The sequence below is a fragment of the Lynx canadensis genome, chromosome D2 (assembly GCF_007474595.2).
Source record: "Lynx canadensis isolate LIC74 chromosome D2, mLynCan4.pri.v2, whole genome shotgun sequence".
Taxonomy (NCBI): Eukaryota; Metazoa; Chordata; class Mammalia; order Carnivora; family Felidae; genus Lynx; species Lynx canadensis.
The window spans coordinates 42230036-42754070 of NC_044313.2; the positions used below are offsets into that span (position 1 = coordinate 42230036).

The 524035-nt window shown below is 44.5% G+C and overlaps 10 protein-coding genes, 1 long non-coding RNA gene and 3 pseudogenes across 27 annotated transcripts; 5 read left to right on the forward strand and 9 right to left on the reverse strand.

Annotated features, from left to right (window-relative positions):
• Positions 1-13018: 13018 nt before the first annotated feature.
• LOC115527406 (synaptotagmin-15-like) lies at positions 13019-32505 on the forward strand. Of its 9 annotated transcripts, XR_003972922.1 has the most exons (10): positions 13033-13072; positions 13991-14186; positions 14684-14826; positions 16027-16313; positions 17838-18008; positions 18634-18754; positions 19569-19871; positions 20277-20615; positions 22445-22618; positions 32477-32500. XR_003972922.1 is itself a non-coding variant. In XM_032595217.1 (8 exons), the coding sequence occupies exons 2-8, from the start codon at positions 14089-14091 to the stop codon at positions 20417-20419; spliced, it is 1266 nt and encodes a 421-aa protein (XP_032451108.1). In that variant the 5' UTR covers positions 13019-13072; positions 13288-14088; the 3' UTR covers positions 20420-21737. The 9 variants fall into 9 exon arrangements, 6 of the variants coding, with proteins under 6 accessions (XP_032451108.1, XP_030190860.1, XP_030190862.1 ...); XR_003972924.1 differs by lacking the exon at positions 22445-22618 and having other exon boundaries at positions 32477-32505; XR_003972921.1 differs by lacking the exon at positions 32477-32500 and having other exon boundaries at positions 22445-23311.
• A 3230-nt stretch (positions 32506-35735) lies between these two features.
• Positions 35736-119838, reverse strand: SHLD2 (shieldin complex subunit 2). Its single transcript, XM_030333986.1, is given in 12 exon segments — positions 35736-36996; positions 38790-38905; positions 46142-46370; positions 52064-52147; positions 52150-52170; positions 52173-52268; positions 58502-58636; positions 58799-58993; positions 65265-65372; positions 69743-71278; positions 105776-105911; positions 119772-119838. Coding segments are annotated over 11 exon segments (2757 nt in total). The 5' UTR covers positions 105813-105911; positions 119772-119838; the 3' UTR covers positions 35736-36796.
• A 124-nt stretch (positions 119839-119962) lies between these two features.
• On the forward strand, positions 119963-158669 carry GLUD1 (glutamate dehydrogenase 1). Its single transcript, XM_030333987.1, has 13 exons — positions 119963-120641; positions 136875-136955; positions 137470-137525; positions 138333-138396; positions 143082-143176; positions 147729-147908; positions 148640-148777; positions 149230-149367; positions 149808-149888; positions 151232-151355; positions 152132-152223; positions 156296-156358; positions 157246-158669. Exons 1-13 carry the CDS (start codon positions 120182-120184, stop codon positions 157351-157353), a joined length of 1680 nt encoding a protein of 559 aa, XP_030189847.1. The 5' UTR covers positions 119963-120181; the 3' UTR covers positions 157354-158669.
• A 9572-nt stretch (positions 158670-168241) lies between these two features.
• On the reverse strand, positions 168242-173197 carry FAM25A (family with sequence similarity 25 member A). The gene is made up of 3 exons (XM_030335385.1): positions 171073-173197; positions 169362-169424; positions 168242-168425 (listed from the first exon to the last, which is right to left on the reverse strand). Exons 1-3 carry the CDS (start codon positions 171143-171145, stop codon positions 168292-168294), a joined length of 270 nt encoding a protein of 89 aa, XP_030191245.1. The 5' UTR covers positions 171146-173197; the 3' UTR covers positions 168242-168291.
• Positions 173198-180164: 6967 nt separating this feature from the next.
• On the reverse strand, positions 180165-182460 carry ADIRF (adipogenesis regulatory factor). Its single transcript, XM_030334699.1, has 3 exons — positions 182323-182460; positions 180561-180623; positions 180165-180358 (listed from the first exon to the last, which is right to left on the reverse strand). Exons 1-3 carry the CDS (start codon positions 182381-182383, stop codon positions 180255-180257), a joined length of 228 nt encoding a protein of 75 aa, XP_030190559.1. The 5' UTR covers positions 182384-182460; the 3' UTR covers positions 180165-180254.
• A 3692-nt stretch (positions 182461-186152) lies between these two features.
• On the reverse strand, positions 186153-190666 carry SNCG (synuclein gamma). The gene is made up of 5 exons (XM_030334994.1): positions 190458-190666; positions 189614-189655; positions 189172-189299; positions 186675-186746; positions 186153-186432 (listed from the first exon to the last, which is right to left on the reverse strand). Exons 1-5 carry the CDS (start codon positions 190576-190578, stop codon positions 186412-186414), a joined length of 384 nt encoding a protein of 127 aa, XP_030190854.1. The 5' UTR covers positions 190579-190666; the 3' UTR covers positions 186153-186411.
• Positions 190667-191606: 940 nt separating this feature from the next.
• On the forward strand, positions 191607-208485 carry MMRN2 (multimerin 2). The gene is made up of 7 exons (XM_030335286.1): positions 191607-191919; positions 201035-201163; positions 201256-201362; positions 201459-201539; positions 202284-202436; positions 202603-204339; positions 207262-208485. The coding sequence occupies exons 1-7, from the start codon at positions 191747-191749 to the stop codon at positions 207645-207647; spliced, it is 2766 nt and encodes a 921-aa protein (XP_030191146.1). The 5' UTR covers positions 191607-191746; the 3' UTR covers positions 207648-208485.
• Positions 208486-216527: 8042 nt separating this feature from the next.
• On the reverse strand, positions 216528-353999 carry BMPR1A (bone morphogenetic protein receptor type 1A). The gene is made up of 13 exons (XM_030334758.1): positions 353948-353999; positions 275166-275280; positions 248909-249127; positions 240706-240868; positions 239784-239886; positions 235332-235428; positions 235070-235169; positions 229482-229626; positions 225411-225603; positions 223609-223906; positions 221482-221657; positions 220345-220475; positions 216528-220260 (listed from the first exon to the last, which is right to left on the reverse strand). The coding sequence occupies exons 3-13, from the start codon at positions 248973-248975 to the stop codon at positions 220135-220137; spliced, it is 1599 nt and encodes a 532-aa protein (XP_030190618.1). The 5' UTR covers positions 248976-249127; positions 275166-275280; positions 353948-353999; the 3' UTR covers positions 216528-220134.
• Positions 354000-372638: 18639 nt separating this feature from the next.
• Positions 372639-436145, reverse strand: LDB3 (LIM domain binding 3). Of its 8 annotated transcripts, XM_030334787.1 has the most exons (16): positions 436044-436144; positions 435836-435951; positions 425017-425168; positions 424406-424481; positions 418555-418577; positions 417279-417482; positions 415010-415024; positions 412113-412282; positions 411581-411617; positions 399182-399364; positions 395759-395901; positions 388978-389398; positions 387117-387297; positions 386375-386495; positions 380830-380945; positions 372639-375510 (listed from the first exon to the last, which is right to left on the reverse strand). In XM_030334787.1, the coding sequence occupies exons 2-16, from the start codon at positions 435926-435928 to the stop codon at positions 375421-375423; spliced, it is 2025 nt and encodes a 674-aa protein (XP_030190647.1). In that variant the 5' UTR covers positions 435929-435951; positions 436044-436144; the 3' UTR covers positions 372639-375420. The 8 variants fall into 8 exon arrangements, with proteins under 8 accessions (XP_030190647.1, XP_030190648.1, XP_030190650.1 ...); XM_030334788.1 differs by lacking the exon at positions 415010-415024 and having other exon boundaries at positions 436044-436143; XM_030334790.1 differs by lacking the exon at positions 399182-399364 and having other exon boundaries at positions 436044-436143.
• A 2086-nt stretch (positions 436146-438231) lies between these two features.
• Positions 438232-449261, reverse strand: OPN4 (opsin 4). Of its 2 annotated transcripts, none has more exons than XM_030335529.1 (10): positions 448901-449261; positions 447436-447581; positions 446013-446146; positions 445485-445688; positions 444672-444843; positions 444051-444215; positions 443011-443118; positions 441916-442096; positions 440934-441077; positions 438232-438626 (listed from the first exon to the last, which is right to left on the reverse strand). In XM_030335529.1, exons 1-10 carry the CDS (start codon positions 449027-449029, stop codon positions 438546-438548), a joined length of 1464 nt encoding a protein of 487 aa, XP_030191389.1. In that variant the 5' UTR covers positions 449030-449261; the 3' UTR covers positions 438232-438545. The 2 variants fall into 2 exon arrangements, with proteins under 2 accessions (XP_030191389.1, XP_030191390.1); XM_030335530.1 differs by lacking the exon at positions 438232-438626 and adding an exon at positions 438910-438948 and having other exon boundaries at positions 448901-449029.
• Positions 449262-473763: 24502 nt separating this feature from the next.
• LOC115526749 lies at positions 473764-474121 on the forward strand (annotated as a pseudogene).
• Positions 474122-483978: 9857 nt separating this feature from the next.
• Positions 483979-484747, reverse strand: LOC115526909 (annotated as a pseudogene).
• An 11020-nt stretch (positions 484748-495767) lies between these two features.
• Positions 495768-496513, forward strand: LOC115526910 (annotated as a pseudogene).
• Positions 496514-502136: 5623 nt separating this feature from the next.
• On the reverse strand, positions 502137-512143 carry LOC115526751. Its single transcript, XR_003972744.2, has 3 exons — positions 511982-512143; positions 506844-506953; positions 502137-502280 (listed from the first exon to the last, which is right to left on the reverse strand). It is a non-coding gene; the product is annotated as an uncharacterized LOC115526751 (long non-coding RNA).
• Between the last annotated feature and the right edge of the window lie 11892 nt (positions 512144-524035).

Below are 524035 nucleotides of genomic sequence, written 5' to 3' on the forward strand. Positions count from 1 at the left end.
GGGGGAAAAGCTATATTTGGCCAAGTAACTGACCAGTAGACCTGAAGTGGGGAGAGGTGATGTCTTTAACCAGAAGTGGGGGGAGGGAGTGCCCTCCTCTTTTCTCTTTTCTGTTTCCACTGGCTGGGTGGTAGAGATCGTGTAATATCTCAAACCACACAAATACACCATACTTGTGAGTACTGAATAAACAAGATAGGAAGAAATCTGGGCTCCCAGGCTGCTTACCTGCAGACAGGTGAGAGAGAAAGAAACTTCTGTCTTGCTTAAGCCAACCTTATGTGCAGTGTCTCTTCCAGCAGTTCAACCTATATTCTAAAAATTACTCACCCTCTCCTTTACGCCCATGTGCTTTGGGTGCGTCTCAGAAGAGGAGCATATGACTAGGCCCAAGCCAATCACTGTATCACATTACTCTGGCTCCAGAGATTGTTCAGGATAAGCATGTGTCCCACTTAGAGCCAATGATGTGCCATAAAGAATTTCTCTGGGAGTCCAAAGAAACTCACTCTTTTCCCTAAGGAGATGTGGGGACTGAAGCCACCACCTGACAAGGTAAAGATGTGAAGAAAAGCAATGTCCCAGGTGTATCATCTGAGCTTTGAATGCAGTTTAGGCTAAGACTAGTCTCATTCCCTGCCTTCTCACCTAAGGAAGCCAATAATTATCCTTTTTATTTAAACTAGTTTGGGTTAAATTTCCATCCTTTTCTACCAAAAGTAGCCTCAGTGATAGTCTTCAGCCAAGCCTTGGAGTATTATGGAGGCAACATGGAAGGCAACTGCCTGAGTTCAGTCTTATAAGGGAAGTCAGAGACCACTTGAAGTTTGCTTGGGAAAACACGGATCTGTTATAAGAATACGTCTGAACTTTAATTGGGAAGTCTTTAGGAACTAGCAAGACAGATCCAGAAATATCCATTGTTGCATTGCTTTCTTCCTGGAGCCTGGGAGCACCATCTTCCTCCTGACTTTCCTCTGCTCCGTGCTCTCTGCCAACTAGTGCCCTCTACTGATGCAGAATTTCTGTTGCTTGAATACCTTGAATCACCAAGGCCCCAGCTCCTCCTGGTGGCATCTCTTAATGCATCCTTCTCACTCATCCTGCTAGCTGCTTCACTCCTGCCATTTCCCCCAACTCCCAGTTCAAACAAGAGAAAGCTGATAGACATAGGTCATCTTTCATGCCAAAGGAACACACAAGTCCTGGCCAGCTGATGGATTCAGCACCTAGGTCAGGGGCCTCCTCCCACCCAAAGGTCACATGGTCTAAAACACGTCCACCTATTGGTTGTCCTCCCTGCTAGGGCTATGGGCATGGCAGGTACCACTACTGATGTGTCTTGCATGTCTACACAGAAATATTGTATTAGTCAGTACTCTTTTGACTTTGAGAAGCAGGAACCCAACTCAAATTGGCTGAACCACCCAAAGAACATTGCTTGGGCTCTTGTAAGTCAAGAGTCCAAGGCAGTGAGTTTGGCTGGATCTAGGTGTAAGGGATGTCATCAGAACCTGGCACCTCACCATCTCTTTTAGCCAGACTTCCCATACATATTCGGCTCTCAGCAGCTCCTGGATTATATCCTCACACCGATAATTCTGTGGAAAAGAATTTAAAGAGTTGAGAATGATGCCAAGTTATTGTATTGCTATTATTGTTGTTATCCCTCCCTACAGTTCCCCCAAAATTCTAGGTTTGAGTTACAGTAAACTAATGTGAGTCACCACCCAGCTCTTAACCCATCACTGTAGCCTAAGAAATGTGAGGCTCTCTGACTGACCAGTTCCAGATCAAGTTGAACTCTGGAGTTAAGAAGTCAGCCCACCCTATCACATAGTCTGAGATTAGGTTGAATCGAGCACGAACTCTTAAAGCTTCCATTAGAGAGTGATATGTGTCACTTCTGCTCATATTTCATTGGCCAAAGTTAATCACACATCCATGTCTAAGCCCAAGGGGGACTTCGTACCACCTGCATGAAAAGAAGAAAGTCAGATACACACTGCACTAATGATAACCACTACCCAGTTTCTCTCTCTTCCTCCTTCCTAAAAGAGTCACAGTTTTGTCCAGGGTGACAGTGTGCCCAGCTAACTGTACCTTTCCAGACTCCCTTGTAACTAGAGATAGCCATGTGACCTTGTTCTGACCAATGAGATGTAAAAGGGAACCACTGGGAAAGAAAGATGCCATGATGCCTCTGAGATGTGGCGGCCATGCTGTGAACATAAGGACGGAAGCCACATGATAAGGAAGGTGAAGGAAGGGGATGGGGGAGCCTGGAATCTTGATGAAATCTCTGAGCAGCTGCCTTGTCCCGGGCTGCTAGTCTGTGGGCTGCTTGTTACATAAGAACAATAAACCCATATCTCTTTGATCCACTGATAGCAGGGTTGTATGGGATCTGCATTCCTTACTCTTTACCCTTTCTGTGTTTGAAATTTCTCAACATTTCAGTTTTGTTCAGTTAAAGACTGTGTGTTCAGTCTTTAACATTCAGATGGTTCACGGTGCAGTGGAAAGAACATGGGCTTTGGATCAGTCAGTGAAGGCTTCAATTCTAGGGCCAGCCAATTTCCAGTTATGTGTCCTTGAATGGATAACTAAGGACATATAACTAGGCTCTTTGAGCCTTACTTTCCTCATCTGTAAAATGGGAATAAAAATCCTGTGACATAGGCATTTCCCTTACTTACCTCCCACTGTAAGACTGAAAAGGTCAGATGCCCACTTTCTTGACCCCCTTGAAACCAGCTTGGCTATGTGTGGGTCTAGCCAATGATGTATAAGAGTCAACGTGCCGGGAGCTTTTTTTTTTTTTTTTTTTTTAATTTTTTTTTTTCAACGTTTATTTATTTTTGGGACAGAGAGAGACAGAGCATGAACGGGGGAGAGGCAGAGAGAGAGGGAGACGCAGAATCAGAAACAGGCTCCAGGCTCTGAGCCATCAGCCCAGAGCCTGACGCGGGGCTCGAACTCCCGGACCGCGAGATCGTGACCTGGCTGAAGTTGGACGCTTAACCGACTGCGCCACCCAGGCGCCCCAGCCGGGAGCTTTCTTATGAAAGGAGAGAAGTGAGTGAGGAAAGCAGCACTATTCCCACCCAATGTTCCTTTCCTTCTTTTCTGCCTTTGAACTTGGTGCTAGAGGACACCAAGTTTGGTACTGTGGTAACTATCTTGCAACTTTAAGGTGTACATGTTGAGATGGCAGAGCGGAAAGACACAAGGAGCCTGGGTCTTGGATGATAACCTTCAGCTGCCCAACCAAATCTGAAGCCATCTAACTACAAATTTCTTGTTAATACTACATTTCACCAGTCCTAAGACCCACATTCTCTTTTACATTTAACACTTCTGAAATCAAGTCACATCTTACAGCTGATTTGATAGTAAGGTATTGCTTCATAGTTTCTTTTTTTAATGTTTATTTTTGAGAGAGAGAGATAGAGTGAGAGCAGGGGAGGGGCAGAGAGAGAGGGAGACACAGAATCCGCAGCAGGCTCCAGGCTCCGAGCTGTCAGCACAGAGCCCGATGCGGGACTCAAATCCACGAACCGTGAGATCATGATTTGAGCCGACGTCAGAAGCTTAACTAACTGAGCCACGCATGTGCCCCAAGAATTGCTTCATAGTTTTACATCATTTTTTTCTAATGCAAGGAAAGTGATACAATAGTGGTACATTTTACAATCAAAAGCATCTTAGAGTTAAGTATGATAATAAATCTCCTTATTGTTTAAGTCACATTAGGTCAGGTTTTACGTAAGCTGTAGCCAAAAGAATTCTTAACTGAGAAAAAAATGTCTACTATAAAGGGTGGTTGTGAAGAATGAATGAATAAAATAATCTAAGTAAAGTACTTGATGTAGATTATTTTAAAGGGATGGTATTTTTGTCAGGGGCTCAATATCTAGTTATATAAATTATTTTTTCTACCATGTCCAACTGTAAACACACACATACACACCTCTAAGAGAGGTATATATCCAAAAAATAAGTCCAAGGTAAGCACTGAGTTACAAATCTGGGCAACAGAGAACTCAAAGCAAGTGACACTCTTGTATCATTTGAGACTTTTGATTATGAATGATAGATATCTACTCAAACCTGCTTAAGTACAAATGTGAATTTGTTGACTCACCTAGGGGAAAAGTCTGGTCATGCTCTGGCTTCAGACACAGCCTGATTCATCTGTTACTAAGACCCAATAATTCCCTGCTTCCCTGGGCACCAACTGCCCTTAGCTGATGCTGATTCTGTTCTTAGTTAGGCTTTTTTTTTTTTTTTTTTGGTTAATAAAATTTTATTGACACAAACCACACCTATTCATTTACATATCGACTATGGTTGTCTTGCACTAGAATAATAGAGTAGCAACTAAGACAACTTGTGGCTCTCAACGCTTAAAATATACATTATCTGACTCCTTACATGTAAAAGCTTGCCAACCACTGTAATAAGTCATGGCATTCTGTTCGATTGTGCTCAGATCTATGAAAGACTTGCCTGCCATATTGGTACAGAAATTTAAGACAGCATCCCTTAGTACCACAACCAATTTTCTGAGGCTATTATAATTTGCAGTGGTAACTGCTTTTATATTTATTTGTTAGTCCTATCTGCCTTGGCTCACAGAAAGTACATAATAAATATTACATTGATCTCAAGAAAATCTTATTAGGCTTACTTCTATCTACAGAATTAAGTTCAAAATTATTTTCTGTGTCATACAAAGCTTTCCATGATTTGGGCCCAGACTTGAGTATCACCTACGGCTACTTTCATTCATATGGAGTCAGGCTCTTTTCTCATGCAAGGTTCCCTGGTGCAAGGCCCATGCAAGGCCCTCTGGGAGGCCTCTGGCCCAGCATTGTCAGGAAAACTGCCCCTGGTCAGTCCCTGTGTCTGTGTCTCCCTGGACCCGTTACTACAGCAGGAGAAGGAGCTTCAGAGGAATCAAGGCAGAGGGATGAGTCAACCACACCTGAGCCATTGGCACTGACAGGAGAAAGGTGCTCTCCCAGAACACACTGGGGTACCATTCTACCAGAAGGGCAAAGGATGCTGTGCTACAACAACCCCAGATGGCCTCCCCAAGCCCTCTTCTCTCTCTCCCCTAAGCCCACTACCACCACCCAAGCCTCAGCACTTTATCACTCCCTCGACAACGAAAGCTGATCCAGAGAAGACCAAAGTCAGCCAGTAAGGAGAAGTGGCAAGCCCATCCACCCCAGGGCCCCAACTTCAAGAACTGTGGAAGAGGAGATAGAGTATAGCCCTCCAGAAGTGAGCCCTGCTCAGCTCATCACTCTGGTTTCACTCTAGTAAACAAAAAGAGTGTGTTTCAGTCAACTTTTGCCGCTTACAGAATCTCTATGGCAATCATCCATGAACGTTTGTATCTCCCGCCCATGTCTGTGGGGTTGGCTGGGGTCAGCTGGTGTAGGGTGGGCCCACTGATTCCAGGCTCCCACTTGGGTTTGGATCCGCCCCACAGATCTTTCACTGGCCTGCAGCCAGCGGCTACCTGGGGCTCTCCTTACCACAGTGCCAGAAGCTCAAGAGGACAAGGCATTTCCAGCCTTGCATCATCTCTGCTAACATTCTATCGGTCCAAGCTTATCCCATGGCTAAGCTCAAAGTCAAGTGGTAGGGAAGTATGCTTCCCCACCATGTTGCAGGGATGGGGAAGTGCAACACTAGTAACCAGGAAGAGAGGGCCTGCGACCAACAATTTACTTTTTTTTAAGTTTATTTATTTTGAGAAAGAGAGATCGGGGGAGGGGCAGAGAGAGAGAGAGGGAGAGACAGAATCCCAAGCAGGCTCCAAGCTGTCAGCGCGGAGCCCCACATAGGGCTCAATCTCATGAACCGTGAGATCAGGACCTGAGCCGAAATCAGGAGTCAGACGCTTAACTGACTGAGCTACCCAGGCACCCTGGGACCAAAAATTTAATCTGCCACACAAGGTCGCCAAGGAACAGCCTTCCCCACAGGCTCAGCACTTTTAATTGATTTCCTTGTCATGACGAAAGCTCAATTGTAAGCACTGAAGCCAAATAAAATGGCCTTGACCATGATCACATGATCTGTCTGCGAGAAGGGAGGAGGGGAGGGGGAGGATATAGGAGAGCCTTAAACTCCACACGGAGGTCACACCTGGAACGGAGCAACGTCCAACAGAGGTTACCCCTCCCCCCCTCATTCTGTCCCTCAACAGTCTGGACCCAGTCCTCAGAAGGCCCAGCCCGGATAGTCATCATACGTAACAACTTGAGTTAGAGTTAAGTCTTCCTCCCTCCCACAGCAAAGGCCAGCTTCAGACAAGCCCCTGGTCTCTGACACAGGTCAGCACCTTCTCTCCTCCCGCACCTTGCCTACATGGACTCCTGAGGTCAGAGCACGTGGAGAGAGGAAAGGGAAGAAATATGGAAAGTTCTTTCTCGATGGTCCCATAAGATGGCTTTATGCTTTCTGGATCTCAAAGAGGCTTACTGCCATCATGGGCACTTTCAGAAGTCTCTTACAGACCGTCCCCTGCCACTGCCACTCCCCACCCCGCCGTCCCCACCCCCAGCTCCAGCTGTAGTCCCTGATCCCAGCATATGAATCCGAAGCCACCTGCTCCCTCTTCAGCCCCTAGAAAGCTCACCTCCTCCTCCCCTCTGCTGTGGTCCCATCAGCTCTGGGCAGGCCTTGGGGCAGGGTCTGAGACAATGGCACGGTGGCTCTTTCGATCACATGGCTCACCTCTAGTCATGGGGAACATGCCACACATTCCCCATCCTGACAAGTACCTGGATCAGGCTGATGGCAATTCCCCAGGCCCACACTCCCACCATGAGTGGCTGATCTGACCCCTAAGGTCAACAAGTCTTTGACCCGCCCCCCCCCCCCAAATCAGAGGGAGGGCACCTGCCTCCCAATACAGCAGCAACACACCTGTCACTCTGCCTGCACCACCTCAAGCCAAAAGCCACAAATGCCTGTGTGCATCAGCCGCCGGTCAGGCTCTTTTCTTTCAGACAGACTCCCTGGCAAGACTCAAGGCCCTCGGGAAGAGCCTCTGGCCCAACACTGTAGGAACACTGATGTTGCCACTCATTGGCCCTGGTCAGTCCCTGTGCCTGTGTCTCCCCGAACCCATCACTGCAGTGGGAGAGGAAGCTTCAGAGGAATCCCAAATTTCTGGGGACGCAAACCAAGCTCTCAGAGTGGTCCTGTTCAGGTACACGTTCTCTGGGCTTGCGGGGGATATGTCTACCCACCCCGTCCCCCGTGCTGGGGGTCCCCTTCTCAGCTCCAACCTTTGCCAAAGTCCTGTCTCTCCCCTCCACTCGCTCAGCTTGTCTTTCCCCCAGTGGGACAGCTGGGTGGCTGGTTCTCAGCCACCTTCGAAAACCTGCATCTCTATCACCCCTCTTTGGAGTTGATAGCAAACTTCTTCGTATCTTCGCCAAAACATCAACTTAATACCTTGACACATCAAAATAAAAAAATTGTTTAAAGTATTTCCCAACAGCCCCCTGAAAGATGTCCTCACGTGTCTCATTGGCTAGAACACTGCCACGGGGCCACCCGTAGCTGCAAAGATGGCTAATCGAGTCAGAACCCAGCAAAGGGGGCCGAGAGCACTGTGAATATGGCCCAGACCATTCAGATTCATCCCCGGGCCCCACTGTGTTGCTGCCCTGACATAGTGTGGGTTCTGGTGTTAGCAACAACGCTGGAGGAGGTGGGGGTGGGCACCGGGGGCTGAGGAATAAATTCACTGCTGTTGGCCACAACAGCCCTGACTGATTAGACCCCGCCCCCGAGAGGCCAACAATCCTTGGGACAGCGGCAGGGCCAGAGGTGACAATTCAGAAATGACAAGCCTTGCCTCCATCCCTGCCTTCTGCATCGTCTGAGGGGCAATGCTGGTGGTCAGGAGACAGAGCAGCTGGTGTCAAGGCTGGCCAGTCACTTCCTAGCTCAGTGGCCTCATGCAACTCATCACCCCCTAGTCTCACTTTCCACCTGACTGAGATGGGAATGAGCCTCACAGACCTTGCCCACCCATTCGTGGCCTGCCTCCGTTAACGATTAATTACGACTCTTAATTGCAAGTGGCAGAAATCACCTCATACGGGCTTAAGAAAAAAAAATTTTTTTAATTTAATTTATTGAACCATCTGGGGAGAGATGGCCGCCAGGGTTCCAGGACCAGGGGTCAGACAGCATCATGAAACCTCCCACCCTACTCTGTGCTCCTGTGCTGACTCTGGTCTCACACACCCTCCTCCACACAAGTGTTCCCAACCACCCCGGACTTAGCTCCTCCAGCTCCACGGGGCCTGCGAAGAAGGAAGTGTCCACAAATGCTGATTCCACAAAAATTCCAGAGTGAAACATCTCATTGCACCAGGGAATGAAGCACACTGGGTGGCCTGGCCTGGGTCATGTGCAAGGCCCCGGAACAAGGGTGAACCGGTGATGTGGGCAAAGGGAAGAGACCGTCTTCCCTCAGCTACCATGTGAGCAAAGAGGGGAGAGGGTAGTTCCTGAGAAGAAAAGGCAGGCTATTGTTGCCAGTAGAGAGAAAAGCTGCCAAGCAGGGGCAGCAAGGAGGGAGAACCTTGCAGGGCAGCAGAGAAAACTCCCAGGAGGCAGGAGTGACCCAAGGGTTCTGGGCCCCATTCTAGGACTCCGAGTGGTTGTCCACAGGACAGGACATATTTGAAACAAGCATGGTGGGGTGGGGGACAAGGCGGGAGCTTATGACCCGATATGGAAAGTTATTTCCTCCAATCTCCTCAAAAATAGGAAAGTAAGGCCAATGTAGTGGAACCAGAGAAAATCTATGATGCTGGTGTGGGGAGAACACTTCCACACCTCACAGAGAGAGATCTGGGCTGACCAGAGTGGAATTTACATAACTGTGAGAAACACAGTCTTCCACATGCTTCTTGGAGTGGCCTTTATCCTGCTCTGGTCTCTCTCTGTTCCTAGGTGACAAGAGATGACACTTCCTCAGACGGGCCGATTCTTAAGGTTAATTGAAAGTGGCCTTTCTCTTGAATCATCCATTGCACTGAATTATTAATCACCTGCAGGCATTTGCAGGCCTTTAAACACTTGGACTTCCTGCAACCCTCCTTGGGAATGCTTTCACCAATTGAAATATGGCTTCCTTTTGGCCACGGCAAAGAGAAACCTTGTCTGCCACTGTTTCCAGATTTCCCAGCTCCCAGAGACCTAGGGAGGAGAAAGATCTGAAAACAGGAAGCAGGGCCACGGCTGCAGCTAGATCTGGAGGCCATTGTTATGTGAGCAGGCTCCAGGCCAGCAGGGCTCAGAGCCCCTGTGGGCCAGCGGAGAGAGGGGATACTGGCCATGGTGCCTGTGGCTTTTGGCCTAAGTTCACAGTCATCTCCACAGGAAGTAGTTTCCCGGGGCCTTGCTTGGGCCCCTCAGCTGGCCAGTGGGGGGAAAGGAATGAGGGGGTCCAGGAGCTGAGTCTAGCCTACCACTTACTGGGTAGTCCATGGAACCTCTTTGATGTGGTTTCGTCATCTGAAGCAGTGGCCCCAGCTCTGTAGGGCTGACACAATGGAGGCCTCAACGGGTCATGTACGCTGAGCCTGCATTGTGATGCCCAAAACATAAGAAGCAGGAAAAAGGTGAGCTTCTCCCCTGACACTTGCTCTCATCTTCCTGTGGAGGAACAAAGACTCAAAATTCGGAGGGCTGGGTGCACACATAAGGTGCTTGCAGGCCGAGCTAGCAACGTGAGTGCAGGACCCAGCAGCTGGTCTCCAGGGCAAGGGAAAGAGATCCTGGTGGGCCCTGAAGTGTGGGCCCAGGGTGTGTGCGATGCACGGATAACACTGGCAGAAACCAGAAGGCAGCTCATCCTGAGGGTGCAAGCCTTTCATCCACCATTCAGCACAGCCTGGCCCTGGAGGCAGATATTGGGACGCTGAGCTGAATAAGGCATGGCTCCCTGCCTTCATGAGGTCCTGGTCTGCTGGGGAGAGTGGGGTAGGGTAATCATCACAGGCTCTGAGCACTGCAGAGGGATGGCAGTGAGGAGGCATCCAGGTGGGTGAGACCAGGGAGGGGAGCCTGGAAGACATAAGCTGAGGAGAGGGTTTAGGGATGAGTCTGAAGAGCAGAGAGGAAGCTGGTGCAGTGCTCCAGGTTAGAGATGGCAGAGACCTGGGAGAAGGTTTTGGTGTTGATGGAGACGGACTGAGGAAGAAGAGCTGGCAGGAGCGAGCCAAGGCTTGGTGGTAGGTGGTGAGGAAAGGAAACAGATAGGAAGCCAGGAGGCCTTGGAAAAGCACAGCATGGGGCTGGGGGGAGGATGGGCAGCTCCGGACCTGGCCAGAGTGGCCACAATGCATTCGCTTTTCCAGAAGTACCCACTCACACAGGTTGGGGCCAATCATGGAGGTGGTTGGGTGTGGATGGGTGCCATGCCCTGTCAGGGGTAACCAGGCCAGGCGAAGCAGCTAAGAAGAGGCTCGTGGCAACTGGAAAGTTACCACGAAAAGGGGTATGTGGGCTTTGCTAGCTGCCTGGTCCTAGCCTTCGGGCCCACTGAGAGCTTTAAGCAGCAGGGGGAGAGAGAATGTAAACCATCCCTTCCCAGAGGGCTCCGTGGACACTCTGGCTCCAATGATGTCCATGTCCTCATTCTTGAAAGCTGGGAATGGGTTATCTTCCATAGCAAAGGGGGCTTTGCAGAGGCAATTAAGGTAAAGATCTTGAGATGGGATAATTATCCTGGATTATCAGGGTGGACCCCACAAAATCACAAAGGTCCTTATAAGATGGAGGCAGGGGGGTGCCTGGGTGGCTCAGTCGGTTAAGCGTCCGACTTCAGCTCAGGTCATGGTCTCGCGGTCCGTGGGTTCGAGCCCCACTTTGGGCTCTGGGCTGATGGCTCAGAGCCTGGAGACTGCTTCCGATTCTGTGTCTCCCTCTCTCTCTGACCCTCCCCCATTCATGCTCTGTCTCTCTCTGTCTCAAAAATAAATAAACGTTAAAAAAAAAAAAAAGATGGAGGCAGGAAAGTTGATGTGAACATGACTTGGATTCAGAGAGGTTAGAAAATGCTGCTGCTGGCTTTGAAGATAAAGGAAGCAGCCACATATAGGCAGCCTCTAGAAGCTGGGAAAGGATGCGAAGTGGATTTGCCTCCAGCCTCCAGAAGGAATACAGCCCTGCAGACCCATTTCAGCCTTCTGACTTCAGACTGTAAGAGACTACATTTGTGTTTTTAGCCACTACACTTGCGGTCATCTGTTACAGCAGCAACAGGAAACTAACAGACATTCAACTCAGAGGTGAGGGCAAAAATGAGGAGGTTTTGAGGCAAACCCAGACTCCATTTCCTGAGATATCATCAGCCCAGCAGAAGCAAAGGTCAGAGTCCCAGACACTCCAGCCAAAATGGTATGCAGGAGGGGGCAGGCTGGTGGAGGAAAATGCCCTGCCTCCACCAGGTTCCAGCAGACTCCCAGCAGGCTTCCGGGGTGGAGTGGAGAGGCATGCCCTACTGGACACAGTTGCAGGGACCCACCTTCTCACCAGACCCCGGAAAGAAAAGAGCCACTCTTCCCCCTGCCCCTGCGAGATGAGGGGGACCCAGGCTCACCTCACCATCCCGCCTCGCCTCGGGTCAAGCAGTGCTTGGGCAGGGTGGAACTGCACACTGACAGCCTGGTGGGCTGTCCCTCTTGTCTAGTCAGCCTCCTCCCTACCGGGATGGGCACAGATGCCAGGCTGGAGCAGGGCCCAGAGGGGGTCTTTGGTCAAAACCTTCAAGGCTGTAAAACAAGACCGACCCTCCCCCCACCCTCACCTCACCAACACACACATATTCATCTCGGTCCCCATCTCCAGACGCCCCCTCAAGGTCTCAGATGCTCCCACCAGAGCACCCCACAGGGACACTCCATGGGACGCCAAGAGGGTGCGCGTCCTCCAATGGGACGCACGCCGGGTGGAAGCTGGCAGAGGACCGGAGCCTCCGGTCAAGGCTCTGGCTGCCTTCACTAGTCCCGACTGGCACTGCCCCCGCGGTCTGATAATAAGCATTTCAGTAAGAGGGGCTGCGGGTGTCCAGGGGATCCAGGCGACGCCACCCTGAGTCAGATAATCACCATAGCGGTGGCTGGCACGCGCTGTGCACCACCCACTCCCCCCCCCCCGCCCCGCGCACCGTGGGGCCAAGTCACCTCCGTTCTAAGCCGTGTCCATTACATACTTTAACCCCAGAGGGATTACTATCACTAACCCAATTGAGGACAGGGAGCCCAGAGCGCTGAAGGAAATTGTCCCCAGTGTCACAACTGGCTAGTGGGGAGCCGGGGTAGGAACCCAGGTGGTCCCGCTGCAGAACCCGGGCTGTCCAACGCCTCATTACTTTGTGTGCTGCCAGGGCGGACCCGTGAATTTCAGCCCCGCACCCCTCGCCCCCCGCGGTCAGGCAGGCGGCGCGGGGGCCCGGGACCGCGCGCGGAGAGTCCAACCTGGAAGCCCGGCAGGCCTCGGGAACAGGAATGGGCGCAGGCCCGGGGTCGGGGGGGGGGGGGGGGGGGGGGGATAGGGGGGGAGCCGGGGAGGGGGCGGGGGGCGCAGCCACAGCCTGCAGAGGATCGCGGAAGATGGAGTGGCACTCCTAGACCCGCGTGTCGCGTGTCCAGGGGGCCGGGCGTGAAGGGCCAGGTGCCGAGCCCTCCCTCAGACGCTGCGGCCAAGGCGTTGGCGCTGCCCTCCCGGAGCGGGGCGCCCTCGCACCCCACCCCGCCCCAGCCGCGCAGCCCAGAGTCCTGCACTTTCCTGGCGCTCACCGGCGGCTCCCCCTTCGCCGGCGACCCGGGCCTGGCCCGGGCGGAGCTGCGGCCTCCGGGGGCGGGCTCCCTTCCCCCGCCGACTGCCGTCAGGACCCGACGAGGGACCGCCCCCGCGCCCGCCGACGGCACCGCCGCGCTTTAAAAGCCTGCCCCGCGGCGAGTGGAGGCGCGGAGACCAGTGCGCCCCAGCCCCGGCAGCCCGCCGAGCAGTGTCATGGCGGGTAAGTGCCCCTTCCCCACCCGCGCCCCCAGGGCGGCGTCGGGGGCCCTCGGCCCCCAATTCCCCCCGCCCCCCCTGCCCCGCTGGGGCGCCGCCCGCACCTGCCTGTGGCTCCTAGCGCGGGAAGAGGTGGAGAGGGAGGCCCGCTCCTCGAGGACCTTTGGGGGTCAGGAAGGTGGGGGGGAGTGTCTCCTTCTCACCACTCCCCTCGTCCAGACCCCAGAGCCCCGGAAGCCCCGTGTCCTCACGTGACCCGAAGGAGGCCCCTTCTTTGTCAAGAGGAAGGCAGCAGGCGCCTGGGAGCGAGCGTCCCAGAGAGGGCGCTGAAACGGGAGTGGATCCTGCCAGGTCCCCGCAATTGTACGGGTGCAGGCAGCAAAGGGTACTTGTGTCTCCGTTTCTCACGCCCACTGCCCTTTTCTTCATCCACACTCCCGTCGTCTCCAGCGGACTCCCCTAAGAGGGTTCATCTTGATAGAGGGTTGAACAAGGGATTGGGTTGTAGAGACAGTTACAGAATTCAAACGTGAGTTCGGCCTCTCAGCAGGTTCCAGGACCCCAAAGGATAGGGCTGGGAATGCAAACCAGGACATCACCCCTTCCTGGGCTTTCCTTACGTACATGATGCCCACACTTGGGTTTGCTCTCAAGCCTGAATAGGAGTCCAGGGAAGATAAAGGTTCTGGTAAGAGCAGATTTAATTTCTACTCAGAAGCACAAGAAAATGGTTCATTTCAGCCAGAATCTCAAGTCCAGGGCCAACTGCTTTCCAAAGGAACAGGAAGCCTGCTTCTGTGTCGCTCCTGGGGTCCAACTCAGGGCATGTGGTTGCTGCCCAGATCCTGCCCCCAGCAGGTCCGTGGTGTGAAGGGGAGTGGCTTTCTCCAGGCATCACAGTCCTAGTGGTCTTTGCCCCCAGAGCAGGTGGCCCTGGTTATCGGGGGCCTCGCTGGGGGGCTGCTGCTGCTACTGCTATTGATCTGGGTGAGCTGCTGTCTCTGGAAGAGGCTTTGTGCCATGTTCACCTATGAGGAGCTGCCAGGGACCACAGCTGCGTCCAGCACACAAGGGGACAAGCTCTGCCCACCATATGCCGCCAGGACCCAGACAAGCAGGTAAGGCAGGGTGTGGGGCCAAGCAAGCCCCTGGCCTTGCTTAGGGCCCTCCCTGTGGCATTGCCCTTGGAGTAGGGTGGGAAAGGAAAGGTCTGTTTATGGGGTGCCTCCTGTATGCGGTCATCATGCTGGGAGCGATCATGAAGAAACCCCAGAATTGTCACCACAAGCTATGAGGCAGGCATTATGAAGCTCGTTTTCCAGAATGAGCTTATTTCCTATAGGCTCAGAGGACATAAGTAACGGGTCCAGGGAACACAACCAGTAAGTGGCTGAGGCAGTGCTGGCCCCACTGGCTGCAGACAGGCAGAGGTATTGGCTGCGGGTGGGGGTGGGGGGCAGGCGGGGGCAGGTGTGGGCCCAGAAAATGGTGCTCTTGCCTCCTCCTGGCTCCTGCTGGCTTTTCCTCCCCCAGCCTCTGACACTCAACCCCTATGGGCTGTGGGAGCCACACCTTCCACCTGCCACCAACATGTCATCTTCCCGCCTCGGGACAGGCCACCAGGTGTGCCATTCGTGGTGCCCCCTTCCTTCCAAGACCGAGACTGGGTACCCCTGAACAGTGGAGAGTGGGCTCAGGTCCCACGGGACCCCTGCCCAGCCCCGGAGCTCCTGCCCCACACCTCCAGCAGCAACCTTGGTGAGTGCTCCTGCCAGAGCCTGCCTGGGGTCGGGGTCTGCTCCGGCCGGGGTGGAACCATTTGGTTTCATGGGCCTGACCCTGGAAAACAGCCTGGACCAGCAGCCTTCCAGTGATGCCCCCAATTACCAGGTCCACTTGTTCTGGGGGCAGAGACCACCAGGATTGTGGTGCCTGGGGAAAGCCCACACCACTGGCCTCCTGGGGGCAGAATTTAGGCAGCAGCCCCACCCCCTGGGTTGGACCCCAGGAGTGAAACAGAAGCACGGGTGCTGCTGGCTGGGCTCTGCTGAGTCTCAGCAGTAAAGCCATTTCCCTTGGGGTCCTAGTGCTCTGGGCAGAATCTTCTGGTTTCCCTTGGGAAGAGTGGCCCAGTGACCATTCTTTCCAGGTACTTGGGTTTACGAAATGCCTGCTGCACCCTAGCCTCTACCAGATATGGCCTCATGTGCCATTGTGGAGTAAGACATCACCCTGCCTGTTTGGGGGGAGAGATCCTCACCCCATTTTGCACATTCATAAACAGAGGTTCGGAAGGCTAACAGTGCCTTGCCCAAGGTCACAGAGGCTGTAGGCAGCAGAGGGATTGGAACCCTGGTATGAGGGTGCAGAACATTTGATGGGTTCTTTCCTAGACTGATTGGTTGGCTGATCCAGAGTTCAGAAAGGTGGGAGCTGGGTGCTCAGCTTTCTGCCCATACCTTTGCTCTGAACACCTTCCAAGATACCTTCCCAGGAACCACTCAGTTATCAGCGAGGCCCTTCTAATTTCAACAGGAATAGAAGAGGCAAAGTTTTATCACTGAGACATCCTCTGAACACCATGGACAGGGGCCAGGTCAGGTCCTGGGCACTATGAACCCCCTGCCCAACAAGCAGGCCCTGACCTAAGGGGCAGGGATTAAATGAACACTGTTCACCCTGCTGGGAGCCGCAGAGGGAAGCAGGCCTGGATATGCCCTGCCTTAGTGCTGGCAGGCTGCCTGAGGAGCTGTACTAGAGAGAGAGGTTGTGTTCAGTCTAGAGAAGGGCAAGGGGTGGATGTGGTCTGGAGAGGCCAGTGAACTGCCTACTGGAGGCTCAGCCAAGAAGAGACGAGCAGGGGGCAGGGGTAGTGAAGCCCAGAGCTTGCTGTCCCCCATGGCCCTGCCTTCCTCTGGCCTGGCAGACCACCCCGCCCCTGTGTCATTGGAAATACAGGCATGGTGGGGACCATCAACCCAGAGCTATACAAGTTCCTAGAGGACACGAGTGAGACGGACTTCCCTGAGGGTTGCCTGGGGCGGCTGTGGTTCTCCTTGGAATACCAGCAGGAAGCCGAGCGGCTGTTGGTGGGCTTGATCAAGGCGCGGAGGCTGCAAGGCCCCTCAGAGACCTGCAGCCCCCTGGTGAAGCTTCATCTGCTGCCCGACGAGCGGCACTTCCTCCAGTCCAAGACCAAACACAAGACCTCCAACCCGCAGTTTGATGAGCACTTCATCTTCCAGGTAAGGCCTCTGGTGCAGACAGGGTCTGGCCTCCTGGGAAGGAGCAGACGTCGTGCAGGTGAGCTCCAGCCTTCTGTGCTAGCCAGGGCCCTGCAGCCCCCCAAGACCCCTGATGCCACCAGCTGTGCTTTCCCCTGCCTGCCCTGTCCTGACCGCTGATGATGGGGGTAGGGCAGAGACTAGGGAGGTGAGGGGGTAGAGGGCTGGGCTCCTTCTGGCCAGGCTGCCTGGATGAGAGAACGAGAAAACACATTCTTGGAGCACCTACTGAATGCCTCGCTCTGGCCCATGGGGCTCTGGAGAAGTGCTCCAAGGCTTTGGAGCACTGTGAGGTTTCTGGCAAGGTTATCTAAAGAAGGCAGAGGGCGAGCCCCCCATGCCCCTTGGGGTGGGGGCAGGAACTTGCCTATCCCATCAGAGACCGGTGCAGGACCCTAGAGCCATCCTGCAGCAGGTGGTGCGTTTGCTGGCCTGTGGGCGGGCTGGCTCAGGGTCTGGAGGTGCGGAGGCTGTCTGGGCACTGAGCCAAGCTCACAGGTACCTGGGAGCCTGAGCAGGTGACTGGGGGCCCCTTATGGGAAACCAGCCATCAAGAGCTGCCTTGAAGCCTTGGGCAAACATTTTCAAGAGCGGACAGCAGGCTGGCTGGCAAGGTAAGGACAGTACAGGCAGCATCCAGAAGAGGGTGATTGCTGAGCCAGAGCCCTGATTCTTGCCTTCTTCTGGGCCGAGAGCTGTAGCTGAGAGGAGGGGTGGCATGGGGCCCATCTCCTGGCCTCCTGCTGGGGGCCAAGGCTGTGGGAACTCACAGGTGACCTCGCCCTTCTCGGGGCATGAAGCCTTGTGACATGAAGGCATGTAGCCTTGCTGACTGGCCTGGCCACATGTCACGCTCACAAACTGATTTTTGTTTAACCATCACTCTCCTGCCCCGTCCCAACTTGATTCTGCCTCTTTGTGCTTTAATGGGGGAGGGGAAGGAGAAGAGGAAGAGAAGCAAATCAGTATTAATTGACCATCTGCCAAACATCAGACCCCATGATTGCGTGGGGAACGCAAAGAGTAAGAACCACTATCCCCATTACAGATGAGGACACAGCCTCAGGGAGAGGGGTGCCCAACTCAGATGGCAGAGACGGGCAGGTTCCCTGGGCTCCGGTGTGAGACCTCCTATACATTTATGTGCAGGCAAATCACTTGGAGGTCCTGTTAAATGGTAGATTCCCTTCATGGGCCTGAGGTGGGGCCCAGGTCCTATATTTCTAGCAAAGTCCAGGCGAGTGGTGAACGCTGCTGGTCCTCAAAACACACCCTGCAAGGCAAGGCTGTGGCACACACTCCCGCTTCCCAGGGGTACTGGGCTCGCTGCTGGAAAGGGCCCCCTGAGGATGCCTGGGTTTGGGGTGTGCAGGTCCCTGGTTGAGTCACCTGTCACCAAAAGCTCCTGGGTCCAGAACAGCACGCCATCCTATCCCATCCCCTGTCTCCACACCTGACCCCAGCGCAGACCCTCATCTCCCCCAGGTGTCCAGCAAGAGCATCACTCAAAGGGTACTCAGGTTCTCCGTGTACCACGTGGACAGACAGAGGAAGCACCAGCTCCTGGGCCAGGTGTTCTTCCCCCTGAAAAACGAGACCCTGGCAGGTGACTGCCAGCGCCTCATCTGGAGAGACCTGGAGGCTGAGAGCCTGGAGGTAAAGGTCAAGGTCACCAGGCATATACCACTGTGTGTCAGACTACCGTGGGCAGGTGTGACCCAGCACCTGTCGGCCAGCGACAGCCCTCAGCCTACTGCCCACTGCCCCTACCGGTGTGACTCAGGGTTCTGGGCCTGGGCCGCAAGTGCATGGGACAAGGGGGCAGAGTGGAGCCGCTCCTGGGCAGGGAAGGGCCGCCTGAGGTTCTCTCGCCCTGGAGATCAGAGACTTGTAAAAAGTCCACACTTAAATTCCCACCCAGATCAGACAGCTGTGAAAGGTGACACCCCAAATGGTCCAACCGAGGAAAATATTTACCCTCTATCTTCCTGACCCCCGAGAGGATGGTGGCAGCTTGGAATAGGCTTTGGAATCCCCTAGACCTGGGTCTGTGTCCGAAGCTCTGCCCCTCACTACCGTGTGATCTTCAGCAAGTCCCTTCAGCTGGCCAGACCTCAGTTTCCCCATCCAAGCCCAAATGAGGGTGGGCTTAAAGGAGAAAAGTGCCACACAGTACCACTGCCTGACTGCCGGGACCAAGGAGGAAGGCACTGCCGGGAAGGCACCGTGGCTCCTCCGGCACCTGCTAACTGACCCGGGTGCCTTCCTCTCGGCTTCCCAGCCTCCCTCTGAGTTTGGAGACCTGCAGTTCTGCCTCGGCTACAACGACTGCCTGCGCCGCCTGACCGTGGTCGTGCTGCGAGCCAAGGGCCTCCAGCTCCAAGAGGACACGAGTTTTGTCAGTAAGTTCTCCTCCCCCGGGCAGGTTCTGTCCTGTGAACTTGGGGCCAGGAGCTGGAGTCTGTCCCTTGCCCCTGGCCATGCAATTCCTGCCTGTGTCTGAGCCGCCACGGGAGTGCTCACCACCCTCTGTGGACAACTGTGATGTGGGAAACCACTTCCTTAGATTGAACCCACCTTAGATTGATCCCCCCTCTACCTCTGCCCTTCTGTGAAGGACTCCAGTTCCTCCAGGGCCAGACCCCGCACCCCCTTGCCCCCAGGGAGGGTTCCCCTGCACACAAGGCATGGCGCCCGGCTGGAAGAAGAGGCATCCCGGGCCGACAGGCAGCATGGGGTGCTGCTTCCTCTAGCCCCCCAGAACCCAGCAGCTGGAGGAGCGAAGGCCCTGCTCTGGCTCAGCATAATGTCCTGCCCTTATGTGTCCCCCCCGCCACCCCCCCTAGCAAGGTGGTGGCTGTCTGCCATTTGTGTGTCTCCGCATCTGGGTCACTGTAAGCAAGTTGTCATTCAACCTTCCACTGTGGATCCAAAACCCATATGAGCCCCACTCCAAAAATTCAGCCCTCTGAAGCAGAAGGTGTTTAAGGGGCCCCAGGGAGCCTGAGCAGTCAGCAGGCAGAGAGGGCCCCCCTCCACCAAAGGGAGGGATGGGGGTGTGGTGCCAGGCCCTGGTAAACAAGGGCCAGCCGAGCCGTGGGCGCATTCAGGAGGCACAGAGGAAGGAAGAGGAAGGGAGCCCAGCGTTTCCTTGGGCGGGCGTGAGGCCATACGCTAATCAACCCTGTTTCCTCTCCTAACGCCCTCTGGCTATAGTGGCTGTGAGCAACGGGGGTCCTGGCGCCCAGGGTGGGCCGCGCCCTCCCAGCCAGACCTCCCACAGACCAGAGGCTAGACCCCGCCCGCTCCTCCCGGCAGACAGTCTGCACTGCCCCGCAGGTGTGTGTGTCAAAGTGTCTCTGATGAACCACAACAAGTTTGTCAAGTGCAAGAAGACTTCGGCTGTCCTGGGCTCCGCCAACCCCGTGTACAGCGAGACTTTCAGCTTCAAGGCCGACCCCGCTGAGCTGGACACTGCCAGCCTCAGCCTGACCGTGCTGCAGGGCGCCGAAGGAGAGAGTAAGGCTGCCCCCGCACCCCGGCTGGGCTGTTGGGGACACGGGCAAAGGAGGAGCGTTCAGGCAGCGTGAAGGTGATGGAAGAGGGCTTCTTTCTGGAGCGACCCCTTTCTCCCTCAGCTCTTTGGCGTGAGGCTGGCTTAAGATGTCTCATGAGGAGGGTGAGAGGCAGAGTAGGTGACCCCATAGGGCTGGCTCTCCACCTGGGCTCCCTTTTCCATCTCCGACTCCAGAGCAAAGGCAGGGTCCTTTGGGGGCTGTCAGCTCATGCTTAGAGAGGGAGGGGGCTTGCTCCACCCTTCCAAAGGAGGAGTAAGTGAGAGAGAGAGAGAAGGCACGGGGGATGTTGCTGAAGTGATGTGGTTTCTGTGGTCCAGAGAGTGACGACGTTTTCCCTCCCCCGCAGAGAGCCATGCGCTGGGCCGGGTGGTGGTGGGCTCCTACATGTATGCCCGGGGCAAGCAGCTGGAGCACTGGAACGAGATGTTCAGCAAGCCCAAGGAGCTGGTGAAGCGCTGGCATGCCCTCTGTCGCACCACTGAGCCCTGACCGCGCCCTCGGGTCTGCGGGGGAGCCTGCTCTCCTCTCCCCTGTGGCAGCCGCAGGCCTGGATGCTCCAGCCAGCATCTTGCTGGGCCGGGCCGGCCGGAGCCAGGGCACTGTGAGTGCCACCACGCAGGAGAGAAGGGACGAGGGAGCCCCAGCCAGCTTGGCGGCGTGGCTGGCTGCCACCCGCTAGCCTCAGGTACCCTCCCGACTCACTCCATCCTCCTCTCCCCGTGGGGCTGCCTGGGCTCCGAATCCCAGGCACCACAGTCCCGATTTGGACCGGAATCTCAGGCATTCAGAAGAAATACTCTATTCAGCGATAGCAGAGCTGTGTGTGCTCACTGGAAACTTAGGCTCCACCATCCCAGAAAGCTGATGGCATGTTGATGCTAAACCTATATGGGCTCTGGTTTCCCTGCCTCCCGTTTAGCAGAGAACACAGACTGCGCCGGGGGAATAATGGGGTGCAGGGGGCGCCCAAAGCACTGATTTCAGTTGGTCCACAATAAATAGCACAGTCTGAAAGTTGGATTGGGCAGTTCAGTGTGGAACAGCCCCAGGATTCCTGGGCAGCACGGCGTGCCCACAGCTCAGGAGAAAAAGCTCTCAGGGATCAAGACTCGCTGGCTTTAGGACCTGGGAAATAACATTGGGAACAGCCCACCCAGGTAACAAGTGGCGGACGTGTTCTCGGTATCCTGTCCCTGTGCCAGGGAGAAGGCCTTCACCTGTGTTAGGGCCCTCCCAGAGCTGGGTCAGACCCTGGCCCACATCATGCCACATCTTGCCCATAATCCAAGCCTCACGCCCCTGGTCTTACAGGTGTTCTAGTGGCTTCTGTGGTCTCCCTGGTTGACAGCATTCAGCTCCTTGGGGCTCTCAGTTTAGGCAGGAAATGGTGAAAGCATGCGGTCAAAAGTGTAGCCCGCAGGGCTGAGAGCTTTTCCCATAAACCTAAGTGATTTCATTATGGGGACTGTGTTGTGGCAGGTGTCTGTGTGAAGTTCATTAAAATGGAAGTCCCCACAAACCACAGTCATCCGATCCCCGTGAAGTTGTACTCAAGGTAATGAGCAGCCATCGCGTCTGTCTCTGTTAACAGGCAACCTGCATTTTCACCCAAATGCTGTTGAACTTGCGGGGTCAACACACCGTATTGTGAAAATGGAACAAACTTTAAACCCGTGTTGTCTCTTTTCTTATGCAGTGAAGCAACTTCAGCAAAAGAAAGTAGCCATCATTATTCTCTGTTTGTGCCTCTTTAACTTCGCTTCCCATCTGATCTCTGTCAATGCATAAAGACTCACTTTACCTGGCAGTGGTCCAAACAGAATATCTTGTTTACTTTTTCTCATTTATTGTACACACACATTCCAACAAAGCCCACACTCCTGTAATTTCTTTGTTTTTAGTTTTTTTTTTATGTTTTATTTTATTTTTGAGACAGTACAAGTGGGGGAGGCTCAGAGAGAGGGGGACAAAGGATCTGAAGTGGGCTCTACACTGACTGCAGGACTGCAGCAAGCCGGATGTGGGGCTGGAACTCAGGAACTGCGAGATCATGGCCTGAGCTGAAGTTAGATGCTCAACTGACTGAGCCACCCAGGCGCCCCTCCAGTAATTTCTAATAACATCATAGCACACACGTGATAGGGGTTCTCTATATGTTTGGATAGCAGGCTACTAAACTGGGACTATTTCCATTTCACCTGGGGTCCTGAGACAAGAGGTGCCAGCCACCCTACCTTTCAAGGTGATGTTCACGCCTATCAGTGGCCTTTCCAGGGCCACTTGGAAAAGTTGTTAAGTATCCCCTTTGCAGGACAGAGTGAACTGGTGCAACTGACTCACAACTGAACATTCTCAATGGCAAGAGATTGGCAGGCTCTCTGGTCTGATGGGGAAGAAGAAGGGATTGCTGTATTGGGCTGGAATGTCTACAGACATGGTCAGGGCAAAAAACACACAAGTGCTTCCACTGGACGAGCGAGAGGTGACCTGAGTTGTCTCAATCCTGTCCTCCAGGTGATCCCTGCAGAATGAAGAAGGCCTTTGCATTTCCACAAAGCATTGTAGAATCAGCTTGTCAGTTTCCACACCAAAGAAATGCTAGAGTTTGACTGATCTCCATAGAGTATACAGACCAGTTTGGGACCATTTTTTATCCCTACAATACTGAATCTTCAATCCATTAACATGGTATATCCCTCCGTTTCTTTTGGTCTTTTGCAAGTTTTCTTAAAACCATTTTGTGGTTTTCGGGAAAGTATTTTTGTGCATCTTTCACTAGATTCTTAGATGTTTTATATTTATGTTTGCTGGTATGTAGAGATTCTATTAACTTTAGTATGTGGACTGTTTCTATTGAGTGGTCTTACTAAAATAACTTAAATTGTAATACTTGGTAGATTCTTTGTATTTTCTTTGCATATAGCTATGACCTCTGCAAACGACAGTTGTGTTTCTTCCTTCACAATCGTTATGGCTTCTTTATCTCGTCAAACTGCAGTGATTGGGCAACTGGGCAAGAAAAAGAAACAAAACCAACCAGATTGTAAAGGAAGAAGTAAAACTATATTTGCAGATGACATGGTTTTGTCTATAGGGAATGCTAAGGAATTGTCAAAAACTGTTAGAGCTAATAAACGAGCTCAGCAAGGTTACAGGGTACAAGATGGAAACCCAAATTGCACTGGCTGGGACCTCCAGAGAGTGCTGGCTGCCAGTAGGGAGAGCATGCAGGTAGCCTTCTTAGTCTTAGGGGGGGAAGCTTTCAATATTCACTACTACGTGGAATATTTGCTATTGGGCCTTTAACCTACTCATGATTATGTGTTCTCAATTTGTTAAGTTTTTTTTATGGGGCACCTGAGTGGCTCAGTCGGTTAAGCATCTGACTCTTGATCTTGGCTCAGGTCATGATCTCATGGTTCATGGGATTGAGCCCTTGTCAGGCTCTGTGCACTGAGCTTGGAGCCTGCTTAGGATTCTCTCTCTCCCTCTGCTCCTCCCCCGTGATCTGTCTCTCAAAATAAATAAATAAATAAAAATGTTTTTAAGTTTTTTTTTATCATAGCATTGTTTTATCAAATACTTTCTCTGCGTCTTTTCAGTTAATCATATTTTTCTCCTTTTTTTTAATGTGATGAATTGTACTGATTTCTGAATGTCAAACCAGGGGCACCTCGGTGGCTCAGCTGGTTAAGCAACCAACTTCAGCTCAGGTCACAATCTCGTGGTCCATGAGTTTGAGCCCCAAGTCAGGCTCTGTAATGATAGCTCAGAGCCTGGAGCCTGCTTCAGGTTCTGTGTCTCCCTCTCTTTCTCTCTCTCTGCCCCTCCCCTCCTTGCACTGTGTCTTTCTCTCTCTCTCTCTCAAAAATAAACATTAAAAAAAATTGAATTTCAAACCAAACTTACATTCTTGTAATAGAAGCCAGTGGTGTTTGTGTTCCTCTGTCTGTCTGTATGTCTGTGTGGACACACACACACACACACACACACACACACACACGGTAGTACTTGGACTTATTTCTTTAAAATCTAGATTTATTTGCTATTATGTTTTTAATTACTTTTTAATATCCTTACATACCAACATCATTTTTTAAATTATTTTTGTTAGGACTTTACATTTTTAGAGCAGTTTTAGGTTCACAGCAAAATTGAGGGGAAAATACAGAGTTTTTTTTCATACACATCCATAGCATCCTCCCATTATAACCATCCCTCACTAGAGTGGTACCTTTGTTACAACTGATGAACTTATATTGATACATCATAATCACCTAAGAAACACAGTTCACATCACGGTTTACTCTTGATGATGCACATTCTATGGGTACGGACAATGTCTGGTGACATGTTATTACATTTTTAAGTGTTCTTGCAGTTATGTTCATAAGAGATTTTTCTATAATTTTTTTTATTGCAATGTCCTCGCGCTTGAAACAAATCTGTATTCTGTGTGAGCAGGTGTCCTGTGTTATTCTTAGGTCAAGTTTATGAATCAGATTGGTCAAATCATCTATTTTTACTGATTTGGGGGGAGGAAGGTGTATTTTCTATTCATTATTGAGAGAGGTTAAAGTCTCCCACTGTGATTGTGGATTTGTTTGTTTCTTCTTTTAGTTTTATCAATTTTTGTTTTGTATATTTTGAGGCTGTGTTATTAGGCTCATATTCATTTTCAGTTGTTTTTTTCTGGTGGATTAGGCCATGTATTATTGTGAAACAGCTCTAACACTAAAATGGCATAACTTTTCCATTTTTCCCCATATTTTTCAACTTTCTTATGTTCTCATAATTATCTCTTGAATATAATCAAGTCTATCAACCTCTGTCTTTTGTGTTTTTAGCTCATTTACATGTAATTACTGCTATTTATTCCCACTTGTCCTGTTTTGTTTTCTCTCCTTTGTTGCCTTCTTTTGTATTAATTCATATTGTAACTGCATTTTTTTTAATCTTAAAGTTTATTTACATATTTTGATGGGGGAGGGCCAGAGTGAGAGAGAGAGAGAGAGAGAGAGAGAGAGAGAGAATCCCAAACAGGCTCCTCACTGTCAGCACAGAGCCCAATGCGGGGCTCAATCTCATGAACCATGAGATCATGACCTGAGCCAAAATCAAGAGTTGGACACTTAACCCACTGAGCCACCCAGGTGCTCCTGCATTAGTTCATTTTTTTAATCCTGCCACTTCCCATCTGTATGTCGCTACTTACACAGTTCATTATTCCTTTAGTGGTTCCCCTAGAGATTACAACTTATATCTATTGTATATTATAGTCTAAGACAAATCTTACTTTTTAATCACTTCCCAGACAATGTTCTGATCTTAGAAAACTCAATCTCTATTTCCCCGTTTTTTAATGGTATTGATATGATTCATTTTAATTCCACATATATTTTACACCTAGCAAGACATTACTATTATTGCTATGTTCAGTCAATATTCATTTATATTGACCCACATAGTTGTTCTTCCTTTTGCTTTTTATTCTTTCCTATATTTCTGGGATTCTACCCGAGATCATTTTCCTCCTACTTAAAGATTTCTTTTTAGTATTTCTTTTTGTGCAGATCTGCTCACAGCAAATTTTCTTAGTTTTGAATAGAAATGTCTATTTCAAATTCATTTTTAAAGGATTTTTTGTGGAAGTAGAATTCTAGGCTGACATTGTCTTTCTGTCAGCAGTTTAAAAATGGTATGCATTGTCTTCTTGCTTCCATCGTTTCTATTGACAAGTGAGTTACCAGTGCTATTGTTTCTCCTCTGAAACTAATGTATCTCCCTCTCCTCCCCACCCTTGGCTGTTTTTAATATTTTCTGTTGCTGGTTTTCAGCAGCTTGAGTCTGGTGTGCCTACAAGCAATTTTCTTTTTATTTACCCACCTTGGGAGTAATAAAGCTTCATCGGTTTTGGAAAATTCTCATCCCATATTTCTTCAAATATGATTTTTTTATTAAATTTTTTTTCAACATTTATTTATTTATTTATTTTGGGACAGAGAGAGACAGAGCATGAACGGGGGAGGGGCAGAGAGAGAGGGAGACACAGAATCGGAAACAGGCTCCAGGCTCTGAGCCATCAGCCCAGAGCCTGACGCGGGGCTCGAACTCACGGACCGCGAGATCGTGACCTGGCTGAAGTCGGACGCTTAACCGACTGCGCCACCCAGGCACCCCATCTTCAAATATGATTTCTGCCCCATTCTTCCCCTCCTCTTCTTCTGAGACTCCAATTACACACATATTAGATCTTTCTGTCAGTTCCCACAGGACTCCTATGCACTCTGCTGTATTTTCCATTCTCTTTATGTCTCTGCTTCAGCTTAGAGTTTTTATACTGCCCTCCTACATTTCAATAAATTTTGTTCCACTAAGTCTAATTGTAGTTAACCTATATGCTGAGTACTTAATTTCTATTACTGCACTTTTTTAGTTCTAAATTTCCATTTGATACTTTGTAATAATTCCAGTTCTTTGATGAAAGTCTCTATTTTGTCAGTCACACCAATATCTGTGTCATTAGTGGGCCAGTTTTATTGTGTATGTTTTCTCCCTTTATTCCTGTTACTTGGTATGCCTGACAATATACTGTCAAATACTGACCATTATGAGAAATTATAGTAGCCCCAGGAGACATTATTCCTCCAGAGAGGGTTTACTATATCCTCTGGCCGCCAGAATGGGGAGAGGTCACCTTAATCCAGTCCTGTAATGAACTCACTGGAGTCTGGGTTACAGTTTTTGTAAGGCTCTATCACCACCTTTGGTTTTCCCACATTTCTAGAGGGTAGTCTTCCAAGGGTACTATTTGGATCGCTAAAGGAGACTCTGTTGTGTTCAGTGGGCCCCTCTTCCTTGGTGGGTCCTGAACTCTAGTTTTTATCTCCTTAGTATCATGCTATTTTCAGGGAAGGAAGGAAGGAAGGAAGGAAGGAAGGAAGGAAGGAAGGAAGGAAGAAGGGAGGAAGGGAGGGAGGGAGGGAGGGAGGGAGGAAGGCAGGGGAAAGAAAAGAAAGAAAGAGAACAAAAAGAAAGAGAAGAAAAGAGAAAAGAAAAGAAAAGAGAAAAAAGAAAAGAAAGGAAAAGAGAAAAAAGAAAAGAAAAGAAAAAAGAACAACAGGAAAGGAAAGGGGAAGGGGAAGGGGAAGGGGAAGGGGAAAGGGAAGGGAAAGGAAAGAAAAGGAAAGGACCTGACATCTTTCATAGGCTTTCTGCATAAATTAATTCACAGCTTCATAATTCAGCAAATGCCTCAAAGTGGAAAACCGTTAAGTGTCAGAATTACTTTTCTACCTCCTTTCTATTCAACATCTTGGCCCCTTCTGTCCTAGCTGCATTGGCGACCCCAATCTCCAATTTCTTGTCTCTCCAGCTCCAGACACTCAGCTGCCTTTTCTGTCTCATAGCCACAGCTCTCTGGCCAAATGCTCAGCCTCTTAACAGGAATCAGCACGTTTCCTGAAGGAAAAAGTGGATCACAGAATGTCAGCTCACCTCCTTGTGTTTTCCTTCTTATGAGATCATGGCCTGTCAAATGCTTGTCAACTTAGCAGCTCCCCGGTAACTAACAAGAGGTTTTCTGTATTTTATTCAGCTTTTCTAGGGGTTCTTGCCATGAACATCATTCTGTCTCAAGCAGAAAAGTAATTTTTTCCCTCAGAATTCCCAGAAAATGAATGTTCTTCAAAGACTGATTTTATACAGGGAATTTCATTACACAATTCATGGGAAGGCTGGTGTAGCTAAAAGGAGAGAAGCTGCTTGTATCAGTTAGCTGTTTTTGCAGTAATGGTGCATAACAAACAATCACAACATCTCAATGGTTTGTACAGGGAACTTGATTACACAGTTCCTGGGATGGCTGGCAAAGCCAAAAGGAGAAACACCACTTATGTCCTCTGTTTCTGCAGTAATGGCACATAACAAACAATCATGACATCTCAGTGTTGTACTAGAATGAGCATTTACTTCTCATCCATCTATGGCCAGCTGAGTGTGAGCCAATCTAGCTTAGGCAACTCACTTTCAAACAATAGGTCTGCCTGGCTCCAGGTCCTCACCCAGGCCTGCTCTGTGTTTGTTCATTCTGAGCACAAGTCCAAGGGGCAGCAGCTACCCAGGAGAGGGTTCTTTTCCTGGAGAAGGCAGAAGGGCAAACGCATCTCTACCTTCTGCTTGTGTTGTTACTTAATATCTTGTTGGCTGAGGCATGTTCAAAAGTTCAAAATCAAAGGGCAGGGAGGCAAACTATGCCTTTTTATGAGAGGAACTGTAAGCAACATAGCCTTGGACATAGCTGCCAAGAGGGGTCAAGAATTGGGGTGATAATTCAATGCACTTTGCTGATATGTTCTAGCAGTGGGGAACTCCAGGGGCCTGTGCTTGGCTGCACAGGTGCTCTCGGTGAAGGCGAGAACCTCAGATCCTCTATTTCGGCCGCTGTTGCCCACTCACTATCCTGTAGTGATGAGTGACGAGAATTTGCACAGCCATCTGCCAGTTACATTTTTTCTGATTTTTCACTGTAGCATTTTTTGCCCAAATTATTGCAGGAGCTTGGAGCATCTTGCTGGCCTAAGTTTCAGAGTCAAAGGAAGAAAAGGATGATTTTTACCCTCTTTCTGCTTTGTCTCTCTTTTTTTTTAACGTTTATTTTTGAGACAGAGAGAGACAGAGCATGAACGGGGGAGGGTCAGAGACAGAGAGGGAGACACAGAATCTGAAGCAGGCTCCAGGCTCTGAGCTGTCAGCACAGAGCCTGACGCAGGGCTTGAACTCACGAACCACAAGATCATGACCTGAGCCGAAGTCAGACGCTTAACCGACTGAGCCACCCAGGTGCCCGTTTCTTGTCTCACCCAATTATCTCACGTTTGGCAAACTCAACCTGGAACACTGTTCATAAGAGTGTCTGGGAAGTATAATTTCCAGACAATGTAATGAAGACCTTTAAAGGGGTTGGGGGTGGTGCTGTGTGCCATCCCACACTCTGGGGCAAACCTGGGTCAAGGGGACCTTAGGTGAGGGATCCACAGGGCAAGGAGGCTCTTGAAGTCCCCACGTGAGTACTGCAGCTCATAACCGTACCAGTCACGGAGAACCTCTCCTGCCCCTTCAGTGGCCTCCTGGCCGTGCCCCTTCCCTGCCCCTGCTAGGACAGCCAGGAGCCTCTGTTAGTAGGTTGGGGAAGGTGTGAAAGCACAAGATGGAGAAACAGGAAAACAGTGCTACCTGCCCATTTCCTGTGGCAGCCTCCTGCAGGCAGGAGCCAGGGTGAGGGGAGGAGGGAAGGGGAAGCTCAAACTTTAAATGAAGTTGGGAATTCAGACGACATGAGATTGGGCATTTTAAGCGCTGAACACAGCCTGTTTGGTTTTTTTTAAGTAGAAGTTACAGGAAAAATTTATTGTTATCTAAGAGTGATCAAAAAAGTCATGGGCCTCACCCCAGATTTTTATCCAAAGGGCAGGGAGAAGCTACCTGCCGAGCAGGTTCGAATGGGTCACTGGGGAAAAAACAAAAAAAGGATGAAGTGGTTTGCAGATTACATCCCATAGTTTCAACATAATGGATATAAATAAATAAATAAATACCTAAATAAACTTTAAAAACAAGGATAAATGCAAGCATCAGGGAGGGGTTGCCATTTCTCAGGGCCCTATAGCCAGGAAGTGGTGAAGCTGGTATTTCTGTTAGATTCCAGTTGTCTGAAATGGTGTCACTGTTACACACTGCCAGAGAGACCCCAAAAAAGACCCAGGCAACACAAAGTGCCATCAAGTCCCACCGCCTGGGACGTGTTAAAGGACCTTTGTGTGCCTACTAGATAAGCCGTTTCTGTTTGTGCACCTTTAGCTGCTAGTGAAGCTGTGCATTTCTCCACCTTTCCTTTTTCTCCCTTTCCTCTTCCTCCCCTCCCCCCCTTTCTCTCCTCTCTTCCTCTCTTCTCTCTCCTTCCTTCCTCCTTTCTTCCCTCTCCCCCCTCCTTCCCTTCCATTTGTGTAAATTATGTGCTCATCTCCACTAATGTAAACTATAATCCTGCAAGTGACCAGATTTGATTCTTGTCTTCCCTCTGTTTCGATAACATGCTCTTACCAGTTTGCTGGTTAACTAACCTGATGAGACAAATTTCCAGAAGGTGGAGAGAGGGCTGAAGCTCTGGTTTCGAGGTCAGGAGGGTCATGGGAACATGATTGACAGGCCAGACATGGGTTCAATGTGGCCTAAGGACCGCGAGCTCGGGCCGTGTGGCAGGCGCAGAGCGCCATCCAGTGTCCTCACACCCTTATCGTGACTGATGTACAGCTACTAGAACTAGCAAGAAAAGCGCTTGCCTCCCGCAGTGTGCCTCTCGCGCCCTCTACTGTTCAGCAGCGTACTCATTGCAGAGCATGTATTAAGTAAGGATGGATGTGGAGTGATTAGGAAATTGGTAACTGGTAAACCAGCCTCCCCAGAATCTTCCCTTGTGCCCCCGCCCAAACACACTTCTCCCGCCCCACCAAAATAACCACTAACTTAGTTTTTGTGGAAATCACTTCTTTGCTTTTACTACCTGACTACGCAGCCTTAAATGCTCCAGGTTTTTTTGTTTTGTTTTGTTTTGTTACAGAATTTATATAAGGAATTGGAAAGGACGCATTCTTTTGTATTTGGCTTCTTTCGCTCCACATTATGTTTTGAATTCATTATGTATTTGGTGGGGGGGGCATAAAATCAGAAGTAGAGTTGCCGGATCATAGGGTTTGCGTATCTTCCAATTTGGTAGATAAAGCCAGACTGTTCTCCAAAGTCAATTCACATTCTCACCAACAGTGTGAGTTTCCATCGCTCCCACATCCTTGCCAACACTTGGTATCCTTGGTATTGTCAGTCTTTTTATTTTAGTCATTCCTTTTAGTATGTAGAGGTACCTCATTGTGGATTTAATTTGTACTCTGCTGATGGCGAAGGAGGCTGGACATGTTTTATATGTTACTTTGTCATTTCGAGTCTCCTCCTTTATGAAGTGCTGACTCATGGATCTTACCTGCTTTTCTACTGGGTTGTTTGTGGTTTTCTTATTGATTTGTAGGAATTCATTTTGATTAGATGTATTGCAAATTTTTTCTCCCATTCTGGCTTTTTTTTTAATTACTAATATATTTGTGGTTGATTTCCTCCCATTTTATGGCTTTCTTTTGATAAATAGAAGTTTTTAATTTTAATGTAGTGAAATTAAACAATTTTTAAAAAATTTTTTTTTAATGTTTATTTATTTTTGAGACAGAGAGAGGCAGAGCATGAACGGGGGAGGGTCAGAGAGAGAGGGAGACACAGAATCGGAAGCAGGCTCCAGGCTCTGAGCCATCAGCCCAGAGCCTGACGCGGGGCTCGAACTCACGGACCGCGAGATCGTGACCTGAGCTGAAGTCGGACGCTTAACCGACTGAGCCACCCAGGCGCCCCTAAACAATTTTTTTTGAGAGAGAGAGAGAGAGAGAAGGGGAGGGGCAGACGGGGAGAGAGAGAGACAGAGAATCTCAAGCAGGCCCCAAGTCCAGTGCAGAGCCTGATGCAGAGCTCGATTTCACAGTCATGACATCATGACCTGAGCCAAAACTGAGAGGCAGTTGCTTAACTGACTGAGCGACCCAGGCCCCCCTTGAAGCCATCTTTTATATTGATGGTTTTTGGTCCTCTTTTTAAGAAGTCTTTCTGTAGGAGTGCTGACAATTCTGACTCCACCTCGGCCCTCCATCCTGTCCACACAATGACCTCTCTCGGGCTACGTATTCAGCCCTTTGGAGGTTAAAGTATGCCCCGACCAGAATGTGGGAAGACTTGTTCTGGTCTTCCCTGAAGTTGTTTAGAAAACTAACAGAGATAACAGTTTCTAACCACCTCCCCCCATCCCCACCCCGGCCCCTGCCTCATTCTGGCACAGATGGTGGTACGAGGTCTGTTAAGTGTTAGACCCTTTGTCCTCACCACAGTGCTCTCTGCACATCCTCTCACTCTAGAAAATTCGTGGACTAAGGTCTGGACCTTGGGGAGAATCGCTGTGCGGCTCTGATCATCACCCACCCAATTCCCGCATCAGTAAGTTACCCTGAATAAAACTGTGTAAACTGTATGGAGCTGCCTGTTTCATTTTCTGGTCTCAAAGCGCCTTCTCAGTTTAGATGATACTTTACTGTCCCTCCTCCACCTTCTAACCCTTTTCCTACCTTGAGAACATGAAGATATTCTTCTATACTATTTTCAAGAAGCTGTTATTATTTTTCCTTTCACATTTCGATATAGAATGTACGTGAAATAGATGTTTGTATAAGTTATAATTTGGGGTTCAATTTCTTTTTTTTTTCCCCCAAGGATACCAAATTATCCCGGCACCATGTATCGCAAAGACTATCCTTTTCCCCACTAGTCTGCAGTAGCACCTAGGGAATAAATCAAGCATCCATGTTATGTTTGGGTGTGTTTCTGGGCTCCTTCTGCTACATTAATGAATCTTTACCTTTATATTAATACCATCATGTCTTAATTACTCATTTTCAGTGCAGAGCCTGACGCGGGGCTCTATCCCACAAAATGTGAGGTCATGACCTGAGCCAAAACCAAGAGTCAGATGCTTAACCGACTGAGCCACCCAGACGCACCTATGGTACCATTTCCTAAGGTGATTTTTCACTTAATACACTGTACACACCAAAACCCTGGGTCTTTTTCATTGTTTTGCTTACTTTATTTTTGTTTGTTTTAGCTTTAAATTTTTTTTCCTGCCTATTCTTTTCTTAACAGCTTTATAAAGATATAATTCACAAACCATACAATTCACCCATGTAAAGTGTACAATTCAATGGTTTTTAGAATGTTTACATTCCTTTTTATTCTTCTCAACTAATTTGTAAATCAATTTATCAACTTCTATATGCCATCCCTCAGGGACTTTGGTTAATACTGAATCAACTCTGCATATCAGATCTTTTCAAACAGCAGGAATATGGTATAATGTCTCATGGATTCTTATCTCCCTTTTATTTCCTTCATGGTTTTTAAATCATTTCCTTTGAATAAATAAACGTTTCTGGCTTTATCTGTAAGCATGATTATTTTTACTATATTTAGAACTATATATTATTGTTATGTAGAGAACTATATATTATTGTTATGTAGTAGTTAAATTTTTTAAGTTCATGTTACATTTAGTTTATGTTATATGTAATTAATATATTACCAATATATTTTTGGTTGGTTTCCTAAGGTTATTTTTCTGTGTATTCATTCCAGCCATTTAAAATAGTGACATTTTAATTTGTTCAAGACTTTTTGTTTTCCAAATACGCCATGCGATTTTATGCACAGCACCATTTTCATGGTGAACACATCTCATATTTACAGATGCAGGTTAAATATTTTCCCTCTGAAGCCTTCTTGGATCTTCCATTGCAGCAACACGTCTGTATCTGCCTAGAACTCTCCTTCCATTAAGGAAAGGCTTCTTTCATCCTATGAGGTTCTAGCTCTTTCAAACCCAGTGTCCCACCCACCCCTGGTTACTGGGGGAGATTCAGAGTCCTTCCATGAAATTTGCTATGTGGATACTCACAAAAAGAAAGTCTCTCATTCTGTATTTTTTTTTTTTAACATTTATTTATTTTTGAGAGACGGAGCGAGACATAGCATGAGTGGGGGAGGGGCAGAGGGGAGGTGGGAACACAGAATCCAAAGCAGGCTCCAGGCTCTGAGCTGTCAGCACAGAGCCTGATATGGGACTCCAACTCGCAGATCAGGAGATCATGACGTGAGCAGAAGTCAGAAGCTTAACCGACTGAGCCATCCAGGCACTCCTCTCATTCTGTAAAGAAGAAAGTTTGGGGCTTCCTACAGCCATCTTTTCTCCATGTGGATAGGTAGGAAAGACAGAAGGGGCGCCTGGGTGGCTCAGTCAGTTAAGTGGCCAACTCTTGATTTCGGCTCAGGTCATGATCTCAGTTTGTGAGTTTGAGCCCCACATCAGGCTCTGAGCTGACAGTGTGGAGCCTGTTTGGGATTCTCTCTCTGCCCTCCTCGTCTCCCTCTCTCTCTCAAAATACATAAATAAACTTAAAAGTAAAAAAAGATAGGAAGGAAGAGACAAAGAAGGGGAAGATGACAGGAGGGAAAGGACAGGAAAGGGAAAAGGAAATATGGGATGGGAGAGCAGGAGAGAACAGGGCAAGGAAAGAAACAATGGGAAAAACTGAAGGGAAGGAAAAGAAAGAATTAGTGGGTTGGGGTAACCAGATCACAAAATTTAAGCCAACGGATGCAACTGTGCTTTAAGCCAGTTATGTGAGCCAGTAAATCTTCCCCTTGTTTTTGCGCAAGCTAGTGTGAGTTGGGTTTTTATCATTTGCAACCAAGACTCCAAATAAACCCATCCTTCTATGACTTCTTTTGCCTTTTCCACACTGATAAACTTTTGTTTAAATATTTCTTTTTTTTTTATTTTTTAATTTTTATTTTTGAGAGAGAGACAGAGCATGAGCAGGGGAGGGGCAGAGAGAGAGGGAGACACAGAATCCAAACCAGGCTCCAGGCTCCGAGCTGTCAACACAGAGCCCAACACAGGGCTCAAACTCATGGACCACACGATCATGACCTGAGCTGAAGTTGATCGCTTAACCGACAGAGCCACCCAGGCGCCCCTTGTTTAAATATTTCTTCACCAGCTTGCCTATGAACTCACTAAAAGCAGGCCTTCTTATTTGTCTTTAAATTCCCAGTGCCGTGACCACAGTGAATTCTCAGTAAAAGTCTGCAGGGTGAATCATGTGTCCAATTTTGTTACACCTCTTGAAGATCAGAAACCCCACCCCTTAAAATACACCCCAAGATATAAAAGGAGATTTAGCACAGATGTCACTAGTGTGGAGAAAGGTGAGTGCTTCTAACAGCTGTTGGAGAAGTTGTCGGTTAATACCAAGTACGAATGGTTCTCGAAGACGGGAGAACTGTCCCTCTCAGCTGGACTGTCCAAAGATGAAAAATTAGATTTGCCTAAAATGTCTACAATGGGGTTGCCAGATACAGATGCTAGACTGGCTGACATTCTTAGGCTACCCAAGTGAATGTTATAAACATTTATGGAGTAGGTTAAATACAACTACTTGTACATCTCAGGTAAGGAATATATCTGGGAGCTGTGGCTCCCCTGATCCCAATTAAATAGATGATAATTTCCTCAGGACATAAGGAAGTCATTTTCAGCTTAAATAAGGGTTCATGGAAATATGTGTTAACCCATGAACTATGTACCCAACTCTGTGAAGGCAGATTAGTGTGACCTGCTGTTCTTGGTGTCACTTGAAATGGCTTAAAGACTTCTTCCCAACAAGGTGTGAAGATCCATCTACTCCAGGGAGCTATGCTTTGGTTGATAAAGGATTAGGCCGATTCTTGAGGACAAAGTGGGGAAGGGCAAGTTTAAGAGAATAGTGCTCTCGGTGGGCTTACACTGACTGGGCGCATTTTATATCGGAACTCCGGACTGGCTTCTACTGTGGTTATCACTGAAAGAGCATGGCTTAGAAGACATCAGCTCTGGGCTTGAGACTCATCCCCCATCACATGAATTATCCGGGAGAGCCAATTGTTTTGTTGTTTGAATTCCACTATCTCCAGTTACACATGGGGACAACTCTTTTTGTACCCACCTTACTGGGTGCTGGATAAAACCTTAGCAATCATTTCATTTAATCCCTTTACTTCCCCAGGAATTAACTCACCAAGTAAAGTACCTGTTCCTCCCCTACCCCCCTCCCCCTTTTTTTTTTTTTTTTTTTTTGGTCAAGGCTCCCTCCAAGGATTTGTTGAAAACTACTGACCTCCTCCACGGAAAGATGTGCTTCTGTATGTGTGCACTCTCTCACACACATTTTTGCATCTTATTTCTGGGAGGATCACAAAAGCCCTGAGGTTCATTTTTAGAAAAGCCAAATTTAAAAAAAAATCTAACAAACCCTGAATTAGAGAAAACAATTTCAATGAACCAAAAGAACTTTTAAAAGTACATGCACGGAAAAACAAACTGGTTCATTTAATTATGAATTTAGTTATTTTCCAGCAGTATTATCGCTCTACTAACCCTCAGCGTACTGCAAACGTCCGGGTCGAGCACCATCTCCTCATCAGTGACGACCACTTGACATGAGCTCCTTCTACAACCGTGAGAGCACAAACGGGTGTTTGTTACTATGTCAGTTCAGTAAGGTGATCGGATCCTAGAGATGAACTAGCAACGTGGCTCTCTTCCGCCGTTTATAAAAGGAGTTGAAGCAGGATCTTGTTGCCTTCATTTTCAAATGCTTCTTCTTAGACATGCTTGTCTTGAACTTGTCTAAACACAGGCTTAGGCAAACTAACCCATTATCATGTGTGGTTATAACCAAGGAAATCATTTCACATAGACAGTTTATTCAAGCAGGACTAAGGGAAAGCACGGAGAGTCTGTAAGCATGGCAGAAAAGCAACTCCCGAGGAAATGGCTTTCATCTGTGTCCTGTGGCCTTAGTATAGCTCTCGAATGGCGCAGGGACCCGTAGAGCAGACCTTTAATTCCCAGGACACTGCTGCATGTTGCCCTTATTACTAGAGCCTTCCTCTAGAAGCAGGAAAGGAAAAGGCCAAAAAACAAACAGAAAACCTCGCAGAATTCTCTTTGAAAAAAACTCTCAATTTATATATTGAACACAATTCTCTTTATTAAAAAAAAAAATTTTTTTTTTTTTTTTTTTTTTTTCAAAACCCAAGGAAAAGCCCTGCCAGACATTCATTTCAAGACACAAATCATTCCAGCGGTCCTCCTTGAAGTACCTGCGATTTCCTCACGTGGCCTCAGAGAAGGGCACTGGGCTCGGGCTTTGTGCCGTCCGGATAGACATCCAGGAGGGAGAACTCTTGCTGCAAGGGGAAGCTGTTTTCATCCAGCACAAAGAGGCTCTGCAGCTTCACCGCACAAGGCGCCCCTCCGCCTGCCAGCAGCGCGTGGAACAGGTCTGCGGCGACCATGCCGTACGTGACCTCTGACGAAGGGGCTGCGGAACGAGGAAACGCGCACAGCCTCAGCGTCCCTCCCGGGCGACGGAAACGCACAGGGCTAAGGGTTCACTGTTCCCCTTGGTTTCTCAAGCCCCGAACCCACTTTACAGTTAGTTCTCTTTCTACCCCTTCTCCTTCTAGACACGGGCGCTGAGGATACTCTAGAATTGATGACCCACAGTTCATGGACAGGCTGTTCAGACTGACGGCAGTTCCTACTCGGCACAGCTAAGGGCTTCTTAAAACAACAGAGGAAAAAGCGGACATTAACATCTTCTTAAGTCAAGTCTGAGACAAAAAGAGTGTGTCCGGGTCAGAAAAGAACTCTTATTTATCCAGTCTACAGCCCTTATCATATGTATAAATTTATATAACAAAACCCTGAAGCAGCTATGCAATGAGCATCAAATCTTCATAACAGAAAAATACTGAAATTATAGATATAGCTATGTCACTCTATGTTTGCACTTGTCCTATAGGCTTCCTTTTATTTTTTTAGGACACCAAATCCAGTTATTGAGCGGGGTGCCTCCATACTAGACTGACCAGGCACATGTCAAGCTACACTCGCTCCCTGACCAACACCACCAGCCTTTCTTGGATCGGGTCTACAGACTCCTGGGCAGCCAATCACAAATTTTTGGAAGTGAGAGAATTCTCTTAATGATACTTTTCTTTCTTTCTTTCTTTCTTTCTTTCTTTCTTTCTTTCTTTCTTTTTTTTGTTTTGTATTTTCACTTGGATAAGCTTAAAAGAAGTCAAGATTAGTGATCATTTGAATGGTCTGATGACCACTTTAGAATTGGTACCCACATGTTCCCTTAGGGTTACAATTTAATTAATGCCAGGAAGGACAACTTTGACTCTGTGGGCAAAACAGACATATATTTGATCTGAGGATGATGGTGCTTCTGTGAGAAACGAAGACTAACTGGTATTGTGCCTAAAATGAAGGGACGAGACTGAAAATACAACAAACAACCTTGAGAGAAGGCCTGAAAGAGCCAAAAGAATGCAAGTTAATAAAGACAGTGAATAAAAAAAGAACAGAGAGCCTTCCAGTTAGGATGTGAAAAGCTGGAAAGAACATGGCTCCAACCTTAACAGTTATTAGGAAAACTGAAGAAACTACAAAATCACAATTTACTGAGCCGCTAAGAAGGCAGAGGCAGTGAGACAGCCACACCCATCGAAGTGAGCGGGGACAGAACAGGAGTACAGGAGAGCTACAATTTTAATGACTTGCTAAAAGCCAAGTGTAGGCCAGTGCACAGGCGAGGGGAGTCCGTACCCTCAACTGTGCTTCTCGTCCCTACCAGGTGCTCACAAGCCTGGACTGAGGGCAGGACAGAGAGAAAGCTTCCAACCTGGTGAGGCCAGGAGAAGGGGAGAAGCGGCCACAAGGAAAACACAAACCACCCCCCACCCAGGACCCCTCCGCCCTCCTTTAAGGAACAAGAACCTTAAAGTGCTCCAGCAGGGACTGGCAAATCCTACTGCTCCAGTGCTGAAGATGGGAGAGGGGCGGGGAAGGTGAAAGAAAAATCCCCCCATTCCTGGGGGAGGAGCAGGAAACCGCCCAGGATCAAGACCATCAGGGGTGCCCTACTGCGGGGAGAGGGGCAGGTCTTATCTTCCAACTGACATCCCCTTTGTTTCCTTTTTACGTGGATAGAAAAAAGACCTTAATTTACAGCATAGTGTTCTTTCTGCTCCAGTATACTGTGGACACCCCTGAAATGAATGGTCTCACCAACAGCAGCCCCTGGACGGCGTGTTGATACCTTACCGACAACTCTGCTGAGCCAGTCAGGAGAAATGTTGAGTAGCATCTTCTCAATCAGCTCTGATCCTACATGGACGCACACCTTATGTACTCCATCAGTGATGGTCATTAAAGCTGGCCTACAAAAGAGCAAATAACACACGACCCTCAACAAGGTTTTCAAATTAAAGAAATGCTTAAATACAAGGTCATTTCAAAGAGCACTGGGTTTTTATTCAGAGTCCATTTTAATTCCTAAAATGACTCTAGGATGCTCTGAGACATCCTAGGAATAAGAGAAGGGCTTTTTTTTTTTTTTTTAAGTTTCAAACAATAAATGGATAAATTTGATTTATTCCAGATTCATTTTAAGATTTCAGATACTAATATAAGAAAACATATTTTTACACCGTTGTGTAAATTATTTTTAGAAATAAAAATAAAGATAATCACACATTTCAAAAATCACAATTTCAAGTCATTTTTCCCAACTGGGCTCTTTCCTGTCAGAACCAAACTATTAACCAAACTGTTCTGCACGTCACTAAACAGGGAACAAGATAAATCATTTCCAGTATGTCCTACAGCAGAATACTATGTGGGTGTTAAAAAGAATGAGGAAGGGTTATAAGTGCTATTAGGGAAGGAATGCCAGTCCTTAGATGGACTCTAAGGAACCAACGACATGAATAAAACTAAGTGAATATTATTCTATCTATGCATTTTTTATTTATTTGAGAGAGAGAACATGCAGGTAGGAGCAGGGGAGGAGTCGTGGTGGGGGGAGGGAGGGAGGGAGGGAGGGAGAGAGAGAGAGAGAGAGAGAGAGAGAGAGAGAGAGAATCCCAAGCAGGATCCACGCTCAGCCTGGAGCCCAATGGAGGACTTGATCTCATGACCCTGAGATCATGACCTGAGCTGAAATCAAGAGTTGGATGCTCAGCCAACTGAGCCACCCAGATGCCCCATCTATGTATTTTTATTTTTATTTTTTTTAATTTTTTTCAAATGTTTATTTATTTTTGAGACAGAGAGAGACAGAGCATGAACAGGGGAGGGGCAGAGAGAGAGGGAGACACAGAATCTGAAATGGGCTCCAGGCTCTGAGCTGTCAGCACAGAGCCCGACGCGGGGCTCGAACTGACAGACCGTGAGATCATGACCTGAGCCGAAGTTGGACGCTTAACCGACTGAGCCACCCAGGCGCCCCTGTATTTTTAAAGAAAGGACCAAAACCCATAAAATACCTAGGAATAAACCTAACCAAAGAGGTGAAAAATCTATGCGCTGAAAACTATAGAAATCTTGTAAAATTGAAAAAGACAAAAAAAATGGAAATACATTCCATGTTCATGGATTGGAAGAACAAATATTGTTAAAATGTCAATACTACCCAAAACAATCTACATATTCAATACAATCCCTATCAAAATAATATCAGCATTCTTCACAGAGCTAGAACAAACAATCCTAAAATGTGTATGGAACCAGAAAAGACCCTGAATAGCCAAAGCAATCCTGAAAAAGAAAACCAAAGCTGGAGGCATCACAATCCTGAACTTCAAGATGTATTACAAAGCTGTAATCACCAAGACAGCATGGTACTGGCATAAAAGCAGACACTTAGATCAATGGAACAGAATAGAGAACCCAGAAATGGACCCACAAACATATGGCCAACTAATCTTTGACAAAGCAGGGAAGAATATCCAATGGAATACAGTCTCTTCAGCAAAAGGTGTTGGGAAAACTGGACGGCGACATGCAAAAAATGAACCTGGACCACTTTCTTACACCATACACAAAAATAAACTCAAAATGGTTGAAAGATCTAAACCTAACACAGGAAGCCATCAAAATCCTAGAGTTTTGAGAAAGCAGGCAAAAACCTCTTTGACCTCAGCTGTAGTAACTTCTTACTAAACACGTCTCCGGAAGCGAGGGAAACAAAAGCAAAACTGAATTCTGGAACCTTGTCAAGATAAAAAGCTTCTGCACAGCGAAGGAAACAATCAGCAAAACTAAAAGGCAACCGACGGAATGGGAGAAGATATTTGCAAATGACATATCAGATAAAGGGCTAGTATCCAAAATCTATACAGAACTTATCAAACTCAACACCCAAAAAACAAATAATCCAGTGAAGAAATGGACAAAAGGCATGAATAGACACTTTTCCAAAGCAGACATCCAGATGGCTCACAGACCCATGAAAAACTGCTCAATATCACTCATCATCACAGAAATGAAAATTAAAACCACCATGAGATACCACCTCACACCAGTCAGAATGGCTAAAATTAACAACTCGGGCAACAACAGACGTTGGCAAGGATGCAGAGAAAGAGGATATCTTTTGCACTGCTGGTGGGAATGCAAGCTTGTGCAGTCACTCTGGAAAACAGTATGGAGGTTCCTCAAAAAGTTACAAATAGAACTACCCTATGACTCAGCAATTGAACTACTAGGTATTTATCTAAGGGATACAGGGATGCTGTTTTGAAGGGGCACATGCACCCCAATGTTTATAGCAGCACTATCGACAATAGCCAAAGTATGCAAAGAGCCCAAATTTCCATCGATGGACGAATGGATAAAGAAGATGTGGTATCTGTATACAATGGAATATTATTCAGTGATCAAAAAGAATGAAATCTTGCCATTTGCAACAGCGTGGATGGAACTAGAGGGTATTGTGCTAAGCGAAATTAGTCAGAGAAAGGCAAATATTATATGACTTCACTTATATGTGGAATGTAAGTTACAAAACAGATGAACATAAGGGAAGGGAAGCAAAAATAATATAAAAACAAGGAGGCGGGGAAACATAAGAGACTCTTAAATACAGAGAACAAACTGAGGGTTGCTGGAGTGGTTGTGGGGAGGGGATGGGCTAAATGGGTAAGGGACATTAAAGGGGAACACCTGTTGGGATGAGCACTGGGTGTTATACATAGGGGATGAATCACTGGAATCTACTCCTGAAATCATTATTGCACTATCTGCTAACTAACCTAGATAGAAATTAAAAAAAAAAAAAAAAGTGCTCATGTCCTTTAATAGAACGTTTCCTACAAGTACCCATAGGAAAATGGCAAAGGCCATGAGGACACAGAAAAAAAAAAGCTTTGCAGGAAAGCAAAAGCAATAGCTCTTAAACCACCACCAATAAAAGTTCAACCTTACTTCTCACTTGTAATGAGAGAAATACAGTTAAAGGGCCACTGAGGTTCCATTTGCAACTACTAGATGGTCGAGGAGCATGATTCTTGTTGGCAAGGTTGTGGGGCGATGGGTACTCTCATACATTGGTGCAGGAAGTATGGAATTGATCCGGTGTTGATGGAAGGCACTCTACCAGTATCTGCCAGCCCAGAAATTATCCTGCAGCCATACAATCACTCATAGGAGGGGCATTTGTCTCAGGACGTGCACTGCAATACTGTTAGCAGTTGCGTTACATTTGGACACATCACTGTCTACCCACAAGGCACCAATTAAATATATGCTGATCTATTCAGGTATGGAATATGAGGCAGCCAACTAAAAGTGTGAGGAAGCTCCCTAACTGCTGACATGCACTGATTTCCAAAGTGAAAATGATGAGATGGGGAGAGAGTGCTGTGTGTCGCAGGGGAGTGAAATCTGGGCAGGGACGCGCACAGCCTGTGTCTGGACGGAGGCCCAGGACACAGTGGGTGGGGGGAGGGAGGGAGGGGATATTGTCACAGTAAGGCTTTTGTATCTTTTAAACATTTCTATGTTGGTATTAGGAATGTCTTACACATTAAATTTTACATATTAAAAACAATTTTTAAAAATTAAAAAAAAAGAAAGGGATATACATGTGCTGGTGTTAGCATAATAAATTACTAGACGAATATACAAAAAACTTTGACAAGCATGGAATCAGCACTGGTGGTGGACGGGGTGGGTGGGGAGGAACTTTCTGCTTTGTATCTTCCTCTACTGTTCGCATTTTTACCATGGCTATATTACCTCTTTTAAAAATAAATTGTAGGGGCGCCTGGGTGGCTCAGTCGGTTAAGCGTCCGACTTCAGCTCAGGTCACGATCTCGCGATCCGTGAGTTCGAGCCCCGCGTCGGGCTCTGGGCTGATGGCTCAGAGCCTGGAGCCTGCTTCCGATTCTGTGTCTCCCTCTCTCTCTGCCCCTCCCCCGTTCATACTCTGTCTCTCTCTGTCTCAAAAATAAATAAACGTTAAAAATAAATTATAAAAAATAAATTGAGAACAGGTTTTAGAAACAGACTCATTAATATAGAGGAATTTAACATAACAGCTAAACCACACTCCTGATTTTCCCCCTTTACCCACGTGATGATTCTAGGTCTTCCCTCTTTTTCACTCTACTCTTTCCCCCATGCTGTCTTTCCTCCTTCATTCTTTATTTCAGCAAATACACACTCAATATCTACTATGTGCCAAGCACCATGCTAAGCACTGGGTGCTTGCTAGGAAACAAGACAAATCTGGTTCCCTCACATGAGGAGCGTAAGAGTTTAGAGGGGCGAAAAGACAGCAAGCATTTTGACAGTGATGCCAAGATGATTCAACAGGGAGAGAATAGTCTCTGCAACAAATCATGCCGGGACAACCGGATATCCACATGTGAAAAAATGAAGTTGGACCCCTTCCTTATAATCCTTACAACTCAAAATACACTATGGACCTATATGTAAGAGTCAAAACCATAAAATTCTTACAAGTATAGGAGTAAATCTCCATGATCTCAGCTTAAGAATGATAGCTTTCTTAGCTACGATACCATTTAAAAGCACAAGCAACAAAAAGAAAAACACATAATAAAAAAATGTTGGCAAGGATGTGCAGAACTTCATATACTCTTGGTGAGAATGTAAAACTGGGCAACACCTTTGGAAAACAGTTTGGAAGTTCCTCAAACAGTTAAACATAGAGTTACCATACAACCCAACAATTCTAAAACGTACATTCACATGAAAATGTGTACACAAATGTTCACAGCAGTACTATTTATAGCAGCCAAAAGGTGGGGAGCAGTCCAAACGTTGAGTTGGGGGGGGTGCCTGCTAATGGAAATGGGGCTACTGGGGCCAGGGGTGATGAAAATGTCATAAAATTGACCATGGTGACAGCTGCATAACTCCGTGAATATACTAAAACCATGGATTGTATATCTTGGATGGGTTCATTTGATGCTACGTGAGTTCTACCCAATAAAGACGATTTTTAGAAAAGACAGAACACAACTAGACAAGTACAAATTGCAATGTGCACACGCCTGGTGCTGTAGCAGAAAATCGAGGGATTAGGAAGGCCTCCTGATGAAGTACCATTTGAACAGAGACGTGAGGGAGCCAGGCTGGTGGAATCAGGCAGAGGGAAGAACACGCAAGAAAGCCCACGGAGAAGAAGAACGAGTGTCCAAGAACTGCCCGAAGGCTGGGGTGGCTGGAACACAGCGAGCAGGGGGATGCGTGGCAGCAGACAAGGTTGCGGGTGCAACACGGGCACGACAGTGTAAGGGGAAACTCCTGGAAGGTGTTTAAGTGAGGCAGCGATCACCCAGTCAGCTGCGTAGAGAATGGGCTGGAGCGGGCAAAGGCAGAAGGAGACCAACCGAGAGACGATGCTGCTCTGACAGTTTGAGCAAGACATAGCAGCGGCTTGGACCAGGCCCACGTGCTGCTGGACCATGGTATCTAATGTTTCCACTAGAAAATCAGCTCCAAGTTGCAAGTAACCAACATAAAATGTGATTGATCCACTCACAGTATGGGACTGTCCTGCCATAGGAATGTTCATTAAGTATTTCATAAAAGACTTTTAAGTACAAGAAGTATGCTTGTATCAATCAATATAACCTCCACAGCACTAAGTATCAGGTGAACATACATAGACACCTGATAACTGCCTAATTGATGGAGTCTTTGAAAAATAACCAGAGCTTTTTCTTCTTCAGTTTGCTGAGTTATGTAGAGTCCTAAGTGATGATTTATGCGATGTTTTCTGAATTACATATGTGATAATTTGAAAGAACCTGTCATTTAATATCTCAAAGTTTTCTTTTAATCTGGATCCTAAACCTAAGAACAATTTAAAGACTTTTAAATAAATTTTTTAAAAAACCCAACTCTTACTTTGTCTATCAACATTCGAGTAACACAAAGAATTAGCACTACCTCTTCAATGCAGTATCGTTTAGGATTAGACCTTATGTACCTCATACTAGATTATACCATAATCGGGTGATATTGATATGTGAGGTCCTTCTCTTGAACAGTTATTCTTTAGACTGAATATTCAAAGTCTCTCTTCTCTTTAAGGGATATTTATTGGGTAATGTTTTTGTCCAATAAACAATATATTGATTAGGAACATTAAGAATGGCATAAAATAACATATATACTCTGTAAGGAGCCTTAACTGTTGATAAGAAATAAATTTTAATTAATTATGTTTCTTATATACCATGCATCTTAATTTAATTTTCTTTCTCATACAAGCAACCTTCAGAGTAAGAGCAAAATGTACTTACTTATTTATAAGGTTTATAGATTAAGCTTCTGAAAATGTTCTTAATGTATACCATGATAACATGCTGAATACATGTGCATTTAGTTTTTAGATACTGCAGTAGTTAGAAATAGAAAAGAGCATAAGACACTGATGGCTATTCTGTAAAGCCATATAATTTACAAGGTAAAAAGAAAAATATTATCCATGACTCTGAACATTTATTATTTGAAAAATGTGTTTTCCACTGAGCTGGTTTGCAATTTTACCAAAGAACATTTGCAATCCTTAATTTCTAATATAAAGTTGGAAAAACTAAGGCACAGAAAAGTTAAACATCTTATTAGCTTTCATAACTCAGAGGTTAGATCATAGAATACTTTTAACTTTTAAATTCCAATTATATGTTAAGGTAGGGAAATCAGTTTCTCATGAGCCATTTAGATCTTGGTTAAAAATATAAACCAAGTAAAAATTTTCTTCAGTATAGCTGCTTGGAGACAATAAAAACCTCCCAATTACTGCTTTTAAAAATTCCTGTTATGATTACTGGATAATTTTTGCTTTCATAAATAACCATTTGTCATTCAAGGGAAAAAAATGTATTCTCTTGGATTTAGCTCTAGTTAGTTCTCATAGGGTGATGGGCATTGAGGAGGGCACCTGTTGGGATGAGCACTGGGTGTTGTATGGAAACCAATTTGACAATAAATTTCATATATAAAAAAAAGAAACTTACAAAAAAAACAAAAAAAAAACAAAAAAAGAAAGTAAGAATTGATATATACGATTTGTTGGTCATTTCCGGTCCTCTAATAATAAATATCTTCCGTCCCACTGGCTTGCCTGGCTGCCTCACCTGTAGTACAGCTTCTTCATCGTAAAGGGCAAGCAGCTGTAGCACTGTTTATAGATCTTATTCCCATCAGTTTCCAGTTCCGATCCGCACTTTGCACAGCCAGTATATACGATGTCAGGAAGGGAAGAGAGGATGCTCCTCAGGGAGCTGTGGTCATTCAGAGTTATCTTCTGAGCTGCTGTAACAGGTATCACTAGCTCTAAAATCTGGGCTTTGATTAGAATCACTCCTACAAGAGACCAACAAAAAGACGTATTTATAAATGATAGGACCAAAATTATAACTGCAGTTTACAAACATGGTTAACGATATGGTTGATTCAGTTGCTTTTACAGTGAAGGATATCCCTGAGGACTCGCTTTTGGTCTTCTCTTTTGTTCACTCTTTCCCTGGACAATCTCACCCGCTTGCAACTTCAGTGTTTACTCTGGGAAGTGATGGGTGAGCTGCCGATAACTAAAAGTGAAGATTTATTTGGAGAGTTTGGTTACAGAGGTGGGTGTTTTCTTCCTCTCTGTTCTCTAGCATCATGCAAAATAAGGTCTATCCTTCTTTCAGGAGAAATTCCTTCAAACACTTGAAACCAGCTAATATACCCTCTTTCCCTGTCCTGTCTTTCTTCTGATCATTGCTAAAAGCCAAGTGGCAGGTCAGCTATTCTTTCAGTCTCTGCTTTATCCAAAATAATACACCACTAGCTTATCCTCTGTTTAAACTTTGTTTTTGTTTTTCAATTTCCTGCCCATCACCATCCATTCTCTGGGCATAGGTTACACAGCACATGAGCACCGAGAGTCTGCATTTACGAAATGTGTGACTCGCCAGGACATTGAGCATGTTCCTTGACTGCTCACTGGCTCATGCATTCACCTGTTAGACAAATACTGAGTATCTGGTATCTATCAGGCATTCCCTTTTCCTAATTCACCTTTGCCTTATTATATACTAGTGAGGTCTGTGAGTTCATCTGAGTTCATCTTCTCCCCTCCTCTCCAGATTTAGTTTAAAACCTTTATTTAAGCCTTTGGATTTGTTCTTCTTCATCCTTTTAGCAGGTAGTATACTCCAGGTCAGGAACTCATCCTTCTGGCTACCTATGCTCTTTTTGGGTTGTCTTCTTTAAGACGCCCACTAATGGTGACTTTCCTATTCCTAAGTCCTTCTGTTTGCTTTAGTCTTTTGGCACCCAAAGACTTTTCCAATCATGTCCTGTATCCCTACATGAATTGCAAGAATACGTAGTGGTCAGCATACTTAATAAACTACAGCAGACTCTACATCACACCTTTCCACAGACATGTTGAATCACTAAAACATTGATGAAAGAATTCAATAATTTTAGAAGAACACTAACATCACTCCTAACATTTTATAAATTTACACACCTCTATAAAAGAATTAAAAGTTCATTATTAATGTAGTTTCTGTTTCGAGGGGGCTTATAGCCTGCTGGGTACTGACATTCTGCTGATGGAAGGACCAGATACTGAGTAAGCATCTTCATTTCTTTATAAGGAGCCAGGCACAGCCTCACCCCGTCCAGCTTCTGTGAAGTTTTGTTAAGAGAACAGACTTTCTTAGGAAATTGTCCCATGTTAAGCTCCCTTTCTCCCTCCTTTTATTTAACTGAAACATGTCAGGAAAAAACTGCTTGTACTTCTATATACTCTATCCATTTCTGTCTTAAAAACACATAAACAATGAGAGAAACAATGAATTTAGCCCTCATAAGTGAACACAAAGAGAAGGAAAAATGGCTAAAAGGACCACTCTGAACACAGCCTAACCAGGGACTGACTGTACAGCACAAAGTCTCTGCATGGTTTAACAACGGGGAGTCCATCTCCAGAGTTTGCAAGGACATGCCCAATCCTCAGCCTCAGCCCCCAAACCAAATCTTCAGAGCTGTGAGCACCTATTTTGTTAGTGTTTATGATAGCCATTTTTATTTTAAAATCTACTTCTATGTCTTCAATTCCAGAAGGGAGCTGCTCTGTGTAAGCAGTAGATAATAGAGCTGACTTCTCCATGACACCAAGTTAAATGTAGCCCCTATTCTACCTGTGGCATACTTTCTTGCAGCAACCAGCTCCATAAGCCTATAGTGCTCTTGGAGGGCAGAGGAGGGGTGCATAAATATGAAGCAGTATAAAAATTTGTATATTCTATCATCTGTGTTCATCTTCCAGAAATGTTAATTTTTTAAGGTTTTATTTTTAAGTAATCTCTACACCCAACATGGTGCTCGAAGTCATGACCCCAAGATCAAGGGTTGCATGCTCTACTGACTGAGGCAGCCAGGCGCCCCCAGGAATATTAATTTAAATTAACTCTTAGTATTGGGATGCCTGGGTGGCTCAGTCAGTTACGCATCCGACTTTAGCTCAGGTCATAATCTCTCGGTTCATGAGTTTGAGCCCTGCATTGGGCTCTGTGCTGACAGCTCAGAGCCTGGGAGCCTGCTTTGAATTCTGTGTCTCCCTCTCTCTCTGCCCCTCGCCTGCTCACACTGTGTCTCTCTCAAAAGTAAACATTAAAAATTAAAAAAAATTAATTAACTGTTAGTATTAATAAATGTTGCAATGTAGAACTAGGTATATGGAGTTCTTCTCTAAGAATAAATCTCTGTATTCCATTAAAAGTTGGGTTTTTTGAGAGGTGTTACTGTTTTTGTTTTCCACTTGCATTCTCCTTAGACTTAATAATGGTCATATCTTGGAGAACATATATGCATACATATGTGAATTAACACTACACAAGTCAGAAAATTTTAATCTGGCATTTGGCCAACGTAGAAAAAGGGACTGGATTTATGCTCCCATCTTATGATATAATAAAAAATAAATATTTGATCTTTGTCCCTAGTTCCTGGCACAGAGCTCTAAAAAATGCTTGGATCTCCAAGTGATAAGAGTGACTTCTGTATACTAATAAGATGATGACGGGCGGCTGGGGGCCCATGGGCAGCTTCAGGTCTTGGTGGGGAAGGGGGCTGATGACCAGAAAGACCAAGGCATGGTTAGAGAGTTGGAACTTTCAGCTCCACCCCCCCAAACTCTGGGGAGTGGAAAGAGGTTGGAGATTGAATTAATCACAAACAGCCAGTGGTTTAATCAATCATGCCTACACAAGGAAACCTTGATAAAAGCCCTTAAACAAAAGGGTTCAAGGAGCTTCTGGGTTAATGAACATGTTGAGGTACTGGGAGAACCTGAAAAGGGTGGAGGCTCTGTGCCCCTTCATCCATACCTCGCCCTGTGCATCTCTTCCATTTGGCTGTTCCTGAGTTGTATCCTTTATACCAAACCACTAAACGCAAATAAAGAGTATTCCGGGGGCACCCGGGTGGTTCAGTTGATTAAGCGGCTGACTCTTGAGTTAGGCTCAGGTCATGATCTCACAGTTCAGTTTGTGAGATGGAGCCCTTGTGTCAGGCTCTGCATTGACAGCACCAGCACAGAGCCTGCTTGGTCTTCTCTCTCTCCCTCTCTCTCTCTGCCCCTCCTCTGCTCACACATGTCCTGTCTCTCTCTCAAAATAATAATTTTTTTTTTTTAATGGATACATTGGAGTTCATCAAGATTCAAAACTTAGGGCCTTCAAAAGACCTGGTTAAAAGAACAAGTGAGAAGACAAGTGATAGACTAGGAGAACATCTTTGCAAAGCATATATCTAATAAATAATTTTTATTCAGAATATAAAGAACTCTCAAAATTCAATAATAAGAAAATAATCAACCCTTGTTTTTTAAATGGGCACAAGATTTCAGTTGACACTTCATCAAAGAAGACATATGGATGGCAATGAAGTACATGAAAAGATGCTCAATATCATTAGCCAATAGGGAAATGCAAATTAAAACCACAACCACCTATCATTACCTAAATTAAAAAGAATGCTCATACCAAGCGTTGACGTGGATATGGGAAAAACAGAACTCCCACACACTGCTTGGTGGAAATGTAAAATGCTACAACTACTTTGGAAAACAGTTTGACGGTTTCTTAAAAAATTAAACACACATCTACCATACAATACAGCTATTTATTCAACTCCTAGGTACCTACCCAGCAAAAAAAGAAAGGACTATGTCCATCTAACACTTTATACATGAATGTTTATAGAAGCTTTACTTATAATAGCCAAGAACTGGAAACAACCCAGATGTCCATCAGCAGACGAACAGACAAATCGCAGTGCATTCATACAACAGAATAAAAAGGAATGAATTAGTCATATGCACAAAAGCAGAGATACATCTCAAAAGAATTTGCTTAAAGATGCCAAACAAAACAGTGTACATAATATATGATTCCATGTATAAAAAATCATAGAAAAGGCAAACTAATCTCTGGTGATAGAAAGCAGATTAATTGCCTAGAAGGATCAGGGGGCAGGCATGCGTGGAAGGGAGAGTTTACAAAGGGGCAGACTGGTGATGGTTTAACGACTGTGGTGATGGTTTCATGGGTTTCGTGTCAAAACTCACCAGTGTGAATGTGTATACTTCAAATAAGGGCAGTTTACTGTATGAAAATTATGCCCTAAAAACTCAGTTAAAAACCTTTTTAAATCTGACACTCTGAGCCGTATTTGAAAAGCACTCTGATAGATCCTCTGCTCTGCCTATGATACAACTTACACGTTTCTGTGGATGTACCAAAAGGGGGTATAGCATGCCAGCAAAAAGTCCCAGAAATAAACTTGAAAATCTTAGCATGTGATCTCTTAGGAGCTTCAAACCCATTTCATTTTGGAACAGATTCTTTTTTATTAGAATTGTAAAAATAATCTTATTTCACTTAAACCACACCTAGCATTTAATAAAATCTAAAACCATCTATAAGAATTCAGAAAATCACTCATGCAAACGGGAGAATAAAATTAAAACTTACTATCAAGATCCAAAGTTCCTGAGATATTCTTAAAAACTTAACCTACAAAAGCACCAAAAATGGTAATCTTATATAAATTCTGAGAAAAAAATTTGACCAATATTTTCTTCTTCATTAGAAATTTAAATTATGTAACAATAACCTACAGATACATTCCATTTTTTTCAACCCTCATTTCCCCTCTAAAAACAATTGCTACAATAACCACTAGAAAACATTCTATTAGTTTCCAAGATTGATGATCACTGACATTTACTGATTGATTATTGGCATTTAGCAACCTTAAATATAGCCTTGAATGCCATCTAATTTGTTATACCTTTAACTAGGAGTTAGCATACTTTTAGCATCATCTCTGTACTTAGGAAGCCAATGCAATTTATGAGAAGTATTTTCCACTTAACTTGTATCACTTTATCTAGTTATTTTCACTATTTGACTCTCTTTATTCTGAAGTGTATAACATATTGAACCTAAAGCACATTCCTTTTACTACTGCACTCTAATTACTTTAATGGTATTAAGTTCATGGAAAGCGTGTATGTGAATAAAATCCATTTCCAAAGCCATTCTTTCATGTAGTGTTTCTGAGGATTAATTTTATACCCATATATGCACACACACATACAAACACGTGAGTTCAGAAAGTACATTATATTTTATTAAGCAGTAAGCAAATTGCGTGGATTCTATATCAATGCTAAATTTTAACAACCATGTATAGGTAGCAGCTTAGTAACTTGATAAAATGCTTATCTCAACAGTCACTCTGGTTAGGGTAATTTTTCTATTTCCGGTTTATTAAATGATGAATGGCTTGTATAAATATCCAAAAAATATTTTTAAGTAACTCTCTAATAATTACAACTTAACCTCAAAGGATTGTTAGGCAGAAAGCTCAGAAGATGCAAATATCTGGTTCGGTTATTTATGATGATCTGTATTTCACTTTTATGTTCAATTGTACATTTTTCCCCACAAATGGCAGCTTAAACTAGCAGTGTCTTACATATATAGAGATCTTACCTGAACGCTTATCCTCTAAGTGTGTTGCCAAATCTGACATCTTCACAAAGGAGGGCATGCTTTTTTGGAATTTTGCTTTAATTTAACCGCCCTTATATCATCATCAACAGGCACTCACAGGATGACCAAGATGTTGTATGCAATTCTAAGCTTTCTAGGATGTAATTGCGCTGAACAAAAAGATATTTAAATTCCCAAATATAATCTTAAACAAACAAACAAAAACAAAAAGTCACCAAAAAAGAAATAATCTAGGCTCAGAATCAAATTAAATAGATCAATCTGATTAAATCAGTTAAATGCAACATTTATCGCACTAAGGAATTTGGGTGTAAAGAGACAAAATGTGAACGATGTTTTAAGGCAATAGGATAAAGATGCTGGAGGATAATTTTAATAAAATGTTTTCTAAAGATTTCCTGGTCTCTTAAACAGTCATAATTTATCATAACCAACTGCTTTTCAGAGTAGCTATTTCCTGTTTTGGTATTTACAGGCAAAGATTTTTAAAAATAGTAAGGCATAGAAATGGACACATGTCTGCCATAAGTAATACCTCTCGTTGATTTTCCAACACCTTTGTTTTCTTATTTAGCTAATTTTTCCAGGACCAAAAAAAAAAAAAAAGCATTGAGAGACAATTGCATGTATTTTTAGCTCCGTCAGTAATAATCTGAATCCTTAAAACCAAGTAGCACAGAGCTCCTTTTCAAATAATCACATTCTATATTAATAAATTCAACTTTATAATAAAACAAAAAGATTTCTTAGCACTAAGTTTTCTAACAATAACAGCTATTTTTATAAAACAGTATTTTTAGTTTCCTTCAGGCAATAAATCTAATTCACACCCCTCCCCAACACTGCCTCCTTAGTTTTTTCCTTAGTTTCGTTTGGAAAATGGACAGTCTTAAAAACGGTAAATCTGTACAGACAGAGCATCGTTAGGAAGAGCTAAAGCATATATATTCCAAGTTGTTGCTTAAAAACAATAGCTATTTTTAAAATGGTTTGCTTGTCTTATTATAAAATACATGCTTAGAAATGAGAGAAGCTAAATAAGCAAATAAATAACACCTGTACCTCAACATCCCCAATCAACACAGTTAACACTTTTGTGGACATCCAGTTGTTTTCAATGTGATTTTTACTTAATATGTTAAATATATTTTGTATGTCCTTAAGTATTATTCTATATTAATTTTTTAATGTTTATTTACTTTTGAGAGAGAGAGAGAGACAGAGAGACAAGAGAGAGAGCAAGCAGGGGAGGGACAGAGACAGAAGGAGACACAGAATCCAAAGCAGGCTCCAGGATCGAGTTGTCAGCACAGAGCCCAATGCAGGGCTCGAACCCATGAACCACGAGATCATGACCTAAGCCAAAGTCGGATGCCCAACTGACTGAGCCACCCAGGCGTCCCATATTTTATATTATTTAAAATACTACATAATATGTCAATACTTTGGCACAGATATTCCAAAATCTTAAAAATTATTATAGCAATTCCCCATTAAAGCATGTTGGTTGTTTTTCAATTCTTTACTATTGTAACAATACTGTGATAAATATATTTTTAGCTACATCTCTATAGCCATGAGAAATTCCTAGAAGTATAATCATTAGGCGAAAGGTATTCCAAATTCTGAGATTTTCAAACACATTATCAGTTGTCCTCAAGAAAGGTTTTGCCAATTTACATTTCCAATAGTTTATGAGAGTAGCTGTTCCTCCACATATCTCTATCAATTTCTCAGGAGAAAAATCACGGGCTGTCATTATTTTATTTGTGTGCCTTCAATTACTAGTAAGTAAATTTTTTTCATACATTCATTGGCCATTTTTATTTCTTCTTTGGGGACTTTCTGTTCATATCTCTTGCCCATTATCCTTACAGATATTTGTCTTTTGCTTATTGCATTATTTCTGACAAAATGCAATATTTTTTCTGGTTTTCACTTCCTTTTTAACTTGGTATATGGTGATTTTTATGTACGGTTCTTGTTGCTGCATTTTTTAACCTTCTAATCTTTTTTTTTTTTTTTAACGTTTATTTATTTCTGAGACAGAGAGAGACAGAGCATGAATGGGGGAGGGGTCAATGAGAGGGAGACACAGAATCCAAAGCAGGCTCCAGGCTCTGAGCTGTCAGCACAGAGCCCGACGCGGGGGCTCGAAACTCACGGACCATGAGATCATGACCTGAGCCGAAGTCGGACGCTTAACCGCCTGAGCCATCCAGGCGCCCCATAGTGTTATTTATTTTGAGAGAGAGAGACAGAGCATGAGTATGGAGGGGCAAAGAGAGGGAGACACAGAATCCGAAGCAGACTCCAGGCTCTGAGCTGTCGCACAGAGCCCGACGCGGGGCTCGAACTCAACGGACCGCAAGATCATGACCTGAGCCGAAGTCAGCCGCTTAACCAACTGAGCCACCCAGGCGCCCCTAACCTTCTACTCTTTAGATACCAAATAAGTTTGCTTATATTTTCTTCTACTACTCACGGTTTCTTTTTTTAAAGATATTTGAAACTTTAATGCATCTGGAATTTATTTTGGCACAAATATGAAGTATAAACTTATTCTCCTTTTTCTCAATTGTTAGCTCGATATTTCAACATTACTGCTCTTTTCCAAAAGGAAAAAGTTTCCTTTATTCTTAATTATAATAAAATATATTACTATAAAATATTGATATAATAAACGAAAAGAGCAGTAATAGATAAGATTGGCCAATGTTTTCATATAGTAGATAATGGGTACTGTAGCTCATTATTATTTTGTATATATTAAGTTTGAAGTTTTTACTAAAGGTTTAAAAATAAATGTGGATTCAACACATCATATAATTCAAACTAGAGGCATAAAGAAAAAAAAACACCTATAGCATTTTAGTATCTCCAATTCTTAGTATTTAGTATCTCCAATTCTTTTAATGTATACACATACTTACATACCCGCTTTATTAAAATGGGATCTACTGTACTAGAAATATATAATGTACTTATTTTTTTCCTGTTTCCATGTTTTTAATTGCCATTATTGCACCAATACGGCATATGCTTTATACACATATATATTTCATTTTCAATTTTATCATGTACTGTTTAAACTAATATAACATCATTTCCATCTCTCCAGGCTAATGAACATACATATCTTTGGTAGTGAATACCTTTCTGTGTCCACCCAGACCACAAATGACCTTCTCAACTGCTCCTTCACCCTCTGAAATAAGCTCAGGCATTCCTATTGTACTTTCCCACCCTGTCCCTGAGGCCACAGTTGATTGAATAGAATTTAATCCGGGCAATCAGATTTTCCGTGCTAGGAATTTGGAAATGGCACCTGGTCTAGGTTAAAAGGAAAAGTAAGAGCAGGAGCTACAGAGTAACCTCTTCTGCTGCCTTCCCTATGGTTGAAAAGCAGAGGAAGTCTGCAAGGAGTGAATAAAGCAGACAGACAGAGAAGCTGCCTGGTACCCACAAGCTTTTCAGCTCCCAGTCCCAAGAACCCCGACCCATCAGCGCTCTTGCTCTCTGCACACCCTGAGACATTCATTCCTGTTACTTCAGATACATCCCCTGAATTGCTGAAATTATCCCAGAGAAAGGTCCAGTTTCTAACTACAAGCCTCTGTGCCCAAGTTTAAATGTAATTTCTTAATACATTCATGGATTGCAAAACCTCTGTGCACAGACATTTTCAAATGTGTGGGTTTTTTTTTCTTATCATTTGAATGAAGTTAATTCCTCCTCAACATGAGTCTCGTACTTCTTAAAGACTGGGAATTTTGACTGGTTGCTTAATCTGTATTTTATTCTTAATTCATTTATCATAAGAAAACAGGGGGCACGAGGGTGGCTCAGTCGGTTAAACGTCTGACTTCAGCTCAGGTCATGATCTGGCGGTTTGTAGGTTCGGCCCCACGTCTGGGCTCTGTGCTGACAGCTCAGAGCCTGGAGCCTGCTTTGGATTCTGTGTCTCCCTCCTCTCTCTGTCCCTCCCCGCTCACACTTTGTCTCTCTCTCTCTCTCTCTCTCTCTCTCTCTCTCTCTCTCTCTCTCTCAAAAATAAATAAACATTAAAAAAAGAAGAAAATATCTATGAGGCAGGCACAGTGCTGTGTAATGAGCATACAGTGGTGAACAAGCATGGCAGGATGCTTGTATTCATAGAAATTTTAATCTATGGAGAAAATCAGTTTTCAAGCAAGCAAATAAGCTGGATAATCCTGATTGTGTTCAGTGGCACAAATGGCCTTCAAAGAGTTGATCTGATAGAGAGTGGTTATGCATATGTGTGTGAGGCCCCTCTGAGAATATGAAATTGGGGCTGAGAAATGAAGGAGCATCCACGCAGGGAGCTTCAGGGGAAAGCACTCTGGACAAAGGAAACATGTAAATTCAGGATCCAAGCCAGGAAAAAGATCAGCAAGTTCAAGTAACAGAGAGGAGTCCTGTGCAGGTTGGACTAGTTAGTCTGAGGGAGACTGGTATTTGAGACAATTTGTAATACATTTTTATATTGAATCAGAATTAAGGATGTGAATAGATTTCAAACTTCCATGCAGACCCTAACTATGATTTTGCACTGAAGTATAATCACAAATGTTGGGATCATTTGCATTACTCTGCCTATTTAGTAATATCACAAGAGTGATTTACTATAATTTGTTAACATTTTTAAGTATTAGATTCTATTAAATACTTTCAGGTGAATATTGCATAGAGTAAGGCATTCACTTCTGAATAAGCTTATTTTATGTACCCCACTTATCCCTAAGAAGTCCACACTCATTAGGACCTAGACTGTGATCAACACTTGCTACATATGAGGCATCCTAAATTCCCATGCATATTTCAAAAGAATGTGAATTTGGGATTTCTTCTTATTCTTCCCCCAAAACATCACCTCTGTGATCTCCAGTATCAGTAACAACTACCTGACGGTCATTTCTGATTATATCACCTACATGTGAGTTTGTTACCTCAGGAACAAGGTAAAACCAGTGCCAGTGTGGAGGTTAATATAGAGAATGCCTCAAGAAGTCCTAAATGAATACATAAAATGCTAACAATTTCTGAAGGGAGAATCACTTACTTAGATGATCCTTCAAAATTGGTATTATCCTATTTTAAAAAGAATAATCTTGAGGTATTGAGGTGGATATCATAACTTAAAAGTGATGGTAATGAATAAAGTATGCTAAATGAATGAATGAACAAAGAACAACGGTATCTTAATTCCTGGACTCACAAATTTTCAATATTAACCTAAATACCATAGAATTATCTAGAGACAACTGGAATGTCTCTTCTATTAACCAAAGAACTACTACTTTTCAAAGAATATCCACATTAAGCACAGAGCAGTGTGCTTGGCTACAGCTCCATTATCAATGGAATAACACCTCTGACCTACATTTTGTCCCGCATGCACTAGACTCATGTTCCCAGCTCTGACATAATGGTCAATAATGATGGCTGGTCTACCACTGACACGTGTTTGTCGGATTTCTCAACTGAACAAATATTTGTTGCTGTTTGATCCTAACATGAAAGTCAAAAGTCAGACTTATCTCAAATCTTGGTTATGGGCTATTAATGATTAAAAGAGAGAATGTGACAGATCATATCCTTAGATAATTATTTTGTAGGTAGAAGTTTGGGAAGAGGCATTAACTCTTTGGGGTAAAAAAAAAAAAAAGTCACACACCTAATCAATCTGTAGATTAATTTAGCAGGATAAAATGACTGGTAAGCCACTAATTAAACTATCTCTGACTGTTACAACTAAAGAATCTCACAATATCAAAATGAAGATACATCATTTTCTTGAAACATCAATTCCATTTAATTAAATACATCATAAATTATTATTAAGTCCTGCTTTAAAGAAAACGGAATCGTGGGTCATATTTTAAACACGAACATTCTATGGATGGCTAATAGTCCGCGCTTTTAGAACAACTGGTATAAAAGCCTGGAATGCACTCATTTATTAAACAGTAACATTGAGACTTGAAAGGGTTAATGCAGCTCCCCTAACATCTGCCTTATAACCAGGGAGAAGTTTATTTATCAGGGTACTTTGGCTGAATAAAAACTGTAGAAGCTTCTCCAGAATTCAATTTTAAAGAACATTTCCTGAAGGAGATAAGACCCTCGCTAAAAAGGTAAAGTAGTATACCTGGGAATAAGTAGAAGCTTTTATTCTACCACCATTAATTATAGAGGACTTTTCAGATCACTAAACTGCTTACAGGAGGTATAAAATTATAACAGAAGAAATCTCAAGAAGAATAGTCAATTATGACCACCTACTATTTCAAACACAGACCTTCTTAATCTCTTAAGAAGTTCCTCATCTGAAGCTCATAAGCATTAATCATTTACCTAACTATAAATAAATTAAATGTTTTTTGGTGTATTTACCTTTTTTCCTTTGAAGTTGAGGGTACCAGGCTGCTCCAGGACCCCATAATACAAGCACATAATGTTGACCTTGGACCTGTTCCACTGTTAACATAACTTTCCTTTGCTTCTGTCCTCTATAGCTGTATAATGCCTCTGGAAAAGAAATATTTTAGTTGGCATTACTCTCTCACAGGTGACACCATACTCTAATGTCCCGTGATAAATACAACCGTGATACCCAAATGATATCCTAAGAAAGTCTTGTATCTTAATTATTTTATAACCTAAAATTGAGAAGGAGCCCCCAGTGTTTACCTGTCAGTATAGTGATATCAACAACCCTCAGCACCGCATGGACTAACATGTCCGGCTGCAGCTCCTCCAATTCTACAAATTCTATACTGCTCACTCTCTGAGGCTGCCTCTGAGGAAGATCTCGGAGATAGGAATGTTTTGAAGACACGTATGCCAGTAAGTCTTGAAGTACAGCATCACTGACTATCTTGGAATCTAAGAAAGAAAAACACACACATGCAGAAAAGATGGCAAAATTACATTTTCTTGAAAACACAGTATTTTCTTAGAAATGCATTTTATCTTGTAAAGTGTGATTAAGTGTAAAAACCACACTTTCATTTCTACAAATATGTAACTTATTCTTAAATGTTTAGATGCAAAACATAAGCCTGATTATTTTTAACCAACGGAATTAGAATTATTTACTATCTCCAGAAATAACTTGCCCTGTTCCCTTCTCGGTTCCATTTTTCTACCAATTAACTAAGACCAGTATTTCTTTTTTTTTTTTTTTTTTTACTCCTCCATTACCCTCTTATACCCAATCGGTCCCCTAATCCCTGCAGTCTGATTGGCTCACACCTTCCACGACCATCCCAACCACTGCTATTCTTCCTCAAGGCTCTTACATTTCTCACGTGAAATGCTCTTAAGGGTCACCTACCTGACCCTCCCTGAACATGTCTTCCTTTTCCCCACTTCTATGCCTCTGTCCTTACGACTGTCCCTGGCTACAATGCTGCCATCCTCTCAACCTATCCAAATACTACACAGAATACACTATGGAGAGGCTCTCAGTGACTTCTTCCCCTGAACTTAGAGGGTTTTTATCTCCAGCTCCCGTGTGGCATGTGAGCATGTGCTACACTGGCATATTCCCTTGATTATTAGAACAGTAATTTAGTTCTTTGGTCATTATGCCATTTACATGTTTTTCTCCTATGTTTAAATTATTTGTCTCAATTTTTCTCATTTTTTGAGATACATTTACATATAATAAAATGCACACATTGATAAGTTTGCTGATTAAAATTTAATTTCCTTGAAGGAAAGGGAGGTGTATTTGATATATGGTGGATTGTTGATCAAAATACAATCTTAGGGGGCGCCTGGGTGGCGCAGTCGGTTAAGCGTCCGACTTCAGCCAGGTCACGATCTCGCGGTCCGTGAGTTCGAGCCCCGCATCAGGCTCTGGGCTGATGGCTCAGAGCCTGGAGCCCGTTTCCGATTCCTGTCTCCCCTCTCTCTCTGCCCCCTCCCCCGTTCATACTCTGTCTCTCTCTGTCCCAAAAAAAATAAATAAACGTTGAAAAAAAAATACAATTCTTAGCAAAAGGCACTTACGTAACTTTTTTAGAAGGTTGGGTCTATTTGCCGATTTCAGTAGAAAAAAAAAAAACAAGTAATTCTTCTTTCCTTCTCCCTTTAACACCCTCCTCCTAATGTATTTCTTATGCCACACGAAAGCCTCATTATTCATTCACTCATCAGAAGACCATCCACTGTGTGCCAGGCATCATGCCAGGTTCTAGGGATACAAGATATACCTTGTCTGTATACCTGCCATTATACCTGCACAGAAGAATTATCAACCTAGAGACAGTCAGTAACAAACACAGGGCTTAGGAATATAAGAGATACATGGAAGCATTCTAACAACACACAAAATCAACTGCCCAGGCAAGTGGGAAAGAGGCTTTATTGAAGAAATATTTGAGCTGGGTTTTGGAAAAATGTCTGGAGTTTTCTAGGTAATAATTGGAGAAGGGGGTATATCTCCAGGTAAAGAGAAAGAGGTCTGTATTCCTTATGTATTATAGATGCCTCTGGCAGTCTGATGAAGTATAAATCCATTATCAGAATAATATTTTATAATAGCCTTATTGAGATATAACTCACATGCATAAAATTATCTTTATCAGAATAGTATTTTATAACAGCCTTGTTGAGATATAATTCACGTGCATAAAATTCACCTTTTAAAGTGTATAAGTTCAGGGCACCTGGCTGACTCAGTCAGTAGAACATTCAACTCTAAACCTCAGGTCGTGAGTTCAAACCCCATGTTGGGTGTGTGAAGTCTACTCAAAAATAAAATTTTAAAAATGAAATGAAATGAAATTGAAATGAAATGAAAAGAAGAAAAGAAAGAAAGAAAAAAGAAAAAGAGAAAAGAAAAGAAAAGAAAAGAAAAGAAAAAATAATGGGGCACCTGGGTGGCTCAGTCAGTTAAGCATCCTACTTCAGCTCAGCTCATGATTTCACGGTTCATGGGTTCAAGCCCCAAATAGGGCTCTGTGCTGACAGCTCAGAGAATGATTCTGTCTCCCTCTCTGCCCCTCCCCACTCATGCTCTGTCTCTATCTCAAAACTGAATAAAAGTTAAAAAGAATTTTTTTTTAAGGGGCACCTGGATGGCTCAGTCAGTTAAATACCTGACTTCGGTTCAGGTCACGATCTCACAGTTCATGGGTCCAAGCCCCTTGTCGGGCTCTGTGCTGACAGCTCAGAGCCTGGAGGCTGCTTCAGATTCTGTGTCTCCCTCTCTCTCTGCCCTTCCCCCGTTCATGCTCACTCTCTCTCTCTCTCTCTCTCAAAATAAATAAATATATTTTTTAAAATTTTAATTTTTAAATAAAATATAATAATAAAAATAATTTAGTTATGCATAGTATTCCACTGTGGAAATGTAACACAATTTAATCAACCATTCTGCTATGTACAGGCATTCCAATTTTTCCCTCTTGCAATTACAAATACTGCCTCGTGTTGTTATAATCGTATCTTTAGGACAGATTCCTACAAGTAGGCTTGCTGGGTTGAAAGCTGAGTACATACGTACTTTGTAATTTTGTATCACCAAATATCTCTCCAGAAACTGCAGCAATTCTCATTGCCTCCAGCAATGTGTCAGAGGGCCTGTTTTCCCACAGCTTCATCAACAGCATGTGTTATCATATTTTTAAATTTTTGCCAATCTGATAGTAAGAAATAAAATTTCTGTGTAGTTTTAATTTGAATGACTCAGGTCTTTTTCCCATTTTCCTATCAGGTCCTTTGTCACTCAATTTGTAAGAGTTCTCCCTATACTAGGAATATTAGCCTTTCTTCTACGTGTATGTTGCAAATATTCTCTCCAAGTCTGCCGATTGTCCTTTGGCTTTGTTAATGGTGCTTCTGGGCATGCAAAATTTTATTTTTCTACAGTCAAATTTATCTGTCTTTTTTTTCTTTAACTGCTTCCGAATTCTGAGAAATAATAAGAAAGTGTTCCCTACATCAAGATGATAGAGAAATTCATCCATGTTTCCTTCTAGTAACTGAATGGTTATATTTTTTATATTTAGATTTTTAATCCATTTGGAGTTTATTCTTCTATTTTGTGTGAGATACTGTTCTAATTTTGTCTTTTTTCGAAATGGCTACCCAGTTGCCTCACCACCATTTATTAAAAAGTTTACCTTTACCTCAGTGATCTCAGATAACATCTTTGTCATATACTAAATTATATGTATACAGGTCTAATTCTGATCTTCCTGTTCTATTCCACGGGTCGATTTGTCTATTTATGTACCAGTATCACACTGTTTTAATTATAGAGCTTTACAGTTTAATGCCTGTCTCGTAAGCATGGTCCCTTGTGCTTTTTCTTTTTGAATGTTTTCCTGGATATTCCTGCATGTTTGTTTTTCCATATGAAGGTTAGTATCAAGTTGTATATGCCATAGCATGGCTTCCCAATATTGTTATTGAGACGGCCCTGAATTTATAAATTCACTTATGGAGACCGGATACCATTATAATGTTGAGTCACCTTATTCAGGAACAGGGAATGTTGTGCTTCCATTTCTTCTTGTCTTTCTTTCTTTCCAGAGTGTTTAAATTTTTTTCCTTATATAGGCTTTGAAAATTTCTTGTTAAATGTATTCCGAAGTATCTTCTTTATTGCTTTCACCAATGACTTTTGCCCTACCATCATGTCCTCTGTTCAGTGTTTGTGTATGGAAGGCTAGTGACGGTTTCAACATTAATTTTAGTATCCTGTTGCACCACTGAATTCCTTTATCGTTTGAATTGATTCTTTGGTTCCCTGGAGTGTTTCTGATATGTTATCAAAAGCATTTGCACGTATAGTTTTTACTCTTCTTCACCCATCCAGATACCTCTGCTTGTCTACTTGTATTGGTTGATAACTCCAGTATCATGATAACGAGCAGCAGAAATAGTGTACATCCTTACCTTGTTCCGGATTTTAGTGGAAATGCCTCTAGTGTTTCTCCATTAAATAAGATACTGGCATTAGAACTAAATACATCCGTTTTAGTGACACAGTATCAACTGTATTGTAACTGTTACCACTGTATTGATATTATATTTATTGATCCTGAAGGAGAAAGTATCCCTCAACTACATTTCCTGGAGAGCTTCTTATGATAAAGGGGTGCTCAATTTTGTCAATATTTATGGTAATCATACAATTTTTCTTTCCATTTATTAATATGGTATATGATAGTCATAGATCTTCTAATATTGAAACACATCTTTCCATTTCTGGAAAAAATCTCACTTGGTCATTATTTCTTTAAGGTAGTGTTAGATTTGGTTTACTAATATTTTGTTTAGACTTTGTATGCGTGTACAATACTAGTCTGTATTCTTATTTGTAATGTCTTTCTTTGGTTTAGGTGTCAGTGTCTTACTTTATAAAAGGAATTAGGAAGTTTCCTTCTTCAATATTCTAGAAGAATTTTCAGAGCACTGGAACTATCTGGTCTCTTGGTAGAATTCTCCTGTGAAATGATGTGAGCTTGGCAACATTTTTGTATAATTTTTAAACTAATTTTGAATAATTTTCTCTATTTCTTCTATAGAACTGGTCTGTCTAAGCTATATCTCAAATCCATCCATTTCTCATTATCTCTGCTAGCCACCCATTATCTCTCAACCTCGACTACTGCAGTAACTTCCTAACTCCCTAATTCAGCTCCATGAGCAGCCCTTCGCAGCCAGATCTACGGTATTCCCATCTCTGCCCTTTGTTAGTTTCCGTCATAGCATTCATGATCACCCTCATGTCTGTAGGTTCTTCCTTATCGGCCCGCCACAAGGGACATCGGCGCCACGAAGGCTGGCACCAGGGGGACACTGTTCACCACTGTACCCCCAGTGCACAGTGCCTCAAACAACGTCAACACTTCATACATATAAACCGGGTAGGTGAAGAACTCAACTTTAGTTATTTTATGAGATCATGTCAGTGCTGATTTTCTGCTGACTAGTTTCCCTCGGAAACAGGGAAATCTTAACCCTTTCCAAACACCTTTGTTATTGTTCTAACTGTTGTTACTCTCTTCTACTTACCCTGCCTTCCTTTGAGAATACTTATTATTCATGGGTTGGAATATGCTGTACCTTCCATACATGCCACACAACTTTCTTGTTATTCTAATTAATCTCTTGTAAAATCAGTGTATTCTTATGTACTCATGGCTATCTTTCTATGACACTGTTTCAGTATTCCATCAAATACATTTTGCTTACTATTTCTCCCATTAATATTTCTGTATTGTTGGTTCAATATATTACATGCAGGTTCAATACCTCATGGTTCAATATATTACATGCAGGTTCAATACCTCACATTTAATCTTCACAGCAACCCTATAAGCTACGTATGTATTTTAATTTCCATTTCACAGATGAGGAAACAAGGGTACAACGAGGTTAAGTAACTTGCCGGAAGACACAGACTGCAAGTGGTAGGGCCAGGATTCAAATCTTGCTCTGACTCCAGAGACTATAACTACCAGTTTATACTGTCTCCCTTACTTTGTTTTCTTTTTTTTTTTTTTTTTTTTTTTTTTTTTATTTATTTCTTGGAGAAAAAGACAGCTTCTGGGCTCTTCAGTGCTGATTTTAAAGAAGAGAAAATGGATGTCAGAGAAGGAAGGTAGTCTTTCCTTGCAGTGCTGGACTGAAGAACAAGGATTCAAACCACAACTGTCTGACTGGGAGGCCCAGGCTTTTCTCACGACCTCAAGGGTTCCTAACCAGAGGCTGGGGAACCCCACAGAGAACTTTAGCCTGGCAACAGAGAACTTTAGAGGTCCAGGGAACCATTTGGAGTTATGTGCAAAATTCTGTGTCTATCTACCTAAGTCTATTTTTCTGGAGAAAGGGCACATAGCTTCTCTAAGAGAGCTAGGACTCCCTAAAAGGTTAAGAACTACCACTATGTGGACATTCTAAGAAAAGTAAGAAAATGGAAACTGAACCCCAATATTTCTTAAAACAAATATGATTTACAACGTACAAGTTTATTTTTATAAATTCTATTTTCAGTCTTACTAAAGAAAATAAACCAATACTGTCCAGCTAACCCGTTTAGAAAACATTTTGTAAAATTACTATTTTAACTTTTTTTTCTAATATGTATATATACTTTTGAATACTAAGAAATGATTACATTTAAAACGTGTCTTACATTCTTCAGACTGGACAGACGGATAACTCCCAAGATTTAATAACTGACTGGTAAAAGTTGATTGTAGTACTGTCTCACCAACCCAATGATCTTCATGAACAGTAACATCTAGACAGGGGGAAACAAAAGTTCTGATCATGTCATAAATTCCTTCACACTGCGGTTAACTTGCCAATCATAGCAAAATATTATTAACATCTCTCACAGGCCAGGCAACTAAAGTTCAAGTGGGTTAAATCATCTGCCTAAAGCCACAAAATGATAAAATAGCAACAACAGAATTACTTCTGTATATTCGAACACTATCAATATGGAAGCTCACTGCTCCACAAAGAATGGTTTAATGGCTTTTGTTCATGTAAAAAAAAAAATGTTATAGTGTCTATTTTGAGAAATTAAAAGGAAATCATTTAGGGGCAGGAAGCAAAGTAATGGTTCCAAAACAGTAGTGTCTAACAGAGTAAATAATATTAGTATGCATTTACCCCTTCTGCCACAAACACATATGAATATATGACATCCTTAAAGGACTTGGATTATTTTCCCCTCAATAGCATGGTAATCTTCATCTACAGATGTTAAAAGTGAAAGATTTTGGAGGTAAGGAACACTTTCCAATAGGAAAAAGAGAGCTCTATGATCTAAGATGGATACAGAAGAATCATAAAGTGGAACTAAATATACAAACAGGTAGAAACAATTTCAAGTAGAGCAAAACTGTAATTTAGAAACAGAGACATATCAATCTCTGGAAGAATATAAACAATGCATAAAAGAATATAAACAGTGCATAAAATGCTAGAGGTATAAAGATATCCTAATAGTAGCCAATTTTTGAGATAATAAGGAAGAAAAACAAGGATGCACACATTCCAAGTAGTCACTTCCAAATTTACACCCAGACCCTTTCCCCAGCTTCAAACCCACTTACCCATTTATCCACAACTGCCTCACAGACATTCCTGACTGGATATTCTATTGGCTCTCCAAATTCAAAAATTGCTCAAACCTGCTTTTCTTCTCACATTACCCATCTCATTTGTTGGCACTGTGGAGCTAGCCAGGTTAATTAAAATGTGAAGTCATCCTGACCGTCTACCTCTCCCTCCCCACCTTCTGTCTCCAAACCCCCACCTGTTGAACACTGCCCCGTGAGTCTCCCCTCCAGCCCTTGACAGCACTGTTTTATATCATGCATTCCTTTCTCTCCTGGTAGGTCCCCTTCCCACCTCCAATCCATGTCCCCCAGGGCCAATGAGTAATTTTTCACGAACATTAATGTGATCCATTAACTAGTTTAAAAAACACTCAGCTCCCCTCTGCCTGGTCAGAAATAGCTAGGACAGCATTTTAGACTCTTCATAATCTGACCATCAGGATGCCTGCTCTTCAGGAAGGAACAAATAAGAAATTTCAAGGACAGACTTCAGAAAACTAGGTTGTAAAACCTATGTTGGGTTAGTGACTTGCTAATCACTGGTGACAGGGTGGAGTGGAATCAATGGCCCAGCCCTTGCCTCCTGGCTGTCCTGATTCCCTCTCACTTATATGCCCTAGAGCCTCTCCTATTTGTTCTTAAAAATCTGTGGTTTCCCACACATGGGGCCCAAGGTCCTCTTTGAATTCTGGTCAGCAGTCTCCCGTAGACCATCCTTACTTACAGCATCTCTTCATTCTATTGCTGAAAGTCTAAGGGCAAAAGGTCAACTGTGTTACTGAATGGAACGTGATCTAGAATACATCTGCTGTGGGAAAATTTTCAGTTTTGGGGTGTATATCAGTAGATAGTATGAGATATCCAACATAGAGATAATAATGTACAATTGGATGCTGTTAATTAAAATAGGATTTTACCTACAAATTTCTATGTAAATATAATTTTACTACCTAATTAGGAAAGTATAGGTTTCTCCGTTTTCCATGAAGTTTCCATCTGTCCGCACAAACAAAAGAAACTTATTCAGAAATTGATGAACTAGATTACTTTACTAAGGAAATAAGGTAAAAGAGGGGAAAAAAAAACCCTGATATTATTTTTAAAGGTGCTGATAGAAATCATCTAAATATCCTATAATGAGAAAATGGCTAAGTAAAGCGGTAAAGTCACTTAACAGGAGGTTACCTAGTTGCTAACAACCGTATGGACACTAGGGGAAAACACAGAGATGGCAGGTCTGAGTTTCCATCTGCCAGGAAAAGTCCTCCTATGGGGCCCACACAGTGACAGTAATTGCCTTGGTAAAATAACCAGTCCAGGGCTCAGCTCTCTCTTTATAGTCTGGGGAATCTGATTTTGTCAGCATCCCCAAAATAGATTTCAGCTCTGCAACATAAGCTCACATTAAACAGGTTCATGAGACAAACAAAAAAAAAAAACAGAACACAATATTTTTTTTTTTAATTTTCACTGAGGCATTAATTGCCACAGAAACAACATTGGCAGCCAATTCTCACCTTGTTTTTTTTTAATTTTCACTGGGCATTAATTGCCACAGAAACAACATTGGCAGCCAATTCTCACCTTGTAGGCAGTTTCACACCTGGGAAGCCAGATCATAAGCAAAGGGCAGCTCAGTGAGCACTGAATCAGAACAGAGGGAGCTGGATGAACCACCTTGCCAACAAATAAGATGACATTGCCAGTGGGACGGGACCGTGCTGGGCCTACGGGTTATAGCCTACGTTTATCTCCTTATTAGAGGCTGCACCTGATGTACAGCCTGATGCACCTAATGTACAATAGCCAAGGCTCTCATTCCCCCAGCAAGCCATTAGGTGGGAACCACTAATGATTGCCTTCATGTTTTCTTTTTCCAAGCTTCTAAGGCTCACCTACTCTTCTTCTCTACCACATTCTTTCTTTAGACACGTTATTGAGCTAAATCAGTTTCCTCCCAGTCTGGGACTCATCCTTAAAATTACTGGTATCTCCGGTCTAATACAATGTGTATTTATTTTCAATTAATGAAGAACCTGTAACACAATGTTAGATTTCTTATGTCAGAAAAAGAAGCAAGGATGGGGCGCCTGGGTGGCGCAGTCGGTTAAGCGTCCGACTTCAGCCAGGTCACGATCTCGCGGTCCGTGAGTTCGAGCCCCGCGTCGGGCTCTGGGCTGATGGTTCAGAGCCTGGAGCCTGTTTCCGATTCTGTGTCTCCCTCTCTCTCTGCCCCTCCCCCGTTCATGCTCTGTCTCTCTCTGTCCCAAAAATAAAATAAACGTTGAAAGAAAAAAAAAAAAGAAAAAGAAGCAAGGTAAAAACCGTTCCTTGGAAGGTATTATGCTAAGTGAAATAAGTCAGTCAGAGAAAGACAGATATCATATATTTTCACTCATATGTGGAACTTGAGGAACTTAACAGAAGACCGGAGGGGAAGGGAAGAGGGGGAAAAAAATAGCTACAAACAGAGAGGGAGGGAGGCAAACCCTAAGAGACTCTTAAATACAGAGGACAAACTGAGGGTTGATGGCGGGGGAGGGGGGGAGGGCACCTGTTGGGATGAGCACTGGATGTTGTATGTAAGCGATGAATCACGAGAATCTACCCCCAAAACCAAGAGCACACTGTATACACTGTATGTTAGCCAATTTGACAATAAGTTATATTAAAAAAAAAAAAAAAGAATGTTCTTAATGATTACAAGTATATAGTAAGAGTATGGGTTCCAGAGTCTAGGTGAAATCCCAGCTTTGCCACTTCCTAGATGTGTGAAACTGGGTAAGTGGCTTTACTTTTCTGGGTCTCAGTTTCCTCAAAGTAAAAAATGGGGATAATAATCCATACCTTTTTCACACAGTTGTTGTAATGAGTTGACATACATGCAAAGTTTAAAACACAAAATAAGTTCCCAATAAACATCAACCATCCTCTATGTACGTATACACATTCTAAGGAGCACAGGGAGAACAACGGGACGGTAACTCTCCGAAACATTACCGGTGGTGACATGAGGCTGGTTTACTATCAAGAGTTCTTCCTTTCCACATTTCCAAATGTGATTAATACAATTTTAGTAATTAAAAACACAATAGAAAATCTGTCTCTGATCCCTCACTAAGAATGCGATGTGCACAGCATTATCAGGGAGTAAGGAGTAGAAACACTGTCCTTTCATAAGACTGCTAATATAAAGAAAAAGCTTAAAAATAAGACACACGTAGACAAAGCCATAAGAAAACAAAGAGCAAGCCTGATGATATGACCTGATTGCTAACAGAGCAAATGAAGGAAGGGTGCAACCAGGGAAGGCTTCGTAAAAGAGGAGTGGAAGGGAGGTTCAGAACAAAGCAGACTAGAGCACAGGCCCAGAAACAGCAAAGCACAGGATACAGGGCAATGGTTAGGAGACCAAAGCAGATGCTGGAAGGGGCTGGAGCACGCTGGCTCCCACAGAGGCAAACGGTAAAAAGGCGGGGTAAAAGTGGGAGTGCAGAAAAGCCTACAGCTTTAAGCTACCACTATCCCATGATGACCTTACCTGTGAGCAAAATTATATCTCCAAGAAACACTGTAAGTGCCCAAAATGCTGCAGTCCTCCACAGAACGACCTTCTTCTTAATTTCTGATTGGTCAGTTACCACAATCGTTGCTAAAGGCACTTGAGAGCCAGAATTTGGCCCAGATTTTATATTTATTTCTTTCACATGACATGGAGATAATACCATGACTAAACAATTATACTTCCGACCTTTAGAATCACAATTTTTTATTAATGATGTCTTTTTAATCCCCTTAAAACTAGACACATGCCTCTGGCCCACTGCTGCAGTAGGATCTCTTGCATCAGAAACCAACTTAATTTTCTTGGATGGTTGGAAGGCTTTAGACAGAGCTTTGGAATGGCCCAATTTATCTTCAGAGGTCCAACTTCTTTTAGTAGAACTTTTGTGGAAGGTATTTAGTTGGGAACACAGTATTCCTGAGCAGTAGGACTCAATACATACATCACTGGGGGGCACTTTGTCTTCAAAATTGAAAAGTTCCTGAGATCCTATATTTTCTTCAAGACCTTTATCAGGCTTCACGTGAGTGTCACCACTTTTTGTTTCAGGACAAACAGGACTGAAGAGTTCAAGGGAATGTGCTTGGTTTTGTCCACTTTCATCTCCTGCAAAATCATTATTAGGCTGAATCGAATTATCTTCAGTTATCCTTATTTCCCCATGACTTGCCTTTGGTTCAATCTCCACACTTACGGGCCCTTTATTTCTAGAATTTTGTCCTTTATACCTCCTCTGAGATAAAAGAACAACCTGGCTGGCAGTCATTATACTAAGAAATTCAGTATCAGTAGATATTTTAAGGTCTGAGACCCTTCTAACAGGTTCAGACCTTGGCTTATCTTCCGTCTTCAAGGAAAAGAATCCTAGACACTGGTTTTGTCCCTCATAATGTCCGGTTGGCACACATTCTGTTTCAACAGCTCCCGGCCCTGTATGAATGTGTTCTGTACCACAGACCAAATCCAGTGCAGCGGCATGCTTATGATCTAACTGAAAGACATTTTTGTGAAAGTTTTGACCACATGTATTTGACTGATCTTTGTGCTGTTCATCTGTGATTTTCTTATTGTCACTGAAAAGCTTTGGATACTTTTCTCCTTCAGTTAAATGCTGAACTCTGCCCTTAAGTTCACGTATTTGCACATCAGAACTAGTTTTATCACTCACCCCTAAGAGGTGACTCTTCTGGGATTTTCCAGTCTCCGTTTCAGAAATACAATGTGTAAAGTCTTCTTTCACATGAACAGGTTCATTCATTGCCTTTGTTAAAAAATGACCACGAGGGAGATCTGGAGGGCCAACAGCTTCTAGGACTTGATAGTCTTCAAGAGTTTCATGCATGCCTTTTTCATCCCTCGGATGTAAAGAACGGTGATTATATAAAAGTTGAATTTTTTTCCAGGGGTCATCATCGGATATTAAAGAAGTTCGCTCCTGTGACATTGTCATGTTCAGTGGACCACCTGGGGCACCCCAAAAAATGTGGACTTGAGATCCTCCATTCATAGTTTCTGAAAAAAATTTAAATGAGTATTTTGTCAGATTTTTTATATATTAACTTATTATATGCCATCAAAAACATAATTAATAAAGGTTGTTTATTTTGGTATTCCATTAAATTATGAAAGGCACAAATATACAAGAAATCATAAAGGGAAATCAAAATAGCCAGAAAATATCCTCACATGAAGACTCTTTAATACATTAAAAGGGATACTTAAAAAAAGACTACAAAAAAAATAAAGCTAAGTACACTGACATCAAATGGTGTTTAATTACACTTAAATAACAAGTTAGTAAAGAAGGAAAAACAAAGCATTGGTTTAATTGTACTACAGTCACCTTTAAATTTCCTGTTTTCTTTACTCCATAGATTATCTCAGTAACTTTGGGGCCTCCTTCCTTCAACTGTGAACTCAGTTCCCAAGACCAAAATAGAAGGTTCAAACGGGAAGCGAGAGAAAATTAAAAAACTGAGGCTTGAGGCTCTCTTCAAGATGTAGAAGTGACTGTCATCTATGCTCACTCCAATCTGTTAGCATAATAATTACTTCTGTATTTTTAAATCTTCTCTGAAATACAAAGAATTAAGAGTAGTCATTTTGTAATACATGGATAAAAGAAACTCGTTATATTTTAAACTTTTTTCATTAACTGTGGCACCTGATATAAGTACATCTAAGAAAGCATCTTATTCATTAAGGTAAAAATGAAGAATTGTACCATGATTTACTTGATCATAACTGACTTTCAAAAGGAACTTATTAAAGAGATCCAGTCCTGGAGTTTGTTGAGAACTCTTTCACAGTGCTCCAGGGACAAAAAAGACAGATAAGGCTCTTGGCCTAAGGGAACTGTCAGCCTGGTTTTAAAAAAAAAAAATGGAGGGGTGTCTGGGTGGCCTAGTAGGTTGAGTGACTGAGGGTTCAACTCTTGATTTCAGCTCAGGTAATGATCCCAGGGTCGTGGGACTGGCCCGTGTCAGGCTCCATACTCAGTGTAGAGATTCTTGAGATTCTCTCTCTCCCTCTGCCCCTCTCCCCCACTCACACACTCTCCTTCTCTAAAATAAAAAAGTTAAAATAAAATTAAAAAATGAAAACAAAAAGGAGGGAAAAATAGTGAGTGTAAACTAACATTCTCAAAATAATGTAATGGATACTATAGACTATAAACAGGAAACGACCATCAGCCAGGGAAGAACGCAGCTACGGAAAGCAAGCATTGTGGCTAAGAGCACTTAAACAAAGGAAACAGCATCAGTAACAGGCAGAGTTATGAAAAACCATGGTATGACTAAGGACTTTTGATTAGAGTATAGGGTCCTTTGTAAAAAGATAAGTTTTCAAATCGTGAAAAGTCCATATAGAAGTATGGAAGTATATAGGAAGGAGGAACCATCAGGAAATGACAACTATAATCTCCCGTCACTCTTATCCTTGAAGATTCACTCATTGTCACCTTTTCCAAATCTAATAATTTATCCAATTATAATTCTTATGATTTCAATATCAGTGTGGATGATCCCTGGCCTCTCGGCTCCTTGACCTCTTCTCCTCCATTGACTGTATTCTCCACCTTACCCCAGTTATCCATTCGTATAGTCATGTACCCTCCCATTATCAATAACTGCACACCCTTCCCTAAACTCAATTTTAAACATTCAACTCTCTGACTAGCTTCTCCCATCTTCCTACTCACTCCCTCTAAATGCACAACTGCAACAACTTTCTGAACGTGCGGGATCTACAACTGATCATACATACCACATTTTTACAGCTTCATTCTTCACTTCCCTCCTTAACCAGCTCAGCCACTATGGTCCATTATTATAATCACTCCCTAGCACACATCGCTAATTCTACTGCTCTCCTCACTAAGATATTTGCCCAGCTGAACTCAAACACTGGTTGAATCACCACCTACTCTGCACCTATAGCCCATGGCTAGAAGTAACTAGGAAAAAAAAATTACACCTTCATCTGAAACTAGTCTCATTTTAAGTTCATTAGCACTAACTTCCAGGTGGTACCTAGGAGTCTATCTTTTCCCTATCTGCCTCACTCACTAAGGAGCTCTTTCATACCTCTTCATTCTCTAAGTCTCCAGAATCTCTTCCCAGTCCTCGAGTACAGCTGGTGACCATGCTACCACCATCTCCATTTACAAGCTCTCAACAACATTCCTACCAACCCATCCCCTGTCATATTATATACTGTGCCCACCTTCCTGTTACTATGGATGGACCGTCCATGCTTCGATGCTAAGGCCATCTCTTCCTCACTTAGACATTAGATCTTATTCCCTTGTGCTTCCTCAGGTTCCAATAATTCTCCCCTTCGCTCCTACGTTATTTTTTTGCTCCGTACTGGAGCATCTCCATCCACATAGAAACATGCTACCATTCCTTCTCATGTTGTTATTCCTCACCTTCTTTGCCGCTCCAACTGTTGCACCATTCTGCTCCCTTCTTCAGCAACGTTCCTTGAGAGAATTGTCTATACTCCCTCTTCTCTTGTTCTCTCTTAAACCCACTCCTCTCAAGCTTTGGTCCAAACCACTCCACTAAAACAGCACATTTCGAGGCCCCCAATAACCTCCACATTGCCATGATGAGTCAACTCTCTATCTTCAGCTCACTCAGCCCATCAGCAGCATTTGACACTGCTGACCATGCCTTCCTTCTTGAACACTCTATTAATTTGGCTTTAGGGATACTACATTCTCTTGGTTCCCACTCCACTTCATTCTATTTCAGCAGTTGCTCCTTCTTGGTCTCCTCTGCTAGCTCCTCCTCATTGCCAAACTTCTTGCTCAGGGGCCCGTCCTTGGTATCTCTCTCTGTGCTCACTCTTGAAGTGACTTCACTCAGCCTCAGGCTCTGAATACCTTCTATACACGAATGACTATCACAAGTTTACCTCCATCACAACCTTTCCTCTGAACTCCTGACTCTTCAACCCACTTTCTACGTACTCCCCACCACCACAAAATGTCTAATAGTCAGCTGTGCAGAAAAGAGGTAACACAGTAAGGCCTGAGACTCCCATCATTAAAGACGGCTTGCTTGCAAGGTGGGCCCAGGTTGGCATCTAGGAATTTAAATTCCAGGAGGATTCCCACCATTCCTTGATAAGAATAGCTCAGCCTGCCTAAACTATCTATGTAAACAATGTTACAATGAGCTGGAAACATCAATGTGTGCGCTATGCAGATGGTAGCTACGTAACCAGGACTCCTTAGAGAAATGGCTGATTCCAGGTCTGGAGCAGGAAGAGTACAAAAGAAACCTGAAATATCTCATCACACCAGGCAGCAGTAAAACTAGCAAAGACTACTAGGATGGTGTCAAAATAACTCAGGAGTCAACTTAAAGAGGTTCCTACTGGCCAAAGTTGAGCAACCAATAAGAATAATTACCATAATAGGTTGAAACACACCAAATCACCAAATATGTTTAAGCCCATGAGTTCACAAAGATAACTAAAACAAACTCACTCAGTGATCACCTTGGAGGATATTGGTGACTAAGCAATTGTTTTAAAAGCTGGTGAGTGAAAAGAAACTTTATCCTTTCTTTACTAACAGTATTGTAAGATGACCAACTATTTAAAGAGAAGAAATCTCTCTTTACAGAGGTATCCTGCTAATAAACCAACAAATAAAAAAGAAATGACAGAAACACACCACTTTGCCACTCCTGATGAAGTAGCAGATTTTCTAGGCAATAAGCATAAGTGACTGCTAACATCGCAAGGTAGATGTCATAAGGGAGAATGGAGGGAATCTGTAGACTGAGATCAATTATAATGTACAGACCTTATTCAGATTCTGACTTGAAGACACAAATGTAAAAATACCTGTATTACAAGACAGCTGGAGGAACTGAAACTCTAATGTTTATAAAATTAAGGGATTATTGTTAGTTTTTAGTGAGATAACGATACCGAGGCTATGTAGGAAAGAGTTACGTGCTAGAGACACAGGAGTGTCTGCAGGCAAGACAGCGTGACATCTCAGATTCCTTTAGAACACTGGGAGGGAGAGGGAGGGTGGGTGTAGATGAAGCAAGATGGGCCATGTGTGATCAGGATGACGAACACACAGAGGCTCACTGCACTAATCACTCTCCTTTGTATGTTTCAAATATCCTGTAATACAAGTCTTCACTTCTGTGTTGGCTTTTTTTACTATTTTATTTAGAGAGAGGGAGAGAGCACACACATGGCGTGTGCACAAGCAAACACAGGCAGGGAAAGGGGCAGAGGTAGAGAGAGAGAGGATCCCAAGCAGGCTCCATGCTCAGCACAGAGCCCAATGCACAGGGCTCGATCCAACGACCCTGGGATCATGACTTGAGCCAAAATCAAGAGTAGGCCACTCAACCCAGGTGGCCCTCTTTGTTGCTGCTCTTAAGAAATACTGTTTCATACCCACAGGACTGCAAAAAGGTTTATGCAGAGATACCTAAGATTGGGAATTCTCACACTGCTGGTAGAACAGGAAATTAGCATTCTACCAAATAATTTCACTTCCAAGTTTCTGCCCTGGAGAACTCCGGTCATATATACGTATACAAGAAAACATGTATGAGAATGATCATGGGATACTTTATAAGCAAAAAAAATTTGGAACCTAAAAGCCCTTGGAGAGGAGAATGGATACATTGTGGAATATCCAGAGAAAGATTACTGTACTATATGGCAGTAAAAAGCAGTTACAGGTCAGCATGGATACATCTTACAAATATAATTTTAAATGAAGGAAACAATTTGAAAAATATGTAACTCTTGGTATCAATATATTGAATACTTTTTGTATTTTTTAAAATTTGAGTATAGTTGACACACAATGTTACATTAGTTTCAGATGTGCAACTTAGTGATTTGACAAGTTTATACATTATGCTATGTTCACCACAAGTATAGCTACTCTCTGTATTGAATTACAATATATTCATTTTTAAATATGCCTGAGTATAAAACACCAAATTCAGGATTGTGGTTAACTTTGGGAGAGAGGAATGGGGATATAATAGGTAAAGAGTAAAGGGCTTGAACTGTTCTGAACATGTTTTGTTTTTTGTTTTTTGTTTTTTTAGTGTGGTGTGGTTAAAGAGGTGTTCCTTATATTGTTCAAAAATATTTTAATATTAAAAAATCCTAGAAAGAAAAACATTGAGAAGCAATATTAAGGATGATTTTTAAATTTTTTCTATATTTTAAAAGTTTTATTGTGATAAATAATGAATATGCATTATTTTCATAATAATTAAATCCTTTTTGCTTGGTAATTCAGGTTTTTCTTTTACAATCTTCAAACTGAATATGATGTTCCAATAGTTGTAGAACAAAGGACCCAAATCTAACATTGAAGAGTAAGAATTGAGCACAATGATGGCAGTTATTAATGCGTTAGCAGCTAAACAAGGATACACTGCAATTTTCAAGGTTCACAATAATGAATTATTACCATAGAAACAAAATTATAGTGTTTAGGTGTCAAGTTTTGACAAATAAAAGAGAAGTAAGCATCACTAATTACCATAACTACATATCCTACCCTTGTCTAATCCACAGAAAGAATAACCTGTGTAAGGAATAATTTATATGTTGGACCAATCAACAATTTACTACTTATATATCATTATCCAGATTGACCACTAGGGGGCCCCCAAATAGCAGAGCAAAAACCTTCAAGTTGTGAAGATGAAGATGTGTTCAAACCAAGCAGAAGGAGAAATAAAACAGACTGACAAGCAGGTGAGAATACTTATTTTCAAATAAAATGTATAAAATTACTATGATAATACCTCCCTTCTCTTAAATCTTTGGGTTTCTCTCCAATGGTTTCTTCCGTTTAATTTCAATCTTTTAAAAAACAAAACAAAAAAAGCAAACTTCTATTTTGTTTCTATGTTCTATTTCCCATTTATTCTTCAACTCACTTAAATACAGCTCTTACTCCACGCATCTTGCTAGAACACTTTTTACTATGAAAACCAATGCCCTCTAAAAGCTAAATCCAAAGGTCAGTATTTGATCCTTATCTTACTACTACTTGAAACTGTTTTGTAAGTCCCTCTTTCCTGAAACATTTTTTTTTTATTATTCTGTGAGAGCATCAAATTGGAATTACTTTGTGCTTAAGAAACAGATAATTGTTGGTTCTTCATTCAGTCATTCACATAACAAATACCTACTCAATACTATGTGCCAGACATTATACTAACTAGTGGGAACTCAGCGATAACAACAGGGAGTTTTAATAGTCTGATGAGAGAGATAAAATGACAATTCACAATAGTGACATTGAACTGCCATGGGATTAAATGCAGGGTGTGCCTAGAAAGCAGAAGGTGGGGGCTACCAACCAAAATAGGACTGCCTATTATCTGCATTGGACTACAGTTAACGACAAAATTTTGAAACTAAATTTAAATAAATACAGAAAAAAAAAAGGAGTACAATACAGCCCCCAAGTCCCCTTGCCCCCACTCCAGCACAGGACCCAGGAAAGCAGCTTTAGTTGCCTTACCCAAGAGACACCAGCTACAGAACGTTTTTAATCTCCAGAATGTTTTTTTTTTTTATTTTTTTTAACGTTTCTTTATTTTTGAGACAGAGAGAGACAGAGCATGAACGGGGGAGGGTCAGAGAGAGGGAGACACAGAATCTGAAACAGGCTCCAGGCTCCGAGCTGTCAGCACAGAGCCCGACGCGGGGCTCGAACTCACGGACCGCGAGATCGTGACCTGAGCCGAAGTCGGCCGCTCAACCAACTGAGCCACCCAGGCGCCCCTCTCCAGAATGTTTTTACAGATAGTTTAAGACACTCACTGCTTCTGTGTCCTTACTTAACCTTTTCTCCTAAATGTCCTGCAAACGGACTTCTATTTCTTATCTCTGTTAAGACAACAGTGAAGTCCAAATCGTCAAATAAGCACTCACAGTACAGGACTACTCCAATCATAAAACTTTCTTTCCTTCGTTTCTAGAATGCTATGCTTTCCTGTTTCTTCTACCTCTCTGGTTCTTCTTTCTTTTTCCTTGGACCATCTTCTTTTCACTCCACACAACTCTGCAGAATTTCATCCAATCTCCTTCATTTAACTACTAAATATCCAATTATGCTTTACCAATCTATATTTAACCAACCACTATCCCTATTATCAGACACATTTCTAGTTTCACTATATTTGACACAATCACAGTAGATTAAAAAAAAGCAACGTTCTATTTAGCTTTCTTGAAGGGAAAAATCTGACTAAATGACCTTATATCTAGCCTGGATTACACAGTCCTTCGACTCAACTCTAGTATGGTTTATGGTTACAGGGCCATGAGGCCATAAGTCCCCAAGATTTAGAGCTCTATGTGCCCTCTAGACAGGGGAGGATGGGGAAGTGCACAGAGGTGACACAGGGCATCTTGAGAGTTCAGAAAAGATCTCCTGGGAAAAGAGATGTCTGAAATGAATCAGTTCTATAAAACACAAGTGTGGAACTTCCCACACACACACCAAAAAAATGGACTAGAAAGTATGGTCCTGTTAATTTAAAAAACAGTAATTTTTTACAAAGTCTTTATACCTAAGGCTGCTGCTATGAAATCCAGTAATTTATAGGAGTTGTGAGTATGTGAACAGGGGAATGGGATGTGGGCATCCTAGGTGAGGGCAGGGGAAACAAAATATTTATCAAAGCAAAAATACACAGACTGGAGAGTTGTTATAGACAACCGATAAATTTCAATGATTCTAGGATATGTTTTGGGTGTACTCAGAGGGTTAAAGCTCATTAAGATACCAGATGAAACTTGCAAGTACATATCCATTACCGTAGTTAATAATTACACAATTTCTCAATCTGCAGAAGGCCACTTCAGTCAGAAAGACCAATACAACCATAATCCTTTATCATTAGAGTGGTCAGAGTCTGATGAATGGGTCAAAGATTTATAAAGCAGGATGAACTGTATCAGCAAGTTTTGTCTTTGCAGAACACTGCAACTAAAAATGCTTATTACAAAATATATGTGGTTTAAAGAGAGTGCTTTCTCCTCTTATTACCAACCTATAAATTTCAGTTATAATGCCTTTCTACGTCTATTTTACCAAAACCAGTAAGCATCATAGATATTCAATAGCATCAAATGACAAAATGAAGAGTCAAGACAGGGCTGTAATGAGAAACATGGGTTTTAGAGTAGGATATATGGGTTACAACCCTATTCTATGACTTTACTAAAAATGTAAACTTGAAATTGTAGAAGCTAGGTGATCGTTACACAGGGTTCATTTTGCTACTTTTATATATATTTGAAAACATCCATAACAAAAAGTTAAATTTCTTTATAGGTCACATGGGAATCAAGTTTCTTTACCTGTCAAATGAGAATAATATCAATCCCTGTCTTATAGTGTTATTGTGGGATGGACACAGTACTCACTCAGTAAATGTTAGTCTTAAAACCTGGACACTCTATACACACACACTTGGTAACACAAACAAAAACCAAGCCATTGTATTTCCTCCAAGGTTTTGTTTTTTTATGTATATTTTTATATAGTTATAACTATAAAATTGAAATAAGTTCGTATTCTGTTTCCACGGTTTTATATGGCCACCGTTGTATGTCAATCTATAATGTTCCTAATCATTTTTAATGCTAGCTTAATAATTCAGTGATGAATCTAATTTAGTTAACCATTAATCTCCAATTCATTAATTTGTTTCTAACTTGTCACTATTATAGTCATTGCTGCAATAAATGATTTGGGGCATTGACCATCACGTTTCAATTATTATCTTGTGGTAATCTCCCAGGTGCGGGATTATTGGGTCAAAGACATGTCCATTGTTACCGCTCTTAAAATGTATTATTGTGTCATTTGCAAAAGAACTGAACAGTTTATAAAGCCACACAGGACAGCTGAGGGTTCCAGCTTTATACAACTTTGTTAGCGTCTGAAAAAATAATTGTACTAGTAAGGGTATTGTGAGGTAGTTTACTGCTGTTTCATTTGCATTTCCCTAGATATATCTAAATAGAAAAAAATAATAAATTTTAAATTATATTTGGATGACTATCCTTAATTTATGAGGAGCTATGCAAGCATGTGTGCACCCAGGCACACAAAGTAATAAGAAAATTAGATCAGAAGATGAGCAGATACATAGTACAGAAAAAATACATGGTTAAAAACAAAGAAAACTTTTGTCCTCCTAATAACATGAACGAAAAATGTATAGATTAATGAGAAAACATTACTACCTATCAAACTAGCAGGGATTCATTTAAAGGATACAAAGGTACAGGGAAATGACTTCTACTGACGGGTTTAAACTAGTAAAGCCTTTCTGGAGGACAATACGGCAATATATGTTAAAAGTCTTAAAATTCTGCATCCCTTTGGCCCCACAATTGCACTCCTAGGAGTTTAACCCAAAGGGAAAAACATCAGATACACTCTCACATATTTAGCTACAAGGATATTCATAGCAACATTGTGTAAAATGTTAAAAAGGAGAAAGTGAGAGGGTGTCTGGGTGGCTCAGTAGGTTAAGCATCTGACTTCAGCTCAGGTCATGATATCATGGTTCATGGGTTCAAGCCCCACGTTGAGCTCTGTGCTGACAGCTCAGAGCCTGGAGCCTGCTTTGGATTCTGTGTTTCCCTCTCTCTCTGTCCCCCGCCCCCGTTTGCTCACTCGCTCTCTCTCTTTCCCTCTCTCTCTCTCTGTCTCTCAAAAACAAACATTAAAAAAATTAAAAAAAAATAAAAAGTGATGAAAATGTGCATCCATTGAGGTCTGTTAAATAAATTATGGCACAGCCATACAAAGGCAAACTCCACAGCCATACACAGCCATTAAAAATCACAAAGGGGGGTGCGCCTGGGTGGCTCAGCTGGTTAAGCATCTGACTTCAGCTCAGGTCATGATCTCATGGTTTGTGGATTCAAGACCTACATTGGGCTCTGTGCTGACAGCTCAGAGCCTAGAGCCTGCTTCAGATTCTGTGTCTTCCTCTCTCTCTGCCCCTCCCCTGCTCATGCTCTGTCTCTCTCTCTCTCAAAAATAAATAAACATTAAAAAAATATCATGAAGAGGGGGTGCCCAGCTCTTCAGTGGAAAAGCATGCAACTCTTGATCTCAGGGTTGTGAGTTCAAGCCCCACATTGGGTATATATTACTTCACGGGCCCAGTACGCTTCTGCTGTGCCACTCTGCTCAGCACAGGTATAGATTACTTTAAATAAATTGAGGAACCTGGGTGGCTCAGTCGGTTAAGTGGCCGACTTCGGCCCAGGTCATGATCTCATGGTTCATGATGAGTTCAAGCCCCGCATCAGGCTCTGTGCTGACAGCTCAGAGCCTGGAGCTTGCTTCAGATTCTGTGTCTCCCTCTCTCTCTGACCCTCTCCCTCTCTCTCTCCCTCTCAAAAATAAACATTAAAAAATTTTTTAATAAATAAAATTTTTAAAAATCATGAACACATGTAATATCATATTTTTCCTTAGTATACTGATATATAAAACAAGGAGACTATAGAAAATTGTATATGGAAGAATTTTATATTGAAAAAAAATTTTTTTGTTAATGTTTATTTGTTTTTGAAAGAGACAACATGAGCAGGGGAGGGACAGAGAGGGAGACACAGAATTAGAAGCAGGCTTCAGGCTCTGAGCTGTCAGCACAGAGCCCAACACAGGGCTTGAACTCACGAACTATGAGATTATGACCTTAGTCAAAGTCGGACACTTAACCAACTGACCCACCAGACACCCCTATATTTTAAAATACAGTATTCAATGTACCACCATTTACCTTGAAGTTAAAAACCATTTCCCCTCCTATGTCAGAAAAATATGTGTTCTCCATAGTAACTGATACAAGTGGTAGTAAAAAAAAAAAAAATAGCTTTTCTACACTTTAACCTCATTTAATTAATCCAATTTGTTACCTTATGTCATTGTGCTAAGAAGTGACATGGAGTACTAATAACCCATGTATTACGTACATTCATGTTGAACTCTACTCCAAACAATCATCAATAGCTACTAAATGCTAGTACCAGAATTTCCCACTTAAGATGACAGAACAGTACCACACTTTAGGTGACTTATGAAAGGTTAAAAGATACAGTATTTGTCCTAAAAACAAAAGCAGTTGAAGTTTAAAGCTATTACTCATCCTTTCTTTTTTTTTTTTTTTAAAGCTATTACTCATTCTTGTAGCTAAACTAACAGCTACTAAAACAAACCTGTGAGCAGACAACTGATTCCCTAAATCTCCTTGCATAACCTTGACTTAATTTGCAACACTCTGGTCTTCAAGTGAGGCGTCTGTCATGGGCCCATAGCCACGAAAGGTCCACACAGTGCAGGGAGCGTCCTTAGTCCTACGGCAACACTGCAGGACTTTCTCCTTCCCGCTCCCTATTTCAGGCATTCACCCTTCTCCGGGTCAAGTCCAAGAATTTAAACAGGAAGCAAACCTTAATCTAGCTGCTTTTTTACCATAAGAATGTGGTGGCCAGACATTTGGCTTTGCCCAGAAGAGTCCTAGGTTAAGCATGCTATCCTGGTGTCCTGTTCAGTTTCCCTTTTCACTGGTTTAGAGATAAATTATACAGTCACCAAGTTAAGAACCACACAACTACATGAATAAATGCTCTAGCAGTGAAGAGTGTGCTTCCTGATACATTTTATCAGAAACATTTTAATAATAGGAACAATTTAAGGGAGAAAGGAAACATTCTGTTCAGTTTTCCTTTATGACTTCTCAAGTAATGAAATACTAATGGAAATTAGGTTGAATAGTATCTAAAACTTATAATATGCATTTGAGAATCTCACAACAAAGAATTAAATGAGGTAGAGAAAAGAATTAATATGTTTGGTAACTAAGGGGAAAAAGGGGCCTATGGCTGTCAAGTTCTGGGTAATGAAGCAGCAGACAATGGTACTAAAACTTCTGGATCCAGTCTTCCCACAAAACATCCCAGACAGCAAGACGTTAACTTGTCCAAGGCTCATGCTTTCTCAGGAATTCCAGTTGAATGAGAAATCCTAAATATACCCTAAAATATCACACTTCACATCCCCCTCCCCCACAGCAAAAGGACTAAACTCTGAGAAAGGAAATCACAATCTCATACACATAAGGTGGGTCCCAGGGGTCTGCCTGCCAACCCCTGTGCTTGCTATCATCTCCACCCACTCCCTAAAAATATGAAAAACAAAACAAAATCAAGGGAAAAAACAAAACAAAACAAAAAACAACTTTGCAACTTAAGCCATGACCTTGCTTTATAAAACGTCACACTCAGCAAATGGCAACTTCATCCTTCCAGTTCCTCAAGCCAAAGAGCCTGGCATCCTCACTGATTGCTTTCTTTTTCTCATAACTTCCAATTGGTCATCAAATGCTTTTAGCCCTCCCTTTAAAATTCATTCAGAATTTGGCCACTTTGCTCCACCTTCACCTGCCACTGCGCTGGTTCAAACCACCATGGTCTGGATAATTGGCAATAATAGTCTAATTGGTTTCCCTTTTTCCCCTCCGGCTCACTCTGAACACATGCCCCGGGTCACACAATCTGAAGGTAGTGGAGCAGAGACTGGAATGCAGGAAGTAGGAGCCTATGTTCCTAACCACTGTTCTCGATGTCCCTTTTCTGTCTTCACACATCTGTGCACCTAGAATCCAAGCTGGGACCCTGCCATTGAATCATGAAATATCCTCACAAAGCACTGACTTATCTAAAGAGGTGTGAAAAAAACAAAACTTCAGTATAAAGACGCTTCACTATCAAAGGATTCCACTGGGAAAGTTCACTGTAACTTAATAATGAAGTAAATAATAAATGGCTTTTAAGAAAACATCTTTTTTTTTTATCCCTTCCTTCCTTCCTATCTGCCCCAATCCTCTCTCCCTGCCTCCCATCCCTTCCTCCCCCTACCCCCCACCTCTTCTATCTTCTCTCTCACTTTTTACTTTAACCACCTGGCAAGGAGATGATAAGCTTCCAAGAAATTAAATATTCAAAATTTTAAAACCTGTTGCTTAGCTGGTTGAAAAAAAGAGTTTCGGATGACAGAGCTACCTACCTGACCTAACCTTACACCTTCTCCCTTTTACCTTTAATATCCTTAAAGTATACCCCAGCACCCAAGCACACTTGCATTAATATTCTTCCCCCAGACTCTTGTTTATTATTTTTTAAAAGGTGAAGTATAGTTAAACATTCAATAATAGGCACAGAACTTACAGGTTCTGTTCAGTGACTATTGACAAGTGTCCACACCCATGTAACCATCACCTGAAACAAGAAATGGCACATTTGCATGGACCTCAGGAAGTTCTCTCCTGTCTTTTTTTTTTTTTTTTTTCCCAAGTAATCTCTGTACCCAACATGGGGCTCAAACTCATGACCTGAAGATCAATAGTCAGATGCTCTACTGACTAAGCCAGTCAGATGCCCCTTCCCTGTCCTTTTCTAAACAATTTCCCTCCCTCTCCAGTCTGTAATTATTTCCTGATCTCTATCAGTGTAGAATAGTTTTGTTTTTTCTTGGATTTCATATAAACCATATACTCTATGTTCATTAATGTCTAATTCCTTTCACTTCACACAATGGTTTTGAGATTCATCTGTGTTGCTGGGCCAATCTGTTGTTGGCTACTGTGAACATATCGCAATTTTTTTTCTCCATTTTGCTATAGACAGACATTTCAGTTGCTTTCAATTTTTTTAGCTATGGTGAATAAGGCTGCTATGAACAGTTTTGAATTCATAATTTCAAGGACATATTTTTCATTTCCCTTCATTAAATATCTAGGAGAACTGACAAATCATCAGATAGATATGTATTTAATTTCATCAGAAACTGCCAAACAGTTCTCCAAAGTAACTGTACCCTTTTGCACAACCACCAGCAATGTATGGTTCCAGTTGTATCACATCATCCCCAGTGCTTAGTATACTTAGTCTTTCTTTTGTTAGTCATTCTAGACGGTGTGAAATGGTATCTCAGTGTGAGTTTACATTGCATTATTTCCCTGTTGACTAAGTGATGTTGACAGCCTTTGCAAATGTTTATTGGCCATTAGTATATCCTCCTTTGGGAAGTCTGTTCATGTCTTTTCCTCATTTTGTTACTGGACTATTCCTCTTTTGCTCATTTTGCTGTTGGGCTTTTGCAGTTCTTTATATGCCCCAAATACAAGTCCTTTGACACATAAAAGTGGTAGAAATTATTCTTCCATCACTGGACATTCTAATTGTTGGGTGTTGGCTTTTATGTGTTGGCTGTATTCCTTTAAAGAGTGATGGATTTAGTTTGGGTACACAGTTGAGTTACTTGCAATTCATTTGACACTTTCCTAACTTGCTTCTGAGCTTTGTTAGGTTGAGTTTAGATAGGGCTGCAGTCTATGGCTAATTTAACCCTACTCCAAGATTTCCAGACAGTGTCCATGTATGAAACAGTCCCTCCCTTCATGCCTACTAGAAACACACACTATTCCAATCTCTGTGTGAGCTCCTGGAAGTGTTTGGTGTACTGAGTTCCAGTGTGGCTTTCTCCAGCATTATGTGGTTTCATACTTTGCATATGCAGATGAGTATTCAACAAAAGATTCTAAAGGACCCTTCTATAGATCTCCAGAGATCTCCTAGTTCTATGAATTTCTGTGTAGTACTCTCTGCTCCAGTTTTTTTACCCCACAAATTCTAGTTGTCTTAACTTCTCTAATCTCTCCTGGGTTCCACTGGGGTTTCCTTACTCTGTGCTGCAATCTAGAAAGTGCCTACAGGCAGTATGCTGGCGCACCTATAGTGCTCATGTCATTTATTTCAAGGCTTGCCATCCTGCACTGACTGTTTTCCAATGTCTAAAAATACTTGTTTCGTATATTTTAATCCTGTTTTCTAGTTTACAATAGGAGGGCAATTTTCAAAGCAGTTGATCCTGCACAGGAAGATGTACCATTTTTATAATAACTCTCTCTGTGTTATTTTTTAGTGGTTGCTCTCCAGATTAAAATATGCACCTGCTGTAAGTTATTATGGTCTACCTACAAATAAAAGTGTACTAATTCAGTGTATGAAATTTATGACAGCATAATTCCATTTCCCTCTTGTGGCATCCTCATGGTATTATACTCTATTTCTATATAAGTTGTGAACCCCACATATGTTAATATTTTTGCTTTAAATAGCCAATAGTCTGTGTGCATATATTATACATAGCCAATAGCCTATGTGTATACATTATCCAAAAAGGTACCAAAAAGTTTTTCTATGTATTTGTGCCACTATTTACCATTTCTGCTGTTCTTTGTTCTTTTCTGTATACCCAAGGTTCCATCTGGTCTCTTTCATCTTTACCTCGTAGAACATTTTTTACCACTTTTTGGCAGTTCAGATCTACTAGAGACAAATTCTTTCGTCTTTGTTTTAAGTTTATTTATTTTGAGAGAGAGAGAGAGAGAGAGTACGCCATGGAGGCGCCATGCACACCAGGGAGGTACAGAGAGAGAGAAAGAGAGGGGTTCCCAAGCAGGCTCCGCACTGTCAGTGCAAAACCCAACACGGGGCTCAATTCCACAAACTATGAGATCATGACCTCAGCTGAAATCAAGAGTCAGATGCTTAACCGACTGAGTCACCCAGATGACCCAAATTCTGTCACTTTTTAATCTGTGTGAAAACATCTTTGTGTTACCTTGATTTCTATAGACTATTTCTGCTCAACATAGAATTCTAGGTTGACAGAGGTTTTTTTTTCCCCCTTCAGCACATTTATGGCTATCATCCCATTGTCTTTAAGCCTCCAGTTTTTTCTTTTTTTTTTTTTTAATTTTTTTTATGTTTTTACTTATTTTTGAGAGAGAGAGAGAGAGGGAGAGAGAGAGCGAGCATGAGCAGGGGAGGGGCAGTGAAACAGGGAGACACAGAATCCAAAGCAGGTTCCAGGCTCTGAGCTGTCAGCACAGAGTCTCACACAGGGCATGAACCTACAGACTGCGAGATCATGACCTGAGCCAAAGTCAGATGCTCAACCAACTGAGCCACCCAGGTGCCCCGCCTCCAGTTTTTTTTGATGAGTAGTTAGCCATAACCCATACTGTTATTCCCATGTATATACTGTATCTTCTATTCGGCTGCTTGTGCAATCTGCTCTTTAGTTTTCAGTACTTTGATTATGATGTGCGTAGGTCTGGAATTTTGTTGTTGTTGGGTTTGCTTTTGTTTTGTTTTGCATTTAGACTACTTAGGGCTTGCTGAACTTCTTGATTCTGTCAACTAAAGTATTTCATCAATTTTAGAAGTTCTTGACCATGGTCTCTTCAAATATGTCTTCTGCCACTTCTCTCTTCTTTCTTTTTTTTTTTTTTTTAAATTTTTTTTCAACGTTTTTTAATTTATTTTTGGGACAGAGAGAGACAGAGCATGAACGGGGGAGGGGCAGAGAGAGAGGGAGACACAGAATCGGAAACAGGCTCCAGGCTCCGAGCCATCAGCCCAGAGCCTGACGCGGGGCTCGAACTCACGGACCGCGAGATCGTGACCTGGCTGAAGTCGGACGCTTAACCGACTGCGCCACCCAGGCGCCCCGCTTCTCTCTTCTTTCTAAGATTCCAGTTATACACACATTAGACTGACATTATCCCATAGGTGGAAGAGTTCTTTCCTCCCTCTCCCCAACTCTCTGTTCTCTTGTTTATCAATTTGGATATATTCCATCAACAAGTCTTCACATTCACTGATCCTTTCTTCTGATATGTTAAGAAGATATTAAGCCCATGTGACACATTCTTCACTTCTAATATTGTATTTTTCATATCTGGAATTTTGTTAAGTTTATTTATTTTTTTTATTTATTTTGAGAGAGAGATGGAGAGCAAGCAGAGGAGGAGCAGAGAGAGAGAGAAGGAGACACAGAATCCCAAGCAGACTCCTCACTGTCAACACAGAGCCTTATGTGGGGATTGAACCCATGAACCGTGAGATCATGAGCTGGACCAAAACCAAGAGTCGGATGCTTAACCAACTGAGCCACTCAGGTGCCCCTTCGTTTCTAGAATTTCTGTTTGGTTCCTTGGTAGAGTTTCCAAGACTCTGCTAAAAATCCCCATCTTTTCATGCATAATGTCCACCTTTACCATTAGATCCTCTAGCATTCTTTTTTTCATAGTTATCTTTAAATCCCTATCTGATAATTCCACCAGCTGGATTATCTTTGGGTCTCTTTCTACTGGCTATTTCCTCTCCTGATATTTGGCCACATTTTCTTGCCTTTTCTTGTGTCTTGTAATTTTTTATGATAAGACAGACATTCTGTATAAAAATACATTAATGATTGAGGTAAGTAATATTCTACTTCTAGAAAGAGACATTACCTTTCTGTCAGGCCACTAGAATGTCCTCATATGTAAGTAATCTGGGCCTGGGCTTGGATGCAGCATTAGATTGATACAGTCTACCACTGGCTTCAAATATTCAGAGGGTGGGAATCAGTACTTTCACTAGAGCAGGGCCTGGGATCCAAGCCCAGGTAGGATTTCAGAGATCTGCCTGTGCTTCATGGCTAAGCCATGGGCTTTCAAAACTGTGGGAGTGCTTTTATGTGTACACTGTGATTGAACAATTTAAGTAAACAGATGGCAGATGGTGTGAACCAGGTTTCTCACTACTGGAGTAAGAATTTACAGATAAACAAGGGGAGGAATTTAGAATGATCTATGTGGCAATGGATTTGAGTTGGATATGTCAATATGAACTCATTTGTATATATACAGATTAGTATACTTCCTGGCTCTGTCAGCTGAGAGGGCCTACAGGCACAACATCTCAGTAGCAACAAGCACATCTAACACCTAGATCTTGGTTTCTCCATTCTCCAATTAAAGCAACCAGGGCTCCTTGGAGAAAAGGCTGACTCTAGGACCGTGGCACGAAATATAGAAGATAAACCTGGAGCATCAGCAGTGCCAAAAAGTAAAAAAAAGTGGCCACACACACACACACACACACACACACACTGATGGGGGTATGTCAAAGAGGCATAGGAGCCAATTGAACCAGCTCCCAATGGCCAGAAGTGGAACAATTTCACCAACAAAATACAGTAGTATTGGATTATAACCTCAAGTATAAAATAAATATCCATGAGTCCATACTGTTAAAAGAATGATTGAACAAATAAATAAATGAGGGGAAAAGAGACAAATTTCCCGCACAGGAGAACTCCAAATAATTTACACAGATACTCCACCCTTAAGGACAGGAAGCCTAACTACCCACTTCTTAAGTGTGGGCTTTGCACAAGTGAATTCCTTCCACAGAGTACAGCATGGAAAGAGAGGGAAAAGGAGAAACTTGAAAAACACTACCTCCATCACATGCTCAAGCTCAACATCAACGCCACTAAGTCATGTACTCTTACTACGATGTGTAGTAAATGACAATTAATCTCTGTGGTCTTCCTCCCCAAAACCTAAAACCCCATCCTAATTATGAGAAAAATATGAGCCAAATACTAATAGAGGGACATTCTACAAAATGCCTCAACAATACTCCTCATAACTGTCAAGGTCATCAAAATCAAGGTAAGTTGAGAAATTGCCACAGCCCAGAGGAATCTAAAGAAACATGAAAACTAAATGTAATGTGGAACCCTGGATGGGATCTTAGAACAGAAAGAGGACATTAGGTAAAGTCAAAGAACATATGAATAAAGTATAGATATTAGTTAAAAATAACATATCAATATTAGTTCATTACTTGTAGTACATATACCATACTACTATAGGTGTTAATAATAGGGGAAATTTGGTGTGGGGCATAAGGGAACTTTCTGTACTACCTTTGTGATTTTTCCATAAAACTAAAACTATTCCAAAAAATAAAGTTTATTTTAATTTTTTTTAAGTTTATTTATTTATTTTGAGAGAGAGAGAGAGAGTCAGAGAGCACAAGTGGGGAAGGTGCAGAGAGAAGGAGAGGCAGAATCCCAAGCAGGTTCCACACCATCAGCACAGAGCCTGATGCAGGGCTCGAACCCACAAACCACGAGATCAGGACCTGAGCCGAGATCAAGAGTCAGATGCTTAACCGACTGAGCCACCCAGGCACCTCTGAAGTTCATTTTAAAAAAAGAAAAAGACTGGGAACTCACTCTCTGCTTTAAGCATGACTGCCAGATTTTCCCATCTGTTAGGGAATTTTCTTTACTTTCCAGTCCCACACCTTGCTTTCCGCAGCACACGTGATCTCTCTCAACCCTGTTCTTCCTCCCCAGCCTTCCTTTTGGAGGGCAGCTTCCAACGTTGTGTGAAAGCCTGGAATGAATTAGAGGAGTTTCTCTCACCTCTCCTGCCCCGTCCCCATTCCTTGGGGACTGGAAGCATCGAGTTTTCCATTAGAGTAGTTCCAGACTCTTGGGGGGAGGTCATCTCCAGCTGTTTCCCTGCTTTCAGCCCTCCTCCATAACTGAAAACCTGGGGTGCTTCTGGGGAGTTTCTCTCATCTCTCCAGGTCAACCCCCTGCTTGCTGAGGGTGGTTGCTGTGCACTAGGGGGGAGTTCTGTAGGCCTCGGGTAGGGTCTCTGTCAGCTTCACTTACTTGGTCCAGGGGTGTGGTTCATTACCCCTGAGCATTCAGGGAAGACCTGTAGGTGAGAGCTGGGGCCAGGTGCAGACTTGCCCTTTGGTATAAGAGCAGCCGGGGCTCCTCAGGATCCTAGCCCGTCCACACTAGCCCATCCACACCAGCCCGCACCAGCCCACCCTGCCAAAGTGTGGCTGGTTTCTCCTCTCCCCTCATCTGCTGCTGGAAGGTTCCTCCTCTGTGGGCTGTTCTATCCCAGAGCAGCGATGGGTTTCTTCTCTAGTGTGAAGCTTTCATTACTTTCTGGAGTTTGGTTCATTTAGGTTTCCTTGTATCTTCAATCTCTTCCAACTGAGCCAGCCAGGCACCTCCAAAATACAATGCTTTTTAAAAGAGACCTTGGGAGGGGCTCCTGGGTGGCTCGGTCGGTTAAGCGTCCGACTTCGGCTCAGGTCATGATCTCACAGTCCGTGAGTTCGAGCCCCGCGTTGGGCTCTGTGCTGACAGCTCAGAACCTGGAGCCTGTTTCAGATTCTGTGTCTCCCTCTCTCTCTGCCCCTCCCCTGTTCATGCTCTGTCTCTCTCTGTCTCAAAAATAAATAAGCATTAAAAAAAAATTTTTTTTTAATAAAATAAAAGAGACCTTGGGAATTAAACTTAGGGAAACTTATCAGAAAGAATAGAGAATAAAATAGATGATAATAAAAATAAATAAATAAATAAATAAATAAATAAATAAATAAATAAATAAGGAAATTGGAAGTCCAGTCAAGATAATTTAATATCTGTATAGTAGAGGCTCTAGAGGAAAAAAAAGTCAATTAAATAATTCAAGAAAATGTCCCCAAGTTAACTAATGTAAGTTTGCTAACTGAAAATACAGAATGCCGTCTATGACCATACCACCCTGAATGCACCCGATCCCGTCTGAAAACACAGAATGCACAGCATAATGGATTACAAAAGTACACTTATACTAAAGCATATCTTTTTGAAATGTCAAAGCAGTAGAAACAAAGAGAAAATCCTACAAGCTTCCCAAGATGGAAAAATAGGTTACAATGGGTGAGGAGTTAATGATTTCAAACTTTCAACAGCCACAGTATAAGCTAGAAGACAGTGGAATAAAATCATCAAAATTCTGAAAGAAAATGATTCCAGTCTGACAATAATACACAGCCAAACTATTAATCAAGGTTGAGAGAAAATTTAAGGCCCTTTCAGACATGCAACGTATCGAGTAATATGTTCCTATTCCCTTTCTTCAGTGAAATGTGGGAGTGAACCGGGAAAGAAGACAACTCAGGAGAGAAGAAATAGAAGATCCAATACAAAAGAAAAGAGAACCCCTGGAATGATAGCTGGGCTCTCAGAAAACAGAAGCTACCCCACACCAGAGCACCTTGCCCTGGGAGGCATTTCTTCAAGATGACGACGCTAACAGAATAAATGATGTGAGAGAAAACAGAACTTTGGGCAACTGGTAGAAATTTTTGAGTTGAGTTAGTGGTGATAATGACCCAGAAATTCCTATACACAAGTTATCCCCTCAACTGAAAAGTCAGGTAATGTCAGTATGTCAACGATATTACTTAAAAACCCACAGGTAAATCCCAAACAGCTAAGAGTTGAGGATAGCTACCTCAGAGAAAGGGGAATGAAGGCAGGGACTGAGAATTCCTGTTTGAACAATCCCTGACAAACTATTTAACTTGCTGAACTGTATAAACTTGAAAAAATATATACATAGAAAAATATGGAAGATGGGGCAAGAGTATAGAAAATCCACCTTGACAACTAAATCTGACCTCTGGAAACAAAGAAGTCTGACAAAATTGTCCCATAAAGTAAAAAATGACAAGAATGAATGAGTTTGGGTGGGGTGGGGGAAGAGTAAGAAAGAAGTAACATTACTTCCATGCTACCAAAACTCTGGTCCAATGCTCAGCATCAACAACAGAAATCCGTAAGTTTCTGGGCTCCATGTCCCTAGCCAGTAAAGTGGGCGTAACAGTATCTCTCACAGGACCACTGGTAGGCTTAAATCAAGATAATGCACATGAAGTGCTTATAGTGATGTTAGATATAAATATTATTAACACAGTTAATAATTCACTCTTCTTTAAATAACCGAAATTCTTTTTTGGGGCGCCTGGGTGGCTCAGTCGGTTGAGCGTCCGACTTCAGCTCAGGTCACGATCTCGCGGTCCGTGAGTTCGAGCCCCGCGTCGGACTCTGTGCTGACAGCTCAGAGCCTGGAGCCTGTTTCTGATTCTGTGTCTCCCTCTCTCTCTGCCCCTCCCCCGTTCATGCTCTGTCTCTCTCTGTCTCAAAAATAAATAAACGTAAAAAAAAAAAAATTTTTTTTAATAAAAAAATAAATAAAATTAAAAAAAATTTTTTTGATATCAAATCAGTCAATTCAACTATCACAATACTGAAGAGTTTACTTGAAGAGTTACCTTGTCTACTCAAACATCAAGGCTTCCAACCCTTTCACAGATGTCTCCTAAAAAAGAGGGAGGGAGATAAACTGACTATCCAAGAGAAAGAGAAATTGTTTTAAAAAATACTTATCACACTAAAGTATTGACTGTACCAGAAAAACTACCCAGGTCACCATGCTTTATCTTACAGGTTTTCGTTGATTATGATCAATCATTCACTCACTAAGCAAGTCAGCAATTAGAATTGAAAAGTTTGTACCAACTGTACATTAACTCAGTAATCCTGAGGCAAGAATTTTTCTATTTCAAAATAAGCAAAGTCTCCAACTTATGCACAGATTGTCTTCTCCAAGTTCAATTATACGCTGTTAAAAAGCTTGAGAAGCATTTTTCCAAAGAAACAAAATTATGAAATAAAGTTGAGACCCTGAGCAATCACCATAGTAAGTCCATAAGTACCTAAAAACCATAGAAAAAGAAATAAAACCACTTCTTTTGTGCTCCCACAGCTAGTAAAAAAAAAAAAAAAAAAAAGCTCTTATTTGAGATTAGACATTATATGCCACATCTGGTTTCATTCATCTTTGTATCCTTTTAAACATAAACCATATAAAGCAAAGTAGCCGCCTTCTCTCAGGAGCTTAAAATATTTACTTAATGAATGAATACCTAGAATTAAGAGTCCAGCTTGAACCATACTCTTTCCTATGGAGAAATGCATTACAATTTCCATCTGAAGGAACATCTTCCTTTATCCTGGCAACAAGCCCAGTTTGAACACCAAGAATAATACAGTGTCAGCAGATACTCCATCAACATAATAGTCATTCCTCCTTAGAAATCATATTTTGGTCAGAGATCACTCATATTATTGCTAAGTATATAAAAATCACTAAATTGGGTTTTCCGAATATAAAACTTGACCTTCAAAACTTCCCTGATTTCTTTCCCTTTTAATAGCAGCCATCAACATTTTATCTGGAAAGGTTTTTTTCCCTAGTTTTATTGGGATTTAATTGACATATAATATTGTATTAGTTTAAGGTATACAGCATAACAATTTATGTACATATAGTGCAAAATGATCATGATAATTCTAGTTAACACCCATCACCATACAGTTACAATTTTGTTTCATCACAAATGTGATGAGAACATTTAAGATCTATTCTTCTCTTAGCAACTTCCAAACATGCAATATAGTATTTTTTTTTAAGAGAGAGAGCACATGTGAGCTGGGAAGGAACAGAGGGAGAGAGAATCTTAAGCAGGCTCCATGATGAGCACAGAGCCAGACACAGGCTCGCTAGATCTCACAACCCAGAGATCATGACCTGAGCTGAAATCAAGAGTTGGATGCCTAAGAGGCTAAGCCACCCAAGGTGCCCCTCAATACGGTATTTTTAACTATAGTCACCATGTTGTACATTACATCCCCAGAACTAAGTTATGTTATAACTGGAAATTTGTACCTTTTGACCACCTTTACACATTTCCCCCATCCCCCACCTCTGGCAATCACAGATTGGTTCTGTGTCTGGGCCGTTGGTTTTTTAAATTTTTTTTTTCAACGTTTTTATTTATTTTGGGGACAGACAGAGACAGAGCATGAACGGGGGAGGGGCAGAGAGAGAGGGAGACACAGAATCGGAAACAGGCTCCAGGCTCCGAGCCATCAGCCCAGAGCCTGACACGAGGCTCGAACTCAGGGACCGCGAGATCGTGACCTGGCTGAAGTCGGACGCTTAACTGACTGCGCCACCCAGGCGCCCCTGGTTTTTTAGATTCCACATGTAAATGAGATCATACAGTATTTGTCTTTCACTTAGCATAATGCCTTCACGTTCCATTTTTTTTTTTTTGCAAACAGCAACATTTCCTTCTTTTTTATGACTGAATATTCCAATGTGTGTGTGTTTGTGTGTGTGTGTGTGTGTGTGTGCGTGTGTGTGTGTGACACATTTTCTTTATCCACTCAGCCACTGATGGACACTTAGGTTGTTTCCATGTCCTCAGTATTATAGATAATGCTGCAGTGAATAAGGGGGTACAGATGACTCTTTTAAGATAGTGATTTCATTTCTTTCAGATATATCCCCAGAAGCGGAATCACTGGATCAAATGGTCATCCTATTTTTAATTTTTTGAGGTAGATTTTTGATTTGCAGTTTCTGTACTACTTCAAGTTAGTACAGAAGCTTATCAACTGCAAACTTAATACCATGTTCCCCAAAAATACCAAAAAAAAAAAAAAACCCACCCCGTATTAAAAGAAACAATATTCAAACAAAAAGATCTGATTAAAACCCAGTATTTCTGTAGCTCAAATGGAACTACCTACTCTTTGATATTTCAGAAGCAAAATAGATAAAGTTACCCAACACAATAACAAATTATTTTAGGCACCAAAATAATTGCAAAAATAACTGAAAATTATGTTAAAATTATAGAATTTAGTAAACATATCCAATATGCACAATGATACTGATTTTCATAGTTTAAAACCTGAGAGAAATTTACCTTAAAAAGAACTCCTTTAATTTTTCATTACTCTAAAAAAAACAATTCAATCTCTATAATATACCCAAACAGGAATAAAGATTAATTTATGCTAGAGAGAGAGAGAGAGCTCACTTCAAGCTTTTTTGAATGACTGATCATCACGTTTCTTCTTCCAAACACAAAATTCATATAGATTGTCACCTTAAATGAGATAAAGCATGGAAACTGCTTAAGCTCCAATCTAGTATCATAAATTACTCCATCAATGTTATTTCTCTTGAGCACTCTTTCTGCTCTAAAATTCTAAACCCCCAATAAAACCAACTTACTTTATTTCTTTATAATGCTTTCATCATATGTAAATGTATGAAGGCTATCTAAATATTTGTTAGAACAAATGTAGGAGGCTGAAGACTACTTGATGATGACTACTGACAACAGAAGCAGAGACACAGGTCATGTCATCAGCTGAGGAGACAAAAGCATCCCTAGACCACCGACTACATGAACACAACTAAAGATTTTTAAGTGAGGTCTATATGTGATATTTTTGAAAAATATTTGTACATCCAAGAAAATTTAATCATAATTAATTAAATCTATGTTGACTTTCATTTCAAGAATGTTTTCTGTAAAAAGAGCAATGTGCAATGTCTCTGCATTGGTAACCTATGTAATAAAACATGAAACTCACTAAGGAAAAGCAGAGCAGGAACCATTAATGTATCACTTTTAGAGATCTATCCTTATGTGAAAAAAGTAAACATCATTAATTGCAAGCATATTCCAAACTTTTAGGAGAATTAAGTGGATTAAGAAATAAAGATTAAGAGGGCATAAAGAATTTGACACTCTTGGGGTGCCTGGGTGGCGCAGTCAGTTAAGCGTCTGACTTCAGCCAGGTCACGATCTCGCGGTCCATGAGTTCGAGCCCCACGTCAGGCTCTGGGCTGATGGCTCAGAGCCTGGAGCCTGTTTCCGATTCTGTGTCTCCCTCTCTCTCTGCCCCTCCCCCGTTCATGCTCTGTCTCTCTCTGTCCCAAAAATAAATAAACGTTGAAAAAAAAAATTAAAAAAAAGAATTTGACACTCTTTCTATGATTTCAATATATTTTATAGGCAAATTCACACATCCATCTGGCTTGTCAGAAGGGCTGTCATAATATTCTCAGGTTAACATTTTAGTAAACGTTTTTCTCATTTTTCCAAGTATCTTAGACAGCATTAAAAACTTCATAACATGATGTCACTGCTTTGGAAAAAGTCTGGTCGTTCCTCAAAGAGTTAAACATAGAGTTGCCATATGACCCAGTAATTCCATTCTAGCTATATACCAAGAAAAACTGAAAACTTACGTCCACACAAAAACTTTCACAAATGTTCATAGTAGCATCATGCACAATAGCCAAAAAGTGGAAGCAACTCAAACATCCAACTGGATGGATAAATAAAATGTGGTATATCCATCCATACAATGGAGTATTATTCCACCCTAAAAAGGAATGAAGAATTTGATATGTACCACAACAAAGACAAAACCTGAAAACCTGCAAAGTGAAAGAAACCAGACACACCAGGCAGTATATGGTACAACTCCATTTACATGAAATATTCAGAATAGGCAAATCCATAGATATGTAAGCGGATTATTGGCTGCCACGGGCTGGGAGAAAGGGGAAATGGGGAGCGACTGCTTCATGGGTACAGAGTTTCCTTTGGGGGTGATGAACAAGGTCTGGAACTAGATGTGGGGTGGCTGTACAAGACTGTGAACATCTTAACACCACTGAAACTTTTCGTTATGTGAATTACATCTCAATTAATACAAGAAACTCTATGTCACAAAAAATAGACATTGACATCCTATCAGAGAAACATGGATTATTTTGGCCGCCCTTTAAAAACCTTATGGCTGCAGGGGTGCCTGAGCGGCTCAGTCAGTTAAGCATCCGACTTTGCCTCAGGTCATGGTCTCACCCTTTGCTCCAAATGGAGCCATTTGCTTTATATACATTATTACTTATTTCAACCTCATGATACTTTACAAGACAGGTTAACTAACTTATCTAAGTTCACAACAGTAAGTTGTAAAGCCAGAATTGAAACCAAGGTCTGTTGGGCATACAACTGTTTTTGCCAAAACATTCTGAGTGTTGACTACAAAAGAATATATTTTCAGTTTAATTGGCAAACATTCATATTCTCTCCTGAACACGGTTTCCAAGTGGTTAGGAAATGAGATTGAAAAGAACATTATTAAAGAGTAAAGTGAGGTGTCTGAAAAAACATGCAATGCATTCTGTGCCCACTATATGCCACATGTGTGCTGGCATGACCATTGAACTGTTACAACAATCCTGGGACATAAATACCGGTATTTCATTTTTTACATAAGAGGAAGCTGAAGCTTAGAAAGTTCAAGAAGGTCCAAGTTTAAAGACATCACAAGGCACAGAACTAGGATTAGAAATCAAATTCAGTTCATCAATACATATTTACTCGGTGCTTACTAGATTTCAGGGCTAGAAGAGGCACTTAGAATAGAATATTAGAGATCCCCCCACATACAGCTCAAACCAAACCCATTTTCTTTTCACTTAAGGAGTGAGTCATTGTGAAATTGAAAAATCCCTGTATATTTTTTCCTTTAATAGCTTTGTTTTAAATAATTATTCATGCTGGGGCACCTGGGTGGCTCAGTCAGTTGAGCGTCCAACTTCGGCTCAAGTCATGATCTCACAGTTTGTGGGTTCGAGCCCCACATCAGGCTCTGTGCTGACAGCTTTCTTGGAGCCTGGAGGAGCCTGCTTCAGATTCTGTGTCTCCTCTCTCTTCCCCTCCCCCATTCACGCTTTGTTTCACTCTGTTTCTCAAAAATAAATGAATGTAAAAAAAAATTTTCAAATAATTATTCATGCTTTGGTTAGATGTGTTAAGTACTACCCCCTCAACTCCAAAGCTGACTGCCAGGAAAACTGAACAAACCTCTAGTAGCAAATGTAAAAATAGAAGCAATTCTGTCCTACATGCATGATTCTGAACGTACTGCTGGATGGAGAAGACCACTTTGGAAAATACACTTCACGTGTTCTGAAAGATGAATTAAACCCTTTAGCATTCTATGAAGCTTCTAAAGGTCTATCAGATGTTCAGTGACAACAGTGAAATTTCAAAAAGAACAGGATAAGTCAGCACCAGAGCTGGTTTAACATTAATAATAAGTGATCTAATAAATAGGCCTATGTTTGCCCAGTCAGGCTTTGCTTATTATGTCAGTTGGAAAGCCGGAAGGAAACTGGTTTTAACTCCCATACAACCTGTATCAGGACAACATCACTTTATCAGAAATGGAGCTGATGTCAGCATAACATCGAGACAGTTCAAATTTAAAACTGACCTTTCTTTTCTAATTGTTTTTGCAATTCAATCATAGTATAGAATTGAGGGCAAGCAACATTTACTGAGAGCTTTCTATGTACCAGACATGACATGAATCTTATTTAATTCTCACAGCCACCGTGCAAGATATTAACTTTGTCTTTTAGAGGAAGAAACAGAAGTTGGAGAAGTGAAATAAGTTTTCTAAGGTCACACAGCTTTCAGAGAGGCAGAGCCAAAGCTCAAATTCAGATGTTAGTTATCATCATGTTCCAGAGCACTAAAAAGCTATCAGTTTCTTACCTTGTAAAGAAAATTTTATAAAAAAAAATAATAATAATAGCAGAGAAAGCAGAGTAACATAGTGATTTGGATTATAAACTGATTTAGTACCTCAAAAGTAGTATAGGGTGATGTTGACCTATTAAAAATTCCTGGGAAGGTCACTGTGAAAGAGAATATAAAGTGCCTTAAAGTTAAAATAATAGTCTTTTAATAACATTTAAAATTAACAAATAAATATAATACTGAATACTATCAACAGAGAATTAAGTTAAAAAAGAAAAAAAGGAAAAGGAAAAGTTCTATTCTAAAACAATGGTGTTTAAGAGACTGGACCAGTGTAGGCTGGCTTAAGGTAGCACTTCCCGGTTAACTCCATGAAAAACCAATCCCTATAAAAATATGGAAAGATAATGAGATAATATAAAGATACGGAAAGAAATGCCAGACTTAACACTAAGCCAGTCTTCTTTCCAGTTACAAATAGTACAACATAGTGCTTAAAAGTCTTCTGGAGTCAGTCTATCTGGGTTTGAGTCCTGGCTCTTCTACATACTAAGCCATGACAGTGACTTTGGGCATGTTATTTCACCAATCTGGACCTCAGTTTTCTCCTCTGTAAACAAAAGGAGGTAATTGCAGAAGACAGACTTGTTGAAAAGATTAATATAAATGGGATTGTTAGAACAGAGCCTCAAAATACTAAGTACTCAATAAATGTTAAATTGTCAGTGGTAATATATCATTTCCCTGAGTCTTTACTAAGCTGCTGAAAATTGATGCTCATTATTAATCACCAAACGGGGAAGGGATATAGTATGCAGTTTCCTCTCAAAATTACATGATGGAACCCACTTTTTCACAGCCCATCAAAAAGACTGGTTAATGTGGTTTTTTTTTTATTTTTTTTAATGGTTATTTATTTTTGAGAGAGAGAGAGAAAGTGAGCATGAGTGGGGGAGGGGCAAGACACAGAATCTGAAGCAGGTTCCAGGCTCCAAACTGTCAGCACAGAGCCTGATGCGGGGTCACATCCACAAACCAGGAGATCATGACCTGAGCCAAAGTGGGACGCTTAACTGACTGAGCCACCCAGACACCCTGGTTAATGTCTTTAAAACAAAAAACAAAAAACCATACTCTGAGAAATAATAGAGAATTCCATCACTTAAATAAAATGCTAAAAAAAAAAAAAAAAAAAAAAAACAAGAACAAAAACAAGATTGGTGCTTCCCAGTTGGTGAACACATCAAGGTGCTGGAAGGGTGACGTGTCCAGAATGGGCGTGGAAGTGCCGTTTCCCCCATGCCCTGCCCTACCTGTCTCTTCCATTTGGCTGTCCTTAAAAATAAACTAGTAATACCTCCTTACAGATTCCAGCACATGGATTCAGTGCCCAGAACCTATACATGTAGTGGAATGAAATACCATTTTATTTTCCATTCCATAGCCTGCATTGGCTTCAATCCGTTAAATACTGCCCCCTAAACTCCAAAGTTAACTGCCAGGAAAACTGAATAAACCTTCAGTAGCAAATGTAAAAATATAAGCAATTCTGTTCTACATGTATGATTGTAAACATACTGCTGGATGGACTGGTCATCAGATCATTCATTCAATTATCCAAAATACTGTGTGTTATCTATTCAGTCATCATCCAGCCTGCAATCATCTGAATAAGAACAAAAAATGTTTCCCATCATCAAGATATGGCCATCTATGTAAGTCTCATATCCCCTGTATAGATTTAAAGTCAATATTCAGATGGTGTTCTTGCATTTGATGTTTACTGTGCCCATTTGTGAAATTTACAGTCATTGCTGGAAGTGCCAACCATGCCACCCTATCACTAAGAATTTTTCTAAGCAATATGTGTCAGGATCTTCAGAAATGCGTACAGCCTTTGATCAAACAAATCCATTTCCAAGAATCTATACTATGCAAATAAATAAAGAATACACAATAAAATTGTATGCAAATACACATATTGTAACATGGTTTAATATTCTAAAAAATTAGAAATACAGTTGACTCTTGGGGTGCCTGGGGTGGCTCAGCTGGTTGAGTGTCCGACTCTTGATTTTGGCTCAGGTCACGATCCCAGGGTCATGGGATCGAGCCCCATGTCAGGCTCCGTGCTGAGTGTGGAGCTTAAGATTCTCTCTCCCTCTGCCCCTCTCCCCCACTTGCATGCTCGTTCTCTCTCTAAAAAAAAAAAGAGGGGCGCCTGGGTGGCGCAGTCGGTTAAGCGTCCGACTTCAGCCAGGTCACGATCTCGCGGTCCGGGAGTTCGAGCCCCGCGTCAGGCTCTGGGCTGATGGCTCAGAGCCTGGAGCCTGTTTCCCTCTGTGTCTCCCTCTCTCTCTGCCCCTCCCCCGTTCATGCTCTGTCTCTCTCTGTCCCAAAAATAAATAAACGTAGAAAAAAAAAAAATTAAAAAAAAAAATAAAGAAAGAAAGAAAGAAAGAAAGAAAGAAAGAAAGAAAGAAAGAAAGAAAGAAAAGAAAAGAAAAGAAATACAGCTGACCTTCAAACAAAGAAGAGGTTAGGGGCATCAACTCCCACACAGTCAAAATTCTGACCATAACTTTTAACGCCCCAAAGACTTAACTGATAGCTATTGTTGAGCTGAAGCCTTACCAATAACATAAACAGGTGATTAAAACCTACTGGTAGGTATAAAAACAGGTGATAAAATACCTACTGGTATGTAGTATGTACTATATACTGTATCCTTAGAATCAGTAGGTTAGAGAAAAGAAAATGTTATTAAGAAAATCCTAAAAAAGATAAAATACATTTACAGTACTACATTGCATTTGTTGAAAAAAATCTGCATGGGCATGCCTGGGTGGCTCAGTTGGGTAAGTGTCGACTCTTGGTTTCGGCCCAGGTCAGGATGAATCCCACATTGGGCTCTGTGCTGACAGCATGGAGTCTGCTTGGGATTCTCTCTCTCCCTCTCTCTCTACCCACCACCCCGTCCCACCCCCCACCCTACCCCTGCTAACATGTGTATGAGTTTTCTCTCACTCTCAAAATAAATAGACAATTTTTTAATCTGCATATAAGTGGACCTGCGTAGCTAAAACTTGTTTTGTTCAAGGTCAACTATACTCAGAAAGTCTAATTTTAGGGGAAGGGTTAAATACAGAGTGGTATATTCGTCATATTGTGCAATCATTACAAATGATGTTATGAAGGTTATGAATAATGCTATGTGAAAAAGCAGATTACTAGTTTAAGTTTACAGTATAAGCATAATTATTTACCTAAAACAAACAAACCAACAAAACACCAAATAATCAAAATTTAGAGAAAAACTCAATCTAAAAAGAAAGACACCAAAATACCAAGTGTGGTTGATTTGAGCCATGGGTAACCCTTCCTTCCTAACTTCCTACATTGTCCAAGTTTTCTTTACTGAGTATATCTTACTGTTAATATATTTCTTGAAAACTCAAAAAAATAAAAGGTTCAATTGTTTTTTAAGGTTGAATTTTTCTCTCCAAAATTGTCATTAACTCCTACTTGCCACCACTTGCCTTTGAGCTAAAGTTCTAATATGACAAAAGAAACAATATGAGGCAAATCAGCCTAGTGGTTAAAAAGATTTTAAAAAATTGTGGCATGTGATTTCTTTTGAATATTATCTATTATTTTGTGAGAGGCAGAGATAGTTATACATCTAAAGAAATCATGTTTTCTGCTGGGAGAACTGTTCTTGGTTTGTATAGTGAAATCATACATACCAATTATTTCTTTTTTTAATTTATTTTCTTTCTTTTTTTAATTGAAGTATAATTAACATACAGTATTATACTAGCTTCAGATGTACAATACAATGATTCAACAATTCTATCTGTACATTACTCAGTGCTTATCAAGGTCAGTGCTCAAGAGCACACCAATATTCTTAGGGCTGCGCAAAAACACCATGCATCATGCTTCTAAGTATTCCTTGCCCCGAGGAAGTCTGAAAGCATATTTTAAATATGCCAAAAATTGGGCGCCTGGGTAGCTCAGTCGGTTAAGCACCCGACTTCGGCTCGGGTCATGATCTCGTGGTTTGTGAGTTCCAGCCCCACGTCGAGCTCTGTGCTGGCAGCTCAGAGCCTGGAGCCTGCTTCAGATTCTGTGTCTCCCTCTCTGACCCATCCCCTGCTTGTACTCTGTGTGTGTGTCTCTCTCTCTCTCAAATAGGAATAAACATTAAAAAAAAATTTTTTTTAATATGCCAAAGATCAACGTAAAACCTTTGGCTTCAAGAAAGGCATTTTGGGAGAGGTAAAATTTTGAGAGTATTATTTTGCAACTTTATAATTTGACACATTTTCTAATTTTAAAAATAGACATTTAATGTGTAGCATTTCAGGTTATACTTTTTAACTTAAATAAGACTTAAATACTGCTGCAATAGTATTAAATTTTTAAGTCATGAAGAAGATCATTAATCATCCTTACTGCTAGTCCCTCCTTTTGGGACTCAGAATTGTTTACATACCCCTTCAAGCTGGCATCAGGTTTTTCAAAGGACTGATGACCTATGATTTCTCACCCCAATTTGGACTCAGGATTATCTCTACCTACCTACCCACCCCTTAGAGAGAAGTTTGTCCTGGTGAAAAGATCACGTGACCACCAATCGCTTTTGCCCTGCCATGCTCCTTACCAGGGCTAGGCCTTGCCAAAGAAGAAAACACCTCCATGCTAGGGTTCTTCATGACATGCTGAGCAAAGGCCACAGATTGCTAAACATTACTAAGCAGACCCGAAAATAATGAAGTCATCCAGTTTTGTGCATAACCAGTATCTCAGTCTGTCAGCATAAATACATTTTCCCACAAAATCAATAAAAATTTTGAGACCAGCTAAGACTACCATGTTTTTCATCATTACCACAATCATCCAAACCTAAGCCCCTCCAATTTAATTCCTCTTTGTCGCTGCACTCTGATCTCATTTCTGGTATGTACTCCCCCTCCTCGACTAGCGCACATGTGCAATAGCTATATTTCCTGATAACCCTTTAAATGTTCCACTGTAAACAAATACCCTAAACCTTGAACCAATTTGAATAACATTCCAGCAGTCTTTCTGTCTAAACTAAAATATGAATGCAAGCTATTCTTTCTCCTGCTCAGCCAAGGTGAGGCATGGAGGTCATTCTTTATTCACCAATGCAGTTCTTTACCCTCATATAAAAGTACCTCTGTAGAGGTTTATGTCCTGTTCCTGCCTTTCTCTCCTTGTTTCTGTCATCAACTGACCTCTTGGTCACTCTCCCACGTTCACTAAAGACTTTGGAACAAAGTTCATAATCTTCCCAACCCTTATCCTAGAACCATTCTGAGCAACTTACTTCCTCTGTAGCTGACTCCTGTTAACACCCTAGCTTTACAGTTCCCTTATCTGTTCAACCCCCATAACCTTCACTTTCTCTCTACTTCAGAAATCTGCTCCATAACCAGCTCTTGCAGTCAGTCATAACCAGCAACTGCTCCTCCTATTTAATCTGAAATTTAACTTAATCTTAAATTCCAATATCCAGTCTCGACACTTCATATCCCAGCTGCTTTCCGGTTTCAAAAGTTACCCCCTATTCAGCTTAGCCTCAATGGCCCATTGCTTTAAACCCTATCACTGCTGAAATCTCTTGCCTCCCTTTCTGCCACACTGGCCCATTAGACGGGGACTTGTTCAACTTGTCTGCTCACTCAGGTTGCTGAGCCCTGACATGGGGGGAGAAGATCACTCATACAACTATATACACCAGAGCCATGAAATATGTGTCATTACAATTCGTCTAAGTAATCCATTCCATTAGCCCTCTCATTTCCACCAATGGCCTTCTGAAAATGCTCCCTTCTCCTCAAACTCTCCCCTACAATCACTATTTTCTTACTCGATAAACTCAGCTAATGACTTTAACCTCCCCACACTTTACTGAGAAAATTAATCAAGTGTAAGGAGGCCCCAAATCCCTCACCTACCACCCAAACACTTTTCTTCCTCAACACCATCTCTCCTTCCGCTACTCCTATGTCAGTAGAAATTATACTCCTACTCCTACTCCAGCCCTATATCTTCCCTCCATTCCCGCTAATCCTGAGGATAACATTCAGTCTCACATACTTCCTTTTTCCTGTATCAACTTCTCCCTTTCTGCCAACTTCTGTGTAGTGCATAACCATGTTGAAGTCACTCTCATCTTGATACAGCATGCCCTCTACCTACTATCCTTCAAGTTTTTTTTAAAAGAATGTCTGCACTTACTGTCTCCACCTTCTCGCAACCTTTCACCCTTCATCATCAGCAATCTGGCATTTATCTCCACCACAGACGCTCCATCGATGCTCTTCTAAAGACCATCAATCAGCTCCTTGTTTGCTCAGTCCTTATGTCCGTTGACCTATTTGAGACATTTGACACTGCTGACCACTGTTCCTTAAGACTTCTCAGTTTTCATTTGACAACCGGAAACCTACTTTATGACCAGAACTGGGGATAAAATGAGGAACATGACAGAGTTAAGCCCTCAAGGAGCTTAGAGTCAAGTGGGGAAACTTCTATGATAACTCGTACTCTTCTTTCAACCTTGCAGATCACTCCTTCCTTTCTCTACTCGGTGCTCAGAGACTGACGTTCCCTCAGGACTCCTTCCTTTGCTCTTCTCACTTCCATTCTGGGATTACCATGGTCACACTGCCTACTCACTGATGACGACCAAATATATATCTCTAGTTTAGAATTCTATCCTGAATTGTGGACTCACTCATTCTATGAAAAGATATTGGTACTTCAATATCTATCTTGAGAGTACATAAGTTTTTAATTTTGATAAAGACAAATTTATCTACTTTTTGTGCTTCTGGTGTCATATTTAAGTGTTTTTTTAAGTTTCTTTATTTTGAGAAAGAGTGCACGTGCCTAAGCCAGGGAGGGGTGGAGAGAGAGGGAGAGAGAGATTCTCAAGCAGGCTCCACACTATCAGCACAGAGCCCGATGCCGGGCTCAGTTCCATGAACCATGAGATCATGACCTGAGCCGAAATCAGGAGTTGGATGCTTAACCCACTGAGCCACCCAGGCATCCCTGGTGTCATATTTAAGAAACTGTTGCCTAATATAAGATGAAGAATATTTACACTTACATTTTTTCTAAGAGTTTTATAGTTTTGCCTCTTACATTTAGGTCCTTAGTCCAATGAAACCACAATTCTTGAAAGTTAAGAATTTCACGTGCAAGATCTAAGGGTTTTTTTAAATTCTAAATTAAAAAAAATTTTTTTTATGTTTTATTTTATATTTGAGAGAGACAGAGACAGAGCGCATGCAAGGGAGGGGCAGAGAGATGGAGACAGATTCTGAAGCAGGCTCCAGGCTCCAAGCTGTCAGCACCGAGCCCAACGTGGGGCTCAAACTCACAAGCAGTGAGATCATGACCTGAGCTGAAGTTGGATGCTTAACTAACTGAGCCACCCAGATGCCCCAGGGTTTTTTTAAGTTCTAAAACCCTGACTTTCAGCACCACAGACCAAAGCAAGAAAAACTTTCCTGGTAGAGTTTATACTGTAAACTACAGCATAGAGGAAGTAGGAGGTGCTGGCGTAAATGCAATTCTCCCACAACAATTGAGAGGACATAAAAACCTGAAGGAGGAGTATGGAGAGAAAGGGGAGCTAGAAAATAGTTAAAAGTTTGGAATTTTTCCTATCCCATCTGCGACTATGTCTTGGGGCGAGAAAGGGTGAGAAAATGTTTGTGGGTAAGGACTCAGAAGATAACTGTCTTTCCCTTTTGCAAGTTATGGTCCAGGGAACTGTATGTCTTTTAGCAAAAACCTTGCACCTGCCACTATATTAATGTGGTAGGTCAGTAACAGCCAAGGACATGCTCATACTATATTCCTGAAAAGCTGCCTCAAAGACCCAAGCACACCAGCATGCTGTAGAAACCATTAAGAAGTTTGTTTGGGGCCACTGGGCCCAAAAGAGCCCGGAATTAGGGTGGGTCCAGCACACACAGACCTGCTGACCAGCGGTCAGTAGTAGCAGGGACATCAGCTTCAGACACAGCACAGCAGGCAGTGCCAATCAAGACTAAGCCAGCCAAGGTACAGCTCAGCAATGGCCAAAGTCAGAAAATGGCACAAAGATGAGATGCCCCCTCCTCAATGCCAGGAAAAATTATAAAGCTTCTCTACCAATAGCCCCAACCCAGAAGAAAAAAAGGAGAGCTATGTGGAAAACTGAATCCTTGTAGAATGAAGCACAAAAAAATAAAAAGCTGAAAACACAAAAAGAGTAGGTAAGAAACACAGAAGATAAAGTGAAGGAGGACAGAATGGGGTAGAGACAGTATTTGAAGAAGTAACAGTTGAAAATGTTCTAGAACCTAAAGGGGCCCCTGGGTGGCTCGGTCAGTTAAGTGTCTGACTTCGGCTCAGGTCATGATCTCACGGTTCGGTTTTTGAGTTTGAGCCCTGCGTTGGGCTCTGTGCTGACAACTCAGAGCCTGGAGCCTGCTTCTGATTGTGTCTCCCTCTCTCTCTGCCCTTCCCCCACTTGTGCTCTGGCTCTCTCTCTCAAAAATAAACATTAAAAAAGAAAAAGAAAAAAGAAAAGAAAATGTTCTAGAACCTGAAAAGATTTGCATCTCCAGATTCAAAAATCGCAAAGACAAATATACAACAGAAGATATCAGTAAAGCCAATAAACTAGTCAAATGAAGAGACACACTGTCTGGTGAGCTGCCTCCCTAATCTCTTGCCATTTCTTCTTCTGCCTCTCCCTCCCTCCCCAACAGACCTACACATACACACACTCTAGCCACAATGAACCAAGGTGCAGTTACCTAACGCATATCATTTTGATCAGGCTTTTTTGGTTTAAAAAGACATTTCGACCAGCTCTGTAAGTGGGGAGGATATTATTAAGAGACACATGGATTAGAAATAAAACTAAAATTGGAAAGCCATCCTTCTGACCAAGTCACACCACAGGTTTCTGGCCAGCATTTAAACTGGACATGGTTGGGTATCTGCCCAAAAGGCGGTCAGTCATCTGTAAGCTGAGGAACAGGATGAAGGTCACAGGGTACCAAACGTGACCATCAGAAAGAGCTTTGCTAAGAACACAGATCACGAATAAGATCAATAGTACAGCTCCAGGTAATTCAGCAAAAAGCATGTTGGTCAATATGACAATTTGGCTAACATGACAATTAAAAAAAAAATCAATCTGTACCAATGCTAATTTCTTAATTTTGATAAATGTATTCTGGCTATATAAGATGTTATCATTAGGGGAAAATGGGTGAAGGGAACTCTGCAGTATCTTTGCACCTCTTCTATATATCTAAAATTATTTCTAAAGAAAACTTATTTCAGAACAAATTATTATTAGCATAATCACTTCAAAATAAAAATAAAATTTAAGAAGTGGAAAAAATGAATATATCTAGTCATTGTTTTTTCAACTGTTAGTATCTTAAAATATATCCTGGAGTGCTTGTGCCTAGATACTGATTTTTAAGCATTCTTCTTTCCTATTTCAGAATTTTCAGGTCTTAATCTACTCTGTAAAATTCAAATTCAGCGGTGCCTGGATGGCTCAGTTGGTTAAGCGTCTGACTTCAGCTCAGGTCACGATCTCTCACGATTTGTGAGTATGAGCCCCGCATCAGGCTCTGTGCTGACAGCTCCGAGCCTGGAGCCTGTTTCAGATTCTGTGTTTCCCTCTCTCTCAGCCCTTCCCCCCATTCACCTTGTCTCTTTCTCAAAAATAAACATTAAAAATTTTTTAAGTATATATATCTAAAAATAATAATAATAAATAAAATAAAATAAAATTCAAATTCAGAGTCAGGCTGGGGGATTGGTGGGGGCCAGGGGTAAAAACAGAAGAAAAAATAAATAAAAAATCAAATTCAGTTTTTGCCAGTTATTACTATTTTAACTAATAACTATAGAGAAAAATTAGGAAGATTTAAGTGTTTCATCATGAGAACCAATATGAGAAAAAGTGACTTGGATTAGAAATGACGTGAGTCTGCAGAAATAGGTTAGGAATAAATGTAACTATCCCTTATTGTCCCATCTGTTATGTTTCTGAGTTCAGACAGCAGATCTTGGATCAGCGAGGAATGCCTGTAGTTGAAAACGCACAGTCATTGCAGACTGATGGGGCAGTCTTCCTATTATTTTCATAGGCACACTTTTAAATTTTTCTCTAAGAAAGTGTTAAAATAAATGACAACCATAAGAGGTAAGGAACTGGACTTTCTCAAGGTTCAGGTCTTTTAGTTTTCTGCTTTTTTTTTTTTCAATTTAATTTTTTTCTAGTTACTTTCAAGCCAAGTGTGATTATTTCTCTCATGTTTCCTTCACTTTTTTTGGTGTTTGTATTGCATAAGAAAAGAGGCATGGCAATATGAAATTACACAAGATAGTCAAAGTCTGTCATTCTTTAGAATACTTATTAAAATACACCAAACAATTGTTATTCAAAAATAATTCCATTTTATATCTGACCTAGAAAAAAACACATGAAGGTATGGATAAATACCTGCTTTCAAAAGAGCCTTTCAACACAACTTCCCTTGCTCTTGAAGTCCTGACACCTCTCCTGTCTCTGTATCACCACTTTCGCACTGATACACTGCTACACGCTGATACTTCATTTTTTTTAATTTTATTTATTTGCTTTGAGAGAGAGAGAGAGGGAGGAGCAGAGAGAGAAGGAGACAGAATCCCAAGCAGGCTTCATGCTGTCAGCGCAGAGCCCGATGACAGGCTTTGAATTCACAAACCGTGAGATCAGGACCCGAGCTGAAGTCAGACGCTTTACCAACTGAGCCACTCAGGAGCACCAATACTTAATTTGTTTTTAAGTCTATTTATTTTTTTTGAAAGAGAAAGAGAGCACGGGAGGGATAGAGAGAGACGGAGAGACAGAATCCCAAGCAGGCTTCGCACTGTCAGCGTAGAGCCCAACCTGGGTCTTGATCCCACAAATGGTGAAATCATGACTTGAGCCAAAATTGAGTCGAACGCTTAACAGACTGAGCTACCCAGTCACCCCAACACTTAATTTCTTTTTAAACAGCTGGCCAGAACTTCCACTGTGGGTGGCTGGTGATATCAATTTCTAGAATCTAGAAACCTTTGTGTTTCATTGGTTTTATGTGGCCCTCCAGGAATACAATGATAAAGATTCTGTCTCTGACAAGAAAATTGTGGAGGACAAATATATGTAAAGGGCATCTTTACATATCTGCCCCAAGTATCTTCAAAATAGTCTTATCCCAAACTGTGTTTCTGATAGTATGTCCTATAACATAGAGGCTCCAATGAAATGGTCACTTCCGCCCTTAGCACAACAAAAGAACTTCCAGTTTCAACATAAAGGCCAGATTAGCCCTCCTGTTGACTTAAGCCACTTGCCTGTGTGTTACACCATTGACAAAAATTGCTGGTGGCAGCTTAATTTGAAGAGCTCATGAAATCATCTGAGCATTTTATATTTCATTATATTTCCCATATTATCCCCCAGAAGCTGAGGATGGGTTTCTGTTCTGTTCTCTTATCTGGCAACACAGTAAATATTGCCTTATAAGTGTCAATGGCAAAAAAAAAAAAAAAAAATTGAGGCATAATCTTAAAACTATAATCATTATATAAAATCTCAAAGGGAACTAGACTCAGCAAATGTCTCAATGTAGAGAACATGAAACATAATGATAGTTTTCAAAGGGAACTAGAATCTGTAGATTTCTCAATGTAGAGACATGAAACCACAAGCATAATTCCCAGTATTATATTTAAGAATGTTTAACCCCTCTGAAACTGTGTTTAAATTCTAAGGAAATATATTATCACAGTAAGAACACAGAGCGGGCGAGCTATTTTCTGAAGCAAATACAGCAAACACTGCTGGTTGCCAACCTCACAATTATTCCTCCTGACACCTCTTTCTTCCTTGCTGGCAGTGCCTATCTGTACCTTAGAAGTTCAAAGTGTCAGAAAGCCCTACTTCTGGCTTCCTTCACAGCAAGGGCATGGCATATAACCCATTCCTAGCTACTGAGGCCCGCCTGAAAGAGCTGAAGCTGGCTGGCAGGCTTTTGGAAAATATTTTCTTTTTCATGTTTATTTATTTTTGAGAGAGAGTACATGAGCAGGAGAGGGGCAGAAAGAGAGAGAAGGACAGAGGATCCAAAGAGGGTTCTGTGCTGGCAGCACAGAGCCAGATGCAGGACTTGAACTCATGAATCATGAGATTATGACCTGAGCCAGACGCTCAACTGACAGAGCCACCCAGGCACCCCTGGAAAAGATGTTTTTTTTTTTTAATGTTTGTTTTGAGAGAGAGAGAGAGAGAGAGAGAGAGAGAGAGAGAGAGAGGAGGAAGGAGCAGAGAGAGAGGGAGACACAGAATTGTAAGCAGGCTCCAGTATCTGAGATGTCAGCACAGAGCCTGATGCGGGACTCAAACCCACCAACTGTGGGATCATGACCTGAGCTGAAGTCAGATGCTCAACTGACTGAGCCACCCAGGTGCCCCAAGATTTTCTGTTACCAACAAAGAAATATGTATGGGAGGAAACTGCTGTTCCTACATAGCATAGTGCTATGCTCTACATAGCACTTAGTTGTTAATTTGATGTGACCCCTGGAACTGATGTAGCAAACTTACAACCATGAAGAAAGAGACCACCAACTTGCTGAATGTAACACAGAAAAGCTCTTGGTTCCCTGATAGAATCACTGAGCCCTATACCAATAACCTACGGGAATAGCCTTGCCCCCAGGCTTCTTGTTAGATTATAGTTATCTCATTTAGTTTGCAGCTTCAGTCTAAGGCACTTTTATTTGGATAATGTCCCAACTAATACAGCTAGCAAATATCTTGTTCACTTCAAGGCCAGGAAGTTAGGCCACTGCTACTTAGCTGACCCCAACCATTACCAGTGTCTCTTCCTGGATCCATACTGCCTCATTCATGTTTTTCTTTTCTACCTTTCAATAAGAGCAGACTCAGTGCCATTACACTCATAGCTATGCTTCACAATAAAGTCTGTTTCTTCCGTAACTCTTCCATGATAGTCAATGAGAAGGTACTTTTTGCTTCTCTGACCTGCTTTTCAGTTATGTCTGCTTTTAACAGCATCACAGACATGTCTCAATTTTTAGTAAAAATTTTTACACTTTTTCTTTTTTCCTTACTATTCTAACTCCAATCCCATACTAAGATCACAAGTGATCTAAAATTTCCAAAATGGAAATGCAAAACCTAGAATAAAGATTTGCTTTTATAATGGGTCATCTACATAGATCAATAAATAGAGCTGAGGGGTGAGGCACCCTTTTAACATACAAGGGAAACAAAAGATCTCAATTTAAAAACAAAGAAAAGACAGAGACATAATGAATTACGTACAGGTGAGTTCAGAATCCCTTCTTAGTACAGTTAATTTTTAAGAGACCTATTTGTTTCTTGCATACTATGCTTAAAGAGATAAAATTCCTACAATGAGTTTTTATGTTTACCCACAACATGGAAAGAGCTCTTAAGCAAGAGTTGATAAAAACCTTTGTTGAATATTATTCACCTTAACCAAACTAGACAAGTAGATATAAGTGACATTTAATTTATTAGGAAAAAAGTTTTTTTAAGAGGAAAAAAGACTACAAACTCAGATCCTTTTCTTGGATTTTGTTTACTGTTTTTTGCTTACTAAAAAAACATGCTCACTAAAGGGGAAAAATGAAAATGACAAACTTTTCTGAAAATCAATTAGAAACACAAAAGCAAGTATCAGAAAAAATTTTCCTGAAAATTATAGCACAATGGCTTGAAAAACAATCCATGATGCACCCAAATTACCAATATTGGAAAAAAAAAAAAAAAACAGAATTAGAGAATACTAATTTTCAACCAAATTGATGCTTAAGCCAAACTGTTATTATGATCAAACTGCTTTCACCCAGAGTGTATGCTACCCTATATTCTCAAATCATTGTCTCATTTACCTTCAGGCCTTTGCATTTGGTGTTCCCATAACACAAGGTTCTCTTCTCTCCTCACACTCAACTGGCTGATTAATGAAGTACTAATAAGCACTTGTGTAAAACCTCTTGAAATATAGGGCGCCTGGCTGGATCAGTCACTAGAGTATGCAACCCTTGATTTCACGGTCATGAGTTCAAGCTCCATGCTGGGCATAGAGCTTACTTTAAAATAAAGTAAAAATAAAAATAAAATAAAATAAAATAAGGTACAGTAAAGTAAAATAAAATAAAATAGGAGTGCCTGAGTGGCTCAGTTGGTTAAGTGTCTGACTCCAGATTTCAGCTCAGGTCATGATCTCAGTTCATGAGCCCACATTGGGCTCTGCACTGACAGTGTGGAAACTGCTTGGGATTCTCTCTCTCCCTCTCTCTTTGCCCCTCCTACACATGCAGTGCACTCCCTACCCCTCAAAATAAATAAACATTTAAAAAATAAAATAAAATGTTGTCACAAAATAATCTTAAAAAAAACTATTAAAATTAGGAAGATAGTGACCTAATAAAAGAAACATCAAATTCTTTAGTTCCTTGTTTAGAAGCTCTCATTTAAACTTTTTTTTTAAGTTGTATTTATTTATTTTGAGAGAGAGAGAGAGAGAGAGAGAGAGCAAGTAGGGGAGAGGCAGAGAGAGAGGGAGAGAGAGAGAGAATCCCAAGCAGGCTACTCACCACCAGCACAGAGCCCAATGCACGGCTTGAACTCACGAACTGTGAGATCATGACCTGAGCCGAATCAAGAGTCAGACGTTTAACTGACTCTAGGCACCCCTAGAAACTCTTGTTTAAAAAATCAAATATTTGACTTGTCTACTTATGTCAAATGAGAAGTGGACAACTTCATAGGAAAACAAAATTCTGATGGCTATTAAATTCTTCCTAAGTTCAAAATCACTGCTCATACTTAGGAAGATAAAGTCATCCTGAGAGAAAAAAGTCTGAAAACAGATGTTCTATGTAATAGGTTATTCATGGTTGCACTGCTGTGACTTCAAGGTACATGCCCATCAATGAGAGACTAGCAAAAATAACTATGGCATATACATACAACGAAATACTGGGCAGTAAAAGAAAAATGCCCATCAAAGAGAGACTAGCAAAAACAACTATGGCATGTACATACAATGAAATACTGGGTAGTAAAAGAAAAATAAGCAGCAATTAGGCAGTGAAATAAAATACATCTATTGGAAAAGAAGTAAAACTATCACCCTTCACAGATGAGCTTGTAAGTAGAAAATCCTAAGAAATCCACTAAAGTAACTAATCATAAGTAATAAATGAACTCAGTAAGGTGAAAGCATAAAAGATCAATATACAATAATCGGGGCACCTGGGTGGTTCAGTCAGTTATGTGTCCAACTCTTGGTTTCAGCTTAGGTCACAATCTCACAGTTGTTGAGATTGATCCCAGTGTTGGGCTCTGCACTGACAGTGCTGGAGATTCTCTCTCTCTCTCTCTCTCTCTCTCTCTCTCTCTCTCTCTCCCTCTCTCTCTCAAAGTAAATAAATAAGCTTTAAAAATAAAAATATATAATAATCAATTATATTTCTATAACGTGAAGTGAACAACCTGAAAATGAAGAAAACAATTTGAGTTACAATAGCATCTAAAAGAATAAAAGGCTTAGTGATACACTTAACAAAGGAAGTACAGAACTTCTACTCTGAAAAGACAAAACACTGCTGAGAGTAATTTTCAAAGACCTAAGCAAATGAAAAAACATCTCATGTTCATGAAGCCCAGATGGGATATTGTTAAAATGGTACAACTCCCAGGGCGCCTGGGTGGCTCAGTCAGTTAAGCGTCCGACTTCAGCTCAGGTCATGATCTCACGGTCCGTGAGTTTGAGCCCCACGTCAGGCTCTGTGCTGACAGCTCAGAGCCTGGAGCCTGCTTCAGATTCTGTGTCTCCCTCTCTCTCTGACCCTCCCCCATTCATGCTCTGTCTCTCTCTGTCTCAAAAATAAATAAACATTAAAAACAATTTTTTTTTTAAAAAATGGTACAACTCCCCAAACAGATCTACAGATTCAACACAATCTCAATCAAAATTCCAGCTGGAGTCTGTGCAGAAACTGATCACTTGATCCTAAAATTCATATGAAAATTCAAGGCACCCAGAAGAATCAATCTTGAAAAAGAACAAAGTGAGAGGACTCATGCTTCCCAATTTCAAAATTTACTACAAAGCTACAGTAATCAAGATAGTGTGGTACTAGTGTAAAAAAAGACATATGGGCAAGTAAAAATGAACTGAAGAGTCCAGAAATAAATCCTCACATTTAGGTCAATTAATTTTTGATAGAGTGTGCAGACAATTAAATGGGGGAAAGAAACAACCTTTTGAACAAATGGATATCCACCAACAGAAGAATGAAATTGGATTCCTTCCTCATTCCATGTACAAAAATCAACTCAAAGTCCATTTTGAGACCAAAATGTAAAAGAACTAAATGTAAAAAGACCTAATGTAAAAGCTAACACTATAAAACTCTTACAAGAAAACATAGGTGTAAATCTTCATGACCTCCAATTAGACAATGACTTCTTAGACATGACACCAAAAGCACAAGCAATAAAAGATAACATTTATAAATTGAACATCATCAAAGTTAAAAATGTTTGTGCTTCAAAGGACACCACCAAAGATGTGGCAAGGCAACAACAGAACAGTAGCAAACGCCTCCGAATCAGGCATCTTATAAAGGATTTGTATCTAGAATATATAAAGAACTGTTACAACTCAACAATAAAAAAGACAAATAATCCAGTTAAAAAATATGAAAAGGAGGAAGGCCTGGTGGCTGTCGGTTAAGTAACCAGGTCTACTCAGGTCATGACATGAGTTCAAGCCCCACCTCGGGCTCTGCACTGACAGCTGTGAGCCTGTTGGGGATTCTCTCTCCCTCTCTGCCTCTCCCTGGCTCTCTCAGGCATGAGTGCTCGGCCTCACTCTCCCTCTCTGTCTCTCTCAAAACAAATAAACTTAAAAAAAAAAATAGGAAAAGGAAATGAACAGACATTTCTCCAAGAAAAGATATGCAAATGACCAATGAGCAGGTGAAAAGATGTTCAACATCATTACCCATCAAGGAATTGCAAATCAAAACCAAAATGAGCTACCACTTAACACCAGATAGTAACAAGTGTTGCGGAGGATGCAGAGAAATTGAAACCCTAATATACAGCTAGTAAGAAAGAAAATGGTGCAGCTGCTGTGGAAAACAGCTTGGCAGTTTCTCAAGGTTAAGAAAGCTTTTTTTCCCCCAAAGGTTAACAGCAATTCCACTTCTAGGTATATACCCAAGAGTTCAGAAAACCTATGTCCAAACAAAAACTTGTACAAGAATGTTCATAAGAGCATGATTCACAATAGCTAAAATGTCCATGATGAATGGATTTAAAAATGTGATACAGTAACACAATACATACTATTTAGCCATAAATATGAAATGCTGATACATGCTACAACATAGATGAATCTTTAAAACACTGTTCTAAGTGAAAGAAGCCAATCACAGAGGGCCACATATTGTATCATTCTGTTTAAATGAAATGTCAAGAAGAGACAAAGAGAGACACGGTAGAAAGTATGCATTTTTTCAAATCATTTTTTTAAAGATTATGTTGTTCATTTATTTATATGCTATATCTTTCTAAATCCTAAAACTCTTCTTCTGAAATATTTTTAAAAGCACTTTCAAACACAAAAGCATGCAATGATCAAAGAGAAATAACCTGCAATTTTAAAACAGCTAAGGAAAACTCATAAATGTCAAAGGCAGAACATGGATTTGTCTTTGTTGAAGGTTATCAAGTGACCAAAATTCCCTTCAAGTTAAATTCTGGCCTCCTTTTGAAATGGAAATTACTAATAATAAAACTTTAATTTACAAAATAACGGCATATTTTATAAAGGCAATCATCAATGTAATATATGGAATTGTTCAATCACTATATCGTACACCTAAAACAAATAAAATACTGTGTGTTAACTATACTGGAATTTTAAATAAAATAAAATAAGAAAAAATCATCAATGTAAAGCTGAAACTTACTAGGCTTTATATCACAGTAGTTTAAATGCAACAAATACTTAAACTATTTGTTGGACAGTAGCAATAGAATAACTTTGGAGTCGAATACACAGGTTTGATTCCCAGGCTGCTATTTACCTGCAAGGTGACCATCAACAATGTATTTGGCCTCTCTGAGCCTCAGTTCCCCCTTCTGTTAAATCAGGAATTACAATACCTACTTTAGTTTAAATTTTTTTTTCAACGTTTATTTATTTTTTTGGGACAGAGAGAGACAGAGCATGAACGGGGGAGGGGCAGAGAGAGAGGGAGACACAGAATCAGAAACAGGCTCCAGGCTCTGAGCCATCAGCCCAGAGCCTGACGCGGGGCTCGAACTCACGGACCGCGAGATCATGACCTGGCTGAAGTCAGCCGCTTAACCGACTACGCCACCCAGGCACCCCAACAATACCTACTTTAGTTTAAAGAGAAATACTCCCAACTACTTACTAAATGGGGGAAAGGAAAGTAGTGTTTGGAAAATATCACTCTTTTACCTATACCATTTGAATTTTCTGTATGATTTGAATTTTTTTTACAACTTATAATTTTAAAACACAATGGAAAATTTAAAAATGAAAGCATCCACTTTATAGGGTACTTATGGAACCATTTTGTAAGATATTTATACATAGGAGGCTCTCAAACATAATTTCCTCACTACTTCCATAGCCTTTCCAACTTTTGAATTCAGGTGAATACAACTTGGAAGAAGTTAAACATTTATTTTTCAGAAGGCTATGGCTATCAAGAAAGAGATAAACAGGGTAATAAAACTAAGCTTTCAAACCACTTTCCTCAAAACATACCAAAGAATTTAATCTGAAGAGAAAAAAATGTCCACATATTTACTGATGTTAATCACTTTATTCTAAAATTTTAGGATTTGGGGTTTGGTTTTCATGGCGGTTTTTTGCAATGTAAAATGATAATACCATCAAGTGAAAAGGAAATCTGGTACCTTGATTTTTTTTTTTTTTTTTTTTTTTTTTTTTACCAACAAGACAAATTCAGGATTCAGTTCAGAGAGTATTTTTCACTGAAAAACAACATACAAATATAAATAATGATACATTTATCTAGCAAACAAGATAAAGTATCAGCTGCATCTTCTTTGAGAGCACACTGAGATAGATGAATATAATCTAACGATCTAGGTTGTTGCTTTATACTTTGTGGTATATTGTAAGAATTAAGGACATTCTTTTCCATATTCTAATAGATGCATAAAGTGAATGTCAGGAAGTTGTTTTGCAGATCAAAAAGGTGCCATTTCAAACCACCAAAGTACACTGGAGCCACTAAAGTTGGTACTGTGGCCTTTGTTTGGTAGCTTTTCAGAAGACTGAGTCATAGGACTTACATGCGTCTTACCTACCCATAGGAGCCTATAACTTTAGCATGGCTCATCACATATGTGTAAGTACAAAATTAACCCTCATGTAGCTTAAAGTTTACAAATCCTATTCTGAACCCCTTAACACATATATTACTGAGAACTTCCTGGAGTATTATCATTCCATTTCTATAGTGCCTTTTTGTTTTTAAACTATTTCAAGAACATACTTTTGAAAAGGGGAAACACGGTCAGTAAATGTTACAAAGATACAATGATTCACATAACTTGACATTAATGAATGGCTGCCATGGAGCAAAATTAAAAACTTAGTTTTTTGACTAAGGCCAGTGGGTAAGGGATTCCCCAGCTCCCAGGCTTTTTCCTTTCCTGAAAGCCACCTCAAAAATCCTACTCCGGATGACATTAAGTCCTTCGCAGCCCCCGCAGTCAGAGCCAAGCCCACAGCCCGGCTTTCAACCGCCGCTCCCGGGTCGCGGAGCCCAGCCCCGCAGGAACACCAGAGGGCAGGCCAGAGAGTGCAGGGCGGCCACCCGGCCTGAGGGAGTGCGGGCGGAAAGGAGGGACACCCGTGACTCACCAGGCCCAGCCCGCCGCCAGACCGCACGCCTCCACACACCCCACCCCTCCCCCCGGCGCGGCCCAGCCTGTCAGCGCCCCCCAGAGGCAGACAGGCCCCTTCCTGGGGCAGGCCCCCTCCCGGAACGTGCCCACTCCCCACGAAGACCCGCTCCCCTGGACGCGGTGGGGGCGCGCACTGACCTGAGACACCGCCTCCCTGCAGATCCGGCAGCCGGTGGGTCCCTCGCCCCGCCCCCAGGCCGGCGCGAGCATGCGCACTGGGCCCGCCCGCGCGCCTGCGCGCCCCCGAGCGCCCCTGCAAGGCACGCGCCGCCGCCTGGGAGGCCGGGCGAGGCCGCAGCAGAGGCGGAGGCCCGGCTCCCTGGGCGGCGCGCACCTCCCGCCCCCCGCCCTGCCGTTCACTGGCGACTTGGGCCCGCGGCCCCCAAAGTCCGTCCTCCCCGTTAGGCGGCGGGCGCCGGAGGGGAGGGGACAGCCCAGGGGGCAGGAAGCTGCAGCTTAAAAGGGCAGCTCGCGCCGGGCCCTTCCTCCCTCCCTTCGTCCCCGGGCCTCCGAGAGCGCCTCTGCTCCGCGGCCTCCGCCCCGCCGCCATGTACCGCTGCCTGGGCGAAGCGCTGCTGCTGTCCCGCGCCGGGCCCGCCGCCCTGGGCTCCGCGGCGGCCGACTCGGTCGCGCTGCTAGGCCGGGCCCGCGGGCAGCCCGCCGCCGCCGCCGCCGCCGCAGCCCCGCAGCCGGGGCTCGCGCCGACCGCCCGGCGACACTACAGCGAGGCGGCGGCCGACCGCGAGGACGACCCCAACTTCTTCAAGATGGTGGAGGGCTTCTTCGACCGCGGCGCCAGCATCGTGGAGGACAAGCTGGTGGAGGACCTCAAGACCCGGGAGAGCGAGGAGCAGAAGCGGAACCGGGTGCGCGGCATCCTGCGGATCATCAAGCCCTGCAACCATGTGCTGAGCTTGTCCTTCCCCATCCGACGCGACGACGGCTCCTGGGAGGTCATCGAAGGCTACCGAGCCCAGCACAGCCAGCACCGCACGCCCTGCAAGGGAGGTGAGCGCCGGCCGATCCCCTCGCGCCCTTCCCCGCCGCCCTGCCTGGCCGGGGATCTGGCCCCCTCCCACGCTCCCCCCCCCCCGCCGCCCCCTGCAGCAGGCGTGTCAGTCTCGCGCGGGTGGTGGGTTTTCCTCCCGAAATCCGCCACGTAGTGGTCCTGTCTTCCTCCCCCGTGAGCCATCATCCCGGGTTCCTGAAAGTGTGAACACTGCTGAATAGATGCTGCACCGCTCTCCTTTTGATCTTAGTGTAGGTGACACCCAGGGTGGATCCTGACGAAATGCACTTCTAGAAATGGGAATGACCGGCCCATCTGATTGTGCTCTGCAAGTTTTTGTGAGCATCTATGACTCACCGAACGAAAACTATGAGATAGTTATTTCCAGCTCTTTTTTCCCCCACTCATTTTTACATCAGTGGCAAATGATACAGGAACTTACAAAGTGAATTGTCTTGTGGATTTGAAATCCAGACAGTTTTACTAACCAAACGATTTTACTAATTACACCATTGGCTTTTTAAGTTGTTTTTCTACCCTGACAGCCTCAGTTTTGCGCGCGCGCGTGCACACACACACACACACACACACACACAAAGTAATACAGGAGCAACGTAACATCTCCGACAAATAAACACCGGGCGCCCTGACAGTAAATCTTAAAGGGTGTAGAATGCAGGACAGCCCGCCAGCCAATGGAATGAAATAGCCCTGGGGGTGTGGACTGGTCCTGGCTAGCACCAGATTTGAGCTTGGGTAAAAGATAAAGTACTGAAGGAAAGGAGTTGAATCGGTTACAATTTGATAGTCACCAAGTTATCCCGTAGTTTAAATTTTCGAATATGTGTAGATTTGGCCTCTGCAGTCAGATTGCTTCCTTTGGGCCAATAAAAACTTTCAAACATTTCTCCTCAATACATCTTTAAAGATGTATAAATGTAACCTTAAAAAAAAAAAAAAAAGGTAAAACCACTTCTTTTCTATTAAAAAAAAATGATGTTTAATAAAGGCCCCAAGGAGGTGAAGTCTTGCTTGAGGTTGCTTGGCTAATAACCACAGAGAGGATGTTGGGCTGGACCCTTTGTCTCCATAAGCCTGTCACAGTGTTTTATTACACTAGCTGACTTGTAATGATAATTTTTAGAAATCTCTCTACTAGAAGAATTTGAACTCTGCTGGCATTCCCAGCCTGGGAACAAAGGTTGCCTGAAACTGTTTAATGATTTACTTGTTAAATTTGCATTGGCCCCACCCTCTTCTAGGACATACCTTTAGAGCTTAATTATCCTCTAGCTCTGTTTCCTCTTCTCAAACTAATGTTTGAACCACTTTGACCTCTAATTTCCCTTTGCAGCTCCAAAATTACATAAAAGGTACACAGTCAGTCTCCTACATCACCTTCCTTCTTCCTACCACTCCCTTATTCTCTAAACCAAGAATACAAGTTTAGACTCCCAAGAAAAGCAAACAAGGATGACGGAGGAAGAGAGGTTAGCAAATACTAAACTGCAATGTGTCTTTCAAATGGACGTCTAGTTAATATTACTATCCTGCTGGCAGTATTTTCCAGTCCCTTAAAAGATACACAAATAAACCATTATGTAAATTTCCGGCAGGATCTAATTTAGTTTCCCTGAAGTTCTTTACATTCCTGTTCTTTATATGCCAAGCCCTCTCCTATCTTTATAAATCACAACTCCACAAACCCACTGAAGCAGCTAAAATTACCATAGTTTGTCAGTCCTTATCCTCTTGTTTCCACGGCAGTTTCGTACCAAATTATTGAACCTAGCAACAAATCACATCAGCCCTCTTGAGACACTGTTATTGTAGCACTTGCTTGCACTGGAAGTGTAAGATACAGTTCTCTCTTCAGTTTATCCCATTTACCAGAAGGCATATACTAAAAGCACTATTAACTCCCAGCATATAAACATGGAGAAACCTATTTGCAACTAATGATTAATAACAGGCATTGAAAGATAACAGGACGTGTAAGAAAATTGGCCACTATAAAGTGATAAATATTATCTTAAGGAATTTGAAAGACATCATGGAGATGAGATTGGGAGGATTATATAGCCCTGAAAGCCCTTAAAAATATTTTAGTGTGCTTAACATAATGAACAGTGTGCTAAATAGGTGATCATCAAAATTTGAACATGCTTTCCTTTCGTAACACTCCAGGATCTTTCTCCCCATTGCCACCTTCATCTCATTGCAGAGAATACATATTCTAAGAGCACTTTATTTTTGGTAGTTTTTGTCTCCAATTAAACGTGAAAGCTTTATTTTGTTTTGCTTTGCTTGTAAGAAAGTTGTTGACCTCCTTGGTTGTATTGTGGTCTTAGAAATACAGAATACGTTAGGTGATTGAAATTTTTAAGGATGCTTCGAATAATCCCTGTGACTTCAGTAAATCTTTCCCTTTTAAGCATACTTTAACACACTCGCTCTCACCTCAACTGCCTTCTCTACCATAGTTCTTCTCAAAAACAAACAAAAACCCAAAAAAGCCTTGTCTGCTCCTCTTCATGCTTTTCATAACCCTCAGTTTTCTGCATCTAATCTTTCCTGGACCTTCTACCTGAGTTTTCAGAAATAAAATTTTCAAGGTTGAAAGTAACAATCTAATTATAATCTGTGTAAGGGAAACAGGTGGTTTTCAGACCTGGGGTGGCTGATGTGTACTTTCTTCCAAGTAAATATTTAATAATACATTTTAGTTTTTTTGCTTCTTTTCCCACAAAGCATATTTAACTGAAACCATCAGATTGGTACCTATTAAGGATTTGCAAAAGAGTATGCTATAGGCTTTGAAGAGAAGTTTTAAGAGCAGTCTTAATATTTTCAGCAAAGATGAATAGTGTGGGAATTTCTGCTTTGAGAAGACTTTTTCAAAGTTTCTTACATGTTTGAAAACATTATCAGTGATTGTTCCTGTTATCTTTCTCAGAATAAATTCTGTATATTTTTGGCCATGCTTCTGCCCATGTACCTTTTTAGAAAGGAAGTTTATCATTTAAAAGTCAGTTTTGAGGGAGAAGTACAGATTGGTAACAGCAATTCATTGATATAGGAGCAATTTAGCTTTCTCTCCCAACTTGTCCTCCCCCACCTCTTTTCGTCATATTAAAACTATTAAGCCAAAATTCTGTTACTGGTTTTTCCTTCTATCGTAGAACTTTCTAAAGTTATCATTATTGAAATGAAGTTGATTGACTGTAAATGGAATGCCCTGATATACTGACCCTGAATCTTTTGTTTAACTGTAAATATCAGTATCAAAAAAAAAAAAGTATAAACTGTGTTAACCCATTGACTTGTTTTTTAAGAGCCAAAATGCAAAAAAAAAAAAAAAAAGAAAGAAAAGAAAACAGTGGGAGGTAGACATGCTTTGTTCTTGTCTCTGGGGGACTGGATGCAGGGGTGGAGGGCAGGGGAGGCAACAGGATTGGAGTCTGTGTAGTATTAGTCCACTCGTCCTCTGGAATATAATTGTCTGATGATGATGGTACTTTGGGGCAACACTACAGAAAGTACTTTTACTGTTTTAAAAGGACACATCCTCTGTCTTCACTGAAAAAAAAAAAAACGTTTCTGACTTATTTCTGCTGGGTTGAATTGACAACCATCAAAACTTGGGTAACTTTGTTTTTTTGTTTTTATTTTTTTACAATTTTTCTAATGTACATTTATTTTTGAGAGCAAGAGACAGAGTGCGAACAGGGGAGGGGCAGAGAGAGAGAGAGAGAGACACAGAATCCGAAGCAGGCTCCAGGCTCCGAGCTGTCAGCACAGAGCCCAGTGTGGGGCTCAGACCTTCAAACCGTGAGATCATGGCCTGAGCCGAGGTTGGATGCTTAACCTACTGAGCCACCCAGGCACCCCAAAGCTTGGTTAACTTTGAATAGATTCTCACAGTTTCTAACATTCTCAGAGTGTGACTGTGTGTCTGCATCTACTTCCACAAGATAAAATGTAGCCTTTGTAGATAGATTAAATTTAGGATTTAATGCATTCTGAAAATTCATTTAAAAGACAAGTAATTGTATGGGGTGCCTAGGTGGCTCAGTTGGCAAGGTGTCCGACTTCGGCTCAAGTGACTTTGGCTCAGGTCGTGCTTTCATGGCTCATGGGTTCAAGCCTCGTGTCAGGCTGTGTGCTGACAGTTCAGAGCCTGGAGCCTGCTTCAGATTCTGTGTCTCCCTCTCTCTCTCTGCCCCTACCCCTCTCGCATGCACGCATTCTCTCTCCCACTCTCAAAAATGAATAAACGTTTTAAAAAAAAATTTTTTTTAAGGTAATTGTAATGTGTTCTTCTCCCTAGCCCTCATCCCTAAGGTTTTTGTTGGTGGTGCCACTGCTGTTGTTTTTAATACTTTTTAATTAAATCCAGAACTGTTTTGCCATGATAAAGGCCTTTTAATGTCATGGAAGCCAAATAGCTCAAAGCCTCTAAACCGCTCCCCTCTCACAAATATACTAGAGAACGAAGAGATCGCCATTCAGTCTTGCTGTCATTTGGTGTGAATCCACGTAGCTGGTTTGCTTTGGCATTCAGAACCCCATACGCAGGAACACAGACGCTGCCCACTGCCCACTCATTATGCAGAGTACACATTGCAGGAATTGGGGCATCAAAAATTGGAGGACAAGCACCAGTATGTTAAACCCCAATAAAACTTGCAGTGTTTAAATTTTAAGCATAAGAAATAAGAATTAAACATGAACTTTCTGGCTTATAGGGGAAAGAAATTGGCCTTACAACTATTGATGATAATTTAGATTGCTTAGGAAAATTGTTTTCGTCCAGTGATGTTAAAGGTGCTGAGGATTCTGCCAGGAACCAATAAAGACTAAACTATCAGCTTGTGGATGCTAAAAAATTCTGTTGTGGGGTTCTTTTCTGTTTATTTTGCATAATAATTAGATTTTTCATAATACAAAAAAAACTTTTTAACCTCTAATATCACTTAGTGAAGAGCATCAATTCATAAATGGCCCATGATGACTCCACCCAACAAACTCCTGTTAAAATACATGTATGTCTTTCAAATATTCATATAGTGATAACAGTTGTAAAATGACAAGTAAAACAGCTCTACCCCCAGTTCTTCCCCAGGAAATAACCGTCAACAACTTTAAATCCAAAGCCATTATCTAAAACTGACCTAGCTATTCTGAGGAACCAGTGTTTTTTCCCCTTTGCAGAAATTGATACAGATTGCAGTACTCACTATCAAGACTGAAGCATCAATGTAGGAAATACTACTGATAAAGGCAGGAAAGGTTTTGCAAAGGGCAAAAAGACAGCCTGGAAAAGGGCTGCTTCGAGACCTTCTAAGTTTCCTTTCACAAGGTAACAACACTTGGGAGATCCTGCCTCCACAAAGGTCAACTGGAAAGCAAGGGATAACCTAACATCTAACATTTATTGCGTTCTCCGTGTATACCAGGCATTTTGCTAAGAGCTTTTCATGCATCATCGCTTTTATCCCTCATAACAACCTCATGAGATACACTGTTGGCCCTGATTTTCAAATGCAAATACCAAGGCTGAAAAGTGGAGGACTCCTGGTAAGGTTACACACCTAGTTACCTAGTGGAGTTGGGCCCTGTTAAGAGTCCCGTCCTCTGACTCCAGCACCCACTTTCTTAATAATTATTTTCTGGGGGCTTTCATGTAAAAAATTATACATTGTATCATAAGCAGTGATTGAGAACCATGCCATGTCATCCACACAATAATTCCCAACACTGGGGCTCATTTGAAATGTGTTAAAGGTTATTAGAAGGCCTGCCTTCTTCCTAGAAAAAACAAGTATATGCCAACAAGTGTGCATATAGAACTCACTCGTATATGATATCTTTATGGGCCCACTTATTCCAGTTACTTAGGCAATGGAAGAACATTTTAGAGTTTTCCACTGAAAGAGGTTTGAAGAGCTCTGGTGTTGAACAGTGGCTCATTTCTCTGCCAAAGTGTATGACATGTATCTTTAAGGGTTTTCAGTGGACTCATTTTAACATGGCTTGCTTCTGAGTGTCTCTTCCTTAAAAACGAAGAAGTTATAGTTTGTAATGAATTGCTATTTCTTCCGGTTATTTATTCTTGGAGAAAGTCTGTCAGACCTTTTAACTTTTCTGAATTGCTTCTTGGCTAGAGGAAAATGTGAAAGATGACACAAATGGAAATTATAAAGATTGTCAGTAATATGACTCCTTTTGCCCACGTATCGTTATCATAAATATGTGAACACAGGCCTTCAAAACATTTTGTACATTTGAGCCTTAGTAGGATTTAGGACTCTTTTTTTTTTTTTTTTTTTTTAATCCCTTTTAGCAAGAGAGAAACAGCAAGGGAATAGTCAAGGGTGATAGTACCCCCATTGGAGGTTTACTGAATAAGCTATATGAGCTATAGACTATATTCCAAATAAATCAGTTTTTCCATTATGTGTTCATTTTCTCTGCAGGCAAGAGCTTTAAACTTTATGCTTGATTAAGGAACATTCCTTAGCTCATGGGGATTTCTGATAGTTAACCTGTTCATTACAGGTCTTTTAATTGCCTACTCTGTGTCAGGTACCCTGCTCTTTGCTAAGGGAACTATTCACAAGAAAGCTTTAAAAAAGAAGAAAACAAAGCTGATTTTTTTTTCTTAAAATGTTTTTAATTGATTTCCTCAAAATAGAGCAGAATCCCAAATCCCTTCTGATATCTATATCATTCTTCTTTTGCTTTTAGTTCAGTATTCTATTTCTACATTTTCCTTTCCCAGGAACAGTCAATAAATGACACAGTTGAAAACACTAAACAATGCATTGCTACAATAGGAGTTCAAAGGAGATACCAGGGAGAGACAGTCTTGATCTGCAGGTAGGGAAGGCTGGATAGGAGTTGGATGGGGGAAAAGGTCATTTAAATTTTTTTTTTTTTTTTACATTTATTTACTTTTGAGAGACAGCAAGTGAGACAGAACACAAGTGGGGGAGGGGCGGAGAGAGAAGGAGACACAGAATCTGAAGCAGGCTCCAAGCTCCGACCAAGTGTTCAGCCCAGAGCCCAACTCGGGGCTCAAACTCGCAAACCTTGAGATCATGACCTGAGCCGAAGTCAGTCACTTAACTGACTGAGCCACCCAGGCGCCCTGAAAGGTCATTTTAGATAAAGAGAAATAAAGGCGGTGACTGATTCAGCCCAGACAAGATGCAGGACTGTGTGTGATGGAGTCATAGGGACAGACTGTGTGTTTATAAATAGTGGAAAATGAGGTTTTATGACATAATATTTATTTGGTCTCTGCTCCCAATTCCTGACATAGAGCTCTTAAAATCTTTGTAATTTCCTGAGTGATGGGGGTGCTTGGAGCCTCCTTTGTCCTAATATTTGGTCTTGGACTCCAGTTCCTGATACAGAGCTCCTAAATCCCTTGGAATTTCCTGGGTGATAGGAGCATCTTTTGTTCTAATGAGGCACTTCTTGCTGGCTTCCTGGATAGCTTCAGGATGGCAGCTGGTGACTAGAAAGACTAAACCATGATTAGTAGCCTAGAACCTTCAGCCCCATCCCCCGCCCTCCATGGAAAGGAAAAGAGTTGGACATTGAGTTAACACCCATCATGCCTCTGTGAGGAAGCCTTCATAAAAATCCGTAAACCACTAGGTTCTGAGAGCTTTCCTGATACCTCCATGTGTCAGGAGGACGGTGCATCTGTTACCTAGAGACAGGCTCCTGTGCTCAGGACCCTGATAATAAACCATTAAACATATGTAAAGTGTTTACTTGAGTTCTGTGAGCCATGATAGCAAATTATTAAACCTGAGGAGAGGGTGTGAGAGCGTCCAGCCAAGTTGGACAAAAGTATGGGTACTGTGGGCACCCAATGCTTGAGATTAAAATGAAGGCCAGTCTTGTGGAACTAAGCCCTTAATCTGTGGGGTCTGTGCTAACTCCAGGTAGTCAGTGTCAAAACTGAATTAAATTGTGTATGACAACCAGTTAGTGTCCACAGAGAATTAGAGAGCTGGTTGTTGGTATGGAAAACCCGCACATACAGTGTCAGACGTATGCGAGCAGAAACAGCTTTTTCCCTTTATGCTTGTTGGGTGCATAATGGTAAATCCAGGAGAGCTAGGCTGCAGAGGAGCTGAGGATGAGGTGATAAGTAATAGCAGAAGAAATGAAAAGCAAAGGGCAGCTAAAAACATTTTGAAGGAAGGACAGTATTCCCCAACAGGTAGGATGTATCAATGAAGGAGAGAAAAGTCAAAGATAACTCAAGTTTCTAGCCTGAGGCACTGTTAGGAAGAAAAGGTGATATTATTATTAGGAAAGAAGACTGGATTTTGAAAATAAAGGAGATTTGGTGTAAAATGATCCTTAGCAAAACTTGGAAATACAGGCATATATATTTTCCCGATCTTACTCTTGCAAAATATAGTCGCTCTACCTGTAGTGCCCATCTATCCCTTATCTCCTTTCTCCCTTTAATTCTCTTCTTCCTCTTCAGAACCATCTCAAATATCACCTAGACTTGTAAATAATTTATATGAAACTGGATATCTGTAATTTCAATACTTTACCCTTTGAACCTTTTTATAACAGGTTATCGTTATGTTTTACTAAATGTCCGGTTTTATATTCACCACTTTTACTAGCATCATTTCCAAGACCGGTTTGGTAGGAAGGTGTGGCTAAGTTTACTGCTATTCTCCCAATAAGTCGATGAAAAAAATGAACAAGATCCCCCTCTTAATGTGTAATCCTTCCTCCATCCATTGGGCAGTAAGTTCAATACTTAGGCACACAACAGAACTCTGTGTCCTATAAATAATATGTACTTAAATGCAGGCAAATTATTTGGAAGGATCTATATATACCCACTTCAATCACCAAGAATAGTCCCCCATAAGAGAAGACTGGGATTACATAGTGGTATGTAATGGGAGGTCAGGGGAGACTTCCAATTTTTTGTTTTTAAGTTTTGATGAACGCATACACATATGTGTTGTATAATTTTTTAATGTTAATGAAAAGAAGAAGTGAAATGTCCTTTTCATTTCTCCAACATCAGCTATACATATGCTTCCCAGAACTTATTATGAAGTTTGTCTCTTTAAGTGTTTGGTTCCTTGCCTTCCTACATAGACATGGACACTGTCAAAAGCAGTTAAAGGCTATGATATTCCTTTGTTCCTATGTGGCCTGCTTCTTGCACTGCCAACTGAATTTTTATCTGAGACTTCCCATGTTTTCCGAGGTCATTACATGCTGGAGGGTCCCAGTTCCCCACTGCCCCTTGCCCTCCTCTCCTCATTTGTAATTATGTTACTCTGTTACACGTTAGGAAATTATATTAGTATTAAGTGAGAAAAGATGTTCTCGTGAGTAAATGGCAAGAGTGCTAGGGCATGCATTTCAAGAGTTCTGAGGTCTTTATGCTTTTCTGTGAGTTCTGTGCTTGTGGTAGAACTCTTGGTTTTCTGAAAAGTGAGAGAATGCAGTTGGAAATTGAATTTGTGATAAATAAATCAAAGACCTCTTAAAAGATCCAGGCTCAAGTAATTTTTAAAACCATTTAAATTGTCATGAATGTGTTTCGTTAATGATTCATCACAGAAAAAAACAATGGTGACTTAGTTGCTAGGAGCTTTTTTGTATGTTTTTGGTTTTGAGTCAGCTCGCAAAAGGAAAAAAATTCAAGCTGCTCAGTTGTGGTTTTCACTGAAATTTTTCAAAGTAAGGAACTGGTGTGGTTTCTTCATCACTATAGCAGCTTTAGCTAATTTTTGCTTTTGATTTTGATTTCTCCTAGAAAAACCTGGTGTAGTAAGGAATATCTTTGGTCATTAAGTCAAAAGGCAGAGAAATGCTTTGTGCTGTGTAGTGTGCAGATGTCTGCATTTTATTAGTGTTCTTTTGAAACATCTGGATACCAGTTAGCTCAAAATAACTATGTGGCAGAGTTAATTACTCTTCAGAATAAGAGGTCTGATTTCAGACTTCTACCACCAACCCTTCCTCCAGCTCTACCAGGTTTGATAAATAATAAACGCTGTCATGGGTGGTGGTCAGTTTCCGCTGGCGAACTGGAAGTACAGGTTACTCTGTGGGCCAGTGAGAATGGGGTCTTGATTTGGGGGTCCTTGTTTCTAAGGACGCCTGCCGTGTGGTCCATACCTGCGTAATCACCCCATTTCCTTTCTAGTTCTGCCAGCTGTGGACTCTGCTTTTCATTGAAGGCATCCACCTCTGTCATGATACCTACTAGTGCTGTCGCTCACAAACCCCATCCGTCTCTTCCCAAACACTAGCAATGCTAGCGGCAACATAGGCTAATGGGTAGTGCTACAGGACTTTAGAATAGAAAAAAACCTAATTGACTCCTTTCCATTTCTGGAATAAAATTCTTGACCCTTTTAGTTTCTGCCCTTGTGCCCCCATCCTATCCCTATCGGCCCTGCTCACTGTTAGCCTTCCCTGCCACCCCACAGAAAAGAAGTAAAGGCTTGCTGTTAAGAAAAGTGAAAACATTCAGACTGCAAATAAGATCCTTCTTGCCTCACTTTGTTTTAAAATATTTTAAGGTTTCTTGGTTTTCTTCTGTGCATGTGTGTTCTTACCTGTCATTTGGCTTTATTGAACGATTTTGTTTTCAAATTCTGTGTTCTTCAAATATGGTAGGTATTCAGAAATGCTACGTTTCCCCCCTCCTTTACAACTTTGCAGTAGTCTGAGGTCTGCCCTAACTCCAGGTAGTCAGTGTCACGTCAAGTATGTCACATCATTTGTCCCTCACATACCCCAGTTGTGCTAATATCTCATAATCCATTGGATTTACAAATATAGTAGAGAGTGGCTTCTTTTTTGTGGTCATACTCTTAGTGTCCATCAGAATGTGGTTAGGAATTTTTAGGTGACCGCATATTTTTAGTAATTATCTTTGGTTTCCAGTCCCATGAGAAGCAAAGCAACTAGCTTTCCCTTAGGTGTAAGCTCCTGTACTGGAGGGAGTTTGTTTCATCTCAAGCATTGTTACAACACAGAGTATTTTACTTACGGCTATCCTTGAAGGGTTTTGGGGGGTTTTTTTGTTTTGTTTTGTTTTGTTTTGTTTTCCAGACTAACAGTTAAGTAACCCTATGCTGGTATGTCTGCCAACTTCCAGAAGTAACAACATTTATGTATCACTGATTAATCAGAAAGTTGAAATGAAACCTATTTTTTCTTTAGCCCAGGCAGTAACCGACCACCTGCATTCCTTTCTGGGTACCTCCCTGCCCCCTCCTTCCTCTGCTCCAGAGCTTCCCCGCCCTGCTAATGCTTCTGCTCCTTTCCTTATTACCCCTCCGTTGCCTCAGTTCACTAGAAGCCTTTCTTGGCTCATAGCCTGCAGAAAATGCTGATGTGAAAGGTAATTTATGTAACTACTTCTCTTCTGTATCTTGCAGTTGAGTTTTCTGACTGGGTGTGGCTCAGAAAGAAAATTTCACTTTACACACAAGAATGCCTGGGTTCCATCCAGTGGAAACATGTTTTTTTGTTATACATACACAGTTTCTGACTCATGGTTCTAGAACTGTTGCAGTAACATAGGCATTTTGTTTACACTGTCTTGTACTAGGAGGGGTCCAGTTTCTAATTAGCATCAGTGTCTAGAATAACAGGATTATAATCAGATTTGTAAATGTTACTGTTTCAGGCTGTGTTTAGTTTCCCACTGAATGTATTAGTTTGAAACACTGGATAAGGGAAAGTAACTTTTCCCTTCCCTTAAGAAAGCAAGAAAAATGGTAGCTACACTTGTGAGCATGCTGTAGTATATAGAATTGTCCAGTCACTATGTGGAACACCTGAAACTAATGGAATATTTTTAAAGAAAGCAAGGGAAATTGGGGGCGCCTGGTGGCTCAGTCAGTTAAGTGTCCGACTTCAGCTCAGGTCATGATCTCTTGGTGGTGGGTTCCAGCCCGCATCAGGCTCTTCGCTGACAGCTCAGAGCCTGGAGCCTGCTTCAGATTCCGTGTCTCCCTCTTTCTCTGCCCCTCCCTTGCTCACGTGTTCTCTCTCTCTCTCTCTCTCTCTCTCTCTCCCCTCCTCCCCCCTTTCTCTCTCTCTCTCTCAAAAATAAACATTTAAAATTTTTTTAAAAAGAAAGGGAAATTAAAATAACTTAATGACTACTTCCACAGACTCTAAAAGAGCAATGAAGAAAGTGCTTTGTGTATGATAGAAATACTAATTCTCAATAGCAGACTGTTATTCTGCCCTCATGAATTTATCTTAAAGTAATGAAATCAAGGTTTATTAAGCTGTTTGTTTAAACTCCTATAAGTTTAGCCTTTTTAAGACATAGATTTCTTTGTTATCTGCCACTGCTTCGTAATACTTACAATAGCAGTGATAATATAGCTGAGATTGAACTATTGACCATGTCAGCTGCTTCACGTGCATTGTCCTGTGCGGTCTTGATGGAACCTGAGAACAGAGGCTGTGCCTCCCCAGGTAAGCAAGTGCAGTCACCACAGTAGTTGCCACTGAGCTGGGCCCACTTGGTCAGGAAGTACCCGGCCCAGATCACTGGCCTAGCACGGCCTTCACTGAGGCATTTGCCACATTGCATAGTAGCATTTTCACTGATTTTAAAAACATATTTTAGTGTTTAATTTTTTTTTTTAACGTTTACTTATTTTTGAGACAGAGAAAGACAGAGCATGAACGGGGGAGGGTCAGAGAGAGAGGGAGACACAGAATCCGAAACAGTCAGCACAGCACCCGACGCGGGGCTCTAACTCACAGACCGCGAAATCATGACCTGAGCCGAAGTCGGATGCTTAACCGACTGAGCCACCCAGATGCCCCAAAACATATTTTAGTGTTTAAGCCAAATTTTTTTCTTATTTTTGAGAGAGAGAGAGGATCTTTAGCAGGCTTCACACTCAGCATGGAGCCCAACTCAGGACTCAGCCTCACAACCGTGAGATCATGACCTGCACTGAAATCAAGAATCGGACCCTTAACTGACTGAGCCACCCCCCAATTTTGCCTTAAAGAAACAAATGTTGGGGCGCCTGCGTGGCTCAGTCGGTTAAGCGGCCGACTTCGGCTCAGGTCATGATCTTGCAGTCCGTGGGTTCGGGCCCCGCATCGGGCTCTGTGCTGACAGCTAACAGCCTGGAGCCTGTTTCAGATTCTGTGTCTCCCTCTCTCTGACCCTCCCCTGCTCATGCTCTGTCTCTCCCTGTCTCAAAAATAAAATAAAAACGTTAAAAAAAAAATTTAAAGAAACAAATGTTTAGTTGTAATATTACTTACAATTTTTTTTTTTTCTGGAGTACTTTTTAGGACCTGGTGCTTTTGCCTCTTACTGCTTTATAGTCCTTTTGTAATACATGCAGTGTATTGTGAATTGTTTAGAACTTATAGGCCTGTCAGAATTTTTAGAGACTACGGTTTTTCTGTCTTAATACCTTAAGTTTTAAGAGTCAAGAAATATTCATATATTTATTCATCCTGTATTTGCATGCCTAATACACGCATGCCATTTTCTATGTTAGGGACCAGGAATTGAAGCATTGAACAAAATACAGTCTCCTCATGGTGATAACTTCCCACATGGGGAAGCCAAGACAGTCAACAAATCTATAATATAAAGTCAGTGGTAAAACATTAACGTAGAGGGGGCTAGAGAGTGGGAATGAGAAAGGTCCTGTTTTAAAGCAGGTGGTCAGGGAAGGCCTCTTGGAATGAAGAAAGTTTTAATAGAGGCCTGAACAAAATAGGGAAGCAAGCTCTAAAGCAACAGGTAGCTGCTCTATCTTTAAAAAGACTCTCCCTTCTTGGGGCACCTGGGTGCCTCCTTTGGTTGAGCATCTTCAGCTCGGGTCACAATTTCACGGTTCATGAGTTCAAGCCCCATGTTGGGCTTTGCGCTGACAGTGCACAGCCTGCTTCAGATTCTCTGCCTCCCTCTCTGCTCCTCCCCTGCTCTCTCTCTCTCTCAAAACTAAATAAGCATTAAAAAAATTGTCCTTCCTTATTCTAAAATTTCATTAACAAGTAAATTTGTTCCAAGAGCTCCCTTTTCTAAATATAATCATTTTATTTTTCTAATAGGCTAAAGAAATATGTTCAGCTTTAGAATTTGCTCTTTATGATCTATGTACCACAGATAAAATTCTCTTAAGTCATATCATTGGCGTTTAGCTTTGTGCAGTGGCAGTATCATAGCCAGTGAGATTTATCCAAGGTGCAGTTATTGCTAATTGGAAAAGATATCATTTGTGTTTAGATAGATGTTTGCAGAAATATACAAGAAGCCATCTTTTAAAAATGACGGGGACTGGGGTGCCTGGGTGGCTCAGTCGGTTGAGCGTCCGACTTCGGCTCAGGTCATGATCTCGCGGTCCGTGAGTTCGAGCCCCGCGTCAGGCTCTGTGCTGACTGCCCAGAGCCTGGAGCCTGTTTCAGATTCTGTGTCTCCCTCTCTCTCTGACCCTCCCCCGTTCATGCTCTGTCTCTCTCTGTCTCAAAAATAAATAAACATTAAAAAAAAAAATTAGGGGCGCCTGGGTGGCGCAGTCGGTTAGACGTCCGACTTCAGCCAGGTCACGATCTCGCGGTCCGTGAGTTCGAGCCCCGCGTCGGGCTCTGGGCTGATGGCTCAGAGCCTGGAGCCTGCTTCCGATTCTGTGTCTCCCTCTCTCTCTGCCCCTCCCCCGTTCATGCTCTGTATCTCTCTGTCCCAAAAATAAATAAACGTTGAAAAAAAAAAATTTTTTTTAAAAATAAAAATAAAAAAAATAAAAAAAATTAAAAAAAATTTAAAAAAAAAAATGACGGGGACAGGGGGCTTGCTTGGGTGGCTCAGTCAGTTAAGCATCTGACTTCGGCTCAGGTCATGATCTCGTGGTTTATGAGTTCCAGCCCCACATTGGGTTCTCTGCTGTCAGCACAGAGCCTATTTGAGATCGTCTGTCCTCTTCTCTCTCTCTCTCTCTCTCTCTCTGTCCCTCCCCCGCTCACGCATGCTGCTATCTCCCTCTCAAAAATAAGCGTTAAAAAAAATAAAAATGACTAGGGAAGTTTTCTCCAACCACCAGTTTATGAGATATTGTATATTGCTATCTGAAAAACTTTTGTTCCCAAAATTCTTTAAGAGATGTCCCTGAGGACCCCCATTACTGTAACTCAGTGGAAGTTGTACCCAGCGTCATTCAAGAATCCTTCATCGCTCACAAACACACATTGTGCCAGGGAGCGCCAGGTAGCATGCAGACATTAACCTCACCCTGGCCTTCTTCCTTTGGGTTAAGAAACAATGAACTGCAGAGGACAAGGGGTGGCCTAACCCTGAAAAACTTGGGAGGGTGAGTGACCAGGACCCACAAAACCAAAGTAGTGGACATACTTTCCACGTCCACTCTACCAAACACCTAACACTACCAAGTACAGGCGCATTGAGACACAGTTGTCTGTCGCTTGGCCTCCTGCCATCCTTGCAGAAAGGATAGAGGGAATTGCTCATCTCCAAGAAAAAGAAATGACTTGTCAGCTTCTCGTCTCTTGGTTGACAGGCTGACAGTGAATGAAGGGAGGAAGAGACTGGGACATCTGGGTGTACTCGTTTGAAGCCAGAACTTCTATTTAGACATCTAATATTAGGTTGAAACAATCTGTTGACTATCCATTTGCTCATATTTGTATGCTATCAGAAAGCAAAATTTTTGAGTTCCTTGCTACCAAATCACCTAAGTCAAAACATGAAAGAAAAATTTTAAAGCCTTCCCGGAGTTAATTGCCTTCCTAAAAGTGTAACGTTCATTTGAAGGTGGTTTTTGTCTTGTGGAATCATAGTTACTGGTGTTTCCCACTGGGCTGTCAGTCCCCAGAGGACAGGACTGTGCCCCATTCACCTCTTAATCCCCAGGAACCCTGCTCCATGGTCTCATCCTGAGCTTGTACCAGAACACAGAAACTGCACTCCAACACCAGTCTTTCGCTCATAACTGTCCAAATACTTAAATTCAGTGCTCATTCTGTAGCTCTTGCTAGGTGACTCCTTATATTTCCCTGGACTTTGTATCATAAGCTTCTTTAAGTGTTCTTGGAAATAACCAAGGTATTGGAATGCAAAAAGTGTGGACAGTTCAATTTCTAGCACTTTTTTTTTTTTAACCTGCCAGAAGGGTGTTCTAAATGCATCCCCTTCTTTCTCACCCCCTCAGGTATCCGTTACAGCACTGATGTGAGTGTAGATGAAGTGAAAGCCCTGGCTTCTCTGATGACCTACAAGTGTGCTGTGGTTGGTAAGTGATCTCCTTTGTTGCCACCTAATGGCGCTTGGGGAAATATGTTTACATACAGGGTTACTGTTAGGATGTTATTCAAGGTGCACAGTTTAATGCCCACACCATTTTTCAATTAGCCTTAATTAAGAGTTAGTCTTTTCTTTTTTTTTAATGGAGGAGTTGTTATAGGAATCAATTGGATTTTCTTGAAGTGTAGATCTTTTTTTTAAATCCCTTTCTGTACACTGTAAATAAGACCAAATCATAGTAGAAGGGAAATAAATGTTTTTTTTCTTTTAGAATTAGGAAAGCACACTGATTATGCATCATAACTTGCCTAGCCTTATCATTTCTGTTCCTCTAGAGTTTTAGTTAAAGTACAACATTTTAGAAGAGATTGATGTGGGTTTATTTCTTGAATTTTTTGAAACTAAAGCTTAAAGTGTCATATTTATACATTGCATAGTGCTTTCTGCATCTTTAAGTTTTTTATCCTTTGTATGGAATAACAACTTGCAGCCTTCTCTTCCAGATGTGCCATTTGGGGGTGCCAAGGCTGGTGTTAAGATCAATCCCAAGAACTATACTGTAAGTAACAAAATGACATTTGTGCACATGATACACTGATGGGGGACTTGTAATTACTGGGCTTCTGTGTGTCCCCCATATCAGTGAGATTAATGGCCCCTATTGCTTTTTAAAGGAATGGAAAAACAAGTAAAGAATTAACACATTGAGTGTTGTGCCATATAAGGGTCACCTGGCTTAACATCAATGATCAATGTCCTTTTTTCATTTTCTCACTTGGGTAGAAGGTAGTTAATACCTTCATATTCTTAGGCATTTATATCCATGTTGTGTATTCTATAACATAAATATAATATGCTCTATATAAATATAGTATATATTACTATGAGATTTTTGTGTTGGGTTATCAAGGTCCAGTGACAAATGTCTTAATTCAGTAAAAATCTTATTGTTTATCCTATCAGTTCCAAGTTAATTTAAGCCATTACTATACTTTACAGCACCAAAGTAACATCTGTTACAAACATAACATGTATGATTTCATTCTTTTTAAGATTAACCATTTAAATGAAAATATACCATAGGGATTGCTCATTGGGTCCTATATTAATACAAAGAGAACAGGAACTGGGATCTGAGCCCTAATTCTACTGTCTGTTGTTTATATGACCTAATTTGTGATCTGTCATTTTCTCATCTTTAAAATGGAAATGCCTGTTTTATGAGCTTTGAGGATTACACAAGAAGATAGGTGAAAATGTCCTATAAATAGAAAATATAATCCAACTATTACCTATCTCCACCAGTAGTTTTCTGTCAAAAACATTTGTTTCATTGTTGTTTTGTTTTCATGTTTTTCCTTTATAGGATAATGAATTAGAAAAGATCACAAGGAGGTTTACGATGGAGCTGGCAAAGAAGGGCTTTATTGGTACGTATTACCATGCAGGTTTCCGCAGAGTAGGAACATCTAAAAAGTAATGTTCTTAAGGTAAACTCCTGCTTTTACCTGTGTGTACATGGGTAGAACTGCCCTTTTACTCTGAAAAGCTGGGTTTTGTGACAAATATGGTGGATGTACATGGGCCTGTTTTTGATACATCTCTAATAGCAAAGTTCAGGTTCTCACTATGTAGTGTGGACACCAGACGGATCGCTTCCACCTCGTCTCCTTGTACAATCTCTGTTGTGATGTCCAGAAAGATTCTAGGAACTGAATAATACCTGTATTATAAACATTTTTTTAATATGTAGAAATCACTTTCACAGTAGTGATCCTGTTCTGAAAGCGGTGGAAAATCTGATGCCTTTGGAATTGGAGGTTCAGCACAGTGGGCACAGGCTGGGAGGTGAGGGGCCTTACACTAATAGCTCACGCTGCCATCACCGGCTGGTTTGGAGGGTTCCTGGGGCTCCTAATGTTTGTTACTAGGCCCTTTCATCAAACACTAGATCTCTGAGGTGCTGATCTTCACTGGCTTGATGTTTCCGTATCATACTGTCATCTATCTCATGTGCTCTTTCGTACAAGATGTGAATTCTTTGCTGTGATGTGTAAATATTCATTTAATCTTTGATTTTCAAGCAAATTAAGTCTTTATATTTCTTTTGTTGATCTAGAGGGATTCTAATTTGTTTAAATAAAAAAAAAATATTTAATAGAATGTTTGCCCTTGTAACATAAAGAAGACTGACTAAAATAAGAAAGAAAATCTACTCTTTCTCTGTTTTCCAGCCCCTGTGTTTTTATTCCCCAATATTCTCCCAACTGTTGGTTGACAGGTTCCTATGAACTTAAGATATCTTTATTTTGAAATGCCCTCTTTTTAGGGAAAAAAAAAGGACATGAAATAAATAAACTAGCATAGAAATAAATAAAAGTTAACACTAGAACTTTACCAGATTCAATGTCTTTCATCATTTAAAAGGCATGCAGGGGTGGGGGGGGCGCCTGGGTGGCTCAGTTAGTTGGACATCCAACCTAGGCTCAAGTCTTGTCTCTCAGTTGGTGGGTTCGAGCCCCTGTGCTGAGAGCTCAGAGCCTCAAACCTACTTTGGATTCTGTGTCTCCTTCTCTCTCTGCCCCTCCCCTGCTCTCTCTCTCTCTGTCTCTCAGAAATGAATAAACATTAAAAAAAAAAAATTTGTAAGTAAACAAACAAAAGGCATGTGGATTCCTGGCATGCCTCCCCCTCAGCACTGCTGTGAGCTCATACTACCACCATACCGGCAAAGCAAGGCACTGGGTAGCTGGAGTTGACTGCCTCCTTTACGGAAATGCCCACTACTTCTGAGATTTGGGGAACTGCTGTCATGTTCAGCCTGTTGACAGCCTTCATGATTTTTATATCGTATTTCCTCTTAGCTTAAGTCGCAAACGTATTTAATGGTCTTGAGTGGTTTCAGACTTTATTCAGTTGTATTTATTGCCCTTATCTAGAGTATAACCAGCTAATTTTCTCTACATTTATATTGTCAAGTACCTTATAATTCCAAAGGTTAGAAGCAGTTTGACTCCTTGGTTTAAGTACTGAGGCCTCATTGCCTCACACTGCAGCTAACCCGATTGTGGCACGTAGAGGGAGGTGAAGGAGTTCTTTCTCTTCCCCCAGGACAGAACTGGTCCTGAGCAGACTTCTGGAACTGATGTCATTTCTCCATTCTTCTCCAACTTCTCTTTCCACACAGTTTGAGAGTATGAGTTAAAGCTGGCTCGGAGTCCTGGCCCTGTCACATTGTGTGCATTTAGGATTAGCTTTTGAGTTTCTGCAAAAACAGTCAGCTGGGGTTTTCATAGGGATGTTGCCGTCCTCACCATGGTGAGTGCTCCAGTCCAGGAATACTGACTGTCCACGGACTCGGGCGTCCTTTAAGGTCTTTCAGTAGTAGTTTGTAGTCTTCGATGCACAGATTTATACCACTTCTGACAAGTTCATTCATAAATTGTGTGTGTGTGTATGTGTGTGTGTGTACGTGTATGCATGTGTGTGTTCTAAGGGATATCGGTCTGTAGGATTCTTTTCTTGCAATGTCTATGATATCAGGATAGTACTGGCCTCATAGAATGAGTTAAGAAGTGTTCTCTCCTATGTCTTTTCTTTTTTTAAAGCTTGTGAAGGTTGGTGCTAAGTCTGCTGTGTGAGTTTAGGTACCACGTTTGCAAACCGTGAAGTTCCCTTGCAATAACCTGATGTCTCCCTCCTTTTATTCTCCTAGTGTATCAGGCACCAGAATTGCCCTTTCAGCTCTTGCTCATGCTCTGTTAAAGCAACTGCACTCTCCAGCCAGTTTTTCACCTTCTTTATACTATTATGGGATTGAGTGATGGCATTTTAGCTTTCCTGAGGGTAGTTACATGTTCTACAAGGTATGGACTTTCAGACCTGTTCTCTGTAAGATATTTGAGAATTTTTCTGCAACTCAGGAACTATTTGTGATCTGAATGTCAATTTTTGTGTGGAATAGAAAACTCACAAGCCTAATAATATTTTGTGACTTTGGCGTTGGGTAGAGAGAACTGTCTCACCTTAGGCTGTCTAGATGAATTGAGGTTTTTGAGAAGCAATGTATCATGGTACGTTTCTGATTTACAAACTATATTCCTCATACTTGCTCCTTGCCAATAGCCCTTCTCCAACTGGAATTGTTATTTGAGCCAACAAGGTTACTTGACCCTTGATATTGCTAAAATACTTTTGTAGATACCACCAGAAGGATTCAGGAGCAATTTGGCATTGATACCTTGGGAGAAAAGCAGTATGATTAAACAGATCTTTACTGACATCCTCGAAGTATGTCATTCTAAAGGAATGGACATCATGAGCAAATGGGGATGTCAGAGGATGAGGCTAGAATGTGGAATGAATCCTTCCAAGTAGGAGAGTTATATGGAAGGAGAGTAACTTTGGGGAAGTCAGACTTCATGAGGTTTAGAAGCTGCCTAAAGGAAAGGGTACTCAACCCAGGAGGGTGACAGATTGCCAGGAGGAGGGGCAGGACTGTAAAGAGCAAGGCTTGACCACTTCACAGTTGTCTTATGCCATCTTGTGTCCATCGCATCACAACTTGTGCAGAGAAACACATCACCTAGGATCTGGGCGTCTGAGATGTAGGAAAATACTAAAACGTACCTTGTTCTATTGGTTAAAAAGTAAAAAATATAGAACTCAGGGACAGCCCTTAGAAAGAACTTTATTTGAGAGACTTAATAGTTTAATCATTTGGGGCGCCTGGGTGGCTCAGTCAGTTAGGCGGCCATCTTCGGCTCAGGTCACGATCTCGCGGTCCGTGAGTTCTAGCCCCGCGTCGGGCTCTGTGCTGACAGCTCAGGGCCTGGAGCCTGCTTCGTATTCTGTGTCTCCCTCTCTCTGACCCTCCCCTGTTCATGCTCTGTCTCTCCCTGTCTCAAAAATAAAGGTTAAAAAAAATTTTTTAAATAGCTTAATCATTTTTAAAGTTGTGTTTTCCTTTTTATGAAGGTAATGAGTTTGTATGATACAATTGACACAATATAGAAAGTTAAAAACAAGGCCGAAATGGAAACCTAGTGAACAAGTGTGAGCGTGTCCTTCCAAACTTCTGCACACAGTGTATACACGTGGAAGGATAGATGCTTAGATATTACACAGATCTAACTAGAGAGGGAAAAAGAATTTTATTGAAATAGGAACATACTATATACGTGCTGTATGAAACCTGCTTTTTTTCCACGTGTGTTTCGGTGAATATTTTTTACATAGATACACTGTATTTTATTTAGTTGACTCACTAGATACTTAGGTTATTTTGATTCTTACTATTTCGGGAGATGTATTTCTGTGTATCCCTACTTTGGCCGATTTGAGTAGGCATCATTTAACGCATTTTTATCTGAGATCTCAGTGTGGCCATCAGTATTAGTGCTGTCACTAGACTTTTTGTTGTTGTTGTTGCTGCTGCCTGTGGACTAACTTCTTATTATCCTCAAACTTTTTAATTTTCTGCGATCTGAGGAATTGAAAACTAAGGTTTAAAATTGCATACACTGAGTAAGCTTTGAACAACAGGCCAAAGCACAGGTGTGAAGGTATTAATGGGACTTAATTCAGTTGCTTCAACAATGTGTCTGTTTCTTCTTTTCCTACTTGGTGGGGAGGGCTTACCCATCCCTACCCCCGCCCCCAGAAGTGATGTGTTTCTGTGCTGTCTCAGACTCATACACTCCCTAACCATAAGAGTCATCCTTCTGTAGGGCAAGATGGTACTGTTTACTCTAACTGCAGTTCAAGGAACTGACGTCAAGAGGGGTACACTGATTTGCTTATGCTCACATGTTCAGAAGTTCAGTTGAGTGGCTCACATCTGTCACAGCAGAGCTAACCTCCAAACATAGAGGCAGGAAACGCCACCTTAAGAAATTACTATGTAACAGTGTGTGTGTATAATTGTGTAGTGAAACATTTAGCAAATATTTCAATTAGTGGCTAATTTCAACTAATGGCTTCAATTAGTTACACAGATGAAATCTAAAGTTTTCTAACAGTGGTAGCTTTGTTATTATAGAAAATCCCAAGGATCTATGTGTTTGAGAAGAGTTTATCTTAAAAGCTGGCACACTGCCCTTTCCTTGTGCCCCAGGTCCTGGCATCGATGTGCCTGCCCCAGACATGAGCACGGGCGAGCGGGAGATGTCCTGGATTGCTGATACCTATGCCAGCACCATCGGGCACTATGTAAGTACCCACCGAAGGTCCTGAGGGCCTCATTCGCCATCTACGAGAAATAGCAATTAAGCTCATTGTATGTGGAAGGTGAGAATTCTCTGGGTTTTTCTCCTCTCCTTTAATCATGTCTTGATTGACATATTATTTTACTTCCCTCTCTCTAGTCACAAACCATAAATGTAGTGAATATGGCCTGAGCTTTCATTTACATGCCTCCCCATCCTGAAAGCTGGGATGGAACCTCGAAAACGGATCACCTGCTAGGCAGAGCAGGACATGCTGCAAGACACTAGAAGGGAAGTAAAGAAGCAGATGAGGTATGGAGATAGTGTAATACAGAGATGGAGTTACATCTCTGAAAGAAGGCTTCCTGGACGAGGTGTCTGGGCTAGACCTTGAAAATGGGCAGAATTTGAACACGGAGGTTGCGGGGATAGGAGGAGAAACAGTAGAGCTCAGACCGTTAGGAGATGAGGCATATTAGAAGGGTGATAGAAGAGCGAAGAAATACATGAACTAGGACAAAAATACTCAAGGCCAGTGAGAGGGGAGCCTCTGGTGCTGACCCTGTCTTGGGGGCTGAGGGGGCTGGTGGTGTTGGGCTGCCCTGGAGCCCGGGGGCCCTGGGGGCTAGGGAGAAGCAGTGGTGCATGGCAGAGATAGGCTCCGCAGGACTGCAGTGGATGTGTGTCATCAAGGAAAAGGAGACCCGGGAAGACTTGAATCTAGGGGACTGAGCAGAAGTAGTGCCACTAATGCAGAACACAAAAAGAAAAGCCAACTTTCCGTTCTTGGAAAAGGGTTGGAACCTTGAAAAACATTTAAGGGGTAGGAATCGAAAGGGAGTTGAAAAGACGTACATTAAAAATGCATACATGGGAAAAAAAAAAATGCATACATGGAGTACCTCTGCCACACAAGCAGGGTTTCCAGTACAGTTGGGATAAATGAGAGCAGGGGAAGTTCTCATGCAGCGAAAAGGTGTAAGGGGGCCTGGCCAAGCCTTTGCAGGTGACATCAGAAAAGGCCTCCGTGAAGGAGTAAGCTTCTATTCTGCACTCTGAACATTGAATAGGATCAGCTGGGGAATGGGTGGGGGTGCGAGTGTGGCAGGCAGAAGGAACCACTGAGCAAAGTTCTGGAATGCAGAAGAGGGGAACCTGAGACTGAGAGGAGACCGTGGTAGCCAGAGGGGAAAGTGAGAGTAGGGTGCAGGAGAGGCCAGTTAGAGGAAGGTCGGACTAGATCATCACCCCACGAGTGACAGCAGAGACTCTGGTTCTTTGTCCTGAAACCAGAAGGAAGCTGGGGACTGCTAACTATAAGCAGGTGTGAGGCATTTTGAGCGCCACTCTGTGTGCAGCAGAGAATTGGGACTGTTGGGGGCAGGACACCATACAGGAGCCCAGAAGAGAGGGGGTACTGGCCTGCCCTGGAGCTGGGGAGAAATGGACAGACTAAAGAGGGATTTAGAGGGAAAGCAGTCAGTCATAGAAGAATGAGAAATGCTGAGAGTTCCATGTGGTGATGTTAAGGGAGGGGTTTCTGGGAAGAGACCAGTTCAGCAACTAGATCATTCATGGGACGGAGATTGGAGCCAGGCTGCAAGGGGGTGTTGAGAGAGGGAAGTAGGGCATGAAGAGTAGCCTTCCCTGAGAAGAATGGCACTGGACAGCAGAGAGAAGACTTGAAAGGTGGCTGTTGCCCAAAGAGAAAGGTTTTTGTTGTTTTGTTGGCAAGTTGACTGGCTATGGCCCCAGATTCCTCCATGTGAGAGACGATGGGAGAAAGGTGTGAACAGTAGAGGTAGCAGAATCTTCCAAGGGAACAAAGTCCTCATGAATTTTCCTTTTAAGGGCCTTAGTGGAAAGATGAGCCTTGGAGAAGAGAAATATTCCCTCCTGAGAAGAAGGAAGGGGGCTGCAGCATGCAGGGGAGGAATTCAGACCCCGGGCTGATATCTGAATTTCTGAGGGAGTGCAGTCTGTGGGTGGGAGCACGGGTGGGCAGCCTGGATTCTCAGGCTCCCTCACACACCAGCTCTGTGACCCACGACAGGTGCCTAGAGCTCTCTGTGCTTCCGTCTCCTCGTGTGTAAGACGACAATGTAATAGCACCCAGTGGGGATTAAGTGGCTAGTAATATAATGCACTTAGAACAGCACCCACTCCTTAGTAAAACACACAGTATTACATCAGGTGAATTGCATAAATCCCTGAAATGAAACAGGAGCAGTATGAGACTCTTGAAAGAATTTTTATTTCAACTGCCACTCCCTAAAATGATGCTTTTCCATGTCACCTTTTGATGTTAAATGAGTTCTGGATATGGTCTCTCATTCTTTTTAAGCGAGACGCTAGACTGAAGAGTGCAGAGTAGTGGGCCATGTATCAATCATTATTTGTGGCTCATTGCCAGTGGTTAACAACAAAAGGAAATTTTGTGAGGCTCTGCCAGCAAACCCCGGCGAAAGACTTCCTTCTTAAAGTGACACCAAAATCAGGGCCTAAAAGTAAGGAAGCTACAGTTTTTCTGATTTCCAGATGTAGACCTGAACATGCTGCAACTTGTGTCTAATCCTGCCCAGAGGCACAGGCCTGGGAGGGAGGGGTGTTGTCGGTGGGCTTCCGGGACAGTCAGGTGTGCTGGGGGGCTGGGGGGCTGGGGAGCTGGGCAGCTGGCGCCGGGTGGGCCTGACCTCGACAGGACTGTGGCTCCAGCATTTGCATTTGCACTGTTTAAAAGCATTTGGCACTAGGTTTGCAATTCTGCGTTCACAAGTGTTAATTATTCATGAAGGCAAACTGTGGGAAAACTACTAATTTCTGTAAATCACTTTACTAACTACTTTCTCTTTTTTTAGCTTTTATTCTTTTTGCTGGCAGTTATGCAGCTAATATAATTCTAAGTTGTCTTGGTAAAAATAGTTAATACAGATAAAATCCAGGTCACTTTTTAACTCACCCAGCTAGAACATCTATTGTAGGGTAGGACTATGGTGTGAAGTAAGGCACTTCATCTTACTTTACATGGGTAACAGAGTGCCCCACGAGTTTATTAAGTAGCCATACCATCCATACTTTATCCACGAATTTGAAACACCTCCTTCATTTTGTGTTGGTTTCCTGTATGTGGTAGGACTGTCTAGTTTCTCCTGCCCCACTGATCAGTCTGTCTCTCCTGCACTGTTCTGGCTGATACAGTTGACGGTATATTTGATATACCTCAGAAAGGACACTCTCCCAAGCCCTTTCATTTTCCTAATTATGGTTGTTTCTGAACAAAAATACATGGTCAGTTCACAGACTACAGAAAGACGGGTGGTGAAGACAGATCCTCTCCCACCCTGCTTTCCAGAGCACACTGCTGCCACCAGAGGCCCTCCCCTCACGGTGTAGGCAGGAGCGGCTCCGTCTCACCCACATATACCTTTCTGCTTCCCTAACCCCAACGATACCATACTAAGTGCACAAAAAAATGTGACTTCCTAGAAGTAGAATCTTTGGATTAATGGGTATTTTTATTTGGTAGGTATTCCTGCAAACCCCTTAGTTATTTTGCCTTTTTTTTTTTTAATTTCTTGAATACTTTTGTTAATCCACTCTTATTTGAACTTGAATATTATCTTTTAAAGTTCTTTTTTTTTAGGGGCGCCTGGGTGGCTCAGTCGGTTAAGCATCCAACTTCGACTCAGGTCATGATCTCACGGTTGGTGAGTTCAAGCCCCGCATCGGGCTCTGCACTGACAGCTCAGAGCCTGGAGCCTGCTTCAGATTCTGTGTCTCCCTCTGTCTCTCTGCCCCTCCCCTGCTTGTGCTCTTTCTCTTTCTCTCTCTCTCTCTCTCTCTCAGAAATAAACATTTTTTTTTTTTTCAACGTTTATTTATTTTTGGGACAGAGAGAGACAGAGCATGAACGGGGGAGGGGCAGAGAGAGAGGGAGACACAGAATCGGAAACAGGCTCCAGGCTCTGAGCCATCAGCCCAGAGCCCGACGCGGGGCTCGAACTCACGGACCGCGAGATCGTGACCTGGCTGAAGTCGGACGCTTAACCGACTGCGCCACCCAGGCGCCCCTGAAATAAACATTTTTAAAAAATAAAGTTCTTTTTTTTTAAGTGGCATTTTATTGAATTTCTAAATTAGTTGAGCAGAAGAGTATCTTAACCATATCGAGTGTTCCCATCTAACCAAGAACACCATAATATCTCTTCCTACTTAGGCTCCATTTTGGTGACGAGCTCAAGTTTTATAGTAGATTTTAAGACACATGTGAGATGTGTACTCCAACTTAATAGGGCTTAAATATTTTTGAGGGAATAATATTTTAAGCAGAACTATCTCTAGTTTCGTGATATTATTATTTGTACTTGATGATGTTAAATTCCTAAAAACCTTGTTTATCCCATTGGACAATATAGTCTATTTTATTATATATTTTCTAAGAATAGAAATCTGAAAAAGTAAGTTTTCTCCCTATTGGTGAATGTGTACCATGAGCACACACATAGTCTTAATGAGCATATTAGTTAGAAATGTGACATCTTGACTTTTTCTTGCAGGATATTAATGCCCATGCCTGTGTTACTGGTAAGCCCATCAGTCAGGGTGGAATCCATGGACGGATCTCTGCTACTGGCCGGGGAGTTTTCCATGGAATTGAAAACTTCATCAATGAAGCTTCTTACATGAGTATTTTAGGAATGACACCAGGGTTTGGAGACAAAACGTTTGTTGTTCAGGTAAGAATGTTTGCTTTTTTAAAGAATAACTGATCTACATAAAGGAAGTTTTTCAGTGTTTTTAGATTTACAGTTTTTAAAATGTCATTCTTTTGAATCTTTTAAATTCTAGAGTGAATGTTTTCAGAGTAATACATGCCTTATTTTTTGAACCTTGGTATAATTCGTGTGACTAGTACCAATTTAAGTGTCTTGCAGATACATATGAAACTATCACCAACTTCTTTGGGTCAAAATTGAAACTGAAATTTAAACTTTGAATTAAAAGTTGAATATTTCAACTTTGAGGAAGAATGGGCTTGCTATTTAGGTATTTTACTGAGTGGAATCTAAATTAAGTTGAATGCTACTTTTTTATTTTTGTTTTTGAATCCTATTTTGAAATAGAATAGAATTCATATGCCTCCCAGTGAGTGACTTTATGTTGTTGCAACCATAGGACACCTGGTCATCAGGGCCTAAGGATTTGGGTGGCGTGACTGACCACTGCCAGTTCTTTATAAGCCACAAGGCTGCACCAAACTAAAGTTCTTTGGGACCCATTATCACAAATTAATGGGTTCCATGTTCTGAAACAAATTGCTAAAGAGAAGCCATTTAGTACATTGTTTCTTATGGCAAAGGATTCTGAGAATTCTTCCTAAACTTACAGAAGGGGTACTGGTCAGAATCGACTTTACCATGTGCACTAAGACTTTAGTTTCTATATCACGTGTAATTGTTCTTTACAGGGATTTGGGAATGTGGGCCTGCACTCTATGAGATATTTACATCGCTTCGGTGCTAAATGTATTGGTGTTGGTGAATCTGATGGGAGCATATGGAATCCAGATGGTATTGACCCAAAGGAACTGGAAGACTTCAAATTGGTATGTCAATCTAATATCGCAGTAGTCTGACTACCCTGAATATTGTAAAGTTGAAATATGTCTTCTCGGGCGCCTGGGTGGCGCAGTCGGTTAAGCGTCCGACTTCAGCCAGGTCACGATCTCGCGGTCCGTGAGTTCGAGCCCCGCGTCGGGCTCTGGGCTGATGGCTCAGAGCCTGGAGCTTGCTTCCGATTCTGTGTCTCCCTCTCTCTCTGCCCCTCCCCGTTCATGCTCTGTCTCTCTCTGTCCCAAAAATAAATAAATGTTGAAAAAAAAAATTAAAAAAAAAAAAAAAAAAAGAAATAAGTCTTATTAAAATCTATTTCCATTGTTTACTTTTTAAAATGTAACCCAAAGAGCTCTTAATAGATGAGTCTTCATGTCATAGGCTCTAAACATAAACATTTAAACAGTGATGTAGCCATTAATTCTGATTTTTCAATCAATTTCAGCAACATGGATCAATCCTGGGCTTCCCCAAGGCAAAACCCTATGAAGGGAGCATCTTGGAGGCTGACTGTGACATACTGATCCCTGCTGCCAGCGAGAAGCAGCTGACCAAGTCCAATGCACCCAGAGTCAAAGCCAAGGTGAGAGCATGATAGAACCTGAGCTCAGCCTTACCAATGTAGAATGCCCTGAGGGTCATAGAAAAGCTCTTAGTTGGCTTTCCTTTTTTTTACACCTTTATTGGGATACAATTCACATACCACACAGTTCACCCAAGTGTAAAATTTCATAGCTTTTCGTATATTCACAGTTATGCAGGCATCCATCACCATGAGTTTCCTCTTAAACCAAGCTTCCAAAAAGCAGTTAGGAAAATAGAAAGGTAAAAAATAGAACGCTTTATAGAACACTTTATAGAACAAAATAACTCTTAATAATTGCATTCAAACTGGAGTTCTGCCTCTTCCCGCCCCCATTCCCCTGCCCATCCCCCTGCCCATACACACACACACACCTCTTGCACCTGCTGGAGGGGTTTGTGGTGATGTTGGTATTTCTGTATGTCCTGACTCTCTTGCAGATCATTGCTGAGGGTGCCAATGGGCCGACAACTCCAGAGGCTGATAAGATCTTCCTGGAGAGGAACATTATGGTGATTCCAGTAAGTCATCTATCTGTGTTTGCCAGGTTTTAAATGTACTTGAAACCCTAACTGTCTTCTGTGAGGAATTGTGGGGAGAAGAAGATCGTCATTCATTTCCCAAGCTATAGTGAATTCTTCATCTGTATTTTGCTTTTAAGTAAATAAAGTAGAAGCATGCTTAGTGTAAAAAGCCTATCAATTTTCACTTTGACCTGAACTTTTTCTTCCAACTTCAGGCTCTTTCTTGAGTATGTATTTAGCCTTCTTAAGAATCTAATCATAGGGCGCCTTGGTGGCTCAGTTAGTTAAGCATCCGCCTCTTGATTTCAGCTCGGGTCATGAGCCCATAGTAGTGGGATCAAGCCTTGTGTCAGGCTTGTGCTGACAGTACTGAGCCTGCTTGGGATTCCCTCTCTCTCTCTCTCTCTCTCTCTCTCTCTCTCTCTGCCCCTCCCCCCCTCGCTCATGTGCGCACTCTCACTCTCAAAATAAATACATAAACTTTAAAAAAAGAATCCAATTAGATAAATGTACATTGTGCTAGAAATACAAATTCTAACGTGAACAATGAGCTTTGGTGTAATTTCTAACCTTATGCATTTCAAATGTCCCTTGCTGCTTTACTCAGAAAGCGAATATGAGGAATATGGGTTTCGGTTTTCACTGGATAAGCATGGGGTTATTTGCAAGTGGAAGTTAGTGTGGACTTATGATGCATTTAGGACTTTTGCTGAAAACACTTAAGAAATTCAGTTTAGCTGAAACAGACTGCCCTTAGGTAGTAGGAGAAGGAACGCTGATCTGGTGAGGCACCCTGTGGACAATCCAGTGCATCGTTGAGTGGGCAAACAGTTTTGTCTAAAGCCTTCTTTGGGAAAGAAGCTCTAACCATAGTTGATCAAATGCTTGTTAATAAACAAAAAAGTTAATTTTTTTCAAAATGGAAAAAAAAAAACAAGTGGATTGGGAAGGACATTAGTTAAATTTAAATGTGAAATTCCTTTTTTTTTTTATATTTATTTATTTTGGGGAGAGTGCAAGCGGGGGAGAGGCAGAGAGTGGGGGACAGAGGATCCGAAGTGGACTCTGCACTGACAGGCTGACAGTATCGAGCCGATGCAGGGCTTGAACTCACAAACCGTGAGATCATGACCTGAGCCGAAGTCGTACACTCAGTCGATTGAGTCACCCAGGTGCCCCTGAGTGTGAAATTCCTGATACAATCTAAGATATATTTGGGAAGTTTGAAGCTTAATCTGCTTTGATGTTAAAATGGATCTCTGATGTTCATTGAAAGCTTTCAGTAAAGCCATGATCTTCTCATTTCTTTGGTGTCTTCCCTGTCACATTTTTGTGTGTAGGATCTCTACTTGAACGCCGGAGGAGTGACAGTATCCTACTTTGAGTGGCTGAAGAATCTAAATCACGTCAGCTATGGCCGTTTGACCTTCAAATATGAAAGGGATTCTAACTACCACTTGCTCAGTGAGTTCTGATGACCTTGTTCAAAAACAATCTTTGGGGCCAGCTAAAAGGCTAGAACTAGCTTACACTTGAAAAGGACTGTTCGCTTTTTGCAATCCTAGAGAATTTAATCTCAGAACAGAAAATCATATTCTTCTCTCTCATGAGTCTTAGGACCAAAAATTATATTCAGGTGTTTACCCCGTGATATAATGTTTCTATAACATCATCTATAAGTTAATAAATATAAAGAGTATCCTTTTAAGCCAGGAACTCCTAGTGAGACTCATCCATTCCAGTCTCTGGTTGCTCCTAGTAAAGGCCTTTCTAGCGTCAAGAATTTTTGGAGTCTTCTGATGCAAGTGTGGTTTTTCCTTGACGAGAGTAGCTCCAGAGTTAATGGTCCAGTCTCATCAAGCTGGAATAAGACCAGACCTCCAACCGAGCTTTACTCAGCCCTCTCTGAGAATCTGGGTGAAGTGTTCCATCGATTTCCGTTTCTTTTTCCCTCAGCATTTTCTTTTTAACAGAGCCAAGGAAAAACCGTGGTAATGGGTGTTATGGAAACAGAGCAGTGACCTAAATTCACATTTATGTAGGAATTTGGCAAAGTGCTTTATTCCCTTTTAACAGAGTTTTAAATGATTAACCCTTTTATGTCATTAGTGTTGAAGGTTTCTAAACTCTGTATTCGTTTTTGGGTTGTGGATATAGTTTGAGACTACTTTTGGTTGTACTTCAGTTTTGTTTTTTTTCCTACTAGCAATGTCTTAACTTCATCTCTTGGTTTTTTATAGTGTCTGTTCAAGAAAGTTTGGAAAGAAAATTTGGAAAGCATGGGGGAACTATTCCTGTTGTGCCCACGGCAGAGTTCCAAGACAGGATATCGGTGAGTGTGCTGTGACAGGATTACACTTTCCACACCCAGCCAGCTCTTACTTTAGACCCAGGCCAGTTGATTGGGGTTATGGGTGGTCAGCAATATGACAGTGATGATAGGCTCTGTGTGTGCTTTGTACACTCCTCTCTCGCTACATTCCAAATGTGGAGTAAGAAATTTAGTTTAAAATAAATATATTTAATGGTTCTTCCAATCTTGATCCTTGTGCAATACAGATGACTCAACAGGTGGTTCTAACCTAATTGTGCAGAATTACTATGTATCTCTTCAGCTCCAGAGAAATAGAATAGAGAAGTAAACATTAGGGGCGCCTGTCTGGCTCAGTCAGAAGAACATGGGACTCTTGATCTCTGAGCCCCACGTTAGGTGTAGAGATTACTTAAAAATAAATAATTAAATGAACTTCTAAAAAAAAAAAAAAGAAAATCTTTAAAATAAAAACAAAGTAAACATTAATTGAACTATATGAAGAATTGAAATTGCTATGTGGGCGTGAATAAGAGTGAAAGAAAGCAGGTGTGTGTGAATTAGCTGTTGACGGGACTGAGTGGTAGTGCTCACACGCCGTGAAGGGAACTTCCCCAGTAAATGCCAGAGACTTGAAAAGCAGAGTCAGGGGCGCCTGGGTGGCTCAGTCGGTGAAGCATCTGACTTTGGATCAGGTCATGATCTCACGGTTTGTGAGTTGGAGGCCCATGTCAGGCTCTGTGCTGACAGCCTGGAATCTGCTTCGGATTCTGTGTCTCCCTCCTCCTCCTCCTCCTCCTCCTCCTCCTCCTCCTCCTCCTCCTCCTTCTTCTTCTCTCTCTCTCTCTCTCTCTCTCTCTCAAAAATAAAAGTAAAACATTAAAAAAAAGAGAAAAGTCATAGGAAATAGGCCTAGAAAGGAAAGTGTTCAATCTCATTGTTAAAGAAATACAAATTAAAATAAGGTTTCTTTAATGTATTAAACTAGCAAAAACAATGGATCTTATACTCACCATGTCTGTAGCGAAACAGTTGTACCTTTATTTTGATGACAAGGCAGATTGGTGCAGCTCTTTAGAAATTTGAAGAGCTATTACAGTTTTCCTGCCCGTTGACACTATCCTAACATCCCCCCTGCAAATTTATCCTAAGGAAATAATTCTAAAGGAGAGAAATGGCTCCATGCAAGATGATGTCGTTGGAACGGTGTTTGCAGTCAGGTTTTTTAATTAGGTTTAATAGTCTACATATACATGGCAGGAATGGCTAAGTGTAATATATCTTCTGAAATATTCAGGTCATGGAAAGTAATGTAAGATTATATTACAACATGGGGAGCGGGGGAAGTTAAGGTTTTGTTTTGCAGAAGAAAAGATGCTTTTGCCACTCAGGGTATTAACCATTCCCCTAAATGAACCTTCATCTTTCCCGGACCATGTCTCTATTAGCTGCGGTCCCTCTGTCTGCGGTGCCCTGACCCGCTCCCTGCTCAGGTAGCCCGCCCCTGAGGATCCCTCTGTGGGCCGGAATCGCACACATCCTTCCACCACACGTATCCAGGCAGCCCTTGCTATGGCCACCACCCCTAGATGGGCTTCTTGCTCCTCCCTGTGGTCGCCTGTGTCCCAGCCCAGACCTGGCATGCAGCTGTCACTCAGGCCGAAACCTGAGGAGGAGTGCAGAGGAGGACAGCCAGTTAGTTAGGGAGGCAGCCCGATGGCTTGCTGTTTGTGCTCTCTGAAAATAACCTTTGCCAGGACACTGGCCTTCAGTGCTTCAAATTCCGGACCTTAATCCTGTGTCCTCACCTCTTACTGAAAGACTTGTCGCAGGAGTTTTGTAGTAAGTTTAAAAAACAGGGGTTTTTTTTCCCAGCTCCTTCCCTCTAGTTCCCCCTCCACGGCCATGCTCTGGCCCTTCCAGGCCCCACATTATTGACCGTCTTTTCACTGTCCCCCGTCACCCCGGGATGTCCTCTGTTCTCTGAATTCCACACTCCGTCATTAGTCACTCCGGCTTGTTTTGCTCAGCATACCCCTTGCTGACACCCGGGACCCTCATGAAACCCAACCGTGCTCCCTCCCACAACTGCAGCCCTGTCACCGTAATCCTGACCACGAAACTTAAGTGCGCAGCCGTGCTGTCCGGCAGTCATCCTACTTTTTCCTGGTCTTTCACTTCTCATTCCTTCTGATTTGGCTGTATCACACGTTCTCCTCTTCTCTGTCCCCTGCACTCCAGCACCTGACCTGGGATCTGCCCACAGAGAAAACAGCAGTCAGAGAACTTCCCAGCACCCAACTCCGGGCGCCTGCACCCTGTCTTCTGTCACAGAGCGACTCCGTGTGCCTGCATCTAAGCCCATTCTCAGCTCCCCGGGTGCACTGCTCGAGTGCGCATCCTCCCCCTCCTCCATCATCAGTCACTCCTATCAGCGTGCCGAATGCAGTCTTAAAACAAAATGCATCTCAATCCCAGCTCTCTTCCAAACTTTGTTCTTGCCGTGTGCATTTCCCTTTCCCTCACAGCAGACACCCTGAAGAGTTGCGTCCATTGCGTCTCCAGTTCTCCTAGGCTCAAACCTGCCCTGGTGCCCGCCACTCCGCCACAACTTGTCTTGTGCAAGCACCGGCATCACTAGATCCAGTGACCGCTTTTCTGCCCTCATCTTACTTCTCCTGTCAGCACCTGCTGTCACGAGTGATCGTCCCCCCTGAAGCTAGTCTCCTGGCTTCCAGAACCCCACATCCGCACTGATTTTCTTCCTGCCTTTCCCTCACATTGCCTTCTGTGATCCTCACCACCTCTCCACACTCTTAACATGGGAAGGCCCCTGGCCCTGAATCACTGCTCTGTCTGAATTCAGAATCTCTGTGATCTCACCCAGACTTCTGGTTTTCAGTCCATGTGTAGGCTGCCTCCCCCAACTAGAATATAAACTCCACGAGAGCAGAGAATTTTCATTATTTGTTTTCTGCTTTGTGCCCTGTGCCTAGAAGAGTGCCTGGCACGTAGTAACCACTCCATAAATGTTTGATGAGTAAATGAATGAGGGAGAGAAAGGCAGTACTGTACCTGTAGAACAAGTTTTTTCTTCCTAACTTTGTAGGACAGATCAAGGTTTGACCCAGCTGTTTGTTAACAGATACAAATGTATATAGAAATACACCTCCTGACATACAGAGTGCCAACTACGTGAAGATCAGAGTAGACACATTTGGGTGGTGATCCACTTTTAAGTTTTCATCTCGCATAGCAGGATATATGTTTGATAGCTAGGTAGGACATACTGGAATGGGGCAGTAGTTAATTGTCCTAAAATTGTATTGTAATTTATTGTTTGTTTATTATTTAGAGAGAAAGAGTGAGTGCACATGTGCACCTGTGCACAAGCAGAGGAGGAACAGAGAGAGAGAATCCCAAGCAGGCCCCACTCTGTCAGCACAGAGCCAATGCGGGGCTCAATCTCAGGAACTATGAGATGTGTGACCTGAGCCAAAATCAAAAGTCAGACGCTTGACCAACTGAGCTACCCAGGCTCCCCGTCCTAAAATTTTAGAAAGCGTTCCAAAAAACAAATTAGATACTTAGAGGAATCCATTGATTCAAATTGACTTACAGAAATAATTGGCATTGGAACGAGATGAGCACTCCTGAGTACACAGCCGGGTTTCTGCCACAGAGCACCTGTTGGAGGGGGCCACACTCCTTTCTGTGCCTTGTGCGGTGTCCCTGTTAGCTGGGAAGCAGAGATGAACACTTGTTGCCGTGGGCATCTGCGAATCGGGTGCGTGACCAGTGCTGGCCTCACTACTTGCCCTCCTGTTTCTTGTGCATACTTTTCTGTGTACGTTCATGTTACCATGATCTTATTTCAGGAGTATCTGTTCACCGTCAAATGCAATGAAAACTAAACTGGGGTTAAAGCACAACTATTTAGCTATCGAGATACTGTATGGAAATTAAATGTATCTTTGCCAAAAGACAAAAGAATTCTGTCTGGCGGTATATTGACTTGAGAATCCCTTCTGCTCTTACAATTGAAGCGTGTCTTTGTGTGGTTTTGTTAAACTTCTGGTCTTTTCCCTAACAGGGGGCATCCGAGAAAGACATCGTGCACTCTGGCTTAGCTTACACTATGGAGCGTTCTGCCAGGGTACGTGTGCAATGCTGTTTGCCTTTCTGCTGGTGACCTGCAGCACAGCTCAACCATGTCACCTCAGCTGCCAGATTGTGTGTGCTGTGGTCGAAGACAGCAGTCTGTTTACACGTTCTTCATTCATGTGTAGCAAAATGCATGCTTGTTCTGTCTTAAATGATGGGCAGTGTTTTCAGGGTGTTCAGTATGTCTGCCGGGCTTTGGGAAATAAATGGTAATACCAGGTTAGGCGGGAATGGTGTTCGGCAGTTAGCTTTAGCTAGACATCACACAGTCAGCCAAACTGGATTGTAGTTGAGTACACCACTCTATTATCGCTACAGGAAACTACCTCACTGGAGAATTTGGTATAAACAAAAGGTTTTTTGACCCCTTGCTCCTTATTTCAAGACCTTAAACGCACTTTGATGCGTTTCCCTCATTTCTTCTTGAGTTCAAACTCTGTCCACCCACCCTTAAGTTGAAATAGCACAAGCAGCCATTGATGATGGTGCTCGTTGTTAATTTGTTGTAACAATTTGTTGTCAATACAACTGATATACCGTAAATTCACCCTTTTAAAGTATACGGTCCACAACCTTAAGCATATTCACAAAGCTCCAGCACATTTTCAGCACCCCATTCTGAGTTTTATAAAATTATCACCAAGTCTAACAAGGAGCTTACTCCAGATAACAGGGCGTCTAAAGGCCGGAGACAGCTCACATCTAAAGAGCAGCTCCTTACTGCTGCCTAGTCAGTGGCGTACTTTGGTTGCAGAGAACAGGTCCTTCCTGACGGGTTCTGTGCCTGAGTCCTGCGCTGCCGTGGTGGCCGAGGCTCCTCGCACCGGGCCCGCGTGTGCCCCGCATGCACACTTCACCGTGTTTTCTCCTGCCTTTCAGCAAATCATGCGCACGGCTATGAAGTATAACCTGGGGTTAGACCTGAGAACGGCTGCCTATGTCAACGCCATTGAGAAAGTCTTCAAAGTATACAATGAAGGTGTGTGACCTTCACCTAGATGGAGTGTGGCTGACCTCTTCACTGCCCTCTTCCCTCTTCATCTGCAGGCCCTTCACAAGTTTACATGTAACCACAGGAATCTGCTCTCTCTCTCTCTCTCTCTCTCCTCTCTCTCTCTCGACTTAATAGATATGGACATCATTCTCAACAAGTCAGTCCAAATCAGGCCCTTTGAGAAAAAAGAAATTAAGGTTAGGGGATCATGTACAAGCTGATGAATATGAAAATAGAAATTACCTAAGCCAGAGAGCGATTTGGGTATTTTGCCTTTAAATGAAAGTCCCTTCCATCCGGCTATACCGCCTTGCTCCGCGGCTGCTTCCCAGTACAGCCAGAGCTGTGGCCAGGAAAACACCTGTTATCCAAGAGCAGTCAGTTGCTTATTACTTCAGCTCTGGACAAGTCTGAGACGTGCTGTAACTTTGACACATCTAAGTAGTAGGTGTGTGGCATTTTCAGAAGGTGGCATGGTCCTCAAGTGAGTTACTGGTATTTTTACATCAGCAAAATAACTCAATTTTACAGATTGCAACAAAAATAAAAGCTATTTCTCTTTATGCATTTTATTCTTTAGAATAAAATAAGTATGTGCTTGCTGTAATAAATTGCCTTTAATCACTTAATAAGCCTAACCTTGACTCAAGCAGTGAATGCCTATAAACATAATAAATGAAAAAGCTAGTATTTTTATAACATAAAACAGTATCATTTATAGCTTATCAATCATGTATTGTCCAGCAAAAATAAAAGGCCCGATGGAGAATTAAGTTATCTTCGTAACTGCAAATGATGGAGGCTATTTTTGTTAAGACTGTCAGAATTCACTAACCACAATTACGACATATAGTCCAAAGAGTGCAGTAACCTCCTTATCATGTTAATTAATTGTTCTCTGTTGAAGATCTACTGTGTTGTCTAATTGAACAATAATTCAAGTTGAGCGTCCCAGAAAAAATACCACTTGGGCTCCCACTTTGGAGTCTTGCTGGCGACTCTGAGCCGTGCCAATGGCCCCGACTCGCCCTGACTTTGTGTCCTCTGTTAGAGGCCTGTATTCTGCACACAGCTTCATTACCAGTGGGCTGAAAACAACCTTGGGTTGAGTGTTTTGTTTGGGGGTTATTTCGCCAAGGCCTTTTGAACAGTAGTGTCCCAATGAAGTTCTAGATATTATTTATGTAAGAATGAGCTTTTTTTTTTTTAAACGACAATATCCTTTCAGAAATTTCTAACTACTTTGTAACTGCATGACTTAACCTGGTGATAAAAGCAGTTATTAAAAGTCTACCTTTTCCAAAGCTTATGTTTCTCTTCTGTGTTTTATATTTGATAGTATCTCTTTAGTAAATAATAAAACTACAGTTGGGTTTCTAAGGACTTTGCAACAACCACCTATATAACACTTCTTCCACTACATTATGAGCTGCCCAGATTTTATTAGTGAATTCTTTTGTGTTTCATTCTGTTAAATAGTATCAATGGCTATTCTTGGAAGAGGTTTTAGTGCTCAAAGCTGATATACTGAAGTAATTCTTAGTGTCTCTTTTTAATGAAGGACATTTTCATCGATTGGGGTTTTTGTTTTTAATAATTTAGCCACAGAATGTAACAACTTAAGACAGAATACTAACCGTGGTCAGCAGAACTGGATCCTAGACCCGACTCTGCCAGTAACTTAGCTGCCAAATCTGAAACTTACAGCTGGACTCTGTTTTGTCCTGATTCTGTCCAGAACATCTCTGCGGTTCTGAGTCGGGCAGTGGATGAACAAGCCCCCTGGGCACCGTGGACACAGTGAGCCCTTCCCCAGCTGGTCTGTCTACTTGCACTCTGGGTGGAGCTCTAACATGTGGGGTTGCAGAGCGATAGGCAAACAAGTCCCAGCATATTTGGAACCGGGAGGGGCAGTCAAATCAGGTCATGTGCAAGAGGGATGACAAGTAAGTCTTCGCTGTGGCCTGTGGCTAACATTAGGACTGATTTATAAGTGATTTTTTAAAGATTAGATACACATCGATGTGTTACCGAGATTCGTGTGGGAAAACCGGTATTGTGCTTGCTGGCTATGTAAAGACAACACGGTGCTGGTGTCAGCCTTGGTTTCTGGGGATTTGAGTTTGAAAATTCTGGTCAATTAGTCTTTCAGCTTCACTGAAATTTTCTAGTTTATTTACGTTTATAATTCTTTCAAAAACTTGACATATAATACTCTAAAGTTAAGTTGCTTCTGAAAGAGCCATCGACAGCCTGTGTTTACACTGAAGAATGCTGCCTCACGAACCTCTGCCCCCAGAATGTGTTTAATTACCCTGATAGGGAAATGAGGCACAAAAGCTTGGCTTTTGGGTGTTGTTATTGTTGTTGTTGTTGTTGTTGTTGTTGTTGTTGTTGTTGTTTTAAGCAGTGCTTCTGGCAGCTCAATTACTAGAATTGGTGATTTACTTTAAAAAAAAAAACAAAAAACCTTAGCATCTTAACTCGCAGGCTTTAGGTAAATTCATCAATCCCTAAACATCTCTGGTAGACCTTCTTAGCCGTGCCACACATTAAAACAGTCAAAACATGGCACGTGAAGAAAACTACATCTGTGAAGCTAGCACAGAGAACCCTGCAAAAGAATTTTCTTTAATTTTTTTTGTTTGTAATATGGGCGTTCTGATTTGTTTTTTTGTTTTTTTCACCAATAACTTTTATTGGCTTCTTTGTTTTTTAATCAAAGCTTCCACAGTGGTTTAGACAGTTTCTTAACCTCAACACTATTGACATTCGGGGCCAGGTAGTTCTTTGTTTTGGGGGCTGCCCTGTGCTTTGTAGGGTGCTTGGCAGCACCCCTGGCCTCTGCCTATTAGATGCCAATAGCATCTCTCAGATGGGACAATCAAAAATGTATTCACATTGCCAAATGTCCCCTGAGGGGCGCCTGGTGAGAATTACCGGTATAGAGAGCCAAGTAGTTCTACAAGTCTTACCGTGAACAACAGCTTATCCCTCCCATCTGTACACCCCACCTCACCATTCTCTACGCCCCACAGGCAACCACTTTCAGCAACTTTAAATGTTTCATTTTCATTGTATTTAAATCCTTTGCTCATTTTTTAATTGGGTTATTTTTTTTTAATGTTTATCTTAGAGAGAGACAGAGTGTGATTGGGGGAGGAGCAGGGAGAGAGAGGGAGACAGAATCTGAAGCAGGCTCCAGGCTCTGAAATGTCAGCACAGAGCCCAATGCGGGGCTCAAACCCACGAACTGTGACATCATGACCTGAGCCAAGTCAGACACTTAAACAACTGAGCCACCCAAGCTCCCCTAATTATATTTTTATAATATAATTTATTATATAATATATATTATATCATTTTTATATAATTATACTTTTGTTGTTGGTTTGTAAGAGTTCTTCATATTTTCTGGATATGTGACCCTTATCAGATATATGATTTGTAAGTATTTTATTCTGTTGGTGTGTCTTTTCCATTTTTTGATGGTACCTTTTAACACAAAAGTTTTTGTGTTTTTTTGGCAGTGGGGGGGAATTCAGAGAGCAGAGAGCAAACTGGGGAGAGGAGCAGAGAGAGAGAAACTCAAGCAGGCTCCACACTCATCATGGAGCCTGATGTGGGGCTTGATCCCAAGATCCTAGGATCACAACCTGAGCTGAAGTCCAGAGTCAGATGCTCAACTAACCAAGCAACCCAGGTGTCGCTGTTTTGTGTTTTTTTGACAGAGTCCCATTTTATTTTTTCTTTGGTTGCTATGCTTTAGATGTTACAGCTAAGACACCATTGCCCAATCCAAGGTTACACAGGTCTGATGAATAACAAATGTTTGAAGAATTAACACAAATCCTTTTCAAACTCTTCCAAAGAAATAGAAGATGAAGAAACACCTCCTAGGAGGCCAGCATTATTCTGATACCAAAGCCGGACAAAGACATCACAGGAAAAAGAAAACCACACCAGTATCCCTTATGAATGCGGACACAAAAATACTCAGCAAAATACTAACAAACTGAATCCAACAGTTCATTACAGGTGTGTTACACATCATGACCAGGTAGGACTTCTCAGGAATGCAAGGGTGGTGCAACATAAGAAGATCCATCACCGTCACATTACGCTCCATTAAAAGAATAAAGGGAAAGAAAGAACACCTAGTCATCTCAATAGATGTGGGAAAAGCATTTGACAGGATTCAAGACCTTGTAAGAAAACAACCAGCTAGGAACAGAAGGAACTTCTAAACATGACACAGGCATTTGCAAAAACCCACAGCTCCCATCATACTGGTGAAACCAAAGTGGTATCTACATGCAGTGGAATATGAATGAAGCCAAATGCAGAGGGTCACATGCTATATAAGTCCAGTTATGTGCCATATCCAGAATAGAGAAATCCGTAGATATGGAAAGCAGATTTGTGATTGCCAGGGCCTGGGGGGATGGACGGGGATGGTCAGGAGTGATTACTTAATTGGTAGAGGGTGTTTTTCTGAGGTGATAACAAAGTTTTAAAACTAGGAGTGACAGGGCACCTGGGTGGCAGAGTCGGTTAACCTTCAACTCTTGATTTCAGCTCAGGTCACCATCTTGTGGTTGTGGGATTGAGCCCCACGTCAGGCTCAGCACAGCACAGAGCCTGCTTGGGGTTCTCTCTCTCCCTCTCTGCCCCTCCTCCACTTGTCCCTTCTCTCTCTTGCACTCTCTGTCTCTCTCAAATAAACTTAAGGGGCGCCTGGGTGGCTCAGTTAAGCATCCAACTTCGACTCAGGTCATGATCTCACAGTCTGTGATCTCAAGCCCCACGTCAGGCTCTGTGCTGATAGCTCAGAGCCTGGATCCTACTTCAGATTCTATATCTCCCTCTCTCTCTGCCCCTCCTCTGCTCTCTCTCTGTCTCTCAAAAAAAAAAGCATTTAAAAAAAAATTTTTTTAAGTAAATAAACTTAAAAAAAAGACCTTAAGAGTGATAGTTGTATAACATTGTGAATGTGCTAAATGCCACTGGACTATACTCTAAAACATTTAATTGTGCATTATATAAAATTCACTTAAATTAAAAATTAGTGAAGGACTACCAAAAAAAAAAAAAAAAACCCCACTCAGCATTGAACCTCAGGAAGCATCCAGGGAGTCTAGTTGCAAGTTGGCCAAAGTTTCTGAGGACACATGTTCACAGCAAGTATCCTGTGGGGGGGGGGGGGGGGGGCGGCAGTGGGTTCTGCTCTAAGCACACCCTCCCCTGGGAAGCCTGGAGTACCAAGTATGAGCACAGACCACTGTGCTCAGGGAGTTGCAGGAACCCGGGGCTGTGTGGACCTTTTGAAGCTAGGGGACAGGTCAAGGCCTGGGTCTGCCAGATCTCCCCTGATGACAGCAGGGTGAGCAGCATGGAGTGGTGGTCCTATGGGTTAAGGGGACTGTGCCAATGTGAGGTGAAAAGGCTGTGGTTGCTGGATATTAGAACTCCTGGTTGACGTCTCTCAGCGCTTCGAATAGGTTACCCTATTGCCTCTGACCCCTGGTTTTTGATGAGAAGTCACCTGTTAATCTCATTGAACCTCCCTTTTCTGTGATGACTTCTTTTTCTGTTTCAAGAGTCTCTCTTTGTCTCTGGATTTGAACAGTTTGATTAGGATATGCCTAGGTGATATCTATTTGAGTCTTCCTCCTTGGAAGTCTAGGTTAGTTAAATTTTCATCAAATTTGTTTTCAACCATTATCTCTTCAAATACTCTTCCTGCCTTTCCTCTCCCTCTGGTACTCCCATTGTGCATAAGGGAGCATTCTTGACAGTGACCCGCGTCTCTGAGTCTCTTCATCTTTTTTGGTTCATTTGTTTTGCTTTCTGTTCTTCAGGTTGGATAATCTCAAGGTATCTTCAAGTTCGCGGAATCTATCATATATCTGCTCACATCTGATATTGGGCCCTCGAATGAATGTTTTCTTTCAGTTGTGCTTTCAACTCTAGAATCTCTATTCCGTTATTTTTGATAATTTCTATCCCTTTGTTTGTATTCTCTATCTGGTGTTGATCTTACACTTTAATTCTGTAAATGTGGTTTCCTTTAGCTCTTTGAACATGTTTAGAATAATTGATTTAAAGTCTTTGGTAATGGGGCGCCTGGGTGGCTCGGTTGGTTAAGCATCTGACTCTTGATTTCGGCTCAGGTCATGATAGCATGATTTGTGGGTTCAAACCCCACACTGGGCTCTGCGATGACTGCACAGAGCCTACATGGAATTCTCTCTCTCTCCCTGTCTCTCTGCCCCTCCTCAGGTCTCACTCTCTCAAAAGAAGTAAATCAACTTGTTTTAAAAATTATATAAATAAATAAACTTTAAAAAATAAAGTCTTTGGTAGGTCCAATATTGGGGCTTACTCAGGCACAGTTTCCATTTTTCCCCCCTTAAGTGGGTCATAATGTCTTTCCTTGCAAATCTTTTTTTTTTTTTTCCAGAAAACTAGACGTATTAAATAATACACTGTGGCCACTCTGAAGTTGGATTCCAGGCCCTTCCCCCGAGATTGCTTGTTGCTTTTTGTTGTTGACCATTTGTGTAGTAAACTTTTCTGAATTAATTCTATAGTCTGTTTTTGTTTTTGTTTTTTGCCATTGAAGTTTCCACTCAGCTTAAGTGGTCAGCTAATGATCAGACAGATTTCTTTAAGTACCTAGAACCAACAGGTCTGCCTTCTTTGCCAGGGAACTCGTGCAGGTTGGGCCTCACCTCCAACACTCAGTTCGGCGGTTTATAAATCTCTGCCTTGGTTTCACTACCTGCTTGCACAGAGCCTCAAGATTGTTTAGAGGTGAGAGCTTTGAGCCTTCTCTGGTCTTTACTGAGCATGCGCACAGCCCTACACATGTGCATGGACTTCTAGATTCCCAGGAACATGTTGGAATTTTCAAAGTCCCTATGGATATCTCTTTCCTCAGGTTTTCCTTTTAAGCTTTTTGCTTAGCCTATTTTCCCAAACTGTTATGTACCACCTTTAGCACCCACCAACTTAAAAAATTGACTCTGTTCTATGACAAACAGCCGGAAGGAAAAGGCTGCTTACATTAAGTGAGCTCCTAGTCTGGACAAATAGAGGCAGCCTTGCAATTGGGTCTTCCTAGGAACCACCAGTCAAGTGAAATAATCACAGTTCTCTGGGAATGAGGCTTTGAAGGAACTCCAACTCTGTTCAGTGCTTTCCAGTAACTGCCAGGCTGTTGGTTTTCAAGGCTACCATGGAGCTGGAAAAGGTGGGGGCGGGGCATGGGTGGCACAGAATAGGGTAAGCTAAAAACATCACAAAGCTTGCCATTCTTAACAAGATTTTGTTTATTGAATTTGTTCTACATAAATGATCCCTGGATGGCTGTAAGCCTTTGGTTAAGAATTCTGAAAAAGTTGATGGGAATGCAAGCTGGTGCAGCCACTCTGGAAAACAGTATGGAGGTTCCTCAAAAAATTAAAAATAGTGGGGCGCCTGGGTGGCGCAGTCGGTTAAGCGTCCGACTTCAGCCAGGTCACGATCTCGCGGTCCGTGAGTTCGAGCCCCGCGTCGGGCTCTGGGCTGATGGCTCAGAGCCTGGAGCCTGTTTCCGATTCTGTGTCTCCCTCTCTCTCTGCCCCTCCCCCGTTCATGCTCTGTCTCTCTCTGTCCCAAAAATAAATAAACGTTGAAAAAAAAAAATTTTTTTAAAAATTAAGAATAGAACTACCCTATGACCCAGCAATTGCACTACTAGGTATTTATCCACAGGATACAGGTGTGCTGTTTCGAAGGGGCACATGCACCCCCATGTTTATAGCAGCACTATCCACAATAGCCAAAGTATGGAAAGAGCCCAAATGTCCATCAATGGATGAATTCATAAAGAACATGTGGTGTATATGTACAAGGGAGTATTACTCGGCAATCAAAAAGAATGAAATCTTGCCATTTGCAACTACGTGGATGGAACTGGAGGGTATTATGCTAAGTGAAATTAGAGAAAGACAAAAATCATATGACTTCACTTATATGAGGACTTTAATAGACAAAACAGATGAACATAAGGGAAGGGAAACAAAAATAAAAACAGGGAGGGGGACAAAACAGAAGAGACTCATAAATATGGTGAACAAACAGAGGTTACTGGAGGGGGGGATGGGCTAAATGGGTAAGAGGCACTAAGGAATCTACTTCTGAAATCATTGTTACCCTATATGCAAACTAATATGGGTGTAAATTTTTAAAAAATAAAAGTATTCTGAAAAATATTCTGACTATATTTTTGCCAGTTTTCTCATTATTTTTATGGAGGAGGGAATTTTTGGAGGTCCCTGCTCCACCAGTTTCTCAGACGTCACTGTTGCTTTTTTTTTTTAATTTTTTTTTTTAGCGTTTATTTTTGAGACAGAGAGAGACAGAGCATGAACGGGGGAGGGGCAGAGAGAGAGGGAGACACAGAATCAGAAGGAGGCTCCAGGCTCCGAGCCATCAGCCCGGAGCCCGACGTGGAGTTCGAACTCACGGACCGTGAGATCGTGACCTGAGCTGAAGTCGGACGCCCAACTGACTGAGCCACCCAGGCGCCCCCACTGTTGCTTTTTATGGCACATTTAGAGTTTGTCTGAGGCTGATGTCATACCCTCATTGCACAACACACACAGTAAAGAGAAAGTGAAGTATGGAAGGACTTATTCTAGAACAGCACACTGCAAGGTGATGTTAAGGGAACATAGGGAGCGCTTCTCCAACTCTGTAGTGAAGGACAAATTTGTTTGTTTATTAATCTAATTCATCATTGTATGTTGTCCTCCTTCATGTGACTAGTTCACATACAACTTGCCTTGCAAGTTCAACAACCGGAGCCGGTCTCTACCCTGTTCAACAAGAATTGTCTGCTGATCACACTCCTGGAGGTCCGGGCAATGTCAAATTGTTAGGAAAGTTTCTGAATGCTCTGTTTTTTCACTTATCTTGTCACCACGTGGGAATAACAAGGTTTGCAAACCAGTAAACTTTGAGTAGCACTTAACCTGCAAACGATCTTGAATAAGCTAGTACGAGGCCTCCTCGACAACATTTAAAAGTCTATCTGTGTTGGTTTTTCTCTTAAATTCAAGCATCACGGAACTATGTAATGCAGAAAATGCAGATTCCTCATATTCCCAAGGACACAGAGATGAGCACTGTTAATATGTTTGCTATATATAAGCTACCAGTTTTTTTTCCCCCATTCTTACACAAGTATGTGTTTGCTTTACAAAAACGAACTCTTTCTACATATGTATTTTACAACTTATAACTTATTTGGACATGTTCCTATATGGTACATGCACATTTTCCTCATTCTTGACAGTTATAGGGTATTCCATTTCATATATACATGCAATAATTGTTAACCAGGCCCTATTGGTGGCCATCCAGGCCCAGGTACCATTTTCAAGCTAAGGCATTACAGTCCACTAGAAGTAAGAGGTGTCAACTCTATATTATGCATTGCACCTAATAAGCAGAGCAAAACTTGCCATCCAAGTGGTTTTTAATTTTTTTTTAATGTTTATTTTTGAGAGAGAGAGAGAGAGAGACAGAGGACAGCGTATGAGTGGGGGAGGGGCAGAGAGAGAGGCAGACACAGAATCTGAAGCAGGCTCCAGGCTCTGAGCTGTCAGCACAGAGGCTGACGCAGGTCTCGAACTCACAGACCAAGAGATCATGGCCTGAGCCGAAGTCAGATGTTTAACCAGCGGAGCCACCCAGATGTCCCAGCCATTTAAGTGATTTCCGACTGGCATGTTAGGGTGTTTCCAGCTCTTACTATTACATACAGGCTGCAAAGAAGCTGTGTGTTCACCGTCTAGGCATCGGTATGCACCTGTGCACACCTGAAGACTAAGGTCTGATAAGAGGAACTGCTGTCCAAAGACTGTCCCAGCTGACACTGCCACCCACAGTGCTTCCATTGATTTGAGCTTGGGTTTAGACTGGGGGAATTAAAAAGTCTTCAGGAACCAAACCAAGATATAGAATTCAGATCTAACTGAACAGTGGCAGGACATTGGATATTCCTGGGCTGTTCAGAGACTTGTAAAGCCAATTCTCAAAAGAAAGCCAGAAATGTGGCGAGCCGGTGATATCCTCCTTAAAACACCTTTTCTCCTCATTTCTGCTAAGAACGAGTAACTTCTGGCAAGAGAAATCAGCAATGCCTTTTCTTTACAAATCATTTCCTTTCTTAAATCCCAACTGTGAAGTTAAATGCTGCTTACACACACGTTTAACCTTTAGGGTGATGACCACTCATGGCGGGAAGAAGGCCAGGTCAGCATTCTTGGTCGCTGCCACCATTCAGGCCTGACCAGTCTCCGGGGAAAGATCCAAACAGCGGCTTCAGCAGCCAATAAGCGGAGGACTCAGTTACTACTTGACCTGATTCTGTGACTGTCCGGCAGAAACACATCTCCATAGTCTCTTTCAGAACGTGAAGCATCTCAAAATGTCTGAGCCTGCCCGGCTAAACTCGCAATCAGGTTAGTCTATTGTCTTCCCTGAATCCTCTAAGGATTTCTTTGGGAAAACCCAAAGCACGTGTGAGCTGAATTCTGTTCCTCCCTTGGGATGACCTGAAGGTGAGGACACACGCTGAGGTGTCTGAAAGCTATATATAGTGTCTGGGGAAATGATCCCTGAAGAAGTATAGCACAGACCCTAACAATTCTTCAGGAGCTCCTTGCTGATGTGAGAAATCTCAGTGTGAGAGCAGCACAGCTGATCAATCATGGGGACCTACTGCCCCCCAGAAGGTGCACATGCCGACCCCCTGCCCCTGCAGACACTCGGGACATAGGCAGCGTTGCCATCCAAACAGGAATAAACCCAGGGCTCAGTGCACACATTTCACAGCTTTTTATTGAGATTCAGGAAGAGTCCGCTGGAGGCGGGTGCGCTCACTGTCCCAGCTTGCCCAGGCCTTCCGCTGCATGGGTGACAGCGCTTGTGACTGTGTTGGTCACCGTCTCAGTGACTTCCTTCACCGCTTTGTCCCCTGCCTCATGGGCCTTCTTTAAGGCTTCGCCAATGGCTGTCAGGAAGAAAGAGGAATAACGTCCGGTGAGCAAAGTAAACATTTCCAGCTAGCAGGGCCCGTGTCAGCTGGAGTGGCCTGCGGGGATGCGGCGGTCTTACTGGACGGAGGCCTGGCCTTGCTGGATTCTGCCCCGATGGGACAGAGGGCAGCGGGGCTCCCGGAGGAACGCATTCAAACGTGGTTTCGGTTCCCTCCACAACTCGCGTTTCCCCAATTCTGAGTGAGGCGGCGCCTGCTCCTCCCAAGGGCGCGCTGCCTACTCAGACCTCTTTTCTCTGTCAACTGCCTGCTTGTGTCTTCTGTCGTTTTTATATTGGTCCATCGTTTCTATTTACAAATGTTTTTCCTCCCTTTGTGGTTTTTCTCCTGGCTTGGCTTATCGCATTTGTTTTTATTATGGAAAATTTGCAAGTTTTATATTGCCAGGTCTATCTAATATTTCCTATGTGGCTGTCGGGTTTTCCGTCACAGTTAAAAAGATCCTCTCCTCTCCCATATTATCCCCAATCCACCACCTTCTCTTCTAACAGTTTAACGATTTCATGTATCTAATACATGAGCCCTGGATCCATCTGGAACCTATCATGTTGTAAGGAATGAGGCACTTTTAGTTACACTACAGCACACACACATAAACATTTATGCAAATATACATGTAAACACACAATCTCCTGTCTGAAATGTTTTGTCAGAGCGTGCTGCCACATAGTCTTTTGTGACCCCGTCTCCTTAACATCCCACGGAAAGGACTGTCTGGATGGATCTTGTTTTATTAGCAAAGTACAGTCTGTGGCCGCAGATGAGCGTAGATAATTGCATACCAACTGAAAGGATGCAACATCAAGGTCAGGGTTTGACCGGGTTAGGCAAAGAACGGGTTGCTCCCAGCATCTAGCTTCCCTCCTCCCCTGGCCCCAGCCTCAATGATACCTTTCTCTCCGGCCTCCTTGGCGTGTTCCACCACCTCCTTCACCACCTCCTCAACGGCATGAACTAAAAAGATGAGAAGCCCAGAGTGAGCGCAGTGCAAGCCAGCTTCTCCTCAAGGCGGAGCCCAGGACATCTGGATGTCCTGGAGGCCGCCCCCCGCCCCCACCTCCCGGTGAGACCAGGCAGCTCACGAGCAGGACCCCCAGCTGCCTTAATTCAGAGATTCCAGCGGGCCTGGCTGCCAGAAGACAAACCTAGGCAGTCAGACGAGAGCACAGGGCCCTCCGTGCCCCTTGGCCTGGCAAGGCCTGGAATGCAGATGAGCAGGCCCCCGTGCCAACGGGGCCCCTGAGGCCAAGGCGGGGCTCGTCTCCCAGGTCACCGCACCTCTCAGGTGAGCTGCTGTCCCACCACAGCTCCACTGGGGATGCCAGATCCCGAAGTCTCCTCCAGCCAAACCCGAGCCCCCAGAGCAATTCCTCCAACAGGAGGAACTCTCCCACCGCCTCGGAGTTGTCTAAAGTTCGTACGGCAGTTGCTAGAACTGGAAGATTTTGGAGTCGGAAGAATGGCTTCTGATTTTACCTCCACTCTGCACACTTGGTTCCCTTATCTGTGGAGTGGGGATGATGCCGAACTCGGGGCCAGCGAGATATGCAAGAGAGAGGTCAACCCCAGCTGCAGAGCTAACATACGAAATACAGACATGTTTGCGGCCATGCAGAACCCGAACAGCCAACGCGGACACCAGTTGTTTTTCACAAAACGGCAGGACTAGCCTCCCGCACAGAGTTGCTGGGGCATACACACCAAAAGGGTTTTGGGGCACCTGGCTGGCTCAGTCAGAAGAGCATGTGACTCTTGATCTTGGAGTCATGAGTTCGAGCCCCATGCTGGGTGTAGAGATTACTTAAAAATAAAGTCTTCAGGGGTGACTGGGCAGGCTCAGTCGTTTAAGCATCTGACTCTTGATTTTGTCACAGGTTCACGAGTTCGGGCTCCATGTTGGGTTCTGTGCCGACAGTGCAGAGCCTGCTTGGGATTCTCTGTCTCCCTCTCTCTCTGCCCCTCCCCTGCACTCTCTCTTTCTCTCAAAATAAATAAACATTTAAAATATATAAAATAAAATCTTTATTTAAGAAAAGGGTTTCTGGGGACTTTGAAGAAATTGAAACCGTCCTTTGTATAAACCCAGGGGGCTGACTTTGAACGGAATCAGACTTGGTGGTTTCTTAGTAAAGAAATCTTTGAGGCATTAAAGTGATGCTAAAAATAAAAACCCATTTTCTTGTTTCTGTATAGGACATTCAAAACAGGCTGCTTTGATATGGAAGGACTCCCGGGTTTCCAGAGGGGAGGATTCTAGCCACTGGAGGCTCACCCAGCACCTGGGCTCCCTTTTTGCTCCCAGGGACCTCCTCTGAGCTGTGTCCCTCCTGCCTCACAGACCCCAGAAATGGGTCCAACCGAGGGAGGCCTGTTTGGGGGCAATGGACCCCTCATGACTCCACCCAAGCTGCCCTCTTCAGCTTCCACACCCCTCACTTCCTTTCTGTCCTTGTGGGATTGATGGGTTCCTCAAGGGGCCAAGACCTGCCCCCAATCTGCTGAGATCAGCTTCCAACAGGCCCCATCGAGTCTGTCCCCACCTCCCCCCCCAACCCCAGCCTAGGGAGAAGGGCCAGGTGGAAAGGAGCCTCTGGGTCCTTACCAGCTTCCTCGGTGGCCTTCTCGGTGCGGTGGGCCAGGCCCTCAGCAGCAAGTTTCCCCAGACCTCCCAGCATTGTGCGGTGACAGGTGGCAAACCAAGCAGGATGCTGCAGTCTGGATCAGCGTGCTTTTATAGATGCCTCTGATGCCTGCCTGGGCTCTGGGGCAGGAGCCCCCGCCCCAGCCAGGTAGGAGATCAGGTGGTGAGTCAGCGCAGGCGGCGGCAGGAAGATGAGGCTGGGTGGGGCTGCCCCAGTGCCGTGACTGCAGCCCTGCCCCTCTGGCAGTATGAGACCCTGGCACCCGGTACTTGGGGACCCTCTGAGGGGCAGGGACAGGAGCAGGGCTGAGCCTGGAAAGGAGGCCTGACTGCCCCGGGAGATGACAGGCACTTGGGGACAGCAGCCCTTCCAGTCCCCTGGGCTTCAAGCTCCCCATAGCCTGGGCACTGCTGTGTATCCAGACAGGGCCTAGGACTTCCAGCCTGCTATCCAGGATCCTCAGGGTGCCCTAGTCAGGGGCTTGGGGGTCTGTGGGCCTGGGGACCCGGACGGTCCCTCAGGCCAGGGGCACAAGTGGAATGGGCACCACTGACCTCCCCATTCCCAAGGACTTCAGCTCTGCAGTGTCTCTGCAGCTTTCATTGGAAATTTGAGGGGCGGGGGAAGGGGGCTTCATGGTGGTACCTTGCCTACGGCTGAGGAGGACATAGCGTTAACCGGAAACCCAGTCATCCTGGCTTGCAGTCAGCTGCTTCTCACTCAGAGGAGCACCTGAACCCCTGCGCAGCCCCATTCAGGGGCAGGCAGCACAGGAGAGAGCCCAGCACCCCTGCACCTCAGGGCCTGGCTTCTCGGAGAGGTCCTGTGAGGCCAGCAGTGTCCCCCAGGAGGTCCTACAGGAATAGATGGAGGACCCCAGCACCAGTAAGGGAGGTACATCTGGCCCTGGCCAGGATTCCCAGAAAGCCACTCTACAGGCCCCTGATGCATCACATGCTTAAGGGGCCAGGCTGCCTCCCTAGTTACTCAGGTTGAAGAGTGATGCCTCAAGCCACGTGTCACATGCCGCTTCCCTTACTCACCAGCCCAAACTTGAGCCTCAGTTTCCTCATCTATAAAATGGGGACAGCCACACCTTCCTGGCGATGTCACTGATAGAGGGATCATGTGTGCAAGTTCTTGGTAAACTTCTGTTCCCTCCCTCTTGTCACTGATTGTGCTAGAGAGGGGCTGTTCGGGAGTGAGCCCTGACCGACCAGTAGCGGGGGCAGAGGGCCGGGGACTATGACCCCAGTGGCCAGGAGTCATGGAAGAAGTCCTCCCAAGTCCTTGTTCATGCCATCCAGGCCAGGGGCAGGAGTCTGAGGCTGCCTGCCCCCATGCCTGTTCTCTCAGCCTGTACAGATGCCCAGGAGGGTGTGGTGAACCCTAATTAGTGTTTACCCGACTCCAGGCCCTCACTGCCTGGGTCCTACGGGGCTGAGGCCCTCCCACATTCCTGATTGGTATTAGGAAGCCCCAAGCTGTGGCCGGCCCCCATGGCGGGGGGGGGGGGGGGCGGGGGGGCAGGCAGTGGGTGCTGTGGCAGCAGAAACTCTGGGTCACAGGGCCACACACACCACTCTCCACTGGCAGGAGTGGTCGGGTATTAAACCGTCTTTGAGAGAAAGAACACAATAATACTACTCTTGCAACTATTACAGATGGCTATGTGTGACCCTGTGGACTCAGAAGAGGCTGTGAAGTGAGGGGCTCTGGAGCTTAAGCAGGTCCAGAAGACTCTGTTCTCCCCTCAGCACAGGCGAATTCCAGAGTCTTCTGCTCAGGGCAGTGCTGCCAAGGGTGGGGGACTTTGGGGACACAGTTGGGGGGAGTTGGGCTGAGAGACCCACAGGGATATCCCTGGACCCAGCAAAGCTCTTTCCCTGTTTCCTCTGAGGTGGTGTGTGTCCCCCAGCCCCACAGGGTCCATCGCCGTGCTTGTTCCCCTGACAGGATGGTGGTGTCATCCAGTGTTTCCGGGACAGATTCCAGACCCCACAGACCCCTCCACACCAGTTCCCATCCTGGGATACTGTTCTCCCTCTCCTCTGGAGCTCACTAGCCCTCAATAGGTCCTTGCTAGGACTCAGTCCTTCCGCAGGACTCCGGTCCCAGGGCTAGTCCAGAGCCCCACCCAGTACAGCCTCTGGATATGCTTTTCTTCCACTGTTGGCTACTGTTGCCCTTACCACATCACCTTCCCTGCCCGTGAGCCCCTGGCCCTCCTCCCCTGCTGCACTGCCCTGGAAGGAGCACCCTGGCTCCAGTGACAACATATTGTGGCCCCAGATCTCTGGGCAAGACTGGGTCCAGACAAAGATCCCAAATGCCCAGCAAGGGGAAAGCGAGGGGCCTCGCCAAGCTGCCTAGGACCAGATGAGGGGACCCCTGACCTTGGTGCTCTGGCCCAGGGCGATCCCCTTTGGCCTTCCAGCTCCTGCTATGACCAGCTTCCTGTTCTCTCAGCCCCGCCTGTGGATCACTGAGGGTGGTCTTCTTTCCAGGCAAAGAAACCCAAGACAGCCCAAGACCCTCCTAACCAGGGATGGATCCAGATGTGAGGGGCTGGGCTGCAGTGACTCCCGCAGGGAACATTACTGCCTGGATGAGTTGAAGATGACTCAGCTGGGAACCATCCCATCTTAGAAGAGGCCTGGCTCACCCTGCACCCCAGCAGAGCAGCCCTTGAACACAGGCACCTGTCCTGAGACAGAAGATCAAGTCCAGCCCCTGGGGCAGGACCATCAGGCCTTCAGAGGAGCCAACTAATCCTCCAAGTGGAATTTGTGCAACAACCCAGTTTGGCAAAGGATCAACTGGCTGCATCATCAAGTCACGGTGAGCCAATTTCTCATATGACAATTTGCCAACTTGGCAATTACCAGTTCTGAAAAATAAAAATAAAAAATGTTTATTTTAAGTGTTCAAATACTCAGGGCTGTCTTACCTCTAAAGTGATAACTTCTTGTGTGATCTGAACTATGGTTGCCTATCCTCCTTCCGCTTTCTCCTCCTTCTGCTTCAGGGATTTGAGCTCACAGTATATACTGAGCCCACATACCCTGCACACACCGACCCCTCCCAGCCACAGGGAACCAAATCCTGACTCCTGGAGATGTTTTGTGGCCCCTCGGCATGTCAACATCACACACCCATGGATGTCAGTCAGGATTCTGTTGGAAACCAGACGACACATCAAAGGGGAACCTAAGGAAGGGACTGTTCACAAAGCTGTGGGGAGACTTAAGAGAACCAATAAAGGATGGCAAGGTGCCCGGGGACCAGTCATGGTGACAGTTGTCACCACCCTGGGCCTGGAGGGGTAAGGGTAAGGAGCAAGGCCATACAGATGCCAAGGAGAGCTGTGGCTTTACAAGAAGGTCATTCGACAGGAGCAGCAGCAGAGGAACCCAGCCACTGCCAAACCACGTCAAGCAAGGCGGGTACATGGGGAACAAATACCTCTCCTCTCCCTCTGTGACCTAGCCATGTGTCGCCCGTTGGCTGAACCCCACTGGGACTGAGGGCAAGGGAGCCCTGGTGATGCAGTTCAGGAGGACAGGTTCCTGGGGCGAGGGCAGGGAGGAGCAGGCAGACAGTGGATGTGGATTCTCTGTAAACAGAATACCAGCTCAGCCTGCCAGACTGCCATGTCTGGAGGCAACAGGGCAGCAGCTTAATTCTAAATAGTCCCATTTCTCCTTCTTGAAACCATATGAAGGAGGAGGGGGGGAAGGAGGAGAAGGAGGAGGAGGAGGAGGAGGAGGAGGAGGAGGAAGAGGAAGGCAGCCCATCATCAACACACACACACGTCAAATTTCTCTTCAGAGAAGCTGGGAAACCATGCAAATCCAGGAGCAGGTGAGACCAGCAGAACCAATGTGGGAAGGCAGGCAAGTGCAGAAGAGTGGGAGAGACCCGGGGAGGGGGGGGTGGTCTCAGGTGTTGAATGAGAACTCTTCGGGACAGAACTAAGAACCTGAGCAGGTGAAGGAGGAAGCAGAAGATGCCCAAGGATCTCCAGAGGTGTCAGACATAAGACCACCACCTTCCAAGAGTGAAGAGAGCCTTTGAGGAAACAAGGGCTAAACAAACCCTTGTTTGTAAAATGCTGGAGGCTGCAACTGGGAAAAGAGAAGGCTGCCCGTAGAATCTTCTAAAAGTCAGTTTGGTTCTAAGAGGCAGAGGGGTGGAGGGGTCGCGGCTATACAGGTGAGTCCAGCACTTACACGAAAAAGGGGCAGGCTCCTGAGCAGAGGAGTCTGGGTGAATCCCCTGCCCCTACCCCCAACCCAGACTCCCACTGCCATCTGGGAATGCCACTTCAGATCTGAACTTCAGATTCCTGACAGCCTCCAGCGTCAGGAATACAAGGGTTTTACGATTAATAGGGTAGTTTCTCTCTTCCAACTCAGTGTTAATTGAGTTACGAAAGTAATATAGTTTTCCTGTCTTCCTCATCCAGACTCCCCTGACGGGGGTGTTCACATCTCACACAACCACAATACAATGATCAGAAGCCGGGAATTAACATTAGCATATTTAGCTAAATTAAAATCTAAATTTAGTCAATTTTAACTAAATAAATTAAAATTATTTCAATAATAATAAAAAAAAGTTTTTATTTTAACTTTTTAACATTTTTAAAATAGAAAATGCCAGGGCACCTGAGTGGCTCAGTCGGTTGAGCGTCCGACTTCAGCTCAGGTCGTGATCTCGTGGTTCATGTGTTCGAGTCCCGCATCAGGCTCTGTGCTGACAGCTCGGACCCTGGAGCCTGCTTCAGATTCTGTGTCTCCCTTTCTCTCTGTCCCTCCCCCCTCACGCTCTCTCTATCTCTCTCTCTTTCTCAAAAATAAAATAAACAGTAAAAAAATTTAAAAAAAAATTTTTTTTAACGTTTATTTATTTTTGAGACAGAAAGAGACAAAGCATGAACGGGGGAGGGTCAGAGAGAGGGAGACACAGAATCTGAAACGGGCTCCAGGCTCTGAGCTGTCAGCACAGAGCCTGACGCGGGGCTCGAACTCACGGACCTCGAGATCATGACCTGAGCCGAAGTCGGCCGCTTAACTGACTGAGCCACCCAGGCGCCCCCAAAAATTTTAAATATTAAATGCCACACACAAAAATAGAACACAATGAATCTTCATGGATACATTGCAATAACCCAAGAGGCCTAGCTATAACAGTTATGAGCTCAGACCCCAAGTCTTCCTAGTCCATCTGTAAATATTTTATTCTTGAGGAACCTTCTATTTTTTTTAATGTTTATTTATTTTTGAGAGAGAGAGAGAGAATGAGTGGGGGAGAAGCAGAGAGAGAGGGAGACACAGAATCTGAAGCAGGCTCCAGGATCTGAGCTGTCAGCACAGAGCCCGACACAGGACTCAAACTCATGAGCCGTATGAGCCGTGAGATCATGACCTGAATCGAAGTCAGGCGCTTAACCAACTGAGCCACCCAGGCGCCATGGGGAAACTTCTAGCAGACTAATTCCAACCATGTAACAGATAGCAAAACATGTTTTAGCAACAGGAATAGCAGAGAGCTTATAATATTTTCAGTTGCAGATCTAAGAGAAAACAAAGGTGTGGCTCAGGGTAGAGGAATGGAATGTAAATGCTTTCAAAAAGTAGAAACTAGAGGGGCACCTGGGTGGCTCAGTTGGTTGAGCGTCCGACTTCGGCTCAGGTCATGATCTTGCTGTCCGTGAGTTCGAGCCCCACATCAGGCTCTGTGCTGACAAGCTCAGAGCCTGGAGCCTGCTTCAGATTCTGTGTCTCCCTCTCTCTCTGCGTCTCTTCCACTCATGCTCTGTCTCTCTCTCTGCCAATAATAAATAAACACTAAAAAAAAAAAAATTACAAAAAGTAGAAACTAGAATGAGACAAATAACAACCAAAAAAGAGAGAGAAAGAGAAAAAGAGAGAAGGGGGTTGAAAGCAGAAAATAGAAAACTCTGCTCCTTGTCTCTCATAAAATTTGCAATTCGACAGGAATCAGAGCTGAGAAGTCAAGTGGAACCAAAATGGAACCTGTCCTTGTCTCTCTTTTTAGTGACCTTGCGTTTAGCTAGTTGAGGAAGTAGAACCTGGAGAATCAGGAATTGTTTGGAGGAACTGCTAATGGAAGAATTGCTCTTCGGATCCTTGACCAGGACCCAAAGGTAGAGTGGCCACGGTCTGGGCTCCACTAGCTTCATGACCCTCATGGAGCCAGGGCTGGGCTCCTATAGGCTCCCATGGGCTCCCCTGGTGTTGCATCCACTGTGTCCCAGACATGTAGCAAAACCAAGTTCAAACTGGCCTTCCCCCCATTCCCACAGTTTGCAATGTTGGGAAGAACAGGGCACATAGAAACAGGCATTTGCATGGTGCATGGGGCATCAGGAGTGTGGAAGGGGCTGCACCAAAGAGACGGCACCCAGGGTTCATCTGACAATATGCAAACTCATTGTTATCTGGTAGGAGAACCAAAGGAGGTCAGGCGTGTGTTCATTTAGCAGATGTTGCCAGAGCACCATTCTAGGCACTGGCGTGCACTCATCAGTAGAAGGGACTTGGTTGCAGCCCCATGGACAACCATCAGAGAAGCATACTGGAAGGGTCTCATTAGAATAACTGTGGAAAAGGAGGACAAGGTGTGAGACTGTATCAGCGGTTGCTGGACCCATCCTGAGTGTGTGTGCGTGTTGGAGGATGGACAAGGGAACTGAGATCTGAAGAATGAAAAAGTAGGACCTCTAGACAAGAATCGTTAATGGAGGAGGACAGAGAGTGGTCTAGACAGTAAAAACAGCACATGCAAAGACCCTGTGGTGAGCAGCAACATGATGTCAAGGGAAATGGAAAAGGGCCAATGTGGCTGAGGCAGAGAGGGCCAGGGTGTTGAGAGAGGAGGCTGGGGAGGCGGGTGAGGCCGGCCAGTGCAGGATCCTGGCTGGCATCCAGGTAACATGGGGATGACAAGCTTTTGTTTGTAAGAGAAAACCTGATTCACAGTGGCTCAAACAATGAGGGAAACTGCATCCTCTTGCTAGCATGGCAGGCTGAAAGACTGGTTAGTTTAGGGAATGAATAAAGTTGTGTTTTCCTTAGGCTTGTTTCTCCTATGGTTACATGTGGCTGGCACAGTTCTAAGCATCATTTCCAGCCACAAAAATGTCCGGTGGAAGAGGGGGGACTGTTTCTTCCCTTGTCTGTCTTTTTTTGAGGATGGAGACTATTTCCTAGAAGCTCCCAGGCCCTCAGATGTGACCTCCCTTCTCCTTGGCCGGAGCTGGGTCCCACACCCATCCCTAAGGCAATCTCCTGGGGAGTGCAGGATGAAAAGGGATTGCTGGAGCCACGGGGATTTCTCTCTGAGTCACCAGGGGAAGGACTCACACCAGAAAATATGTGTGGGCTCTGCCACCCCAGCCCATCGGGTCTCCCCCAAGCTGTGCACCCCCCTCCCCAGGTGGTCTCTCCTGACCCTGGCATTCACTCCTTGGAGGCAGAGGCCTCTGGAGATGCTGGAAGTGCCCTCACACTACCCAGGTGTCTCTTTGAGGACCTTCTCTTTGGACCAGAGGGAGCAGCCTTGGCCCATTTTGCAGATCAAGCGAGGCCTTCTTTCCGGTACAGTCAGTAATAAGGAAACAAGAATGGAAGCTGGTTTGGCCCCCGGGTGAGGATGGGAGACGCTGACGGGGAGCGGGAGAAGATCTGTGGCCGGCCTGGGAGGGTTCTCAGGTTGGAGAAGAGAAAGGTCGCTGGAGCAGAGCTGCACCCACAGGGACACCTGGGCCTGGGCGGAGCGCCACACGACACTGCTCCCTGCTGGCGGCCGTGCGAGGCCTCCCATGAAGCCGGCCTCGAGTCCGCGCGTGAGGGGAGACTACTCTTTTCTCTCTTATCTGCCCAGAATTGGGACGTGTAATTAGTATCTTTGAATGGAAACGGCTTGGCTACGTACGTGCTCGTCCAGAGAGAATAAGATCCTCACGGGTGGAGGGAATAACGTGAGCAAAGGCTCGGAGGTGGGAAAGGGGAACGCGGTGTGGCAGGGGGTCCGGATGGAGGGGGCCGCCAGCGCCAGGCGCCAGGGCTGGGCCTTATCCTGTGGCAACTGTGAGTCACCCTGCAGCGGGGCGTACCGGGGCTGGTGTCGCGTGCGTGGACACGTGCTGGGGGGGGGGGAGGGACTAAGTTTGCGGGAAGTCTAGTCCCTCTAGGGGCCCTGTGGCACGAAAGGGCCGGCCTCCATCCTGGAACAGAAAGTCCTGGTACGTCCGAGCGGGAAGGGGTGCTCGCCGGAGGGGGCGCGCGCGCACGTACACCGCCCTGTAGCCCACTGCAAGCCCACGTGCACCGCCCCCCGCGCGCTGTTCCTCCCCCAGGGGGCGTGTCGTGGGCGGGGCTACTCTCGGCTGCAGCTCCGAACCAGCTCCAGTCCAGCCACGGGGTGCGGCGGCTCCCGGCGTGTCCTAGCCTTCTCGGTCCTGCCCGGTGACTCACCGCCGGGTGGGGCCGGCACACAAACACCCCGCGGGCGGGGACCGGGGTGCGGCGAGGGCTTTAAGTGCTGCTCCTGCGACTCTGCGTCGTGCCCAGAGGTCCCGCCACCTGAGGTCCTCACAGGATCCCAGCGAGGGAGCCCCGGTGCTCGCAGCCTCCAGGCACAGCTAGCGGGGAGAAGTTCCCGAAGCCCAGCCCTTGGAGCCCCTATTCTCCTGCCCTGAGCTGAGCCCCTCACGCATCTAGGGACCGAGTATCCCCTCCTAGGAGGCGCGGGGTTCCTGGAGCTGAGGGAGCGATTTGGGAACGGGGACCAGGTGGCTCCTGAACAGAGCGGGAGGCACACATACCTCATTGAACTTCGTATAAGGGAGCGTCTGGATTTGCGGTTGAGACCATGGGAAAAGAATTCTTGGACAGTTCGTATGGGTTTCCGAATTTGGAATGCCAGAACTCTGGATGTCGGGGCTGGGTTTCTGCACACTGTGCAGGGCGGGGGCGAGAGAGGGCTGGGCCCGGCTTGTGGGGAGGAATGAAGTGGACAGGAGGTAGGAACATGTGCTTTAATAAGGCAGCAGGCCAAGGGCCCGCCAAAGCCCAGGGGCTGGAGGGCAGTCACCCATGTCTCCCTTCTGTCGTTATATGAGGCCTAATTTTTTCCCAAAACCTGAGAAAGTCTCAGAGGCCTGGTTAGCAGTCTTGTCGATGGTTTCCTGGGTGGCCTTGGCCACCTGGTCCATGGCTGGGGAAGGAAAGGAGAAAGCAGGTGAGGGCCAGGCCCTGGGAACCAGAGTCCTCTAGGGTTAGCCTGGCCTGGGTCTCCATCCCCAGGAAGCAATGTGGACAGAGGGGCTTCAGAGTGGAGGGTATGTCTGGCTGAGGGCTGAATAGGGTGGGGAATGTTCTGGGGCTGCCCGCCCTCCTGCCCACCAGCCCCACCAGACCTTTCTGCCCTGCTTCTGTGGCTTGGTCCACCACTTGCTGGGCCGATGATCCTGCCGCAGTCACTGGAACAGAGAGATGTGGCCCTTAGTCCCTATTGAGACACTGCCAACCACAGGGGCCCCACCATTGCCACCTCTATCTGTTCTCTAGAGTAGTGTGTCCTACAGGCCCAAGGGATGAATGCCATCAAAGTCAAGTCCTCTGACTAAAAAGTCCTGTGCCAGTGAGGCATAGGGGCCCTTTCCATGCCTCTGGGGTATTCTTGTTTATTTATAACTCTAGGCTCCTCCCCTCTGGCCTGCTTCTCTCTTCATCTCCAGGATTGCAGAGAAAACATCCCAACAGAGGCTGGAGCTGGCATCTGGGTTGTGGCTGCTCCTGGGCACGGCCCGGGAAGAACCCTGTCCCTCTTTCACAATTTCTCCCCCCAGAAGCCTGGCCCAGATGCCTGAATTCCCACCTCCAGTGCACAGGGGCCCCACCCTTGCAAGGCCCTTTCACCACTGCTTCTCTCCCATGCCTCTCCCCAGAAGGCACACAAACAATGATGCTGGTGCCTCTGTGGGCATGCATCTTAAGGCATTAGGAAATGAAGTCCAGAACGGAGGTGACACTTCCAAAGTCAGGCCATCTCCCCTGGACCAGAGTTTGTGCCTGTGGTGAACAGGGCTTCCAGGGGCTCAAGTGGGTCCCACCTGCTAGGGGAGCAGACAAGTGGCTCCAGCCTCCAGAGACCTGACTCATCCTTGCAACTGAACCGGAAAGAAGCTGCTTTTACTCAGACCCTGGGTCAGGCAGGCCCCGGGTCTGCTGCTCACAGAGGCTCCCATAGGTCCTTATATGACAGAACCAGTCGGGGCCACAGAGAAGGAGCTTTTGCACCCAATTTACAGATGGGGAAAGTGTGGCCCAGAAGGAAGGGTCTTGTAGACAGGCTTCCTGGTAGCATTTTAGTTTCAGGGGAGCAACTGTGGGCATTCCCTGGGGCACTGATGAAGGAGGGGGTTAGTTTGGGTGTTGTCTGTTCGTTTGGATATGTGCAGCACAAATTGGGAGCTGGAGTCCCGGGGGAGGCCGAGCTGGGCTGGAAAAGCCACAGCTGGTGGGCCTTAGGGCAGGGGTCTCCACACATTTCCTAACCCCAGTCCACCCTATGCCACCCCAGCTGTGTAATCTCAGGTCCCAGGAGGAAAGAGCTGGGGGTGGAGAAACAAGGCTGGGGACCTACCTTCTGAGGTGAGGGGTGAGAAGGCCCTCTGGGTGAGGACTTAGAAGGAAATGATTTTTTTTCGGTAGGACGGGGGAGGTAGGGGAACTCAAAGCCGGGTGGTGGCAGGAGGAGCCCCTTCTGCCATCCCATCCGGTCCAGTGCGCCTCTGAGACCCCAGCGAGCAGAGATGGATCTCTAGGTGCACGGGGTGCCAAGTGCGCTCTCTCCGTGGACCTTCACCCTCCCCTAAGGACTGAGGTGGGGCTTCTCACGATCGATCGGGGTGTGGCCACTCCCCTCCCGCGCAGTCTCTTTATATTGGCTCCTGGCAATGCCCACATCGCCCCGAACTCAGGGGGCACCAATGTTTCCCCACCTCCCTCAAGGCATCATCCCTTGGACTGGGCGGGGTGGGCGTCCTGCCGGATCCCTGCATCTCAAGGGAGGGCCCTCAGGACCCGGAGCGGCCAACCGACTTTCGGGATGCGTAACCCAGGACTTCTGCCTCCGTGAGTCCCTGCAAGTGCCCCGGGTCGCAGCACTGTCCTCACCTGCTTCCTGGGCCGCCCCCTGCACTTGCTGCTTCAGGTCCTGCAAGCTCTTGCTGGCCATGACTGCCGGGGGTCTGCGAGGTCGTCAAGGATAGCTGCAGCGAAGTTGGATCCTTTTCACCTTGGCTGCGACCGAAGCTCCAGCTCTGGTTTTTAAGGCGCCCCAGGGCTGTCCCGCCCCGCGCGGGGCGGGGAAGAGGGGGCGCGGGGCGTTTCCCAGCAGACCGCCCTGGGGACTGACTGGGCCCTGCTCCAGCCTCCACGGACGGAGAACACATCCTGGCCTCAGGCCGGCCGTGGTGGGAAGGCGGTGCGGGGTCTGAAGAGGGGCAATGGGGCTGCAGGGGGTGGGGGTTGGATCAGGGGTCCACAGAGGGGCAGGAGTGGAAGGGGGCGCACACACCAACGGCCTCCACATCGGCCCGGCCCCTTGTCCCTAACCCTGAGGATCCGGTGGGCGCTGGGTGAGCGCCAGGTCAGAATCTCAAGGCTGGAATTGACATTAATAATAGCAGCTGCCTTTTATTGAGCATTTACCTTGTGCCAGGCTCTGCCCTCAGGCTTTTCAGCCTCTTGTATAATCTTTGTAACAACTTGGTGAAATGAGTTCATGAACTCACCTGGCAGGGACTCGAATCCACGTGGGTGGGCTGTAAACCCTAGGGCCCTGACTGTCCCCAGGCAACCCAGCTGTCCCCACACACTCAGCCTGGACACTGTAGAGGCCGTCTGTCCTGCCGCCACTGGGACCAGGCAGGCTCAGAACGGAGAGGGTCGAGTAACTCCCTCTCACAGAGAGCCAGTCACTGGCAAGCACTCCTGGGGGAGGAAATAGCCCAAAGTGGAGGGGGAACAACGGAAGGAGCTGCAGGGTGCGCCCAGCCCAGGGCGCAATCTAAGGTCACCAAAGCCCAACGAGTTAGGCAGGAGGCGAGGCTCAGAGAGGGCAGGGACGTACCCCGGTCCACACAGCGAAGAAGCGGATGGCCAAGCCTCAGACCGCTCAGTTAGCCTTTCCCTGGATGGAGCGCACACAGGACGGACGTGGTGGCCACTTGGGGGCGCTGGGAGAGGGGTTAGAGACCTGGGCGTCAGCAGGGGAGCCAGAGATCCCGAGGACAGCAAAATGACCCAAGAGCCGTGACCCCCTGGAGCTCAAGTGTGCACGTAGGGCCTCCACTCCACCCTGCATTCTCCCACTCTGGAGCCCGCCTGCGCAGCCAGGAAGCCTCCACCGCACACCCTTTCTGCCATGGGTGCTGCATCTTAACCCTCCCTTTAATGCCTGCCCTCTGATTCTTCCTCTCCGGGCCTGTCTCTGCGTCTCTGTGGAAGCTTCTCCTATTCTGGAGCTCTGGGGAGTGGACCTCCCCTATCCAGGTCCACTCCGCTAGGGCATGCCCTGCCTCTAACAGTTGGTGGCAGGGAGAGGGTGGGGGGAGGCGGCAAGGAGAGGCCCGGGATAAACCTGGGAGCGGCAGCTGCGGTGTGGGATGTCTGGAGGCACGCATGCACACACAATGAGAATGGATTAATGGAGATAAGGGCAACCCTGGTCAAGTAGAAGGGGCAGGCACTGAGATCAGAAGGGGGGAGGGGACACCACGCCCTGAGGAATCCAGCCCTGCCACTCCCCTGCTCTTCCTGGCCTCTGGCAGGGCCAAGCCCAGAGCCCAAAGGCACTGCAGGAGCCAGACTGCTGCCTGGGGGACTCCCCGGAGACCAGCCTAGCCCCTGCCCTCCTGAATTCCCACCAGTAGCACCAGTCTCTTGGGCCAGAAGGGTCTTTTCACTGCAGCAGTGGACATAGCAGTGGCTATTAAAGTTATTCAATGCCGGTGCTGGTCCCAGTGGGCAAAAACAAGACAGGGAGGCACAGTCTGGCCCAAGCAGGTGACAATAGAGACAGCTGGTGGTTCTAAAGCAGCAGGCACTGCAGTCATACCTCTTGGGTTCAAATACCCCTTAGGGCAAGCCCATCTCTCTGAGCCTCAGTGTCCCCATCCTTGATGGGGAGGGGGAAGACTATAACAGAATCTCCTCAAATGCTATTGTGATCATTTAAATGGACTGAAGGATGTCCAACACTCAGCCCAGCACCCCACAGTTCACCTGGGGCTTCTCAGGTGAGGAGAGGGGCAGGGAGAGATCAGTTGTTCCTCTAGCGAAGTCACGTGCAGCTGCAAGAGCAGAAAGTGCGTAACATGGGTTTAAAGGCTAAGAGCACTGCAGGTGCCGTGGGGCAGGGAACAGGCTTCCTGGACAGGGTGAACCTAGATGTTTGGCATATGACCCCAGGAACAGGCCCTGAATATGTGTCTAGGGTGGGGGTCAAGCAGCAGGGACCCTCCCAGGTTCCTTCAGCTGAGGCAGAGGACACTGGGAGCCTGGTGATGCACTGTCCCCAGGGGCTGGGTCTAGGTGTCCCCTTCCCCCTGATACCTTATCGGGCCGGCTCCTCTCTTTCCCTTACAGTCCAAAGAGCTCTCAGGCACACCCAGGCCCCAGACGGACTCCTCCTGGGCATGCACAGGCCTGCTTGTGTGCCTGCATCTGGGTCTGGAAGCAGGGAAACCCCTGACTGCCCTGAACCTCCTCCAGACCCTTCACTCCTCCCATGGTAGGTTTGGGGGTCTGGGGGACCCGCAGCCTCCTGCTCCTCTCAGCCTCCACAGCAGTGGGTGCCCATGGCCAGCAGAGTGGGATACACTCCTGCTCGGCTGGGCTCAGCTGGGTTCCCAGCCCCCGGGGCTGCCTGGCACCCCTGCTCCCCACCCCTGAGGTAGTATGGGAAAGTGCTGTGGTCTCGGGAGTGTCTGCATCAGGGTGTGGACTGAAGCTCTGGCTCTGGCATCCAGGGCTGGAGGCATGGGGCAAGTCACTTAGATGCTCTGAGCCCAAACCGTCTGGGCGTCAAAGGGGATGCGATCCTCCCACTGCCTATGAGCGAGCCCCCAGGGCATGATGCCAATAGCCCTTCGTGTAAGACACCTACCAGCCGGATCCCCAGGTGGTTTTGAAACATCTGCCATAAGCACCTGAGTCCACCCGGTCAGGGTGGCCGGAGCAGAGCATGGGACTTAACTGGGTGGCTCTGGAGCCAGGCCACCTTGCCTTCTGCCTGGTCTCCGCACCTCCTAGGCTCTGTGCCCTTGAGCAAGGTATTTAACCTCTCTGTTCCTCAGTTCATTCTCAGGGACACTGGGGTCACCTGAGACACCACCGGTTTGTTCTGAGGATTAAATTAGGTAAAGTGCTCGAGGCTGGGAGGAGCTCACTTTTACTACTTTCGAGGCGGAGGCTCACTCTCCTGCATCTCAGCTGTCCTTTTTTCTAATGATACTTGACAGGACTTCGTGCCAAAGGACAGGAAAGCCCAGCTCCAAGCGGTGGGAGCTTGAGGCTGGGTGGGGCCAGGCAGGAGGAGCCGTGGGGTCACAACCTTCTGTGCTGAGGAGGACTCAGACAGGTCTTGCTATGGGTTTGCACTTTAGATCTTTGAAAGTTACCATCTGTTCCAGGAGGGGTGTTAGGTTGTCTGGGGGAGCCAAAAGCAGGGCAGCTTTCTCCATTATAAAAGGCAACTGGTGCAGGGGCCCTGAAGGCAGTGCCTGTGTCAGAAGGTTCCCGAAATGCCCAGGGCATGCCTGGAGGGTACCTGGCTCCAGACCTGCTTCCCAGACCCACCAGCAGGCTGGCCTGGCTCCTGTTCCTTGGGGCAGGGTGGGGGGGTAGGGTGTTGGGGGGGTGGTTGGGGGGGGGTGGGGGGTAGGAGATTTCTTCATGAATGAGGCAGCACAGAAAGGAAGCATGGGCATGTTATGGTCAGGAGTGAGGACTTGAGTTTTATTTGGAATCATTAAAAACAAAAATTCACAGCAGCATCTGTGGGGTCAGAAGGACCAGGGGGCAAAGCGACTGATTGAGGGAGGTGAGGGAGGTGAAGGCAGTGTAGGAGGACAGGCCCTGTGGGTGGTCAGGTGTGGGAACATGGGCAACCCAGGTCACGCTCCAGAGCTGGGCAGTCCTCATGCCCGGTGGGGTCCAAGGCAGAGGGCTCTTCCTCCTCCATGGCTGACTTGCATCCCTCTAGTCTCCTCCACTCTTGGCCTGGGAGAGAGAGTGACCTTCACACACAGCTCCAGGCTCCCACCCTCAGTGGCCACCCTGAGTGGGGTGGGGCTGGGAGCCATCTCTGCCCCTCTGCCCTGAGGAGCCTTTCATGAAGGGACCTCACATTCAGGCTGAGGGGGCTGCAGAGGGTCACAAGGCTTCCCTGAGGGCTCAGGGGACCCTGGGAGGGAAGCAGGATTGCCCGGGTACCCTCTGTTCTCTGGGAGCCCAGCACCTACCTCCTCAGCCACTTCCTCTTCCGCTTTGGCTGCCTTGTCCTCCTGCGAGGGAGCTGGTTGCTCCAGGTCCTCCTGTGAGGGAGAAAAGGGGATGTGGGACAGTGTGGAGGGCGCAGAGGCCCCAGCTTCTCTGCACCCACGGCTCATCCACCTGGCCTCAAAGAGGAGCAGAGGCCCTTATCACCTTGCTGTGTGCAGTGTGTCATCACCAGACTAACCAGAGGAGTGACAGAGCCTCACGTGAGGACCCACAGCGGGGGCTCTGATGATGCCGAGGCTTTATGGGGGCACCATGTATCTTGGAGCCCAGCTTCACACACCCCTGAACTAATGTGGAGTCTCTGGGCAGTCTGTGGTTGGGCCTTCTTATGGAGGAGGACTGGTGGGGTGGGGTGGAGTGAGGTGGGGGTGGGCCATGGCCCTGAAGCCCTAGGCCTGACCCCACCCTCAGTGTCCCTGCATCATATGATCACACACTCTTGTCCTACTGAGCCCCCAAATAGCCCTAGGAAGAGGGGTGTTTTTACTGTTCATACTGAGGCCAGGGAGGCCACGTATCCAGCTAAAAGCCTCACAGCTCAAAGCAATGGGGCTGGTAGAGATCAGGTTCGGCTTGCTCCAGGCCCATCCCTATCCCTAGTAGCAGCTTTCTCTCTCCCTGCCTCCTGGATGGGCTCCGGGCTCAAGCTGGTCCGGTTGGGGCCAGCAGGCATTATACAATCCTCCCCACTTCCTGTCTCCTACCACCTTACCCCTGCTCAGACACTTGCCTAAGGTGACCTGCCCGGGAGGTAGTCGAGTGACAGCTGTGGGCAGGGCCAGACTGGGTGATCAGCCTGGATCCCGGTCTTAGCACCAACCTCTGGAGGATTCTGCCGTCTCCATGCTACTTCTGGGACATCCTTGGTGGATTGGGGCTTAAATAGGCACTGAACTCTGTCAGTCACAGTAGGGGCAGCTTTCCAGACAAAGGGTAGGTGGCCACAGGCCAAGCCCTGCCACCTAAGGCAGATGCATGAGGCCAGTGGAATGAAAGGGCTGTCAGACAGGCAGTGCTGCATCCTTCTATGGTTCACTGGAGGAAGAGTTGTGACTGGTTTCTGGGTGTCACCAGGAAATGTCTCCCTTGGGGCAGCTATCCCCACTCCAGGCCCTGGGGTGGCTCCATGGGCTTACCAGCCCTCCTTCAAGGCCAGAGAGGAGTGCCCAGGCTCCCTCTCAGAGGCCCAGTGGCAGCCTGACCCCACCCCAGTGCCTCCTTTGCTCTCCCGAGCACCTGTGGGTCCTGCCCGGAGGCACAGATGATGATGATATAGTCTCCTGCCTCTGTTGGGTGCTCACCATGACCCAGGTGTAACAGTTTCGTGGGGGCCATTTCCCTGCACGATCACACAATGTCATAATGAAACGGGGACGGTCACCCCCTCCCTTGTTACAGGTGAGGTAACGGAGGTGCCAAGGGGTTAAGTAGCTTCCCAAGGTCATATAGCTGGCAAGGGGCAGAGCTGGGAATGAGCAGACCGGTTGCCAGCTCTAAAGAGGTGGAGAACCTGTGCTGGCCCCAAAAGTGGACGCCTAGGCGCTGCCTCCTGGCAGGGGGGGGCTTCCTCCCCTTCCTCCCATCTGCTCCCTGAAGCAGCGGTCCTCATTGCTGGGTGCCTCAGAGAGGCCCATGCCTGGCCCCCATATAAACCGGGCCCCCACCACGGCCTCACACTCATGCAGAATCTCTCCCAGCACAAGCCTGCAGCCAGGCTGCCCTGGGAACCCCAGGCTTGCGGGACTAGCCCCTGGGACCTTGGTCACATAACATAACCTCTCTGGGCCTCATTTCCACACCCGGTCTCTGCAGATTCTGTGCCGATTGAATGAGTTAATACGTGTAAAATGCTTCAAGCAGAGCCTGCTCTGTGGTGGGTGCGGGAATAGCTCACCTAGCGGGCCTCCACCTCCTGGGGGCGCCCAACTGCGCCTGCGCCCTCTGCACCTGGCAGCCCACGGGGGCACACGCCCTCGCCCGTGCACAAAAGTGCAAGGCGGGGTCAGGACCCTCGCTGCTTTGTCACGAGGGGGCGCTGCTTCCCTGCTCCTCCCACCAGGCCCTGGAGGGAGGCTGGACAGCAGGCCGGTGGGCGGTGACTTAGGTAGCTCCAGCCTGGTGTCTTCTGCCCCGGAGGCCGCCTGTCACTGCGTGAGGCCCACAGCACCCTGCTTTCACTAGTGAAATGTGGTACCTCCCAAATGCGGAGCCTCAAGAGGACGTGGTTTTGAGCCTCACTTTCCAGGTGGGCCTCAAACTGCCCCCCTCACAAGAGGAATTATGAGGGTTCTAGGTGTTAATGGGTGTGAGAAACACCAAGCACAGACCATGGGCCCCCTCAATCTCTGCTTCCCTATATGTCATGAGGTAATACTGCTTTCTCCTCAGCTAGCCTCTCTGGGGCCCAGGAGAAAGGATGAGACTGGCCCGAGAGCCAGGGCCACCACTGGATCTCACCTTTCGAATCACTCCGGAGGTGATGGCGATGTTCTCCGCCTCCTCCACCGTCTTGATGGCCACTGTGTTGACGCTGGTGACCACGGCCTCACTCACAGCATTGGCCTGCTCCTTGGTCTTCTCAGCCACTGCAAGAGGACTCTGGCTGGCCGTGGTCCTGACCCCTCCTTGTCCAGGCCTGGCCTGCCCAAGTCAGGCTGAGCAACCCCTTTCTCAGGGCGCTCAAAACTCTGCCTCTACTGGAGGCCCTGGACTGCGCCTTTCTCTGACTCCGGGGGAGCCCTGATGCAGGGGGGGCACCCTGGGTCTATCTAACCTCATGTGCATGTACAGCTTAGGCTTCTAGTTGGAGGGTAGGAGGACCCTGGGCTTGAGCCTTCAGTACCAGGTTGCAGTCCCTGGAGGTCCCAACCCCCATATCCCCTGGTCCTGGGCCCCTTACCTGAGGTCACACTCTGCACAACATTCTCCTTGGTCTTGGCTCCTGGGGAGGAAATGGAGGCGTCAGCCTACTCCTCCTGGTGTTGGGAGCGAGGTGGTCAGGGCAAACACATAGAACAGCTGAACAAGCTGTGGGGTTAGTAGGGGGGTGAGGTGGTGTCTAGGGGCCGGCAGTCCCTTCAAAGGCTGCTTCCTGCTGTGTCTGGAGGAAGGGGATGGATGGGAAGTGGATAGAACAGGACAGGGGGATGAGAGAGACCAGGCCTGAGGTAGGGTCCAGGCCCACCTGGGTGTGGTCTGGGCCTCGGAAGCAGCAGCAGGACGGAGCTGAGTCACCAGCTTCCGAGGGGCTGAAGGGGGTGGGGTTGCACAGGACACTGGGGCTCAGGCTCCTCTCCCCTGCTTACCCTTCCCTCTGAACAGGGTGGGGACCTGGGGCTCCGCTGCTGATCACCTTCCTGCTCTAGGCTCAAGCTGGCTTCTTATCTGAGCACAAGGGCCTGGAGGGGATGCTGGCGTGGGGGACACTGGTCTGCATCTGTGCACTCGTGTGTGTGTGCGCAAACAAGTGTGTCTGAAGGCCGAGTGCCCCTCTTGCTGTTCTGCTTCAGAGACCCTGGAGCCCTGAGGAGGTCAGAGCAGACACTGTGGGGTGTGGGGGATGGTATGCAGGGGGATGGGGTGCTCCAGGGCGTGGAGACCCTGACCCAATGGCCAGGACCTCATCCCCACCCAAAATGCCCCCCTGGGGCTGGGGGAGAAGGTTGGCCCAGGGTAACCGGGCACCCCCGCCTCTCACCTCCCAGCCGCTGCACCCTGCCACGCCCTGCTTCGCCCAGACTCACCCACATACATGACCCCCTCCTTGGTCTTCTCAGCTGCTTCCGTCACCCCTTGCTTGGTCTTCTCCACAGCGCCCACCACACCCTCCTTGGCGATGGAGAAGCCCTTCTTGAAGACGTCCATGGTGGTGGGCAGTGCCAGGAGCCTGACTCTTCCAGTGAGCTATGGCTAGAGCTGGCAAGAATGCTGCTGCAGCCGCTGTCCCCGCTGCTGCCGCTGCCTCTTATTGACGCCCATGAAATATTGATGATGCGGCGGCGGCTGGCTGGTGGGAGCTCAGCCAGCAGGCCAGGGAGGGCGGGGGAGGAGGCCCGCCCTCACCTTCTCCGGGGGTTGGGCAGTGGGGTCCGGCTCCCCTGGGCCCCTGCTGCCCAGCCCTTCCCTCCTGCCCCCTGCCCTCCAGGGAGTGGCACAGGGGGCTGGACACATCCTAATCCATCACTGTCACTCATTCATTCGCTGCCCTGCCCACCCACAGCCTGGCTGAGTGCTCTCAGGCCTGGGGCTGTTGCGTCTGTATACATCTGGGACAGAGGTGGTCAGGCAGGGGAGGCACCTTTGCTACCAGCTTCTCAGGTAGGGCAGGGGGGCAGGGCCATGTAGGCCAGGGGTTAAACAACAGTGGCCAACTTCCCAGACCGGCCCGGCCTGCCTGGCTACTCACTAGCACCGTGGATGCCCCCACGTCCCAGGGCCCCATCAAGGGCATCAAAGGCAGTGGGGGAGATGGGGCAGAGGAGCACACAAAGGGCCTCCCAGTGTCCCGGCCTCTGGCTAACACTGTGTGACCCTAGGACAGCTTTCTCTCTCTGAATCTCCGCCCACCTGCTGGCTCCCACCCACAGCCCAGTGGTGAAAGGCGCTGAGTAGGCACGAAGTGCCCCTCGCTTCCTGGCCACCAGCATGGATGGGCAGCAGGTTCCCTGAGACTGAGCCGACCGCTTCCTGCAGACCCACCTCGAGGCTTGTGTTCTTCTCCTGACTCCCATGGGGACGTGTTGGTGGGGCCACCCCCCTGTGTGTTCCACACCTCCAGTGTCCCTGACCTGAGTCCTCTTAGAGAGGCACAGGAACCGGTCTGAGTTGTTGGCTGCCTCTGCAGGGGATGGTGGAGGTAGCGGGGGGGGGGGGGTGAGGGGGGTGCCGGACGAGGCTCACCGGGTGGGCCGGCCCAGGCCACTTCCTCTCTTTGTTGTCCCTGTGCTTTCTTTTCCTTCTGAGGCTTAACTTGAAGACGACGTCAACATCACCAGCAGTGTGTGGAGTCACTTGCTGCGGCTGAGCCTGTCCCATGGCCAAGATGATCCTGACGCTGCTGCTCGGTCTCGGGGGGCCCCTAGGCTGGGGGCTGCTGGGGGCCTGCGCCAAGGCTTCAGGTAGCAGGCTCTCTGATCCACACAGCCCAAGGCCGCCTGCGGTCTGGAGGGCAGAGGCTGAGGATATCGGCGGGGACCCCGTCAGACGGTAAGGAGGACCTCGACCTTGGGGGGGAGGTCATGGTACAGGATCTGAGTCCCAGCTCAGCCAGAACAGAGTCTCTTGGAACCTCAGTTACCCATCTGTGAAATGACCTAATATTATGTACCTGCTGGGGCCGGCTGTGAGGCTGAATGAGATGCCTGGTGTCAGACTCCCTTCAGGAGGCCACCACCCCTCCAAGCCCAGACTGGGCACCCCAGGGCCCAGCCTAAGGACCACAGGAAGTTCCTCACCTGGCCCATGACAGGGAGCAACCTGGAGGTCGGGCAAGAGCATTTCTTGCCATCAACCACTTAGCAAGGGGTGATGAGGGGCAGTAGTTCCAGAAGTTTCCAGCTGGCCTGGCAGTGTCTCCCCTTCTTTGAAGTAAGTCAACTGACATTTGAGCCTCCATGAGGCTGGCCTGGCATAAGTCATGGAAGAGAGACACTCCTGGGGACTGGATTTTTATCTGAGTGCCCAGGAGGACTGGTGTGGGTCTTCAGCTTAGCCCTGAGAGACAAGCAGTGAGCAGACAGGGTACTCTGCCCTATTTCCAGACAAAGAGGAAGCCACGGCATCCAGTGAGTTCTGCTTCAGTGCCCCCCTGGAAATGAGTGGAATGGTCTTGTGACTGAACCAGGACACCATTTCCCAGTCTTTTATTTGTCCAGACTCAGGTGCCCCTGCTGATAAGGTGCTGGACCTGTGGGTTCCTCCTCGGGGTGCTCCACAGTCAGAACAGCAGGTGCCCTCATGGGGTCCCCCTTGGGGCTAGGCACTTTGCCGGGTGTTAGCTTGGTTAATCCTGCCAACAGCCGGGGTTACAGGGGAGGAACCCACGGCTCAGAGAGACTAAACACCTGACCCACAATCATACAGCTAAGGGGATCTAGAACCAGGATCTAGGTCTGACTTCAGAGCTCATGATCTGGTTCCCGAGCACTCAGAGGCAGCCCCACCCCCTAGACGCACTTTATATGCCTACCACACTCCCGACCACAGACACACACACACCAGACTTGGTGAGGGTGTTTATATGGGTTTGGAAGGTGAAAGGGGTCAGTTTACACCCACCCAGAGCCTTCCACCTGGCTCCCTGAGATTCACTATCACATTAGCTTATGGAATGAATCTGCCTGGGACAGTTGTCCTATAAGCTCTGACACTTCAAGGTGAATGTGTTTGTTGGACACTTTCCTGAAAGTGGATTTGGCCATGGAGAGGAAAGAGTAATAAGCAAGTGCACACCGACTCTCAGGGAGGGAGGGGCTGGCCAAGTGGGGAGGAGGGGGCCCATCTCTGCCCCACCACCAGGTCAGCTCAGGGCTGGGTGGAGCAGGTGATTCTTGGTGGGGGGCTCCAGCCACCGAACTCTGATTTCAGGTGTAAGAACCAAGCCTCCCTACCCCAAAGCTCCTTTCTTCGGTGACCTGCCTTCCTTTTGATAAAAGGGAGGCTCAAGGTCCCAGGTGGATCAAAAAGAAGTAGGAGACACCCCTCTTTCTCCCTACCCCGTTGGCTGTGGGGAGAGGCTTGTGGGCTGCGCTCATCCACTCCCTGGGTGGTCCCAGTGTGTGCACAGCATGTGCAGATGTACGTAGAAGGGATCCCCAGCCCAGGAACACCGGGTCCCAGGGGAACCCGGGGGGTCCCAGCAGGCCTGCTAGGTCTCCTTCCCACAACCCAGAAGCGGCGGTCCCCACAGGCCCAGCCCAGGTTGTCAAGGCCTCCAGAGGGGCTGGTGTGAAAGGAAGGAAATCCTGCTCAGCTTCCTCGGGCTGATTGCTTCCCGTGCTCTGTAAAGGGCCAGGCGGAAATGCTGCTCCAGTCTCCCTCCTGCAGCAGGGGAAGGGGAGGCGGGGCCCCTGCACCATCATCGACAAGACTGCTGGGCCTTGGCCCCCCACACCTCTTTCTGGAGCTCCAGGGCTATGGCAGGCCTTGGATATGAGCCCAGATTAGACCCTTTGCAAAGAGAAGTTTGAACAGAACAGTTGGGTGCTGGATGCCTGGTCCCAGGGTGGAGGCAGGACGTGGTTGAATGCTCCCCCTGTCCCTGGGTGCCCCAGTCACCCGTGTATTTGGACTCCATGGGGAGAAGGCTCTTTGGATGCCCCCTGGCTTTGGTAGGAGTGGGACGGAGAGGCAGTTAGGAGGTAGGCTTCTCAGAGCCTGCACTTGCTCCCCCTGCAGGACTGAGCCTGCGTTGAGGACCAGGCTGAGCCCTGGGCAAGGTGCCCCATCTCTACATGTCATGAGAGCTCTGCTCTCTCCACTTTCCGTGCTGTGAGGCTCAGAGGGATGGGGATGCCACCCTGGACCACACAGCTAAGTGACCGATCAGAACAGGGGCCTGCAACCACCGGGCTGCAAACTCCAGGTGTCTTCTGCCCTGTCTCCCCCGGGATGGTGGTAATGTAGGGAGGCTGCTCCCAGCAGCCCAGCTGGCCCTGGCCACCAGCATCAGCTTCTCTTGACCCATGTACAAGTAGGTAGCCTTTGTGATTTTTTTTGCAACTGAGAGCTCGTAGCCCAGAGGAGTCAAGCATACGGCTGGAGGTCACACAGGAGCAGGGTGGAGCCCAGGCCACCAGCCACTGCCATGGCTGTATCTCCTGCACCTGTTCCTGTTGTCAGAAGCACAGGGCCCTGGGCACACTCAGGGAACTCCCACTCTGGACATTGAGTGGGCTTCAGGCTCCTCTGCCAAAGCCCCTTTCAGAGACAAAGCCCTGCAAAATTCTCCCCTGGAGTGGTCATATTCACGGCTGCCTTCAGGGTCTCAGAAAGCAAGGATACCGAGAACACACCCTCCTTCCCCAGAAAGCCTTAAGGACTTAAGGGGCAGTCAGAGGTGAGGTTTACTGGTATTTAAGTGTCCCAGTGGACAATAGCAGCAGCACATCCATAATTCAGAAGGCCCCAGCTAACAGCCCTTTCCCAGCTAGAGGCTCCTCAGCCTCCCACGTAGCCCCTCCCTTTGCCCCCAGGGAGGGGCCGGAAGTGGGAATCGGCTCCACATTTCCAGGACTGGGGGAAGGGCCTTGCTCAAAGGACCCAACCTGAGTCCCGGAAGGGGGAGGGGAGGAGGGCCCAGCCTTCTCATCTCCCATTAAAAGCTCCAAAGGGGTCAGCAGACGCCCTCCTGACTGGGGCAAGGGGTCAGGTGGGGGCCATGTCAGAGGCTCAGGGTAGCCCAAACCCAGCTGGCCCCAGGAGACGAGGGTGCAAAGAGCGCCCAGGCCTGAGACCAGGAGGCAGCGAGAACAATGGGTGCCTCAGCGAGCCGGGCTGGGGGCTCGGGCGCAGAGGGCCAGCGTGAAGCTGCCAGGAGCTGGAGGAAACCAAAGCAAAGGTCAGGAATGTTCCCAGGGCTTCTGGGCCAGGGCCTGCACTGTGCCAAGGGGGTTGGGCTGCCAAGGGAGGGGGAGTGTGGGCAGGGAGAATAGATGGAGCCTGAGGTTTGGGCAGGTCAGGAGAGAAAGTTCCTGGGCAGGAAGGGTGGGCGGCACCGCTTCCGGTTCCAGGAGCTCCAGATGGAAAGTCCCAGTCACTCCCTGGCAGGCTGGACCAAACCCAGTGCGCCTGGGCACAGGCCTTCTGGGCCCTCAGCAGCAGTTTGGAGCAACGAATGGAACTGTGTTTTGAGTGGGTGTTTCTCAACCTTGGCACGCCTGGCATTTGGGACTGGCTAATTCTTGGTTGTGGGGGTGCCGGGCTGTGCTGCCCACATTGCGGGGTGTTTAGCAGCATCCTTGGTCTCCACACACTGGATGCCAGGCACTCCTCCCCCCTCCCGGTGGTGACGACTGTAAAGGTCTCCAGAGGTTAACAAATACACCTAGCGGCAAAAGTCACTTCACCCCCTGCTGAGAACCACTGGTTTAGAGAAACAATTTTCCCCAGGCCTGAGCCCAAGTTGCAGAATTTCCAGGGAGCCCAGGGTGGGGGTGGGGTGGGGACTGGAATTTCTGGTCCTGGAACAGTCCGTGAAGGTGGCCATCTCACCCGTGGTCCCTGAACTCTGGACCCAGCAACTTCGCGGTCTCTCTCTCTCTCTCTCTCTCTCTCCGTGTTGAGTGAACATTCTTTGCTTAAAATCAGGGCCAGGTCCACGGGCACATGACTTGAGCAGTCACATAGGGTGCACCCACAGAAGGGCCTCACACTTGGTTTAATCTTTATTGTTGTCCCGTATTTTTATTTTGCACTGGACACTACAGATTATGCAGTTAGCTTTGTGTGAAATATCTACTATCTGTTCCTTTGCAGAAAAACTGCATGACCCTCTGGGTTAGAGTCAAACCTTCTACAAAGTTTGTTGACATGACCAGAAGCCCCTGCCCTCACTGGTCCCCACAGGCAATAATTTTCAACTATTTAGGTGATTCCTTTGGCATCCGTCTCTGTGTCTCTAACTAACATGTTTATATTGCTGCTTCTTTGGGAAACTCTCATTCCCACTCCATACCCTAACCCCAACATGCACGCATAGCAAGCATGCAAGAGCACACCCATGTGCATATGCACGTGCACACACACACACACACACACACACACACACACACCCTATCCATCATCCTCCCACATTGTCATTTTGAGTGATTACATTCATGTGACTATGTATGCTATTCAGAGTGGAGACACTTCATACTTTTGGTCTTCCCTGGAGCAAACAACGGTTTCCATTGTTTGGCTTCTTTTGCTTAGTTTCCTGCATTTCTGTCACTGCTCGATCCCAAACTCTTGGCCAGTTTGTCCACACCTGCTCTCCCCTTTCATCCATGTCAGGTGTTTGACTACCTGTGTGTTCTTGGTGATTCCTGGTCTCAGAGCTCTAGCTCTGGACGCTGGCCCTGCACCCACTGCCCATCGTTGACATGGGCTCGCCTGCACCATCTTCCTGGGGACTCCCTTCCCCTCAATTCTCTGATGGAATTCCTGTCTCCCGATGCCCTGCTTTCCTCTTTCTTGGTACCCTGGCTTGTGTCGGTGGGGCACTTCTGGCACAGTGGTACCCTGTCCTGGGCTGTGACTTAGAATGCCACAGAGAGCTTTAAAATGTTGATGCCCAGGCCACAATCCCAGAGAATCTTGCTTCATTGACTTGGAGTGGAGCCCAGAGGCTCTTCTTTTGAAAGTGCCACACAACGGTTTTGATGTGAAGATTTGATGGCAAGATTGCAAACCACTGTTCTGGTAGCTCCCTGATGTGGGGTCCTGGGGTAGGCAATGTTTTGAAAACTGGTGTGTTGAAAATGTTTTTATTCTTGCTCTCTTTGCTTTGACTGATAGTTAGGTTGGGTATAGGATTCTAAATTGGAAATATTTTTCCTTCCGTATTTTGAAGGCAGTTCTCCACTGTGTTCTAGTTTCCAGTATTGCTGTTGAGAGGCTCAAGGCCATTCTAATTGCTGGTGTGTGTGTGTGTGTGTGTGTGTGTGTGTGTGTGTGTGTTGATTTTTCTCTCTAGAAAGTATAAAATTACCTTCATTCCCAGAGTTCTAAAATTTCATGATGATGTGAGTTTATTTTCATCACATTGTGGGTAATTAGTGGGCCCTTTGCATCTGAAAATTCAAGTCCTTCACTTCTGTAATATTTGATTTTTTATTTTACTTTATTTAAAAAAAAATTTTTTTTTCAACGTTTATTTATTTTTGGGACAGAGAGAGACAGAGCATGAACGGGCGAGGGGCAGAGAGAGAGGGAGACACAGAATCGGAAACAGGCTCCAGGCTCTGAGCCATCAGCCCAGAGCCTGACGCGGGGCTCGAACTCCCGGACCGCGAGATCGTGACCTGGCTGAAGTCGGACGCTTAACCGACTGCGCCACCCAGGCGCCCCTTGATTTTTTAAATAAGCGATTTCCTCCTTCTGTTCTCTTTCTGGAACTCCTGTTATTCAGATATTGGATTTCTGGTGTAGACCCTGGGTCTGGAGTTCTCTCTTGTCCAGCAAGAGAGCGGACACAGTTTTAAAATGCAAGAGAGGCTAATGTCTGGGAGGAGACAAAAGCCCCGAGTAAGGGTCCTTGCTCTGTTTTTATTAGGATCAGAAGGCTTACAAGCGTGATGGATGTGCACAAAGAGACAATGAAACCGTGAACATTAATTCACAGGCATGAGGGAAAGGGGGTTTTGAAGATATGTGTTGTTAGGGGTTTGGGTCAATACGAAACAAAGTCCTGGTGCCGGGCAGATGGTTGTTTACAGCAGGCATGATGCACCATGTCTGTTTATCTTAGCTAGCTTAGGGGACAAGACAGACAGAGCTTGCTACCTCAGGGTCAACAAAGCACCTTTCTTTTGCTAATTAGCTCCACTCTGGGCAACTTTGCCCTGCTGCCCCGCCTGCTGCAGTCTATAGTCCTGTTTACTGTTTACCTATTTTGGTCCTTCCTTCCTGTGAAAGCAGCTTTCTGCTATTGTACTAAGTTGGGGAGCGTTTCCTCCCTGAATACCTAATCTTGTTTACTATTCTTGGATGCTTTCATCCTGAGGTTTCCTATTTCTATACCTTTGTTCTATACTGGGGGCGCTTTGCCATGTTTACCTAATCTTGTTTACCTCACCTTGGATGCTTTCATCCCGTGGCTTTCTATTTCTTTATGCCTTGTTGACCCGTTGGTGCAAGCTCTGGGAATTCCTAATCTTATTCCCCACAGATTTCCAACACTGGTCTTCAGTTTTCCTGAGCTTTCCTCTCCTGTTTTCTTTTGCCCTTTGCTCTTCTTTTGGGGAAATTTTTTGAACTTTACCCTCTAACATTTTTATTAATTTTCTTTTGCATTTCTACTGTTATATTTTAAATTTTCCACTGTTGTATTTTTCATTCTCTGTATGTGCTTCCATTAAAAATTTTTAATGTTTGTTTTTGAGAGAGACAGAGTGTGAGTGGGGAGGGGCAGAGAGAGAGGGAGCCACAGAAGCTGAAGCAGGCTCCAGGCTCTGAGCTGTCAGCACAGAGCCTGATGTGGGGCTTAAACCCAGGAACCACAAGCTCACGACCTGAGCTGAAGTCAGACACTGAGCCAACTGAGCCACCCTGTATAGCACCCCATATGTTCATCCTATTTTTTAATAGCTTCCTGTTCTTGTTTCTTGGATGCAGTAACTTCTCTTATAGATCTAGAGCTGTGAATACAAATTTGGGGGACTTCTCTGCACAGTGTTGGTTTTCTCCAAGTTGATTTTTTTTCCAATTGTTTGTTTTTGATCTCCCTCTTTTGTACTAGAGGTTTTTCTCAGGAGTCATCTTGGACATCTGCCCACTTGAGAGCAGACAGACTAAGAAGCCCACTGGAAGCTGGATGTGTGGATGGGTCTTTCTAACCTCTTTTGTCATAATGTGCTCTGCTGGGCTATTTCACTGGGGGAGCCCCTGATGCCATTGTTTTTAGGTCGTTCCTCTTGAGTGGGGTCATTTTCCCGATGGGCTTTTTCAGTTTGCTACCAAGAGGGTAAAGGCTGGCTGCCAGGCTTTTGGGAGCCAAGCAGGAAGTCAGGCTGGGGGTCTCAGCCCTCAAGAGAGATATGGTCACTCAATTCCCCTCAATCCTACCCCCTGCCCTCCTCAGCAGAATCCCGGTGTGGTGGTGCCTGGTGGTCCCAGGACAGAGACCAGGTCCAGAGAATAAAATCCTAACCTGACGGCCACTCCGTCTCCAAGGCCCTCGAACACTGCCTCCTAATATCTGATGAGTGTGGCCATTTCTCTCCACATCCACCACCATCACCCATGGAACCTGCCAGAATCTCCCACCTAGATCCCTGACACAGCCGCCTATACCTCGCCTCTCCCTGGCCTTTCTGTACCCGGGAACCAAGGTGGCCCTTTCATGTGTGACGTCTCTGCTCGAACCCCTCCACAACTTTCTGTCCCTTCAGGACACAGTCCAGCTCCTCCGTAGGAGCTCAAGGCCTCCACGTTCTGGCTTCTCCTTACCTCAGCAGCCCCTTCCCTGCCCCAACCCTCTGCATCTCAGTGGGCCACACATCTCTGGCACAGTTCCTGGTGCCAAGTTATCATCTCCTTCTGAAAGTCTCCCCGGGTCCTGGCACCTTCCACACCGTCTGAGATGGCCTGCTCTCCCTGGGGACCCTGGAAGGAAGGTCTGTTACTCCATATTGGCACTGAATCCTGTTCAGCTTGAGCCCGGTACCCAATACCCAAGGGGTGCTGAGCTGAACTGAGCCCTGGAGGTCATTGCCGCTTGCAGCACAGGAGAGCTCCATTCTGGGAGCTGATTGCTGGGGGAAGGACCCTCTGATCTATTCTACTGACCCCATCAAGCCTGCCACCGGGTCAGTGAGCTGGGGCTGTGTCAGCCATGAGCACCCCCTGCTCCTGGGACTTGCAACAACACGCACTCGTAAAGAATGTAGATGGAGAGGCTACCTCTCAGGCATTCAGGGTGCTGAATGTGACCCCCAAACTACCCTGTAGGCTCTTTCCCAGAGAAGGGGCTGCTCCACTCAGCTGCTGCCTTCTCCCACAGTTGTTTGAAAGTCCATTTCCATAATGGCCATAATGGGGAATCGCCAGGGAGCAGGTGTCCTCCCTGAAGCCTGGTCTGTGGTGAAGACAGATGTGAGCGTAACAGGGCAGGGTGGCAGTGATCGCCGAGCACTTGTCAGGATCCCGGCACTTGGTACCCATCCGCCCACTTGGAGGAGGGTATTATGATCTCTATCTGATAAATGGGAGAGTGGAAACTCCCTAAGTGCCTCACTCAAAGTCAGAGTGCGAAGGACTTGAACCCAGGACTCTCCAGCCCCAGCGGCATGATGCTGCTTCCCTGGCACCAATAGAGACAGCGAGAGGCCTTCCTGGCTCTGTGTGATTTTGGGGGTGCTTGTCAGCCTCTCTGTGCTGGCCCCTGGAAGCCAGTGGAGCAGGTGCCCTTGCAGGCAGGGTTTGTGGAGCCTTTGTCCGGGGGCCGAGGGATAAATAATGCAGAGTGCTCCCTTCTCAGGATAATGGATTCTAGAATCCCAGGCATTGGGTGGGGCAGGGAGGCAGGAGTGGGGCACTGGCACCGCTGTTGGCATCTAGGAAGGGTCATGTGGGACCCGGGTGTGGCTCAGCAGCCCTCTCCTCTGGCTTGTTTTTCCAGTAACTGGTGCCCTTACCAGAAGTCTAGGCTGGTCACCTTTGTAGCTGCTTGCAAAACAGAGAAATTCCTTGTCCACTCGCAGCAGCCATGTCCACAGGAGACTCCGGACTGCCAGAAAGTCAAAGTCATGTGAGTGGGGGCAGGATGGGGCAAGGGGGGCCACCCACCCAAGTCCTACACTGGCTCACTCTGGAGTCACTGAGCTGGCCATCTTTCCCCAGGTACCGCATGATACACAAGCCGGTGTACAAGGTCAAGCAGAAGGTTCTGGCTTCCGTGGCCTGGAAGTGCTGCCCAGGCTTTTCAGGCCCTGACTGCCGACACTACGGTAGGGCTCCCTGTGGCTCCCTCCCCTTCAACCTCTGACCCAGAGGTCAGGCAGCTCCCTTGACCTGTGTCAAGATCTGTTGCCTCCTCTCTGCAGATCCCACGGCAATCCTTGAGCCCGAAGATCCAGGGGATGGCCTCCAGGAGTCTTGGGATGGGCCAGTCGGCTTTGAACCAGGTATGCTGCTTTCCTAGAAGGTACAGGAGGGGCAGGCAGGCAGGCAGGCAGAAAGAACCCACATGCCCAGGCCATTTCAGGAAAACTCTGTGCCCAGAATCAGCAGGGGTCCCTCTGTGGCCCTGTATCACCCTACCCCCCACACCAAGGAGGGCAGAGCCACAGGGCCCTCGGTCACTGCCTGTTGGCTAAGCATACACACCCTTTCCCTTGACTGCATTTTCTGGGAAGGATAGCTTCATCCGGCACCTACCTTGCCCCTTGAATGGGACAAGATCCTATGGCCTGGAAGAAACTTTCCCCCATGTCTCCTAACCAGGGCCAGAAAGTCGTGCTAGCCTTGGTGTATAGTCAGCACAGAACCACCAAGAGGCACCAATTGTGAGGCCTTTCAAGGCTAGACCACGGCCGACGTGGCAAATAAATTTCATCGTGCGGTGAACTCCTACCTTTAGACAAGGGCTGCCTAGGATGATTGTTGAGAGGCCATGTCCACACAGCTGAGGACAAAAGTGTGCCATGATTGATCAGGCGTGTCTGCTGTGGGTGCCCAGTGAGGGTGAGGGCTCAAGCGCCAAGCATTCCCCCTCTGGAGCTAAAGGCTTCTGAGCTCCCGCTCACAGGACGTCAGCACACAGCTCCCTGGTATTTCTATCCGAACCTGGAAATTTCTTTCTCCGTACCTCACGATCTCCCCAGGTCTGGGAAGTGAGACCTCGACACTTATCCCTTGTGTGTCTTCAGGCCACCTGGCTGCAGAGATCAGCGACACCATGGTGTCACAGGAGGATCTCCAGAACGACATTCACCAGGTGGCAGACAGCCTCCCAGGCCTGTGGAAGGCGCTGGAAAGCAATGTCACAGCTGCGACCATGGAGGCAAATCAGACAGAGCCTGGTGAGTGGCAGGCTCCAGGGGTGGAGGAACAGCCTGTTCACATCTGAGGGGAGAGAGGAAGGCGGGGCAGGAAGGCCCAGATCTCAGAGGAGCCCCCTCTGGTCCCTGCCTGGGGAGGGGTGTCTGGGCCTTGCAGGGCTTGTGTACAAACGGGTCTCTGTTGCAGTGTTTCCTGGCAGATCCCTGGAGCAGGTGCTACTGCCCCACATGGACGCCTTCCTGCGCGTGCATTTCAGCCCCATTTGGAGCAGCTTCAACCAAAGCCTGCACAGCCTCTCCCAGGCCGTAAGAAACCTCTCTCTTGACGTGGAGGCCAACCAGCAGGCCATCCGGGGGGTCCAGGAGAGCACGGTAGCCAGAGCTGACTTCCAGGAGCTTGGTGCCAAATTTGAGACCAAGGTGCAGGACAACGCCCAGAGAGTGGGACAGCTGCGGCAGGACGTGGAGGAGCGCATGCACGCCCAGCACCTCTCCCTGCAGCAGTCCCTCTCCGAGGTCCACGCGGATGTGGACGCCAAGTTGAAGAGGTTCCTTAAGGCCCAGGGGTCCGTGGGGGCCAACGGCAGCCTGGTCCCCGCGGCGGCGGGGGCAGCGGCAAGGCCGGAGCCCGAGAGCCTGCAGGCCAGGCTGGGCCAGCTGCAGAGGAACCTCTCAGCGCTGCACGCGGCCGCCGGCCGCAGGGAAGAGGAGTTGCGGGGCATCCTGGCGGACATGCAGGCCACCCTGGCGCAGCACGTGGAGGAGATCAAGGAGCTGTACTCGGAATCCGATGAGACCTTCGATCAGATCAGCCAGGTGGAGCACAAGCTGTTGGAGCTGCAGGTGAACCACACGGCGCTGCGCGAGCTGCGGGTGATCCTGATGGAGAAGTCGCTGATCATGGAGGAGAACAAGGAGGAGATGGAGCGGCAGCTCCTGGAGCTCAACCTCACCATCCAGCACCTGCACGGCACCAACGCCGACCTCATCAAGTACGTCAAGGACTGCGACTGCCAGAAGCTCTACTTGGACCTGAATGCCACGCGGGCCCTGGAGGAGGCGCAGGTGGGCCCGGACGAGCGGCGCCGGCTCGAGGGCTCGTCCCTGCAGGCCCTGAGCGACGCCGTGGCCGCCCTGTCGCGGGCGGTGGACGAGCGGCGGGCGGAGGGCGAGCGGGCGCGGGTCGACGGGGCGCGGCTGCGGAGCCAGCTGCGGGCGCTGGACGGCGAGGCGAGCGCGCTGCGGGAGGCGCACGGGGAGATGCGGCGCGAACTCGGCCAGCTGCACGGCTACTTCAAGGCCCTGCTGGACGACGCGCTGCGGCACGAGGCCGTGCTGGCCGCCCTTTTCGGAGAGGAGGTGATGGAGGAGATGTCCGAGCAGGCGCCCGGCCCGCTGCCGCTGCGCTACGAGCAGATCCGCGTCGGCCTGCAGGACGCCGCCAGCGGGCTGCAGGAGCAGGCCCTCGCCTGGGACGCGCTGGCCGCCCGCGTGACGGCCCTGGAGGCGGCGGCGGAGGCGGCGGGGGGCCGCGATGCGTCGCCGGGGGAGGCCGGCGGGCGGGTCCCCGCCGGGCTGGCGCAAGAGCTGGAGCGCCTGGACGCCGACCTCCAGAGGGTGGGCCGTTGCTGCGAGGCCTCCGGGGTCTCCTCCCTCAACAGCTCCCTGGAGGGCCTGCAGGAGGCGCTGTCCGCCACCGAGCGCGACTTGGAGCAGCACCAGCGCCTCTTCCACAGCCTCTTCGGAAACTTCCAAGGGCTTTTGGCAGTCAACGTCAGCCTGGACCTGGGGAAGCTGCAGGGCATGCTGAGCAAGAAAGGGAAGAAGCGGCAGAAAGGTCTGGAAGCTTCCCGAAGGAGGGACAGGAAGGAAGCAGAGCCCAGGGCGGATGCACATATCAAAGGGCCCGTGCTTTGGGAAGCAGGTGAGTTCCTGAGCGGGAGGGGGGGGGGGGTGCGGCTGGGTAAGTTGGGGAGGACAGGGCTGGCTGCTGGCAGCTCTTTTGCCTCGGAGAAGACCGGATGAAAGAGAACAGGGTGAGCATCCTTCAGGGGTACTCAGGGCCCGCTTTGCCCAGATCCCCCTTTCATTGACGGCCAGGGGCCTCTTAAGCTACCGGAAGTGTAAGCAGGTAGAAGTCACCAGAACCAACCATCAATGAGCAGGCAGAGGCCCTCCATGTAAACGTTTGAGGCCCGTATATACACCACGGAGCTGTCTGCCGCTCAGCCACTAGAGCGAGGAGGGGGATGCCTCCCTTCCCCGCAGGCCACAGCCTCAAATCTGTCCGTCCCAGCTCTTCCCCTCCACCCTGCTTCACCCCCTGTGTCTTTAATCAGCTCCCTTGTATACAAATATGTGACTAGGGACTGGTGTCACCGGCCATGGGCAGCACTCGGCAAGAGGAGAATACAGGGGAAGGCCTTGGGCCCTGAAAGGAGCTTGTCCTGCTAACATAGTAGACCCATGTTGCTGCTCTGCGCCAGGCCTTCCGTGGGCTTTGCCACGCGGAGTCATCATAACAGCTCAACAGCCCGTCATCACTGCCATCTTACCTGAAACTGAGGCTCGGTCAGGGCAAGTGTCCTGCTAGTTCGTACAGCTAGTAAGTGGCACAGGGAGCCCTGAACCCTGTCCAGCTGTCTCTAGGATGCTGGTTCTTCTCCTGTGAAAGGCCCTTGACGACGGGTCCCTGCAGGGCCCCGGGACCCTGGGCCTGGGAAGCTGGCTCTGAGGCTGATGTGATGTGCAGCCAGCCATCCTGGCCCCTCCCTGAATGTGGCCTGGGGAAGGAGACCACTAGACTCCGTGCCTCAAGTGACTCCCCCCTGCCAGAGAGGCTGGCCCTGGGGCTATGGCCACATCCTCATCCAGACACAGGACTGAGTACAGGGCTGCCATCTGGGCTGTCTGTATGCTGGTGTAGCCTGGCATGTGGGAGGTCTGAGGATCCCATCCCAAGCTCTTCCTGCTCCTGTCATTCTCCATCACGGCCCTGGAGGCCTTCGTGTGCCTGGGGGCAGTGAACCGCCTCTAACACCACTTCCTTGTCTCAGTTTCTCCCTCTGTAAAATGGGAGAATCACTTTGTGCCCTGCAGGGAAGCCCACTGTCAGTTTTCCAGCTAGCAAATCAGTGAAGCACAGCCCTTCAGCCTCCTGCGGGGCAGGCTGGGCCCCGGGGGTCGGTAAGGCTGAACTCTGGGCGGCAGGCCGGCTGCAACATGTGGAGAGAGTGCCGAGTACCGGCAGAGGGCGCGCCGGGCGGGCATTCCTTCGGCTGGCCGAGCGCCCCACCTCCTGGACGCTGGGGGAACTGCAGAGCCAGCAGCGAGCCTGTGATCTTCCACAAATGGGAAAGCTATTCCAAACTTCCTAATTCTCAGAAAATCTTCCAGAACTAAAGAAGAGCAGAAATTTGACATTCACAAAACTATTGCTGGACCGGGAGCCAAAGAGCTGGGGCTGTAGGTGGGATCAAGTCACTAACCACTATGCCGCTTGCCCCTCCTTTAGGCTTTGGTTTTATCCCCTAAGAAATGGGGAGGTTTGGTCTCCTCTGAGAGACAGAGAGAGAGAGATACAGAGAGATAGAGAGTTGAGGGAGCACGTGAGGAACATCACCTCATCGATGCCAAGGCCAGTGTCATGGCCAGAACCCCAGTGGGACTCACCCTTCCCGTCTCCTGGCCCTGTCCTCCCCTGCCTGAGAGTCTTAGCCAGGCAGCCAGGTTGGCTCCTTCCTCACTGTATGCTCACCCCCCTACGCAGAGTGGCTCCTTCTGGCTCCAGGCCTGCACGTGGCCCTGGCAGGCCTCACGCCTATGTTCTCTTCGTCTTGCTTGTCCTCCTATGGCTGGCTAAAATGCTTCTTTCTTTTTTTTTTTTTTCTTAAAAAAATTTTTTTACACTTATTTATTTTCGATAGAGAGAGACAGAGCACAGGTGGGGGAGGGACAGAGAGAGAAGGAGACACAGCATCCGAAGCAGGCTCCAGGCTGTGAGCTGTCAGCACAGAGCCCAACGCGGGGCTCGCGCTCGCAAACCGCGAGATCATGCCCTGAGCTGAAGTCGGACGCTCAACCGACTGAGCCACCCAGGCGCCCCCAAAATGCTTCTTGCAATGGGAAGAGCACCAGAGATCAGGAGATCCAAAGACAGCTGCCAGTGTGGTAATTTATGATCTGTGTCACCTGGAGCAAGTGCTCCCTCTCTGGGCCCGTGTCCCCATCTGTAATCCCGGAGCTCTGTGCAACGGTTGGAAAACGTTAAGATGACCAGCTCGAAGAGTTTTCTTGCCCAGCCCTACCTGCTGTCCTGTCTCCTCTCCATCCAGGAGGAAGGACCCTTCAGGGTTCTTTCATCCTCTTACCAGCGTTAGCATGATTACCTTGAGGATAGGGGTTATTTTCTTTTGGAGAGATCTCAAGATCCCCAGTAGGTGGCAGTAGTCTGGGAGTCGGAGACCCGGGTCCTGTCCCAGCTTGCCATTGGCAAGCCACATAGCTTTGGACAACCGGGTAAGCACTCAAGACTCAAAGTTTCCTCAAAGAAGGGTACTTACCTCTCAGGATGCTGGAAGGAAAAGGGAGCAAAGGAGGAAGTGCTTTTTAAAAACGTACACCAGGAGAGACAGCAGACTTGTATTTTCCTTTCTCTCAGTGACATGGTGAGTGCTGGCCCGTTGGCTCCCACTCTCTGAGGTTGCTATTGGGAACCCGTAGGGTATCTAGAAATAGTGGCTTATTCCTACTGTTAACAAGGTGAGAAAGGCAGGTCTCAGGGTTTAATTTGCCGTCTAAGGGAGTGAGGGATTGAGTCACTGAGCGCTTTCGTCCTGCATTCCAGGCTCCCCTGTGGCCTTCTATGCCAGCTTTTCAGAAGGGACGACTGCCCTGCAGACAGTGAAGTTCAACACTACCTACGTCAACATTGGCAGCAGCTACTTCCCCGAACACGGCTACTTCCGAGCCCCCGAGCGCGGGGTCTACCTGTTTGCAGTGAGCATTGAATTTGGCCCCGGGCCAGGTACGGGGCAGCTGGTGTTTGGAGGTCACCATCAGACCCCTGTCGGTTCCACTGAGGAGCGGAAGGGCGGAAGCACGGCAACAACCTTTGCCATGGCCGAGCTGCAAAAAGGCGAGAGAGTGTGGTTTGAGTTAACCCAGGGATCCGTAGTAAAGAGACACCCGCCAGGCACGACATTCGGGGGATTCCTTATGTTCAAGACCTGAACACTGGACACGGCCCCGACCAGACGTTGCGGACTCGCCCAGCTCTCCTTGGCCTGGAGCCCTGGCCAGGGGTGGTCTGGAGACCATCCAGCCGGTCCAGTTCTTCCTGGAAAACTTCTGCAAAGACAATGTGGTGTATGTGGCCTCCCTCTAGATGCGCTGGGTTTTGCTATTTCTTACTGACAAGAAGCACCGGAATACTCCTCTCTGGGCAGAACCCGGCCCGGGACGTGCGAACGTTAGCTTGGCGCGCCTTCTGAGGCGGCATGGCTTGGACTCCGGCTCTCTGCCACACCCTGTGTTTTACGGCATCTTTGGTGTGCTGCTCCTCCTGGGGTTGGAAACTTGAAACCTTTCTCCCGCTTCTTCTCCCTGACCTTATGCCAGAAAAGCGTTCTTTCCCGGAAGGAACGTTCCACACGGAGGTGACATTTTGGACAATGTTGGAAACCGGTCTCTACCCACTACAGGGCAGTAGGAGAAAACTAGCCTGTTTGGCCTTTACTAGCAACGGGGACAGAGGCCTCATTGAGTGACCAAAGGAACAAAATTATTATCTTCTCTTCAGTTTTAGTCCTTCTTTGAACTTATCTGTAGCCTTAATTTCACTTCTTTTTCTCCTTGCCGCCAGAAGATAAAGCCAAGCATGCCAAACATGAACTAAAATGTGTACAGCCTTTACCTTTTTTTTTTTCCCCACTTCCTCCACTAGCTAATGAGCGCCCTCATTCTTATTAGCATCTCTCACCAGGAAGGAGGCTGAGGGAGGAAGTGAAGGAAGATGGTCAAAATCTTCCTCAATAATGATCAGCTCTGGAATAAAGCAATGCCCTTCAAATCTCTGCCTGGTTTACTTGTGGAGAGCAGAAAGATTTGGTAAAGTAAGTAGAAATGGAGGAAATGAAACTCTTTGGGATAAACGTGACTCTCATCATTCCAGGCCGTGTTTGACTTCACGACTTCAGTTAAGTTCCACATAAAACACGCAAGAGTCCTCCACGGTAGGCGGTGATGTGAATCTTGGGAGGAGACAGCACAGCCCAGAGTTGCCCCCATTCCCGCAATATCGATATATGGTTTTCAAAACATTACAGAGCCTGGAGCAAACTGGCTTGAGAAAGCCGTCATCGAATTGTCAGGAAATGTTTGTAGGTGTTCAACATTTGGGGTTTTTTAATTAAAAAAAAAATTTTTTTTAATTTTAGAGAGAGAGTGCACGCAAGCAGGGGAGAGGGCCAGAGGGAGGGGGGAGAGAGAGAAAGAGAATCCTAAGCAGGCTCCGTGCTTAGCGCAGAGCCTGACGCCGGGGTTTGATGCCACAACCCTGGGATCACGACCTGAGCCAAAATCAGGAGTCAGACACTTAACCGACTGAGCCACCCAGGAGCCCCTCAAAACTTGTTGAACACACTCTTCTCCATAAGCAAATTGGATTGGACTGGGTAGTGAACAAGGACGGGAGTTGGTTGTCAGGGTTAACGGGGTTCTCAGCCCTTCTCCTTGTTTCCTAAGGGTCATTAATTCAAACAGTTGTCCCTCAGAATTTATTTACCACTAAGCTCTGTGTGCTCAGTGTGTTCAAACATTAACGTTCAAAGAAGTGTGTGCCAGGCCGTTCTGCCACTGACAGCTTGACCCTGGAGTAAACCACCACCTCTCTTGAACTTTTTCCATTGGTAGTATGAGGTGGCTAGGCTAATAGCTTTCATTAAGTATCTTGGTGTTTTATTATCTCGACCACAGGGCTGACTCTGGCCTTCCTGCCCTTCGTTCTGGCCAGGGCCTCTTGCCCAATGTGGCCCTCAGTTGCCAAGACTAATCCCAACCCAAGGCATGATGCATTTGGGCCATTCCCGACCAAAGATTGGGAAGCCAGTACCAGGCCCCCCTTGCTGCTAGAAAGACCTCACTGTGTCTTCTTTCTGCTCAATCTGGCTACTATTGGTCAAGCCGTACTAAGTGGAAATGTTAGGGTAGCATGGTCTTACCATTTAAGATGTTCATTTGGAATGTATTACAGATAAACAGAGTGAACTGATCTCCATAACGGACATAACGCCCTCTAACCCTCACGTGGCATGGTGCTCTTCAACAGGAAGGTTGTAAATGCAAGTGCTAATTGGTAAATTCTGCCAGCAGCATGGATGAATCGCTCCAGAAGTTTCTGGGATGAGAACTGGAGAAAACAATGGTTCTTTTATTTATCTATTTTTAAATTTTATTTTGATTTTTGAGAGAGAGGAGAAAGTGGGGGAAGGGAAGAGGGAGAGAATCTTAAACAGGCTCCACGCTCAGTGCAGAGCCCAACGCTAAACCGACTGAGCCACCCAGGCACCCCAACAGTGGTTCTTTTAAATAGGATGCTTTCCAGTCAACAAAACCAATTTCACAAAACCTTAATATTATGTTTAAGTACTTCTATAATGAAGACACCAGATTAGCAAGAATTCTAGAGTTCATTTGACAAATTTCCGATCTCCACTATGACATCTAATATCTCTGGGTACAGACTCTTTTTCCATTGCCCACCAGCCATAGTGTTCCCCAGGGGTTAAAACATACTTCACTGTGGCATCCAGAACGAGGCAATGGTGGTATCCTACCTCCCCAAATTTGATGGGGAGAAAAAAACCATAAATATATTCAAAAACAATATTGAAAAACAAGAAAGGGTACCATAAGCAGATCAGAAAATTTTGCTAGTTCCTGAAAAATGGGAAGTAGAAGGAATCAAGCATAAAATGAAATAGGAGTAGGAAATCATAACCCAAAACCTTTGAGACTGCTGGAGATGGGAGTGATTTCGAGGGAACCCCAAACTGAAACTCAGCCCCTAAGACAGTTGGGGGGATGAGCGGAGGCGACGCAGCCGAGGGGCAGCAGGCCCTGGGTCCCAGCCGTCCCCTGCCTGTGCGAAGCGGCTGGTGGCAGTGGCCTCTGCCCCGACCTAGGCAGTGCGGGGCAATCCTGGGCCTCCAACTGCAGGCTGGCTACTGCCCGTGGAGGCAGGAAGCTCCCAGAAGACATGGATAACCTTTTTTTTTTTTTTTAATTTTTTTTAACGTTTATTTATTTTTGAGACAGAGAGAGACAGAGCATGAACGGGGGAGGGGCAGAGAGAGAGGGAGACACAGAATCGGAAGCAGGCTCCAGGCTCCGAGCCATCAGCCCAGAGCCTGACGCGGGGCTGGAACTCGCGGACCGCGAGATCGTGACCTGAGCTGAAGTTGGACGCTTAACCGACTGGTCCACCCAGGCGCCCCAAGACATGGATAACCTTACCCGCAGCAGTCCAGACGCATGTTCCCAGACCACAACATACTGTCAAAGTAACGCCTGACCTTTACTTTTATTTCAGAAACTTTTTTATTTTAGAAACACTGTGGAGAGGATATATGGTCTGTAAAAGATGTTCCTTTAAAAAAATTTTTTAATGTTTATTTTTGAGAGAGAGAGAGAGGGAGAGAGTGGGGGAGGGGCAGAGAGACAGGGAGACAGAATCTGAAGCAGGCTCCAGGCTCCAAGCTGTCAGCACAGAGCCTGACATGGGGCTCAAAGCCACCAACTGTGAGATCATGACCTGAGCCAAAGTCGGGGGCTGATCTGACTGTTCTTTTTTTTTTTTTCTTAACGTTTGTTTCTGAGAGAGAGTGCGATCACAAGTGGGGGAGAGACAGACCGGGACAGAAGATTCAAAGCGGGTGCTTTGCCAACAGCAGAGAGCCTGATGTGGGGCTCGAATTCACAAACCATGAGATCACGACCTGAGCTGAAGTTGGCGTTTAATCGACTGAGCCACCCAGGAGCCCCTGTAAAAGATGCTTCTTAAAACTCTCCTTTCCTCTGCCGCTCTGCAGCAACGCTGGCATCCTAGGTGTCTCTTGAAAATACCAAACATCATCAGCTCCGGTCTGAGCGTTTCTCCATCCTCCATCAAGAAAGCTCCCCGAAACCTGGCCTAACAGTGACAAAACTTGCTGAGGGGCAGTGGGGGTGGGGAGCGAGCTAAATGTGGAGTGGGAAAAGCCTGAATCCTCTTGAGTAGGCGAAAAGAAAGTATCGCTTCTTTTTTTACATTTTATTTTGAGGGGAGGAGGGACAGAGAGAGAGAAAGAGAGAGCATGAGTGGGGGAAGGGCAGAGAGAGAGAGAGAGGGAGAGAGAGAATCCCAAGCAGGCTCCTCGCTGTCAGTGTAGAGCCCGATGCGGGGCTGAAACCCACAAACCGTGAGATCATGACCTGAGCTGAAATCCAGAGTCAGACACTCAACCGACTGAGCCACCCAGGTGCCCCAGAAAGGATTTCTCAATTTTTGCTCTAACAAACAGCTATTACCCCATCACTTCCTGATAAAAACAGGAGGCTGAGGAACACTGAACTGACATGAGCAGGGGTTCAGTAACGCAAAGATTAGCAACTACACCAAAGTGCTAAATATTTGTGGAAAACTAACATCATGAACAAGAGAATACAAAACTGAAAAAACGTGAAGATTTTGGAATATTCAAGTCTCTAAAACAATACAGGAAACTGGAAATCTTATTTGCCACTCAGATTCTGGTTTCTAAATACCATCCTCTCTAAAAGGAATCAGAGTGCCTGGGAGCATGGCTGACCCCATGGCTGGGGCAGGTACAGTACCAGATGACCCTGGAACATCTTTTCAGCCCCCCCCCCAAAGGTAAGAAGTGCTCAAAAAAAGATGGGCATGTGGAAAAAGCCTCAAGAGCCAACTTGAATTTCCAGGGGTCAAGTCTGAATCAACTTGAGCATCAAAACAAATAATGACCTCAATAGACTATAACTCATTGTATAAAATAAGAATCCATGAGTTCCTACTGATAATAAAAAATAAAGAAGGGAAGCTAGACCTCTTCCTTACAGAATGCCAATTAATAAATGTAAATGTACTAATGCAAGCAAAAGTCACTATTTTGTAACCACTGATTCACACTGGAATTACCAATGGCTGGGACAGTCTCAAATTATCTCCATAGCATAGTAATTACAAAGGGAAAACAACCAACTGTGCAGTGAAGACAGTAGGCATCGCCTCGAGTAAGGGATCGACAATGACATTATCGATAATGGCCTCCCAATGGGACACAAATATGTCCACAAACCCTCTGGCCTTTTTACTCTAGAAAATGTATCACAGAAGACAGAAACTGGAGAACTGTTTCAGATTGAAGAGTAAGGAGACAGGACAACTAAATGCAATGCGACAGATTCTGGGCCCAGAAAGTGTGCTCTCGAGGACTTTATTAGAATAAACTGGCAAAGGTCTGCAGGTTATAGTATTGCTGATAATTATAGTGTCAATGTCAACTTTCTTGATTTTGAAAACTGTACCTAATGGTTATGTAATAGAATATCCCTGAAATATTGAAAGAAACATGAGCTCTGTAATTTAATCCAAATAGTTCAGAAAAGGTGTATGTATGTATGTATGCACACACGTGTGCACAAACATTCCAAGACAAGCCTTTATGCCTGTATACACACACACACACACAGACTGATAAGGCAATTGTGGCAAAACGTAGTAGTTTATGAATCTGGGTGAAGGGTAAATGGCATTCTTTATACTATTTTTACAACTTTTCTGGAATTTTGAAGTTATTTTAAAAAAAAAAAGCTAAAATCAAATTTGGTGGAGGGGCACCTGAGTGGCTCAGTGGGTAAAACATCTGACTCCTGATTTCTGCTCGGGTCACGATCTCACAGTTCATTAGATCAAGCCTCGTGTTGGGCTCTGCACCGACAGAGTGGAGCCTGCTTGGGATCTCTCTCCTTCTCTCTCTCAAAATAAATAGACATTAAAAAAAAAAAACTTTGGTTTAATAAAACAACTTAGTAGATGGGCTGAAAAGAAGAAGGTAGGAGGGAACAAAGGAGAGACAGACTAAGAAATATGGAAGAAACATCCAGGACACCTAATATTTGCCTAATAGGAGTTCTAGAAAGAAAAGTAAAAGAAGGAAAGGGAGGAAATAGTGGAAGTTCTCAGGTTTAAGGAAAGGTTAAAATCATGCAGTTAGTACTAACACAAAGAAATGTATCCAGACATGGCAAGTTTAAACTTCAAAACATCAAAAAAAAAAAAAAATCCTGTTTCTTGAATGAAATAAATTAAATTACAGTGGACTGAATTAGACACATCAGACTTCTTACTGGCAATAGGGATGCTGGAAGTATCTTCAGTTAGATTCTATCTCCAGCCAAAGTCCTAGCCAAGAAGGAAGACAGAACCAAACAATAAGCTTTGATTTTTAAGTGTTTGATTGAAATGTCTTCCATAACAGTGTTGGTCTTTTATTTTGCCACGGCCTTTCGATCGTCTTTTTAATAGTTTTCACCGCTTACTCGGATTTTAGTCATGCAGCAAGTAGCAGCGAGCAGAGCAGCAGGTGCCCATCACCAACCTCAGTCATCAGCCAATTTTCACTTTGCTTTAAAAACGGCTCCCCTCTCAACGACGAAGGCCTTAGTTCTTTCTTCCTCTAGCTTGAAAATATTTTGAGTATTTCATACTGACCTTTGACTTTCAAATAACGGTAACATTTCAGGTTCCCTGTAGAAGGGATATTTAGAGCACTGAGGTGGAGGTAGGAAGCACTGGGGAAGCTGGAATCACCTTGAACTTCGTTCTGAGCAGACATGTGGACACTCAGTAAAACTAACTGGACAAAGGCCAGGACTATCCGGTTTAGAGGAGTTAACAGGCAGGCCACACATATTCCATCTAAACAGGAGAGTAACAATCTCTACCTCAAAGGGCAATTAGGGATTAACCTTTCAGCCCCAGCCTTGGCTTCGATCTGGAATATTTTTTGGGTGTACCTTCGCACTTGAACTAAGCCTCCTCTTGCTTTCCAGCTTTAGGGGGACTTGCCTCTTTCTGCTTTTAACCTGAGCTCACAGGACTGAACTCCAAGACCAGTGCAGTGCCCAGTGCCACTGGGTGGCCTCTGCCTTACACTGCTGGCTGGCTACCTTCGGTGCACCGTGTCTGCTTAGTCACGGCTGGACTGCTCCAAGGGCTGAAGCAAGGCTTTGCAGGAACACGCGTCTAACTTCATACAGTCTAAAGTGCCAGAAATTGTCCTTGTGCTAGCAACAGGCAGATAAATATTTCTCCAAGTGAGCGAAGATTTAATGACTGAATTAGTGTCTGTTTGAAACTACCTACAAGGATTAGATTATTCTGAAAGAATAGTGTCCTCATCCCTTAATGTTTACTCTAATAGTCCTACTACTACTATTAAAGAAACCTTGGAAATAGGCACTATTCCAACTAATCAGTGAGAGTAACAGATTATGCTGGGAAGGAAAAATGAATATACTGACCCAGGTTTTGAGTCAGCCTTTAACACATGGAAGGAAAGCTAGCAAGTATTTGATAGGCCCAAGAAATGCCTGATTCTTCTTTCCCAGGCTGCAGGGGAGTGTGTGCTATTGTTTCAAGAAAGCATCTTACAGTGAAACTAAATGGGGGTTCCTGTAAGGAATCTAGAATAGGCTATCTCCAACCATGCATCTTTTTTGGTAAGGAGACCATTGACTAGTCCCAAACCTTTTACGATGATTTAACATGTTCAACTGCCTAAGGCATCATAAGGTACATTGAATTTACACACAACTGCCCACAGCTCTGATTGGTGTTGGGAATATATGCAGGAGGGTAAATGAAACTGCTGCAGAACAGGAGAGCTATTGTCCCTCCTTGCATTTCCAGCTTTTAACAAAGCGTTTGCTGCAAGCAAGAACACTGTAAAGCCAGATAAATGGATTCCATTACTCTCAATAAAGAAACGAGTTACTGGGGCCACCTAGGTGGCTCAGTCGGTTAAGTGTCTGACTTAGGCTCAGGTCATGATCTCATGGTTTGTGAGTTCAAGCCCCACATTGGGCTCTGTGCTGATAGCTCAGAGCCTGGAGCTTGCTTTGGATTCTGTGTCTCCCTCTCTCTCTGCCCCTGCCCTGCTCGCACTCTGTTTCGGTCTCTCAAAAAGTGAATAAACGCTAAAAAAAAAAAAAAAAAGAAAAAGAAATGAGTTAAATGGGAACAAACCAGGCACTATGGTAGCAGAGAGAGATGGAAATTGGAAGGAACGTAGCGAGATGAACCCTCTCTTGACATGACTAGTGTGAGTGTCCACGAGAAACCCTCCGGGCAGAAATATGGCAACATTTAACCAAGAACCTTTGATTTTTTTCATCTTAAATATTCCTTTAAAAGTTCATATTCACTAGGCTCACTTTTAGGAATGTAATCTAAGAGAATAAATTCATGATTTAAAAGATTTAGGTATACGGATGTGCAATACATTCGTTATATTTTTGAAAACAATGGAAATAACCCAAATATTCAACAGGGAATTACAAAAATAAATTATTCCATCTACTTGTTGGAATATTATGCATTCAACTTTTTTTTTAAGTTGTTTCGATGGATATTAATGACATACTATGGTCTTAATTTTGTAGAAAGTATGCAGTAGAAAAGAGTGAAAGGCAACATCCAAAAGTGAATAGGGGTAACATGGCAGAATTGTGAGTGATTTTATTTGCTTCTTTATGCTTTTCTATGTTTTCCAAAGTTTCTGCAATGAGTGCATAGTTTTAGAATTAGAAAAAAAGTTTTTTTAGAGGGAAACAACCCTTCATTGTAATAGGTTTGTAACTTCTCTATCTACATGAAGGAAAGAGTGTGTGGTCACTTACCTGCTGTGTGTCCCACACTGGATTTCCAGTAGCTGAAATGCACATCTCAGAGACACGTGTACATACACTAACTTGCTATAAAATCTCACCAGACATGTGACTTTTGACACACAATACCGTCGGAGCAGAGTATCACAAAACACATCACTAAAGTATACTAAAATAAGGTTATTTACTTAAAAATGATACATTGGATGTAATCTATATATAGAACAAAGCAATTAATGGTAAACTTAATAAGGCACCTTTTAAACCAGATGCTGTACAAAATACATTTAGTGTGTTACATATCAAAGATGAATCTATATTTTTGGTGTTTTACAATTGCATAATAAAACTGCTTGTTTTTAACCCTTCTTTTGATGTCTATGTACAACTTCCCTAATTAAGCTATAATGATATTTTCATTTATACAATATATATACTACATTTTAGTTTTTAAATGGGCAAGGACAATGGTCACTAAAAGAGCTTAAATAATTCCACTGAAAGCATAGTACAGAGCACAAGCTAAAATTACAGTAATAGATTTACTCCTTTGCAAAAGCAGTATTCACATACTTTCCTTACGGGATGATCATCACACGTGGCTTCACGTGCTGCCGGCCGGAGATTTAATTTGGTGTTTATGCACAAGTCAGCTCTGTGCGGTTTTCCACTGTAACTCTCATAACAGCACTGAGGCAATACGATGAACTGCTACCCTATTTTAACACCTGACCCAAGCAAGTAATAAATACCACCCCTTTCGACAGTACAAGAGCTACAACAATCTTTTTTAGAAAATCAATTAGTATTTCTCCTGTTGAGGTTAATTTAGGTATTTGGAACATTTCCAAACAACGTGTATGAAAAGAAACATAAGTGATTTAATTTATAACATCTTGCCTGGAATAAATAATTCAATATCAAATTTGATCTTGGGCCAGTTTAAGAGATACATGATTTTTTAAAAGTTGTATTACATTTTTGTCCTAAATAGAAGTAAAACGTATGAAAGAAAAAGGTACTGAGTATTTTTAGACTGCATAAATAAAAAATCTGGCACGTTTTGTAAAACATAATTTTCAAAAGCTATAGGCCACTCTCTAAGTTTCGGGACACTTCTAATGTTGACCGAAATATCTTTTGTGAAGACATTTCCAGAGAAACTAGATTCAAGCTAAATTGTAAGTGGGGCCAAATAATGGCTCCTGGGGTTTTACAAATTATTAACTCTATAGTACTATGTAATACTTCCTCTTAGTCTTTAAATATTTCACTTGCTGGATGAACTTAGAAATTCAACAGTGAGAGTAGGAAGGAGAGAAGAAAATAAGTTTCATGCATATTTTTTGGACTTTAGTATTTCAAATATGGCATCATTTGCTTTCTAAAGAACATGCTATCTTAGAAAATATTTTAACTGAACAAGCCGCTGAAGTTAATTCTTGATACCACTTTTCATAGATCTATTTATTAAAAAAAAATCATTATAGTGGTCTTCTACTTATATACTATCTGTAATCGTCTGCTCTCACACTATTTTAACATTACTAAGAATAGAGTTTGCCTTTCTTTACATACTTTGTTATTAAGATGACAAATAATTTCCAAGATCTATAGTTTATCCAATAAAAAATAAAGCAACCTTAGATTACGATCAGAGCTCAGAATTGTTCTTAAATCACATGGCAACATGGATTAGAATCGGTCAGTACAGACACAGGGAGAACATTCTGAAAGAGCACGTTATTGCATACTATCAATATATACATTTACTGATTTTGATGAACACTTCAAACTTTAATTATGTTAGATGAAAACTACTAAGCTTAGTCAAAACTATTCAAGAAAATCTCAAATTTGTGAAGTTTCATGTATAAATAAGTAAGAGTTTCATCCTTAAACGCCAGTCAGATTTTTGGTAATGGATGGATATGTGCTCTGATTCCTCCCCTTTAAAGGTTTTTAACTATGTTGTGATATAATCACATTTATTTTATGTTACATTCAAAAAAAAACTATTCACTTTATGCACCCGTGAGCTGTTTGTTCAGGATAAGACATTAACAGGAAAAAGGCATTACAGAAGTGTAAGTTTAAGTAAATCAGAATTATTCCTTGGGATAACAAGGCATGCATAAAATATGTCGCATTGTACTGAATAATAGCTCTATGGAATAGACACAGGTAATGGCTACAGACATTTCATAGTCTATAGTCATATCACTAGATACTGAGCTTTTTTTGCCTGACTCTTCATTGTCATCACAAGTTATGGAACAGAAATCATACAACCAAAAGTCTCAAATGATTTAAATGCCCAAAATAGTTGTTGGTAAGTTTCTATCAGCCCTGAAATAGAAACTTCTAATTGGAGGATCCCTTCACAAAGAAAACATGAGATGACAGCATCTTATTGAAAGTCTATGCCTGAAATAACAAAGTCCTAGATTTGATATATGCTTTTGAATGCATTAATTCTGAAAATTTATATGTAGTTCTACTTTATAACTTCTTTTTTTTCTGATGATCTCTTAATTTTTTTCCCTTAAGAATGGGATATGAGGTACACAGGAGCTGGTTTCTACAGTATACATGTATGTACATATATAAAATATGGTTGTAAAGGAGGTGTTTTGCAAATAAAGCATATTACACACAAAATATAAATAACTTCCCTTTTAAAAGTTACTGAGAATAAAGAATATAGAACATGGTTATAGGCACTTACATTGCTATCAAATGCAGTAATTAGTAGTTCACTTCAATAAGAAGTGTTTTTCTTTAGAAGGTTCATGGCATTGGAAGTTCCAACTTTGGATAAGATGATTCTCAGGACAAAAGTAAGAATTACCAAAAAGAAAAAAAGAAAAGAAAGAGATGGAAAGAAGGGAGGGAGAGGAGGGGAGGGGAGAGGAAGCAGGTGGGGAGGGAGGGAGGGAGGGAGGAAGAAAAAGATGGTAATGAAAGGAAAACAGACCAAATTTACAGACACTTTAAACTTCTTTTGGCCTTTGTATCAACTTTCATGTTAAAAAATAAAGTTGGCAGAGAAGCTTGCTCACTTGCAAGGTAAATAAATGGCTTTTATGTGATTGGAGAATCTTGGTCAGATAATGCATTTTTAAAGCACAAAACCAACAGCCATCAATATCTTCCTGTGCATCCATAAATTCTTTTCTTCTAATTCGAATGGCAGCAGAAGAATCCTGGTGTGTGTGTGTGTGTGTGTGTGTGTGTGCGCGCGCGTGCACGTGTGTACACACCACCATCAAAGCATGACAAACTATCATAAACTAAGGAGTATCCCCAACAGATCATAATCCATAGGCTGTTTACAAAGGTGGGATACAAACAGATTAAACTTCCTTAGGTAGAAGGCAAAGTGTGTATTTCTCCATCTCCGCTGAATTCATTTGTCTTCTTAAGGCTTTCACAGAAAGCACCATTTTATGAACAGGGAATTCAGTACCCAGAGTCTGGAGACTTATTAATCAGGATTGAAGTCTTGATGTAGTTCATAAAAACCCAATTAAAAAAAAGGCATCAAAAACCACATTTAAAATAAAGCCGTCCATATATAAAGAACAAAGTGTTTAGAAGTTCCCAGCTTGTATTCTACAGAGTACTGAAAGGTTTAATATTAGCAGCCAGTGAAGGTGTAGTGAGGAAAGAGTCTGAGAACCAAGTTAGCATCCTTATTCTACTCTAATTCCACCCATTCCTTGGGTGAAAACAGTTCCTCCAGTCTAGAATTTCTCCTCAGGACTGTTTATCAAATCTTTACATCCTGGGATTCAACCATCTTGGCAAGTGTCTTCTTGATTCTCAGAGCTGTAAGTCTGGAGGCTGGATTATGGGCCCAGCATTCTGACATGAGCTTCAAAACTGCTCGTAGACACTGAAAAGTAAAGAGAGTGTGGTGAGCACATGAAGATCTTTGACGACACTTACCAACCACTTCAGGGGACGGAGCTCTGCTTACTTCATCACTGTTCCATCGATTGGACACAATTGGCCGCAAACGTTTGACACACACAACCTCACGCATATCTTCGTATGATGGATCATTGGGTACCATATTGTAATAAGGCAACTGGTACTCTTCTACTATCCCTGTAGGGAGTGAGAAGACACAGTGGGCACAAAAAATGTCAACCTACTCAGCACCTCTTACTCAACTATGGGAGTTAAAACAGATTCCTACACAAAGAAGAAAAGAATTAGAGTAACTGATTCACTTTTAACAGTAAATGTATGTTCTTCTCTTTTTCATGCCTAATTATTTTCTCTACCTCCATCCGGGTAGGGTCCTATGAAACTTATGGACTTAGCTATGTATATCCCTTAAAAAAAGTAAGGTGAAATGCTCATTTACCTTTTTAGTCTAATTATTTACATACATATTTGTTCTTACTAATGAATGCAGTTTTTATTTTTTATTCTACAGCAGAAAGACAACATGATTTGTGGGGAATAGTGAACATGGCAGGCCTGAGACTGCTGTCCTGAAGAGGCCTGCATAGAGGGCTGGCGCTGGGCCAGTGTCTGGGAAATTGCCAGGCAAACAGTCCCCTACACGCATATAAAACTTCTCCTAAGTGATAAGGTCGCTCACTGTGCCTAGATGGTTTGTGCAAACAATATGGTTTATGCTGAACACCTGTTCTCGTTCTAGGAGTTTGGAATTCTGGTACTTGCTAGGCGGAGGGTGCCCATGTAACCTGGCTCTAAAAATATCTTTGGGTACTAACTAGGTCTCTCATGAAGTTTCCTAGATGACAATATTTCACAAGTGTCCTAACTCACTGCTGGAGAGATTAAGCACATCCTGTGTGACTCCACTAGGAGAGGGCTTCTGGAGGCTTGTGCCCGATTTCCTCTGAACTTTGCTCCGTGCACTTTTCCCTTGGCTGACTTTATCTGTATTCTTTCACTGTAATAAATCTTAGCTGTGAGGACAACTATATGCTGAGTCCTGTGAGTCCTTGTAGTGAAATCACAAAATGTGGCAGTGGCCTTGATCCCCAACATATATGACTTCTAAGTTATATAAATGGAGCTGTTGCTTTTTCAATAATGAGGATATAAACATAACTGGAACCACATTAACTAGTCTTACCTCCTGTGATACAACGGCGAGCCATTTCCCAAATGATCAGGCCAAAGCTATAGATGTCGGCCATTATGTAGGGTTGGAAATGGTTTTTATTCAAGCTTTCATCCAGCACTTCTGGAGCCATGTAGCGTTTGGTGCCCACCCTGGTATTCAAGGGCACGTCAACTTCATTTGTGTCGCTGAAACAGAGACAATGTTCAGGTTGAGCGTCAGGAACAAAACAGTTTATCTACATGTGTATACACACACACACACACACACACACACACACACCCCATACATAAATATATGAAAAATAAAATTAAAACAAAACCTATCTACCTATCTACCTACCTACTTAATATCTCCACATTCCCTTAACAGAATTCCTTGGGGCCAGATAGACTTTAAAAGTTAGCATTTTCCAGATTTTAGAACAGTAACATACCCCTTAAATATGTTACATATCAAGTCAAGTTTTGTTACCAAACAAGTTTAGTGCCTCTTTAAGAAAAACGACAGTACTGAATATAAGAAAAAGTGGTAGATAATTATATCCCAGAACAAGTGAATATGAAAGTAAACTGAGAGGAATCATTTGTTTTTACCATTCCCACATGATAAACTCAGTCTCTGTGACACAGGATTACATTTTCTTCTTCTTTATGGATCCAATCCACTTAGTTCTGTTGTGAGTAATGTTTACATAATCATATTGACAATCAGTAATAAATGATGTTTATTGGTTTTTCAAATCTTGGACTACATTTTAGAGCTGGAAGACATGAATGCTTTGTTGCTCAGGCCCCCAATTCTGGCAGGTTCTGGAAACTACTCTGAATCTGAGATTAATATTATGTATTTTAGGTTTTCTTTTTTTCTTTTTTATTTTTTTTACATTTATTTATTTTTGAGAGAATCCGAAGCAAGCTCCAGGCTCCGAGCTGTCGGCACAGAGCCCGATGCGGGGCTCAAACTCACAAACCATGAGATCATGACCTGAGCCAAAGTTGGACGCTTAACCGGACTGAGCCACCCATGAGCCCCTATTTTAGGTTTTCTTAAACAGCACCTGACGAATAGTTGAGCCAAAGAACACCACAATGGCAAAGAACAACAACAGGATCAGAAGACTGTAACACAGGATCAGAAGACTGTAACCACTAGGGAAGAAGATTTCAATTTTAATATTAATTTATTACAGATGGACAGATGGAGTACTTCTATTTTATAACCTGAAAGGAATTCTGAAATGTAAATTGCCTGCTGTTTCCTAGAGTTATAACAATATGAAAATAGTTTCAATGGTTTCCTAAAAATTTGGTAATTCTATTTAAAAAATACTGACAATTTCAAATGGTGATGGAGAACGGTATACTGTTGTGGGAGTGTAAAGCAACGCATGGCCCCTGAAGGGGCAGCCTGCAATCACACTATCCTTTCATAGGCACCTACTCTTTGTTTAGCCTCCTCTCCAGGAATCCACCACAAACAAATACTTGTACAAGTGTTCGAGGATATTATAAATGGGTAAAATACAATGTTTATTAAAGTATTTTTTTAAAAAATAATAAAATACAGACAACTTTGATGCCCATCAGTTAGGTCATAGATGAAATAAACTATACTACATCTATATAATGGAAAACTTTGTATCAGTACTGTGAAAAAGAATGAAGCAGGGGTGCCTGCCTGGACGGTTCAGTTGGTTAAGCATCCAACTCTTGGTTTCAGCTCAGGTCATGATCTCACAGTTCATGAGTTAGAGTCCCACACTGGTTCCACGCTGACCGTGTGGAGCCTGCTTTGAATTCTCTCTCCAGCCCCCTGCCCTTCCTCCACAAGTGTGTGCATGCCCTCTCTCAAAATAAATAAATAAACTTTAAAAAAATGAAGCAGAGCTACATAAACTGAAATAGAATGATGTCTAAAACAATAAAAAGCAGGAAATCAAGAATTATGTACGGTAGGATGCAATTTTTGTAAAAAAAACAACAGAAAAAGAAAACACCAAGACCAAAAAATCCCCACTATTTCTTTAGAGAAGTAAGTACAAATACGTGTTTGGAACTCCACTATCCTGAATCCAAACAGGCAAATATCTTTTGGAGATTAAAATGACTTCAAAGCAGCAGGCAAAGAACCACTTACCTATTGAATTTAACAGCAAGGCCCAGGTCAGCAATACAGCAACTTCCATTTTTCTTAATGAGGATGTTTTTGCTTTTTAGGTCTCGATGAGCAATTGCAGGCTTTCCTTGGGTGCCATAAATTTCTGTGTGGAGGTGGCACAGACCACAGGCAGCTGAATAAGCCAACTTGAGTAGGGCTCTGGTGTCTAGTGTGGCACATTTCAGGAAATCATAGAGAGATCCGTTTTCATGGTAATCAGTAATCAAATAGAGCTGAGTCCAGGAGCCTGTACCTTTAATGTCTGCTGCTATAAAACCTGTTCAATTGATGAGTTTAAAAGGTTAGTTATCGGAGGTGTGTAGGAAGAATAATGAATGTTCATTCAGGATACAGAGAATAACCTAGGCATCATGTACAGATAAAAATTTAATTTGCCTAACAAAATCTCTTGAATGTGTTACCAATTTTTTCCTGCCATTTATACACACACCTCTACAATTCTGTAATACTTTTAAAATAATCTTAATGATAATCATGAAAACGACAATTGTACCACTAAGAAAAAGATCACATATCAGAAAATAACCTGGGGGGATGTTATCCGTATACATGATTCTCTAAGCATGAAAAACTACAAGAAGAAGGAATGTGGAAAAGCTCTGAAATTGAAAAGTGGACACATTACAATAATAAAGTTAAAATGTTCAACTAAGAGTCTGCTCCTAATTAAACCAACTCCCAATTGTCCATCAAGCCTCATCGCATCTGCCTTTCCGTCTGGCTCACTGACAAGCAGGTCCATGATACTAGGCTCCTTTCCTTCTTTTTTCTTGTCCTCTTTCCCTTCAGAAAAAGGCCAGTGAGTGCTGGGTTGAACAGCATTGCCCTCCCCCCCCATTTCAACTCATGTCCACTTGGTACCTGTAAATGTGACCTTATTTGGAATACGATCTTTGTAGGTGTAATCAAATTCAGATGCGGTCATATGACATCAGGATGCACCCTAACTTAACGACCAGCATCCTTACAAGAGGAGGGAAATTTGGACAGAGACACACAGGGGAGAAGGCCGTATGACAACAAACAGCAAGAGTGTGGTCTCCAAGCCAAGAAATGCCAAAAATTGCTGGCAATCACCAGAAGCTGGGAAGACAAGGAAGAGGCCTCTCCCGGAGCCTTCAAAGAACATGGCTCTGCTGACACCCTCGCTTTAAACTTCTGGCTTCTAACTCTGGGAAATAAATTTCTGTTGTTTTAAGCCACCCAGTTTGTGGTAATTTGTTATGACAGCACTAGGAAACTAATAGTTAAGTGTCTGGAATACTTGTGGCAATGCGCTATGCACTCTCGAAATTAAAGGGTAGGGAAATAGTAGCTGAAAAGTCAGGAAAGCTAAAGGAGTCTATGTACCCTACTGATCAGATCATACCTAAATTATTTTTCTACTTTGTAAATGAAGGTGGGGGGTAGTTTAATTTACAAAAGGCAAAAAGGTACATATAGTTAAAGTTATACTAGAAAACTGCTTAAATTACCTTTCAAAAACTTGGGTTTTGTTACTGTATGAGTAAGTCCAATAAACTAACACTACTTCCAATTTGAAACTCACTCTTGTTTTCTTAGTTGGATAGTAAATAAAGTGGTTGGTGGGCATTCAGGATTGTTTTGTACTTAAACTGTTGTATTCTCCTGGGTCTCCTTCAGCCAAACACACATAAGCGAATTCATGTATATTTTCAAAGCCCATGTAGCAGGGTTCTATCTGCACCCCACTAACCGTGTCAGAGTATAGAATCGACTGAAACCGAACGTGTACCCACCAAGTATGTTTTCATGGCGCATCAGCACTGTCTGATAGATTTCCGTTTCTCGAAACCAGCTAGCTTCTTCAGTGGTGAAAAATACTTTGACTGCCACTTTTTCACCACGCCATTTACCCATCCATACTTCTCCATATCGGCCTTTACCGACTTGCCGGACCATCTGAATCTGTTTGGCAATAGTTCGCTGCACCTTCATAGAAAAAGGTAAAATGTTTGTGGAGTTCCTGATGAAAGGAACCTACTAAGACTGAGAAAGTGGTCTGATGGCCCATCCCAACAAAAAGGATGGGATGTACGACCAGTCAATAGCCCTGTTAGAATTTATAACATATTTAAAAGTAGATGAAACAATGCACAACATATTTTGTGAAATCACACACTAACGGATTGGTCAATGTGGCAGACCGTTTGCAAAAATGGTCAAAATAATTCCACTCCTAGTCCACACCCCCTTGGGTAGTCTCCTCCACAGACTCTGGGCATGGCCATGTGACTTGCTCTTGGCAACAGAACAACGTGATACAAGTGGAGACCTGAAAAGTGTCTGTGCTCTGGGGCTCGCCCTTTCTTGCTGAGCTGGGGAACTCTGTGACTGATGAACGATACCACGGGAAGCCCTGGCCATGTCTGGGAGCATCCAGCTCCAGCCGGGCAACTCTAGAGAAGGAACTGTCCAGCAGACCCACAGAATCATGAGGGATAATAAATATTTATTGCTCAAGCCACTAAGCTCGGGGTGCTTTATCATGCAGCAAAATCCAAATGACAGTTACCAATCTTCCACTCAAGTCTGGAAGACCCTACGTGATCTGGCTCCCACCTGACTCTCCAGCCTCATCATCTGCTATAATCACCCACCCACCACCCCTCTTATTTCTCTTCTTTCAGCTTTCAGAATTCACTTAAGGGTGTTATTTCTCTGTGGAACACCTTCATAGCACACGTATACCTCGCAGCTGCTACACTTCTCACAATTATAATTTTATTATTATGTATACATGTATTTGTTTGAACTCTATTCCCTTCTACTCACAGAATATAGGGATTTGTTTAGGGCAATACCTAAAGTACAAGTATTTTCATTGAATCAAAGATGCACACGGATTGCTACCTTTCATTTTCAGAAGCACTAGTGGTCATTCTAAATTAATAAGAACCCTAAGGTCCACGTTGGAAATGCAGTTAAAATGGACTAGATTTTGTGCATACCTAAACTGACTTAACTTTATGTATCATTTATTACAGAATCCTTTTATAGTTTTTAAAGAAAGTCAGGATTATTGAGGCATAATTTACATACAACAAAATCTACTCTTTTTGAGGACTGTGTTTTGACAAATGTATACAGTAATGCAACCACCAACACCCCAATTAAGATATAGAACGTTCCCAGGACCCAAGAAAGTTCCCTCCTGCCTCTTTAAAGTCAACCCCCCCCCCCCCCCCCGCAAGGCGCTGGTATCACTGATCTGTTTTCTTTCCCTACAGTTTTGCCTTTTCTAGAATATCACATAAATGAAAACACACAGTATGTAGTCTTTTGTCTGGCTTTTTCCACTTAGCATAAAACATTTTGAAATTCATCTGTATTGTTGCTGCCTGTATCACTAGTTTCTTTTTATGGAAGAGTGGTATTCCACTGTATGAATATACTATGATTTGTTTATCCATTTACCAGCTGATGGATTTGGGGGCTGTTTACAACCCTATGTCTTACAAACAAAGCTGCTGTGAACATTCACATTCAGGTCTTTGTGTGGGCACGTCTGCATATCTCTTTGGTAAATACTTAGTGGAAGAACTTTCACTGTATAGAAAGTATAAACTTAACTTTTCAGTCAACTGTCAACCTGTTTCCCAAAGTGGCTGAAATATTTTCATTCCCATCAGCAATGTATGAGGTATCTAGCTGATCTATATTCTTTTCAGCACTTAATGTTCTCAGCCTTAGCCACACTAGTGGATGTGCAGTGTCTTGCTTTAATGTTTAATTTGCATTTGCCTGATGCTGCTGAGCACCTTTTCATGTGCTTCTTTGCCATTCTTTTATCTTCTTTTGGGAAGTATCTGTTCAAAATTTTGTCCATTTTTAAAAACTGGGTAGCCTTATTACTGAATTATAAATGTTCTTTATACATGCTGCAATAGAAATTCTCTCAGATCTGCATTGTCAGTTTGTGACTTATTTTTTCCTTTGTTTAAGTGTCTTCTGAATAGGAAGTTTTAAATTTTGAGAAATCCCAATTCACCGGGGCGCCTGGGTGGCTCAGTAGGTTAAGCATCCAACTCTTGGTTTTGGCTCAGGTCAGGATCTCACGGTTTCGTGAGTTCAAGCCCCACGTTGGGCTCTGCACTGGCAGCACAGAGCCTGCTTGGGATTCCCTCTCCTCCCCTCTCTCTCTGCCTCTCCCCCACTTGCACTGTCTCGGTCTCTCTCAAAATAAATAAACTTAAAAAAAAAACAAAGTCCAATGTATCATTTAAAAAAATGATTCATGCCTTTTGTGCGCTAAGAAACCCTTGCTTAACCCAAGGTCACAATGATTTTCTAAAACATTTTCTTTGAAGGGTTTTATACTTCAACTTTTACATTTAGGTCTATGAACCATTTCAAAGTAATTTTGTATTTGGAGATAAGGGTTGAGATATACTTTTTGGCAAACGTATGCCCAATCTTCCCTACACCGTTTGTTGAACAGACTGTCTTCTCCCCACTGAATTACTCTGGCACCCAATTCAAGTGATATTTGTATCCATTTCTATACTCTCCATTCTCTTCCACTGATATACATACTTATATGTAAGGATCACACTGTGCTGATTATTGTAGCTTTATAGTAAGTACAGAAATCAGGTAGTGAATCTTTATTCTTTTTCCAAATTGCTTTGACTCTTCTACGAGGTCCTTTGCATTTCCGTATAAATGTTAGAATCAGCTTATCAATTTCTAAAAAGTTTGCTCTGATTTCATATTGAATGCAAACTCTAAATCAATTTAGGATCATTGAAATTTTAATACTGCATCTACTGATTCACAGACAGGATAGACATCTCCCTTTATTTAGGGTTTTGTTAATTTTTTGGCAATGTTTTCTAATTTTCAGTGCACAGGTCTTATATACATTTTGTTAAGCTTATTCTAAAATATATGATGTCTTTTAAAGCTATTTTAAATGATACTGCTTTAAAATTTTTAATTCCTGGGGTGCCAGGGCAGCTCAGTTGGTTGAGTGCCTGACTTCAGCTCAGGTCATGATCTCACAATTCGTGAATTTGAGCCCAGTGTCAGGCTCTGGGCTGACGCTCGGAGCCTGGAGCTGGCTTTGGATTCTGTGTCTTCCTCTCTCTCTGCCCCTCCCCTGATTGCACGCTCTCTCTCTCAAAAATAAACATTAAAATACATTTTTTAAAATAAAACATTAATTCCTAACCACTCGTTGCCAGTGTACCTAAATTCAATGATTTCTGTACAGTGACCATATATTCTGCAACCCTGATAAACTCACTTTACGGTACCATCCTTGAGATTTTCTATGTAGATATCATGTGGTCTGCATATGAAGACAGTTTTACTTTTACCTTTCCAATTCAATTACAGAATTCAATAAATTTAAAAATCAGAGATCAATGTATTTAAACAAATGCAATTAAATTAAAAATATATCTGGATCTCTAGTACTTATTAATTTGAAATAGTTATACTTCTCCCAGCCAATGAGTTTAACCTTAGATGCAAAGAATTTATATCTGATTCCTCTACAAGTTGGCTGTTAAAAGCAAAACTTGAGAGTTAACTCTAGCATTTATATAGCGCCTCATGATCACGTTTTTCCCCCTAATTTTGTTTGAGACTCTATCTTAATTGCCTGTTCTATTTTTCTTGTTTCATACTTCTTGTTTTTAACTGATTTCTCCTTGCATTACGGTAGCTATCTTTCTAAGTAAGAAGGGAAAAAAATGTGTGTTTAGTAACGTTCCCTACTCTGTAGCAAATATGCTGTGTATGATCATATGAGGACAAATTCTGTATCGATAAACCATTTGTGTTTGTATGACATTTTATCTTACCAATAAGGGTAGTCCAGATCCACTACCAGAACTCTGTGACTGGTCAATAAGGTCTTTTAATGATTCTCCAACCGGAATAAATGCTTCATCTTGTTCCAAATCACGATTGTAACGACGTCTGCTTGAGATGCTCTTGCAATAATGTCTTTTGAAAAAGCAGAAAATAAGCTACATTAAAATTCTAAAACTATAAAATTCTAGGGTTAAGAAAAATGTTGAGGTTGTCGACACCATCTTTCCTTTAGATAGGATCACATCCAAATTAGTCTTACAGGATAATATATTCTCTGTTAAAATAATATCCAGAAATGGAGCTTGTGAAGTAGAGTTCTATATATATGTTAAAATGCAATTTTTTTTCTACTTAAAGAACATCCTTTAACATATTTTGTGGTCCAAATCTGCTGGATATGAATTCTTTCAAGCTTTTGTATGTGTGTCTTTAGTTCACCTTCATTTTTTTGTTTATTTATTTAGAGACAGAGACAGAATCCCAAGCAGGCTCTGCACTGTCAGCACAGAGTCCCACACAGGGCTCGATCTCATGAACCTTGACATCATGACCGGAACTGAAACCAAGAGTTAGATGCTTAACTGACTGAGCCACCCAGGTACCCCAGTTTACCTTCATTTTTGAAAGTATTTTCTCTGCATATAGAATTCTAGGTTTATGACTTTTTACCCCTTGAGTACTTTAAAGATTCTGCTCTATGCACACTGTTTCCCCTGAAAAGTTGGCTACCATCCTTACCCATCTTCCTCTGCACCTAATCTGCCTTTTCTCTGGCTGCAATTAAGATTTTTTTCCTTTATCACTGGTTTTGAGCTATTTGATAATGATGTGCCTTGGTGTAGATTTCTTTTTGTTGCTTGTACTTTGGCTCTATGGGTTTACAGTTCTAATTAAATTTGAAAAAAATTTGGTCATTATTTTTAAAAATAATTTGCTCTCTCCCCTCTTTTGGGAAGTCCAATTATATATACAGTTGACCACTGAAAAAAACATGGGTTTGAACTGCATGGATCCATTTAAGTGTAGATTTTTTTTTCAATACAGCACAGTACTACATATACATGTATTTTCTTTTCCTCATGATTTTCTTGACACATTTTCTTTTCTTTAGCTTACTCTAAGAATACAACATATAATACACACAACCTAAAAAATACGTGTTAATCAAGTGTTTATGTTATTGAAAAGGCTTCCAGTCAACAGTAGGCTATTAGTAGTTAAGTTTTGGGGGAGTCAGTTATACACAGATTTTGACTGCACAGGGGTTGGTTCCCCAAACCTCTGCACTATTCAACTGTCAACTGTATATACATTAGGTTGCATGAAGTCCCACAGTTCACTGGTGCTCATTTTTTTTTTTTCATTTTAGTGTTTTTTTTTTTTTTTTTTTTTTTTTATTTGAGAGAGAGAGAGAGGACATGTGAGGAAGATGGACAGAGGGAGAGAGAGAGAAAAAACCTTAAGCAGGCCAAGCTCAGCCTGATGCGGGGCTTAATCCCATGACCCTGGGATCATGACCCAAGCAAAACCAAGAGTCAGACACCCAACCGACTGAGCTGCCCAGGCGTCCTATCAATTTATTTTTAAAATATGTATTGATGGTTTAGTTTGTTTAGTTTCTCTTGCAGTGTCTTCATGTCTACTCATATTTTCTTCTACAGTATCTAATCTGTCATTAATCTCATCCAGTGTATATTTCATCTCAGGTATTATAGATTTCATTTTCTAAAGTCTGATATGGGTCTCTTTTAGATCTTCCAAGTCTCTATTTCACTTTTTGAACATATAAAATACAGTTATAATAACTATTTTAATGCCCCTATCCACTAAATTCTAAAACTTCGATCAGTTTTCGGTTGGTGTTTTGATTCCTCATTACTGGTTGTATTAGTTGTATACCTGGTAATTGTTGACTAGATGGCAGATACTGTGAATTTTACCTTGTTGGTGCTGGGTGTTTTTATATTCTTCTAAATATTCTTATTTATTATTTATTATTTTAAAGAAAGAGAGAGACAGCATGAACGGGGAAGAGAGACAGAGGAAGACTGAGACAGAATCTCAAGCAGGCTCCACACTCAACAAGGACCCCAACGCTGGCCTTGATCCAATGACCCTGGGATCATGACCTGAACCAAAATCAAGAGTCAGAAGAGTCAGTCAGTCAACTGACTGAACTACCCAGGCACCCCTCTAAATATCCTTGAACTTTGCTCTAGGATGCAGCTATTTGAAAACAGTATACTCCTTCTGAGGTGGGACCAATGTCATGTTTAGTTTAGAGCTAATTATTCCCCAATACTGAAGCAAGACCCTTCTGAGTACTCTAACCAAAGCCCTGGGGATTATGAGGTTTTCAAGTCTCCCAGGTGATGGAAACAGACACTATTCCCAGACTTGTGTGAGCACTGAACACTGTTTCCTTCGATCTTTTCAGGCATTCTTACCCAGTCTTGGGCAGTTTCCTCACTTGTACATGCTGATAAAGATTCAGCTGAATATTTGATAAGAACCTTCTGCAGATGTCCAGAGTTCTTTCCCTGTGAAGTTCTCTCCTCTTTAGTACTCTGTTATTCATACCCCAGACTCAGCTACATCTCCTTGAGCCAGAGCCTGATGGGCTACACCTGGGTTCCTCCTATGTCCTACAGCTAGAAACTCTCTCCAGGCAATATGGTGGGCAATCATAAGGCTTACTTCATTTGTCTCCTGTTTTTCAGGGATTAGTGCCCTCACTGCCTCATTGGCAACTACTGATACATGAGTGGAGCTTACTGATTACAGACTTCACTGTGAGATAACTGCCTGGGCCATTTCACTGGGCCCATGGAGGTGAGTATATTTAGGTTTTTTTCTCTTGGGCTGGATGGATTTCCCCAAGAAGATTCTTCCTATTTCTTGTTTGAATAAGTCTGCCTAACAGAGTTCTGGGAGGGTTGAGGGGCCCACCAATAAGTATATAAATGTTCACTTTACCTCCATGTTTTCACTATAATATCTCACCCTCAATAATGTGATGCCACAACTAAGAATCTTATCTTTGTTCTTTTTCTTTTTTTTTTAAAGATTTTTATTTATTTTTGAGAGACAAAGATAGACAGAGCATGAGTGGGGGACGGACAGAGAGAGAGGGAGACACAGGATCCGAAGCAGGCTCCAGGCTCTGAGCTGTCAGCACAGGGCCCGATGCAGGGCTCGAACTCAGGAACCTCGAGATCATGACCTGAGCTGAAGTCAGACACTTAACCGACTGAGCCACCCAGGCGCCCCTCTTTGTTCTTTACAGAGAAACTTCTAGCTTTCTGTCAGGGAGATAGTAGGGGTGACTGTTCTGAACAAGAGTAGGGGTCTCAACATCTGTGGGACTTGTCATCCAAGATGGACCACAACATTCTCACCTCCCGGTATGTAAGTCCCTGTTTCCCTTCCATAATGTTTTAGGGCTGACCTGTGTGACCAACACAATGTGGCAGAAGTGATGGTGTAACTTTGGAGTCTAGATCGTAAACAGCATTGCAGCTTCCACCTTGATCTCTTGAATCACTCACCCTAGGAGGAAGAAGCCAGTCTTCATGCTGCAAGGATACTCATACAGCTCTGTTAAGAGGCTCACATCAGAGAAACTAAGCTCCCCTGTCAACCTGTGAGCATCAGAAGTGAGCTACCTTGGAAAGTAATCTACCAGCTCTAGTCAAGCCTTTAGGTGAGCACAGCTCCTGCTGACATCTGACTGGACCTTATCAAAGATTCTGACGTGCAGTCAGTCACTCCTGAATTTCTGACCCACAGTGAGAGATAATAATTGCTGTTTTAAGCGACTATGTTTGGGAGTGATTTCCTAATGCAGTATTGCGTAACACAGCATCTGACTTTCTAAAAATAGACTTTCAAGCAATCCTCTTGGTTTTACTGCCACTCTCAGCTTTACTCCCAGAGGTAACTGGTGCTGCCAATTTTCGAGCTTCTTGGGGAATTCTATAGTATAAACTGGTTGCACCTTTACTTTCTCAAATTCTAGCCTAGGAGTCTGATTTTGTAGGTCCGCAAAGTCACTTACTACTCATCCAAAAGTTTCCCAAGTTCCAAAGGTTTTGTTGTTGTTGTTTTTTGCTATTATCTGGTATCCCGTTCTCCTTGTCCTAGCTGGACAAAGAAGGTAAAAACTATTGCTTTTTCACTGGAGGCAGCAAAAGGGAGATGCTCAATCTGTCTCTTTATCTAAGAATTTCTGCCAGTATTACAGGTGGAAAACAGTATCTCAGTATGATTTTAATTTCTATTTTTCATATTGTGAATATTCTTGAGTCATCTTTTTATTTTTCTTTTCAGAGCTGTAAGTATTTCCTTTTAGATAAATGTGAGTTCAGTTTGGGGGGAATGTTTTCCCATTGAACTGCTAAGTTTTTTGTTTTTGATTTATAAAAGCTCTCTATATTTGAGAAATCAGCTCTTTGTAATATGAGATACCAATATTTTTCACTCTTTGTCTTCTGTTTATGGTGGTTTCTGCCACATAGTAAAGTTTTATTTTTATGTACTTGACGCAAGTTTTTCTTTTTTAAGGTTTTATTTTCTGTGTATGGGGTGTTTTTCTTTGCTTCTTGGTTTTATGTCAGTCACAGGTCTTCCACACTGAGATTATTTTTTTAAATTCTTCTATGGTCTGTTCCAGTTCTTTAATCAGTTAATGTTACGTATTTAGATCCAAGATGGGTAAAACTTATTACGATGTAGGTTACTGACTGAACTTCATCTTTTTCTTTTTTTTTAAAGAGGGGGTGGAGGGAGAGAGGGGGGGAGAGAGAGAGACAGAGACAGAGACAGAGACAGAGAAAGAAAATTAAGCAGGCTACACACCCAGCATGGAGCCTGATGTGGGGCTCGATCCCACAACTGTGAGATCATGACCTGAGCCAAAATCAAGAGTCAACCAACTCTCAACTAAACAAGCTAACTATACACCCCTCATGTTTTTCTATATAGCCACCTACTACTAAATCCATTTGTCAAATAATCCATGTTTTCCCCAGTGATCTGGAATGTTACCTTTACCATATACTAAATTTACTTATATACTGGGGTCTATTTATGGGTCTAGGAACCTGTTCCACTGATCTCTCAGTCTATTCATATGCCAATAAGATAATGCTTTATTATTGAAGTTTATCCCCTCCTCTTATTCCTCTTCTCTTTTGGCATCTGTCTTCTGAAATCATGACTAACCACAAACAATTCTGAAGCCCCAAGTAACTAAAGAACGATAACGCAGTTGTCTTCTTGGGACAGATTTTAAACATTCAGATACAAAAAGTTCAATATTCCATAAATAAGAAAAATCCTAAGTACTCATGAACAAGAAGTATAAAGTTGGGTTCAATTAACTGATTAATAGTAAGGTCCTCTTTTTCCTTAAGAAAAATATAATCTGGTTAGTTAAAGAAGACAGACCCAGAGAATACAAGTTAATGGTGTTTGAACTGCATTCAGTGGTCAATAACTTATGCCCATTGCCTTTTAAAGAACTACTTACATCTAATATTCAACAACATATTTTATGTAAAAATAATGATCTTACTTGTAACAAAAGCAGCTGGAGAAGATGATCATAGCAACTATGCAGACAGCCATTGAAATGAGCACAACCAGCCAGCGAATGCTGCCATCAAAAAATGGACCTGACAAGGGAAGTGAACAACAAAGCACACATTTGATCTCTTCATCACATACGAAAGGAGAAAAATAACTTGGGAGTGTTAAATTCTAGAAAGCTTGCTTACTGTCAAAATCAGAAAATATTTTACTGAAAATCACAATCACCCTCTTCTAGACGAACCTACCTATGACAACAGGGGGCAGTGTAGGTTGTAAATACTGGTTACATAAATTGGTCCGACAACATTCTATCGTCCGCCGTAGCTGTGCTTTTGGTGAATCCTAGAGGAAGAGTAAGGACAAAATTAAAAATGGCTTGATATTTTCAGGTGAGAATGAGGGTTTTTTTTTTTTTTTTAATATTCATGAACACAATTTCTAGCTCTGTTGAGTGAAAAGGACCTGCAAGTTTTATGTGTTAAGAAAAGATTATCAAAAAATTATTTGTGTTGAAATAGTGTTATAAGGATTGTAAAATGGTATTTCTTAAGAACATATGTATGTGGATGATGTGTTGGAACACTGGACTATAACTAAATTATAAACAAAAGTTCACAAGTATTTTTCACCAAAACTTTGGCATATCTTAATGTATTACTATTCACCTGTTTGTAGTAGTAAAAATCTAAGTCATGAGATCTTTTCCTAAAAAACATGGGTAATACACTTTATTGCAGTGATGAACTAGTAGGGTGCACAGGATCTCACAGCAGCACCGAGACGACTTAAGTGGAGGGCGTTGTAGTCTAAAGAAAGGAGACATGAGGAAAAGTAGTCGAGGAGGTAGAAGATACTGCGGAGTCTGCACAGAACAACTATGTTGAGACTAAGGAACCCAATGCAGAAGCAAGTTAAAGCAGATGTGGTGAGGACAAAGGCAAAATGCAGAAACCATACTCCTGAGAGTTTCTTAGAGACCACCGGCCAGAGAGGAGATGTGTCCCTGACAGATCAGAAAATGAGCACAGGAAAGGACTTCAGTCAAGAGAGCAGACATCAACAATTATGTGTGAAGTTTTACGTGATTGGTACAGTACTTGACAAGTTATTAACTTGAATGCTGACATTTCAGCACTGCCTGGGAAAACTGCCATTCTGGACCAAAATAGCAACAGAAAGGAATTGCTTGTCATTATAAAAGTAGCAGGAACATAAGCAGAAACTGACCATGTTATTCTTAAGTATCAGATGGCCAAAACAGAAAAACCTCAGTATAATCAAGTATTACTTTAAAAAGGTGAATGAATAGGAGTCCACGACTTGATCCTACCAAGAAAGATGGGTTGAGAGTATTGGGAAATTTCCAAAAGCACAAGTTTTCCATTTTAACTAAATTTTTAATGTTAAAAAAGTTTTACTTAAAAAAAAAAGTTATTTTTTTAATGTTTTATTTTTTGAGAGACAGAGACAGAGGGTGACCAGGGGAGGGAGGGGCAGACAGAGGAGACACAGAATCTGAAGCAGACTCCAGGCTCTGAGCTGTCTGCACAGAGCCCGACGCAGGGCTTGAACCCACAAACACGAGATCATGACCTGAGCTGAAGTCAGACACTCAACTGACTGGGCCACCCACATGCCCCCAAACAGTTTTACTTTTAAATGACCATAAAGAGAAAGAAAAGAGAGAGATGTTAGGAGTTACACAAATGACTCTGAAATAACCCCAGATCGAGAACATTTACATGAAGGAGGGAATGGAGAGTATATTAACTGAAGGTGAATAAAAGGACTACGAAGCATCTACAAACAGTTGCAGGAAGGCTAATGTTCAAAATGAGCTTAGCCCTGCAGAAGACAAAATGTAAAGAACAACCAAGAAGGGGTTTCTCTAGCAATGCTAGAAGACCGCCAAGCAATGGATGTGTTGCTGAAAACCAGGAGGTGATGGAGGACAAGGAAAAAGCACTGTTACATGGCAGCTGCTTTCCCAGACGCCGGAAGAGACCCTCCAGGGCTTCTGTATTCTTGGTGAATGGCTGCCCTCATGATCACACCCTGGCAAGAGAACACTTTGAGAGGGCTGGAAGGCAGGTGTGACAGGAAGAATTTAGAAAGGACAAGTGTTGGAAACTGAAGAGCTAAATGTTAGACTCTTTCTTATGTTAAAAGAACACAGACTGTGAAGTTTAACAACTAATTTATATTAGTGAAGTCAATTTGTGATACGCCTCGTTTAGGGGCATGCAAGATACGGGTTATTACTGCTGAGCTCACTGCTCTAACCATAGTTCTTCCTTCAATATTTTTAGTGATTAAAAAAATGTATAGAATATGTGGTTGATAAACATGCAAATGGCATAAAACTGCAAGAAATAATTAAATTATCATCCCCCCCCCCCCCCAAATCCTGCCAAATTACAGCAAGGGCTAATTCGTTTTTTGGTTTGTTTTTTTTTTTTTTTTTTTTACATTTATTTACTTATTTATTTTTGAGAGACAGAGAAAGACAGAGCACAAGCAGGGGATGGGCAGAGAGAGAAGGAGACCTAGAATCCGAAGCAGGCTCCAGGCTCCGAGCTGTCAGCACAGAGCCCAACGTGGGGCTCAAACCCACAAACTGAAATCATGACCTGAGCTGAAGTCAGATGCTCAACCGACTGAGCCACCCAGGCACCCCCAAAGGGCTAATTCTAATATGATAAAATTTAACATAGACAGGTATATAACAACTATTCTCAAAAACTCATTCCATTTCCATCCTCTTATTTGTGGCAAGAAACCAAAGAATCAATATAGAATCTAAGAGATATGGTTCAGCAGTAGCATAAGTGGTAGACGGGGATTTTAGCTGACAGGTAGCTCAGTATGTTTCAAAGTGTGGTGTAACAATCCAACATCCAACATCCAACATGAGATCTGGCTGTATTTAGGAAAAGGAAAGGAGTTACTTATTCTCTGCGTTCCCCCCTCCCACCCCAGGTCGGACCACACTCAATTCTGCATATTATGCTGAGAAATCAGTGTAACTCTGAAGCTGATCAGACATGGAGCAGTGGAGGGGACTGTGAGCTATCATTTTCACCTATAGGCAAAGACTATAGGAATGGGGAGGAACACAGGACCACACAAACAGACCAAAAAACTTCCTTCACACAGTAAAAGGCTGTCATATGAAAGAGGCTTTAGATTTGATCCAAAGGGGCAGGGAGAGATTTGTAGTCATTAGGAGGAAAAGCTTTGTAAAGATCACGTCAGGTCATTAGTACAGATGAAATAGATGGTCTTGGGAGGTAATGAGCCCTTGTCACTAGAGGTGTCACACCTAGAAAATAGATGGGATGAGGGGTGCCTGGGTGGCTCAGTTGGTTAAGCATCCAACTCGTGATTTCAGCTCAAGTCATGATCTCACGGTTGGTTATGAAATAGAGCCCTGGGGTTGGGGTGGTCTTAAGATCAAGTCCCACATCGGGCTGGCCATGGAGCCTGCTTAAGATAGTCACTCTATCTCTTTCTCTCTCGGAGGAGGAGGGGGAGGGGAAGAAGAAAATAAATTGGCGGGGGGGGGGGGGGCGAGGGGGGCCTGATTGGCTCAGTCGGTTAAGCATCTGACTGCAGCTCAGGTCATGATCTCACGGTTCGTGAGTTCGAGTCCCGCATCGGGCTCTCTGCTGTCAGTGCAGAGTCTGCTTGGGATCCTCTGTCTCCCTCTTTCTGCCCCTCCTCTGTGTGCTCTCTCTCTCTCAAAAATAAACATTAAAATAAAAGAAGTAGATGGGATGCAATACATGTGTGTGGGGGGGAAGGGAGATGTGCAGAGGGGGCACATGGATCCCAAACTTTTAGCAGAGATTGGAACATATATCAATCCTGAGAGTTTCTTAATAATGTGAATCATTTCCTAAAATAGTTGAAGCTTAAATTTGTGTACAAACGGTTCTATCTAAAGCTGGAAGAATCCCTGGGGCAAAATTACTATACAGGATTTTGAAGAGATTAGGTTTATAACCAAGAGCCATGAGGATATTCATAAACTCTTTATTACCAGCCCTTGGATGCCTTTGCTGCTGCTGTTAAAACAACTCCACTGAGATTTCCTTACAAGGATTTAATGTTTCTGCATTGTCTCAGAGTGATACAAAGGTTATTCTTGCCCATCACCTTGAAGTCTTTCCAGTCAATTTGATAATCCACAGGTGATACTGTAACATTTTTTTTTGCAGTCATGACAATTTAGAAATAGGATATGATTTAAAACGTTTTTTTAAAGTAAAATAGGGGCGCCTGGGTGGCTTAGTCGGTTGAGCGTTCGACTTCGGCTCAGGTCATGATCTCTCAGTCTGTGAGTTCAAGCCCCGCATCAGGCTCTGTGCTGACAGCTCAGAGCCTGGAGCCTGCTTCGGATTCTGTGTCTCCTTCTCTCTCTGCCCCTCCCCCCCTCATGCTCGCTCGCTCTCTCTCTCTCTCTCTCTCAAAAATAAATAAACATAAAAAAAATTAAAAAAAAAAATAAAGTAAAATAATCTGGAACTTCAATTACCACAATCATATTACCTGAAGTAAGAACTAAGCTTCCTCCAATATACTTGGTTTATAAGAACAGAGTGACGTGCAGATCAGGCACACTTCTCCTGGGGAAATGAATACTTTTCACGTGGCCCCTCCCTTCTTTATTTCACAGGCCCTAAATCAGATCTTACCTTGCACTGAAAGTCAGATCCTTCATATTTCATACACCCTGAAGCTAATGTGGTTTCTCCTTGGTCATCTTCTTCTATGATGGCAAAGCAGTGCCCATTCGTTCTGAAAGAAAAAAAACCCAAAACCAAAAAATATAACTTCACATTGAAGACATGATGAACTATCATATAATTTCAGTATTTTACATATATACGTTTTTGCTTTCTATTTGGTGATATTCAAAGAGCATACAGTTATTAGTAAAGTACAAAAACAGGACATTTATCACTTTCATAACAGGGCGACAATTAACTGATGACACTCAGTTGTTCAGGGAATTTTTTTGGCTAGTAAGCCAATTCTTCAATGTCCCCAAACAATATGGAATAGAATTACATGATCATATATAAATGTGTTGAATAGTTAACATAAAATAAAGTAGGAAAATTAAAATGGTTATATAAATCAGAATTGGACTGGGAGCTCACTTGTATCAAAATAATACAAAATTAATTAAATATCACAATATCACGCCTATCTTTCTGTAAAATATTTCGACCAATTTAGAATTACAAGATTTTGAGTGAGTTTGTTTTGTTTTTTTTTTTTGGTAATCTCTAAATTTTCTACAGTAAGTATCAGTAAACTTTATGATAAAAAGATCATTAAATAAACTCAAAACATTAGACAAATACCAGATTCAAATCCTTCTATCTCCTTTAAAAAGCTGTATTACAACGTTAACTCTGAGAAAAGAAACATCAATCATTTAATAGTACTAAATGTTCCCATACAAAGAACACGAAGTTTTTTGGCTCTTTGTAAAAGATATCATATAAAATTAAAGAAAAAAAAAACAACGAAGACAATGTAAACAATTCTTAAAATAGCACTAAATGCAATCCTATTCCCATAACTTTAAGGACTACATAAAGTACTTACATGCATGTGTTATTAATAGCATCATCCGGGCAGTGTCCTGAGCAATAGCACTTTAAAAAAGGCAAAGTATCCTCTGGTGCTAAGGTTACTCCATTTTCTGATTTTTTCTGGTCAGAGTCTGATTTCATCCCAGTACCATGGAGCATACTGTCCAGATTCTGCCCTGTATTCAAGTATGAAATTTGTGAAAACATCATTTCCGAAAAGCTAATTCTTCCATTTCAATTTTCAATGAGAAATTTCTAAGCTTTCTTAGTGTGTAATTATTATGTAATGGCAGCTTTCTTATGTAATGGCAGCTAATGTGTTTAATTAAAAATACATTTCATTCAGGGATGCCTGGGTAGCTCAGTCGGTTGAGCGTCTAGCTTTGGCTCAGGTCATGAACCCGCCATCTGTGGGTTTGAGCCCTGCATCGGGCTCTGTGCTGACAACTTGGAGCCTGGAGCCTGTTTCAGACTCTGTCTCCCTCGCTCTCTGCCCTCCCCCGCTCCCACTGTCTCTGTCTTTCAAAAATAAATAAACGTTAAAAAATCATTTCATTCATACATTTAACATTTGTTAATAACCTATGATGCACAGAGTACTGCCCCAGGTATTGTTGGACATATGGAGAAGATTATGTCACAAGTTTTGCACCAGTGGAAGACAAGAGTGGCAGACATACAATATGGTCATAACCACAAGAAAGGTACAAAATGGGAAATGGCTTCAGGGAAGGCTGAGATTATTTACAATTATTAAAAAATACACAAATTATGGGGCACCTGGGTGGCTCAATTGGTTAACCATTTGACTCTTAATTTCAGCTCAGGTCATGATCTCAGGGTTTGTGAGATTGAGCCCTGTGTTGGGCTCTGCACTAGCAGAGAGGAGTCTGCTTGGGATTCTCCCTGTGCCTTTCTGTGCCTCCCCTACTCACATGCTTTCTCTCTCAGAATAACTAAATAAACTTAAAAATATATATATATATATACAAATTATGGTTCTTAAGCACCTTTGTCTCAAAACTTGGGACTAGCTTAAAAACAGTAAGTGCTCTATTTGTGCCTCTATGCGGAAGTGGAGTTACTAAGCATCTCGCTTTGGACTTTAATTGCTTAAGTAAGGGTATTGTGAGAGCATGGGGACTAATCATATTATCTGGTGCCCTTTATCTGAAGGTCACTGGTTCGAATCCAGACTATGCTGCCAGAAACTGAAGGTTACTGTAGGGCAGTAGTTAGCTTATGAAAACAGAACTGTGTTTTTGCATTAGAGTCAAGTAGCCTCAAATGACAGATACTGTCATATTTGGTACTGAATCTTTCAGGCTGAAAGCAGAACAGAACTTTTTAAAATGTGTGAGTAATTCTTCCCTCCCTCTGAATCAGCTGAAATTGGCTAGCTTATTCCTTGGAGGATTGACCTCCAAGGAATAAAATGTAGAGCCAAACAGGTATAAAATATTAAGAGAACTGCGTATAAGCAACATTTCATTATAACGTTCAAGCATAATGTAGACTTGACTTAAAATGTAGCCATACTGGTGAGATGAAGAGAGAAAAAGTAACACATATGCACACATTTGATAACAGGAAGAGAATGTGCTGCTAATTAAGTTTTAGCGATTCCATGCCCGGAATTTTTTTTTTAATGTTTACTTATTTATCTTGAGAGACAGCGAGAGTGGACAGGGAAAGGGGCAGAGAGAGGAGGGGAAAGAGAACCTCAAGCAGGATTGCGGGGCTCGATCCAACGAAGTCTTGAGATTATGACCTGAGACGAAATCAAGAATCACTTACCGAATGAGCCACCCAGGCGCCCCTCCATGCCTTGAATTTTAATAATCTTCATTTAATCCTTTAAACTGATAACAAAACTTAAAGACCTCATTTATGCTAGCAATGTCAACTGCAAAAATAAAAAAAGGGAGGGTAGTGGCCAGGAAAGGAAGAAATCCACTAGGCTAAAAACAAGGAGACCTGGATTGTGGTCTACTATTCTCCTACTGTGGTCGTACCACAGTTTAGTTCACTGGGTGATCACGGAGAAGCCACCACTTCTCCAGGCCTCATTTAGCGAATAAGACTCCAGGACTAGAGGACACCTGAAGTCTCTTAACCAGCTTTCAAACCCATTACAATAACAGAAGGAAGCATCCGTTTAACTATGGAGAAAAATCGTCAAATAATATACCACATGCAATTAATTTTCCAAAAATCTAATGATACACAGAGAAAGTGGTAGTGTTGTAGAAATGACACTGAAATAACAGTGAGAAGTTAAGGGTTCAACTCCCAAATATGTCCACAGGTGGTACTCTCTGAATCTCATTCTCTAGCTCTAAAAAACAGTAATAATAATTCCTTCCCAATTCACACCAAGAGGTTATATACAGAAGAAATGAATAGACAGTAAAGGGCTTAATTAAATATAAAATAAGGTACAAATGGAAATATTATTTATTTACAAAGATTGTACTGTACTTAAAGATCACGGATACCTAGACTATGCAAAGTTCTATGATGGTTAATACACACAATTTCCCAAACACTATCTGAATTTAGGAAATAAAAAATCCTAATTATAATAATTTGCATTTGGAACTTATATTACCTCAGATATTTATTTAACAAAACACTAACTAGAGGCCAGCTATGTGCAGGCAAGTTACTGAATGCTGGAAACTGATGGAGTCCTTGAGAAACTTGGAGGGCAGTGAAGGGGAGGGGCGGTAAGCACGCAGATAAACACAGTGTGAACAGGGATACAATACAAAGGTAAACAAAGGAAGGAGCCTGTAACACAAACTCAGCCTGGGTGTCAAAGGCAAGAAAAACTAAGCTGTATCTTAAAGTTATAAACTTTCCCAAAATAGAGGCCCAGATGCAAAGAAAAATAGGTAGCAACAGCTTCTCTGCACCACCTCCCTAGGTGACAGCGCCCATTCCCACAGTTTAAGCAAATCTGTTTATGGTTCCTAGATTTACCCCTCTAGCTTTGACCTGCTTGTAAGTAATCTCAAAATTAGCTTGTCCAAAATGGAACTCTTGACTTTTCTCTTCAAACCTGTCTCCCCAAGTCTTTTGGCTCACTCTCCAAAATAGATCTCAAGTTTTTCCCATTTTTCTCCAGCTCACCTGCTATTACCTGGGCCCATCATGGCATGCTACTTCTGAGATAGGAATCTCCACACTGACCTCCCTATTTCTGTTCTTGGCCCCTCTGATCTATTTCCCATACAGGAGCCAGAGTTATCTTATAAACATAAATCTGATCCTGTTCACTCCCCTGCTTAAAACCAATTAATGGCTCTATATGCACTCGGAATAAACTCCAACCTCCTTCACCATGCCTACTGCCAGCAGGATTTGGAACCTCTGTACCTCTCCAACATCAACTTATAGCACCTGTCCTCCACCATGCTCAGGCACGCGGGTCTTCCGTCAACTCCTAGAATTTGCCAATCTCTTTCAAGTCTTGCATTTACAATGGCATAAAATTATGGGGGCTGGGCTGAAGCTCTAGGATGTATCTCAAAACAAACACACGCAAAAAATATTTAAAGTTTGCACGCTCTAGTGTAACAGCTCAGAAAAAAAAAAACACAAATATATACGAATATGGAGACCAATAGCTAAAAGATACAAGTAACTACCTATAGGCACATTTACACCATGTTCCTTTGTCATTAATGGTAATTTTTGGCATCAATGATTTTACTACATTTTTTAAAATGTTTATTCATTCTGTGAGAGAAAGAGACAGAGCATGAGTAGGGGAGGGGCAGAGAGAGAGAGGCAGACACAGAATCTGAAGCAGGCTTCAGGCTTTGAGCTGTTAGCACAGAGCCCGACGCAGGGCTTGAACCCATGAAAGGCAAGATTATGACCTGAGTCGAATTCAGACAGTTAACCAAATGAGCCACCCAGGCGCCCCTGACTTTACTGCATTTTTATTCCCGGCTAAATAATTCTTCTCACTTTCCTAGTAATCTATGGGTTTCCTTTGTACAAAGCACAGAAACTCCTCCCCTGTCCTTAAAGCAGAATGTCTAGAATAGGAATAATTAGAAAGCAAAAGGCAGGAGGGCTGCAGAGACCAATGGGACATCAATGCATTGCATGTATGAAGTAATCAGTAACAGTTCTCCTTAATCTATGTGCTACGGCACATGAGTACTGAAGGCTGCTTTCAAGTCGCCCTTCTGAATGGGAGTTTATACAGCACTCATCCTATTTCTTCTTCATCACTAAATACTGGGTGTGTCGGGCACCGACAATTTCTCCCTTAGCCACACACTGCTGGACCGTGAAGAGGCATATATGAATCTGATGGACAAGGCTATATACTACATACATACTATATGAGTGGCTGAGAGCAACATGTGCATAAACCTCTGGGTTATATGTATATACCCCTCTGAGCATGAATTGAGTATTTCTACCAACACCAGCACTTTTAGTATATGCATGTAAGAAGGGTATGTATGATGTTAGGTAGACAAATGTGGTACCCTGCAACAGATGCCATTAGTTGTTTTCTCCCCTCTACCTTGCTGGCAACACACACACACACACACACACACACACACACACACACCCCACACCCCTTTTTAAGTATTTGCTCCTCCTCCTGTGATTCAGAGAAGCACAGACCTACCCTCAGTAGAGACAATTATTTTGTCTAATCCAACAATTTCAGTTCCCTTCCCCTTGCCACTGTTTATACAAAAGCATAAATTAATTCTGGACAATAAGGTTAGAAGGAAGTCTGCTGGGGAGGGGAAGGGAAGGGAAGGGGAGAGGTGTCTGAGGAAAGATTTCTTTACCAATTAAAAAGAGCCACGAGGAGGGTGCCTGGGTGGCTCAGTTGGTTAAGTGTCCAACTCTTGATTTCGGCTCAGGTCATGATCTCACGGTTCATGTGATCAAGCCCCGCATTGTACTGTGCGCTGACAGTGTGGAGCCTGCTTGGGATTCTCTCTTTCTCTCTTTTTGCTCCTTCCCTGCTCACGCTCGCTTGCTCTCTCTCAAAATAAATAAATAAACTTCAACAACAACAACAAAAGAGCCATGAGAGACATCCACTCTTCTTCTACTTAATGTTGTCAACCCAAATTTGCCACATCTGCATGTGACATCTGGCTCCACAGTAGCCACCTGTGGCCATGAAGTAAGTTAACCCAGGACTAAATTAATAGGTGGAGTACAACACTGTTGAAATAGAGAAAGAATGTGATGAGCCACAGAATTAACTTACCGAAGTTGCCCTACCTTCAGACTTCTCGTTTTGTGATACAACATTTTCCTTACTGTTTAAGCTATTTTGAATTGTTTTGTTTGTAACCTAAGACTGAAAACATCTTAAATGACAGAAGAGATAAAATCTGTCCCAGACTCTTTTAGTTGTCCAAAGGATATCTATTTTCCCTGTCTTCTCAGCTGACCAAACTCTGGTCTTGGGAAGCAATGGACTGAGATGAATCTGAGCTGACTATGACAGTCAGTCCTGTCTCTCAGTTTTCTAGTAGCCTTAGCAACTGTCTCAGTTTATCCAACAAAACAAGATAAAATCTGCCAGCAGAAGGTTAGTTTCTGGGGACAGTTTGCTTTCCTGAAGTAATGTCCAGTTGAGGTCAGCGCTGAACCTTTCCCCATTTTTCCTTCCTCCAGTGTAGGTACAGAAGCCATTTTGTAACCATTAAGGAGAGGCCAAGAAAATTACAGATGTCAAACTTGACACCACTGAACTACTGAATGAATACCAGGAAATACCTACCATCTACATCAAAAATTATTTGTTCAAGTCACTGTGGAGTAATCAGTTACTTAAAGCTAAAATCCACTTCTAAAATGTGTGACCAAGCCAAAAACAAGGACTAAATAGCTATTAGATGTTAATATCAAGTGACTCATTCTTCTGTTCCAACTTGAGTAACTTAATCGCAACATAAAGCACTTTAATCTTAATCATAACATTTAATGTTCAAAAAATTCCTATTTACATCTAGGATATGTGTTATTGGTTCTATTTTATAACAAGAAAACCAACATATGGAGAAATTTACTTTCCTAAAACACAAATGATGCCCAAGTCAAAAGTAATTTCCACTAATAACCACTCTGCAATCCTTCTTAGAAATAGCATTAGAAATAATCCTCTAAGAAATAACATTTTCTTCTATGTTGGTTTAGTTCTTTTAAGACTGAAGTTTTTTTATGTTTATTTTTGAGAGAGAGAGAAAAAATGTGAGTCGGGGGAGGAGCAGAGATGCTGTCATGCTGTCGATGCGGGGCTTGGACTTATGAACCACAAGATCACTACCTGAGCTGAAGTCCGACTCTTAACCAACTGCACCACCAGGCGCCCCAAGACTAAATATTTTTATCTTATCATTTTTTTATACTGAAATTTATTGAACATTTTTTTTAATGTTTATTTATTCATTTTGAGACAGAGAAAGAAGGATAGTGAGAGGGAGACAGAGAATCCCAAGCAGGCTCCGCACTGTCAGCACAGAGCCCAACACAGGGCTTGATTTCACAAACCGTGAGATGAAGACCTGAGCTGAAATCAAGAGTCCCATGCTTAAATGACCGAGCCACCCAGGCATCCCTTTATCTTATCATTGGAACCAACTATCAAACTAATCTTTTTGAAAGGAAATGTAACAAATTTTGCTCTTCATCACAGAAATATAATTCTTATTGAGATTTTTTTATTTATGCCTGATAACTAAATATCAATTTATTTCATCTAATGAAAGTTTATTATAGAGCAACTTGAATCAGGGTAGGGAAAGAATTTTGTATCATATTGCCTGTGTGATCTATATAGATTTTTAGAAAATTTAACATCAAATACTGATTACCTGGGGGTAAGGTAGGAAATGTTATTATTAATTTAACTCATCTTCAAAACTATGACACTTTGGTTAATGCTGATCAACAAGACATACAACAAGAGCTGTTAAAATAAAGGTGTTTTATTAAATAATTTGGTATTTCACACACAAAAAAGTGGCTTTTGGAAGTGGGCTGTGTTCTGAGCAAGAAAATAATAAAGATATTAATTACACCTATGACAAAATATGGAGAAGCTCTAGATTTTATTTTTATGTTCACTCTTTAAAACAAAAATGTTAAAAAAAAAATTGTGCTCTTAATAGTATCTCTTGTTGGTAGATATTAACCTTTGTCGCTGTGAATGAAGAAACATTATGAAAAAACGATCTGTCAAGACATAAACTTAAATGAAGATGCCTAATAACTTTACTCTAAAATCCTTTTGCAAAGTAGTACTATCTCTTCAGTATGGAATAATGTCCTAATTAAACCATACAGGAAAAAGCCCACGTGCAAATATAGCCCATATGACCCGCAGAGTCATGACAATAATTTCCTGTTTGGGAGTTACAAGCAGTGAACACAAAATTACAATGTTGTTAGTAAGTAAAACTTTGAGTATTCTATGAAAAAATTTTAGTATTAACACACGCAAGTGCAACTTACCATTCTGAAGATTTTTAATGACAAAATGATTTTTTTAATTATTTACATTTATCCCTTATTGTATTTTAAAGAGGACAGGAATTTGAAAAATTAAGTCTTCAGTTTCTACTACCTGTGTCTTAGTCTTACTAGGTCAGATACTTTATTTTATACTTTATCTCATTTAATCCTCACAAGACTTAATATTGCACATCATAATACCTATGTTACGGATAAGAGAATAGGTTCTGAGAAGCTAAGATTTTACAAATACTTGAAAATGTTTCTATCACAGTCAAGTTCAAAATTACCCGGCATGTATTTGTTCTGTGCCTCACTCTTTGCCTCTTTATTTAAAATTTTTTTTTTTTTTTCAAATTTTATTTATTTTTGGGACAGAGAGAGACAGAGCATGAACGGGGGAGGGGCAGAGAGAGAGGGAGACACAGAATCGGAAACAGGCTCCAGGCTCTGAGCCATCAGCCCAGAGCCCGACGCGGGGCTCGAACTCACGGACCGCGAGATCGTGACCTGGCTGAAGTCGGACGCTTAACCGACTGCGCCACCCAGGCGCCCCTTTGCCTCTTTATTTAAAAGCTATGCTGGCATATTAGCCTAACTGTTCAAAAAGGGACATCAGTTGAAAGATCAATTGCAAGAATGAGTGTTTCAAATATAGAAATAAATTACTAAAAAATATAAGATTACTTAAAAAAACACTGATTTACCTTGAACATAAGAAGTGATGAACAGATAGGCTCCCAATAATCTGATGTAAATATACAGCTGAGTCATTGTTCAGTTTTAATGTTTCCTGTATACTGTGACCTCTAATAACTGGTCTTGTTAGGTCACTAATTTTAATTACTCTTATTCAAAGAGATTTTCTTGTAAAAGGTCTCAATCACTTGACAATGACTCCAACTTCCACTGCTTTCTCTTGACTCCTGAAAGATAAAAATTAAAAAAAAGGTAATGAATATAACTGAATTCTGGAAAGTTTCAAAACTAAGAGAGAAAAACAAATGCTCAAACATACCTTTAAATGATGAAATACATTTTTAAAGATTAAAGCTATCTTTATTTACAACAACAACAGTAAAAAGGCACTGTAGTTCAGAAACTTAAATAATTCAGTAATAGGTTGCCACCATTCCTGATCTTAGATTAACCACAGATAAAATAAATACACTAAATAATCCCAATAGTCTTTTCTGGCTGCTCTAAAGTAATTGTTTTACTACTAACAAGAACATTTCTAAATATACTAAGAATAAAGCAGGAAAATTTAACTTTAAAATACGAAGCTATTGGGGCACCTGGGTGGCTTAGTCGGTTAAGCATCTGCCTTTGGCTTAAGTCATGATCTCACAGTTCAGTTTGTGAGTTTGAGCCCCACACATCGGGCTCTCTGCTGTGCATGCAGAGCCCGCTTCAGATCCTGTCCCCCCTCTCTCTGCCCCTACCCGGCTTGTGGGCTTGTGCACAAGTGCTTGTGCACACATGCTCCTTCCCTCTCCCTCTCCCTTTCCCTCTCCCTCCTCCTCCCTCTCTCTCTCTCTCTCTCTCTCTCAAATAAAAATAAATAAAAACTTTAAAACATGAAGATATTCATCATAATCTTTCAAATCCTAGTAGATGTGACAAAAACACCTCAAGTCTTTATAATAACTCATTCTATAGAAAAAAAGCCTACCAAGATAATCATACATATTAAAATATGCAGTGTGTGTCATCATTAAAACAAATATATCTTAAAATTATTTTCCTAAAATATTGCAAATCTGACTTCACTAGTATAAAACTAAGTTTTTAGGATGGATGATGTGAAACATAACCTCCCCAGTTAAGGTTTGGTTATTATAAAATAGTTAAATAGGTAACAAAAAAAGCCACACTAGTTTGTTTATAGACGAATATAATTCTGTTTTTCCTCCCATCCTATTGGTTCCAGCAATTTGATTTTACTGATTTCAGCCTAAACTATTCCTGAATGAAAAATATTTTATTTATGATGCAATTACTCCTGGCGTGATTTCTACCATAAATAACCTGAACTTTCTATTTTATCAACCTAAGAATTTTCCACTTTAATTGGCTCTCCAAAGACACTGACAGGATTGAGGAAGTAAGGTTTACAGAGTGTCAATTATATTGTGTATTTTACATATGGCTCACTTCCAAAATCTCTGCCATTTCTCACTTCTCTACTATGAAATTAAACTGCTTCCCATCTTCAGAAGTGCTGAGAGTGTAGGGTGTAAAGTGTAAAATAATTACAGAACAACATCTACACTGTGACTTAATTGCATTTCTTGGGAAAACTCCCTTCTTGAAATTATACAATTGTGATTCTAGGGATGCTTGTTTCAGGTTTCAAAGTCAAAAGACGTTTGCAGTGTAACTCCAGCCGTGATCTCTCTCCATACTTCCATTTGCCTATTAAATGTCTCTGCTAGGATTACACACCACGCGTCTAAATCAAATGTATTAACTTTGCTTCCAACCCTCTAGGCCTGCCTCCTCCTCCTCCACTTGTTATCACAGAGGGTGGCGCCATCTCTTCAGTCACCCAGGCCAAAAGTCCTGACATCACTTCTGCCTCTCGCACTAGCTCTCCTGCCTCCATATTTTATATTTTCACTCACTTATTCACTCACTCCCTCACCTACCCACCCACCAACAGCACTTTCTGAGTGCATATGACAAGTGCAAGGTACTAGAATACAAATACGAATATGACCATCTCTGCTTCAAGGAGCTCACAGTCTTGGACAGGACACTGACTGCTATGACTGGTTCCATATTTTAGTGCTACTGTTTTTCCTCATCAATTTATTTAAAGATAGTATGTGGTCTAGCCTCACTACAGGGACAACCAAGGCACCTTGCAAAGCAGCCGGTGAGGCTCTAAGCACCTGCCACTTTCAGTCCCTTTCATAGGCAGGGAATTATGTGTGATTTCAAATATAGAAAATAAATATGAGACCTGTGACTGTTATCTGTGGACACAAGTTCGAATCCTGATCTGCCGAAAATAAGTAACCTAACCTCTCTGGGTGAGTTTCTTTATCTGTAAAACTAAAATTACATTATTAACTCATAATTATTTTAAGAACTAAATGAGGTAATAGCTAACACACAGTCACCTCTAATTACGTACCAGTACCATTATAAATGCTTTGAATATATTAGTATTAATTTATCAAATCATCACAACCACCTTATCAGGTAGGTGCAAGTATTATTTTAATTTCACAGCTGAGGAAACTGAGGCAAGCAGAGTTTAAGAAATTTATCAAAGATCATACAATTGGTAAGTGGCAGGGCTCCAATTCTAATCAAGGAGATCTGATTCCAGAGTCCATGTGTTACCTACTACCCTAGACTGCCCTGCTGGATATTTTATGTGCATTATACAACGTAAATTATACATCATGAAGCCTGGTATGGAAGAGGTGCTCAATAAGTTTCCTCCCCTCATATAGGTTTATACATGGCACAGGAAGTAACAGGTATGATCTATGCCACTCCCAACTTCAAGAAATTCTGATAGCCTAAAACCCTGCAATAACTTGTATGGAGAACAGCCAACAGCCAAGGGAAGGCTAAAGGTAAAATGGCTTCAATTGCCTCAGCTGTAATCCAACAATCGGAAGCCTTAATCTTTAAAAGTAAAATAATGGGTTTTAGCTGACTACCAGCTCAATATGCATCAGCACTTATGACAACTGCTAAGACATAAAGGCAATATTATCAAGCAGGGCTAGAAGCACACTGCTGTAATCAAAGAGGGTCACCACCTTACTTTATTCCACCTGATCAGGCCCCTTCAACACTTTAGAGAAGAATGACAGGAATGCAAAGGATAGGGAAATAACTACACTTCAGATACAACTCAAAGAAGGCAGGGGGGTGGGGGGGGTGGTCTTTGCTCACAGAATATCAAAGGAACAAAGTGTGAATGCACCTCTGTCAAGGACAGACAAGCTGGAAAGGAGACTACACCAAGTAAGTGATTCATCGGGTTCCTTCTAACTCTGAAGTCTCACAGGAATGGTGTTCTTGTCACTGACTATTAACTTATTTCCTAAATATTTATTAAGTACCTATTACATACATGATTCTGTATTAGACACTGAGAATATACTGATGAGGGCAAAATGGACCCAGCCTTCATGGAGTTCATAGTCATTAAACAAGACAATAAAGACAGGCACTGAACAAGACAGTACAAAGCATATGTAATCATAACTTGTGGTAAGTGTGAGGAAAGAAAAGTGCCAGGTCCTAGAGAGGAATGGGGTAGGGACTTATTCTCATCTGGAGAGACTAAGGGAAGCCATGCTCAAAAGTGACATTCAAGGTGAGATCTAGAGAATAAAAGAGTTAGCCAGATAAAGAAATGGGGGTGAATTCTAGGCATAAGGAACAGCCTATGCAAAGATCTTGAGGCAGAAAGGAGCAATGGAACAATGATATTTCTGAAAATAAGGGATAGTTGGTAGCACGGGGGTCTGAAGAAACAAGAGAGACAAGGACCAGATCAGGCAAGGGCAGATGAAGGATTTGGGCTTTAAATCCAAGTGGGATGGGAAGGCAATTACCTGGTTTCTATGTAATGGACTGGAGGGGACAAAAGCAGAAGCTAACAGAACAGTAAGGACAGTGTAGTAGTCAGGAGAAAGACAATGGTGGTTAAGATTTGGGTGGTGGTGGTACAGTGGGTGGATACTTCACCAACAGACTTGGTAGGGCTTAGTAATGAATTAGATGTGGGGGTAAGGGAGAGTGAGGGGTCAAAGAAGATCTCTACGTTTCCGGCATGAGCAATTACTGAGATGAGGACAAGTGGATTTTGAAAGGAATGAGGGGAAGAGATCAAGGGTTCAATTTTAGACATTGGAGATTACCCAAAGGGAAATGGCTAATGGGCACCTGGTCCTGAAGCTTAAAGGACACACTTGGTATTGAAGATATAAATCTATTACGTCAATAGCACAGAGGTATTTGAAGCTATGGCTCTGAGTGAGATGGCCTTCTCAGAATGAAAAGAGAAGAGGGTCCCAGAACACCAATGTTTGTTTAAAAACTGGATTAATAAATGCATTAAAACCACAGGGGCGCCTGGTTGGCTCAGTCGGTTCAGTGTCCGACTTTGGCTCTGGTCATGATCTCAAGATTCATGGGTTTGAGCCCTGCGTCCGGCTCTGTACTGACAGCTCAGAGTCTAGGGCCTGCTTTGGATTCTGTGTCTCCCTCTCTCTCTGCCCCGCCCCTGCTCATACTCTGTCTCTCTCTCTGTCTCAAAAATAAATATACATTAAAATAAATAAATAAATAAATAAATAAATAAATAAAAGCATTGAAACCATATACATTTATTTGTCATTCAGTGATAAAATAAGTTCATGGTCCAGGATCTATCCTGTGCAATATTAACATAGTGTAGATTAGCACAGCTGGAATATAAACTATTCACAAGTGGTATGTTTTAACAGGTCAAAAAAAAAAAGAAATCTACCAAAAAACCATTGTGGTGATCTAAAATAAGTCTACAAATGCTCTGACAGTACCTTCAATAGGTGGAGCCTAATTCCATGCCTAGAATTCCCACTGGTCTTAATGAGTCACTGTTAACAAATAAAATGAAATGGAAACAACAGGGTATGACTTCTGAGGCTGGATCATAAAAGGCATTTCAGATTCCTCCTTGTTCTTTCTTGAAATACCCACTTTGAGGGAAGCTAGCTGCCATGTTATAAGGACACTCAACTCAAGCAACCTTACAGAGAAGGCCCTGCAGCAAGGAGCCAAGGCCTCCTGCTGACAGCATGTGAGTGAGCTACCTTGCACATGGACCTGGCAGCTTCACAGGTACAATTCATGAGACCCTACACTAGACCCAGCCGGCTAAGCCCCTGGTGGATTCCAGACCCTCAGAAAATGTAGGAGATGATAAATGGTTGTTTGATGCTGCTAGGTTTTGGCGTAATTTGTTGAGCAGCAACAGAAAACACCCACTGCTATATAACACAATCATTATGAGAAATTTGCTGAAATAATAAAAAGCCTAATCACTGTAAGTTATTGTGCAGCCAAACAAAAAACAGAAAAGTCTGGAAAGCATAGTCAAATCAGAGCATAACAACGAAAGTATAAGATAGTTACAACGCCCAAAGAACTGGTTAATGTAAGTAACATCCATCTTTCTTTCAAAGGAGTAATCAAAAGTATGTTCTTTGTTTTAAAATTATCTCAACAAGTAAGGTTCATTTTCGTGGGGAGAAAACAGTCCCTGGTTCTACTCTATATACTGTTAAACACGTGCTCTTTTCCTTAGCCACAAAATGGGAATGATATTACTAACCCAAACAAGTTAGCAACGTGTCTCAGTATTAACCATTTGATAAATAACAAATGTCTGTTTTATTGTTGTAATTACTATTATTCATAATATAAATACTGATGACCTTCCCTTTATTTGTCCCACCATATTGTTTCTGTAATCACGATATAACAAAACAGTAACCATAGTTTGCAACCATTCTTGAAACAGGGTATTTTATAATTCGAACATCTGAAAATAATATATTTTTTAAATTCCTAGAACGATTTGCTGGAATTTTTATATTAAAATTTAAAATATCTAATCTTGCCAAGCTAAGGATATAAGGAAATGCAGATATTTGAAATGTGACATGATCAAAATTTCTAAATGATGCTGGTGTTTAACAGTTATTTTAAAATATTTAGTCCAAATAGGCATCTAGATACATTTACTCTCCTTTGCTATACACACAGACTGGTGCCGTTTCTTCTTCAGGAAAATAAAACTAAGGCAAATTATTCACTAAAATATATATAATTTCTTTTTAAATAAAAAGTTATAAAGCTTTGCAAACAGGAAGAACCAACAGTTCAATCAGAATTAAAAAAAAAAAAACAAAACAAAACAGGAAAAGGCTGAAGTCAGCTGAAAAAACAGACTAAAGTCATTCTTTCCTCTTCCCGTTAAGCCCCCCACCCTTAATTTTTACTTTCTAGTAGTGAGGTTTGGGAATTTTCAACAAGCTGGCCACCTGCCAATTCCATAAAGTAGTGAGGAGAAAACTCCCCCTTCCAGGGGTCCCTCCCCCTAAGGCAGCTCCAGGCGCCTGGTCTGACAAGCTTTCTGAGAAGGACTAGACTCACTGCAGACTTTCTGGCTCCACAGCCATTGTTTGCATGGCTGCTGTGCTCCTTATCCAGAGCTTGGATTAGCATAAGAATATTGTCTTTTCTCTTAACGAGCCACCCATCCATTCCTTGCCCATTTCTAACCTCTACCCCCATCAATTCCTAAGCTAATATATACACATGCAACCGTAGTATCACCATTCACGGTTATTTTTATATCAGTGTAAAAAACAATCTCACCCAAATCTAAACATAAACCCTTAAGAAAATAACATGCTTAAATAAATAGTTATGTAAGTGTATCTGTGGTAATACACAGGAATCTCACCAAAAGCCTGCCTTGGAGGCTATGCTGTGAGAATTTGTGATGAGTGAGACATTCATAATAAGGTCTTTTGGAAAGTCTTACTAAATTCCAAGCTACAGTCGGGATAGAGAAGTTCCACTTTACAAAGACATTTCTAACTGCCATGTCTTCCAACACCTTGAGGTCACTAATTTCATCATCGCCACTGAAATTACTTCCTAACTAGACTTAACTTTTCCCCAAAGCTCAATTATTTATTCAAAGCAAATTTAACACTTTTAACCTTTGTATTCCTGCTTAATCATCTCCTCTTTATTCAAAACCTTTCACTTTCCTTCTGTGCCAAGAGACCATTCTCCCCAACACAAGTATGAATTCTTCCAGGAACAGAAAGGCAATTCAAACTAGGATGGTATTATACATTGGTGATGCATTTATATGCCTTACACCCTCACCAGGGGCCTCTATAGTAGATGCACAATAAATGCTTCTTGGTTTATGAAGTATTTTCCAAAACAGGAGATACTCTGTTTTCAACCATTCAACTTTATACTACAAATCCCCTAACTTAATGACTCTAGTTTTTCAGTTGGTTTCATTTTATTAAATGAAAAAGCTCACAAATAATTAGAACTAGATCATGCTATACACCAATCTTTGGCACATCCGCACTCAGAAGAGATTCTTACTGCCAGCTGTTAATTGAAATGGTCTGGGTGTTGTTCTGTCTCTCCTCTGGAATAAACACAAATGACCAAAAAAAACAAAAAAAAAAAGTGAAGTGAATTAGTGGTTACAGAGATGCCCAGGAGGGACAGCGTTTGGTCACCCCGCAGGTGCATTAGAGGTAATGGTGAGCAATACTGTCTGCGTTTTCCGCACAGTATTTTTACACGGACAAAATCAGTATAATGTGGCAGTGAAGAGTTCAGGGTCTCGCATGAGACAGATCTAGGTCTTCTGTGCAGATTAAATGAGAGAAACTCAAATACTATTTAATGGTAACTTTATGTTACCATATCATCATCTTTATAATTTGCAAATTAGTTTTACGTGCATTATACCATCTGTATGACCCTAACAGTGAGTAAAATTATTTCTACTTTGACAGAGAAAAGACAGGCTCAGAGAGCTAAAGCAACTTGCTGAATTTCAAATAGCTGGCAACTTGAAGGAACAACTAAAACCTGGGTCTTCGAACCCCAAAGGCTGTGTTCCATCCAGTTAGTACATGAGTAAGTACGAACAGGAAGTTATTTTTTATTGAGCCACGTGAGATTTTATTTCATCTTCACAACTCTACAAGGAAAAGGTGAAGCTCAGCAAAGTTAAGAAACTTGCCCAAGTGCACACAACCAGTAAGAGGCAAGTCTGCTGCTGACAAAGCCCAAATTCTACTTGTTACTGCAAAGTCAGGAGCTGGTAGGTAATGAGAAAAAAAAGAGAAACCAGTATGCCTCTTATTACACACCACTGCTTTTCAGAAAGAAAAAAAAATCTCAGTACTCAGCTCTGTGATACTGAGCTGGGTCTTTCACCAGCTGGCTCCCTGACAGGCTCAGCCGACAAGGGAACCAGGGGAACAGAGAAAGCTGGAAGAGGGACTTCCTTCTTCCCAACTTCGCTGTTCCCACCATCTACTTGATTCACACCCTCCACACAGGCGGCAGAAGTAGGTTCCAGGTTTCAGCTTCCTTCCACACTCCCAGAACCAGCCCCAGGGCCCCCATTCAGACTCACTGGTGCCTGCACTCCAAGATCTGAGTGCCAGCTCCTCAAGACCTATGCTCTGAGCTCCTGAGGTGCCAGCAGCAGCCGGGCTCTTAGCTGCCTCCACAGGGACACACTTTCTCCTCTAGGTTCTGAAAACTCAGTCTCCTAGGGGTGGTATCTGCTTCCCACAATGACCATTGCTGCTTAATCCCAGTGTTCCTTTAGCTTTTTTCAATTCTCTAATACCTGGGTAGTCAATTCCCTATACCAAATTCTTCCTGTGAAAACAGCCAGTATGGTTTCAGGGCTCCTGGCTGGGCCCTGATTGATACAAATACTTCCAGAAGACATATCTCAGAGAGTAACTGACTATACACGCACTACACACATATTTTCTATGTATTCACTTCATCAAAGAGGAACCAACAACATAGCTAATATTTCCTAAGTGCTATAAAGTGTGTTTTAATATATATTCAAAGAGATCGAAGACATTTTGACCCTAGGAATGAATTCTTCTAGACTCATTACACTTCAATTTTTCTCCCACAAATAATTATAACCCATCGAAGTTAGATATTTGTTCAGGACTGGCTAGGCTTTCTATTCTAACCTATGTGACCCCAAATCAAAATGCTTGAAGAATACCAAAATTTTGGTATCAAAGCAGATTTTTCTTTTCCTTAAGCAACACTACATGTAATCAAAGACTTTCCTGAGTTAACTCAATCAATCCCTCTGGCCAAAAAATTAATTCAAATGCTAAATCAATCTTTTTTAAAAAAATATTTATTTTGAGAGAGAGAGAGAAAGAGAGAGTGAGCGCAAAAGCTGGGGGAGCAGCAGAGAGATAAGGAGGAAGAGAATCCCAAGCAGGCTCCGTACTGTCAGTGCAGAGCCTATTGTGGGGCTCCAACCCATGAACCGTGAGTTCTTGACCTTAGCTGAAATCAAGACTCATATGCTTAACCGACTGAACCACCAGGTGCCCCTAAATCAATCTTTAAGTGGAATATAACCAACTTCCAGAACAAGGAAAGAAAAAATCAAGCAGAACTTCAAAAATAACAACCAAAAGCCCCCGTCTATATTTCACTCAGGAAACCAAATCATGCCCTCAGTATGAAACAACACCTTTTCAAAAACAGTCACGAGTTTCTGCAAATGTGTCCCTTCCTAAGAAGATCTGGAAATATGCGAGTGAATTTTTGGTTGGTGACAAGGGACCAAAATAGAAAATGCAATTCAATGTGCAGGGACGATCCCTTAAAGAATCGGTTCAACCCAATGTCCATAGTCCTCCCCTTGTTGAGAAATATGGATTCTTGACTAAATGACCTATCATTTTTCATTATTATCTGAAGGCTCCTCTGCGGTTCTAGATGTTCAAGAAGCAACAGCATTAGACCTCTAAGAAGAAAAATTATCTTTTTTTTTATTTTAAAAAAAATTTTTTTTTCCAACGTTTTTATTTATTTTTGGGACAGAGAGAGACAGAGCATGAACGGGGGAGGGGCAGAGACAGAGGGAGACACAGAATCGGAAACAGCCTCCAGGCTCCGAGCCATCAGCCCAGAGCCTGAAGCGGGGCTCGAACTCATGGACCGCAAGATCGTGACCTGGCTGAAGTCGGACGCTTAACCGACTGCGCCACCCAGGCGCCCCAGAAGAAAAATTATCTTGATCAAACTAACCTCTGAATGCAATTTTACTTTACTGTTTTTTCTTCTCACTTGACCACTTAAAAAAAAATTATCGTCTTGCTGTATTAACCACGGTGCTTACACAATGTAAAAACAATTGAAAAATCAACCGACATTTCTTCTCCACTTTATTCTCTACTTACAAATTTTTTTTAAAAAAATTCAGAGCACACAGGTTCCCCTGAAGCTCAGGAGTACAGGCGTCCCAGGCTCGGCCACTTGGCATATTCTATCCCCCCACGCTACAAGGAGAGCTCGTCTAATACTAGGACTCAGGACTGTGGCTGTGCCTGCAGAGACACAGTCACTCTTTCAGACTGAACATGCATAAGAAAACAGCAGCCCAAGAGGCTTTTGGCAGCTATGCTGGGACTCGGAGGGGAACCAGAAGGCAGAGCCAAGACACGAAAAGAAGCCAGGTCCTTAGAGTGGTCAGTGAGCAGCAACCTTGCCTGAAGCCTGAATTACTCAGGCACTTGTCAGTTTACAGTCAATAAATTCCCTTTATTTTTTTAGGTCAGAGAGAGTCAGTTTTTCCGTTACAACCAAAAACATTCTAGTTGATAGGAAGGCTTAAGGGAAAGGCACACTTGAATATTCTGGGTTAGCATAAAATCAGTAATTCTGAATAAACTCAACAACAACAGAGACTGGTGTGAGAAAGAGTTACTTTAAAGATAGCTCAAGCAGTATACAAATTTACTTAAAAACGTGACCAGCAGCTACATAAAGAGAAACTCTTACTCCCCAAATCTGCTAGCCCCTCAGTCTTTCCCATGTCGGCTAACAGCCTCTCTACTTTCCAAGTTTCCCAGGCCTAAAATCTTGGGACTCATTCTTCACCACTCCTTCCTTCTTTCTCATATTCCATATCCTATCTGTCAGCAAATCCTGCTCGTTCTACCTTCAAAATATACCCAAAACATATGCGCTTCTCACTACCTCTCTCTAGTCCAGGCCACCAACACTGTTTACCTGGATTACTGAGACAGCCTCCTAACTGGTCTCCCTGCTTGAACCCTTGCCCACCTACAGTATATTGTCAACACAGCAGAGTGGTGACAGGAAGCATGTTAGGTCACATCACTCCCCTGTTCATGCACAGTATGGGCTGACGTCTCCAATGGCCCACAGGACCCCAGCTCCTCCACTCCAACTGCACTGCGCGCCCCCCGTCCCAGGACACGCCAGGCCTGGCCCTGCTGCAGGACACCTTGATGTCCATGGGTCCCGCCACCCAGAGCGTTCCCCCCCCCCAGACATCTGTATGAGTTGATACCTTACCTCTTCCAAGGATTTACTCAAATATCTCGTTCTTATTGACAGTGTTGGTGTTCACCCCTAGCACTCATATCCTCCTTCCCAGATTTATATCTGTTTTTTCTCTTCAGCACTTGTCACCCTATAATTTGATATACATTTTACGAATTATCTCGCTTACTGCTTGCTACCTGCTCCAGAATGTACGCCCCACATGGGCAAGGGTGTTAGTCTATTTTTTCACTCTGTATTGCCAGCACCAAGAAGAGTGTCTGGCCAGCACCAAGAAGAGCTGGTACTCAGTATTTGCTGAGGGAATGACTCAAATATAGCAGAAAGAATGAAAACATTATGCCAATTTCTTTTATATACAAATGAAACCTTCTCAAAAGGGCTGTACTCTGGATAAACTATTCCATTTCCTTATCTCAACACAACTGAAATGATACAAAAACCACACCACTTCCTTCTGCTCACTTTGAGCCCTGACGTGTGTCAAGATCCTGTGGGGAAAATTTTCCACTGTTTTCACTGCATATACTCAAGTCTAAGATATAAATTAAAAGGTCTTAAGAAAGTCTTGTATAAGTAAACGTAACTTCTCAGGATCTAAAATACTGCTTAAGGCAAACAATGGCTTGGGTTATACTTCTGACAGTACCACATAGTTATAACAAGTTAAACAACTGTGGAAATAATCACAGAGAAAGAGAAAACACAGCCCTTTCTTTCGTACAATGTGGTCTGACAAAGGGAACTGCAAACGGTCCAAGCTCGAGTGCAATACTTCAGTAAGCAGACACAGTAAGTTTCAAAGGCAATACTTACAAGTAAACTGCAGGTCACCAAAGGCCCTGAGTAAACCAGAAGGCGTTGCAATCAGATCATCCGTAATTCTTCCCTGTATTAAACCACAAACTACAGAAAACTAAACCTTGTAAACCAGTGGGTCTAAGAAAGAGCACCCTCGAGACTATAAATCCCGGTTTATTAACATGAAGCACCTGGAAATCCAGGAAGCGCTTCACCCTGCGGACGAACATTTAGGTTTTATTTTTGTTACTCTGTGTCAGAACATTGTTTCAGGTTAAAACATGCTGGTTCAGAGTAGTTTGCTGAAGAAGTTCTGTGGCGTGGGATGGACTTTTTTTCCCCCCTTTTAGTATCTTTCAGCTGAGATACCTAGTTTAAATACTTATCAACTTATATTTTTATTTTAAAGAAAGTACTATAGGTAAGCACTGTCTTCAGGTCAGGCGGCCTCTGAGTTAATTCGAATTCTGCCTTAGGTGCCTAGCTGATCTTGACGAATTCACTTCCCTCTGTGGGCCTTGGTTTCCTTATCTGTAAAATAATGCCATGAAGTCTTCCACATCTCAATCCTGTGAGTCTATGAACTGTGCTCACTCAATACAGTACTTCAAAGATTTAACCTAAGAATTACCTAGATGTTACTGTATATACCTGCAACTAATAGAACACTGTATGTGAACTGCACTGGATTTACTACCACGGCTTTAAAAAAAGATTACCTAGGTGCTGAGTAAAGCAGGGCAAAAACCATGAATTCACATCCCCTCCCTCTGAGGTAACCACTATTCTGAATGTGGTATTTAACACCCATGTCTTCGGAGGCTTTTGCTGTATATAATACATACCCCAAACAATACACAGCATTGCTTTGCCTATTTTTGAATCTTCTATAGCTGTATAAAAAACTGTATCATTCTATATGTATATTTTTATATTTGCTTATTTTTCACTCAACATTGTGAGTGATTTCCACAATATTTTTGAATTTTTCATTCACTGTCATTGTTACATAGAGTGTTCATTCTATGAATACCTTACAGCTGTACTGATCCATTCTCCTGTTGATGATGTAAGTGGTATAAGCAGTGCTTATAATAAGCATAAGCATAGTAAGCAAAGCACTTGAATAGCTGCTTCTGCTGTTGCTGTTTGAGCAAATAAATCTGTAAGGCAGAATCCCAGAAGTAGGACCCTGGGTCCAATGGTAGTGCTGGTAGATATTTTGGTAACTTCCCTGGGACTGTGACATTTTGCACTTCCAAATACAAAACACTGATGTAAGGACAATGTTCAAATACTCCTAAAGGACACAGAATAAACGTTAACACATGGAAAGACATTATATTATGTATAGAAAGCCTCAATATCATGACTGTTCATTTTCCCTACGTTAATTATAAATTTACTGATACTCTTTATCACATTAAAGTTCCATTCTCTTCTTAGTTTGCTAAGAGTTTTCATCATAAATGGGGTCAAATTTTATTGTGTTTTTTCTCCATCTACTGATATGATCACAGTGTTTTCCTCTTTCCATGTGTTAATGGATAAATTAATTAGTAACGATCCATATTAAAAGCTTTCTTAAAGAGTAAATAATCTGTGCTAGTATAAAAAAATTTTTGTTTTTACATTTATTTATTTTTGAGAAACAGAGTGAGACAAGGCATGAGCAGGGGAGGGGCAGAGAGAGAAGGAGACACAGAATCTGAAGCAGGCTCCAGGCTGTCAGCACAGAGCCTGATGCGGGGCTCGAACCCACGAACTGTGAGATCATGACCAGAGTCGAAGTCAGACGCTCAACTGACTGAGCCTCCCAGGTGCCCCAATGTGCTAGTTTTTAAAGATGTCCACAAAGTCTTTCATATTCCTTTTTTCAAGAGGTGGGACCTAATTACTTTGAGTGTGTGCTGGACTGACAAACAGATGAAAGTGACCAAGTATGTGCTGACAGTAGGTCTTTAGAGGCAATGCAGCTTTCTCCTTGCTCTCTTTCTTGGGTCATTCACTCTGGGGTGAAGAACTGAGAGGCCTTCTGCCAACAGCTGTAAGAGTGCACCATCTTGAAGCAGATTCTCCCCCAGGAGAGCTTTCAGGTGAAGGTAGCCCCTGCTGGCATCCTAACTACAACCTCTTGAAACACTCTGAGCCCAAACCATCCAGTACACTACTTTTAAATTCATTTAAGTTTTTGTTGTTTCAAGTTCCTAAGTTTTGGGATAAATTGTTATGCAGCAATAACTTACACACCATCCTTGGATTCCTGGGATAAATTCAATTTTGTCATTATTGAATAGTAAATTGGTCTTTGTCCCTGGTTCCTAGAAGGGAACCTCTAAAGTAAATTTTTGGAATTTCCTGGGTAACAGGAGTGTCTTTGTTATGTATGAGCCTCACAGATCATACCTGAGTTTATGACTCAGGATGGGGGTTGGTCACCAAAAAGACCAACCATGTGATTATAGAGGATTGGGGCACTGAATCGGCCCCACCTCTGGGGAGGGGACAGGGCTGAAGATTGAGTTCAATCATGTGGCCAACTGTTCAATCACGCCTACACAATGAAACGCCAATAAAAACACTGTACACCCTAGCTGAGATAAGTTTCCTGTAAACACACCAATGTGCCAGGAAGATGACATACCCTGATTCCAGGGGGACAGGAGGCCTCACCTTTGGAATTCTCACAGGCCTCATCCTATGTGTCTCTTCATTTGGCTGGTCCCAATATGTATCCTTTATAATAAAATGATCATTGTACATGTACCACTTTCTTGAATCCTGTGAGACATTTTAGTGAATCATTAAATAAAGTCTGAGGGGATCAGGGAATCCTCTGGGATTTGCAGTTCGTGAGAAGTCCAAACTTGTTACTGGCATCTCAAGAGAGGGCAGTTTTTTTTTTTTTTTTTTTTTTTTTTTTTTTTTTTTTTTAATTTTTTTTTTCAACGTTTATTTATTTTTGGGAAAGAGAGAGACAGAGCATGAACGGGGAGGGGCAGAGAGAGAGGGAGACACAGAATCGGAAACAGGCTCCAGGCTCTGAGCCATCAGCCCAGAGCCCGACGCGGGGCTCGAACTCCCGGACCGCGAGATCGTGACCTGGCTGAAGTCGGACGCTTAACCGACTGCGCCACCCAGGCGCCCCATTTTTTGTTTGTTTTTTAAATGTTTCTTTATTTTTGAGAGAGTGAGCACGAGTGGGGGAGGGGCAGAAAGAGAAGGAGACAAAGAATCTGAAACAGGCTCCAGGCTCTTAGCTGTTAGCACACCACCCGATGTAAGGCTTGAACTCAAACTACGAGATAACGACCTGAGCCAAAGTCAGATGCTTAACCGACTGAGCCACCCAGGCATCCCACAAGTGAGGGCAGTCTTGTTGGGGGACTGTGCCCTTATACCTGATGCTGACGTTGGGTAAGTATTATCAGAATGGTACTGCAGTATTGTAGATATAATTATGTTTATTATTTTTTTTAATTTTATTTTTGAGACAGAGAGAGACAGAGCATGAGCAGGGGAGGGGCAGAGAGAGAGGGAGACACAGAATCCGAAGCAGGCTCCAGGCTCTGAGCTGCACAGAGCCTGACGCAGGGCTTGAACTCACAGACTGTGAGATCATGACCTGAGCTGAAGTCGGACGCTCAACCGACTGAGCCACCCAGGCGCCCCAATATGATTATGTTTAAATATACTCTCGGATTTGTTTTGCTAGAATTTTGTTATGTTTTACATCTGTATTCATAAGCAAGACTGGCCTATCACATTATCCATGTCTGGTTTTGGTATAAAAGTTATACTAGCCACACAGAATAAGTTGAGGAACTTGCTTTATTTTGCTGTTCTCTGGATCAATACGTATAAATTTGGACATATTTACCACTAGAATAGTTTGGTACAATAGTTTGAGTTTGATAGAACTCAGTTTTAAAATGATCTGGGCCAATGTGGCGCCTGGGTGGCTCTGTCAGTTGAGACTCCCAACTCTTGATTTCGGCTCAGGCCATGATCTCACGGGTCCATGGATTTGAGCCCCGCATCTGGCTCTGTGCAGACAGTATGGAGCCTGCTTGGGATTCTCTCTTTCCCTCTCTCTGGCCCTCTTCTGCTCACTGCCTTCTCTCTTCCTCTCTCAAAAGAAATAAAAACAAAGAAATAAAAATAAAATAAAATCATCTGGGCCAAGAGGTGCCTGGCTGGCTCAGATAGTATAGCATGTGGCTCTTTCGATTTGGGGGTTGAGTTTGAGACCCACATTGGGTGTAGGGATTGCTTCCAAATAAAATCTTTTAAATTTCTTTTAAGTTTATTTATTTATTTTGAGAGAGAGAAAGAGAGAATGAGAATGAGCATCGGAGCTGGGGACAGGTGGAGAGGGAGAGAGGGAGAGAGGGAAAGAGGGAGAGAGGGAGAGGGAGAGAGAGAGAGAGAGAGAGAGAGAGAGAGAGAGAGAGAGAGAGAGAGAGAGGGAGAGAGGGAGAGAGAGAGAGAGGGAGAGAGAGAATCCCAAGCAGGCCCTATGCCATCAGTGCAAAGCCCGACATGGGGCTCAGTCTCATGAACTTTGAGATCATGACCTGAACTGAAATCAAGAGTCAGACGTTTAACCCACTGAGCCACGCAGGTACCGCTATTAAGTTACTTTTTTCTTTTAATGTTTATTTATCTTGGGAGAGAGAGAGAGAGAGCGAGCGAGCAGGGGAGGGGCAGAGAGAGGGAGAGAGAAAATCCTAAGCAGGCTCTGCTCTATCAGCACAGAGCCCAATGTGGGGCTCAATCTCATGAATCATGAGATCATGACCTGAGCAGAAATTAAGACTCGGACACTTAACCAACTAAGCCACCCAGGCGCCCCTATTAAGTTACCTTTTAAAAAGAAAACTGTCATTTTATTTAAATTATAAAATTTATTGACATAAAGTATTCTCTTATTTTTAAAAAAATCTCTTCTGTATTTGAAGTCATGTGCCCCCCTGTTTACATACCCAATACTATTTGTGTTTTCTGGGTTTTTCTTGACCATTTAAATGATTTATTTTATCAGCCTTCTCAAGAATCAATTTTTGGCTTTTGTAATCCTTTCCTATATATCTTAAAATATAATTTAAAACCCCAATTTTATCACTTATTACGTAGAAGCTTGCATAAGTCTCTCTGTGACTCAGTCTTCTCATCTATAAAGTGAGAATAATAACCGTACTTACCCCACAAGGTTATAAAGATTAAATGAAATAATCCCTGTAAAGCACATGGAACAATACAAGGGCTAAATAGCAAGTGCTGGCTTTTATTTTCATCATCTGTTTACTTCTCTTGAATTTATTCTGTTGTTCTTTTCCTAATTTAGGTTAGATGCTTAGCTTATTAATACTTTTAATTTTTTTAATTTGAGTATTTAAGGCTTCAATGTGTCAGACAAGTATTAACATCCAAGTTTGCTTTATTGTTCAGTTCTAGATGTTTTCTGATTTGTATTGTCATTTTATTTTTGAGCTGTGGGATTTACAGAAGTCTGTTTTAAAATTTCCAAACATGGGTGTGTATATACTGTTTACTATTCATTTTTAGTTACGTGCACTTGTTGGCAAAAACTACGGCTGATACGATTATTTGAAATGTTTTAAAACTATCTATTTATTTATATTTTAAAATGTATTACAATTTGCTGTACAGCCTAGTAAATGGTCACATTTAATAAAATGCTAACTTCTAGAACCAAATGACCTTGTCAAGCTCTCTGCTTTAAAAATCTATGAATATTCTCATTTTAATAGGGTAGAATTAGCAAGACACCAGAAGAAGTGTCATAACCTGGCCTCTGCCAGCCTTTCGAATATCCTCCTCCTCCTCCTCCACACCCTTCCAACGCTCTAACTGTACTAATGACAGTAGCGCTCTCTCTATAGGCATTCCCTCCAGACTTCCATTCCTTTGCACAGCCTCTGTGCTTCACCAGGTTGAGTCTAATTTATTCTTCAAGAATTGGTCCACAAGAAATCCTGGCAGGCAATCCCTGATCCTTCCTCAGCAGGCTGAGTGAGGTCCCATCTCTACTTCCAGCGCACCCAGAACATTGACCATAGTTGCTTCACAGCTCTTGGCTAACATTCATTTAAAAACTATTTATTAATCCCTTGGTATGTGCTCTATGCTGATTACACAACAGTAAATGAAACAGACATGATTCCTCCCATTAAAAGACTTATATAGTCGGGTGAGTTTTTGACTTATCTTGAAGCATCTGTAATCTCCATTTTCTGGCACATAACTAAACAAAGCAATAAATGCTCAATAAATGAATAAAAGGAATAAAAAATTATATTAATCTCTTAAGAGAAACATAATTGAGGAGTTAAATTCACTATAAAAACCACATAACATACTCTAAAATTCTTTATAAGTATGCTGGCATCTAAAAATGCATCTCCAAACCTTACAGTTATAGCCAGTAACTACCAATCCAGTAATCTCTATCTTACCTCTATCCAAGTACTAGCTAAGGAACTTCACTCCCATAATCACCTCTGGTGATTTCTAGATAATCAGAGAAAAGAAATTTAGATCCAAGTCATGAAATAGTGGAATCTCCATATATTCAAAAGCCCTCTTCCTAAAATATTTCGGGCTTATTTCATGTTTTGAATTATCTTAGCTCTAAGTTTATTAGCTTTTACTTATCACACTTGCCTTTAAGTTTATTTTGAGAGAGACAGACACAGTGCAAGTCCGGGAGGGGCAGAAAGGGTGGGGGGGATGAGAGAGAGAGAGAGAGAGAGACAGAGAGAGAGAGAGAGAGAGAGAGAGAGAGAGAGAGAGAGAGAATTCCAAGCAGGCTCTGTACTGGGTCCTGATGCAGAACTCAAACCCATGAAGCTGCAAGATCATGACCTGAGCTGAAACCTAGAGTCAGATGCTCAACCGACTGAGCCACCCAGGTGACCCTCTTATCATACTTAAAAAAAAAAAAGTTTATCTTTATTTATTTTGAGAGAGACAGAGTGTGTGTGTGTGAGTGAAGGAGGGGCAGAGAGAGAGGGAGAGTGAGAATCCCAAGCAGGCTCTGTGTTCATGCAGGGCTTGATCCCACAAACTGTGAGATCATGATCTGAGCCGAAATCAAGAGTCAGACACTTAATAGAATGAGCCACCCAGGTGCCCCATCATACATTTTTTTAGTACTATGAAATAAGAAATTTAATATAGTCTACATACTTTACATATATTAATTCATTTAATCTTCTTACTAACTTTACGAGGCAAGTATTCTCAGGGTGTCTGGATGGCTTAGTCGGTTAAACGTCCAACTTTGGCTCAGGTCATGATCTCACAGTTTGGGAGTTCGAGCCCCACATTGGGCTCTGTGCTGACAGCTCAGAGCCTGGAACCTGCTTTGGATTCTGTGTCTCCCCCTCTCTCTGCCCTTCCCCCACTTGCACTGTCTCTCTCTCTCTCTCTCTCTCTGTCTGTCTCTCTCAAAAACAAAATAAACATTAAAAAAATAAAAAAATAAAAGTCGTACTAATGAGGCAAGTATTCTCATTATGCATAATTTTATAAGAATAAACCTGAAAATGAAGCATGATTTTTTTAAAGAAAGGTATTAAATACTAGAATTAACTCAAGAGGAAGTAGAATACCTAAATACACCATAACCTGACTATAAAGTGGTGGTCAACAGGCTGGAAATGGGATGGAGGGGAGGGTGGTAAAGAAGGCAGTGGGGTGGGAGGCAGTGAGGAGGAGCCCAGGCTCTGGTGTACATTGTTCAAGATTTTATATAGTATGAGCTTATCAGACCTCCTTATTAGTCCCTTACAAACAAAGACTGGGTGGGAAGGAGCAAGGAAGGGGTGGAAGAAAGGGAGAAAAGGGAGGAAACTGATGAGCTCGAGTTAAACTGGAATTTCTGAGATACTTAACATTGGAAATACCTCACAAACAGGTGAAAATATAAGACAGGAGAGCAGGAAGCAAGTATTTCAGATGGAGGGTAAGGATAGGAATTGTCACTACAGAATATGAAAAGATGCTGCTGGAAATCTTGTGGCATGCTCTCCCCACAGTATCATATATAGCTGCAATAACATAGACAGCAACCCAAACCCAAAAGTATCCAAAATGGAGAATGACCAAATAAGTTAAGTCAGGAGTGTATCCACCAACTTAAATTAAGAATAATGGTATCTTGGGATACCTGGGTGGCTCAGTCGATTAAGCGTCCGACCTCAGCTCAGGTCACGATCTCACAGTTGTGAGTTTGAGCCCCGTGTCAAGCTCCGTGCTGACAGCCTGGAGCCCTGCTTAGGATTCTGTGTCTCCCTCTCTCACTGCCCCTTCCCTGTTCACTCTCTTTCTCTCTCAAAAATAAACATTAAAAAAAAAAAATAAGAAGAATGGTATCTTAGTTATGAGAGGGCAGTCCTAATTTAAGACAATGGGAATAAACGTTCTGCCTCCCTTTGAAGGGGGTGGGTAGCATAATACGCAAAGAGCCTGAGGGCAAGGTCCACAGATTATCTACAGGATGAGTTCTAGATTTCTCTACAGCAGAGAGTAGGAATAAGACTAAATTTTCAGTGGTGTCCAGGGAGATACCAACAGTAAGGGCAGAGCACATCTTTTTTCCAAGCCTGGAGCTGTAACTGCTTTTCTGCAATGCAGGGTTTCAAAAAGCTGCTAGATCTAACAGATCTGCTACCTTGCTAAAGAATCTCCCAGCTGCCGGTGCCTGGAAGCACTGAGGACTCCTCCCAGAGTGCCAAGAAATCACTAACAATTTGTTGACTCCTCTGTTATCAGTCAACAGGACAGAAACAATTCTGCCTTCCCATGCTGACTGGTTTGCCAATGAACAGATACCTACAGCCAGAACTAAATGAGTGCTTAGGGAACCCAAGACCCCCATAAGTGGGCGCAAAATAAAATGCAGTTTGTTTTAAAAGGAACTCTGCAACCAGAGGAAAGGCTAAGCTCAAAATGATAACAGGTGGCTTCTACTTAGGCAGAGCTAACAGAAGACAGTGGGTGACAGTGCACACGCGAGACCCCAGGATGGTGTCTGTCCTCTCAGTAAAGAAGAACACTCACGGATGTCCAAGTACCGGAGCTGCCAAAAAGGACACCGATGCAGGACTGCAGCCCCAAAGACACTGTCACAGCAGCTCAAAGAGGATACCACCATTACGACAATGTGTCAGTGTGAAGAAAGGGGAGCATCCCTGGGTTTCTATAGTGCGGGCAGTTGATGTGCTTATCAGTTACTGCTTTTCTCCTAAGTAACTCAAACATGAACAGCTCCACAACCACTGAAGAGCCACTGAGCAGGACCCATTGAGAAGGGTACTTTGCATTCCTTATCATGACCTTTGTCCTGCACCTTCCCTTGAGGAACTCCATCTTTGGTGAATCCTTTTATATCCTAATTGAGAATTAATGCTCAGTGGAAGATGACTGTACATTAACAAACTTTTTTTAAATTTTGGGGTGACATAGAAGGCTGCCAGTTTTGATTAGGATGCAGAGGAGAAGAGGCTCTCAGCAGATCAAGCTCCAATACAAGCTGCCCTGATGCTCAGACTCAAAGGTACAAGAAATAATCTGTGGTAGATTCTCTGACAAGTTCCAATAGGAGAGTTGGAGCACAGACCCCTAGATTTTCTGAGGCAAGGATATGACTTCATAACACTGTATGAAAACTGTAGCTCCTGGCATGACATTGGGCCCCAGTAGAGAACCCAACTATGGAACATCACGGATTTAGTGACCAGAGCTACCCATCCATGATTCACAAGGTCAGGTGAAGCAGCAAGCTATTATATGATAGAAATGGTATTTTTGTAATAGTACCTAGGCAGTGGTAGAGGGCACTAGTAAATACAAGTCCAGAACCTCATGTCACCTACTCTTATCACAACAGACGTCTTTACTTATGCTCACGCCAACAACTTTATGGTGGGTTCCTGGTAACCAATGACAAAAAAAGAAAACCCTGGGTCCTGGCTGACAAAGACAGATAAAAAATGACTACTGCTCTACAGCCCTACTTGGATGACTCTGAAAGACAATGAGGAGGCAGAAATTCTCTCAGTGGGCATGGCAAAGAGAGAAGTGACCAAACAAGAAAAAACATGGACTCCTTAGGAGTGGTGAATGGTATGGCTGATTGGGTAGGGTGATGGAAGGAGCAAAAGTGGAAAATAAAAGAGAAGGAACCTGGAGAAGAAGCATGTTGATGGTTCTAGAAGAGCCCAAAGTGCCAACCTTTATATCTTACGTTAATGCCCACCACAAAACACCAACAATGCTTTGGTGCATTTAACAATGAGGTGCATTTAACTACATTCCCAACTATAGATGGAATAACTTGTCACTTGACTGCAGTGAGCTTTTGCTCTGGGCCACCTCAATGCTTGGCCAACAGGGTCACGAATGGAGGAGCCACAGTGACAGACAGGAAGGCTTTACACAGGCCCAACAGCATGGGTTCTTCCTTACTGAAGGTGGCCTACTCACTGCCACTGACACATGTGGGTATAGAACTGACACTCCAGATATGCGTTTGTCTTCCTTGCCCACAGTATATCATCCCGCCAGCACCACTATCCCAAGGTTTATAGATCACCTCATGAAGAGTATCAATTATGGCCTCAGGATCAGCTACAGGATTGGGGATTACAGCTTGGTCCACTAACCCTCTTGTTTTGGAGATTTCTTTTAGTGATTACAACCAGCCTCCAATTTGAAGCAGACAAAGTGGGCTTAATGGAACATGAGGCAATCTGAGAAATAAAAACAGGCTATAGCAAACACTTGTGGTGCTGGCAACACATTCCCTTACCCTACCAGCCTCATTATAGCTATGGTGGACAGCTCTATGCACTGCCTGACAGTATCTGATACCAAGTATAAGCCAAGGCACTGCTGTTTTGCTCCTTAGGGTTTTCTCCAAACTTAAAGAAGACTGCTCAGCAGTATGTAGGCACAGCCATACAAACGCTAGAGTTAAAGCTCCAGGAGAAATCTTCAACTAACAGAAGATGAAAAGTCATTGGGGCACCGGGCTTGCTAGGTCAGAAGAGCATCTGATTCTTGATCTCAGGGTCATAAGTTAGAGCCCCTTGTTGGGTGTAGAGATTCCTCAAATAACAAAAACCAAAAAAAAAAAAAAAAAAAAAACAAAAGATGATGAAAGTCAGTGGATAAATGTCCCAAGCTCCCTGTCCTTTGATGGGACAATACGGCACATTCAGAGGGTCCCCACGATTGCCCATAGTGATAACCGGCTCCTTACCACACTTTATGTAACTTCTCTCACCTTTCCCTTTCTCCCATTTCTGCTTCTTTGGATCACCTCGCAAATAAACTACCTAATCGTAAGTCCTTTTCTCAGGCTCTACTTTCAAAGGAGCCCAAACTAAGAAGTGGTGCAGTCAGGACTCAAACTAAAACAATGTGGCTCCACAGCCTGCACTTTAACAAGAGCGTATTGCCTCTTTAAAGCAGCAGAATAGGGTGCAATACACTATGGGATCCTAAATGTAAATACCAGTGAGCAAGCATATACACAGCAACAAAGAGATTTTAACTTTCTAGTGGTGAAGAAAACTGGAAAAAAAGGGGCGGACTATATATAGCCAAACCTAAGTCAATTAAATACATACATACACACACACCAAAGACATATTCAAAGACATATAGCAAACAAATGAGACTGCTTTCCTATGGCAGGAGGAGACAAAAGGAGAGTGGAGATCAAGAAGAAAGTAAATAAAATAAATCAATTGAGGGACCTTATAAAGACAAAGTAATTTTACTCCTGTAAATGTAAGATATGATTAACTTGAGTTTCTGAGTCACAGTCCGAACATACTGTCACAATATTAAATGGAAAAGTCAACAGTACTTGTTATGAATCGGAAGTTATCAAAATAAATATAAAACTCTGAAAATATTTTTATTTACTTATTTATTTTTGATGTTTATTTTTGAGAGAGAAAGAAAGTGTGTGTGCAGGCATGTATGTGAGCATGGGAGGGTCAGAGAAAGAGACATTACAATCCAAAGCAGGCTCCAGGCTCTGAGCTGTCAGCATAGATCATGACCTGAGCCAAAGTCGGACGTTTAACTGACTGAGCTACCCAGAAACCCCTGAAAATATTTTTAAAAATTCACCTGTGTTAAGACCTAAAATCATTCTGAACAGTACTGGCAGCACACATTCCATACTTTGAGAAACACTGTTGTCACTATTCTGAGATAAGAATGATAGAGGGATCTTCAAAATATATATATTTTTTGGGGCGCCTGGGTGGCTCAGTCAGTTGAGAATTGGACTTCAGCTCAGGTCATGATCTCACAGTTCATGGGTTCAAGCCCTACACTGGGCTCCCTGTCAGCGCAGAGCAGGCTCAGGATCCTCTGTACTCCTCTTTCTCTGCCCCTCTCCCTCTCGCTCAAAAATAAATAAACATTAAAAACACCTTTAATATACATTTTAATAGTAAAAATATTATTTTGAGAGCTTAACTAGATTTATGTTAAAGAGAAAACTTGAGGGGTGCCTGGATGGCTCAGTCAGTTAAACAACCAACTTCGGGTCAGGTATTTCTCTCTCTCAAAAAAAAACACTAAAAATTTTTTTAAAAAGAGAAAACTTGGTAAGAGCTGAATCACAAAGCCTTTTCTTAATGTGAATGCTTTCCTTCCTCAATAATGTAATGTTTTCCAGTTACACAATGTATAATCACAAAACAGTGACTACTTAAATTTTCAATATAAAATGTTGGAATATTTCTAAATATTGCAAAGTCCTAAATCAATCATCAACTAAGAGCTGAAAAGAACTTTAATAAAAGCACCAAAACTAGCTAGTTTTATATTATGAGGTAACTTATTACCTCACTGAAAGGTATTTCTCTAAGGACATTACCATACTGATGGTTATTTGTTAACATGAAACCATCAAATTCTGCTTCATAAATTTCTTCATTGATCCCAATTCACTGAGCAGTAACTCCATTAAAATAAGATACCATCCTTCAGTAACAGTGTCAGAATTATACCTGAAGGAATATTTTAAACATTTTTTACTAAATCTTGCTTAGCATTTAAAACTATAGCAAAAGACGTAATACGAACAGAACAGTATTTTTTTCTTTAAAAACTGCTCTTTTAAAAAACGCAATACCTTAAAAAAATTTATTTTTAAAAATAAGAATAGGGATGCCTGGGTCACTCAGTCGGTTGAGCATCCGACTCTTGATTTCAGCTCAGTCATGATCTTGAGGTTCATGGGATCAAGCCCCTCCCTCGTCAGGCTCCACACTGAGCATAGAGCCTGCATGGGATTCTCTCTCATTCTCTGCCCCTATCCCATGCACATGTGCTCTCTCTCTCTAAAGAAACAAACAAAAAGAATAAAAAAGGCAATACTTTGCTTTTTTTATGGTATCTCCCTAACAATATGCTAAGACTTGAAACATGATGTACAAAAATATGTGTTGTATGTAAACAAATGACAAAATGAAGAGACCAATAAGACAATAAAACACTAATTTTAATGTTTCCTTAAGCTTAGAAAACTTAGGGTGCCTGGGTGGCTCAGTCAGTTAAATGTCTGACTCTTGATTTCAGCTCAGGTCATAAGCTCACAGTTTGTGAGTTTGAGCCCCACTTGGGGTTCTGTGCTGAGGGCATGGAGCCTGCTTGGGATTCTGTCTCCCTCTCTCTCTGACCCTCCCCCACTTACTCTCTATCTCTAGCTCAAAATAAATAAAAATAAACTTTAAAAATAAATAAACTCAGGAAACTTAGATTTGAAAAATTACTTATATTTGCTATGGATGCTGCCCAACATTATCTGTACTATCCAGACAGAATGTATGGGCATCATCATCTCTTTCCAACATCCAGTCAGAAATTACTGTTGATACAGAAGGACTATTTTCAACTGTGAAGAAAATGAGAATTTTCATATAATTCTAATTATTTTCTTAAAAGTCTTTTTCTTACCTCAGAGATGTGGCTAGATAAAACTGTACTTCCAATTTTCTCCAAACAGCTTTGACCTATGCTTCCATCTCATGAATTCCAAGACAGTATTAAACTGATGCATATTTTCATAAATCTGTTAAAAAAAAAAAAGAACTTATTTAGACTAAAAGAAACATGCAGAAGCAATACTAAAACAATGTCCTGTGTAAAACTATACATTTTCAATGTAAAGTCAATGAAAATTCTAAAGTACTTTAACCTATTGCTTTACCATTTTCCCAACCTCTGCCCAAAGAAGTTTCCCATTTTGCATATTTTCAACTTTGCAAAGATAATAGTAGTTCTGTGGAAAAAGTTACTCACGTGTAAAATTTCTGTATCAGCTTAGACTTTTGAAAAAAAAAATCACATCTTAAACTGGAAGAGCAGGAGCAGCTAGAAGCAACACTAAAATCTATAATTCTACAACATTCAAACCCCTACTTCAGCAAAACTATATTTGACCACCCAGCTAATATCCCTATTTTCACTTTTATCACAAAATCTCTGTAAGCAGTTTTCATTTCAGTCAAGCTTTCCCCTAGAATATCAGGAACTGGAGGGGTCAGGAATGAATCGCATCGCTTGGTCTAAGCCCAGGGGATGGGTTACAACTATGTGACCCCTGACATTCAGTTCCCCTGCTGCCTTAAGAGACAAAATTCACAAATCTGGAAGAGGGAAACAATGAAAAATTTAAATCTATTTAAAGAAGTGTGTTGTTTACTTAGAGATCTTGAAAATAATTTTGTTGAATGTATCTTTTAACTGAAACTTCAAATAGCAAGGTATTCTGTTTCATATTGTAAAAGGAAAAATTTTAAGCTGCATGAACACTACCTATGTCCCACTGCAAGGTCAAAATGCCTTTGTCTTCAAGTGCATTTTAGAAGTATCATTTGTGTCACACTGAGGTTTAATAGTCTTGGCAATAATGACTGAATTCATGTAAACTGGGCAACCTGAAACTGTCTAGCATATCAGATAGCAGGCTTTCTTAAAGACAAGAGTCTCCACTCAGCAGACAGGCTGCCATAGGACCATGCTAAATCTTTCATGGTCCAACTAAAGACAGACTGACCCTGAAAGCAATTAGCAATGCTTTGTCTGCATTTAAGAGCTTTTACTGTCTTCGCAATGCACTGGTTACCTACAACTTAACTGGTCCCTAACATTTTTCAGGGTACTGACAGGACTATACAACTCTTAGAATATCACTTAGAGAAAAGAGGGCAGGAATGGAGATACACTGTTTAGGATTTTGTTTTTCTGAGATGTCCACAGTCTTAAAAAATTTCCCTTATATAATCAAAAAATAAATGCATTGTATTTCCATTTTAGAAATGACAAATATTTTCCTTGAAAGCCCCTCTTTGCCAACAACTCCATTCTTCCCAAATGGTGTGTGTGGAAGGAAAAGAGGGAAGGCAATCACTTATATTAAGCAAAGCTCAGATTAACCTATTCTCCTAAAGGTTAAAACAATCCATCAAAATGACTATGTTTAAAAATACATGGCTTGATTCTAATTCTACCAGGTTATTTCCAATGGATCCAATAAAATTAACATGTGAACCACTTACCAACCATTGTTTATTACAGCACTATTTATTACACCCCCATTTCTTTGGTGTGAAAAAAAAGAACTGAAGCTTTAGGCTAAGTCTAAAGTTAATAAAAAGAAAAATACATAATTAAAGAATCTGGAAATATGCCACCTTCAAAGTCCAAGATCCTGCCTGAATTTTCTATCCTCCCTCCATCCTCTCAATGCAGAAATAAATGACAAAAAAATATAACTGTCTAAAGATTGAATCTAAGACCAACTAATGAAAACCAAGTAAATGTGACCTTACTACTAAGAGGAAAATAAAAGATTAATCAAAGGACAGGATATGCTTCACAGTACAGGTCTGCAAATCACTTTTTACAAACTAAAACTGTGAATAAACTAAAGCTTTCCCTAACCTTTGCAATATAGTGCTACAGTCCTATAAGCAGAAATCAGTAAACATGTGCAGCTTTAATCACTTAACTTACAAGGTAATATACCACAGGCTTTTAGCACTATGAACTTGGGTTTAACAACCACAAAGGATCCAGTCAAAACTGAATACTAAACAAGTATGATAATACTTTCATCAAAAATTCTGTGTCTGAAATTTTCAAGCCTGTTAGTGCTGGAAAACACATTGAAGAAAAAATAATTCTTTTAAAAACACATCAGAGCTTCTTAATGATAGAATAAGTGAAAAACAAACCTTTCTAGATATATTCTAATGTTTTATGATTGAGCTAATGTTAGAATTTCAAAGTTGGTAAATATGGGCAAACAAATGTGAAAAGTGCATTTTAATCCCACATTACCTTTACAAAATACCTTTATTTGCCACCAAAATGTACACATCCCTCATGGTTCTCAAAATTATTAAAGTTGTTAAACTTTTTTAAAAATTATTTTGAGAGAGACAGAGACAGCATGATTAGGGGAGGAGCAGAAAGAGAAGGAGAAAGAGATTCCCAAGCAGGCTCTACACTGTCAGGGCTGAAACTGACGTGGGACTTGAACTCATGAAACCAGGAGATCATGACCTGAGCTGAAATCTAGTCAGACGCTTAACCGACTGAGCCACCTAGGCACCCCAAAAGTTGTTAAACTTTAAACCACTGGGGTACTGGGCACCTGGGTGGCTGAATCGGTTGAGTGGCTGACTCGATTTCAGCTCAGGTCATGATCCCACGGTGGGAAGATCGAGCTCCAAGTCGGACTCTGCACTGACAGCACAGAGCCTGTTTGGGATTCTCTCTTTCTCCCTTATCTTCTGTCTCTCTCCTGCTCACGAGCTCACTGTCTCTCGCATGCTCTCTCTCTAAAGAGAATTAGATAAATGTTTTAAAATTAAATAAACCACTGGGGTACTTAAAAGATCACTAATCATACATAACCCATCAGTGACAAACACGAACTAAGGATATTATAGTCATCTTTGACTCCGACGTTTTAGGACATCGACCATTCACTCCTATATAAGATTTGCTTTACAGAAATAATAGTGTACACATGCTTTTGATAAATATACTCATAAGACAAAATTTAAGATTACTTTTGAGTTTGTACAAAATGTCAAAAAGTGGTCATTTCCTAGTCTTCACAAAATCAGCAATACTAACAGCATATTTTTTCTTTCTACCACTCCAAATCCTCTCCTTCTCATCTTCATTTCTCCTCTCCAAGCACCATAAAAAGTACCCCAAATGTTGGACAAATATTGCTGTTAACACTATCACTGCATTCTTATAACCGTTTTAAAAAATCAGAACCAAACTACAAAGTAATATTTGACAAAACATTCCAGCTGGGCTCTTAAACTAAATGCATTAATATTACAACCTTTGGTACATTAACTGGAAAATTCCAACATCATGCTTCAGAAAAATACAATACAGTTTTAGCTATAAGTAACTCAAATGAGCAGTGTAATTTAGGTTTATCATGCATTATTATTATTATTATTTTTTTTTTTGAGAGAGAGAAGAGAGAGATCGTGAGAGCAGGGGAGAGGAAGAGGAAGAGGGAGAGGGAGAAAATCCCAAGCAGTCTCCACTCCCAGCATGGAGCCTGACCATGGCGCTTGATTTCACAACCACGAGATCATGACATGAGCCAAAATCAAGAGTTGAATGCTTAACTAAGCCACCCAGGCGCCCCTATCAAGCACTTCTATAATAAAGCAAGTTAGTACCACATAACACAGAAAGGAAGGGTCAACTTATGGACGGGTTGTGTTCTAAAACATCACTTACAAATTGAATATAAGCATGATTTTACAACTTAACATGCCTTTCCCATAAAAGCAAAGATTTAAACAGCAGTATTAAACCCACAATACAAATGAACTACAGTGCACGATTCTATGTAGCACTCTTCTGCTTAAGCATATTTCCATACCAAACTCTAAGCTTTTATTCACTGTTGTATTCTAGAATCTAGCACAGTTGATGACACAGAGTAGGATTTCAACAAATACTAGCTGATCTGAAGTACTGAATAGCAACAACTCAATGATATGAAACCAGCCTGTCTAGAAAACCTTACCTATCTTAATTATATCAGATAACCAAAAGGCAAGGGGAGAAAAGCTCCTTCCAAAAGATATGTGAAAAAGATTCTCAACACCAGGCTTGGAAAGCTCTGGGCTAAGCCAATTGTGGCAATTTCCATTCTCCTTGCCAGTAAGACAAGAGACTAAATTGCTGGGGAGCTTCTGGATGATGAAAAAAAGACACTTGGGTGAAAACCCCTTCCATCCCCCAACCTTTTTTTCCAGGCAACTCTGGGTTTGAGTTTGTCAAGCAGAATGAGGCAGCTATCTTAGGACCATAAGGAAAGAGATGGCCTAAGAAGACAACCCAACAAATAATGAAGCTTCTGCACAGCTAAGGAAACAATCAGCAAAACTAAAAGGCAACGAATGGAATGGGAGAAGATATTTGCAAACAACATTTCAAGTAAAGGGTTAGTATCCAAAATCTAGAAAGAACTTATCAAACTCAACACCCAAAAAACAAATAATCCAGTAAAGAAATGGGCAAAAGACATAAATAGACACTTCTCCAAAGAAAACATCCAGATGCCCAACCAACACATGAAAAAATGTTCAACATCACTAATCATCAGGGAAATACAAATCAAAACCATAATGAGATACCACCTCACATCTGTCAGAATGGCTAACATTAACAACTCAGGCAACAACAGATGTTGGCAAAGATGCAGAGAAAGAGGATCTCTTTTGCATCGTTGGTGGGAATGCAAACTGGTGCAGTCACTCTGGAAAACACTATGGAGGTTCCTCAAAAAATTAAAAATAGAACTACCCTACACCCAGCAATTACACTACTAAGTATTTATCCAAGGGATACAAGTATGCTGTTTTGAAGGGGCACATGCACCCCAATGTTTACAGCAGCACTATCAACAATAGCCAAAGTATGGAAAGAGCCCAAATGTCCATCAATGGATGAATGGATAAAGAAGATGCGATATATGTATACAATGGAATATTACTCAGCAATCAAAAAGAATGAAATCTTGCCATTTCCAACTGCGTGGATGGAACTAGAGGGTATCATGCTAAGTGAAATCAGACAGCCAGAGAGAGACAAATATCATATGACTTCACTCGTAGGAGGACTTTAAGAGACAAAACAGATGAACATAAGAAAAGGGAAGCAAAAATAATATAAAAATGGGGGGAAGGGCAAAACATAAGAGACTCTTAAATATAGAGAAAAAACAGAGGGTTGTTGAAGGGGTTGTGGGAGAGCGGATGGGTTAAATAGGTAAGGGAGCATTAAGGAATCTACTCCTGAAATTATTGGTGCACTATATGCTAACTAACTTGGATGTAAATTAAAAGATAAATTATTAAAAAAAAAAAAGAATGGCTGCATCAAAAGACAGAAAGAATCTGGGTCCTTGGTGATGCTATAATGCTTGAATGTTTTAACTAGGTTGGATCTTTTTATTATATTAAATCTTTTTATTGTTTAACCAGTTTTCAATTACCAAAAGTAACCCAGCAAATACAGTGATTTAGAAGCCAATACGCCATTTACTTTCATGAATTCAACTTTTATTTATACAATGATAACTCATCTAAATTATATCTCAATCCTGGGGTGCCTGGGTGGCTCAGTCGGTTAAGCGGCCGACTTCGGCTCAGGTCGTGATCTCGCGGTCCTTGAGTTCGAGCCCCGCGTCGAGCTCTGTGCTGACAGCTCAGAGCCTGGAGCCTGTTTCAGATTCTGTGTCTCCCTCTCTCTGACCCTCCCCTGTTCATGCTCTGTCTCTCTCTGTCTCAAAAATAAATAGACGTTAAAAAAAAAATAAAAAAAAAAATAAATTATATCTCAATCCAGATCCTTCTCTTGAACTAATACAAATTTCCAAAGTACTAAATATTAAATAGTTATTCCAGTGGCACATTAAGAGAACAGAAGTGATATAAAAGCCATCATCTACCAGCACAAAAATTGTTTATGCACTCATATTCACTTGCATGGCTAACAGCAGCACCACCACCTACCCAGCTGTCAAAGTTGGAAATCTAGGAAGCACTAATCTCATCTCCCTCTGCTTCATCTATTATATTGAGGTAATTAAGAAATGCTGCCCATTCTGATATATCTTTAAAATCTGTCTCCTTTATATCTATACACACCTAGTACAGGCTCTCATCTTTCACTGCAGCCTGCCTTCATTCTTACCTCCTTCACTGTACCTCTGTTTCTAAAATACAACTGTGCTTCTTGAAAAGATTATAAACACCATAAGTTATCAGGAAAATAAAAATTAAAACTATAATTAGAAACCACTACATACCCACCAGAATGGTCATAATAAAAAAGACAGACAATACCAAGTGTTGGTAAGGACATGGAGAAACTGGAACTCTCACACACTGCTATAAAATGATGCAACCGCTTGGAAGAACCGTTCAGCAATTTCTTGAAAAGTTAAACATAAACTCACTATATGATCCAAAATTCCCTCTATGGAAATACCCAAGAGATATGAAAATGTGTGTCTATACAAAGACTTATACACAAATGTCCTCAGCAGTATTATTCATAATAGCCAAAAGTGAAAACAACCCAAAGGTCCATCAACTGGTGAATGGATAAAGTGTGGCATAATCATACAATGGAATACTATCAGGTAATAAAGTACTGGCACATGTTACAACTCGAATGTACCTCAAACACATGCTAAGTAAATGAAGCCAGTTGCAAAATACCATATATCGTATGATTCCATGCATACGAAATATTTAGAAAAGGCACATTTAGACAATCAGACCAAAGCAGTGGTTACCTAAAGCAAGGGGTAGAAGTGGGAAATTTGGAGCAGTGATGAAATGTTCTAAAATATTTACAGCACAACTCTAAAATTTTACTATAAATAAAAAAATACAAGTGTGCTTTAAAATTTTTCAACAATTTCTACTTGTGTATAAAATGAAGGCCAAAATCTTTAGAAGGCTATCTATAGACTGCTATAATCTGCTTTCCGTCTATTTAACCTGCTTTATCTTCTACTATAATCTCTGCCAAAAAGCCTCCTGCTGGTCATTATTAAACTATTTGCTATTTCCTAAATATGCCCAGTTATTTAATGCTTCTCCCTTTCTTTGAACTTGCTATTCTAATTCAAAAATCAAAATGTTATCTTTATATTTTGCCAAGTGAACTTCCATTTGTCCTCACAAAGATCCATCTCAAATACCTCCTTTCATTGAATCCTCTCCACTCCCTACGTGTTGCTAACTTGCTGAGTCTGGTAATAACACACTTAGTACTTAGCACACTGAATTCTGATGATCTATTTAAAGGTATGTCTTACTTATTAACATAACCCCTGTGTACAGCAATTGCATTTTACTAATACTTGTGTTCCCTGTGTTTTAAGCACAGTCCAGTGACCAGCACAAAGGAGATAATCCATGTATTTTTGAATAAATGATTGATGAAGAATGACAGGAAAAAGAAAAATCCCAAAGTAGGCAAAATGAGCTCTGCACCACAAAGACCCTTGTGTAAGGATGGTTAAAGCTGGTTACATAAGAAAGAAAAACAGAAAACCATCCAATCTCACCTAAGTGTTTATCAGGGTGGGATCAGTTAAATAGCCACAATGAACATTACACAGTCCTTTAAAAGAATGAGAATCACTTATTTGTGCTGATATAGAAGGATATCCCAAATATCCTGCAGTTATAAAAATTATAAAAAGAGTCACTCCACTATTAAAAAGAAAACTATACACACAAACAGCAGTGTGTGTGTGTGCGTGTACGTGTATGCACACACATGCAACATGTATGAGGAAGGTAGAGATGAAAAGGTACACACCAACTCATCGGAATATAGGCAAAAAAGTGGAAACAACCTAAATGCCTATCAACTCATGAACAGATACACAAAAGGTGGTATATCCATCCAACTAAATATTATTTATCCATAAAAATAAATTAAGCCATAAAAAGAATCAATTCCAATACAACATATGAACACTGAAAATATTATGCTAAGTGAAAGAAGCCAGACAAAAGGCCACGTGTTATATGGTTCCATTTATACAAAATACCCAAAATATGCAACTCCACAGAGACAGAAAACAGATTAATGGTTGTGTGGGATTGGGAGTGGAGGGTGGGAATGGAGAAAGACACCAAAGGGATGATCTATATAAGAAAAAAAAGGATAAATTTGAATTCATCAAAATTAAACTGTTTGCTCTGCAAAAGACCCTGTTAAAAAGATGAAAAGACAAGACACAGAATAGGAAAATATACTTGCAAACCATAGATGTGACAAAAGATCCATATCTAGAATATATCCAGAAATATCAAACTCAACATTAAAAAAAATTCACCTAGAAACTGGGCAAAGAACATGAAGAGCGATTTCACTGAAGATATTTGGATAGCAAATAAGCACATGAAAAGATATGGTCAACAACAACAGCCATAAGGGAAACGCAAATTAAGACTACACTGAGATCACTAAGCACCCACTGGAATAACTAAAATAAAAAACAGGACAATACCAAGTTCTGGCAAGAATATGAAGAAAATGAATCCTTCCTACGTTGCTGATGAGAATGTAAAATGCAACAGCCACTCTGGAAAATGGTTTAGAAGTTTCTTAAAAATGAAATACACACTCACATGTAACCAAATGCACTCCTGGTTACAAAGAAACGAACATGAATGTTAGTAGCAGCTTTATTTTTAATAGCCCAATACTGGAGAAAATAAAATGTCCTTCAAAAGGTAAATGGTTAAACTATGGTACATCCATACAACAGAATCTTATACTCAGCAATAAAAAGGAATAAACTACTGTTACACAAAACAACTTGGGTGAATCTCAAAGGATTAGGCTGAGTGCAAAAAGGTCACATAATGTAGGATTCCATTTATAAAACACTCTCAAAATGATAAAATTATACAGATGGAAAAAAGACTAATGGGGGCAGCTGTGTGGGTGGCATAAGGGAGGTCTTTGCGGTGACAGAATCTGTACCTTGTTGCTGACATGGTTACCTAAATCTACATGCATACTTAAATGGCACAGCACAATACATATAAAATGAACCAATGTCAATTGCTGGTTTGGTATTGTACATCATGTAGTATCAAGTAACCACTGGAGGAAGGTGAAGGGTACAAGGGACCTCTCATTATTTTTGCAATGTCCTATGAATCTAGAATTACTTCTAAGCAATTAAACATTTTTAAACTCTATTTCCTAAAAATGTTTTACCTCTGCTTTAAATTAGATTTTGAACAAAATAACTGTTCAAAGACTATTCAAGATATATTACTTCTTTCCAATCAGCTAGAAAACTTCAATTCTGCAGTGGTTTCTAGTATCCTATGGAAATGAGGAGTGCCCATAATAGAAGTCTAAAGAAACCAGCAGTTCCTAGACCAAATTCTGGGTCTGGGAAGCAGTGACTGCTATTTCAATGGGTGCCCATCTGTTCTAAGAGTGACACACATAGGAAGTTTGATGCAGCCACCTGCCCCAGGATGAATCCCCAAATAATCATCTATCCATATATTCTTTTCCAATTTATCCTTCCTCACAAAGAAGCATAGAAACCACCTCTATGTTTTCATTTTAATTTTTCTCTATAATTTATTAGCACAATACACACTGTACACATGGGCATTTAAATTGCTTGATATATCTTCTTCCCCTTTCCAAGTAAACCTAACTCAGTCAGTGAAGAAATATGTATCACCCATTTATTTCCATAAAATGATAAGAAATTACCAACAGAACATTTATTTTATTAGTTGTAAAAGCACCCACGGGGCAAGTTCCTCTGGATAGTTTCACTACATTATATAAACAGGAAAATTTCTATTCTGAGGAATCATCAGGAATTGATTTTAGACTGCTAAGAGTCCATCAATTCTTCTAAAAACGGGCATTGTTTGTACTTTTCAATAAAGCATAAACATTATTTAGAATTAACATTATGAACACCAATTACAGCGTTACGCTACAATATAGTGAATCGCCACAGACTATTAGTAATTTACTTCCTCTCCTGATATAATCCAATGGAAAATACACAATGCTATCTATATAGCATTCATCCCCAAAAAATTTAACTTTAATCTAGTCATGAAATACAAAAACACAAGCAGCAAATTGTGGGATATCCTACTTAAAAAAAAAAAAAAAACAAAAAACAACCTTGGGGCGCCTGGGTGGCTTAGTTGGCTAAGTGTCCAACTCAGCTCACGTCATGATCTCATGGTTTGTGGATTCCAGCCCCACATTAGGCTCTCTGCTGTCAGTATGGAGCCCATTTCGGATCCTCTGTCTCCCTCTCTCTCTCTTGCTCCATCCCCAATTGTGCTCTGTATCTCAAAAATAAATAAACATTTTTAAAAAAATCATTTAAAAAAAAAACTAGGTAAGATTTCAGAAAAGACCACTGGGGGGCGGGAGATAAGGGGCAGTAGAATAGTGATAATGGAAACTCTCAATCAAAGAAAACTAAAGACATATGACAACCAAATGAGAAATATATTCCTTATTTAGTTCCTAGATCAAATATCAAAATGGGGCACCTGGCTCAGTCAGTAGAGCATGCAACTTTTTCTTTAATTTTTTTTTTTACCATTTATTTATTTTTGAGACAGAGAGAGACAGAGCATGAACGGGGGAGGGGCAGAGAGAGAGGGAGACACAGAATCGGAAGCAGTCTCCAGGCTCCGAGCCGTCGGCCCAGAGCCCGACGTGGGGCTCGAACACTCACGGACTGCAAGATCGTGACCTGAGCTGAAGTCGGATGCCTAACCGACTGAGCCACCCAGGCGCCCCGAGCATGTGACTTTTGATCTAAGGGTGTGACTTCAAGCCCCATGTTTGGTGTGGAGCCTACTTAAAAAACAAATAAATAAAAATAGCTACAAAGAACTCTTTTGAAAACAAAGTATAAGAAATTTAAGTAAGGGAAGTATATTACACAATATTATATTGGTATTAAATCTCTTAGCTATGATAATGTAGCTCTTAAGGAAAACAACCTGTTTCTTAGGATACACTTGCTAAAATATTTAGGGGTAAAGTTTCAAGACATTTGCAGATAACTTTCAAATGGTAAAAAAAAATGTATATGTGTTTTTATAAACAGAGAAAGTAGATGAAGCAAAAGGTTATTAGCAAGTGAACTGGTAAAATGGGTTTTTACTATTTGTTCAAACTTTATTTTAAAAGTTTTTAAAGTAAAAAAATTGGGGAAAATATATACTTTATCAGTTATGAGGGGTTTTTTTTAACGTTTATTTTTGAGAGAGAGATCTGGCAGGGGAGGGGCAGAGAGCAAGGGACAGAGATCTGAAGTGGGCTCTGCACTGTCAGCGCAGAACCCCAGGAACTAAGAGACCAGGACCTGAGCCAAAGTTGGATGCCTGACCAACTGAACTACCCAGAAGCCCCTTAATTTGGTACGAGTTTTAATTCCACACATGATTTTAGTAAACAATGTCAGTACGACAGAAGTTACTAAAATCAAATACTGACAGATCTATAAGGAAGTCCCAAAGATCCTCCCTCCATCGACAAATTTTAAAGCTTTTTCCTAGAAATTGTAAATTATGAGTTGTTCAACAGGATGAAAAATTACATTTTGTTCAAAAGGTCAAAAATTACAGTTGTGCTTCCAACACAGAGCACTATAACCAGCCCGAAGGCATATGGCTTTAAAAGAACTGCAAATCAATTGTACTATGCAAAATTTACAAAGGTTTTATTTGATCCTGAAGTAGATAGAGATAGCCACACTGATATGTTAGAACATATTTTCAAATGTTCTATTTAGCAAATAGAAGAATGTTTTAAAATTTCTTTCTCCAAACAGATCTGTTTCCTAATGATGGATACCATATTTTTCAGGCTGCTAAAGCAAGGTAAAAAGGATAGAATGAATTCCTCTAAAACATGGGTAGTTTCCTAAAACAACTAATTACATCTCATGAAAATAGGTAACACTTATCACCTCAAGGATGTACTGGTTATGTCAGACTTTAATCCAATAATCTGTTATAAAATATTTGACTTAATTATTATTTATTAAAAACAAAACTGCCTTCATTAAATACCCAGCTGTCATTCATCCAAATGTGTGCATTAGGGAGACTGAAGAAATGATATTCCAGAAATTACAGAAAATAATTTTTGATTAACAGCATCCATATAAAATCTATCGTTGTACAGGAATATGCAAAGGAATCACATCCAACAGGAGGGGAAATGGACTACAGCTATTTCCTCCAAAGGCTGGGCGTGGGACAGTGTTGCTACATGTCCGTAGGTGGGTAAAAACATAGGGAAGAAAGTTTTAGCTGGGAAGCCTGCATTGAAGTTCTCACCTCTATGTAATGAGAGGCAGGTAGTTAATTACTAAACAGTACTGTCTTTTAAATCAGTGAGTCACATGCCTAAGGGAGGAGCTTATAAGCAGGATGAACAACAACCAAGGCAATGAAGTAAGATTTCAAACAGAAGCAACAACAGGTTTTGAAAACTTTCAGACAGACAATTAGAAGCACCCATCCCAATATAATGCACATAAGCCAACAGCAGGACTATGGACTAACCAACCACCTTCTTGTAAGACACGTCATGCACTTTTGGGACTAAGTTTGTGAAGTTAGATAGGTCTGAATTGCAGAGAATAGATCTACTGTTAACAGGCAAGAGAGACTCAAAGAGAAAGGAAAACAAGATCACTTGATAAGACTTCTGAGGACACGATAGTGTATTTTAAAACATTTAAGACACAGTTTCCTGCTGGTAAGCAACATTTAATCACCTTGAGTCAGCCATAAATGTATTAAAACTCAAACAATAGTACCAAGATGATAATACAAATAGTGCCATACCACCATACATGATGATTATCTGAGAAGTTTCAAAGACCATTGTTTCACAGGGGGAGAGATCACTGGGGGCTGAATTTAAACTGGCCTGCCAAAGACTGACAGGGTTTGACAATATTCAAGGAGGGAGTAGTGTATGTAGGTTAAAATGGGCATTATGCCAGGAGTGGGGCCCAGGGAGGGTACACTGTGCCTGGCCACTGTCCCACCTGAGGCCTGAACTCTAGAGGGGTAGAGCAGGATAATCAATGTATGGTCTGACCCAGATGATACATACAAAACCACCCTTGAAGCTCATGTCTGTAGCAGACATCAATGCTCATTTTAGTTCTCTTTCCAATCAAGCACTGAAGACTTCACAGTCCTCCTAAATACAGAACAGCCAAGATGTCAAAATGTTTGAAATTCACCTACCATTCTTCTAGAAGGAGAAGATAAAGAGAATACAGGGTTAACAGAATGGCCTCTGCAGCCTGAGTAGCAAGGTTAGAATCCTGGCTCCACCACTATCCATTATGATACTTTGATCCAAAGTTGCTTAACCTCATCTGTACCTAATGTGTAAAATAGGGACAATGACTGCATGTATCTGAAAGACGACGATCGAAGGAGTTACTGTAGGTATGGCACTTAGAACAGTGCCATGGAAACAGAAGTACTTCCTAAGTGTAAGTGACTGTTATTATTTTCTATCAAATAAAAAAATCAACTGTATTCTCAAAGTAATTAGAATTTTAAATGAGGGGTAATAATATAAAATGCATAAAAACGCTGCAAAGTACACAAAACATTTGAATCACTGACAGAAACACCTTTCAATATTCAATAACAATGCCTAATAGCATCAAACACTTGCTAGTTGACTTAAGAACAAAAGTACTGGAACAAAGACATCGTTCTCTAAATTCACTGAACTCTGGTTTATTGAACATCTCCTAGGTGCCAATTACTGTGCTAAATTCTACACATTTATTATCTAGCTTAATCCTCAAAGTAAACTTATGAGGCAGGTACTTCTACTAATTCCACATTACATATAAGAAACTGACGCTGAGTGGTTAAGTAACCCATCCAAAGTTACACGGGTAGTAGATAATAGAGATGGAATTTGAACCCAGGGCAGGCATACTCCAGAGGGTGCACTTCTAATCCTATACCCTGCAGTAGTCCCTTTCTTCTTCTCTGCAGGGAAGGTGTTCCAAGACCCCCAGTAGACGCCTGAAACCACGGGCAGTATCAAACCCACTATATACTATGCTTTTTCTTAGACGTGTATTCCTATGATGAAGTCTGACATACACAAGTTAACTAATAATAAAATAGAACAATAATAATATACTATAAAACAGTTACATGAATATGGTCTCTCTCGAAGTATCTTCCTGTTCTGTCTTACCCTTCCCGTGGTGATGTGAGATGATAAAACGCCTATGTGATGAGATGAAGTGATGTGGATGATGCAGGCGTTGTGACACCATTAAGCTACTACTGACTGGACACCTGCTTCCCAACCCCAGTTAACCATAGGTAACTGAAATCACAAAAAGTAAAACTGTGGCAAACCCTGGACAACTGGTCATGTATAACACTAGGATAAATATAAAATACTATATTAAAATAATAAAGTTATGGAAAGGGAGGTGACAGCTAAAGGGTATGAGCTTTCATTCTGAGGTGATGACAATGTTCTAGAACAGACTGCAGTGATGGTTGCACACATTTGTGAATATATAAAAAACCACTGAAGTGTACACTTTATTTTTTTTTGTTTACTTATTTTCAGAGAAAGAGAGCGAGCAAGCACGAGCAGAGGAGGGGCGGTGGGCAGAGACAGAATCCCAAGCATGTTCTGCACTGTCAGCACAGAGCCCCATACGAGACTCGATCTCATAAACCATGAGATCATGACCTAAGATGAAATCAAGTGTTGGATGCTTAACCGGTTGAGCCACCCAGGGGTCCCTGAAATATACGTTTTAAATGGGTGAACTTCAAGACAAGTGCAATTTAAATTCACTAAGAGAGATTTTTCTATTTCACCAATAAAAATCTATCAAAAGAATCATGATGTGCATTTAGCTCTCTTAATGGTCTTACAACATTCTTGATAGCAAAACAAAACAAAAATAATCTAAATAAAGTTCATATTCTATAGTAATGATAGCTAACGTTTATTAAGCTCCAAGAATTTTTTTTTTTATGTATTATCTCATTTATTACAACAACCCTAGTTGTGAGAAAAGAATGTTATCTTCATTTTCCAGAGGAGGAAACAGAAACACAGAGGAGTATCCTGCTTACGGTCACACAGCTACTGAGTACCTGGAGCCAGGATTCCAACCTGGGCAGTCTCAACACTGCTAGTTTGTGTGAATAGTAATTCATACTGCAGGAGAGTAAGTGCTTGAAAATATACTCACAATATATTAAAATAGAAAAAAAATCAGAGATCAGAGAAACAACAGATAAAGTATGAGCCTGCTTTTGTTTAATACACGTTAAAAAAACAGATGGAACAGACATGGCCCCAAATTTAACATTGGGTATCTCCGAGAGGTAGTATTACAATGGATAATTATCTTCTTTATACTTTTCTGTATTTTCCACATTTTATATTGCAAGGCAATTTTTTTTAAGTGAAGTTCTTTAAAAAAAAAAAGTAAAAAGATAGTGACAAATTTACATACTGCAGAAAGGACAAGTAACAAAACATGGAAGAAGCTGCTAAATTTGCTAAATGGGTCACTGACAAATTCAAGGTAAGTGGTAGAAGGCATAAATGACAATGGCAGGGAAGATGTAAAAAAGGGGGGAGGGGGTCTGGATGAGTCAGTCAGTTGAGTGTCCAACTCTTGACTTTGGCTCAGGTCATGCATGACCCCAGGGTCATAGAATCAAGCCCTGCTTTGGGACTCTGCACTGAGCGTGGAGCCTGCTTGGGATTCTCTCTCCCCCTTTCCCTCTGCCCCTCTTCCCCACTCATGCGCTCTCTCTAAAATAAAATTAAAAAAAAATTTTTTGTAAGGCACTATTCAGGTACACAGTAACATTCTGAGAGGTTTGGAGGCTATAAGAATGGCACATAGCTTCAGTAATAGTAGTGTCAAGGAAAGGTTTTGCTGGTTTGTTTTTAATCTGAAGGGAATTTGATCAGGGTTATAATTGAACTGGAAATAGTCTGTCAAGGATGGAAAGAGAGACAAGGAAAGGGAGGTCTCAGAATATAAGAACTCTGTCTTAGAAAAAGGGAAACTACTTGTGAAACAGAAGAGAGAAGAAAAAAACTCATAAAAAGAGATCTTTGAGATGGAGAAAAACCAGAACTTCCATCTGGTACCTTCAAACTTTTCTAGAAAATATAAAGTGAAGTCATCTTCCAAAACCGAAAGGGTGGAGATTAGGCACAGGCAGAGAGGTATGGAGTAGTGGCAAAAATGCTGGAAAGCAACTGGATTCACTAACTGGCCAGAACTAACAGTAGCCACCTAATGATCTCATGACATAACAGAAAGTACTGGAGGAAGCTGGGAAAATCGCTTCTTCCCCACAGTTAGAGTGCACATGAAGCTGCACCACACAAACACAGGAGAATCCATGGGTGCCTGGAGACTATTACTCTATTAGTAATCCCTAGGGTAACAACCACGTAATAGTCTATGAAGCTGATGTTACAAAGTGCTATCATTTTTAGATGACGTGAATCATCTAAGGAAGCACCAGAGTTGAAGCATAAATTTCAAATTTGACAAAAAGAAGATCGTTTTCTAGGAAAAATCAAGTTGCAAAGATCTTAGCATGTATTTTTTATGTATGTATAAACTTTGTATAATTGAAAAGTTTTCCCCAAACAGGTAGATTGTTCTGAAACATGGTGTTTTTAGTACAAATACCTTTCCTTTTTTTTTTTTTTTTTTTTTTTTTAGTACAAATACCTTTCTAAAGCAGCTCTAAAAAAAAGTAAGTAGCAGCAGGGTGCTGTTCACATAAGGATAAGGACCCTGACTGGACAACACTGTAGGTACAGGACGGGCTTGTTAACGAGTGGGCTTCACCACAGGGTAACTGGGCAGTCACCTGCCAGTGTAGATATGGAGACCCTCAAATGTCCAGTTCTGTTGCTCTCTTCTCTGGAGTCACTGAGTTTCTTAGAAAAAAGAGTCCTCCAAGGGCACCTGGGTGGCTCAGTCGGTCAAGCATCCGACTTCAGCTGAGGTCATGATCTCATGGTTTGTGGGTTCAAGCCCCTCATCGGGCTCTGTGCTGACAGCTCAGAGCCTGGAGCCCACTTCAGATTCTGTGTCTCCCTCTCTCTCTGCCCCTCCCCCACTCGCACTTTGTCTCTGTCTCTCGAAAATAAATACAACATTAAAAAAAAAGAGTCTCCTAGATGGAGGGTATACACTTCTGACTGCCAGTGTTCTACAAATAGGTGAGGAAAAGGACAAAGAACAGAAAGGACACATCACCTGATGTGTAGTGTGTATTCTTAATCCCCATTTACAGTGTATTTTTCTGTATACTCCAAATCTGGAGCCTCACTGGTGTAGTTTCTCTAGACAGTCAAATTCCCAATTTCTGCTGGGATACTGAATTAGACCAGGATGGGTCCAGCACCGTCCAAGATAAATATAATACTACAAGTGCAACCACACATATAACTTTACATTTTCTAGTACCCTCGTGAAAAAAGAAAAAGAACAGAAATTAATTTGAATGTATTTTTTATTTAACTCAAGAGACCCAAAATAGTACTTCAATGCAAAAAATATAAAAATTATTAAGACATTTTCCACCCTTTTTACATACTTAGACTTCCAAATCTGATGTGTACTTTACATTTACATTTATACTTGAGATTTAGCACAACCTCAATTAGGACTAGCCACATGTTAAGTGCTCAACAATTACATGTGGCTGGCTAGTGGCTACCATATTAAATAGTACAGTCTAAGTTACGCTAGGGTAACATAGGAGTCCAAAATGTCAATGGCTCAACATAATGAAAAATTTACTTATGTCTCATGTAAAATGTCCAACATGGGCAGGCAGAGTCCACTTCACAGTCATCCACGGACCCAGGCTGACCATCTTGTTCCTGTACCAAATGAAACACATGGCTAGGTACTTCTAAGTAAAGACCAAAGAATCTTCATGGACCTTTCACCGTGTCAACCCAGAAGCAACATGCATTTCCCCTCAAAGCCCACTGGCCAGATCAGTCACATGATACCTCTTTACCTGAAGGAAACAAAGGGATTAAATGTTACCATATGCTTGAAATGAAAGAACTGGATGTAAAAGAGCACTAAGAAGTCATTAGCACAGGCACACACCTGGCTATGTGGACAAGTGTGAGACGAAGATCTAAGCCCTAGGTTCCAGGGTATAACTGTTTCTTACAGACTTTTAAACCAGTTTTTAGCGTGAATTCTTAACCCTGTTCCATAAAACTGATGCCTGCAATTCTGGGACACTTACAGGGGTAAAATCCAGTTTGCTTGTGAGCACATACCTCTAGAAGCTAAACACACTGGAGGGAACAGCAGGCAACTTTGAAAATATAAGTAAAACTAGGGAGGGTACAAGAGTTGATGAATCTAACTGCAGATAATGTCAGAGCCTAATAGCAAATGGTCTCATGTTGACGTAGTAGTCCAACCTCTGAATTTAGAAAATACCCAACCAGGCCTCCCTTCCAGCACAGAGCCTTTCACTGGAGAATAAACTGCTAGGAATAAAAACAAAATTGAACAGAAAAGGTATAGCTGAGGCAATGGGAAAAAAAAGCTCACGGAGAAGTAAAGGACAGTGATAGAATCAGGGGATCCTTGAAGGTAATCAGCCAACTTCTGAAATGTAATTGAAAACAATTCTGGGGGTGCCTAGGCTCAGTCAGTTAAGTGTCCAACTTCAGCTGAGGTCATGATCTCGTAGTCTGTGAGTTCGAGCCCCGCATCAGGCTCTGTGCTGACAGCGCAGAGCCTGGAGCCTGCTTCAGATTCTGTGTCTCCCTCTCTCTCTCTCTCTCTGCCCCTCCCCGCTCACACTCTGTCTCTGTCTCAAAAATAAATACCAAAAAAATTTTTTTAACAAAAAAAAAGAAAAAAACCCAATTCTATGAAGTTAAAAATGCTATCCTGAATCACTATATTTCCTTCTAAAAACCCAGGAAAACTAATTTCAAAATGTCCCATGAAGAAGTTTCCAGAATCCAATCTCATACAAGTTACTATAAGGTTAAATAACATCCTCTTATGCAATTAAAGCAAACCGGAAGAGCAGCAACACAAAACTGATAAAAACTGTAACCTACTAAAAAGCTAAAAGTGTTAAGAAAACTATATAAGGCATGGAAAAAACAACATCAGATGGAGAACCTCAGAAATGTGAGAACATGACTCAAAAAAGAATTAGAATTTTAAAAATTTTATTTTAGATATAAAGACTAAAAACAAAAGAGCTTAAGAGTAGATAAACACAACAGGTAATGTGAAAAGGAGTCTATCCCTAAAAATTAAAAAAAAATTTTTTTTGTATGAAGAAATAAAAAGAATTCTAGATTCTAGGAAAAGTGAAAAATATTGTTCTAACTTTTGTTCAAAATAGTAATCACTGGGGTGCCTGGGTGGCAGGGTGAGCGTCCGACTTCGGCTCAGGTCACGATCTCGCGGTCCGTGAGTTTGAGCCCCACATCGGGCTCTGTGCTGACAGCTCAGAGCCTGGAGCCTGTTTCAGATTCTGTGTCTCCCTCTCTCTCTGACCCATCCCGTTCATGTTCTATCTCTGTCTCAAAAATAAATAAACGTTAAAAAAAAAAAAAAGTAATCACTGAAGAAAACCCAAGAAAGGGAACTAAACACTAAAAGCTAATTCAAGAAAATTTTCCTAAAAGATCTAAAACTACATGTTTATGGCATACAATGCATACACTTGAGAATACCAACACAAAATAAAACCAAAACATATTACAGTAAAATCACAGAACTTTTATAAGAATAAACAAAACCTATGTGAGCATCTAGGCCAAAATGTCAAATAACTAATAAGGAAGAGAGAATTACATTATCGGCAGGTTTTTCCAAAAGCAACAGTTTATGACAGAAAAAAAGTTAAAATACTCAAGAAACAAAATGAGAGCCAACGATTTTATAGCTGGTAAAACTAATTTTCCAATATAAATGATACACATTATCATCATGCAAAAATTCAGGGAATAATGTTCTCACAAGTGTTTCTAGAGAAATCTCCTAGAGAATAAGCTTCAGAGAGCCAATATGATTAAAGGAATACGGACATAAGGACTGGAAGTGAGCATTAAATAGCAACTGGGGTGCCTGGGTGGCTCAGTCAGTTGAGTGTCCGACTTTGGCTCAGGTCATGATCTCACGGTCTGTGAGTTCAAGCCCCTCATTGGGCTCTGTGCTCACAGCTCAGAGCCTGGAGCCTGCTTCAGATTCTGTGTCTCCCTCTCTCTCTCTGCCCCTCCCCTGCTCACATTCTGTCTCTCTCTCTCTCTCAAAAATAAAGATTAAAAAAAAAAAAAATTAAAAATAAATAAATAAATAAATAGCAACTTACAGACTCACTAAATACAGTGAAAAGGAGGAAAGTTATAGCACATAATGGCTATATGACCTGATAATATAGAGGGTATAACTACCAAGAAATAAAGAGCATACGAAAAAAGTATTAACTCTCTTCAATAATATTGGTGGTGGATGTATTAGTTCTGTTATTGTGAAACTATAAGATATATAATATGATAAAATAAATGAGGGTAGAATATTCTATTGCCCCTACATCCTTGAAAACCAGGATTCCCAATATCTATTTCCTAGTACTATTCACCTAAAAGACCTACAAACGAAGACAAAACAGTAGCAATGAGCATCCTGAGAGTCCAGATCATGGTTTTGAAATACTACTTCCCAATGAAAGAAACCAGGATTCATAGAAATGTTTCATGTTTGAAGCAGAATTGTTTCAAGATGTTCTTGGAATGTCTTGTTTTATAAGGTAGTAAAGAAGCTAACCAACAACTATTTGAGTGATGTCAAAGGACTCAGGAACCAACCTGAAGAGACTCCTAATGGGCCAAAGATGGGATACTTTGGGCTTTAGCAAGTATATAAGAATTGAAACAGATTGAATCTCATCAAATGTGTTTAAATCCACGATGGATGAAGCGGCAGAGGAGCGAGGTTGACAGAGGAGGGGGAGGAGGAGGTGGGGTGGAAGGAAGGGAGGAAAGGAGGAAAGAAAACCAATCACCTTCAGAGAAGATACGGAGCCATTTCAACATTTTAAAAACTGTTATGAGGGACCAACCCACCGATAGGGGGACCCCCACGCTTTATGAGTTTAACCTTCGGGAGTTCTACTAGGTCATCACAGTGAATATCAAAGAAAAATCCCCTTGAGATTCTGCCAGAAAGAGGGGGGAAAATACCATTTTAAAATACATCACAGCATTCTATCATTCGTAAGGCCTGCCTTTTCAAGAAAAACTATTTTACCAGAGCCTAAATTATGTTTTTTTGTTTGTTATTTGCCAAAGCCTAAAAAGCCTAGGACAAGGGAAACACCCAACTCCAGCCCAGGCTAGCCTTCCATGTGCGGGAGGGAGGAACACAACTAAGAAGCACTTATGAAGTTCAAGGTCCAGAGACACTGGCTCACTAAAAAAATGAGACTTCATCAGCGCACCTGGGTGGCTCTGTCCGCTAAGCGAGTGACTCCTGATTTCGGCTCAGGTCATGATCTTGCAGTTCCTGAGTTCAAGCCCCACGTTGGGTGCTGAGCTGACAGTGCAGAGCCTGCTTGAGATTCTCTCTCTCTCCCCCCCTCTCTCTGCCCCTCCTCCACTCACACACTCTCTCTCAAAATAAATTAAAAACAAAAAAATGAGACCTCATCATAAGACTACAGAACACTTCCTCTCCCCCCAGTACCTTAATACCACATTACTAAAGGCCTATTTACAGCAGTTTCTTTTTACCTTTGTACATCATGTACAGCCAGCAAGAAAAAAATCACAAGGCATACTAAAAGGCAAACACCAGTTTGAAGAGACAGAGCAAGCATCAGAACCAGACTCTGATATGGTAGAGAGAACAGAATGATCAGACTGGGAATTTAAAACAACTACAATCACTATGCTGTGGACTCTGCTGGGCAGAGTAGCCAGTATGCAAGAACAGATACACAACAAAAGCAGAGAGATGGAATGCATAACAAAAATGGAAGAATGTCTTTGATGGGCTTATTAGTAGACTAGTCATGACTAAGGAAAGAATCTCTGAGCTTGAGGATATCACTGTAAAAAATCCCCAAAACTTAAAAGCAAACCAAGAGACTGAAAAAGATTTTTTAAAAGAACAGAACATCAAAGAACTGTGGGACAACTACAAAAAGTATAACACACATAATACAAGTATCAAAAGAAGAAGCAGCAGGAAAAGGAAAAGAAAAAGAGAAAGGAACAGAAAAAAATATATGAAACACTAATGACTGAAAAATTTTCCAAATTAATGTCAAACACCAAGCCACAGATCCAGAAAGTTCAGAGAACACCAAGCAGGGTAAATGGCCAAAAAAACTATGCCTATACAGCTCATTTTCAAACTACAGAAAACCAAAGATAAATAACTAGAAAGAAATAAACTTGAAAGAAGAACACACAAAAAAAACCACTTTACCTATACAGGAGCAAAGATATGAATTACATCCAACTTCTTAGAAACCATGCAGACAAGAAGAGAATGGAATGAAACATTTAAAGTGTCAAAATAGGGGCGCCTGGGTGGCTTAGTCAGTTATGCATCCAACTCTGGCTCAAATCACGATCTCACAGTTCCTGGGTTCAAGCTCCATATCAGGCTCTGCACTGACAATGCGAAGCCTGCTTAGGATCTTTCTACCTCTCTCTCTGCCCCTCCTTGGCCTGTACTTTCTCTCTCTCTCTCAAAATAAATAAATAAACTTAAAAAATAAAATAAAGTGTCAAAACTTTTCAAAAACAAAGCAAAACAAAACAAAACAAAACCACCAACCTTGAATTCCGTACCCTGTAAATTATTCTTCAAAAGTGGAGCAGAAATGGAGATTTTACCAGGTGTACAAAATTGAGGCAATCCGTTGCCAGTAGACCTGCCTTGCAGATAACACTGAAAAGAAGTTCTTTAGAGAGAAGGAAAATGATATAGTTCAGAAACACAGATCAAAATAAAGAAAGGAATAACACTGAAAGATATATGCACCCCTATGCTTATTGCAGCATTATTTACAACATCCAAGGGATGGAAGCAAGCCAAGTGTCCATCAATGGATGAATGGATACAGAAGATGTGGTGTATATGTATATACAATGGAATACTACTCAGCCATAAAAAAGAATGAGTTCTTGCCATTTGTGAAAACATGCATGGATCTAGAGGATATTGTGCTAAGTGTAACAAGTCACAAAAAGAGAAATACTCTGACTTCTCTTAAATGTGGAATCTTAAAAACAAAACAAACAAAAACCAGAAAGAGACTCATAAATACAGAGAACATGGTTGCCAGAAGGTCGGGAGGAGGGGGAACGGGTAAAATAGGTGAAGGGGATTAAGAGGTACAAACTTCCAGTTATAAAATAAGTAAGTCATGGAGATTAGAAGTACGGCATAGGGAAGATAATCAATATTATAATAATGCTGTATGGTGACAAGTGGTGTTTATACTTACCATGGGAAGCAATGAGGAATGTACAGAATTGTAGAATTCTTATGTTGTACAACTGAAACGAATATAACACTGTATGCCAACTATACTTCAATAATTAAAACACACACACACACACACACAAAAGAAGAAAGAAAAAGAGTGGGACAAAAGGGGGAACAAAGAACATGGGCAATATGGTAAATTACATCAATAATCACTGTAACGTCAAAAGTCTAAATACACAAATTAAAAAGACAGGGACTGTCAGAATAAATCAAAAAACAAGTGGTCTGTGATATATGTGGTCTGTAAGAAACCCACTTTAAATATAAAGACATGGTATTAAATAAAAGTAAATGGATGCAGAAAGATTCACCACACTAACACTAATCAAAGAAAGTGGGATTAGCTGTATTAATTTCAGACAGAGTAACTTCAGAGCAAGGAAAGTTATCAGAAATAAACAAAAGAATTACATAATCATAAAGGGGTCAGTTCTTCAAGAAGACAATTCTTTTTTCTTTTGATGTTTATTTATTTATATTTGAGAGGGAGAGAGAGGGAATGAACATGGAAGGGGCAGAGAGGGAAAGAATCCCAACCAGGTTTTGTGCTCTCAACACAGAGAACCGTGAGATATACCTGATCTGGAAACAAGAGTCGGACACTTAACCAACTGAGCCACCCAGGCACCTCAAGACACTATTCTTTTTTTTTTTTTTTTTGAAGACACAATCCTTAATGTGTATATATGCACCTAACCAGGAGGCATCAAAATACAAGAGACAAAAGCTGATAGAATTGCAAGGAAAAACAGACGAATCCACTATTACGTTGATGACTTCAACACCCCTCTATCAGAAAGGGACAGATACAGCAGGCAGAAAATAAAAATAAGATTATAGTTGAACTCAACAGCACCATCAATAAGCTGGATATAACTGATATTTATCAACTACTTCATCCAAAAATGGCAGAATATATATGATTCTTAAGCTCATATGGAACATTCACCAATACAGACCACAATTCTGGGCCATATATACCTTAACAAATTTAAAAGATCCAAATTCATCTAATGTCTCTTCTCAGACCACAATGAAATTAAAGTAGAAACAAAACCTGAAAGATAGCTGGAAAATCTCCAATACATGGAGATTAAACAATTTATTTCTAAATTTTAAAAAAGGCCAAAGAAGAAACCTCAAGAGAAATTTAGAAATAATTTGAACTAAATGAAAATGTAAATACAACTTTTCAAAGTTTGTAGGATGCAATGAAAGCAGTGCTTAGAGGGGAAATGAGAGCACTGAATGCATATATTAGAAAAGAAGAAAGATCTAAAATCAATAACGTAAGTTGTCACCTAAAAAACTAACAAGAAAAGCAAATTAAATTCAAAGTAAGCAAATGAAAATAAACAATAAAAATTAGAGCAGAAAACAATGAAACTGAAGCAGGACAAACAAAAAATCAATGAAACCAAAAGCTGGTTCTTTGAAAAGATCAATAAAATTGATAAAAAGAGAAATGATACAAAGTACTACAACAGCATAAGAAATGAAAGAGGGAATTATCACTACAGATCACACGGTCACTACAAGAATAATCACAGTATACCATGAACCTCATTATGCCCACAGATGAAATGGACCAATTCCTTGAAAGGTACAATGTGCCTGACAAGATGCTTAACATCATTCATCATCAGAGAAACACAAATCAAAATCACAAACACAGGAAACAATAGATGTTATGTTGACAAGGATGTGGAAAAAGGAAACCCTTTAACACTATTGGTAGGAAGGCAAACTGGTGCAGTCACTCTGGAAAACAGTATAGACGTTTCTCAAAAAGTTAAAAATAGAACTAACCTATGACCCATGACCCAGCAATTACACTACTAGGTATTTACCCAAAGGATACAAAAATACAGATTCGAAGGGGTATGTACACCCTGATGTTTTTAGCAACGTTAGCAACAATAGTCAAACTACGGAAAGAGCCCAAATATCCACTGACCGATGAGTGGGTAAAGAAAATGTGGTATATATTTACAACAGAATATTACACAGCCATCAAAAAGAATGAAATCTATACATCTGCAACAATGTGGATGAAGCTAGAATATATTATGTTAAGCGAAGTAAGTCAGTCAGAGAAAGACAAATACCGTATGGTTTCACACTCATGTAAAATTTAAGAAACAAAACAGATGAATATATGGGAAGGAAAATAATAGAGTGAGAGGGAGAGGAGCAAACCATAAGACTCTTAACTATAAAGAATAAACAGAGTTGAAGGAGGGAGGTGGGTGGGGGATGAGCTACAAGGATAATGAATATTAAGGAGGGCACTTGTTATGATGACTACTGGGTGTTATATATAGTGAATGAATCACTAAATTCTACTTCTCAAACCGATATTACACTGCATACTACCTAGAATTTAAATAAAAATTTGAAACAAATGAAAGTCAATGTGCCAAAACACACAAATGAAGAAATGAAGAAACAGACAATCTAAACAGGCTTGTCTCTACTAGAGAAATTGAATCATAATTAATAAGCTTCCAAGGCAGAAAGCACCAGGTTCTGATGAGTTCTCTAGTGAATTCTAGCAAACATGAAGATATTATACCAATTCTCTACAATCTTATCCAGAAGATAGAAGCTAAAGCAATACCTCCTATTTCATGCTATATACTCCAATACCAAAAAGACAAACACATTACAAGAAAACTACAGATTAACATCTCTCATAAACATATATACAAAAGTCTTGAACAGAATATTATCCAAAATATATATATAAAGAGTTACATACCACAGCCAAGTGGGATTTATCCTATGTATGCAAGGCTGGATCAACATTTGAAAAATCAATTAATGCAACCCATTATATCCACAGACTAAAGAAAAATCACATGATCCTATCATTAGATGCAGAAAAAGTATTTGACAATATTCAACATCCATTCATGATAAAAATTCTCAGAAAACTAGGAATAGAAAGGAACTTTCTCAATTTGATTTAAAAAAAATTTACAAAAACCTACAACTACTTAATATCATACTTAACGGTGAGACACTCAAAGCTTTCCCACTAAAATCAGGAACAAGGGAACAATACTCTCTCTCACCACTCCTTTTCACACTGTAAGTCCTAACCAAGGGAATAAAAGAAAAAGAAATAAAAGGTATACAAATTGAAAAAGAAGAAATACAACTGTCTTTGCTCATAGATGACATGACTATCTATGTAGAAAATTCAGAAGAATCAACAGCAACAACAAACTCCTAGAATAGTGACTCCAGCAAGGCTTCAGGATACAGGGTTAAAATATAAAAGTCAACTGCTTTCCTATATACCAGCAATGAATAAGTGGAATCTGAAATGTAAAAGCTATCACTTATATTAGAATCCCCCCAAAATGAAATACTTAGGTTTATACAAATCTAACAAAATATGTACAGGATCTGTATGAGGAAAACTACAAAACTCTGATAAAAAAAAAAAATCAAAGAGCTAAATAAATGGAAAGATGACCCATGTTCACGGATAAGAAGACTCAATACCGTCAAGATGCCAGTTCTTCCCTACCTGATCTACAGAGTCAGTAAAATCCCGGTCAAAAGCGCAGCAAATTATTTCGTGGATCTTGACAAACTGATTCTAAAGTTGATACAGAGATTAAAAAAAAAAAAAAAAAAAAAAAAAACTAGGCTAATCAACACAATATCATAGGAGACGAATAAAGTTGGAGGACTGATGGTACCAACTTCAAGATTCACAGTAAAGCTACCGTAATCAAGACAGGGTGGTACTGGCAATAGAACAGACAAATAGATCAATGAAAAAGAATGCAGAGCCCAGAAATAGACCCACATAAATATACTCAACTGACACTTGACAAAGGAGCAATGGCCACAACAATGGAGCAAAGTCTTTTCAGTAAATGGTGCTAAAACAATTGAACATCCACATTTTTTTAAAGCGGGGGGGGGGGGGTGCCTAAACATAGACTTTTCATCCTTCACAAAAATTAACTCAAAACGGCTCACAGACCTAAATGTAAAATGCAAGACTCTTAGGAAACAGTGTAAGAGAAAACTTAGATGACCTGGGGTTTGGCAATGACTTCTGAGATGTAACACCAAAGGCGTAATCCATTAAAGAAACAACTGATAAGCTGGGCTTCATTAAAATTAAACACTTCTGCTCTATAAAATACAATGCCAAGGGAATGAGAAGACAAGCCACAGACTAAGAAAAAATACTTGCAAAAGATATATCTGAGGACTGTTTTCCAAAATATACAAACAACCGTTACCAGTAAGAAAAGAAACAACCCAATGTAAAAATAAGCAAAAGACTCAAACAGAACTTTACCAATAAAGATGTACAGATGGCATATAAGCATATGAAAAGATGTTCAATATCTTATATCATTAAGGATTTGCAAATCAAAGCAACAATCAGACAGATGTCACTACACACTTAGAGTAGTCAACAAAACACTGACAACACTAAACACTGATAAGGATATGGAATAAGGACTCTCATTTATTACTGGCGGGAATGCAAAATGATACAGCCACATTGTAATAGTGTGACACTTTCTTACAAAACTAAAAGTACTAGTAGCAAATCTAGAAATCATGTCTTTGGTACTGCAAGTGACTTAAAAGCTTACGTCTACACAAGGATATTTATAGCAGCTTTATCCATAATTGCTGAAACGTGGAAGCAACCAAGATGTCCTTCAGTACGTGAATGGATAAATAAGCTGTGGTACATCCAGACAATGGATTATTACTGAGCACTAGGAAGAAATGAGCTATCAAGCCATGAAAAGACATGGAGAAAACTTAAATGAATATTACTAAGTAAATCTGAAAAGGCTATATATCGTATAATTCCAATTATATGGCATTCTGGAAAAGGCAACACTATGGTGTCAGTAAAAAGATCAGAAGTTGCCAGGGTTAGGTGGTAGGGAGGGATGCACAGGCAGAACACAGAAGAATCTTAGGGCAGAAAAGCTATTCTGTATACTACTGGGGTGGATTCATGTTATTATACATTTGTCAAAATACATAGAATGTATAACACCAAGAGTGAACCCTAATGTAAACTAAGGACTATGGGTGATGATGTGTCAATGTAGGTTCATGAACTATAACAAATGTACCACCCTGGTGGGGGTTGTTGATAATGGGGGAGGCTATGGAGGTGCAGATGGTAGGTATATGGGAAATCTCTTTACATTCTGCTCAATTTTGCTGTGAACGTGAAACTTCTCTAAAAAATAAAATCTATTTAAAGTGTGTGTGTGTTTGTGTGTGTCTGTCTTTATGGTGTATTTTTCTTACATTTTATTAATATAATGTAATTCATCAATTCTAAGACACACATCTTTTCACATTTTAACAAGTGTAAAGTCAGGAACATCCTAAAATCAATATAGTATTTAATAGGTATCATTTTTTTTCTCAATGGTTAGAATAACAGTATTATCAATACCTGCAGATTATACAGATAATATGTGCTATAGGGTTGATGAAACACATTCCAGAATATGTAACTTAACTTCAGAAAGAATTAGATGAGTTTGCTAGTACTAACCGCCAAATGTTTTTTCATATACAAACCTTGTAAAATGTAATAAATATGAGTTTTCCACTAGCAGCAGACTGATTTCTAATTAATTCATCGGTGGATTAATATGTTCAAAATCCTCAACTTTAGTATTACTTAATATGATTAATCACCTCTATTTATGTATCACTCACGGTGCTACATTTTTCTCCCTAACCTAAACAGAATTTCTTCATTCAGATGCTCAGTCACTCAGATGTAAGAATCATCACGTGCACAACCCTTAGATGCATTAAGAGCTGCCCTCATCTCTTATGCTAAGCATGCTTTGGAAACTCATCCATTCTAACACATTCCATCAGATTTGTAAAGTTATTAAAGTTATTTTTTTAGTATTTAATGAATGGATAGTTTGTTTTTGGAATCCTATAGGAAAAAGGCTGGCTTTTTATTCACTACTGGTCCTTCGACCATAATTATTACATTTTTGCCAATTCTTTCTCCCCACCCACTTCTGGTCATTTCTCCAGCCCTGCAAAGTCTTACCCATCTGGCTTTACAGAGTAAGCTGTAAAATTAATTTAAAAACTCAGATAGATTCTCCACTCTAAAATACCCTTTTAAAATCAAACTCACTGAAAATTAGTCAACTCTGTCCATTCCTGTTCTACCAGTTTAAAAAAAAAAAAAAAAGGATGCTATTGAAAGTTATAAATTTCTGTGGACAATGCCACCAACTAATAGGAGGGTTCTAAGAAACACATGGTAAAACTCCAGAAACCACAATGTACTTCACCCACTCATAAGGAAATGCACTTTGTTTTCTTCACCATCACAATCTGGAATTTAGAAAAATGTAGTGATAACAATCCTTAAAGAAAAGTCAACATTTCTGCAGCCCATTTCTAACAAAATAAAATGCAAATGACAGGTGAGAAATCATTATTTCTGCATGAAGCCACAGAATATGACCCTTTTTTGTTTGTCTGTTTTCCTAGAGCAATACCAGTAAAATTACTTATGCCTCTGCCTGTTCAACTTCAGTGCACATGAATTCGTGAATGAGCACATTCAAGAATATCTAAAAGTTAATAAATATTATGCACAATGGAAAACACTCTTTAACAAATTATAGATCATGGGGTGCCTGGGTGGCTCAGTTGGCTAAGCATCTGACTCAATTTCGGCTCAGGTCATATCTCACAAGTTCATGGGATTGAGCCCCACATCGGGCTCTGCATCAACAGCATGGAGCCTGCTTGGGATTCTCTCTCTCCCTCACTCTCTGCCCCTCCCTCGGTCATCCTCTCTCTCTCAAAATAAACAAACATTAAAAAAATTATAGATTGGTATTATGACAGCGGTGTGGGTTCCAGAGATCTGTGCATTTTTTGAAACTAATTGGACTGTACACATAAGCCCTGTGCATTTCACTTTATATATGTGTGTGTATATATATATGATATATATGTATATACCATATATATATATATATATATCATATATATATATATATCATATACATGTTGGTTGGATTACAGTTGAAGGTATTTGTACAAACTAAAATTATTTTTGAAAAAATAATAAAAACATCTATTTCCTAAATATGTTCACTGAAAGGGACTAAAAGCAATGACAGCCAGTACCAATAAAAAACACCTATAATGGCCATATCCTGGTTCCTATGTATTGTTTCCATTAACTCTAGGGGTGAGTTAACTAGAGATGACCATTTTCTCCCTGTCTCTTCACATGGCTGTGTTTCAATTTTCCCTTTTCTATAAGGACACAGATCACATTGGATTAGGGCCCACTTTAACAGCATCATTTTAATTTGATGATGTTTGCAAAGACATTATCTCCAAAAAGGTCACATTCTGACATTCTATGGGTATTTTATAAGAGAATATATGGAATTTTATGGAGAAATTTTATGAGAAGTAAGAAATCTGCCTGGTCTTCAAGTATCTCCCCATAAATTGCTTATTAGTTGTAAAGGGGAAAGGAGTAACTCTATGATGGAGAAAAAGGAGGACATCTTGACCAGGCAATCAAAATTAATATTAGCAATTCACATTACCAACGTAGGACAAACATATTAAGCCTCTGAATACGATACCCTAAGAAAGGACACATCCTCATTTATGTAAAATTCTGGCCAGAGATGCATCATCTAAATCCAATAATGAGAAAATGTCAGATAACTCCAAATGGTGGAATATGGCATAAAATAACTGGCTTTATATTCTTCAAAAATGTTAATGTCATGCAAAACAAAAGACAACTAAGGACCTGCTCCAAATTAAAGAAACAGGAGAACTAAATATCATATGTGATGCCATGCTTAATCCTCTCTGGAGGAGAAAAGTCAAAAACCTTTTTTGACTGCTTAGTTGAGACAAGAGACAACACAGGAAGAGAGACTGTAGACTAAAGTACTGTCTCAATGTTAAGTTCCCTGAATTTGATAACCTAAGTGGGATTACATATGAGAATATCCTTGTTCTTGGAAAACAGAAACTGAGACATTAAGGGTAAAAGGACATAATATATACAACAATACTCTCTCAAACAGTTCATCAAAAATAAATTGCATGTATGTAGGCGGGTGAAGGAAAGAGGGAGAGAACCAGAGAATGACACAAATTGGAAAACTGTCAAAAACTGATGAATGTAGGTAAAAATATAGGGAGTTCACTGTGCAATTCTTGCATCTTTTCTATATAAATAAAACAAAATAAAACCAAAATAAAACCAAAAATGAATTATGGTCACCTGGGTGGCTCAGTCAGTTTAGCGTCAGACTCTTGATTTCAGCTCAGGTCATGATCTCACATTCGTGGGATTGAGCCCCATGTTGGGCTCTGCACTGACAGCACTTGGGATTCTCTCTCTCCCTCTCTGTCCCTTCCCAACACACACACACACAACACACACACACACACACACACACACACACACTCTCTCTCTCTCTCTCCTCTCTCTCTCTCTGAAAATAAATAATAAAATAAATTTAAAAAAAAACACAAAAATGAATTAAGTTCGTATGTTGTAGCCCTAAGCCCCAGTACCTCAGAATGTGACCTTATTTGGAGATAATGTCTTTGCAGAAGTCATCAAATTAAAATGATATCATTAGAGTGGGTCCTAATCCAATGTGATTGGTGTCCAAAGGGGAAATTTGACACAGATGTGTCCAAAAGAGAGAGAGAGCAAACAGCAATCCACAATCCCATGAATGCGTGAAGCTATGAGAAGTGAAGGTAAGAGGTCTGGAACAGAACCTTCCCCTGCACCTTCAGAGACAGCACAGCCCAGGCAACAACTTGATTTTGGATGTTAGCCTCCAGAAGTGGGAGAAAATAATTTTCTGCTATTCAAAGCAAAAATAAAAAACAAAAGAATTAGAATAGCAAAAAAACTACCTTTAAGGTATTATGCTAAAATAAAATGCTTTTCACAGATATATGAGATATGCTTTCACCAAATTATAATGTTTAAAAAACACAAATATTTGTATTCACTGTTGTTCACCAAAAATGGAAGAAATCATCAAACACCAACCTTGCAACATAAAACTGTGATGTAAAAAGATGAACCAAATTCAATGCACTATCCCTAAAATAAGCACTTTTAACACAAACTAAATCCCAAACTGAGAATACATTAAAATTGGTTTAGCAAAGTTATCATTATTTAAAGATCATAGCGTGTGTGTGTATATATATATATATATATATATATATATATATATATATATTTTAAATCCTCACTTCGGATCAATGGAAAAAGTATCAAAACTAAAAAAAAAAAGTTAAATATGTTGAATGGCTTAAATACACAATTGGTAAGTTGTATATTAACAGTTTATAAAATATAATGGAAAAACAATCTCAAAATGGCATTTAAAAATAATACTACAAAACTTTACTGAATGTCAAAGAAGACTAATAAAAGAAGCTATGCCATTTTAGGAGTTATAAAACTACAAACACTGTAAAAATGTCAGTTCTCTCCAAATCTATCCATAAGTGTTAACAGGCTTTTAAATGGAATCAGACAAAAGGAGTCTGAAGACATTTGAAAAAATAAACATTGAAATATCCTACCTTTTTAGAAAAACACCATTTGCCTCACCAATTATTAAAATACAGTGAAAGTCGGGTGCCTGGGTGGCTCACTCGGTTAAGCGCCAGACTTCAGCTCAGGTCATGATCTCACAGTTCGTGAGTTCAAGCCCCGCATTGGGCTCTGTGCTGACAGCTCAGAGCCTGGAGCCTGCTTTGGATTCTGTGTCTCCCCCTTTCTTTGGCCCTTTGCTACTCACACTCTGTCTCTCCATCTTTCAAAAATAAACAAACATTAATTAATTAATTAATTAATTAAAATACAGTGAAACCTACATCAATATAAAGAGTGTGACCCTACTATCACAAGACAGATTACAAGAGAAGATAAAGGGGCACCTGGGTGGCTCAGTTGGTTAAGCACCTGACTCTTGATTTTGGTTCAGGTCACAATCTCAGTTGTGGGATCAAGCCTCATGTCAGGTTCTGCACGGACAGCACGGAGCCTACTTGGGATTCTCTCTCCCCCCCTCTCTCCCTGTCCTTCCCCTGCCCTAGCTCTCTAAGGAAATAAATACTTAAAAAATATAAGACAAGATCAAGAGCAGACCAAGAAATAGAAGAATATAATAAAAAAACATCTCAAATCAATAAAAGTTGTTGAGAGAACTTGCTAACCATTCGGGAAAAAACTTAAGTTGGATCCTTACCTCACGCAACAAAATTCCAGATAAATAAAAGGTTAAAATGTAAAATGTGAAGCTATAAAAGAATTGAAAATAATACTGTAATGAGGAAGGAATTTCTAAGTTTGACATCAGAGGTAAGGAAAGGCTGATGTAAACTTATTGAAGGTAACACTGAATACAATTTTTTTCTGTTTTATGGATCAGTCTTAATAAGCCTATAACATTATTACAGTGATGTTGTGTTTTCAGAGTAGTGACTAGGGCAGTAAGATCGGAGTACTGTATTCTACCTATTTGACTTCATTTCATAGAGAACAATTTTCCACTTTGATTTGACAACTGGCTTTTCCTGTAATGGTTAGGAGGTTATTGAATAATAGAAAGTATTTAACACCTTTTTTTCCACATTTCTGTGATTGCTATCTTCAGTTGGAATGAAATATTATCTAAAATTTAGGTAACTTCCTGTAAGTTGGTACTGAGTTATTAGAATAAACATCAAATTTTAAAATTAATATTTTAGGTAGAGAAATAAGAATTACCTACAAAAATGTTTTTTCTCCCTCAAGCTAGTACCACTGGATCCTAGTGTCACCTGCACCGTGACTGGGTTAAATCACTTGCATTATAAGCCAATGTCTGCAGGGAACCTGGGTGGCTCAGTCGGTTGAGCGTCTGCCTTTGGCTCAGGTCATGATCTCACGGCTCATGGGTTCGAGCCCCACGTCGGGCTCTGTGCTAACAGCTCAGAGCCTGGAGCCTGCTGTCTCCCTCTTTCTCTGCTCCTCCCCCACCCAAGCTCTGTCTCTCTCAAAAATGAATAAACATTAAAAAAAAAAATAAGATAATGTTTACTCTTCAGGAAAAGGAAAAGAAAAGCCCTTATTTAAATGTGATATCCCATGTCATATACCTAGATTCTTCTCCCTTTTTCTTCCTTTCCTTTCTGAGACAGTGTGAGTAGGGGAGAGGGGCAGAGGAAGAGAGAAAGAGAATCCCAAGCAGGCTCCATGCTCAGTGTGGAGTCTGACATGGGGGCCCACAACCCTGAGACCATGACCTGAGCCAAAATCAAGGGTCAGACATTCAACCGACTGGAGCCACCCAAGCACCCCATTTTTTTTTTTTTTTTTTTAGATTCCCTTTCCCTTCTGCCGTAGTCACTCAAGCATTGTGCCTGCAGTAGTATTCCTAGTATTCCAAGAAGTATTCCTAATCTAGTTCAGGCTTAACGTCATTATTTTTAACTTTCCAAATCCTCTTCTGTCCTTTCATAAATTAGCCCAAAATGCAGCATATAAGGCATAAAACCTCAGTGATGATACTGAATGCACACAGGGTTTAAAGGCCTAAGTATAAGGGCTTGAACCAACAAGAGTCCATCCTCAGCCCCAACTCAGTATGTCCCTCAGTCACCACTTGGACTTAGCTAAAAGATATGCAAGGCTGTAGAGTCCTAGCACAGCAGGTGAGTTTCATGCAGAGGAGTCAGCTGTGGCAAACACCACTGAGATGCGGAAGATGAGGACAAAAAATGTGGCACCATGGAGTCCATCAGTGATACCGACAAGAATGGGTTCTGAGACATTAATGGTGGGGGCCAGTTAGAATAATGACTGGAGCGACTTAAATAATCTGTATGTGACTTTTATTCTCACAGCAGCATCACTAACTTTCTTTCGTTTTCTTTTTTTAAAAGAATCTCTGTTGATGTTCGAGTTCTTGTTATAGGCAAAGCTTTTCATCACACATCTTTTCCACATATCACGCTAATCACAGCTCTTACCAAAACTTGTTTCTTAGATCCTAACCTGTGGTCTTTTGAACATGTAAAAATGTTCTTTATCTTCCATAAAGAATTATACGCTCTCCTATTTTTCCTGAAACACAAACAGCTCTGTCTGAGGTTTCTCTCTTTTGACAGAGACATTGGCACTGTCAGTTCAGTACTAGGGAGACACCAGGGGAGTGCCAGAGATGACGGCATCCTACCCTTAGTTCCGTTGATTGTTGTAACTGGGGAACAAAGGACCTGTGCTGTCCATCACCCAGTTTTTCTTTTTTTTTTTTTTAATTTTTTTAATGTTTATTTATTTTTGAGACAGAGAGAGACAGAGCATGAACGGGGGAGGGTCAGAGAGAGAGGGAGACACAGAATCTGAAGCAGGCTCCAGGCTCCGAGCCGTCAGCACAGAGCCCGACGCGGGGCTCGAACTCACGGACCGTGAGATCATGACCTGAGCCGAAATCGGACGCTTAACTGACTGAGCCACCCAGGCACCCCTGTCACCCAGTTTTTCCAGATGAGCCAAAAATCTGGATTTTCTTTTTAGGAAATCTCCCAGTTTTTAATTGTTTGCAACTAATTAAAAACAAAAATACAGTACAGGCCAAACATAAGATGCCTGCAGGCTAAATCGAGCTGAAAGGCCATTGGTTTCCAACCTCTAGGGAAGGAATCATAGTGGGTCTGCCTATTTCTCTTTCACTTTTTTTCTTGATTTTAGGTAATTCTTCCTTCCAAGCAGGGATTTCACAAGCCTTTAAGGTACTCATTCAGAGATTCAAAGTGAGGTTCAATGACCTACCAACATTACCAAGTGCCATTAAACACTTCTCTCTTTGAAAGTAATATACCATTACTTGCATGTCGATAACTGGTTTGGGATGGGAATGAAATTCACCTTTAAATTTACACTTGTTCTTGAGAAGTTTTCATATATCTACAGAAGTATGACAATTAGCATTTACAGAGCACCTACAGTGTGCCAGGCACATTACGAAGCAGTTTCACACTTTGGTATTTCATTAAAGCCTAAATTACCTTGTAAAGTAGATTTTATTAACTCATTTTACAGACGACTTGCAATAGTTCACAAAGTTCTCAGTTTTGTTTCTCTACCCTCAAGAAGCCAGCAAAGTGGTTGGTTAGGCTTGCTTTTTTGACAGGTATCATCAATCAAGAATAATTACAACCGTCTTAAATCACAATAACAAAAGTGCAAAGTAAAAAGTATTGAAGGATGATATCCTTTGAAAAAACAGCTAAACCTTAATTTCAACTCCTTGAATTCCTTAGTTCTGTTGATCTTCCAATCACTGAAAGAGTCATAGTTATTTTCAAGATAAGTAAAATTGAAGTCAGCTTTTCTTTTTGGTTAATGTTTCTTTTCTAGGGCCTCAGAAAACACTGGCCATTTTACAAAAACCTAAGCTTTTCATTAATTAAAGAGGACCACAAAAAAGAACATGGGCTGCTGCCACTAAGGCAGCAGCAGGCAAGTGTGGAGGTGAGGCCGTGTGTTAGGCCCAGTAACACACAACCAAGGAGGATTCCCTACTTACGTGGACCTCACAGTTTGTAGGAATGGAAACAGATCTTAAAGAAATGTTCATACAAATTACAATTTAATTACAGTCATAATAAGTGCCACCAACGAAATTAATAATGGGGTGCTATGATAGATAGCTTTGATAAAGCTGTGTAAGTTTAAGTAAAAACTGGGCAAAATCTCAATCTAACCAGGGAGGTAAAAAGACAAACTGCTCTGTTCCAGTCAAGTGGCTCCTTTAAGAATATTAGTCTCAAGGATTACATTAAACTTCTATAAATAACCAATTCTACTTATATTTTATATATCCTAGCATAAGTTTAAGTCTTCATTTTAACATCTTCAAAGCTACTCACTTCCCTACAAGACAGAAAGATAGAGCACGAGTGGTGGAAGGGCAGAGAGAGAGGGAGACACAGAATCCGAAGCAGGCTCCAGGTTCTGAGCTGTCAGCACAGAGCCCAATGTGCGGCTTGAACCCACATTACGTAAGATCATGACCTGAGCTGAAGTCAGATGCTTAACTGACTGAGCCACCCAGTCTCCCCAAACCTCAATATTTTAAAAAGCAGAACACTTATCAGCATTTAAGTCCAAGGCTCAACAAATATTTAAATAATTAAAGCATGTTATATATTTATAAAAACAAAAAAAAAAAACAAAACCAGTAAGATTTATCAAATAATGTTAAAATGCAACTTTTATTGATGCCATGTAGAAAAATTTAATGTTGGGGCGCCTGGGTGGCGCAGTCGGTTAAGCGTCCGACTTCAGCCAGGTCACGATCTCGCGGTCCGTGAGTTCAAGCCCCGCGTCAGGCTCTGGGCTGATGGCTCAGAGCCTGGAGCCTGTTTCCGATTCTGTGTCTCCCTCTCTCTCTGCCCCTCCCCCGTTCATGCTCTGTCTCTCTCTGTCCCAAAAATAAATAAATGTTGAAAAAAAAAATTTAAAAATAGAAAAATTTAATGTTAATTTTTTAAGTATGGAAACTGTGATAAATGGGTCAATTACTTGGCTTTTGCAAAAACATAAAAATAACAAGGTACAAAAGCAACAAAGCACTAAAACTGGTCATGGTCTTCGAGTAAAAAAACAGACACTTAACATAAGGAATAAATACAAAAATTTTTAAAGTATGCTTAAGAAAACGTGTCCAAGGGGCACATGGGTGGTTCAGGTTAAGTGACTTTCTTAACCCTCTCCCTCTTTGCCCCTCCCCCCACATGTGTGTGCTCTCTCTCTCTCTCCTAAAAATAAACACCAAAAGAAAAATTTTAAGAAAAACAGAAAATGTGTCCAAAATGTGTCTCAAATCAATTAGTGATTTTATGTCAAAATAACAAATAACAAATGTATAGACTGTTAAAATATAATAAGTACATATAAACATAAATACAATAAAGATCTCTCATGAGATTTATCTCCATTTTCCTATTTTCTCCAAGGTTTACTACATCTAATTTTTAAATATATATATATTTTATATATTACTGGTTTAAATAACATCCTACATCAGCATACTCTATTCTCACTAGTCGCTTTTAAACATTTTCCCTGCTTCATGGAGTCATAGATTTGTTAACAATATAGGGAACCACATGTCAATCTGTTTGGAACAAGGTCCATACCTAGACACATGAAGTTCAGAAAAAAAGTCCTAAGTGGTCCTGACAAAGCCCCATGTAACTTAAAGAATGAAAAATTCACAAATCCTAACAAACACAGCTTTTCTTGCCCCTTCCAAAAACCACCTTTAAAAGGACAAGTGAGGGGCGCCTGGGTGGCTCAGTCGGTTGAACGTCCGACTTCAGCTCAGGTCATGATCTCACAGTCTGTGAGTTTGAGCCCCACATTGGGGTCTGTGCTGACAGCTTGGAGCCTGGAGCCTGATTCGGATTCTGTGTTTCCCTTTCTCTCTGCCCCTGCCGAGCTCATGCTCTGTCTCTGTCTCAAAAATAAATAAAAACATTAAAAAAAAATTAAAAAGGACAAGTGAACCAAAAAACAGAAGTCATCTTAACATCCCATATTTATTAAAAATCTAATACATTTAAGATACTCAGTACATGTGATGTGATTGGGGCCAGACAGAAAGACACATAACCAAACTTCCAGCATAGTGTGGCTGCCTTTCACTTTCTTCGTGTGTAAGCTAATACCTACTTTACAGACTATTTTAAAGATCCTCCACAATGGCACTGTATTTGGCATTCTGTAAGTACCCAAGTGGTAGCCAGTATAATTATTTTAAGTCAAATTAGAGACAGGAAACAAATAGGAAGAAAATGAACAGTACAAACAGGCATGAGAAGCCCCAAAGAAGCACAGAAAAGGAAGAAAAGACCAGGAGCCCAGCTGAAATTAAAGTTTCACGGAGAAGGTAAGAGACAGGCTCTGCCTGTCGAGAAGTCTGGGACTTAGCAGACAAGAAGGGAAGAAGGATTCACAGAGAAGCAGAGATAAGACTACAGAATTACAGCCGTAAGAGTACAGAATTAGGGCCACAACATAGAAAGCCAAATCCAGTATCGTTATTACTAAGAAAAAAAAAAGTAAATAAATCAGAACTAAATCATGACCTAGAGACAGTAAAACCTATATGAACAGGGCAAAACAGAACATCAAGTCCCAGTGCCCAATCACAAATTTTTACCACAGGTGTCTTTTCTCTTTGAGAAAAAGTGGATTAAGACAAGTCTGTTTAGCAAATACAACACCTACTCTCAAAATACCAAAAAGACTGATACAAATGTGACTACGTATTTCTACAATATGATCTGACTACTGATTATAGTGACCTTCTTTAGAAGACTATTAAGCAAATTGATGAACATGACTAATACTTAAAATGACCTAAAATGAGGGGGAAAACGCAATAGTTTTTAATGGGCTGATAATGCTTAACAGAGGTATACAAGCTTCTTAACCCCTCAGAAACGGGGTTACACATAAACATATTTATGAAATGTAAGTATCCCCTGCTCTTTGAAAGTTCAAACTAGGCCACTTTGCTTTTATGAAAGATCTGTATTAGCACCTGTTTTCACTAACCGAAAGAAATCCAAGGAGGATTTTCGCTTTTATGAAAAAGGCAAAAGGCAAAAATTAGCGTTCAGTGTTTGTTTCACAGCGAGCCATTCTAGAAGCAGTACGCACCCCAGCAACTAGAGTGGCGCCACCAGGCTCCTTCTCCAGGAACTACACTCAGCATCTCGGCAGCAAGCTGCGGTGCTTGGAACCAGGTCCGTATGCATTTGTGCTGTACCTCGACTTGTTTTGTGCATGTTAGCAAGATGTGTCTTAAAGTATCAAAAAAAGCCTAAGAGAAGTTATTTTGGGGGTCTGGGAACGCTCAAAAAAATGTCCATATAAATTATTGTAACTGCTTCTTCACTTCATGCCATTTTGGTTTTTACCAGGAAAGGTCTCATAGGTAACAATCCACTTTCAGACAGCAGGGGAAACATACATACTTAAATTTTAATAACCATTTTTTAATGATTCCTTAAAGGTTAAAAAAAAAAGTTTATATTCTTACTTAAAACTAAACTGGGAAAAATTACAACATAAGTCCAATTGACATTCAGAATATGGCACTAGGATTTTTAGGAGTTTTTATGTGAAAAATCTTTTTAAAGTCTTCATTTATCTAAGAGCAGCAAGGATATAGAACAAAAGAAATACTGTAACTGCTTTGGGGACTTTTTACCACCATGTTTCAAAAACACACAAACAGTCCAATTCATGCCATTCTGTGCCAAGAAAGCTATTTTTCCCCTCAAAATACAATTTAAAATACGCTAATTTTACCTCAATTTAAGTTGAATTTATGTTTAACTGCAATATTAAAATATATAACTTGTAGGCCTTTCAAAGAAAATATCTTTTTTTAAATACCTCTGAATATACCAAGACATAATCTTCAGGCTTACTTGGAACCTAAACTACATAAAGGTATAGGCTTTAATAGAAAAAATAGTGACTTTTACAAATATTTAAGTTAAAATTACTCTCTTCTAGAGCCCTCTCAGAGAAGATACCTAAGTCTCTTGCTCCCCAAGTGGGGGCAGGGTTGAAGATATTGTGGCAAAAGCGATTCTAGCCTCACCAGTGTGGCTCTAAACTTGAAGTGCAGTGGTAGGCTCTGGAACAAAGAATGTGTAACTTGATCTCTTTTCCTTCTCTCCTCCTTCACAGCAACATTTAGAAAGTAATTTAACCTCTCAAAATGGCATCTTTGTGCTGCTTAGGGGAAAAACATCTATTCACTATTACAGCATAAGGGAAAAAATAAGAAATCAAATCATTTTTAAAAATGGTTCTTGCTTTATAGTGATATTTTTTATGTCAAAACATTGAGTATATAGACAAGCCAATTATAAATGAAGCCTTTATTTTTGCTATTTGAAGGTCCACAACACAAGATTAAAAAATACAGCTCAGGTTTTAAGAATAATTGGTCTTATTAATACAAGGTGGACTTAGTATTTATTTTGCTTCTACAAAAAAGGGAGTAATTAGCTCCTAAGAAGTTTCCAGAAGAAAAAACAATTAAGAATACAAATAATCTAGATAAATTTGAAACGTCTAAATGAATCATGCAAGTTATAAATACTTTAAATTTTTGTATTATCTTTTCATTTATCCTAATAAAGAAGACAAGTCAATCTGAAAATCTAGAAATGAACAATAAAAACCTGAAAAAAAAATTTGCTAGCCAGGTATCAAAGATGTATTGAACATTCTCATCACTGTCAAAAATGTTTAAAGGTATTCTCAAACCACCAAAACTTTATATGACTTTTATACATTTCAAAGCAGTCCTGCATTCATGATGTAACCTAATCCTCACAAAAACCTTGTGAGTTAGGTGATCACAAATTTGCTTAGTTGAGAGTCACAAAAAGGTTGGTCGAAGTCTCTTGACTCCAATCTATAGCCCTAAACTATTTCTACTTCAGTACATACTAGTATTATTATCCCCTTTTTACCAGAGAAGAAACAGGGTCAGAAGTAAATAACTTGCCTAAAATCACAATGCTGACACATGAACTGTAGTCCTTACACCTATGAAAATAAATATATAAAACCAACAGTTTAATGCTATGTAACTGACAAAAAAGCCAACTGTGGTAGAATCATGGTGATTCTGCAGATGCAATTAAGGGCATGGACTCTGAGAGAGATTATCCTGTTGGCCTCAGTCTAATCATGAGTCCCTAAAAGCAGAGAACCTTTCCCAGCTGTGGTTAGGGAGAGACAGAGATGACAAAGGGTCAGAAAGATGAGATCGTTTGGCTTAGAAGATGAGGGGGCAGGAGGCCGTGAGCCAAGGGCTGTGGTCGGCCTCTAGAAGCTGGAAAAGCTGCAATGGGCAAAGAATCAGATTCTCCACGAGGAGCCTCCAGAAAGGAACACAGTCCTGTGGACACCTTGATTTTAGCCTGGTGAGACCTGGTGTTGGACTTCTAAGCTGTAGAACTGTAATATAATGAATCTGTCCTCTTTAAAGCACTAAGTTTGTGGTATTACAGCAGCAACAGAAAACTAATATACCAATTGTACTATCTAACTGACTGCTATAGACTGAATGTTTGTAGCCTCCAAAACACATGTTAAATCCTCATGCCCAAGGTGATGGTATCTGCCGGTGGAGCATTTAGGAGGTAATTAGGTCCCAAGGGTAGAGAGCTCAAGAAGGGACTGGAGTCCTTATAAAAGGGAACCCAGAGAGCTCCCCTGTTCCTCCTGCCATGTGAGGATGGATACAGAGAAAAGATGGCATCTATGAACCAGGAAGTAGGTTCTCACTAGACACCAAACGCCAGCACCTTGATCGTAGGCCTCTCAGCCTCCAGATGGTAAGAAATAAGTTTCTGTTCTTATAAGCCACTCGGTTTATGGTATCTTGTACTAGTAGCCTGGACAGACTAAGACAATAGACTATTCTGTATTTTAAAATCTTATGATATTAAAAAACAGTCTGTCAGTGAGCACATGTGTAATCAGAAATCCTGCCCTGTGTATAGATGAAATAAAAACATAGGCATCTGTCACTACACAACTAGATATGGTTTTGCTGCTAATGATATTCTGGCCCAATGTTATTTCTATAAAGTCTATTACAAATCATTCAGTCATACATGTCTGCAGTTTAAATGGAAATTTTTAGAAATGTTCCTTTGACCATCAATAAGCGTCTGTTTAAAAATTATTTGGGATTCAATTATCATTACTATTAGCATACACAATGGATTTAAATGACAAGCATATTACAGATTTGATAAGAAATTAACAACATTAAAGGTAAAAATTTTACTGGAAATGTATCTGTTAACGGATGGGGCTTTCTGTTTTCAATTAAATCATTCATCTGCTGACAGTTCAGCATATTGTTATTAATTTTTGTCAAAGAAAGCACTGAGAAATTTTGTTCATATAAATAGGTGAATGGGATGGGAATGAAAGGTATTTTGTCAGCAGTCACATAATTTTCAAAATTCCTTCTGAGTTATTTGTTGAAAAATCCCATACTGATTTACCATCAAAAATATTTTTAATGATTTAGCAGCTGATTATTTCTGAATACTGGAATTGAGAAATCTTTCAATGTCATTGGCAAAAAAAATTGGAAGCCATTAACAGATTTATTCCCCAGAAATTAGAGCTAATTACTTTCTCAATACTAACACCAACATTTGGAATTACCACTTTTAGGGGTCCCTGAGGTTTTGTTTAGTTTTTGGAAATATATTAACATACCATAAAATTCACTCTTTTAAAGTGTTCAATTCAGTGGCTATCAGCATATTCACAAACTTGTACAACCATCACCACTACCTAATTCCAGAACATTTTCATTACCCTAAAAAAGAACCGTACAACCATTAACAAGCACACACAACACCCCCCACCCCCACTCCATCCAGTCCACTAAGCCATTTTTTGTCTCTATGAATTCCCCTATTCTGGACGTTTCGTATAAACGGAAACACACAATATTTGGTCCTATGTGACTGGCTTCTTTCACCTAGCATAATACTTTCAAGTTAACCCATGTTGTAACATGAGACAGTATTTTCCTTCATGGGTGAGCATCCATTACATAGAGCACATTTTACCTATTTATCAGCTGACGGACATTGGCTTGAATCCACTTCTTAGCTATTAAAGAATAATGCTGCCAAGAACTTTCATATGCAAGTGTTTGTGTCAACATATATTTCTAATTCTCTATGGCATATACCTAGGAGTGGAACTGCTGGATCACATACTAACTCTATGTCTAACCTTTTGAGAAACAGCTGATCTATTTCCCAAAGCAGCAGCAGCATTTCACAGCCCCACAAACAGTATGAGGGTTCCCATTTATCCGCATCCTTACCAACACTTGTTATTACCTATCTTTTTTTATTCCCCTCATCCTAATGGATGTGAAGTGGTATCTCACTGTGGTTTCTCTGATGACTCTGATGACTAATGATATTAAGCATCTTTCCATCTATCTTACTGGCCACTTGTACATCTTCTTTGGAAAGACATCTATTCAAATCCTTTCCCCATTTAAAAATTCAGGGTATCCTGGGGGCACCTAGGTGGCTCAGTCAGTTAAGCATCCGACTCGGTCAGTGAGTTCAAGTCCCGCGTCAGGCTCTGTGCTGACAGCTCGGAGCCTGGATCCTGCTTCGCATTCTGTGTCTCCCTCTCTCTCTGCTCCTCTGCTCACATGCTGTCTCTCTCTCAAAAATAAAGATAAAAAAAAAAAAATTTTTTTTTAATTTTTTTTAAATAAATAAATAAATAAAATTCAGGGTATTTTTTTGTTTGTTGTAAGTGTTCCTATGTATTCTGGACACAAGTCACTTATCAGACATATGATTTACAAATATTTTCACCTATTCTGTGGGTTGTCTGCTCACTCTCTTGATAGTATCCTGTGATGTATGCAGGTTTTTCATTTTGAAGAAGTCCAACTTATCACATTTTCCTTTTGATTGCTTGTGTTTCTGATGTCCTATCTTAGAAACAACTGCCTAATCCAAGACCACAGAGATTTACATCGAAGTATTCTTCTAAGAGTTTCATAGTTCAGCTCTTAAATTTAGGTCTTTGATTTATTTTGAGTTAACTCCTGCATATGATATGAGGTAGGGATCCAACTTCATTCTTTTGCAATTGTTGTCTCAGAATTATCTTGATATCCTTTTTTTCCACAGAAGTACTTCCACCAGAGGGCAAATGCATCATGATAAGAGTAAGAACAGGGGAAGTGTTATGTCATAAATGTCATAAAATGAAGAAGGACAACAGTGGAGAGGATTATGGGAAAGAAGGAATTGCTTGAAAGACCAGTTCACAGAAAGATCAATTTTAAGAAAGAACACATGTAGGGGCCCCTGGGTGGCTCAGTCAGTTAAACATCCAACTCTTGATTTCGACTCAGGTCATAATCTCATAGTTCGTGAGTTCGAGCCCTGGGTCCAGCTCTGCCCTGACAGTGCGGAGCATGCTTGGGATTCTCTCTCTCTCCCCCACCTCTCTCTCTCTCTGCCCCTCCACTGCTTGCATTCTCTCTCTCTCTCTCAAAATAAATAAATAAATAAATAAACTTCAAAAAAAAAAAAAAGAGCACATGTAGAAGTTTAAGGTCTGGAAACTGATTCACTTAAAACTATCCATGTGCTTGTGTACCACCAGGAGTTTGCGTCTCCACTCAAAGTTCAAGACCAATGTTTGAATGCTGCCCTATACTACTGCCTCAACTCTGGGGGTGGGGGTGGGGGATCATTTGTGAACAGTATTTTTATATTTCAATTGTGTAAGTAATAAAATGAGACGGAGCTTAGGATGAATCTAGTGATAAGAAGAAGTCTAGGAGTTTCACCCTATATATACCACTCAGCCAAATAGAAAAGTTCACTTCTATTCCCTGTTTTACATGAAATGTACTTGGTTCAATGCATGCATTAAGGGAATGGAATTCTCTTTTAAATCTTATTTTATTGATGCGAGAGTAATAACAACAAAAAAAGCACTAAGAAAGTCTACTTTGAGTCTACTAGTTTACTCACTTTATGCCTAGGCTCCCTTGAAACAAATCCTCCTAGGCTAGGGACATAGTACGGCATCGGTGAATAGAAATTTTTAGGTCAAACCCTTGTCCCCATGATACACCACTTCCCTTTCCTCTAAAATGTATGTTTAGTCGAATTCTTTTCCCCTGAGATCAGTCCAATTTGTGACACTGGCAAAACAGATATGCTATCTATTTCCTCTTATCACATAACTCTGACAGTTTAATAGGTTTGTAGTGTGACTTTGGGGTTATTTCATTTCCTATGCCTTTAATTGGAATTAAGCACAGACAGCATTTTCACACATGATAATTTACTAAGTATTTCTGCCCATGTCCACTAACTGTTCACCACCCTCTAATCCTAAATACTTATTCAACAAATCTGAATATTTTATTTTGCATTAAAAGCTTCCACCTGTTGGTTATATATCTCATACCCCACTGTTGCCTTCCACTATAATGTTATTGGTTTTACTGTACAAAAGTTACTTATTTTTCAAATTAAAATCCAAGTATCCAAACATTAATTACTGGCCCTTTTCTCTACAGGTGTGTTGTTCCTGGTGCTAAATTTAAAACCTGTTTCTGTACTCTTATACAATTTATTTAATTAATGCAATTTTTAAATCTATTATCAGTTATTCTACTTCAGATGGTTGTGGTCTGAACTGAGACAACATGTTTTAAAAGAATGTGAAATCCATAATGCAAACATTAGGTGATATTGTTATTTGTAACTTTTAACTCTGACATCACTCACAGAATGATAAAGATGATATGTCAACCAAGTAAAACCTTAATATCCAATAAAGTGTGTTGAGAAACTGGCTGTCTGGCTCAAAATAAATAAATTAAACAAACAAACAAACAAAGCCCTATCTCATTCCTTAAACCAAAAATAAATTGTAGATTAAAAAGATATTTAAAGTAGAAGAAAATAGTTTTGTTCTCATTATTTAATATTCTCCAACAAGGGGAGGCCATTCTAAGCATGACACATTAAGTTACTGAGGGAAAGAATGATAAGTTCCTTTCAGGAAAAGTGACATTTCAGTTGCCAATTAGACATCCAAGCAAAGTATAAACCCGTATTACTCAGGAGGCATTCAGAACTGGACATTAAAAGTTGGACATCATCCAGAGAGAGCTGCAAAGCCTTGAGGTCAGATCAGATCAAGGGAAAGAGTACAGAAAGGTGTAAGAACTGGCCCCTGGAGGTGCTCCCTGAGAAAAAAAGACTGAGATGGAAACAAAGAAGGGGTACTCATCCTGGAAACCAAGTGAAGAAAGTGTCCTCACGAGGAGAGAGTAAGTGACCACCTGCGTCAAATACTGTTAACAGGACAAATAACTGGAGAATGAGAAAGAAGAGTCATGGGTAAGGTTTGTAAGAGCGGTTTAGGCAGGGTGCTGGGAGGGAAAACCTAATGAGAGGGGGCAGACTCATAAGATATTGGGAGAAAAAACCCTGAAAACAAAGTACAGACACATCTTTTGGAAAAAAGAGGTGAGAGGGGGGAGCAACAGTTAAAAGGGAAAGTGGAGTTAAGAGAGGTTTTGTCGGAGAACCTGGCTGGCTCAGTCAGTAGAGCATGTGACTCTTCATTTCAGGGTTGTAGATTTGCGCCCCACGTTGGGTGTGGAGATTACTTTAAAAAAAAACAGAATCTTAAAAAAAAGAGAGAGAGAGAGAGAGAGAGAGAGAGAGAGAGAGAGAGAGAGGTTTTACTGTTGTTTAAGATAAGAGAAGAGTATGTTGGTGTGCCGATGCGAATGATCCTGCATCACGTAAGAGAGGAGATGGAATGAAGCACAGTGCAGGCTGTGGCCCTTGCTAGAAGCATGGTCAGTTCTTTCCATTACGACAGAAGGAAGTCAGGATACACGGGGTATCTATCTTCTTAAGGCATCTATTTTCTCAGTCAAATGAAAGGCAAAATTGCGTATGGAGAGTAAAGAATACAAAAGGTAATGTCAGAGGTCTGAAGAGGAGGAAGTTTAAATGACCAGCTAGGTCAGACCAGGAGAGTAAATGGACTAAGAGCAATTGTTAACCAACACGAAGGGCTCATCTGACCTCAGTAGTCATTAACTGGAAGTAAACCAATCAGCAAAGAAATTCTCCAGCCACTTGCAGCAGCAAAAGTGCAAGTGTATAATCAAAGCACCCAAATATAAGCAAACAATGACAAAACTGAAGACAGAAATAAATAGTAAAACAAAACAGTAGATTTCAATATCCCACTTTTAATAATGGATAGAACCAGACAGAAGACCAATAAGAAAACAGAATTTGAACAACACTTTGGACCACTGGGCCTACACAGAACATACACAGAACACAGAACACTCCACCCAACAGCAGCCAAACACACATTCTTAAGCACACATGGAACATTCTCTAGGATAGATCACATGTTATACCACAAAACAAGTCTTGACAAAGTTAAGAATACTGAAATCATACCAAGTATCTTTTCCAACCACAATGGAATGAAGCTAGAAATCAAGTGAAGGAAAACTGGAAAATTCACAAAGATGTGAAAATTAAGCAACACACTCTTAAACAACTAATGGCTCAAAGAACTAAGGGAAATTAGAAAATATCTTGAGACAAATGAAAACAAAAACACAACATACCAAAACATGGGATGCAGCAGAAGTAGGTCTACAATGAATGTTTGTGGTGGTAAATGCCTACAATTAAAAAAGAGAGGGTCTCAAATCAATAATCTAGCTTCATACCTTTGAGAACTAGAAAAAGAAAAACAAACTAAATTCCAAAGTTGTACAGAAGCAACCAATAAAGATTCCACCAGTAATAAAACAGAGGACAGAAGAATAGAAAAAATTAATGAGTTTATTTTTTGAAAAGATCAAAGAAACTGACAAACCTAACAAGGCCTAAGAAGAGAGAAGGCTCAAATAACTAAAATCAGAAATGAAAGAGGAGACACTACAACTGATGTCACAGAAATAAAGATTTAAGAGACTATGATGATTAATTATACATCACCAATTTGGATTGCCTAGAAGAAATGAATACATTCCTAGAAACATACAACCCACCAAGACTGAATCATGAAGGAAATGAAAACCTAAACAGACCTGTAACCAGTATGGAAATTGAATCACTAATCAAAAATCTTCCAACAAAGAAGCTCAAGACCAAGTGGTTCCACTGGAGAATTCTATATAACACTTAAGGAAGAATTTATGTCAATCCTTTTCAAAGTCTTCCAAAAAACTAAAAAGGAAGGAATACTTCCAAACTCATTTTACAACCTCTGATACCAGAGCCAGACAAAGATAGTATTAGAAAAGAAAACTACAGACCAATATTGCTGATGAATATAGATGCAAAATTCCTCCACAAAATACCAGCAAACCAAGATGAACAGCACATTTAAAGTACTACACACCATGACCAAGTGGGATTTACCCTTGAGGTGCAAGGATAGTTCAGTGTAAAAAAAAAAAAAAAAAAAAAAAAAAAAAAAAATCAATAAATGTAATACACCACATTAACACAATGAAGAACAAAAATCACATGATCATCTCAACTGGTGCAGAAAAATCATTTGACAGAATGCAACAACCTTCCATATAAAAAACACTCAACAAACTAGAAATAGAAAGTAATTACTTTAACATAATAAAGGTCATATATGAAAAGCCCAACATCACACTCAATGATGGAAACTGAAAGCTTTTCCTGTAAGATCAGTAACAAGAAAAGGGTGATTGCTCTCACCACTTCTATTCAACATAGTATTGAAAGCCCTAGCCACAGCAATTAAGCAAAGGGGAAAAAAAGGCATTCAGATCAGAAAGGAAGAAATAAAGTTATCCCTGTTCACAGCTGACATATTATATGTAGAAATACATAAAGATTCAACACAGAAAAAAAAACAAACCTGTTAGAATAAATGAATTCAGCAAACTTATAAGATATATGATATATAATCTACATTCAAAAACTAGTGGTGTTTCTGTATACTAACAATAAATAATCCAGAAAGGAAATTAAGAAAATAACCCGATTTAAAAAGGGGGGGGGGGGGGCTAGAAAACAACCTTGTTTACAATGGGGGGAGGGATGGGCAAAATGGGGGAAGAGGAGTGGGAGATACAGGTTCCCAGTTATGGAATAAGTAGATCACAAGAATAAAAGACACAGCATAGGGAACAGTCAATGGTATTGTAGTAACACTGTATGGAGACACATGCTCACTTGTGGTGAGCACAGCATAATATATTAAAACTTGTCAAATCAGTATACCATACCCCTGAAACTAATGTAACTTTGTGTGTTACCTATATTTCAATACAAAAATAAATATTAAAAAATAAATAAAATGGAAGACAAAAAGAAAAATGCTGAAATAATTTTTGTTTTGAAAGAAGTATACTTACAAATTCACCAATACAGAGATTACCAATATTATTTGTAATAATAAATTGACATGAAGCAGATTATATTAAAACATAATGGCCTATTTTTTTAAAAACTGGAAGGGTGGGGCACCTGGGTGGTTCAGTCAGGTAAGCGTCTGACTCTTGATTTCGGCTCAGGTCATGATGTCATGGTTCGTGGGTTTGAGCCCAGCACGGAGCCTGCTTGGCATTCTCTCTGTCTCTCTCTCTGCCCTCCCCTGCTCATGCTCTCTCTCAAAATAAATAAATTAAAAAAAAAAAAAAAAAAAGGAAAGGGGATGCCTGGGTGGCTCAGTGGGTAGAGCATGCAACTCTTGATCTTGGGGCTGTGAGTTCTAGCCCCACACTCGTAGAGACTACTTAAAAAAATAAAATCTTTAAGAAAAGAAAGAAAGAAAATACTTAGGAAAATAGTTAACCAAGGAAGTAAATGAACTGTGACACAAATTAAAGATGACACAAATAAACACAAAGACAATGTCCACACTGCCCAAAGCTATTTACAGATTCAATGCAATCCTTGTGAAAATCCTAATGGCATATTTTGCATAAACAGAAAAAACTATCTTAAAATTCATACAGAATCTCAAAGGACCCCAAAGAGCCAAAACAATCTCAAGAAAGAAGAACAAAGCCGGAGGTCTCACACTTCCTGATTCCAAAACATTAAAAGCTACAGTAATCAAAAAGTATGGTATAGGCATAAATAGAGACATGTAGACCAAGAGAAGAGAAAACAGCCCCAGAAATAAACCCTCACATATATGGTCAAATTATCTTCAATAAAGGTGCTAAGACTACCACAGTGGGGGAAGGCCAGTCTCTCCAACAAGTCGTGCTGGGGAAACTGGATATGCTCATACAACAGAATGAAGACAGGTCCTTCCTTACCTTCCACCATAATTCATTTAATTAATTATACTTAATTCAAAATGGATTAAAGACTTAAGCGTAAGATCTGAAACTATAAAACTCTTAGAAGAAAATATAGGGAAAAAGCTTCATGACACTGGAATGAACAATGATTTCTTGAATATGACATCAAAAGCACAGGCAACAACAACAAAAACAGACAAATGGGACTGCGTCAAAACTTAAAAACGTTTGCAGCAAAGGAAGCAATCAACCAGATTAAAAGGCAACCAGCAGCATGGCAGAAATATTTGCAAACCATATAATGGATAAGTTATTAATATTCAGAATATACAAAGAATTCCTACAATTTGGTAACAAAAATAATAGTAACCTAATTAAAAAATGTACAAAGGACTCGCTTGAATGGACACTTCTCCAAAGAAGATACACAAATGGCCAACAAGCATCTGAAAGATACTTACATCACTGGTCACTGGTGAAATTCAAATCCAAACCACAATGAGATACCACCTAATACCCATTAGAATGGCCCTTATCAAAACAATAGAAAATAACAAGTGTTGCAAGATGTGGAGAAATTAGAATCCTTGTGCACTGCTGGTGGCTGTATAAAATGGTGCAGCTGCAGCGCCTGAATGGCTCAGTCACTCGAGCATCCGACCTTGGCTTAGATCATGATCTCACGGTTGTGGGTTCGAGCCCTGCATTGGGCTCTGCACTGACAGCTCAGAGCCTGGAACCTGCTTCAGATTCTGTGTCTCCCTCTTTCTCTGCCCCTCCCCCACTTGAGTGTGCACTCTCTCTGCAAAATAAACAAATATTTAAAAAAGAAAAAGGGTATAATCTATTTAATTTTTTTTTTTCCTTCAACGTTTATTTATTTTTGGGACAGAGAGAGACAGAGCATGAACGGGGGAGGGGCAGACAGAGAGGGAGACACAGAATCGGAAACAGGCTCCAGGCTCTGAGCCATCAGCCCAGAGCCCGACGCGGGGCTCGAACTCACGGACCGCGAGAACGTGACCTGGCTGAAGTCGGACGCTTAACCGACTGCGCCACCCAGGCGCCCCGGGTATAATCTATTTAAAAATAAATAGGGGAACCTGGATGGCTTAGTCAGTTAAGTGTCCAACTTTCGCTCAGGTCACGATCTCACAGTTCATGAGTTCACGCCCTGCATTAGGCTCTGTGCTGACAGCTCAGAGCCTGGAACCTGCTTCGGATTCTGTGGATTCTGTGTCTCCCTCTCTCCCCTCCCCCACTTACGTGCGCACCCGTGTACGTGCTCTCTCTCTCTCAAAAATAAACAAACACAAAAAAATTGTTTTAATAAAAATATATAAATAAAATGGTGCAGTCACTATGGAAAAACAGTATGGAAGCTCTTAAAAAATTAAAAATAGAAGTATATAATCCAGCAATTCCATTTCTGGGTATATATTCAAAAGAATTGAAAACAGGATCTCAAAGACAGATTTGCGCACCTATGTTCATCGCAGCATTATTCACAAACCGAGAAGTGAAAGCAACGTAAATGTCCATCAAGAGATGCACACATAAAGAAAATGTGGTATACACATGCAATGGAGTATTATTCAACCTTAAAAAACAAGGAAATGTTGTCATATGCTACAAACATGGATGAACCTTGAGGACATTATGCTAAGTAAAAAAAGTCAATCACAAAAAGCCATACACTGCATGATTTCACTTACACCTGCAGTACCTAAAGTAATTAAATCCACAGAAACAGAAAGCAGAAGGGCAGCAAACTGCCAGGGGCTAGAGAGAGAGAGAGAAATGGGAAGATGTTGTTCAATGAGTATAGTTTAGTCAGGCAGATGAAAACAGTTCTAGAGATCTGTTGTATGACAATGTGCACATAATTAACAATACCATACTGAACACTTAAAAATCATTAAGAGGGTAAAATTATAAGTTTCTTACCACAAACTACAAAGTACAGAATAGGCAGATTTGGATTTATCCAATATTGGAGTTTCTCAACTAAGCAATGTAGCAAGCAAGGACAAGGGTGTTGAGAAGATTTGCAGCTGAACATTTATGACTGGCCACAGAATTGAAACTGAGAAAGGAGAAGAATGAGAACATAAGGGGCAGTGTAATGAGAAACACTAAAAAGGTAATAGGGTCAATGGGTTCTGTAGATCTCAGGGAAAAGGATTGTTTGTTCTAGAAGGCATGGGCCGGAAAGATCAGAAGTGATGGATGATCAGAGAGTAGGGTTCTTGAAACTGAAATTATGGAGGTTACAGTTACTATAATTATGAGCACATTATTATCGTATAACAGATCTGAGGTATGATGAGGTGGCTGAGGTAGAGTGGAAGACACTGGCAGAGGTCAAGAGACAAGAGGCCAGGAAGGTTGTGGAAGAATCACCCACCTGGATGTTGAGATAGATCATCAAGAATTAAAATAAACTGCTATTGGAGACAGTGTGCCATATAAAATAAAACCTTCACAGAATAAAGGAGGCTGGGGAGAGGAGAGAGTAAGCCCAGGTTCCATGGAAAACTGGGAGGAGCAATAGCAGTACAGTATTATCTGATGAGACTGAAAAATCATGTTTTCTGTTTGATGTTAAGTAAAGTGAGAGGGAGAGTGGTGTTAGAGTAGCGAAGAAGGGCAAACAGATTCATGTTTAGGTCCAAAGGAGAGGTGGTCTGAAAGAGAAAAATCACAACTTAAGTGGGCTGCAAAGAATCAGGGTTTTCCAGTGTGACTCAAGTTTTAGGACATCCATGAACTTGATGTTTAGATGGGAAAAAATTACATCTTGAGTTTCATTAACCTCTAACTTAAATTATTTAAGTAGGAGAGTAGGCAAAACCCATAGTAGTATTAGCAGTACCTACAACTTTGTAACTAAAAAGAAATTGGATATTTTGATCAAATTACATTGTTGCAAATAATTTAAAGTATTATTTATGCCTCACCATTATTTAAAAATTAGGGTAGTTGTAAAAAAAATTAGGGTAGTTGTTAAAACCTGCCATTGGGTTATTTAATAAGTTAATAAAAGAACATCTGTATTAACTATATCTAAAAAAAAGTTTAACTACTTTAATAGCTACATTTTAATATAATTGGTTTCCTTAGTAATCCAGTGTGTTTTATTTTATACATTTACAAACATTAGTCTGAAAAGGGGGACAGACTGCCCCCAAAACTTCAGAATGCCTGAGAGCAAGAAGGTGAATAGAATGGTCAGAAATGAGGCAAACAGAAAGGCTCCAGGGATTGGAGGGCAGTGGAAGAAAAGGGTCTGCTAAAGAGATTAAACACAGCTTTATGTCCCCATAAATTCAATGTGAAGTTAAACAGAATGAGGGAGATGTAGAAAACGTTATGTGAAAAAGGCAAGCTGCGACACAGAATGCATGAAGCCATTGGTATAAAACACACACACACACACACACACACACACACAAAACAGAAATAAACTTTTGTAAAGGAAAATTTGAGGAGGATATATAAAGTGGCAGCCGTGGTTTAGAATGAGAAGAAAACTCAGGAGAGAGCAGCAAGAGAGGAGGAATGGGGAGGGACACCTGGGTGGCTAGGTCGGTTAAGTGTCTGACTCTTGGTTTTGGGTCGGGTCATGAATTCAAGCCCTGCATCAGGCTCGGAGCCTTCTCTTCCTCTCTCTGCCCCTCCCCCGCTCACTCTGTCTCTCTTGAAGTGAATGAATAAACTTAAAAAAATTTTTTTAAAGAGAGGAGGAAAATGGAAAGCTCGCTTTTCTGTATGGTTTGAACAGTTTGCTGCAAATATGTATTACATTAAAAAAACAAAAACAAAAAAACAAGGGGCATCTGGGTGGCCCAGTCAGTTAAGCATCCAACTTCAGCTCAGGTCATGACCTCTCAGTTCGTGAGTTCAAGCCCCACATTGGGCTCTGTGCTGACAGCTCAGAGCCTGGAGGCTGCTTCAGATTCTGTGTCTTCCTCTGTCTCTGCCCCTCCCCTGCTTGCATGCTTGTTCTCTATCTCTCTCAAAAATGAACATTAAAAAAAATTTTAAACTTACTTTGTAGAGAAATCTTCTTTTCCTGAGTATATTTTTCTTTTGTATTCTTGCAGGACACTAAGGGCTAGGCCTCTGGGTTCTCCAGGGAACTCAGTGATGCATTATTTCACAGAAATGTTGTCTAAAAACAATTTTTTTTTATATACCAGGGGGAGATGGGCATCATAGAGAATAGTTTTAGCTATGTGGGGCTGTCATGAAGCAATCTGCCTTGCGTTAGGCCCTCGAACATTGGACTTCTGTATTAAGACAAGTAGGAAATTGGAAGCTTCATCTCCTGGAGCTTTCTCTTCATGATCAAAACATGTCTGGGACAGAAAACTGCAAAGCAGTCCATGCTTAATAGACACTTATCAAATGTAGCAAACATGATAGTACTTCTCTCAAGTTGAACAGCTACTGCTGATGTATAGGGAACCCAGTTATTTTTTAGTTCACCATGTATATGCCATCTTAACTGAACTCATTTATTAGGTTCCCAAGTTTGTCAACGGATTCTCCTGGTTTTTCTAGAGCATATGCAAGGAGTTGAAATCTTGACTTTCCCTTTCAAGTATTTATATGTTTTTTTTTTTCCTTTGTCCTCTCTTACTCCATTGGCTGGGGCCTCTAGTTAAATGCTTAACAGAAGTATTAAAAATGAGCTTAGTAAAGGGGCACCTGGGTGGCTCAGTCGGTTAAGCATCCGACTTCGGCTCAGGTCATGATCTCGCGCTCCATGAGCTCAAGCCCCACATCGGGCTCTGTGCTGACAGCTCAGAGTCTGGAGCCTGTTTCAGATTCTGTGTCTCCCTCTCTCTCTGACCCTCCCCCATTCATGCTATGTCTCTCTCTGTCTCAAAAACAAATAAACGTTAAAAAAAATTTTTTTTTTTAATGAGCTTAGTATTATTCTTTTTTTCATAAAAAAATTTTTACCAGTTGAGTTTACTACATTCTTTAAGTAGTTTTACCCCCTCTCAAATTAAGGAAGTTGCCTTCTTTTCCTAAACCTAGTCTATCAGAAATGGTTACTGAATTTTATCTGGTATCTTTTGTCATCAACTGAAATGATCGTACTATTTTCCTTCTTTGATTTACTAATATAGTGTAAATGACACTGAAAGATTTCCTAAGGTCAAATCATCCTTGATTCCCAGGGAGAGTTTTTCCCTATATAGTTTTAACACACTGTTAGATTCAGTTTCCTAGTATCTTATTTTGGATCTTACAACTATGTGATAAAGGAAAATAGCCTATTGTTTTCTCTTCCTGTGCTATGCTAGCTTCAAAGGGCATCTTCTCTATTACATTTCTCTTCTTTCCTCTGGAAATCTGTGTAACACAGGGATCATCGATTACTTTAAAGTCCTGTAAAAATATCTGGCCCTTTTAAAGGCTGTATCTTGAACAGTTCCATCTACTTCTTCATCAGCTACTGGACTATCAAGCTTTTCTATTCCTTCTGAAAATTTCAGTAATTTATATTTTCCTAGGAAATAATTGGTTTCATTAATTTCTAGGCTGACTGGCATGAAGTTCTGCACAGTGTCCCCTTCTGAGGCTCTCATCTCAGCACTTATAGAGGTGTCCACGGCTTGTGGTGTCTGCCTCCAGTTTGTTTTCTTCTTAACCAGACTTGCCAAGAGTCTGCCAGCTCTGATTTTACTGTCAAGAGAGGGTTTATTCTGGGGGCACCTGGATGGCTCAGTTGGTGAAGAGTGTGACTCTTGATCTCAGGGTTATGAGCTCTAGTGCCACAGTGGGTGTACACATTACTTAAAAATCAAATCTTAAAAAAAAAAAAAAGTTGTTTTACTTTTCATTAACTTATACTTTTACAATTAATTGCTTTGTTTTACATCATTTGGTTTATTTTGTTTTTAATCAGTTTACACTGAATATCTTGTCCATTCAGCTTTAATCTTTCCTGTTTATTAATTCATATTTAATTGCTATGAATTTTCCAGAAAGTTTCACATTGGCAACATTGATATGTAGTGCTTCTCTCTATAATTAATGTCTAAATTGTGTGACTTCAGTTACGATCATCCCTTTAAGCTGTTTAAAAGGTATGTCTCTTCCCTTGCTCCCAAAGAAGGTAGATGTTTTTGTTTTGGATTTATGTTTTTGTTTGTTCTGTATGATTTTATATGGGGGGGGGGGCATCCTATTGCTGTTAATTTCTATTGCACTATGGTCAGAAAATATAAATATAACCTACTTAAGTTTTGCTTTCCGAAAATCTGATTTTCTTTGCAGCACAAAACAGGTTCACTTTTTGTGACTCCCCATGTTGGGAAAGAAAGCATACACATTCTTAAGAAATCTCTGCAGGAACTACAGCCAGTCTTCATTAATGATCTAGAACTGAGAACTGTAAACCCACTGAATACCAGTAGTTATTTCTTTCTCCCCAAAGTTCCACAATACTTTATTTCTGCAATGCATCTGATTCACTGTTCTCTCTAGATCAACTTCTGATCACTCAGCTACTTGAATCCCACCCCTGAATCTGTGTCTAATGACCTGAGCACTCCAGTGCTAAGTCCCATCAGTCTCCAGTACCCAAAGCAAACTCCTAGGCCTAACAATCCAACTGGCCCCACTTGGATCTGGATTCCATCCTCACTCTACCCAACTACAGCCAGGAACAGCAAGGTCATTGTTGTAAAGACCTTATAAAGCTCACCCACAGCCAGGCCTCCTCTACTTCCAGGAGCATGGGGAGAACTACACTCCTCCATCCCCTTGCTGTTAGGTAAGCCAAATGACTAGTTTTGACTGGAGAAGTTACATAATTGCTGGTTACAAGACCCTCCAATGTTTTCTTCCCTTCCACAGCAACCAAGAAAGCCATGTGTTCCAAAGGTACAGCTGCAAGAGGGTAAAACCTGACAGGCTTTATCTCAACTGCCTACTTCCCTCAAGCTGAACATGGGACGATAAATAAACTTTTTGATCTGTCCAGCCAATGAAATTTGAGGACTTTGTTCATTAATGAGGCATAATTTAACCTATCCTGATTAATATAGTCCTGTTAACCAATACCTTCCAGAGCTGCGGGGAAGTCAAATTCTCTGATATATTCCCTATTTATAATAAAATTGACATCTCTAGTACAAATGAAATTTGGGAGAGAGGGTCTTTCTCTTCTGTAGTCTCTATAATTTTTTCTAAAAATAATATACATGGTTTTCATAATCATAAGAAAAATACTCTTTAAAGTGCTCATAAAAGTTTCAATGGACTTAGCACTTTGGAACTACACACTTTAGCCATCAGCTAGTCTAGTCCTGACCACTTTCATTCAGAACAGAGACATGAAGCATGTACTGAGGACTATCCAACTAGTCGGTACTGGATGAAGGATAATTACTCAGGCCTCTGGATTGCCGAATTTAAGTCAGTCAACATAACACACTTTAAGATTTATTCTCTCAGGGCACCTGAGTGGCTCAGTCAGGTAAGCATACAACTTCGGCTCAGGTCATGATCTCACAGTTCAGGAGTTCAAGCCCCACACTGGGCTCTGTGCTGACAGCTTGGAGCCTGCTTCAGATTGTGTGTCTCCCTCCCCCTCTGCCCCTCTCCCATGCTCACTCCCCCTCCCCATTCCCCCTCCCCTCACGCTCTCTTGCTCTCTCTATTCTTTAAATTTTTTTAAATGAAAAAATAAAAATAAAATAAAAAGATGTATTCTCTCATTTTTTAAAAATAGACTTCCTATGAATCTCCATGGGTCTATTTCCCCACTTTATCCTAATCAGTTTTGTACATTATCTCACCACATTCTCAACATAAATAAGTTTAGGTCTCCTATTACCACTCTTCTAGTCCTCTAAACTTGTCTTTCCTAGCACCAACATTACACTGTAATTGTATACCTGAGTAGGTTTGTGGTTTTATTGATGCTGGTCTCCCCAACTAGAACATAAGCTCCATGAAAGCAGAACTCAGGGCTATTTTATTCACTATTATATAACCAAGTCTGGACAGTTTCTGGTCTATCACAGGTGCTCATTATATACTTACCAAATTGAAGTATACTTTCCAAGTCTTAAAAACTTAGAAATAATTACCAAGACTAAAACTGATCATCTCAGAGTTCTTATGTGTTTCTTCAGAAAGCCTGTTCTCCTTAGAAAAGTTAAGGGTTCTATGAAAGGGCCAAGAAAATGGGAGGTTTTCATAAGGGGTATATGTTATAGATACACATGAAAATAACGATCCTATGATAAAATGTTTTCCCTCAAGCAGAGAAAAATTCTACTGCAACAGAGCTCTCCCCCCCCAAAAAAGAAGGGGCGCCTGGTGGCTCAGTTATTTCAACCATATCTGTCCCCCTTCTTTACAAAAAAAAAAAAAAAAAAAAGGAGGGGCACCTGGGTGGCTCAGTCAGTTAAACGTCTGACTTCAGCTCAGGTTATAATCTCACAGCTTGTGAGTTCGAGCTCCCACATCGGACTCTGTGCTGATAGCTCAGAGCCTGGAGCCTGTTTCAGATTCTGTGTCCCTCTCTCGATCTGCCCCTCCCCTGTTCATGCTCTCTCTCTCTCTCTCTCTCTCTCTCTCTCAAGAATAAAAAAATTTTCTTTTTAAATTAAAAAAAAGGAATCTGATGTAAAATTTAAAACTAAAATTTTCCCTCAATCCAATCAAAAATAGGAGGAATTGCCAATCATTTTCATTTCTTGAGATGGACACTTAAATCATTGATCTTTAGCCTTTCTACTTTTCTAATACATATTTTTTAAGCTGTAACATTTCCTCTAAGTATAGAATCAAGTGTATCCCAAATTTTGCTATGAGTCTATTTTTATTATGATTGAATCCTATTGCTTTCTAATTCCTCTATAACTTTTTATTTAACTCACGGGTTTAGAATTAGAAGTGCACTGCTTAATTTCAAAGATTTTCTCAATATCTTTTGTAATTGATTTCTAACTTAATTCCACTACGGTCAGAGGACACTGTGAATGATTTCAATCTTTTGATATCTGTTGAGGCTTGCTTTAAGACCAACAAATGGATCATATTCTATCTTCACTGGGTGTTGTGTTCTATACTACATTTTTTTAGTGTTCTCTGGCTTTCAATCTCCTTACTAATTTTCTGTCTGCTAGTTAAATCAGTAGTCAGTGATTGATTATGGGCCCTGATCTAAAATTTTAGGTAACTTATACACTGCTTACTATGGGTCGGGTATGGTTCTAAAATATAAAACATATGTATAGGTTATATATATATATATATATATATATATATATATATATACCTAAAACCACTCCATGAGGTAAGGAGCATTATTACCAATTTACAGATGAGGAAACCGACACAGAGATATTTGTCAAATCAATCTGCCAAAATTGCTGGTTGCACAGCTAGGAAGAAGCAGATCTGGGATTTAAACCCAAGAAGAGTTGGGATTTAAACCCAAATGGAGTCCATGCTGTTAACCACTAATTATATAATATTAAATTATATACACACATACACATACACACACACACACAATATAAACACACGTATATAATATGGGCTTTAATATATATATGTATATAGAGTGGTTGAGAGCATGGATATATATCTTTGTATATATATTTTATATATGTTATAGATACACACAAAGATAATGATCCTATGATAAAATGTTTTCCCTCAAGTAGAGAAAAATTCTACTGCAACAGAGCCCGCAAAAATAGTTAAGAACAATTTTTTATCACAAGTACTTAACTATGTGAATTTGAAAGTACATAATAACTATTGCATCCTCAGTATCAGGGCAAACTATGTAAAAAATAAGAACAGGAAAAGAAACTAAAAAGAATTATATGAAATAAGATCCACAGTTATTATGAGATGTTGACGAGTCTTATGCTCTTTGTTCTCCTATCTCACGACTTCTAAATACTGTGTATCACCCTTAGAATGAAGAACACAAGAGCTTAATACAGTCCCTAACTGAACTGACAATGTTCTGTGTTAATTCTCAAGTGAAAAGAGACAACGTTAGCAAGACCATGAAAATCACAGGAGATAATGGATATAAAAGTGCTCTGTAAACTATGTAATATACAAATGTTAATAATTACAAAGCATCCTAGGACTAAATAAAAGCTTTTTCATGTCTTTCCCCTTGTAAATTTCAGCTGCTAATTTAAAGTGCCTAACTTTGAAAACACAAATATTTTGTTTAAACAAATTCAGAAGAGTTGGTTTTTGAAAGGCAGAACATTAAAGTGCCACATATCCTTGAACACTGACAAAAAGGAAAACAATGACAAATTTACAAAAGCATTACACTCTCTCAGTATCACTGAAAATACCCTGATCTGTAATTTAATAAAATGTTGATTCGGTGCTGAAGATACAAATAGGAACTCTAAATTTAACCCCAAAAAGTGATGTTATTTCCAGAAAAGAATTTTTATAACTCATAAAAAAGAGGAATAATTCATTCAAAGATGAATTAAATATACATTATATAACAAAAAATGTACACATCACAATTAGTGATAAGAATACATGCTCAATCCATTGAGGATAGGTTTTCCTTTCAAAGTTTCCTTTGCTATGTCTGCACAGAACCTATGAATAAAGAATGCACAGCTGCCTAGCAGATGTATAATTTCAGTGTTCAGATTCCATTCTTTCTAGTTTCATTTTGCTAGAGGTTTTGGATGTTCTATTTCCATATGGTTTCTGACCTCCCTCAGTTTGGGTTCTACCTCCCCACATCTTATTCTATTTTAGTCCATTATTACAGAAAAACACATCAAATTTGAAACATCTTAACTTTGTTTTAAAGCTTAAAAGTTGCAAAGCTGAAAAAGAAAGGGAGAATATACAGACAAAAAGATAATCAGGTAACTAAAACAAGACAGCCAAATTTCCAAACCTGCGCCAAAACCAAGAGTCAGATGCTCAACCAACTGAGCCACCCAGGCACCCCAGAACTTTCTCAATAGCCCTACTCCATGCCACCTTGTTTCTTCTATTTCAGGTTCGGACACTCGGCTTTCACACAAGCAGAGAATTCCAGTTTTACTCACCTGATTTCCTCAAACTCTTTAAGTTATGGTAGAATCGTTAAGCAATAAAGTTTTTGTTTTAACTGATACTGCATATACCAAAAGGTTAACTAGTGTTCTTGCATAATATGAATATGAGGGATTTTTACTTTTTTTCCTCAGAGCTTCTCTAAGTTTTAAATTTGTTCAGTGAGCATTACTTTTGTAATCAAGATGCAAAAAGACTTTTGAACAAAAACTTGCAAGGAAAGAGATTATGTTTAAATGTCTGCATGTCTAACAAACTGTGTTTTAATAATTTCTGTGGAACACAAGCAAATTAATAATATTCCAGAGGACAATATCGGCATCATTAATGGGTAAAAATCAGGTTTCATTCCTCAGCCTATCTGACTCCCAAAACGGCCCCACAGACGGACTTACTCATTTTCTATTTTCAACTGATGTGGCAGTTATTTTTTATCTTTTTTTCCTTCCTGTTCTCTCACAGGGCAGATTTTCAATGTATTCTAAGAAACAATACAAATAACATGATTATGTTAAGCAAAACTCTGCCCAGTTTCAGCTACTTTATGAGTAATAGTCAAGGTAAAGCAGTGAAAAAAGGCCTAGCTGTGTGATCGCTAACAATTAAACGTGTCTATATCTCAGAAATGAGATATATGATACAGCACTAATTTTTAAAAACTGTTTATGGGAAGCATTCTGGATAAATGCTGTAAAAGCAACTGCTCCATTGGACTTTGAATACTGTTTTCTCCACGATGCAAAACATCAGGGAAGCAAAAAAATTTAATTAATTAATTAATTAATTAAAAAATACCTATGAAAAGTTTCTGACAAATTTTAGTATTAAAAAGAGAAGTAGGGGGGCGCCTGGGTGGCTCAGTTGGTTAAGCGTCCGACTTCAGCTCAGGTCATGATCTCAGTCTGTGAGTTCGAGCCCCGCATCAGGCTCTGTGCTGACAGCTCGGGGCCTGGAACCCGCTTCAGATTCTGTGTCTCCCTCTCTCTCTGCCCCTCCCCTGTTCATGCTCTGTCTCTCTCTGTCTCAAAAATAAATAAAAACATTAAAAATAAAATAAAATTAAAAAAAAAGAGAGAAGTAGGTGTTAATTGTCAAAAGTCAAGTATAACCCATCAAATACGTATATTTAGACCATGAGAGGAGAGAATGGTTTACCAGGTACCTCAGTTAACACACCAGCAAACAGGCAAATCCATCTACTGTATGTGAACAGGCACTAGAAGCAGCAGGTAAAAATCAAGTAAAACATGTGCGTGTGTAGAGTACACATCCTCATCTTAAAATTGTCCTACTCCCTTTGAAAATGAACATAATTCTGTGGTTAAGAACACGGTCTCTGCAGTCAGACTACTTGGGTTTGATTCCTTAGCTTTGCCACTTACTAGCTGCACAACCCTTGACAAGTTATTCCACCTCTGTGGCCTCATTCTCCTCTCATAACCGTACCTATCATAGAACAGCACTTAAAATAGGGCTAGGCGAATGTAAGGAAAATAGGTATTATCTAGTCCCTCTTTATTTTATTGCTCTACAGCATTTAAACTAAAACCCACTCACCTTTTCAACATGAACAGCTGAAAGTTAATTTAAAACTTCATGAATTCAAAATCTCCTATACTGAGTAAAATATATTACACTAGTGCTTTTTACTGAGTACTTTTTACTTTAACGTTTCTGAGGCTTGATAAACTCTTACAACTCCATAAAAACTAAGGAATACCATATTTTACTTAATGTTGCAATTAAGGTTAACATATACAGTTTATAAATTTGAAATGCACTAGTTAGAATTAAATAAAATATGTTTAATGTTAAAATTATATTGTGCAGAACTGGAATGCACTTGGAAACAGAACCATTAAGATGATCAAAGGATCATGTACAACTCTAAAAGCTTTGTACAGAAAAAAGAATGGGGGCTGGTGTCAGAGGGGCTTTAGTAGGAACTTAAGCTGATACTTCTATGACTTTAATAAGGGATCTGAAATTGGTACAAACATGAGAAAAGGTTTTATTCTTCTCCAGCTTCCACCTCCAACTATGGTTGGTCCAATTTCCCTTTCACACACCACCTCCCCTTAATGACATCTGTAACAATTCCTACAGCTTTCCAGTAGCTTTCAGTTATAAAAATGTCCAGTCCAGTTGACTGCTGTTTAAAACTTTAATCTTCAAAAAAAATTTTTTTAACATTTATTTATTATTAGAGACAGAGAGAGACAGAGCATAAGCACAGGAGGGGCAGAGAGAGGAAGAAACACAGAATACAAAGCAGGCTCCAGGCTCTGAGCTGTCAGCACAGAACCCGACGCGGGGCTCGAACTCACAGACCGTGAGATCATGACCTGAGCCGAAGTCAGATGCTTAACCAACTGAGCCAGCCACGCGCCCCTAAAACTTTAATCTTCAATCTTGCAATCATCTCTTTCCCTTCCAAACCCAGGCTGGGTCCATGGTCCATGAAAAGTTCAACTGGGGAAGGGGTGTGGTCTGACCTGTTTTGGGAGGAGTGGGGGATGAGGGAGAACAGAATAAACATCTCAACATCTGAGCACTCCTGCAGTCCTCTGGGGTGGCTGCCACCACCCGGCTAATACAGACCATGATACAGGTAGCCAAATGATGGCTTCTCCTCTGGGGACAGGCTGGAGCGCTCTGGTGACCGAGAGGTGAGGGGCTCAAACCCAACTGCACATTTCCCTTCCCAAAGACCTGCTTCAGCTCAACCTCTCCTACTTTTGCTCCCCTCTCCAGGAGAGCCAGCCCTGTCAAGATGCCTAAAGCCTAGTTACCTTCTGCTTTACCCACGTGAACAGAAATTCGAAACAAGTACAGGGTGTTCTGCTACCCTCAGTCCACAAGGAGATTTCTCTACACTTTTTTTTACCCTTTGCTCAAGGAGGCACAGATCAACCAATCAGTTGCATCATGACTACCGGCTAGGAAATGAGATGTGCTGCTCTACTTTTTGCTAGCACTCCCTAACCTCACGAGTGGCTCTCTTAGACCTCCCCGCACTAAGCTTCTAAGGAAAGGCCACCCCAAGGGAAGAGGAACAGAGCAAAAAGTGTACAATGCTCCCCACCTAGGCAAACTAGCCACCGAGGTGACTGCTGTGCACAATTTCCCTCCCCTCCATTCTCTGACAGGTTTCTGTCACACTCTAATAAGCTCTAGAAAGGATTCAGGCCACTAAATGCTTGGGCTTTCTTTAGACTGTAGAATCACTGACTTATCCTTAACCCTAAGGTCCTAGTCCCCGTTCTGAGCTAACTAGGAAAGTCTGATTCTACTTACTTCTTACTCTTACCTCTCTGACCTTGTTGGGGCAATTAACCCTCATTAGCCTCAGATTCTTAACATATACAACCGGAAAAGCCACAAAACTTCCCAGTATCAACTTACCAGTACTGCCAGTACACAAAAGTACTTTGCAAATTCAAGTGTTAATAATGCTAACAAAATAACACTTTCAGAAGGTATCAGGATTAGATTTCATCTTCAAGGACCCTTTGTATACAGCCATTCAAATTGCTTTTGAAGACAGAACTGACCTCATCTTCCCCCACACAAATAATTCATCTTCGCTTACACTTACTAAGCATTACTATGTGGCAAAAATAGTGTTTAGTGCTTCACTGCACTCACTCACTCAGTCTTCGCAGTAACTCTGTGAGAAAACGATTATTACCCTCATTTGACATACAAGGAAATAAAGCTTAGATTAACCACTTTGGTGCAAGGTCACGAACCTAGTAAACAGAGTAGTAAGGTATGGAACACAATAAATGTGAAGCTAGATAACATGTCAATAATTCAAGGTTTAATAAACATTTCAAGTTATCTAGAATACAGGTAAACGGGAAGTCACTGTAATCATCTCAAGAGCCCTTTACCGGTTTAAGAAATTAGAGGCTTCTTTGTATATTTTACTTACTTAATCTTAACTGAATGACCTTTTTTGTTGTTTCTTCTGATTGTGACCAGTGGAACCTGTCACAAACCATCTTCTACGCAAATTGATAAGATGCTAAGAAAGAACAGGAAACAGTGAATAACTTTAGAAAGAACAAAGGCTTAGTCAACACAATTAATCATGCCACTTGATTAAGAAATAGCATTATAATTGTAGGAATATATTCAGGAAAAGGGAGATGTCTCTCTAATTGTACATTCTACCTCATTTAACAAATTTTTAGTTTTGAAGAATACATTTTGAAAACTGTAGCTTAAAGAAATTTGACTTATGCTCTTTATATTTAAAATACTTAACTTTGTTTTTAGACAGTGAAACTTCACTTGCTTATTATCCCTTGCCCCAGCAGTCAGAAACGACCTGCCATTGCTAAGGAGGAAAAACTTTTACACGTAGAAGTAAAAGAAGAAAAATTTTTCTTCTACCCTCTTAGGTTCTGAATTTGGGGGCCTGCAAATTACACTGACAGAAGTCAGATTAGCAAAAAAAAAAAAAAAAAAAAAATCAAAAAGACAGATTTTTATTCATTCACCACCATTTACATACAAGTGTGACTAAAAGAGGCAGTTAGAATTTGGGGCTCCTGTGTTAATATGGGGAGAGGGGAGGAGGACACTTACAGGAAACAAAGGACTTTTAAGAAAGATACATGGGCCCAGGAAAATGAATATATGATACGATGTGTGACAATGTCAGTTTAGATGTGGTGCCACTTTTTCTCTCTGCTCTCTAGTGATAAAAGTCAATCTTCCCTGGTTTCAAAACTCTGGGGAGCAGCTTTGTGATAACTGAGTTTTCTCTGAGAGTCTGTTTTTAGGCAGATCAGGAAGTTCCCCAGAAAAGCCTATTCTCAAATACCTTCAGGGCAAAATAATTTTTATGCCACAGTGATGTATTCTGTACCCCTTCACCACCAACATAGACAAATATCTGAACGCTTACTGTGTACAAGGCACTGAATTAGTACCGATGGCAAAACAAAATATTTTAAGACAAAATTCACTCACCAAGGAGCTTATAAAATAAATTGAGAGTATGAGACAACTTAAACTTTTTTATTTTTTTTGTTTCTAAATACTCTTACAACAGCAAAAGAATTTTTATATATTATGAACAAAAATAAAAAACAAATGACAAAAAAAATGCATTATACCAAGAGTTAATATCCATACCCCAAAAAAGAGTCTCTGCAAAATGAGTAAGAAAAAAAGATTAGAAAAACAAAGGAGAGACAAATGCAAAGAACCAACAAACTATAAAATTCTCCTCAACCTTAGTCAATCAAAGAAATACAAATTAAAACTACAATACTGTTTTTTCAGCTGGCAGCCTGGCAAAGATTAAAATAGACTGATACTATGATGTGTTGGTGAGGGGTTAGGGGAAATACTCTCAAACACTGTTGGCTGGAATGTGAATTGTTACAAAGATTGTGCAGAGCAGTTTGGCACTATAGGCATTATACATGGCTTCTCTTACATACAGTAAACACATGTCTAAGAATTCATCCTATAAAATAAAAATAGTCTCAGAGGATATGTACAAGCACCACAGCACTGTTTACAATGCAAAAAAAGGAAAAAGAAAAAGAAACAAGAAAAATACCTTGCAACAAATTGGAAACAATCTAGTCATCAATAGGGGGCTGGTAAATAAAATGACAGTATATTCATAAAAGGGAATATTACATGACTACTAAAAAGAATGAGTAAATCAACACCTAATGACTTAAAAAGAGTACTCTATATTCAGTGAAGACAGAGTTAAAGAAAAGGATGCATAGTATCACCTCATTTTTTGGAAATGGGGAGAGAAAAAGAAAAAAATGAAGACAGTGGAAGAGAAATATTACATTTACCTCTATACTCTTAACACTGTAATCCAGGGGGGACGTGGGGGCAGGATTACAGAAGACTCACTTTATGCCTGAAGTTTCAACCAAATACGTGTAACTTCTGTAAACAGAAGAAACAAAGGAAGGTGCTATGGCAATACAGTTAGGGAGACTATATTGGGGTTTTACAAGACTAAAAGCTGAGAAGGCTTGTAGTAAAGAAATCTAATATGTTAATAGATGGTACAAGAAACACCAAAATACTGCCTTCAAATAATGACACAGAAGGGGTGCCTGGGTGGCTCAGTCGGTTGAGTGTCCAACTTTGGCTCAGGTCATGATCGCATAGCTCGTGAGTTCGAGCCCCCTGTGGGCTCTGTGCTGACAGCTCAGAGCCTAGAGCCTGCTTCAGATTCTGTGTCTCCCTTTCTCTCTGCCCCTCCTTCTCTCTCTCTCTCTCTCTCTCAAAAATAAACATTTAAAAATTTTTCAAAAAAAAAAAAACAAAGTAGAAATCAATGAAAGAAGGGCGCCTGGGTGGCTCAGTTGGTTAGGCGACTGACTTCGGCTCAGGTCATGATCTCACAGTTCATGAGTTCGAGCCGCGCATTGGGCTCTGTGTTGACAGCTCAGAGCCTGGAGCCTGCTTCCAATTCTGTGTCTCCCTCTGTCTCTGCCCCACCCCTGCTCACACTCTGTCTCTGTCTCTCTCTCAAAAATAAATAAACATTAAAAAAAATTTTTTTAAATAATGACACAGAAGAGCTCTTTTAAGTGTGGACCACTGAGGAAGGCTTCACAGAAGAAGTAAGATTTTGAAGCATTTTGATAAGCATAGGGAGAAGGAAAGTCGAAGGCAACACCGTACAATTTAATGTATAATTTTAAGTTTTTTCTAGCCATATTTCAAAAGAGAAAATCTGATCCTTTTTCTTTGAAAGTTAATTTTACTATTACTTAACCCAACATATTCAAAACAGTATCATTTCAATATGCAATCAGTATTTTAAAAGCATAATGAGATACTTTACATTCCTTTTTTTGTACTATCTTCAAAATGTGGTACGCAATTCTGACCAGCCACATCTCAAATGTTCAACAGCCACGTGTGGTACTGGCTACTGGAGTGGACAGCAGAAGTCTAAGGACTCTGAATGGAAACTCAGAACTGGATATTTCAGTGACTTAAGCTAATAAAATAGTAGTATGAAGTGAATAAGGCAAAAAGGCAGACTAGGCCAGAGCAAGAGGCCAGTCTGAGAGAATTTGAATTTTATATTGTAAGCAAATAAGAAACCAGTGGAAAATATTTATCGAGTAGGAATGATGACTAAGGCACTATTTCAGGAAGATTAACTTCTTTTTCTTTACTCAGATCATACATAAATTCAACATGCAGTTTTTTTCCCCAACATTTTTATTCTGTGAAAGATTACTAAAATGGAGACGTAAAACAGTATCTGTCATCAAGCGACTACATTTTAGTGATTTAAGATGCTTCTGAATAGCTACTGTTGAAATATTTTTATTTCATGGTACCTTTATTTTTTTATTTTTTATTTTTTTTAACGTTTATTTATTTTTGAGACAGAGAGAGACAGAGCTTGAACGGGGGAGGGTCAGAGAAAGAGGGAGACACAGAATCGGAAGCAGGCTCCAGGTTCCAAGCCATCAGCCCAGAGCCTAATGCGGGGCTCGAACTCACGAACCGTGAGATCATGACCTGAGTCGAAGTCGGACGCTTAACCGACTGAGCCACCCAGGCGCCCCTATTTCATGGTACCTTTAAACAATTTTTTGAAAAATACGTTGGTAAGAACTTTACCAAAGTTTAATGGCCTTTACTTTAACACTCCCTATCAACAGCTCCCTTTATTATTCTTAATTAAATGCAAAATTCAGACACTCAAGATGTTAAACTGATGGACTACATCACAAAAAATTGTAACTGCTAGTAGGAAAACTACCCACGAATTTTACCTTACAGAAAACAGTATCACAACCATGCAAGTTTCCTCCAGATTTCTCAACTTCAAAACTGAGAGCCTCTAACATTTCAGATAATCTACCTAAAGGCTAAAGAAAAAAAAAAAATTTAATGCTCAAGAAATGAGATAAGAAAGCAGGGCATGAAAGAACACCACTGGCCACAGGCCATTCTATTCGTTACTTACAATGACTGCCAAGGCAGGAAGAGGGACTCTGCAGCCAAGAGTCAGAAACCCAGTGATGTCATCATGACCAAAAGCATTACATGACCTGCAATTTCAGCAACTAACTGCTCTGCATTAAAGCCATGGAATTTTCTTTTTTCTTTTCGCCAAGTCCCCTTCAGTTTTTAAGATAAGGAAACAGAGATCCAGACAGGTTTAGTGTAGTATTCAAAACTGCACAGCTAACTTAGTGGTAAAACCAGTACTAGATTTTAATTTATAAAAACTCAGGGGTTCCTGCGTGGCTTGGTCAGTTGAGCGTCTGACTTCAGCTCAGGTCATGATCTCACGGTTCATGAGTTCGAGCCCTGCGCCGGGCTCTGTGCTGACAGCTCAGAGCCGGGAGCCTGCTTTGGATTCTCTGTCTCCCTCTCTTCTCTCTGCCCCTCCCCTGCTCACACTCTATCTCTATCTCAAAAGTAAATAAACATTAAAACAATCTAAAAAAAGAAAAACTCAGAAGCCAAAACTTAAGTGTTCTACTGCTGCTTTATAATTTTTCATTATTTCTCAAGTTATTCACATTAGATGCATTCCTTTCAGAACTTTTTTTTATAAATACTTTTTAAAAAAATACTTATTTTTGAGAGAGAGAGAGAGCACAAGAGGGAGAGAGGTGTCGGTGGGGGAGGGTTGGGGGGACAGAGGATCTGAAGCAGGCTCTATGCTGACGGCAGAGAACCCAATGCGGGTCTCAAACTCACAAACCATGAGATCATGACCTGATCCAAAGTCGGATGCCTAACCAACTGAGCCACCTAGGTGCCCCTCCTTTCGTAACTTTTAAAAAGCAGAAAAGTGTTTGCTTCAAAAACTACTGAATACTTCCAGAAACATGCTCCCTCTTCTTCCTGATCTACAGTGTCACTCTACAGACCATTTTCTCAGGAAAGTCCTCCCAAGCACCTGTACCCTAAATAGACCCATTCCCTTATTTACACACTTATGAGCTCCTGTACTTCCCTTCTGTAGATCTTAAAATAAATACAAGTAGACAATTATTTCTGAAATTATTTAACGTCTATCTTCTCTATTTAGGTCTTAAACTGGTGTTTCTCAGGGCTGTTCTAGGCTCTTTACTGTGTATAGCAAGAGTTCCTGATATGAAATCCATAACATAACCATGAAATTATACACAAAATTGCTACGTTTGTGTATTTTTCTTCAGATACTCAAAAAAAAAAAAAAAAAAAGATCTTAAAAAAACGTTAACAACCAAAAGACAGTGGATTTGTGTTGTTCACTGCCCAAAGCCATCCTTTCTTTGGGGGAACAACCACTTTCCCATCTCTCATGATTCTAGGAAGGCTATGAGTGCGGGTGTTTAACTGGCTGACTGCTCCGGGGCATGTAAACTAGGCCTGGCGGGTGTCGGCACCCCAGACTCCAGACGGTCCCAGTAAGAATCTCTCCTTGGGACAGAATATATGCACCTGGGAAAGAGGTGCCCTTTTTACATCTTGAATCCATATGGGCCACATAAGCCTGGAGTTGACACTGTCCATCCTCTGCCAAATGAAAAATATCTGTCTGAAAATCAAGCCCAAAGAGTGGAGAGCAGACAGACCCTTGATTACATCATCTGAGCACTTCTATCCAAACATGAGTATTTGCAGTCTTTTTAAAAACATGAAGGGGGGAGAGGGATAATGACCCCTTTTCACCTTTAAGCTAAGAGTTGAATTTGTCACTTTTAAGCAAAAGTCACTTGAGAAAGCCACCCAATTTCCACTGATAGAATTTACAACCTACATGGCAATCGCTCCCAAAGATCTACCTGCAGTCCAAACCTCTATCAAATTCCAGCCCCATACATGCAATGAATGCTAAGTGGAAATCTCTACTTGGTATTTCAGAACTCTGTATTATCAAAACCAAACTACTGTCCTCCACAAACCTGGTCTCATTTTTCATCTCGACCAACACACATTTACCCTATCAGGTTTCCGAGCTAGAAACCCGCCAGTCATTCATGCCAATCCCATTCCTTCTCTCATCCATAGCTAACTACCAAGTCCTGTCCATTCTAGACCCTAATTATCTGCCACCATCCTAGTCTGGGCCAAGATGGAACAGGTTTCAGTGTCCCCTACAAGTTTCAGTGTCCTGTGTCTTCCTTCCTTCAAAATGATTCCCCACTAACTCCTCTCCCCAAACTGCAAATCTGATTATTTTATCCCTACTACTGACATACCCACATCCTCCTTAAATCAGTAGTAGCCAATTACATATGACTAGAGCAATAGCCAAGCTCCACTGTTGCACGTTATTAGTGGTATAACAAATGTACACCATAAAAAAAGTTCATCAGAAACACAGAAGTATAAAAAAAGAACATCCATGGCATCGGAGTAGCTCATATTCACCTGTTTTCAATAAAAGATACTCAAAAATAATGTCCTTAACTAGTCAAGGTCTGTATGAACTTGGCTTGGGAATCCACTGGGCCCACCATCATCTGATCTAAAGCCCTACTCTAACCTAGTGCTGTTTTCAAAAACCACAACACTACTGGGGCTCTCCAGACATATCATTTTGTTTCTATTTTTTAAAAACTGACAGCCTTTAAAATATTAACTATAAAAACTATCAAAGCGCCTCACAATCAGACTGGCATATCGAGTTGTGGGAGACCCCATCCAAAAATAAATATTTCTCTATACCGCCTGAAATGCTTTACTCATTAAAAAGGTTTAACAAACACCCTCCTTTTAAAGAAAACTTTTCATAGTAAACAGCACAACTAATAAGTCTCTCCCACATAAGTCTGGCTTAAATTCTTCTTTCCAATATCTAAACTAAAGGAATGGTAGCTTTGGTTAACGGAGAAAAACCATATTCAATTCTATGGCACATATATTTTTCATATTTCAGTATCTCTGAAATTAGACCTTACAATCAATGGCTTCTTAAAATTAACTAGAAGCATATTTTCTTTATGAACGGCTCAAAAAAGTATGGTGTACCTTGTAAGATCTAACTCCATACAACTCAGCATTTAATCTTGTAAGCATTAAAGAGTTGGACTGACCTGGTCATTTGGACCTAAGATATTTAAAAAGCATTTTAAAAGCATAAACACTAATAAAAGGTGGAAGAGGGAAGAAGGAAAGACTTTCTGGTTTAAACTTTAGACTAAGAGGAAACCCATTTTCCTTTCTCTCCATGGCTCTCTGCTCCCAAAATCCAAAAATGAGGTCTTTCTCCTCCAATTATCCATTTTATATGCAACAAAGTCAGTTACACACCCAGTCTGCAGTTTAGTAGCTGAACCAGTATTTGTATACAAATCGCTATAAAAGACCAAATGACTCACGGAACTGCATACTTAACACGTGCGTATCACTGTATATAAATGACACTTCGATAAAGTTGATTTTTTTTTTAGAGATTTTATTTTTGAATAATCTCTACATCCAACATGAGGCTTGACCTCACAAGCCCTAGATCAAGAGCCACATGCTCCACTGACTGAGCGCCCAATAAAAGTTGAATTTTTTTAAAGACAAATCAATAGGGGTGCCTGGGTGGCTCAGTCAGTTAAGCATCTGATTCTCGATTTGGGCTCAGGTCATGATCTCATGGTCTGTGGGTTCGAACCCTGCATGGAGCCCCACGTGGTGAGTGCGGGGCCTGCTTGCAAATCATATTCATTCTTTCTTTCTCTCTCTCTCTCTCTCTCTCTCTCTCTCTCTCTCTCTCTCTCGGTCTGCCCCTCCCCCCTCATAATAAATAAATAAATTTTTAAAAAGAAAAAGACAAACCAGTAAGTGCAGGAAGAAAATATTAGATAAAAATTTTGCCTTTAAAAAATCCCTTCCTTCAGGAGCATCTGGGTGGCTCAGTCAGTTAAGTGTCCTACTTGCACTCAGGTCATGATCTTGCAGTCCATGGGTTCGAGCCCCGTGTCAGGCTCTGTGCTGACAGCTCAGAGCCTGGAGCCTGTTTTGGATTCTGTGTCTCCCCGCCCTTCCCCTGCTCGCACTCTGTCTCTCTCTCTCTCAAAAATAAACAAACACTAAAAAAAAATTTTTTTTTAATTAAAAAAAAATATCCCTTCCTTCAGAAGGGATTCCACTCAGAAGAAAATGGGAAAGATTTCAGAAAAGGGACAAAGCAAGCGCATGTGCAGGAAACAAAAATAATGGGAGATGAGAATGAGGGAAATCTGGGTAAATCCTCATGAAACGACTTCATTTCACAGAAGACACTGGAAACTTGTGAGTAGAGAAGTGACACAAACTGGGCTTCAAGATTAACTTCAGCAGAACTGCATAAGACAACCCATATACCAGTGGAAATGAAGAAGAGCACAGCATTAGCCCAAGTGGGATGAGAACCTGATTCAGTAGGCAAGAAAAAAAAAAAGGAAAAAGGAAAATTATCAACTATACTAATATACACACAATCTGTAACACTGCATACAAATATATATTAAATCAAAGAAATTTAGGGGCCCCTGTGTGGCTCAATCAGTTAAGCATCCGACTTGGCTCAGGTCTTGATCTCGTGGTTCATGAGTTCAAGCACCGCATCAGGCTCTGTGCTGACAGCTCAGAGCCCGGAGCCTGCTTCAGAGTCTGTGTGTCCCTCTCTCTCTGCCCCCTCCCCTACTGGTTCTCTGTCTCTCTAAAATGAATAAACATTAAAAATTTTTTTTTCTTTTAAGAAAAAGAATTGTGTTAAAACCAAGTAACAGTAGATTTGAAAACTCAACAAATAAATTTCTGGAGAAAATATTAAACACTAAAGTTCACACAAGAAATAGAAAACCTAAACAGACTAACAGTTATTAAATAAACTGAAATGATATTCAGAGTCCTCTACAGAAAAGAAAGAAAGAAAGAAAGAAAGAAAGAAAGAAAGAAAGAAAAGAAAGAAAGAAAGAAGAAAGAAAGAAGAAAAAAAGAAAAGAAAATCTAAGCCTGAATGGTGTTATAGGTGAGGTCTGTAGAACTCGCAAGAAAGATCCTTCCAGTCTAAACCACTCCTGAAAAGAGGAAAAGGAAAGGTGCCCAATTCATTTTATGAGTCTATTATAACCTTCATACCACCATGTATCAAGAGCTGTACCTAAGTCAGCAGGAATAAAGAGGGACAATACCATGAAACGCAGAAGCAGTAGACGCTGGCTACAGATACGATGTGACAGAATGGGGAAAGGTCTGGATTTGGTATGACATCAACAGAAATAAGGAACACCAGGGAAACAAGTTTGGTAAGGAAGGAGTTTAGTTTCAACTAGAACAACCAGGTAGAGGTATGCATAAAGCAACTGGGAAAAAACAAGGATTCACGTGCAGAGGAGAAATAAAGAATAGAGGTCTGAGAAGTATTCAGACAGAAGTGTCTGAACAATAATAATGCCAAGGGACTAGTGACATACAGAAAAATGAACTGACCAGTAAAACCTGGAGAACACATATTAAGCAAGAAGAAAAGAAAGGGGCAAAGAGGAACAAAGTCAGTATGTCACAGAAGCCCTCTGTCCATCTAGTTAATTCTCACTCATCCTTCAGAATCATCTTGAGTTACAAAGTGACATTTTTAAGGCCTTCCCAGCACCAGGTCAGGTCTTCTAACACTGGGCACTTTAATTGTAATCACAATACGGTTATAGAATTCATTCTTCAATCTATGTTTCCTCCAATAAACTTGATGCTCCATGAAGGCAAGGGCATTGTCTGTTGTAGCATCCCATAACCTTGCAGTGGAAGTATTCGTTGAATACAATGGATAAATGAACAAAAGCCAAGGAAAGGCATTTCAAGAATGAGAAGTTGATGTTAAGTATCACAGAAAGCTCAAGGAGTTGATTTAGAACACATTAATAAATGTGCCACTTAGCTTATAGGTGAACCTTGTGAGGGTGAAATCCGGGTAACAAGGAGTTAAGAACTGAATGCCCGGCCAGGAAGTAAATGCAGGAAAAATAAACTACTCTTGACAATCTCCAGAGATGGGATTACGAAGGTATGAATTTTAATTTTACTTCAATTTTGCTCTATTTTACCATTTTTTAATGAACGTGTATTACTTTTACAAGGAAACGTTTTTTATTTTTTGTTTTTTTTTTTTTTTTTTTTTTTTAGCGTTAATATGATTTGAAAAGGAAAAGCAGCAACATGACATCTTGAGGGAGTAGCACGCCCAAGGGAAGGTTTTTGTAAACTGAAAAAAAACCTTTAGCACATCTGTACTTCTAACATCTCTAAGACAAAAGGGAGTAACTCCTATTCCATTAAGCAGGAGAGAGGAGAAAAATGAAACAAGGTGTTAAACTGGTAGGAAGGACAAAAAATGTTCCACTGAAATGGAAGGAAAGAAAGCACATGATAGAAGTAACTCAGTACATTCTGGCAGGAGCTCCCTCCCACTGAATGCCTCAAGCTTTTCAGTAAAGGGTGTGAAGAAGTGAAGCAAGCAGAAAAAAGTTTGAAATGAGTTCCACGAATAATATGAATCGGATGGGGAACCCAACAACCGTGAGTGGAATACTGGTTCTCTGAAAAGTGTCTTCTAAATTTCAATCACCCTTTGTAAATTCAACCCTTTCTAGCTCAGAACTGCCAGTATTTTAACTTTAAGTTTAAATATTTAAATAATTCTGGCCCACACACTTTTCAAGAATTGAAAACAGTGATAAGCATTAAAGTTACATCGTAATTCACAGTTTTAATTCAGACGTGAACTCCTAAGTAAATACAATAAAGGAGTTGTTTTCAACTCAAGCAACAAACAGCGATCATTTCAAGTATGAGTAATTGAAAATGCTCCTAACCATAAACCTGTTTGCAGAAAGAGGTTTTGCTGTTTTCAAACTCCTAGTCCATCTCACTTTTGACAGTTTCTGATTAGCAGAGAAAATTCAGAGTTCAAATCCCAGCACACTTAGACAAGTTACTTAACCTCTTTGCGTCTCGGTTTCCTCGCCTAAAAAATGAACACCATAACCAGGGTTATCACAAGGATTAAATGACGTCACACAGGTAAATGTGCCAAGTTCGCACTGTGTATTCAAAAGAGTTTGCTAACCGTTTGAAAGACAAAAACTGCAGCGCTCTGACCAAATTAAAACATCCGAGAGCATGAAAGAGTATACAAGTCACAAAACGCCAGACTCTAACACATAGCACATTATTTTTCTTTCCTGACTCAAGCTATTTTCTTTTCTTGCCAAATCTTTCCACTAGGAGTCTGGAAAGAAGTGGGGGGGGGGGGGGGGGAAGGTTACATTCACTCCGGCAGAAAGTTTTCAGAAACTGAAGCGCAGAATCACAACAGACATGGCAGCGGAGGCCGCGCAGGACAACAGGTGAACCTCCGAGAAACCTGGCACCTTCCCGCGGACAAGTTTTCAGGGAGGGCTTGCAACTCCCCCCGACTCTACCACCCCACGAAACAGACATCTTTTTTCTCCTTCGCAGCAGCGTAGAGAGACCTAACGCGAACAGCAACCTCGCAGCTCCTGGGAGAGAGAGGTGAGCGCCTTTCCCATTTAAGGATTCAAGAAGCGTCCTTGGAGGCGGCTTTCGCCCACATCGCCTCCCCAAACTCGGCCTGAAACCCAGGGGGTGGGGAACAAAAGAGGGGCCGGGCGGCGGGGCCGCAGCGGGGAGCTGCAAGGAGCCGACGTCGGGAGTCCGGGGGGCCGGGGTCTCCGGCGGGGTCGGGCCCGGGGTGGGGGCGCCGGACGGCGGGGCCCAACGGGCCGCGGCCTGACAGAGCCGAGGCGGCGGGGACCCCGCGAGGCGGCCGGACCGGGCCGCCCCCAGCTCAGGCCTCCCGCGCGCGCCCCGCTCCCCCCGAAACTTCTCCCGGAGCCCGCGCCGGCCTCCCCGCAGCCGCCGGCCTCTCCCGGCGCACACACGCACTCTCGGACGAGCCAACTCACCCGGACCCCGGGGAACTCATCGTCCAGCCCTCGGCGCGGAGCGGGGTGGGCGCGGCGAGCCGCCGGGGCGCGGCGGGGGCCCGACTCGGCCTCCGCCCTCGGCGTGCAGCGGCCCCGGCCCGGTCGCCCCTCGAGCGGCCGTGCGATCCTCGTCTCGCGCGGACGGACGCGCCGGAGCCCGAGCCTTCCTGCCCTTTCTCCCCGCCCTCCTCCCTCCTCCTTCACCGAGAGCCAGCAGGCGGATTCCAATCTCGGCAGCCGCCGCCGCCGCCGCCACTGCCGCCGCCGCCGACACTCGCAGGGGTGGGGGGGCGGCGCGGGCGCGGGGGCCTGGGGGAGGGGCGGGCCTCCGCGGGACTCGGCGCCGCGCGCGCGCACTGGGAAGACGCCCGCCCCGCCCCGGACACGAAAGGAGCCGAGCGCGCGACGGAAGCGCCCGAAGGGTCCCCGAGGTCCGGCGCCCTGCTGCCGGGGAAGAGGGCCCGCAGCCGGCAAGGGGGCGCCGGCCTGCGGTGGGGGGACTTCTCTTCCGCGCGGCCCCACCGGCCCCTCCCCACCAGGCAGCCCTACCGCCGCCGTGGCAGGGCCGGCTGGTCTCCGGGAGCCGCGACCCACCGACGCCGCGTGCGGGACGCACATGACGGAGCGCGGTGGAGGAGCGCGGACACCGCGGACGCGGTCTGGGCCCTGCCGCGTCCCTTCGCGTGGACCCCCTCTGCGACACGCTCTAATGCTCCACGTGGGCGCCAGCACTCACACGCCACGGCGGGGAATTGCCGGGTCGTGGTAGTGGTCGTGGCGACAAAGAAAGGGAAATGTAGCCACACCGCTTCCATTATCCACCCACCGCTCCCCGGCTTCTTGGTCTGGGCTCTCTGCCAAGGTGCCGAGGCCTAGGTAGGCAGGCGCAGGTGGGCGGGCTCCGAGGGAGCGGCTGGGGGAAGAGGCCTCTCCGCGTGGACCCCCGCAGCTCCGAGCCCCGGCTGTCCCGGGCCCTGTGACCTACGAGCCGGTGAACTCCTAAAGCAGAAGAGGAGCGGCGGCGTTACCCCGGGCCAGCTGAAGTCCGCGAACTATAAATATTGCTCGCTCCTCTACTTTGGCTCACTCTTAGGACCTTGCGTGCCCTCCGGAGTCCCGTTCCCTCCTTTTGGAAAATGCAAATAATTGTCACTACTCCTTTTCTTCCATTTCCCTTCATTTGGGGAAAATGCTGGTAAACGTATTCAGTGTCCTGCATGTGAAGAAAGAACATAGGCTCCCTTTTAACAACCAAATGTGACTTTAATCATTTTGGTAAGTGTTGCAACAGTGTGTATGGTGTTAAGTCTCTACAAAAGATAACTTTTTTTTTATTAACTTGTTTTATTTTTTATTTTTTAAAATTTACATCCAAATTAGCATATAGTGCAACAATGACTTCAGGAGTAGATTCCTTAGTTCTCCTTACCCATTTAGCCCATCCCCCCTCCCACAACCCCTCCCATAACCCTCAGTTTGTTCTGCATATTTATGAACCTCTAAAAGATAACTCTTTTTAAGGTCCTTTCATAAAATCACTTTTTCAACTAGGTAAAAAGAAAGAGGGAAGAAAAAGAATGTGCCAGGCACTGGCATTTGTTGTTATACGCATTCTCCCTAAAGAGATGTTTGGATTCCAGAGTATTCCCTAATAATCTTGTTTAAATGTTTAAATTCTTTTACATTCTTGTTTAAAGAGGTTTTTTTCTCTCCTCCTTTTGCAAACCACTTTTGATGCCTTATATATCTTCTGTGATTCCAAATTATTTTTCAATTCTGGTTATTCTCTTAAGTTTTTTAATGAACTCTCGAGCTGTCTCAGATTTGAGTCATGGGTGGTTGTATCTTGCTTTACAGGGGGAATGTATGGTATATGAATTTCCTGGCATCAACTATGAGTTTCCTTACATCAACTAAAACTTGCCACTTTTTCAAGTTTTCTACATACTACACGGCTTTAATTTTAGGGGCAAGGGTCGACCTTTTGCTTAAGGAGATTAAGATTCATTGACCAAAGAAATCAATGATGTATGCCGAGTAATGTGTCATGGCAGATAAAATCATGACAGGTGTGTTAATATACCCTCTGAAGCCTAGTCCAATTTTTAGGCATATGAATCAGACCATAAAATAGACAAGAATCTCAGTTTAAAACTTTAGTACATCAAGGTCCTGAAATGTACAACTTGGCATTACCTGGGTTTTGTTATATGCCACTGTAGAAATGGTAGCAAAATAGAGGCAATGACATTTTAAGTCATGATATCTTTGCATCTCTACGAAAGGATCTCCTTTTCAAGTCTTTGGGACTTTACTTGACATCCTTTTGCTCTCCTTAGATAAAGCCCGCCTAGTGCCCAAGCTTAAATCCTTAGCCTTTTCATAGCAGGCAACCTACCTACCTACAACAGAGCAGGGCATGGTGTTCTCTTCGGTTTCTGGCATGTGTATGCATGCCAGCCTGTTTCTCCAGTTTGCCCACTAAATGAACAGAGCGGCCAGGAAGCCCAAGGAAACATCTGGACACGTATTGTCTGGCCCCCAAACTCAGACAATACCTCAAAGTCCAAATTTAACATTCTCTATAATGTGATGGTTTTCCTTTAAGTAGATTAATTGAATGGGCTGGAAGTGAGCTTTTTTTTCTCTGTACAGTTTGAGGTGTAGGCCCCCAAGAGTGGTAGTTGTGTATTCAAATCACATAGCCTTAGTTTGGAAGGTTCTCAGATCCTCAAAGACCTTCCCTGATCATCTGACTTAAATTAGCACCCAACCTAGCCAATTTTGTTTTCTTTATACCACTTTTTACTAATTTAAATTACCTTGTTTGTTCAGTTACTGGTTTATAGTCTGAGTTTCTCTGCGTCACTAGAACGTAAACTCCATGAGAGCAAAGACTTTGTCCATCTTGTTTTCAGCTCTTTCCTCGCTGCTTAGCTCCTGCCACACAAGTGCTCATATCTGTTGAACGAATGAGCGAGATAAGGGTAGAATTTCCCCTGGGCATTTCTGAACCTTGGCATCAAGACCTAGTTTTAGAGGGTGGCATGGACTATGTTGAAAAGGATACGAGTGGGTCAGGAAAACTGGGTTATACCATCTTAAGAGAAGGCAATTGTTCTAGATAGATCCAAGTTAATCCATTCACAGTCATTTTCCTGTTGTAAAGATTTTGTGAGGCAAAGGCAGCATTAAGGCTTTTGGATAGGGAGATAAGTTAGAGCTCAGTAAGGAGGGACTAGTGAAGGAACTCCCTTGGCAGGCTTTAGTTTAAGACTCAGTGTTAAACAGACAGAAACATTGTAAAGAGTAGAGGAAACAGCTGTATTTTTCAGCATGGACACTAATACATTATCCTCTTGGTTAATAATACCCTGTCATGGGGGCGCCTGGGTGGCTCAGGTGGTTAAGCATCTGACTCTTGATTTTGGTTTAGGTCATGATCTCGCAGTTTGTGAGTCCGAGCCCCACATCGGGCTCTGCGCCGACTGTGTGGAGCCTGCTTGGGATTCTCTCATATATATAAAATTCCCTCTCTTTGCCCCTCCCCCACTTGTGCGCATGCATGCTGTCTCAATAAATAAATAAACTTTAAGAAAAGTAAATAAAAATAATACCCTGTCATGGTTTAGAAGAAACAAGCCGAAACAGAAATTGTGTTTAAGAAAAAGAGCTATCTAGGGGCACCTGGGTGGCTCAGTCGGTTAAGCGTCTGACTTCAGCCTAGGTTGTGGTCCCGCATTTCGTGGGTTTGGGCCCCGCATCGGGCTCTGTGCGCACAGCTCGGAGCCTGGAGCCTGCTTCAGATTCTGTGTGTGTGTGTCTCTCCCTCTCTGCCCCTCCCCTGCTTGCACTCTGTCTCTCTGTCTCCCAAAAATAAATAAATATTAAAAAAAAAAAAGAGCTATCTATAAATCAGTGCACAAAATAAAGTTTAAAAATCCAAACTTGTTCTTTTCTTTGTAATGGATTTTTTTTTCCTTCTACTTTTGCTTCTCAGTCTCTCCTTTTTCCATTTCCATTTCTTTTTGCATCATATCACTTGTTTACTGTGATTAAAAGATCATTTACAGAGCCACTTGCTGCAAAGTAGCCACCACTTAGTGCTATGGCCCATGGTCACTATAGTCTTCCTCTCCCTGCTATCAACACACCCCTTACCACAGAACCTAATCCTTCCCTGGCCCTGTGGCAGGAAGAATTCTCAGAGCTCCGGTCCCAAGCCAGAACCCAGCCTCCCGCTGCCTTTGCTACTCACTTGGGAAGCCCCAACCTTGGCCCCTGTCTAAGGACTGACTCACAGTCCTTTTCTTGTGCTTGAAGCCCTGGCCTGTTAACCTGTGTGGAACTTGATTTTCTCTGCCTGTTTTCTGGACTCTGCTCTCTAGAGTCTGCCCCAGCCCTGCAACAGATAGTTACCCCTGGTGCACTAATAGTTACCCCTAGTGGCAACACTTACTTGACCTCCAGCTCTTTGTTCTAGATTCTCTGTCCATATTCTGTCCCTCTGTCAGTCCTTTTCCCATTACCTCAGGTTGGACATCCTGATGCCTGCTGCTGTCCTGGACTACCACCTGTTGTTTGCTCATGGCTCTGGCTATTAGGTGCTGCCTGGAGGGCTGGGGTTCCTCCCACCGAACACCTGGAGCTGGGGCCTCCCCACCCCAGCCCATGGTAAATCTTGTCCTTCTCCATCTGATAGCAATCCACCACCCTGCCTTTCCCTTTCCTGAGAGCAGTGGGTTTGTGACTTATTATACTTTATCTGTTAACCAGATAAAAACAGAAAACAACTGTATATTTTTATGCATATATGTGTGTATATTTTCTTTCATCTGGTTAACGATTAATCAAAGTATAACGTGTGTGTGTGTGTGTGTGTGTGTGTACATATAAATATATATAAACCTATACCTGATTCTACTTAACTACTCCTAAACACAGATTCCCCTCAAGAATTCCTTTGGGACCAGTAGTCCAGAAATTCCGCATCTAGAGCGAAGTATGATTACCTTGTGCATGACTAGTCAAAGGAAGACAAGGTGTCGTGATAAAAATTCAGGTTGAGATAACTGGGGAAAAAAACAATCCTGGATCAGGAATGCTGAGTCATTAACAGCCATATTGTACCTACTGTCCATGGTCTACACGGTAATCCAGATGTATTTCTAGGTGTGGTGTGGTGCCATCAATGTGACCAGGCATACTAGTTTATCCGATACCACATATGTTGGGGGTACCTTTCCTTGTACTCGACACAAAGTTCTAGAGGATAGAAACTATCTTATTTTCACTCCATTATATCCCTGGTACCTAGCATACTGCCAGGCACCCCTGAGGGTGGTCAGTAAATACTTATTGAATGAGTGACTGTATGTACTAGGCAGTATAGTGGACTCCTGTCCTCTAAAAGCTTAAAATCTTGTAAGAAAATAAGACATGCAGATAATTCCTTCATTTGATATTTGTTTCCGAGTCATGATTTATTGCCCTTAAGATAGTTGACATTTCATTTCACTCATTTATTGTTATCAACAAAGGCAGGGTTGTATCATTGACTTTAAATTCTGACCATTGGTTTTCAACAAATAACGCTTGAGTTCTAGAGTTCTATATGCTCTTTAAAACAACGTCCTTCTTTCATGGGGAAGCATAATCACATATATTCAACTAGGAACCAATACCTGTCAGGAACCAATACCTGTCATTTTCTAAAAATGTAGATTATTTTAATTTTGTTATTTTTTAAATGTTTATTTATTTTTGAGAGAGACAAAGCATGAGCAGGGGAGGGGCGGAGAGAGAGAGGGAAGCACAGACTTCGAAGTAGGCTCCAGTCTCTGAGCTGTCTGCACAGAACCTGACGCAGGACTTGAACTCACAAACCATGAGATCATGACCTGAGCTGAAGTCGTATGCTTAACCGACTCAGCCACCTAGGCAAAAATCTAGATTCTTTTACATTTAGTTTGCCCCCCATTTTAACACCTGTCTTCCTCACTGTCTACCTGAATTGGACTAGCTATCCTTCTAATTGGTCATTCCCTCTTTAACTGATCTTGCTCAGTTTTTCCAGATTTCTCTTAATGGAACGCCACTGTGTTCAAAATCTGGGAGCCACTGATGATTGGCAACGTTCTGTTCAACTGGTCTAAGTCCTGCAAAATGGGCCACATTCATTCTTTTGATGCCATTCTCCCTCCCTCAATGCCCAAATACCACCTCTTACAGGAAGTAGTCTCTGCTCCATCCTAAATTCCTTAGGCTTTTCTCTATATATCATTGACTTCTTCGCATAGTTTCACAGTTCCTATGTCTTTCTCCTGAGTAAGATTTCATACCTTTACTCACTTACATGTGAATAGGGGCTTCCGAGCTTCCCAGCCTAGGGAAGGACAGTTTAGGGAGTATCAAAATACACAAGGATCAAAATAGCAGCCCCAGACTGGGGCCTACCATTGTAATTATCAAAACCTTTGCCTCTGCTAGCCATTTGTTTTCAAGGTCCACCTGGAGTGGGGGGGAGGAGGGTGTCACAAACTCCTCAATGCATCTGCTGTCCCGCTTTGTCCCTCAAAGTCAAAGAGAGCATTCCTCCCTCCTTTCTGCCCTCCCCTGCCCGGATTCTTACCACAGTTGGCTGTAGTCACTGCACTGAGCATCACAGTGGTTACACCGCAGGACCATAGGGACACCGTTTGTGTCCTGCTCTGTGTGAAAGGTGCTCCCTGGAGGTGTGAAGTGTAATACCTGCCCCCGGTCCTCCTGAACACCAGATAAGTACCAGTCCAATTGCAGGCAGGGAGCCTTGTCACTGGCTTGCTTGAAGAACCAGCATTTTTATTGTTCAGCATTATATAGCTATATATATAACATTATTATATTATACTTCATGTATAACAATCTATACTTTCAGGGCATTTGGAGGAAATGAAAGTGGCAGGATGCATATTTGTCAGAATTAAGTCAATTAGAATCCCATGTAAGATGTGGGGGTGCCTGAGTGACCCAGTCGGTTGGGTGTCAGACTTCGGCTCAGGTCATGATCTCCCTGTTCGTGGATTTGAGCCCCGCACCAGGCTCTGTGCTGACAGCTTGGAGCCTGGAGGCTGCTTCAGATTCTGTGCCTCTGTCTGCCCCTTCCCCACTCTCCCCCTGCCTCAAAAATAAACATTAAAAAAATTTTTTTAATCCTCTGTAAGATGTGTAATTAAAAATTTTATTTGATCAAGGTGGATGTTTTCATGACAAATGTTGTTCCACTGTTATATTTACAGTAATACACCACTCTAGTCCAATTTTAACCATATGTACACCGTATTTCATCAAAACTAACATGGTATTAATTATAGGAAGCATCATTATTTCATGCACAACTAGGGAAGGAAAACACTACCAATTAAACTGTGACACATTATCAATTGTAAGACATCTTCATTTCAAAGATGATAAAATGTCCACAACTGTGCATCTAAGAATTGATGAAATACAATGTGTTTTAATGCATCCTAAAGGAAAAACAACACCATACAGGCCCAATGGATTGAAATGTTGAGTTTCTAAAAAAAAAAAAAAAAAAAAAAAAAAGAAATGTTGAGTTTCTAGGTTTTTGACATATAATCTTATTTGTTTGTTATGCACAATCCTCGGATAGCCACCCTATGAATGTTAACCACGAAAGCAGAAACAGTACAGTTCAACTGCATATAAACATGTTAAACAAACAAAAGTGAATGACTTAGGATGCAGTCACTAAGTTTAGAAGAAACACTAGCATCGAGTCACGTGCATGGATTATATTGCAAATAAAAAATCAGCTTTTTCACAGTTGCTGATACTGAAATCATATGATGACCAGAAGAATTGAAATGTGAGTGTTCCACAGGTTTTCGTCTTTGGAAAACTCAAACTAAACAATCAGAAAAATCTCACCAGCGCAGTAAGAATGACTTTACATCTATCCCGGAAGCTGAACAATAGAGCTTGTTGCTTATGGGGCCATCAGGAAAAGCCAGCTGTGGATTTCTTTCTAGTACAATTAATTGCTTCCGCTGTATATAAAATTGAAAGAATTGGGTGCTTTAGTGCGGAAAAAGGATATCCTGCTACACTGCTTCTATTTCCTCACAAAGGCTATTAGTGAGCCTTTTGCCATTAATTCACATGCATTGGATTATCCTGTGATGAAAGACTGAAAGGCTTTTCATTTTTATAGTCTCTTATCTCCTATTTATTTGGCACCTCTCTGGAGATACCTGCTCTTCTCCCAAGACTGGTTAATTGCTAGGATGTCAGAATGTAGCTAATGACTGACTTCCTTTTCGGAGACTAATTGTGAGCCTGTCTCCATATTTTTTCTTGGAGCCGCCTTTCTCATTGCTGAGAAATATTCTGAGCTACGTCATTATTTGAAATGACAGATGCAGCATTTTAATGCCAACTCTCAATCCCTGGCCCTCGTACTCTTTGAGACCAGCAAGTAACCCATTTATAAATCTTCTGGGGGCGCCTGGGTGGCGCAGTCGGTTAAGCGTCCGACTTCAGCCAGGTCACGATCTCGCGGTCCGGGAGTTCGAGCCCCGCGTCAGGCTCTGGGCTGATGGCTCAGAGCCTGGAGCCTGTTTCCGATTCTGTGTCTCCCTCTCTCTCTGCCCCTCCCCCGTTCATGCTCTGTCTCTCTCTGTCCCAAAAATAAATAAACGTTGAAAAAAAAAATTTAAAAAAAATAAATAAATAAATCTTCTGTGTAGAAGTGTAGAAGTGTAGACCTGCACTGTCCAACACAATAGTCATTTGCCATCATGACTATGTAAATTTTAAATTAGTTAATAAATAGAATTAAAATTCAGCTTCTCAGTCTAGGGCCACTAGTGCTCAGTAGTCACATGAGGTTAGTGGTGACTGTCTTGGAAGAGCACAGATATAGAACATTTCCATCTGCACAGAAAGTTCTATAGGGCAGGGTTGGTATAGACTGTGACCTGCTCAGTTCAGGTCTTGTGAACAGTATCCGAGCCCATCTGCTGAACTGCTTCTGTTCCTCTGTTTCTGTTTTCACCATTCAGAACAAATGGTAGAGGGGTGCGTGGGTGGCTCAGTCGGTTAAGTGTCCAACTCTAGGTTTCAGCTCAGGTCATGATCTCGTGGCTTCATGGGTTCCAGCCCCACATCGGGCTACATGCTAACAGCACAGAGCCTGCTTGGGATTCTCTCTCTCCCTCTCTCTCACCTTCGCCCCCACTCATACTGTGTCTGTCTCTCTCAAAATAAATAAATAAACTTAAAAAAAAAAGGTAGACTACTTTCAGGGATCGTTTTTATGGGTTGCAACTAGAGAAATTTTTGTGAACGTGTAAAGACCCAGAAACAGAGGGTTGCTGTTCAACAGCTATAAAATTAGTTATGTAAGAAGTGTTAATACCACAGTAAACTAGTTTTTTTAAAATAGTAGAAAATAAAAATAAAATAGTAGAAAATAGGCCAAAATACTAACAGTGGTTGTCTCCATGTAGTAGGATTATGATTACTTTTTTCTTCCTCCTATTTATTTGTGTTTTTTGGAATTTATTAAGTATATATTGCTTTCTTAATTAAAAAATTACATTTAAGATCCTTAAACCCATTCATTTCTTTTATCACCAATTTCAAACTAGGGTGGCTTTATCCAGTCCCCATGTCTAACAGAAAAAGTAGTCCTTTTAAGCAACTGTTTCTTTAAAGATGACTCTCAGCCAGCAGCTTTTAGTTGAGAGATCTGTATTCCCTCTGATCCTAGCATGAAAAGCGTCCAAGAACCTGCATTTGGGGTGCTCTAGAGCCCTGCTAAATGGAATCACAGAACATCACTCTGGAAGAAATGGCTCGTGATTACTAGCAATCCCCTCCCCCAAGCGTTTGTCAAGCACTTTGCATTTCTAGACTGTAGAGCAGAGTCTTAGGATCAAGGCCTCACAGGTTAAGGAGACTCGTGGAGCTGAAGAGGGCTCTGATTTTACCACTGAGAAGAGAACCATAAAAAGAAGTCCTCGTTTCCTAAAAGTTCAGGCATGATCATACAGGTTTAATTAGGAACAGCAAGCTGTTTACAGCAAATTATAAACTGTATAAAGCAGACCTCAGTGGACACGCCCAAAGGATGTCCCATGAACCCTTACTTCTCCAAGTCCAGATTCAGCAGATCTGGCTTGGTGAGGTAGGGTGCTGCCATGTCAGCCAGAGGAGTCTCCCAGAAATCCCTTTCCAGAACTTTCCATGACCAAAGGAGATGGCCGAATAGCTCACGGAAAAAGTCTGTTTTTCTTTCCTTTTATCCTTAAAACTTGAAGCCAGTCTGCTATTTGCTTGATTGCTATTGCACCCCCCACCCTAGTAGAGAGACACTTCAGAAACAGGCTAAGCAATACGATATGGTGGGGAGAACATCAACTTTGCAGTCAGAATTCTGGCTGAACTTCCTAATTTTTGACCTTGTGTGAGTTTGTCAACCTCTCTAAATCCCAGTCTCTTCATCTATAAAATAAGGATAAATAATACCAATCTAATGAGACAGATGTGAAAATTAACTGAGAATATGTGGAAAACGGTTGGCATAGAGTCAACACTCAATTAATTGTCGTTACCTTTCCTTTTCCTTCTAGAAAGTGATTGGTCCATCTGTGTTTATGTTGAAGGGGAAAGAAAACAAACTGTAAAAGTCTTAATGAGCCTTACTTCAAATACAGCCCAGTGCAGTTCAGTAATTAGCATGTTAAGTTCTGCTTCAGCTTGGGCTGGTCTCCAGTTCTTCGTTCTGGCCTTAGCTCAGGAATTTCCTTCTCTAGAAAGCCTTCGCTGCCCACTCCCAGGCTGAATTAGTGTCCCTCCTGATTAGTCTCATGGCACCTCAAGCTTATTTCTGTCCTATCATTTACCTTGCATTCTGCTTCTCAAACCAGAGTACCCAGCATTGGGCATGGAATTCATGAGGTTATACAGCATCTTTTCCACGGCATCAGTTTTATCATTAGATAAATAATGACTTTAGATAATAAATGACTTAAAGCAAAGGGCATGCTTTTTTTTTTAGCTAAAATATTAAGTTATAAAAGAAATTTCACAATTGCAGAGGGTTCCCTAGAGTGTTGTTTTTTTGTGTTTATGGTCCTTTGCTTTTAGATCTGCCTTGCAGAAAAGTTGGAGAAACACTTATTGCCATATGACAATAAGTGAAATGACATGGTAACTTGTCAGTTTCTTCCACCAGACTGGAGCTCTATGAGGGCAGGGGTTGTGCCTCATTCACCTCTGAAATCACAATACGTAAGTACTTAGCATGAGACCAGGCTCCAAGTAGAGGCTTCATGAATGTGGACCTGAACTCAACTCTCTTCTCCAAGTACTTTGAGGAGAATAGAGCATTTCCACTCAAGACAGGAACTTTGAAAGTGTATAACTGATGGGACTTCACACTGAGTGCCTACTGGAAAGAGTACAATTCTATCTGTCCTTTTTGGGAAAGGTATATCTGACCTTTGGCTTCCCAACCTGCCAGGGTTGGGAAAATTCAATGAGAATTTTTCATTAAGTGCCAGGCATTGTGCTTGACACACAGAAGGCACATGAAGGGACATCTGGGTGGCTCAGTTGGTTGAGCGTCCGACTCTTGATTTCAGCTCAGGTCATGATCGCAGGGTCGTGGGATGGAGCCCCATGTTGGGCTCTGTGCTGAGTGTGGAGCCTGCTCAAAATTCTCTGTCTCTTCCCTCTGCCCCTCTCCCTCATTCACTCTCTCTCTCTCTCTCTCTGTCTCTCAAAAACAAATAAATAAAAGAAGGTGCATGACTTAACTTTCCTCTAAAGTCATATTCTGATTATTAATCTACAAGCTAAGAAATGATTCTTACCTTTGTAATAATTCTAAGCAACTCCAAAAGGTCCTGATATCCATGACTCAGGCTGAGCCAGCAGCTGGGGCTTCTTCTGCAACACTTTGGTTCTTCCTCCTAAACCTCTAACCTAATATTACCATACTATCCCACAGCTTATTTACTGTCTCAGTTACCTTCACATGAAACCTGGGCTTGTAAGATGGGAATAATTTAAGAAGAAGGTGGAGAGACACAGCCACCTGTTAGGAGGTCTAGGCTGCAGAGTCAGGGTCCATTTCAACCCTTGCCTCCCTCACTAATCTGGTTTACTCTCACAACCTTGGGGCATAGCCTGGTCTTGGTTCTGGAGACAGCCCTGGACAAATGTTGCCAATTCCTAACAGAGCCTGCGCTAGGGAATCAGGCTCCCCAAATGGCTGTGTCCTTCATTCTATTGGCCTGAATCCAGGACAGTTTCATCAGGAAGCTAACAAAGCTTAAGCTTCAGGGTCCCTCACTTTCACAGGCCCCTGTGAAAGCTAAGAGTCACTGGAATGTTCTAAATTGAGAGAGGGAAGTCAGATTGCAATCCAGGAGCATTCCTTTGTAACTTTTCTGATACTTACCTAAAGAGATTTCAGAAGAAAGAGACCTAGAGATCCACGATTCCAATCATTTCTTCTGATTCTTTTTCCCTGTTTTAAATGACTGCTTGAGGGCCACCTGGGTGGCTCAGTCAATTGAGCCTTCGACTTCAGCTTAGGTCACGATCTCAGTTCATGAGTTCCAGCCCCGCATCGGGGTCTGTGCTGACAGCTTAGAGCCTGGAGCCTGCTTTGAGTTCTGTGTCTCCCTCTCTCTTTCTGCTCCTCCCCTGCTCACACTCTGTCTCTATCTCTCAAAAATAAATAAACTTAAAAAATTTTTTAAATAAATAAATGACTGCTTGGTTTTATAATTAATTTGGTGTTTGAAATTTTATTGTATTCTTTTCCTTAAAGATGGCCCCACAAAACCTGGATACCAGGCTAGATCAGGTTCTTATCCAATCTTTGCCTACTTTTTCTTCAGTGCTTCCCTGCCCTACTGTTCACCAAAACATCACAAGTACGGAAGGAGACTCTGCAGGGGTCTCTGTAGTGATGACTACATGGAGGACGGAATCACCCTCACTATTTGCTTTCTATCTTGAACCGCAGGCACACATTGGATGCCTTACACCAATTCTACAAATGCTAGGACCCTCTCACGTTACAAGTGCTTCCTTAGAAGTAAAAGATAAGACCTCTATGAGCTGGCTTCTCCCCCGAATCTGAAAACAATTTTGAAATAGTCTCTTTATGCTTACTTTTTTTCTTTAATATTTATTTTTTTTTTGAGAAAGAGAGAGAGAGAGAGAGGGAGCAAGCTGGGGAGGAGTAGAGAGAGAGGAAGAGAGAGATTCCAAGCAGGCTCCATGCTGTCAGCCCAGTGCTTGATGCAGGGCTTGATCTCACAAACTTTGAGATCATGACCTGAGCTGAAATCAAGAGTCGGATGCTTAACCAACTGACCCCTCTATATGCCTACTTTTATGCATCAATGAGACTTTGAGTTAGGTTTACATAAAGGGATAGCTGATTTGCAAATGGAAATGCAGCCTGAAGAATTTACTTAATGAAATGCCCTGGCTTTTTTTTCTTTACCATATATTTATTTTTGAGAGAGAGACAGAGCATGAGCAGGGGAAGGGCAGAGAAAGAGAGAGGGAGACACAGAATCTGAAGCAGACTACAGACTCCGAGCTGTCAGTACAGAGCCCAACGCAGGGCTGGAACTCACGAACCATGAGATCATGACCTGTGCCTAAGTCAGATGCTTAACTGGCTGAGCCATCCAGGCTCCCCAAATGCTCTCTGATTTTTCAATAGGATATGTTTGTGAGAAAAGGAACTCAGTTCCCAGCTAACCAATGACAACGTTGGCATCCTTTTGTCATTTAAGTTCTAAGGAATCTCTCCAGTTTACTGTCTAGCTATAGATGGGGAAAAATAACAATCCAGTGCATGCACTGCTGTGGAAAAGCATTCAGAGTTTTCAGTTTGGCTAAAAACGTGCTCCAAAGAGTCATTGCTTATAGCCACTGCTTGTGTAAACAGGTGAGAAAGATATACATAAATGGTCAGTTATTGAGTAATGGGAAAATGCAAGAGTGTTGTGGAAACACCAAGGAGGGAATGCTGGCCACAGAGAGGCCAGGATGAGAAGGTAAATCCATGACAGGTTAAGAAGCTAGAAAAATCAGCAGGGCTGGGCGTAGGGTCTTGTATGCAGATTAGTTTGGGCTCTATTGAGGGATAATGGGAAGCCATTTATGAGTGTTAAACAGGACCATTCCGTGGCCAAATTTATTTTTGAAGAGATCTCTCTACCTGTGGTGTGAGGGATGGGTTAGTGGTAGATGGGGGACAAAATGGAGACAAGGTCAGGAAGCTGGAAGAGAGACGTTTGGAGGTAGGAAGGGTCCTGAGGATGGAGAGGAGGGAATAGATCCAAGACAGATCAGAAAATAATTTGGAAGTCTGTGGTAATTATTGGTTGTCAGAAGAAGAAGTTGCAAGAGAAGACAGACACAGGGTGACTCCCAGATTTCTAGTTTCGATGACTGGCTGATACCTGCCACTCGCTGAAAGAAAGAATACAAGAGAAGAAGCAGGTTGGATGATAGGGTGGTAAATTCAGCCAGTGGCAGGTCCAGAATTCCTACATAGAAGAGGTGCAGGGCAGCAGGGCTATGGGATTGGTCTCGAATCTATGTTTACAAAAATAAGCACTCTGGGGACACTTGGGTGGCTCCGTTGGTTAAGCTTCCAACTCTTGACTTCAGCTCAGGTCATGAGCTCTCTCCCTCTCTCTCTCTCTCTGCCCCTCCGCCACTCCCTCTCTCACACACTCTCTCTCTTAAAATAAATAAATAAAATTAAATAAAACAAAACAAAAATCTGAATATGTCAACTGGAGGATCAGAGGAGAGCAGTACACGGAAAATGTAGATGTCTAATGGTTCAGAAAGGTAGTTGATCACCTTGACAAATTTAATGGCAGTATTTACTCCACACGCTCCATAAATAGATTCACTTGAGATCACTATTATTCAGATAACACTTAATATGTACTTTATAGAGGTTTATTTTATTTTTTAAAGTTTATTTATTTCTTAAAATAGCTTCTATACCCATTTTGGGGCTCAGACTCACAACCATGAGATCAAGAGCCACAGGCTCTTCTGACTGAGCTAGCCAGGCATCCCTATAGAGGTTTAAATAGGATCAAACATTGAGGGGTGCCTGGGTGGCTCAGTTGGTTAAGTGTCTGACTTCACCTCAGATCATGATTTCATCATGGTTTGTGGGTTCGAGCCCCACATCAGGCTCTGTGCTGACAGCTCAGAGCCTGGAGCCTGCTTTAGATTCTGTGTCTCCCCCTCTCTCTGCCCCTTCCTCTCTCTCTCTCTCTCTCAAAAATAAACATTAAAAAAAATTTTTTTAATGATCAGTGAAATTCATACTTAAAACATAAATTGTTTTTAAAAGAAAGCAAATCTCAGAACAGTATGTGTAATATGATTCCAATTAAGTAAAACATAATGTGTGTGTGCAATTTGTGTGGGCGTGTATACAAGCATGGGTCTGTTCCCCAGATTGCAGAAAACAATGCCGTGCCATATCTACACGGGACTGTCTTCCAGACTTCACACAACTGCATAGAACCAATTTTGCCATATTCATCCAGGACCGCTTGACGAACAGCTTTGAATTTTTTTTTCAAGTGAAAAGTATTATAGGAAAAGTAAAATGTAGTCTTCTATCAAAAGTGAAGTTCCTGGAATCAAATATTTATTTTATCTCCTTTCACCTGGCAGGCATTTGAAGGCGTTATCTGGCGTGTCTTAATGAGGCCTACAAGGTCGTCGGTGCTCCTCAACCCCTTTCCTACTACTCTTTCTTCACTTGTCCTCTCAAGCCCTGTGCCTCATGTGCCAAGATTGGTCCTTTAAGGCCTCCACATTTATTTTCCCCTCTGTCCGGAACACTCTACCTCATACTTTGGTATGGTTGATTTCTTCTCATCATTCAGACCTCAGCCCAAATGTTTCCTCCTCAGTAAGGTCTTCACTGACGACCCAACCCAAAGTAGCTTACTCCACCCCTGACACAACGCGCCATTTTATTCCGCCATAGGACTCACTGTCTCAAATTATAGTGATTATGTATTACTATACATTGCTTATTGCCTGTCTCTTCCCTTAAAGTGTAAGCTCTGTGAGAGCAGGGACCTTGTCTGAATTGTCATCCCCCATCCCTACAACAGAGCCTAGCCACTCTCTGAATGTTGTGGAATGAAATGATACACTGATGGAATATCATTCAGCACTAAAAAGGAATGAGCTGTCAAGCCATGAGAAGACATGGAGGGAACTTAAATGCATGTTGCTAAGTGAAAGAAGCCAATCTGAAAAGGCTACTGCCATATGATTCCAACTATATGACATTCTGGAAAAGACAAAACTATGGAAACAGTGAAAAGATCAGTGGTTGTCAAGGGGCCAAGGGGGAAGGAGGGATGAATAGGTGGAGTACTGAGGATTCTTACTGCAACTCTGTATGATATTGGAATGTCCTAATACATTTGTTCAAAGCCATAGAATGTGAACGTATCAAACCCACTAAGAGTGAACCCTGATGTAAACTGTGGACTCTGGGTGATAATGATGCATCAGTATAGGTTCGGCGATTGTAATAAATGTACCACTCTGCCGGAGGACGTTGGTATGGGGAAGGCTATATATGAGCTGGAGGAAGGGATATATGGGAAATTGGTGTCCCTTCTGCTTAATTTTGCTGTGAACCTAAAACTTGAGAAAATGAACATATTTAAAAAAAAAAAAAAAGTACGTTGCCCAAGTTGTTGAAACGGTTTAAGTGTGTGAGTAGAACATTGAGAAAAATTACTTGACATCAGGATTGGCCTGGGAAAGTTTGAATCAGGAAAGCCTAAGCCAAAACGTTAGGCAGTGTTTCCCAAATTGGAGTTCCATATTCTGTGTTTAAATAAAATTAAGCGGGTTTCTTTATTGAGAGACTGAGTACTTTCGCAGCTCACATGTGTACTGTGACTCTCTAGGGTGAATAGCTTATGTAGTTACTTCCTAAGATTTGATCCAGAACCCATTCTTCATGCCATGTCTTTATCACGAATGAGCCTAAGTCCAGATGAATGCCAGTGGTTACCCTGTAGAGCAGCTTTAAATAGTCAAATATTTCCCCTCAGAACTAATCCAACATAATTTAGTTATCTTATTTTGCTGATTTCAAACCACTAGAATCAACTTCCATGACAATAGTGGTTTTTGTCTGTTTTATTCTCTATCGTGTTCTCAATGTCCATAGCAGTGCCTGGCATATAGCAGCAGGTGCTCAATAAATATTTGTGGAAAGAATGAATGAATGAGCAAATGAATAAAAACAATTCTTGTTCTGTCCAGAAAGTCCTCTGTGTAAAGGGCAGAAATTTTAGTACAAGGTAATTATACATTCTGATCCATGTGGTTTATATTTCTGGGCTATTTGTGTAATATTCTTGCTGCTGTTTTCCTGAAGCATTTCTTCCTGAACGGACACATTGAAGGAGTTAAGAAAATGAAGGAAGAGTGAGGGCCTTGGGTTCTGACCCCACTCTACTGGTGATGATGGTAACCAACATTTGTGTTGGAATTCTTCCAAAAGTTATTGCATTTGGCTCTCAAAACACCTGGGAGGCAAGTGTCATTACCTTCATTTTCAGGTGGACAGGGAGGCTGAGAGACACTCTCCCAATGCCACTCTGGAGGTATTAGCTCAGCCTTGATCTAAGCCTTGGTCTCACTTTGTCAAAGTCCATGTTCATTCCATGGCCCCGGGCTGTCTCTCCAGCTGACCGTGTGCTGGGAAACCATTGCCCCTTTCTTGGTTCCCACATCTGAAAAATGCCCACGGGATTTCTTTAGGTTCCTTCCAACTTTACATTCTATGACTCTGTGAGCCTTTTTTTTTTTTTTTCCCTCCATCTAAATTGCTAAACATCCTACTCTTGATACCAGGGTCATGAGTTTAAGCCCCATATTGAGCATGGAGGCTACTTTAAATAATAAATAAATAAATAAATAAAGTACTATAGCTTTAAAAAGTACTATAATAATATTTTATTTCTACTTGCAATTACACAGCTCTTTTAAAATCTGATTGAAGTGCTAAAGAAAATCAAAGAAATTACGAAAATTTTATTTCTTTTTAAGTAATGCCTGCAAACAATACCTTACCAAAGTGAATTGGTTTTGTTAAGTGTAGTATCCTCAGAAAGGTCTTCATTATTAAAAAAGAAAAAAAATGCCATGAGAGGATTTGTCTCTGAGCTTATTTCAAAACAAAAAATATGGAGAAAATATAGCAATGTTTCTAGAAATGAAGCTATTTAGAACAGAATAAAAATAAATAAATATGAAATATTTAATCACATAGTAGCTAAATAAATAAACCTTTCCAGAAAGAAAAGGCAAAGCCTGGTCCTCACTGTGTTTTTTTACCTGATAAATTCCCTTTGTATGCAAAACATTTGCATTATTCACATATCCTTGTCTGTTTAAGGCAAGGCAATAAAACTACTATTGGGCTACACAGCCAACAGAGCAAGTGAGTTGTTTGTGTTTCTTCTCCACAGGGCATTTTGTTTGGTCTCAAAAAATTTTTTGTGGCCATATAGAAATAATCTACTTTTGGTGTCATGTGAAAAAACTTTACACAGAAAAATCTGTACTTATACATTCTTTTTTGGGATTTTATTGTGCTAAAAAGTAGAATTCACACCGGCCAAAAAAAAAAACAACCCCAAACATGCAAAATATTTTTGTGCACACACCTCGAACACACTACATTCCACCATTGAAGATTTTGAAATCTTAAAATTAAAAAAAATCCCAAAGCAAGAGTACCTGGGTTGAAAAGTTAACATTATACAAGCTAGATTCCTAACACAAGCACTGCAGACACAAGTCACTCCATTGCAAAAAGTTAATGTTTATAAGGCTTAAATAAATGTCAACAATGAAGAGACAAAAACCATAGATCCAAAGTGTACTCCCCACCAGGAAGTATTAAAAATTGATGTTGTAGTACATCCATGATATTAACTTCAAATAGATCCCACCTTAGCCCCAAAGTTACGCCAAACTCGCAAACACCGAGGGAACCATATTCAAAACTACCTTCTTTTTCTGCTACCTTTAAAATGGTTTTATATTTGTTTTGTGTGTTTGGTAAATAAGAGTCCCTCAGAATCTACACTAGCTCTGAGATGTAGAAAAACCGATTCGATCAATGACCTCCTCTGAATGATGAAGTTGTCCTCTGAGATGCGTCACTTTTCTGTTTAATGATCATGTACTTTGTAGTGATCACGTGTGTGTGTGTGTGTGTGTGTGTGTGTGTGTGTGTGTCTGTGTCTGTGTGCGCGCACGTGTAAACCCTTTTAAAAAACTCTAAACTCTAGGGAACATTTTTTTTCCTTTCCTCAAGACCAGTCCCTAAAAATGTGTTGTTTTGTTTTTGTTTTTGTTTTTTAAAGAAAACCTGCCTAGAGCTTTTCCGTACAGTCAGCAACCTCCTTATCCCTGTACATTTGAACTTTCCCAAAATAACAGAAAGCTCCAAGGTACTTGTTGGCAACTCCTGAAAAATCTCCAGTCACTCCCAACAGATTTTACTGTCTGGTACTTTTTAGATTCACTTTCTTAAGGCACCACAGAAGAAAGGGAGGGCCCTGTGGTAGGAGCACGTTCACGTCCCTCCTGGTGCTCCCTCGGGGACACGGCTTCACCCTTGGGAAAAAACACGGGCCTCCTGCTAGGGATGCATCCTGCTGTTTCTCTCTCCCTCAGGGAGAAGGGACACACGCTGGTAGAAAGGCAGTCCCCTGGAAGCCTCAGTTCTCAGAAGAAAAAGTGTTCTAATGCATTCTCATAAAACATGCAAAGAGAAAAATCCAAAACAGGAGTGAGGAGAAAGTAGCAGTGAGTTGGAAGAGTGCCTAAGGATTGTGTGCAAGTGAGAAACACCCGGTCAAACTGCCTACTTCAACACCTTGTTCAATGAGCGTAATAACAGTGCATCCTAAAGGGAAAGAGAAGGTACCGTTTCTAACCTCAGAAACTAACAAGCTTCTCTCTTTATCACCCAACAGCTTTAAAATGCTTACTTAACTCAAACTATCACCAACATTTGAAAGAAGTTTGAAGACTCAAGACTATTTCAATAAACATTTCAATAATTGCTAGATCAACTCAGCTCCTACATTTTCAAAACGTCGGCCAAAATGGCAAATGAGTACGTATCGGTCCATCTTTCCCTTCCAGCAGTCAACACAACTGTACATAATCAGTGTGCTGCACTTAAAGGAACATTTGTGAAGGACGGCGCAGCTCGGAGGTGGGAGGTCCTACCAACACTTGCGTTTTTACTGAGGCTGGCAGAACGCAAGGTTCCTCCTCCCCATCCAGAGTTTGGGCATGTTCTCAGCCCATCCTGCCATCCTGTTTCAGACACTGTCTCTCCCTTCTTGTCCACAGGTCATTAAGCCTGTTGGGGGAAGGGGTGCTGAGGAAGACTTCATAAGTGAGCAGTCACGGGATTGGGAGTGAAATACATGCACAAGACCGAACATTCATGCTCACGAACTTCATGAAGCAAAACAAAGGCTCGACACAACCCGGAGTCGCTTTAAAACCTCCTCTCACACACAGCAGAGCAAAACTGGAAAAACCCAATTACACTTTCCCATCAAAATTCAAAAAAGAGCTAAACCTTCTGGGGACATAGGATGTTTTAGACGGAAAGAAGGTGGCTGAAGGGCCCGTCTTTTCTCAGCTGTCTGCAGCATGAGCCAGAGCCCTTCCTGAAGCTCTGTCAGCTGCCCAGCGGCTCCCAGAAAACACCTCTTAGACGCCTGGACTCCCTCAGCACGCCCGATTCTGCTCAAGGTCTGAAGAAGTCTGATGCTCAGAGGTAGCTCCATGACGCTAGTAATAGAATAACACTTCCTTTTTTGGTGAGGAAAGCCCAATCGGTCTTAGCTAACAAGCCCTCAGCTATGGCTCTAAAAATACCCCACAGCAAGCACTGCTTGGCACTTCATTCTGTTTGCCAGAGAACTCCACAGAACGCTTCAGATTCTCCATAACTGCTCTGAGCTCTGTCCCTGCTCTAGTGACCTCGGGAAAGTGTATCACTTCAAGAAGATGACTTTTTGTTTTTCACTTTAGAGTTCTTGGAATTCTGTCCCGAACGTCTGAATTACAACTCCAGCCTTGGATTAATTACTAGCTTGGTTTAGGAATCTTCGTTTGGCTTCTAGTCTGAACTATGCAAATACACGATCTGTGTGCAGAAGGAAGGACTAAAATTACACTTCAAAAGGGCTCAGTAGCTTCCTGTCTTCCCCCTTTCCCCCCAAAAAGAAACATCAGCCTCCTTGAATCCTTTGTCGCCAGCAGCAGGAGCAGCTCCCGGCCTGTCCGCGTCAGACGCTCCGGGCTCTCTACACATTGATGGCGTGTGCGTGCTTCTTGCACAGGGGTTTGTCCTTCTTGGAGTAGAATGGCTGCCCCTCCAGATTCACGTGGCAGACCTGGGGACAGAGAACAGACGGCCATGAGGCAGGCCCTGTCTCTCCTCACTACAGATTCTTAATGACTTAAGCAGCGTAGATGTTCCAATTATGGCATATTCCAAATATGGCTTCCAAAGAGGAACGTGGAACTAAATCCCAATTAAATTAAATGGCAGACACAAAATTTGCAAGATGAAGATGACTGACCAATGCTATCCAAAATTTACAAAAGGGGCACCTGGGTGGCCCAGTTGGTTAAACTTCTGGCTTCAGCTCCGATCATGATCTCATGGTTTGTGAGTTCAAGCCCCACGTCGGGCTCTGTGCTGACAGCTCAGAGCCTGGAGCCTGCTTTGGATTTTGTGTTTCCCCCCTCTCTCTGCCTCTCCCCTGCTCACGCTCTGTCTCTCTCTCTCTCTCAAAAATAAATAAATAAATAAAATGTTTTTAATTTACAACCAGTAAATTACAAACCAGAATAGAATCATGAGTCAATATCCACAGTTGATTAACATCCAAGTAAATAGCATTAGTAAATTAGCAAACACATCAAAGAAGATGATCCTCATCAATAAGTAAAGGAAAAATAAACCAAAATCTCCATGAGAGACCACTAGGTATCTATTAATCTAACGAGATAAAACAAACAAACCAACAAAACCTCCCCAATCACTTGCTACCATTAATCTTACATGACTGTAGCCAAAAAGAAAAAAAAAAAAAAAAAAAAAAAAAAAAAAAAGAAGTATCTATCAACAGTCAACGATGCCAAAAGGGAATCAAGCCTCCTTGTGCACTGCTAGGGACACAGCTCGGTGAATCAGCTCAGTCTTCTGTAGGGAATGTGGCAGCGGCACTGGAAAGGAGCCATAAAGATGTGCCTGCCTGCCTGGTACCACCGGGGAGGAGTTTATCTTATAGAAACTATTGCACAGAACAACGTGTGCTGAAGCAAAAATTCAAAACCACTAAAACATCTCTCTATAGGGAGGTAACTAAGTAAATTCTTTTGGTACATTTTCCAATGGAATGCCATCATGCAAAAGATAAATCAAATATGGAAAAGTGTATGCAGGGAGACATTATATGAAAAAAGGCAAAATTATACATCCACATGATGACAACATATGAGGGCAGTTTGAAGATGGAGACATCACAGAAAGAAGAAAGCTAAGTAACATTTGTTGAGGCTACTATGGGCCAAGCAGGAGACCCGACACCCTATATACATCATCTCATTTAATCACAAAATCTTTTGGAAAGGTATAACTTTTTCTCATTCCACAAGTGAAGAACTGTAGCTCAGAGAGCCAAGTGTCTTGCTTAAGGCACAGACCTAGCAAGTTATGGAGTTGGGACTCCATGTCCAGATCTCCAAGACTCCAGTTTCAAGCTCATTTTCCCTACACCCCACAGCAAAGAGGAGTTATACTTACCTGAAATTGTTCTGGGCTTATGGACTTGTGTAGAGGTAGCCCTCCACGTTTGTTGGACTAGTCGTATATACAGGCTGGCCCTGGGTGGGCAATACGCCAATGTATCAGAGTCAGCTGGGAGGTCACATTGGCTGGGATGGGCCCCAGTGTCATAGAGGTCACTGAACATTTCAGATGGGGAGAAGAATTGGGGACCACATTCAGGACACTGACATCAGAAGGAGAAGTGTAGGTGCAGTTCCCACACAGAATGCATGAGGATAGAGAAATCACCCTCTTGAAGTGAGTGTAGGTCAGTGAGCATGTGGCCACTCCAAGACAGTTGGAAAGAAAAGTGGCATCATGGTGGGCCCACGTGCAAGTCCCTAATGACCCAGTTGAGGATGTTATACTTGGGATCACACAGGGCTGCCAATGGGCCCCAGAAACCAATGACCTAGAAAAGTGACTGAAAATATCCCAGGTGGGTACAGTGATATTGAGTGTAACCACGCTCTTGTGTGACCTCAAGCTGCTGGTGAAGACAAGCCCAAAATCCAACAGTGAGGTTGGTTTCAGGGAAGACAGAAAGGCAGCTCTGGAGTGAGTTCTCACGGAGCTGCCTGTCAACATCTGGGGTTCCTGTTCTAGTCTGGGACAATGCTGGCTACTTGTGAGAACTTTGATATAAGTTGGAGAGCGTGTTGGGGACTAAAGACCAAGAAGTGAGGAAGGGCCAGAGCTTCAGGGGTGACTCATTGGTAAGAGATGGAGCTGAGGTCAGAAAACATCATAGAGAGGTCATTCTCATTGTCTTGGGCTAGGAGACCCTGTATGGGATACAAGGTGGCTTCATGGTGGAGATCCTCAGACTACTCAGCAGAGGGACACAGCAGGGATGGTCCAACCCCCAGGCTCCATGGTCAAGTGGCATCAGGGCCTGACTGGGAAGGAGTGAGGGTCATGGACAGTGCTGGAAGGCAATGAAATGGGCCAGCTACAACAGCTCCTATGAGGGCTTCCTACAAAAGTTACACCACTGTCCCCCCCCTCCTGATACCCACACCAGTGAGGAAGGTCTAGAAACCCAACAAGACTTAGAGGAAAAGAGGGGCCACAGTAAGACACCTTTGTCCCACATCCTTTCCATTGGAACTCAAGTGCCAAAGCCAGACAGGAGCTTAACCTTCATCCTGACCCACACAGCCCTTCTCAGCCATCATTTTATATGCATGGGACTATAGAGGGGCTGTCTTCTCCTGTTCTTTAATTGCTCATATACGTCAGCTTTGCTTTCCTTTCAAGATTCCAAACTCCTTGAAGGTGGAGACTTGTTCTGGGATACTCTTGTAGTCCCCAAGCTCAAGAAATATTTGGTAAATTGAATTAGTCTAAAGTTATGTGCTCTCCTGAGATCTAACTGATAGGAAAACAGCATATCAGCGGGGAGAGCCAGTTTTTGATCTTCTTTTCTTACTAGGTTTTTTTTTTTTAAGTTATAGGAAAATATACGCTCATCAAAGGTGATTTGGAAATATAAAGTGGTGGATAAAGGACCCCCTCCCCACAAAAGACCCTCACAGTTTTCCAATCAAAAGATTGCTTTCCAAAACTTAAAACCAAAACCGTGCTTCACTTCGATATATCTAAACAGGGCAGTGAGCGCCACACAGGACCACTTTGGAGGAAGATGTAATGACTCACCACACTGATTCTCCAAAGAACAGGATGAGCCTGGCTTCTTTGGGTGGATTCTTTGGGCACTGCTATGGGTCTCTCACACCTGACTGGAATTTATTTGCAATCTCGACCTGAACAACCCCATGCTTTACTGCTTCTTCTGGTCTCTCTCTGGGATTTATGCCACTGTGACCCTCAGCCAAACATAGTGGGCTTGAGGGAGGAGACCCATGCTCACCCCTCCATGTGACACAGACCTCTTGTTATCCTGCCCTCAGAGAATAGGCCTTCTGTGCCACTGTCTGCCCTGGACCTTCTCCAAGTCACTTGGATTCTTCTGGAAGTTGGGTAACCAGACTTGCAGGCAGCATCTTAGGATAAGACAAGCCATGGCTTGAATATAAGGGTCAGACAGCCCTATATGCCTTGCTGAGCCATGGCTCTGTAGGGGACAACCCAAAAGCCAATATATTCACATTGTTACTCCTTTGCAGAGGGGAGGACCTGATGTATTTAAAGGACCCTAAAAGGCAAGGAGAAAATCTATTCCAAAAGCTGGAAAATCAGTGTTTAGATTGAATTGTGTGTTTCCTTCCCCAAATTCATATGCTGAAGTCCTTACTTCCAGTACCTTCAATCTACCCAGTGCAGGGACACGGTGGTGACCTTATTTGGAAGTAGGATCTTTGCAGATGTAATTAAGATGTAAGTTAAATGAGGTCATATTGGAGTAAGGCGGGCCCTTAATCCAATATGACCAGTGTCCTTATAAGAAAACAAAAAGCGTATAGAGAGACACACATGCAGAGGAGAACGCCATGTGAGGACACAGGCACACAGAAGGAAGGCGGCCGTGTGACCGTGGAGGCAGAGACAGAATTTCCGTAGCTGTAATTCAAGAAACGTCAGAGATTGCTGGCAACCATCAGAAGCCGGGAGAGAGAACGTGGCCCTTGAATTTGGATTTCTAGCTTCCGGAACTGTGAGAGAATACATTTCAGCTGTTGAAGCCATCAGATTTTGGTATGTTGTTGCAGCTACCCTAGCAAACAAACACACCGAGTCAATACAGTGCACCCCATGAATGGAGGCGTGGAAACCTGAAGCGCACTGCAGTAAACTTCATGGCGAGGGTTGTCCTATCTCCTCAGTCTATAAAAATTGCTCAAATTTAAACTGCATGGATATTTCATACATTACCACACTTTACCTTGGCAGCTCTGGTTTTAAAAAAAAGAAAAGAAAAAAGAAAGTAGTAGCAGCACATTAATTTTCCCAAATAAAGTTCAGGCAATTGCAGACTCACGTGACAGAACTTTCTCAGGGCTGAATATTCCCTAAATCTAAGGCAGAGTCTAAATGTCGATGACTTCTTGCTGTGTCTCCTCCCCAACCCGAAGCCCTCAGAAGGAAAGTGCCAATCTCATGGGAAAAATGACCTGGCTGTTTGGCAGAAATAAATGGCACATGGTTAATAGTTAATCTAGGGTTTATCTCCTGGCAACTACATATCAAGAACAAGACCATTTAGGAAAATAAAATGATACTCAGCCCCAATTCCTAAAGATTCTCTCCAAAAAAGCCTTATCTCAGCTTTTCATAGGATGAGTCAACAAGCTACAATCTGGTGTTTCACAGCGAAAATTTGGGGGAAAATCCTTAAATCACTTCATCATATCTAACACATCTTATAACCATAGGAAACCATCCATCTCTATTTTAACCCAGGCATCATTCACTGCTCCCAAGTATTTTATTTGTTTGTTTGTTTATTTATTATTTATTTATTTATTTATTTATTTATTTATTTTTGAGGGAGAGAGAGAGACAGAGCATGAGCAGGGGAGGGGCAGAAAGAGAGGGAGACACAGAATCCAGAGCAGGCTCCAGACTCTGAGCTGTCAGCACAGAGCCTGACATGGGGCTCGAACTCACGTCGTTGCTCCCAACTGTTGAGAGCACTGCTGGTGAGGCCAGTTGCTGGTCTGACAGACCCTGGGAGGACACTCTGCTGTCCTTATGAGATGGAGAGTAACAAAGCCACATTGCTTTATACATGCTTATTAGTAATAAAACTGCCTGACTGTGACATATCAAGGCATCACGGTACTTGCCAGCTTTTAAAAATGACCAGAGTATCAGAAGGCCAGAGTTGAAAGGGGTGTAGAGGGTTGGTCACCTGGCCCCACTAGGTCCCTCCTGCCCCTTCTCAGAAAGTGAGAACCCCAGGCTAAAAACATACCGCACAGATGAAGCAGGTGTCATGCCAGGTGTGGCCCAGGGCTTCAATAAACTTGTCTCCAGCCTCCACAGGGAAATCACAGCCATGACACTTGGTGCTGAACAGATTGACGTAGTCTGAAATGAAAGGCAGAGTGAGGACCTGGCATCCAGGCAGGCTGGGAGAAGCATCCTGGACGCACTGACCCAATGCCAGGAGAACACCCCATATCACTGAACTGGGGCAGTGGGTACAACCGAACTGGTTACTTGTCATCCTGCAGACAAATGTTTAGTTACATGATTGGGTTTCTTTCCTTTTCAATACTCTGTCATGGTGTTGTATGGATTCAGGCTTAGTTGCCACCCTTGGCTGGTTTGATTTGCAAACACTTTCTGGATCTGTCACTCACTTTCTGCAGGGTGATTTTCTCCTCTGTCTCTGTCAGCTCTTATAGCCTAAACCAACCAATCCCAAAAAAGAAAAAAATCATATTTCCCAATAGCCTTGCTTAGTTTGGAAGAAGGAGAGCCCTTAACATTTTTAGGAATTATAGTATGTTCTTTGTTTGGAAATTCTTCTGTCATTGGGCATTTGTGTTGATAACGAATTTTCACTACTAGAAACAATATTTGAACTACTATGTTAAGACATGACCCCCATCCCCCACCCCAGCCAAAGAGATAATAATACCAAGTGTTATTTGTATAATGTTTTGCAGCCTACCAAGCACTCTCACATAGATAGTATTATTTACTAGTATCTCAATGTCATGGTCTATGTATAGGTTTGTATTAGCTTTCTTTCCACCCTCAACACAGTGCTTGACACACAAATCGATACCCAACACATACGTGTTGAATGAATGCATGAATAGATGAACCAGTGAATCAGTAAGTCAATGAATAAACTTAATCTTCAAAAAACATCCCTCAGAGATGGAACTGTAATCATTTTTTGTTTTGTTTTGTTCTGTGGATGAGGAAACTGAGGCTAACCAGAGTCACACAGCTGAGACACAGTGGGCCCATCCTTCTCCAACTCAGGAGCTGCCTGTCTGGGTCCCAGGGGCAGCTGTTCCACTGCACTCACTGTAGAACTCTTCCAGATTCTTTTAGAGAAGTTAGATGCCTTTTACAAAGCCTTCATTCCCCTAGAGGTACACTTGTCTCTCCACAGTTGGCTTTTCATTTTATCATTTTTCTGCTCAGTTCTCCTTGGGGACAGTGAGCCTGTTTGCCATTGTAGGCCACATGCGGAGAGGCAGTGAGCCACGGGGTGTTACGAACTTGGGTTCTTTTTGTTTTGAGAGAGAGAGAGAGACAGAGTATGAGCGGTAAAGAGGCAGAGAGAGAGGGAGACACAGAATCTGAAGCGGCCTCTAGGCTCTGAGCTGTCAGTACAGAACCCGATGTGGGTCTCAAACTCGTGAACCGCAAGATCATGTCCTAAGCCAAAGTTGGACATTTAACCGACTGAGCCACCCAGGTGCCCCATGAACTTGGGTTCTGAAGGAAGAAAGCACTGAGCCCAAGTCCCAGCTCTATTCAGGAATTGTTCATACCTGGGACAAACCACCCAACTCCTCAGTGTCTCATCTTTCAGTACCTAAGTTGTGGAGTGGTTGTACAGATTAAATAAGATAATGCATGTGAATGTACTTGGCACACTCAGAAATAGTGGCTCTTACTGTGAATGTCTTTATAAATGATAAAAGGAGGGAAGGAAATGTGATCCAAGTGTCTACTATGCACTGGTCCGACATTAGTGCTTTCCTAAGTTTCTTGGTGAATCTTCACAGCAGGTCTGTGAAGAAGTATTATTCCCATTTTAAAGACAAGGAAACTGGCCGTAGAGGTTCCAGCACACAAGCAGTAGGAGCCTGATGGACTCCAAAGTTCATTCTCTTTCCACAACTTTATGCAGTCTTCAGTTATCTATTTGCCATTGAGCTTTGATAAGTTATATCTCTTGCGTATTTTTTCCAATGTATGGTTTTCCCTTTGGGGTTTAATTACAGTTTGCCATGCAAATGTCGTTATAAATATCACAGTCTGTTAATCCTATCTCTGACAGGATTCTTAATTTGTTTGGTGGGCAGAAATCTATCACCTCACCAGAGCAAAGAAAACATTATTTTGCTTCCTTTACAAAGTTACAGTTTACAGTTGACTCTGTGCTCTGTAAGAACTAGTGTGGGTGAGAAACAGGATCATAGGCTACCCCATCTCCACGGGAGGGCCAGCCCTGCACCCCCACTTCTGATTTCTCTCTCATTACTCCCAGCCTCCAGATGCCCTGGGCTCTGTCTCTCTCCTTTACCTCATCATGCCTGTGTATGAACCAGGCCCTGGGCTTGGAAAACCATCCCCACTTTGTCTACCTTGGATCTCTATAATCCTTTGAGCCAGGACTTCCTCCTGGGAAGCCTTCATCCTCTACCTCAACCAAGAGAGACAAGATGACCTTCCTGGGGGCTTCTCTTGGCTTCCCTGCCTTCTCAATCCATTCATTCATCCATTCAATCATTATCGCTGGACTATCCATTTATGTGATGGCATATCACATGATGATGTATCTGCTTGAGGTTTTTGAGGACAAAGACCCATTCCCAATGCACAGTGTCTTTCATAGGAACTGGCACATACTTGATGGATAAATGATGAATGGAAAAACAAAAGAAATGTCTTAAGAAGTGCCTGCCACTTTGTTTAAAAATTTGGTAGCACAAGTCTTGGCCCTAATACGTTTTTTTGAAGTTAATATATTTCTCATTTATCCTAAAACAATGAGAATATAATTGGAAGTAAGTTTGTGCATGGGTCTTTCCCACCAGGAGCATAATCTAGCTCCTCATTTATTTATTTCTTACTTCATTTCTCCTATTAGGTCTTTATAATTTTCTTTGACTTACTCTCTGATGCCCCAAGTTGAATTCATACCCTGTATTTAATGGATTTTATTGCTATTGTAAAAGGGTTTCCATCCACCAAACCACAGGTGCTCTCTGTTGAAAAAGGGCTTAGCGCTTTCCTAGAGCAGTCGTTTTCAAACAGAATCATCTCGAGTGTTCACTAAAACACAGATTGCTGGGCCCCACCCTTCAGAGTTTCTGATTCAGCAGATCTGGGGTGAGACCCGAAGATCTGCATTTCTCTGATCCTGATACTGCTGGTCTTGGGATCATACCTCAATTCTCAAACCTAACTGAATATAGGATCATCTGTGTGGGGGGAGAGTGATGAAATTCTGCATCTGTAGGTCTGAGAATTGATCTTTCTAGTACCTTTATTTTTTTAATTTTTAATTTTTTTTAGTGTTTATTTTTGAGAGAAAGAGCATGAGCAGGGGAGGGGAAGGGAAAGAGGGAGACACAGAATCCGAAGCAGGCTCCATGCTCTGAGCTGTCAGCACAGAGCCCGACACGGGGCTCGAACCCACGAACCGTGAGATCATGACCTGAGCCACAGTCAGACGCTTGACCTACTGAGCCACCCAGGTGTTCTTTATATCTTTAAAGTTTCCCAGGTGGTTGTGACACCCCACCAGTCTGGGTCACTGCTCCAGGGCAGGCCCCTCCATGAAGGGCTGACCTTCCTACCTCTCTTACTTACGTGCAAGGTATCATATATAAAAGTGTCAGCTCATCATGGCAATTGATGAAATCTTTTTGAGTCTAGATCCTATCATTCTGGCATTCTCCCTTCTGTGTCTTCTTCCAAGTTGCTGATAAAAATGATGACAAGAGATACCACCTCACCCTCATTAGGATGCCAGCTACCAAAAAAACACAGCAAAATTTGCAAGTGTAGGCAAAGATGGAGTGAAATTGGAACTCTGTGCACTGTTGGGATTGTAAAAGGTTGCATCTAGTATGAAAGTTCCTAAAAGCCTCAGAAAATGAAATACCACATGACCCCAGCAATCCTACCTCTGGGTATACACCCCCAAAGAATTGAAAACAGGGTCTTTTAGGGGCACCTGGGTGGCTCAGTCCGTTCAGTGTCTGACTCTTGATTTCTCATGGCTTGTGAGTTCAAGCCGCACATCAGGCTCTGTATTGACAGCACAGGACCTTCTTGGGATTCTCTCTCTCCCTCTCTCTGCCCCTCACCCACGTTCTCTCTCTCTCTCTCTCTCTCTCTCTCTCTCTCTCTCTCAAAATAAATAAATAAACTTAAAAAACAAGAAAACAGGATCTATGGACACCCATGTTCATAGCAGCATTATTCACAATAGCCAAAAAATGGAAGCAACCCAAATGTCCATCAGCATTTTTTTGCCGGGGGGCGGGGGCTGGTTACTATGGAGAGGGACAGTGGTGATAGTGGAAATCTGTCATTCTTTTGCAAGCCTCAGACACAAATTATGGAAGTTGTAATGCTCTCAGCCAATGAATAATAGCAATTTGTATTGACACAACTGCACACTTATCCATTATCTACTAATTATCTAACAATTATCACCACGCACTCATAAGAAAGGAAATGACATCATTATCTGCTCCCTTTTACAGATATGGAAACTGAGGCACAGAATGACTCAGTAACTAAGTCATTCAATTAATAAGAGCTGGAAAGAGAACTTGCCAGTATACAAGAACCCAAGAATTTCTTTTCTAACTTATTGTCAGGGGAAAATAGTTTTAGTCTACTTTGCTTTTCCCCTTGAGGAACTGGAATGTTTTCTCCTTTCTGATTTTAAAGTAAACTAACTTACTGTGTTTCTCTTTCTGCCCTCAAATTGGCTGCCCAGTCACTGTTGCTCTGTTATTCTTCACAATCAGCCTGCTTGCTTTTCCCTTTTCTGCTTGGTGCTGATTTTCTAGTTCTGTTGTATTAACCTTCATGTCCACGTTACCTTTGTTGGAACCTGCCTCAAACCCTCTTCTGAAAAAGGCAGGCTATGCATAAATGAGTGAGTGAGTGGCTGATTAGCCAGGACAGCAAATCTCTAGTAGAGTGCTTTGTCTTCAGAATTTACAATACTTTACTCCAAGTTTAAGGTAAAATGTAGCATTTGGGGAAAAGAGAAACTCTGAATTCAGACAGGGAGATCATAGGACTCTGGAAGAACATGAGAGGGGCAGGGAAAGGGGCTTTCACGTGTTTGATGCTTTACACACTTTCTCAGGTTAAATCCTCACTACAACTCACGAGGCAGGTGTTCATATGCCCCCTTTTTACAGATGGGGAAAGTGAGGCTCAGAGAAGTTTAATAACTCACTCAGGGTTACAAAGCCCGTCCAAGGTGGAACCTGGGACAGAACCTAATTCGAAGTCCAGAGCCAAAGCCTTTTCAGACTCGACCTTGTGGTCTCCAGATCAAAATCATCTGAAGGGTTCCCAAGTGGTTACAAGATGCCACCTGTGATCCACATATTTGGTGCAGGGAAGGGAGCAAAGTGGGGGGGAAAAAAGAAGCTATAGACCCGACTCCCAGAAAACCATGATTCTGCCATTTGGAGCCTCCTGATGGTCCCATGTGAACAGACAAAGGCAGGAGTTCCCCGTACCTGCCCCATTCTCCCACACCACCAGGCCTCCCCGCAGCACAGTGGTCCTACCTTTCTCGCAGTAGGGCTCCCCATCTTCCATGTGGAAGAGGCTGTTCCCAAAGGGCTTTTTGCAGGCTGCGCAGACAAAGCAGGTGGTGTGCCATGTCTGTCTCAGGGCATGCATCACTTCCTGGGGGAAAGAGCCTCAGCTCAGGTCAGAAAGCTCCCGGGGAGAGAGGAAGCTGGGCCTGCTCTCCCTCACCAGGCCCTGGCTACTGCTGGAGCATCCCAAAGAGGAGCAGGACTAAGTGGGCCTTGGACGTGCTCAGGAAAGGCCTGGGAGTGGAGGGGTGAGGGCAGTGGCAGAGGAGTTCCTGCTCATGCAGCACTTTCTGGGTATCAGGTTCTGTGTCAGAATAATCTGGAAGGTGGTTACCTAAGCTGTGATTCTTAACCCTCCCATCAAAGCTGGTGAGGAAGTACTGCTTATGGCCGCCATTTTCCCAGAGGAGCATGGTCAAGGCCATATGTGGGTGCATGGCAAGGTCAGTCTATGAAGTGATAACTTGTTTTGCAGAAGCTCTGCCAACGCTTCAAGCTGTGTGGCCCGGGGCATGTAACCATCTCTCCCTTCAAGTTCATTTGCTCCCCAGTCCCTTGGTGGCAAACCAACTCCCTTGTAGGGATAGAGTTGTTCTCTCTCTGTTAGCAGCCCCTTCTTGGCTTCCTAAGGGGACCCCACAATCCTGGGGACGGGAAGAGACTGGTGGGGAAAATACAGGGTCAGAGGAGAGGGATGATGCCCACTTACCCCCATGATTTTGGTGTTGCATTTGGCACAGACTGGGGCAAAGAACTGCTCATAACAGCGCTCGCAGTAAACATTGCTCTGCTCCTCCACGAAGCACACGTCCGCCAGGGAGGTCTTGCAGTAGGCACAGTTAAACTCCTCCGGGTGCCAGGAACGGCCCATGGCTACCAGAAAGGGGCCCCTGGAGAAGCAGAGAACAGCACCAAGCTTGAGACCAGATATTTCAGGACCCCCCAACAGTATTCATGCTGTGACCCCATAACCCTGACTTTTGTGACTGTTCTAACGAACTAATGTGAAATTCAGAGAAAGCTCTATGCAAAAAGATATTCGTTGTTGCATCAATTACAATAAAGAGAAAGGGGAAAGCGGCTCGAATATCTGCTAGTAGGGGACCAGGGAAGCATACTGTAGAATATCCATTCAGTTGACGCCTGATAATTATAATACAAAGAGCAAAGGTGACCACGCCAATGGTGGATGTTTATTGAGCGCTGACTCTGTGGCACTACCTAAGAGGAAATGTGCATTTATTGACTTATTTAGTTCTTACAACAATCCTAAGAAGTAGAATTAGAGTACCCATTTTCAGATAAGGAAACTGAGGCACAGAGAGGTGAAGTAAATTGTTCAAGGCCAGTACAGTAGACCCAATATATGAGCCTGCGTTGCCTAGTTCCAGATTAGCAGTCGGAGCAGTGGGACTACAAGGAAATGCTTTAAATTTAAATTTTTACTTTTTTGAATTAAAAAAAACTTTTTTTTATGCTTATTTATTTTTGACAGAGAGAGAGAGAGAGACAGAGAGAGACAGAGCATGAGCGGGGGAGGGGCAGAGAGAGAGGAGACACAGAATGTGAAACAGGCTCCAGGCTCTGAGCTGTCAGCACAGAGCCCGATGCGGGGCTCGAACTCACAGACCGCGAGATCATGACCTGAGCTGAAGTCAGACGCTCAACCGACTGAGCCACCCAGGCGCCCCCTGAATTTTTTTTTTAATCTTTCAGTTTATTTATTTATTTTGAAAGAGAGACAGCACAAGTTGGGAAGGGGCAGAGAGAGAGAGGGAGAGAGAGAGAGAATCCCAAGCAGGCCCCGCGGGGTCAGCACAAAGCCTGATGTGAGGCTTGAACTCAAGAAACATGAGATCGTGACCTGGGCCGAAGTTGGATACTTAACCGACAGAGCCACCCACATGGCCCACTTCTCTGAATTTTCTAATTCTTCTCTAGTGAGCAAGTGTACTTTGTTTCTTTCTTTTTCCTTTTTCTGTGTTACTTTATTTTTAAATAAAAATGTATTTATCACATATATAAGCTTACCTCCCAAACACACACATACTATAAACACACTATGTTCCAACAAGTATCACCTATGGTCCATGAAATGACTTGTTTTCCTTTTAGTGTAGTAGATGCCCACCAAAGCCCTGAGCAGCACAGGCCTGTCTGTGGAAAGACCCAGAAGCAACCCTGAAGGAAAGCTGGGTCAAAACTAGCACTGTCAGCCAGCTTGCAACATGCCCTATAAACCTACTGACAACAAGACCAACAATTCCCAGAACCCGGCCTTAGCCCAAGGGGGAGGTCCTGGCACCAGGCACTGCGCTGGGAGCTTCACTCACTTACCTCATGGAATTCTCCCGACTCCCCAGGGATGTGGGTGTCACACAGGTATGGAAGCTAAAGCTCCAAGGGGGTCAGACTAGGTGGCAAGCCAGAGGTACCCGAGGCTGCCCCGCAGCCTTCTTCCTATACCTGCCCTCCCTCCCCCTGTCACCCCCCCGCCAAGGCTCAGAGAGTGGGCGAGCCTCCCCACTGCCCTTCTAGCACCCCAGCTCACGGCCAAGGCTGGACCATACCTGATGACGTTGTTGCAGTGGCCACAGAGCGGAGTCCGGCTGCTGGCTGGGAAGCGTTCAGCCCGCTGAACGATGCCCCTGGCCAGGGGGGACACCTGGGGCCCTGCTGGGGTGTAGGCAGGGGCCCCTCGGGGCAGGGTCTGCTTGCTGATGGAGGTGGTGCTCCTGCCAGGGGCAAACTTCTGAGAGAAGCTGTCGTCTGTCACCCACGGTGGGCGGCTGCCAGACTCCGCAGGGCCCCCGCTGTAGGTCACTGAGGATGCAGGGTTATAGCTTGGGGCTGGCGAGGGGGTATAGGTTGGTGCCGGGGAAGGGGAGTAGGTGGGGGCGGGCGAGGGGGTGTAGGCAGGGGTAGGTGAGGGGGTGTAGGGAGCTGGACTGTAATTGGCCCCTGGGGATGGGCTGTAGGTAGATGCAGGCGCTGCAAGGCAAAAATAGCCAAAGAAAATGTATCAGGAATTCATTTCCCCCAACTTCCCCCGCCCCACCGCCAGAAAACTGTAAAAGGTGGCTTAATATCAGAGCAGTACAATTCCAATTCCTATGGAAGACACGTTCCTGAACTTCTTGATGTCCCAGATTTGATTTTGCAGCAGGGAGCCAAGGGAGATAGAGAACAGCCAGAGCAGAGCCCTCGGGAGCTGGGACAGGGCTGGGAAAGGGACATAGCTATAAATATCTGCAGCTGTGTGGGGTGGGGCTCGGCCAGGCCTTGGCTGCCAGAGGCCTGCAGAAGACAGGGAAAGGGGGGCGGGGGTGCCAGGCAAGCCTCATATTTGGGTCCTCTGGGCCGGGAAGAGGGTGGGAGCGGGTCGGCTTGGCCTTGCCTGGAAGATGCTTTTGGTTGCACTCTGACCAGCGATTTGACATCTGACATGCCTCAAATGTGCTTGCTGAACCTGGACCTAGTCCAGCCTTGGGGACAGAGCCGATGACAGGGCAGTTGGGTTTTCAGGTTCAGGTTTCATGTTCAGCTGCAATTGTTTTCTTGAAAAAGAGTTTGGCTTGATTTGTACTGGGGGGACATTTCACCTTGGTTTGATTGGGGTGGGGGTTGGGGGTCTTAAGAGAACCGCACAGAGGAAGCCTGGGCAGAGATGTCGGGGGGACAGCTCACCCCAGTCTGTGGCTGCCTCTGGGACACCCATGCTCCCCCACATCACTTTAGTGGAAACCGAGAATGTCTGAGTGGCTGTGCAGAAATTACCATGGAAGTCAGAGTGCAGGTCGAGAATGTACTGCCTCAGTTCTGGAACCCCCTCTTCCTGCTCCCTGAGAGCTGAACACGCTTTTGGGGTGACAATGCCAAAGAGCACTGCAGCTGCTCACCAGAGGCCCTCTGAGGCCTGGGCCCTCAAAACCCAGATCTCTCAGATTTGCTGCCTCTGCTGTGGAGCCTGCACACATATTCCAGCCAGCTTCCTCTTCCAGCCAGGGAGGTTCCAGAAGCCTCACCTCAGCTCACAGTCTGAGCCTCTGGAAAGAGGCCTCATTCCTCCTATCCTGGGAAACATGTTGAGGCAGCCTCCCTCCATTCCTGAGCCTGCCTAGGTGGATGGACTATAGTGAGGGGTGCTGAGGCAGCCCCCATCAGTCGCTAGCCTGGAAAGGAAGGTCTTGCTCAGGGCTAAAGTTCCCCACCTGGCCTCTGATCTCTCCCACCTGGTTCTCCTGGACCACCCTGGGGGCCTGCTGCTCCAACTCTACCTTCTGCTCCCAGATGACTGGCCCTTCAGAGCAGGGTAACATGGGAACCCCTGTGCTGTGGGTGGGTAGGGATCAGGCCTACGTTATTGAAAGGTAAAGGGGTAAAATCGTCCACAGCCCTGCCCTGGAACCATCCCGGGAGTGATGCTGGCTTCTAAAGGTAAAACTCTCTCCATGAGGAATCAATCTTCTTCCCACTTATTAAGGGAATAGGCTTGGCACATAGCAAGTCACCTGGGTTAGTTCCCTTGACAGTTGAGGTCACTGAGGCTCAGACAGAGCCAGTAAGTGGCAGAGTGAGTCTCCAAAACCATTCTATTACCCCAAGCTGCCTCTGTAAAGAATAGGAGTCTGATTTCCAGAAAATCTCGGTGTACCGTGTCATTGAGGAGGAACTATCCACCTGGAGGAGGTCCCATGCTCTGACATGTAGCACAACCATCAAGAGCCCTAGGTTCAGGTCCCAGCACTACTGCATCCTGGCTGTGTGTCCTTGGGCAAGTTCCTTAACGTCTCTGGGCCTGAATTTTCTTTTTTTTTTTTTTAATTTTTTTAATGTTTATTTTTATTTTTGACAGAGAGCGAGACAGAGCATGAGCAGGGGAGGGGCAGAGAGAGAGGGAGACACAGAATCCAAAGCAGGCTCCAGGCTCCGAGCCGTCAGCACAGAGTCCGAGGCGGGGCTCGAACTCACAGACCGCGAGATCATGACCTGAGCTGAAGTTGGATGCCACCCAGGCGCCCCCTGAATTTTCTTTTTTTAAAATGGCATTAATAATTCTTAGTACCTTACAGGAGGATTAAAGAAGACAAGAAATATAAAGTGCTTAGCCTAGTGCCGGGCACAGTGTATGCATCATTTCACATTAGTGAGGATGGTGAGGATGATGCTTCCTGGGTCTCAGGGTCTGGATGAACTGCCTGATGGTCACCTAGGGGAACCTGTCCAGGGAGACCACAGGATGCTGGGGGTGGGGGTGGGAGATGTGACACCCTGTAATCAGATAACCTGGGACTGAGTCTACTCACCTGTGGTGGAATGTATGATGTTCCTACCTGCCTCAAAGGGAGTGGTGAGTACCTACTGGAACAACATTTGTGAAGCCCAAATTTGAAATGCTGTCATCCTCTCTAACAACCTTGCATAACAGCCAAGTGCTCAGAGCAAGAGGGTCTCAAAGTGCTGGGGGCAGGGGTGATGAGGGGAACACCACCAGGGAGGGGGTGTGGGGAGAGGTGATCTAGAAGAACTTCAGAGCAGAGTCATTCCTCTCTAGTATATATAATGGGGTTCTGTGCAAGATTTTGTCCCCACTCCTCTCTCTCTCTTCTTTGTAAAGTGTGGGATCTCTGCTAAAAGGATTAAAAACAAAGCCCTAATCCTGTGCCACTGCACAGCCCTATGTGGCTACTAATCACTTGAAATGAGGCTAGTCCAAATTGAGAAGTGCCAAGAACATAAAATACACACCAGATTTCAGGGCTTAGTACAAGCGAAGGATATAAAGTATCTCAATAATTTTATATTGAGTATATATTGAAATGATGCTTTGAATAGACTGAGTTACATAAAATATGTTAAAACTGATTTCACCTGCTTCCTTTTCCTTTATTAAAAATGTGGCTAACAAGAAGATTTCTTTTCATTGGGCAGTGCCGCCCTCAACAGAACAGCAGCTACCAAGTACTGACTGCTTCCACATGCCAGGCCCTTTACCTGCACTACTGCATGTAATACTGCAATCCAAGGAGACAGATATTTTCTAGTCCATTTTACAGATGGGGAATGAAGCTTGGTGAGCCTAAGTGATTACGGCAAAGTTAGGGAGCTAGTGAACTACCTATCTCAAACTGGAGCTTGGGCAGTTGGACTCAACTCCAGATTCCCTGCTTAACCACCCCCTGGGCAGCAAAACAGGCTTTAGCACGCCCCTTCCAAATCCGGCCCTTGCCCACTTTTCCTGCTTCCCTCCGCCTGCCAGACGTTCTCTCCCCCCCCCCTCCAGAAGGCCTCCCAGACTCCCAGATCCAGCCTCCTTTTCTAAACCCCCAAGAAAGTCTCCTCAGGTCAGAGGCACGCCAGAGTCTGGACCCCGGTGGGCCGCTCCCTTGCTCAGATATACGCCCACCCAGAGCTAGGGACCTTCCCTTCCCCCCCCAGGCTCGGGCCGGCAGCTTCCCCCTCCACATCGCGTCCCCCCATTGCAGTGGGGTGAGGGTGAGAGCGCGAGCAGCAGCTGCTTCACAGTCCCCTTCCCTCTGCGCCCTTCCTCCTGGCTGGTCGCGTCACCCCAGACGTGCCAGGAGAGAGACTTGATATCCCATCTCCGAGCCCGGGGCTGTTGCTATTTCTGCTTGACGGAATTAAGCCCGTCTAAATTAGAAGGTGATATTTCACCTCTAATTGGCAAGTTCAAAAGGCCCCTATCGCACTCGGCGGCCTCGGGAATGTGTAATTAAACAAGGTGATTTCTGACTCATTCCAGGTCGGGCCTGGCTCCCCGCGAGCGCCGGCCCCCGCCCGGCCCGCGGGCCGACATGGCCTCCCCCGGCCCGCGCGGGGCCCCTCCGCCCACGGTGAGGCCCGCCCGGCAGCCTCCTCGGCCCCAGGTGCTCCTGGGGAGCGGCCGCCCAGCCCCGGCGCCAGCGATAAGACCCGGGCTGCGAACGCCACCCTCGGCCCGCAGGAGCCTCGCGAGGAGCTGCGGCCGGACCGAGGTCGGCGAAGGACGGGAGCGGCTCGGGCCCGCTCTCCCCGCTTCTCCCCGGGCCTCCTGCCAGCCGCCCGGCCTCCCCCTTCCCTGCGGGCAGGCATGAGTTAACGTCTGCACCGCCTGGGAACGCCGCGGAGGGAGGCCCGCCGCCCCGGGGCTCCGGCCCGTCTCGCCCGCCTGGGCCCCAGCCCTGGAGCGAAGAGAGGGGCGCCGGGCGCGCCCAGGCAGCGCGCGCCCCCGGAGCCCTGTCGCCCCCTGGCGGGCCTGCGGAGGAGAGCCGGCGGCCGGGGCGGGGGCGCCGAAGCCCGGGGTCCGCCCCGGAAGGTGCTCGGGAGGACCCGCCTGGGAAGGGAGCCCGGACTGGGCCGGGACGGAAATGCACTTCTTGCGCCGGGACCGAGCCGCACCTCCACCCGCTGCGGCTTAACCCAAACAACTCTCCACCCTCCCTCCGGTGGTCCCCGTCCCCGCAGGGCACCGCGTCCTCCAGCTCTCTCGGAGATTTTTCACCATTGCAACCAGCTCCGAGTTGGTCTCTAACCCTGTGGATTTTTAACCTCAGAACTGTGTGTCCCTGCCTCTGAAAGGACAGGGAAGGGCACCTCCTGTGGGTCAAGTACCCTTCATTTCTTCCCCAGAACAGGAGGTCTACATAGTTTCGCGCTCGTTTTCAGAGCGGGAAACCCAGGCTGCGGAGATGAAGCGCTTTGACTTCAGAGCAGCACCCCCCCCCCCCCCCCCCCTGCGCACAGGAACATGCCTGATGCCCAAGTTGTTTCTACCACCGCCGCGTCAGACTGGGCTTTCTAACCGGAAGGCTGATGAGGGCTCCTCGGCCCTGCGCATCAAGTCAAGCTCCCCAAAGCAGGGCCCTTCCCGCTCACTCTCTGTCTTACCTCCCCAGCTCTCCGGCTTCATTGAGGATCCTCTCTGGAGTCTCTCATTTTCCTTAACAGGATATGCTCCTGAGTCCAGACTTTGCTGTTCCTCTACCTCATGACTGCTGGACCAACTCCCCGTCTCTTGCAGGACACACAGGAGCCCCCTCCCTGTTCCCTTAGAGTTAGCTACCTGCTTCCCTAACAGGTCATTGGCTTCCTCACTCCATCGCTTTTACCATATGTGAAGGTGGTTGTGTGTGTAACGATTTGGGAGCAGGGCAGAGAACAGTTTGTATACTACTGCAAGTGGAAAATGTCATTGTTGCTGTATTCAAGATGGCTGTACAGAGAAATATGTTGGAAGTACAATGCTTTAAATGAGAAGCGTGTGCCCACCTAAAACCCTATCTCACCCACCCATGGAACTTGCACCAGGGTACCACTCTGGGAACCCTTGTGATCCATTACCCCGTGTGTTCAACCACCAGAGTGCACAGTTCACAGCCTCTCCCTCTCCATTTCTCACCCCCAACTGGAGTTCCTCACCAGTGTTCATTCATTCATTCATTTATTCCTTCATTCACTACCTTTGCTGAGCACCTCCTCTGTGTCGGGCCTGAGTCAGGTGCTGGGGATACAGTGAAGAAAATCTGCCACCACCCTGCCCTCCTGGAGTTCAGAGTCAGAATCCAGTGGGAAGGATGGTGATGTCAGCCCTGGATGGCTGTAGTTGCCCAGAGCCCTCCTGTGGGCACATCCTATAGACCAGGGCACACAGGACCCTCCCCCAACCTGGGAAATTAGCTAAGGAGCCCTCAGGTTCACTCAGCAGGGGCAGGCAGGGGAAACTGAGGTGCAAGCCAGACTGAGAATTGCCCTCGGGCTCTGGGGAGCAGGCCAAACTTTGCTGAGGAAAGAGGGAAGTGGGACTGAGTCCTCATCCCTGTGAAGCGGCCCTGGGCAGTGATGAGAATGGGGACTAGAGCAATGGAACAGACAGTCAAGGGAGCTCAGCCACCAGGAGACCATTTTGTTGCTTATTATGTGTGCTCTCTGAGCCTCCATTGTCCTGCCTCAGCTGAGGAACCCAAAGACCAGACAGAATGAACAGCCTGCCCGGGGTCACTGGCCAAAGCCCGTGGCATTTTCGTTATAGCTGCCTGTCTTCCAGCTTGAGCTAGACCCAGACTCTTGGGGAAACCAACTCCTTCCCTCTAAATCCTCTCATCCTTTACCTTGAGCCTGGAAATCCCCAGCCAGGAACCTTATCTGCCTAAGAGCCGGGAGGCTCCACCCCTGGCTGGTACCGCTCACCTGTCTCCCCAGGGCCAGAGGCAGGCTCCATAGGATGCTGGCCCACATTTGGGGGGAAGAAGGGCTGAGCCTCATTAGCAGGACCTCGCTGGCCACCATCCTTCTTGGGATGTGGCCTAGAAGCCACGTCCAGCCTAACAGCTTCCCCTCCAATCTGCCTCTCACCTGGCTGGTAGACAGAAGGCCGGATGCTGGCGGTGGTGACAACTCGGGGCTTGGGCGCAGGGGCAGCTGGGGCCTCACTGTATGTATGAGTGGCAGGTGCCGGAGAGGTCGCCTTGGCGGGACTGTAGGCAGAGGCCTGGGGCCTGGAACCAAGGGGGGAGGAGTTAGCAGCTAGAAGGACAGCCCCACCCAGGCCCTGGGGCCTGCAACCATGGTAGCCTGGTCTTCAGGAGCCTCTGTGAGGAGGAAACCTGACAGAAATGCTGGGGATTTGCCAGAGGCTGTGAAGGAAAGACTGTGGGGGTCTTAGAGGGGAGGAAGCTGCTCTTTGGGGGCTGAGCCTTCGTGAGTCTGGTTAGAGCCATATGGCCCATTGCTGGTGTCACCACCTTAGGAAAGAGAGAGGAAAACCACCAGCCAGACAGGAAGACAGACAGGAAACCCTTCACTTCCTGTGGAGAGACTACCAGGGTGAGGCTGGGGTTGGAGGGGCAGACGCAGGAGAGAGGAGACAGATGGAGGAGGTCAGAACTACCCCTCTCCCTCAACCTTCTGACCTCCTGGGGCACTTCACAGCCTCAGACCACTGGCCTCTTCATTCCCCTTTCTGCTGGTGCTGGAAGGAGCCGCCAAATCTCAGGTTTCTGGATAAGAGTGCTCCAGAGAGGTCTCATGGGAAGCCAGGAGACCAGCCCCCCAGTATGTGCACGCACACATACACACACACACACACACACAGACTTCTCCTCTGCACAGCATTCCTGTTGCCCTCTCCCCACTGAGTAAGCTGCCAAGAGGTCTTAAAGCTTTTTCCCACTTGTGACCCAGGGACCATGGGACCAAAGTGATAGAGTGAAAGTGTCCCAGTTCGTTGCCCTCAGGAAATGCCGTACTTGGCCTTTTCCCTTGGAGAACTAAAGGCTCCAAGAACTGGAGTTAAGGGGCATGTTTGACTTTGTCTTATTCAGTGTTTCCCAATTTCGTTGTCAGTGAACAACTCCCCACCTTTTTTCATTTAAAGCTAAAGAACACCTTATTGAATACACCTTTGGTTTCTCCCTGCATCGTTCAGATCCCGTTGGGGACCACATGTCCACACCCAGGGCAAATGGGTCATTGATGGGGATGCTAGAGAAGTGAGCCTCTGATAATATACCATCCTCCCCCAGTCCAAGGCTTCCTGCCTTCTTTCCAACTGTTCCCCATGGGCCCAAGTGCTGGGAAGAGTCATAGGATAAGGAAGTAATTTCTTCTCCAGAGCTCTGGGAGGGGGTGGCCCGGAGCTAAGGACCCACTGCCAAGCTCCTTAGTGGATTCAGAAGGGTGTGTAGTGCTGCTCAGACAGTATGGAGGTAAAATGAGTCTCAGACAGCCAGTATCCCAGACCTAGGGGGTGTGCAGACTTACCGGGCCAAGTTATCATGTTTCTGGTTGGGTGAAGCCATTGTCTCCCCTCCCTGGGCCTGTCTGCTTCTCTGATAAACCACAGTGGAGCAGGGGCCTCAATGGAGGAGAAAGAGGCAGTGTCGAAGGGGTGCCCAGCTTCCACTGCGGTGGGAGAGGGCTGAGGGTCAGTGGGGCTTAGCCAGACTCTCCCACCAGTGGAAGAAGATTTCCCAGCAGCCCAGGAGCTACAGGTCCTGTGTCCAGGGTTGGTGTTAGAGGAGGAATCAGAGGCTTATGACATCTAGCAAGGACTCTGAGGCCATGCCAAGAAAGGCTAAGGTGTCCATTTGCCCCCCACTGGCTTTCTCTAGCTCCATCCCAGCCTTGTGTAAGATAGGGAGGTAGCTGGTGTGGTCCCTGGGTTCCTTCTGCTCCAGCCTGATGCTGGGAGCCCTCCAGGTATCTCTCCAACCTCCACCCAGGCCTCATCTCCCTTTGCAAGGCCGAGGAAGGAAGGGTTTGCCCTGTTGAGGGAGTCCTGAGGGCCCCAGGCCACTGAGGACACCGAGGCCTGAAGCATAGTGCTGGAGCTTGTCCTTAAGCAGGGCCCCAGCATCTAGAGCTTCTCCATCCAACTGGGGAGGCATCTTCCTACTTAACAACAGGGACGTTTCTTACCCTCTTCAAAGTTTCTTCTTGGTGCCCTTAGCTGAAGAGGTCCTGGTGTTTAGAGGGGGAGCAACTTGCTAAGTGACCCCAGGAAGCTGGAATAAAACAACCCCCGGAGGCCCAGACTGGGCTTACCCTTGAGGCTTGAGCTGGGCTGGGCAAAGGCTGGGCTTGGCACCACCTAGGTCCTTGTGAAGCCTGGGGGTAGGGGTGCAGCACACAGGTCTGCAGACCACTGTGCCCACCCTTTATCCTGTCTCAGGCTGTGCCAGGGACTTATGAACCCTGATCCAGAGAAGCATGTCCTTTCCAGCAAAACCCTGGGAGGGGAGCATGGGAAACTGAGAAAGCTGGCTGTGACCTCAAACACCAACTTGACAGCTCCATGAAGCCCAGAAAGAGCTGGGCCCGTCCAGCTATTACACTTCCTGGCCATTCCAGAATGACTCATCCAGCCTGCCCCCTGCACCTCCCCACACCTCCCTGCATCCTTTGCAAACTGCAACCCCCACCCACCCACTCCCGCCATCCCCAGCCCTGCCTTTGCTGGGTATCCAGGAGGTCAGGTTGAAATGCAGTAACTCATAATACTCGAGAGAATTCTATGTGCTAGGTGATTTATGTACACTTTTTCTGTCCCAACCCTAAAAAAATAGATGTTGCATTAAATATCTTAGCAGATGAGAAACCTAGCTTCAGAGAAATTAAGTCACTTTCTGTAGATTACAGACAGTAAGCGGTGGAGCAGAGAGTTACATCCCATGACATCGGGTGCCTCTGGAGTTAGCCTGCTCTCCATCAAGAGAAGAGAGGGTAAAGGAAGAGGGCAAGTTAGTGCTAAATATCTGCCCAAATCTGATCTACCTTACCTACCAAGGTCAATGCTACATCTGCTCCCTCCTCCAGAGAGCCTTTCTTGACTTCCCCGGACCACAAGGACAATTTTCATTCTCCCCCTTATTCTAGTTCCAGGAACAATGACTGTGCACAAAGTCTCTCTTTGTTATCTAATTGCATGCGTTCGTGCATGCGTGTGTGTGTGTGTGTGTGTGTGAGAGAGAGAGAGAGAGAGAGAGAGAGACAGAGACAGAGACAGAGAGACAGAGAGAGGCACTAGGGGGCCAGGCAGCGCATTCCAGTCTCTGTGCTGCACTGCACACAGTGTGCTCCCCTGTGGTGACTCCCAGTCTCCCCTTCACTCTCAGCACCAGGCAGTGCTAGGTTTGGCTTTCCAAGGACCCCGGGGTCCTAACCACCTTGCACAGACTTTTCTGAGGGCTGGATACAGTTGCCAACAGGTGGACCCAGGTTGAGGACTTTCCTGCCTCCCTTCCCTGAGGTCAGGGTCGGCACCTGTGGGCCCGTTACCTTGGACTGTCCGCAGGGCTTGAGGCAGGGGCTACAGCAGAGGCGGTGGCAGCATGGGCAGTGGCTGCGGTCAAGGGTGGCGAGGCCGCACTGGGAGGGGCAGCAGCAGGCAGCTGGGCAGAAGCGGGCAGCAGCGGGGTGGTGGCCTGGCTGGTGCACACTGGAGCATGCTCAATAGGGGTGCTGATGAGGCGGGACCGAAAAAGACAACAGGTCAAGGGGATCCTCTGTATGGGGATGGTGGCTGCAGCAGAGGCAGGCTGGGTGGAAATCACCATCCATTCTGTAAAACGAGCATGATCTTCCGGTAGGCGTGTTTCCAGCCTCAGGGAAAGAGCCTCCCAGGACCCCAAGAGGGAAGGGCTCAGAGCACTTGGAGGGCCACAAGAACATCAAAAATATTCTCAAGCCTGGTGAGTTTCCACACACACCACCATTTTTGTGGACTTCCTAATTTTGCTTTCTCTGTGTATATTATAAAAACACAGTGTGGTGGAAAAGTAGATCGAAGTATCAACCAAATTTCCTCCCCCAATCTGTTTTGCTTTTTCTTTTGCCCTTCCCCATTTAGTTAGAAGCATGCATTGCATTTGAGAAGGAATGATACAAGGCACAAAACAGAGGTAAGATATTTGCACATCAAGGGCGTAGGCTGTGGAGGACCCAGGGCACTGAAAGCATTTGGAAGAGGGATGAAAGCTACCTGCCAGGAAGATCAAGGTCATCTGAACCAGAAGGGAGGCAATGTGGAACGAGGGATTCAAGAATAGAGGTAGCTGTGCCCCTGTTCTGGATAAATCCTGGGGAAGTAGCAGGACCCCAGGGGCCCTCATGCCCATGGTGAAGGGGCAGGCCGACCCAAGACAGGCCAAAGATCCCCAGGCCATCATTGAGGGCTTCCCATACCCCAGGGTGACATGGACATGGTCCTGAGTACCTGCACATCCTAGAAGCCTTGTAACTGGGAACAAGAGAGGTCACAGCTCTTCCAGTGTAGACCAGCGTATCCTCACGGGTTGGGAATATCCCAGCAGATGGCAGCACAGGCAGACCACGACCAAGGACCAAATGCCCACGTGCCCAACCCCCCCCCACCCCCACCCCTTGACATCCTGTAAACTCTTCATCCCCAGAAACACTCCAGGAAAAAAGAGCATCAGAGCCTGGGGTGATGGGATTAGATTTCTGCCATCTGCAAAGCAAGGCAGAGACTAAAATTTAAATTATAGGCAAGCAAAGAAATGCACATTCTTTGCTCATTGGACTAAGATTTGTACTTGCTACAACAGCGGCAGGATATGCAGCGCCTGCGAGTGGAAATGACCTTGCCCGTCCTCTGTAATTCATTTATTGAACTCATACTACGTGCCAGGTATATGTCTTTAATTCCTCACAACAACCCTCTGATTATCGACTCTGCTTAATAGACGAGAGAATGGAGACTGAGAGAAATCAATCGCTCAACCTCCTGGAACTTATTGGCAGTGACAGAAGGATCTGAGTGAGGTGCCTTTGGATTTGAAGCCTTACCGGGTACTTCAAGTGGCCCCTGATGGAGGAAGAAAGACATTTCTTCTTGTGACTAGTCAAGTAGAATCTTTCCCCAACAAAACACACTCTTATTTGACAAGAATTCAAATACTAATCTTCCCTCTGTGAGTGTTTACTGTATGCCAGGCCTTGTGCCAAACAACTGTACAAGCATCACTCCATTTGATCCTTTCAACCTCCCTGAGAATTTGGTATCATGATCCTCATTTTACCGATGAAGAACCTGAGGTCTAGAGAGATTGAATCTCTGCTGAACATCACACAGCTGCCAAGGGGCAGAGAAGGGTGTGAGCCCTAATCACTACAAGGCTACTCAGTCTTCAGTATGAAGATGAATCACTTGGGAATCTTGTTAAAATGCAGCTTCTAGTTCAGTAGGTCTGGGGCAGGCTGGGAGTCTACATGTCTAACAAGTTCCCAGGTGATGCTGCTGCTGCTGGTCTGCAGACCACACTTTGAGTAGCAAGGTGCTGCGGAGGTCTGTCCCAGGTAGCCATGCAAGTGGGCCATGAGCGGTTTACCAAAGCATTGCCGAAGTTCTCTCTTCCATCCAGCGAGGCACGCGGGCAGAGAAGGGAATGAAACAGTGTGAAAGGGTTGGGGAAGAGAACCAGAGGCACGGCGAGGCTTTAGGTTGACTGTCCCATGAAAGGGAGTGCCATTCTTCTCCATTGACTGTGTGGGAAGCATTCAGGGTAGACAGAGCATTGGCCATGTCCTGTCCAGCCCTTTCACAGCTCGGTGGTTCTGACAGAAAGCCTCAGGAAGCCCAGCTCTCGGGCCTGCGGCAATGCCATGAGACCACTCACCCACCCTCCATGAAAGAAGCTGATTTCCGGAAGCCATTGCCTGGGAAGGCTCCGGCCGACACAGGACACCTGGTCTCCTTTGTTGGTTCTCCCTGATCCTGTTGCATGCTTCTAGTGGGCTTCTGGGAACTGAGGACACCACTCAGGACAAGAGTGATGAAAATATCTGGGCTAGAGACAATAAATACTCTGCAGGACAAATAGAAAGTCGGCTTTGCCTGTCTCTTTTGCTCCAATTCTCTGTCAGATCAGCTTACCTGGTGCTCTCCCCAGGCATAGCTCCAAATGAACACTGAATTCTGAGTTGGGCCGGGGGAGGATGTGGGCCCTAGGAAAATTCATGATCTAGCATCCTATTTAGGGCCACTGTTGACAGACACAAAGCAGCCAGGGCCTAGGGGAAGTAGGAATGGCACTGAGGGAATCCTGAGGATCTTGGGTTCTTGTCCAGGTCAGCTCTGGCCTGAAGTTCCACAGGCCCCCCAAAACCCCAAGGAGAGTAGGGAACTTACTTGGCCCTGGCTGTGGTCCCAAAGAGAGTGCCCATGAGATCACTGCAGCCTGGTCTAGGATTCGACAGCTGCTTCCTGACTCGATCATAATCCACTTTAAATATCAAAGCAAAACCAAAGCAAACAACACGTACTCAAATGCTCACAGCTGCATGGGAAGTATATGGCCAGAGGGAAAACACAGCCTGGCTACAGACCCCCATCAGCCCACATCTTCCCTCAACCTGGTCGGCATCAAGGAGAGCGTGCCAACCCCGTGCCCCTGCTCTGTTGTGATGGCTCTTGATGGAGAGAATGGCAGGACTTGGTTGATGTTCTTATGGATGGTGACAATATGTATGGCAAGGATGAGGATGGTCTTGGTGATGGTGCCAGGTCTTGGGTTTTACAGTCATGGGCTCTGGTTGGAACTGTGGGTGATGGTGGAGGTGTGATTGATCGTGCTGGGGGGTGGTTGCCATCATTTAGGTGAGGATGCTATTTGTATTAGTTAAGAAAATGGGATATGAACACCTCTGGTGATTGCATGATGGGCAGAACACCAGTCAGGGGGCTGGTCTTGAAATGACTCATGCTGCCACCTACCTAGCTGGCATTCCATCTTGCAACCTAATGGCTAGGGCTCAGGGAAGCCCTGCCCCTATCACTCTGCAGTGAGGCCACTGCACCGCACAACTCCAGGGGCTCTGTTGTCATTGGAGTCTATGCTAACGACACCCCTTGAGAACAGTGTATGGCGATCCCCACAGACTGTAGTGTGAATGGGGCCTTACAGCCTTTGCTAGTTCCACGTTGCCTTCAGAATACAAAGTCCCCGAGGCTGGCATCCCAGCTCTGGACCACAAACCATAACATCCTCTGCATTCCTTCCATTCCAGCCAAAATGATTAACTTGGGGTTCTGGGACACCCCTTCTTCTCCTCAGCACCCTTCCGCTCTGCTTAGAGCACCTGTCCAGCCTTCTCTACCTGCCCTTGTCCTAATCCTAACTGCTCATGAAGCTCAAACACGCAAATGCCTTCTTCCAGGAAGCTTTCTCTGACCCTCCACTTGGCCGGAGGGTGGGGGGTGCTCCTTATCTCTGGACCTCACATGACCAACCTTGCATCATGATTAGCCACTGCCCACTTTGGTCCTTTCTGATTCCTTTGGCACCCACAGCAGTCAGGCATGGTGCCTTGACTAATGCCCACGGACGTTGAATGCCAGATGAGGAAATCTCTCCTATTTACTCTAGAGGGCTTTACGTAGACCCCTGGCCTGGGGCCACCTAATGTGCTTGTGCAGGGGCCTGGGGTCATTGGGAAGACACCAGGCAGGCTAGAAAACAAATAAGGACCTTCTAGGGCTTCAAGAGGGCTCCAATGGGCAGGGGCTGAAGACAGGGGTCTGTGAGGCTACCAGCTCTGACTAGTTGGCCCAGGTCCTCCACCAGCCTCAGGATACCCACTGCCTGGGATTTCTCTCTGTCTAGCAGCCCATGGCCACACAACCTACCCTTGGGCCTTAGAAGTCCTTAGTAAAAGGTCAGCTAATATGGGTGTGCTACAGGATGCCTAGATGTAAGCAGGAGTCCACAACAACCCTCCCCTGTTGATCCCCCAGCCAGCCTGCCCTGCCTGGTCCTGGCCTTGGCCCTGGACTCAGACTGCTAGAGGCAGGAAGAGATGGGAGCCCAAAGTGAAACAGGCTGGTGGGGGATTTGGGGGAGCATCTCAGTGTGGTTGACAGGATAGAGCTCTCTCCCTGGTCATCTCTTCCAGGTGGGATTGCCAAGTCCCTAGAGGCAGAAAGAAAGCCTGTGCCCAGGAGGTGGGAGACGGAGCAGGTCTCTGGCCCAGTCTAGCAATGGGGGGTGGGGTGGGGGTGGGCGTGGTTTGAGGAATCCTGAGGGATGGACCTTGGCATCTGCCTTTATTTACTAAGTGCTGCTGGTCTCACACTTTCAGCCTGTGGTTCCCTCAATCAGGGGATAGGCCGATGGGTAGACAGGTGGGGCGGGGGGGACATGAGCCTGTCAGCTGGGCCCTTCCTGAATGGTCAGGACTAGAATAAGGCCACAGGTGGCTGGGGCTGACAGCAAGACCATGACAGGTCTTCCACACGCACCTGCCACCTGGGCAAGGCTCTGCCAAACACATCTTCCACCTCCTCTCCTCTCAGCCATGGCCTTGGCCCACCGAGGACTCCCAGCAATCCCCTTGTGAACTGCTCTTTAGTCCAGGCAAGTCCCTTTTCTCACTTCCTGGACCAGGGCTGAGCATGACAGCACCTTCCTGGGAGAGGGGCTTGCAGCATGCTAGGGATGGGGATGATTTCTGATCAGTAGGGAGGGCTGGCTCATCCTGCTGGTTGTGGCTGGGTGTGGCGGGGGGGAGGCAGGGGGCATTCCAGAACGCCCCCACTCCTATTGCCCTGTGGGAAGCTATGGACTCCCACCCACCATTCGGCCCACCTGAGCTCCACAGCCTGGGTGGGGCCCTCGAGTCAGGAGATGCACAGCAGGCAGAACTGTGCCGGGGTTCCAGCCCCAGTGGGCACTGCCCCTGCCCCTACCCCTGCCCCTTTCCTGGTGGTGCCTGTCCTCTCCCCATCTTGGAATGCCCCTCTCGAGTGGTACGCACACAGGCACAGCATGACGGGGGCTGGTTTGGTTCATTTTCAATCCTCTTTATTTCAGAACAAGCATGCTTATATGTACAGGAGAGAGAACTAGGGATCCAGCGCATACAGCACAGAGAGGAGAGCACACGCCCAATCTCACCACGGCCAGGAGGGGCCTCTGCCTCATCTACCCTGGGGTTTCTACTTACTCTGCACAGAGCCTTGCTCCAGGCTGCCCAGGTTCCAGAGGGCAGCGAGGGAGCGAGTGGGGCCAGGGGTTGGCCTCTTCCCGGGACCCTGATCTATAGGTGGCTTGTTCCAGGACAGCACTAGGCCAGGCTGCCTCTCCTAGCAGCTGAGGGAGGTGGGAAATCAACCAGTGGCATGTTCTGTTTCCCTTGGTTCTGGGGTGTGATGCCAGCAAACCCTGCCACGTCCTCTCTGATCTATGGCTAAGGCCCTGGGCAGGGGAGCAGAGGCTGGGGCCACGTGGGGTTGGGGAGGGTTGCACTCGGCGGGTGGCCAGGAGGGGGTGCAGTGCTGTGTGGGGCTGGGCCTCGGCCATCAGCTCTGGGGGAGCAGAGAGCAGAACTGCCACAGTTGGCTGTCAAAGGTGCCCCCCAGCACCCCTATACATTCTCAAGCATCACCATGGGGCTCACATGCCAGATCTGTGGGGGGGGGGGGGTGGAAGGTGGGGGTCCAGCCTGAGAGGAGTGGGGGGATTCCAGATAGCCTCTTAGCTTTTAACATTAAGGATTTGGGCCGAAAGGCCATGGTGCCAGTTGCGCAATTTGGCAAAACGTGGGCTGTTACGTTCCGTTTCAAACCTTTCCCTGTGGCACAGAGAGAGAGAGAGAGAGACAGAGACAGAGACAGAAAGAAGAGAGGAGGAGAGAAAGGGGTTAGGGGATGTGTCCCATTCCCCTGTCTGACAGCTCGGGCAGGGGGCACGGGGCGGGCAGGAATTTGGTTTGGAGAGGCTTTGCCACCCATGGAGTACTTTCCAGATAGTCAGGACTGGTTTGGGGCAAGACCAGAGTCCTAAGGGCCAGGACTGAGGGACTGAAGTCCCTGAGCTAAGTGAGTAGGAAGCCATAGAGAAGGGGCCTAGCTAGTGGGCCTGAGGGCAGGCTGGGCAAAGGTGGGGGGTGGTCACTGGTTCTCCCTGGCCCGTGTGGTTAGGGCTGGGCAGGGCTGCTTTGGCTATAGGCTCTCAGGACTGAACCAAATAGGCAGGTGGGCCTAGCATGGTCTCTGTCCCCAAGCTGGGCATCAAGAAAGAGGAACGCCTGTTCCCATGATGAGGTTTGGTGAGCAGACCGTTCACCTCCCTATGCTTCCCTGGCCTTTACCAAGCCTTCTCTGTCCCCAGAGAGAGGCCTTCAGATACCACCAATTGCCCCCATCTGCCCAGGCCTGAGCACGGCCAGACAGGCACATGTGTGCACACACATACTCATGAGACCACTGGCACACAGACAGAGGACCAGGACTTGCCAACACTTCCCATCAGTAGGGCCTCTGGGGCCCACCCCACAGTCTGCTAAGTCGAGGGCATAGGACGAAACAGGCAAAGAGCAGCCAGAAACATAGGAATGGAGGAGAGGGCGTGCCTGGGCCAGGCCAGTGCCACAGACGCCAGAATCCTACATCTTCCAGGCCGGAGGGGCCGCTAACATCCTCCAGACCAGAGGTGCAAATTGGTGGCTCAGGGGCCGCATCTAGCCACAAACGCAGTGGTTAGCCCAGATAGTATTTAAAACTCCTTTTAAAAATTAATTGCTACATCCAGACCATGGAATACCACTCAGTAATAAAAAGAAATGAATGAACTATGGTACACGTGACAGCTTGGATGAATCCCCAGGGAACTGGCCTGACTGAAGAAAGCCAATCCCACAAGGTCACAGGCTGTACAATTCCATATATATAACATTCTTGAAATGATAAAACTATAGAAATGGAGGACAGATAACAGATTAGTGGTCGCCACAGGTTAAGGAGAGGGTGCCCACGGTAGGGAGGTGGGTGTCGCTGTAAATGGGCAAAAGGGGGAGATCCTTGGGGTGATGGAAATAGTCTGTGTTTGGCTATACCAGTGTCAACAGCCTGGTTGTGATATTTTACTATAGTTTTGCAAAATGTTACCATTGGGGGATAAAGGGAACGTAGGATCTCTCTATATCATTTCTCACAACTACGTGCCCAAATCTGCAATTATCTAAAAATAAGTAGCTCAAGAAGTGAATTGCCAGCATATAAAAGCCAGGAAGACCCGCTTTAGGTCTCTAAAAACAGAGATGGGGCAATGCTGGTCTTACGTTTCCCCAGTAGCTCTGCATCCCCACATACACACCTTGCCTCCTTCCCACGTCTACGTTACGAGGTAGACTCCCTCGCTACACCTCAAGTCCTGATATTGTGTCTCTGTAGAAGATTCTGTTAGACAAAACGGGTCCACTGCCAACATAGTTGAAAACCACTGTTCGGGACCAAACTTTCCTGACACCAAAGAAGAAACCAAGACCCAGAGACATCATGTGAATGGCCTCAAACCGCACAGAAACTCAGCCGCAGAACTATGATCCACCTGCCGGGCATCTCCTGCTGCCTGCCTCTCTGAGGCTGGGGAGGGAGGGAGGGAAGGAAGAGAGCAGAAGCGGGGGCCCTGCCGATAGCACTACGCGTGGCAACAATCGACCATCCCATAGAGACCACCCAGGACACGGGTGTGACCAGGTTGCCCAGCCAGGCCCACAGCCTTTGTCATCAGTGCTCAGTGACGGGCTCAGAGACAGTCCTGGAGAGTCAGTGGACCCTAGTGAGCCTGCTCTGCTTGCAGCTGTTTGTAAATTCACAGCCTGCCAAAGAGAGGAGCCGGGAGAGGAAGGAAGAGATGGGGCAGAGAGGGAAGGGAGCTGGCAGAACAGAATGGACGAGAAGAACTGGGACACCCCACAAGGGCTTCTCAGGGACACCCCAGGGGGGTGCTGGGTTCTCCAGGTGTGGTTTTCAAACTTGCTAGGCAGGACACCCGGAATGAAAAATCCACAAAACTCAGGTAACTTTTGTTATCCTCACGAAGGTTCCATTGGAGGGAGGGCTCTGAGCTGTGCTGGCACCAGGAGACTCAGCCACAGGAGCTGGGACTGAGCTGGCTGTGCACAGGGAGGAAAGAGGACACTGAGGTGCCCAGGGAGGCCACAGGGACTACAGGGAGGAGCCAGTGAGCAGTGAGTCCCTGAGCTCCGTAGGCAGTAGGGGAGGGAGAAGAAAATGAACCACAGAAGGGTACACGATGGAGAAGGGACTTGGGAAGTTTTTACGCTGTTGGTGGAGGAGTGTGCAAGACAACCCTCGCCTTCAGCTCCTCTGGGAACCTGTCGCTCAAATCAACTGTGTTCCTTGACATCTGGGGTCTCAGAGAGGCACAGAGTTCTTTGCACAGGTGCACACTGGGTAAATGCAGAAACTGCTCTTACAGGCAGTTGAGCTACAAGGTGGGGGCCAGAGGATGTCTGGGTTTCACACCGGATTCCTCTGGGATGGTTACACCCAAGCAGCGGGAACCCCATGCCTCAAAGATTCAAGCCCTGCTTAGGACAAAGCGAGGCTTGCCCCCACTCCCATCCTCATCAGGGCTGCCCAACGTGGAGCCGAACTTCTGAGCCATCCGACCCCTGGAGTGCCTTCCCCAAGTCAGGGGGAAGCTTCTGTGACCTCTCTGAGATTAGAGGCTCGGCTTTTGGATGAAGGCACTGTTCGCGCTACTTCAGATGGAGGCCAGGAACCACAGTATTACCTGCACCTGTGCAGGAGCCGGCAGGGGGCTGCAGTCTAAGCCTGCCTGAAGAGTTTGCTGACGTGCTGGTGTCTTTCCTGAGAGGGGAGCCAAGTCCACAGCAGGTGCCTGGGCTATTTAGGGACCTGGCCTGCCTCACCTGTAAGGATAGGGTCCTTGGAGATTAGGCTCTGCCTTGGGCTGGCCAGCACGTGGGCACTGGAACCTCAGAGAGAAGCTACCTGCTACCAGGTACTGGAGACACCCTGAGTGTCAGGAGCCAGGACCCCAAGAAGAGGGCAGGGCTCTGAGCTGCTCTGGGACTCTACAGGGTTCAGGGTTGGGGGCGGGGAGGCCTGGGAGGTGGAGCAGAGACAGGTGAGGGGAGAGTTTGCAGGGTCCTCGGCCACACAGACTGCCACCTGCCCCCGAGGCCACCAGTGCCGCCGCCTGGTACAGAACACCTGACACCATGGCATTCCCGCCTATCTCCCCACCACACGGCGACAGGAAGAAGAAAGCACCTTTGCACACGTACAAGCCTGTACAGGCTATCTGTCACCTTGGACAGGTTGCCAGGCCCCAGGGTTGGCAAACTCAGGTTCTGTGGGAGTCAGCTACATGGCAGCGGTGTGCAGTGAAGCCCACCCTGGGGAGGCAGCCTTCCTAAGAGACCCTAAGATTCCTTCCTGTCAGTGCTGCTAAATTGGGAGAAAGAGGAGGCCAGCTGCCCTCAGCCAACAAGATGGGTCAGCAGGGTCTCGGAGTGCAGCTTCTGACTTGGCAGTGGGGAAGGCTGGGATTGGGGCTTAGCCCCCTGGGGAGCAAGGACCCTGACCAGCTTGGACCCAGGGTGAGAACAAGCATGATCCCTTCTTCTCAGTGGGCCACTTGGGCAGACCGGGGCCCTTGCTGTGACCAGTGGCCACAGTCACTACTTCAGACTTTAATCACAAGCAGAATTGAACCACTGTGCCCACTACAAGCCTCACTCTCAGGTCCTCAGGCTGCTTGGAATTCAAATGAAAATGTCCACCCCCTCCTATGGCCGTGAGGGGAATGGGCTTTTGGGGGAAGGCTTTGAGGACAACTTTCCAGAAATTATAGTCAGGAAAAGGGAGAGGAGCAGAAGGCTTATGCCTTTCCAGTCCTGGGTTGTTGGGTGTCCCCAAAGCCTTCACTGCAGGGCCAGAGATCCCAGGGCAGACGGCTGACAGTGATTCAGCCTGTGGGAGGAGGGGGAGCTGCTTTGAGCTGGGGGGTAGAATTGGGGGGGTAGAATTGAGGGAGAAAGCAGGATGGAGCCTCTTGTTGGGCCCTCTTTCCAGATTTCCCTACAGAAACACCTGCAGTAGCTGAGGGAGAGGCTCTAAAACCTGCAGCAGAGTTCTCAAGACCCCAAGGTCCTGTGCCTTCTGCTGGGGGCTGAGCCATGCTCGTGTGTGGGTTAGGCCATGGGGGGGAAGACGAGCCTGCCCTCATATCCACAGGACTGGGCAGAACAGTACCGAGGAGATGCTTCTAAAAGGAGGGAATGGCCCATGAGGACTGGAGACTGCCTTTAATACTGTCTTTTGTGTTCTCACTCAATAACTTTGCAGAGCCTGAAAATACTCCAGGGGAAACACAAAAGACAGAAGTCCCACCTTCTAAATGGTGTCTGGTTAATGAGGTGTGAGCTCAGAGTGGTTGGTCACCAGAAGTGCTCCAGAGGAGACGGTCAGGGCCTGAAAGGCAGGGCTCTGTCTCATGGGAAGGAGAGAAAACACCCTGCTGGCTTCCTGATGGAAGGAACCTAGGGATGCTTAAGCTGTTTGCTGGGGGTGAGGGGTGGGGGGCTGTAAGACCCCTCTATCAGTGAGCTGCATTGCTCCCTGGGTGTATATGGGTGGCTTCAAGGAGGAAGGTGGAAAAAACAGAAACAGCACGCGGGAGCCACAGAGCACAGGAGCAGGACCGCTGAGGGCTCAGTCACACTTAAAATAGCTAGATACTAACTTTTGAGCTAAATCACACATCATCTCAGTTCAGGCTCTGTGTAGACACGTTGCAGGCATTGGAGGGTTAAGAACCGTTACTGGAACTGCATGCCATCATTAGCAGGCCTGGGGGACCACACTTTAGGCTGGGGTGCCCCAGCCAAAAAGTGGAAGCAGCTTAGATTGGCAAAAATATAGGTTCAAAAATGAAATCTACATCAACTCTGAGCTGACCCCAGAGCTCCACTCTCCACACGATCCTGTGATCACTACATGCTGATTAGCAAGTATAGAAAGCTTGGCCCCAGGTAAAAGAGCACCTCTGAGCCCCAGTCCCGTGCGGAGAGGCTGCCCAAGGACGCGCTGGCCCAAAGCAGACTCTCCCAAGAAGAGCATGCACGACATTTGCCGCCGGAAGTGGAAACACAATCCTCAAGGGCTCCATGCCTCACCATGGAAGGCCCCAGCAGGTTCCAGTGGGTTCCAGGGCAGCGTGCCCCCCTCATGCCCAGGCTCATGAGCACCTGGCAGGATGCAGGTGGTAGGTTAGCAGTTGTGGTCCCAGGCCTGCCACTGGTGGGAGACCAGACCCTGAGACACTTCGCCTTGCAGAAGCCTCTTCTCACGCCCAGGCTTGTCCTTCCTAGCAGAGCTATTGTGCTTTGAGCGATTTATGGAACTACTACATTAGCATAGGTCTGGACAGGTGGATCCCGAGGTCAGATGCCCATGCCCAGCACAGCCCTCCCCGTGCCTGCTTTCCAGTGCCTAGCCTCCAGACTCACAGGGGACAGACCCTGAGATGAGTGGGGCAGGCAAGGCAGCCGGCCCGGTGCCCTCACAGGGAGAGATGCCCTCATTCTCAACAGCCCAGCAAAGGCCAAAGCAGCCCTGCCTCTGCCCAGGGACAGAGCCAGGAGAGCCCAGAATCCTTACTCCTGCAGCCTGGGCCCAGGGGTTAGAGACAGCTCCAGGCACCTACCTCAGTGACCTGGGACGAAGGCCCCAAGCCAGCATCTGCTGGGGCCCTTTAGGGGCCAGGAGCTTCCAAATACATGAACTTGAGAGGTTCCTTCCATGATTCATGTGACCTAGGGGCTGCCTGGGGAGGGATTGGGTTAGGAGGGACAAGGCCACTGAGCCTGAGTCCAGGCACTTACCTTGACCTTCGCAAAGCTTCTTCGTCAGGATCTTGCACTGTGGGTAGAAAATTGCTGATCAGGAGGAATCATAGGAAACATAGGAAGAAAACCCTCCAGAGCTATGGACGTTGAGTCCCCTCCAATAAGGGAACAATTTACTGCCCCCAGCCTGAAAATGGTAGCAGGGAAATGCTGTGTGCTGGGCAGAGGGCAAGGGGGAGAGGGAGACACAGAGGAAAGGGTACAGTTGGGAGGGAGACCTCTGAGGTCCTCTTATCCCAGCTCTGGGCCATCATTTTGCCCACAAGCCACCTGGCACACGTGTGGCCTAATGTTGGAGTCAGGGAGCTGGGCAGAAGGCCAGTGTCACTCAGTAACCTGCCCCGAGGGGCCCAGAGGGGCTCAGCACATCACTAGCTCTCTGTGGAAAGCAGCTCATCTTCAAGGGTCAGGGGGCTTGACTCCCTGGCTTCTGTGGGCCTTAGGACTGTGGGACAGGGCCCTCAGGGTCCCTCAGCATCTCTCGTGCTCCAACCCCAGCCTCACTTACTGTATTCCGTCCCTGTCATCTGGGCCAGGATGCGGAAGGAGCGAGACTGCAGGTTGGAGGAGCGGCGGGCCCACTCATCAGCCTCATCTTCTGGCTTGTTCTGGTTCTTAATCACCGCCTGGTACACGGGAGAGGCGCTGTCCACCGTAAGGTCTTTAATAGGAAGGCTCCTGCAAGGCAGAAAGAGGCCATGAGTGAGGGCTAGGCTGGAACCCTGCTCCTGTCCTCCCACTACCCCCATGGCTCATCTGCTCGCACCCCCACACCCAGCACACCGGTTGGTGGCCCCTACTTGCCTCAACCCCCCTCCCCCATGCCCTTTACCCACTGCCATCTGAAAGCCTGAGACAAGGGCTTGGCCTGGGTCCTCAGTGCTCAGGGTGGCCAAAGCGAGACGGTGATTCCTCTGAGATCCCTCTTGGCAAACCTCTGCCCCACCCCGGGCTAACCCCAGGCACAGGCCTGAAGACCCATCCACATCCCAGGCCCCACCCCCTTGGGATCTCCTTTAAGGAAAGAGGAGGCAGAATAGGTCTTTTGAAATAATTTCAACCTCCCTGAACAGCTCCTGAGTTTGGGGCAGGGTGACAACAGACCATTCGGGGGACTCAGGTTTCTTCAGGGTCAGTTCCTTGTCCTCCTCATACCTTTGGACCCCAACAGCGAGCCCCCAATGCCAAGCCTGCCCTAAAAGTGGACTGGGGACTTCTGCTCAGCAAAAACGGGCAGGCTTGGTGGAGAGGTGGTGTGAGAAACAAGGCAACCAGGCTTGTGTGGTCTGGAACTGCCCGCAGACGGGGGAGGCAGGGTGGTTCTGGCCTGGGGTCCTGGGGGAAGATCTAAAGGAAGGATCACTCTTCCTCTGCTCCAGGGCAGTGCAGCCTTTGGAGGGGAACCTGGTGACCTTCCTTCAGACTCCCAGTGTCTTGCACACAGCAGGTGCTCAAAACTTACTTAAATGAATGAATCCTACAGCAGAGCCACAAGAGACCACAGAATCTCTTGGGTCTAGTGCCTCCTAGCCTTAACCAGACTGCAAGGCAGGTTGTGGGGTACCCACTCACCCTGGCCGGCAAGAGCTGGAGGGTTCTGGACCCTCCAACCTACCCTCCGAGGGAGGGTCCAACGTACCCTCCCAGGAATCAGGGTGGACTTGGGACGAGTTCTCAGCCAGCACAGCCTGGCTCTCTACCCTATGGACCAGTGGCTCAGCACTCTCCTCTTACAGATGCTGAGACTGAGGTCCAGAGCGGCTGACCGGCTAGCTCCAGGTGTAGGGGCCTTGCTGAGTCAGAACTCAAGCTTCCTGGGTCCCCACCCACTGTCCTTTCCATCAAACTGCAGTGATGTGGGCTCAGAAAGGCCACTTCTGCCCACTTCCCTTGTGCACCCCAGATGCTCCATGCCTGGAAACATGGCCCAGCTCAGACGCTTACTCTGTCCACTGCCTCTGCCTGCCTTCCAGAGGGCCAGCTGGCTAGGAGAGGGACCTCTCCAGTGCCCATGTCTTCTAGCCTCTCTGCAAGTAGCTAAATGCAAGCATTGGCCTGCTTTCCTAGGCTTGGTCCCCAGTGTCTGGCTCAGAGAATGCTCTGAGAGCAGAGAGGAGGAAGGTGATGAAAGGTGGCCAAGACTGGGGCAGAGCCCCCACCCCAACTGCCCTGAAGGCTCTGCCTTGCCCTGGAGAGCTACAGGTACTGGCAGCCTGGGATCAGATGGGGAAGACCAGCGGATCCCTCTGGGGTCCAGCAGGGAGGATCCTGGAGCTGCCCACAGAGCAGAGAAGAGAGTGGGGTCTCACTGGGAGAAGCCATTTCTGGCATAAGGAGGAGTCCCAAGGGCTCCCAAAGCAGAGGCAGGATCCGCTACCTCTGGGTGAGAGGTGCAGTAGGAACGCACAACCAGGACTCCTTGGTCTGCCGGAAGGGAAGGAGGAAGTGTGGATTGTGCCATGGGAGACAGAAAGTATAGACCCAAGCCCAGGTCCTGCCCTTGAGCCTCGCTACACAGCTTTGTGGTCCAGAAAGCAGACGGAAGGTGTTTGCTGCCATTTCTCCAGAACGTGCCCTGGAGGTGCTCCCCTGTTCCTTCCACAGCTCCAAGGGCTCGAGAAAGCTCCCAGTAGTGAGTCCTCTGGGACTCACATTATTGGCACCATTTCCCACAATGCTGTGCAAAGACCAGGGACTTGTGTTGCTGCCACGACAGATACCGGGGGTCAGATGAAGGAATTCCCATTCCTTTTGAGACTCCGGGCCTCAGGAAGAATATGTATAAGCCCTACAGTCCTGGGACCCTGGGTCTGGGGTTACTCTGGAGCCACTCCCAGTATGGTCTTCTTGCCACCAAAAACATTCCGCGGTCACCACAACATTCAGGTCACCTCTGGACACTTAATTCCACTGTACACTGCTCCCCGAAACTGACTCATCTTTCACCTCCCACGGGTGGTACTGGCAGGTGCTGACTCCTCCAGATCCACCTCCCGTGAGGGTCCTAGGAAATGGCTTCCAAGGGCCCCCTCATTGCCCTCTTCCCTGAATAATGGTCCAGTGTGCATTCAGACATTCAGGTCTATGCTGTCCCAGTGCAGACAGGAAAGGCTACCGGGAGCCCCCACAAAGCACAGCACAGAGATACGCTTCCAGCCTTGGGTGCAAGGGAGGCGGGGTGATGTCATCACTCTGATTTCTGTGTCCATAGTGACATTAGTTGAGGCCAAGCCCCAAAGCACTTGCCTGCATAGGCTGCTGAGCATGTCGTTTGGCTGTGAGGTGGGTGTGAGGAAGAACATGGACAGAACCACTGTCCTCAGGCATATCCCACCAAACCCACACACCATCCCTCAACCAGACAGACGACGACGACGACGGAACAGACACTGTGGGTCTACTTACGCCAGCGGCGATGCCCTGCCAAGCAGAAGAAAGCCCAGCAGTGAGTGTATGTCCATCAGGGGATGGCAGAGGGGCGGCGCACACGCAAGGGAGCAGGGTTAGGGTCAGAAATGAGTTACGGGAGTGGGGCGGATAAAGGAGGAAGAGAAAGAGACAAAAAGAAAACTGTCAGTGAGGAAGGAATCGTGGGCATTAACAGCAGAAATGGAGCACCTTATGGCACAGAGGGCTAGCTCTTACCCACCGGTACCATGGTAGCATCAGCCTGGCAGGACCAAGTTAGAAGGAAGGGGAAAGCATGTTGCTTCCCAGGCACACAAGGGAAGGGAAAGGGAGGGAGGGAAGGGGAGAGGAGGAAGGTAGGGAGGTACTCTGAGAAGCCTGGATTAGATCAATGGTGCATCACGTTAAAATAAATCATGGGTGCCCTAGTGGTAAAACCAAATGAGAGCAGTCTTTTTCCCAAGGTGCAGAAAATATAAACTTAGCGAAGAGCAGTTCTTCCATTATTTTCCACCGAACTTCCCTTTGGTGACGTTTGCGACGTTACCGCTTTTAAGAGCACAGCAAGGACACACATGGCAAACAAATGTTAACAGGAAATCCCTGTTAACTTTTTGGCTTAGTCGAGCAGCCTTGTTTTCCTGGGTACATATGAGCTAATGGTTGTGTTTTTAAACTTGCGTGGTCATAGTTTCTGCTTTGAATGGTGGGATTAAATAAATCAGCACTGTCCAGAGTTGTGCAAAAGAGCGATAGCTCTGAGCCTGGCTGGTTTCAGACTCATGGCTCCAGGGCAAGGAACCTCTGCCCCCTGGTGGTGGCCCAAAGGAAGCACTGTGTCCCTAAGAGGAGAGGAGGGGAAGTCCACACAACACTCCATCCCTTTGGCCCCTGGAGCCTGCCCTTATAATGTGTACGTACGTCATGACCGCAAGGGCTGGATTCTGCCAAGGTCAAACACTATAGGAGTTATCTGGGACTTTTAAACCACTTTACCCCTCTGACAACATCTGTTTTTCCTAGCTTCAGAAAAAAAGTACAACCATCGTTTTAAGATTTCTTGCCTTGAGGTCTGTGAGTTCAAGCTCCACGTCGGGCCCTGTGCTGACAGCTCAGAGCCTGGAGCCTGCTTCAGATTCTGTGTCTCCCTCTCTCTCTCTGCCCCTCTCCTGCTCGTACTCTGTCTCTCTCACTCTCAAAAATAAATAAATGTTTATTTTTTTAATTAAAAATTTTAATTAAAAAAAAGGTTAAAAATTTTTAATTAAAAAAAGAAAAGATTTCTTGCCTTGAGTTGGTTGAGATCCTGACTTGGGGATAAGATGTTGCCCAAAGAGATAATGAGTCAATTCTGAAAGTCAACAGCAATGATATTCTCAAATAGAAAACAGTGTGCATGTGTGTGTGTGAGAGAGAGAGAGAGCAGATAGAAAGAAACAGAGACATAGAGGAAGGCAGAGATAAAGAGATAGAGACACACACACAGAAAAAGACAGATACAGGGAGAGAGAGACACTAAAAGAGACAGAGAAAGAAAGGGACTTTCTTATTAATGTTTGCACTATTAGCAGTTTTTTCCACAAATGATTTTCAGCCAACTCTTTCCCTATTCAACACTCAAGTTCCTCAACCATTGCTAACAGGCAAATTCCAGGAAACAAGGATGTCCTAAATCCCATTGCCCTGAGACTGGGCTTCCCTGGAACAAACAGGAGGGCCTGGGTGCTTCCCAGGCTCTGCAGTGGGGCTGACTGCCAACAGCACCTTGGATGGTTGGTCCAGAGGCCCCTTCCCGAACAAGAAACCTGGTCACATATTTGCATTGCTCTCATCATTGGAAGAACGCAGCAACTTCCCCCAAAGAATGGCTTAGTTTGTGAGAAGACTGGTTTATCCAGAATGTGGCCCAGGATTCCAGAAGTCTCTTTCTAAACTGACCCCCTTGTGGAGCCTGGGAAAATGCAGAGGCTTTGAAAAGCACTCGGAGCAACCACCATATTCTTCAATCCTCCACCCTTCTAAAGCTGACTGTGAGACTGATTCTGAAGAGAGAACACCGTGTTCTGGAAGGGCCCTGGCAAAGGCTGGCTCCCTTCGAAAAGCTGTGCCCTGAGAGGCCCAAGGCGAGGGAGGAAAGCTGGTCCCGATGCCTAAAGTCTCTGATGGCGCCCGGCAGCCTGGTACCTTGGCCTCCACTAGTGAGGAGGCCCAGCCAGTGGTGTAGGTGGTGAACGATGAGCAACTGTGGAGGAGGGGAGGCGCTTACCCACTGAAGTCACTGCCCTGGGCCTGGGCCTGTCCAGCAATGGCGTCCATGATGGCATCCTGGGAGTACATGCTGATGGGTGTGTTGTACTGCGCATGGATGATGGTGGCCTTGCCGCCCAGCCCCTTCACCTCGATGGGCTTGTGGGTGGACAGGGCAGAGTCCTTCAAGGCACTGGGGTTGAACCGTTCCTGGTAGTCGGCGCTGGGGGAGGGCAGCAGGGGGAGCAGAGGAAGAAGAGGAAGGGAGGTAGAAGGAGAAAAGGGCAACAGGTGGTGTTACACAGGAGGTCAAGGTGAGGGCTGGTGGTGGAGAGACCTCCCAAGGCCTGATCCCAGATAAGTTACCCAAGCCCCCTGAACTGCAGACAGCTGGGTCTGGTAGGGAAAATCCTCAGGACCCTCCCCAAAGCCCTTTGCAGAAGGTTTTCCTTGCCCATTTTGGCTTTCCCAGTTCCTGGGAGTTCTCAGCTCAGCCTGAGCCACTTCTCAGGGTCAGCAGGGGGCGCCAGGCATTGAAAGCTCTCTCACCACATCAGCAAGGAAGCAGAGACAAAAGGGGTTGGGGGTAGGCGACAGGAGCTGGGCCACGCGTGAAAGGCAGCGGCAGCCCAAGCAGGGTCCAGAATGCCCCAAAGGCGAAAACCAGCCCCACGGGGCACCCATGGGGATTCTGAGTAAGGTTCCTCCACGAAGGGGCTCGTCCTGCTGGCTACCCTCTCGGTTGCCCAGGGCTCTGCTCCTCCAGATGCTTCAGTGCAAGTGCTTCTTCCTTGGAACAGGACTCAGGCTGTTCAGTCCCCCTCTAGTCCAACTAGCTGTGTGGCCGCCAGTCTCTGCCAATCGAGGCTTTTCCCTCCAACAGATGAATGCACTCCTGGGGCAAAGAAGGTCAGGTGCAGCCCTTCTGCGAGTCCCGTCAGGACAGAACTGTCTTCAGGTTCACGTGGAACCCAGCATCAGCTCGGCACACGCTCCACCCCCCGCACCCCGCCCCCCTGAGCCGGCCTGCTGGTCTTAAGCAGCTGCAGCAGGAAATGGGGAACGGAAAGGGCACATCAGACAGAGCCCTAGCACCCCTCCCCGAGGCCTCCACTCCACACTTGTAGCTCCACACACATGCAGGCTCGCTCAGGGTCGCGAATGCACCCCCACTCACACATGCACACGCATGTACCCATGCTGACACAGGCGCACGCTGTCCAGGCTAACTGACACGCGGACGCATGCGAGGACAGGCACACAAGTGCACGCGCATGCTTTCCTTTGATACTAACTTGGCTGGAGAGTTGGCTACCACCTGGGGAGGAGAGAAAGAGCAAAGAAGACAGGGCTATCAGCATAACGTCCCGCCAGGGGCTCTGAGCGCAGGGACCATCCTCAGACCGGCCGTCGTGGGGGCCGCGCCAGCCCTGACTGGCGTTGAGTGAGGAGAGTGCCAAGGAGAGGTGGCAGAGCTCAGAGTCAGGGTCATGGCCTGTGAGTCTGGGTCAGAGGTCCTGATGGCAGTGTTTCCCCCTCAGTAGGTTCACAGCACCTGGAGCTCCGCCAGGGATAAGAGTTTTCTAGTCCATCTTCGTGGATGCTTGCGTAGCATGTATGTGACTCCGCCACATACAGCCCGGCTGGAGAGCCCAAGAGAGGAAGATGGAGAGGGAGACAGGACCAGCTGTGACTGCTCCAGGCAGAGTCAAGGCCGGACGTGCCTCCCAGCCAGACAGCAGCTCTGGACTTGCCCTTGATTAATTGGGGACCAGCTCTGGGAGTTCTGTTCCCTGAGCAGGACTGGCAGTACGGCGGGGTTATCCACACCCCCCCTGCCCCAGGATGTACTCTCCCTCCCAGAGGAGGGGCAGGCAGTCCTGGTCCCTAAAGGCCCTGTGCAAGGTCACCGAGGCAGGATGGAGGAATGCGAAGGCTCAGGAGAAGTACGGGTCCAAGGCTAATTGCAGGTAGGGCCCCAGCCAAGGCAGCTTGGACACAAGATGAACCCCACCCTCACTTTTGTCTAGAGCGAGCCTCCTGGAGCATCATCTCCTTGGGCCAGGCATTGCCTGCATTAGGTTTCCTTAAATGCAAATTCCTTGCAGGGCCGACCCTGACAGCACCAATGGCCCCGTCAGAAGAGAGGAAAGAGTGCAGAGAGGGGTGTACCTGCCCCCAAACACTGCCGCCATCCCAGATCTGGCCACTCCGGGCTCTGGCTGCCAGAACCTGGGCCCCAACTTGCCTGACCCCGGTCATTCCTTGACCACCACTGAGGGGAACCAGGCCAAAGCCAGAGGGCCTCTAGCCCCAGGCCCTACACTGTCTCAGAACTGATAAAATTCCCTCTGTCCTCTAGCTTCAAACAGCGGCGAGAGGAGCTATATTAGGAAAGGTCTTCTATCCCTTCTCCATTTCTGGCCAGTGCCGACAGCTGCAGGGTCAGCTCTTGCCCTGGCCAGCCCAGTGCCCCCTACAGAGGGCAGTGTTGGCCTGGAGGCACAGGGTGGGGGCGGGGGGGGGCAGCACGTGTCAATTAGTCTGGGTGTGCTGCCTCTGCCCTTCCCTGTCCCGGCAACTGGTAGCCGGCACCTTCTTTGGCATTGACTCCCGCCCCCTGCTTCGCTTCCTCCTGAAGATTTGGGGGCTGAGAGGCCTGCAGCAGACAGCTCAGAGAGGAGCCAGCACCCAGGTCTTGGGGAGAATAAATCAAAGATGTAAGACCTGCCCAGGGGCCCTTGCATTTAGTGACTTGCGGGATACTGCCCTTCAAGGCCAGCTCACAGAGGATGAGAAGGCGGGCGGAGTGGGTGGGGTGGTGCTGCAGGGATGCTCCAGCCCAGCCTTTGTTCTCTCCACTCCTCCCAAGAGGATTCAAGCTGCCAAGAAATCACATCACAAGCTGCCCAGAGAGGAGGGGAAGGAGCTTCCTTTTGGAGCCAGGCAGGACAGAGTTCAAATCCTGACCCTGCATCTTCTTAGCACTGTGACTCTGCACTGTTCCCCACCCGCCTCAGCCTCAGTGTCCTCATTCACAAAATCGAGATGGTGGTGCCCACCGTATGGGCGAGCTGTGCGGATTAAACAGAATCCTGAGTGTAAAGCCCTCAGCATGGGTTTGGGGTGCAACGGATGGATGTGAGGATTAGCATTTGCCAACCCTGTCACTTTCGAGCACTCAGACACTCAGCAAAGGTGGTGGCCTCAGCCCATCAGAGGCTGGCTTGGCTAGCCCAGGTCAGAGGCTCCACCCTTCCAGCCAGCACTGCCCAGAGACCACGGCATCAGCCTCTACTGTGGATGAAACGCTGCACTCCTTCCCCTAGTCTGTCTACCTTGGAGAAACTGTTGACCTGCTGTTCAAGTAACAATTTAACCCTTGTCAGGTTCTGCACCAACAGGAAAGCACCACTGGAGCCATGGGAAGCAGGGGTGGGACTGGCCTTTGACTTTCCTGGGCAGGTAGTTAGGTCCCTACCACCAGGAGTCATGCTGACCTGGGTACCAGCCCCATCTGCCACTCATGAGCTGTGTGTGACCTTGAGCAGATTACCCACTCTGGCCTTCTATTTTCCAGCTATAAAATGGGGAGGGGTGCCTGGGTGGCTCAGTCGGTTAAGCGTCTGACTTTGGCTCAGGTCATGATCTCACGGTTCGTGAGTTTGAGCCCCGCGTAGGGCTCTGTGCTGACAGCTCAGAGCCTGGAGCCCGTTTCAGATTCTGTGTCTCGCTCTCTCTCTGCCCCTCCCTTGCTCATGCTCTGTCTCTCTCTGCCTCAAAAATAAATAAAACATTAAAAAAAATTTTAAATGGGGAAAGTGATACCCAACTCTGAATTTGCTGAGAGAGTATGTTACATAAAGCACAAGACTGCCTTAGGGCTCCAAGTCCAGACTGAGGGCTCAGTAAGGGGAGACATTACGGTCACTGACAGTGGGCCTCATGGAGGTCTCAATCTGTCAGAGGCTGACTACCCTGCCAGGAGCCAATCCTAGAGAGGACCAGAGAAAGCTACCAGAAGGACGCCATTTCTACTCTGCCATTCCTTGAGTTTTCTGGCAGAAGCCCCTTGCTGGAAAAAGCCCAGGGGTTTATGGCTTTGCCAGTTTGGTCCAAGGAAGCCTGGATCCAGGTGACCGGCCTGTGAAACATCCAAGGCCAGCTTCACTCAGGATCCCAGGAAGAGCTGAAGGGTATGGGGAAACTGGGAATCGGAGGGGAGCAGTGAACTGGTGGGGCACAGGTACCTTCTGTAGCAAGAACAGTGGGAGGGCATGGGCTTGGGTCAGACTGACTCGGGTTCTAATTCTGACTCACGAGGGCAATAGCTGCGTGACTTCAGGTAGCACACGACAAGTGTTCCAGAACAGAGCTCAGTGCTGCGCATGTGGGGTCTCTTTCCATCCTCCCAGTAACCCTGAGACATGGACAGGCTCATGTCCCTGTACAGAGGAGGAGCCCTGAACCCCTAAGCACTCGGCCCTATCGCCTTGCCTCAGCCTGCTCTACCTCTAGAGCAGGAGAAGACAATTATACCGAACGCACGGGCAAAGTTAGAATGAGATATAACAAGCATGAAGGGCTTAGAAGCTAGGACGTGCTCAGCTTGGGGGCTCCTTCCCCGCAGCCTCTCCGTGATGCCCACCCCGACTGTAGGTTCTTTTAGCTCCTACACTTGCAGAGTCCATCGGCTAGAGCTCAGGGGGTGGAGGGTAGGCTACTATTCTCCTGCACAGCCCCTTTCTCCTCCCGGTCCTGCTTCCTTGCCTTGTTCTATCGAGGGTCAGTCCTACAAGCCTGACACTCATTCCATCGCTGAATCTTCTGCACCCAGCTCAAGTGCTCCCTTCTCCAGGCAGCCTGCCCAGACCACTCCCAGCCTTAAGAAACTTGCCTTCCCACCTCTCTAGTTCTTCCCTGCTCCTGCCTCAGGGCTCCTAGAGGCCACCAGCCTGAGGCTTGCTCCAGAGTTCCTAGAGGGAGCAGACTTCATCCCATCCTGGGAAACAGGCTGGTGTGAACGTTTTGAGAGTCAGTGTCTCACATTCGGGCTTTGCTCAGCCACTTAGAAGCTGGACAGCTGGACTTCGACTTAACCTTCTCTGAGCCTCAGTTCCCCCCTCTGCAGGAGCCAACACATCACGCCAGGCTGTGTAAAGCAATGACACATCCAGCTCATGGCAAATATACCAACAGCATCATTACTTGTATCGCTCTCAGCTTGTGCCGCCTCATGAGCCGATTGAGGCCAGCTCCTCGCTCTGATCGCCCGGCCAGGCCTCTGTGAGCACTGAGGACCCCGGTGGCCCCAGACCACCAGCGGAGAGCTGCGCACCCGTTACCTACCCTCCTGGGAGTCCAGCACCTGAGGCCTTCCCTCGGAGGCTCATCTGATACATCTGAGCCATCTCCCTCAGGGTCTCTGCCGAGTACAGGCCAATGGGGTTGTTATACTGCCTTGGCTGGCTCGAGCCCTGTGGGACTTTCGGGCTGAGTGAGTCCAGGGCTCCCTCCAGGCTGGCCTTGGCCCGTGGGCTGCCCCATGGAGGGCCGGGGTCAGAGGCCTCTGTGTGTGAGGAGAAGACGGAGGTCTGGGAGAAGGAGGAGCTAAAGGTCTGCCTGAGCTCCGGGGTGCCCGGGGTGCCCGGGCTGGCCCTCGCCTCAGGGTTGGGGCTGAGCGCCGCCAGGCTGCCGTTCGTGTCCCGAGCAGGGTCCTGGCACAGGGCAGCGCCATGCAGGGGAGAGAGAAGAGAGCAGTTAGAGGCCACACGTGTCCCAGTGCGTCTGCATGGACCTGAAACAGAGGTGTTAGTGCGAGCACCCAGCAGCCTACCACCCCGCAGCCTGCAGCCCGCTGCACAGAGCTCAAGAGGGGCCGCCCAGATTCCTGAAAGGGAAGCGTTTGGCCGAGGGGAGGGTGGCGAGGGAGGGAGGGAGGCATACAGTCCCTGGCCCTGAGGCTAACACCCACTTGGACAAAGCGCAAGCCCCACACAGAAGGCCAGGCCAAGCCAGCCTGCTTACAGGGCTGGAGGAAAGGGGGGGTGGGTCTCTGCTGGTTGGGGGCAACTCCCTCCATCCTCTGTCTGCTCCCTATTCCCCTGAGTGGAAGAACCTGGTGGTGCTTCCTGGCCTCCTGGTGGCGGTGGGCACAGCCTGGCCTGCTCCATTGACCCCATGTTGAGATGCCCCCACATGGCCAGTGAGAGGGCCCCCAGGGCTGGCGGTGGACAGGCAGGGTGGAGGTGCAGGAGGGTATCCGGGGGCTGACATTTGGTTCCCACAGGCCACCTCTGCCACTTTTCCCAAGCAGCCCTCTGCTCACTTCCCCAATCTGTCACCCACCCCAGACTCTGGGTTAGCCTCTTCCTGTCCCCTGCCCCAACCCTGCCTATCGCCCACTCTGCCCCACTGGACAGACAGGGGTCAGTCTGAGGTCATTCAGGGATGGGTGGGGAGTGGGTCCCTGCAGGATGGGTGAGGCGGGCCTCTCATGCTCTGGGCCAAGTCGCTTGGGCCCAAGGGGTTTATCTGCTTACAGGGAGCTGGGAAGGGGTGGCAGGCACGGTGGTGAGGTGTGCCCACCTTGTACCCGCTGTTTGGCTGCCACCAGCACTTCTGAGTGGGCTAATGGGGCGTGTAGTCAGGAGGGCAAGTGGAAACCGGAAACAGAGATCCTATGTCAGAGGAGAAGCTCTGAGGGGCAGCAGGTCCCTTCAAGCCTGGGGTGGCTGACTCAGACTGGGGCCTCTAGCATCATGCCCCAGTCATCCCCCCTCCCAGCACCCTCAGGAAAATGAGGGTCCGAGCCTCCCGGACACTTGTCCCCACCTAGTTGGGAGGATGATCCCTCTCCTGCGAACACCACTTCCTAAGCTGGTTTCCCACCGGCCCAGCCACGAGATCCGGGGTGTTGGCTAGCCCCCCCCACACTCGGTAGCTTGGTATTTCATGGGGGCTCGGATGCCTCTCCCTGGAGGCCTGCCCCACCTCCCTCAGTGTCAGCCATGGCAGGGGCAGGGGTAGGGCAGGGCTGATCCCACCACCTTGCCCCCGTGGGGCAAGGGTCAGGCAGGCAGATCAGGGGCTCCACCACAGGACCACAGCGGAGAGTGGAGCCTGCCGCCGCCAGTCAGCACCTACCTTCTGGTGGGGGATCACCGGCAGAGGGGACTGGACCGGGGGTGCTGTTGTGGAGATGGGGACGGGGCGCTTCGACCTGAAAAAACCAGAAAGGGCACCAAGTGAAGACAATTGCTGCTAGGACCAGAACCAGGAGCTCCTGCCAGGGCAGAGTTGGTGACAGGAGAGGTCAGAGAGCCTGAGGACATGCCATGAACACGCCATGACACGCCATGAGACCCCAGAAAGGCACTGGGCCCGACCGGGTTGGAGAAATCATGGCCCTTAAGCACTTTGCACCCATGAGCCTCTGTTAGGTCCTTGGGAGGCCGTCTGGGGTGAAGAGAAGGCAGGGAAGACCCTGACTTTCAGGCCTGACTGCCCAAATGCTGGCAGCAGTGTGACCACCCCCACCGCACCCTCAAACCTCATCTGTGAAGTGAGGCACAGATGTGGCAGGTGTTTGATGGTGGCTCGGGCCTCTCCTTCTGGTCCAGAGGCTGTCCTTACTTTCCTGTGCAGTCCTGTAGCACAGGCTGGGCCCATGTGACTGCTGTCAGACAGCCCCTCTGTCGAGCCCCTGATGCCCACACCCCAGACTCCACCCCCTGCTCTGGAGAGCTCCCACCTACTTCTGCAGCGTGAGACTCAGGTTGTAGCTGGCAGACTTGATCTTGTTCTGGGCTTCCAGGTGGGTCATGGTGTCTGTGTTGATGCCGTCAATGGCCACCACGAGGTCACCCTGGCTGAGCTGGGACTGTGCGGCCTTGCTGCCTGGTGTGATCTGAGAGAATTGACAGATGGGGGATGAACATACGAAGGGTGGGCCTGAGGATGGGCCAGTCCTCGGGGAAGAGTCGCCTGGGATCATGCAGTAGAGGCCCGCCATTTCCTCTTTCACTCACTGCGACCAGTACCCACTGCTCACCAAGCCTGATTCCTCTTCCTGGCACACGGCTACCTCATTTCTTAGTGCTCTGTGTCTGAATGCAAACATGATACTAGCTCGGGCTAGGGGAATGTGGGTGGAAGCAACGTATGCCACTTCTAGGCCTGCCCCTAGCAACCATGCTTGCCATCCTGCACTCTCTCTGCTTGTCAATTGATTGGATGCAGAGGACCCAGAAGAGGACAGCTGAGCCACCAACAGAGGGACCTGAATCCTAGAGTCACTGCTGGGAGGAGACATCGTTAAAAAATACTGCATCAGATGTTGCATGAGTGAGAAATAAGCTTCTGCTATTCTAAGCCATTGAGATTTGGGGGCTGTTTGTTACACCAGTTAGCCTACTATAACATCTGTATCCTCAAAACCCATGGAGCACTTTGCAGGCTCCAGGAGAGAGGGTATATGTAAGAGCTAAGATTGAGCATCACCACAGAGACTCTGCCAGGCGAGTAGGCAAGACAAATGCACCCTCACAAAAGCATCCCAGGACAAGTGCCTAGTGCTCCCGTGGCAGGAAGGCAGAGAGCTGGGAAAGCCATCAGCTCAGCCTGGGGAAGCAAGATCAGTTGGGACATGGGGCAGGGTCCAGTGCTCTGTGGTTGGCTTCACACTTCCAGAAAGGTAGGGGGTGGGGAGTGCAGGTATGGGGCCCACATTCCAAATCCTGCACACTCATGACATCACAGAATGTTAGAGTCTGGGGGACCCTACCCCACATGGCATAATCATACAGAATGCGATAGCTGCGACACAGCAAGAATACCCAATCTGATGTCAGGAAGGCCACACTCCCAGTGTGGGACATCCTGTGGGATGTCACGATGGCTCAGACTATACTCCCAAAGACATCATGCACAAAGCCAAATTCTGCCTGCCTGGCCCTCAGTACTAGCATGCTGAATTTGGTCGTGGTCTCCCCTGCAGTGATGTCACTGGAAATGCAAATTCTGGAGGGCCTAGGTGTATAACTTGATGGCTGGCCCCTAGGGACATTACATGGAATGTGATCAAGCTCCACTTCTAAAGCTGTCTCATAGAATGTCATGGAGACTGGCTTTACCCCAACCACCCTCCCCCCATGACACCACATGAAATACCATGCAAGCCCTACCCTCTACTGATAACACAAAGAATGACTTTATGACTTGATCCCCATGACATCATGTGGAGGCCCCCCCAATGACATCATGTGGAATGCCATAAAGGCCTTGCCCCCAGTGACATCATAGGAAAGAGGAGCCTCTGGGAGCCACCCCCCACCAAGTTGTAACTAGAGGATATCCCTTGGCTTTTCTTCCACAACATGCCCACCAGCCAGCTTTCTTTCCTGGCTTCTCTGGGCACACCCCAGTTACTTCCGTGTCTACACCCCAGGGACAAGGCTGGCTTCTAATGCTGGCAGAAGCCACTTTCTGGCTCCGGCCTGGGGGACCATCCTAGAAGGAGTCCAGAAAGGACCTAGGGAAAGTCCCACACCCTGGGTGCCAGGTCTGGGTTGGCCTCTGGCCAGGCCCTGGGCTCCCAGAGATGGAGGGAAGCCTCCTACCAGGCCCTTTACAAGGAACTTTTATCCAAACCAGGGCCACCTGCAGTCACCAGTCTCCAGCCCATTCCCAAGTGGGCTCTACAGGGCAGGCCAGGAAGCGTGTGTGCTAACCTAGTGATAGCAGAGAGAGCAGGTGAGCCCCCACTGTGGACCCGCTCTTTTAGCCCCAGGGATTGTACTACTTTCTTAAACACTGACCACCCTATGCCCAGAGTAGCCTCCCCTCACCCCCAAATCTGCCAAGACGAGGCAAGGATAGTAGAGAAACAACCCATAGACTGCCAGGAAGCCACGTTGTCTGGTTTGCAAAGTCCAGCCTGCCTTCCTGGCTCCCACTGGGGTATCTTGAAACCACTTGGGCTTTCTCAAAATACACATCCCATATCCCGAAATTCATGGCTGCAGGGAGCCTCTACTGATGACAGGAATACATTGTTGCCTTTGATTTGGGTTGAACAAAGGGTAAAAAACAACAGAGCAAAAGAAAACATTTTCTAGGCTAAGAGGGGACTCCTGAGAGCAAGCTGAGTTGCCCAGCTGGGCCCATCTGCAGAAAATCACCTTTATGGACACCTTCGGGCTTCACGTTCAGGTCAATGCTATCCCAGACACTTTTTTCTTATAGACATCTGAAGAGTTCTACAGTGAGCACCCACGTAGCCACCACTGAGGTTCTACCTTAGCATTTGTTCAAGTTGCTGTGTCACATGTCAGTCCCCCTGACCATCCATCAGTCCATCTTAGCTGGGAAGCATTTCAGAGAAGATAGCAGTTACCAGTGTGTCTCCATTCAGGGTGAATTGTGCAATGCCTCTGTTGTCCGAGTGGACTGCCCACAGGGATCCCCCACAGCAGGACACCTCCACACCAGGGCTCCCCTACAGTAGAACACCCCACACCAGAGCTCCCCTACAGCAAGACACGCCCACACCAGTGCTCCTCCAGATGCTTCTCACCATCTACAGAGAAGGGGGCCATTACTCTGCAGCAAGGAGCTCCCAGGTCAGGCCACTACAGACCCTGAGACAGAAGGGCAGGCCTCATGCCTGCAGAGATGATGCCTGCCAGGGAGGACCGGAGCTGTGTCCAGAAGCTCATGGAAGCCGGTGTGAGCAAGGACACCAGAATGACATCCAAGAGTTGCTGGGGCCAGATCGGCCAGGACAAGCCGTAGGACTATCTGGAATGCCCTCCCTTCGGAGTTGCCCTCAGGACATCTGTCACCCTCGGGCGTGGGGTAACACCATACCTTCCTACCGCCATCCTCTTGCCTGGTCCTGCCTGACTCCCTCTCGTCCTCAGGTATAGACTGAGGTGATTCTTGTTCCCTGGGAAATGTTCAGTCTCCCCAGAGCCTGGTCAGTAGCCAAACTTCCTGAGGGGAGCGCCGAGCTGGCTCCTGTCTGCCCTGGCGCCTCTCTTCCTGCACCTGTGTCTGCTCATCAGGGCTCAGCTGGCCTGGCTTTTGGCTGCCCTGAGCAGGGCCCATGACCTCTGGGGCTTATGGGGTGGAGGGTGCTGTAATTCTCTGCTAGGTGAGCGATCTTCTGGCTCTGCCTGGGTCTCCTGAGAGGAGGCAGGGACCCTAAGGAAGTCACCCCTGCTCTGCCCAAGGACCATCAGATCCCCACGCCCTTCTCAGGAGCAGCTTGCCCTGGAAAAGGGTGGGGTCACCCTGGGACCCTCGCCTGGAGCCCAGGGCTTGTGAAGCCTGCAGTCCAGGCACGGTGTGCCCCATGTAGCTCTTGTCTGACTCTGCCCCTCTCTCTTCGATCCTTGTCCTACAAAGGACCCAAAGCCACTACATCCTCGGGGGATTTTTTTTTTCTTTGAAGTCTTTCTATCCTCTTTTGAGCATTTGAAAAACTCTTCATAACCACTGTTTCGTCCCCATTCCACTTTTTCAGTCATCCCCAATCACCAGCTACCTCTCAAGTAAGGGCCCAGCTGTGGGCCGAGCTCCAGGAGCACTGGCCTGTCTCAAAAGCTCCTTAGGACAGGCTTTAGGTGGTTGGGGGCCAAAATTGCCCCCAGGCTCACCTCACGGGAGCCCTTCCTCTTTGTTGGGCTGTGGTTTAGGGCACCTGACAGGGGACACAGAGCTAGCTGGTGCCAGGGAGCAACTGTGGCCTCTGCAACTGTGGGCGCCTTGAGGAGAGGCAGTAAAGCAGAGAGCACAGACTGGTCTGAGCCAGACCTCAGGGTACGGAGCAGCCTCCACGCCCTCTGTGTAAAGACAGAAATAATGCCTTTCGCCCAGGATTTCTGTGAGGATTACATTTTTAAATAGATTATTCTGTAGGGGCACCTGGGGGGCTCAGTTGGTTAGGCATCCAACTTCGGCTTAGGTCATGATCTCACAGCTCATGAGTTCGAGCCCCGCGTTGGGCTCTGTGCTGACAGCTCAGAGCCTGGCGCCTGCTTCAGATTCTGTGTCTCCCTCTCTCTCTGCCCCTCCCCCCTGCTCATGTTCTGACTCTGTCTCAAAAATAAATAAACATTTAAAAAAATTAAGCAGGTTATCCTGTAAGGAGGTGCAGAGCTAAGAAAGTTTCAGGGAAGCTCCCAATGGAGCGGGTACAGGGGCTGGCCCCTAACCCCTATCCCCGAAGGGTGCCAGAGGGGTGGAGGCTGGGAAGTTGCCTCCTTGGTCCCCACATGGAAATAAGATCTGGGGCTGGCAGAGAGTGGCGTGTAAGGGGCCAGCCCCAACTGATCAGTCCTGAGCCAGCCTGCTGTCCCTAGAGGGGCCTGAGCATCAGCTGGAAGAGTGGAAGTTCTGTCCACAGTCCCAGGGAAGCAAGGCGCTGGCCAGGGCTCAGGCACATACATGTAAGGTTTTTATTTCCCTAGCTCCCTGGCAGCAGAGGGGTAGCTGGGCTCTGCAGAAGTGCTCAGCCATCACTCTCAGTGCTCAAAACCAGACAGGCGCCTGCCTTCTTTCCCTCTAGATACGTACGCTTGCCCCCCGACCAGCCCCTGCCAGTGTAGGTGGGTCAGGGGCTGGAGGGGAGGGCGAGGGTATGTAGTAGATGCTGTGTACTGTGCAACTTCCAGCATCCCCTCCCAACCAACCCAGGCTGACCACCCCAGGAGATTTCCCATGGAGCTCGAAGTGCATTTAACATTATGTGATCAAATTACTGTCACGCCATGCTCTGCTCCCTTCCCATCTGGCCTCCCCTGGGGCATCGCTCCATCCTTCATCCTCTAGCTGGAAGCTTCTGTCTCCCCATGACCCCGCTCCCCAACTACACCCTGGCTGATAGACAAGCCAGAGTCTTGTCTATGCTCAAAAAGCCTCTCCTTGCCCGGAGAAGATTTGTAGGGCAGTGAAAATATTTTCTATGATACTACATGGTGGATCCATGTCATTATACCTTGGTCCAAACCCATAGAATGCACAACACCAAGAGTGAACCCAGATGTAGACTATGGACTCCGGGTGATAATGATGTGCCAATATAGGTTTATCGTGTGTAACAAATGTGTCACACAGATGGGGGATATTGATAACAGGGGGAGGCTATGCATGTGTGGGACTGGGGGTATGTGGGAATACGCTGTACCTTCCACTCAATTTTGCTGTGAACCTAAAACTACTCTTAAAAAAGTAAGTCTTGGGGCACCTGGGTGGCTCAGTCAGTTAAGCATCTGACTTCACCTCAGGTCACAATCTCATGGTTTGTGAGTTCGAGCCCCCCATCAGGCTCTGTGCTGACAGCGCAGAGCCTGGAGCCTGGAGACTGCTTCGGATTCTGTGTCTCCCTCACTCTCTGCACCTACCCTGCTGGTACTCTGTCTCTCTCTCTCTCTCAAAAATAATAAATAAACATTTAAAAAAATTAATTCTTTTGGGGCACTGGGTGGCTCAGTTGGTTATGCATGTGACTCTTGGTTTCAGCTCAGGTCATGATCTCACAGTTCATGAGTTTGAGCCCCACGTCTGGCTCTATGCTGTCAGCATGGAGCCTCCTTGGGATTCTCTTTCTCTCTCCTTCCCTCTCTGCCCCCCACCCCACTTGCATGCTCTCTCTAAATAAATACATACATACATACATATTTTTTAAAGATTAAGTCTTTTAGGGTGCCTGGATGGCTCAGTCGGTTAAGTGGCCGACTTTGGCTCAGGTCATGATTTCACAGTTCACGGGTTCAAGCCCCGCATAGGGCTCTGTGCTGATAGCTCAGAGCCTGGAATCTGCTTCGGATTCTGTGTCTCCCTCTCTCTCTGCCCCACCCCCGCTTGCTTTCTGTCTCTCTCTTTTTCTCAAAAATAAACATTAAATTTTTTTTAAAAATTTAGGGGCACCTGGGTGGCTCAGTCAGTTAAGCATCCGACTTCGGCCCAGGTCATGATCTCATGGTTATGAATTCGAGCCCCACATTGGGCTCTGTGCTGACAGCTCGGAGCCTGGAACCTGCTTCGGATTCTGTGTCTTCCTGTCTCTCTGCCCCTGCCCTGCTTGCGTTCTCTCTGTCTCTCAAAAAAATAAATAAATAAAAAATAAAAAGAAGTTAAGTCTTTAAAAAACGGATCTCCCTGCCTTAGTTGCTCCAACCAGCTCCTGTCATGTCTCTCCTTTCCTTCACCTTCAGGCTTCTCCAAGAATGACCAGCAGGTCCTGCCTCTGACTGTCTCCCATCCCTCTCACACCCAGCCATCTAGCATCAGCCCCCACCACTCCACACATGCAAGTGACCTCCCTGTACCCCAAACCAGGAGTCACTGGTCCCCTCTCTTGCGGATCACACCCTTCCCTGCAGGACCTTCTGAGTCTCTCTCTTCTTCTCCTCTTTTCCCACAGTTCTCTCCTGGATGTCCTAGGTGTCACTCTCAGTGGGCCCCAGACAACACTGGGGCATGGTAAAGTCCACTTCATGCCTCTTAGGATGGTCCCAGCATAGAGGTGTTTCCTGGCTCCAAAGAGGTGGAGAAGCTGTGTTTGGGAATGTGAGGGCCTCCGGTGAGGGGGCCTTTGCAATCATGGACAGTCTCTGGATGATGGGGGACCGTGCAGAGAGGGACGGAGACTCAGGGAACTGGGGACACATCTCCCAGGTGGGAGGGCTGCCCCAGAGGGACCTAGTAGGCATTACTCAGGAAGCCCGGCCTTCCTCACACTTGCTGCTGTCCTACAGTGGCTTAAGCCTGAGGAGCTCCGGGGGCTGCCCATGAAGTTGCCCTTGTCCTAGGTCCTGGCCCAAGGCTTTGGAGGGTCTGCTCCTCAGGGCCCAGCCAGCTTCATGCCCACTCCCTTCAGGGCCCTCACAGAGTCAAAGACATCTCTGAGTACCTGGGAGGGAAGCAGGGCCTGGGCACCTCCAAGAATGCATTCCCCAGCCATGGGCCTCTGTCCGGTTATCTTCCCTATTCCTTCATCTGGGAAGGCCCCGGCCAGCCTCCCAGCAGCCCTCCGGAGGCTTGCCTGACCTTCAGGGTGGCTATAAACAGCACAGCCTGTCAGCACTGCTAGGCGCTGCCCAAGGAACAGCAACTACGGCCTCGAAATTCCAGGAATTGCCGGCACAGTTGCCCCAGAATAGTCTCGGCCTGTCCCCCTCCCCCTCCCAGGGGACCCTCCGTCCTCTGCGTCCCCACTGTAGCTAGGAGATCTGACAAATACTGGAACCAAAAACAGCAAAGAAACAAAGGCTTCTGGGCTGGTGCCCCAGGAGAGGCTGCTAGGCCGAGCGAATACGGCTGTAAGAGATAGAGGCATTGGTGCAGAGAGACGGGCACCCTTCCCCCCTCCCCCCACCGGGGTCCAGGCTCAGCCCCACGGTTCCCCCATCCTCACCACCACCTCAGTGGAACAACAGGTGCACAGAATTTTATAACTGTGAGCAGCAGAGCCAGACAAAAACACACACTTCTTCAGTAGAGTCAAGGGCTGCACGACGCACCAAGGACAAGGCCCCAGACCACAGCCCCTGCCTCTGCCCCAGCTCTTGCACCCGAATGGGCTGGGCCTTTGGAGCTGCTCCTTAGAGGCTGCTCCCACCCCTCCCCCACTTCCTGGAGAATTGGCTGCGGCTGGATGGAGGGGGGGGGGGAGAGGGGAGCTCATGTTGCAGGCCCAGCCGCACCTGTCCAGGATAAATAAAGGCATTTCCCCTCCACCCTCCCATTCTCCCTCCTGAACCCACTTCTCTGTGGATCCTCAGAAGGGAGACTGGGAGAGGGAGGGGGGCTGCTACAGCCCCAAGGTTGATTCTGGTGGGCAGGGTCGGGTGGGGACTGGAGGTACCACCCAGCGTGAGGGTGGCAGCCTTCTTCCAGGAGGAGCAGCCTGTGTCTACAGCTGACAGGGGACAGGCCCCATTCAGTACTTTGTTACTAATCCCCAGCCAAAGGGCTGAGCGGCAGGCCAGGGAGTTAGGGGTTCCTAAGGTCACAAGAGCTCCTGAGCAAATCGAGCCTCGGTTTGCCCCGCTCTGAAGTGAGACGGTAATCGCAGCCCCGCCTGCCCAACCACCTCTCTCAGGACTGCAGTCCAGGTGCCCAGGGCTGTTGGCCCTGCTGAGAATGAGCGAGCCCTGCCTTTGCTGCCCCCATCCCTACCCCGCTGCAATACGCCACCACTGCCCTGTTGCAAAGGCTCAGGCCAGGACACTGGAGCATCCGCTGGCCCTGCATCCCACTGGGGAAGAAGTTCCTGGTCCAGAAGGGCCTTGAGAGCCCCAGCAGGAAATACCACAGCCTGATGGGAGTGTCTTGGGCCCTACCTGGCCAGTAGCACTGAGCCTGGGATGCCCAAGCCCAGGATATCAGTGGCCCACCCGAGAAATTTGTGAAGAGGTTCTAAGCCCTGGGGAGGATCCAGCATCCATCCCAGCCTGTTCCCAGCCTTGATGACTTGGGGCATGGCTCTGAAGGAGGCTGAGAGGCCATTGTACCTATCCCCCAATGCCCTGCATGAGCCGCGGGTTCTATTTTTAAAGGTCCCCCTAGTCATTGGCTCCATGACATCCCAATACACCCTTTCCTTGCAGTGAGGACATTCTTCCTGCTGTCTAGCTTAAGGCCTCTGTGCTGCAATATAAGCCCTGGGCTGGCTGAGGCCAGGTGGTGCATAGATCCTGGGTGAGGTCATTGACTATCCTGGGTGCCACTGCGACAGGAGGCTAATTTCCACCCGCAGGGATGGGGCAGGGAGCACCAGCATGAGGCCTGGAGGACTGTAGGGCTGGGGGAGATGTGGGTTCAGTCTGAGGCATGGGAGGCCTGTGGATCCATGACAGTGAGGGTAGACGGCCCCTCCTTGGACATACAGGAAACCTGTAACCACCTGAGAGCAGTGCAGGGTCCAGTGGGGGAGGGGCAGTGTCCACTGGGACTCAAATGCCCATGTATCACCACATCATCAGGCAGGGTGTGCAAGGCTCTGGGTGTCCTTTTGGTACTGCACCCTGCGGTTTCTGGGACAGTGGGTCTGAAGGGGTGGAGACTCAAGTCAGATGAACAAGATCTCTGGCAGGATGGAGAACATGGCCATTTCCTGGGACTAGAGCTGGGCCAGTGCCCCCCGCTGGAGGAGTGTGGCTTTTGTAGCTATTATGAAGTTCCTATGTCACCACTGAATGGGACTTCTCCTTCTTCGGATCCCCCCCAAATACCCACACCAAGTTCCACAAGCAGGATCGCTCCTCCATGGGGGCACTGGCTCCCTGTCCCCTCTGCCAAGCACTGACTGCCCACCTCAGTGCCTCCCTGCCCGCGCCCACCCTCCACCCCCAGAACCACAGCAGAGCTCTGCTGCCCTGAGAAGACACTGCCTCCCTGTCCCCCGGTGGGCAGCAGTCCCAGCTCCCTGGCCCATCCATCACCCTCCAGTGACAGCCTGGAACCTCAGCCTGCCCCCTCGTGCCCACACCAGCAGCACAGGAGCTCAGCCTCAGCCCTACCCCATCAGGCAGGGCTTGCCTTTGCCCTCCCACATCTCACAGTCCACCCTGAGCCTCAGGGCCTTCAGACTCGCTGGAGAGAGGGTCTGAGACTCGCAGCTCAGCCAGACTCACGGGAGAGTCCTTTGACAAGTGTTGCCTGAATGCTTACTGTGTTCTAGACACTGGTACAGGTGCTGGGAACACAGCAGTGGTTAAAACAAAGACAGATTCTCCCAAGCAGATCTAGCTTATCGCCTCTCTGGACTTGAGTGTTCCTGGCTAGGCAGTAGAGCTACTCAATCTCCAGTGATCTGTGACATCCCCAGCAAGTTGTTCCCTGACCACAGACACTCCAGAACATGTGGACCATTTGCCCAGGTGAGCATGAGGAATAAAATGTCAAACAGGTAGGCAGAGCCGCTGTGGCTGAATGGGTAGGGGCCCGGCCAGGTGAGGGAGGAAACCAGTAGGAGATCCCCAGCAGGCCCAGGAAAGGGGGTAGAGATGAGGCTGCTACCTGGAACCTGGGATGAAGGGGGTACTGGAGCCCAGTTACCAGCCTAGCCTAGCCCTGAGCCCCAATGGCAGGGCAGCTGAAGTCACCAGTCTGTCCACCTATCTATGTGCTGGCCTGTCACCTGCCCTCTCCATGCTAGGAGTGCTCTCTCCCCAAAGCAGCTGCCCCCTTCTGTGGAGATGGTCCAGGCTGGGGAGCACCTTGTGCCCACCCTCCCCAGGGAAGGGCTTAGGAAGGCACTATACTCTGTTCACCAGCCTGCCTACCCAGCAAACTTGGCCTTTCCTTCTTGGCTCAAAACACCCACCACTTGCCCATGTTTCACACTCACAACAGGTTGGCGAGCTCAGGTAGACAACAGCTATGGCCAAAACCAAGGGCCTGTGGCCGGCAGTATCCAGTTGGAGCCAGTCCCAGCCCCAAGTCTGCGGATGGGACATGCTCTGCTCTCTGAGAGCCTCAGGGAGGACAGCAGAGGGATGCGCACACCCTCCTCAGAGTGTGCCCCGCCCCTGTGGGTGCCAGGCTGTGTGGGCAGTGCACACTCACCCGGGAGATAGTGAGCGGCATGTTGAAGTCCTTGCCCCCCTGGAGACGGAAGCCCCAGGGCCCAGGCCCGGTCAGGGTCACGCTGTAAGACATGCTGGTGCTGACAGCGGCAGCCTCTGTGAACAAGAGAAGAGAAGAATGAGAGGGCCCTCACGCACCCACCTCCCCAGCCTATACCTGGGCCCCTACCCGCGACCCCCAGCCTTGCCTGCTCCGTCCCTTGCTGCCTGGCCAGGCTGTGTGGAGCTCCTGAGAGGCTCCTAAGAATAGCTGGGAACGAATGCCATCGACACTGATATCTGCCCTCTGCTGCGCCCATAAATGGACTGTAACCCTACACTCTGCCCGCCCGCAGCCTCCCACCGTGACTCACACGGCTAATATTGCCCCTGGGGAGGGGTGTCCAGCACCCAGCACCCCCCAAGGGGCAGGATGGGGGACTGGCCAGGTTAGTGATAATGCTCTCTCCTCCTTGCTCCCTCTGCCCTTTAGAGAGCCCAGATGTGTGTTCTCTCGGCCCAGCTCAGCCCACCCGTTTGCCCAGAAGACTGGGGCTTTGCACTTTGTGTCTTTCTGCCCTGTGCTCCCTGGTGAGGACTCTGAGGTTGAAGCTTACCCAGTAGAAAGCCTGGGACCAAGCTGAGCCTCCAGCTGGTCTGGACAGAGCTTCTGTTCAGGAGACTGGCAATTGGTCCAGGGTTGTCCAGCCATAAAAATGATCAAATAATAACTGTGTCTATGGTCATGGCTGAGCTCAGCTCCAGGTCCCTCATGGCATTATCCCCTCAGATTCTGAGAGGCTGCCACCTTGGCCTGCAGGAACCAGGGTTCAGAGAGGTTAAGTGCCTTCTCCAAGGTCACACAGGGAGTGGACCCAGGCCATGCTGGAGCACCTGAATGGTGCTCATTTCTATTGGGCTTGTGCCAGATAATGGGTTCCTCGTGGCCGCAGGCACCTCCCGATTCCCAGGCCAAGCATGGAGGCGAAGGGCACAGGGTCTTGGCACAGGGTCTGAAAGCAGGTCTGAGGCAGGCCCACACCCTCCAGACCCTCTAGGGGCCCAGAGGTTATTCCTGGCTCTCCTGTCTCATTTGTGCTCTGGAAAACTTGACAGCAGCATGGAAAGCTCCAGCTGCCAATGTCGCACGCCAGGCCCCCATGCCCTTTGCACTGGAATGGCAGTGGGTAGGGAGGAGGGGAGGAGATGCCATTTGCTCAGCTGCTGGGATGTGGGGCCAGAAGGCATAAGGAGGGGGAAGTGCGTGCAGTGTGTGTCTAGGTTGTAACCCAGAGACAGTGTGTTCTGGGTGGGGACCTGGGGGCCTAGGCCCCTTGGGACTCCAGCCAGTGTGTTCTTTGGGCCAAGATACCTCCAGAAGCCCTTCCTCAGAAGACACTTCAGGCCCTGTGTGGTCTGGAGATAGATCAAGGCCCAAACTGGCTCTGATTGGAGAAACTGAGGCTCAGGGAAGGTGAAGGTGACAGGGCTGGCAGTTCTTTGGCCCTCTGGGAAGGCTCTAGCCTTGGCTAGGCCCTGAAGACTCACAGTGGGCCTGGGGTGTGACATATTCCCAGTTGCCATCACCCCACCTCATGGCCTGTCACATACAACATGCATGGTAGCATCCCCACATCACAGGGACATTTGGTAACTTGCCCAAGTTCACAAGAATATCAAGTGGAAGACACCAAAGAAGGACCTGTATTCTTTCCCCCATTATACCACCTCTTCTGCTGGGTATCAGACAGCCCAGGCTGCCCCCCTGCCCAGGCCTGGCCTGGGAAGCCAGGAAGTCCAGGAAGCTCGTGGCCAGCGCCCCACCCTCCCCATACCATCCCCTACCTCACTCCCAGGCCCCCTCCCATCCATCCCCACCTCCAGGTTTACCCCCTTTCCTAGGAGGGGTCTGTCCTGCTAAGCTGGAAAGGACCCGGCAGCAAGGTATGACCAGTGTGGGGAAAGAAAGAAGCCCACCCTGTAGGGGGAGGGGAAGCCCCGGGCTAGGCAGTACCTGGAGCTGCAGGCTCTTTCTCTGGACTCTGGCACCCACACTGCCTGATGCTGCCTCTGGGGAAAGGGAGGGGTGATGGGAAGGATGCTCTTAAAGGGGAAGGCCAGCCTCCCTCCGTCTGCCTCCCCTGGGAGACCCAGCCAGAGAGGAGCTGGTGCCCACAGGCTGGGCATGAACCCCCTCCTGATAACAGCAGCTCACTGGGGAGTGGGGGTGGGGACAAGCCTGGTCTTTGTCCCTCCTCTATTCTTCCCCTCGCAGTTTGAGGTGGAGGCTTCAGGAGTGAGAGTTGCAAGGTGGGGGACAGAGGGAGGGGAGAAAGAGATGCTGCGGGCGTCAGAGGCCAGGCCCTGGGTCTCTCTCCCATCGCGACACCAACAGGTGAAGACCATGCTTCTCTGCTTTTTATTTTCCTATACGCTGTCAGAGCGATACAGCCCTGGGATGATCTTAGGTCACTGATTCGAGACACGCCACAGGTGCAGTGTGTGCACACGTGTGTTTGGTGGGCATGCAGACATGTGCAGGTAGAAGAGTGTGCCCGAAAATGTATGTGTGCACAAGAGGGTGGGCCATGGCAGAAATAGCACTGGGGAAGCAGGAAGGGGATAGCGGTGAAGAACAGATTCCGGTGCATGAAAGTCTGTGCTCGGCTTCAACTGCTGGCCGCGGGAGATGCAGTGCTGGCCTGCCCACGTCAGTGAAATGCCCAGCCCGGGTGCAGCGGCAGCTCGCAATTAGCTGGCGTGTCCCACGGAGCCATCGCCATTGTCATCGCCTGGACAATCACAGCACACAGCATTTGAGGAGAGGCAGATGACTCCGGGAAGCAGGAGGGCCTGGACTGAGCCTGGGGTGCAGGCTGTTGAGATGAGAAGTGGGTGCCGAGCACATGGCAGGGCAGGTGTTTTGGGGTGTGGGGCCCCGAATCCAGCACAGCCTGGGTGACAGGGCCACTTCCAAAGCCTGAAGGCTCATGGGGTGATCTTGGGTCTGTGTGTATGAGGGGGAGGTGAGGGAGCTGGATGTGTCCCAGAAGAAAAGGTGAGCCAATGGGCACCCTACATCCTGGGGTCCTGGCTGGGGAGCAGCCCTTTGGTCTGAAAGCAAACAGCACACATATGTTTAGCTCCAGGAGTGTCCCACTGGGAGCATTCTCCCAGTGACCCTCCATGTTTAGGGTCACCAAGCAGTGAAGTGCGGTCGCATGGAGAGGCCAGGTTGTGTCCTGGCTGGGGGATGGGCCTTCTCCGAGGCCACATTGTGGCCTGGAGGATGGAGCCTGCACTATCTAAGGCCACCAGCAAGACCTCCCCCCCGGGGCCGTCCCCTAGGCTCTCAGACTCCTGCAGTCAGTCAGAACTGAGCTCCCCTCACCCCCACCGTCCAGTTGTCCTCTTCCTCTACTCCCTCTGGGGGGCCTGCAACTCCTCTCGCCCTGCGGCCGCAGTCGCCTCATTTCTTGCCTGTCTTACAGCACCAGCTTCCTCCAGGCTTCTCCCTGCCCGCTCATTACATTCCAGCTGTCCTTCTCCAGCCGCTGCAGGGAACCCAACCACCCCGCAAGGTCGACCGAGCCTACCTCAAAGCCCTAGCTAAGTCCTCCAAGGGCTCCCTGCTCCCCCCAGGGTCAAGGCTAGAGACCCCTCAGGTCAGTATCTGATTGGGCCTCCCCACAGTTCCTACCACCTCTTGCCCTTCTTTTCTCCTCTTCTCTCCCCACCACTAGCTCCCGGAGTCCCTCTGGCTGCTCCTGGGTCACAGAGCAACATTCTGTTCCAGGACACGCCAAGCTCCTCAGTGGCCCCACTGTGTTCACACAGGCTCTTTTCTTGGCCTGGACTGCTCAACATCACCCCCATCCTGCCTGGCAACCCTTGCTTCACCTCCACCTTTCCTGGGGAGGCCTCGGGGACTTGCCTCTGCTTTCAGCACCCTGTGTGCTGATACCTCGATGGCAGTGCTTATCACACGTGTTAGGTGATGGCTGATATGCTGTCCCTCCCTGCCCAGTGCCCTAGCCCGGCCCAGTATTCCCTCCAGGACATTCCCTCCACTGCCCTTCCTCACTGCTTGTCTCCGTCCTGGCCTCTGTGGCTGTTCACAGTGCCCAGGGTCAGGGCTAGGGGGTGAGTCGTCCCTGGAGCTGGAGCATCGAGGGAGCTGTGCTCCTGGGAGAGGCAGGGATTCCGCAACTGCAGGGGGCAGCCCAGGGCTCCCCCTCTCTGGGACACCCAGGGGGCAACCTTGGGGACGTAAGGCAGGACATGGTCTTAGGCTTGCTAGGGAAGCCCAAGAGATCCCAGGAGCTGGGGGTGTTGCACCAGTGTGAACAGAGGGGCTGGGTAGAGAGCTGTCAGCTGAGGGGGGAGGGTAGCCTCGGGGCCTGTGCACACGGCATTTCCAGCGTTCCAGAATATGGCCTTCTCTAATCGCCATCGACATTCCGTTCCATAGGCACTTGGGCTGACAGCTGGCCTTCTTTTAATAGCCACAAGTATTCTGGGTGACATCCTAATCTCAGGGCATTCATAGCGAGCACATAACAGCTTACAACACCCACCCCCCAGGTACATCCAGCCTCCAGTCACGCAGACAGCGTGGTCACACGCAGTTTAGAGCGGACAGGTTGGGGCATACTCAGTCCTATGCCCTGTGGTGTCACAGAGACAGAGAATATGTGCTGGGCACATGGTCACACACATGCACAAGTTACACTCCACTGACTCACTGCACACCACATACCACATACTGTCACGCTCACACATACACACACAAGCTATACAATCATCACAGCACTGTAGAGCTACCACCACTGCCATGCATGTGCATAGTCAGGGTCACGCAATCACAGACACTCTCAGGTACAGTCACAGACCACATTCAGGCATGCTCAGAGCATCTTGGAATCACAGAGACCCCCAGGCACCCCAGGCAGGCAAGGGAAATCTGGGTGGGGAGGGAGTGATTCCCAGAGGGCATTGGGCCCGCCCACAAGAACAGCTCCCCTTTCCGGGCCACTCCCTGGGCTACTTGCCCCCTGTCCCCACCCCCTTATAGACTGGCAGGTGCCGGGCCCAATCACCTGCCCAGGCGTCTCTGCTTCCCGTCCCTGGGGCCTGACAGGGGCCTTGGCTTCCATGTCCTCCAGGCCCTGACTGCAGGGGAACCGTCCACTCACTTGCTGCGCAGCCCCCCACACAGCTGCCGCCTCCGTGTCCATCCAGCCCTGGGGAAGGTGAGAGAGTCACTATGAGGTGAGAGGGACATTCCAGCTCTTGCCCTCTTCCCCAGCCAAGTGTCTCTCCGTCGTCCACACAGATATTCACTGAGGCAGGGTCTGTGATACTGTAGGCTTGCTGGTCACCAAATCCCTGCAAATTCTGAGTGCATGTGTTCATGTGTGTGTGTGTGTGTGTGTGTGTGTGTGTGTGCATTTGTGTGCCTTCTTAAGCATGTGGGATGGGTCTGTCTTCACTCTTTGATGTCGTGCACTACAGTGGTTCAAGGAAGGGACCGCTGGCAGCTCCTCCCTCAGCCCCTTAACAGAGACCTCCAGGGATGGAAGCAGTGGCAAAAGGTCAGTGGCGATTCTTGGTGAGGCCCATGGTGGGCCCTGTAGTTACAGTGATGAGGAAGCCCAGGTGTGGCTGGGAGACAGGAGCCCACAGCACAGAAGACTCTCCTGGGGACAGCTAGCTCCTGCCTGTCTCTTGGGAGGCCCCTCTAGGGCCACAAATGCCTGTCTTTTCAAGCTGTGGCTCTAAGCTCCTGGAGTAATGCCAGCATGGAAGAGAGATGGCCTAGAGCTGGAAGATGCATGTTCAGTCCTGGTCCTGCTCCTGGGTGACCTTGGGCCAATGCATTGCCTCACCAGGGTCCCTGCCTGTCAGGGGCGGATGGTGCAAGGGAAAGCCATGGAACAGTTGTGAAGGGCTCTTCCTGACAGCATCCCAGGGTCCTGAGGGTCCCTGAGTCTCAGAGGCAGCCTTGCCCAGAGGCCTGAGGCTGGCCTGGTTGAGGAAAGGAGGGCAAGGTGCTAGCCAGCAAGGGCCCAGCATTCTTACCACCTCACTCTCTGAGCCTAGGGATGCCTGGCGTCTCCGTCCAGAGATCCAGCTGAGGTCCGAGGCCTGGCTGCTCAGTGTGGAGCGGTGGGTAGAGCGGTAGCTGGCGTAGGGGCCAGTGCGCTGGCCCGACACGCCCAGCAGCACCCCCAGGCAGGGCAGGTGCTGGGCAATGGCCATTCTGCAAGAACAACACATCTGGTTAGGAGATGGGGGTGGACCAACAGACTGATACAGGGCTAATGGGATTGGAGAGAAAGCCACTGGGGAAATGGGGGGGTCTCACACATTGTAGTTATGAGGACAGACAATTGATAGGGTGATGGCGATGGACAAAAAGACACTGGCAGTCAGAGGAGGTGATGAGGAAGGACAGACAGATGCTGGGGTGAAAGAGACTGACAGGCTCATAGTGTTGGGGATGGACAGACACTGAGGCCATGGGCATGGAGGGAGAGGCTTTGGGTAGCAGGTTCAGCAAGGTGCTTGGTTTCAGCTCTCATGTGGCTGGCCCAAGGCACATCTCTTCCAATGGGGACCAGGGACGCTCCTCTGAGCCTGCAGCTGGCCTCAGCAGGGTGGGGAGTTACTGACACCACCAGGCAAAAGAAAGCACTGAAGGCCTCCTCATGCAAGAGGCCAGCTGTGCCGGGATTCTAACAGCAGAGAAGGCTCTGGGCCAGAACCAGTCCCAGGCCTCTGCTAGGGCCCTTGAACTCTCCCGACTGTGGTCTCTCTAGGACATTGCTCTCTGGGGGCTTCTCTTTCTAGCGGGTATCACTGCTTATTGGCCATCTTGGCTGCTTTTGGGCCCTGGCTCCAAAAATTCCATAGTCAGGATTGGACACTGCCCAGGGAGCTCTGATGTCCCTCCAAGCTGAGCCCCCTGGGAACCTGGGGCAGTGGGTAGGGGGGGTGCACAGCAGCTCCAGACCCCACCTAGTGTCACTGGCTGCTCCCAGCTGCTAGAGGTCCCCACATATACGAGAGATAGGAAAGATGGCTGGCCTCTGCGCCCATTCACTGCTTCAGGCCCTCTGTGCCCATGAGGGTGGGTCTGGAGACCTGGGGCTGGGTCCCGGAGGAGGGCCGCACCTGTACTTGGGGTGGGTGATGGCATAAATGATGGGGTTGTGGATGGCAGAGGCCTTGGCGATGACAGCTGGCACCGAGTTCATGTAGGGTGTCAGCACGTGCGCGTACCTAGGACAGAGAAGCAGTGGTCCCCCTGCCAGCTGGCCCTCCTAGAGCCTCCACAGCCCACCTTCCCACTCAGGAACCTTCTTCGTCTAGGCCAGGCCCTGCAGGGCACAGCCCAACCTGGCCCAAACCAGCACAGCCACGTCAGCCCCGCAGGAGGGACTGCCATTCAGGGAGCGTTCTGACCGGAGGTGAGAGGGAACCAGGGGAGCAGTTGAGGGAGGGCGGCTGAGAGGAAGATGTGCCAGGTTGGGAGGTTCCACCAGGTCCACTATAGCTTGGAGCCTGTGCTGCTGGCAATAAGCCCTCCCCACCCCCAGTGACTCTGGCCCTCTGCCCATCTCCTCCCCCACCCCACCCAACCCTGAGACCCACTGCTTCCCTGGCTGCCTTAGAGTGATTTCACCAGAGAGCTTTAGGGAGGACCAGGCCATTCCTGCACAAGGAGGTCTCATACCCAAACACATCCCAGGATTAATAAGTATCACTGTCTCAAAGTGCTTCTGCATTCTGGCCTATGTCCATGCTGCTGTGGACATCAAGGTCCCCAGACTCTAGCCACAAATGACGAGCAGGCAGGGGGTGAGCGGCTCTCCTGGCTGTGTGTCCACAGGTGAAGAGGGAGCCAGAAACTCAGGGAGAGTCAAGTGTTCCCATGGGATCTGGCAGGACCTGGTAGCCCTTGTAGGCCCTCAGGTCAAATCCACTGTGGTCCAGAGCTCCCGCACCCCTAACTTGGTATGTGTTCCAGTGCCTCCAGGAGCGGGTGGGCCCATCTCCTGCAGGGAACCTTACAGCCCGGGGAGAATGAACAAAGTTCTGAGGACTGACTTCAGTTGTAGGGATGGCTGGCTTGGGCTTAGACTGAGGAGGGTCCCCTTACCCTCCTCCCTCCCCTCTCCGGCCCCTGCCCCAGCCCCTTGGGCACTGCTCACCCAGCAAAGGCCATCAGGGCCACAATGGAGTAGGGGGCCCAGGAGAGCACGAAGAGAAGGATGACCAGCAGCTCGATCTTGGCCATTTTCCACTCTCTCTGCAGCCGCTGCCGTTGCCGGGGGGACCTACTGCCGCCCTCGCAGGCCCTGAAGGTCTGGAGAGCCCTAGGATGGGTGCAAAGTCCAAGTCTGACCCCACTCTGGATGCAGCGAGTGCCATGATCACGGCCGCTGTGGGGGGGGAGGCTGCCTGGACCTACCTGGTCATTCCCTCCAATGCAGGAAGCCCTGACTCCCAAAAAGTTCTCCACCACATCCAGCCTAAGCTGCCTCCCTGTGGTTCCCCTTGTGATGTCTTCTCTACCCCCACAGACCTCCTGACCAAGCCTAAAGGTCCCCTCCTCAGAAGTCCCCATCTTCTGAGACTCCTCTAAGCACCCAGGTTGCTCTCATCACTAGACATCCCATCTACTACGCACATGTGCTCAGCTTGTCCTTGCCCACCTGCAGCTGGGAATGTCCTGGGTGGGTGCACATGTGAGCCTGGGGGCAGGGTAGGGGCACCCTGGAAAGGGGTATGGCTACCCTCCCATCCAGCCCCTCCTCGCACCCAGCTCTTACTGGCCTGTCTCTCGGATGGCCCTGAAGATGAAGATGTAGCAGTAGACGATGACCAGCAGGGGCAAGAAGAACACAAAGCAGAAGAGCAGCATGGTGTAGGCTCGAACTGATGGCGTGAAGCTCATGTAGTCCCAGGAGCAGGAGGTCAGCAGCCCCTCTGGTACGTAGGCGCCTGGAATCCGGGGTGGGGGGCAGGTGCTCAGCCTTCAGGGTAGTGTGATTCAGGCTCCTCCTCCAGTAGGGGCTCTGGAGGTGGGGTCTGGGATCCCTGAACACTGGTCCCAAGCCCCGCCCTTCCCAGTTCAGTGCGGAAAGCAGGGCACCTGGAGGAGAGCTTTACAAGCTAGTTCTAGCAGGCAAAGCCCACTGCTGCCCATTTTTGCCAGTTTGGAACAGAGACCTCACCATAGCCCCAGGGTCTCACCCCACCAGATTTGGCCAGGTGCTCGATCCTGCCACAGAAAGGTGGGTGCCTTCCTGCTACCTCTCCTACCCGCTCAAGCCCCACACCCCAACGCCTGCGTGTCTGACTCTGCAACTCAGCATTGGATACACCTGTCACTTCCCACCACACAAGAGCCATGTGGTCTTCCCCTGTACTGGGAGAGGGGGACCCAGGTCACGCTCTGATTGCTGATGGCACATCAGTTTTCCCTGCTGCTAGTCATGTGCCCTGAATATCCATCTGCCTTGAGCCTCAAGCACTCCCTTGGTCCCACCTGCCAGCTGGCCACCCCGAGTCTACCAACCTGCCCCTTGAACATGCCCTTCCCAGCTTATCTTCCCCTCTCCCGATTCCCCCAGTCCACTTACTCCAGCCAAAGAAGGGTGGCAGACTCCAGGCTAGGGCATAGAGCCAGACGCCCAGCAGGACAAGCGCCGCCCGCCTCTTGGACACCACCCCGATGGTGGCCAGTGGGTGCGTGATCACCAGGTAGCGGTCCAGAGCAATGGCCATCAGGGTGATCATGGAGGTGATGCCAAAGAGAGCCCCACAGAAGGCATAGAACTCGCAGCCTGTGGGCACAGCTCCCTGACCTCAGATCTTGGCAGGAGCCCATGAGGTACCCCAGGGGAGGGAGCGTCTGAGGATGTTGCATACTCAGCTCCTGCCTTCTCTCTAGAAAAGCAGCCCTGAGCCCCTCTCCAGCCTGGCTACTTGCCACATCTGGCCCAGAAGCTGAGTTTTCCCTCTTGCTCACTCATGGGATTGAGGGCGGCCACCCATTCTCTGCCCAGGAAGAGCAGATCACCTCCTTGTCCAAGGCCACCCTCCACTGTGGGCATGGCCCACCACAACCCTCCTCCTCCCTCCAGCATGAGGGAACCCTGAACGTCTACCTGCCTCCCCGAAGAGCCACCGCTTATGGAGGCTGCTGGCGAAGAAGACAGGGGCCTGGGTGAAGGACATGAAAAAGTCACTGACCGCGAGGTTGATAATGAACATGTTGGCAGGTGTCCTGAGTCCTCTGCTCCTGTGGAGGGTCAGAAGCTGTCAGGAGGTGCTTCTGCTGGAGAACTTCCCTGAACTACATGTGCACACACACACGCGTGCCCACGCACACATGTGCACATGTACAGTCACCAGCCACTGGGCCACAATCCGTCTTGCTACCTAGCCAGCACCAGCCAGACAGCTCTGGAGCCTGACAGTGTGGACTAAGAAGTGAGGTCCCCTGAAAGACAGCAACTCTTGCCCTGTATGGAGAGCAATACCACTCCCAGAGTGTTGTGCAGCCCAGCAGAAGCAGGAGCTAGCTCTAGGGCTCATCTGTTTCCTCCTCTCTCCTTCTGGAACCCTCTGCATGACCCACACTCTCTCCTTGGACACACCCCTCACTCCTCTGAACCCCTCCAGGCCAAGTTCTCCCAAGTGGCTCCTCCTGCGGAGCTTCTCACATCTTCCTCCTCAGGTGCCCCTCCTTGTCCCCCTCATTTCAGTATTTCTGCAGTCTTCACCCTCGGGGATGGCCCAGGCTGTGCCCTGCAGGTCAGGCACTTTCACAGACTTCTCTCCCATAATTATCCATCTTTGCATCTATCCCCTCCCTCTTTTCCAGGTGGGAACATGGAGGTTCCCACCCAGGAAGTGGCTTCCTCCAGATAACAAGGCTCAGTAAGTGGCACTGCCAGGATTCAAACACTTATTTGATGGGCACTGCACAGGCGTAGATTTACTTAACCATCACATTGACTCCATGAAATCAATCACAACTCTGTTTTGCCAACAAGAAAAATGGACTCCCAGAGGATAAGTGACTTGTTCAAAGTCGGTTCAGCTAATAGGTAGTAGGGTCAGAATTCACTTCTTCACCTCCTGTCTCACCATTCAGCCCAAGAATGGGGCAAGTGGGGAAAGAAGATGGGGGTGGTTTCCAAGGGTGGCTGCTGAGAGTCTTGAGGATTAAGGATCCTGTTGCCTGGGCTGCTTTTTGAGGCAGAGGAAGGATACCCACTGGGGCAGGTGACATGGAGGTAAGCTGAGAGCAGGGTAGAATGGACAGAGGCTCGGGTATTGTAGGGACATTTGTCTTACAGAAACTATGCCTGGGGCCCATTGGCATGTGCCACTCAAGTTGCCCTGGACTACTCTTTGACCCCTTCCCTGAGCTGGAAGATGGAGGCCTGCCCTGAGACCACTGAGGGCTTGGCCGTGGTGTCCCCACCCAGGCTCAATGGAGCCCTGGCAGAACTGGCACTAGAATTCCTGCCCTGTCTTTGCATGGCCAGCTGCCCTCAGTGCCCATGCCCACCAACCAGGTACCTGCAGAAGGTATAGATGACCATCAGATTGCCCAGAATCCCCGTGAGCCCCACCAGCAGGATCACTGTGCCCAGGGTGTAGTGGGCATGGTCCGGAACATCAACTGTGGGGAAAGGGATCCAGGCAGCAGCCTGAGCCCTGGCTGCCTGCGGAGAGACAGAGAAATAAGAGCATCACGTTATCCTGTCATCTTCAAATAACCCCGAGAAAGAAGGGTTAGGGTTCCCATAGGGTGGGTAGGGAGACTGAGGCTCAGAGTGGCACAGCCACTTGCCACACTACTAGGAAGTGGCTGAACCAGAGTGGAAATTCAGATCTCTCTGAAGTCAAGCTCAAGCTCCTATACCATGACACAGAGGTACAAGGATTCTAGGATCATCTGTTGGAGGCTGGTCGGACAGACAGACACATGTCCAACAAGGAGGAACATGGCTGGAGTAAGTCTACCTTCCCTTGGGGAGAAGGCAGAGCCATCCCCTGGGTGGCTTTCTCTCCACTATATGGCCCTGACCCAGGCACTCAAGATGGTCCGCAATGGTATTCTAGGCCCTGTAGACTCTGGGGTGGTGGGGTTGGGTAGAGCCCCTCTCCTCAAGACCCCCAGCCTCAAAGACTGCCACAGTATAATGGAATGGGGCTAAGTTTGATGCCTGGCATGGGAGAGAAGAAAGGAATTTCCCTTTAAAAAGAAAGCTTACGGGGCACTTGGCTTGCTCGGTCAGAATAGCATATGACTCTTGATCCCGGAGTCATGAGTTTGATGTTGGGTGTAGAGATTAATTAAATAAATAAACTAAAAAAAAAAAAAAAAAGAACACTTAAGTCTCCCAGGGTCACTGCAGGGAGGTCATGACCCTATAGGCCAGTACAAAGGGCTTTAAAGACCCCTCTGCCCTAGCTCCTTTCCTGGGAAGGAGGACAAGTTAGTCTCTGCCTTGCCTCCTATAGCTACAGAGCCTTTCCATCCTATCCAGGATATAGGCCTGCATCCCAGGGTCCTAAGGGCCAGCCCTCGCCAGTTAACAGTGGGTTTGGGGGCTATGGTCCTGGGGCCCTGGCAGGATCTTGGACGCAACAGAAGGCACCTAACACCTCACTCTGGGCTGGACAAATCCAGAGACCTAGGGTATGCCTTCCTCTCTGGAAGGCTTCATGGGACATCCAACCACCCTCAGAAAAGAATGGATGCAGCCAAGGACAGATCTGGGCCATTCCAGCCCCTTGTCCTTTAGGGCTGGCCTTTCTGTTCCTCGAATGCACTCCACAGGGAAAGACATTCCCTACACTGTCTTCCTTGTCCTCTTTGTGGGATAGACTCAGAGAGGTCCAGTAACATGCCCAAGTTCCCACAGTAGAGCTCAGGCCATTTCTATCTCCCTGTCAAAGCCCCTGTGTGTTCTCAACATGGAGGCCAGGGTGAGGGGAGGGGAGGCTGTGTGTGTGCACACACTGGCCTCTGGCTTACCGTGGGACTGATGGGTAGAGGTTGGTCCAGGCTGGAAGTGCTGCTCCAGTAGCCGTCCCACCTGCTGGGTGAAGCTGGGGTGGCCACACAGCTGGGCTCCTGGGTTCTGGGCCCTGAAGGAGGGTTCATCCTGAAGTATGGCCGTCCTTTCTTAAGCCCACAGAGAAGTCAAGGGCACAAGGTGCTCAGGATATTAGCTGTGCCCCGTCTCCCAAACTTCCTCCTTCCTTAGCATCCCTGCTTGATCGGCTGGCTGCCTGTTCCTGCATCCAGCATGGACCGAGCCTGGAGCTGCTCTTCGAGCTGATGACTGCTGTGTCCAGTGAAGCACAAAGGAACGAGTGTCACAGCTATGGCGACTCATAGCCACGGGGTCTGTCCCCACCTTTAAGTAGCGGAGCGGGGAGTGCACATGCCCAGTTGCTCAGTCCTGCGGGCTCCCTGAGATACAGGTCCCTGGGTATCTGTCCACAGAAGGTTTGATGATGGTAGTATACATGTGTGAAAGTGTGTGTGTGTGTGTGTGTGTGTGTGCGCGCGCATGAGTATGAGAGTGTGTGTCAGTGTGAATGTGTGTGTATATGTGTATTTCAGGGGAGACTGTTGTGCTTGGCCTCCTGGACATTGGACAGGAGCCTTTGTCCTCCCCTCTGACAAGGCTCTCTCTCTTCCCCGAGCTCATCAAGAACAGCGTCTGCTCCCTCAATGATGCCCGGGGTTGCCCAGTGGCGCCCAGCTTCACCCTTTCCATGGGGTGCCCTGCCCTCAGGTTCAGCCTGCATGAGTCCATCACATCTTCACAACCACCCCCCTCCCAGAACCAAGGCTGGTCACCCACTCCACAGATGAAGAAGCTAAAGATGTGCCAGGATATCACACAATCAGGGTGAGATCACATCACAAGGCAATTTGTTTATTTCTTGCCTTTGATAACAAATTTTTTAAATTGTTATTCATTTATGTTGGGGGGCATACATAGAGAGGGAGAGAGAGAGACTCCACGCTGTCAGCACACAGCCTGGTGAGGGGTTCAAACTCACAAACTGAGATCATGACCTGAGCCGAAACCAAGTGTTGGACGCTTAACCAACTGAGCTACCCAGGCGTCCTGATAATAAACTTTTTTATTGAAGTATAAAGACTTTAAAAATCCAAAAAGGCAAATCTGGTAGAGACCTGGGGACTCAGGCCTGGCTGAGATGAGTGAGTGTCGGGGTGGAAGGGTCCCCTCTTGGAGGAGGCAGCAGGAGCCAAGTGAAGAGCCCAGAGGTGAGCAATCTTCGCAGGGGGCCCACTTGGCTTCCAGGAACATCCTACTTTGGAGTGTGTCCAGAGGCACAGCGCAGAGATTTGTAGAGCCCTGGAGTGGAGACATATGCTGTCTCCTCCTCCAGGACTCCCCCCACCCCCAGTCTCTACAAACAGTTTTCCTTAAGCCCCAGATTTGGGTGGGATGGGGGGCAGGGGGGAGCACCCACACTCGGAGAGAAGCTACACTTCCCAATAGGCGCCAGCTCACGGTTCAGACACACTTCCTCCTGGGACCTTCCATGTCAGTCTTAGGCTGACAGAGGCTCACTTGGGTGGTGGGTGAGGCTGGACCCTGGCTTTGTTTCTCCCTGTAGTGCCCAGCATGGACTTACCAACTGCTGGCCTTTGAATATGGGGTTCTACCTACTGATCTCAGCTGGGAGCCACTCTGAACTGACACCAAGTCCCATTCACTGTTCTCCCCAATCTTCTACCCTGATAATTAGGAAAGAATGCAGGTGAAGTACCTAGCACCAGGGGCCCCCAGAAGTGTTTGCCAGTGGACAGATGAGCAGGGGCCATACCCTGGGCACCATAGGCCTCAAAACAACTCCTAAAGTCCTGAGATATTGAATCCCCCACACCTGGGGCCTTCAGAAGCCCATGGCCCATTTTACATCATCCTTCTCCGTGGCTGACGCACAGCTGCCCTTGGAGGTGATGCTGAGATGTCCCACCCTCTCGTCCTGTGCCGCGACTCTTCAGGGGAGGGCCCACCGCAACCCTCCGGCTCCACACCTCTGCGCCCAGCTTCTGCTCAGAGCCTGCTGTCCAGGCTGAGCCAAGAGAGCCACGTGGGCAGCCTCAGCCTCCAAGGATACAGTGTTTAACTGCCCCCCTTGGGCATGCCACTGCCCAAGCTGTCCTAGTTACAAGCCATGGGTCCAAGGTGGGGAAGCCCTTGGCTTGCCATCACTCTCCTCAGACCTCACGGGTGCCCAGCTGCACTCCCACCCCTGAGCCCCACTTCTGCTCCCCACTCTGCCCCCTAGATCTCTCTCCAGGCCTGGCTCAGAGTGGAACCCAGCCTTCCCATGCCCATCCTGGCTTCTCTGTCCACAGTCCCAGGGGCCCCACTCCATCCAGGAGTGAGCACAAGGACAGACAGGGAGAGGTCCTCAAACCCTTCACAGGCCCCACCCTAGTTAGTGCCCATTTCCTCGGAGGCCGGTCAGGCATCTCTTCCTCTCCCAGTCTGGTTGGTCTGGTCACTGAGGGCAGGCTGACCTCAGTGCTCAGGGCCAGTTGCTGGCTCTGGGGCCTTCTAGGTCCCAGGCCCCTGGAGCTGATAGCAGGCTGCCATCCCCACATATGGCTCCTCTCTTCATGGCCTTCCCTTTTCTCTTACCTGCCTCCTTACAGCCCATTCTTCATGCTACAGCCCTAAAGGTCGTTTAGAACCACAAAGTCAGTCAGATAGCCTCATGCTTCATCCTTTGGTGGCTTCCGTTGCTCTTGAGACATAGACAAAGCCCCAGTTTGGCAAGGAGGTGAAGGAAAATAACACAGCACCACCCAGCACATGGCAAGAAGAGGCCTGCAATCCCCCACCGAATGCATGCTCCAGAACAGCCTTGTTTTCAGGAAGGAGCCACCAGGTGCAGGTGCCAGGCAGTCTGGGTGTGGCTGCCTGCAAGCAGGGAAGTATCTGAGAATGCCAGCTTCTGGTACCTGAAGACCCTACTGGGAGTTGGACTTGGGCCATGTGGGAAGGGGACGCTTGATCGCATGGGGAGTTGAGTTCAGGTGCAAACCCTCCTTCTGGGGGAGGAGGAGCCAGCTTGGTGCCTGGGCCTCTGGGCTCATTCACCAAGGAGTCCTTATTGTACCCCAGGTGAGCTGGCCTCCTCTTGGTCCACAGACCGCACACAGTCCCTCTGTCACCAGCTTCTGCTCATGCATTTCTCCTGAAACTTCCCTCCACCCCTTCTCTAGGTCTCTGTTCAAACGCCACCTCAAGGACGTGCCTGAGGACCCAACTGTTCACAGCCTCCTGTCCATCCTATGGGGCACTCACTAATTGTGTCATTTATAGTGATTGTCATCTGATTGTGTCCTCTCCCTCCCTGGATCACGAATGGGTCTGTTTGTTTCATCTTTGTGACCTAATGCCCTGCAAAGTGCCTGCACATTGTCTCTGGAAAATCTCCATGGTCCTTGCTTCTCAAAGTGCTGTCCAAGGACCGACCATATCATTGTCACCTGGAGCTTGCTAGAAATGCTCCAGACCTACTGAATCAGCTGACCCATCCACATTAAATGGGTGAGGTGCTGATCTAGACTCTTCAGAGGACGTAGGGGTGGTGGAAGCTGCCCTGAGGGCACACCGAGGCCACCCAGGGACTAGCAAGAGCAGTACATGCTGCCATGAAAGCTGGAAGGACAGCAGGAGGAAGGTGGACCCTGGGACTCCAGGGGTGGGAGCGGTCCAGCAGGGTGCTGTTGATTGTGCTCACGAGTGGGAGCTGGAGCCTAGGTGGGGATGCGGCTGCTGGCAGAGGTGCCATGGTGAGCAGAGTGTGGAGCATGAACTCCCATCCCTCCTTTCTGGTCTCCTGTCTTCTGCACCTGCCTCCTACTGGCCAAACCTGCCTGGAAGCCAGAGGTAGGGGGGCTTGACAGGTGTGGCTCCCTGGGAAAGAGAACAGAGTAGGGAAGGGCAGTGGGGCACATAGGTTATCGCTCTTCGACCCCACTCCCAACCTGCCACTGTAGCCAGTAGGTGGTGTGGGTCCCCCACCCCAGCAGGCAGATCAGCTCTCTCAGCTCACCTACAGGTGCTCTTGCTCCTTGATTTGTTTCACCCCTCTCTAGGGGCTGCTCATGGAGGGGTGGCCTGAATCTTGGGTGGGCAGAGGTACGAGCTGTTTGCCTGGCCGGCCTCTGGGTTCCCTGAACCAGCCAGAGCCACCCTTATGTCCAGCATGACCGAGGAGTCTATGCGCCATCACATGCATCACCCCCCCACACACACACGCACACGCACGCACACACACACACACACACACACACACACACAGAGTGCCAGGAGAAAAAGGGGTTGTGTGTGCACTGTGGTACACAATGGAGCCCTCACCCACAGCTCACCACTGACCTGCTGCTTGCTCCTCATACCTCACTGGCGTGGCTGGAAGTGGGAAAAGCTTTCTAGGCCCCTCATCCTCAGGGGAGTTTTAGAAGCACAGGAAGCAGGAAGCCCGAGGGCCGCCCTCGGTGGCTTAGGGGGCCTGGGTGTCTGCACAGCCAAGGGGCCAGGGAGGCAGGGGGTATGACGTTTTATGTTAGATCAAGCATGAGTTAGACACAACTCAGTCTTGAGTCATCAGCCAACGCATAACCCACACTTGCTGGGGGACTAGAATCAACCAGCGTCATGGACACTGTCCACAGGGCCCTGATGACAACTTTACTTTCTTCTGAGCCCCAGAATTCCTGTCTATTATGGAGAAGTCCTGAAAGGTCTTATAAGAAAAGCCAGGAGGGCAGGCCCCTGGCCCCTGCATTTCTGTCTTTCTGGCCACAGCACCAGCATCCAGGGAGACAGGTCTCTCTGACTGGTCTAGCAGGCAGTCCTGTAGTGCCATTCCCATGCCATTCCCATCCTCTTTACTGCTAGGGATCAGCTTCCTCATCCTGAGGCTGGCAAGGGCTATCTGGTTACCCAGAGACTCCTGGGAATCTCCCAGGAGCTGTTGCCAGGGGAATATTAAATGTCTCAATGAGTATGTTCCTGTAGGCACCTAGCCAGCAGCTCACCTGGGCCGCCCCTCACCTGGAACCGGTGGGGTTACAGACAAACCCTGTCAGGATAGGGTCCTCTTTCCCAAGAACCAGAGTGGGGGTAGAGGACATAAATTCAGAAATCCAGAAAAGCTTGCTCTTCTGCTAACCTCTGCTGTAGGGCAGGAGGTGTAACTCTGCCCTTTCACCTGCTGTGAGCGCCATCCGTGCCCCTCCACCAGTATAGGCCTACCCATAAGGAGCCAGCTAAGTGGCCCACTGGTCCTGCTAATGTCCCCAGAGGCATCCCAGAGTCCTTTTGTTCCCTGGGGCCCACCTCTTTGTGGCTCCTCCCGCCCTTACTCCCCATTCTGGGGTGCTACCACTGAGGAGCCTCCTGTGCAGCCTGTGAGAGCCAAAACAGGGACTAGCCTGCGTACAGCCATGGGGCAGAGTTTACACAGCACTGTGGGACCCTTTCCTGTACCTTCTGATGCCCACATTCTTGGCCAGGCACTAAGAGGTATTCCCTATGCCCGTCTTGCCAGGTCCATGTGTGATGTTTCAGTAAGTCCAGTCTGGGGGTTCCAATCTCACACCCAGCCAAGCACCATGCACTTATCAAACCACAGCAGTGTGCCAGGTTCTGGGCTAGCATCAGTTATAGTGGCTGCCCTGGGCACGCTTGCTGTGTTATTGGGAGGCAAATGATGCAATCCTCCTCCCTAGACACTGGCCACTTTCTCCCCTTAGCTGGAAGTTTCTGTCGAAGGGAGTCAGAGCCGGTTAACAGGTACAAGAGAGGAATTGGGAAACAGAAAGTCAAGGAAAATTGAGTAAAGCCCAAAGAACAAACTTCTAACTTGAAAACTGATTACACACCCTAGAGAGGCATGTACCTTGGGCACGCCCAGCCGCCCGTGTAAAGCAAGAACTTGCTACAGATTTCAACAATGAGATTCATTCCTAAGAGCCTCTGACATTTCCTAGTGGCATGCAGAGCACCCCAACTGGGTTACACAGAGAGAGGCTTGAACCACCCTAGGCACTATACACTTTTTTTGACCTTTTGGTAACATGCTGGAACAGCAGGAGAAGCAATTTTCTTCCTCTCAGTGTTTTAACTGATCTCGACTAAGTTCCTGAGCTCTTCCCTACAAAGTGGAGCATTTGTCTTAAGGGGAGATGGGAGGAGGGTATCCACTTTAACTTCTGAGAGCCCAGAGCTATTTCTGACTGCTCAGAGATAACAAGGTATGCGGCAGGATGGAAATCTACACAAGACACAGAGATGTTCTCAGTGAACAGTGATTCTAGCCTATGATGCATGTCTGGGTCCGTTCTCAGTGAGTAAACCCATAAGCCCTCATTTATTTGAGCATTGCATGCGTGAACCTGGAAGATTTTGGATGAAATCCCTGAATTTGAATTGGCTTTGTCTTTTTATGTGACTGTGGACCTGTTACCTTTGCAGGAGGATTCCCAAAGCTGTAAACATTGTAAATTTCCTCTCATGCTGGCCCAGCAGGTCAGGCAACCTTGGCTGGCCTTCCAGCCCTACCCCTATCTGCTGTCAGGATCTGGAAGTCACAAGGAACAGAAATCTCTGAGACTCAGTTTCTTCATCCATAGAATGAAAGTGTTAAAACTTGCTTCATTCATGAGGAAATGTCTCGGGTGCCCTGGCCTGCCTCACACATAATTGGGGCCCCAAATTTACAGAGGCTGCCGAGGCAGAAGAGAGGAAGCCTTGACTTCGATGTTGGCACAGTACAAATTTTGTCACCTGGAGCCCACCCCTGGAGTCTCTGATTTAGTTAGCCTAGGATATGGCCTAAGCACCGGGATTTTTTTAAAACATTTTTTAAGCATAAAGACCTGCATCTTTATGCTATTGCTTTCCATTTACACACCTGGACTCACAGGTGAGCCCTGTCCCCAACCCACAATTCATTCCAGTGCCCTCAGCTCTGGCTCCATCTGCTCTGGACAGTGCTGTGGCGGCAAGCAGCCTGCACCCAGGAGCAAACTCTCCCCCCTCCTCTGACATGCACCTTCTCTGGTCAAGGTCTGAATCCACGCTCCAACCCGACCTACCTGAGCCCCTGAAAAGTACAGAAAATCCCTGGTGCTGAGGAATCCAGGTACATGGCAAGGGCTGTGATGAGCAGAGCTATGAAGTATGGAAGGCAGGCAGAAGAGGCAGGGTTCTTAGCCTGGGGTCTGCAGGTAGAGTTCAGGGCATCCATGAACTTGGGTGAGAAAAAAAACATAAGAGACTCTTAAACACTGAGAACAAAGTGAGGGTTGATGGGGGGTGGGGGAGAGGGGAAAGTGGGTGATGGGCACTGAGGAGGGCACCTGTTGGGATGAGCACTGGGTGTTGTATGGAAACCACTTTGACAATAAATTATATATTAAAAAAATGATATTGTTTGCACGGACCTCTAGCTGAAATTTAGCATTTTCCTTCATTACAAGTGTGGACAAAACCCGTGCCTTGGTCACCAGTGGGTATCACTGCTACTTTTACATGATGGTAGGGTTGTTGCATAATGGCACAAGATTGGTTTTACTCAGCACTACTTCTCAATTACGGGCCCTCCTTATACCTGCCACCAGACCTTGTTGACTTGTTAAGAAGCATGCACGTTACTCTCTCACACATTTATTATTTAATCTTTTAGTAACAATATTTCACTGTGATTGGTTTCCTTGGTAATCTTGTGTATTTGATTTTATGCATTTTATGCAACACGCCTGGAAAGGGTTCCATAGGCTCCCCGGGACTCCATAGCGGTCCCTGGCACCACGGTTAAGAACTGTGGAGTAGAAGTTGAGGCAAATGTTCAGAGACCAGGACGTGGAAGCCACGATTGTGAGGGGCTAGAAGGGTCCTCCCCCGACTACCCCACAAAGGCTGCCTGGAGGTCTTGGGAACTGGGATACAACTGCCTGTGACAAGCCCCTGGATCCTTCAGGCCTGGTTATCTAGCTTTGTCTGGATCCCCAGATGCAGGCAGAATCTGGCAAGAACTGCCAGGCCTCAGGGCCCCCCATCCAACCCAGTCCCTGAACCCTGGTGCCAGCCTGTAAGTCTTGCCTTCCCCTTTGCCCAGATAAACTTCGCTTCCTTGCAAGCAACAGAGTTCACCAACATCCAGTGGGGACAGAGTCTATAGGAGGCCTTGACCACCCAGAGGCAAGGGGACCCAGGGTGTGGCAGGGTGGATCCAGGGTGTGCTGCCCCCAAGACAGCAAACTTAGAGATGAATGTTCCATCTGCCATCTTGATCCAGCTCACTCTGAGCAAGTGAGCTTAGTGCCTCACTGGAGAACTAGAAGTGGCCTTCACTGCAGGCCAGGTCCAGAAAGCTGCTGGGCCTCCTGGAGAGAGCTGGACAGAGCATGGGGGTGACCTGGAGACTAGGAGGTGGGACCCAGGTGGGGCTGACTTGCAGGACCTGGGGGTCCTCCCTTCCCAATACAGAGCAGGTGGAGGCCCAGACTCATGCCCCAAAACACGGACCCTCCAGCTGGGCCTGCCCCTCTGCTCTTCTCATTCCGAGATGCTGTGGTCTCCACCAAGGGACTCGGCCTTTCCCTTATCATCTAAAAGCTTCTCAGAACTCTAGTTCTGAAAGCAAACACTTCACAGCTCCTCCCTGAGGACCAGGAAGCCTACAATTTCACAGCAGCTGCTCTGGCCAGCCCTGCCCATGTGTTCCCTGCTCGGGACTCTGTGTCCCCAGCAGTGGTGGGGTGAGTAACCATGTGATGGGTTGGAAGAGTGAGGGCCCCCCCCCCCCTGCCTCACAAAGCCCCGAGGACAGGCCAGGGCAAGAGAATTCCTGGGATTGTTTTGTAGTTTTTATTTGTGTGACCTAACTGATACCAGCACATCCTTTAACAATGAAATCATACAGAAAGGCTTCTATGAAAACTCGTCCCCTGTCCCAACCCTCCTACTTCCTTAGTTCCACCTCCTGGAAGCAACCATTTTCAATCCCTTAGTATCTCTTCTGCCAGCTATCTCCATATTTGTAAACAAAAGGCTTATGTCACTGAATCTTGTTTAGAAGGATGTGGAAAGGGACTTTTCCTGTTGTTGGGTAAAGACCCAAAGCAGAAGCCAAGAGGCTTAAGGGCCCCCACATTCTAGAAAGAACATCACAGAGCTGCTTGACAGCCCTCCAAGGCCACCTCAGAGGAGCCCAAACTGGCCTTTGGATCTCTTCCCCACCCGGTCGCCATGTTGCAGAAGTACACTGGTGTTTTTCCTCCCAAGAAGCTGAAGGCTCAGTGAGTCTCCTCACCCCTACTTCTTCACAGGGATATCTGGCTGGGTTCTTTGTTGGGGGACCCTGATACCAGTTTTCCCAGAAAGGAGCCGAGTAGAGAAGAGGGATGGTGGGAGAGAACGCATCTCAGTATTTACTTAGCCCCTGTTTTGGTTCAGTAGCCCCATGCTCAGTACCTTTGTCTGATGGCCACCCCCCCCCCCAGTGCAGAGATCCCCCAAGTACCTCCCTTGCCAACTCCAAGGATACCCTTCAGTCTTCTACATGATGGGGAGACAGCTGTGCAGAGTGGGGAAGACGCCAAGGGCTCCAAACAGCATCCTGCGATCCCCCTGTTGGCCTCCTCCCTCCCCCTCACCTCTTCCGAGGTACCTGGTTCTGCTCACAGTGAAGCCTTTGGTGGATCCCACCACATAATCAAGTGATTGTGGGTGATTCATGGTTGTTCCCATTGCTAGTTTTGGTCTTGGCTTTCTCAGGGTTACTGAATCAGTTTCCACTTATCCACCTGCTTCTAGGTTCCAGATGGTTTGTGGTTTCCTCTGCCATTCTCCCCATCTTTGGAGGTTGATGCCTTTCAAATATCCACTGACTGTGATTTTTGTGGAAGTTTTGGAGAGACAACAAACTTAGATATGAGTGTTCCATCTGCCATCTTGATCCAGAAGTCTCCAGTTTGCTTTCTGCTCTGAGGTGCACTGCAAGGCTGGGTCTTTTATGTTCTTCCCCTTCTCTGTAGGTTGAGGGGGCACAGGTAGAGTCAGGAGTTGGCAAGGAGCACCACACTGAGGCACTGCCCATCTTTGTTAGGCCATCTGTATTCTGCTCTCTCTTCTAAAAATGATTAACTATTCAAAAAGCTGGAGTTTTGTTATTTATTTTGCAGTTCACGTTGTTAGTTACCAGGGGACAGTTATGATGGGGAAGTTTTAAATTTTTTTTTCAACGTTTATTTATTTTTGGGACAGAGAGAGACAGAGCATGAACGGGGGAGGGGCAGAGAGAGAGGGAGACACAGAATCGGAAACAGGCTCCAGGCTCTGAGCCATCAGCCCAGAGCCTGACGCGGGGCTCGAACTCCCGGACCGCGAGATCGTGACCTGGCTGAAGTCGGACGCTTAACCGACTGCGCCACCCAGGCGCCCCTATGATGGGGAAGTTTTAATTGACTGTTGCGACCCATGACTTGGAAGTTTCTCCATAAGCATGTTTGTACATCAGCTTGGTCCTTTTGGAGGCTTATATTCCCAAAGTTCCTGAAACGAGATTCTAGCGGGATCAGGGATCCAGACCCCTGCTCTGAGGGTTGGCATCCCCCATCATCTGTGGCCTCCCCTCCCCAGCGTGATCCCCAGCATGGCCACCCCTACATACAGCACCTGGCTGGATTGCACTGAATGGAAAAGCCCAGATTAGAACAAACTTCCTAAATGTGGAGACTTGACAGAAAAACATTATTTGATTTTACAGAACCCTGAGCCTAAAAACCTGGGAGTTTTTAATACATGCCCTCCCAACCCCAGATCTAATTGAAAAGTATAATAGGAGCTTCAAACTCCTCTCCCCAGAAGCCCAACCCTGAGCTGGAGTGTCCTTGGGTTCAGGTTTCTGATCTTTAGACTTGTTGTACAGAAGTGATGTGTCCCCATGAGAAAGGATCCAGGCCTGGGGATCCCTGAGTATTTTGTTTTCAACCTCATGGCAGACAGCTGATCTGCATCTCTCTCCATTACATACCTTGCTGTTCCTGCCTCTGGTTAGTGCCCCCGGAGAGGCCAGAATCAAGGAGGCCTAGGTGCGAGGCATTGGACACCTCTGAGCCTCACAATTAGGACAGTGCTCCCTCCTGGCCCTCCTGGGTCTAGTGCCTGTTGAGGACACAAAGACAAAAGTCTGCAGGAGCTGGGAGCAGGGCTGGGCTTTGAAGAGGAAACCCGTATCAGGAGTGACAAAACCTTCCCTCAGAGCTGGGCCTTGGGGGCACCCTGAGCAGGGTGGACGTACTTAGCTGAGCACTTAGGTACCTCCCTGAGGGCCACAGCAGCAGGAATTGTCTGGGAGGTCCATTAAGGAACCACCTACCTCCACATCCCTGTTCCTCCCCCTCTGCCCTGGACTTGGCTCTGGCCTCAGCCATCCTGTGCTCAGAGCTGGCTTCTGATGGGACCATGAAGCAGCACTGTGTTTGGGTACGGCTGACTCAGGTGAGGCTCAGGAAAGGGTCCCTGAGCCTTCCTTCCTGTAACCCTGCAACTTTACAAGAGGAAGGACTGTGGCTGGTGCCCTGCAGGCCCTCCCTTTACCATGTCAGCCACTGGATCCTGCCCCCTACACATTGGCATAGAGTCCTGGGAGCAGGGGCACTCTTGGCCACCTCTTGAGGGCCCACCCAGATGATGCTCCTGCCTCTTTTGATTTGGAATTCCCAGGACTTCAAATGCAAGAACAGTGAAATGTCAGTTTGGGAAGGGTCCAGCTAAACCTGGGAGTAGTATAAGAGGAGGGAACATGAAAGGCAGCCAAAGGTGTCATATCAGGCAAAGTCCCAGCCTCCACCAGATACTACTGGGAACTCTTGAGTGTAAACTATCTACCCTTGGAATTTAATCCAACCTCAGGACAAGGAGGCTGAGTGAGCAATTCTTTGCTGTGGGCTATCCTGCAGGTACCTAAATACCCAAGCATTGAGCTCCCTCCAGGAGTGAAGAACTCCCAAAAGCCAGCCGTTAGAAGCAGGTGGGTGGGTGCACAGGCCCAGTGAATGGTGGCCACAGGACCTGGGCAGAGCACCAAAAAATGTCTGCTGCATTGAACAAGCAACTAGAATGAAATTCTGCCAAAGACTGGTGTTCAGTGAGGCACAGAATCCCAGAGTGGGATGGAAGGTCATCACAAGTGGATTCCCAACTTCTGGTCCACCCTCTGTGGGGATAGGGAGGGTCCCCTCCCCTCAAAGGTTTAACATTCCAAACTGGTCATCCTCTCTCAAGTCCACCAGAACGTCCTGTCCTCCAGCTGGTGTGGTAGAGCTGGCCACAAGGTGCCATAAGAGCCTGGGTCAGTGTCTTCTCAGATGACACTGCTGTGACCCCGGCAGTCATTCATCAGCCTGGTGGCCCACCCACTCTTGTAGGCTTTCAGGAAAGAGATTATCTGGCAGACAGAATTTGTTTTAATGTTTATTTATTTATTTTGAGAGAGAGAGAGAGAGAGGGAGAGAGAAAGCAGGGAAGGGGCACAGAGAGAGAGGGAAAGAGAGAATCCCAAGGAGGCAATGCACAGGGCTTGAGCCCAACACATAGCTCGAACTTACGAACTGTGAGATCATGACCTGAGCTGAGTCGGCTCTCAAGAGTCAGACCCTCAACAGACTGGGCTGTGCAGGTGCCCCGTGGCAGACAGAATTTCTAATGAATCTAGCCACAGCTCCCTTTCTCCTGCTTATAGGCTCTAGAATTGACCACCAATAGACTTAAGTCTTCTAGAATTTACCCTTCCTATTCTTTCAATTTCTATGGCATAGTGGGATATCTGTCCCCCTCGTCTCCCCTGGTGCGTCCCCCACCCCAAGGGCCCTGGGTGCAAGGGCCACACCTGCTGTGTTCTCCACCGTGTCCCTGAGGTCTCTCCTGGTGCCCAGCAAACAGGAGGAGGTGCTAAGTGACTGCGTTGATCAGAACTGATGTCACAGGATTTTCGTGAAACCAAGTGTGAAGAAGGAGCTTTGTTTTAGCCTGCGTTCCCTGGGAAAGAGTCTAAGGCAAACCCTTAGATGCTAACACTTTCTGAGGAGTGAATCCCAGGGAAGCAGGAGTGAGGCAAGCAAAGTGGGAGGAAAGGCCTGAGGGAGGGCTGAGGAAGCTGGCCACAGTGCTATAATAGGGACAGTGACTGCTGCTGAGCTGAGTAAGACATCTGAAGGGGGGCTGTATGAACCACCGTGGCATTGAGAAGTCTGCCTCAGAGGAAGAAGGGGAAAACAAAGTCCCGTCTCCTAGTTGCTGTGTTTATTGGGTGCCCACACCAGGGGGCTCTCTACCCTTGTGCTTATGCGTGGCGCCCCTCATGGCCCCAGTAGGCACCAGAAGAGCTGAATCCCAAGGCCGTGGTGGTGCACCTTTGGCACGAAACACAGCTTGGTGGGATAAGCCAGCCAGTGGGTAGAAGCCAGTGGTCCACCCCATCTGCCGTCTTGCAGCCCACAGCTCTGTAGGCTGGCCCGGCAGGCCCACATGCATGCTGCAGTTGCTTGCATCCCAGTAGGGACAAGCTCCAGCATAGGAGGAAGAGACATGCGGCAAGAATGTGGGGGCAGGGGTGCTACAGGGTCGGGGGGGGGAGCACACTAGGCAGACATAGCCTGCCCCACAAGGCTGAGCCCAGCTCAGCAAACCCGTTCCAATGAAGATCCAAACCTTCCCTGTGCCTTGAGGATGTGGCGGTAGCAGGTGGTCCTCCAGAAGGGTCACCTATAACATCGGGCAGACAGTGATGGAGTAAAAACAGGGAGGGGCACGGACTGGATCTAGCACAAGCATTTCTCGGCAGCTGTAGGAGAAAAAGACACCTGTCCATCAGAGCAGGGTGTCTGGCCCCACACCCACTCAGGTTCCGTAACCTGGTTCGCATGGGGAGGTGCCAGGAAGTGCCAGAGGAGGGCCTGAGACCCCAGAAGAAGAGGTAGTAGACCAGAAAGGGAGAGGTGAGTGGCCAGGTGGGGCAGCATTAAGGAGTTGGAACCCACTGCCCAGATTCTTCCATGGCCCAGAGGGCAAGAGTGAACATTTTGGAGATGAGAAATACGCAGGTTGAGAGTGGGATTCACATGGTTTCAGCTGCCCTGACTCAAAGTGGTGTTCAAAGTAAGCATTGCCAGTGTGGTAGATTCAACGCATGGCCTCAAATTCTTTGACACTTCTCCCATTGAGATGTGAAATGCCCTCTCCTTGAACTTGGGCAAGTTCTGTGACTGCTTTAACCAGTAGAATATGGTGAGAGTCATGTTGTACCAGACAGGGTCCCAGCCTTAAGAGACTGGAAGCTTGGGGCGTCTGGGTGGCTCTGTCAGTTAAGCATCCGACTCTCGGTTTTGGCTCAGGTCATGATCTCACGGTTAGTGAGTTCAAGCCCCATACCGGGCTTCACGCTGACAGTGCAGAGCCTGCTTGGGATTCTCTCTCTCGCTCTCGCTCTCACTCTCTCTCTGCCCTTCCCCTGCTCATGCTCTCTCTCAAAAATAAGTAGACTTAAAATAATAATAATAATAATAATAATAATAATAATAAAAGAGACTGGAAGCTTCCACTTTCTGTCTCTTGGGACACTCTATGTGGGGAGCCCCGGCTGCCTCGCAAGAAAGTCTGATGACTCAGCCTGCCTTGCCGCAAAAGCCACATGTACCTGCTTCAGTTGATGGTCCATCAGAGCTCAGACTTCCAGCCACACCTGCCAGGTGCCAGGCACATGAGGTAAGCCGCCTAGGACCTTGCCATCTGCCAGTTAGATACGAGTGACCTCAGTTCATGCACAGAAGAATCGTGCAGCAGAGCCCTGCCAAATTCCTGACCCATAGAATTGTGAGATATAAGTAAGTGGTTGCTGGTTTAAGCCTTTAGGCTTTGGGGTAGTTTGTTCCACAGTAACAGACAACCAGAACCAGATGCTGTAGTCTCAGCCCACCAGGGCTCCCAGTCTGCTTTTGTATGGTTTTTCTAACTGTGCTTTCCTCTGCACTGGTTTATCATCTTAAGCTTGTGATAAAATGGTTTCATTTATTGGTGAGTGATCCAAGCTTAAGGGATGGAAACATCATTTTCAGAAATGATACCCCAAGGAAGAAGAGGAATGTCCTCTTATTAGGAAGGTCCCATGTATTTTTCCCTTAAGATAGGGTCAAATGCCCATTCCTAAACAAACTTCTATCAAGGAAAATCGCCTTAGGACCACAATTAGTTTAGATCTACACTGTCTAATATGGTAGCCTCGAACCACCTATGGCTATTGAAATTAAAACAGAAATTAAACAAAATTAAAAATTCATTCCCTCAGTTGCACTAGTCACATTTCAAGTGCTCAATAGCCACACGTGGCTAGCGGCTACTATAGTGGACAACACATATTATAGAACATTTGCATCACTGAAGAAAGTTCTACTAGACAGCAGTGACTTAGATGAATCATTAAGGGAATTGGGAGAGTAAATTTGGGGAAACCAAACACAATGGTTACCACACTGGATGGGGGTTACAGGAGGGGATGGAGGAGGCAGTGATTTTGTCTATCGTTCCTTATTTCAGTAGCTAGTTTATAATTCCCTATAAACATCAGGGCTTCCTGCATTCTTCCTAAGCCAGGACTCAGAAAAATACAAGAAAACTAAGGCCTAACAGCACTTACAGATAGCAAAGCAAGAATCCAAATTGAATCTAACAGTACATCAAAAATTAATATACCATGACTAAGTGTGGTTTCTACCAGAATTGCATGGATAGATACATTAGGAAATTGATGAATAGAACAGACACAGTGATTATTCAAAGAAGAAAAATTATGACCATCTTCATTGACAATTAGAGAACATTTGATAAAATTTGACATTTTAGGGGCGCCTGGGTGGCTCAGTCAGTTAAGCATCTGACTTCAGTTCAGGTCATGATCTCACGGTTTGTGAGTTCGAGCCCTGCATTGGGCTCTCTGAGATCCGTGGAGCCTGCTTCAGATCCTCTGTCCCCTTCTCTCTCTGCCCTCCCCCACTCATGCTCTCTCTCTCTCAAAAATAAATAAACATTTTTTAAAATTTGACGTTGTCAATGTTTTCTAATATGAGCCATACCCCTGCCTAGAGACTGGTCAGGAGCCTCTCTGCTGTGTATTATATGACAAAGGGAGTATACTGGAGAGAACTGAGATGCTCTCAAAGAACCTGGATATCATAGAAAAAGCATTGCCCCTGGAAAATGAACTCATAGGACTTCACATACTCAGGTGTATGAGTACCCCCCGCTAACATAAGCAAGCCTGGACTCATCTGTGGTAGAGTGTGGTTAAAATCTTGCGGAGCCCCCATCACTCCTCCTGGTGACCTCAGGTCTCCTTGGCCGGCGGTGCTGGGGTGTGACTATGCTCTATGGAGAGAAAGCTACCCAGGTATCATGTGCCTGACAAGGAAGGGGGTGTGCAGGGGTGGTGTCGTGTGAGCAGAGGGGATTGCCTGCCTGCACCCTTAGCCCTGAGCTTCCCAAAGTGGGCTACGGGGAGCTCAGAAGTTGAGTTCCTCAGCCATCTGGAGCCGGGTATGGCCTGAGGTGGCTGGAGACCCTAGGCTGTCCCCTCTGGCCCCCTACAAAGCCTCATCAGTTTAACCTGAGTGTGTCTTCTAGAGACTAGCATGTTTTCTGGTGTAGACCCTGACTCGGGAAAACATTCTTCTGGGGGACGGGAAAACCAGGCTGTCGGCTTTCTGACCTCGGTTTCTGGTGAGCTTAATGGAGTAAATCCACTCACCCTTAGGAGGGTCACAGGTGAGTGCTGCTCCATCTGCCGGGCTATGGCACTCTGGGAGCCACTCAGCTGGCATGCCCCAGCTCCTCCTGGAGACATTCAGCCCACCCATCCCTGTGCATTGGCACCAACACACCTGTTTCTTGGGACAGCTGTGTGCCCCTTTCTTCCCCTCCTTCTTCCTAGTCCTGATCACTAGCTGTCCCTCATACCCCACTGTACTTCCCCACGCCCAAATTCTACCGAAACATCCTAGAATCTGTCCCTGACTCCCAACAGCCCCTGCAGACCACCAACTCTGCCCCCATTGTCCTCAGTCTCCCCTTTCTCTGCTCTGGAAGTCAGGGCTGATAGTCAAAGTTGAGCTGAGGAGATAAGACTAACACGGGCCAAACAACCACAGGCCATACCCGCCAGAGAGCTCCAGAGGAGGGTGCCCTTCCTCAAGGAAGTGCAGCTAACGCAGATTCTGCCAGCATCTACCATTTAATGGAAAATACAAAGGAACAAAGACTTTCCAGCCACTGATGAATACAAGTACACTGTCAGGCCAGTCTGGAACTCCTGGGATGGACTTCTTCTCACCTCCCTGAGCAGGCCCTGGACCACGCACATGGATCCCTCTCTGGGCGGGTTACAGAACCAGCTCGTACAACAACTGCAGAGACCAAGCCAGGCTCCAGGGGACAGAGAGCCTGGCTGGAGGCCAGGGCCCCCTCTTCTGGACCTTCTGGTTCCCACTGAGGGGGGAACTGCAGATGACACAGATAGAACATGGACGGCCAGTCAGCTCTGTCCCCTGCATTGCCTGGCCAGACCCTTGGATCCCCACTGGATCCCTCAGGGCCCCTCTCTGGTGCTTCTGACGTTCAATGTGGAGGTCTGCTCTGGGCTGCTGGTCAGTCAGTCACTGGGGAGCAGCCTCGGGAGCCTCTGAGATGGACCTGCCCTTCCCCAGCCTCAGCAGTGAAGATGCCTGCTCACTCTTCAAACTCGGGTCATACGTCCCTTGCCAGGCAACTGTATCTCCCTCTCCATTTATTTTATACAGGGTTCCATTATACACCTTACCTCCCTGTGCTGCCCCTCTCTCCACATGGGTGAGGGCCTCTGGGGTGGGCTCATTCTTTAGTCATTGCTGCAACTTCAGTGACCAGCAGAGGGCCTGGCAGGCCATTGAGTAAGTATACCTGGACAGCAGTGGTGTCCCACCTGGCTGGTGCAGCCATTCATGCAATGTGGTCCATAGAACTGGAGCTAAAGATGTTCCAGCAGCAAAGGGGGATGATACTTGTTTCTTTTCTTTCAGCTAGCCAGCCACTGTGCCTGCACCACTTATTGAATACACCTTTCTGTTTCCACTACAATGAGCTACCAACTGGGTTATATATTCTATTCTCATGGGTGCTGCAATGCATTTCCGGGTTTTCTAATTAATTGTTCCAGTGATCCATTTATTTCTGCCTATGGCAATGTCATACTGATTTGATTATAGGGGTTCTAGAATATGTTCTGATATCTGGTAAGCTAAGTCTTACCTCACTATTCTTGTTTCTTCCTTCCTTCCTTCCTTCCTTCCTTCCTTCCTTCCTTCCTTCCTTCTTTCCCTCCTTCTTCTCTTCTCTTCTCTTCTCTTCTCTTCTCTTCTCTTTTCTTTTCAAGTAGGCTTCATGCTCAGCATGGAGCCCAATACAGGCCTGAACTCACAACCCTTTAGATCAAGATCCGAGCTGAGATCAAGAGTCGGGCGCCCAACCAACCAAGCCACCCAGGCGCCCCTATTCTTGTGTATTTCTTGACTGCTCTTGGGCATTTACTCTTCCAAATAAGCTCTTAGGGTTATTTTATTAAATAGTTCTCCTTCCAAAGACAATAATTATCATTTGAGATGGTTGGAATTGCTTTCAATGGAAAATACTGATTTTTTTTTAAATTGACATTTATTTTTTAGTTTCCCATCATTATTATGCTTTTCCATTCGGTCGGATCTTATTTTCTGTGTTTCACTGAGATCTTATAGTTTGTCTAAAATATAACTTATGTGATTTTCTTGTGAAATCAATTTATAAAGATTCTTGTTGCTAGAGGAGACAAAAGCCACAGATTTTGGTATGTCTAGGTTGATTGAACAAACTTCCCAGATTCACCTATTCCAGATTTTTTTTTTTTTAACTAGGGTCTTTTCAGTTGCCCAGTTATCTGAGAAATAGGTGATTTCACTTCTTGTTACCAGATGTCATATCAGTTATTTCATTTCCTCATTTTCTCTGCTTGAGTGTCCTAAACAATATTAAGTAATAATGATAACAGTTGGGATCTGTCTCTAGGTCCTGATTTTAATTGCAACCGTGGCACGTGGCATCACGGGGGACTCGCTCTGCACCCACAGCCCTGAGGCCGCTCAGAGCCCCACCTGCTGGCCCCTTCCACCCCCAGAGGAGCAGAAGGCGCCCATCCAGATGCACCGCCAGCACGCGAAGCCGGCCTGGGCATTCCGAGGGGCACCCCGCGAGCAAGGACTACTCGCGCGGACCCAGAGGTCCCACTCCTGTCCATCTCCAGACTCCCCGCCCGCAATCAGAGGCAGCCCTCCGGGGAGGCCGTGCACCGTGGCTTGGGCCTCATCACCACCTCAGGGTGCTGCGGAGGCCCCACTTTAGCCAGACCCACGCCTCTGTCCAACCTTAGCGACCCCAGGCCCTCACAGGCTGCCTCTGTGGGTAAACAAGGCGAGCAGGTGCCTTAGAGCAGTGACAATCCTGCTAGAGAGGCTTTGCTGCCTGAACCACCGCAATAGAAACAAATTCACACATAGTTTTTATAACTCAAGGGATTGGCTGTAAAATGTCATCTTCAGGAAGAAACACATGCAAACAGAAATTCTTGGAAAAAGAAGAAGAAGAAAAAAAAGAACAAGGAAAGGCCGTGTCTTGCCAGATATAAATAAAATATGTACCAGAAAATTACTGTAATAAAATACTGTGGGACTAGCAGAAGGATAAATAAACAGATGAGTGGAACAGAAACCAGAACAGAGACCAGAAACAGAACCACACATCTAGTCATTTATATGTGACGGGGCTACACTTTTAAACTCTGGAAAAAGGATAGATTTTTCAATAAACGACATAGCTAAACATTTAAATAGGTGACTTTGACCCATTTTAAGAAGAGATGTCCCATGGCGCCTAGGTGGCTCAGTCAGTTAAGCATCCTACTATTGATTTTGGCCCCCGTCATGATCTTCTGGTTTGTAAAATTGAGCTTCACATCAGATTCAGTGCTGACAGCTCGGAGCCTGCTTGGGATTCTCTCTCTCTGTCTGTCTCTCTCTCTCTCTCTTTGCCCCTCTCCTGCTTGCTCTCTCTCACACAAAATAAATAAATAAACCTAAAAAAAAAAAAAAGATGTCGCTTTCACAAAAATCTCAGAGCAAATCTTAGAGCAAAGATTTAATGGTTTTAAAAAGTCAGCCATGGGGTACCTGGCTGGCTCAGTTGGTGGAGCGTATAACTCTTGATCTCAGGATTGTGGGTTCAAGCCCCATGTTGGGTGTAGAGATTACTTAAAAATGAAATCAGCCATAACAAAACAGCAAAACTAAACAGCCAAGAAAATATGCAAGAATATATATTTCTTAAGATTTTTTTTTTTAAGTAATCTCTACACCCAACAGGTGGCTTGAACTCACCACAGAGATGAAGTCATATCTATCAACTGAGCCAGCCAGGTGCCCCAATGTGAGTATATTTTCATAATCTTATAGACCTTTCCCAGACATTTCAGGAAAAATAAAGACACATAGGAAAATATTGACATATTTGTCTACATAAAAATGTAAATTTTATCAGGGCGCTTTGGTGGCTCAATTGGTTAAGCTTCCAGCTCTTGGTTTTGGCTCAGGTCGCGATCTCAAGGTTTGATTTGATTCATGTGTTAGAGCTCTGCCTCACGCTCTGCACTGACAGGGTGGAGCCTGCTTGGAATTCTCTCTCTCTCCCTCTTTCCCAATCTCCTGCTCATGCTCTCTCTTTCAAAATAAATAAATAAATAAATTTTAATGTAAATATTATATATGGAAAAATGTAATAAACCAAGTTAAAAGGCAAATAAAAAGCCAGTAAAGGGGTGCCTGAGTGGCTCAGTTGGTTAAGCGTCCAACTTCCGCTCAGGTCATGATCTCACGGTTTGGTTCCTGAGTTCGAGCCCTGACATGGTCTCTGTGCTGACAGCTCAGAGCCAGGAGACTGCTTGGATTCCCTCTCTCTGCCCTTCCCCCACTCGCACTCTGTGTCTCTCTCTCTCAAAAATAAGTAAACATTAAAATTTTTTTAATTAAAAAAAAAAGCCAGGAAAAAGCATTTATGACATGTGTGAGAGAAAAGGAGTTGATGTTACTAATATTTAAGTCCTAACAAAAATAAATGAACATCCCAATAGATATCTGGACAAACCACACAGTATGGCCAATTCATAAAAGAAATATACATGGCCAATAAGGAAACAAAAAGCACTACACCTCACTAATAAAGAAATGAGCATTAAAAAAGCAATGAGCAGACTTACAAGTCTTCAGGAGCTTTCCACTTCTAGTTAGTAATGGTGGCTTCTATTAGACTAATTGTCCACTGATAACAATTATGAATTCTGGACAAAATATAACGGTTTACAAACCAACTGTTTGAAGGAATTCAAGAGCAACCAAAAGTGGGCAGAAACTGAAGGGCATATGATCCTTGAAAAAAAGGGAGGAACGTGGAGTGAGATCCCCATTTATCCAACTTTTCTCCCAGGTCACTCAGTCTCTGCAGTGTAGGACTCAGCCAGGTGGGGGTGGGGGGGTAGGTGGGGGTGGAGTGGGGGTGGGGATAGATCTCAAGCAAAAAGAGGCCAACATACCCAGCTGAGGAATCAGAGGTCAGGGCCTCAGAGCATCTAAAATTGAGGGGAGAATCCCAGAAACAAAGATGTACCAGAGGGAGAACCCCAAGATCTGTGTACAAACTCCTCTGAAATCCTTGGCTGACTCCTACTGCACATGTATAGGGCAAGACTCCAAGGAATCCAGAAGAAGGCGAAAGTTGAATGGAAATTTCAACCGCTGTCCAATGCCAGAGAAACAAAAGTTTGGAGCTCAAATCCTGTCAAGTTAGAGACGCCTGGTAAACATTCTGGCTTTCCGTTGAAACCCGGGAAAGGCCACACCTTAAAAGTAAGGACCACTTCCTGGAATTAAGGACTACATCCTAGGACTAAGGGCAAAATTGAAATAGACCCACTCTAAAAAAGTCTAAAACCAAGCCTTCAGGATCAAAATGATCTGCCTGTGGTTTAAGTTCCTCCAAGAATAACACTTGACATTTGTAAGTGGAAGATCATGGAATTTAGAGTCTTTAAATTGTATGATCCAAAATATTCAGAAGCCATTAAGAATTTGCTGGCCATGCTGAAAAGCAGGAAAATGTGACTCATAATATAGAGGGAAATGGTCACTGGGAGCAGACCAATAGATGATAAAGATATTGACAGTAGCAGACAAGGATTTAAAAGTAAGTATTCCAGGGGCACCTAGGTGGCTCAGTCAGTTAGGCATCCAGCTATGATTTCAGTTCAGGTCATGATCTCATGGTCTGTGGGTTCGAGCCCCACACTGAGCTCTGAGCTGACAGTGGGAAGCCTGCTTGGGATTGTATCTCCCTCTCTCTTTGCCCCTCCCCCCACTAAATAAATAAACTTTAAGGGAAAGTACATTGAAGAATGTATAAAAAAGATAAACATAAAAAGTAAAGAAATGGGAATTTCAGGAGAGATGTGGAAATTCCACAAAAGAAACCAAGTGTAAATTCTAAAACTAAGCATAAACAATATCTGAAATACTTTATTGCAGAATTTCAGTGACTTGATAAATTAAGTTTGCATATTATAATTTTTAAAGCAATCACTAAAATACAATGCAAAGAGCTGTAGGTAAAATGCCATAAAGGAGATGAAATACAATACTAAAAAAATGCTTGCAATGCTTACAATACTAAAAAATCCTCAGTTGACCCAAAAGAACCCAAGAGAAGTGACACAAAGAACAAATAAGACAAATAATAAACAATAAGATGGAATACTTAAACTCAACCATATAAAAATTACGCTAAATAAAAATTATTAAATCCAATTAATTTAAAAGGCAAAGGGTGAAAGGTGGGGGTAGTGAAGGTCGTCAAAATGTACCAACTCATCCACTCGCAAGATGAATGAGTAAGTTCTCTGGATGTAATGTACAACATGGTGACTGGTTAACACTACTGTATTGTATATTTGCAAGTTGCTAAGAGAGTATATCTTAAAAGTTCTCACTACAATAAAAAAATGTATAACTATGTGAGGTGATGGATGTTAACTAAACTTATTGTGCTGATCATTTCACAATATATACATAGATCAAATCGTAATGTTGCACACCTTAAACTAATACAATGTTATATGTCAATTATTTCTCAATAGAACTGGGAAAACATTAAAAGGCAGAGAGTTCATCTTGGACAATAAAGCAAAACACAACTATCTGTTGTTTATACATAAACTGAAAACAAAATGGAAGCACTGTATCTAAAACACTAATCACTTAAAAAAAAACACCTGATAAGGCTCTACTATGATCAAATTAGATTTAAGGCAAGGAGTACTACCATAGATATGGAGTGACATTTCATTATCATTCTTTTTTTTTTTTTTGAGAGAGAGAGCATTTGAGCAGAGGTCAGGGGCAGAGAGAGAGGGGGAGAGAGAATCTCAAGCAGGCTCCACACTATCAAAGCAGAGTCAGGCATGGGGCTCAATCCCATGAAGCATGAGATCATGACCTAAGCCAAAATCAAGAGTCTGATGCTCAACCCACTGAGCCACCCAGGTGCCCCAGACATTTCATTATCATTTTAAACAATTTGATTCCAATCAGCTTTATTTGCAGTAGCATAACCACAGTTCTTTCTTCTCATCTCCATCTATTTAATTCCAGGTACCTTAAACCCATCAAGCTTGGTGGGAGAGTCTTGTGGGCTGAATTGTGCCACCCCCCACCCCAAATTCATATGTTCAAGTCCTAACCCTCAGAACCTCAGAATATTTGGAAGTAAGGTCTTTTTTAAAGTTCTATTTATTTAAGAAATCTCTACACCAGCATGAGCCTCGAACTTACAACCCTGAGATCAAGGGTCACATGCTCCTCTGACTGAGTGAGCCAGGCATCCCAGAGGTAGGGTCTTTAAAGAGATAGATAAGGATAAATGAGCTCATTGGGGTGGACTCTACTCCAGTATGGCTAGTGTCTTTATAAGAAGAGACAATTAGAGGGGGCCTGGGTAGCTCAGTTGGATTAGGGGCTGACTCTTGATTTTGGCTCAGGTCATGATCTACAGTTCATGGGGTTGAACCCTGCACTATTCTCCTACTGAGTGTAGAGTCTGCTTGGGATTCTCTTTCTCTCTCAAAATAAGTAAATAAACATTAAAAAGAAGAAGAAGAAGAGGCAATTTGGACATAGACACATGCAAAGACCTCATGAAGACAAAGGGGAGAAGATGGTCCCTCTACAAGCCAAAGGAGGAGGCCTCAGGATGGAACTAAGACTGCCAAAACTCTCTCTTTCCTTCCATTCCTGCTTACAATAAATTAGTTCATTATTTCCTGAGTATATCATTTTCTTGAAGTATCATGTAATATGCAGTCAACACCAACCAATACAAGCTACTAACATATTTTTTTTAGACTCTTCTGGAGCTACAAGCTACAAGCTTATCAGGTCACAAGCTTACTAGGTTCATTATCTACCTTCCGAGTAATTGCAGGTGATGGTTGTGTCAACTGTATCAATATGAAACAGCTTCCAAAGTCAGCTTTCTTGTTCCATGAGTTGATCCCTAAGTCAAAGCCACAAGAGTCGGGTTTTTGTTGAGGCACGCTTCATCTCCCAGCATCAGTTTCTGGGTCGATCATAGTATGCTAACTCTCTTCTGGGGGCAGCATCCACAGGCATTCAGAATGGTGGTGCATTTGACACATCATTGTAGGCTGTCCTACAATACAACCTCTAACAAAACTAGCCTGTCCTAAACCCCTGGTAATAGAGCCATTTGCCTTTATACCAGGTAGGTTGGGAAAGCACCAAAATCTACGTGTGGCACACGCCCAGGCTGACTTGGAGGAGTTTGTGTTGTGAGGTCTACAGTTCTTATGAACTTATGAGGTGGCCTAGAACTAAAAACACATGTCGGCAGGGCCTAGGGTGACTCCTTGTGCGCTGAGTGTGTTTGTGACAGGATCAAGTGTGCTTTCCTTATTGAGGCTGTTGTGAAAGTGTTGAAGGCACAAGCTCAGAGTCAGAAAGCTAAATAAAAAAATGAAGCTTTGGGGCGCCTGGGTGGCGCAGTCGGTTAAGCGTCCGACTTCAGCCAGGTCACGATCTCGCAGTCCGTGAGTTCGAGCCCTGCGTCGGGCTCTGGGCTGATGGCTCAGAGCCTGGAGCCTGTTTCCGATTCTGTGTCTCCCTCTCTCTCTGCCCCTCGCCCGTTCATGCTCTGTCTCTCTCTGTCCCAAAAATAAATAAACGTTGAAAAAAAAATTAAAAAAAAAAATGAAGCTTTGTTGAGTAATGAAAAAAAAGGCAACAAAAACAAAAGTACGCTAGATTATGTCAAAATCTTTTTTTAAATTTCTTTAATGTTTTATTCATTTTTGTTCACTCAAAACATTTGAATAAATGTTTTTATTCATTTTATTCATTGGTGGTGAGAGAGAGAGAGAGAGAGAGAGCGCGCCTGACTTTCTTTCTGAGAGGGGCAGAGAGAGAGGGAGACAGAGGATCCAAAGTGGGCTTCATGCTGACAGCAGAGAGCCCAGATGCAGGGCTCGAACTTACAAACCAGAGATCATGACCTGAGTTGAAGTCAAACATTTAACCAACTGAGCCAGCCAGGTGCCCCGATTATGTCAAAATCTTAATGATATAAGATAACAAAAGTTTATTTCTTGTTCATGTTGTGTATCTATTGCTAGTTGCCAGATCCCTTTCACTTGACTTTCTCGCTCTAGGATCTAGGCTGATGGGACCGTCACGATCTTGAACATTGCCAGACTCACAAGCAGAGGAATTGTTCTGAAAGGTGACAAATTGGCGACCAGACGCTTTGGTCCTGAGTGGCACACGTCATCTGATCATAACTGATTGGCCAGAACTAGTCATGTGTTCCCCACTAAAGCACAAGGGGGTAAGAAGTGCAAACAGGCAGGTGCCCTGAAGGTAGAGAGTAGGAAATATTTGGTCAACAGCATCATCCAACTGCATATAAACTGTATAATCAAATGTACTTTAGGTCTGGTGAATAGAGGCCCAACTTTACTAGAGTTGCAGCCCCTGGTAAGCCTATTTGCAGACTTAAGAGGCCCCTGATGAACTTCAACAGCACAAGTGCATACTATGCACCTTCTTCCTAGTCTTTCACCAAAAACCTGTGGTGATTTTGCCAGGTACTGTGCCAGGTAGAGAGGATTCCCCCCAAACTTTCAGTTACCATTGACCCTCACTCTGAGATAGAACTGATTCCTTGATATTCAGACCACCAACTTGGTCCACTAATCATGGCTTTAATAGCACCAGGTGACAATTGAAGATTTGACCAGTGTCAACGGCAGGTCCTATGAGGCAGCAGACATCAGGGTCATTTCCCCACGGCCTGACTGCCGTGGAGCTGCTCCAGGATTTAAAGAGTGTTTATTGTAATAGGAAACTCCAAGTAGAAACCACTGGAGTATCCCTCCAGGCTAAGGAGGTAATGAAAAAGGAAATTGACTCCCTGACTCCTAATGTTTGAGGTTGTTGGAGTTGGGTTTGCCTTGTCTCCTGCACTTGAGCAATTGTTCCCATGCATCATGAAGGATGTATAAAACTAGGGGAAGAGAATCAGTGAGAAGCCAGCAGAACCTCAGATAAAAGGGGAGCAGAGCCAGTGGTACCTGAGGATGGTCAACGACCGGAGACCAAATCCAGAGCATATTCCAGAAAACTCTTTGTGCGGAAAAAGTGGGAAAACTAATCAAGAGCAATAGAAAGAGGAGTGACTGGGGCACCTGGGTGGTTCAGTCAGTTGAGCGTCTGACTTCAGCTCAGGTCACGATCTCGTGGTTTGTGAGTTGGAGCCCCGCGTCGGGCTCTGTGCTGACAGCTCAGAGCCTGGAGCCTGCTTCAGATTCTGTGTCTCTGTCTCTCTCTGTCCCTCCCCCACTCATGCTCTGTCTCTCAAATAAATAAACATTAAAAATTAAAAAAAAAAAAGAAAGAAAGAAGAGTGACTTCACAAAGTTAAAAAATAAAATAAAATAAAATGTTTAAAAAAATAAAATAAAATGTGGAAGGACAAGGGGAGTCAGAGTCTTCTCAGGAAATGAGTCTCCTTCTGTAACTGAAAAACCACCTTATATAACCCAATGCATGACAACTCCTTACCAAAATATTTCAATTTTCCCAACTTTTATTCATCATGAATATGTAAAACTTTTGAGACATAGAAGAAATAGTTATGTCTGTGTTCATCTAGTTTATTAAACTACTCATATTTGAAACCATGTATTCTACAAAGTAATATTTCCATCTATAAGTGTTTGGGTTTTTTTATTCCACATTTTGTGAAACAATCCCAGTGTTTTTATGTCCCTTATAGCCTTTTGTTGAGTCACCCAACAGGTTTCTTGAAAAACTCATTTCTCGAGAACAAGCAAAAGCCTTGAGAATTCCACTTCCCTACTTGCCATCAAAAACGTCTCAAGGAAATAAGTTTTCATATGGTACATTTATCATAGGTGGAAATGGGGACCTGCTTGACCCCTCTGTGGAGGTGTGAGGCTGGTGTAACACCCAGGGAACCTTCAAAGCACTGTCTACTAAAGGGTGGGAAAAACAAATGTCCCTGGGACTTGTGACATGGTCACAACAGATTAGGTTATGGACAAAGGATCCATATTGGTTGCTTAGGTTAAAAATAAGGAGGAGATTTGGGGGAGGAGCCAAGATGGCAGAACAGCATGGAAGTTTTTTGTGTGTCTCGCGTCCATGAAATACAGCCAGACCAACACTAAACCATCCTACACACCTAGAAAACTGATTGGAGGATTAACACAACAATCTGCACAAACTGAACCACAGAATTCAGCAGGTACGTGGCGCAGAGAGGTGAACTTGGGGAGAGAGAAGCTGCCGGTGGGCAGGAGCCACTTTTGCAGGCAGAGAGAGGACTGGAGGAAGGGGGGAGAATACGGGAAAAGCACCCCTCCCGAAAAGCAGCTGGAGAGAAAGTGGAAAATTGGAAACAGCCACAGGGACTAAACTGAAAAGGGAGAAAGGAGAAGGTTTAAATTCCATTAAGACTGTAAACAAGGGGAGCGCAAAGGATGCAACTCCACAGCTCAATACCTGGCAGTGCTCTGGTGGGAAGGGTGAATCCCCAAGAGCAGAGTGGGGTCTGGGAGGTTCTCAGGCCACACAGGGAAAAGCAGTTCCACTGCTGAAAGGACGTTTGGTAGAGACTGTTGAAGCCACCTAGTCCCAGCAGACCCCCGAAAATGGCCACATTCACTGGAGCTGAACAAGGTCGTTAAGGGTCCTGGTGCCAGATGTGTGTTGTGATTTCCCATAATCCCTGAAACACTGCTGCTACACTGTCTTGCGAACTTTTTCTGGGACAGGCTGACACCTGGCCGCAGTCTCTGGGCACCGGCAACAGCAGGGTCCAGTGGGCGTTCCTGGGTGCAGCTGACATTTGGCCATTGCTCATTCGGCCATTGCTCATTTGGCCATTGTTTGGTGAGACCCTCCCTCAGAGGGGAGGAACGGGTCAAAGCCGCAGTCCTTCGGAAGTAAGGGGCTGGGGAAAACAGCCGCATCTGAGACAAAACTCGGGAGAGAGGTATCTGTCTGGGGCCTGGTCATGGAGAGTGGAAAGGCGGGGAGTGGACGAGAGCTGAAGACGGAGGACCAGTGCATGATTGCCCATCTGGAAGAACAGACTGGGTGGCTGGGTGACTCCATTTTCACCACTCCTGCGCATGCGCATACGCACCTACAAGCGCTGCAACAATTCACCCCAGTAGGCTAGCAGCACCATCTAGTGGAGAGCAGAGCTGTTACACTGAGCCCCGCCCAACTGGGCCAAATTCGCTCTTCAAGAGCTCCTGTCTCACTGCTGGCTTAATTTATGGACTATAAAGAGCTATGTAGACTGACTTCTAGGGGAAAACAAAGCAATTTCAGTCCTACTTCAATCTGTTAGCAGGTTCATCTATTCAATTTTCTTTCTTTCTTTTTTCTTTTTTTCTTTTTCTCTTTTACAATTCTTTTCTTTTTCTTGAATAAAGAGAAAAAATTCGTTTTAATTTTCAATTTTTATTAAGAATATCTTTCTTTAATTTTTATTACTATGTTTTTTTACTTTTATGTAAGCTTTTTCAAATTCTATTTTACTTCCGTCAATTTATTTTAGTCTATGACAATGTATTCACTTTTCCAAATTTTCAAACAATTTCTTTTTTCCTCCTTTTTATCTTTTTTCTCTTTTTCATTTCTTTTTTCTTAAATACAAAAAAATTAAAAAATTCATATTTATTTTTAATTTTTATTAAAAATATTTTTATTTAATTTTTTTCTACTATATTCTTTACTTTTGTGTATATTTTTTCAAATTCTATTTTACCCCATCATCTCACTTTAGTCTACTTCAGTGTATTCATTTTTTCAAATTCTCAAACGATTTCCTTCCCTCCCCTTTTTTTCCCTCTAATCTGTCAAACCACTTTCAACACCCAGACCAAAACACACCTAGGACCTAGCATCATTTGATTTGTGTGTGTGTAATTTTTAATTTTAATATTTTTTTAATTTTAATTTTTTTAATTTCAATTTTTCTACCTCATTAATTCCTTTTCTCCCTTCAAAATGACAAAACGAAGGAATTCACCCCAAAAGAAAGAGCACAAAGAAACGACAGCCAGGATTTAACCAACACAGATACAAGCAAGATGTCTGAACCAGAATTTAGAATCACGATAATAAGAATACTAGCTGGAGTCAAAAATAGATTAGAATCACTTTCTGCGGAGATAAAAGAAGTAAAAAATAGCCAGAATGAAATTAAAAATGCTATAACTGAGCTGCAATCACGGATGGATGCAGCGGCGGCAAGGATGGACGAGGCAGAACAGAGAATCAGCGATATAGAGGACAAACTTATAGAGAATAATGAAGCAGAAAAAAAGAGGGAGATTAAGGCAAAATAGCATGATTTAAGAATTAGAGAAATCAGTGACTCATTAAAAAGGAACAACATCAGAATCATAGGGGTCCCATAAAAGGAAGAGAGAGAAATAGGGGTAGAAGGGTTATGTGAGCAAATCATAGCGGAAAACTTTCCTAACCTGGGGAAAGACACACATCAAAATCCAGGAAGCACAGAGGACCCCCATTAGATTCAACAAAAACCGACCATCAACAAAGCATATCATAGTCAAATTCACAACTCAGTCAAGGAGAGAATCATGAAAGCAGCAAGGGAAAAAAAGTCCCTAACATACAAGGGAAGACAGATCAGGTTTGCAGCAGACTATCCACAGAAACTTGGCAGGCCAGAAAGGAGTGGCAGGATATATTCAATGTGCTGAATCAGAAAAATATGCAGCCAAGAATTCTTTATCCAGCAAGGCTGTCATTCAAAATAGAAGGAGAGATAAAAAGTTTCCCAGACATACAAAAATTAAAGGAGTTTGTGACCACTAAACCAGCCCTGCAAGAAATTTTAAGGGGACTTTCTGAGAGGAGAAAAGATGGAAAAAAAATATATCTGTATCTATCTATATCTATATCTATATCTATATCTATATCTATATATATCCAAAGCAACAAAAGATTAGAAAGGACCAGAGAACACTACCAGAAACTCCAACTCTATAAGAAACATAATGACAATAAATTCATATCTTTCAGTACTCACTCTAAATGTCAATGGACTCAATGCTCCAATCAAAAGACATAGGGTAACAGAATGGATAAGAAAATAAGATCCACCTATATGCTGTTTACAAGAGACCCACTTTAGACCTAAAGACACCTTCAGATTGAAAATAAGGGGATGGAGAACCATCTATCATGCTAATAGTCAACAAAAGAAAGCCAGAGTAGCCATACTTATATCAGACAATCTAGACTTAAAAATAAAGACTGTATCAAGAGATGCAGAAGGACATTATATCATAATCAAGGGGTCTATCCACCAAGAAGACCTAACAATTGTAAACATTTATGTGCCAAATGTGAGAGCACCCAAATATATAAATCAATTAATCATAAACATAGAGAAACTCATTGATAGTAATACCACAATAATAGGAGACTTCAACACCCCACTCACAGCAATGAACAGATCATCTAATAAAAAAATCAACAAGGAAACAATGGCTTTGAATGACACACTGGACCTGATGGACTTAACAGATATATTCAGAACATTTCATCCTAAAGCAGCAGAATATACATTCTTCTCCAGTGCATATGGAACGTCCTCCAGAATAGACCATATAATGGGACACAAATCAGCCCTAAGTAAGTACAAAAAGATCAAGATCATACCATGCATATTTTCAGACCACAACACTATGAAACTCGAAATGAACCACAAGAAAAAAAATGGAAAGGTAATAAATACTTGGAGACTGAAGAACATCCTACTAAAGAATAAATGGGCTAACCAAGCAGTTAAAGAGGAAATTAAAAAGTATATGGAAGTCAATGAAAATGATAACACCACAACCCAAAACCTCTGCGACGCAGCAAAGGCGGTCATAAGAGGAAAGTATATAGCAATCCAGGCCTTCCTAAAGAAGGAAGAAAGATCTCAGATACACAATCTAACCTTATGCCTTAAGGAGCTGGAAAAAGAACAGCAAATAAAACCCAAAACCAGCAGAAGACAGGAAATAATAAAGATTAGAGCAGAAAGTAATGCCATCAAAACCAAAAAAACAAAAAACAAAAAAACAAAACAAACAAACAAAAAAACCCAGTTGAACAGATCAATGAAACCAGAAGCTGGTTCTTTGAAAGAATTAATAAAATTGATAAACCACTAGCCAGTTTGATCAAAAAGAAAAAGGAAAGGACCCAAATAAATAAAATTAAGAATGAAAGAGGAGAGATCACAACCAACACAACAGAAATAAAAACAATAAGAGAATATTATGAGCAATTATATGCCAATAAAATGGGTAATCTGGAAGAAATGGACAAATTCCTAGAAACATATACACTACCAAAACTGAAACAGGAAGAAATAGAAAATTTGAACAGACCCATAACCAGTAAGGAAATCAACTTAGTAATAAAAAATCTGCCAAAAAACAAGAGTCCAGGGCCAGATGGCTTTCCAGGGGAATTCTGCCAAACATTTAAGGAAGAGTTAACACCTATTCTCGTGAAACTGTTCCAAAAAATAGAAACAGAAGGAAAACTTCCAAACTCTTTCTATGAAGCCAGAATTACCTTGATTCCAAAACCAGACAGAGACCACACTAAAAAAGGAGAACTATAGACCAATTTCCCTGATGAACATGGATGCAGAAATCCTCAACAAGATATTAGCCAACCGGATCCAACAATACATTAAAAAAATTATTCACCATGACCAAGCGGGATGTATACCTGGGATGCAGGGCTGGTTCAATATCCGCAAAACAACGTGATTCATCACATCAATAAAAGAAAGGACAAGAACCATAAGATCCTCTCAATAGATGCAGAGAAAGCATTTGACAAAATACAGCATCCTTTCTTGATAAAAACCCTCAAGAAAGTAGGGATAGAAGGGCATACCTCAAGGTCATAAAAGCCATATATGAACGACCCAAGGCTAATATCATCCTCAATGGGGAAAAACTGAGAGCTTTCCCCCTAAGGTCAGGAACAAGACAGGGACGTCCACTCTCGCCACTGTTATTCAACATAGTATGGGAAGTCTTAGCCTCTGCAGACAACACAAAGAAATAAAAGGCATCCAAATAGGCCAGGAGGAAGTCAAACTTTCACTCTTTGCAGATGACATGATACTCTAAATGGAAAACCCTAAAGATTCCACCAAAAAACTGCTAGAGCTGATTCATGAATTCAGCAAAGTTGCAGCATATAAAATCAACACACAGAAATCGGTTGCATTCCTATATACCAACAATGAAGCAATAGAAAGAGAAATCAAGGAATCGATCCCATTTACAGTTGCACAAAAAACCATAAAATACCTAGGAATAAATCTAAACAAAGAGGTGAAAAATCTATACACTGAAAACTGTAGAAAGCTTATGAAAGAAATTGAGGAAGACACAAAAAAATGGAAAAAGATTCCATGCTCCTGGATAGGAAGAACAAATATTGTTAAAATGTCGATACTACCCAAAGCAACCTACATATTCAATGCAATCCCTATCAAAGTAACACCAGCATTCTTCACAGAGCTAGAACAAATAATCCCAAAATTTGTATGGCACCAGAAAAGACCCCAAATAGCCAAAGCAATCTTGAAAAAGAAAACCAAAGCAGGAGGCATCACAATCCCAGACTTCAAGCTATATTACAAAGCTGTAATCAAGACAGTATGGTACTGGCACAAGAACAGACACTCAGATCAATGGAACAGAATAGAGAACCCAGAAATGGACCCACAAACATATGGCCAACTAATCTTTGACAAAGCAGGAAAAAATAGCCAATGGAGTAAAGACAGTCTCTTCAGCAAGTGGTGCTGGGAAAACTGGACTGCGACATGCAGAAGAATGAACCTGGACCACTTTCTTACACCATACACAAAAATAAACTCAAAATGGATGAAAGATGTAAACATAAGACAGGAAGCCATCAAAATCCTCAAGGAGAAAGCAGGCAAAAACCTCTTTGATCTTGGCCGCAGCAACTTCTTACTCAACATGTCTCTGGAGACAAGGGAAAGAAAAGCAAAAATGAACTACTGGGACCTCATCAAAATAAAAAGCTTCTGCACAGCAAAGGAAACAATCAGCAAAACTAAAAGGCAACCAACGGAATGGGAGAAGATATTTGCAAATGACATGTCAGATAAAGGGTTAGTATCCAAAATCTGTAAAGAACTTATCAAACTCAACACCCAAGAAACAAATAATCCAGTGAAGAAATGGGCAAAAGACATGAATAGACACTTCTCCAAAGAAGACATCCAGATGGCCAACTGGATATATGCCATCTGGCACATGAAAAAAATGCCCATCACTCATCATCAGGGAAATACAAATCAAAACCACAAGGAGATACAACCTTACACCTGTCAGAATGGCTAACATTAACAACTCAGGCAACAACAGATGTTGGTGAGGATGCGGAGAAAGAGGATCTCTTTTGTATTGTTGGTGGCAATGCAAGTTGGTGCAGCCACTCTGGAAAACAGTATGGAGGTTCCTCACAAAACTAAAAATAGAACTACCCTACCACCCAGCAATTGCACTACTAGGCATTTATCCACAGGATACAGGTGTGCTGTTTCGAAGGGACACATGCACCCCCATGTTTATAGCAGCACTATCAACAATAGCCAAAGTATGGAAAGAGCCCAAATGTCCATCGATGGATGAATGGATAAAGAAGATGTGGTATATATATACAATGGAGTATTACTCAGCAATCAAAAAGAATGAAATCTTGCCATTTGCAACTATGTGGATGGAACTGGAGGGTATTATGCTAAGTGAAATTAGTCAGTCAGAGAAAGACAAAAATCATATGACTTCACTCATATGAGGACTTTAAGAGACAAAACAGATGAACATAAGGGAAGGGAAACAAAAATAATATAAAAACACGGAGGGAGACAAAACAGAAGAGATTCATAAATATGGAGAACAAACTGAGGCTTGCTGGAGGGGTTGTGGGAGGGGGGATGGGCTAAATGGGTGAGGGGCATTAAGGAATCTACTCCTGAAATCATTGTTTCACTGTACGCTAACTAATTTGCATGTAAATTTTTAAAAATTAAAATTAAAATAAAAAAACTACCTGTCACCCCTTACTAAAATGATCTACCTTTAAAAATTGTAAATAAAAATGTAACCCTACTCATAATATAATTTCTTTATACATTTTTTTGTAACTAGATTGAAATTTTAGCTCTAGAATTTTCTAGAGCTTCAAAAGTCTTCAAATCACTTTTTATTTAACAAAAGTTCTTCCAGTAGGAAAGAAGACCTGACATAGGGATAAAGAGGAATTCCTCTGACTCCTGGGCCAGTTATCTTGAAAATTCCACCAGCTTCAGGTTGCTACAGAAGACCCATGCATGGGGTCCATTCCATCCTGGGCACAGGTCATAAACATTTCAGAGAAGTCCTGCCCTCAGAAGGAGCATGAAGTTGTTTCATCAACAGGCTCCTTCACAGTTTGGAGTCTTTTCCCTGTCTCAGGATCTAAGTGCATCACTCTTTCTCCATTGTGACAGGCCACCCAGAGCTTCCTCTCAGTATCAATACACATTCCACCTGGGAATTGTTCTTTTTCCAGCTTGTGAACACATCTGCAGTAGGAAATCTTTCCTATCTGCAGGTCATAGTCAAAGGCTTCCACGGAGTAGGACAAGCTGTCAATGTAATAGATTTTTTGGCCCAGGGACCATCCAAACTACTGGTCACAGTACTTTTCCAGGCAGTGGTCAGGAAAGAGGGAGTACAGGGACCCCTGGTGCGACTCCAGAACTGTGGGGGCCATTTCCTCAGCCATGGTGCCAGCAAAGTATCTCTCAGCAGATCAGTTTTCTTGTCTTTATCTACTGTGGCCAGGACAACTGCTGACTGATCTTTCCAGTTCATAGCACAGAACTTTGTTCCAATGGTGGTGACATAGCCTCCTGATTGACAAAGGGCCACAGAGCTGACGGAGGCATCCATGGTCACATGCTGCACTTGCTGAGAGAATCCCACTGACAAGCCTTTTTTATAGGAATATGTATGAAGAGCAGAAAGCTGGATGCCTCCTCCCACACTGGAGATTCACCACGCCTGCAATTCTCCAGCAAAATGCACTCAATTCTAATGGAAGATATTGTCATTGTGGGGAGATCTTGATGCTAATGACCCTTGGAGAGCCAGCTCAGGACTAGATTATTATTTACCGTTCTCTGAAAGAGTCCTTGAAAATGAGTAGCTCTCAATATTGGTGTCTGTGTTAGTAATTTGACCAAGGTCACATATTTACCACATGGTAAAGTTGAAATTTGGTTTTTGGCAGCTTCCCTCCAGAGCTCTCTCTCTTAACACTGAGTCACAGCCAACCACCTCAGAACCTCAAACTAGTTTATATGACAGCCCTCGCATCTATCTTGATTTGGGTCACTTTGTTGGCTAATCAGGCAGACTTGAACACTCATGATGGAAAGTAGCCTACCAGCCTTGGATATTCAATGCCATGGGCATTGTTAGTGTGTGTGTGTGTGTGTGTGTGTGTGTGTGTGAATATGTTTTAAAGAAGGAAAAGAGAACATTTGTCAATCTGGAAAGTCAGTTAAGTACGGTTCAGTTAAGGTGTATCTGGCTGGTTCAGTCAGCAGAGCATGCAACTCTTGATCTCTGGATCATAGTTCAAGCCCCACATTGGGCATAGAGATTACCTAAAAAAAAAAAAAAAAAAACAGGAGCACAAGGTTGGCTCAGTCAGTGGAGCATATAACTCTTGATTTCAGGGTTTTAAGTTTGAGCCTCACAGTGGGTGTAGAGATTACTTAAAAATAAATTTTGGGGGGACGCCTGGGTGGCTTAGTCAGTTAACCCTCTGACTTCGGCTCAGGCCATGATCTCGCAGTTTGTGAGTTCAAGCCCCACGTCAGGCTCTGTGCTGACAGCTCAGAGCCTGGAACCTGCTTCAGATTCTGTGTCTCCCTCTCTCTCTGCCCCTCCCCTGCTCACTCTCTGTCTCTCAATAATAAATACATGTTAAAAAAATTTTTTTTAATAATTTTTTTTAAAAAGTACAATTCAGTATAAGAGAGTTGCTACTGTATTTGTGAGGAAATAATGTATTAGTTAGCTTTGGTGTGGTAACAAACATCCCCCCACACTAATCTCATTGACTTACAATAATACACATTTCTCGTTCGCAATACATGTTGGTATCTATGAATTAGTGGTGGTGGCTCTGCTTCATGTTTCTTCTCATTCTGAGACCAACCTGAAGGATCGGTCCCTGTTTAGGAAATGACATTTTTATGGCCAAGGGAAACAAGCAAGAGACGAGACTGAACTATCTAATGGTTCTTAAAGTTTCTGCTTGACTGTGGTATGTATTACTCCTGCTCACATTTCAAAGCAAGTCATATTGACAACAGAGTAGGAAAGTACACTCTACCTTTGGGAAGGCACTGCAGATTACACATATAATCCTCTTATAGGGAAGGGAGCAGGTGGTTGGAATTGATAATCCAACTGCCTGCATATCTTAATATGTTAACTGTTGCTGCAGCAGAGTATAGGAATATTACTGTTATTTTCCCATTCTCATATCATCTATTTTTGCAGTATTTGTATAATTTTTATAATTCAACATCTGTTTTACTAGGGTAAATTATAGTATCCATCACTTGGCTTTTAATATGTTGGAGATATTTTCTGACTATGAAAATCATACCGTTTATCTTGCATCAATCAATCTGTTCACTTGATTTCTTTTTTTTCTTTTTTTTCATGTTTATTTGTTTTTGAGAGAGAGGGAGAGAGCAAGCACAAGCGGGGGAGGGGCAGAGAGAGGCAGAGACACAGAATCCGAAGCAGGCTCCAGGCTCCAAGCTGTTAGCACAAAGCCCGATGCAGGGCTTGAACTCACAAACCTTGAGATCATGACCTGAGCCAAAGTCAGACACTCAACTGACTGAGCCACCCAGGTACCCCACCCTTGATTTCTTTTTGAAAGGAGCTCAGACTGCTTTGTACCTACTTTCACTGCATTTGTGATTGAACCTTAAACACTTACAAGCATTAATGAAAATATATGTCTGAAAGAAGCTGACATATACTAGATATTCATAAAAACATCTTAAATCTGAATGGTGTATTATTTATGTAGATAAAAATTTCAATGCAACATAATAAGAGCAGCCAATTTTATTTCATAAGTCAACTTTTGGTACAAAAGTAATAAATGTTCATTTTAGGAAATTATAAAAATATAAAGATGCAAAAACCAGTGGGTAAAAATCACTAGCTATCTCACCATGCCAACATAACCAATATAACCATAACATAGCATTTTAGTGAATATATTTTCAGTGATATTTCTAATATATGTAAATATATAAAGAGGGATCATATTGTGATTGACTAGTTTCACTTCTCAATATGATGTGACTAGTTGTCTAAGGCATTAGATATCATCCTACATTATTAATGGCTGCACAGTATCCCATCCTATGGAAGCAGTTTAACTAGTTCTCTATTAATTATCAATAATTCTGTTATAGGGACAGACAGCCTGGCTGGCTCAATCAACTGATTGACTCACCTTTGTCTCAAGTCATGATCTCACAGTTTGTGAGTTCAAGCCCCACATTAGGCTCTCTGCTGTCAGCACAGAGCCTGCTTGGGATCCTCTGTCCCCCACTCCCTCCACCCCTCTTCTGCTCATTTTCTCTCTCACTTTTTCTCAACATAAAGAAATAAACTTTAAAAAATTCTATTATAAATTTCCTTATAACATTCACAATTAAAAACATTCACAATTAAACATTCACAATTTCACAATTAAAATTAAAAAACATTCAAACATTCACAATTAAAATTTCCAAAGACCAGGGGTGTCTGGGTGGCTCAGTCAGCTAAGCGTCTGACTTCAGCTCAGGTCATGATCTCATGGTTCGTGAGTTCGAGTCCCGCGTCAGGCTCTGTGCTGACAGCTCAGAGCCTGGAGCCTGCTTTGGATTCTGTGTCTCCCTCTGTCTGTGTCCCTTCCTAGCTTGCTCTCTCTCTCTCTCTCTCTCTCTCTCTCTCTGTCTCTCTCAAAAAAATAAATAAAACATTTTTTTAAAAAATTCCAAAACCCAGCTTTCTAAGATCAGAAATCCTGGAGCAAATAGTTACATATAATTTTCAGTGCCTCAGTATTGAATTATAAGAAAAATACTCAAAATCATTGTACTTTGACAAACGAAAAGAGGAAAAAGGAGACAAACTAAAAAAACCGACTCTTAACTATAGAGAAGAAACTGATGGCTACCAGAGGGGAGGTCGGTGGGGCTATGGGTGAAGTAGGTGAAGGGGATTAAGAGGACACTTATTGTGACAAGCACTGAGTAATGTTCAGAATTGTTGAATCACCATATTGTACACCCGAAGCTAATATAACACGGTCTGTTAATTACACTGGAGTTAAAATAAAATTTTTAAAAATCATTGTATTTGGGTATCTAATATATGATTTCAGATCATCAGTGCTATCAGCCTTCTCGCATTCCACAATCTTCTAGAGAGATACCAAGCCATTAAACAATTTTAAACCAAGTAAAGAACCCTCACTTTCAGAAATAGTGAGCTACATAATTCAGAACTACCCTCCTACTGAAGACAACTAAAATAATTCATATGAAATATAAAAAGCTTTTTCCTGTAACAGAAAAAAAAAGCTAACAAGTAGCAAGGAATCACCTTGCCAATTATTGGCAAGAGACAATAGCTCAGAAAAGGTGAAACTCCAGGGAGGAGAGCTCAGTATTTGGGCCACTTTTGCAATCAGAAGAGGTGGCTAAAAAGCTGAGGGAGCTAAGGTCATGTAAGTTGGAATCTAGGGCTTTGCAAGGCAGGAGCAATTCTGGAAAACTACCCCATGCTTAGGACTGTAATCCTGAGTGGCTGCACCCTGGGAGGAAGAGTAAACTGAAGGAAGGAAGGAAGAGTAAGCTTTCTCCCATATTTCAGCTCAGTTTCAAGTACTCTGGGTGATTCAGAAAAATCTCAGGCACTAAAAATGCTTAAGGTGCTTCTGGATTGCTAATGCCCCTACACATTTGCAAAAGTCCATGAAAATCCTTTCCGCAGGAAGATGACACTATCCTAGTCTGAAAATTACCCCACTAGGGGCTCCTGGGTGACTCAGTCGCTTAAGTATCCAACTCTTGATTTCAACTCAGGTCATGATTTCATAGTTGGTTGTGGGATCGAGCCTCAAGTTGGGCTCTGCCCTGACAGCACAGAGCCTGATTGGGATTCTCTTTCACTCTTTCTCTCTGCCCCTCCCCTACTCTCTCTCTCTCTTTCAAAATAAATAAATATACTTAAAAAAAAAAAAAAAGACTAGGGGTGCCTGGGTGGCTCAGTCAGTTAAGCGTCCAACTTCGGCTCAGGTCATGATCTCATGGTCTGTGAATTCGAGCCCCACATCGGGCTCTGGGCTGACAGCTCGGAGCCTGGAGCCTGCTTTGAATTCTGTATCTCCCTCTCTCTGCTCCTCCCCTGCTCACACTCTTGTGTGGGTGTCTCTCTCTCAAAAAAAAGAAATAAACATTTAAAAAAAGTTTTTTTAAAGACTTAAAAAAATTACCCCAATAAAATTTTCAATTACAATTTTCAGCACACAAACAAAGACAATTAGACACAGAAGGAGATAAAGTAAGAACAGGAACCAACGTAAACAATAGATGATAGAGTTTCCACAGACTGTCCAGACAGGGGAATTATTAGACATAAATGAGAAAAAAAGCTATCTTAGTATGATCATTAGGATAAAAATTGAATTTAAAAAAAATTTTTTAACATTTATTTATTATTGAGAGACAGAGGGACACAGAGCGTGAGCAGGGGAGGGGTAGAAAGAGGGGGAGACACAGAATCTGAAGCAGGCTCCAGGCTCTGAGCTGTCAGCACAGAGCCTGACACAGGGCTCGAACCCACAAACTGTGAGATCATGACCTAAGCCAAAGTCAGTTGCCTAACCAACTGAGCCACCCAGGTGCCCCTAAAAATTGAATTTTTGATACAAAGTTGGAAACTAAAAAAAAAAAAAAAAACAGAAATTGGGGTGCCTGGTTGGCTCAGTCAGTAGAGCATACAACTCCTGATCTTGGAGTTCTAAGTCTGAGCCCCATGTTGGCTGGAGAAATTACCTAAAAATAAAATCTAAAAAAAACCAACAACCAGAAATTGAAGACTCAGAAGGTGAAAAATTAATAGCACAAATTAAAAATTCAAGATATGGGTCTAAAAACAGATAAGGTGAAGAAAATAGCTTTGAAGAATCCATTCAGAATTAGAAAATTCACACGTGTTTAGACCTTTACTTTTCTTTAAAAAAAATTTTTTTTAATGTTTATTTATTCATTTTTGAGAGAGAGGGATAGAGCACAAGTAGGGGGAGGGGCAGAGAGGGAGGGAGACACAGAATCGGAAGCAGGCTCCAAGCTCTGAGTTGTCAGCACAGAGCCCAGCGCAGGGCTCCAGCCTCCAAACTGTGGGATCATGACCTGAGCTGAAGTTGGATGCTTAACTGACTGAGCCACCCAGGCACCACTAGACCTTTACTTTCTGTAGGTTATATTACAAATCATAGATTTGTTTAACATAATTCTTCAGCTGCTCGTGGCCCCTACTTCCCCCAAGATCTTGGCACCTTTCATCAGAGAGGACTTTCCTCCTTGCCTGCAGGGTTAGTATCCACCATATTTGTTAGTGTTTCTTATCAGTTCCTACCAGTCTGGAGAGCCAGTACTCCAGACTCAGAAACTGCATACAACAGGGTAACCCCATCCTCTCCTCGACCCAGCTGTGGTGGTCACCCCTTTACTCCTTTACTCCTCCATCTGAACCCAGACCTATGGTGTTTCTTTTTTTTTTTTTTTTTCTAATTTTTTAATGTTTATGTATCATTTTGAGAGACAGAGACAGAGCATGAGCAGGGGAGGGGCAGAGAGAGGGAGACACAGAATCCAAAGCAGGCTCCAGGCTCCAAGCTGTCAACATAGAGCCCGACGCGGGGCTGGAACCCACGAATCGCGAGATCATGACCTGAGCTGAAGTTAGATGCTTAACTGACTGAGCTACCCAGGTGCCCCCAGACCTACAGTGTTTCTGCTCCTGGCTTCACCTTATAATAGATACATCCTTCCTAAGAAAGGAATATATCCCTTCCCTTTGTCCCAGAGCTGCTCCTCTCTCTCTCAAAGCCAAAATCACTCCTTCTTCTCTGGAGTACAGCTCTCATCTATTTACCTGATCAGGGAAGCCTTATCCTGTAACTAAGAGTCTTGCCAATCAAACAAACAAACAAACAAACAAAGGCTTGCGGGTAAGGGAGGTTCAGGGAGGGAAAACGTATCAGGAGGCCTGGGCCCCCAAGAGGGTCAGAAAGGACTTGGAACAGTATAGCCCAACCCCCTCCACTTGCTCATGAGGAAACTGAGGCCCAGAGATGGTGTGACACATCCACGGCCACACAGTGAGAAAGTATCACAGCCAGGACCAGGATGAGGGACCTCCTCTGCCACCTACTGCTCACTAAGACCCAAATCAAAGGCTGCCTGTTGCCCTGCATCTGGCAGATGTAGCACCTTTTGAGTTCCTGGCAGATGCTAGAGCAGTGAAGGTAAAACGGATCAGACACAGTCCTTGCCCCCAAGTGGTACACGTGACTGAGGAACAAAAGTACAAATTAAACCGGCACTACACTTACATGTACCTTACCAGGCTGGGTTCATTTATCCCTCACAACCCCATGGGGCATGTAGTATTATTATTATTCCCGTTTTATAGATAAACTGAGGCCAGTGAAGTTAAGTAACTCGCCTGTAGTCTCACAACGGATAATGTGCGAAGCCGGGATTTGAATCTAGGCTGCATAAGCTAGAGATCTGTGGGGGCATGCATCGGAGCAGGGTGGGAAGAAGGCGATGACTGAGCTGAGCCTTCGAAGTGTATTTTAATAGCCTGGGAAGGGAGAAAGGACAGCAGGACAGGGAGAACCACACGCGCCTCCAGCAGCTACAGCAACATGCAGTCAAGTCTCTGTGCCCAAGGATCCCAAAGGCAGTGGGCATGCTCCTCTGCCGTTCCACTTCCATTGTACCCTAAGTGGTGGGGTGCCGGAAAGCCCTGCGGGGAAGGTGATCCACCAGTCAACTCGGGCAGTAAGTGGCCCCCACCAGCAGGGGGTGGGACGGAAGGGCCCTCGGCGAACACCCTCAGTACAGCCAGCCTGCCGCTGGGTGGCACTGTGGCTCCTCAGAGAGGGAACAGCGCCCACAGGGAGACTGGTCACAAAAAAAGAGAGGGAGCACCATTCCGGCCCTCCTGCGCTGGGCACTGGGATTACAAAGAAGTACAAGAAACAGTTCCTGCCTTCGCAGACCCGTGGTGGGGCTGGCAGACACCTGGGTAACTAATTAATTACTCCAATAATAGACATAATGAATTGCTCCAACAGCCGGTTCCAGTTGCAGAGCCCAGGGAAGGAGGAGGCATTTGAGCCTTGATACAGGATTGGCCGTTCTAGGACAGGACGGCTGTGATGGTGCTGGCTCCCAGGGCACAGGCACAGATGTGGGGAAGGGGGGTTCCCAGAGTCCCAGCTGGGGCCGGGGGCCTCCATCAGCCACGTGCCTGCTGCAAGTGGGAAAGGGTGGGCATCTGTGCACAGGGCTTCAGCACCACCACACTAAGGTGCTCTTTGTCTCCATGAAGCACTTAGCTCAGGGACCTGGTGAGGCCCCTGGTGCTAGGATGACTAGAAAATGCTGGAACCCCCTGGCAGGCACAGAAGACTGCTGGCATCTTGTCCTCTTTCTGTGCATTTCTGAACTCAGCCTCCAGTCCCAGCACTGGTCCCAACTTGCTGCGGGATCTGGGGCCAGACACCACAGGTCTTGGGGCTCAGTGACTGCATCTGTAAAAGTGATCTTTCACGTGCACAAATATGTTGAAAAATGAGAAAAGTTAATCAGAAGCCACAGAGTTGGGGGGGGCGGGGCAGAACGCCTCAGTGGCTCGGTCGGTTAAGTATCCAGCTTCCACTCAGGTCATGATCTCCCGGTTGGCAGGACATGATCTCACAGTTTGTGGGTTTGAGCCCTGCCTCTGGCTCTGTGCTGACAGCTCAGAGCCTAGAGCCTGCTTCAGATTCAGTGTCTCCCTCTCTCTCTGCCCCTCCCCCCTCTCAAAAATAAATAAACATTATATATATATAATGTTTATTTATATATATATACATAAATATATGTATATTTATATATTTATAAATAATATAAATATTTTTTTATATTTATATAAATATATAAGGGGGAAAAATAAGTCAAACAGCAATAAGGGGGGGGGGAATAAGTCAAACAGCAATAAGAACTGTCCATGATGTTTCCTGCTGGCCTGAAGGCATGCCCTGGTCTTCTTTTTAGAGGTGGGCAGTTGGGGAGAAGGACTCCCTTGGCTCCCCTTCAGGCCTGGGCAGGACCCAATACAAAACCAGAATATATCTATTTGTCCTTGGAGAACAATTCATCTCCAAATTCAATAAGCAGAACTTTGCAGCAGGGAAACAATTTAATATCTGGTAGATACATTTTCATTAAATTTTTCAAGATGGAACAAAGACTGTATTTTCAAATTTCCTATTCAGAAGTTAACTCATCATGGTGTTGAAACCCACATCCAAGCAGCTGAACTGAAATCAGCTTCCTAAAACAAAACACAAGCAGAGATGGACTGGCTGAAGTTTCAGACAAGACTTCAAACCCTCCCTGGATGATGGGCCCAGGCTTCCTCCCACTCTGGTCCACATGCACCCATCACCAGAAGGGGGTACCCATTGTATCCACTATACCCCCTTCACAGAAACCAGGGGTGGGGCAAGGGCGCTCAGGGTTGCAGGCCCACAGTATCATTTCAAGCAGATACTCCCCACCTTCTTTTGTCATTTAGTAGTGAAGCTGTTGAGAGGTGATAAGGCACTTGGAGGCACCCAGGGTTTGCCAGGCAAGGGGTTTCTCCTCACACTGTTCTCCACCGGTTGTCCAGCCCCAGAGCCAGACTTGCCCAACCCAACTGGGGAGCCCAGGTCACCTTTTAGAGAGATGATTCCCTCCACCCAATGGCAATTCCAGAAGAGGCACAGGCACTTTGCGTAGCAACGGCATGTAAATCCTTTTCACTTAAATAGTGTATTACTGGGGCACCTGCGTGACTCAAATGGTTGAGTGTTTCTTAATTCCAGCTCGGGTCATAATCCCAGGACTGTGGGATCCAGCCCAGAGTTGGGATCTGCAGTGATCATGGAACCTGCTTAAGATTCTCTCTCTCTCCCTCTGCCCCTCTGCCCCACTCTCACGTGCTCTTTCTCTCTAAAAAAAAAATTAAAAATAAATAAATAAATAGGGTGCCTGGGTGACTCAGTTGGTTAAGCATCTGACTTCGGCTCAGGTCACGATCTCACAGTTTGTGAGTTGGAGTCCCGCATCAGGTGAGCTCGAGCCCAGCATCAAGTTAAGCACGAGTCCCAGTTTGGGTACACACGAGCCCCGCTTCCTGTGAGCTACGCTTCTCTCTCTCTCTGCTCCTCGCTCACTTGCACCCTAAATAAATAAACAGTGTATCACCAGTTCAGTTAAATTGCAGTCTTCCAAAGATGCTTTCATCTACACATTTTACTACAAACAATATACATTTTATGTAATTATTTGAATAATGATGAGAGGACACCTAAGGAGAGCTGATGGGGATTAAGGGAGATAGAGCCCTTTCAGTCCCACTCTCCCCTCTGCCTTGGTCCATTTGCTCCTAATCAATTACTTTTTTAACATATAAAGAGTCATGCAGCAATAAATCAAGAAATCCTTTTGGCCCAGGCTTTGGGGTACCACACTGTAGGCAGACTGTGCGCAATTGCATCCCCAAATTGCAAAAGTCAGCTCAGACTAGACTAGGTGCAGAAATGCTTCAGTTTTATGCGCAGAAAACTGGCCTTGGAGGAGGGGCAACTGAGTTTCCAGAGGGTATGATATGACCCGCCCCCCCCCACAGATTTATTCTGTGCAACTGTGTCCCAGAAGAGGCTTTTGGGGGACATGGAAATTTATATATCCCTCATCTGTTCTGCAGAATGCTTCTAATCTCTTTGCAGGGTATCCTGGCATCCCTGAGTTCCTTTTATAAATTTTAGGTATGTAATTTTAAGCAAGTGATTTGTGTCTGGTCTTCCCATCAATCAGAGCTTACTGTTGACTTTGTCAATATCTTGGTGGTGTATTATCTTTAATACACAAAGAACACATATAAGCCAAAAAAGAAGACAAGCACCCTAATTGAAAAATGGGCAAAAAACATGAAAAAATATAATTCAGGGTTGCCTGGGTAGCTCAGTCAGTTAAGTGGCTGACTCTTGATTTCTGCTCAGATCACCATCTCACCTGTTCAGGAGGTGGACTCCAACCTCGGGCTCTGTACAGAGCCTGCTTGGGATTCTCTCTCTCCCCTCTCTCTGCTCCTTCCCTGCTCGTTCTCTCTCTCTCTCTCTGTCAAAATAAATAAATAAGCATTAAAAAGAAAAAGAAAAATACAATTCATAAAAAGTTAAGAAATGCCCAGTGTTAGTGAAACTATCCCTCACCTTCTAGGACTATGCATATAATTTTATACGACTAAGAATAATTTCAGGGGCACCTGGGTGGCTCCCACCGTTAAGGGTCTGACTCTTGGTTTCTGCACAGGTCATGATCTCGCAGACTGTGAGTGTGAGCCCTGCTTAGGGCTCTGTGCTGACAGCTCAGAGCCTGAAGCCTGCTTTGGATTCTGCGTCTCCCCCCCCCCCCACCCCGCCCTTACCCTCCCCTGCTGGCACTTTGTCTCTCTCTCTCTCTCTTTCAAAAATAAATAAACATTAAAAAAAATAATAATTTAAAAATGTTTCAAATCTGTATACTCTTCGATCAAGCAATTCCACTTCTCCAAATGTATCCTATGGAAACATCTGCCCAACTAAAATGGACGTACAAGGATTTTCGTTGTAGCATTATTTACTACCGGAAATTTATTATAGGAAAACTGGGGGAAAGTCCAGCAAGAGAGTAGATTGGGACTCCTCCAAGCCTCCACCAGACGCGCGGAGCTGAGCCAGCCCGACCGAGCGACGAGTGCCCTTCTCCCTCCTGCGGAGCCCCAGCTCAGACCCTTTCCGCGACCGGGACTCGGCCCACAACCGCCTCTCCCACCAGGCCTGCGGGCGGCCGGGGCTGCCCGGGGAGTGAGCGCAGCGGTTCGGCCACAGCGAGTGGCCGTTCTACGTGCGCTCGCTGCCCGTGGCCGCGGTCTAGGGCCCCGCCGCGGGGGCCGCGCCCGGCGGCGGCCCCGGGCTCGGCCGGTTAGCTCAGCGGCGGCGTCTGGAAGATCTCGCAGCCGCAGACCGCTGGCGCGTGTCCCTGGAAGTCGACCGCTCCGCCTCCGAGGAGCCGACGGTCGAGAGCGAGGAATGCGTAGTGGATGGAAGATCACTGGCAAGCTCGAAGAGAGGTAGGACGGCCATGGCTACTTCTCCCCGGGCTTCGCTCAAAAACACACGCTGCCCCCTGGTGTGGACCCCACCCTGGTCTCCTCCTCTCTGTCCCCTGAGGGCAGGCTCGCCGTGGGGGCCTCGATGACCAGCCAGCTTGAGGCCCCAGAAGCTGGGAAGCGGGGAAGCCTGGAGCCAAGTGAAGGCCTTAGCCTTGCTGTACACCCTCCCCCTCAGTAGCCACCTCTGACCATCCCCACCTGCCAACCCGTAAGCTCTTTTCATACTTTACCTTCTGTTTTTGTCAACGTTCGAAGCAACTCCCCACCCCACCACACCCTCAAAAAAGAGCACATTGGTTCAACTTTTGGTTAACCATACAATAGCCCACGAAGCTATTAAAAAGGATAAGGTAGATCCATACCTCTTGATGTAGCCAATATGTCCTCCAAGTATTGTCAAGTTAAAAAAAAAAAAGATTAAAAACTAGTATGTTCCCAATGAATCCTTCTATATAAAAATAGAAATCTATATATACATTGAAACCCTGGAAAATTATACAGCTCATTAAACTTTTATGATGGGCTAGCTTTGGGATGGATTTAAATTTTCCCATTCTTGGGGTGCCTGGGTCACTCAGTGGGGTAAGCATCTGACTCTTGGTTTGGGCTCAAGTTGATGTCACAGTTGGTGAGTTCGAGCCTGCATGGGGCTCCGTACTTACAGTGTGGAACCTGCTTGGGATTCTCTCTCCCTCTCTCTGCCCCTCCCCTGCTCTCTCTCTCTCTCAAAATAAATAAACTTAAAAAAAAAGTTGTCATCACACACACAGAATTTGTAACTGGTTGGTGACAGATGTTAACTGAAACTATATGCCAACTATGTCAATTATACCTCAATTTTTAAAAATGAAAAAGAAAAGGCAGAAACAGAATAGTGTAAATAGCATGCTACCTGTTTTTGTAAGAAAGAGAGAGAAATAAGAAAAAATATGTTTTTAAGCCACTTTATTGAGGTATAATTGACATTAAAAAAACTGTACAAATTTGATGTATACAACTTCATGAATAATAGAAACTTATCTATATTCACTTTTTTATCGAGGTATAATTGACATATTAGTTTCAGGTGTACAACATAACGACTCAATATTTGTACATATTGCAAAATGATCACTGCAGTAAGTCTAGTTAACATCCATCACCACACATAGTTATAAAACAGGTTTTTTATGATAGGAACTTCTAAAATCTACTCTCTGAACAACTTCTGAATATGCAATACAGTATTTTTAATTTTTTTTTTATTTTTTAAAGAGAGAGAATGCATGAACAGAGGAGAGGGGCACAAGGAGAGAGGGAAGGATCTCTTTTTTTTTTAATTTTTTTATATTTATTTATTTTGAGAGAGAGATAGCAGAAGGAGCGGGCAGAGAGAAGGAGTGACAGAATCCCAAGCAGGCTCCACGCACCATCAGTGCAGAGCCTGATGCAGGGCTTGAACTCACCAACTGCAAGATCATAGCTTGAGCAGAGATCAAGAGTCAGACACTTAACCGACTGAACCACCCAGGCACCCTGAGAGGGAAGAATCTTAAGCAGGCTCCACATTCAGCATGGAGCCCAACGCAGGGCTTGATCCCACAACCATGACATCATGACCTGAGCCGAAATCAAGAGTTGGACATTGGGGCACCTGGGTGGCTCAGTCGGTTAAGCGGCCGACTTCGGCTCAGGTCATCATCTTGCGGTCCGTGAGTTCGAGCCCCGCATCAGGCTCTGTGCTTACAGCTCAGAGACTGGAGCCTGTTTCAGATTCTGTGTCTCCCTCTCTCTGATCTTCCCCCGTTCATGCTCTGTCTCTCTCTGTCTCAAAAATAAATAAACGTTAAAAAAAAAATTAGAAAAAAGAGTTGGACATCTAACCAACTGAGCCACCCAGACACCCCTGCAAAACAGTATTATTAATTATAGTCCTCATGCTATACATGACATCTTATATGTACTTCTATTTACATAGATAAAGACTGGAAGGATTCACAATATGTGAATAAAAGTGGTTCTCTATAGATGGCAGGTGGGGAGGTAATGAGCTGGCTGGGGGTATAAGTGCAACCAAGACTTCTAAGCACAGACCTTTTAATATTGTTTTGACATTTGAAGCAAGTATTACCTTTATGAAAAAATGAATTATGAAAAACCCAGCAACAATGGCATCATCAAATCTAGTGAGGATGTGATAAACTTATTTTACTCACACACACAGTCATCTCCATTCAAGCAAGCATCATTCATTGCCAATGTCAGAGGTCATCCTCTAGTTGACTTTTAAAAATTTTTTTCTTTAAATCTTCTGAAACTCTGTGGTACACTGCAAGGAAATGTGATGCCGGGGCAGTGACTAGCCCAGTATCACAGAGGCTGCAAAAAAATCTAGGTGAAGATGGGTAAAATGGAGCTTTCTTTCTTTTAAGGATGCCAAGCATATGAACTTGCCTATGGCTCTTGGTGGAAGGCAGAGATGATCATTTTCCACTACGGAAGCCATAATGGCCAGATACTCGCTTTTCCCTCTGCCTTTGCACATAGGGCATAGGCTCCTAGGACACAGGGTCAGAGCTAATTAGCTGCATCCTCCCCAGAACCTGAAATAAGAGCTAATGGTATGAAGAATCCTTTCTAGGTCATCACCAATAGCAAAGCCACCATCTGTGTCCTGGGACAGTGACAGTATCCTGAAACCAATGTTAGTAGCGTCCAGGGTTAACAGTAGGCCCAATGGTGATATCCTTCGTACCATGCTGACACACCAAACAGATTCGTCAGTGGCCTCACTTTACATCTCTGGTTTCATTTTACAGCATAAAATTTTGCTGCATCTCTGACTGCATAGCCTCCCTTGGACCTGCCTATTTTCCAGGTCAGTGTCTCCAAATCTCCCTAGTTTCATTCTATACATTCCATTTTCCTTAAATCTGTCAGAATTGGTTTCTGTTGCTTGAAGAATCTGATTCTGGATTGCATTAGGGGTTCTCTAGCTGGAAACCAGAGGAAATAAGGGAACTGACAACCTAGCCAGGATCTCAAGCCTATACCTCTGATGGAAAAGAAATAGAGAAGAGGGTAAAACAGTCCCATGAATCTTAGAATTGTGTGTGTGTGTGTGTGTGTGTGTGTGTGTGTGTGTGTGTTACAGGGCAGCAGTGGGGGGTGGGGGTGGGTGGCTCTCCTAAGAAGACGCTGCTGGACCTGGGTCCTGGGTTAGGCTGGATCTGAAGCTTGCTGGGAGCGTTGACTGGTACACACGTGATGATATTAGCCAATTGGCGATCGGAGGTAAAAACTTGAGGGTAAGGTAGCATAGAGAAACTGTGAGAGTGAACATTCTGGCACATGGTTACAATTTGAAGTTGTATGATTTTTTTTAAATAATGATCATGAGTTCGTATGCTGCTTCTGAATTCAAAAGACAGATGGATGGGACAAAGGCCTTTGGGGGTGAAGGTATGTGTGATTGCTCCTCTGGGTCTATCCAAAGAAACTTCTTTTATTTTATTTTTTTTTTTTAATTTTTTTTTCAACATTTATTTATTTTTTGGGACAGAGAGAGACAGAGCATGAACGGGAGAGGGGCAGAGAGAGAGGGAGACACAGAATCGGAAGCAGGCTCCAGGCTCTGAGCCATCAGCCCAGAGCCCGACGCGGGGCTCAAACTCACGGACCGCGAGATCGTGACCTGGCTGAAGTCGGACGCTTAACCGACTGCGCCACCCAGGCGCCCCAAAAGAAACTTCTTTTAGATGTGACTCATTTATTCATTTAACACATGTTCACTGAGCAGATAGAGAAGTGAATTAAAAACGTGCATCTAATTTCACTCCTCTGAAAACCCCAATAAAACTTCAATAAAGCGATTTATAACTGCTTTTTTTCTTTCATTTGGATCTATACATCTTTTTTATTGTGGTAAAAGACACGGTACAAATGTGTTATCATTTTAACCATTTTTATGTATACACTTAAGTGACATTAAGTGCAGTCATAATGTTGTTCAGCCATCTCCATTTCCAGAACTTTTTCATCATTCCAAACAACCCACGGTGCACTCACCCCACATTCTTCCCTCCCTCCAAACCTGGTACCTCTGTTCTATTTTCTGTCTCTATAATTTTGCTTATTCTACAGCCCTCATATAAGTGGAGTCATATTTCGGTTTTTAAAATCTGGCTTGTTTCACTTGACGTAATGTTTTCAAAGCTTCATCCATGTTATAGCATGTATCAGAATCTCTTCTTTAAGGCTGAATAATATTTCATTGTACATCCATCACTACTGGTTAACCTGTTCGTCTGTTGACGGACACTTGGGTTGGTTCCACTTTTTGGCTGTTGTGAAGAATGCTGCTGTGAGTGTTGGGGTACAGATATCTGTTCGAGTTCCTGCTTTCAGTTCTTTTGGGTACACGCCCAGAAGTGGGATTGCCGGATCATATGGTAATTCTATATTTAACTTTTGGAGGAACCGCGTACTGTTTTCCACAGCAACTGCATCTTTTTTTGTATTCCTACCAGTAACATACAAGTGTTCCACATTCTCCACATCCCCACCAGTACTTATCTTTCATTTTTTTAATAATAGCCATCCGAAAGGGTATGAAGTGGTATCTCGTTGTGGTATAATGACTTTTCTTTCTTTTTTGAAAAGTTTATTTGTTTTGAGACAGAAAGAACCAGTGGGGGAGGGCGGAGATTGAGGGAGAGAGAGAATCCCATGCAGGCTTCACACTGTCAGCAGAGGGCCTGATGCGGGGCTCGAACTCATGAACCGTGAGATCATGACCTGAGCCCAAATCAAGAGTCAGAAGCTTTACTGACTGAGCTACCCGGGTGCCCTCATTGTGGCCTAATTACTTTTAATGCATAACCTCACTAAACAAGGGATGCATGGCCAAGCCTGTCCGATCTGAGTTTTTTACTCCACATTCTGACCCTTCTGAGACCCAAGCACATTTGTTTTAACAAAGCAGAATATGGGGCTCCTGGGAGACTCAATTAAGCATCTGACTCTGGATTTCAGCTCAGGTCATGATCTCAGTTCATGACTTTGAGGCCCACGTCAGGCTCTGCACTGACAGTGCACAGACTGCTTGGGATTCTCTCTCTCCCTCTCTCTCTGCCCCTTCCCCGCTTGTGTGCACATGCACTCACCTCTCTCTCTTAGAAAATGTCTTTTAAATTAAAAAAAATTTTTTTTAAGAAAGGAGCTGAGGATGGAGAATGGGAGAGATATTGCTTACGGGTACATGCTTGCAATAGTAGGTAAGTGTTTCCTGGAGGTCTAAGACACAGTACAGTGATTACAGACAACGAAACTGTATCACATATTGTAAACATTAAACTTGCTAAGAGGTTAGATCCTAATTGTTCCCATCAGTAGAAAAAATGATAATTGTGTGGCATGACAGAGATGCTAACACTACAGTGACAGTCATGTTGCAATATAAATGCATCAAATCAATATGTTGTACAGCTTAAACTTACACCACGTTACATGTCAATTATATCTCAATTAAAAAAATGAGAATTAGGCAAACCATAAGAAACTCTCAAGTACAGAGAACAAACTAAGGGTTGCTGGAGGGGAAGTGGGTGGGGCAATGAGCTAAATGGAATTTAATGCAGAACCCAACATGGGGCTCGATCCCACAACCCTAGGATGATGACCTGAGCCTAAACCAAGGGTCAACAGACTGAGCCACCCAGGTAACTCAGCCCCTGTCTTTTTGAGTTTGTTTGTTTTAGATTCTACATATGAGAGATCTCATACAAGATTTGTCTTCCTCTGTCTGACTTATCTTACTTGGTATACTGTTGCCAAGTTTCATCCATATCGTCACAAATGGCAGGATTTCCTTCTTTCTTCTGCCAGAAAAATATTCCGTCATATGATCCACCATATCTTCTTTATCCATTCTCCCATTCAGCGATGCTTAGGTTTCCATAAGTTGGCTGTTGTGCAATGAACATGGGAGTGGAGAGGTCTCTTCTCCATCAGTTTTTATTTATTTATTCTTTGCTTATTTTTAATGTTTATTTATTTTTTGAGAGAGAGAGAGAGAGAGAGAGAGAGAGTGGGGGAGGGTCAGAGAGAGAGGGAGACACAGAATCTGAAGCAGGCTCCAGGCTCTGAGCTGTCAACACACAGCCCAATGCAGGGCTCCAACTCATGAACCACGAGATCCTGACCTGAGCCAAACGGTCCTGAGTCAGACGCTTAACCAACTAAGCCACCCAGGAGCCCCCATCAGTTTTTATTTTTGTCAGGCAGCACATCTCACTATGATTATGAAATTTATTCTGAATCTTCTGCCAGTGCTTTTTGCCTGGTTACATCTTTAGATGGCTTCCAAGGAAGTTTTGATTTAAACTGTGGTGTCCAAATTCTGGGAAGCCTGAATAATTCATGAAATTTGGATGGAAACTATTATTGAGGTTTGTAATGGCTTGATAGGGATATCCTGAATATCCTACATTTTTCCATGCATTAAACCACCACTAGATGCTGCTAAAGGCTGTGATATGCCTCAAGCAGGCTATGTTTGCCTTTCCTCCTCCTTATGGGGAAACAACCAACATTCATTTATTTAAATGCTTTGTGTTAGGACACACTCATATGGATTTTTAATTTTTTTTTTAATTTGAGAGAGAGAGAGAGAGAGACAGCGTGCTTGTGAGCTCAAGCAGGGAAGAGGCAGAGAGAGAATTCCAAGCAGGCTCAGTATGCAGAGCCTGATTAAGGGGCTCGAACTCACAAACCGTGAGATCACGACCTGAGCCTAAATCAAGAGTCAGACACTCAACCGACTGAGCCACCCAGGCGCCCCAACACAAATGCATTTTAATGCAAGGTAGAGCCCGGTGAATTGGAAACGCCACCTTTTCTACATCTTTCGAACAGAGTATTGGAACTTAGGGCTACAGAGTGTCTTCTCTGGGCCAGTTTTCATTCATTTTTCCATTTAATCTCTGTGACTGGCATCTTCTATTTGCCCCTCCAGATCAGCTTCCCACCCCTCTCCAACCATTGTGTGCCCCAGAGGCTGAGCTGTCAAGACAGAATTAGCCAGCGCACTCCTCCTGGGGCTTCCCCTTGGGTTTGGCCAGTTGGGTGCCCCTGTAGGAGGCACTACACAGGAGAGAGAGCACGTGACAAGTGACAAGTTTGTTCCCAGTTCCCACTGCAGAACTCCCACTGGCTGGCTTTGTCCTGCCACCCATGGTTCCACCGCCTGTAGGGTAGCCCTCCACACAGCCTCTCTGTCTCCAGGTTTTGTCCTTCAGGCCCAGGGGAGGTGACAGACAGCCCTATTGTTCCTAGTCCCTAGTCCCCAGTCAGAGTACTGCACAATCCCCCAGTGGTTACTCTACACCTTATTCACACCTTTGTAAACAGTCTTTTTATTAAACTCTCCTCAGATTACTCAGTTGAGTGTGTCATCTGTTTTCTGCTAGGACTCTGGCTGATATAACCCCTAGAGATAGGGGGTAGCTTATCCAAGTTTGAGAGATAGTAGCAGCATAACTGGGCTGGGAAACAAGTCTGTCTGAGTCCTTTGCCAGGTCAGACTTCACTGCCCAGGAAGGGGCCTACTTGAGCAATGGGCAAATCAGGCACCTGGGATGAGGTCCAGTGCTGGGCACAGCAGATGGACTTCTTCTGCTCTGTGCCCTACCCCACTGCATGTCCAGGGCCCATCACCACTTCTGTGTCTCCTGAAGTTGGTGTGTGCCCTCCCCATCATTCAGCTGCCATTGTGTTTGCCCAGGAAATCTTTGCTTGCAGAGCCCAGAGCAGTCTCCTTTAATGACTCTTGTGGTGGTTTTTAAAATATGTCCACAAATTCTTGAAGATCCTCTCCATCAGGAATGGAGTCTAATTCCCCTTCCCATGAATACAGGCTGCCCCTAGTAATTTGCTTTCAACCAGTAGAATAGAGAAGTGATGTGCCATGAGTTTCAAGGCTGGGTCATAAAAGCAGATCAGCTTCTGTCTGCCTGTCTCCTCTTAGGACATTCATGAGACGAAATCCAGATGCCAGGCAACAGACAGGTGAGCCAGCTGAAACCCTCGCTGAGGTTCCAGCCATGAGAAAGACTCAGGCCCCAGCCATGGTTTGACTACAACTACACGAGAGATGCCATTGGGAATTGCCTGCTGAGCCCCGTCAACAGGCACAGGGAGAGATAATAATAAAATTGTTGCCATCATTTTAAGTCACTAAGTTTTGAGATAATGTGCGACATAGCAGAGAAAACCAATAAAGTTCCTTCTGCATAGAAGGGGTAGAACCCTCAATACTGATTCTCTTTGGGCTGTCCAATGTGTTCTGGGATATTACTTTAATTCTCTTTAAAATTTTTCCAAGTTTGGAGCACCTGGTTGGCTCAGTTGGTAAAGCATTCAACTCTTGATCTCAGGGTTATGAGTTTTTGAACTCATATAAAAAAACAAACAAAAAACCCCAAAACTCCAAATTTGAAGTGCCTGGCTGGCTCAGTTGCTGGAGCACGATCTCAGGGTCATGATTCAAGCACCATGTTGGGTGTGGAGTCTACTTTATTATTATTATTATTATTATTATTATTATCATTTTTTATTTTAGAGAGAGAGAGAGCAAGCACAAGCAGGGCAGAGGGGCAGAGGTCAAGAGGGAGAGAATCTTAAGCAGGCTCCATGCTCAGTGCTGAGCCCTGTGTGGGGCTCAATTCCATGACTCTGATCCTGGGATCATGACCTGAGCAGAAATCGAGGGTCAGTGGCTCGGTCAACTGAGCCACCCAGATGCCCCTGTGAAGCCTACTTTAAAAATAAAATAGGTGGGGCGCCTGGGTGGCGCAGTCGGTTAAGCGTCCGACTTCAGCCGGGTCACGATCTCGCGGTCCGTGAGTTCGAGCCCCGCGTCAGGCTCTGGGCTGATGGCTCAGAGCCTGGAGCCTGTTTCCGATTCTGTGTCTCCCTCTCTCTCTGCCCCTCCCCCGTTCATGCTCTGTCTCTCTCTGTCCCAAAAATAAATAAACGTTGAAAAAAAAATTAAAAAAAATAAAATAATAAAATAAAATAAAATAGGGGCGCCTGGGTGGCGCAGTCGGTTGAGCGTCCGACTTCAGCCAGGTCACGATCTCGCGGTCCGGGAGTTCGAGCCTCGCGTCAGGCTCTGGGCTGATGGCTCAGAGCCTGGAGCCTGTTTCCGATTCTGTGTCTCCCTCTCTCTCTGCCCCTCGCCCGTTCATGCTCTGTCTCTCTCTGTCCCAAAAATAAATAAACGTTGAAAAAAAATTAAAAATAAAATAAAATAAAATAAAAATGTCCAAATTTCATAAATAAATAGCTCTGAAGTTTTATTTTTTCCCCATTATGGTCTTGTGCTGGATTTTGTTCCTGGATACTTGAAAAGTTGATAACTTCTTGGAATTAAATGTAACTGAATTTTTGTTCAGAACAGGTTCATGTTCTAGAATTTGCTTTTCTCAGTTAGTAATATATTGTTGACAATTTTCCAAATGAGCAAATATAGATATCCTGCTTTTCAAACAATGGCTTCATAGTATTAAGCTCCAGTTTTTAGGAGCACCTGGGTGGCTCAGTCAATTAAGTCCCACTTCGGCTCAGGTTATGATCTCACGGTTCGTGGATTGGAGCCCTGCATTGGGTTCTGTGCGGACAGCTCAGAGCCTGGAGCCTGCTTCAGATTCTGTGTTTCCCTCTCCCTCTGCCCCTCCCCTACTCACACTCTGTCTCTCTCTGTCTCTCAAAAATAAATAAACATAAATAAAAAGACTTTAAGATGGTTCCCAAAGCTCCTCCCCTCCTGTATTTAAGCTAGTGTGTGATCCAGATCTAGTAACTTGCTTCTAACAAATAGAACATGCAAAAGTGATGGGATGATTAAGTTACAAAAGACTGTGACTGTGGCGTCCATCTTGCCCCATGACCTTCTATTCTTGCATGCTTTAATGAAGCAAGCTGTCATGTTAGAGAGGTCCAAATGGCAAGGAACTAATCAACAGTTCATAAGGAACTGAATCCTGTCTGCAACCAGGTAAGAGACCTTGAACATAGATCCTTCTTGAGTCAACTTTCAGATAATCCCACAGCCTTGACTGATACCTTGATTGCCACCTTGAGAGAGACACTGACATAGAAGATACAGATAAACTGTGCCCAGATGCTGACCCACAGACACTGTGAGATAATAAGTATGTGTTGTTTCGATACCTTAAATTGTAGAGTAATTTGTTATGCACCAATAGATAACTAACAGTAATTATTTAGGGATGGGAACTTGCAGGTTCTGTCATGTGGTGATGAAATCACTGACTTAACTATTGCTTAGGGTTACCTGTAATGAAATATCCACTGAGGCAAGGCTCTGGGGCTCCTAGTGACTGACATCAGAAAACATCATAGAGGAAAGAAGGAATTCAAGGACTGCGGGTGATGCCATTGGTTTGGACTCTGCTGGACAATTGAAGGAAGGTGATTGAGAAGCACAAGGTCATAACTTTTTATACCTCTTCTACTTCTGTTTATTTTTACTCTTCTCTTCTCTTCTCTTCTCTTCTCTTCTCTTCTCTTCTCATCTCATCTCATCTCTTCCCTTACATTCCTGGAAAATTCAATCCTAAAGGCATGAGGTAGGACAGAGGAAGGAAGACATTCATACCTGGAGTGGAAGGAGTGTTGGTGGCACAGAGTGGGGTACTGGTGACTGAATGGATAAGGAGAGCATTTGTGGAGGAGGGTGGCCTGGCATAGGTGTCAGAGACTGCGAAGGGTGAGAAGGACAGCACTGCAGATGGGTAGCTCAGTGAGGATGTCACAACCTGAGCAGGGTAATGAAGCGTACTCTCTCCTACTGCATTGGAAATTACCCTCAAACCTAGTAGGTTAGAACAATCATCATTTACTATCTCACAGGTTCTGTGAGTTGAGAATTCAGACTTGAATTCTCTGGCTTGTCTCTGTTCCGCAATGTCTAGGGCCTAGCCTGGCAGAATTGACAGCTGAGGGCTAAAATAATCTGAAGTCCTGGCTGAGGCTTGAGGATCTGCTTCTACGGTGGCTCACTTCATGCCTGAAAGTCAACGCTAACAAGCTGATTTCTTTCTATGTGGCCTATCCACACATGACTCCCTCCGCAGGACTGTTGAGTAGCTTTACAAAATGGCAACCGGCTTCCCTGAGAGCCAGTGATCCCAGAGAGTGAGCCAGGAAGAAGAGATCTTTTAAAAAATGAACTAGCTTAGACAGTCATATGGCATCAGTTAAGCATTTGACTCTTTAAAAAAATTTTTTTTTAATGTATATTTATTTTTGAGAGTGGGGGGGAAGGGCAAAGAGAGAGGGAGACAAAGAATCTGAAGCAGGTTCCAGGCTCTGAGCTATCAGCACAGAGCCTGACACAGGGAACTTCAAGATAATGACTTGAACCAAAGTCGGATGCTCAACCAGTTGAACCACCCAGGTGCCCGAGCATCTGACTCTTGATTTGGCTCAGGTCATGATCTCACATCTCCTGGGTTCGAGCCCCACATTGGGCTCCATGCTGACAGTGGTGTGGAGCCTGCTTGGGATTCTCTCCCTCTCTATCTGCCCCTCCCCACATGTGCTCTCTTTCTCCCTCCTTCTCTGTCTCTATCAATAAATAAATAAACATTAAAAAAAAAAAAGTGAGTTGCTAAATCCAACCCATAGTCAAGGAAGGGGTAAATAGGTTACACCTTCTGAAGGGAGAATATCAAAGAATTTGCAGATCTATTTTAAATTTACAAAAGATATGGAGGGACAGCTTGGTTGTGGTGTCCCAGACCCTGAGCAGAGTGAGGAGGGCATATACATACAAGAGAAGAGTGGCATGGGTTTTCAGAGCCTGAGCAGGATGAAGAAGGCATCCATGTGGGAAAGACAGACTGGCGTGGGGGAGTTGGAGTCCAAGTGTATTTGAGGAAGGCATCTGTGCTCATGTGGGGGTGGGAGTAGTGCTGGAAGATGGTTTGCATACAGGGGATTGATCACATAAGTAAATATATTAAGGATAATTGGAGCCAGGCTTCTCACTGTCAGAAGAGTGAGTTACAAATAGGGAAAGAAAAAAATAACATAAATCCTGTGACGTTGGATTGGGAACTGTAGGTATGAGTGTGAACTCACAGCTCTCAAGATGAAAAGATGGGGGTGCCTGGGTGACTCAGTTGGTTAACCGACCGGCTCTTGATTTAGGTTCAGGTCATTATCTCACGGTTCGTGGGTGTCTGCTTCCCACTGTAAAGCACTGTTTTCCCTTTGAAATTAATAAGTATTTGGTGGATATTTTGAAATTCTGTAAGTACCCCGTTCCTCATCAATTTACTCATTTATCAATGCATATCATATAGACTTGTGCTTTCCTATTTTATTTCAATGGGATATATTTTCTTAGTGTGATTTTTTATTTTGACTGGCTCAAATTGTCCCAGATTTGATCACTGGAGCCCCTTCATACTGGCTCATAGGTCTGTTTGACATGTTCCCAACATTCTTGAGCAAGTCTTTGCTTTCTGGTTTACAAAGATGTTTTGGGAGGTTCCTGAGAGGCTGTTGGTTAAGTGTCCGACTTTGGCTCAGGTCATGATCTCACAGTTCGTGGGTTTAAGCCCCGCATCAGGCTCTGTTCAGAGCCTGGAGCCCACTACAGATTCCGTGTCTCCCTCTCTTTGCCTTTCCCCCACTTTCTGTCTCTTTCTCTCAAAAATAAACATTAAAAAATTTTAAAAAATGTTTTGGGGTCATCTTGTATGTTTCCTGCTCTAAGCCTGGAATCTGCCATTTCTCTATAGAACACTGGATCCTTTTAGGGGAAATGGTATTTCTGGGTGCTATGTGTGCTCATTGCTATTAGGACTCTGCTCTTCCAGGCTCCTTGGATAGCAGTAGGAAACACACACACACACACACACACACACACCCTGTCTCTCTGTATGTCTATCTATCTACCCATCTTTCCATCATTTTTTTTTCTTCCAAAGTTTATTTCGAGAGAGAGCGAGAGAGTGGGGAGGGGCAGAGAGGGAATCTCAAGCATGCTCTGTGGGTCAGCACAGAGCCCAATGTGGGGCTCGAACTCACGAACTGTGAGATTGGAGCCAAAATCAAGAGTCACGCACTTAACTGAGTGAGCCATCCAAGCGCTCCCACATTTAATTTTCTATGAGAGAAGTAAGCCCTAGTATCTGAAGGCATTCCAAATATAATATGCATTAACTCTCTCCTTAGCATAATGCTGCTAATCGTATAACATCCGTGGGAGAACTGGAATAGTCACTCAAATCATTTTCTCCTCTTCTGTCATCCAGCTGAGGAACCCTGGTTGAGAGAGCCTGAATTCTAGTATTATAGGATGATCATGTCAGCAACTTATTCTCAAATGGTTCTGGAAAAGAAACAAACAAAAAAGAAGTCTGAGATTGTGTCACGGTTAAAAAGAAAGAGAAAGAAGGAAAATGCTGTAAATTCTTAATCTAAGGAACAGCCCAGGGACTTTCTATGATTGTGCTAAAATAATCGCTAACCTCTTGTAGTCACAGGATGAGGGAGCCAAAAAGCAGACCCAATGTTTGAACAGTAATTTGATAAAATTACAGTATCAGTTGAATTCATAGGCTTACCATTTCTTGGGTGCAAGTTAAGGCAGTGATGAGAGAACAGGATTCTTACACGTTCAGTAAGGTTTACAGTACTCCTAACCACACTCAGCCTGGTATGTCTGAGGAGTCACCTCATGCCTGAAGACCCCTTCAGAGACCCTGGAGCCAGTCACCTGCAAAAGGAGGCCAATCTCACTGGTACTGGCTCCAGGCCTACCCCTGGAACTGTGGCTGTCAACCTTGGTTGCACATTGGAACCACCTGGGGAATCTTAAAACCTACTGGATCTCTGGATTGCAGGCCCAGATCTTTTGTTAATTTTAATTTTAATTTTTTTAAATAACTTATTTATTTTTTAATTTACATCCAAGTTAGTTAGCATATAGTGCAACAATGATTTCAGGAGTAGATTCCTTAATGCCCCTTGCCCATTTAGCCCATCCCCCCTTCTTCAACGCATCCGGCAACCCTCTGTTTGTTCTCCATATTTAAGAGTCTTTTCTGTTTTGTGCCCTTCCCTGTTTTTATATTATTTTTGCTTCCCTTCCCTTATGTTCATCTGTTTTGTATCTTAAATTTCTCATATGAATGAAGTCATATATTTGTCTTTCTCTGACTGGCTAATTCCGCTTAGTATGATACCCTCTAGTTCCATCCACGTAGTTGCAAATGGCAAGATTTCAATCTTTTTCATGGCCGAGTAATACTTCATTATATATATATATATATATATATATATATATATATATATATATATATACCACATCTTCTTTATCCATTCATCCATCGATGGACATTTGGCCATGCCCAGAATTTTTTATTTAATTGGTCTGTGGTGCAATTTAATTTGGGTCTTAGCAGCTCCCAAAGAGGTTCTAACTTGCAGCCAAGACTGAGAACTACACACCGAACTAGAGATAAAACCCAGCGTGTGCAAAGGTCAGATTACAGCTGAAACCCAGGAGCAGCATTGCACAGAAAAATAATTGCAAGATTTATCCTACTCATACCAGCAACATACATTATTTGGAATTCTTCTGCATGGAAGATTTGTCTCTTCTTTTCCATGTATTTATTTTTTCAATTGTTTATATCAGCATGACTCATGGATATTTATTTTATATTTTGGGTTATATATAATCCAGCGCTATTCACATCACTCAGGTTCCTCCAGTTTTAGCCATCAGGAGCTCTTTCAGTTGGTGTCTGTGTCCCTCGGACACGTCCAGCATTGGTGGGGTTTTGTTCATTTTTCAGTACTTCCTTTCTGGCACTAGGGGATACTCCAGGCTTACTGTCACCAGCTAGACCCCAAGACCTGACCTGCACTGTCCACCTGCTTGTCCTCACTGACCTTTGTCCCACATTTTCCCTTAAACTCTTCTTTCTGGCTTTCCTCTTAACTCAGGCAAATGGAAAGCAAACTGCCCTCTGAGTCACAGCGACTGCCCTGACAAGACCTCCAGCCAGCCCAAACCACCCAGACCAATTTGAACTTAACCCTTGGCTCATACCTGTGTAGATGGACCGTAGAGTGACCTGCAGAATGACTGACAATTACCTTTATCTCATTATAATGCTAAAATCTCTGCCCAAAGAGGAACACTTACATAACATACAAGGTGTATAGGTAAGTTTCCTTAAGGCGCATGTGCAACCCCTATGCCTGCCTCTACCCTATGACAAGGCTTCCCTGTCTAAATATTCATCCTAACCCTAAATAAAAGGAACTTACCCACCCTTGCTCAAGGAGTCTCAGCTTTGGAAGCCATTCCCTGTGATCTTAATTGCTGCAAATAAAAGTTTTCTGGGGCACCAGCATGCCTCAGTCAGTTGAGTGTCCAACTTCAGCTCAAGTCATGATCTTGCGGTTTGGGAGTTACAGCTACGTGTTGGGCCCTCTGGTGTCAGAGCGGAGCCTGCGTCGGATCTTCTGTTCCCCTTTCTCTGCCCCCCTCCTCAAAAATAAACGTTTAAAAAAAGTTTTCTTTGTGCAACAACTCAACCTGGTGCAATTTCAGACTCACCCAGGAATGAACTCACATTGGTTCAGTTACACAGTCTTACACATTTCTTGCCCCAGTCCTGCAATCAGCCATTTCTCCAGGAGTCTCTGGTTCCTTTTATTGCAGAATGGTATTTGAAACCAAGGTCTGAGAGCTAGGTATAATTTTTATATCCTGCTACACCAAAAACAAACAAACAAACAAAGAAAACCAAATTAAAAAACACATGTTAGAGTCCCCAGGGCCAACCACCCCAGATCGGCCAGTGCCTAGCTTTGGAATCCTGTCCCTTTCCTTGATGTCTTTTGAGAGTCAGGGTGGGAGGCTATCCTGATCATCACCTGTTTGGTGGCCTTCCGTTAGGTGGGTACCAGTCTGGCTCTTGTGAGTCCTGATCAAACTAACAAATGATGGGAATGCAAGCTGGTGCAGCCACTCTGGAAAACAGTATGGAGGTTCCTCAGAAAACTAAAAATAGAACTACCCTACAATGCAGCAATTGCACTACTGGGCATTTATCCAAGGGATACAGGTGTGCTGTTTCAAAGGGACACATGCACCCCCATGTTTATAGCAGCACTATAAACAACAGCCAAAGTATGGAAAGAGCCCAAATGTCCATCGATGGATGAATGCATAAAGAAGATGTGGTGTATATATATACACACACAATGGAGTATTACTCGGCAATCAAAAAGAATGAAATCTTGCCATTTGCAACTATGTGTATGGAACTGGAGGGTATTATGCGAAGTGAAATTAGTCAGTCAGAGAAAGACAAATATATGACTTCATTCATATGAGGACTTTAAGAGACAAAACAGATGAACGTAAGGGAAGGGAAACAAAAATCATTTAAAAACAGGGAGGGGAAAAAACAGAAGAGACTCATAAATATGGAGAACAAACTGAGGGTTACTGGAGGGGTTGTGGGAGGGGGGATGGGCTAAATGGGCAAGGGGCATTAAGGAATCTACTCCTGAAATCATTGTTGCACTATATGCTAACTAATTTGGATGTAAATTTTAAAAAAATAAAATTAAAATAAAAAAAATTTTTTTAAGAAAAAAAAAGTGTGCTAGGGGCTAGGAATACCAAATTGAAGAACTCAGAAAGATCAATATCAACCAGAATAAAAAGAAACACACATAGAACATAAGAAAAAAAAAAAACAAAAAAACTAACAGATGATAGTGGAGTAAGTGCCCCAAGAGAGGAAAGTAAAGGTTCATAGAGGAAGGAGAAACTAATTCAGTGGGGAGAGAAGCTCAAGAACTGCTGCTTGAGAGCAGACAGTATGGCTGACATCTTCTAGGCGCAGGCTCTTTATACCTCTATCACTCTACCTGTTGCCTGGCCCGCAGTAGTCCTCCATCAACACCTATTGGTGGTTTTACTCCACTGAGCTCAGAGCAGCCCACAGAATATTAGCAGAGACCTCAATTTGGGACACCCCAAATAGTTCTCCAGCCCTGCTGCTTGTTGTAGGCAAAAGAATCCTGCAGAGTTTCTGGTGCTTAAGAATTTATTCTGGGTGGCTCAGGTCACGATGTCACTGCTTATGAATTTGAGCTCCACATCAGGCTCTGTGCTGACAGTGCAGTGACTGCTTGGTATTCTGTCTCCCTCTCTCTCTGCCCCCCCCCACCTTGTGTGTGTGTGTGTTTGTGTGTGTGTGTGTGTGTGTGTGTGTGGGTGGGTGTGCGCGCGCATGCACGTGAGCAAACGCTTCTCTCTCTCTCTCTCTCTCTCTCTCAAAATAAATAAAAATAAACTTAAAACAATGGGGGGAGGTACCTGGGTGGTTCAGGTGGTTAAGCGTCTGACTTTTGATTTTGGCTCAGGTCATGATCTCATGGTTCTTGAGTTCGAGCCCCCCATCAGGCTCTGAGCTGACAGCGCAGAGCCTGCTTGGGATTCTCTCTCTCCCTCTCTCTCTGCCCCTCCCACCCTCTCTCTCCCTCCCTCAAATGAATAAACTTAAAAAAAAAAAGGATTTATTCTGTGTGCTTTCTGGAGATTTCTGAACCATCCTTGGTGGCACCAAAGCAGCATTAGGGAGATTATCTTGGAGGTGAAGTCATCAAATGGGTCCTAGACCCTTCAGATGTGTATCAGTGGGCCATATGCTTGGAGTATAATTGCCAACATACATCTTGCCAGATAGAGATAAAGGAAGCTTCCAAAGGAATTTTTATATGTTTAAAGTAGACTCATAGGATTCTGGGGGGTCAGGCTAAGATTGCCCTTTGCCCTTAGCAAAGTGTCAACATGGAGGCAGCTGATTTCTTGGAGGAAGGTCACTCTGCTTATTTCAAGGACTTGTCAATGGGCTGTAAGTAGTAAGGAAATTTATTTTCCTTTTGCCTTTGTTCCCCATATCACAGATTACTAAAAAAAAAATAAACTTAAAAAAAAAAGAACTTATTCTGTGTGTCTTCTGGCAAGTTCTGAACCATCCTTGGCACTTGGGAGATTATCTTGAAGGTCAAGTCATCAAATGGGTCCAAAAGTCACCAGTGCAACCTGATAAACTCTGAGAGTGGGCTGGACTAAAGGGGTGGAGAGGGGACACAGAAGAGGGAAGTCAAGGCCCTGTCCCAAGTGGTGTCAGTCATGGGGACTGAGACAAACCCAATGAAGACAAAGGCTAGGAGGCAGTAGGCTGCAGGTAGAAGGTTCAACCAGTCCTGTAGCAGTTGAGGGGTGATGACCCCTGGCTGCAGGGGAGAGTGTGGGGAAAGAACTTCAAGTGGGGGCATTCCTGTAGGCAGCTGACTGCTATACAAAAACATGGAAGCTGCATGGCCCAGACACCTGCTGGAGAATAACAGGTAAGCCAGCTTGGCAGGAGAAAGGAGGATTAATAAGTGGAGCCTGGGAAGGTTCTGGAACAGGATTCTTAAACCTGGACCTGGACAAATTTCATGGCCTGGAGCCTGAAGCCAGGTGCGAAATTGGGAGACCACGTGTATTTTTCAGGGCACCGAGTTAACAGAGCACATCCTTTCCTCAAAGTTTGAGACTACTGTGGAGTCTCTGCAATGTCAGGAGACCCACTGCAGTTTCTGGGCAGAGCGAAATAAAACTCAAAAGCCGGCTGGGATAGGACCTTGCAATTTATCAACAGAGCCTGAAGTCGGTGGCCACTAACTCAGAGCTACCTCCTAAAACCCTTGGCGGGGGGTAAGGGGGGACTGGTGTAAATTGCCCTCATTTTACCAAAACTGGCACCTCATTCCCTTTCCATAATCCCAGGGGTCCTCTGGGAAGTATCTCTGTGATTCTGGAGGAGAGGATGCACAGCCTGAGGTGAGTACGGGAGACCCCGCATGCAAACATTCATTCTCTGGAGGAGACCCCGGACCCTGTCGCGAGGGAAGCCAAGGCCTGGGGAGGCCAAGGGCGCACAGCTAATTATAAATGTAACCACAATTTCAAGGAGCTCTCTGTTAGGGGTCGCTAAGGGTTTTGAGGGCGGAGAAGACTCCGGGCCCCGAGGCATCCGGTTTGTTGTGTACATCAGCTTCAGCGGGACGGAGGAAGCAACGCAGAAGTGACCGCTGGAGACCTGGGTGCGGCAAAGATGTTCAGGAATCATGTACCTGGATGTAAAGGCCCGGATGGCGCGAAGCGTGGCTGGATGGGTATGGCAGCTCGTGACGCGCCGCCAGGCGGCCTTGGGCGCCCAGGGCCAGCTCCCGACCGCGGGTTCGCACCCACGCTTCCTTCCTGGAGCGTCATAGGCCGCACGGCGATGGGACTCAGTGGGCAGGAGGAACGGCGGTGCCGGGTGACAGGAGCAGTTCTAGCTAAGCCAGAAACCTCGGGTGAAGAGATCAAAGCCCAGGTGGAGGTGGACGGGCCAATCCCGCCGCCGCTAGGTAGTCCCCCAACCGCTCCCAAGCACCGCGCGGGACAGCAAAGCCGGTGCGCTCGGGCGAAAGCGTCTCCGACGCGGTCCTCGGCCCCGTGCAGCTCCTGGATGGGCCTTTGCTCATCACACCACATCCGCTCCCCGGGCCGCGGCCGGACAGCCCCGCTTAGCCCCCCAGGCCATCGATCAGTCTTGGAAGTGCCCGCGAGGTCATCCGCACAACAAAGGCGGCCCCAAGCGGCGCCTTCTGTCTTGTAAATATAGGGTCCCGCCCCCAGGCAAAGTGGAGCCCCTGGTACCAGCAGCCGAGGCACCAGCCCCCACTCCGCACCCCTCCCCCACTCCGGAGCGCTTTCATTTGAAATGTTAATGTTTTGAAGCTTCCTTCTAGGCCTGGATCTGTGTCTTTGAAAACCGGCTGAAACCTCTGGGATTAATAAACAAACCGGCATTCGGCCTGGGTGGGAACAGGGTAAACATTTGTAGGTCTAAAAGAGAGAAGCAGGAGTGCGTAGACAAACGCGGTAAATTATTACACAGCCCTGGCCACTCGCTTTAAAAAGACTGCTTTGTGCACCGATACCAGGATTTGGAGTTTTCCCAATCAAGAGACCCTTATTTGCACGCTCCAGGCTGAGGACCCCGGCGGCGCTGCCTTCCGCCCCCTCCTGGCACTGAGGAATCCAGGTCACAGGTGGAGCACCGGCTGGGCCGCGCTCAGGCGGAGCCAAGCCCAGGCCCCGCCCAGGTCCTCCTAGGCTGGAACCCGGCCCGCAGCTCCTTAGCCAGGCGGCCGCTAGGGCTCAGGTGTCCTCGGGTAGCCCTGACCGCCGCGAGGCTGGGTTTCTCTGGCCGGGCGGCCTTAGCGTAACTCGCTCGGCTACTGCGCCTGCGGAGGACACAAAAGGGTGTCACAGCGGGTGCTTTTCAAAAGCCTTGGCGTGAGTTTCCCTGTACACATTCGATAGTTGGTCAGGGTTAGTGCCAAAATCTTATCAAGTCGGGTTCCTTGCCCAGCCCAGCTGCTAACGATGATAATGGTGCCCGCGGTCACTTTGGGAGGAGGGCTGACATTCTGCCATGCACTGTTCGAAGCCCTGCGCATGGAGTAACCTGTGATGAGATGACACAAGCCATCAACTTGCTTCTTTCTAGAATGGGAACATCACGTACTCTCCACTCATCCTTGCAGGGAGAGAGCAAATTGGGGCATGTGCCCCCGCTGGATATGGGGTCCCAATTGTGCAGGTATGACTCCACGTGCCCGGGGAATCGTGTGTGCTGGGGAGGGGCTGTGGAGGTGACCAGGGCACCACTGTGGTCCTGGAACGCAGCCAGGTCCCCACAATTCCCCAACTTCAGAATTCTTTAATCCACTAAATCCTCCCAGGCACAGCCCGGCCTTCCAAAAGCTTTTGCCTGGAGCTGGGAAAACCCAATAAAGGAATGATCATTTTTCAACCATGGGAGTCAGTAACACACATATAATGAAGCAAGTCACACAAAGGAAAGAATTCTTTCCCATTCTTCTGGGAGAGGCCCCTCAGCCCAGGCAATCTTCAGAGCTGCCCAACTGCCCAGACTATGGGCTCGGGGGGCGGGGGAGTATACAGAGGGGTGAGGGTTCACTGAGGAGATCTCCTACCCACCCAAACGCTGGAGTTGTCACTTGAAGAAATGCCAGCCCAGGTTATTCATAAGCATTTCTTACAGATCCCAATTCCTGCGTTTTCTCTGCCCCAAGTGTCAGTTGTGGATTCCCTGGATCAGCTGAGTGACAGAGAGAAGGGAGGACAAACAGCTTGTGGTAGAGGACCCCCCCCCACCTCCATCCTAGTAATAACATCTGGATGTTGTCAGAGGACCTGATGGACGGGGTGGAAAGAGATTGTATATCACCTGGTTAAGACAAAGTGCTTTGGCCTCCTATTGGTAAATTAGCCTGGCCTTGTAGACACTCATCTGCCCCTCTACCCTCAGTGGTCACAGATACATTGTCTCCCAGGTTTGTTAAACCTTCCCGCAGGCACAAGACCATTCTGACTCCAACCTGGTCTCTTCCTCTAAACACCCCTGAGGTCTTAACCAGATCCTTACTCCTCCAGGGGGCATGGACCTCTGGCTGGAAAGGACAGCAAAAGAATAGGGTTCCTCTACCCGGTGTGATGTTAACAACCTAGGGTAGCATATGCTTTATGTCCATGACCTTCGGAGAAAAAGAGACACCTGTCAAGTAGCTGAGTGATCTTGGGTAAGTCATTTATCCTTGCTCGGTATTCCTTAAGTTTCCCACTGGCAAAGTGGTCAGAAATTAGAACATTCCTGAAAAGAAGGACAGGTGGGGAAACCTGCATTATAAACAGCACCTGGAAGCCTGCTCACTTCCTGCACACTTCACGCACGTTCTCACGCGTTCTCCTGAGGCCCCACTATATGGTGGTAGAAAGGGAAATGCCACTGCCACACTGTCATCTGCTCTGGAAGTGAAATACCTGAAACTCAATCGCCCTGGTATCCTGGCTTGGGTGAGCAGCAGTCAGAGACAGATTGGCTTTCAGAGCAGGTGACAGCCCAGTGGCTTGTCTCCTATCACGGGAGGCGGGCGGTCAGCTAACACCACCTCGCTGCTGGGATGGATCTTGCTCCCAGCACAGTATCCCACTGACTCCTTCCTGGGAGATGAGCCCCAGCAGATCTTCACTGACATTAAATAGCCTTGTTCTGCTTCCACTGTTTCCATCTCAAGGATATTAATCCCTAGCCTGCCTGTGGCTATCAGACTTCTTTTTCAACATTTCCATATCCATTTTCCAAACTTACTTAGAAAGAGGCACAAAGCTCCAATATGACCAAACCTTCATATGCACATTTTTCTGTATCTACTTTTCACTTAGAATTTATAGAAACAAGGAATAGAGTATGTTCGATTTATATGGGTGGGTGTATGACTCCTTGGGTTCCACAAGTAGAGAGGAAGAAGGACTTTCCAGGTCATGGGGGCTGCAAGGGTCAGGCAGTGGGTGAACTTATTCTAGTAGACAATGGGGAGTCACCAAACTTGTTCTAAAAGAGGGAAGTGGTTAAATTTTTGTTTTATTTGGTAGCTGTGCAAGGGTGAATTTTTTTTTTTTTTTTTAGTTTATTTATTTGAGAGAGATCAAAAGCATGGGAGGGGCAGAGAGAGAGGGGGAGAGAGAGAGAGAATCCCAAGCAGGCAGAGCCCGATGTGGGGCCAGAACTCACAAACCGTGACATCATGACCTGTGCTGAAATCAAGTCTTGTACAGTTAACCAACTGAGCCACCCAGGTGCCCTAGGTGAATTCATTTTTTGAAAGCTTTAAAAAAAATTTTTACAGTAGTTTTAGGTTCACAGAAAAATTGAGGGTATATTAGAGCTCCCACATACTTCCATTCCTGCCCTCATAGTTTATTTTTATTATCTTGAATTAGTGTGGTATATTTGCTACAATCAATGAACCAATATGATGCATTAACTAGAGTCCATAGTTTACATGAGGTTCAGTCTTTGTCTTGTACACTTCTATGGGTTTTGACAAATGCATAATAGCATGTACCCACCATTCCAGTATCATACAAAATCGTTTCATCGCTCTAAAAACTCCCCCACACGTCACCTATTCATTATTCCCAGCTTCCTCCTTGTAAACCCTTGGCAACCACCAACTGCTACAGTGTTGTCTTTTCCCGAACATCATATGCTACATGGACTTTTCAGACTGGTTCCTGTCTGTTAGTAGTATGTATTTAAGGTTTTTATGTCTTTTTGTGGCTTAATTTCTCATTTCTTTCAGTAAGCCTTTAACAAATATTTTTCTTCCATAAACATTTACTGAACTTCTGTATCAGTACGGTCCAATAGAAATATAATACAGGTCACAAATTTGTTTTTTCTAGCAGTCACCTTAACAAAGGTAAAAAGAGGGGCACCTGGGTGGTTCAGTTGGTTAAGTGCCCAACTTTGGCTTGGGTCATGATCTCGCCGCTCATGGGTTTGAGGCCGGTGTAAGGCTCTCTGCTATGGGTGCAGAGCCTGCTTTGGATCCTCTGTCCCCCTCTCTCTTTGCCCCTCCCCCCTCTCAAAAATAAATATTTTTTAAAAAAGGTAAAAAGAAACAGATGAGAGTAATTTTTAGTAAGACATTCTACTTTATATATTTAAAATATTATCATTTAAACATTTAACCACTGTAGAAATTATTTGGATACTTTATATCCTTTTGTTTTGGGCCCTAAGCTTTTGGAATCCAGTGCGTATTTTAGATTTTCAGCACATCTTAACTTGGACTAGCCACATTTCCAGTGTCCAGTAGACACACGCAGCAGGACAGAGCAGTAGCACGCGGGGTGCAGAGGACAGAGCAGGGAACAAAACGGACAAGGTCTCTGTCCTCTCATAGGTGACAGTCTAGCATGGGAGACAGAGAAAAACGAAGTAAACAAATCATTTTGGAGAGTGAGGTGTTACTGAGAAAATAATACAGTGGTATTATAGACTGGGAGGCTGATTTAGTTTGTTTGGGTAGTCAGGAAAGACTTTCTGAGGCTGAGAACCAAATGAGGAGGCATTAACCATCAATTCTCTGTTGCCACGATAATGCTGTGTAACAAACCACTCCAAAATGCAGACGCTTAACATAGAACTATTTGTTATTGTTCATGAGCCTAAAGTCAGCCGGGCAGTTCACCTGGCCCCAGGTGGGCTCACACACACATCTGTGGGCAGCTGCAGGTCAGGTAGGTGGCCATGCTAATCCTGGCTTGGCTTGCGTGTTTGGGGTCTGCTGGCTGTTGACTGGCATGGATGACCTCAGCTTTTTCCCACGTGGCGTCTCAGCCTTCAGCAGGCTAGCCCAGGCCTGTTCTTATGGCAGAGGCGGAGGTCCACGAAAGAATGTGGGCGCGTTCAAGTTTCCTTAAGACTCAAGCTCAGAACTCTATCACTTCTGCCATGTTCTTTGGGCCAACCCAAGTTACAAGGCCAGCCCAGATTCTGGGAGGAGCTGCAAAGTCACATTACAAAAGGTGTGCATACAGGGAAGGATGGAAAATTCAGGCGATTTTTGTGATTAATCTCCCAAAGCACTTAAAAGGCTTTCAATTCCACCAGGATGTTATAAAAAAAATTCTAAGTTTGTGTGTGCCCAATAAAATATCCTCAAAGTATAAAAACAAAAATAGAACCCCAGGGAGAAATTGACACAATTACTCTTATACTGGGAGGTTTCAGTGTACCTTTTACTCTTATTGATAGGTCAAGTACACACAAAAAACTAGTGGAGATATAGAAAAGTTGAACACAATTTATGAGCTATTCAGTCAACATTTATAGCCTACTTTCTGTGTGTGAGGTCCTATTCTAAGTGTGCTAGGTGCATGGCAGTGAACAAGTCAACAATCCCTGTCCTCATAGAGTTTATACTCTAGTGGAAGGAAACAAATAATAAACAAGTTAATAAGTAAAGCAAACATGAAGTCTGCCACGAAGAAAAATGACAGGGAAAGGAGAGAGAGAGTGCTGGGCTGGCAGGGTGAGGGATTTAACTTAAATAGCACCTCAGGGTAGGCACTACTGAGGAGACACCTGAGCAGAGGCCTAAAAGAGGTGAGGGAGTGAGTCATGTGCTTATCTCCAGGACTAGTGGAGGGAACAGCAGCAGAGAGGCCTGAAGCAGGAGCAGGTTTGGCAGGTTCTAGTAGACAGAGGCAGGATTGGTAAGATGGAGAGGGATAAGGAGTAGTCAGGGGCCAGATCACCCATGGCTTTACAGGCCACAAGATGGGTTTTGGATTTTAGTCTTGGCGATGGGAAGCCCCAGGAGGGTTTTTGTTGGCGAGGAGGAATATCATAGAACATTAGGGGTGAGGACACTGGGGAATAGATGGCTGTTTGGAGACAAGGGTCAGGTAGCCAGACAGACCTTTAGAGGTTGCTGGGTACCAATCCTTGTCAGGCAACATGTCCCCAGGGAATTTTCCTTGCTTTGCTTTTCAACTACCAAGACAGCAGTTTATTCCCCAAAGGATGTCACCATCTCAGGAGAACATATTCCAATTATACTGGAAAACAAGACAATTGTGATTATAGTAGTATTCATCTTCTCAATTCTCAGGATGAAAACCTATCCAAAGCAAGAACAGGTTAGTCCAGAAAGCACTCCTCTCTCCCTTGGGAAAACCCAGTCAACTACTACTGACAGTTTCAAGTCACTTTCCTTTCAACACAATCTAACATGAAAGGAAGCAAATGGGGGGCAGGCAATTAAATATTTATTGAGCACCTACTATTGCTACACACTCTTTCATGAGGTAGGGATATACACGAGGAGACAAAGATCCCTTCCCTCATAGGGAAGATACGTATGTAACATAAACACAAAAAAACAAGAGATAGGTTAGATGAGATAAATGCCCTGAAGAAAAATAAAGTAGAAATAGCATTTGGGAGTGGGGTGTTACAATTTAAAATAGGTTGGGGCACCTGGGTGGCTCAGTTGGTCAAGTGTCTGACTCTTGATTTTGGCTTAGGTCATGATCTCATGGTTTGGGAGTCTGAGCCCCGCCTTGGGCTCTGTGCCAACGGCACGGAACCTGCTTGGGATTCTCTGTCAAAAATAAACAAACATTAAAAAATAAATAAATAAAACAGGCTGGTCCATGGGAGATTGATTGAAAAGTTCCTTTTCCATACTGGGCAGAACAGAAAGGTTTGGGGAGTGTCAGGGAGGTAAGGGCAGGGCCTGGCCCTCATTTTGTAGGGCACTGTAATACAATCACCACAACGTGCAAGTGTATGATTTATAATTTTTATTATAAATTCTGATTCCCCATCCTAAAACAAGGAAACATTTCCTGTAACCAGTGTGGACATTTCTGACTTCAAGCTCTCTGAAGTGAATTTTGAAAGTTGTGATACATTGTACTACACATTATCAGAAAAAGATTACACAGTTCTACTTAGCAATTCCAGTTCTGACAGTTCTCATGTCCTGGCTGCAACAGAGACCCAACAATGGCACAACAGATTCTTCTATTAGTTTTCCTGGCAGGATTTTCTTTCTTCCAGTGAAGCAAAGGATGAGTCCACCTGAGTGGATGGAGCTCAAGGTAGTGGAGATTCTACCCTCCTCCAGGCAGCACGCAGGAGGGCAGCCTGTAGCATCAAAGGGTACAAGTGTGGTTCAGATCTATGATTTTAGTCTCTGCCATAAACATAATTTAATGGGGGAGAAAAATCAGACATCAGACACAGAGGCATTCTAGCAAACAAAAAAGCCCTTATTTGCTACCTAATATGTGCGTGAAGCAGATTTGAATGAAGTGAAGTGAACCAATGGGGGGGGGGGTGCAGGGAGAGAGGGTGGGGGATGGGGATAGGCAGGTGGCAGAGTATAAGTTGAGGGAACTAAGAAAACCAAAGGAAAACCACCACCAACATCCAAAAAGCTGCTTTCCCATGTGTTATTCATACTGGAGTCCACATTGCTCACTCTGGTGTGGGACTCAGGGCCACGGCACTGGAATGGAGTGGGGCTTTCAGGGTATTCACTTGCCTCACTGGAATCAGGGAGGTAAAAGGTAAAGGGAGTGGTGTGGCCTGAAGGCCCAGAGACCGAACTGCCTCCAGAAGGGGCCCTGGCGTAGGCAGTCTTTAGTGTGAGGCACAGGAGAGCAGAGAGCCGCAGCACAGCTCTCTTCAGTATTAATATACTAAGCTTCCACAGACTAAACACACACACACACACACACACACACACACACACACACACTTTCCTTCTCTTCAGATCACGTACCATTTTCTACCAGATTCAACAATGTCTATAATAATGGATATCCAATGTTCAAGAAAAAGTTTGATTTCTTTATTAGTTACCATACGTTGAGCAAATGCCAACCTCTCAATTTCCTCACCTGTAAAACAGGGATAACAGGCAGGGATGCAAATGAAGAGGCTGGCATCGTACCTGATGTATAATAGGTTCTTAATGTTTTCTCTTCCTCCTTTCCCCCATCTTAACAAAAAAGATTAGACTTCTATCAAAGGCTATAGGTGTACTTCAAAAATCAGGGCCCGTTGACCTTTAACATGTGGGCCAGTTACCTGGTGAATCATGTTAAAAATGCAGATTCTGATTCAGTGGAGTTGGGGACAGGGATTCCACATTTCCACTAAGCTTC

Excerpts from the sequence above, each read along its gene's own strand:
- LOC115527406 (XM_030335000.1), top strand. Across the intron at positions 18,009-18,633 it reads TGGAGGCTGAGAGCCTGGAG|CCTCCCTCTGAGTTTGGAGA; the intron begins GTAAAGGTCAAG and ends TCGGCTTCCCAG. Across the intron at positions 19,872-20,276 it reads GCAGGGCGCCGAAGGAGAGA|AGAGCCATGCGCTGGGCCGG; the intron begins GTAAGGCTGCCC and ends CCTCCCCCGCAG.
- GLUD1 (XM_030333987.1), top strand. The coding sequence starts at position 120,182 with ATGTACCGCTGCCTGGGCGAAGCGCTGCTGCTGTCCCGCGCCGGGCCC. Across the intron at positions 136,956-137,469 it reads CTACAAGTGTGCTGTGGTTG|ATGTGCCATTTGGGGGTGCC; the intron begins GTAAGTGATCTC and ends CTTCTCTTCCAG. Across the intron at positions 137,526-138,332 it reads TCAATCCCAAGAACTATACT|GATAATGAATTAGAAAAGAT; the intron begins GTAAGTAACAAA and ends TTTCCTTTATAG.
- FAM25A (XM_030335385.1), bottom strand. The coding sequence starts at position 171,145 with ATGCTGGGAGGTCTGGGGAAACTTGCTGCTGAGGGCCTGGCCCACCGC. Across the intron at positions 169,425-171,072 it reads GAAGGCCACCGAGGAAGCTG|TTCATGCCGTTGAGGAGGTG; the intron begins GTAAGGACCCAG and ends TCATCTTTTTAG. Across the intron at positions 168,426-169,361 it reads CAAGGAGGCCGGAGAGAAAG|CCATTGGCGAAGCCTTAAAG; the intron begins GTATCATTGAGG and ends TCTTCCTGACAG.
- ADIRF (XM_030334699.1), bottom strand. The coding sequence starts at position 182,383 with ATGGCCAGCAAGAGCTTGCAGGACCTGAAGCAGCAAGTGCAGGGGGCG. Across the intron at positions 180,624-182,322 it reads GGGGGCGGCCCAGGAAGCAG|TGACTGCGGCAGGATCATCG; the intron begins GTGAGGACAGTG and ends TCTCTGTTCCAG. Across the intron at positions 180,359-180,560 it reads CACAGAAGCAGGGCAGAAAG|CCATGGACCAGGTGGCCAAG; the intron begins GTCTGGTGGGGC and ends TTCCTTCCCCAG.
- SNCG (XM_030334994.1), bottom strand. The coding sequence starts at position 190,578 with ATGGACGTCTTCAAGAAGGGCTTCTCCATCGCCAAGGAGGGTGTGGTG. Across the intron at positions 189,300-189,613 it reads TGTGCAGAGTGTGACCTCAG|TGGCTGAGAAGACCAAGGAG; the intron begins GTAAGGGGCCCA and ends GTCCTCTTGCAG. Across the intron at positions 186,433-186,674 it reads AAGAGGAAGTGGCTGAGGAG|GCCAAGAGTGGAGGAGACTA; the intron begins GTAGGTGCTGGG and ends TCTCTCTCCCAG.
- MMRN2 (XM_030335286.1), top strand. The coding sequence starts at position 191,747 with ATGGCCAAGATGATCCTGACGCTGCTGCTCGGTCTCGGGGGGCCCCTA. Across the intron at positions 201,363-201,458 it reads CCCTGACTGCCGACACTACG|ATCCCACGGCAATCCTTGAG; the intron begins GTAGGGCTCCCT and ends TCCTCTCTGCAG. Across the intron at positions 201,540-202,283 it reads GCCAGTCGGCTTTGAACCAG|GCCACCTGGCTGCAGAGATC; the intron begins GTATGCTGCTTT and ends GTGTGTCTTCAG.
- BMPR1A (XM_030334758.1), bottom strand. The coding sequence starts at position 248,975 with ATGACTCAGCTGTATATTTACATCAGATTATTGGGAGCCTATCTGTTC. Across the intron at positions 235,170-235,331 it reads ACTGCCCCCTGTTGTCATAG|GTCCATTTTTTGATGGCAGC; the intron begins GTAGGTTCGTCT and ends TTCCCTTGTCAG. Across the intron at positions 221,658-223,608 it reads CTTGCTGTTAAATTCAATAG|CGACACAAATGAAGTTGACG; the intron begins GTAAGTGGTTCT and ends TCTCTGTTTCAG.
- LDB3 (XM_030334786.1), bottom strand. The coding sequence starts at position 435,928 with ATGTCTTACAGCGTGACCCTGACCGGGCCTGGGCCCTGGGGCTTCCGT. Across the intron at positions 411,618-412,112 it reads GATGACAGGGACGGAATACA|TGCAAGATCCTGACGAAGAA; the intron begins GTAAGTGAGGCT and ends TTCTACCCACAG. Across the intron at positions 386,496-387,116 it reads GCAACACCAAAATCATGGGG|GAAGTGATGCATGCCCTGAG; the intron begins GTAAGTGGGCAT and ends TCTTTCCCCCAG.
- OPN4 (XM_030335529.1), bottom strand. The coding sequence starts at position 449,029 with ATGAACCCTCCTTCAGGGCCCAGAACCCAGGAGCCCAGCTGTGTGGCC. Across the intron at positions 446,147-447,435 it reads GTCATCTATACCTTCTGCAG|GAGCAGAGGACTCAGGACAC; the intron begins GTACCTGGTTGG and ends GACCCTCCACAG. Across the intron at positions 441,078-441,915 it reads TAGGCTCAGAGAGTGAGGTG|GGCTGGATGGACACGGAGGC; the intron begins GTAAGAATGCTG and ends CACCTTCCCCAG.